Source organism: Strix uralensis, chromosome 5 (assembly GCF_047716275.1).
Source record: "Strix uralensis isolate ZFMK-TIS-50842 chromosome 5, bStrUra1, whole genome shotgun sequence".
Classification (NCBI taxonomy): Eukaryota; Metazoa; Chordata; class Aves; order Strigiformes; family Strigidae; genus Strix; species Strix uralensis.
In genome coordinates, this window is record NC_133976.1 from 53,528,238 (window position 1) to 54,000,589 (window position 472,352).

At 37.1% G+C, this 472,352-nt stretch overlaps 1 protein-coding gene across 7 annotated transcripts; it reads right to left on the reverse strand.

Annotated features, from left to right (window-relative positions):
• Positions 1-10,165: 10,165 nt before the first annotated feature.
• ANKS1B (ankyrin repeat and sterile alpha motif domain containing 1B) lies at positions 10,166-456,951 on the reverse strand. Of its 7 annotated transcripts, none has more exons than XM_074870829.1 (26): positions 456,818-456,951; positions 405,606-405,686; positions 401,465-401,621; positions 390,307-390,603; positions 382,678-382,753; positions 380,348-380,449; positions 371,879-371,989; positions 368,762-368,937; positions 345,943-346,083; positions 320,340-320,505; positions 296,259-296,395; positions 281,780-281,960; positions 235,367-235,950; positions 233,389-233,461; positions 209,267-209,373; positions 183,298-183,396; positions 169,450-169,602; positions 63,644-63,751; positions 58,160-58,339; positions 40,105-40,233; positions 35,872-35,943; positions 25,619-25,705; positions 20,886-21,023; positions 13,275-13,442; positions 11,997-12,085; positions 10,166-11,799 (listed from the first exon to the last, which is right to left on the reverse strand). In XM_074870829.1, the coding sequence occupies exons 1-26, from the start codon at positions 456,949-456,951 to the stop codon at positions 11,763-11,765; spliced, it is 3,783 nt and encodes a 1,260-aa protein (XP_074726930.1). In that variant the 3' UTR covers positions 10,166-11,762. The 7 variants fall into 7 exon arrangements, with proteins under 7 accessions (XP_074726930.1, XP_074726934.1, XP_074726935.1 ...); XM_074870833.1 differs by adding an exon at positions 45,571-45,645 and having other exon boundaries at positions 10,166-12,085; XM_074870834.1 differs by lacking the exons at positions 233,389-233,461; positions 235,367-235,950; positions 281,780-281,960; ... (9 more) ...; positions 405,606-405,686; positions 456,818-456,951 and adding an exon at positions 45,571-45,645 and having other exon boundaries at positions 10,166-12,082; positions 209,267-209,809.
• Positions 456,952-472,352: the final 15,401 nt, after the last annotated feature.

Here is a 472,352-nt window from a genome sequence, read left to right on the forward strand (position 1 = left end):
GTCTTTCTTCTAAGGGGGCTTTTTATGAGAAACCTTGCAACTAGGTTTAAAAGAGGCCTAGGCTGGGCTGTTAGGGTGCATCCTAAAAGATCCAGTGAGTATAAAGGAGTAAGATTTTCAGTGTGCATGTATTACAACTTCAGCACTTCCTATATGATCTCCTACAGTTATACTTGTGGGATATAGCACAACTGTGTGATAGTTGGACTAGTTGAATTATTCAAGTAGCACGTGTATGTTTATTCAGGAGAATGAGAAAGCTAAAGTAGTTTGTAAGTGTTTCAATAGGCAGTTTCTCTCTTGGGGCCTGACTGTTAATAAATTAGCTTCCTGTGCTTGTTTCCATTTAACAAATCATATGTTGTACATATGACAACTGCTCTGAGAACAGTTAGATTCAAGTCCTTCAGGCTAGAGAGGATTCTTATTCTGTACTCAAGGGGGATCACCTGAGTACTTAAGATGCCACAAATAGACTCTGTGTGTTTATGCATCTGGTATTTTTCATTTCTTCTATTTACTTCTTTCAGTTTACTTGTGTCCCTTTGTGATTTTTTTTTTTTAAAGCCTTGTCCAGTTTCTCTAATAAGATGAACTCAGATGCATTTTGAAAATCATGTTGCTTAAAATGACTCAAAATGAGGCAAAGAGAAATTTACCCAATCCAGCTGTGTAAAAGTAAATACAATGTTGTTTAGGTAAACGTGTTATTTTTAATGCATAAAGGCACACAGAGTATGCTTAATATTTAAAATAACTTTTAAAAATGGTGTTTTATTAGTCACATTTTTATAACATTACTCATGTTTCTAAAACAATAGGGTTTTTTTAACTGTTTCTACTAATTGTATAGCAAATTTCATTTCTGTAGATAACTTACACTTTCTAGCAAATGAGCAGGGATTTTCTGTAGTTCTAAAAATCACATTGTTTGCCTGTAATAGTCTCCAAAGATTGTAATAACTGGTCCATACTCCTCTTCCTCACTAGAGTCAATGATCAGGTTTACATGTATTAAGACTTTGTAGCCTGCTGGTTCAAACTTTTATTCCAGTGCTAAGAAATCTTAGTCTTGTCATGTCCTGAGAGCAAGTTTTCTGGTCCCAGAGGCACAGTGACAGGGACATTTCTTTCTGTGCTTTCTGGTTAGAACCACTTAAATTCATCCGTTAATACTATGTTCAGTATTGGCTGTTGTTTATAAGCTCCTTGGCAGAAGTAGTGCAGGAAAGGAAACAGTGCAAAATATACTTTTGGTATCACAGCACTACATGAGAAGAATGGCATATTTTTAACCTGAGATTTGGCAATGTTTATTTTTGTCTTTGTAACAGTTTTTGGTTTGTGGTGGGGTTTTTTGGGGTTTCGGTGTTGGGGTTTTTTTTTTTTTGGGGGGGGGGGGGGGAATAGATGAACAAACAGACATAGGTCAGTGGAAATTTGTCTCTAAATACAGATCAAATACTTTACTTTAAAGAATCCAATCTGAAGCCGATAGTCATGTATTGGTGCTTGAACACTCAGCAGTTAGACAGTAATGTAAGATATACGTATGCAAGTTGGTAACTCCTAAATTTCTCAATGTATTTGCATGATTTCTTACAATATGCTGTGGAGTTTATCTATATTCAGTTCAGGATAGCAATTATGCATTTTATATTTCCATCTGTACAAATGAGATTGAAGGAAATGTGTGGAAGGGGTCTTATCAATATGTGACTTAAACTTCAGAACTGGGAAATGTGAGGAGGAACAGTTTCAAAGAGTTTGAACAGATTGAATGTTGGTTAAATTTTACCTCTGAGTATATGTTTAACAGTAGCATGAAAAAAGGTCACCTGACTGCATCTGAATTTTCAAAGCATTTAAAGAAATATTTTAAAGATGTTGCACTCCTAATTTCTCAAAGCCAAACAGTTGTAGTTTTGTTCACTCTAAAAATTAGAGCAGATAGTAATTTTTTTTTCTTTCTACAGTATCAAGGATTCAGCTATTAAATTGCTGTCTGACTCAGCAGCTGTTTTTTTATAGTCTGGAGCACTGGGTTTGAAACAGATCTTCTGGGTACACATTCAATAAGAAGAATGATAAGTGGCCAAACTTACTGTGGAAGAATAGTTTGTTTTTCAGTGAAAGATAGTAATGGTGAATACCTGCCAGAGACAGGTACAATTCAATTGAACTACACGTGACCTGGAATTTTCTTCATAGTGTGTCTTCAGCGTTTAAATTTGGTTAAAAATATATTAAACACAATAGAAGGCAATAAGCAAAAAGTCTACCAGTTTGCTTTATCTCCTTTTTCCAGAAATATCTTTGTTCGAAGGGTTAAACTTTTGGTTCTGGTAGACATGGAAAAAAAGTCTATTCCTTGAAGTTATGGTCTAATTTTCCTCTTAAACTTGTACTAGTTCTTTACACTTTGTGGTTTCTCAAGATGCTTTACCCCTCATTACATCTTGTATTTAGTCCTTAGTTACTACTGTCAACCTGCTTTCAAACGGGGGGTTCCACTGTTCAGGGTTCTAGTATTGGTAATGTTAGGGGAAGATTTGCTGGAGCAAAGTTGTACTTCACTATCTTTTATCACAAAGTGGCTCTGTGGAATGGAGCATTTTCTCAGTTTGTGTTCTGGATCTCTCTGGTTTCTTCAGCATGTATTAGTGAAAAAAAGAATCATCTTTAACAAGCTGTTAGATAAGTGTATTATGCATCATATTGCTCTAAAAATGCTAATCTTTCCTATATTTTTTATTTTTTATTTGCATACAAATTACATCTTCTGCTTTTCCAAAACTAAACCACAATTCCTCCAGCTCATGCAGCTTGTACCTCCATTTTGCATTACTTATTTTGCTCCTAATTTGAGTTCTGTCATGGGTTAGAAATTATTTTAGGATAATATTATGTATCTGTCCGTGTGTTTGTTTTTGTTAAGCAGGAACCTATCCAGAAAATGAGAATTTGATCACAGTGAATACTTTGAGCAGTTAGCAAATACAAGAGGTCTTAACTTTGATATATTCTTTTTCTCACAAAAGCAAAGTTTGGATGTCTAATTGGAATTGATAACTATGACAAGTAGTGAGGGGCTTTGAGCTTGTGTGTCTTCTGCTTTGAATGTGTTTTGTGCAATGTTTGAGTTCTAACAAAATGGTTTTCCCTATTGAATTGACCACACTGAGATATTATTTGCTATTTCTGAGGTGACAGTATGTTCATGGCTGCTGAGATTCCTTGAAGGGAGAAATTGGAAGTTCCTAACCACTTCAAAAGTCAACTTCAAAGCAAGAACAGATTAATTAGGTATCATAACCCAAGGACTTGGTCCAAATGGGAGGACTGCAAAATTCTTCCCCAGAGGATGTAAAGACAAGATTTAAGTGACTGCAGTCAGAGATCAGTAGCATGGATAATCCAGTAACAGTGGCATGTTAAAGGAAAAGGTGTAATTATAATGGTGGTGTTTGTACAGTGACTGACAGAAACAGTACTGTTTTTAACAGTTGAGCACTTTTTGCTTTACATTTGAAAAACAAGTTTTGCTCTGGCCGATCCTTGGACTTTAGTTTTTCTTCCTCTAAGCCAGTTTTAGAGGCTATTTTGAATAGGCTGTTCAAATAATTCTGGCATTTTTCCTTAAGAACTGAGAAGAGTTTGAAAACTGGGTACCTTAATCTATCCTTCCCTTTCAGAGTTGTTTTTTCCTGACAGGTTCTTGCTATGTTAAACAAGCGAAGCCATATAACAAACATTTCAGTAATCAGGCCAACATAAAGTACTCATAAATTATCACCAGGCAGCTCTAAATCTGTCATAAATTCTTACTGACTTGTTCACAGGAATGTTTATGTAATTGAGAGAAAATATAGAGAGGAAGTTAAGTCTCCTTTCTACAAGTTAAATCAACTACAGCAAGATGAAAAACACCCACACGCTTGGCTTTGGATCAGCAGAGACATTCTTGAAAAGCAAACCCTTATGAAATCAAATTATGAAATCAAATTCAAGATGCAAAAATTAGCAGTTTTCCAGGTGACACTGATTGTACTTTGCTTGTATATTCCTTGTATAACAGGGTCTCACCTCATTCAGGGAGGTACAGGTTTGGAATAATTCCAGCAAAACAATTTTTGGCATAGTTGGGAACATAGATGTAATGTAGGATGGTGTTAAAGCTTGGAATCATTGAAAAGGGTCCAAGGAGTCACAGTTCCGCAGATGTGAAAAAACCCGCTGAATGAGATGCTATCTTACATGGCATCCCTTAAAAAGAGGTGTAGAAGCTGCAGTGAAACACAGATAAATATATTAGGAGATGTTTGTGATATTTTAGAGCGTAAATTACAAAGCAAAGTATAGGAAATACTGATAGGGGTTTGTACACCAATGAGTGAAATATCAATAATCAAAGTAAGTAAGAGGTCATTAAACCTATGCAATTAACAAAAAGCAGCTTATTCCATTGATCACAGTGACATAGTTGATCACATTGATCACAGTGACATATGATGGAAAGACAAAATATTTGGAATATATTAATCACAGGGATAGGAAGTTTATAATCTTAACAGGGCAGGTGGCAAGGATGCATTTCTTCAAACTAAAGAATTTTGAATCCACAAGTCCAAATAATAAATAACCAAATGTGTGAGATGGATAAGATGAAGCGTCCTTTGAATCATGCCTGGTGAAATTTATCATGTCTTGAAAAAATGAGAAATTTCTAAAGGATTGTAAATCATGACAATTGTGGTGTTTTGAAAGAGGTGACCAAGGCAACTATTGACCTGAAGTCAGTCCCAAGTAAAACAATGGAATGTCAGATTTAAGGTTATATGGAAAAGTAGATCCCACTCTGAACATCACAGCATTTTTCTGGGTGTTTCTGATTGTTGTGGTCTTACGAGAGACTGGTTTCAGCAAATATTGCTGACAGATTTCTAATTGTTTTGCTTGTGATTTTTTTTGTTTTAACCCATCAGTGTCAATACATGAACTTTGATTTTCTTTAGGGAATTTAATTTATTATCACACAGTGTTTTGATTTAAAAGAGCTTCTATTCTATAGCACTGTTAGAGAACATATTAGATCAATTAAAATAGGGGTCACATTATTGGTATAGTGTTATTTAATGTTTTTGTCCATGATCTATAAAACCTTTGATCATAATGCTGCAGATGATATAAATTGGCTAGAATGAATTGCAAGAATAAGTAGCTATCACAATATGATGTGTGTCTGCTTTCAACATCCAACAGCATGTTTTTGTTACCTTATGGACAAAGTATATTTTTGCCATACATAGTGAACTTAAGAATGCCAGTGATATCATCTTGAAAATGGCGGTGTGGAAATGAAAGTGGATGGTATCATCCATACAAACTCCAAGGTGTCTGCAGTGATACATAAGTGGCTTGTGGGTACATAAAGAGGATCTGAAGGAGGGAGGAAAAAATGTATGTGCTTCATTAAGGCATCAGCTGGAGTGGGACATATAGCTCTGGTATTTGTATTTCATAGGCAAAATGGAGTCAACCAAAATTTAGAAGAGGACCACAAAAAGCGATCCATGGGCTGGGCAAAAGTCTTGCAGTGTAAAGTTTGAGTTGAATTTATTTTACTGAATTGGAGAGACAGCTGAGAAATGATCTAATAGTGAGGTGTGGGAGAGAGGTGGGACAATTCAGCCTTGCTGACATGACAAAAGAATAACAAGTTCTATTGACTGGAATTAAAAAACACCTTGTAAAATCATGTAAAGCAAGGGAATTAGTTCTCAACTTCTACTTTACACAAAATTGAGTCTAAACAAACATCTCAGAAAAACATTCAGTTTCTACTTAAATGCTCCTAGGTGTTCTGTATGCTTCAAATGTTATGGATTATTATAAAGCTAATATCTTTATTCCTTTGCTTTGCATGTCTCACCCAAAAATAGGTACGGAAATTAATTTAAGAAACCCTCTGATAAAGTTTCTTATCTTGGATCTGCGTAGTTCATGCTAGGAGAGTGATTTTAATGAAATATTAAGATTCTGGTGTTTTGTTGGTCATCTGTGGATCAGCACAATCTTCATTCTTGTACTGTATAATTTGGCCTTTAAATCTTTACACCTTTGAGATTGGCTGCTTTAGGAAGTGCAGTATTGAACACAGGTGAGCTGTGCCTTTAGGTGAGACAAGTATCAATCTTTTTGTTTTCTTAGTGCAGTTTCCTTTCAGACTACATCATGTAATGACTATACTTCTGGTTGGACAACAGATTTCCCCCAAGTCAGGTTGGCAGGGGTATCTTTCCCCATCATTTTCTGTAGTATAGGAGGCAGGCTGTGTTTTGCCAGCTGCAATTACTTAGGTACTTCTCACCTAAGGGCTTTCCTGCCACATCAGTGGCTGGGGATAATGATGACACATTAGTGGTCTCTTTTCTTCTTGTAGCAATCAGTTTAATTTTCTAGGTCTGAGCTATTTGGCCTAGGTAATTCTTGAAGCTTTACAAAAGTATAGCCGTGTGAAATGTAATGGCTGTGGCAGAGAGATGGCCATGGTGAATGATCTAACCTCTTTTCATACTAGCCTTCACTCAAGCACAGCATTCCCAGCTACTTGGAGGTTTCAGCAGATTCACTCAATTCCAGTGCACAATTGTTCACCTAATCCATCACTGATACCTTCAGACAGTATATAACAGTGTAAATATATAAAGGTAACAAAGAAAAAAAATAGTAATCTTCTTTGCAACATAAACTCAAGAAATAAGTAGTGCTAGCCTCAATTATATACCTTAGGATATTTTTGCTTAGGACATGCCCAAGCCCTTAATTCTGCAGCCTAGCAATTATCATTATCCAATAACCACAAGCAGAAGAATGAAGACTGCACTGTATCTAATGCATTTGAAAAATTAGTGTAGTCTATTTCTTTTTTCCTCATGGTGTCACTATAGGATAAAGTTAATGCTCTTTGGGTATTCTCCATACTGGAGCATATTTCCATTTCCTTTGTCTCACGCTGACTTTCTGGGTCTTCTATTACATGTTTAGAAAAGATGATAACAAATATACTGCCTTCAAATCTGGACATGTTCCTTCAAGCATTGACCCATCCTTAATATTGTGCATGATTTTTTCATTTTGTTTTTTAAAAGGATTTCATATTAGAATAAATTTAGCTTTGGATAAGGAACTGGAGGATTTGAGCAGTTCTTCTAATGACTTGAAGGTAGGAATTGCCATGTTTAAAAAAATGACAAAAAGGCATGTATCTTACATTTAAGTGAGCTTATGACATTAAATCTGTGATATATTTTCTGTGCGTGAGGAGGAAGACTAAGGCCCTCAGTTTCTGTCTAAGCTTTACTTTTTCTTATGTGGTTGTAAAGTGTTTTGAATTAATCTTTCTTGATTGATAGAAAAAGTAGTTTTGGTGGCAAGAGGTGAGAGAGAATTTTGTCTCATTGACATACCGATAGCATTTTTGTCTGTCTAGTTGTTACCACTTTATGCAGGCCCACAATCTCAAAGATATCTAGGTACCTGACTTCCAGAGCGGCAGGGTGAAAGATGTGGCACTAGCAAAGGCATATAAATGTTAAGTAGGACTGAAGAGAAGTTTGCTTGTGGTACTGTACAACTTCCTGAAAGGCAAGGACCATAGGCCATTTCCCCAATTTCCCTTTTCTGCCTATTCAGCGGGTTTTTGGGCTGGTTGAATTCAGGATTGTAATGAGGATGAGTGTGACTGTCTAGTCAGCAGGAAGGAAATTACCCACCACTTCCACAAAATCTACGTCCTAGTGTGAACTGTGGCTGCAGGTGAATCTTGTATGTTTGTTTCAGTTAGCTGAGCTTGTGATCAGCCTCTGTTCAGCTTGGGTTATCAGCTCACAGGTGTGAAAGTTAACTACAACCAGTGTATTCAAGGGTGGACTTGATAGCAGTATGGTCAGTTTGTTGGTTAAGCAAAGATGTTGGTTCACCTAAAGAAATTATAGAGCACTAAACAGTTACTTTTCAGTAGAAGCCTGAGCGTTATCCCCCGTGCTTTTCAGTGAGCTGAAAATCCTGTCAATATTTCCAGCAAGTTGAGTCCTTTTTTCTCCCACTCTCTTCAGCTGGTCCTTTTACATGAGATAACAGATATCCCTCTTCTTAGATAAGTGCCCACATCTAAATAATGTCTCTAATCCTTATGCCATACCTTTCACTTACATGCTTGTCACTACCATACAGTTTCTTCAGTCAATTTTCTTTGGGCTGGTAGTTTGGAGACAGTTGAAGTTACTATTTCTAGACTATTGTCTTGATGACATCTTAGACATCATCCTCCAGCAAACCGTGAAGCGGGACAGCTGAACAGCACACATTGAAAGAAATCTAGGGCAAAATTAAATGAGACTTCTGCACATGGCACAAACTGCCTGTTTTAATCTAGAATGGAAACTATAAATTATTTCACAGTTGGGTGTGAAAGTTTATTAGTTGTCTAGAATGCTGCTTTCTTTTCCAAAGGACTGACACAACCTTCTTCATGATCTGCTAATTCTCTTCCCAGTGGTCACCATTTCATGGCCATGTAAGTTTTTGATGCTGAGATACTGGCTTAAAACTGCAAGGCACGTGCAACATTGTGGTTCTGCAGGAGAAGCAGCCTCTTATAAACTTACTGGCAGAATACCAGAACCAGATATGCTGAGTGTCTCCTCCTGCCAGCTGTGAGCGGTAGCTCCTGTGGCTTTTAATAAAAAACAGGCCAGGTTGGAGGAGTCACCATGTCCAGTCTGAAATGCAACATCTGCTTTAGGAAACCCTCCGCCTCCACAGTCCTTAAGCCTTCTCCCATCAGTTGCTTTTTTACCTTGCATATTAGAGCCCTCACTACCCAAATAATTCTCAAAATCCTTTGTCACCCACACTTACCTCACTTTGATTCCGATTTCCTTCTCTTCTCCTGTCAAATTCAGTCTACTTCCATATCATGTCTCCTTTTCTCTGTTCTCCACCCTCCCACTGTAAGACAGTGCTCCACTTTCTTCACGTACTCTCCTTAACTGCCTCTGCTTCCCTCTTACCTTGAGTAGAGGTCAAGAATAGCAATTTTCCTCACTTTCTGATCTTTTGGAAGTGTCTGGCTTTTTTCCTACCATCGATTTTAAGATTGACCATTGTCCCCTTACTACCTATACACTTCCAGCATACTAGGAACTTGAATGGACAGTCACCTTGACCAAGAAGGACTACAAATCAAATGGTAACTGCTTTGGGTTAGTGCAGGTTTGTAGAAGTCTCTTTGGATCTGAAGAAAGGAATGCTGAACCACTGTCCCACTGTCCCATGGGGACCGCATGGACTTCTCTCCAACTGGCTTACACTACTATCAGTTAGCGAGGGAAATGTGTCCCTCTAAAATCCCAGGTTTCTGCAAATACAGAAGTGTCTTATGCTTGTTAATTCTTATCTCTCCTTCCAGTTTCAAGTCATGTCTGCTGTGAGGGCTCCAATTGTTCACTGCCTCACTGTGTCCCAAAACTTTTTACACTCATTCCCTGCCCCACCAGTGTTTCATCTGTCTCAGTCTCTTTTGCCCCAATTATCTCTCCCAAACAAGTTCAGCTGCTTACTGTGCCACCTTACATGCTTGACAACTCTTTGATGAGCCTACATCAAATTCCTCCTCCAAGTTGCCAGTTCTTGCTGTTGTTTCAATCCTTTCCCTTACATCTACTTAGAGCTGTGTTGCAGCTCCATTCTCATACTTTAATTTTAGGGGTCAGTCACCCAGATACATAAGAGGTGCCCCAGTTTTATAGCCTGAAAATCCAGCCACTTTGTACTTTTGGTGTCTGAAGTGAATGTGTTTTAACATAACTCCCTGCATGAGTCTTTACAGGGTGCGATTAAATATGGGAAGTCAGTAGTTCAGTAGTGCACTGAAGAACTAGTTGATTAAGGACTATAAAGTATGAAGTATTTACCACCTGTAAACAAAACCTGTATTCTAAACCAAAACTGTCTCCACAGCAATGCCTGGGTTTGCGTGGGACAAGATCCAAAGCCCAGTGAAATCAGGGAAAGGGGAGGGGAGGACCTTTCACTGAGTTCAGTATCCTCTGGATCAGGCCCCTTATTTCCTTTAGCAATGATAAAATGATGCACAAAGCACTGAGACTGTACAACTTCATTTTATTTTGTGTGCTTTTATAGGATATAAATAAATGACAAAATTACAAAATTTATAACTGGAAGCCCAAGCATATTTACATAAGTATTTGTTGCAGTGAGGCTACTATTTACTGTTCTCCTATACAATTTTCCTTTTGGTACCATATTTTTAGTGTTATTTTTTTACTGTCAGTTGACTACGTACATATCAACAGTGAATAGGCAAAAATATGTACAAGGACCTATTTTGTTCAAGTAAATTGAATACTGTATTAAAAGTATGTCATCACTCAGCGCTATGATTAGGTTTAACTAAACCATATACAATTATCAGGTTTAAACCAAGTTCAATTATCCATTTTTTGGAATTTACCAACTGATGATTCTAACTGAAAACCTCAGCTGGATATGAAATAATAATTAAAAAAACATTAAGACAACCACACAATTTATCAATATCTCTATAATGAACTTCAAAATGATTCACAATTTGACTGGATAGAACAATATACGTTAAAATGTCATTTTTCTCCTATAGTGATATTTGTACTGTTATAATTTCAGTTCTACATAAATATACATCATGGTATTATACAAATACTCCACAGACATTAAAAAAATTAAAACACTTCAAAGAAAATGTAAGTAAATCTTATTTAATCAAATATTAAGCAAATGCTTAACTATTTTGTTCCATGAAAACATTTTTATTACTTTGGAATTTTTTTCTTTTTCTTGATATTTTTATTTAGAAAATGTTTTGCAGCAGAATTTTATCAACACTCTTCCAAACAAGCTTTCTGTGACACAAATCTTGATAGCAAAATCCATGGTTTTAACTTTTTTTAGAACCACTGAGATTATTTCTTTAAAAATACTAGTAGAATTCATGGCTATAGCAATGTTGAACTGCATAAACTATATGTAGGTGTAGTAGAATGACCATTTCACTTTCATTCCAGACTGATCACATGGAACATCCAGTGCACTGATGCTACAACTCTTATAATTTTCATAATGCTGCAATAGCAGTGGTTTACTTAACTTTAAAATAAACAACATTTGTCATAATTAATCTGGCTTCCTTCCATAAATATTCATATGTTTTCCTATAGTACTTCTCTTCCATAAAAATATCTAATAAATGTTTTCTGTGCATTATTAATACCTTTTTCTAACCATTCATAAACTCTGATCCTTTGTTACAATGCAAGAGGTTCCTATTTCTGTAGAGGATCAAAGGACACCAATGATTACATATAAAACCAGCGCACACAGAAATCAGGGTGCCTAATTTCTTGTCACTTTAATGAGTTCTTTATTCAACACAATAATTATTAATGAATTCAGTGGTTTCACAAATACTCTATTTATTAATTCTGGTTCTATTTCAATTAAAAACTGCCAAGATTTAAATAAAAAAACCCAATCAAATATTCTACTCGTAGGCAGCATTAGTGTTAGTTTCGAGACCTTGTGATTTTTTTTTTTAAAAAGTAGAATTCTAAAATCAGAAATCAAAGAAAGCACTGTGGCAGAGTCACAAGGGAGAACTGCGTGAAAAATAAGGTTTCTCACTCCTCTTGTGGACTGGAATTTTAAAAGTCTTCGTATAGTGTCATTCTTCTGTCAGTGCTGCAGGAAGAAGAACATCACCAGAAATGACTGTCAGCCTTTTTTGTTAGTTACAAGGCCACTCATACAGTGCAGTCTTCCTCTCTGCTGGATTGAAATGTTGCCATAAAGGAAAGGCTGTGCTGTGACTGCTTGGCGTGCAAGGCACAACAAGGAACAGGGGGACAGTTTTGTATCAGAAAATTGTAGTTTCATACTTGGTATTAATGCCTCTTTTGGCTTCTTGTCCAGGTTCAACAATCCATGGTAGATTCGCAAGAGTCTTTTGTTCAGATGGATCTATCTGCTTTAAGACAAATGCAAACATACAGACGCGTTACCATCTCTGCGCACAGCATTTCTAGAAGTTTTTTCTTTAAGCGAATAGAACACAGAACAAATCCTGTATCGACAAAGTCCTACAGCAGTCAGTGCGGTGGTCTACACTCCCATGTACCCACGGTTGCCCTCTTTTTCCTGTTTAGATCAGAGCTGTGTCTACCCCCAAGCTACAGGGCATCGTAGTTCGTCAAAGCCATGCTTGATCCTGAGAAGTCCTTTTGCTATTGAGACAGATGATGGCGTCAGGAAATGGTCTTTCTTAAAATTTTATGGAGGAAGATTCTGTGGCAATGGATGACAAAGGGTACAGTCATACGTTTTTTTCCCCTTCCTCTCATCCAATAATTAAATATCACAGAGTATGGTTCTCACTTTATAGCCAGTGAATATGATACAGTGTGCAGTCATTTTTCCCCTTTCCCTCCCAAATCACCCTGTGCCTGTATTCTCACTTGATTTAAAATAGTTTTCATAATTTTTTTAAAAGCTCTACCATAAAAGAGTATTTCTCTGTCATCTATGCACTTCAGGAGGGCACTTTAAAGACAATCAGTACATAGGCTCCAATGAGCTTGCATTCTTATGAGTTTGGGATTCCAAGAAATTACTGAAAAGGTATATTGAATCCCAGTTTTGGAACAGGAGGGTCTGCTGAGGGTCAAAAAAAAAGGGTAAGTAAAGAAGTTGCTTGGTCTGACAAGACATTTGTAATTTGATTAGGATACATATGCAGTGATTGTGTACCAAACAAGTTTGGTGCGGATTTTTTTCTCAATAGGAGATCAGCAAAGTCCATAGAACAGCAGAGTTTTAGAGGTATGCATTGGCTGTGATTCTCAGCACTTAAAAAAGCACAATAGATTGGAATTAGGCCAAATCAGTTACTAAGCTCTGCAATTACTATAAAAGACTTATGCACAACACTAGTCAAGCAACATCTTAAACTGGAGGAATGTGAAATAAGCAGTTATTAGAAATGGCTGCCCATGCTGCAGTGACCCAGCCTTACTGGCTGATGAGAAGAGGTGGCACGACTGAGACATGGAGCATTTCTGACTCAACAGGTGTATTTATTTATACAGCTTCTAGTATATCAACTATTAATTGCACAGCTGAATTTTGTTTTTTTGCATGCATGACTACCTTCTACTTACCACTGACTTTCGAATACTAACACGTGGTTTGGGAATAGGTTTGGAGGGTTTATTTTCAAAGCTTTCTGGGAGGGTTGAAGAATGGCCCCCTTTTCGTGCTTGTAGTGCAAGCTGATAGGCCACCTCAAATGCTTGTCCTAGTGTAAGAATGATTTCATAAGCTAAATTCTGGAACAAAACAAAAACAGTTAAAATTGAAGTGAGGTTGACTTATCATCAGATACATGAAGTGGGGTAGTACTGTCTACAGAAGGGATTGTGTAATGTAAATAATTAAAATCATGTGGTAATAACTTCCTTAGTCTCTGTAATATTTACATCTGTCATCTGATTTCTCACTGATCAAAAACAATCTAAATGTAATTTATTGTACAGAAAGTAATTACTTCTAAAAACCTTGAAAACATTGTCTCACTAAACATGAAAACAGGAGTGGGTGAGTGTGTCACTTCTTTTTCAAACATTAGTCCCCCCACCTTCCCAGCTCACCCCATCTCTGCTGTTTCTCAGGATCCTACCCATCTTGCACTACTGCACCCATCTGATGTTCAGCCTTGCTCTATTTCAGATCTCCTCTGCTGACCTGTCCTACTCTAGAGTGGGCAGCCCAATGTGCTGCTTCCCAGGGGGTATGCCTCGGGGTGCTCTGTGCTCTCACTGAACATCACGGGAGGAGGACACAGTGTTGGTGTGATGCTTCCAAAAGGGCATAAAGCAAATGTTGGACGTGCATGCTCTGCTTCACAGATGCAGTGCACCTATGCATGCATGAAAGACAGTGCCTTGCTTCAGATCCATGTTTCAAGTGCTGAGGAAACCCTCTCATGGTTTTGTTTTCTAGAAGTAAAAATGTTTGAGCTTCAACTGGTATGTCAGGGGGGCTTAGTGTGTATGATCAAAGAAGTCAGGCACTAAGACCAGTTCAGTGGTATAGGTAGGATACTTTGGGAGTTCTCATTGCATATGTGGAAGAAAACCTGTTGGAAGGTTCATAAAGCATGAACGAGGAACCAGGGGGTCAGTATAAATTTTTTTTCTGTACAGTTTTACATCAATGAAAAGCAGCTGTGAGTTTCAAATTTGACCTTAATCTAAACGGCAAGTGAATATCTATGGTAATTTTTCTTCAGGTTTGTGGCTTTGTTTTGGTATATTTATTTCTAGGCTCCTACTAGAGCCTATTTCTAGGCTACTAAGTTTGCATAATGTTTTGAACACCTGCAGAGCAAATGCATGCCTGCAGGCTTGCCTCCTTATGTCCTACCGTCTTCTTGGAATAATTCGTTAAGGCTCTGATGTAATTCAGAAGCTACCCTCTCTTCCTTCAACCTCTGTAGCCCATAGTTGGAAGCAATCCTGCATTGCTTTGAAACTAGGTGACCCCTTAAAATTCCCACATGTTTCTGATATAATTTAAATGAGATATCTCTTTAGCTAGTCAAGTCTAACTGTTGAGTTTGCAGTAAGCCAGGAAGCAATGCAAGACACTTGGAAGTACACTATCTGCCCTTTAATTATTAAAACACAATTAAAAGGATAAGCATTTTATTTCATGCCCTACACTGTAATTTCATGGTAGTTACGAAGAAATTCCATCCCTTTGTTATCACACATGTATACTGAGATAGTATAGGCTCAATTCAACATATTTAGCTCATTATACGAGTTTCTTATAAAGGTGCCAGCTCTGGTCTTTGTTAGGTCAGACAGAAAACAATTATGCTCCTCCAGTGGGATATGCTCTCAGCTGCTATGACTGCAGTTACAACAGCAAGCTAGCCAAAGTTTCATAGCTTCCCAAATAAAAATGTCTGCCTGATTTGATAGCAGTAGTCTCAAATTGTCTCCCCTTTAACTTAAGGAAACTGGCCAGGACTGAGAAACACAGGATGGTTTGCCAGTGGAGTAATAAATGAAGGACTAAAGAGACTATTAGAAAGTGTCCGGCCTTTTAGCAGAATGTTTGTTGGCTATGCAGTTAAGATCAACAGAGTATAATTGTTAAAAAGGTACACAATAATGTTATTTGAAATGGAGGATGCCTATTAGTAGGACAAGAATATCATTCTAAAGACATCTTAATCAGCTGTCATGACAGTAAGATAGTAGTAATATATCTTCACAGGACTGGCTACAGTGGTTATTATTATTGCTAAGGTATACATCAACAGGACAGGGTGTAGTAATGGCTTGTAGAAAAAGCAGACTGTAATACTAGTGGGACTGAGAAAATGTGCCGTCCGGTGGCATACAAAAAGGTCACAGGGAGACAGTCCTGAAAAGCTCAGAGATAAAGAGTGCAGACAAGCAGAGAGTTTGCCATGCTGTGCCATAAATCTAGTCTGAGTCCTGCATCTCGTCAGAAGCCACTATGATTTGTTTTCTTTTGTAGTCTGTAAAATGAAAAAAATAGGCCTGCCTGGAGCCTGAAAGCTGTGGGAAACATGTAACTGTATGGTTAATAAATATTTGAAATAATAGCAAATAGAACATTCACTGTTCTGTTCAATATTCAAAATGTAAACTGAACTGTAACTTGTACATAAATTTCATACATTGTGTACTGCAGTAGAGCCTTGACAAAGAGAAGTCTGCAAATGGAGGCAAGCAGGGCTTTAAAACTGTACCTTGTAAAATTAAAAAAAAGCTATCTGAAAAATTGTATTTTGAAAAAGACAGAAGTAAATAAATTTGGTTTGAGGAATTTTTCACCTGTAGTACTGGGAGAGGTAAATGAGGATTAGAGTTAGTATGGATTCTTGCAGGGGCTATACCAGAGAGGTAAGAGAAGGATTCCATTGGGGATGGGGGTAGAAAACCAAACCACAAAATCTGTTGTGGCAATTTTTCTGATGGAGTGAGGGGGCTATTTGAATTTGTCATGTGGCACAAAAGGAAAGAAACAGGTCTCAAGATGCTTAGCACGGAAGTTGTAGACCCCCTGGTCACTGTAGAAGACATTGACCCTCACAGCACCCCAGCAAGCTCTTTAGAAAGGAGGCAAAACTTTTAGGACCATGGTGCTTCTGAGGCTGCTACAATTCTATTCCCTGCTCGGCACAGCAGAGAAGGAAAGTCAGTAAGCTAACGCCTTTAAGCAACCATTTCTGGGAGATGAGAAATTGAGGTCAATTGCCTTGTTTGCCATGTAATGTTACAATTCAATGCCCCAGTGCAAGTCTGAGTCAAGATTCTTCAGCCACTTTCACTCAGCCAACCTACTACAATGGCTAATGTTCTCACATTTTAACTGACTTTTTTACTGTGTAAGTTGCAGCAGGCACTGCTTCCTCATTGTGTTTTCAGGCTTCTATAAAGCTATGCTGAGGCTTCAGGAATATTTTAAGAAAGAGAGTAAGGTTTCTGTCTTTTGAGCTATAAAAACTTAAAATTTCACTTGCAAAGGAATTTTTGGAAAAACTAACATTTTGCGTTTTTGGGAAAGCACTGTTGCTATAATGAGGATTTTATGGGGTTTTGCTTTTAGGTGATGATTGTTTTTTCCTTCTTTAAGATCAGTGTCAAATCTGGTCTTTTTCAATTTACTGAAGATGCTTCCTTTGGAGTCTTGCAGATGATTAGTGAGCTGCAGATGATCCGATGTGAGCTACCCATCACATTGGATGTGCAGGAATTTCAATTAGCATACCCTCTGTTCAAGGTACTGAACTTAAAATCGCAGTTGTCAAAATTGAGCACAACAGAATATATGGAATCTTTACTTTCTGAAAAATCCCAACCCAGTCCACAATATCCATCCCCTGGGATGAAATCAGTAGCCTACTGCTTAGTCATACTAGAGTCTTCAAGGTCAAACGTTGAAGACTGCTGCTATAAAAGCCTGACAAGAAGGGAAGGTTACTTACTAGTAATGGGAGTTACGAGAGATGCAGAGCTGACACACATATACATTTACACTGTTAAGCATACATATGCTTTATCCCTCCAGACCACAAATCTTTTACTTTTGGGTGGATATGGAAAGGGCATTTGTCTGTGCTTTCCAACGTGTCAGCCTTTATGCGTTCAAGGGGAATAAAGCTCAGCTCATCAAGGATGGTGTGATGAGACCAGCATGGCTGGCATTTGTTTGTAACAGCTGTGGACTCCTGGGCTGCATGAGGCTCTCATGATCAGGGACTCCTGCAACGTAAATCCTTGACCCCTTCTCATTCTGGATTTAAAGCAGCTGTGGATGGCAAACTCTTCTGAATCCATCCCTCTCTTTTAGTACAGCACAGAAAGATATCTTGTATGCAATGGGAGGATGGAAACAGGCCTTCGAAGCAGGCCTTTCATGCTGTTGCAAAAGCCATCGATGTAGACAAGAGAGGATATTTGCTCATGAGCTGATGGCTGAGTGTGCTCTGTCTCAAGAAGTTCACCAGGAGCAACTTAAATGTTTTTTTACATATTCTAGCTAATATGCCCCAGAGAGGGGACTGTCTGGGCACACTGCCTCTGGGTACTGCAAAGGAAAGAAGTTTTCTCTTCTGGAGACATGGGCATCCACGCTAATTGAACCTTGATCATAGGAACAGAGGAAAATTTTGTAAAGTCCCCTAATGCCCTGGAAGAAGGCAATGAACAGAACTTTGAGACCAAAATGCATGCTTTTTCTTCTCTGCTAAGTATGTATACTAGCAGTTTCCAATTCTTATCAAGCTAAGTCTGTGCAACGAAGGACAACAGAATACAGAAAAGAAGAAAAATGTTTTTGTGTTATGCAGAGCACTGGTCTAATCCTTGGCATAAGGAAGAGCAGAAACTGTTCCAATTTATTCCAGCTGTCTTCTGTTCAGAGGTGCATTGGGCAATGAAAGTATATCTGATGGAAATTACTTTGGATGTCTCCCATATATGAACCAGAAGTTGGTATAGAAACTGTTATGATGGTTTGTTTCTCCAGAGGGAATCCTTCACCGGTAATTTTAGGGCTGCTTTATAAGTGAATGAGTGAAGTGGACTTCAAATATTGAGCAATAAATCCTCTTCTTCCCAAAAACCTTGTCCCCTTCAACATTCTTTAATCAAGTCTGATGTTTTTGCAATTTTGATTATAGAATTTTAACTCTGAGTAGACAGGTTACGTGTACAATCACTCCTAAGTAGTATCGGTAATGTTGGTAGTTGACACGTCACTACACTAAAATGCTTTCCTATCTGCAAAAAAATTGTTCTTGCCAACATTTCCTGAGGAACTGAAGGACCTAAGAGAGTGATTTTTTTTTCATACCGTTGCATATATTGTATTACTATAATATATATGATTTAAGATGCATCTTTTTCACAGCTTATTGTGGATTTCTACCATTTTAAACTTTATTTTTTCTTAACATGATAGGACTTCTATCCATTGACAAATGGTTAAGATTGTTTCTATTAGCAAACTGGAAGATTAGGCTAACATAAGTGTTAGGACTTTAAATAGAAAATTTAATTTACTGAATCCTTGTGTTCTGAATATCTAGCTACTTTTTATGGAGCTTGTACTTGCATCAAAAATGCTTCCTGATAAATAAAACAACACAAAACCAGAATATTTGAGTAGATAACACCCCACTGAGGATTATGTTGCAGGAGAAAACTAAGTTAAGACACTTAGACATTACATTTTTCTGTAGTGCTTAAAATAGCCATTTAAAGTGCTTGGCACATTAAATGCTCCTCCTAAGGTACTGGAAGTGAGCAAAATGTTGTAATTATTCCTGGATTACTATTCTTTCCTTGCCAAGCAAGGAGAAAATTAATTTCATCTGCTATACCTGGTTTTATGTTTGTGCTTGATTATTAAGCCTATAAATGAAACTGCAATACTTTGAAACCATTAAGTATTTAAATGGATCAGGAGAAATAATAACTTCACTCAAACAGTCTAATTTCAGTTGATTCACTGATCACTAAGTTCTATATAATGTAACATCTTGTTGACCATTGCCTACCTATTTTTAACACAGTTTAGAAGTTTTTTATACTCCCTGCGGACACTAAAATGTCAGCACGAAATTCAAACAACAAAAGCACTGAACTAAAACACTAAAATTCCTTCTAACCTACCTTTCTGTACATCTAGTTATTTAAACTCTCCTACATGCTATCACTCTGCAATGTCCCAAATAAAATACCTCAGTTCAGACATCTCTATTTTTGAGATTTGACTTATTTAGCTGAAAACAGCATGACTGATTAATTATATGTGTTCATGATTTCTTGAAACACTAGTAGTCTGTGCATCACCATCTGAGAAGCATAAATATAGGAAGAACTTCCACCAAAATAACAGGAGCTGTAAGGGCTTTTGCTGAAAGAACATTTTGGAGATTTTTAGGCAAGAAGATTGGAACAAGGAAGTAAGATTTTAAGGATCAATTTGCTATTTTCAAAACAAAAGCAATCTTTTTGAAAAGGTAAGGGTGCTGTTAATAGAAAATTTCCCCAAATTCCATATCTGCATTATTTCTTAAGATAAAACTTGCGCTGACATGACAGAGAGGAGAGCAGAGCAGAACAAAGGGACCATCTAATAATAATAATCTGTTGATGGTTACAGGGGTAACTTCTTACTCAAGAACACAGAAAGGACAATGCAGAGATCTCTGTTATCACAGATGTTTCAAATCTTTCAGATTCAGTGTAGTAGCCAAATATTCCTAGGACCTCTTGAGATATGTAATTAGCTACCTGTGTGGTCTTGTCAGATCTGTAAATGTTTTAGTTCTCTGATTAAAATAAATGCAAAACTTTTCATACATTCTCTACACATTTGCAGAGGAAGCTTCAGTTTTTCCAGTTTATTCAATATAACGTCAAAAAGTTTAAACAATATTTAGAGAGATGTTTGAGTTATTGGGACTGATCCAGCTTACACTGCATCACAAAGTCATGGAACAGCAGAATAAGAAAACTGAAGAAAGCACTTATGGTGGTAACATCTGACCTCTGGTCTGAAAAGCAGCCCATATCTGCTTCATGAGGGTGGGATGTATCCAGGCTTAAAGGGATCCCACAAGAAAGTGTCCAACCCTCTCACCCCTTGCTGGCTGGCATGGGATGGACACATGAGGGTTAAAGCCAAAAAGCTGGACATCATCAAACCCATCATTCCCTGACTGCACAGGCAGTACAATGCAGTCAAAAATGCAGGACGTCATGCAAATTTAGTTTAAGCTAGTTCCCGAACCTACCTCTTAGCAGGATTGAGCACTGTATATCACGCACATTGATCCAGTTTTGATCTGTTTATTTGGCGTGTGCTGAGATTTCAGAATGGGTGGCCAAACCTGCTTGTTACAAGCTTCTTGGAAGGCTATAGCTTAGGTTAGAAGAATTACATGTGAAGACTCGTATGAAAAGCTACTCGCTAAGTTTACAGTCAACAGCTGAGATTACAGAGGTGAGTTATTTCAGATGGGAAATGAGATAATGAGCAAAGATATTCTTTGCTCTTCTCCAGAAATGTCCTTTTACTATCCCATAGTAGATTAGTCTTTTCATGCGGTAAAGAATAATATCTTCCATTAATCACCATATACCCTGAAAACGTTTTAATAGAATTAAAGAATTATTACTAATACAAAGAACTATTAAATGAAGTATCTTCTATACACTGACCACATCAAATGCAGTGAATACATGGCAGTAGTGGTGATTAGTCTTCAAGTCTTTAGTGATGTACGCAAATGTAGAAAGGTCTTCAGGGTCTTGTGCAGCACAGGAAATGTTACGGATTTCATGTTCAGCAATAATATTCTGTTTAAAAAAATATTTTCAATCAATTTAGGAATTAAAAGAGCAGTAAAAGGCGTGGGTTTAGATTTGCTTTTATGTTTATCTGCTGTACTGAAGTACTTCAGAAGTTTCTTAATAAGCAGATATTTAATATACCCCATGTGTGATCTTACACAGGTCATTGGAATTTTGACCCTCTCCAATGATATCTAAAATTGCCAATAACCTGGTAGGAGACAATTACATTCTAGAATCTTCCCTATGAGTCTGCTTGAGTTTTGTACAATTTATTCAGTATCCTATGACAAAGAAACATCTTTCTTGGCATACAGCTGTAAATACAGTTTCAAAGCACTATACAAGCATTTTACGATGCTGCTGGCTTTCTGTATAATGATTGCTACATGACACTGTTTCAGTCTACCGACAGACAGGATCTGGTGAAACCTAACAGGCTCAATATTGAGGTTTTTGCACGTGTTGTTAGACAAATTTCAGTTATACTTTTTCAAGAGAAAAAGAACACCAAACATCACTTATAATTGAAACCCTGAGCTCTTGAAAGGCTTCTACTTAGTAAAAAGATAACTACAGGAGGATCTGGCAACTTTTCTCCACTTACTGACAACAGCATCCTGTAAGAGAGGTGTAGAAAAATTAAACCATTCATGCACCGAGCAACACTACTTGCAACAGCCAATGTAAGCTATAGCATACTATTGAGATAGAGGTGGGGCATGTCTGTCTGATGAAATAAAAAAAAGCTGTCTTAAAGCTTTGGAGGAAATGATGGATATTCATTACATAAATTGCTGATATGCAATTATTGTGTTCAGGCCAAAGGAACCATGAAGCCAGAGAAGAAGATACTGCAGAGTGGCTTATGATTAGGCCTTGCTTCAGCAACACACACATTTCAAATGATTTACTGAAACAGAAGAATGATTCATTAAATATGAATTTACTTGGTGGTTAGTTTATACACTTTTCTGAATTGTAGCCCTGCTGGCTGTAGCTCTGGCTTTTCCACAATCACCCAATGTGAACAAGCCTGCTGCAGCATGACATCGCTATTGTGCCACAGAACTTGTGATATCTGTAGTGTCCTGGTCCCTCGCAGAGCCACCATTTGCTGCTGCCTCAGTTGCTTCTGTACAAGTGAAAACAATCTCTGAGCATCTCTGGTTTTCCCTCACCCCTCTCTTTTCCTTCCCATCTCCTTTCCTCACCCGCTTTTTTTTTTTTTAAAGAACAGGAAATATATGCAACTAAGTTACTTAAGAAGCTTTGCCATATCTTCTTTCATTTGCTAAGTGGCAACTTTCCTTCTTGCATGTAAGTGTCAAGTTTTCGAAAGACATATTAAAGTATCCAATTGAAGAAGCCGTGGCTTAGGAAAAATCTTAATAAAAAGCATTCCAAATTTCGAATTATGGAAAAACTAAGATAAGGAAACTGTTACTGAAGAAATGAAATAATCCTCTTAATCTTAAATTGTTGCAACATACTTGATTATTTCTGTTTAATGTATTATTCATAAAAATTACAAAATCAGTACTTATGTTTCAATATATGCCAATTTATGACATGTATAATCTCTGCTTAACAATCATTTGCTTTTTATGTTACTGTAAGCATTTTATTTTCTTTGTTCTTGAATTGATAACTTTTACCCTCAATAAAGATTTTGATGAGAATTACAATTATACCAAAACCAGGGATTTAGATATCCACAGATACAGCTGTAATATACTGTCATTGATGTTGTATTTAGAAAGAAGAAAGAATTAAAGCTTGAGAGGTCTTGAAATCACATGAAGTATTTATGCCAAATCATGAGCCACAAAGTAATCACCTGAATTTATGCAGTGTATGTGAAAAGAGCTCTCCTGTGCTGAAACTTTTCCTGGATGACCTGGGGTTGACACAGGGTTTTGCACTTGAGTCAAAACTCATAAAGATTGTTTTAATGTTTTAATTTTAATTCAAGTGAAGTTTGGAAACATACCCATATCAAGTTTGCTTTGAATAAAACGAAGTATGCCTAAACTGAGTCTTCTGGATGGAAATTAGTAGTGAAATTGAGTTTTTCCCTAGCTTCTATAGGATATCATCAGTGATCTTTCAAAATCAAACATTTTCTGTGCATGTGTTTACTGTTTCCTAGGGTCACTACTCCAGTAGACCCATTCTATAGAAATTACAAGGCTATGAACCAGCTCTCGCCAATCTAGGTACGCTCCTCAGGCATTGATTGACACTCTACAGTTGTCATTCTAAAAACTGTCACTCAGTTTGGCAAGAGAAACCTCTGATGCTTCTAAAAACCAGGGAAGCTGAAAGTTGGTTCTGGTTCTGCCAAGGAAATACCTTGGAGAGATCAGGCTTTTGCTAAGCAGCCTTCCTTTTGCTTGCTACCTCGTGTCAGCCAATCCCCCTCCTGGCAGAAAACATCCAGAAGTTAGGGTTAGCTATGACCCATGAGAAAATTCTGCAAGTCTGCTTTTTCCTAAGCAGCAATTTCTTTCTGGCCTCACTTGCAAAGAAATGGTGTCATGTCAAAGTGGTGTCATGCCAAGCTTCAAGGCGCCACTGAAATAGCTGTCGTGGAATGAGGTCAGGGCCCTTTGTCACCTGAAGCTTTGCCTGCTACAACTTGGAATACAAATTCTTAGCTTGGTGGCACAAAGGAAAAGGATGAACAGCCATGAGAGCTGAGTTTTCAAGCACGTAACTGCTAGTTATTTTTGTCATTAAAAAGTATGCATTTATTGCTAAGTGGTGCCCAGCGCTGTCAACTATAAGCTCATATGGAAGCAGTACAAGTCTGAATAGGATCTCACCTTAGTGCTAATCTGTTTTGGGTCTTGAAGAAATTGGGTACAGCACACTGTGGACAAGGATGATAACAATGCTCCTGGGAGAGTTGCAGGCTATTACCTGGTTTTTACAGAAAAGGCAGTGCAGATTTTGAACTGGAGAGAAAGCGATCTACCACTTGAGAAAAAAAACAGGACTGTGGCATTATTTACCTCCATCAAATACATCTATTGCACTACTCAGCGTATTTCAGTGGGACTGGTCTAGAGCCACCTAATACAATTTGCCAAACTTCTTTCAAGTTTCCATCTTACATAAGATTATATGCACTGTGTAAAGAGATACTGGAAGCTCCTTTTGTTCTGTTTTTTTGTTTTTTTTGGTTTTTTTTGTAAACCTAAGGACATTGCTGTTACATCCTTTATACTACAGAGGAGATTTAAGAGCTGAAAACAGCCTTACCCAAGTTAGAGTTAATAGCATTACAATGTCCTGATTTATGCCCTGCACATCAGAGAACATAAAGGAAATGATAGCTGTAGATCCTCAGATTTGAGCCAATGGAAGAAAAAGGAGCTGACAGGAATCCCTGGCCTCTCTGCTCTGGCAGATATGCCAGACTTGACATAACAGTAATTTCACCTCTGATTTTCTTTCATGCCATCTTCTAACCCTAGATATGGCTTCCAAACTCCAGCAAAAGTTCACAAATCTGCTTTCATTCCTTCACTTAAAACCCAGTTCTAGTTAAACACCTTTAAAAACTGACTGATTTGGCAAGTTTGACGGATACTGGGTTAGATGTGTCGTGTGGTCTGAATGTTCAGCAACACAAAGAAGTTATATACATTATTAACCTGGTCAGGTAGCTGGGTTGTCGGATTTATTTTTTATACTGCTTACTTTCAGGCACATAACAGAAAAGATTTCTTTTCTATTCATATGCAAGCATCAGTATGGATTGTATTTTCTTGCCATTTCAGACACCCGAAGAAGAGAAATTCATGCATTACTTTACTCCTGCTTACAGAGCTTCTACATTTTACTTTGGTTAAACAGTAACCCATTGCTCTATCACTGAATTTTCTGACCTCTCAATTTATGCTTTTGTGGGGTTTTTTTGTGGGTTTTTTTGTGGGGTTTTTTGTTTTATTTTTAAAAATATGCTGCATGTATTTTAAAATGTAAGAAACAAAGTGCAGGGGCATTGCCACACAGAAAGATGAAGAAAATACGGAACAACTGTTAGGAAGCTGCTGAAGTTCAGGGAATCAAATGGCTAGTACCAGGAAAACAGCTCTCAGAGAGTCTCTGACATTTGAAAAGGACATTTAAGGCTCACGTTTCTTATTCTTACAATGGCTGGCCCTGGATAAAACCTTGCACCTTTATTCTTGAGACACCTTTTTTTTTTGCCAAAATTATATTAATGAACAAATATATATATTTTTTCTGCATATTTAAGTAACTGTATAGGGAAGAACATGGTAAAGGATTCCACAGAGGCTCCTTGCCAAATGTCTTTTGTGATAAGTTTGACTTTTAATGGCAGAAGGTTGAACACAATGTTCCATGAGCCATTAAATGAGCCATTAAAGCTACTTCACTTGTCCTCCAGACTGAGTTTCTGCAGAATGACAATGAGATTACATCCATTTTGGAGAGAAAAGAAAAAAAGAGAAGAAAACACAAAGTGCAACTCTGTCCCCCCTCTGGTCTGGTGCTCTTACAGATCCAGCCTCATATGTATTCCTATTTGTGAGAAATAAAAGCTAATATTGAACAATTGCACATACCTTATTTGTTGCATCAATAAATTTGACTCCCTTGTAAGAGACAGACAGGACAATGGTTGGTACTTTCTTCATTTGTTCTGTAGACTTCTGAAATCAAAATGAAGATGCTGTTAAGAGTTCTGTTGCATTGCAAGAACAGTGCTCTTTCTCTTCTGACAAAATAGGTAAGTTAAACAAAAGGTACTTATCCAAATATTTGACTTCTTGAGCTGACTATGCTCTGGGCTTTTGAAATAGCTGCCTTGTAGTTACAAAACTAAAAGGAGCTTTACAGTTTGTTGCAAGGATGGTAAAAATTCTCCTATTTTCTAGCACAATAGGAAGAGAATGAAGTAAGTTTGCCAGGCTTAAAAAGACCAGTCATGTGATCAGAGTTTCCCAAAACGTGCATGTTTAAGACATTGATCTGATATGTCCCATTCATCCCTGCCTCCCCTCTTCCTGCTCTTTCCAGCTGTAAACTGGAACAGTAAACTCCAACAGTGCAGTACTTCTCATAGTACTGTTTCTTTGCTGCAATTAGTTGTTCTTTAGAAATGTCTCACTCTCTTGCCTTCTTGCAGTTGTATTTGTGACACAAGGTATCCCTGCAACCCTCTAGGCTTGCCAGTCAATCTGTCAGTCCAACATTGCATCTTGTCATGTCTGACTGTCTGCACTTCCTCGAGTGCAGCTGCTACTGGAAGCTGCTTTACACATGAATTAGCGTGGAGGCTTATTCTGCATTCCCTCAGTGCCAGGTTCTCCTACCTACAGTTCGTGCTTTCCTATAAGGCTATTTTTTCTTTTATGTTAGTCTACTTCTGTATGCCTTCAATATGATGCACAGAGCAAAGATACTTCCTGCTGAACAGACTGGGAAAATATTTAAGTTCTCTGCAGAGAAACCTGTTGATTAGTTTACAGATTAGATTTACTAAAACAACCCCAAACCCGACCAAACAAAAAAACAAATACGGTATAATAGTTTATAGCTAATTTGAATTCTTTTAAGGCGGAAGGCAATGACAGACTAGACTATTCTATACAAAACTACTGTAGATAAAGTAGATAATGTCCAGAGAACAGTCACTTGTGGGAGTATCTGCAAACAATCAGAGATCAATCAAACATTTTCTTGAGAGTAAGTTCAGTTACAGCTACATATGAAGAAACATCAGCACACAGAATGAAAGTGTAAACACACTGAAAGGTCTAGAATTGGCCTCTAGAAAGATTATTAGAGCAGCTGAACAAAAGTAGTAGCAGTGGTTTTGTATTCTTCGAGAAAAATAAACCAGCATAGATATAAGCTTGAAAACACAGACTTTATCTGAAAAAAGAGTCTGAAAAATAGGTGATGCTAACACTAGAGAGCAAAACAAACAAAAGCTTAGAAGAAAAAACCTGTAATCAAGTCCCCTTATCAGATCTCATTCCTTCCAGAATCAAATGAGACTCCATTTTTGCCAGCATAAAATTCAAAGCTACAGATCCAGCTACGTTCTGCAATTAGTGTCCATGCCATGAAGGCTAAAACCTCTAATTAAAGTTTCAAGGAGAGGCCCACCCATCCGTGTAATAGAGAGGACTGTTGCATCTTTCAGTATCAAATGACAAGAGACTCAAGATGACAATCAAGTGTCAATTTATCCTGGAGAAAGCTCCTTCCCCCAGAAGGCTAGGCATTTTTAAAGAATGAAAGATTAAATGGTAAAACATCCTGAAGAATCTAACAGAATCTGAAGGAAGACACTAATCTGATTTGCACATCTCCGAGCTGAGTGAAGAAAGAAATGGTAACCCTGCCAAAAGCAGAGCAAGTACATACCTGTGTATACGTGTGTGTGTGTGTGCGCCTCTATAATAGATCTCAAATAAGCCTTTTCATAAAATTTCATTTCAATGCACAGAAAGCATGGCAGTGACTGTACAGAAGCTGCAGTACATACATCTATCAGAAATATACCCCGCATAGGCTCATAGCCAGACAAAATATTCATAAATATGACAACATCACTTTAATCATCTGGCAACCCAGCAATCATCCAACTTTTGTCCTTTCTTTCTATCCTGACAGCTACACTCAGGAGCTCTTTGTCTCCCATTTTGATTATTGTAATTATCTCCTTCCTCGCCTCCTTAGCAGCAAAATTCCTCTTCTTCTCCAATACGCTATACAAACACAGTTACTACATTCATTTACTTTAGCTTTTTGGTCTAATTTGCACTATCTTATTTGCCATAAAGGTGAAGCTTCCTGTTGGCAAGGCCACGTTATACTACCCATCTGGGAGTCCTCTTTCACATAGACCAGTAGTTTGTAATTTAATCATCTTCCTTATCTGCTCCACATTCACCTGGGTTTGTCTAGAGCAGACCTGATCTTTACTATTTAATTGAGGTCATGAACTGCCAGAATACTGTATCTGAATGAAACAGCTCATCAAGATACTATTAAATTACAGCTGGCAAATTAGGAAATGAATCAGAGACTGATGGGCATTTGTAATTTATTAAGCCAAACTGTCTCAGCTGGTAAGGACCAGGTGATTACCCTTATCAGCTTGCAAACCATACAAACCCCAGGATTTGTGCAGAGGTGTTCTGGAATACTGTAGTCCAGTGTAGAAACATGGTTTTGGAAAGCAATTCTGTACTTGTACCCCCATTGCAACAAACAGTTGGGCAGTGGAATAATATCCTTTGTTATTATGACAGTGCTATCATGAAAAACACACAGCGCTCTTCCCCCCCCTTGACTCCCAGTGATACAGTAACTGAAGTCCACCATGTAATTATTATTTCCAAGCAGTTTCCAGACTTCAACAGTTTTGAGTTGTCATGGTGAGCTCATACTATTTGCTTGTTGTTCCTTTCTTTTTAATGGAGCAGGTGGCTGCCAGGATGTGTAATGTGAGTTTTCAGAAATACAATATGAATACCATTCACTCAGGCACTGTAAGTGCTTTGGCTCTAAATTCTAGGATGTTAAGATGAAGTCCCACAGCTTTCATAGTCAGACATTTCACACCTCTGTGCAGGCCAAGTGGGCATCTCTGCCTGTGCCTGTGACCAGAATTTAAGAAGAAGGTGGGACACAGGAGTCAGTATTTCCTTTCCTTGGGCTTTTCAGGTTCTAGCCACCGTATCAACTCCGTGAGGACATGATGAGATGACAAAATATTCTTGTCCATCTGGTGCCTCTATGGGAAGCATATGGATTTGAGCCAAAGTTATAGGAGCCACAGCTGAAGGCTGGCATTGGATGTCATGTGCATGCTGACATATGGTCTAATGCTCCAAGGCATGTTCATACCGTAGTAGCAGGATTAGATTTTATCTCATGTAGAAGCAATCATAGTGACAGGACCCTGTCTTTGGGCAAGTGCTCACTAGCCTGGAACTGGTCATAGTTCCTATGAACTCCACTATTTGTGACTGTAACTTTGGGTCTTTGTTTTAATACACTTCTTCAGGAGAATCATCTGGATGAACAGCAAGGATATTCTAGGCTTGTTGCCAGTGCCTGCCTCTGATCAGCTGGTTGTCTACCTGAGGACAGATGTGCATGCCCTGTCTCCTCAGGTGCACTGCTCCCGCAGTGAGGAGTCTTAATGCTCCACAGTCTGCAGCGCCAGAGATTGAGCTTTGGTCCCACTTCTGAAATAACTCCTACTGGACAGGTGGATGACTGTGTGGAAGAAGGCCATGTGTAACTCAAGAACCATAAAGCAGGCTTCACTGCAAACACAGGAAGATGAAAGAAAGCATGACCATCCTAAATCTAACGTGTCATATATTCAGCTTCCCCAGAGCCCCCAAAGACATAGAGCCTCTTTTTCTTCAAAATAAGGAACAACAGGAATAGCAGCCTTGCCTGTATTGTGATGCAGCTGCCGTGATGAAGCTGCTTCATTCTCTCAGCACCCAGAATGGAGATCTGTCCGGTGGAAGGCATCTTCTGCATAAGTGCCTAGTTATTACAGTGCTTGCTTTTACAGTAAAGATCTGGATTTAGGTCTGATTTAAGACCCTTCTGAATTTACATCTGAACCCACTGCTGCCATTATGCAGGACAATGCCAAAACCCTGAATAGCCTTGGACAGGGCTGCTCCTAATTCCTCCTTTTGAAACTGGTCATAAAGGTGACCAGAGCAGCGGTGCCAGAGACTGCAAGCTTGCTTCTGTTCTTGATTACGATTTTCTCTAGTTTCACTGAAAAAACCACCATACCCACCGGCAGACTCTGATTTCCATAGTATAGTACTACAAATTGTCTTAAGTGGGTAAAGCATTTCCACCTGGATTTTGAGCACCTGGCTGTGCAGAACTGCTAGACGTTTATATAGAATATAAACTAAAATCCAACTAATTTGAGATCCACCCTGCCAGTGTGCCTACCAAATCAAGGTAAATAACAATGGCTTAAGAGGCAGAGGACTTTGTTCTATGAATAAAACAATATAAACTAGCGGTTTATTTTTAAAAAGCAAATATATGCAAATACAAAAATCTATAACCCTAAAGAGCCTTTAACCCTTTCAAGACAGGATTGTACTGCAATACCTTGTTCTGTGCAAAACTGAGAGCACTAAGACAATACTTTTCAATACTCTTGCAATGTACAAAACATGGTATCTCTGTGCGCGCACACACACACACATACAAAACAGCTAAATAAGAAATTCAGGAACACATGTAGAATGGTGTCCAAGAAAGATATTCACACATTCACTTGATGTACTGTAGCCCATGATGTAATACAGAACACTCTCAAAATGCTTTCATCTCATGTATTTATTTCCTGCCAAGAGGAAATGGGATACACTGGTACTTCTACTTTGCCATGTTGACCACTTTCATGTACTTATATATACATTGATAACTGGATTACTCAGCTTTCATACAGTGGCCAAAATGAAACCATGTTCATTTTTAGGTTTTATTGCATATGTAATTATACTCAATCTTGCAAATACACAGTAAAAATACATTATTCAACTATGCCAAGTCACTAACAATTCCATACATACAATTTGAGTACAAGTTTATGAGCCTGTAAAATCTTAAGTTTTCATCTTGGCTTTTTACTTTTGCAAATGAATCTGCTAACTCTGTCCTATTCTGGTTTTTAATAGCTATCTGAAGACTGTAACTGGAAATTTTACTATTCAACTATGTACTGGAATCCACTTCACTACGAGAATGTGAACATTTTCCCATACTGGTAGCAACAATTAATCCCAAATGGCATTAATTCCAGACTGCACGTTTCAAAATATGTACCCCCTACTATCATACCCATAAGTCTGTTATGTATTTAAGGCATATGAATCCTCATTAAACAGTTCCTTTTGAGTGAATCACTTTGACAATATCATGCATGAGATGAAATGGAAATAAAAACTCAAAGTTCACATTTGACCATTTAGTTTTGAAGCCAATTTTGAAACTACAATCTGCCTTGTAACAAATATTTACTAACTTCTCTCAGTCCAAAAGATTTAAAATGCATCACTGACATAATTTAATACCTCTTAGAATAAGATAGCATCTGTAATCCCTGTGGTACAAGACTGTTTACTTCTCTACAATTAGTGGATGCCTCCAAGCTATATCATTAATATGAACATCGCACTGGGGATGCACCTGCAACTACTTGAGAATGAGAGGTTTTTTTGCTTTTGCAGTATCAGTACACACTCATCTGCTGCTGAAAGGGCAGTGCATCCCTCCTGCACCTTGGATTCCTTTCAGCCACAGAGTTCAAGGACGTACAATCCTCTGAAGAACATGGGATGGCATGATGTGGATGTGCATAAGGACTGAATGACTTTAAGACTTCCCACAACTTCTTTTTTCCTTTTGAGTAATATCCATGTGCCTGTTCCACTGCAGGCCCTCCCAAAGCAGTGGCCACATGAAAGAGACAGAGCTATGAGTCTCAAGAGAACAGAGACTGAAGAATAGAAATTCTCAAATACAGTATTTGATCCTGACATGGTATTTGCCTGGTTAGTTTCACTAGGAGGCCTATGGAGGACACTTCTACTTTTGGGGGAGAAATGAAATGGAGATTGAAAAGTAGAAAGGGATTAGCAGAAACAAGGAGACTGCCATCTATACCCAGATCCTCCTTCTTTATGTAAGGAGAAATGAGGGAGAAATGCCCCAGACCCTGCCTATTTTCTGAGAGAGTCAACTCTGCTCCATCTTCCCCTTCAGAGATAAGAGAAGCAGATTTTGTAACAATTCCAACTTTGGCATTTTGGTCCTAAGGCAGCAAGATATTTAAACACCTGCTTTGTAAATAGAATTATGTTGCTGGTTCCCCAGAACTTTGATTTGAAATGTAAGAACCTCTTTTCTAACACAAAAACCTTTAAGAAAGATACATAATATTCAGGAATATGGCAGGATCCAAGAACAAAATCTAAATTCCCTACTGCTGTAGTAAATATCTGATTGATTCAGACTGTGCAGCTGGTATATGCAACATTAGCGATTTAACATTACTGCAAGGAAAGAGTCTACCTTGCTGCTGTGCTCATGCCACTAAGTATAAAACTGTCCCCTTCTTACCTTGTCAAGGAATTCAGATGTGTAAATGCCAGATGGAAGTCTACTGTAGAGAACAAGTCTCCTCCTAGTTCCAATTAAACTTTATTCCTTTTCTTTATTTTGATATAAACACATTTTATTCTCATTTCGTGTTCCTATGGTGATTTGAAGTGAAGGCAGTAATCTGATTGAAAACACAACTTGTAATATTTCCTAGTCCATGCTGAGAAAGATGACAGCTCTTAAGTTCTTGAAGGCATCTCTCAAACATAATTAATAAATCTATTGTGGCCAGGACAGCAAGATTTAATCTGCAAGTAGCAAAGGTCAGTTTACAGCAGGTGGGGAATGGAGATAAGGAGACAGTGTTGTTGACTGCAGAGGGAGTTTGTGAGAGAAAATAGCTGGAAACAAATAGGAAACCATAAAATATAAATCCATCCTTGGAGCGCAAATGTGCGAATGGAAAAATAAAGTATAATCCCTCTAACAGGCACAGTTCTTGCCAAATACCCAAAATTTTGGATGGCTGCTAGAGTCTGCAATTTGGGTGGGAACAAAAAGCATGTATAACCTTGACCCCTGTGCTGAGCTCAATCTATTGCATCTGCATGATTTTCCCCAAACAAATCCATCATCTGCCCTGCTGGAGCACACTGCTGCACAATGCTGAGAAGCACAGTGGATAGCCAAGAAGAGTTATTAAGACAGTGGTTCTCAGGTTTGGGGTTTTTTTTGTTTGGTTGCTTGGGGTTTTTTTACATTACAGAAGATTTAGAATCTCACTTCATTCTTAGGCTGTAAGAGGAGGAGTCTGCCATAAGCCCCTCTGTGGAGAGATGTGAGGGGTATCTGCATGACACTTCCCCTGAGAACCAAAACCGTCAATTGCAATAACTGAAAGCACAGGAAGCATCTACAACTAACCGGGAGGGATCTGCAGTCAGCAAACATGTAATTTTTGTTGTTTCTCTGTATCTACGAACGATTAAGGAAGATCAAGATGTTTTTTTCACTGACAGGCTTCTTTCATCCACGTGTATCTGCTGACTGGAAGACATTCAGTGAACATTAATGCTTTTTTAAGCAGCATTAGGTTAAAGATGGAGAAGCTAAAGCCACATTGACAGAAAAATTAGGTACCTAATTTTCACACATTCTCATTAAAAGCCATTATGTGACTGACTCCAGAAAGATTAAAAAATTGTGGGGAAGGACCTCAGCATGGTACAAGGTTATATGTGATGTACTCCCCTCCCCTCCATGTTTCAGATTGCAGCATGCTAGAGATTTGAAATATATCAATGGGAAAAAAAATCAAATACTAAAATTAAAAAATGTTGCTCTATCACACTAGTACAACCCTCTGTGAAAATCTTACTGACTCTAAAGGCACTGGACAAGCGGATAGAATTCAGTACCTGAGAAGCAGTCAAAGAACATATCTAGCTTTTTGCTTTTTTGTAAGTGAAATGTCCCTTTTGGTATATTTAAAATAAAATGTAACTATAAAACAAGCCACATCTTCCACGACAACCCAGTGGTACTTAAATACAATAACGAACATTACAGCAAGACTTCAGGATGAACTTGGGACAACCTGGACTCCCAATTCAACTTTCAGAACACAACCAGAGGGAGAAAGTTTTATAAAAAGATACAGTTTTCTCACTGGGAAACTTATGCTAAAATAATAATCTGTTCCCATTAAGTCAATGTTTTTTGCTTTTGACTTGAATAGAAATATAATTAAAAGGACTATGTATAAAGAATAGATGAAATTCTGATTAAAAACTATTTTATTCAAACCTCTGCAATAAAAACCCCTCAAACTAGAAAATAAACATTCTTGCAGTGCAACGGTTTCAAAAGACAATATATAAAATAAATGTATATAAACTCCATCACTGTATTGTATAAGTGCCCTGTATGGCACTATACACTACTAGTGCACCTCCACTATTTTTATAGAAAAATTGTACTTTAAATTAAAGTTTTTTCAACCTCTTAAGTTTTCATATTCTTGATATATAATCATACCGATATGATTATTGTGCATATAATTTTGATATACACAATATATATTTTTGATATATAATAATATATCAAATATATATACATGTATATATATACACACTATCATATATATTATGTATATATACATATATACATGTAATATATATATTAAGTATATATACATAATATATACACGATGTTGTATATATACTATATGATATATATACATGATATATAATTTTGATATATAATCCTATCAATCATATATGATTTAAATTTGCCAAATGTATTACTTTAAAAAAATCTTAAAATGGCTATAAATTATTTAGAGTGACTTTTTTGATGTTAAGCTTCCTGGTTCAGTCAAATAACTTACTGAAGTTGTCATTTGCTACTATGGTGTCAAATTTTGCCCTAAGATCTGCACAGACATATGCCTAAAAAGTTTAACTCTAAGTCTGACAGTCTGAAAACTGGATTGCAAGATAGTACGCTTGCAGCCTCAATTAATTCCCCAGAACACATGTATGTGATTGTAGATCCCTCCGTGTCAAGTTGTTGGGTTTTTTTTTAGAGTTTAAGCCCAGGTAAGGAATGATTAGCATGTAACTAGCTGAAAAGCCACAGATCTTCAGGCAATCTAGTAAACGTGAATTACTGCCAGCCCTTAGCTAAAACAGCTTGTACAAAAAAACCAGCCTGTGTGTTGCAGATATGTAGCTAACAGGAAATGGTTGTCTGACTGCATGAATTTTACACATCTTCCAGCTTTCTAATTGATCTGAATGCTACATCTAGTGCTCAGAGGCATCATGCATAAAAGTCTTATGATCCACAGAAGAAAGGATTTCACTCATTCATCTGTAATTTTACACATTTGGTAGATTACCAAACAATTATATTCTTCATTAATTAATCATGCCAGACCATGATATGTTCACCATCTCTATGAACAGGTGTGTTCCTATTACAGCTACAGTTGGGAATAAATCATGTAGCTGGCCTGTGGCTTGTTCTGAGTTTCCAGCAGCAGCATATTTCTTGGTGATAGGCCGAGCCTCATTGTAATTTTCTACAAACCAGTATCAAATCAAAGAGGCATAGAAAAACACATTCTTACCAGTTTGAAGGAAACCTAACTGCTTTTCCACCATCAGGTGAAACTGAATTAGATCCCTTTTCATCCTTCAATCAATAAGCAATAATTAATGGAATACTCATGTGAGTAAAAACATCCATAGGATTATGTGACTGTAGGATTAGACCATATGTAAAAACCAGTGGCTTCGGTAACATGTTAATATATTTACCAGTACATATTTTCATGTAGTAAATTCAATCTAGACTATCATATATGAGCTATAAATTCTGTTTATAAAAGCAATGTGATGTGGGCACATTTAAAGTGTGTGGAAAGAACTTTGAAACATACTTGAAGATTCAAGAGAAAACATAACGCACAAATTTGTTTTTTTCTTAGATACAACACACAAAATAAAAATCGACATTTAAATTTTGGTATTGAAATTAAGATAAAAGGCAGAATAAACTTCCTACTGAATACCAGTGTAGCAATGGAAAACAAATGGGTAACAGAACATTATAAAAGCAAAAAGGGCACAGTACAAGTAATCACAACTTGATATGATTTAATATTATGATAATAGAGAAAGGAGTAGGTTTACTAACTTACCCTCATCTTTGCACATGCATCCTGTGTTGACTCTGTGCCTCTTAACTCTTTTACCAGCATAGAACCTAAATACTAAAATAAAAAGTCATTAAACTTAACTAAAATTCCAAAATAGACAAACATCTGCAGAAATGCAGTAAAAATGCCTAAAACCCCACAGTGGTAGCGGTCAACTTAATATATCTCTTCAGGTTTTTTTACTCTGCATTTCTCTGATAAATCATTTAAACCAGTGTGTTAATCAACTTATGAAACAGGAATGCACAGCAACAAGTGTATTGAATCGGATGGAGCCCTTTGAAACGATATCTGAAAGTCTTCTAGCTTATTACCTTAGCCATTCAAACAACAAACAAATACTACAGATTCCATCTTAAAAAAAGCCATTTGATTAAAAAATGGAGAATCTGCTGTTTTTAGCTGCCATCTGCCAAACTCATGTTCCTATGTGTGCAATCATGTGGACATGAAGGCCAGCAGCGATGTTAACCTCTGTGTACTCAATCTGTAACTAATTTATGTGCAGATAGCAGAGCCCAGCATCAGCAGAGAAAATAAATCTGAACTGAAAACTAGTTTAAGCCATTATTTTTTCCTAAGAAAAGGTTGACCCTGGAATATTATTTTGAAGCCTTTACTGATCTGAAGGAGGGCTGGGTGAGAGGAAGCAGCAGGGTGCTGGTGCTGGGTCCTGGCTCAGCTCACTGAAAGCCACAGTGCTCACAGAGGAGCTTGCTCATCTCCAAGGGTACACAGGGCAGTGAGTGCCTCACTGACACATCCCCTTCCCCATCTGCCTCTTCCTCACAATGTCATTTGCTGGCATGTGCAGTTTGAGCTGTTCTGAACCCTGTCAGCAGGCTCTGCTCCTCTGGATTTGTTCCTCTGCAGTCTCAGTATCTCTCTGAGTATCTCTATGGTGTTGCTCCTCCAGGGATGGAGCTGGCTGCATCATCCCTGCCATTCTCACCTAGCAGCAAGCGGTCTCGTTAGGGCTAACAGGGCTGTGTGAGAACCACACTCTGCATTTCTCCTATAGAAGCTACAGGCATGTACATCTGTGGATGTGCACATGTTCATATAGCTTTGTGCAAACAGGATGTTTCTGTATTTCTGTATGGTGTCACATGTAAGTCTGGCTTAACTGGGGAAAGAGGACAGCAAGCCACCCCTTGTCTTCTCCTCCCCAGGCACAGAGATGTCTCTCTTTGCATTCTCACTGAAGCGCAATGCCATGGCTTCTCGTAAGTCTTTGGTCCTAAGTGAGCAACACAGAAGCTAAAGAGAAGTCATGCCACTGGTGGGAACAGGGTAGGTCAGCTGCAGAAGGAGAGAAAGCACTGTGGGCAGGAGCTTCTTCCCAGAGGATGCTGTAGCCCATCACCACTGTCTGACTCCTTTCATTCTACCACACTGACTCCCCTTGGAAACACTCTAAGCTGACCCAACCAGATAATGAATCAGCTTCATCTTAAACAAGAACCTATAAAAAAAATTTCAGTTACAGCTGAACGCAAGCTGGAACTGAAGAGAAAGTGTACTGGTTCAACTCTCCGGTCTCCTGACCTAAACTGAAATATTTTCTTTAAAGCCTTTAGTTCACACTGTGTACTGCAGAAGTCTCTGACCTGCAAGAAAATGCATAAATATTTCAATGTAGACAGTAGCCAACATGGTAATTACTGAGAAACACTTTTCAGGGCATTATAAACGGAAGGGTGCACAACACCAACACTACCAGATAAGCACAAGCAGAAAGAAATGAATGAAGGGCATTCCTGGAGGAGTGCAGATGTTAAAGATTCATAAAGCAAGCAGCTGCGAGTCCAGCTGGGGGCTCAGTGGTGACATGAATAGGGCTTTGGGCATTAATTTGATGGGATAGCTTGATATTGCCCTTGAAGAAGAATGACAAATATAAAGCAAACTCTGAAATTAGAAAATTAAACTAAAGCATATTGAGTTAAACTGTATGTTTCTCTGGATCCTGCTGTCTGACACCTTTGGTATCCTTAGCCTTCTCTCAGAAGGATGCAATTAATTTCTTCAATTTTTAATTTTTTTTTTTTTTTAATAGACTGTGGCACAACAAATTGGTATTTCCTTGAAAGCTACCATTTGGTCAGGCATCAGGGAAAAAAAGCAGTGCTTCTGAGCTTATGGCAGAAAAAGAGCCAGAAAGAGAAGACGCAGGCAGCTCTTGTCCCATCTGCACAGCAGCAAAAAGTCTCAGTTGCAGGCATTCAGAAATGCTTCCCAGGGTGGACTGCAGAATAGACAAACAAATCACAGAGGCACTGTCCAATTTAGTTGTCAGACAAATACAAAATTCTAGGAGGGAATTTTGTTTTCCTTTGACTTGCTGTACTTTTGGAAATGTTCCTTTTCAAAGACCCAGAGCATGTGGGAGAAACACAGAGGACATCCAACAGTTCAACTGAGTGATGTGGCATACAATGAAAACTGCCCCCGTTGTAACTTCCAAGCCAGGGTTTTACTCCCTAAGGCTGAGGTCATTACAGCTCAGGGAGCTGAGTCAGTGCAGTGATGCATGACCCTTAGGAAAGGAAGATGTATCCTTAATCAGCAATAACTTGGATATTTTGATTTGGCGATTCCTTAATCACCAGTAACTTGGATATTCCTGGTGATCCCAACTTCATTTCTTTAACGATGCACAAGCCTTCCAACCTACTACAGAGGTTACACCTGATTATGAATTTACTGCTGGATCAAGTAATGAGATAGAAGGCACTCTTGAGATACACCTGTTCACTTTACTGAAAACTATGAAAATATTTAAAGAACTGTAAGTTACAAAGCTTCCTTTTCAATTTGAGGTGCTGCACAGAAGGAGAGCAAGACTGAGAGCAGGTGAGTGGGACTCCACTTGCAGAGGAAGGCAGAAATTCTAGTTACTGTCTAGGGACAATCACTGCATTCACGGCAATTTCTACTCCATGAAGGTCTGATGGAAGATGCAGATGTGCTCCAGCAAGACAGGTCTGTAACACCCCTTCTGCCCCTCCTCCGTGTGAGCCAGGCTCTCACTTGCACTTAGTCCTATCTCCTACCTTTTCAGATATGCTTTAGATCAGGTCCATCAGCTCCCAACTCTCCCCCAAAATGCTCCAGTGTTTGGTGAACAGAGCATTATCCTAAAAAGCACTAAGGATCCAAGCTTCTTCAGGTGAAGAGGATCTAAAACCCACATCCTGGACAAGTGGTTAACCCTCAACTATTATGCTAAAGGCACTGCAACTACTGAGCTCCTTTCCTTTGTAAAATAAGTCAACTTTGCTTCATTAGGTGGCCACCTCCGAAGAGGCCACAGTGGTCTGGGAAGCACCTTCAGCAACTTTAAAAGTGCTTTCTAGCAGAGTTGGAAGGGGAAATGTGAGTTTAAATAGATGGGCTGAGGCACCTCTTCATCTCCATAAAAGCACCAGCCCCTCTGCCCTGTTAACAGGGAACTCAAGAATTCAGAAAACGTTTTTTCTTTTAAAAAACAAAGTCTTCCAGTATGACTTCCTATACTTCATGAGATCTTCCTCTCCTTCACAAGTGTTTATACCAGCCAGAGAATACTAATCATCTTTAGCTGTAGAGGGAAGCTCCATTTCTCCAGGGATGGGATCAGCTACAGCTATCCGGAGGTAAAAATAAATATGCCCTGCTCTGAAGGAACTGACTCTTACTGGTACTGCAAGTAGTCATCAGTTTGGGAGAGGTTTGAATGTGCTGTTGTCCCATGGACAAAAAACACTGCTTCAGGACCCTGATGATCTCCATCTTCCCTAGTTCCCTTCCCCCAAAACAGGTGTATAAAACTCAGGCAAGGCAATACTTTAACTGCTGTGCACGCAGCATTAAGGTAGGCATGAGAATCCCATATTATGTTTTATTATTTTTCCGTAAGTACTAGACAGGGATTTGTGACAGATGAGAAGTTGGAGTGTTTGCCTTCACTGTCACTTCTACAACACTTAGCCACTTATTCATGCTGTCATTTCTCTAACACTATTGCTACATGGACTGCAATATATCACAAAATTCATAGCAAAAAGTACTGTGCATCCTTGTTTCTCATTTATTACACTTACATTATTTCAGAAGTGGCCTGTCTCATCAAAAGTCACTGACAAAATATAACTGAAAAAACCCAACAGCCTATCAAAATTTAAGATTAATATATCTACACCAAAACAAACCACTAAATTTATCAACACTTACAAATGCTTTATAATCGCATGACTGGAAGATGAGTTTCTCTGGATGATGTTGCCAATATTGTACAGGTGTTGATGCTGTGGCTTCATTTGGAGGTCGCAAGGTAATTGAAGGCTCTCCCCAGTCTCCTGTCTGAAAATCACAGTTGTTCAAGATATAAGAGAAGTTGCAGGCAAATTTGCTATAAAGTAGCTCCACTGTTGTGCTCAATTAACAATAATTTATTTTCTACACATAGAGCAATGTTACTAAAATAAGGGAATACAACTTCTACAACTTTTTTCATTATTTAGTTTGTAATCCAAAGTCATCTACTGTAGTGTTTAATGAGGCTTTAATTAAATCTATTTGCTTTGAGAATAAAATCATTAGGCATCGGAAATATTCCTTAAAAATAACTGTTTACAATACATATATGAGGATGAGAGCACTTGAAAAAAATAATGAGATGCACAAAAATGCCATTCACAAATTCCACTATGTGTTTTACAAGCTCTTCTACACAGTTAATAAGTCTTCCATTATCCACCACACATAACCAATAACTAACTTTCCTAAATGGTTAAATAACTGAGACTTTGCTTTGATCTCAAAACTTATTATACATTCTTCAAACATATAAGGCATTCTTTAATCTCTTTATGAATATTTACTTTTATCACCTTCTCTTGATGTCTCATTGTAGAGTTACTAACATTGCCCTTCCACATTCATCATTCTTATTGATATAGAAGATTGCCTTCCTGAGCTGTCATCTCCCCTCTTTCCTCAAAGCCCTCAGAGAACATGGGTAGGACTGCAGTTGGCTGACAAATCCCTTCGCAGGACACTCTTCTCCCTTCCAAAAAGAGCCAACACAGGCATCGGTATAGGAATGCCCCCGGCATGGCAGTGCTGGTCTATGTCTCACTTGCCATTGCTATTTCTGGACAGGGCTTTATTTGACCTGGACTGACCTCTGGGCCCTTTGGGGCACCTTTCACCTTGCAGGCCCATGCAAAAAAAATATTATTTTGAGTTTATTAATTTTTTAACTGTGATCTCTCTGACTTTTGGTTCACATGTGCCCATGCTGCCCATGTCCTCAACACCAGGGATGCTACCAAACCAGCATCAGCTCACTTTAACTGAAAATGACCCATGGATGAAGTCCTTCTCCTCTTCCCAAGCCCTCTTCCCTCTGTCACCAGCCCCGCTTCTCCCCTACCCTGTCTGGTCTGGTCTGTCTCTGAATTCTTGTCTCCTACCCACTGTCTTTTGGGGATCAGATTTCTCCTTCCTGTTCCTCCTTCCTCCCCTGCTTGTTCTCTCTCAAACTATTTTACCTTCTCCTATATGATTATTTCAATTTGGATTATGCTACTTCTTTCTTTACCTGCACTTATCTCTGTGTATTTTCTATGCATGTCATATTGTTAAAATATGTGTTGAAGCTGGCAAGGAATTGTCATCAGCATTTCACACAGAATATGGCTAGAAGTTAAGACTTTTAAAGCAAAAAGAAGTTAAGCATCAAAAGCACATGAAAAATTCTTATTGAAGACATTCAGAAGTCTGGCAAACTATCACATCCTACTAATTAAATCAAGACAGAGTAAACAAAACAAGTAAAGTACATCATTTTCATGTGTCACAAAATAATGAAATGACACACATTTGCACAACTCTGCAATGAAAAGCAAGAGATAAATCTGGAAACATCAACATTACCCTGCTGATATGGCAACTTCAAGCAAGTGAGCATCATAAAACAAGTCAAACCTACTTAATGTTGGCACTATTAGCACATTTACAAATTATACAGTATTGTAATTTCTGTTTTGCCTAGTTAAGTTGCCTATATGCTATGGATATGACTTCAACCTCAGATTTTGAAAGGAAAGCAGCAGGAGCAATTGCTCCCATTTGGGAACATTCTGTATCCACAGAAATGAATCCTTCTGACCACTAATGTATAAAAACCTTCTATCATATTTAATCTGAAGTGGGAATTTGATTTCTTTAAGAAGCAGTTCTCTTTATAAAATAATGTTTAACTCATATTTCAAGGGGCAAGGATCTGCATCCTTATTAGCGAAGCCTGTATTTGACTACAAGAGAAGATGGATTGCACCCATCATAAATTGTCACAGTGTGCTCAACTGTCTCTTACGAACTGTTCAAGGCCATAGCTAACAGACCACTTGAAATAGTCCCTTTTTTTAACTAATAAAGATACACTTTGCATGTTCTGTGTAAGGAAGCAGATTTCAGGAGGTACATCCTATCCATTTAGCAAAAGGTTATTACAATGGAACAGGAGTTAATCCAGGACAGAGAAGTTATAAAAGTACATCTTTTGACCATCGGTTGTTCCACTGAGGAGGCACAAGGATGGCCATGAGGTAGGACCAGAATTTCTATGGAATAAGTGACCCTGGGGAGCACTTCAAACCCTTTTGTTGCACTGGTATGCAGGTGACTTTCCTTGCATGCAGAAAATGGACAGTACTGACAAATTAAGCAGGGTATATAAGGAGTGAAATGAGTGCATCATTTTACAATTTGACCCCCTTTTACAGGAAAGATATTAAAACCATGGAGATAGTATTGTTTCTGTCTGTAAATGAAGGACAGTAACAAGAGAAGCAGTGACTACCTCTCATATTGGATCAATTTTATAAAGGAGTTAGGAAGCAACAGCCATGAGGAAATGGGAAATAATCTTTAACCAGGCTAATAAAACTAGTGTATAAGACACTTAGAGAGGGACTGTGTGGACACCATTCATTTGTATCCATTAATTGCTCTATAAACATATACAATCATCCTAGTACTTGCTTCTTTTGAATTAGACAAAACAGAATTGATAGGATTGTTGTAGGATGATCTAAACATGTAATATATCTGAGGTTAAGGGAAGGCAGAGATACAGGATTTCTGCTGTTCCTGACAGACCACTGCACCTGAAGACCTTTCATGTATTTCAGCGTGTCTTGTACAGCGAGCAGCTGCTAAGAAAAGCTACATAAAATTGAATATCATAGGTATAGATTATTATGATGGCTGAAGAAGACATGTTATATATAGCCATGAAATTTTCTTTTGTAACTGTATCATAAGTGTTTTTTTAATATTCAGCAGAAGTGGTTTCTGGTCTCCTTTCCTTTTGTTCTTAGATTTCATTTTTTCTCCTTAGATTTTTTAACCATACTATTGCTAGTATTCATTACCTATTTAGATGAGTTATAACAGGGTAGTCTCCAAAGCCCAGATCCATGAAGATGTTTAGAAGTGTATTTCGTACTACATATTCCCAAGCAATTTATTTTCCTTCCCCGCCCCCCCCCCCTTTTTTCTTTTTTTCTAATGGAAGAAAGGCTTTTAAACAAAATTTAGACAGCTAAATACTTTCATAAATCTGGGCCTAAAAGCCTCTACAGGGAGAAAAGGAGCTCCTCAGCTGACTGACTCTAGTCAGATACTGAAATTCTGAGATTTAGGATGTGATGATGACAATTAACTTCAGGTAAAATACAAAGTAGGAATATCTCTGACCTACAGAAGACTTGAAACTACAAGTCTCAAGTCTGAGGTAGAAAATTTGAATTACAAGTAGTTCTAAATCTGAGGAATTGGTGTGGAACAACTCAGGGCCTTCATAAGCACCTAAAACACTTTCAGGCAGTATAGAAATGTTTGTAAATTGCCATGCAGGACTAACTATGATGTTTGATTTAATTTTTAAAAATAGAGATGATAGGATAAGGATTTTCTGCTTTGAATATTTAATTTGCAATTATAACAAATAATCAAACATTTAAGCTTATGTATATTTTATGACACAATATACGTATGGAATTTTTATCTCTCTGATGAAGTAGAAAGGCAAGAGATAATTTAGTCCTCATCTAACCTTACAACTCATCAGACAGCTGTGCAATTTATCACGTGGTTTTTGCTGTACTGCCTGTGTTTTAGTATTCTAACCTCCCCATGCCTTTAACCAGTGCCTTTCCTCTCTCTGCCTCAGTCACCTTCAGAAAGAAGATTTTTTTTCTCCACGTTTTGCAGATAAAGAATTTACAATCACAAAAGGGTCTCAAGTCAGGTGCCAGAGTGGTAAAGGTTCAATCCTTTTACAGTGACAACTTTTAACCATAAAGTTCATAGCCTTAAAGACCAATATCTCATGTTCTTGCAGTGCTTCATAACCCTGAAAATGGGCAGATGTGCTCTAGAAAGGGTCAGATCCTGATGTCAAATAAGCTACAGAAGCAGATTACTGCTATTAGGTAATTTTTTACAATTGTTGCACGTTCTTCCATCTTATCCCATTCTCTGAGAACTGTGTTTGACTCACATGAAAAGGACCTGGATGCAGAGGTAGTCACAGGTAAGGAGTAATCTCAGTACAACTTCTATAAAATCTAACACCTGCCTCATCTTTTTATAAAAATGTCAAGTTAAAAACCCTCCATGCTGCAGGCAAAAAAAAGGGCCTGTTTTTGAGTGGCTTGAATATAGTAATTTTTAACAATTTTTAACATTTTATAACTTTTCACCTATTAAAGCCCCATGCCTAGTTATGGTAATGTGCATTAGTCACCATGACAACAATAAATTGGAGCACACATAGATACAACACTTCTGGCTGAAAAATTAATTATTTTCTCCCTGTAAGATTTTTAATGTTCTGTGGACCAGCCAAATCCTCATTATTTGCTTACATTTTAATTCCTACAGTGAAAGAATTTTTTTTAGCTCCTAATATATTTGGCTTTTGAAATAATGGAAATAGGTTTGTGGTATACTTACATTTTAAAAGCTTCTAAAGCTTGATAAACAAAATGGCCCCTCTCTGGCAGAAATGCTCCAAGGAGGCAGCTCTATGACAGAAATCAGGAGAAATCTACAGCTCCTCTGAAATACTATGCTTAGTGAAATCTGAACGACTGGCTGTCGTCCTTATCACGCTGCAATATGGATCACCAGGTTTGCTCTCACATGCACAGCAGATATGCCTCTGTCACAGAAATGATGAAAATTCAAAGCACCATCAGCATTACCTCTAATTCCCCAAAAGTGTCTCTGCGAACACGGTGTGCTCCCCAGCTAGGCAAAGCCTACAGATTAACAGGAAGGGCAGCACAACACATTGTGGGGGTGAAACTGTGCAAACCGAGCTGTTTACACGGTTTCTCACTTTGGAAAAGTGAGCAAACAAAAACATCAGGAACAGAAGTCAAAGCTCCCCCTGAGTGAGACTGCTGCTGGCAATCCCTCCACGTCCTGTATGTACACCATACAGCCAACAGATGCTAACCACATGGCACGATACACGAATGCGCGCACACATAATCCCAAAAGAGGGCGGACAAGTTACAAACTTTTTTTGTCATTTCAGCGACATGACACCCGTAGATAACACCACGGCAACAGACTGTACATCCATAGAGTGACAACATAGCATTTATCACTGTATCTTACATTATGAACCTGATGAATCGATGAGAAAGGATATCCTGCATTCTGGTTGGTCCAGATCTCACAGACAGAGGACTGCTAATATAAACAGAAAACTACATCTCATCTTGTAAATATTAATGCACCGCAACTGCCAAAAGGCAAGAATAATTAAGAAAAGGCTTGCAATAACATTAAAGAAGGAAGTAAAACAGCTGTTAAAAGTAATTTTTTGTTTATTTGCTGATTAAATATTTTTGGACTGTCTGGAAGGAAACATAGCTTATTCAGAGACTTTAGACAAGGTTTCAAACTGTGAGCACAAGAAAACAATTTAGTCACAAGTGCTGGTGATGTAAAGAGATAAAGTTATGCAGCATAAACAGAAAATGCAGAGAGCAGAAGAAATATTGGTTACTTTCAGTTTTTGGCAGGGAATAAGTTTGAAGTCAACAACCCAATTAAGTTTTGAGATTTGAATCTCTCTCTGTTGGAGACTTTCACAGGGAGAGAGGAAGGGGAAAATCTGGCAATACAACAGGAAAAATACATTTTCTTTGTAACAATTACCAGAAAAGAATGCACTGCAATTAAGTGAGGCAGTTGCCCACCATCTCCTTCCAACAACAGTTCCTTTGCATACAAAGATACAGAATATTACCTTTGGTATTAACCATGACCCTGCTGTGTAAATGAAAGGTTTCAGTCTACCTTCTGTAGGTACAGTGTACCTATTGTACAGATAGTCTGTAGTAACAAAGCGAGGTAAGCATACTGTAGCATCTCTAGCAAAAGCAACAGAAGTAAGCAAGCACAGCATTCACCAGCATCTTTTACATATTTCCTTGTGTGGACACTCATCAAGAAAGCATCTGTGACACCTCAGCAAAAGCTAAGTAGCCAAGCAACTAAAACAAAGCATCAGACATAGGATCTGCCCGCAGTATCTTTGGCAGGCAGCAACAAAAGGCAATAAACACGCATGAAAAAATGCAACTACAGCATCCAGAATAGATAGCAATTAATGTATCAGTAATTTAACAACAGCAAGAATATGTATTGCTGGTTCTTGGCAGCAGCAGCAGCAGGAATTTAGCACCAATGCTCAAAACAACCCCAAAAAGTGCAACTGTTCTTAGAAATATGGCTCTTGCTCTTACCTTTTGTAGCCTGAAACCTGGCTGGTGACAGACTAGGTAATTACTTCCTGTTACTGTCAGGGCAGGCTGGCATCCTTTGGACTGACTATCAAGCACTGCCAGACAGGCTGGTGGCTGCCTAATGTTGTTAATTGTCTCTTATTTCCTTCGTAATTTGAAATGCAAGTGCACACATCCCTTCCTTCAGCTTCAGTAATTCTTAAGCTTTCCTGTATCTGGTTAATTTCTCCTCCTCATCTCGTTTTCAAAGTTAGTTGCTTCTCCTTCGTGATGCGCAGGGCTCTACATTTTGACAGCATTAGCTAATAGAAAGTTCAGCTTTGTTTCACTGTCTTCTACCTCATCCTCTGCAACTTGCTACAAAACAGTCCTCCTCCATGTGATGGACGCACACTCTCAGTGCAAGGCCAGTAGCAAACACCGCTCCAGCTGGTCTGCTGGACATAAGAATTGGGATATTTCACTACTTGGCACTAATGAGCTTTTTTTTCTGTGTGTCAAGCAGACTGAATTCTGGATGGTCCAGCCATGCCCGTCACTGTGGTGCCTACGTTGTTTTGCCTGGAGGGATTCCTGAATGAGAATCCATGGCAGGAGGTTGTGCCTCTGCTTTTCAAGAGAAGAGTAAAAGAGAAGGCATTTCCATGCCAGATGCAGCATCCCCAAGCGTCTGGTAATCAAGAAAACATACTGCAGTGCTATTTGAACACACTCCTGAAAGGAGTAAAGTAAGGCAGTATGGTACCATATGCTAACAGACGTCAAAGGTTTGGAGGATCTAGGCTTAAGCTAAATCATCTTTAAATACAGGTGACTTGATTTATTAAGTCAATAATAAATCAAGCAGACCATCAGAGACCGAGAATTTCCCATAACTGCATGAATGCCCAGTCAGAAGGGCAGCAGTGCAAAACCCATTGCTCAGTTCTGCATTCATTAATGTTTGAATGACTAAGGTACTGAAATGCAGTACAGAAAGAACATTAATTTTACGGAAGGTAATAAATTCAAATTCAGAAACCAAGCTTTTCCTTGCACCACTGTAAAAATATTTAGCATCTGCGATATAAATATTTTATGTCTTCAAAGTGCTGAAATTTTTTAATGAATTATGAAATCCCCAGGAGAAATACTTAAAGTTGCATACCCCTGTGCTGAAGAGGAAGGAACCAAGGAAAGGAAAAAGGTTAAGTGAGTATCTGAGACCAGAAAATAGACAGTAGGAGGGAGAACTGGGATTAGGGTTCAAGCAATCAGAATTTTCAGTTCCCAAAACATATGCCCTCAAAAAAAGGGAAAAGAATTCAGTCTGTGCATGCACTTCCACCATAATAAACACAAATACACTTGGGCACTTAATACCATTGACACAGAGGTTCTGTGAAAAAGAGAGTTTAACAAAGAACATCTTCCTAATATGGTAAAGGAGAACCAAAAATTGCATCAGCTATTGCTGATGTACCAAACATGCCCTTTTTTTTCTTCTTCTTCCCAAAAGATAAATGCATATGAGTAACATCGCAACAAGACTCTGCTATCACGACACCACTTTTGTGATAGCTATCGATGTCCCACACATGAAAGACTTCCCCATCTAGTCACCATGGGACACAACTCTGACGGGCAGGAGGGGCAAAGGAAGGGGGAAAGGGAATGACCTGCTGTGCACAGCTCCTGCCATCTGCTACCCATGATATGGATGGCTGGTTAATGGTGTGAGAGGGAGGGAGGGAGGGAGGGAGGTGAGGCTCCATGTTACCTGCTCTCCACTCATCCATCTCCCTTCCCTTCTCAGCAATCTCAGTTCTGACATGGACTCCTAGTCACTTTATAATTGCCTTTAAAAATAATTAAGAATGTTTTCACTTCTCCTGTTTATTTAAATTAACCTACTTGATTTCAAGAAAATATATTCATATAAGAAATAATATTTGTTATTGTTCTTGCTAACTTCCTCCATGATAGAAGACAATAGTGCATAATTACTTCAGACACCTGTTGTGAGGTCAGTAGCCAATCATGTTACAAAGTGTTTTGCACATTCCCAGTCTTTCTAATTACTCATATTTACTGGAAAAACTGTAGGACAGGACATATACAAGTCTTTGATGTTGAGGGTTATGCTGGAGAAAACTTAAGTGTTTCATAAGGTGAACAAAATTACCTATGGAGAACTTACTTTAGGTTTCCTCCCTATATACAGGGAAGACTTGGTTGATAATCTGAAAACAGAAAGTAACCGTACTGAAAGTGATCACAAACCAGTAAGATTGATCACGGAAATTATATACTTTCTAAGGAGAAGAAAGGAGGAAACCAACAGAAAAGAATACCTGGACAGCATATGCAGAAGGAACAGAAGCTGGGTGGAAGGCAGTTTTGATGTATTCAGCCCAGTTTAAGAAACTTAATTTGATGGCATTTTAGGAGACATCACAGATTTACCTAAACTAGGAGCAATTATCCTCAGAAAGTCATAGAAGACACTGAAAGGACCAGAGAAGGGCCAAAAGAGTATTTAAGATGGGAGAAGAGAAAGATTCAGAAAGTTATAGCCAGTCTAATGGCAGGGACCAGTAAGTTAATAGAAAAGTTGTTTAAAAATCCAGTCACCATCCTCTGGTCCTGTGGCCTATGAGATGTTTTGATACTGCTCCTGGCCACCTGAAATAAACAGGAATATGTGCATGTTTGTGTGTATATCTGTATCTATGAATATATTACTTAGGATAACAAAGAAAAAGCATAATATTGCCTGTCATGTTACCTGACAGACCTTTTATGGGCCAAGAAAAATTCAAGATGTTTATAATAAGGCTGCTCAGTATAAATCATCTCAGGTCAAATTTCATTCCTTTGTTGGAAAACTGTCTAACTAAATCTGCAGCAGCAAGGAGAAGCGCAGCAGGACTTGGACACTGATGGTGTAACTCCTGATGTGGTGACACAACATTCACCATACACAAACTAGCTTCAGTCAAAATGCAGTGGTTGCACAAGAAGTTGAAATTCACATTTAGAGAATAATTATTAGTATTGAAGCACTAGTGGACTGGAACACACCAAGGCAACTTGCCATGACCTGCTCTGTGGCTGGGAGGAGAGCTCAGGCTCTCTGGGGAGGATCCAGAAGTGAGGGGCTTTCCAGAATAGGGTAAGAACTCAAAATGGATTTGATGAACTACAGAAATCATTCGGATGAAATTCAGTAAGACAAGAATATTCTTTGCAAAAGGAAGATTAGATACATAAATAAAATAGCAAATAAATTAGGAGAGTGATCTACAGGGAGGTGGGGAGAGGACACAGATTTGGAAGTTTTAGTATACTTCAAATTAAATACTTGCAAAAGTATAAGCAAACAGATCACAGGATAATTCAAGTTGGAAGGGAGCTCAAGAAGTTTTCATTCCAACCCCAGAGCAAAGCAGGATCAGCTGTGAGATGAAACCAGGTTGCTCAGGGCTTCATCCAGGGAAGTCTTGAAAACCTCCAAGGACAGAGACCAAACAGTTTCTGTGAGCAACCTGTCCCACACCTTGCCTGTCCTCCTGGGGAGGATGTTTCTCTTGTCATCCAGTCAGCACCTCTCCTCTTCCAGTTTCTGTACCTAAAGCCACCTCATTTCCAGACATCCCCAGTCCCCCAGCCTCTCCTCAGAGAGCAAGTGCTCCAGCTCCTGATCATCCTGGTGGCTCTTTGCTGAATTTCGCTCTCCTAAATAAAAAAAGGAGGTATTTAATAGAAGTAGCATATTGTAACACAAGGGAAGGAACTTTTTTGCCATATGGGGCAGCCACCAGAGAGGTCTCATATGGAGTGACGTTCAGTTTTAGCCACTGCACTTCAAGGAGGATGGAGGCACACTGAGGGAATCCAGGAGAGAGTAACAACAATAAACAGAAGTATAGAAAACACTAGGGCATGGCCCTGGTTAAGTAAATGTAGACCCCCTATGGTCTATTGACCCCTCAGCTGGTCCGAGAAGTTTGTTGATAACTCGATCTTCTGCTGCCTTCTCCACTTCTCCCCGGCAAGGCTCGCCCTCTCTTGCACTTCCACATCACAGAGCTGATGCACCAGGAGAAGAGGAGCTGCTGAACATAACCTCCGGGCTTACTCCCCCTTTGTCTCTCCCTCCATGTCTCACAACACAGGGCTGAGACTCGGGAAATCACTTGGGAAATCTCCTGGGGCTGCAGCCCCATTGAGGTGCAGGAGGGAAAGACAGAAACAGCAGCAAACCCTGCTCCCTCTGATGCACATTATATCTAGCAGTAACTTGCTAACTATAATTCAGTCTAGCTCCAGAAATTAGGAGAATTTTGGATCAAATCCCAGAAAAATCACTCTTGGCATGGCAAACAATCTTTGAAGGTGCAACAGCTGAAAGCAACAAATGAAAATCTGATGAATGGGGCTGTCTGGCCCCTTTTGTAATCGTCACTCCAAAAGTTTTAGGACTGTGGGAGAGCAGTTGCACCATCGCAATAGATGTTACTTCCCTGAATGTTCCCAGAGCTCTGAGGAGAGCTTGTCTTGCCAGCAGGAACAATCACAGATCCTCCTTCGAAAACAAGATCTTCAGAGATAGAGAGTGAAATTTGTATTTCTTTTAGAGAAGCAGAAATTAGAAATAACACTTCTTATTACAATAAGTATATATGTTTTGCATTGGTATATTTCTTTAACTTCTCCTGAAAACACTTTACATGAAGATTTCCAGAAAATCACCAGCCATCTTGGAAGGGCTTTCTTGCCGGCAGGCAGTGGGTGACAGGTGTGAGCAGTGACACGACACTCCAAGTGAGTGCACCCAGCGAGGTTTCACAAGAAGGTGCATGCCATGGCCAGCACATCCCAGGAAGGGAGACAACTGGCCCAGGACCACAGTGAGCCTGCAAAGACTGTCCCTTCCAGCCCACAGCACGGTGAGAAGCAAAGCCTCATCTTGTGCCAAGGTCAATGTTCTAAGTCCCACGCACCTCCACCTCCTGCTCCATGCAGGGCCATACTTTGCACATTTTTCTCTGATGAGAAAAAACTAGTAACACAGCTGTGCTTCTCTCTCAACCAGCCGACACTCTCCTTCATGCAACGGCCATCTTCTCTGATAGGCAGTCAGTTTTCATTTGATTTCAATCCAGCAACCCAGGATTCGGGTTCCTTCTGGGGAGGACGAACTGAGGGTCTTCCCAGCAGTTTGCTAAGGCTACAGCTGCCCTGCCCGGCTCCTGGAGGTGCAGCTTTGCAGCCACAGCTCTGGCCCCACAACCCAGGGTGAGTAGCCAAGTCTCTTCTGATTGATGACTCCCCTTCTGCTGGTGCTGTCAGCTACAAGTGCTCCCCAAGCTTTTAGTGTAGCACAGAGGATACAAACTTCTGGACAAATACCATCAGTAAAGATTATGAGACTGTGGTCCCTGAACATTAGGTACAGATAACTACATTTTAGCCAAAAAAAACCCAACAGCAAAAAAAGTGGGGTCTTTCAGAAGAACACCCAAACTCTAAGCACAACTCTTTTCCAGCAGTTCAAGAATGTAGATGTTAAATATTAAAATTCAGCTTTGACTCTGAAATATTCAGGTTTTCAATAAGAACAGTTTATTTGACAGTAGAAACTACCTCGTCTACTCCATTTTTCATCCAATCTTCCTCCATTTTTCATACAACCTTTCCAATGTAGAACTTCTAGCTCACAAGGCTAAGTGTGAAAAACAGTAAATTAATGAAGAACATCTGTCCCCATCTTGAAAGAACATCTGTCCCCTTCTTGGTGTAGTATTTATGGCTTTAGTTTGGATCATTAATACCAAATATAGAAGTGGCTTCCTTAATTCCATATGCTGAAGCAGCATGTAGGTATGATCCACATCCCACGACTTTATTTCTAAAATGCTAGCTTCCGTAACATTCTTGAAAAAAATTGTATTTTTCTCTTCAGGCAGAAATTACTAGGAATTTTCATAATGTCTTTATCAGTTTACTTGTCCATTAAATACACAACAGTCAAGGGATTTACACACGAAAGTTTGCTGAAAGTTACAGTTCAAGACACAGCCCTCTATGGCATTAAGACCTATCTGAATTAAAAAGACAACTGTCAGTAACATCTACACCATCCAAAAATAGATTCAGTCAAGCATTTTTCTTCTGATGTTAAATTGAAGATCTTCATAGTTCAGTCATCCTTCCATATTGAAAGTAAAATGCATGTGAAAATATGAACCTTAGAGCATTTTGTTTGGATTTTACAAACTTGTCTTTAAAATGTCTGTCCATTCATCCTCACAACATACACTATTTTATGCTTATAAAAAATGGAAGTAAGAAACCTTAGAAATAACAACAGAATGGAAGTCTAGACAACTGTATTTTTCTCTTTATTGCTTCTTAAATCTACTAGTAAAGAATTCTGTTATTTCACCAGTAATTTCAACCATTGATAAAACTCATTCTTCATTGCTTCTTAGATAATCTCATTTTACACACCAATATTCCCCTGGGCATATTTTCCTTCATTCATCATAATCTTTTAATCCTTCCAAAGCAGAGGAGGAGACAGGAAAACAAACAGGAAACAAGAAATAAAAAAATGTCATACTGTGGTTAAAAGTTAAAAAACTAAAGGTGGGTGTTACAAGACAAGAGTTTTATTTTTGGCTTCTTCAAACTTTCAGAGTCATCTTTGCTAACTTGCAACATCCCTGTACCTCGATTTCTTAGTTATGAAATTGAAAACATGATTTTAAACCACATAGCCCCACAGTGCACTGGAAATATGAATGCATTAGCATCTGTGAAGTATTTGGAAGATGTTATGGAGTTGGAGGTTATTATTTCAGAAAGCAGCAAGATTATTACACAATTTTCCTATAAATCTGCCTTCACAAATTCTGTCTCTTGTTTTTATTACACTTTTCCTCCATTGTAGATAAAGGATCTCTGGTACTAACTCCATTTAAATGACTGTTTCCTGCATATCAATCCTAATCCTGCAATGAATTACTATATCTTACAAAATTATGTTACAAGGCAGAATCCGAACAATTGGGATAGCTTTACTTCAAACTTACTACCCAGTCATTACAATGACCTTACATTTAGGTTATCTTGTGGTTTAGAAAACAAACAAAAAAATAAAATACTGAGAGCCCTCAGACCATGGGAGCAAAGAACCCAGAAAGGCTTTCAAAATGAAGTCTGGGTTCAGCATCACTGGGAAAGACCTGCTGCCAGCCTTTGTGAATAATTTTTCTAACTCTCTGAGATCTTAAAGGATTCTCTTCCTTCCATCACAGCCCACTGGGGTGCCCCCCATATGGGCCATGACTAGGTTTATCCTACCAGAAAGCTTATTCTGACTCATTACCAGTTTTTTCTCCCAGAGGCAGACAGAGCCTGGAGCTTTCCCCATAACCCTAAAGAGGCACCCGCCCACCACCTCCCGAAATGACAGACCTCTCCCATCTCGGGGTGCACCACAGGTTCAGCCCTGTGGGGAGAGCGTGCGTCAGCATCGGGGTGATGCCTGACCCAGCTCTGCTTCGGCAAGGATTGGCGTGGGTAGCAGCGCTCCCTGCACCTCCCTGCCCGTCTGCCGTGAGGAGGATGTTTTCGGCCCTCACTCCCGGCTTGGGGCAGGGTGCAGCATTCCAAACACCACAGTGAGAGGTCTTATGGACCACAGTGACTAAAAGCACCTATATGTCACTGGCTGGAGCAGTAAAAAGCAACAGCCTTGGGGCTGGCAGTCTGGGATATGCTTGCAGCTAGTACCTAAAACTTCTCTGCTGTCTGGAGAATTACAAATCCTCAAGACCTGACATCTTAATTGGTGCATTTTAACAAACTTTGCTATGTTTCCTTTTAACCTCCAAAGCTCTTCCCTGCAGAGATATATTTCCCTCCCTGCCATAATTTCAGGGGTGAATGAATAGCCCAATTCCTTCAGTGGGACTCCTCCTATTGATTTTGGTTCCAAAATCCTTGAGCTTTGCCTGTGTAATTTCAGTTCTATTTTAAAGGTTTAGGCAATCTTAAGAGCAACCTCAGCTATTTTAAACTTTGTTAATTTGATCATATTAATCTACAGTTTGCAGGCTCAGAATTCAACAACCACAGTCAAAGATGACTCAGATTACTCAATCCTTTCTGGATTTTTTTTCCCCCTTTTTTTTGGAAAACAAACCATCTCACAACCTTCTGTATTACCTTTTCAGCAGTTGTGATTTATCCAATCAGACGTCAAAAGACTTTCAAAGTTGGATGACCAACTGGAGAGTTGAATGACCAAACCTATTCCAGAGGGGAATCTAAATTGGTTAAGACTCATTGTTTATATTAGCTTTTTCTCCTCTTAGGTCGCAAACAGTCTGTTAGGGAACTGTGAATGAAGGTACATGCTGGCCTTGAGACAAAACCACCCACATTAAGTAAATTTAAATCAGTGCTTCCTCCAGGAAGCAAAGTGTATTACTTACAAGCAGATTTCATTATGGTTTAGAGAACTGTTTAAACCCATATAGCAGATCAAAGGAAAACAGACTTAAACAGATGTGCTCATTGTTTTAACAAACACCGGTTGATATCTGATGCAAAGATCAACACGTTTGATGACCCCCGTGTAAAGGTTTAGTGCAAACACAGCCATAGTAAAGATAAAAACATCAGATCCCACCATTTTCTCAAAATATCTTCAGATTTTAGATTTTAAATTGAGGCTAAAAATAGTCTTATTCTAACATTTCTGAAATAAAATCAAGTTCATGAAACCAATACCATGAATAAGCTCTCAATACCGTGTTGGCTTCTCTCTTCAAGGCCATAAAAATACTCATGAATCTCATCATCAAGAACACACCTAAAACCCTTTCAAAAAATCACAGCATCAAAGAAGTCTTTATGCACATCTGTCTACTATAGCATCCAGTAAACATGCAGATTCATACAGCAGCATGCAAACAGCCTAGCAAAGAAAGGGTTAATACAAAGAATATCCTCAAAGCAATTCCAGTAAACCCTCCAGATCGTTCTGTTTGTGAGAAGTATTCTAGCTGGAAAGCTGAACTGGTATCAGCTCAGAAGTTGTTAATCTGACATAAGCCAAAGGAACCTGCAAACTGCAAGGAGGAAGTTGCTAGATAAAAAAACCCAAAAACCAAAAAACGAACGGAGCAGGAGGCTCATGTTAAGAATCAGCTAGATCTCCTTTATTTTTCAGAAACAATTACTTTACCTTTAATTTCAAAGGGGCTTTGGGGGAAAACATTGAAGGAAGTATAGTTCATTTTAGCAAAGCACATATAGCAAAAAAAAAAAAAAAATTAAATATCTATTTTTGGACTAGAATGGTTGAAGAATTCCCTGATTAGCCTTTTAATGGGGTGAGTCCAATTTAGTGAGAATGATCACCAGAGGGAGTCATTGACTTTTCCATTAATGTCAAAGGGAACTTTACATACATCAGGAGTGCAGAATTTGGGAACAGAGATGAGAAAGACTCCAAACAGATTGGAGTTCAGGGACTAACACAAAATTCTCTTTTATGGATTTCACCTGAATCCATTTTCCCCTTTGGAGTCCCAAAGGATGACTGCTATATTCCACAGTGAAAGTCAGAGAGAAGGCGCTGAAGTCATTCATTCAGTGGGTACACACTCCCACAAAAAAAAAAAAAATCCCAGCACTTAATTGGTTTTAGTGGTTTGGAGTGGTGTAAGTATTAACTGCTCAGTTTTCTCTTTGGATATGCAACATACCACAGTCCTCCTGGAAATGCAATTTTTAACATCCCAAACAAAATCTCCAGGTGCCATATATGAGAGCGTGTCATACCTCTTGGGAATATCAGAACTTCAAACAGAAAAAGAAAAGAGTGAAAAGGAGACAGGAAGAATTTCTAGTATGGTTTTTTTGGTTGTTTTGTTCGTGGTTTTTTTTTTTTTCCCTTCAATGTTAGTGACTAAAAGAGGAATAGGGATTTGTGAACCGAGTGATAAAATGAACTAAGTAGATGAACTGGTCTACTCAGCCATAAGCCAGTGTGTATTTCATGCTCAAACACCTAAATTTCATGATCGTCAAAGAAATATTTTCATATTAAGAACTGGGCTTTTCCTTGCTGGACTTCAGCTCAACCTTGTTCTTGCCACAAAAGCCCAGCAGACTTTGGTTTGAAAACAAGCTCATTCACTAGGCAACTTTTCCCTTATTTCTGTACAACAAGATTATACAGCAGAAAATTAGGAGATTAAAAAAAGGCAGGGAAACAGTCCCACCCAGCCAAATGCAATTTCACTTCCCTAGAAATGTCCTCCGAACAAATGGAATTCAATTTGTTTCTGCGTTCCCAGGTAACAACAGCACCTTGTTTTGCTTGTTTATTTAATTACTTCTTGTTCATGCAATTAGCTGAGAGACCACAGCCTTTTGTTCATTATGCTAACCATAACATAGTTATTTGCATAGCTGTTTCCATTTTGAGGCTGAATTTTGTGTTGAGGCTCTATTTTGGGCTGTGGCAGGCAGAGAACCACTGGGAAGCCTCATGCAGGGCAGCATGCAGCAACCTGCTCCTTCATGGAGTGAGTCGCTCCAGGAACTGCACTGGCTGCCCATCTGCTTCTGACAGCAAATCAAAGCCCTATTTCCAACATACGCTGCAAAGCACCACATGGCTTAAGACGTGGCTGTCTTTCAGCATGTACACCATCAAAAAACAGCTGAGTTCATCTTAAAGCATTTTCGCCAACGGGCTGTCCAAGCTTAACTTTACTGCTGTTTAGAATAGTACAAGACATCACTCTGGTCAACATATGCTTGATTGAAAATAATCGCTACCCTTACTGTGGTCAGGTGAAAAAATTTAGAGATGGAGGCTCCTTTAGGCTTTCTTTCATGAACAGTTTGATTTAGCATCCAGTTGAGTCTAGTGCTGTTGTGATGCTCAAATGATTTCTTGCACTGTTAAATCTTTTTTTAAACACTCAAGATATATCCCCAGATCACAAAGTTTAGCAGAATGCTGATCCTCTCCACTAATAAATGCAGCAATCACTACCCCCCAAGTCCTCTGAGCTTCTGGCAGTGAACAGATGTCAGCTTATTTTTATATAGGTTGCTCAGAAATTGAGGAATCTGCACCTTCTTACAGAAACAAGAGGCAGAGTCAGTGCTGGTGGGAATCTGCATGCTCTGGTGCACAGGGAGCACCTGCATCTCAGCCTCCGGGCACCTAAACAACCCCAAAACTCTATCTCTCAGGAGAAACTGCACATCAACTTACACTATCTGAAATATAGAGAACTGGAACAGACAGCTTGAAAAAATTGTCAGTATTCGTAGTTTACAATTCAGCCTTCATATATGACCCACAGCTATGGTTAGGATTAGTTCTGTAACCAATTGCAGCAAGGAGCAGCCTTTTAATGGCATTGTTTTAACCCTACCTGTGCCATCTGCCTCTCCAGCTTTGACCGGGGAATATCATCAAAATAGTTTTCATTTCTTCTTCTCCTTGCATCGCCCTGCATGATAATGTGGGGAACGTCCAGGGAGCCACCAGTAGTGAAAGTGCTTTGGCTAAGTGATGGAGACAACTGAGGAGGAGTGTGGTTACCACTGGGTTCCTGGACAGAGAGGAGAAAAATGCAGCATAAGAAGAACAGCATATTGCTGACTTCAAACCACACATTTAAAAGTGCATTTGAATTTTTCATACTAAAAAAAATAAGGAACAATTCCTGAAGTAGAGGTTACTGTGGATGAACTTCTGAGATTTCCTACCTAAGGTGCAGAGCCCACGTGGAAGAAAAAATAATTCACTGTTTACATGAGCTAGTGGCAAATTCCCTCTCCAAAACCTCCTTGTGTAATACATACTCCCTTTTAGGACTGCTATGGAGATAAAACAGTGAGTTACTTCTTGTCAAGGCTGAAATAAAGCCATGATTTAGGACTAGCTATTTGTAAGATGAAATACATTCTCACCACTTCTGAGCAGCCACTCTGAGCAGTGAAAGTGATTTGAAAGTGATTTGAACTCCAGCAACATCTCTTGCTGGAAAAAAGAAATGCATGAACATTTACAAAATATAGACACATTGTTGCAATTTTTATAGGTCTTGCAGAACATCCCTTTAACTTGAAGTACTGGATATCAGAAGGAAGCTAAATAACAATTCCTAGAATGCATGAAAGCATCACAGTACAAATATTTTACCAGGCTTTTCATGTAAGCTGTGTTGAACTGTGACCTTGTATCAGTCAGTGTGCAAAGACCACAACAAATTGATACATGAACTCTATCTAATGAACAGCTAAACATGTCCTCCTGATCTTACGTTTTACCAGGATCTGCCACCACACCGCTCTCAGACAGCCACCACATGTATGTTTGGAAACGCTTATTCTCACGCACATCACTTGTTCGAACACCAGTTACAAACACCAGTGCCTGGCTCCACCATTCAACACTATCCTGGAAATTGCAATCAGCAGGAACTGAGCTACAGCATACTGGCCAGCCAGTCTGCACACATACCACCCCTGTGTGGACTGTAAAAATGCACAGGGAAACACGTTCCTCTCATGATGTAGGTTACTGGGCTCAATTTCTCTGACACTGGAGATTTCTGCAACGGTGAGTTCTTTGGAGGCAGAACATACCCAGGAGCATGTTCGCACCGTAGAGACCTTGTCTAAATTACCTACTGCTGTAACACTGTATTTCAATACTGAACAACAAGAAGGGACCTGAAGACATGACACAACGAGAGGAAGCAAAGACCTGCTCCAGTGTGCGTGGAGGGTAAAAACCTTTCCTTTTTATTTAAAGGAAGAAATAAATTGGATGTTCCATGCACGATTACATTGAAGCAAACCTAATTCTGAAAAGCATCAAAGTATTTTACTCCATGCTGTTAAGAAACAAGATCTGGTCTAAGAAATCAGAGCACTTTAATCTCTTCCAAATGGAAAGGAAAGTTGCAATTCTCTGTATGCATTCAAGTGATAGTAACATCTGATGTTAATATTTGAAATGTAGGAGTCTATGTGACATTATTCCTTGCAATCACAATAATGGATTGTATTTTCCATGCTGGTTGACTAAAATCACAGATATATAGTTGTCTGGCAACTTCTAATTAATTGAGATTTTGTTTGTTTGTTTGTTTGTTTTTTAATTCTCTAGCTTTCCTATGATCTAAGACAAGCACTTCACATTTCCCAGGGCAAAGAAAGGAGTTTTTTCCTCTTAGGAATAGTCTTTTTCCCTCCTTCATGAAAATCCACCTACATTTGGCCCAGTTAAAAGCTTCTGAAAAGCTGTAATCTGCACACACTGAGAAGGTTTGGTGAGGCATACTGTCTAAAGCCTACCCCCCGTTCTTCCACGGGCCCAGTTCTGACTAGATGGTGCAGACACCTCTGCCCTGAAAATAACCTGAGTACAGAGGCACCAAATGAGAATCTTTTTAATGACTGCTACCTGCCCCTCCAGCCAGGTACATAACCACTCTCTGATCCGAATCACGATTCACCCACTGTTAATAGACTGATACGGCCATCAGTGCATCAAAGTGACAGATGACCGTGCAATGGAAATACAGATTCCAGCTCTCAAACTGCATATAAAGAGGAAATTCACCCAGAGATCTACATTGGAAGATTGCTGGCAAGGCAATACAGACAAGAATTACAAAGTCGAGAAATAAAAGAATTATGGTGCCTCTGCATTATGGAACAGTATGTAATTGTATGATTTTATGCTATTTTCCCAAAGTCGTCCTTCACAGCACAGATGGATCCTCAACTGTGCAGCATGTTGTCATATACTCAGCACTGTGTTATCATTAGTTATCGTGTAGTCAGTATTTTATTCTCACCTCATTTCGTGGCCCCAAACCCCTTCCCTAAACTCTATTCAAATCCTGCTCTGAAGATAGGATGACTAATAGCGTCATTTTCATGATGTTCGTAAGTGCTTTACAAACGTCAATCAATTTATTTTCACAACACCCTGTGACTTGTGGCATTTTATAATCACCACTTTAGTGTGGGGGACCTGAGACCCAGAGACAAAGGTTAAGAACTATCAGTCACTATGGATGCCCAATTACAGTATCTATTGCCTAATTTTCCAAGTGATGGTATTCAAAACTCCACTTCTATTGATCTAATTTGCAGCACTGTGTGCTCAGCACTTGTATAAATCAGACTCCAGACTCCAGTCAAATAATGCAGAATGTTGGTAACATACAATTAGTGACTGTTTATGAGGTAATTACCTAAATAACTTGCCAAGCGTTATCTGAGGGCTTTGTGGCAAAAGAAGGTGTAAGTCTGTATTTTCGTAGCTACAGCTATTCCTTTAATCATGAGTCTCTCTCCCATTCTTCCTCGTTCCTCTTCCTTTCTACATACTCACTTTCTCATCTCCTTAACCTGCATGGATGCCCACGTGAGTGCTATCATGTCCTCAGTACCATGCTACTGTTAGTCACCAGGTATTCAAATCATGTTTCCACCCTGTTGTGAATGCATGGATACATGCCCTGCAGGGATGCCCGATCATATATTTCACTATCAAAATCTGCTTCATCCCCACCTCTCAGTCCTGCAGGTCACGTAAAGCTGGAACCATCCAAGTCAGGGCTGGAAGGGAGCTTAAGAGATCCTTCCCCAGGCTGCCTAGGTGCATCTCATGCCCCACAGATGTTTGTCTAACCAGTTCCTGAAACCAGGAATTCCCTCTAGTGAATTAATTCTTGTGTCAAACTATCTCTACTAACGTAATGCTGCTCCTCCAAATTTTCAACCTAAATTGTTGTTCTTTCAGTTTAAATTCCAGCCTTCAGTGCTGACAGGATGAGGCTGGGTTCCATGAATAACATGGAAACTGGTCCTGTAATTAAAGATTATAATGCACTCAAGGAAGGAAAGCAAAATTGCATAGGTAACCTGAGATCCAGGATTTTCTAACTTTATGAGTTTGAAATCAAAATAACTTTTCCTTAGTACACAGTTATTGTGGGAATAACATATTTTGTGGATATTTTTTAATGTTTGTTGCTTTTCCTCAATATTTAACCACATCTTCCTTTGAAGTATTTTAAAAGCTAATACAGAAAGAGTTGAAAAAGATGAAATGTTATCCATGCTTAGGTGGACCTTGGGACCTTAAAAGTAGACTCTTCAAACAACAAACTATCTTTTCTACTGATCTACAGCACCCTGGTCTAGTGGAAGGTGTCCCTGCCTATGGCAGGGTGTTTGGAACTAGATGATCTCTAAGATCCCTTCCAACCCAAACCATTCTATGATTCTATATAAATCGATCTTGTAGTAGCAGCAGTTTATTTAAAACAATTTTTAAGCTAAAAATTATTGCAAACTACTGACTAAATACTATATCCTTGTTTTGTGTGAAATGGCATAGTAGCAGTTGATGGGAAAGAAAACCTTAATCCAAACTCACGTCCTCCTCTTTAGGATTTTCTGTGAAGACTCCAATACCACGAGGTGATGAATGACATTTAGCACTTGCCCACATCAGTAGCTCTAGCTGTGGAGCGGCAGACTACTTTTTATCATTTTGACTACAGACGGAGGACATTCAGTTTTCACTATTAACTAAGAATATACAGTCCTAATCAATAACATGGGCTGTGGAAACTTTCCCACCTGCTGAAGAGAAACTAATTCCCCAGTCCAGAGCACTAAAAGTATTGAGCAAAAATGTGAGACTTTCAAATGATTCCTGTTTCCTGGGAGTGTTTTAACACCTGCCATGCATCAGGAATCATTCACATAATACATAAAAAATGAAATACAAGAAAAATATCCACACATTTGTGCAATGTGCCTTAGAGCAGGATATTATAGACTTGTGAGACCTTTTTCAGCATGGCATTAGGAATAGGATGAATTGGGGGGCAATCTAAAATGTCTATATGTGGCATCTGAAAATAAGCAGAGTGAAAACAGGCTGGTCACAGAAATTGTAAGTGTATGTAAAAATAAGCCCTCATTCTGTCTTTCTCTATTTCTCTTTACGCTAGGAAATTTAACTTGGGAGCACAGACACTCTCTGACATTTGGAAATTTAGTCCCAAATGAAATTCCAGTCAGAAATGCAGCCCCATGAAAATAACGAGATCCAATCAAATGCAAAAGGTGTGACCTAAAATATCAAAATAAAAAGTGTTGATATGAACTCCCTTGGAGAGAACACAGTAGGAATGGGTCATCAGACCACAACTTGATAAGGGCAACAGACAGCAAGTAAGCAAAGGCATTGGATCAGAGAAATTGAGTGAAGGTGGTGTAATGAGAGAAGATTAAATCTGGTCAAGTGTGGAAAAACCCTAGGGACATTGCAACAAAGTTTCTGAAAGAGGGAATGCAAATGAAAATTAAAAACACTACTAAACTTTTGATACACAGAAACATCTTAATGGCATTTGCATCTCAACAATTTCAAGAGGATCTCTTTAAACAAAGCATAAAGTGTATGTCTGAAAAGCAAGTGCAAGCATTTGAAAACATGAAAGGAAAATGGTAACTCTCCTTCCGCAGTATCGATCGGCTGGGCTGGCATTCCTGTGGGCAAATGTAGATGTGCGGCTTGTACGCACCTGGTCCTGAGTTTGCTTTTTGAGTAAAGAAGATAAGCTGTTAATTCTAAGATACTACTTATCTCATCCTAAGGTAGACATCTGAAACAGGTCAGATGAATCACCCTGTAAAAATGTCAAATTATCTCTGCTGGCTATACGGGGAGGTGCAACTGAGCAGGTCAGCCTGTCTACCGTGTAAACTTCTGCAGTGAGGTAGGTTGAATCCCACTTGAAGCAGCCGTTTGTTTTCATTTGAATGTTATGAAACGCTTGCTGACTTCTTGAGAAATCCAAATTTTCATAGGGACTTACCCTGAGGGTTATTGACCGAGGCGGTTTCTGAGGAGGGTCTTCGTGAAGCCTGTCTCCCAAAGATGCCAGAACACGCTTCCGGTGGCCAATCAAGCTAATTTTTAAGACCTGAAATAATAACAAAAATACCTCATTAAAAAGAACACATTGCAATCATTAAATGAAGATCCATTCAGAGTGAAGCCATTTTCTCTTTAAATCTTTTAACAAGTTAGTCCACTACACAGGCTAAGCAGAGAGCAGCGTGAGACAAACAATAAGCAGACAAAATGAGAGATGAGATCAAACAGAGGAAAAACCCTGTAAAATGAAGGAAGAAACTGAAGCAGGTATAGATGTGGAAAACTGAAAAAAAAAAAAAAAAAAAGGCTCAAAAATGAGTAAGGAGGAAAGGAAAATGAACCAGGAAGAAAAGGGAGCAGATCTGGAACAAAAATAAGAGAAGGGGAGGAAGACACTGGACAAGGAAATGTAGAGGTGCAGGCAAACAGTGAGTGATGAGTATTAAAAGGATTCACGGGATGGATGAGGAAGACAGTGAGGAACAGCCAGCAAACGCTTAGAGAGGGCACAAGCGGAGAAACGGAACTGCACAATGAATAAATGTTATCACTTTTAAATCTATTCACCATGTCTTTCATGGGTAATCTCCAACCAACATGTACAGTTTGCATTATTATGTACAATCATCCTTGCGTAAGAATGGACAAACTTTGTCCTGGAGGTCTATTACTGTTATCAGATGCAATGAAAAAAAATCTCTGTTGCACACAATTATGACCATCAGTGGATAGGTTCAAATACCTTGTGCTTGTCCAAACTCCAAGAACACTGCCAAAAAGGTGTTCCAAATTTACTGCAACTACTCCCCACTTGTATCTCTCTGTGTTCCTGCCACATACAAAACCACCACTGCTCTCAGAAAAACAGAGGGGGCAGAAGCAGCAAGTTAGAAACTTAAAGCATTAGTGGAAAAAAAATCATATTTTGATGCTATTCTTTAATGGCTACAATGGCTTCAAAGTGTAAGGCAGCCCTAATTGTAGAAGTAAGCCTCTGCTCTGCAAACAGCAGTGTCCTCACATAACTCTTTCAGACTGTATATATGGTTTCATACACCAGAGCTGCCTCCATCCCTCTCAGAAGACAGTACTTCCCACTATATTTAGGACCACTGTGTGTCAACACCCTTCAGCTGAGAGGAATTTCTCACTCAACCTAAAAAAGTAGTAGTCCCCAAAAAACCCTGAAAATGCTACCTCTTAAGTGAACAACTACCTCAGTTTAAGCAGTACCACCAAGAGCTACCATTCATGAGAACAGACAAACAAAACCCAAACCCCAGCAACTCCCCTATGACATCTCCTAGATCCAGTATCTCAGGATATGGTATGTCGTTACATGCTGTCATTATTCTGGTGGGTGGACCCCTGCCTATTCATGGCACGTGAATTCGTTCACATGTCCTCTGTTGGATGTCTCTGTGCTATTTGATATTGTTGAACATCATGAATATCTTGTTTGCCCACATCTACAAAGCGAGGGGTTATGTCATAAAACAGATCAAGGCCTTCCTCTGAGAGGCAGCTTCCAGGTTTGCTGCAGACCCTGCAGTTCAACAGCAGACCCAAGCTGCAGTCCCACAAGCCTGCCATGCACTCTCCTATTAGTCTAGATCTGGAGAAGCATGAGTGAAGTTGAAACAGCGCAGCACACACAGAAACGCTGGAGGCATGCAGGAGACTTAGTTATGTATTCGGCTTATATTGAATGTTAAACAGAAGGGTGCACAGTTTATCTCTGTATTTAACTATATGAAACACATAAATGAACTACAGCTGCTTTAAGCATTACTCAGGTAATACACTTCAGTGAACTTGCTTCTTTCATAATGCTTCCCCATCATCAAGACCATATACCCAGAGATTTTTAAGTCAAGCTACAGTTTTTGGGTTGCTTCTAGGTCCTCAGCACTCTGACTGCCTTATTAGCTATATGAAATCACACAAAGCAATTCCCTTTGACTTCACAGAGCTGTTGAACAACAGCAGAGAAAAGGACACGAGTCTTGAGGGACTTTGCACATAAGAGATTAGCAGACAGGTCTAAATGATTATACTATTTCAAAAACTGTGCTAAATTTGAAAGCAATACAGACCGTAAGTACTACTCAGCTTATTCCACATTTTGTTTTTCGATTAAAATGGTGGTCACCCCAAATTTGAAGTGGTAGGGATTTAAAGATGCAACCTACAGAAACATATGGTCCTCAGCCAGTAGGCAGCTGTAGCCCAGTCTCATGTGGACCACATACACTGTTAACTGAAGATGGCTGTATTTCCTACATGGAAAACCTGTAACTTAACTTACAAATATAAAATGCTGTTTTCTGAAACACTCCTATATTTGAGTTATGAAAGTTTAACACCCTGAAACTCTGAAAACTTGTTCCATGATGGATTATACTTGACAGTGTTTATCAAAAATGTCAAATACCACAAATATACGTCAACAATGTGCAATGGTAAAGTTGCCTAAAAAAGTATCTTAGAAGTATTTTAATGTTGTGTATCAGATAACCGTTAAAAGTCTTGCACTTATCCAGCCCACAGGTTAGTTCCCCATGAATATTTTATATACACCAGGTAACAGTGAACACAGTAACACTGAACTATATGGACAGACAATACAATGCACCTAAATGCTACGCAGTGAAGCATTTTGTCAAATGGATTGTAGCCTACTTAATATATGACAACAAAATGAGCTTTGCAGTGTGGCTGCAGGAATCAGCTACAACATGTCATGAAATTGTTCAGAGTAGCTTAAGGCCCTCCACAGCCTGTTATTTCATTACTGGAACAAAAAAAAGCATGTACATGACATGCCTCTTTCCATACCAACAGTAGGATACCTGAGACAAAAATAATATGACTCCATCGCATATATTTGCTTATATTTGATGCTGTAATACAGTTAAAGGAGAATGGGGCAAGTCATCTGTCCAAAGAAATGATACACGCACAGAAATTTAATCCTATTTTTACCTCCATATTCTCCAATGATTATCATACAAAATGAAATTCCACTAGGAAATTTAAGAAATCCACAAATGTAACCAATGTAACACTTTGCATTTAGATTCCTGACTTAGTTGACAGATGTTTTAAAAAACAAACACATGTAGCCCAATAACTCCCTGATGACTGTATATGTGCAGATGCTGGAATTAACAAGTTATTCAATCTAAAACTGAGCATTATTTTTGCAACATTCTTCTGCCTGATCTTGACTTCTGATTGAATAATATGATCCAATACTGTATTTTTATAATTTTTTTTTTTTTTTAGATGAGTATTATAAAGATTACTAAAATTCAAGACACCAATTCCCTTTCTTTTGGAATAATCCAAAAAGTTACTGTATGGGGTAACATTAGTACCATCATAGAATCAGAATGGTTTGGATTGGAAGGGACCTTAAAGCTCATCTAGTTCCAACTCCCCTCCTGTGGGCAGGGACACCTAGATCAGGTTGCTCAAAGCCTCATCCAATCTGGCATCACCAGGTTGTGTCTCACCATCCTCACAGTAAAGAATTTCTTCCTTATATCTAATGTAAATCTACCCTCTTTCAGTTTAAAACCCTTACTCCTCATCCTATCGCTTCACTGCCTCATAAAGAGTCCCTCCCCATCTTTCCTGTAGGCCCCCTTTAGGAACTGGAAGGCTGCTATAAGGTCTCCCCAGAGCCTTCTCTTGTCCAGGCTGAACAACCCCAACTCTCTCAGCCTGTCCTTGTAAGGGAGGTGCTGCAGCCCCCTAACCTCCTCTGGACCTGCTCCAACAGGTCCATGTCCTTCTCATATTGGGAGCCCAGAGCTGAACACAGCACTGTTCTCTCAAGAGAGCAGAGCAGAGAGGGAGAATCTCCCCCTCGACCTGATGGCTGCACTTCTCTTGATGCAGCCCAGGATATGGTTGGCTTTCTGGGTTGCGAGCACACATTTCTGGGTCATAATCAGTCTTCCATCCACTAATATTCCCAAGTCCTTCTCCGCAGGGCTGCTGTGCAAGTGGTCTGGACTAAACAGGTAGCAGCATTCAGACACTAGGAACTAGCTACAAAGTGGGAAACTAGAGAGTGATCAGAATAGTACTAGTGATTGTCTGGTAGCAGCATTAGACACCTGAGAATTTAAGAAGAAAAAATGGTAAATGCAAGCCAACAAGGTGTGATCTTCCTTTTTCTGTAAGTAAACAGCCCTAGCTAAATTCAATTTTATTAATCATTTTACTGCTGGTCATATTGGAATAAACTCCGAACTCCAGGATATCTGGAACTGCGGGTGAAGGATACATTGATTATTACTACTTTCCTGCCACAATGCTGCCCCACAGGGCTAATCCTAAAACATGGCAGTGCCCAGAATACCCAGGAGGTGAGCCCAGACCAACCAGTACAGCTCACCTGATGATCACCATGATTGGTTTAACTGAAAATTTGAAAAAGGATTAAATACACTTGCTATATAAATTCCCAGCATGGACAACTATTCAAAATTTTACAAATCCTACCCATAGAACTGCTGTCAGTGGGTAACAGTTAAAACAAAAAAAAAAAACCTGCAACAAACAAAAATGCACCACATACTGACTAAGATTACATGGTGTGATAATTAGGCATAGTGAATCTTTCTAAATATGCCGAGTCAGCTACAATACGGAATGCCCAGTGGCTTACCAATACCAAACACAGCCAAATCTAGTCAAAACTATCACAAACCCTTGCCATTTTTAACAGTGCAGGGGTTTTCCTGTAGATTCCTGACTGGCCAGCAAAGTGCAGGCATGTGGAAACAAAGAAGCTCCAATGCACCCTGCAGATCAGAGACTCATTGCCACTCTGCTAGATGCAAGACTTCTCTGGTTTCCTCAACTGCAGTGAAAGCAATTGATTATTATGCCTATGAAGAGACTTGTAAGAGACTTATGATTTCATACCATAATGATATGAAATATGCACCATTATCCCCCTGAATTAATTACCCAACTGGAAACAGATGTCAGTTGTCTTGGTAACAGCATTTCACAAAGACAGATGGCTGCCTAGTAAGTCCCATTTCTACACGTTATCATGAGGAACTGATATTTATTTGGTCCCGCCCCAGCCCCTCAAATATACAATTCAGTTGCAGATCTGCATTTTAATGGTACTAAGAAGCCAAAGGCCAAGAGTCTTCTCCAAGTAAAGGTAATTCTGAATGTCGGGTTGTTACACTCCTCCAGGCTGCACTGATGCACATTACGTGCTGCCAGAGCAGTGGTGTTACAATGCTGTTCAGTCGTTGCCATCCCAGGTCAGATTCAGGCGGGTGAGGATTTATTATTTTTTGCAGAAGTTCTCAGGACAGCCTTTGGTACTACTGAGGCTGCTGGAATGTTTGTCCTGACTTCTGACAGACAAGCCATTTTTGTCATTAAACTGTTTTCCAAATTCTCATCAGTTTAAGAATTGGCTGACTGAAAATATCAGGTGCTAGTACTTTTGCCTTCACTAAAGATAAGAGAAAGTAATTGTAATCAATAACCTTTAATATTTCAATGGAAAAATATTAATTTTATTTTTCATTAATAAAAATCAGGAAAATACAACAAAACAAGACTTGGCCAATGCTGAGACCTGGCCACTTTACCTCCTGAGGATGTGTCTCAGGCTACATGCTGAACTTTTTAAAACCAATTTTTTAATAAAAGTTAAATCCATGGCCTTTAAAAAAAATAAATCACAGTTTAATGATTTTGCAAGCCTCAGATGTAATGACAAATATTATATATGTGCATTTTTATTACATGAGGCTCAAAACCCCATAAATCAGAAATCCTGAAAGTCTGTTATATATACAAACACAAAGATTATTACAATAATGATTACCTATTCTAAGAGACAAGGCTGAAAGTATTATTTATGTGAGAAATAGCAAGCACTAAGCAGGTCAGTACATAAAGTGAAAACATTCCTTTTGTTTTCACAAGCAGTAAGTGAAAAAAACACTGGACATCTTGAAAGGTGGAATACATTTCCAAATTGAGTCCTAGAGGATAGACTTCTTAGACTGTTCCCTCCACTGGTGATTTGCATTCCCACCCATGTGTTGAGCTAATGACAGGTCCAGTCACTGGTTCAGATCAGATTTGGAAAATGTGTGGTCACAGAGACAAGTATGATAATTCCTGGCCAACCTCCTTGAGGCCTTCAATGTTATTCATATAGCACTACAACAGAGCAACTGCACTACCAATATGTTATCCCACAATATTTTGCAGGATTACTTACATAGCAGATTAATTATAATTAAAGTTACTGGTACTATAACACGCTTCATAATGAGCTAATAATTTATTTGCCTATTTTTAATATGTAATTATCAGGAAAGCACATTAATCTGTATACAAGCGTGAAATATAGTTAGTGTAACAAGAAACAGGAGATAAAAATACAAATCTCCATAGAAAATTTTAACAGCTCTAGAATTGATCCCTTTTCTGATCTTGATTCAGTTTCATCATGGACTTAATTCCAAGCAAAAGGAAAAAAAAAACCACTTTCAAGTCCCTTTAAAGAATGGGACACATTTGTCTACACACTCAAGCTTTCTAATAACATACAATAATGAATGTTTTCATAATACCAAAAGAAGCAAAAAGCCATTTGCTGCTTGGAGTAAAAATGCAGATTACTCTAGCTCACAGTTAAAACTAATGCAGTCATTAAAAGGTAAGATCTGTAATATGAGAACAATATCAGTTAATTATACAGATATATTAATATATTAGAATTGAAAATTGGTTGTTTATTTCTATATCTTCCAATTATATCCTCTGATAAAAACGGCAGTAAAATAACAAAAAAAACTAAGATGGTGTTAAATACTCTCTTCTAATAGCACAATTTAATGGAGGTCCTTCTATGCATTTTGGTTTTTTAATCATCATCATCTTGTAGATACGCAATGACTACAAAAAGAACGTCTTCAACAATCAGACAAATAAGCCAAATACTGGACAGGAGAACCTGGACCACGCATCAGAACAAATGTTGTTAAGAGATGTTATTTAGCACATATTCACTTTCTTAGTATACTTGTAAGTTACCAGCTGTGTGCATGAAGATCTAATTACTATCGTATTAAAGCATTTTCAGCTTAATAAAATTATTTTTCTGTATTGTAAAACATTCACATTAAAAGTGTGAGTATTGAATATGTAGTTTAAGCCAAGTCAATGCACAGAGGCTACCTATGGCTTGCATTCAGGCTGTGCTATGGAGCAGGTAACACAGAATACCACACACAGCAATCCAGAATACAACTTATCCCCTAAAGTATTAAATATCCCAGAGTTAAAAACTTGATCGTGCATTATTGTCCCACTGCTAGCATTAATATTTACCCAATTTTTTTAAGGGAAGAGCTGTAAAAAAATCATAAAGAAGTATAAAGTGTTTGTAGCCTTTGATATACAAAAGCCTTCGCCGGCAATGTCAATACTCCATTAGTATGAACCAATTGTGTGATGCTAAGGACACAACCCATCCTCATACGCTGACAAAGTACAGGAGAATTGTCCTACAAGTCTCATGAAAACTGCATGGAAATGCTTCCTGAAAAGAAAGAAGATCTGCAGAAAAAAATACCAAGGTTTGCTCTGACTGGAGGGGTGCTGGGCTGCAGAGTGAGAGCAGCTAAGGCAGAGCGACCTCCCAGGGATCCCACTCCAGGGATCCCATCTGCCTTAAAAACAGACCTGGGGGGCAGGCAGGGATCCATTCTCTGTACCACCAGCACCTCATCTACTTCCTTACTTGACCACAGAAGAGCTAACACTGGTAAATAAACATGGGCAGGAAAGTACGACCAAGGATGGGGGAAAGAGGAAGAGGTGGAAAACTCCTCTTCAGCAGCCACTTGTGCTTACAGCAGTGCAAGCCAAACATGAGATGCATCCATCACAGTGAAATCTCAGCTTCTCTCACACTGGACCACCCGAAAGGACAGTTAGTATAAAAAAAAAAAAAAAAAAAAATCTGTGAAGAATGCTAAAGCCACAGAAACCATGGTCTATGAGCCTATGCTTTTTAGTATTCAGCAGTTACTAAATTTGGTTTTCTAGTTTGTCTGTCAGGTGTCTGCCATTTTCCTCCTGAGGTCTGGAACAAACCTGTCAGAGACAGGGTAGCCATTTCATAAAAAATATTTTTCTTCTCATAACTGTTTCTGCCTTACCAGTAATCAGCATGGATTCACCCTACTGCAGAGCGGCTGCTTAGTCTTGGCCACACCGTTTTCTTTGACAGCATTTGGCTCACTGGATGAAGTAAAACACACTTTGTGATGTGTCAGTATAGGCACTGTTAACTCTATTTTGTGTACCATGTGTTATGCTGTCCAGGGATGTCACCTCTATCATCTTAGTTTCATTACTTTACAGGAAATATGCCCCTACATATACGACCTGATGTAAAGAGGGTCTTCAATTATCGGTCTACCTGCTCTGCAACAACAAACAGCTGACCAACTTCATCAGTTTTGTTTCAGCAAGGACACTCCCCAAAAGAATAAACACTGAATGACCAATAACCTCAGTATAGCTTATGGCATGACATACAACCTTAGCATAAAAACAATAAATAAAAAAATTCTCCATCAACTTATTTACTCAGTTGTCCTATACTATCCTGGTTTGCAATCCTTGTTCATTAAGCAATTATTTAATTAAACTTATTAAAACAATTATTACAGGTTCTAGAAGAAAATCATGGCTTGAAATAAATGGTACCAGCCCCTCTCCCCAGATTTCACAACACCCCCCTTCAACTTCATCAATCTCATCTTTTAACACCAAATAGAAGCTACTACATATGTAAAAGCTACCAATTCATCTCAACTGCAGCTATAGTAATCTACTGTTTTCTTTCAGGTAGTCTAATTTATTAGCATAATTAAATTAAGAGCAATTTTGTCTAAACTACATTTGGTTTGGATTGTGATGTTGCTTGTCAGATTTTGAACCCCAAATCTTGTCCATTTTTCAACTACATGATATGGCTTTAAAAAAAGCTATTAGTTCTCTCTTACATCCTTGCTTCGTTTGTATCCTTTATGCTATCACAACTGTCAACGCTACTATTACCTTAAAAAAAGGCAATGGCCACCATGGCAGAGCAGATTCATACATCATAGGCAGAGTCTGCATCATGCTGTACTTCGACTCTTAATCTGTGAGGAGGAAGCACCGTGGGTGGGAGAGAACAGGCTCTACGAGCACAGCAGGACGGCTGGATTAACTCTGCCAGGGGCAGCAAGGGGACAGCAAAAGCATTTCTCAAAATATCTTTTTCTTTCATGCCTTGAGGTAAGAGCAGGAAGGAACACCATCAGAAAGTGGGGTTACAAAAGGATACAAATAAAGTAGCAAAAATATTCATCCGTCAATAGCTCAAGTCAGTTCTTCCCTTGTGGCTCTGAGCAACGCGACAAATTCCAACATAAAAGATTATTGTCTGCATGATTTGAGATAAATTGAAACCACAAGGCCATTCAGATCATACCCATCTTCTTATGCAGATTCCTTCATTAAACATTCAACATTAGTCTGGCTTAAGGAAGAAACATTTTTGTATGTAACCAAATTAGAACAAAGCAAGTGGGCAAGATGTACTGAAGAGCTCTCCAAACAGGAGGCTGATTTTGTACTACAGTTAAAAAAACGATAAACTGAACTTTGTATTAACAGTGAAAACCAGCAAAACTTTGGTCATCTCAAACTTGTTGTCATAAAGCTATTTTATAAATTAAAAAGAATATAGATGTATCTTTTTGAATTCCACAGTTTGGGCAGATACATTATTAATGAAACATTCTGGCAAACCCCACCAGTGAATGGGTTACCGTGGGACAAGCTTTCTTGCTATAAATTCTGTTTGAATTTTCTCAGTGAGAAGAGCTGCACAGGACTCCTTGTACAGGGTAGTATACATGTTTTCCTTACCTCTACTCTTTTTTTTCTTCAGCCTTATCAAAAGGTTCTGAAAAAGGAAAGTTCTCCTTAAAGGGAGTGTCAAAAAGAAGATAAACCTAATCTTCACGGCTCAGGCTTTGCTTTTCTTGTTCTTTACCTCAGGCCCATCCAACCCATGCAATAAAGTTGGAAGAAGGAAAGACAGTGCCAAGGATTTCATTCCCCACTCTTCCCATCAGTAGTAGTAACACCAGCAGTCCTTATTTTGCAGAGTGTTACATGAGGGGATTTTTGGACCTGCATGAAACCAAAATGACTTAGCAGACCTGTGGATGCAGCTAACTGCAGGACAGCCGCTCCACATTGCAAGAAGTCACAGGCCCCAAATCACATCTATAATGATTCCCAAACCGCTCTTAATGTTGTCAATAATCTACCCCATGTCTAGTCATGCCTTTTTATAATTCTAAATATTGTAATTACGCAAATATCCTTAATCCAATCATTAACCATTCTGACTCTTGAATTATGTTTTCGTTAATATTTAACCTAAATTGTCTCTTCTCTAGCTCTTGTTCTGTCCTCACTGATTTATGAAAATAATTCATCATTATCTCCTTTATAACATCCACTTACATGTTGGCAGAAAGTTACGTTTGCCCTCAGTCTTGTTCCCCCTAGAAGGAACATGCTCATTACACTCGGTATCTTGTTACAAGTTGAGACACAGCCATGATTTCTAATAAACAACATGAGCAGAAAAAAGCCAGCAATCCGTCTTCCCCTCATCTAAAAACCAATATAAACACATAAAATTTTTTAAATAATATAAACCAGAGAAAAGAACAGTTTTCCTTTCTTTTGCAAGTCATTTATCATAACATACATGCACTTTTGCTAAACTCTTCTACCAAGAATAACTCTTGCTCCTAAATTTGTTTTAATTGGACATAAAGAATGCAACATATAAGCACATTATCCCAGCTGAAACATAAAGGGAACCATATCATAGGACAGAAAACAACAAGCTTTTACAAACACTCCTCTTGTTAGCATGCACAACATTCATATATCACTGTCCTTTATTTGTGTTATGCTGTTGACTGATGTTCAATCAAATATCCAGTAGCTCTACTACTCCTGCCTAGATTATTCCCCCAGTACTGCTGTTCAGTAATATACTCAGAGCTCATTATATTCTCTCACATGATCTGTACTTCCAAAAGAAATCACTTTCACATTTCTTCAATTAAATCTTATATAACTGATTCAGCCCATTTATGTGTTATGAAGATCATACTCTATTTTAATCCAGTTTTACAAATGTTACTACAACATTAAATAATCACCCTTCAGATCAGAAATAATGCCATGAAAATCCAAATTTGTTTGGGATGATGTCTGCAGACCTTTAATTTTGCTGGAGCTTAAAATGTTAAAGCAGAAAAGAGATTAGTTTATATGCATATTTATATCTATTAATTTATAGTATAATGTACAATAGCCAGTGGTGTTGTGAAGCCACATAAGTTTCTACATCATCTTATCAGAAACATGCACAACAGTACAATCACATCCACTCATTGAAAGAAATCCCATCATGAACATTTTACATGAAATCACCACATGAAGTATGATTAATAATGAATCAGAAGAGTAAATTTATATGAATAAAAAGCAAAAAGAAAAAACCCTCTTATTATGGACAATTAGATAATATAACTTACATTATTTGTTATGTTCTAATACGTAGCCACTTGGGATATCTTCACATGACTTGGACTCAAAATGTATTTCTGAGTTGTACTAAAGAATTAATTAACATTCTGGATTTTTCAAGTAAGTAATTAAGCCTAAATTTAGTCACTGTTAATTAAGTATAGTTTTAGAAACTCTACTATGCAAGTACACATCTCGTTTGTGGGGTTTTTTAATTCTTCCTGTATTTCTGATCCAGATCTGGATCCAGAAAAGTGTAAGGCTCTTCTCATTTTAAGAACCTTGATATTTAAATTTACTTGTTTCTGCTGTAATATGAACCTTTGTACCATAAAATATTTTCCACTCATGATTTGTGTTCATATTTTCTTATGAAACAGATTTCTCACAGATACTCAACAGCTCAAGTAAACCAGATTTCTGCATAGAATTAAAAGTAAATGACTCTGTTACTTTAGTAGTAGGAACACGGTACTTAAGGACAAGGTTAAAATATGCTTTTGAAATGTTATGTTTCTGTATCACATACAATGGGTTTACTCAGCTGCAGGCAAATTCTTAATTTCAGGAACTCACTCTGTTTTCTAATTTGGTCTGAGATAGGTACAGCTGATCTTTTCTGGATTACTACCTATCACAAGAAATTTAGCAAGTGCTGATGTTCCCACCAAGTCCCCAGGACTCAGGTGCCCTCCCTGGCTGTGAGCCCAGGGGACTGAACCAGCATGAGAGCACAGTGCAGCCAGGTTTTCCCAACAAAGTGTAGCACGGACAGACTGGGAAAAATTCTCAAGATTCTTCATGCTTGAAGATTTAGAATGATAGGTAAAGTTAACAAAACATTTTAAAAGAAAACGCAAATGTACTAGTGCTTCAGAGCTGGCCAGGGGATAAAAATGTGTATTTCAGTTTGGAAAACAGAGCGAGCAGAGCATGGTGCGCCCACCAGCACCCTGAAATTTCAAAATATGTTCCCATAAAATGGGTGTCTGTTGGCAGAGCCCTCTGAGGATTGACACAGAAGCACCAATTCAAAACCAGCATGCTGGGAGGCTGTGGGACGGAGAAGTTGGAAGCACAGTGGGATGCTTTACCATGTGCATTTCCCCGCCACCACCCCGGGGTGCCCTTCCCACCTGCAGCTGCTTCGCAGACATCCCACAAGCCTGACTGCTGCAAACCAGCACTGCTCGGGGTCATGTTGAACATGTCGTGGCATGCTTCATCGCCGGGACACACAGGCAGCGATGAACACCTTCAGAGAGAGCTACAATATGTAAAATTACAGTCTACATTTGTGTTACAGACCAACATAAACTAAGATCTCTCACAGGCCAGGGATTCCTCTGCATCCATGGTCAGGGAGCAAAGGGGAAAGCAAATAAATGACAAAATACTGTGTGCAAATCAAACCAAAAGATGGTGAGAGACACCATGAGCTACAACTAAGTCCTACTGTACAAGGAATTATATCTGTTGAGAACTTAAAATGCAAATGTTTTATTAATCCACTTCTTAACTGCAGATACAACCAACGCAAGCTCCTGAAATAATAGGGTAAAATGGGAATTTGGAAGCTATAAGAGATAAAATGAGTGCCAGAAATTTTAAGAGGATGAATAACACAGGAGAAGAATAGGAAGACCAGAAAATGGGTCATTATAGTAATCAGATGAGAAATAGCTAATGGAAGGATTTACATTTTACAATAAAATTAAAAGGTAAATAGTTATTTGATGGATACCAGTAGCTGACATCCACAAGGCCTTTGTGATAAACCAGAGTACATTATTTTGTTTGTCTGTTCTGGTTGTTTGGATAACTTTCCTATTTTCTTCTTTGAAAATTCAACTTCCTTCTCTCTCACCTGTCAACCTTCTCCCTCTCTTCACATCTTATTTTCAGCTCAACAGACCCCAAATTCCTTTCCACCTTTCAGCTTTGCTCCAGGTCCCCTTTATTTCTTTACTGGTCCCCACCCAGCTCAGCAATTTAATGTACATTTGCAACCATATTCCCACCTTGTCCAGCTGACCACTACAGTGGCGACAGGGAGAAACTCTAACAAAAGAATGAGCAGAAACTGCCGACCAACAAGTCAGGCAAAAAGCCTGGGGAAAAATGGAAAGGAAGCTGTTGGTTTAATAATAAAATCAGATTTGATTTAATGGCATCAGCTCTCCTCCATAAGCAGTGAAATAATCATGTAATAAACTTTTTAAATGTATGTTTAATGTCTATTATACATGTCATTTATGGGATAACCACCCAAGCTTGCAGAAAGAGACCGCCTCATTCTTCAACAACTTCTGTCCTTATTTTGCACCTCTAGGATACCGTTGAAATGAAGAGAACAAACACCCACATATGTTTCTATTCTTTCGTAGTCTGTTCAGTTCAGCTTCTGTACAAGTGGTGCTGCTAGGAGCACTGCAACCAGCTCCCCTCATCAGCTGTGACCTAGGACGACTTAGTATACTACTAGGCATAGTATGATTGTTTAATTCTTTATTGAGATAAAATATATAGAGAAAACACTGTTGTAGCATTAGGAAGCATTTTGCAGAATGGCTATTCAATAATGTTTTGAAGAAAGAAGTGATTTCGTGAACATGGGCTCCTGCTATGGATTTTTTTTTTTTAATTGTGCATCTAATTTTTAGCTACTTAAAATCTTGTGAAATCTCTACACCGGGATTTATTTTCTTACTGTCTAAACTGAAAATGATTAAAATGTCATGATGCAAGAAATACTTAGAAAATACCAAAATTTACTTCTGTATGTTACCATTGTATTATTTTGCAAATAAATTTTCCAAGTCCCCAGGAATTGGCATATATGTTAAAATCATCTAGGGTCAGCTTTAGCAATTTACAAGCTTCAGTGGTTCAGAATTTCATATTTTTAAGAAAACATGGCATGTGTTTGTATCAGCAAGTTTCATCCGTCATTATCCATCTCCCTCCTACACCTTTCTAGTATAAAAACCACTTCTGCTTGCTGACAGAATACTAATTTGGCTTCATTTAAATGCTAAAGCAGCATAGTCCAGCTATCTCATTTAAAATATGTGTAAAGTTGTGAAACAATTGACAAGCACAATGAAGAGTGTCTACCATAAGATCTGCATGGAATTATTTTTCAATAGACATTAAAAAGCCAAAAGCCTACACTAGCCAATTTTTTTTTCCGCACTTATCTCTTAAAATCAGGGAAGGGAAAAGGGTAATATTTACCTAGCAGCTCACCACTTCATACCACCTCTTAAGATTAAAGGCCAGGTGAGGTATACCCAGAATATATATAGGTTTGTGCAAGGGCAGTCACTCATTCTTATAACTTCAACCACATTTTTATTCTGTGTGTGCAATAAGAAAATGTGCATTAACAAAGCCTTAATCAAATATAAATTGAGGGCAAGAGGAATTTCCATGTATGAAAAAACCCCTAAATATAGAGCGCTATCCAGACAAGACATGAGCTGGTATCCCTCAGCAGTACCTTCCAGTGACACACGTTGACAAATCTCCCAGACTACCCTCATTGTAAAGGTGCAGTTTTAAGGCATAAAATGGAGAGTATAATGAAACGTGAATTGGCATGATTCCTTGAGTTGATTCCAAATGCTCGGTGTGCAAGTACATGGAAGTGTGTATGTGGGGTTTAAATACACACATCTTTATGCAAAAACGAATATGTGTGTTACCATCTTTGTACACACACTTACTTGAATGGAAAGCAGGAAAGAAAAAAGTGCAAGAGACCCCTCATACCACTGCAGAATAGGTAGCTACAACATACCTGAGAAACAGTGACCACCAAGGCCTAGGTTTGATTAGCATCAAACTGCTGCATGTCAGAGCAAACTGGGAGCTAAGCCTCACATTTCTGGGATGCGCAACTGAAGAATTACTCATTCAGATGTGCTCACAGAGGCTCACACAATCTATTTCAAGTTCAAAATCAAGGGAGCTTAGCTCCCCCTCCCAAGGCAAAAATGCAGACACAAGCTAGTGTGCTAAAACACTCCTCGCAACGGCAAAGAACGTACACGGGCAAATGAGATAGCAAAATCTGTTAAACTTTACAACTGAGGTTAAGATGAGAAGCAAGCAACTGTCTTTTCTCTTCAAACTCTCTAATTCCTGAAAGGTTAAAAAACTGCACAGATTTATCAGCAGAAGAGTTACTAGTAAAAACAATTTGTTTCAGAGGGTAAACATAACTTTTGTTGTGCAGATTGCAAGAAGACAATAACTGTCCTCAGACACATATATTTCTAGACATAAACATCTCATTTACAGTTCAGTATTTTAAAGAAATGAAAACAGGGAAGAGCTGATCACAGTTCTAAACCTGCTTTGTGCAACGAGACTAATGCAGGACTGAGTTAAGGAGCTGACCCATATACCGAAAAATAGGTTCTAAAATTAAATGGGAAAATGTACATCATTATTTTAACTTAGCTCAAAGTTGCACAGCTAAATCTCTGTGCAGCAAACTGAAGTTATCTATACACTGCAGGTTATTATGCACTCAGCAAACACACAACATTTAAATTTTTGCTCTGTTAGTGGTATTGAATTTTTCATGCATTTTAAAGTTGGATAAATGGTTAGGAAAATAATTCAATAGGTCAGACATTTCATTAACTTAAATATTAACAACAAAATCCTCCAAGCAGAATAAAAATGCTCTTTTTTTTTTTTTTTTTGCCTCTTCCTGTGGATCTATATATTTATCCAGGGCAGCAGAACACACTGAGAATGCTTCTCAGTTTGCCAGAAGTACGAGGGTGCTAGACATCTGGGGCTGCACAACCTACATACTCTGCTGAAATTGCTCATGTTTAGTTTCTAGCTAACACTTTACTTTTTGTCTTAATTTACACTTATGTTCTTGGTCCAAGGTGCACTGTTCCCAAAGGAAACTTTGCTTTGCTTTAATTCCTGAATGCAAACTGAGTATCATCTTAACACTGTTTAATAACTTAATCAAGCATACATACATTAGGGCTTTGATAGTATCTAAAATATTTTCCACAAGTTTATAAATTACCTGCCTGCAATGATCTAAAACCAGTGAAAGAGCCTCCTTCAAACACCACTTACTGGTAACAAGGATGAGAACCTGGTTTTCTTGATGTCAGTGGCAAAATACCATTGACTGCAATGAAGCCAGTGTCTCACTTGGATGAGACATGCTGTATTCCAATAAAATAGGGATTACACTGCATTGCAGAACTGAAAAGGATGGCTACAGTTAAAATGAAATGCTAGAATGAAAGCTGACTGTGTAAAAATAGTATTTTCTTATTCAGCAGACCTACCCTACAAATTTATTCAATCTCATAGCTGCTTATATTCACGGCTAGGAAAAAAAAAATCCTAAAATTACTTTTTATTTCCATTTCAGAGATGGCACATTTATGGTAAGAGTAAGCAGATCCTGTTTATATTGTCTCTCACTCTTGTGATTTCATCATGAGTCTCATCAAAGTCTATCTTCCTCACAAAACCACAAACTTTTGAATCTCAGCAAAGGAAGACAAAACACACAAGTCCCATGACTGCATAGAAAGCTTTGAATTATCATATTAGGGGGGAGAGCAAAAAACCCCACATCTTAATTTTCCTATGACATTTGAAGCCCTGAGGTTGACTAGCTTTTCATCATCTATATAATAGCTAATTAAAAGACAACTGAAATTTCAAATTCTACATACATGAACAGTCTGCACAAGCTGCAGCAGCCCTACCCTAAATACTGCCTGCAGAATCCTTATTACCATGTAAAAGCAAGCAAGACAGCCTTTGAGACACAAACTAAACTTGCAGGCAATATGCATACTGTAGTTAGGAAAAACCTTTTATTTTCAAACTTGAAAATTTTTACCTTGTGGTCCCTAAGACAAAACAACACAGCACTTTGTTACCATTCAATAAATCTTCAGCTTTTCACAGCGCTGAGTTATGAAAGGTTCTAACTTTTACCTAGGTAAAAAGAAGGGATGCAAAGAAAAGTTTGGACACATCCCAAGTGTAACCAAACTACTAAAACCAAAAACCACATGCAAAGACAAATGAGAGAAGTTGTATGGCAGTATTTCTCCCTGGCTGTGCTCTGTAAAGGACTCTGTTGAGACTCAGGTGTAAAAGCCACTGTTGTTAGTGCTAATCCTCTGCTCCCAACCCACTGATATAGCACGTAAGACTGAGGCAGATCTGAGACAAGCTGGGGACAACCTGCAGTTTTGACATGTCTCCTTCCTCCTGACCCTACAGGAACCTCTCCCAGGCTGTTGGTGTCAGTGGTAAGCAAGAGCCACAAATCAGTTCATTCCAGTCACAACGTTCATCGATTCACTAGTGTAAGATGCAGATGATAGCAACTTTTACTAATAGCTGCTTTTGATCCTATACTGTCAACTCTTAACCTTTCCAGCCTGCTTTGTCACCACACATGTTTTACTAGAGCAGAAGCCTACAAGGAGCTAAAGCAGCCCAGGTCTCAAGAAGAACAATGCCCATGGTGGAATGAAGGGAACTGGATGCATCCAATCTGGTAAGATTTGTCCTTTCATCTCAGGCATCCAGGACATCTATCACTCTATGGCAAAGTATGAGAGAAGACACAGCCCAGCAAGATGAAACAGAAAAGGGCTGTAAACTGAACATCAAATGAGTTTGGAACTGGAGAGAGCAGGGAGCAAAGTACATGTGCTCAGACATGGTCTCCTGCTTCACTAGATAAATAAGAATAGGGTTGAGCAATGTGATTTAAGAAGAAAATGATATGACACAGTATGTTTTATTTCACAGCATGCTAAAAAATGATTAAAGAAACGTGAAGAAGAGTAAAAGACTTGCTCTTTTAGCTTTACTTTCAAATACAGCAATATAACACAGAATCATTCTGATATGCTGCTGCATGCATCACTTCTATGCCTATTATCCAGCTTCTTAGAAATATGAAATCCAAACCTACACATTTTATCTTAGAGCAGCAGCACAGGTTTTGTAGAGTGCGAGCTTATAAACGGTAAAACAGGAATTTAGCACAGTGAAAACACAGTCCAAGCTCAAGGTCTATTCTCTTCTCATTGCTTTTGTATACTTCCAGTATTCGGGAAAATTACGTAGAAGCATTAAGAAGTAGAATAAGACTCCTGTGAAATGAGCTCACAAACAAAATTAAGAGAGGGCGAGAGCAGTGAATAACTGAATCCCCTCAGCCAGAAGAATGCCACGCTGGAGTGTCACAGAAGGATATACAACATGTGCTACTCTGCACCCACTTTTCAGTTGACCTGTGTAATTTATGAATCCGACAGCACCATACATACCCACAGGCTCTTCCTAACCTCCCTCCTGCCCATCAGCATGCTCCACAGAGAGCTGACAAGGAGACTGACACAATGAAAACGCAGTGGTTTGGCTGCTTTTCAACCTTCTCTATACCCTGGAGACAGAAGGATTACTTATTATTAGCTATTAGGAAATTTAATCCATTATACTACATTGCATATGATCAAGCTTTATTGTACTCTAGTGAGTCTTACCATAGTATAAACATCAGATTATAAACTTTTTTAATGCACTGGCTTTAATTTTATATAGAGTCAACTTCCCCTGTTGCAATGTGGTCACTTCATTATGTACTGCTGATAAGAATGTGACTCTTGAGTCATTGAACAATAGAAGTGTATGCTTCTATTGGTGCAGAGCAGAAAGAAACAAACACCTAACTCGATTTCTCTTTCCCAATTTTCCTTTTAACAAATGAAAACCAGAAGCACATGTGGATTAACTGATAAACTTAAGGCTGCAGATAAAACTTGGCATACTAACAGGCATGAAAACCACATCTCCTAAATCCTAACACCATGCTTTATTCAAAAAACCATTCTGGCCTTACTTGCTGTATCCACACAATCACAATGGGTGAAATAAGAGCCATAAAAAAATCCACCTTGTGTGCAGTCAGGGCACAGTCTGGCCAAGGCACTGTAAGAAGTGGTTCACAGTCTTTACTTTCTGCAAGCCTAAAATCAGATGTTACACACTGATTTCTTATACTGCTCTTTGTTCTCATATACTAATGATGATATCCATGAAAATCACAACACTTTCTCACAGACCACTAGTTTAAGTGAAAATGTATTATGATTACATAAGTGACACTGCATTTACTGATCACAAATATAAAGGAAAAAAACCCATTAAAATATGTACTCTTTATCCAATCAAGGATTAGCAAACATTAATCCTTGTAAAACAGTAAAATATCTGATTAAAAGGAGACCAGAAATCAAAAGTGAATTTCTAACGTAGCCATCTATCACGCCACTCCGCCACCTTCCATTCTGGGTGGAATGCATATTTATTTGCCTTTGTGTTCCGTACCCACTACATAGCAACACGCACACTGAGGAACTCTTTCCCATGAACCATAACATTCTGCTAAATCCAGCTACCCTGCAGCATATGCTTTTCCCCTGGGCAGAAGACGAGAGTGCCAGGCACTCCTGGCCCTTATCAGTCACGTCACACTACCAGAGGGCACTTAGCACTGTGAGGAGAGCAGTATGAGGAGCTACTCGCAACCGAGTGAGTGCTTTTACTTAAGCCAATATGCCACTCATCACATAGTGACTTATTTTAAAGAGGCATCTGCTGATTGACATTTGCCACCAGGAGCATAAGTAACAGTATATTTTCCTATGGATATTCATTCATGTCTCCACAATCCTTCCCTCAACCAAGACCAGAACTCCTCCATTCTCTGTACCTCTTTCTCCTCCGTATTATTTCTAGCTTCCCCAGTTCTCGTCGTTATTTCAGCTTCCCACCATGGCTCTACTACTCCTTACCTGAAGTTTTTCCCACCCTAGCACTGGAAGCCACAATATCCCCACCACAATGAGGATATTAAAAGGGTTACCTCTACTCACTGTCATGACATTTGTGGGAACTTCAGACCTCTGAAATAAACCATTCTTACAGCTCAAATGCCCAATCAGTTCGACAGTTCAAAAGACTGACAGCATAATTGCAAAAACATAATTCTTTAGGTTAAAAAGTATTCCCCAAAAGAAAACTTTAATGGAGTCAGTGACCAAAAATTCTAAAATACATGTATTTTAATAATAGTTACAGCTCAGAGCAAGAACCTCAAATCTCATTTCTCACGTAACTTCAGCAGAACTGCAGTTATTTAATCACTGTTCAGCTCATAAAATGAAAAGGAGCATGATACTCTTAATAGTCTTTTCCTACAAACAGAAAATTTAAAGCACCCCAAATTTAGACTCAATTCTGTCCTTCAGCAGTGATAAACACAACTCGGCGAAACAAACCCAGGCTGTGCATTTGTGTCTACATAACTGACATGACGTTCATGTAGAGTGAATGTCGTTCCACACTCATGCCAGAACAGTGATTAATTAAGCAACTGTCTTCAGCGATTTTTCTCACCTGAGCATGCACATCCAGAATTTCTATGCAGGATTCTTTGGACTGAGATTGTAAAGAGGCCTGCTGCTTAGGACAAACAAACATCAGATTGATTTCTAAGCTCACATAATCATATTAAAGCATTCCGAAATTAGAAACAATCCAGTACTTTGACTATCCACTAAGGAAAGCATTTATTTTTATCAAAATAGCTATACAGATAATTTATTCAGGGAAGAACCAAGTTGTGAACCTGACTGTTCAAATAACAAAAACATCAAGCAGGCAAATGTTGTCCTCTGTCAGAGTCAGATTATTAGGACTGGGGAATTTTAAACAGCAGTAAAATGTATTACACAAAGCTCACTAAATCTGGGGAGTTAAGGGAGTCCTATAGTCCAGGTTAGTATGCCTTTGTGTGATGATAATGATCCAAGGACTCTAGATGCTCCTGCTGCCAAGATAAAGCACCCAAGGCAGCTGCACACAGAGCTGCAGCTAGGCACTGTCAGAAGAGGAGAAACTTCTGAAAGTGAAGGTGAGGATGAGCACACAGGTAGTGACCAACCCTGGATGCATAAGCTTCCTTAATGCACAGCTTCCACTTGATAGTACATGAAAACATAAAAAAATTATTTCCTCTAACTTCAAGAAAATGAAATTGTATATTCTGAAGGCCTTATCCTGCAATGGCTCCAAACACCTTCCTTTTGATGATTCACAGAAGAGTACCATCCTCATGTGTCCTTTTGACTCATGCTGAAGCATAATTGCTGCTCTTTTTTTATTACTACATCCATTTTCTCTCATCTGTCCTGTTTTCCTGCTATTTCTTTTAATTTTCTAAATTTATAGATATAGAAATAGCTTTCTAACTTTTACTCTTTTTAACTCTCTTGTGCTTTGGCGTCTCTTTCTTTTCTGCAACTTTTCAGGAAGCCAGATACTGTGAGAGTGACATTTTGCCTCTTTTTAATCTACTCATTTATTTTGCTGAAATGAAAGCAAAGGATCAGGAATACTTTAGTTCTAAAGACACTGTCCAAGCCTGCAGCTATTTACTTATGAACTGATTATGTGAATGACTGTGTTAGAAGTCATTAGAGGTCTAAGGGATAATGTCACAAACGACAGAATATAAAAGCCACAAACAGGTTTTCAAGCAGCAACATGTTACCCGCAGCTGCAAATGTTTGTTAGCACAGGTGAGGCACATTGAGATCAGCCTTGACATCTATACTATCCTGATTTTGCCTGCCCATCAACTGTCACTTGTAGACTAATCTTGCTCTCCATCACAGACTGATAATGCTTAAATAAAGCAGGATCTTGCTTTGTAAAAAGAACCAAACAATGATCAGGGCTATAGATAATAGCCTTTCGAAAGGTAAATCCACCAGGATGAGAAAATCAGTATGAGGAATAACTCCTTAGTGGAGGTGAACTGTAGCTTTCTGGAGCAATGTGTGTGTCTGAGAACCAAGTTCAAAGTCCAGCAAGTGAGCTTGCAGGTTAAAAAGATTTGCAACTGCTAAAAACTGACGTGGGGAAAGGTCAATGTTTGCTCTAAAAATAGCAGAATTATACATGCGATGTATTAAACTTCAGTGCTTTTAAGGAAGAAAGGTGTCAAAAATTTAGGCAAGCATGACTTGAATCATACTAAAAAATGCTCAGCCATACTACATACACTAATCTGGCTAATGCCGAAAACTACTTTCTTCTAAGTCAGTATGGCTTCCATCATCCTGAAAGAACAACTTTCTTCAGTGTGACCACAGAAATCCTGCTCCATGCATAGTCTTCCTGCATCCATGAACAGCAGTGAGATCTGGTTAATACATCTCACCTAACTGACAGGGGTGAAGAAGTTACCTGGCTAAGAGTAACCCGACCTAAGAGGAGCATCAAGACGATGGGGAATCCACTAGGACCAAATAACAGCAAAACTGAACAAGATGAAGAGCAGTGACATTTTTGGTCATGGATCCAGCATCCAGCACCACCTAGCCAGTCACTACGCCAGCAGTGGAAGCAGGTGGCATTAGCACTTGCCCTGAAGGCAACTCAGACCATTCTGAATTTCCAGGCTTGTGTGAGAAAGGAGGCAGTGGAGCGGTCTGCAGACCACCTGCTGGTCTTCTTGGAGGCAAAACCGAGATGGCAGCCAGCCACCTGGAAGGAGCCAACTTCTGCCCTGGTGACTGACAGGTTTGGTCTTGATCCCTGGAGGAAAAGGTATTGCTGCTGGAAAAGCAAGCCTGTCTGTGAAAGGCCAAAAGAAAGGTATGAATGGACAATTTAGGGAAGTAATTACTCCTTATAAATCCCTTTTCTTCATTAACACTTTAGTTCTTGTTTTGGTTTTGAAATAACTCATTTTAAGACACTAAATAAACAATACAGATTCTGCTGCTTCATTAAGTAACTGGACATTCTTAGTATTTAGGCAGTTTTTCTATACACAGCAGAAGGAAATATTCTAATGAACCGATCATATTTTTTTCCATGGTATGGAGCACATAAAAAAAAGCAATTCCAATAATCATTATTACTGCTAGAGTATATATTAATACATTTTAGATAAATCATCGCCTCTACTATCAACTCAGATACTGCTCCTGCAAATAAAGCAATACCTTGTTACCTAGCAACTGAGCAAGTCCCTGCTACACTGCAAAAAAAAAAAAAAAAAAAAAGCAAATATATATATTTATATATCCCCTTGGTTTCATGTTGAGAGAACATCCGTAAAGAACAAAGAATAATCCACTCAAATGCCCAGAACTTCAATATTTAAATAAAATCTTTGATCTTCCACGTTTCATGAGTATCTTCAGAAGCCAAGGCTAGATTAAACATGCGTTACCTCTTACTGACAATGTTCTTGTTATGCATTTCTTGGAATATGTTATTAATGCATATATAAGTACACAGACATCACACATATGAGCCATGACAGGCTTTTAATGCTACATCTGATCTGTATTAGAATAGAAATAGCTATCACAGGGCTTTTTTAACGTCTGTTTGCTTATGCTAAATCAGTTCCTTTCCCGTTTAACATAGCAATGCACACTATCACCTCTTACTGATGCAATGTCTCTTTTTAGGGTTTTGTCCTTTGTAGAAATTAATCCTTGTGTTGCATTTTAAAAAAAAAAAAAACGTTTGCACTACAAAACCCACCACTTTGTTGCTTTATATTTTATGTCTGTTTCTGACAGATTGCCAACACTGTACTGGTCAAAAATGAACAAGGGCAGCTCAGGAGTCCTACTTGCGTGGACAAGCCACTGTCCCAGGCAACACACAAATTCGGCAGCAGCCTCTGAACCCTCTGGTTACCAGCGTGTGTCTGGCTGATGCTTTACTGTGAGTTGAAAAAGGCAGCAGAAGGATTCATGGCCCCATGACCGCACAGTATGAAGACATACCCTTACTGCAACAAGGACTGCCAATAAGCTTGTGCAATAGAGAGAATATGAAGTCCTGAAAATTGCTGTCCTGAAGGCCTACAGTTTGATCAGTAGGTAACTGTTCGCACATTCAATATTGTCTAGGTCATCACACTGCCCCCAGATCGAACGTGAAATACATCTGATGACAATGCAAATTTCACTTCAAATTTAGTGGCTAATCACAAACCACTACTGCTAATCACAAATTAGAAGATCACTAAACACCACACAAAAATTTTGAATGCCGCTCCCGGTAGCAACATCTGTAGTGAAAGTATTCCTGAACCATGCTGTTAATGTTCTCTTGAAACTTTTTGAAATCACCTGCCTCTCAGTATACAAGGATATTGGCTCAGTTAATCATAACGCAAAAGTGTACACAATCTATATCATGCTGCCTTGAACATCTGCTGCTGCTGTAATCTGCGATAATTCATAGCAAAAATATTCAGAAAATGATATGCTTGCACCCAAAGGCACCTCATTTTGTGTGGCTCTTACCATTATCTCCAAGCGCTATATACTAGATTGAAATCTTTTGCAGCTTGTTTTTGTCCATTTTTTAACATTCTTACAGCCTTTAACAACTAGGTACCATAGTTCACCTCCCAGAGGAATGTGTGAGGAGTTCAGTAAAATGCATAATGCATACAGATGGTTGAGGATGAAGTATCAGCTACCGTGACGTTCAGAAGCCTCTTACAATAAAAATTTTAGAAGTTAGTGAAACACTACAACTTATATATCTTACAAGGATAAAGCAAACATCAGAGACCATACCCTACAGGCTTTGCATGACAAAGTCTGTGCATATTGTCTCTCCCTCTGGAACACAGTCTTTAGTGACAGATGGCACAACCACTACCTACAGATGGCTCAAATGGGGGCTCCATAGCTTTGATAAATACTGCTATCAACTCCTAGGATAGGTACGGTTCAGGCAGCAGAGCAAACACAAGGAATAAATCCCTCAAAAACTTCTTAACTGTAGAATAATCACACACATAGTATTATCCTTAACAGACAGATGAAAGTCTTGGGCTCTTACCGAGCTAACAGAAATTCAGGACTACTTAAGAGTAGGTCAGTAGTTTAGGATAAAAGTGTCTGAAACGAGCATCACTCAATTTCTTATCTACTTCATCCAGAAAACCATTTCTACTTTCATCATGGACCAAGCGCTCCTAGTGAAAGTATTCTTGCTTTCCAGTGGGATTTGTTATACTTTGGAGAAGCAATCAACGCTATCACTGACAGAGTCTTGGTTTGGTTGGTAGAAAACATCCTTGCCTCAGAAGGATGATTCACTACAGTGAGCAGAAGTATTTGAATCACTACTCTAACAAAATCAAAACTCGTGGACCGATACTAGGGCTATTTGTAGCAGACTAGCATAATCTTTTCTAATCTTCTATAGAAAGCTGGAAATAAGAGCAACTGGAGTGATTTCATAAAGGAGCATTTGCTTTAGTTGAGCACACGTCTTTGAGACCCTGTTCTCTCACTCCCTACTGCTGAAAAAACAGATGAGACTTTGCAATGTATTTTGTGGCAACACAGGGCTAGTGATGGGCCCTGTTTGTCACCTGCCTTCATCCACTCACACTTGCGCCATTTGGGCAAGAGTCTTCTACCACGTGGGATCTACCAGAATGTTCTCATTGACCAAGCACTGCAGAGCTTCAGCCACGTACGCAATACAAAATACAGCAGTTCCAGAAATTTGTGGACATTCAGCTAAATAACAGGAATATTGCATTTTCAAGTTGCTGTCAGGACACAGAAGGGATGCACTGACAAAACTAACATGCCCTAATATGCATACTCCCTGCTATGTAGAAGTATCTTACGTACCCAAGATAAACATACATAGGTATAAAAATATCTCCCAGACACATTGGGGAGAGTGGACTAAAGCTCCATTCAGAGTCCTTAGATTACATGACAAGTTCCCCAGCCCACACCAGGAGTATAATAGAAAATAATATCTTTGCAAAATCCTCACAAATATAGCTCAGTAGTTCTTGTATCCCAAAAAGTAAAACACCACCACCCCACCATTAACAATATGATGTTCCAAAGCAGCCCTACCAAAATCTAAATTAGAATATGCCTACTGGATTCTTGCCCGTGGAAGAAGATACCAGAATACAAATAAAAACTGTAATAATTTAAACCTTGATTACACTCCCAATTACTACAGTATCTAGAATCTCTCCTGCAGACCTGCAGTTTCTATTTCCTTCTGTCATCGCTATCTTTTCCAGAATATAGACAACATTAAAATTGCCCATTTTCAATTCCTGCTGTCCACAATTTAACAAGTTTACTGTTCCCAACTTCCAAGTTTCACAGCCTGAAACTATACTGTAGAGTAAGAAGGAAGGCCACTTTGTCAGAGCTTCAAGAAATAGAAAAAACTGTATCTGAATTTATTTATGATGAGCTACCTCAACTTTTATTCCTTTTCAGGTTATAGGAAACCATGACTGACAATCTTCTTTTTGAGGAACTGCCGCGTAGAAAAGGGAGACAGAGATTGCTATAGTGTCAATGTAATTTCTGAATGCATCACACAATCTTTTGTAATATGTCAAAAGTATAAACAAAAACACTCCATGTGTCATAGTCTACAAAAGGTATCAGGTTTTATAGTATAATAATGCATGACAGCTCTCTTAATACTTCTGGTAATTCAGTAATTATGTAAATACCTACAATTTAGATTACACTGACGCACACACACCATTAAAGTTTGAGCCAAACTCTGACTGCTTTATCTGTGAATGCAGCAACAGGAAAACCTTTAGACTGAACTCAGTTGTGTCAGTTTTCATATTGCTGGACTAGCCCTCCTGCTCACTGCAGCAATGTGTGACAGAGTGACTTGAAGTTACACTACGATCCCCTAATCCTCAGTTTGAACCTGCAGGACCTGTGGATGCCTCAAGGCTGAGCTAAACTTCAACTACCTGCCCCCTCCCACAGGCAGGGAGATCTAGACCATCGTCTCATCCTCTTCAGCGGGGCCCTATACTGAAGTGTAAGAGCAGGAACAGGAGGAACGATGGGGTAAGATCCACCTTGGAGACCATCAGTCAAGGGGATTGTCCACACACACTCCAGTAGGGCAGCTCCACCCCTCCTCCTCCCATGGAGAAGCATAAAGGCACCAGGGCAAAAGGTTAGGATTTGGTTTTTGGAAATGATAGATGTGAATAATGAAGTATATGATGCATAGTATAAAAGTCTAAACTTCAGACTAAAGAACCAGGAGGGAGGTGAGTGGCAGAAAAATGTAAGCTATAGCAAAAGTGCTAAATTCCACTTAATTTACACATTTGAATTGACTGTTTTCTTGCTGTTACCATCTCTTTAAGAGCTACCTGACTTGCAAAGAATTCCTACATTCCTAATAAATTAAATACTTCAGGGATGTTACTAGTTTTTAACTAGTCCCCTCACCCGCTTAGTTATGTCATCACTGCATTAGGATCAACATAACAGGGTTTTAACCAGAACAGGTTGTGGTGGCTGAAATAAGATATTCTAAAAATAAGATTTATAAAAATGTGACACATCAACCCCTAGCAATAGCAACAATACCAGATATAGCTTCTGTATAATGCATGAACACAGGATTACTTCCATGAATCAACAGTTTTGCATTAAAATATAAAATTATCATCACATACAGATAACTAAAAGTGACGATTGGTTAGAAAAGAAGAAACTTTATTTTACATGAGTATTTGTACCTCTAGTGTTATAATGAGATTACGAAGGTCAAATAATAATCCTATTACTTAAATTACATAACTCAAAATAGGGTGCATGTCAACAACACGGAAAGGCGACTGCTGTTTTGTGTTTATTCACCGCTTCTAATTCAGATTGTTTCTTTTACAGTACTTCTGAACTGCTCTTGCAAAAGAAATTTTCGTACACAAAGTCTAAGTTCTTATACCATAAGGCAAGAAAGGCATTTTTAAAAACAAATTCTATGCTATGCTTTGCAGATAAAAAGAGATTCTTCCCTTGTGAAGGTCCCTGCATAGATTACCAATCTTGGACAGCAAAGAGCAGCAATCTGGGGAATCACTTCCCAGTCTGACCAAGTTACTGTCCTCAGCTGTGTGGTCTGACTGCCACAGGGCATTACCAAGTCCTCAGGTACCACACATGTACAATGCTGCCCAACACCAACAGTCAGCAGAAGTAAGTGGTACTTTACTTGTGAAAATAATTAGGAAACTGTTTGTTCAAAAATAAAAAAGCTTTCCAGCTTTCTGTTGGTTGGAGTGGTCTTCGGTATACATAATAACAAAGAAAATATAATCTCAATGGAGTCAACTATTTAAACAGGAAAAAATTGCTTTTTTGGGGGATATGACTTGCTCTTTAGCTTGTGTTTTAAATTGCATTTATTTTTTAATAAACATTACCAATACTCTTATTACAGAAGTATAGTCCTGCAGTACTATCCTTAAATATCAAGACCAAAGCATTTCAACAAAATTTTTGACTTTGGAAGGTCACTTACTTGTATATATAGTAGAACGTGGCATATTTAATGAAAAATAGTTCAAAGGGAAACTTAACACCCTACAGCCAAGCTTTACAGATTAGGACTGCCTATCATTAGTTTCCTACTTCCACAACTGGGCATTTACAGAGAATATCAACTAGACTAATGCCTCCTCTAAAGGCACCTTTCCCTTTGAAAACCACATACTGAATTATAGAGTTTAGAGCCTAAGTTTTAGGCCGCAAAGACAGAAAATACTGCTCTTGATCTTTCCTTGTCAACATTGCGTTTTCTCTGAAGTTCTAGCCAATTAATTGGTCAATGCAAACGAATCAAGAAATAAATAAAATCACATTAAAAGATGGCATCTTTAGCAAGAGTTCATGGGGCTTCTGTCAGGTTTGGGCTCTTGTGACAGTGATAGAAATAGGAGGATGCATACTACCTTCAGAAAGGTAGGTCAGGACCCATCCAAATACTGCTTGACTGCAGTTATAACTGAATGTATTCCATTGCTTGTCCTTCTTCCTAGTATCCAGGAAGATTACTCCTGACAAAGTACGTGAGACATAATCTTCAGTCTGTTCAGTCAATGAAATCAATGGTGCTATGACAATTTATACCAGCCGAGAACCTTGTTGCAAATCTCTGAGTGCAACCCCTCAGGGTACGTGATGCTTTCTTCTCCTACCCCATGCTTCCTTGTGCGTATCATCACTGCAGAGCTACCGCTTAGTCCCAGACAGCTCTGTAAAGAACAAAAATGGTGGCAGCAAGCCTTAGACAGGTAGCAGGAATGGGCACAGCCAAGCGCTACAGGAGGAAATGGCTTATTTTATCCAGGTCAATCCCAAAGATTATCCTGTGCTGGCTGGTAGATGCTTATGAAATGAACATGATGCAGAAAACACTAAATAAATATTTGTTATTACTGTGCTGTGATCGTGGCTAATACATACACAAAGTATTTCAGGACAAGTATGGAGCTCTTTGGCAGTGTGCTGAGATGGCTGGGTGCAGACAGTAGTATAGGGAGTGGCGTTCGGAAGATCTCGCGATGTACGGAAGGAATAGCTGTAGCCCCCCTTGTTACGAGGTAAGGTGATGGATAGGCTTGTAACACTAAGGGCACACCCACGAAGGAGGTGCTTGAACGTATATATGTAAGATACGCAGTTTAATAAACGGACATTTTGTAACCACCACATTGGTGTTTGTACTGATGTCTCCGAGAAGGTTTTAACCTCCCGCGGTATTAGTCCCTGCGACCTGAGCACCACAGACATGTGGGTCGGCAGGTTTAAAGAAGCAGAGCTAATTACGACACAGTAGTTTGGAAGCGCCCAAGTCACAGCACCACACAATGACCCCCAAATCAGTATCTTGTGCTAAGGCAAAGGGCCTGTTAATCTCTCACACAGACCAAAGATACTCTTTCAAACAACCAAAATTAGAATCAATAGAATCCAAGCAGAAATTATAGTCATAATATTTAGTGCTCTTCTCATACTTTCATGCTTAAAGAAGCGCAACCTTGCAGTATTCAGACAGTCTTAAAGATTTATTGCCATTTTGCACAAGTATGTAAAAATCACATGGACAGTCAATTAATTAAATTAATAAGCAGTGGAGAAACCCATAGGAAAAGGTTAGTGCAAGAGATTTTTTTAAACCTGTGAGCACCTGTTAAACAATATTTAACTGAGAGTTTTTAAATGAAGATGAGGTTTGGAAGTCTTGTTACAGTGTGCCTCCCGTAGAGCCAGTCTTTGCTTCTGAGATACCTGAGCTGGTCATAGCATGGATTAGGATTGAGAAGTACTCACAAAGGTCTATAAAAATCCTTGAATTCTTGTTTCTTGCTAGCGCTAGGAGCAGGAACACCACCACATTCAGATTTTAAAGAAAAATACTAACTTGCATTCAGTTTTGTAATGGCTTCAGTAAAAATACAAATGAGTCATACAATACTTCCCTTAGGTTTTGCTCAAGTATTTTTCTGGGTGACAATTCACCCCAATATCCACTTACCTCTGTGGCAGTTTATAAATATTAGTACAGAATGTTGAAATTCTATGTATTTTTATTATATAGTAACAACCCAGGTGTTTCACAAACCAATCGGGTACCCATTAATAATGAGCTTTCCAGGTGACTATGCTATTAACAAAGTAACACTCTTCCTAGATTTTAGAATTACCTCTGAAAATATACCTGGAAAATAAAAGCATTAACAAAGCATGGTGATGGTGTAACAGCTCTTTGATTATGGGATCCTGAAGGAGGTAATTAAACAGTTTTTAGTAATTTTAAGTGTTTTAACTGTTTGCAAACTGACATTTACCGGGCATATTTATCTATGCAATAAGTGACATTATCTAAGACTTTATAAAACAGTAAGAAGTTGCTAGATTATTTCTACAAGCACTTTTTAAGAATCTATTTAAAATGATGAGAGTCTTAATATCAGTGTCAACGGGATAAGACGAAGCCCAAAACCAGTCAGAAGACCATGCATTACAGCAGTAAAACTTTATAATTGAAGTTATTCCTATTATATGTATACACACATACATATAGACACACATTTTAGTATTATATAATAAATCTTGATGAACACTGGAACTGACTTTTCATTTTCCTATATTAGGAATAATTATATCCAAATATTTTTGCGGCTTACCAATTTACCAGTGGCTTTTACCATCATTCACAATACTTAGAAGTAAAAAGATATTATGTGTGAAACTGAACAGATACACAAAGAAGAAAGGAACTATCTTCATTATACTCTTTGCAAAAGCTTTACTTCAAAGTATACAGAACCAGCCAAGGCAGCATACATGCAAATACCCAGACGCATTGAAGGTCTGACTCCACTCTGCAGTTTAGAGGACCAGTCAACTAAACGAAGTTTAGGTGATCATCCGCAGTCAGACAAGCAGAACAAGTGTTTATCACTTTCATGTTTCATGATGCTTAAATGTACTAAAAAACTAAGCATTTATTCTCCACTGTAGAGAAGCACTTTCTGGAAAAAAGTACTTCAAAAATTAAACAATGGACTAAAATCTGCTGTCAAATGGGTAAAACTCTCTGCTGACTTCATCTGCTATTACTGCAGCTACTATTAAATTCACTCTTTTTACAGCATCAGAACTTAAAATATTCTAAACAACAGAAAAACCTCTTTGGACATTTGCTGACTGAAGGAACCAGGACAGAATGAAGAACAAACCCACTACACGTAACAAACCTTATACAAATCACCTTGGATTTCCTGCATCAAAAAGCTGGAAAAACATAAGCAAAGAGATACATCCTTCCTTAACGCGTCCCAGTTTTGTGTTTCTAGAAAGAGCAAACTACAAAGGCAAATGCCTGGGAGAAAGAACTTCCATCTCAAGCTTTCTAAGGCCTCTTTTCCCCACCAGACACTTATTTCGGGCACTGCTGATAAGCATAGAGCATGTGTGGTACATTTATTAAAAACAGGATGGTTACAATTAGTTCTACACCAGCTGGAATGTCCAATTACTTTTTCCAAAAGAAAACCACCCTTTTTTTTGGTTGTTTGGAGAGGGATCACAGGAATAGGCCAAGCAAGAACTATGCAAGTATCGTCTGTCTTTAAGAAAGGCACTGCAAAACTCTCCAAGATGTTCCTCGGTCAACTGAGTTAGAAATATCCCACTAGTAGGAGGTTGAAGGCAGTCAGTAAGGAATGGAGGAAGACCAGAGATGGTCCTGGATTTTCTCCTTTGTGCTTGAACATTTCCATGACAAAAGAACCTGTTCCACTCTGTGATCCAAGGACAGAGATAGTCTCCAGGAGGTGTGCCAGCACTTCTCAACCCAGAATCACTGTCCTTTTATCAAGGAAGAAAGGCTCTCTCTCTGATGATTCTCCTTTGGTTAAGGTTTGTTCAACACAAGTATCATCAATCCCTTACACTAGACATAATGATTGCTATCTTCAGCTATCATGAAGTTGGGCACAAATGGCATTTGTAATGTTGCAAGATACTTCAGAGAAATTCATTGGGGGGTGACAATGTCAACAAGATCCTTTTCTTTCTTTAACACTGTGCTCAAGCTTGTCAGAGTGAATCCAGCCCAAATTTGAGGTTTTTTTTAAATGAGGAGTTTTTGGAGACAGGAAGAGGTGTTTGCTAGTTGAAGGACCTTTAGAAATCTTCTGTTGCTCCAGAGTATGTAAACAGAAAGGGAGGGAAAAAACCCCAACATCAGGTATCTCCTCTTCTTCTCCCAGACTACTGAGCAGTATATAACTCCATGTCAAAAGCAATATGACCTCTGAAACTCTCCTAAAAATGCTCCACTGTCTTTACATGTAATCCATGAACCAAGGCGATCTCTGAGAGCAATTCAAACGAGGGAGCAGAACTGTTGAGAATAAGGTATGTGAAGACCTGCATCTTTGGATCTCGGTGCTGAAAATACTCTATTTAACATGCTCAAACACACTACTGAAATTATCACATTTTGAAGCTTTTCTCCTCAAAGGGAAAAAATGCAGAAAGAACTACGGATAAAGACAGCCATTAAACTATGACAATGAAATGCTTTCCCTAGCTTGATTACCTTGTCCAAGCTAGGTTAATCTAAAGCATTACCCTTTGATACTTGGAACCAAGACTACTGCTGTAGACAAGATGGCATAGTTGGCACATGGACTAAAAGATCAAGTACAAGCAGCCCTCTGTTATTGCCCACACAAAGGGAAAAATTACATGGGATTGTGAAGAGTGCCAGGCTGGTACAATTTTCTGAAGGTGTTATTCTCCAGAATTTGACTGTGATTTCTTAAAAATAAGCTTGTAGCTCATATAACTGTGAAGACAACATTGAAAATGTGAACTAGTATAAACCAACATGTTCCCAAATGTGAAAACAATCCCAAAACGTATCTCTCAGAGTAAAAACTGTCCAGTTCATCACAACGATTGTTGATTTGGAAGACTAATCTAAATTTTCAACATTTAGTAAGCAAAGCATTGTGATAATAGGATCACCAGGAAAAAAGCCCAGTCTTACAAATATAATATAGTCATGCTTGGTATTTGGCAAACAAATAATATTGGACCCAGAATGATACCATTCACTCTCATCTCTGCTTTAACTTTAACTGCATGCAGAGCATCTCAGGACCAAGTGCCAAGAGAGCTTAAGTCCAGGACTTGGCAGTTTCTCAGTCCGCTCAAAGCGAGGTGGAAGTTTATTATTTGTGAAGAATATCATTCATTATGCCTATCACTAACATTTAACAAATAAATACAGATATCCTTACCAAAATGTCAGTTGTTCAATATTAAAACAAAGCAAAATCTGCATCCTCCTGATTGATGGAAATAAATTGAGCATTTCCAACACAGACTTCTGATTCCTCCGACATTAAAGCACCTTGCTCTTGAAATGTAAGTCAAATCATGACTGACCTGGGTCAAAGCTGCCTTCTCAAGTTCCTCAGTAACAAAACTCTTACCTAGAGCCGATCTGCTTTAGTTTCTTAGTTCAGTGCAGCCTTCTTTGACGGCAGCTTCATTGACAGCTCTGTTCCTAATTTTCACATCCTCTACCCTCCCTTTTTAACTCCATGTGCCCGCTTCCAGTTAGAAGTGTCATATCTCCCCCCACCCCCCGAAAAATACTACGAGAAAGAGCATCAGGCCCTCAGCTTTCTCAATTAATTTTGGGGTACTGCATTTAAATGCCTTCTAAGTAGAATGAATATGTATAGTATATTTTAATTTGCCTTCTTACTGGATACATGTATCTCTTCCTGACTATCACATCTCCTTTCTCCGGAAAAAAAAAAAAAAATAAAGGAGCTCACCAGTATTACAGAAAGCAGACTTTACTTTGAATACATCAGCAAGTTGTTCCAATTCTCATCTGTCAACCATCTACAAAAATTCTTGAAATGGAACTTCTGAGGTGTGTAAGGTTAAGAGGGTCTGTGAGCGACCGCACGACCACAGCTTGTATACACATTATATACACATATAAAAAGAACAGATCTCTTGGTGAACAAGTGTGGCCAGACCAAAATACATCAGCTAAAATCACTTTGAAATATTTAGGATGCCATCAGAATGGATTTTTAACTCGTTATGGTAATTACACACCATAGGATCATGGGTTTGTGCTTGGCAAACAAGCATCAACTTTACATGAATGCTAACAATTTGTATTCATATTTATTCAGGAAAAAATGTCCCCTTATCACGTAACAACCTTCCACTGAGGTTTTTATTAGCAGATTATTATATTTTATATTTTGGCATATACAGAAGATGACACAAATTGGTTCTTGATGCGCATTCAAATTAGAAGCTACTATCCATCATGCCAGGGTCTACTTTAACACTAGTTTGTAGCTCATTAGCGGAATAAGTTAGAATGTTCGTCAAGGAACCATTACGATACGTTGTATCGGTAATCCTGCCAAAGACAGACAGACAGACACTGTAGTTTTCCTCATTAATGCCGCTGCTGTTGAGAATGGTATGGAGCACACCTTGATTTTGTGCATGTGGGCATACATTGCCACTGCTCACACAGCAGAAGGAATTTTGCAAGGCACATGGCAACATGCATCTGTCCACATGCTAAAAATCCTCAGGAAAACCGTTACTGCACGTTTGCAGCAAATTGAGTTCCAAATTAAATTCTCAGGTATCATTTTTTTCTCTCCCAATACCAACACTGCCTTCTTGCCATCAGGGTGAAATAACTGTTCGTTCAGATATATTTTTCAAACGTGAACCAAAGCTGACATACCAAAGCATAAATCCTCATTCTGATCTCTACACACTTCTGCTTTTCATCCTCCCTCCCCTTTAAAAAAAAAAAAAAAAACCGCAACCGTAGCACTTCGCTCAACTAGCTTTCTTTAAATAACCGAAAGGACAGATAGCGGTGCCTCGAAGCCCAGACCTCGCTCGACAAGTTTTAGACCAGGGCACACCACGGCCAAGTTCAGAGACCTCGGAAAGCAAAGGTCTGCCGTGCGAATCCTGACACAGCCCCCCCGAAAGCGGCCGCCGCAGGCTCCGTGCGCCCTGCTACCGCTCCCCCAGGGGCGCCACACGAGTTGGGTGCCCACTTCCCCCCCCGCCCCCAACTCCCGAGATCAATCACTGCTCGGGAGGGCACGGAGGGAGCACTCCGGGGCGGGCAGGGCTGCCCGCGGCGCCTTCCTCCCCCTGCCACGCCGGCCCGGTGAAAACTCACCAAGCCAAGAGCACCGGCTCCGTCAGGCGGCTGAAACTCCGGCCGCCCCGCCGCCCACCGCTGACCCGCCGCCGCCTCCCCGCCGACCCCCGCCCGCCCCGGGAGCTCGGCGCCCCGCAGCGCCGCCGGGCGGGAGCCGGAGCCGCCGCCGCCGCCCGCCCCAGCGCCGAGGCGAGGGCTGACATAATCCTGCGAAAGCGGCAACCGCAGGCGCCGCCGGCTCCCGCCCGCCCCCCGGGGTCCGCTGCCGGCGCTTCCCCTCTCGCGGGGGCGGTGGGGGGGGGGGGGGGCGCGCCGTGACCCCGGCCCCCGCTCCGGGCTGCGCGGCGGGGCGGGGGCGGCGCCCGGTGGTCCCGTGCCCGGCCCCCCGCGCGCGCCCGGGGCTCGCCCAGCCCTCCCCTGCCCCCCGGTCTCACCTAGGAGCGGCGGCGGCGGCGGCGGGCTGAGCTGCCGAGCCCGGCGGGGGCGGGGAGGGAGGGGGCCCCGACGTCTGCTCCGCAACCGCTACCCCTCCGCGCTGAGCATCTTCCCCGCGCCCCGCGGTGAGTCAGGCAGGGAGAGCGCCGCGGAGCCGCGCACACCGGAGCCCCCGCCGCCCTCCCCGTCCAGCCACCGCCGCGCGCGCGCCGCCGCCCCCCCCCCCCCGCCTTCCGCGGGGGCGCGCGCGCGCGCTCCGGGCCGCGCTGCCCGCGGCGTGAGGGGGGCGGGGCGCGGGGAAGCGCGGAGCGGGGCGGGGGCGCGCGCGCGCTCACCGCGGCTCGGTGCGGTGCCGGCGCCGCGCGGGCTGCGGCGGGCGGGAGCTGCCGCGGCGCCTCCCCTCTGCCCCCGCCGTTACTATGGATATGGGCCCTGCCTCTCCTCCGCGCCCACCCGCGCAGGCGGGCCGGCAGCGCGGCGGGGCGCTCCCGGAGGGCGCCGCTGCCCCGGGCTTGGCGCGGGCCGCGGTGCGGTGCGGGGCCGGGGCGTCTCGGGGCCGCGGGAGCCGGCAGCGAAACTCTGTCCCCGCCGCCGGCTGGCGGACACCTTCTCGTGCTCCCTCGGCAAAACCACTTTTTTAAAAATTTTTTTTAAACATTGGTGTCTAAATAAATCTTAGCAGAGCTTGAATTCCTGCGTTAATACGGGCAAATAGGCATCCCACGGGATTGTTTACTTCAGTAACTGCATCCCATTAAGCAGCGCCGGCGCTGTCTAATAAGGGAAATAAAATATAAAAGATAACGCCCCTGTAATTTAACTTTACAAAATGTCAGAGGACAGAGTTGCACTTTCAGTCCCCCATGGCGGCTCTTATCTGCTTTGCCGAGGAAGTTACACATTTGATGGCGGAGCACATTACCTGACAACCTCAGCAGGCGGGGGCTGGAAGAAACGTTTTACCAAGTCAAAAAAATTTAACTCTGTTACCGCAGGTAAAGTGATCGGCAGTATACGGTTTCTAACGCAGGCTGCATTTCTCTTGCCCGCTCCCAGCAGGCCTATCCAAGATGCCAGCTGGGCAGGTGCCCCAGGCCCTGATCCTGCCTTTGGGGCTACCAAGTCTCAAGGAGAACTGTCTTTTCCATCTTCCGTGGAACAAAAGGCTTAATAAAAAAGTGAAAGAAAAATTGTCACTCTCTAGGCACAGTTTTACACAGCCAATTCACAGTCATTTTCAGCCTCTGCAAGAGGGAGAACACAGATGAATGATATAGAAGCTGCAGACCCAGTACACTGGCAAGCCAAACTTTCCAGACACACATACAAGTCCATAGTCTAAATTTCTCAGAGACCTCACACTGAATAAACGCAGAAACCTAATTCACTAGCCCTTTTGTTTGGCATGTCCAACGGCGTGTGCTTATATAGAATTTCAAGCATAGATGGCTTTGAGCACCAAAATAAATCCTATTTGAGGCTCTGAGTGTATGTCCCTCAGAGCATTAATTAGGTCTTAAACTAGTGCTAAGCTGCATTTTTTCAAAAGTAAATCTTTCAAGAAGTAAATTATCATATTCAGAAATGGTTCTCTTGGTTATAAACAGCATTGTTCTCTACAAAAAGCACTGCTGTCGCACACACAGAGCCACTGAGCTCAGTGATGTGTAACTGGGGTTGTTTAGTCTGGAGAAGAGGAGGCTGAGGGGAGACCTCATCGCCCTCTACAGCTACCTGAAAGGAGGTTGCAGAGAGCTGGGGATGAGTCTCTTTAACCAAGTAACAAGCGATAGGACAAGAGGGAATGGCCTCAAGTTGCACCAAGGAAGGTTTAGACTGGATATTAGGAAGTATTTCTTTCCAGAAGGGGTTGTTAGGCGTTGGAATGGGCTGCCCAGGGAGGTGGTGGAGAACCCATCCCTGGAGGTGTTTAAGAGTCAAGTTGACATAGCACTGAGGGATATGGTGTAGTTGGGATCTGTCAGTGCTAGGTTAACGGTTGGACTGGATGATCTTCAAGGTCCCTTCCAACCTTGATGATTCTGTGATTCTGTGGGTCACCTGGTTTGACTCAACTCAACCCCAACATAGTGCTGACTTTGATTGCACTAATACGTCTGAGTAAAACTAGCACTAGTTTTTCTATAAATTCCTAAGAGCAACTGTTGATTATTTAAGATTAAGAGTTGAAAGGGATGTTTAAAGTAGTAATGCAAGCTCCTAGAGATACATTTTTCTGCAGCATAACTGATTTTAGTTAGTTACGCCTGCCAAATTAATATCAGGGAACCCGAAGCATTAATTCAAAAGATCATCTTAGGATAAGGTTTGGAAAGTTATTTTGATTTGAACTGAATACTTTCTGCTTCTTCCCACAGCTCCGGTTTTTCAATAAAATCTTACAGATGCAGTCTGTTGTTTATATAGATTTGATGTAGCCCATACGGAGAAGGACTGAACAGAATACAAAAGTGTATTTTCATCCCGAATCAGGAGAAAACATAAACATTTTGCAATGTTTCCTGAATAGAATTCCAAAGATTTAGACTGTAAATATGAAAATGATGATTTCAAAGCATTTTTTTGCATCTTTTCAAAACAGGTTAATGCAGTATAAAATATTACATCTAAATTGTCAGTGTCTTTTCTGACATAAGCTGGTCCTTTCAGAACAGACATTTTGGCAGTATTTTCTTAAAATGTCTAATGATGGTTATGGATTTGTCTAAACTTTTCCAATACCTTGGATCTCCACATCTCTACCCCTTCAGCTAACAAGACTTTCTGCACAGTTCCAACTCACTTTGTTCTGGATTTTGTTATCTGCCTTTGTAAATTGAAATCAGATCTTTAGTATAGGTGGTATGTGATCCATTAACTGCTTTCTCAGTTAGGAGCAATACTTTAATGGAATTGCTAAGCCAGAAGAGGAACAAGTTAAGGATGTCAGCGTGAGCCCGGTGGGATGATGGCAGAGCGTGGTAGAAGTGCCAGCCATTTTCTATACCTGCCATAAACTTCATTACTTCCACTGATTGTAACGTATTGCAGACTATAGCAGCTCTGCATGAAGGAAGCAAGTGTGTAACAACTAGCAAGTCCTAGGAAAGGATGAAGATTTCTAGCAAGATGGTGAAAAGAAGGGCATCTTTAGAAATTTAGAAGCTTGGTGAGGAGGCAAATGTGAACCCAGATTGTTGTACTAGTTTGACAGGGAAGATCTGCACGATTTCAGCACAAGGTACATCTCTCATTCAGTCACTCTCACCTTCATCCTGCCTGGTTGCCTTTCCAGCAGACAGCTCTTTCTCTAAGGTCTGACCCCCTGTAGCTGAGTAGGTGTCATGGCTGTGTCAGCGGTGAGTGAGACATATCTGCACCTGCATGCTGTCATCAGCTGAGACAGTTGTACCTGATGTTCTCACTCTGCTCTTGTTTTGGAATTGAAGAGAAGGCTGGCTACTGTGCATCCTGACAGGACCAGATAAGTAAAGATAAAAATAAATGAAGTGCTGGACCATTCACCTCTGTCATAGCAGGAATGTACATTAGGGTACTTCACAGTCTGTTCTGTCAGAGAGATCTGTTACTATAAAGAGAAAAATGTTGCCTCCCTCATGGCTACGAACCGGCCATTTTGTCAGTTAACTTTCTTGTGGATGTTACAGGTTGGGCAGAAGTGGAGTGTGAGAAGCGGGACTGTTGACAGGCTGTGGTCCTGGTTTGAGGGCTGTGTGGGCCACTGTGTGGTAAATGCCTTTTCCTGAAGGCCAATGAACAACTTATTTTAGTAATGGGGATCTAGCCAGAATGGACAGGGATCCATTTAATGAGTTTTAGCAAATACTTTTCAAAGCTCCAAAATCTTAGATGTGTATGTTGAAGCCAAACTCTGTCAGTGATGGTATGGGTGGATTTGATCAGATCAGAAATGGAATTTTCTTTAAAATTCCCCTGTGTTTTTCATTGAACTGAGCAGCAAAGTATGCTGATGGGCTGATCACAGCGATCAAAGCTTGATCCGACACTTCATTTATCTGTATATCTGTAGATCACTATCAGGAGCTGCTCTGGTGGCCATGATTCTCCTTGTAAGGAATTAGGCAGCCTGCTTCTCTTTTACAGCAACAGGACAATCCTGTTAAATTGTTTGTTCTTCCGAATGACTTCAGAATTTTTTGGGTGCCATTATGCATTCCTGCAAGCTTCATCCGTTGTGGTTGATTTGTGGACCTGGTTCTCTTAGCTGATGTGATGCTAGAGGGAAACCTGTAAGTCCTAAAAGCTGGAGAACAGTAGACACTATGCGATTCTCCTAACCTGGCAGTGGCTTAGGCTGAGCAGCAGGGATTCAACTGGGGTGTGTTCAATAATTTCAGACGAGCAGGGCTAGTTGTTAACTACCCTCATGGGAAAAGACTACCATTATCATATTTGCCTGAATCAAAAAAAATATGACCAGAAGGGTATTATGATGACGAAGTCTCCATTCCTAGAGAATGTCTGGATCTGTTTTCCTACACTTGTATTTATATCGATATGTAACTTAAACTTTGGGGCATTTTTCATTATTGTGGAAACCACTTGTAGGCGGAAACATCCATGACTACAGACACTAGACCTGAGTCACCTTCATGTGAAAGTAACAGAAATGTCTTATACAAATGAGATTTCAGAAACTGGAGGGCTAGATTATTTCTGGAAAAAGGATCATCTTAATCAATAGCATAAATGATGATTTTAAATAAAGAAGCCGGTTACTGCATCCACAGAGTTAATTACATCTCAGATTTCCCAGGCTCAAACCATGGGTGTCACCACACTGCTCTTTGACAAGCAAATCAAAGTAGACCTAGATTTTTAACAAAATGGCTCCTAACAATTATTTTTCCTACTGTCAAACAACGTTACACATGTTTTCAGGGAAAATGAAATCAGTTGAAACAAAGGGAGGAAATTTGTTTTCTACTTAAAATTCATTGTTAGTAAACCATTAACTTCATACTTGGAATTTTTAGTCATAGAAAATTATTGCCCATTAGCACTAAAGTTTATTTCTGAAAATAAGTTGAAGTAGCTTCTTTTTAGTAAAATGTAAAACTATTATATCCTGATTGTTCAAATAACTTCTGCAAAAGTTTGTGATATTTCTTTTTCTTTCAACAGAGCTGAAAAGTTCTGTGTTATAACAACTTGACTTTGTTAGAGATAAGTATTTGCTAATTTGAACTGCTTTGCTGATATCCATACCCTTACTGATTGATACTCTAGAATCTAGAAAGCCAGAGCAAGATAAAATTAATTCTTGTTTTCAAGTAGGGAAGTGATCTTTAATAAGAAACAAGATAAAATTATTTAAAAGATTTAACAGGACTGCTTTTACAATCCTTTCTCAGAGCCAAATAAATTGATTTTGAATTTCCTGAATAGGGACTGAACAGATTGACTCCATAACAGGTTATTATAAGTACACATAAACATAATAATATTCAGATATTGAGGTAAAATAATCGTTTAGGCATGTTTACTGAGCAAGCAACATCATAGTGTGAATCCAATAGATAAACAAAAAACGTATTAGAAATTCTTACTAGTAAATTATACTGTCTGAAATGAGATGCCAAAAGACCCCATTGCTGGTTAAGGGTGAGCATAGAGGCGAGAAGGATGCAGGGGAGAGGGAGAGCTGCAAACAAGTCACAGGAGTCTGTTACTGGAGTTATGTGCTGTGCATGGTCCTTAAAGGAAGTTAAGCACTCAATGAAGACTATGCACTTGGTAAAATATATGCACATAATTCTCATGATATATTTAACTTGACAGAGACTGTAACACTTCCAACAGTGCTGTAACAAATCAGGACAAAGGGAATACACTAACTGAAGATAGATGAAGAATCTGTGTTGGCTTGGATAAGAAGCAGGGACTTAAGTTTAAAGTGGGGAAGAGAAAGGAAGTTGTCATCTTTTGAACACAGAAAGCTAACAGAATGCTGTTTTAAGCAGGGAAGTCTCATGGGGAATTTACTGCCAGTCCTGCAAGCCGGCTTTATTTTCAGCTCTGGGTCAGCACTCAGAGGATGGGATCTTGCTGTATAGGTCAAACACTTCTGATAGCTTAAATATCCTAGAAGAGAAAAGTTAAGAACTAGAAAGAAATCTAGCTATTATACTAAAACCAGAGTTGTCTTTATACATTTCTTTTAATTCCAGTTTCATAATTAGAAGGTCAATGCCTATGCTTCAGAATAATTCAGAATTAATTTTGATTTTTATTCTTAAAATTGTCCAATGTTGGAGAGAAATCCAAAGAAGCTCATAAATTTGGGCTATACAGTCTCTTTGGAAATAGCAAGTCCAAATAAAATTGTGTGAGCATGCAGTTATTGTGGGACCCATACTCCATAACTGGAGCTATCTTCTGGAACCACTGGAGTCTCTGCAGGGGCTGGTGCTGGAGTGTTTGGGGAGGAATTCTCACTGGCAAACACAGGTTATGCTCTTTTTTATTCTGGGACAAAGTCACAGATCTATAAAAAAATTAAACATCAATCAAAGAAGAAATTTACTATCTGAAGATCACCTGAATGGGCAACTAGAGATGTCTTGTTCATAACAGGCTCACACAGCACTTGGTTCTTGCTTGCTGAGAACTAGATAGTACCTGGAGTGCCAAAGGAATGGAGTAACTACAAACCACCTTAATCTGCCTTTGAATAAGGTGTCAGGAAATGAGCTGGGCAATTGCTGACAGTGGTGGTGGTTATAAACATGGAATATTTGTGAAGATAGTTTCTCTGAGAGCAGAAGGCAGCACAAGGGAGTCCCTGAGATAGTACAGATTTGAAGTTTTTATTTTTTGTTTATGTCACTGAAAGGACCCCAGAAGTGAGGAGGCTTTGCAACCCAAATGGATGCAAAAAAGATACAAAAATAGTTTCTAAAAGATCGTATAGAATCTAGTTTGAAGCATCTTTAATTTTCCATATGGAATATCCATGAGTATAAAGTATAATCTGGTTTCATGTAGGTTAATGATTCTTGAAATCTTTAAAAGAAACAGAAATTTAGGAAAAGTACACAGATCTATTTTATTCTTGTGACCACAATGGTTATTCCACCTTTGACTAACTAGAAAAGAAGATAAAGATATGAGTGAACAGATATAATCTAATGTGTGATCAGAAAGCAAAGCAATGAAAAAGAGTGAAAATCTGCTGTTAATCCTAAGAAATGTATAAAGTGGAACATTACCTCAGAATTGTAGAACAGAATATTTGCTTCCTAGTAAACAGATAACTAAACAGGGACCTATGAAGCTGAATGTATGTGAATGTTAGCGTGCATGGTTTTGTTGGGAGAGGGGAAGCTATAATGGAGTATTGAACTGAACTAAGGAGATACCTGGCTCAGCCAGTTGGTGGTCTTCATGTAGAAAAAGAAAGCATAAAATCATAAAAGTTGTTTTGTTCTATTATTTTTTTCTGTAAATGTACTATTTTTAAAACTTGCAAGTCACAGAGGAAAGAATAAATGGTTCACAGAGACTTGGAGAGAGAAGGCTAGTTGAGAAAATTAATTTTGAGCTGGACAGTATAGTTGGTCCGAAAATACCATGAGATGATCAGCTTTGAAGAGAAAGGAAACTTTTCTTGACTTTAGAAATGCATGCATATGCATACAGAATGTATATCAACCCTAAATATATGGCTTCAAATGTATATTTAATGGCACTGTAAGATGCATATGCATGTTTAAAAAAAAATCTGAATACTGAATATTGTTATTGGTGTCAAAGGCCATGCTGCAAATAATGACTGTATTGTAATGGTGGCCATAATATATTTGCACTATTCAAATATTAGATATGAACGGCCTATTTCTGAGACTCTGCAATGTAAATTTTGTCAATATATTATTAACAGATTGATAGATGGATTATAAAGTAGAGTGATTAGAAAAGAGTCAGAAGAGAATGAAAAGATACACAGTGTCATTAATAGGTAGCCTATTTGGATATCCTGATTTATTTACAGATGTAGTTTCTTCACAATTAACATGTTCCATTAAAAGTACTGAATTTTCATTTGGAAAATCTAGTTGAAGCATTTCTTCCTGTAATGGTGTGTTTTGAACAAGGAAGACAAAATGAAAGATTCCATTTGAATAACCTTTTTTTTTCCAAATCAAAAAAACATTGACTATCTTTCCAAAGCAGTGACTTTTCTCATGGGATCTATAATTAAGATTTCTATGTTTTCCTGGAAGGCTAGAGTCCCTCAAGGTCTGTCTTTCACTACAGTATGAGATTCCTTCTGAACAAGTACCATGGTGAATCAGAGGAGTCTCTAGACTACAGACTATTACAAAATATGACTATGAAGACTGATCCCACATGAAAACGAATGCAGTAGGCTTTTAAACTACAATGCTACTGTTTTGTTTTGACTGAAAATTCAGAACAAACATCTGGCTATATCCAAATTAAAGTTTTTCAGAACATTTTCTCCATTAAATATTTTGTGATTCCAGTTTCTTGCCATGAATCAGCTAAAACACATTTTAAAGTTATTAGAATATTCACTGGATGAAACATCTTTATTTTTATTATTTTAAGAAAAAAATTATTCAAATTTTGGGAAATAATCAAAGACGAAATATACATTGTAAAAAATACAAAACCGGATTAATGATTTAGAAAATTCCTATCTTTTAGGGCCAGAGGGGATTGCTACATAATAAATGCAACGCAAAGGTATTATGACCTTTAATTCTCTCCCCAGGATCAAATATAAATTGATCCTATGTTAATATTTCACAATGCTGCAAAAGAGAGAGGTGTTATTTTTATGTATTGAGATACTGGAATGTCATACCATAAGCCAATTTGTGGCAAAGGGGATGATCTAAGGAACCTTCCTCCAATCATGGGAACACTTGTATGCAAGAAGGGTGATGATATACACACTCCTCCTAGACTCATCAGAACAACATCAGCCCTTGCTGTTCTGTGGTTACACCTGACTGACGTGAGTAAGCCACAGGAGAGAGAATTTCAGGACTCTTCTGGCTGCTGCCCCTCTTAACATCACTCTTAATTTTTCCCTTAAATTGGCCTTTTCCTCCTCCTTGTTTGTAGGGTTCCCTTTAGGCTCCGATGTTATTTTTCATTCACTCTGGAAAAGCACAACCTAAATACTGAGCAAGATGGCTATGCTGTACTTGACAGTGATTAAAGATCACAGAATTGTCAAGGGACACAGTATTTAAAAGGATGTGCTCTGGCCAAGGAAGCTGGGTAGACTGTAGCTGAACGGAGATGTTTGGGAAATAAGATCTATGTGGAATTATAGAGTTAAGCAAGTGCCATCCGGAGGAAAATGACATAACAGGAACTGTCTACAAATAATTAAAGGCATGTCATAAAGTAGGCCATCTTTTGGATTAATCAAAGAAGACCGAGGAACTCATTTAACATGTAGAAGGGAAAATCTAGGTTACACATTAGGAAGGACTGTATAATATCTAAACAAATAAGAGTTCATATACAAAACAGAGTGTGCCATCACTAGCTTAAAGTGAAAAACTGTTCAAGAAGTCTTTAATTTCTTGGGGTGATTTAGAAATAATTAAATAAACCCTGTGGTTTTATAAGAGAAAATATCAGGTGACCCCTAGAGGTCATCTCAAGCCCAAGCAACTCTGTAGCTACAATAACCTACAGCTTTTGTTAAAAGGCAACAAAAATGTAAGACTGATTTGCATTTTGAATTGTATACAATTATACTGTATTTTAACCACTCTCTAGGTACTTTAGACATTTACCACTACGCGTGCAAAACATTCATTTTCATAACTGTTTTGCTTCAAATACTGTTAAATTAAGGACCTTAGTGTAACCTTACCATATAAACAGGAAATGGTGATTTATGGGCATGAGTGAATGAAAAGCAGACTGAAAAGCCAGATAATGAAGGAATACATTTGGGTTTGTACATTACAACTTTTGCAAGGCCGTACAAATTAAATAAAAATTGCTATAACATTGAATTGTGCATGATAATGACTGCTTAGTCCCCAGTCTTGTAATATGCATTGCAGTGAGACAGTCACCTCCAGTATACTGCAAAGCCCTGGCAACTGGCATTGGATGTTGCATATTTTCATCCATTAAAAGAGATTTCTAAGAAATTACTTTTTCCCCACTTCCATTTCACACTCTTTTCTTTGGAGATCTTATGAATTTCTTTCTCATTTCCAGTGAGTTTTTGTGGACAATGGGAATACACATTTTTCTTTTTAAATGCTGCCTGTTCCTCCCAAATATGTATTGGTCAGTGACAATTTTAGCAATCACATTTTTGTCAAGGTAAAATCTTGTGAATGCTTCAACTCATCATTTTTAAATAACATTCATAATTATACAAATTACTTCTTGAATTTGGTATAGTATTAACTTCAAAGGCCAAGAGGGCTGTTAATTAGCTGTTAATTAAATCCGAAGGTCTGATAGTTCTTATGAATATGGTTCTAGTATTACATCAGCACTCCATGGCGCACATGGCAGCAGGAATGTAGAAAGGGCCTCAATGACAAAAATCTGTCAGGGGATGAAGATGTGACATAATTCTCTATCTGTTCATTTGTGACAGGGCAAATGGACATATTGGAGGGTGGAATTTTTAGAAAATGGATTTGACTGCCTGGAAGGAGACATAAGCAAGGCATCCAGGTTAATTCAGATTTTTGTTATCAAAATTCTGCCAGATGATAAAGTATCCTCCCTACAATTAGAAAGAAAATAGGAGTTTAGCTGGCTGTATGACTTACTTTGATTCACCTGTTTCATGCCAGTTTTTAATGATACCAGTATCTATATTAATGACATTAGTACATAACAAACTGCAAACTCCAAGTATAAGCACAGGAAAATGTAACTCTGGTAACCCATCTTTCTGGGCAGTTTAGTTTGAAGATTTTTGATTCAACAGCCTGCAATCTACCCACACCTTTGTGGTCCAATAGAGCATCACCTATGGCAGTCAAAAGGGTTTGAGTTCCTTTTTGTAAAAGTTTTTCTCAGCTGTTCCGTTGCTTTTGTGATGTTTCAGGCAGAGTGGGGCAATATACCAGCAAGCTTGAGCCTGTTCCTGAATGGATACTGGCTTTGTTGTGCTCATCTGAATCTGGACATGCCAGAAGGAAACCCTGCTTCATTTTTTTTCCCCATCAGTAATGCATAATTTTGATAGCTATTTTTTCATTAGAATATGGGAAGATGCACTGGTTACGATTATCATCTTCACGTATGAATCTATAATAGCAATAGCAGGTGGTGATAATGAAACAAGAGCTTTCAGGGTGTCAGAAAAGGTAGCTCTGGGATAATCAGCATTTTGAATTTGTTTTCCAATCTAGAGCATGAAATCAAGCTGCGTCTGTTTACCATTGATACAGGCAGTTTTGTTGTTGATAAATAAATATAATGTGTATAACCTTTTGCAGCATTTAAATAATGGATATATTAACTGGTATTTACTCAAGTAAAGCATCGTGTCTTATAAAATAAATGACATTTTTTAGAGGCCAAATCACTGAAGTCAATTATAACATGAAATCAGTTTTAACAATATATTTACTTCTACTAAAATAACCTAACAAAAGACAAACATATTGAGCTCAAATAGAAAATCTTAATGACATTGGTATTATTTGCAAATTTAGAACCAATTTTTTCTCTTTCTTTTTCACAATACCTTGCATTTTTGCCACATGCACACCACTACAGATCTCAGGAAATAAAGAATAATGGAATTACAGAACAGAATAAAATTACTCTTTACCAATCTAGAATGTAGCATAGTGATTAAAGCAAGTGGGCCATGCCACTGGAGCAACCTGCCACAACTATAAAATTATTCAAAAGCAAAACATTTTTCTTAAGTCTGAGCCTAGAGAGGAACAGAGTCTTCCTGGATAAAAATAGAGGGGAAAATATGCTAATAGCTCAGTAAAGATACTCAGTGTGGTTTTGGTAGACAATTAAGGTGAAGAAAACTTGTTTCTGCAAAAACTGCTTATTTTCTTTTTAGCTTTTCTTCAGAAGTTACGTCTCTCTTGGGATTTATGTAGAAATTAATTCAGCTTTTCTATTTTTGTATGCCATTTTATAAAAACACAAACTGTTGTGTTATCTGTAATTGTTTTTTGCTATCTGCTGTTGTGTAATCAACAGTGGATAATCAATGTCTCTAATTTTTCTCTTCCCTATGTTAGGAGCAGCTGAATAGTGATTAGTGGAATGAAATATCATATATATTACTGGGTGAAAACTTATGTTAACTTCTGCCACTGATATGCTCAGACCTAACTATAATAGCTGGTTTCCAGAATTACAGTTCTCATATGAAAAACTAAATCTTGATGCTATTTTAGAAATATTAAAAAAATGTATATTTTCTTACCTCTTTTCACAGAATGGAAGCCCAGTAATCTTTCAAACTTGAAAAACTGATTTGCTGCTCCGTATTTTTCATATTCCAGGATAAAAATTAAGTTCCTTTTCCACCTTTCCCTGTATTCTTCCTTACCTGCATTACAATACTGTCTAGTGGCAGACTTCACATATTTCTCTAGCTAGGCTTATTGACAAACATGAAAAAAAAACCCAAACCTGTAACCAAATCAAGTAGCCTCATGGATTTCAGTGACACTACATGTATATTTACAGTTACATGCTTAGCCAATGTATTGGGTAAAAAAGAAATAAAGGATGACAGCATCAGGATAAGATTCTGTCTGAATGAAAAATGTGTGGTCAGCAAGGGGTATTTGAAATTAGGTCTTAAGCAATGACAGCATCAGCAAAATTTAATAACATTGCCTGACTTTTAAGATCTGAGCAAAGAGTTGCCAAGAGCAAGAAGTCCAGGATGGGGCCGGGGTGGTCTTCATGAAGCAGAAGATTGCCTTTTCAGAAGAAAATAATTCAGTTAGGGAGGAAAACTGGATGATTCATTTTCATGGAGATACTTTGGTCTATCAGGTTTAGATAACTGAAGGTAATCACAAGAAATATTTACTGTTCTTATTCTCCAGGCAAGACTGCTGAGGAAAAAAAGCTTCAGATCATTAACTAATTGCTGTTATGGTTCTCCAGTGAAAGCCAGTTTTGAGATAAGAAAAGAAGAAAATCTTCCGCTGAGAATGAACTTCCAGCAAGAAATTTCCCTAAAGAAGTTCCTGATCCTGATGCTTAAATACTACTTTAAGACATTTTGGGTGTGTTAAATGACACAGAACAGCCTAGCACATCTAAACGAGTGTTGACTGAGCATCATCCAGTCAGCTGTTCAACACTTTTGCCTGCCTGTGCTGAAAATTTTACTTGGCTTGTAAGTATCTGAACATCTTTGGTCCTGGAAACAGTGACTCAATCTGAGGCCACAGTCACATATTTCTCAGGGCTATGGGTTATTGAATTAATGACACAAAAACCCCACCAAAACCACGAATGTCAAAGTAGTTAGAAAACAGCTAATGCCAACTTCATACACAAGAGACTTATTCAATATCCTTGCCTCAGTTTTTACGGGATCTTTTCTTCTGAATATCAGGGAAAAGGGTGCTAAGGCTGTCCAGGCTGACAGCCTACACCCTGCTGCAGCATGAGTAAGGAGATTTCACAGTTCAGAACAAAAATTTTCAGTTTTTGAGATCATATTTCTCCCCCTTGGGTCCCCTCCCTTATGGAGCAGTTGTCCCTTGCTGCACTCTGACAAAAACAAGAAACTACTTTCTGGGTAGTATTTACCTTCTCGATAGGCCTCTAAAAATTTCTGAAAATCCACATGCGTTCAGAACTGATCATATAGGATGAAAATGTTGAAGTGCTTTATATTTTTAGAGATTATGGCAGGTTACAGTCTGCTGGAACCGTAGTTAGACAGCTTTTAAATTTATCACTTGTATAGTTGTCAGCTCTTTATAATTGCAGTCCTCTTTATTGTGATGGATCTCCTGTAAGGAAAACCCATAACACTGCACAAAATGCTTCTGGTGGTTTAATGAATGGTGCTCTTCCTTGTGAGTAAATAACAAATTAGTATACAAACCACAGGCCATATTATATAAACATTATACCTGATTACTTGCAGTTGGAAGGGGAAAAATACTTTTTAAAAGTTTCCCAGAGAACAGATAAATTTTGCTGACTGACTCTTATTTTGGATAACTTGCTTCACTTTATTCAATAAATTACCTAAATTGTGTAATTCTCATACTTTTTTCATTTGATACATCAGTAACTCTTTGATCATAACCAATATTTTTCTTTTACTTCCCCTTCTTTTTCTTTCCACCTTTATTTTTTGCATTTTGCATTCTCTGATCTGCACTTAAAAATTTTTTCAAAAAACTATTTTAATTAAAAAAAATCAGTTTGCAGTAATGTTAAAATACATATGAAGTGAGAATATTCCAGATAATTGAATGAAACACTTGATCTTAATTACAAGTCAGAATTTATGAAAGTTCCTAATGAGATATCAAGGAGTTTAGTGAAAATGTACTAATATTTTACTGGTTCTATTAATTTACTAGAATTTTAATTATTACATTGATCTAGAAGCATTTTAGTAAAGGACACTCAGGCAGTTATTCTATCGTGTTAATCAAAGGGTTTGAGATTCAATTTCCGTACTGATAAAATAGAAAAATACTGTTAAAAAGATCAGAGCATCTAAATAAAAAAGGCTAGAGAAAAATTAGCAGCAATAAGACCCTACTTCCCAAGTTTTTCTGGGAATAAGCACTGAAATAAACAGGACTGATTCTGTGCATGGTTGCAGGACAGAAGCTTAAGGTGCTGCTTTTACCAGCAGTAAAGGGCAAACTGAACACACACTGGGAACTCTGTACTAGTCTGAAATGAGTTTTTATTACATCTTCCAAACTATTAGAAGGTCTAAACTCTTGGGAAATTTTCATTAGTTGTACAAAAAAATGCCGTCAGCCAGCTTCTCTTTTCCAGTCAGGGATTCCTCTCAAGAAACTGTGTAGCTGCTGGCTTTGATCTTTGTCCCATTATTTCAGTCTCATGCTTCCTCTCAAAGAGTCTGATAATATCCACTTTATGATAAAAATAATTTAACTGCCAAATGAGAACTCCCCTGATAAATGTAGAGTTTTTGGATGTTATTAAAAACATGATAGAATGCAGTAAAAATTACAATAAAACACACCCTTTTAATGTCTGAAATAAGTAAGACAAATTGTATTATAAAATGAAGGATGAAAAAGGCGGTCTGGGACAAAAGAACAATCACGGTAAATATGAGCAAGAGTTACAGTAACATCACCTTTGGAACAGTATCTCAAGATTTGGTATAAATTGGAAATGTGAAAAAGGAGTTTGTTAACAGTGAGGAAGTCTGGCATCCAAGATTCTTCTACATCCAAGATACAGTAATTTTCTGTCCTAAATTTCATGGTAGGAACCCTAAAAAGGTGATGGTCTTGGAAGCCCAAACAGCAGACATTTGAGGTCCATAAATGAGTGTCTGAAATGGAGATTAGACTTTCAAATTAAGACATTTAAGAGACAAATTTTGCAAACTGGAATTGAACATGCTTACATTTTTAGTATAAAAATTTATAACAGGGAATCTTACTAATTTTTTTTTCCTAAGGAATATCAGCATAACAGTATGTCCTCATAGGTTAAGGGCCTGCTCATCTTTACAAGCCTAATTTCTGTCTATAGTACAGTGCCACCAGCCAATCAAAGTACATTAGGGTTGTCTTACTGGATCTCTGTGTAGCAGTTTCTTCTGATTATTGCTCTGCTGACACATCCCTGTAATTTGTTTGCTTTCCTAACCACTACAAGATATTGCATCAATGGCTTTAAGTTTCTATCTAACATCAAATTTTAATTTTTTTTTTTATGATCAGTGTCCATATCCATAACCATTTGAAGCATAATCTCTTTTGTCATTTTCTGTCTTTGACATCAACCTTTTGGACTTCCCTGCATTAAATTGATTCATAGAAGTTAGAGCTGGAGAAAATCTTTATTAATGTCCCATTAACTCTCTGCAAATACAAAGCTATTCCTTATGTTTTCTAGTTTTTGTCCAGTCTATATTAAAATGTCCCAGATGAGAAAATTTCAGCTACTTCCACAATAATCTTACACACTGTATCTCAACGATACTTCATCTCACTGATACTGAACATTCAGGCTTTTTTGTTTTACTAATCTTATGCCTTTGCTGCCATTTATTCTTTTGTGAATAAAATTCTTCTCCTTCTTTGGTATTTCAGTCATTTCCAGACTATTACATTACTCCTCATGTATGAAAAGTTACACAAATATTCCTGAAATCTGTGCCCTTGGTCAAACTATGTCTATTTAATGCTTTATAATTTTTGTATTTAGTCTCTCAAGCCCAAGGTTTATTTGCTCCACTGTAGTTTTTGTTATTTCCCTGACAATGTTGTTCTCATAATAAAGCTTGCATTATTTTTGCATCCCATTTCTACAGAGATGGTTCAAAGTAAGACAGCGGCCATCCTAGAGTCTAATAAAATTTTCAGTTTGATTTAAATAAAGCATTTATAAAGCTGAGTGAAACCACTGTTTTATCAGATTGACTGATAAATACAACAATGTAAGGAACAAAAGACAAAAGCTAACACCAAGCCAAACACTAGAGCCACTGAGAATACCACTGGAGAAATTACAAAAGAACTATGGCAGAAGATCGACTACAAAGTGAATATAGCCAGATGCTTCCAATGCAATACGTATGTTAGATCTGGAGCAGGAAGGAAGAAACTAGACAATAATCCCTAATAAGTATGCTATACACACTAGGATCATATCAATTCCTGATATTCATCTCTGCAGTAGGAAAAGTGGACATTTAAATAAAATCACATGTCACACTGACTGTTGAGGGTTTCCTGAACACAGAAGGCTGAACTCTGTCATGGCTGTTCTCCTCAAAGTCACATATTCATTTATGTGTCCCCTTCCCCGTTCTATTCCTGTTTCCTCTTCCCTGTTTTCCTTCCCCTTCCCCACAAACATTTTGCTTGTGAGCAAAGAGAGATTCTTTTTGCCCAGGGTAAACTCTGGCTGCACAAAGGGCAAAGCAGAAAATTTATGTCATTATGAAATGGGGTGCTTTTAGCATTCTGAAAAAGAAGGCAAGGAAGCGAATTGGCAGAAATTAGCTAGCTCAGGTGAAAATAATAATGAAGTTTAATAGACTAGTCTGAAAATGACAGTTATTTTTGACATGTAGTGGACAGTTAAGGAAAAGCAAATGAGGAAGGAAGTGCAGACCCAGCAATTTACTACTTTGTAGTGCTTAATTACTACTCCCAGCTTATTTCCTGCCAGAACAGGGAGGAACCATGCTGCTACTTATGGCAGAGGCTGCTGTTTGACAACACCAAATGGAGCAGCCACTTTTGACAAGTCTTGTAACTTCTTTCTGAGAAGTTTTTATACTTCTGCCAGACACCTTGCATAATCTGAGTAAGTCACTTCACATCCTATGCTTGCTACAGAAGGGAAGGAATGGTATTCACCTATCATATTGAAGAAAACACTTGGGATTTTCCCTAAACTGAAGATGGCACAGAAAGGCAAAGCGCTGGAAGTAGTTATCAAAAAAGTCACAATCTAGACTTGTGAGGGAATTGTAAGAGAAAGTATCCTGTGTTTTTGTAGGATAAATCTTGACTGAAAACTTAATTTCTTTCTTGAGAGACTTATTAAGATACTAAGAGAAATAAAAGCACAAGGATGTAATTTTCCTTGAGCCTTTGTTCAAGTCATTGGTAAAATTGAAGCAAAAAAAAAAAAAGTTGTTGTCTTTGGAGCCGAACTGCTTACAATACCACATTTGCTGTACTGTACATGCTGCTGCTGTAGACAGACAGCTACACCAACCACCCATGAGCACAGACTTCTACAGTAGCCCAAAACTAACTGAAGAAATCTGTGCGGGAACAATATCCTCCAGCAGATCCCTGTAAATTTCTGACCAGAGAGCAGGGCTGCTCAGCTGCAGGAGACATTGCTGAGAAGAGTTTTACTACCCAAGCACACAAACTGCTCGACTTAAGCTTTTAAATTAGATTACATCTCTTTATGCTAGTGCATGGAAAGCATAGTAATGTAGTGCTTTTTAAATGGTTAGGAAAAAATCTGATATATTTGTGAAACTACATTGGATCAAAAAAGGTTTTTTGTCTTTATGAAAGAAGTAATCTCTTTTAATATGAAAAGGTAGTTTTATGGTAAAAGGAGTATACTATTGAATATAAATGGTGCAGGTTCTAATGTATATTCCCAGTTGTATCTGAGGACTTTAGTATTTGAAAACATATTTTTCTGGTCCTGTTCCCTTCCAGGCCTCTCAACCAACATAACTAAGAAGGAGGGAGATGGACAGTGTTGACTCTTATGAGCTGTTAGTAAAGCTGTATGTAAGCTCCAAGCAGTTACACTTGCACATCAACTCTCCCCATGAGCAGATGCTGAGGAAACCGTGCTTATTCAGTCCTGGGAAGAGAAGAGTAAGTGGGGATGCAATTGCTATCTTCAGCAACCTAATGGGAGCATACAGAGCAGATGTCACCTGACTCTTCTTGGAGGCGCACAGTGATAGCATGAGGGGCCAACAGACACTGTTCACAACACTGGAAATACTAGATAACAGAAAAAAAAGTGTTCACAATGAGACTAGAGAAATACTGGAATGGTTACCCAGAGAAGCTGTTGAATCTCCATCCTTGGAGATATTTATACTTGATTGGACAAGGCCCTCCCTGATCTACCTTGGCTTTGCTTTGAGCAGGCATTCAGCCCAGATGACTTCCAGAGGTCCCTTCCAACTGAAATTACTTGTGATCTTATGAAAGAGACAGAGCAGCATGGGAGTCAAAGCCAATAAGACTCATGGGTATTTTGGTGTTAATTATACATTAAAAAATAAACTCTAGCTTTAGTGTTCACAGCTGACATTTAAAAAAATGTCTCTATTTGAATGCACAATTTATAGAAGCCAAGTTCTGCTCTCAGTTACCCAGGTATCTTCCCACTGACTCCCTTGGACACTGGAACTTGTTTAAGCAAGATATAAATTGGTTCAGGAAACACGGAGTGCCACCAGGTCATTTCGTTCTGGGGTATTTATATAGCATCTTTTAATAAGTAAATGATTTGGGGCCAGGCACTGATACATTTACTTAGAAGGATTTCAGTGACATTACCATTTAAAGGCAAACTTAGCTCACCATAACCAAGAAAGACAGAAGGTCACTTTGAAAGATTTTTCAAATTAGAAAAAAATATAGTTCAAGAAAGTAGTCTTCTTTTTAACTTAATGGAAAAAACTTATTTGACATTTAGAAATTGTATTATTCTCAAATTGCCATTCCTAGTAATATCTGCAATTAGATGTGAGCATTATACAATATCTTTGTTTATTATATTTTTATATTTTCTATATGAATATGTGAAGGTTTGCCTATCTGTAAGTTATACAAAATCTCAAGCAAACTGTAATGTGCAATAACAACTATCCCAGTTAAATGATACAGTATTTGCCACATTGAGTTGTTATTGCATGATAATTACCAGAAATTAATGTAACTCATTTAAAATGCTATTCTTTCACTATAAATCACTCTGAGAATGGCTACAGCACAATTCTAATCAACACACTTCATCTTGTGAAAATTCTGCTGAATGTATTACTTGACCTGAGGCATTAAGGCAAGTATGCCTCAAGGACTCATGCCCAAATGGCGGATGGGGTACTTTGATCTAAGGAGGTCTGTTACAGAATGAAAACTCCCCACAATCAACACAACAAACCCCACAAATCTAAGGGATTTGCCTTTGCCAGTGAGCTTTAGCCAAGTCCTGGATATGTCAGAACAAATTATTAAAGGCCAAATGCTCCTATCTGAATAGATAACTAATTTTTTTTCCTCATTTCAGTAATGTATATCAAATTTACCATAATTCTACTAGTGTGTGAAATTGAAAATTATTTCATGGCAGTAAAGAAATTTGGGGAAAATGCCTTGCCTCTTCCCAACTCTATCCATGGGGAAACAAAGTAATATGATGCTTTCAGCGAAGGCACTCTTACTTAAACTATGATGAGTGTTCTCTGTCCTCTGCCAATTAGCACTGGTCTACCTTTTCCCCAGGGAGGCTCATATGGTTTGCTGGACCTTACTTCATTCTTTTTGAGTGACAGGAGAAAGCAGAAGTAATTCCTAAGTCCAAATACCCATACCGACAATGAAGCGCTGTTCAGGATAAGATTTGTAACCTTCAGATTGTACCCCTTCACTTCCCTTTTTCTTCATTTAATGGAGTTAAATACTGAGGTAAACTGCTGTTCATAACTCTCAAACCTTAAAATTAAGAACTTTTAAGTACTCTGTGCAAACATAAGTAGAATTGCTGCATTGTTTTGCTTCTACTTCTCCTATTAATTTATTTTCCACACAGCTTTTAGGTTTTGTGAAATAAAATTCAAGTTCTGGAAAAGAAGAGCTGTTCAGAAGAAATACTAATCTAGCCAATGAAAAATCAAGCTGAAAAAAATCAATGCATCAAGTGGCACAAATGGACAAGTTATGTGAAATGCAAATTGAAAGGATGCTAGAAGTTATTTCTGATGTGTTTACTAGCATGCCACAATGATTGTATTTTGTAAACTACTATAGGTAAAGTATGACTATTTGATCCTTCAGTGAACACATTAATCAGTGATAACCTACATATAATCAGAAACATTGGCATTTATGCTTCCAAATGTACAGGGAGTAACCAATGCCCTTTACAACCCAAATACATCACATAAAAGGGAAGCAGTCAAAACACCAGGATGCATACTAAATATAAAACGTACCAAGTAAACCAGCTAATTTCCTACAGTAGAAAGCATTATCAGTTCCTCTCTACACTCTACTTAGCAGTCACTTTTTCTTATTATCTGTCTTTTAGAGTCTCAGTTTCAGCAGGAGCACAGTATCTCTCTGGGTTTATGTCTCTGAATGTGGTGACCCAAGCGAGCCAGTGGAGCTGCAGGTACTTGGGAAACTGCTCAGCACTTTGCAGAACTGAAATCATTAAAGAGTTCCCAGGCAAGCACTCTGACAGTGTGAAGTATGGGTGATCATCCTACAGAGTACATCTGCACTGCCAACAGTGGTACATGGCATACTTAGTTGAAATCAATCTGGTTTTGATCGTTTGTTTTTTGTTGTAGCTGGGTTTTGAATTTCTGCCACTTTCTCTCTCTTTACTATAGGAAATGTTTATTCTTACACAACCGTCAAAGGAAAACAGCAGTATTTTCTGGGAAAACGGTGATTTAAATGGCTAAGGAATCCACCTCCCATCAGACTAGAACACAAGGTTCAGTCCTCCTCCATTGATGTCCGTGGAGAAGCTGGTGACCATGAATTCCTCGCTTTTGGACCAAATTCTAATCAGCTTAGTTCATCAGTTTCCCGCTTTTAAAAGGATGGTCAGTGAGTTCTAATTCTCATACCAGGACTGGACATCCCAAGAACAAGGCTCCTCTAAAATAGCTTAAATTGAGCAGCAACATTCTAAAATATAAGATCAATGGCTTTAGTTTGGTAACATTTTTCAGCAAATGAAAATCTCCAAGCTACTATTTGCTTTTACCTGAAACCATGCACACACCATTAGAAAAAAAAAAAAAGTTGACAGTTGCTCCCATGGCCCACTAATAATTACTCTCCTTCCCTTATCATGAAGAAGATTTAGCATCAACCTCATGCCCAGGTTTCTCAATTTAAAGATGAATGGACCTGTAGATGCCAAATGCTTAATCTCTACAGGTGAGGAGGTGTCCGTATTGCTCAGCAGTAATTCTTCTGAGTAACTACATGGTGTTAATGGGTTCTCAAGAGAATACTGTTTTCCTAGATCAGGAGTCAGTGATCAACATTAAAATGTTATTTAGGATCTTGTCCACAACAGCAGAAAGAGTGAAGCAAGAATTTTAAATTGGGAACCTGAGAAGCTCTTCTGAGGCACATTTTACTACCCATATATTCTGAAAAATACTCTGCTCAAGTTTTCCTTGAACTTCAGGGGATTATGGATAAATCATGAGGACAACACAAATGTTGCTTTAGCTTTTTCAAAGAACGAAACCATAAATGAAAAGTTCTGGCACTGGGGGAGGAGAGGAAGGGGAAGAGATGACTAAGCCCTGCAGTTCTGGCACATTAAGGGGAGGACTGTCCTGAAGCAGGAAAACAATAACCTAAAAAATAATAAGAGAAAAGTTATTAAAGCAGGCAGAATTCTTCTTCTTTATTTGACTGTTAGTTCAGTTCATAATCAGATATTTTTTTTCTATTTAATACTGATTTTTAAGAAGAACTGTGTTTTTTATGGATATAGAATAACAGTGATATTTCAGTGGGCCTTTTTCTAATTGCAAAAAGAGTTCCAGGGCACATATTGGGCAGAATGTCACTGGAAAGGACTTCAAGTTTCAGCTGTTAGCTCAAGGTCCAGGCATGGCAGCCTTCCATAATAAAATATACACTACCATGTCTTCTTGCAGAAATTTCAGCAATAAGGAATATCTTCAAAAGAAACATTCAGCTGCTAGCATGACAAGAGTTAGTTAAGAAACTAGAGAGCACGCTAACAGAGGCTAATTTACAAAAAAAATGGATGAGGTACAAAGAATAAACAGACCTTTTTTCTTCAGAAAAGCTTTTCTAATTAAAAGTAAACAAACTTGCATTTGATTAAGCAGACCAATTTCTTTAACAGCTATATTTATTATCACCCTCACTTCATGCTTGCAATAGAAAACTCAGTAGAAAGGGGTTCAGATGTCATCTCCAGGGAGACTAATTCCATAATGAGCTGATGGGTTTCAGGAAGATATCATTACTTTTCCTTCCTGTTGCTATGGGCTTTGGATGATGCCCATACTGAATTATAAAAAAACACAACAGTGATACTGCTGAAAATTTTCATATTATTTGATTAACTACTCGAGTAAAGAACTGTACTGTTAACAGTTTTCTGCTAATCAGATAGCATATACAGTGTGAGGAAGGAGGAACTATTTTAAAGTGCTCTAAAGTGAAACATTCTATTTGGATCATGATTTGAATTGACAGTATTTTGTTAGTGCTTTGGCTGACACTCTTTGATAGCCAGTTCCTCCAAATTTAAGAGAGGCTTTTAAAGTTGTGGGAGTGCTTTTGCTGGCTTCTCCTGAATGATTATACTGAATTGTGAAGTTTTAACCTGAAAGTCTGTTATGCACAAAAATTAAATGTATATATTTGATTATGTGAAACTTTTATAGAGGACTTTTTTTTCCCCGAAAAGTTAAAAGTAAGCCTTTCCACAAATGGAGTCTTTTCTATCAAAATGTAAGTCTTCTCTACACATCGAAGATTTTCATAAAACAAAGTGGTCATTTTCACCTTGTGTAAAATTGTGTCCTACATTGGTCTATTTCATCCTGAGTTAGGTTGTTTTAACTATTTCAATTACCTCTTCAAGTAGTCCTCGCCACTACTATCACAAACTGCATTACTCCACATCTGGTCTTCTCTGCTTAGAGAACTATGTGTTTTCTGTTCTATGATCCCCTTCATCCTATGTCCCACCCTATTTATTTAAATGTAGACATATTCAAGACTTGCTAATTCCAGCTCATGTCAAGGTCTTCGACAGTGAATCAGCTGCATGCAGAAGTCCTGTGCTTCTGAACAGCCGTGAGACAAGATCCTGATGTTTCATGCCTTTGGGAAGAGGCACATCTTTAACTCTGTTTCTTGTATGTCCTGGCACATTACAGCTAATGGAGCAAACACAGAAATCATGTTTTCAAGGAGCAAGTTCCTCGTCAAAGTGTTCAGGGCAAACTACCAAACACCAAAGACAAAACAACCTTTCTCAGTTCACCAGTATATTTCCATATACACTGCATGAGAAGCTGGAACAGATTCTCACCTGGCAGTCACCACAGAAACATGATGTGTGTTGAAAATTTTGGGTCTGACCTGCAATACATCAAACATTTCTCTAAGACCACATAAGACATCAGAAAGTCCAGCCAAGAGAAATATCTGTGTTCAGCTGTCTTCAGCCTGTTATCTATCCAGTGAGAGTCCCAGCATCAGATAGCATATGAGAAAGCCAAGTAACAATACTGCAGAAAGTCTCTAATCCAGTAGGTACAAAGTGCTTTAAAATAATTAGGTCTCCCATTAGTGTTTGTTGAATAGGATTTGAAAACTTCTGTGCTACCTCCATGTTTTGTAAGTAATGGCAGGACGGAAGACAGACATATCCAAGACTCCAATGCCCTTAAGCGCTCCAGCTGCTTAGGTTTTTTTCTAATGCTATAGCACATTCAGAGTACTACTCAAGCAAGAAAACAGAGCAGTAAAAATGGAAACATTTTTTTCCCCACTACATATGTAAATCAAAATTTACTACTTCTCCCTCCTTTTCAGATTTGTTTGACTATTTCCTATCTTAAAACTGCTTCTGATCCTCATTTTTCCACTTGGCAACACTTTCAGAAATAATATTAATGCCCTTGAACTTACATGGCCATATAGTAAAACAAAAGAAAAAAATTCCAAGAAATATACCAGTAGAAAATTAACATAAGGTCACAAATTTGGTGCTGTCCTGAACTTTCAGAAATAATAAGATTTTCTTATACATAAAATGAAATTAAACTGCATACTTGAGGTTAAATTATTTTAAGCTTTCTTTTAAAAACCACATAAATGCTGTAAGATGTTATTACAGCAAGGATTAGAAATGTTTTTTCAACAAACATTCATTTGTAAATAACACTTAAATTTGTGCCAGGATATATACGTCATGATAACTAAATAATTGCTACAGATATTACTACTTCACTTTGCTTTGGTGCTGGGGTTGTAAAAGAAAAGTTCAAGCAGAGATCTAGAGGCTTGGCTGCATGCTACACAGGGAGGCTTTCCCCTACTTCATCATCATCTTGTGAAAATGGAGGTTGTAATGTTAAATCAGAGTTAAGAGAGAGGCTAAAGTTTCATACTCTGTCCAGACTTCCTTTTAACAGCCTGTGTGCCTCTGTTAGCTCTCCCCTCTGAATCCATGCCTATCTTGAAAGCCAGGCCACTAAAGGAAGGCCATGGTATTTCCAGTATCTCAGCTCTTTATTCTCTTCCAACTTGTGGACCTCTTATGACCTTATTAACATTCTGGCCACAATCCCTTTCCCTCCCATCCAAAAACAGATAAGGTGAGTGGAACCTGAAAGTACATGAATATGTAACATCCATTCCTTCTTCAGGTGTGCTCTCCATACACTGCCAGTCACATTACATTTCAATCATTGTTGAATGGGTATTGAAATACTGTTCTGCTAAGCTAAGTGGCTGACCTAGAAGCCAGATCTAATTAATACTGTTTTGTATAGTATGAATAGAGATCCTTCAACAACAGGAATATGTCAGAGATATGTTAACTATATGTCCACTGCTGCTGTCATCAATTTAATTCAAATTCTTGGAGAAGGAAGAATTGATACTGCCCTATATCCCTTTTCTATATCCTGACTAATCCACCTATATAATGACTGAGAAGTAGTATCTTTCTACAGTTGTCATAAAAATAGGAGATAAAACATAATCATAAGAAATACAAATCTAGGTTGTTTTAGAAATTTCTCTTATTCATATTGTAAATTAACTGTTGATTAACCTGAAATGTGTATTTATATTCTCCTTTATGAATAGGCAGTCTTAGAAAGATGAATCTTAAATAAATTGATAAGTCTAATATGATAGTCAAAGCCTGCCTTATCAAAAGGAGTCTAGGGAAGGTTAACTTCTTGAGAAAAAGCAGCTGCTGCCATAGCTAGCAAATTCTTCTAACCTTGCAGATGTCATGAGTCTTACGAAAGCTGTTGAAAAATGGATAAATGAAATAAAAAAAATCCACCATGTTTTCAAATGGATCCAGGCTATATCCTTGCCAAATTAAGTTCCCATGACAGAACTACATCTTTTACTGTTGAGCACAAATTAATAAGACCTTTCATACATTTTTAAAGTATATCATGTGCAAAAGCAAATTTATTGTCTGCAGGGATTTAATGTGCTGCAGCTGCTCAGTGACATTCTGACAGACGACAGAAATTTGTCTAGACCCTTTAAATAGAGTAAATATGCAGAAATGAGTTGTACTGGCACTCACATGGGATCAAGATGCTGGTCAGGGTCTAGTTTAAACATTTAGCTCCCATGATATCTTCCTGGAATTAATCATTCTACATCTCAAAGAGAAAGGTTTTTCAAGGACCATTTTAATCCTTTATCCTCTGTATAATAAGAGAGCCTGGGTGATAAATTTTCTTGTCCTGTTTATGAACTACATCTGGTATCACTGGCAGAACACTGCTGGAGAAATGGAGAAACTTCACATATCTCTTATCTTGTTCATAGAGAATCAATTAGTAATTCTGTAAGTTATATCTTAATTATGTGTTGTTTAAAAGAAGAGAGCATTTCTCCAGTGTAATGTATTTTTCCCCCAGTTCAGAAGAATCTGATAATGGCAGCTTATCTTTGGCAGTTTTGGGCTGAAGAAAAGGTTAAATATAACTCATTGAACTAGATCTCTTTGAGCCTATTCATGCATATATGTTGTTCCCTGCTGACTTGATCCTCTGTGTCATTATTCTTGACTACAAAAAGCAGGAAAATGTTGTTTAACACTCATAGGTCACTCCTAGGTTTTATGCCATTTGCTAAATCCTTGTTCTCAGGACAGTGAAGAACTTTAAAGGAAGAGCTGGAAAGGATTCATAGAACTAATAGAGTAATTTTCTGATGGTGCATCCCATGATCATTATTGTGCAGAGGACACTCAAACAGTACAAATGCAGTGCATCTTTCCAATTATTGCTTTTTTCATTAAGAGCATGCTTTAATGCTGGAGGTATGTTCACAGAATCATCTAGGTTGGAAAAGACCTTGAAGATCATCTAGGCCAACCATTAACTTAACACTGGTTGGCAGGTACTATCTTCAATGTAAAGACAGCCTGTCTTAGATGGGTTAAAATGAAGTTACTAGTCTTACTACTTTTGAATCCTTAACCTCTGCTTAGGAAGACATGTGGTTGTCATTGAAAGGCTCTTGTTAGACTGTATGTAAGGAAAACGTACTAGAATGAAAAAAAAAAAACACTTTAAAATCTTACCCTTTCTGGAAAATATCCTACAGAAAGAGAATCAAAAATGTTCCTTTTTTAGCACCAATCACAGCACAACATGAGGGGAAAAAACTGGTATCAGTAGTTAAAACCTTGCTACATCTCTAAGGGATGAGAAAGGGAATGAAGGAGGAGAATTGTGTTGCTTAAACAAAACCCAGCTATGCCTCCAAGACAGCAGCTGAACAATAGCAGAGAAGAAGACTTATATTAAGAGAAGAATGAGTGAGAACTAGAAAAATGACAGAAATAGTCAAGAAAAGGAAGACTGGACAGAAAAAGGTGTATTCAGGAATGGTTGCTGGATCTAATGCAGAAGAGGTGAACTCACTGAAGAACAGTGATTGATAATGCATAAGTGTATTGGCCTATCTAACCCTGTCCTGAAGCCTACTGAGTACACAAACCACCGAAAGCCTTTTCATTCTTCTAGTTGCATGGGACAGACAGACCCTCTCCATGTTAAGAATCACAACAAGAACAGCTATGGTCCCCTCTATAAATTGTTGTGGTCCACAGTTGTACAAATATGCATTCATCCTGAACATTGACTATTTCTATGTTTAGTTTTCCAGTCTACGTTGTTATACATCAAAGCTATAGTTTTATTGCTCTAGAATTACATTTAACTGAAAAATGCCATTAAGTTGCCTGTCTACCTAGTAATGTATAACAAAATCAAAGTAGATACCTTAGTATGTAATAATTTTGTACACAACATTAACCATTCACAACATAAAATCTGCTTTCCAAATAAAGCACAGTGTTTACTTGGTCATGACACTAAAGTCCAAGAGGACATCTGAAGAAACAGCTTTGCAGCCTATTGAGAGCATTCTGAAAGACTCTCTATATCTGGTCCCCATCCATCACCTCTGTGTAAACAACTTTCTGATGTGCAAACACTACAAACATCTACCATATGAAATGAGTATCGCTCTGTAGTTTGTATACAAGTAATGTCTTTCAGCATACAGATAGCAATAACTTTTCTGAAACAGGGAAGCATGAGACCAGGTGGATCTTTTAGAATAAAGTCCGGAACTATAGCACCCTTAACATCTATATCAGGCAGGAATTTCATTTTTCATTGGAGCAGGGTGAAATTTCAAAAGGTCATGGTACAATGGACCTTTTCAGATATTTATTAGTGTTAATGGATCAATCATACCCAATCAGCTGGAACTTGCAGTGTCTTTTGCCCAGTGTGGAGAGGGCAAATATTAGCTATGTATGACTATATAATTCAGGGACTAAAAGATGTAATTCATCTTTTTTACTCCAAGTTTTATGGCCAGTGCAGACATATTTTGACTTATCAGAGTACCTGCCCTTATTAAAACAACTTCAGTTGTTGATTTACCAACAAAATTGCTGATCACAGGCTGATGCAGCCGGAAAGGAAGCAGGTTTCCAGATGGCCATGGCAAAACACTTTTTACCCCTAAGAAGACACAAAAAGCACTCCTATTACAGCTCAAGCTACAGCTTCATCTAGGTTGCCAGGCCTGAACAGCCTTCTGTGTTCTGAAGTGTCAAAAAAAATAGCCTTGTCCCACCAGCTGAAGCCACTTCAGAAAAATATCCTGTAGAGGTAATGCCTGGTCTCACCTCCATTCTCTTCTTGATGCATGAAAGTTCTAGTGATCTTCCACGCTTTCCAAAGTCATCAGTCATAACGATTGCTAATCTATTCAGAGCAACCTATTCATATGAATTGCACTGTTAATCACCAATGTTCCCACTTGCTGTTTATCATCATTTTGAAATAAAGTTTTGAAATCTGTTTTGAAATAATTTGAAAATATTGCTATCTAGGGGGGAAAGAATGAAGGAATCAGTGGAGTTTGATTGTAATTTCAGGAATTTTATTCAGTAGATATCTCAATATTCACCATGAAAAAATCCCTTAATCTGTCAGTATCTGTCCAGAATATTAGGTAATTGTTCTTAAAGGCACTCTTCAAGAGATACCAGCTTCCCAACAGCATAACTTCTGATGAGAGGATGAGAAATGCCTGCAAAAGTTGAAACTTTGTAAAATTAGTTCATTTAAAAAAAAAAAAGTAATCTTGCTGGATATCTCCTAAACAAAATATTTCTGATTTTAAGTGTGAATTTATGTATATGTGAAAATGTTTTTTATAATATGAAACTTGATCTGTCTTTAATAATGGAAAAAGTAATGTCCCATACTAGGATCTTATCACCAGCTATCACTTTATCACTATCACCTTATTAATAGCTTCAAAAATATGTAAACAGGCTTTTGTGGCCAGAAAAGATACCTTTTTTAAATAATTTTTTGTTGCTAATAGTAAGTGGAAAGTGAAAAAGCTACCTTTAGTAGTTAAAATATACTTGAAATGTACTTTGCAAGATACCATAAAAATGCTAAAAAAGATGACCAGCTATCTAGGTGTACACTATCTGTCAGTAACTAGCTTAGAGAAAAAAGAGTTAAAAATAATCTCTCAGGAGAGTAAATAGAAATTAATTATATAGTAATTTTCAGATTTTTCCTCCTTTGATCCTATTCATTATTCATTGTCCTGTGAATTGTTCTTTCTAATTTTCCCTATAGTAATTATTATTCACTTTATTATTATATTTTCTTTTTTTGTTCATGTTCACACTTAACTCAGCTTTTCTCTTTTAACTGCTTCCAACTGTCTATGTATTTCTTTAGAACTTTTTTGGTCATTTTGCTCATTCTTTCAAGCTCACATTCCCCCACTGGATAAGTATATCAGTTCCCATTGCAAACTTCCCCACAGCCATGCCATCACTTTTCAAAGCATTTTTGGAAGCATCAGCTCCATAGACATGTGAATAATTTTGCCTTTGAGTACACATAGTCTTTAACCAACACCACTGACAATTTGTGACAAATATAGAAGCTAGAATGGCAGCCATGAAACACATTTCACATAGTCCACTCCAGAGTCATCAAATGGCAATATTAACAACTCAGTATTAACAGCTTGTGTCATCTTTGAAGTATTTCAGATTCAGAAAGAAAGAACAGGCTCTGTATGATGTTCCTAATTCCTCATCTTATCTAGCTGCAAGAAAATGTGAATGTGTATGTTTGACCTGAAAGGAGTTCACTCTTCCTTGCTACTCAAAACCCCAATACCCTCATCAGTGTAGACATAATATCACCATATATTACCATACTACACAACTAACAACACTGAGATTTTAAAAGGATGTAATACTAAACTGTACCAGAATTATTAGGCACTGATATTACTGTAGCATTATGGTCACCACAACATGAATCTTGTTCTTGGTTCTGTACAGTACACCCTGGTCCATCTGCTTTTGCTCCCTTGACCTCTTAATACATTTTTTTCCGGAAAGCTGGGGAGATGCTACCTCCATAGTTACCCTACAGAGGGCATGTAAAATGCCTGAAACATATCGTTCCCCACAGCCTGCAGTGTTCCTCCCTCTCCCTCATAAATGCTGAGGGAGATAATAGCTGTGAGCTGGTGTCGTAAAGCCCCAGAAGAGAGTGAGTGAAAAACAATTAGGAGCCCATATCCCAAGAAGGGAGTCCAGGAGGAGAGTAATATGGCACCATACAAACATCACTAACTTCAGCCTTCACTATATGGTAAAGTTCCCCCATGATCCTAGTCCACTGAGATCAGACTGGCTGGACAGTAGGAGAGGGAGAGAGAGAAAAATCCCACCTACAGCCCCTGAAGCCTTGGTGACTCTGTCCAAAGATTGAATAGAACTGTGATAACTTAAGGCTACCATAATTCATTTTTGATACCATCTCTATCAAGACAGCATCAAGTTATACAGTTCATTACTAATCCAATGATGCTCTTCTAAGATACTAATGCTTATCTACTGTGCTGTGCTCCATGAGCCATTTTCCACAATTACATATCATATCAGAATATCTTGCTACAAGTCCTAAGCATTAAAAAGGGAATGGAAACAGGAATAACATTAAGCAACACTCTTTTACTTTTATAAGTAGATGCAGTGTCAATGCCTAAGCAATGGAGTAGATGGAGGTTTTACTAAGGATGTTTTGTTGGACTTCATGTTGATTCCTACTGCTACTCCTCCTCTCTTGAAATCTTTTTTTTGCTTCTCTTTACATCTATTTTTACTTTTCACTCTTATTTCTCAGATATTCAGCGTACCACTATTCTTCCTACAGCTTCTAGAGTGACAGCGAAAGTAAAGCTATGTGAGCTGTGCTTCGTACGACAGCACTTTCCCCTTGGCAAAGAGACAGCAACAAAGAAAGGCTCTCATCAGTGTCACAGCATTGCTACTATGCGATCAAGTGCACCTTTAAAAGTCTGAAGTAGGTTATCTCACCCAAGAGAAAAAAAACATGTGCCCCACTGTATACCTGGCAGTATTTATGCTCATTTCACTGTTTCTTGTTTTGTTTTTTCCTGGTGAAATTCTACAACCCTGAAAAAAAGAGAATGGTATGATTTCTCCCATGAAAACAAACAAAAAAAAAGCTCTGTTCTGCCTTTCTAATTAACATTTTTAGTGAACTTCGAGTTTTATTGAATTTTTTTTCTTTTCTTGTATGCCCCTATAATTATGCAATAGTGATTTATGATTTCTTTTCTTGCTGGTCCAGTCTCTAAGGAATGATGCCTTTCAAACTTCTCATTTTCAAAACTTCAGTGTTTTCTATCAGTGCAAGGAAGTCTAAAATGTAACCTTGCAATGTGAATCCATCAAAATTACTGCCACCTCAAATAAAAGGAAATGACAGAACATTCAGAGTACTTATAAAATAATTTTAGATATATTTTTGGAGTCATCTGGGAAAAATAGCACTACTGTATCTAAAAATACCAATTTTTACCCTGAGGCACACTACCTATTGCAAATGAGAGGCTTTTACTTTGAGAAAGATTTTGAATTTTTACAGTAATTCTACTGACTAATTCTGAGTCTTATTTGAAGAGAAATTGAGGGAAAAACAGGAAGGAATAACATAAACAGTCTAACTGACTAGAAGAAATCCTAAGATGAGAAAAGGAAATATGCTCCATCTGGAAGAGAAGTTTCTAAACATAGACTATTAGGTTATATGGTTCATGATTAAGATCTGGCAAAAGCCTTCTTTTCTCTGGCAGAACAGACAGTTTCTTGGCTCTTGAATAATATTCATGATACTGCTGCAGAACAGAGAAGAATATTAGCTTCTAGGGATATGAAGTTCTGGACCCCCTGGGAAGAGGCCAATCACTTGTTTGAGTTGAATACATTTCACTGATGAAGAGGAGGAAGAAGAGAGAAAAAGATCTTGCCTATTTACCCTGGATGTTATCAGCGGAGGAAAGCAGTTTGGCATAGCTCCCTACAGTGGGCTGATATCTCTGGGCTAGCAAATATCAGTAATAGTTTTATTTCTTTGGTCAAAAGGACATGACTATCTGAGTCTGCCCCATAAATTATCTGAATTTGTAATTAATCAATATCTATAGTCCAAACTGGAGTAATGAAAAGACTGCTTGAAACATTAAAAAAAGCCCAACAAACTTAGGACTAATTTTTATGGTTGTTTTCTGTAGGCAGCTGTCCCTTATTAGTGAAATTATGCAAGTTAATATTGAAAAATCTTCTGGGTATCACAGGGGATTTGAGAGTGATGCCACCTGATGAATCATTTTCCCAGGTATTACACCAGAATTTCCTCTATGTGAGGAAAAAAGACTAGAATGCAGAACAGGTAATATCACTCAGAATAATGTATGAAAGAAGAAAATATTTTATAACTGCTAATCTTTACATTTTTATCCTAGAAGAAACCTTTTCAATTATGGCAATGCAGCACAATTCAGCACACAGTAGATCAGTGACTAGCAGCATCATAGTCACACTGGAGGGGGGGTGTGCCTTGTCCAACATACACAACTTCTTGGCAGAACAAAATAAAGCAAGCTGAGTGCGATAATGCAGCTATATGGCTTCTTGTTAGGTAAGTTGCCATTGTCTCTTGTAAATACCCCAGACATTAAGGCTTCACAAAGCCATCTACGTCAGGGACTGCAGCTCCCTTTAAGATTATATTCCATGTTTAACTATTACCCTGATTAATCAAGAAACAGAAGCATTGAACTTAGGAAAATGTACATATTTTCCTATATAATTATTTCATTTTTATAGATATTTTTAAAATAATAATGTCAATATTTTTTTGAGATAATTCTCAATTCACAAATTTAAAGCATCAAAGGTAATATATTCTTGCTATGTCTTACATTCTCATCCTCAGATACTAAATAAGTTACTTGATGGTGGTAATATTTTCAGCTAAATGAGCATCTTGTCTTCCTTAATCAGTCTCCATGTGCACAATATATGAGCATAAAGTGGATAAAAAAGGAGCATGTGGGATAGTTCATTCACCTTGGAGGCATTTGGACAAGATCTTAACTATTTTCTTAGATTTCTCAGAGGCTGCAGGATATTCAGGGTCACCTTTGCCTCTACAAGGAGAACAAGCAGGTTAGAATCCCCTCAGGTTAGGAACTATCACTAATGAAGAAACTTTTTCTAAAACAGACATGAAAAAAGATAAACCACAACTAATGCAACAGTGTGGTGGTCTAAAGCATGCAGGATGCATGCAGGAATTTTCAGATCATGCATCTGATTAAGAATCAGAGGAATCAGTTCCATGAATTATAAGAGATGGTGTATAGATTAGATAGCATAACTGTCAAGTAAAATTTGATGAAAATTATTTAGGAAGATGTCATGAGTAGACTGGTGTTTGTTGGTCTGTTAAATATGTCAGCAATGTTTTTTTTCAGCCAGAGTATGGAAGTTTTTTCCCTTTTGCGAAAAAATGTTGGGAGGTTTCTGATTTACTGCAGACCAGCTGGGTGCAGGCAGCACCTTCCTCTGGAAGACTGCAGAAAGCTATTTTTCACTGTAGGCCTTGGGCAGCTAGTCTAGCAGGGAAGTGAAGAGAATGAAGGTAAAATGAGCTAAAATAGCTAGGAAAGTAGCTTCTAGTATTTGAATGCAGAAATACACATACTGCAGCTGTGGCATTACAGAGGCAATTAAATGGGTGTTCCATAATCTTCGCTTGACTCACAAGCCGAATGGGATGTACCATTTTAAAATTCTGCGTTCATGCACTACATACGTGAATAAGTGCTGTATAATAATGTTCTATCTCCAGATTAGTGGATACAACATGACTAAGCGCGCTATTTTAATCACCTTTGCAATGATGATTACTCTACTGTAAGACACTTCTGAGAATCTTTAATCTAAGACTAGTCATTCATCTCCATTTCTTCCTTGTCACAATCCACCCAGATGCTGTCTAATGTGACCTTTCTGCTCTTTTTTCACCATGCTGTTTGCCAGAAGATTATTTTAATCTGTATGTTCCTTCATAACAAATATGCCTTATCTCTCTTTTTACATAGACTGAAAAAGAAAGTGGTTATCTTGATATCTGTGATAACTTGTTTAAAGTAGTACAGAGAAAGGGACTGCACAGGAAATACTTTTACGTTATTTAATTCTGCCTCTTCTATCTGCTCCACCTTTGTTTTTAAAAAGGGAGAAAAGAAGCAGACACAGGGTATTTTTGTCGAAGGTCAAGAATATTGGATAAAGCTGCCCTATTTGTTAAAGAATTGTCAGTGGGATACTATCTCTGCAAAGCCATTCACTGAGAAAATAACCTTTATATTCCTTTTGTGCTACCAAATATGTATACTGATAAATAGCAATGATCTTTAGCTATTGTCTGAGGATATGAAGCTCATACATGAAAAAAAATTGCAAAACCTGTGTTCATTTGGTGACAGTTTGCCACATCTTCACTACTTTATTTTTACTTAATATAATAAAATAATGATGATCACAAACTGGTGATCTGAGAGGGCCTCAGGTAAGCCAGCAACATCCTTGTATAAGAATTATGTTAAAGGGGCTTACCCAAAATTCAAATGGAGGGCTGTGTGTTATCTTCTGTTCTTTACAGAAAGTGTAGAAGAGATGATGGACCAAAACCTCCTATATATCTGAGAGCTCCCATTCTGCTACGCTCCAACAGATGGCAGGGCTTCCAGGAATTTCTAGGGTTTTTCCTGCTGGGATCCTATGTAAGGTATGGTTGTCCCTCTGCGTGAAAAAAAGGCAGAAGAACAAGCCATGATAAAACATAAGGGATACCCTTGTGTTTATTTTGTTAAATGAATTTACATAGAGAAGGAGAAAGCTATAATTACTCTTTCTGGTTGCTAGATAGTGTTGCTGACTTTTTAAGCACATCTCTACAAAGGGCAAAATAGAAAAGTTCATCTTGTTCTAAAGATAGGGTATGTTGTCAGAGCATACCTGTTCTAAGTGGTGGAATAGCTCTGGAAAAAGAACATGCATTTAATTGTGTCTATTGGATATTCAAGACAATAATTTATTTACTGGGAACAGCTTCATAGCTTTGTGTAAGGTTTCCAGAGGAGCATCTGCTAACTACTTGAAATAAAAAACAGGCAATTAAGATACACAGATAGGAGAAGGATAGTAGTTTGTGAAAACTCTGGCCATACTCTGCCCTCAGCTGCTTTTCTGTAGTTCCAGAATAACTCTTCAGAAAGTTAATAGTTACTTTGAAATAAGAATATATAACTGAAAGCAGCATTTGCTATATGTTTTGGAAACACACTGTAATTTCTACCTGAGACTATAGAAGTAAATGAAAATGGAGGTTAAAATATACCAACTTCAATAAACCTGACTGATACTTAAGACACCACTTTACTAATTGTCTTGCTGATAACAGTAGCCCTAGAAGTGCTACTTGAAAAGACTTCAAGATCATTGGCAATTAAGATTATGAATAAATGTTTCTGATGTAGCAAATTTACAGAATATTGGATTGGGTTGAATGAACTCCCTGGAACACTTAAAGCTTGATGTAAAATATATGTAATTTCCTCTGGTTAGACTAGCATATGCTTGTTCTTAGTTACCACAGAGCAGGAAGAGCCATAGTGGAAATCACAGAGTATTTTCAATTCTTATATGTTTCATCTACAAAGAATTTAAGCATATTCTGAATTTTGAATTAGTCCCACTGAAGTATTTTTAATAAATTTAATTACTTGTGATAAAAGTATATGATATTAAATGCCATTCTGGATGTCATCCTAATGACATCAGGGATATGAGTCCATTCTAATGAACATATTCTCATGCATAACTTTCTTTTTAAATTATACTAACCACTACACAAGTGTGGAGTATGTAATCAATAGATTTTGTTTGCTTCTATCTCTTCCACAAGTTATTAGAGGTAAAGGGCAGGTCAGCCAAAATGTAATAAAATATTTCATTTCATTACGAAGTATGTGAATTAGGTGAGCAGGCCGAAAGTGACCAGTTTAATTCAGCATGATGTATCAGCAAAACAGAACAGCTGCCTTGGGGTATTAGTGGCTCAGAGCTTTAATTTTTAATCACTACATATAATTACTCATATGTCAGAAATACACTTTTGATTTAGTTATAGAACTAGAGTAAGAGAAACATATACCTCTTAATCCTATCCTAGAATCAAGTATTAGTTCAAGGGCTAGTTCCTCTAGTGGTATCAGAGTAGGCAAACTGCGAATGCAAAACTGAATATATAGTTTCATCCAGACATTCTGGGCTAGTATTCAGTGTTGCTTATGTGAACTCAGACACTAAGGAACACTAAATGCCTTTCCTTAACCACAGCACAAAATATTAAGAATTGCAAATGACCTTTTCTACCCTCCCTCCTCCCCCCAGTTCTCAAGATCTAAATACTCCAGTCATAAAGTGACTTCAAACAAAGTATGTCAAAGCACATTTGAAATGGCCAGTTGATGAGAGGTATATCTACCTGGGTAGTATTTCCAGAAATATTTACTTGGAAAAATGCTGACTCTACTGTGGCTATGTTTGGGCTCATTTTGAGTATAATTCTGTGTGCCTATTCAGGCAAAGGAGTCAAGTAGCAGAATAGTTCACAGAAAAGGACCTTCTAAAATGAATATCAGAGAATAAGAACACAGCAAATTTTGAACTTGTAAATGTGACTAGTCATAAAAATTTATAAGTTTCTTTTAACCAGTCCTGGAACAGAAAAATACTGTATGACTCACATCCAATCAAAGCTCTTTAAAACATCTTAGATGTTGAATTTCAAATATTTGCAGTTGTGAACAATATATACACTAAAACTTACTCAGAGAAATTATCTCATGAATACATCTGAGAAAATTATAAGATGTTCATGACAAAATCACATGCAGAAACAGAGCTAAAACTAATTAAATCCATTATTCACCATGAATTACTTGAAACTTCTAGTCATCACCAATATCAGATACCAAGCTTGTGAAGCAAGAGTATAAATACTTTAAAGCAAGAATAGTATCATTCATAGTAGCCAACATTCACACCCTTCCTCAGGATTATATTATTTACATATATTTTTAGGTATGACAGAATACAATCAGTCATTTTTACATAATCTTCAATTTTTATTAAATTTTTTTTTGAAAGAACTCAGCATTGTTACAACTGCTGGAAGCATGCTGCATGACTTACAGTACAAACAGAAGAAAATTAAATTTGTGCCAACGAATTTATTGTAAGAATGTTTTTGCTTTAGCTTTCTGGCAATTTCTTGTTAAAAAGAAAGTCAAAGTGATTGATTATTTGCATATAATCAATATGCACTATATATTTGGATAAACAATAAGGTCACAGACTTCTATGCAAACAGATCACAAAGCAGCAAAAGAAAAAAAATTGTTGAGTTTGGTAATGTGCAGAAAAATCACTTGTAACCTTTAAAACTGTTAATTTAGCATGAAGCCTTAAATCATAATGTAAGCCCAAGCAGATATGCTCCATCAACCCACAGTATGGCTTTAGACCTCCAATCAGTAAAGTGGTCTGGTCATGGATCACTTAACCTCCACTAAAACTGTTTCCTACTGCTGGGTAGTCACTAGAGTCAGAAAGAAACCTGAGTGAGAAAAGCAACCTTTAAACTGGAGATGTGCTAATATTTCTGTGCCTAATCAATAACAAATGGCTAATGTGATAGTTCTTTGAGAAGGAGCTGTAAATTCCCCCAAAAGAAATCTAAGATGTGCTCCAGAGGAAGGGGGAACATTCGAGAGCCAGAACCTCAGTGTGAACTTTGGGGATGATGGCCCACAGCAGGGCCTTTGAATGTTTTCTCTCTCTACCCAAGAAACTGAGGAGACTGTTTTCCCTCAAGTCTACAAAACACAACTACATACAGTCGCAAGGCGGAACAGCTGGATTAGAGGTCATTAAAAACATTTTATTTGAGCAATCTTTACTTCAGTGTTTGCAATTTTAAAATTCACATTCATAATTCAAGTAGATGACTCTGAGGATGGCCTGAGAGACACTGTAATGCAAGAAGAGGAGACACGATATCAGGTATCTCATACAGGTGGAACATTTTGGAGTACGAGAGAGAGACAGCGAGGGCAGTGCAATGCACTGCAAAGATGGTACTTATTAATGGACTAAATTATTAAAATGGCTGTTAATTTTTGTGAAATGTGAAAATTCAGTCTCATGATTCACCAATGGACATAACATGAAAATTTGCCAATAGGTTGCTTCTCCTCATTCACCCTTACTTCTCCAAGAGAAGACAGAAGGATAACATGAAGGGCAAGCAGTCTATGGAAATAAAGAAATGGTTTCAGAGAAAAACTAGTCTTCGCTCACTAGCAGCAAAACTGTGATTCCCTTTTCATGTTTTGCTACAACCCTGATGTAACTCAGACAAAAAGAGTGAGTCGGTGCTTACATTTCCTATAGTCATAGGTGAATGAGGTTACCCAGAACTGAAAGTTCAGGATATCTTGAAAGACTTACTTTTATTCCCTGAAGAAAGGCCAGCCACACTATGCGGGATACATGGTAAACAGGCAGGTGTATGCCACTTCAGACTGGCATGCTGGCAGAAAAGCATAGTGTGGAGACAAACATGGATACCATTCTCTAAAGAGCAAAAAGCTAGATATATTACAGCAACTGGAATGTCTTAAAATATAGACGCCTATGTTTGTATGACAGCAGGAAAGAAAGAAGTTTGTTGCTTGCATTTTTGTTTCTAATGAGAGAAGTCAAAAAGGAAGACTCCAAGAGCTTGGAGGACTTTGCCTTCTGGAGGGTGCCAGAAGGTTCTCAGAGCTTTTTAGTCTCAAAAAGCAGAACCAGGATACTCATGGAATATTACACATTGCAGAAGAAAGGACTGTTACACGTGGGTTTTTTTGCATATTTTGTTGGATAACAGGCACTTTGGTTTTAAAGAAAATCTTTTTCCACCTTTGCTTTTTCTCCCCCCTACCACTTTTACAGGGGACAGAACTGTTCTGCTTCTCTGCTAAGTCAGATCTGATATACAACACACTTGACAATACAAGAAAATTGACAACTTGGCTAAGTATTTTGCTAAATGTCTTAGTTCTTAAAAAAACCAATCCTAGGAGATTATTTTCTCTTTCTATCTTACTTTCTTCTGCAGTATTTCTTTGTGTTGTTATTGATCCCCTCTTTTTTCAGTACTGTTTTGATATACTGAGCATGCAATCTCTATAGAAAGTCAAAGGGGTTCACATCCTATTCTTGCTTACTCTCTTCCCCTTCCTTATTCGCCTGGGCTTTTGCAATTCAGGCTATCTTCATGATTCCTTGCATAAAAGGAGGAAGACATGGTCCCTCAGTCTTCTGTTCTTCCAAAAGTTCAGTTGCTATGCTTCTGACCTCTCCTTTGGCCTCTTTCTGTTGTTGTATGACCATATGTAATGTCTTCTCACTTTCAACTGCAACATCTTGGAAAAAAAAAGAAAGGTATGAGGGGGTTAGCAGTGATATTGGGTACTCCATTTCCTATCAAGTTTTAGATATGTGGTATGTAAAAGATACGTTGGCAGTGAAGCAACACTAATTCAGATCCTCTGAGGACCTCAACCTTAATGTTGATAAATCACCTCTATGGAAATGCTCCTTTTTAGAGGACCAAATCAGAATACAGCAGTAGATACTGCAAACCTGCACACAGTCCTAATCCAGAAGGTCCTGTTTGCACTGGTTAGCATCAGTTACAGAAGATGTGGAAAACCTCTTGGCCTTACAAGCTTTAGCTTTCACTGTTAGTAAATTCAGTAAACAAAAGTCAAACTTACTAAACCAGCACAGTAAAATCTCGATAATGTGAAGCAGCCAACAAAGCAATTGCAGATTGAAAACTGGATAGGCAGCTATTCCAATGCCATCATCTAAACATGTTGGTCATTTTGTTAATAGTAAATAGGCCACAAATAACTAAGTAAGCTAGTTACTTTCTAGTAAATGGATCTAATGTTTTCTGTTTCTTCTCTGGAATACTCACATTCTGCAAGGCATGTATCTTTTACAGTAACACTGATTTTCACTTTGGGGGCCAGCACACTTCTTACATCAGAAGTGCATATTAAAAAACCAGCAGCTTCTTAATGTGAAATGTAAAACTAAGAAATGATCTGTAAAGGAGATTGTGATTGACTCATGCGGGTGGTTGGTAGAGACATTAATGAAAAAACATATCATGTCCTGGATGCTGTCTGCTGAAGTAATAAAATATAGCATCTATTCCCACAAAAGCACACACCCATAAGAGCTGTGACATTAAAAAGCAAAATACCTTGTCTGGTGGCTTCACTTCTTATAGTAAGCTCTCCTGCAGATCCAGAGAGGTGCTTTCCCTTCCAGAACAGGTGTGCTCTTTGTCTTGATCACCTTTTTGAATGCTTTATGTAATACCTGCCCTCCCCTCATTATACAGGAGATTGTCCTTTGGTGCTGTTCAGTAACATGGTAGGCTCTGCAAATGCAAAAAACTTCACAATCTATTCCAAATAATTTAGGAAGCAGCAGATGTATCACCCTACCACAGAGATTCATTTCTTTTCCAAACTTAGAAAGACAGGGCTTAGTATTCGGTCCCATCACTCCTTGTTGCTGTGATCAACTTCTGAACGATACCTGATGAATGCTTCAAAATGAGAAGTTTCTTAATGTTCCTCCAAGATGTAAGAGCCAGTGCCTCTTCTAGTTGGTTGCAGATTTTAGTAAAACCAGCTTATATAGTCATTACTGACATGTAAATATGTCTTTTGGTGGAAAGGAAACAATCTCACCTACAAATACCGATAATACAGGTTGCAGAACCCAGTTAAGTAATTAGAATGAATTCATTAAGTCTCAAGAGGTAAGCATTTGCCACCTCCTGGCTCAGAAAGGACCTCTGCTGTAAACCATCCAGACGCAAGAAGACTCATATCATCCTAGAACTACTACTATGGCACAGGAAAGTGAACTGGAGCAGAGTCTGAATAAAAGCTAAAGTTTGGGTCTACAACTTTATATTTTCTGGGTGTTTTTCTCTAAGCTCTTCTGGGAAAATAGGCCTTTTTATGCAGCAGGGAAGAAAGAATGATAGTTCTCATAAAAACAAATACAGACTGCTGCAAATCTAATTCACCCATTGCACCCAAGAGAAGAAGATCAGAGATCTGGATTTGATAAGCTGTTGTATATATATATTCAAATATTTATTTATTTTCTTCCTGTAGAATGGGACTTGTGATGGTGTGCCAGGGCATTTTTTTCTGTACACACAGAACCAGATCACTTGGCTAGGTTGCTTAGAAGTTATCTTTATCTTTTAACAAAAATGCAGTAAGACTGCATAAAAGAGAATGAGGTATAAGCCGGTCTTTTACCTGCCATCTCAGGCACCAAGTTCTGCCAATGCTCCAACAAAGGGGCTCCCATCAATTTGTGTCCTAAAGCAAAGATAAGCAGACAAACAACCCACTGAATGAGACTAAATCGTAACTTGCCTTTGGATCAATCAGGAATGCCCATTAGCAAGCCCCAAGCCTGCAGAGAAAAGCTGCTCACTCCAGAAAGGATATCTGTTTGTGGCTAAACTGCTCACTGGAACAAAGCCAGGGAGTGAGCCCAGGCACCACACTGCTGATCATCCACGTTAATTAACTGATAGCCTTCTCCCTGGGATGACCAGTTAGCACTCTCTGAGGCACAGTTCACAGGACAGCCTGCTCCAGGGACCGTTCTTGCTAGCTAGTTAAGACATGATCACGTGGGTTTTTTGGGGTAAGAATGAGATTTTTGCTGAACAGATACCAGTCAGCTCATGCCACTTAATTTCAGAGCCCATAAACAGTCCCTAACCATGTTTAGTTAGCAGTCTAACTCAGCCTTTGTATCACTAGCCCTCTCAAAAATCTTCCTTTAAATAATGTCTAACCTTACCTACCTTACCCTATCTAAGTCTATCAGCTGAGAATGGCCTTGACCGCTTTCAATACCTATACACCGTTTCATCACACAGGACTTAACTGCTTTCCTTAAATCCTTGAAATCTCATATGCTCTGCTAGTTTGTCAGTGTTCTTAAGGCAGCTGAAAATAAGAAGGAAAAAAATTCAAGTTTCAAAGTTGTAAATACTACTTGATAGCAAGAAGTGTCAACCAGAGGATTTCCACAAACCTGTTGTATACTGTCAGCATGAAAGTTGCAGAAGTATCACACAGTACTACATTTTTTTTTAATATGTACCAATTTTTAAATTCAGAAGTATATCCACAACAATAATATACATGACTTTTTCCTGAGTGGAAGTGTTTTGCTTCAGAAATAAGGTAAGTTGTTTTCAAATCTTTTTAGAAAAAACTTCCCGCCCTCTGAATTACCCCCCAAATCAAAATCCTTGGAAAACTCGACCTCAAAAAACATATAAATTCTGACTCCTCTGGCTGTTGCCTGCTTCTGTTAGTAAGAACATTTCTTTGCTCAGCACATATGATGTATTTGATGTAGTAGAAATTTGATTACATGAAGCTCCTGGGATGATTATAGGAATAATCATAAACATTCTGAAATCCTTCCTGCCCTCCCCTCCAAATCAGCCCAGAGGATCTCCACACCACTCAGGTTTGGTGACTCACAAAGCTCAGAAGTTTTCTGGAGTATTACTCAATATTCAGTCACTGCTATGATGCAAACATTGCTCTCATCCCCAACCACTGCAGAAGAGATCACTATATAGAGGTAACAAGGTAATTTTTCATCAGGACAGAGCTCAGTAGTATGGAATCTGGATATTTTCTTGGAGCAATTTTTATTCCTCATCATATGGTAGCTTTTGAATAGTAGAGGTCAAAAGCACCATCTCAAAATAAAACAACAGTTTAGCATAGGATAATCAGTCATGGGAGGTACCTATTTCCCTCCACTGACCTTGGAGAGTGCCTACAAAGTAGCAAGAATAATAAACTAATAGAGTAAAATTACCAAATCATCTATCTACATTTTCATGAACTTAAATATCACAATAACTAACAAGTATCTTGCTTTGTTAATAATAAACACAAAATTTCATCTAACAAAGCTTATTTTCTCATCCTTGAAAGTGAAAAAGGACTAAATGGTAAGGATGTGATATTTTGTGGAAAGTGTCAGCTTTGTACCAGCCAGCGTAGTCTGATCATCTTAATATCTAGAAACCTATGACTACGTTTGAATTTAATTTATAGAAATGTAGACAAAACAAACAAGAACAAACCCATCATGCTTCATATGCAGCTCAATTAAAAGAGCCAGACTGTCACACAAAAGTAAAAGTCAGATATGCTAGAAATGACTCTTGAATAGAAACACTTAAAATGTTCCTTTATTATTACCTATATCGTAAAGAGTTTCTCAACAGAAAAAGGTAACCTACTACATCTATGCACTACTGATTCTAGTAAAGTGATCTCTGCTATAACCAGATTTTGTCAGAAAGGATATAAGCAAGAAGACCACTGCATCCAAACCTATGAACTTGTCGACAGAACTAAACCAAAATTAGCAATGTATTGTAAACTATATAAGCAGCAAGTTTATTACATTCTGGAGGATTTTAGCAACTGGAGCAAGAAAAGGAGTCACTATGCACCATGTTATTGTTACGTGGCATTCCACTATCTCTGCACTTCTGATAAGGGCCCAGAGCACATCCCCTCTGGTGTGCATGGGCTCATGGATGTCCCCCAGACAGTGCTGTGGGAAGGCCCTGCACGACCATCCTGGAGCCATGTCTGACTCCAGTCCCCCCCTATGCCTGATCCTGACACCCACCCATGGGCCAACATCCAAATCCAGCCTCGGTCTGTGCCTGTTCCCAGGGAGGTGCCCAATACGCGGGGCTGGGACTGCCCTGGTGCCCCCTGGCTGCCCTGCTCCTGGCTGGAGTGGTGGGATGGGCCTGAGCTGCCAGGCCCTGCCCTGCCATCCTGAGGAGGCCCTGGCACCCCAGCCCCAGTGAGCCCCCAGCCTTGTGGGACACTGACACTTCTGGACTCTTGCTAAATCTTGTTGTTCCTCTGCCTATTCTCAAAATCCTTTCTTTCTTTTTCATCACTGATGGTAAAACATTGCTTTAGATCTTCTGCTAAGTGACTCCATAAAACAGACCAAGGATCTCTGAGGCATGCATTATACATCTGCTTTGAAATACTACGATTTTAAATAACAGTGCTTGAGACTTCTGTCGGTATCTTATAGAAAAGTTGAGTCATTTCTGGCTCAGGCACTGCCAGTAGTAGGGAAAGATGCTGCAGCCACATAGAGGGTGTTGTCTGCACCCACGCTGCCCCATCTGCGACACACATCTGACTGTTGAAGCACTGGGTACAGTCAACGCGGCATCAGGCTCCCCCTGTGCCATTAATGCTTTACCGTGAGATGGGCAAAAGGTCCCTGACGGAAGCGAGTCACAGGCTGAGACATATGTAAGCACTGACTTAACAGCTACCCAGAGGTATGACCTCAGTCTGTGCTGACATACCCAGGTAGTGCAGCTGCTGGCAGCACCACACCTGTGATAGCATAGATTTCAACAGATTTCCCCCTGGATAAAACTTGGGATTGAACAAATCAGTTGTAAAGGATAAATCAGCTTCCACCAGGTAAGCCAGGATGTACAAGATCTCTGAAATCACACCTTCACACTGCAGTGCAGACAATCAGAGCCACCCTGTTGATGCAGGACAGCAGGGAGAGTCCTGTTCGCTTGCTTTTTACCTGATCAAATGGAAATACAATTAAAATCACACATAATAAAACATGAATATAGCTAATTTTTCTTCTACTAGAGTGGATAGAAACATTGTTCATGAGTCAGAAAATCACTGTGCTAAGTACTGCATAGACAATAAGGTGATCCCTGCTCTGAGAAGTTTACAATGTTAATGTAGCAATGTCTACAAAGTGAGCAATAGAAGAAGTAGCAGGCTTTAATTTACAGTTGATGTCAAAGTTAGAAAGCAATCAAAAAACCTGGGTATCATAGAATGTGAACTTGAAAAACAGAGCAAAAATGTTGGAAAGAAACAAGATGATAATGGAAGATGTATCACAGAAAATACCTAGATCGTCATCACCCATACCTTGTATCAACTTTTAAAGTATTTTTCATAAAGTTATGTATAGTAATAAAGTAAAACCACAGTAAGAGCAGGCTGCCAAACAGTATTTACAACACAAAACAAAGGCGTATGCTGGAGTACACGTTAAAATTTAAATATTTCATCTGCTGCTTGTATGTCAGTATTGTGAGAAAGACAGAAAAGGAGTACTTTTGTCACTAATTAAAACTTCCCATTGAGATCCAAGTCGTTAGAATTTCATATAAAGTGTTGTTATAGCAAGACACTAATCAAGATGAGTTTTGGTATAACTGAGCCAAAAAAGGACTAGGAGTTAAATATACATGTTTGTCATTGCAAGACAGCACAGGAGATTTTTAAGGTCGTTTAATGTATGTATATATCTTATGATACTAGGGTAAAAATCATGCTGAGGGCACAAATGCTCCTGTCTTTTCTGGAAAACTAGGATACAATGCAATAAGTGGAAAAATAGAGGGTGAAGCAAAAAAAGAATCTTCATTTTTTCAAGCAACTATTCTTAAAGAATATTCTAAGAAGAACTAGGCTTGAGAGGACTGTAAAGAGGAAAATTGTAGTTGTTAGGTAGGATTATTGACCTTTCCTAATAAATTACTGGTACTTAATTGTTTTTAAATACCTACTTTATGCTAGCAATTTTATGGCTTCTCTATGGTAGTCTAAGAACATTTAGCGAACTGTTAAAAAAATGAGATAGCGTGAGAGACAAAAATTGCAGTCAAATAAGCTAAAAAAGGACAATGTTCTAAAAAAAAAAAAGATAGTTGAAAAATATAATTTTCAGGTTAACAGTGTCCAGGTAAATTCATAACAGTGTCAGGGTTGAGATACTCTCTGAGTCTCAAGTGTGGATCTATAGCCAGAGCAATAAATTAAATATGCCCAAGAATATTCCTGGGCATCAAGGTGAAATTGTATGAAATGGTCTGCACCTGTTAGTAAACCCTGACTCTGCAAAACTGAGGGACAGCACGGCTGTTGGGAATGGCCTTTAAAACATCCTAGCTCCAGATCTGTGTCTGGGAATTTTTGGGGAGAATGCTAGTTGGTATATAGCTTTCACAGAAGCTATATATGTCAAAAGGGTACCTGGGTCCTTCTGAATGTGTGCTCTAGCGCCTGGAGACACTTTCTGAACACTGTTTAATGTACTAATATAGACATAGCTGAGGAATTCATTGTTCTAAAGTCACAAGTAATTTGGTAATGTACCATAAGCCAATTCTTATTATTGCAGCTAGTACAAATTCATCAGGAATAACAGAAACTTACATGGAATTTAAGAAGTAATATCCTGGGTGGTCCTGATGGAAATGCATGCAATAATGGCTTTGCAAAACACACGTGAAATGAGAATTCTAATCAAAACCATTCTTCAAAGTTTTCTGGCTCTAGTGGTGTGCTAAGGTGTCTTGGTGTGTTAAGAACCACCAAGACAATTTAAAATCTGCCAGGCTGATCTGTGTCATTTTGTGTGTCCTCCTAAGAAACAACATACCATAAGAGGTTACTCTAGAAAGAAAGTGCACAATAACAAACACCATTTAAGATATAATGGAAATATTCTTTTGAAATACCAAGAGAAAAGGAATATACTTTCAGGCTTCTGAGTTTGAGATCAATTCTGGTAATACGAGTTATGAACCATATGAAAAAGTTGTTCACACCAACATGACTCACCTCTGTGTTCTATATCTCAAGGAGTAAGACAAGCCTGAAATGTCCAAAAGTTAGCAGAAAATTATTTTGTTTTCACATAAAACATAAATTTTGTACATCTTGAATAATGGCATTCTAAAAGTATCTAACATTCCTTTGCTTAAGGTAGGGCTTGTGGGCAGAACTGAAGCACAGTAGTGTCGCTTCACCTATGGTATTGCTTAAAAAAAAAAAGAAAAAAAAGAGAATACTCCTTGCTAGTTCTTCACACCCACAAATGCCTTAGTATTGGTTACAGTGATAGTCCCTGGATATGGCAAGCAACAGTAGTCAAAATATTTGAAAAGTAAACTTCCACTATTTGTTAACTCATGAGATTCTGGGTTTTAATCATAAAGACTGAGTAGTTTTTTTGTATTTCAAAGGCATGTCTGTTCCAACTTCACTAACAAACTCTGACAGAAATAAATGTTGCAAATCCATGCATTCCTGCGCCCAGAACTGGCTACTGAGTGCTTAATCACATTACACTAAATGCTTGGCTACAAAGAGAATTAATTTCTCTCCATATATAATCTTCTGTATTGTAATATCTAGTTTTAAGTGGTCTTATGTCTTTCTAGAATAACAGTGGCCACAAGGGTATTTCAACACATAAATCACAATCCACTGCACATTTCATCTTCTATTTATGTGTCATTTTTAGGTGAGCTTTCTAGAGCTAGGAAAGCATTTACATCACACCTTTACAATACTTCTGATATAGATGGTTGGCTATGGCAAGATGAAAGAACGAATGAGTTTTAGAAAAAGTGTACCATTTTTTCGGATAAGCATTTTCCTAAGGTGCCTTCTCCCTTTGTATAGAGTGATGGAGCTTTTTGACTGCCAGACAAATCAGAGCATTTTTAAACATGTCATAATGCTTTTCAGACTGGTTTACTCTTCCTGATGAATGTTTTTTGGGTGTGTTTGTTGTTGCAATCTTTTTATATCATTGTCTACAGGGAAATACCTCTAGTTCTAGTCTTGTTCAATGACTGAAGTAAATCTCCATTCTACGCCTACCATGAAAAGAAGATTATTCTGGTAAAGTGAGTCCCAATCAATTTAAATTCCCCACATAGGTTGTGTGGCATGGCATCTGATGAGTAGATGTTCTGCAATTTTGTATTTAATAGCAAATGCACAGCCTGATTTTACAAGCTTTCTTAACAGTGGGTTAAAGAAATAAAAACATCATGTGTAGAAAGTATCTACAAGTTCTGGAGATGATGACTATGTTAATTACAGGAGTGCTATTAAAACCTAGATACAAAACCAGCACAAACATGAGCTCAGAAAAGCACGGCCCAGGCACAAATTAGCAGTGAAAGCGTTATACAAACTGCTTGTAAAATGCACAATCTCTTCCAAAAGGTAGGTTCAAGAACTGAAAAGGGCAGAAGAAGTGGAAGATTTTATGAAATGTGTTTGCCTTTTGCTTCCTACTTTTTGTGAAATTTGATCCAGGGGCTTTTTAAAAGAATTATTTGTGAGTACTCAGTATTTAAATTGGAAAACTAATGGCAGATGATTTGTAATTGTCTGTAGTACATGATATGAGGTCCCATTTCTGGCCTGATGGGAGTTTGTGTTGCACTGTGGAGCTCTGTGGGTCTGTCAGTGTTTTCTAATGGCTCAGCGGGGCTGTTGTCAATGGGCTTATATTTGCTGCATACAAGCCTACGTGTTCACCAGAAAAAAATACGAGAGCACATACACTGAAGTAGTTTAAAAAACATTAATTATCAGAATTGGTTTTCTGCTGTGCAGACTTGGAAATTATCATATCTGTTCTGTTGTATTCTCTGTAATATTCTATAATATTCAGTAAATTTCTCCCATAAACACTCCTATGAAACTCATTCATTAGCATATTAGAAAAATGCAAACACAGCAAAGCAAACAGAGTTCTGTAGTCTGTTTGTGGAAATATTTGGAGTAGTTACCTAGCATTAACATGTACTATGGTAGCAAAAATAACCAACTGTGTAACACCAGAAATGGCAAAAAAGACAGAAAAACTTTTCATACTTTTTTTTTAAAAAATAAAAAAAACCCCTTTTGTAGAACCAGAACATACTCTAAACCTACTCAAAAGGGCAAGATTTGTAGTAATGAATAACACCTTTTACTAGACCAGATTGAAACATTTGGGAGATACAGGCATTTGGGCACAAAGGCCTTTCTTCAGGTCTAAAATAGAACAGCAGCCTTTAAAGATGAATACAAACTGAGAATATGCAAGCTGTATATCTCAAGTTTCACATCTCAGGCCATCTGAGAGAAAAAGTAGTTGGTATTTATGAAACAGAGGAATTGCAAAGGGAAAAGGTGGTAAGTATAAGCTAATTTTAATAAAAATGCAAGAGTGGCTGTGCTGGGCCATAGCAGAGCTCTAGAGCAGAGACATATTTAAATCAATATCCTACCTTAAGCAATGGCTGATACAAAAAGAAAGTTCCCATGATTGCACAGTTGTTCATGTTCTGTTGTTACATACTACCTTAGATGATAGCAGTGTTTTACATGCCAATAAACATACTAATTTAAAATTCTACTAAATTGATGATACGGCACATAAAAAACCTAATTACAAGTCCATTGTGACTACAGTTCAAGTTTACAAGTTCAAGAAGGTAATTTCGAAGGCTAAAGTAAACATAGCTCTAGCAGTTTAACTGATAAGTACTACCAATGGAATTTCACAATATTAAAGTCTCATACTTTAACATTGTCTTATTTAATATATTTGTCTATTTAATATAGTCTTATTTGACCGAGGGTATTTTATCCTTAATCAAGATCTATATTATTAATAACACCACTCAGAATATAGCTGTTTGGATTCTGACATACTCAGAATAGTTAGGAAAACAATACAGCAAAAAAAGGACATAGAATTGCCGTGCACTAACATTCTCGATCCTTGTTAGAAGAGCACCAGAACCACCTAGTGGAATTTTCATTTATTACAATGACTCTAAAATGCCATTTTGTAAGCAGTATAGCAATATATGCTGCTTCATGGGAAAGTTAATATGTGGTATCACCAGTGAACCACGGAAGTTAAGACTGGGGGAGACTCCTACTAGGTTTCTAACCCGTCTTCCTGTCATGCAGGACTATTACTCTGTTGTACACTGTTTTTCACCTACTTTAAATGTATCAAAGGATGATGTTTATACTGCTCATTCTGAGAGACAGTTTTCTAACTTTTCATGTCATGAACAATTTTTTCCTTTAATTAATTTAGAATTGTCCTTTTTTCTAAAAAAAAAATGAATACATTACTCTGACACTTTTCTGATTTTACCCTTCAAACCTATAAAGTTCTGTCATGTCCCTTCTGTACTCCATAGCAATATTGGTAACAGTATTAAATTATTTTACTGATACGTTCTACTTTGTCAACTATCTGGTGAGGTTTTTGTTTCTTCTCTCAATTCCCAGAAGCACATCTTAGTATCTTTCTGGTGATGTGTGCAAAACCGTACTAGAATGATGCACAGAAATATCAAGGGCAATTTAAAATATGTTTTGGTAACATGTCTTTTTATAACTGTAAGAACATATTCAAACTTTTTTGTATTCTAAACTAATCTCAGGAATATGGGTAGGAGTTGGTGATTCTGCATGTATAGCTCCTCTGTTTTCAGTGAGTAGGAAAGCATAATCAAATTTCATTCCTTCTTTGCCATATACATACACATTTTCCAAGAGACCACTAGAAAAATGTTTGTAAAAGTTTTCTAGGTCTCAGATGTAAAGCAGATATACTAGTTGAATCTGGGAGACATACGGAGTTATACTTTCAGCAAGTGCTTGGTTTAAGTGCCAAAACCAGAATTATTTCTTTATCTTGTAACAAAGTTTACAAAGTATCATCTTATATAAAACTTATCCTTAGGAAGTGCATGTAGGTTCAGATCTGTAGGCATAGCTGTAGAGAGCACAGCCCTTAGGAAACCAGGGTCTGTGCTATTTGAACGGGACTTTATCTTGCCTGAATAAGAAACACAGGTCCTGGATAGAACACAGGAATTTAAAAAGAGAATCTGAAAAAATATGCAATTATTCTAGACTTTTTCACAAAAAATGGCATGTCAGAAAAACGAGATTATTTACTTTGGGTACTCTTTCAATATATAACTAAGAGCGTAGGTTTAAAAAGATATGGTAAAGGTTGTTCTGCTTTATGATACAGATGCCATGGAAGTAATGAGGCATATAGTTGCAGGACTGAAAATCCCTGGTTGTATGATAAATGACGTTCCTAAGGAGTAGGCAGGTTTTAGCAGTCCGGTACATCCAGTGGTTGTTAATGATAAAACGTGTTGGTATACGATGGTGTGCTACAATAACTTTCTCAGAACATACCAAGACTTTTCAGTATGTTTCCACAACTGAGAAACAGGTTTCTAGGGGAAACAGGTTTCATCTCAAAAGTTTTGATACTAGGACTATTTTTTTTCTGACTATAGCTTAGTATTTTTCCTGTATATCGCATTTTTAGTCAATAATTTCTATTGTATTTTCTCGTGTACAAAGCCATGTTCAGATTTATAGTGATATTCATCTTATGGAATGTAAAATAACCACAACAGAGGCCTCTGTGCTCACATAAGGGTCCCTTTAGCAGAGAGAAATAGGTACCTTTAAGGCATGACTCATTTGATGTAATTTAAGCATTTGGTTTAGGACAAGATGAATCATATCAAAGAAATGACTGCATATCTTCAATGATTATAGCAAGAAACTAGACATGTATCTCCTATGACTATGTCTGAGTTGTAAATATGAATTTCACAGATATAGCCAGCAACTGAAATTTTATCCCTTCATAGGTCCCTCTTTTGCTAAAGTATAATATACCTAGCATGTTCAATACAAGTCAAAGAAAACACTAATGACTTCTTTCCAATTGTCTGAAATTTCAAGTGATCACCTAGGTACATGAAAAATATTTTCAAGATGATACTTTTGTATATTTTAGATTTTTAAATGTAATTTTTAAAATTTTGTATGTTGTAAATGTTTTTATTTTGAAAAATTTCAAAAACAGATGTCAAAATTTTTTTTTCAGAACTGTGATACTGTTATGAAAAAACAATGTCTGTTTCTTAAGCCACTTTGTTATAGCAGAAATAAAATAATCTGGAAAGTTTCCAGTATATCCATGATTAGGTACTGTAGCACCAATCATTTCAAGGAACTTTAAAATTAGCACAAGTATATGAAAAGCATAGGTTTTTCCAACAATGCAATGTCTTGCTATATTTCCACCTACTTAATGAGTGGAATGTGTAAAACACCTAAGTAATATAATGAACAGATGAAAGACACAGTTACGAATTTTGCCCAACATCACCTTTTTTTAGGCATAATTCAGTAAAGATGTGCTTTAAAACCCTTTTGGAAACTTGAAGCGCTTTGGGAATGGCTGGTTAGAAGATGCACTTTAAAATACTGAACAATGTAACTGAAGTTCCTTCTGTTTATCCATGAGAAGAGAGAGACTGGTTGGATCGAAACACTGTGAGAATATAATTGGTCTTGTTTTTTATTGCTCATGCAGCAATACAGTATGAATGCTGGCAAAGGAAAAGTCTTAAAAAATAAAAGCCAGTGGAGGGAGGACATGAGCAATTAAACATAACACAAGCAGATTGGATAAGTATATATTAAATTATATCACCCTATTGTGTAATTGTGTAATGCTTCCTTTTTTATGACTATGTATACTGCTTTACATATCATCTAAACACCTCACAGTACCTTACTGCAACGGTCACTGCAGTCCATACATTTAAAATGATCTCAAGAGCCTCATGTCAAACAATGCACTGAATAAGCATGCTGGGTTACTAAAATAACAGTAAATTTTATAAGGGGATACAGAAGAACTCCAGAACTTTACAGACACACGTGCACACACGCACAATGACATATGTACTGCCAAGCCAAGTTTTCAGCTGGTTGCAAGACTGCTTTGGTGAAAGCACCGACAGTACAAAACCTTCAGATACGTTTCCAGAATGTACATTGCATTGACCAGTGTTTGTTCTTTATGTGCCATGACAACTTACTTTCAGCATGCCAGCTAAACAGGTTTAGGAACTCAGGTGGGAAACTCACAGTGAGAGCAAACAGAACTCTGAAACATTTTTATGGAAACTGCCCTTGAGATAAAAAGGATGAAGCAGAAAACAAAATGAACAATAAAAGGAATTGTATATTTCAAAGCCAAGTGTCACCTAAATTCTGAAATAGATAAACACGTTACATTCTTCTTATTATTATACTAGTTGCATGTAAAAACTGACCATGGGTATTATCAGTTATACTCATCTCTTTTACAATTCAGTAAAATCATTTGTTAAACAGTGATATCTCCTTTACCACACCATCTGACAGATAGTTGGGACAGGGGTTTTTTTTTGTTTGTTTTGTTTTTTATATTTTTGCCACTTTCAAGACATCAGTAGGATGTGACAAAGACTGAATCTGAGTACAAGATTTCAGATACTCAGAATTATGTCTGTTGTGATTCTGACGACAGATTTCTGCAGTATCACTAAACACATTTCTGACTCTCTTATTCATTTAAACTTACCTTAACATTTTCCCATCAGAAGATTTATATTTCAGACCCTCGGAGTTTATTTACTGTCTTGATAATTGCTACATGCACAGTCAAACCAAATAAATGAGTTTCAGGACCAAATAAAACTCTTCACTCCCCTATTAATGGGTCTGTACTGAATTATAAGCAACAGAAGAAAAATACAGTAGCTCATTGCATACTTAAATAGAAAAAAATATTTATGAGAACAAAAACAAATGGAATGCTAAAATGCTATTGCTTATGGAAATACAACAAATTGTCAGCAATAAACACAAAATCTCATCCATTTTGCTTAACAGCACCTCCTGCAAAACAGTGAGGGGGTTTTATCCTTGACACATTGGAATAATCTGTGTTAAATCCCTTAGGAAATGCAGAGAAGATAGAAGACAGTTTGCTTCTCTTCCTTATCTGAATTCCAGAGACCATTAGAAATCTTATGGTGAAAAGCTGAAGTACATTATACCAAAATCCCCAGGAAAATATTTTGCCCAGAACATTAGCTTAAATGGAAACACCTTCAAAGAATCTTTTTAAAACTCTTTCTCACATCAAGGTATTCTTGACACAAATCATCTTACCTGAAACACCATCCAGTGTTTTATTTCTTCTGTATTATATAAGACATGTGGTCATCTTTAACATTTTCTGTAAATCATCACTTTGATATCCTGTAACTGTTTATTAATAATAGTAGTAAAAATACCAAGAGAAACTATAATTTCAGATCATATTTTAGAGAGTGTTCTAGGAGCTCTCTATCAATCCACGTGATGATTCCCTGCCCCAAAGGGCCAACAAACTAATTTGCAGACTAAAGGAAAACAGAGAAAACCTAATTGTGAAAATAATTTTGAATATTTGAAACTCTCTATATAGCTATATAGTCATTTGTTTACATTTTACATAGACATAAAGGACTTTAAGTTAATATTTTTCCATTTTATATGATACTTATATACTCTGTGTATGTTACTTCATTATGTATTTCTAGTCTTTCTTGCTAAGCCCATTAGCATCTAATGGCAGTTGTTTCCCACTCTTGGCATCTCATCCTTGCATATAACTTCCTCATTTACTACTAACTCTCCTCAGTTCTAAGTTTCCTCTTTCCCACGCTTCAGTTCTAGCGAATTTCCAAAGTCAACTGCTCCATATGCTTAGAGGCATATTAAACTTCTGTCATTTTTTTTTTTCTCTTGCATTAAGTCACATCTTATGGTCCTGCTTCCCAGGGAGCCACAAATTAACAAAAAAAAATGGTCACAGATAAGAGCAGATAACCCAAGATAATGAACTTTTTTGGTGGATACCATGTACTAGTGCTACTGTATAGTTTGCTATTAAAAGCAGGTAAGAAGAATTATTTCTGCTTGCAAATTATTGCTCATCTTCAACAAAAGAAGCAGTGTAGATCTATCACTACTCTTTAATAATGTAAATTTATTAACTAGCCCAGTGTTTTGCCATCCATCCTCCTCAGCTATGCTTTGATCCTTGTCTATTGCTTATATAAATCTTACATAAATTTATCTCATAAGACAGGAGGCACGAACTACCTTGTGCTTGGTTACGTTCACTGAAAACACAGTAGACCCATATTGCATGTGGGAACACAAATGTTTAAAATACTCAGCTCTGCATAATTCTTGTTCTTTTGCTTTATGTGTGCACGTGAGTGCATATGCATTTCTTTGTGACTCACTGGAGGGGTAAGTATTTTAAAAGAAGACATTATGACTGTGTTTTCCATCTTCAAGTAGACCATGCATGTGGAAGAGGGGATGATGAGAAAACCTCTTTGATGATAGAGACAGACAGACAGACATTAGCAGCTCATCTGCAACTAGCCAATATTATTATTATTGATTTTGTTGCTTTAAATGGTAGCATGGAGACTAGACCCTGAGAAAATCAAGATGGTTGGGAGCTTGGGCTGACTCCTCCAGAACAATAAAAATTGCTATTTGGAAAACTGATGTATGTCCTTTCCTGATGAGTGTGTTTATGTAACCTGTCTCTGGCTCAGACAGGTTCTGATCCAGCTTTCTATACCTGGACAAAAATATAAGTAAGGTCTAACTATATTTTTTCCAGTAGCTTCTGTCATTACTGCATCTGAATCAGGTGATTCACTGATGAAAAAACACAGATAAAACACTGTAAGAGATTTTGAAACTGACTTTCTGTTTTGAACCCCATAAAAATAGAAAGTTCTTGCATTTTCTATTAACAGAGTAACCGCTATATTGTAATTCATTATCTGAATATCATCCTGAATATCATCACACATAACAACATGTTTAACTGCATTTTCTAAATTTCTTTTTTCAAATTATGGCAGTGAATTCAGACCCATACAACATACTACTTTTGGATGAATACTGCATTTCTAACATCTCTACACGATATGAAGAACATTTTGTAAAATAAGCAGTGAATAAGAAAAAATTACAAACTGAGGCAGGAACATAAATCAAGAGTTAAATGTACATAACCTTGCAATGACTTGATCATTATGATCACAGATACCTGCCAATAACTATTTCAAGGGTGTAAACACTCAGACTGACAATGTGTTATCTACATCTGTAGAAAATTGATAACTGGAGATAATGCTCAGTTATCAATTTTCTACAGATGTAAATATTGATAACTGGAGATAATGCTATGTAATTTTGAAATAATACAGACTCAATGTGAAATATGGTCTCATATGAATATGGTCTCACTACAATATGCAGATGATGCCACAAGTTGCAATCCTTGTGTACTTCAGTCTGCTCTAACATCACAGATGCCATCTTGAATGCCCTGGGACAGAACTGCCCAAGTCTTAGAATACTAGAAGTTGCATGGTGTTCTCAACTTTCTTGGCACCACTAGAATTTTAAATTGCCCTTTATGGAAAGGGACTGAAACCTTATTCCTTTGAAAGTTAAAACCAATGAAGGATAAAAAACCTTGAAGATGACTTTAAGGACTCAAGCCCTGTTGGCTGCAGGCTGCAATAGAACCTTTTATAGTTAAGTGAATACTTCCCTTCCCCTCATCTTCATTGTGTTGAAAAATTCTGACCTTACGCCTATTAATAATCTCAGTATAATACTTTTCACTCTTTTTTGAAATCCAGGACTGCATCTGTACGATACAAATGCAGTGGATTGCAGGGATATCCAAGCTAGCTCTGAACAATGTGAAAAGGGAGAATCAGGCAGAAGACCCAGGATAATGCTGCTGTCCTATTTCTGGCACATTAATCACTCTGATAGGTCTATATGGCACAGCACTGCATTTTCTCTTATACTCGAGAATGTTAACAAAATCTGCTGTACAGAGAAAATGTTTCTAAAATGTTTCTGATATTCAATACCCTTATAGCTAACATGACTGCCATTCAGTCCTCTTTACCTTTAACTATTAAAACCAGTCGTGAACAGAAGACAAATGATGCTAGTCAAGATCTGATACACTCTTGGGAATTTTTATTGGAAATATCAACTCCTCAGAATATCCTATAAAGCAAGGAAGAAGCAGAGAAAAAAAAATTTTAAAACATTTTAAAGAGGAATGATTTCTTCTTTGCACACTGCTGAATGAGAGAGTTAGTTGAAAAACACAGCGTTCTTTTAAAAGCATGAAACTGTACTGCAGTCCTTGAAGACATTATGTAATAAATTCTGCAGCTTTATTTCTTTGCAAACAGGGGATACTTCTTTACGGTTTTTATCACTGCAAATTTCTTCAAAGTAAAGGCAGAAGCATTGCTTTGCAACATTAACATCACTGTGTTCTTGTTTGCTTTTATCTACCACAAACTTCAAGTATTTTACCATGTAAATCATAAAACTTCAATCAACATAATCTGTTTTAGAATACCATAAACTAGAACTATGAGAGGTAGGTTTCGGAGGCAGCAAATGTGAACATTCAAAACAAGACATTTATTCCAGCAAAACTAGCACAAATATTGTCTAGGAAATAAAATTTAAATACTCATAATGAAATTATTTTAGAGGAACTACCTTTTAAAATCTACGAGTAATGAAGGATGCTATCCTAAGACTGCATATTTGGAGGCCAAATTCAAAATATGATTTATCTAAAATTTCTAAATTAATATAAGATTAAAGAATCTGAAAAAGGACATTATTTTAAAATAGAAATCAATTTTCTTGCTGGCTCACCAACACAGAAAAGGTTAAGATAGTAAAATATAACTCTATCCAGGGTTCTTCTAAGCTACTGAAGGCAGAAGTTGTTGCCTAGGACAACAAAATATTTAGTAACTATTTATCTGATCTGGTTTTGCAGAGAACTTAAGGACTGGGAGGAAAGGTTATTTTCTAGTTTTTTAAAAGGGAATGAGAAGTCTTGGGTTGGGCTGCTTCTGCTGTATCCCCCAGAAAGGAGATCATATTCTGAAACTTGAAATATGAACTTTCTTATAGAACACTAAGATTTTAGACAGAATATCAGATGATAAGGCAATTTATTTGCTGCCTGAATGGATGGAGATTTTGTTAGGATACTTCAGAGACAGTACTCTCTCTGGCACTAGGCAGAGTAGGTTGCTTTAATAAAAAAATTACCTTGCATTATAAATCAATCATTTGTGCTACCTAGTGTGTTACAGGACAAGAAAATGATCCTGCAGGTGGAACACAATAGGTGCTAAAATTGTTCAGCTTTGATTATTAGTGCTAAAAATTGCTGCCAATCACTACATGATTATAATTTGTTTTGAAGAGAGCGTGGGGCAGAGGGAAAGAAAAAAGAGAAAAAGAGGAAAAAAAAGCTCTGGTTTTAAGGATTCTAATATAAGAGCATAGATTTACCTCATAAAAGAGGTAAAAGGGATTGTTAAAGAATTATACCATTTTGATATGACCAAAATCCTTACATTTAAAAATAAATGCAGGAAATGGGAAACATTAAAAGAAATCTACAAATTTCAATTGCTAGATTTACTGATAAAACATGGTTATTTTACTATAACTTTTTAATCAGAATAGAAAAATTTTTATTACTGACATAATATAAGGAAATATAAATATAGAATTAGGGAAATTATTTTAAAGTAATTATATAATGTCTTTATTTAAATAACCTCTAGTGCAAAACGACACCAGATGGATAAAAGAATCATTATACTACCAACAAATAAATGCCGCGAAAATGTTCACAGTGCAAATACTTTCTCTTTTTCTTTACCATGTTGTATTGTAAACTGAATAAAGGACTGTATTTGAACTGAAAGAAGTGTTTTTCCTCCCACTTCTCCTGAGTCTGAGAACTGCCATGATCCAAGGTGGGAGTGGGAAGGGGTAAACAGTGGATGATTTGAAGGAACTGACATGGTTTATGTTGTCTCCTGATCTTTTGCAAGTAACAGTATAGGGGAAAGAGGATGATGTATTTAAAAAGTATTTTGCATTACCATGAGGAAAAGATGAAAGATTGTACATCAAATTGCTCAAAAGCTAAGAGATCACTACCTATGCAAAATGTTACACACAGAAACTATACTTAAGAGTTAAACATGTTATGAAGTTACAATACTAGCACATGGATTTGTTGAGGATAAAGAGCTTCCAATGAGATTTCTAGAAAGAGTCACTGAAATACTACAACATAAAAACTGTTTCTAAATGATCAGTAATATCTACAATCACTTAGGAACTGAGTGATTGATGGATCTGCTACCATTACTCAAAGCAGAAAAAATCTGACTGCAGAAAGAATAATTTTCAAGTGCAAGATCCAATGGAACAAATTGGTAAGTATTTCATTCTTGCAAAAGAAACGAAGATGTGCATTGTTAAAACCCTTTTGAGACCTCTGTGCATGCCCTGGATGAATCAAATCTACACAACTATCGTGTATAGAAAAAAAATTGCTATTTGTATAATATAACTTTTTTGCATATGCAATGAACCTGTTTCAAAGGGAAATAGAGCAATATAGAGAGATATCCTTTGTATTTACAACTGTAGCAGCTAACACATATTAATGTAATCTCATTTGTAGCATTGCTTTACTAATGTAGGAGCAACTGAGCAAATCCATATACGTCTTATCTCATGAAGAAATAATGCACCATGATGAAAGTTATTCAGTTCCAGACCCATCTTCAGGGCATCTGATTTGAAACATATAAGCAACTATCCTGTTGTCAAAAAAATGCTTAATATTTGGTCCTATTATTTATATTAATTAGGATAATTTTGCACACAGATGAGCCAAAGAATTTGAATGGATATTGAAAATTTCCTTCATATTTTCCCAAATCAATCAAGGCTGTGCATTAATCATCTCAAAATTGTAGTTATTTAACATAAAAAAACCACCACAAATGTAGTACAAAAGATTTTTTTAAATGTCTTAATGCATCTTATACATAGACTACTACTTTAGTAAGGAGTGAGAAGACCTAACATTCAGTCTACCTGGCAGAGAATTTTAAAGATGCCCAGAAAACTTTCAAAGGCTAGAAATATCTGTTCTCAGTACAACAGGCACATTTGTTCTTGCAGGATCTCAGACATTGTCAAGAATTTTATGCCACCTAGAAACTTTGAAACGCAAGACTTCTGGTTTTGCACCAGTACATCAACATGGTTGTCTCCACAGAAGTGGCATTTGCATTTGAAGTGTGATAGTCTATCATTTAGCTTGCTGGAGAATTATTTACTTTCAATTATATACATTTATATATAAATACATACACAAATATGTGTGTGTGCATAGCTGTTTTAAAAGTATTGATTCACATAAATTATCTTCAAGGACTTTCTTAATCAAGTACACTAGTAATATGCTCCTGAATGTTTGGAAAGAGTGAACAGTGAAAAAGTCATACGGAGAATTTTCTAAACAACTATGAAAATTATTTTTACTAACAAAATACCTAATAACCTGAGAACCCACAGCCTATTGCTAATGCAGACTCACGGTCTTGAAACCTTTTCTGATTATCAAAATTGTTGGAGCCATTTAGAAAGCAAATACAGGAAGAGCTATGGGCATCTTTATCAGTCAGTAGCATCTCTGGGAGATCAGAAAGGACCATGGCTCCAAGCACTCTTAATTCTTTTCACTGATCTGAAATCTAGCACAGGGCTCTGAGGTAGAGGAAAAGGAACAGGAATTGTAGATCTGCAGTTGCAATGTCTGAGAATATGTTATTGAGATGTAATGTTTCATTCCTCTTCAAAAACTGCCTCTGCAGGTTGTCACGCTTGGGAAATTAAATAATAACAAGAGAAGAAGAGTCACAGTGTAATTTGTCAAACAGAATCTGAAGGACAGCCTTCCTAAGAAAAAGGTACCTTTTCATGCTATAGAGCATGGGAAATTAAGCTGTCAAATGAGCACTGCACAAAATCCATCCATTTGGTGCATATTACCCAATCAAGCTGTGGAGTTGCTATCTGCTTTGCTGGAGTAGATTGGGAGGCTGCTAAGTGAGACACTAACCTGGTTAAGGAATCTGAATGCAGTATGTGGTCCATTTTTAAGTTCTTTAAGCAGAGACTATAAGTTTTACTGACATTGTAGGTGTATTAGTTGTCTAAGGCCTCATGAGAGCTTTGAGAACTTTCATTACAGTCGTTTCTGTTACTTAGAGCTATAGGCTTAAGCTAAATATGTATAAAAGTAATTCTGACTTCAAAATTAGACATGCATAGCTGACATTGTGCATATTGGAGCTGTACAGAGAAAGACTAGAAAGATACAGAACAAGGATTTCTGGAAGTATGAAATGGCTAAATGGACTAACTCTTCAGTTTGCAAATGACATGGCTGAAAGGAGAAATGATAGAAGTGTGTAAAATGAACTACAATATAGGAAAGATGAACATTCATGGATGAACATGCTGAATTGTTAGCAATGATGTGTAACTTCTCCCTTAAAAGCTTCTCATTATCTGAGGACTGTAGAGTGTCAAAATTGATGCCAATTTTTGAAAAGTTTCATGGAAAATTCATGGAAATACTGGCCTCTAAGCCTGTCCCCCCGGTGAATTAGCAGGAATCTAATGATGAATACTAGTAGTGGACACATGGATAAATACAACCAGGGAGTCAAAGTGACTGCATGTCACTTGAAACCTCATGTCTCAAAAGCCTATTGGTGTTCTTTGAAACATATGAAAAAAGTATATAGAGAAGGTTGATGATCTGCTTAATCTGCTTGTTTGCCTGGATTTCTAAAGCCTTTTGATGAAACCAGTCTTAAAATGCTTTTAAGAAAAAAAACCCAAACACAACAGTCATGACATTAAGCCATAAGAAGAGGTTCTTTCATGGATATATAGCTGGTTAAACCAGGGAACTGTAGGAGAAAATGCAGTTTTCATAGCGGAGGAAGGTACCTAGTGAATTCCTGACGAGATCTGTGAATGGACCTCTGCTGTTCAATATATTTATAAATTCCATAGGAAAGAAGACTAACAGTAAGATCACAAAACTTGATGATGATAATAACTCATTCGAGGTTAAAAAGACAAGGAACAGTTGGGATGAACTGGCCCAATTCTAGAAGTCCCTGAGCTGAAAATTATTAATGGTTAGAAGAATTCTATGCAGATAATTCATAATATGTTTGTGCTATCCATGCAGCCTTCCCTGCTCATCTCTTTATGGCCATTTTTATAGACAGTACAGTGGGTTAGGTAGAGCCTCTGATCTGTTTCAGTATGGCCATATTCGTGCTCTTTCATTCCTACAGTACAAAACCTAGTGGGCTGCAGTGAAATGATCATGCAGCAGCTTTAAATGAAACAAAAGAATCCTTTTGTCACACAGTACATAATTAAATTAAATTGTGGAACTTCATGATGTGGAGGGTCCAAAGTACTTAGTTATAAACTAATGGAAGGCAGTCCATTGGTAGCTATTTTCTCTCTCTAGTATCTTTGATCTGATCCTGGACAGCAATCATTATACCATAATGTAAACCAGGAATGCAATTTGTGAGAGACTATCAAGAACAGTACCCCAAAAGCTCAAAATCTGGACAGTAATTGCGTTTAAGAAACTATTTGGTAAAGATTAATTTTACAGAAGACAAAGATATCCATGTGAAAGATGGATGTACAAAAATAGAAGCTCACAGTGCAGGATGAACTAATAGAGAATAATGTAAACCAGGCCACTTACATGTAACCCTCCTCCCAGGAGTTCAGCTATCTGTGATTCAGGGCCTACTTTCAGTACAGCGCAGCTGTGCAACCATTCTCAGTTTTCTTCTGAGAAAATTGCTAGGGCGTGAGAAGGAGCTGTGAGAGAGTGCACATGCTGGAAGCATGCGAGATAAGAAAGGTAAAGTTGCAGACATAACTGAGATTGTTGAGACAGGGGAAACTGGCACCTCAAGGATTCAAAGATAACAACACTCACATGAAAAGGTATAAAATCCCAAGTTAAAAAAAGAGAAATCAGAAGACATCAACTCAACAACATCAGCCTGTTCCAGGGAGCAATGGAGGCCAGCCCTCCCCTACCTGAGTGATGACTACTTGCCCATTAGACTTAATGACTCATTTGGTGGGGGTTGACTTAATGCCTAGTTCATTAGTCCTACAATCTATGTTGTGTGTTAGATGATAAATAGCTTGCTTTGTGCTTTTAAACTGTTTATATCTTGCCTGAAGAATCTCTGGTAAAAGCTGTTTATATCTTGCCTGAAGAATCTCTGGTAAAAGTTCCCTGAAGAGAGTGACTCCCTGAGGGGGAGGGTTACGTAAGTAATCCAGAATAACAGACAAGAATAATATGATTAGTCATGTAGAAGAGCATTTATACTTTAAAGCACAGGTGCACACTTTAGATGGGTTAGGGGATTTCAGAACATAGTGGACTTTTTTTTTCAGCAGATTATATATATTTCAGAAAAGTTCCCTGTAGCTACAGCATTGAATAAATGATATCTGAATCTGGGTACAGCATCTGACCTCTCTAATGAGCCAAGAAACCTGGACACAAAACCAGAAGTGTTGGGAAAGCCAATGCTGGGAGAAGGCATTCTGAATACTGACAATCCCAGGATAAGGAAATTAGAACAATGCTTCCTAGGAAGCACCTACCTGAGAAAATAATGAAGCAAATGGATTTGGGAAAATTCTTGATCTAAATGACAAATGAAGTAGTGAAACAGAATCTAAATTTCAAAGTCTAGCTTGTTGAAAAAGGACAGACAATGCTGGTGGGAGCTCACAAGAAATGCAAACAAATAACTTCAAATTTGATTTTTAATTTTAATTAACTTTTAATTTGATTTTAAAATTTAAAAAAATATTCAAATGCTTTACGTAACTGCTGCTTGATTGTGCTTGAAGAAATACACACTATATATGTGTACATCAAAGTCTGAAAGAAACTAACATGTAATTTAGAGCAGACATTACCTTGCTGGAATAATTTGCAATAAATTGCAGGAAGCTGCATATTAAATTTGTTTCTTAATGCCAGTGAGGTAGCTGGCAGACCAGAGAAGCTGAGGGAAGATGGCCTTTACCACCAGTGTTTCAGACCTCCATCTCTCACATGCTTGGCATTCTCCTCACAGTATTTTTTTTTTTTTTTTAAAAGTGCTTTCCTAGATGGTAACTTCCAAGGATGCTAAAACAGTGTTGTAAATAGAGTAAGAACTGTTCTTTTTAGGAAGATAAGAAGATTCAAAGCTCTGATCAATCCAGCATCTTAATAGTGTAAGGGGTAACTCACAAAGGTTAACTTTAATCATAGAACCATAGAATAATTTAGGTTAGAAAAGACCTTTAAGATCATCGAGTCCAACCATAAACCTAACCATAAACCTAATGCTGCCAAGTCCCACTAAACCACATCCCTAAGTGCCCCATCTACAGGTCTTTTAAATACCTCCAGGGATGGTGACTCAACCACTTCCCTGGGCAGCCTGTTTCAATGCTTGTTAACCCTTTCAGTGAAGAAATTTTCCATAATATCCAATCTAAACCTCCCCGGTGCAACTTGAGGCAGTCTCCTCTCGTCCTATCAACAACCTCACTACAATCTCCTTTCAAGTAGTTGTAGAGAGCGATAAGGTCTCCCCTCCGCCTCCTTTTCTTCAGGCTAAACAATCCCTGTTCCCTCAGCCGCTCCTCATAAGACTTGTTCTCTGGATCATTCACTAGTTTCGTTCTTCTTCTCTGGACATGTTCTAGCACCTCAATGTCTTTCTTGCAGTGAGGGGCCCAAAACTGAACACAGTATTCAAGGTGCAGACTCACCAGTACCAAGTACAGGGGTAAGATCACTTCCCCAGTCCTGCTGGCCACGCTATTTCTGATACAAACCAGGATACCATTGGCCTTCTTGGCCACCTGGACACACAGCTGGCTCATATTCAGCTGGCTGTTGACCAACATCCCCAGGTCCTTTTCTGCCAGGCAGCTTTCCAGCCACTCTTCTCCAGGCCTGTAGCACTGTATGGGGCTGTTGTGACCCAAGTGCAGGACCCAGCACTTTAGCCTTCTTGAATCTTACACAAGTGGCTTCAGTCCAATGATCCAGCCTGTCCAGATCCCTCTGTAGAGCCTCCTACCCTCACGTGGATCAACACTCTAAAGCTAATCTTCTTAGCATCTCTGCATGTCAGTAGGGAGAGAAAAACTCCCCTAGGAAGCAATCCAGATAATTAACCATAATTTCACCAACCTGAATCATCCTCTGGATGATCCTTTCTTTCGCCATCCTTTATAAAGGGAATTTAGGGAGGCTAACTTCATTCAGCTGCAGGGAGACTTTCAGAATATGCTTTCTTCCTTCTGTCTTTCAAAAAATGAACTGTTTGCTTTAATAACTTCATTGAATAGATTTATGCCCCAAAGTAGAAGAAAAGTATCTTGGTCAGCATCACACACGGAAGTTCAGAGGCATGTGATAAGTAAAACTCCCAATAGTATATTGAGATACATTATGATAAGGCTGACCTTATTACTAGTTTAGATCTAGGAAAAAAAATCTAAAGCTTCATGAACTTCATCCACAGGTATGTGAGTTGATGATCACAAAGTGTAGAGAGAAGATAATAAAGAGTTTTCATTTTTTAAGATGTAAAGAAGAGCTTATGAAAAATTAAACGTCCCCTTCTCTCCTCTGTCCTTTCAGCTATGCCAGTTTACCTAACAGAAGATATTATCTCTACCTTTAGATCTGTTTCTACCCCTCCAGAAGCCATGGATGATTTCACAATGGCTTAATGGAAAGAAGCACCAAATATGAACTAAGAGATTCCTTGCACCAAAGCAGGAATGGCTTTTATGTCAAATTCAGTGGCTGCAACTATTTAAACTGATGGCTAAAATGAAAAAGTTATCATATCTGTAGGCCTCGATATATTTTTATTGTGTATTTGGCATAAGTGCAAATGAAACACGTTCCATCTAAAACTTAAGCACCAAGACCCACCAAAACAAAGGTACCCTGAATTCTTTTCAGGATGTTGAGTTTGTTTTTTCTCTTATTTTTCAAGTGCCTGGATTCTGACCTACTCAAGTCAGGAGTCCTATTCCAGAGTTAGTGGTTTTGACCTTTATACATGCCTTTATGAAAAACTTTCTGTAATAAGCTCTTGTTTGCCATCACCTGAATGGGAAGTGAGACCCTTGAAATTGATTTCAGACAGCAAGCCTGCTGGTCAGAGATAAGTATCTTGTTCTGCCAGACTGCACAATGCTTCAAACCAATTTCTTGTCCATTTCTGAAAGATTCCCCCCAATTGAAACAGAAAAATAACAGTAAATACTCTTCTAAGCTACAGATTTTCTCAGTGAACATTATATCATTACAGTTAGCTACTACTGATTGGTGGGAATCAAATGTATACTGACTGAACTGAAATAGAAATTCTGAGAATGTAGAACTGGTTTATTTACTATTCTCTTGAACACCAGGATCCAATGTTATATCAGACGGGAGAAATATTTCTCTCTATAGGTATCTATATCTATACAAATACTTAAACAACTGTTTAACAGCTTCTTCTTGCGACTCATGGCAAAAGGGACTGTCTTCCCAAGAAGTACAGGCCTTCAAAAGAACATGATGTTAAGCTTTCAAATTAGAGGGATATGTACTGGTCTGGTTTATACTAATTTTACAGAAGTGTATTCCTGCTAACTTCAGTGCAGGTACTTCCCTTCTCATCAGTTTAAGCAAGGCTGGAATCAAACCACAAGCCTTTAATGAGGCTTTAATGATCCACTTGGGGGAGCTAAAGGGCAATTTGTATCCGAATTGATTATGGCAAAACGTTTGGGATGCAAAATTAAGTTACAGAAGACAATATGAGCAGAGTCTTCCACTTTTTTCAACTCAGTTCTGGTTTTTAATCTGTATTAGCTTCTATATTAAAATTTCAGCCACTAAGTTGAAAAAAAAAATCACAGTTCTAAATAGTTTAGCAGCAGACACCCATAACAGCATCAGTCACATCCTGACTTCAATTATACACCTACAACATACATTGCATGCAACAGACATAATGTGTAAGACAGAGTTTGGTCCTTACTCTTACTCTACATTTTTTCATTAGTTAACATTAACTGTAATGTGACAGCAAGAAAAGAAATTCTAACATGCAATGGTTTTGTCTTTCAGTTAATATGAAATACCCCTCTCTCTTTTTTTTTTTTTTTTTTTTTCCTTTCCTCTTTTCTTTAGATGCTGGTCTTGGGCTATACCTGCTTGTGCCTCACACACCAGTTACTGTGTTGAAACATGGCTTCGCACCATCATTATGTTCTCCATTTCTCCAGACTGGGACACACTGGGAACTGTTTCCCGGTATAAAGCTACATCAGCTGCTTTATCTTATGCTTGATTGCCTATGGTTACTAGTTACTACATGCCTTTGGCTGTTCTGGGAGTTAGGCACTAATTAGAGGCAGAGATGCAGTATCTCCTATACTGGAAGGAATAGCACATCCTTTTGTCTGTGAAGAGCCAATAAGATATGATATTGGGCTTCTTTTCACGTAGGGATTGCCTTGAAGCTCAGATAAACTGACAATACAGTTGATTTCAAAAGCCACAGCAGATCCAAAGCCATAATCATCGATCTTTTATAAAAGAAAATAACTCAGTTTCAGACACATAACTTACATGAAAATTCTATTGGCAAAGCTGTACTGTCAATGTCTTCACTGTAACAGTACAAACTTCATTCCAAATTACTCTGCAGTGCAGTCCACATTAAAGTTTATGGTTGTTCATATGTGGGCATCTAATTTAACTGACTCATGTAAATAAAGTTGCAAGCAAAAGTGATAATAAAATAAAATATTTTGTTCCTTTAGCATAACTTATTGACTATATTTAAGGTTTCCTTATTTTATGCTTCATTTAGCCAGAGTATCTGGAAAAAGTAAACTGTATCTTTACAAGAAGTGCTGTTGCTAGGCACTTTAAAAGCAAAGACTTATGCTTTGTAGATATAAACTACCAAAATATATTTTTAAATGTCATTCAGCATCCTGAAGGCAGACACAATCATGCTGATTGAATACCCTGATAAAGACAATGGCAAAGCAAATGGAAGCAAAGGGTACAGTCAACCCAGGTATATGCATGAAAGCTGTAATCATTAACAGCACTTGATGACAGTATTTGTAGTGCAATTTGCTTTTGTGCTTTCTCTTTGATATGTAAGGATATTTAGGAAGAACTACTGCTATAAATTGATCAACTTACATTAATTAATTCAATTTCCCAGATTTTTTTCACAAGGTCCATCGATGTATAGCCATTAATTAGAAAGGATTTGGTATAGTCACCCAGTTCAATGGAATCCAGCCATTCAGCTACAGAGGTGGGATTGTAGCCATCGTGACCAATCTGCTTCATCTGAAAAACAAGAATGAGTAAGAATTACAGATAATATTAATTAAGTGGCTTTCTGAACAGCAGTTATGTGTATTATTTTCTTTGGGTCAGAGTTATCTTATTCTCTGATAAACATTCTTATTAATAATTAGCACAACATGAAACAATTTTGTGAGAAAAAGCACTAATAAAACTTTTTCAGTGGATCTTTTTCTTATGGCTGCTTGCCTTTTAAACCAGAGTATACTAAGACTCTAGCCAGAATTCAATTCTTACTAGACATCAGAGAATCCATAAGTGAGGAAAGGCAAAAGGGTGAAAGAGACTTTATTAATATCCTGACTGCACAAAAATGTCAGATTTGCACCTAAGATTTCATAGAAGGGAAGAAATTAGACTGAGGACTGGATCTTTTGGTATCACACTGCAAATGAAACATATTGCCTTGGTTATATTATTCCTAATTTATCTCTTCTACTAGGTTATCTGATATTTTATTATGGTTGAAGCTGCACTATATTTTTCTGCCCCCATGGAGGTTTTAAAAAGTCTCTTTCTTTTACCTGGTCACATTTTTCATGGAACTCCTGGAACTGAACATATTTGTATTGCTCTCTGTCTGTAAAGTTGCTTGAGACTGGACAATCGAACCAAATAGTATTAGAATGGAATTGACAGAATGACGTACACAGAGGCGAACGACTTGCATTCATATAGCAACACAGGCACAGAAAGCATAATCACATAAATCTTGTTTTCATAACAAACTAAGAAATACCTCTGGTATCTTATTTTTCTGAATTTTGTTAAGCTACTAAGAAGTAAAGAGCTGCAATTTCCTTTTCACAATTGCCTCTCAGTGATGCAGGTGAAGATTTTCAGGCTAGCCATTAAAGATAAAAATGTAGAAAGCCTCTACCTGTGCAGCTTGTTATGTCATACTGTTTTTATGAATTTTAAAGTAATTTGCACAAGTGGCAGAAGTAGAAGTAGAATGAAGTTGAAAAAATTATGCAGTAGCCTCAATTTTCAACAGTATTATACACATATCATCTTTCTATAGAAGTGTTAACTATTGCTAACTCGATAATACACTGAACTCATAAACTGTTAAGAAGTTTTAGAGGTTTAGAAACCTTGTGTTTTGCATAGCATCTCCCGACTGTGAAAGGGTGACACTGCGCATGGTGAAAGCCAGTCTCCCATTTCTGCCTGCTTATGTACATTCCTACTTTCTGAGGAACAAGGGAAGTGTGACAGAAACATAAATGCTTTGAGCTTAAGTTTGAAGTGAGTGACAAAGTAATTTAAAAGGGAGAGAATTCTGATCTTAATATCTTGCCTGAGCCAATTTACTTCTCACAGTTTATTTGAAATATAATTTGAATTCAAAACAGAGAAAAAAGTTAAAGTCTGCATTTGAAAGCTGCTGTAGTGTTCGTCGAGCTGTCTGTTCAAATGCAGAAAGCCAGCAGGTCTTGATCTTGGTTTCCTGCAATATCAGATAGGAGCGATGCAGGCACACTGCATTGTGAATATGACGGTTTACTCTTTGGCCTTTTGCTGCAGATGTTGGATATAAAATATTAATGGAAATGTTTAAATGATGTAGTGAAATCATTATCTTAAATAATAAAAGAGAGATGAGAGAAATCACATAATTAACAATGGGAATCATAGCCTTTCAGGTTACTTCTGTAACAAAGGAGTCAGAAAGTGAGAGCTCAGTTTTGTTGTTGAACTTGATATTTTGGAATTTAGTTTCATCCTCATTTAGAATGAAATGCTTAGATGTAAAAAGCATAGCAAATTCTTCTTTCATTGTCATTCAGACTTACTTCAAATCTTAGATTGACAGTAGTCTGTCCAGCAGACTACAAAAACATTGGAGGACCCTGGGAGCTCTGACTCCTGGGAAGCCTATTTCATGAGCTGATTTGAAACAAGGTATGCTTAAAAAACTGACACTTGAAAAGAAAGGACCCCATAAACTGAAGAAGAAAAACCTACTACAGAGGAGACATGAAGATGATGTACAGGGCCCACACGGAACACATGATTTTTGAAAGATATAAGGTATTTTTGTTTCCTTTCTCTAATAAAGAAAAGCAAAGCACGTTTGAAACAATTTTCAACGTATCCAGATGGGACACATTATGCAAATTATTTCTTTTCTTTATTACTATTTGATCTTTATGTTTAATAAATCCTGATTTTAACATGACATTTTGACCTGCTCATTGAGAAAACTCATGCAGTCTGGTCCATAATTCTGGAAACCCATCAGCCTCTGTGAAAAGCAAACATAGCATGGGAAGTTTCTGAATTCTCAATTCCCACTGGACATATATCCGGTTGTTAAAATAGATATCACTACTATGGTGTGTTGAAAAGGGTGCAGACAAGCAAACATAGGTGAACAATAAGTAAGAGGTCGAGAACAACTGAAATGTATGTGACAATTCCACTCTCTGGATTTGGTGCCAATAGACAAAATTGTCATCGAGTCACTCAATAGCTTGCACAAAAATACACTGGCCTGTTGTTGGGCAGCAGCAGGCTCTGCAAGCATTTTCCCCTGTCTCAGAGATTTGGCTGCCTGTGTTCAAGGCCACGTTGGGGATAGCGCAGCTGCGTAGCCTTGGATCAGACCTGTGTGAGAAAGAGCAGTGAGAAGCCCGGTTGGGGCCATCCCACCTTCTACAGGAGCTGCATGTGAGCTCATGTCTGTGTCCCTGACACTCACCTGAGCTACGCTGTAGGTACTTCTGTGCCTGACCATGCACATCGCTGATCTTCACCCACTGACTCACCCTCCTGAATTGACCTTGTCCCATCCTCATCCCAGTGGATTTGCCCTGGGACATGGCTGTTCATGGTCACTGCCACTGTCCCAGCCCCACTCACCTTGTGCCGTTGCTCCCTGCTTGCCCCACTGTGCCCCCTCAGCTCCCAGCCCATCTGCCCTGGTAGGACAGCCCCCTTCTGCTGCTCCTGTTCCAGAAAATTAATCTCAGGACTAGAATACTTGCCAGCAGTTTCAGCACAAAAGCAATATTTTCTTTGTCATGAACCAAGAACCACTGTCTTATCTAAAACAGATTTTCTAGAATGTGTCTAATATATGAAAATTAATAAACTTCCAGTATCCATCCTCTTGTATGTAAAGTTTTGTTCTGTCTGTTAATAACATCAACTAGCTTATTAACTGTCATTCATAGATGTCTGGGGTTTTTTTTTTAATATTTATTGACAGATTGGTTATCTAGATGTGACAGTATCATTAATAGTATCTGCTTTTCAAATAAAAAGTTATGGAGTTTTTAAATTTAAAAAACCCACTTTGAAATATCTGTCTGGAAGTGCTGTCCCTTTACTTTATTAGAGCTCTGGTTTAGTTGCATCTTATCCCAGTCCTTATTAATAGGTCATGGCTCTTGGACTGTTTGTATTTTTTTCTATACCACATCATGATCTTAGACACCTCTCATGGATCATTTACACCCTGTAGACTTCCTTGCTTATGCTATTTGTTGATTGGGTTTTTTTGAAAGAAAAAACCCCTCCTATCTACTGACTGTATTTCCATGTATAATATTTCAATCATTTCACATCACCTACAACACATGCACCAGTGGTGTCAAACATCTAAGCAGCTATGTGCACACTGTTTGACTTAGAGCAGTATAAAATCTCTAAGCTTCAAGTCATGACAGCCTTTCAAATATTAACTGCTCATAAATAGGGGCAGTATTGTTCTTCCACAGACACTGCTACTAGTTCATTCTGTTATTGTTAAAGAACAATATCAATGTTAGCTGTTTCATTGCAGATGATTTTAGCATGCCGACTATGGAAAGGGCTAGGAATGAAGCCCATAGGATTTAAAGAAATGTTTAAGAAAATATGATATAAATGAAGCATGGAAGGAGACACAAACCATAGGAGATTTCTCTCCTAGGTCCTATTGTTCTATCACTAGCATCACTTCCTTTTAAATGAATAGAAGGCAGAAGCCAGAAAGAGCTGTTTCTCATAATAAAATAGTAATGTCTAGTAGCATCCTAATGGGTTGAGAAATCCTTTACAAGAGACTGTACATCAGTCTTTTTACAGGTGCATCACTGCTACACCTACATAGTCTTTTACATTAGCATAGAAAGTACTTGAGTGTTTGTCTCTGAAAGGTAGCCACGTAAACATGAACAGAGCTTCAAAGTAATCACATATGCACTAGAAGCATCAAGGTGAATTCAGTAACATGGACTATTATCAGTTTTCTCTGATCTTCTCAGACAGATGAGGAACTAATGCTATTTTCTTCACAGGTAATATCATTATCTGGTGGATCTCAACACTGTGTGTATTAAAATCAAGTTTTTGATCCACTGTATAAGGAGAAAGAGATGACTTTCACAGCTTTTTAAATGATGGCTATGATTACAGCGGATTTATGCTTGTGTTGGTTTGCAAGAAACATCTTTTTAGCAAGCACATAATGCTTTTTTTTTAAACTGCTGGCCTATCTGAGAGATTTAAGGAGCACTTTTGGGAACTTGTATGAAACTGTCAACTGCCAATCTGAGTAATTCTGGATGATTGTAATGGAGGCGGGGGGGCATATCAGTTCTTTTTTTCTTGTCTTTGTGAGTTGCCTGTTTTATATTATGTACTTTACAAATGCGATCAGTTGGACTCATGTTGTTGGAAGAGGAAATCATTCTTCCTCTGGAGCGGTGAAAGAAAAGGCTCAGGAGAGTGAGACTTCTGAAGACCACAGGGCTTGGCTGGCACAGGGGCAGCATGTAATGCTGGTGCCTGCAGTGCTTGTGCAGAAATTGAGCCTGCAGTTAAGGGCAGAGAGGTAGCTCTCACGGGGGATGGGCACAACTCCCTAAGGACCTGAGAAGACTTTGCATTTGCTGCTGTTGAGAAAGGAACTGAGTGAAAACAGGGACCTATGTGCAAAGACAACAGTGGGTGAGGAAGAGCTATCTATAAACCTTTTGGTTCTCTATTCTGTCTACCTTGTCACATATTTAAAAAGTTAACTATTCAAGCTTGTGTTCTATTAATATTTGACTTTTCTTTCCGCTAATCAAAAGCCTTCCGTCTTCTTGTGAAAGACATCTATAAAAAGACAGTACAGGCACATTCACTTCACAGCACTGCCTGATTCAGGATCCTGCCCTGATGGCAAATCCAGAATACCACAAACTGAGTTCAGTTTTCTGCCTAAGATTGCCAACATTGCAATAGGCACCCTTTCGATGGTTTTTGCAGTTGGAATTTGTCATCTGAATTTAAAGGAAAATAGATGTACAAACACTTTTTTTTTTTTCCTGGAAAAATTTAAACAGGTCCACATCCAGAAGACTGAAAAGATTTCTTAGTGCTTCATCAGACACAATACCTGGGACAAGGGAAGAACAGCTTTCATTCAGTGCTACCGAGGATGACCTATGCAACAGTTCAGGACATTTCCATTGCATATAATGTGATCTTAAGGAGACCTAAATCTAGGATTTGTGGACTAAGTGGAAGCTAAGGTCTTTGATCTCATGAGTTTTTACAAGTATAATTTCTAAAAGCAGCTGTGTGGGTATTTGTTGGTACTTCGGTGCATAGAGCTAGAGCTTTACAGGCATACTTTCAGAAACTGGGTATTAGCACAGACTGACATCTCCAAAACCAAACTTTCATCTTTTGCTGGATCCTGAGTAGCTCTGCTTGTTTTACTTTAGATGACATGCTATCAACTCCACCTTTGTTTTTTTATCCCACTTGGGGGTTGAACTAGTCATGATCTTTTTAGCCTAACAGTACTGTATCTTGGTGCCACAGATTGAAAAGTAATCTGATTATTGTCTCTACTTCTCATGGGTTTGTTTTGCAGACTAGTCTGGTTATGCAGTATCCAGCTTTCTGTTTGGAGGAAAGTAAACCAGAAGATCCACACCAGTCAGGCACCAAAAACATTTTCAACCCCTAATAGGGACACAAAGATCTGAATCAAGTGACTGACAGTCTTAACACCAAGTTCTTCAATGGGAGAGAACATACATGCATGTATGGACCAAATGGTGGAGGTATACCTTTGTATTTGCTGTCAACTGCACTTAACTCTTCATGACTCCTATCCTTTCCCTCCTTGATACTTCTGGTTTATTTGCCTTACTTTCTCTTGTCTTGCTCAGAACTCTGCTGAATTTCTTTTTGCTTCTATAATGATTTTATTATCATCCACGTTTTACTAATGCTATTTTTTGTGATGTTCAAAAAAATCATTAATCTCTTCAGCTTCACAGAAGATCCCATAGGGTGCTAACTGGACCTCCAAGGAAATGATGCTGTTCATCAACTCGTTCTGTAAAAAGTTGAAAGCTTCCTGATAGCAGGGTAACCGGGTGTCAGTATCAAGAGGCGGCTGACCTCATGACTGCTGTGAGGAGTCCTGAGGTGTCCAATTATGCTTCTTGCAGTGACCAGTGGGCCAGCTGCAGAAGTGACCAGAGACAGATGAAGAAGGAGGCAGGGCCAATCCTGAGGAAGAAATGCTGCTTCCATGGATAGGCACTCTTATGTATCTCATTCTTGCAGACTCTTTCTAGGTGTTTGAGTTGCAACAGACTGTGATGACTGATTGAACCTCTTCTATTCTTTCCACAACTGCAAGTGCTACTCCTGCCTGTTTTGTTAGGCCACACTGACCAGTTTCTGTCATTACTAGTCCACAGTGGGCTGTGACAGCCCTCAGGAAAATGTTTGTGTCATTAGTCTCTATGATTTTTAGCTTTTCTTTAGTGCTGGATATCTTCCTAAGAGGTGTGCTCTCTGAGACTGGGCAGCAGCGATTATGAGCCATAGGCTGTTCATGGCACCTCTGGAGGCCATCTTGGTGTCTCTCTGGAGACCTTTGAACCTCTGTATGCGAGACAGCTATAGAGAACTTGTCCAGAGCATGCTGTGCAGTCAGAGATCATTTCTGAGACTGAAGAGGTCCAGCCAGGGACCCTCTGGGGCACTATGTCTTGAATACAATGTACTAACAGCCCACCATAAGACTGAAAGGGGAGAGTCATTCAGTGAATGGAGTATTTCAACCAAAGGCATAGACACAGGGGAGATGAATCATTTCTCTCGATAGATGAAAAGTGGGAGAGGATGGGACAAAAGCTCTTATCTCACTGGAGGAGGGGGAGGAGGACATAGAGAAGGGTTTCTTGGTGAGAGGGAACATAGAAAAGCACCCACTGACCTAGCCAGCACCGAATCTCTAGCTGTCTACAAGCCTTATTCCTCCTCCCTCCCTGAGTCATGGCAGTCACTAACATAAGCCTTGTTAGCCTTTCATTCCTGCCACCTCACCAACCATCTCCTAGCAGCTCCAACTGGAATTTTGTTTATAGTCAAATGGCCTGCATGTTTTCCAGATGGCACTGGAGACAGAAGTTAGCAGTCACACACCAGTAGGTAGAATAAATGCTATCAACCCAGCCATTGAGGAGTGAACGGATGAAGTAAGTAAGCCTCAGAGGCCATAAAGATATCTCCACTTCTTTTGTGTGGAGGTGGGATTGGGAAATTCAGCCACACAAGGAAACAGAGATCCATTTCTTTGCAATCTTCCCATTTCATTTGAAACCCTGAAAAAGACATTCAATGTTAATCACATTTTCCTTGTATTACTCCAGTCACTTCTGGTTGGTCTTCCCTTCATCTGGGAAGGTGCAGCAGCCTGGAGACAAGTGCCATCCTTGATGCTCTGAGAAGATTCAAAGAGAACAGAGGACTGTGCTTATGGGTTTTGAAGAAACTGGTCTTTGCTATTTCAGTCTGTCAAAAAGTTAAAAAGACTTAACTGTGTACTTGCACAGTCTGTGCAGAACATAGCCCAGACCTATAGTTTGGGAAACAATGGAAATATTTGTGTCCAGTCTGTCATGCATCCTCCTATCTTGCAGGCAGATGGTGAAAGCCATAGTCTCCTTTCACACAGCATGTGACAGAGTTACAGTTAAACTGGGTACTTGCTCCATATCTGAGTATGTATGGTCTCATGACCTGGTGATCCAGAAGGTGCATAGCATTTTGCATGAGGCAGGCGGTATCCAGATCCTGCTAACACTATTGCTGCCCATAGAGAGGACGCTAGAGTTCCCTCTGAATCCAGCGCTGGAATTATGGACCATATGGGTATTGGAAATCCTTTTGATGACCAGAAAATATGTTCATAAATATGCCTCACTGAGTAAAGGTGTGGGACAACTGACTGGCAGTCTTTGTAGCTTATAGCTGCCTGTGGACAGGTTGCAGATAGGAATGTCAATACCATCAGTGGCCCTTATGGAGCTCATGAATACATGAAGGGTGAAAGTCTGGGACAAAACAGCCACACCAGCAAAAACTCCCAGAAAGCAATTGTCCATATCTACTTTCTCAGACAAAAGGATCTGCAGAAAGTCTAAGTCAGCTCAGTCACCCTAGTCTAGCTGCCATAGAAAGAGAAGAGTGCTTCCACTCATATAGAGTATTTCCTTGCCTGCTGACTATTTTCAGAGCAGCCAGTAGGCATTGCTGAGTCAACCACAAATAAGAAAGTATAAAATAAGCAGGAAGAGAAATAAGACTTAGTGTATGGGCAATGGTGGCAGGACCAGTGACATGCTACTGTTACCTAAATAATACAGATAAATCACAGCATGTCATGTCTAGAGTGGCTCACTGATAGGCTTAGTTAAGAAGGAAATGTTTGTGAGACTGCTTTCATCAGACAGTTTTGAAACACATGCATGGAGAGGACATCGAGAAGGCTAAGGGGAGACCTCATCACTCTCTACAACTACCTGAAAGGACATTGTAGAGAGGTTGGTGCTGGTCTCTTCTCACAGGTGATTAGTGACAGAACAAGAGGGAATGGCTTTAAATTGCAACAGGGGAGGTTTAGACTGGACATTAGGAAAAAATGTTTCACAGAAAGAGTGGTCAGACAGTGGAATAGGCTGCCCAGGGAGGTGGTGGAGTCACCATCCCTGGATGTGTTTAAAGGTCGTTTAGATGAGATGCTGGGGGATATGGTGTAGGAGAGAACTTTGTAGAGTAGGGCTGATGGTTGGACTCGATGATCCCAAGGATCTTTCCCAGCCTGAATGATTCTGTGATTCTGTGACATTTGGTCTATGGGACCAGTCTAAAGCTAGTCTGAAGTAAACACCTGGTATCTAACTGCCTTGTTTTACTGATCCATTCCTATTCCACTGCATTACTTAAATAATGTAGACTACACATTTGTGTTTCAGAGTTGAAAAATTCGTTGTTATGCTGGATTCTGACACCTTTTTCTGTCCTTATCATTAAAGGTCTTATAAGCAGTGCCATGAGCAGGTGAGTGGCTTCCTTCCAAACCAGGAAAGTAATTGCCAGAAGCATTATAAGGAGGAAAAACAGCAGGGTAGAAAGCACTTCCTTTGAATCCTGTTTTTCTTCTTCACTTCCAGAGACCAGAACCAAGGAGTCACAGCCAGAAACGATCATAAATATTATGATACCACTTTGCAACATCTCCTAGTTTGGACATTGTCTTTAGGAATGGAAGTTTTAGCTGTGTTAAATGGGGGAGATTAAACACCAGGATACAGATCAGCTTGCTAAGATCTGGAATGTCTAAGCCAATAGCAGTATAGCAATAGCAAACATATGATGCGGTCTTTCTCTGTCACATATGCAGCATAGTTCATGTGCACATGCACAGTAGTTCTGTTTTCCTAAATGCCAGACTTACTGTGCTTGCACTGAAGAGTGTTATATATGAGTAATAGATCCAGCACTTTTTGGAAGCACAGCTTTACTGCTCATATAACACTACTCACAGACAGCATGTGCTCATAGCCTGCTCGTATCCTACTCCTCGTCTGCTTCTGCAAAGCACCCAGGAAAGAGGCTGTCTGTCTGCACACCACTGCTACAAGATTCTCAGACTTGCTTTGTGCTGAGACCTCTCCGTGCAGGAAGGAACAAGCTGTATACTTTAAGAATAGCTCTGAATCCAGGAGAAAGCTGCTTTCAGCTAACATCTTACTTCCATCTGTCAAATGAGAGAATGTGTTCCCATTATGCACTGGGAGGAGCCATACATTGAGCATCCCACTGAAAAACAATCCTTTTTCTTATCTAAGTTCTCAGATAAACTAGGATAATTATTATTTTCAAAAACATTTTAGCTTTTGAGAAACCCATTGAGAAGTCACTTGCACATAGGTTTTGGATGCCAAAATAACTTGACCATGGTCCTTAGGTTTCCTATGTCACTTAAGTGTGGCTAAAATTTTATGTCATGACTGCTACTATTTTCTTAGTCAATTAAGCATATCCTGCACACAATTCTTTTCTCAGCACTATTTTTTTTTTCTCAGATCTGTGTATCGCAACTTCAGTATCTTTTTAGACATTGTCTCTACCTCAAGACATGTCTGAACTTCATTTTAATAAACCATATAAAATCATTCTCCAAACATTTATTGATTTCATTCTTTCCACATAAAAAAATACTAAATGCAATATCAAACTCTGCTACAAAATTTGCTCTAAGAGTGATGTCATGTATAAAATATTTCCACTTCAAGTATTAACTTTACAAATTATATTTCTACTGGAGTGACTTAACCTTATCTAATAATAATAAGCCATAAAGTGCTCTAGTTAATATTAATGTGAAACTTGAATAAGTTAAATTACGTTAGTGTGAGATGAGAATTTGGGCTACTAGCTCTAATCCAACAAAAATGAAGGGTATTTTGAAAAGCAGAAATCTAACTGGAAGATTTCAATTCTGCCTATCTCTTACAAACATATGTTTACCCTCTTAGGAAATGTTCCTCTCAAATATAGAATCATCAGGGAAAAATATTTTGAGGCATCTGGGTAAACATACCTTTTTATACTGGTTAAACACTGCATAAGAAACTACAATGATTAATTAATCTATATTTGGATAGATATGTGGGTTTTTTTCCTGTTTAAAACTACTTCAAGCTCTAGAAAGAAGTTCCTAAACAGGCTACTGGTGTTTGAAATACAAAAATTCATCACTCTTTAGGAAGCCAGAAATTACTGAGTTAAAAAAAAGACATTTTTTCTTTTCAGCCACTAAATGCCTGTTGCATTTTCAGCCTGCAGAGATGAATATTGATGAGAATAACAAAAAGAGCTTTTAAAAAAGTGTATTTTAAAACCTTGACAAAAGATTTGTTACTTGATTTTTACTCTCTAAGCTTATTCAATACTGCCTGAGCATATGGCTCTAAGGAAGTGTTGTTCCATAGATGTTTTTTAAAGCATTTAACTTCCACCTCAAAATCTGAGTTAAAAAGCATCACAAGACAGGAAACATTAATAGTAAAACTAAAAATAACATAATCAGCAATGTTATTAAATACTAAAACACAAGGAGTCATCAAGTTTTAAATTAAATGAGGAACAGAAAAGAGGTACATGTTCAAAACAAACAAACTAAAATAAACAAAATAAAAATTAGATAAAAAAGAATTTTTATCTAATGAGATTCAAATTAGTGAGACTCCAGTTATGGTTTAAGATCTTAAAATATTTAGATAGTAGGCACTGTTTTGAATGCATGATGATAGAGCTGAACTTATCAACAAACAAATAGATATACAAAAATTTTCCTGGTGAAAATTTTTTAGATCTTCAGCAAGCTGTTGTGAATACAGCAAGGGTGAGTTACATTAGATAAAACTTATCATGATCCCAATTTTTGGGCCCCATAACTATTCCAACAGCTGTGCCTTTAAAAGAACTCCGTTTTGAATAGGAAATTATGTATTTTTACTATGTAAGCTCTCTTGCATTGCTGAGTCATTCAAGTGAAGAAATGTGATGCACACTTCAGCTTTCAACTATCTTTGTTTTGGTGTAACGTTCTTGCATCAAAGGCACATTAAAAACGTGGTCCTTAAGGACTGTTTTTTCTAGCTTGACAGGGAAGCTGCTAAAGACTGCCTCACCATTATTCAGCCCATGCTTCAAGCCATTCTGTGTTAATTATCTTTGGTTCAGAAGATGTTGATTCTTCCAACTGCATAACCATCTTGTTCTCAACTGGTTTCAAGAGTATCTCTAGATCTCGATTCTCTCCTTTCTCACATTAAGCACATTTTAAAAAGAGCTCAGCTGGAGTTTTATGACAGAATGGTCATAATGGTCTCAGCATTAGTATACTCTCCAAGAGTTAATATCTCCAGATATTATTAACAACGTTTTCATAAACACCAGTTACTGAGTGGAGGGTAGCACTAAAATTATGATATATTAACAATCCATTCATTAATTTTGAAAAATTTAAACGAGACTATAAGAAAGCTGATCTCTCTAAAAGTATGAAAACCAGAAAAGAATATTTCACTAGCTAAAAGCAGGGATTAAGATTACAAAATTTTGTTTGAATGATAATATTGCTGAAAAATGCATAAATTCATAGTTAAACCTGAAATACCTATTGTAATTCATCAAATGCTACATTTATATACCCTACTACTTCTACCATTTACCTCACTTGTCTAATATGGTATGTGGAACATTATTGTCTTTAATAATCTTTGGTGTTTCAGTGCATAGACTCATATAGTAATATATATAACTAACACATCCAGATACAAGAATTGTTCACAACTTCTAATTTTTACCATACAACAGAAACCCTTGTTCTCTTCTACAAGTGATCCACCCAGTAAGCTCTGATGCATCAAAAAGCCTCTTCTAGCAATTGCCAGCCACATGTTCTAGACTGAAAAGTCCTTTAATAACTCTTCTCGTTCTCCAATATTATCAAATTGCAAGCAGACTAATCTCTATTTACCTCAGTTACTCTACATGTGCTCCTTCCAGAACACACCATGTACTTTACACTAGGTTTTATTCCTGTCCTAGTATCTTGCACTAAATATCTGCATCACATGTAGCAGCCTTCTGAGCCTTACTGGTGTCCATTTCTCATTCATTCTCCTTATACAGCTTTTCAAAATCAAATAGTAAGTTTTCATGCTAGGCTCACTATCTCTTGTTTGGAATTCTGGTAGCAGCCTCCACTGACATATTCTGGTACACAAAAGATAACAACAATCCCTTTCTATCACTGATTTTAAAATCTATAGTTTAAATCAGCTAGCACCAAAACTTATTGGAAAAATGACTGCAAGTTATTCTGTCCACAGCTGGGAAGCAAAATTTATGTACACAGCAGCAAATCAAATATGAAGCCTGCAGGAAGTCTCTGCATCTCACATGAAAGGCAGGTATTAGGAAAACAATGTTTCATCCAAGGCTTTTAAGAATACTTATGTAAGGGGCAAAGTATTTCCAGGCCAACTGCTATGTAAAGACAAACATCTAAGACTCATTGACAGCCTTATTTACACATATGTAATGACAGTCTATAAATAGATTGAAAAGCTAAAAATAATGAAAATAAATTCTAAAGAGCCATCACTTCAGATTACAGATTTTACTCTCCTTTGCTTTGTCAATTACATCTATACAAAGTGAGTCCAATACAATGACATTACTTTGTCACATTTGCATATGCAAAAACCATGTCTACAGAAACAGTAGAGAGTTATGTTTATCTCCATTCAAAAAAGTGTTTTAAATAACATAAAAACTGTAGGTGTTCCCTTGCTTGGATGATAATAGAAAGTATACCTTTGGGAGAAGCTGGATTGCTTGGAGTATTCTCTGTCTGTGTCCAGAGTTAAGGATTCCTATTTCCAAGAGATCCTGGTCCTCCATTACATTGCTTCCCTAAAAATGGAAAAAAAAAAAAAGTGGAATAGAAATGAAAAAATAACAGATGCCTTCAATAGCATGAAACAAGCCCTTTTGTTGTCTTTAAAGGAGAACACTTTGCTTAACTTATAGTATCTGACAAGAATCATAAATTACTGATGATTGCATTCATTTTCACAATGACAAAATATGGTGGAAGGCACTTGAACTCATGGACAATTACTATACTGCTGGTAGCACTGCTGGTGGGGAAACTGTAGCCCTCACTCAAACCAAATACCAGATGCAAACCTTCTTTCATTTGACCAGAACCAAGGATGTGACTACAGAAATGTTCAGAAACTTAATTTTTCAATTCCCCTCCTCCCTCACCCAACTATCCATGCTATTAATTTTTCTCCAGACTGGAAAATACTTAACACAGAATAAGATGAGCAGAGTGGATGAGGATAAAATTATTTAGTTCCTTGTTAGTAAAATCATGAAGAAATGGAGTGGTATCAACAAACCCCATACAGTCCCTATCCACCTAAATTTAACTCTACCAGTGCAATCCTAACTTTCTGTCACTGCTCCTATCTCCCTGCTTGCAGGCAGGTCAAATAATTCCTGATATGCAAACAGCTGAAAAAGACCATCTGTTCAAACAATACACAAAATAATTGCCCACAAATGTCCATAAAATAAGCCTCCACAATTCAAGCCTCTATTCTTAGAAGTTTCTAGCAGTAGGAGAGGACTTATAGATACACAAACAGGATAATACGACTCCTAAGTTCAAGGAGTCTGACACCACCTAGATAGTAAGTTCAGCATTTGCAGGTTAAGGTACTTGATTAGCTGGCAGTGACTATTTGGAATCACAGGAGGCACAACAGTAGCTCAGAAAGGGAATTGCAGCCAGGGATCAAATCAAGCTGGCTCAAAGTAGGCTGGCAATCTTGTATTCCTTTTTTTAGACTACCTCATTTCAGACAAAAACTCAGCTTTTTAAAAATTTATTTTATTTTTAAAAAGCTTATAACTATTGCAGTTGCAAACAAAACCTGCAAAAAACATGACCTGTCTTGAACTCTTACCCCTGTTGGAGTCTCATGACACTGATTTTGCTATAAGCAACAATCATTACTATTCATACTCATTTAACATCATCATGAAATAGTCTTTATGCGAGCAAATCCATGAAAACTTCATGTCCACCTTTCCATTTGGCTTGCTGCTTCTGACTCAGTAGAGCTCTTAAGCAGCAGCAAAATGAAAAGCTACTAGACACAGAACATGCTTAAATACTTTGCTGAATCAGGGCTTAATAATGGATATGAATTCTTTCTGAATACCAAATCTCCTGTCCCACAGCAACATAGCTTTCTTTCAAAAAGCACACTGGAATATGCAATACTTCACCGTGTTCAGCTGCTAAATCTTCACTCTTTTCAGATGGACTGATTAGTTTACAGATGTACTCTTGAGGACTCTCGAGTGCTACTCTGCAGAGTATCCTGCAAAACCTAGGGGATGTCTTTTAGGGCAATCATGGAAACTTTGCAAAGCTATTACATTTAAAATTATATTTCACACTAAGTGCTATGATTTAAGACTACAAGTCTGCCAATCATAACCTGAAAGAATTTGTGTGCAGCATTCAGAACAGTGGCAAGCAGAGACCTGCTCTAAAGGGAGCTGTGCAATCATGCTGGTTTAAGTAGATCACACGGTATAAGAGTGCATGCAGCACAGGCTGTGCCAACAGTGATAGTGATGAGATGGGGTTAATACCCCCTTCATCTCCCTAGTAAACACATACAAAATATAATTTCCCCTTTCTTCCTTTCTCCTTTAAATAACCTAAAGTAGGCTGTAAACTTACAGTAAGAACTGGGGAAAAAAAACCCTTCCATTTAGGGCTGGATTCTCTAGCTGCTGGAAATAGCTAGCATGAATGGATTTAAGGAAACTGAGCCAACTGAGGATCCAGTCCAAAACAAAGGCTATACATTTTCATTCATTTTAATAAATGCAGCTATTTTGTTTACAGCTATTGCTTTCACTTCATTTCACTGTTTTTCAGATTTCACCTTTCATCGCTACATGATGTTTATGCACAATCATAGTGTACTCATCACCGAGCTCCTGCACAATGTTTACTGGTGTCAGTAACCTTGGCATCCAGCTTCAAATATTGCAATGTTTAAAACTGTTCAACTAACAGGCACAGGAAAAATGGTGTCGATTTGCACATAGTTGCTGCATAGCAGAGAAAGCATTATTTTATTAACTCTTTACTGTTGTTTTTTTCCTTATATATTAGTTCATATATTTTGTTTCTTTGTAGTTGGTATTATATATATTTTTAAAGTATGTCAGGGTTACAAAATCAAATATTAAAAACTCAGGAAAGGCTGGAATTCATGTTGCCTCCTTGTCTCCAGTCTAAGAAAGCAACAACCTGGTTCTTCAATGTGCTCAGGTTTTGGAGCTTTTGCTGTGTTACCATCAGTGTCAACAGTAGCAGACAGCCATCTCGCCATCTCTTCTGTAAAACAGACATCATTGTCTCCTGCCACGGAGTTAAACCAGGTCTTCATCTTTATACAAGAGCAAACCAGGAAATTTTAGATACTCAGTATAATCCACAATTGCTTAGCACAGAGGAGTAAACTAATAGTAGTAGAAAGCTGCCGTCTGCTTTGCAGACATACCTGTGAAGAGAAAGAAACAGTCTCCTGTATTCCTATCTCCACGGTGTCTGCTCCCATTCTCCCCTTAATTCCAGTGCCTGATTCTTTTTTTACCTGATTATCCTTATTGCGCTCCTCCAGCCTCCTTCCATAGGCTCCTATGTTGAGAGTGAGGAAAACCTAACTTTTTTCTGTGGCGGATCAGAGACAAGAGGATAAATTCTCTCCCTGCTCTTAGCGGCCATGCACACATTTATTATAAATTGGGCCAAATTTAACCTCAATTAACTTTACAGAGATGACATGGTAAATGTAATTAAAATTACTATGAATGCAAGAGTGTCTTTTTAACACTATTTCAGCCTTAGCAGAAGCTATATTACTTGATACATTCACCAAAAACCAAATCATTCTAGTAGACACCTAGAGAATTTGAGTCCAAAGATTTAATTTTGCTATGCTTATATACAAACCAGGTTCTTATAACAGGAAATATGGGACAGCAATCTCTACTGGGGTTATTATGCTTTTATTATGTAACAAAAACTTAAGAGGCTTTGTGATATTGTAGTTTCTTAAATCTATAGGAAAACTTAGTTGGAAGGAAAACTTACTTCTTGGAATTAAAACAATAAGAATATATCAAAACTGCTTATAGGATAGATTCAGATCTCATTTGCTTCCTGTCTTATTAATGCATAAGAGATAGTCTTACTTATGAATTAGAAAGATCCTGCTTCTGAAGTTCCAGTTAGGAAAGAGTGTAGCTGACACCCCCCCCCAGGATTTGTGGTTCTGCATAACTCTCAGGAATATCATCTTTTTCCCTGTAAGCACATACAGGAAGCCAATCTCCTGAGTAAGAAGGCAGTAGTTTCACAGAACAGTTGGGCTCAAGAAGGAAGGAAAAACGACTCTGCATGTGGGAGACTGGAGGCATATGAAAAACAACACAATTTAAAAAACCCAGAAATTTTGCCAAAATCTGAGATAGTTCCTATAAATAAGTTCAGAATGAAATACATAATGGTAAACTATGAGATAAAGATTTTATTGGCATTTATTTGAGTTCCACACAAAATCACCTCTGGCACTGTCTACCTGAGGTTAATACAGTCTTTCTGAAAAATGCTTGATTAGACCTTTATACCAGAGTCCAAATATATGTAAGTAGATATAAGTATATGGAACATTTAGAAAACAATTTAATCTGGAATATGTCAGATTTATAGCAAAAAAAAAAAATTATTATTAAATACTATTAAAATGCTATTAAAAATAACCTAATAATTTCATCTACTATCAAAAGAGAACAACTTTCAAGATTCTGCTGCACCATCAACATAATGAGATCAGTAGGGACTCTGAAGAGCTGGTACAGGTGGCATCTAACACATAGCGATGGGTAGGATCATGGTGCATGCATATCACAGTCAAGGCCTGGTGGGTGTTCAAAGTGCCTTGCCAATATCTCTACCGATGTGTACTGCACTGAATCTCACCCTGGCTGACTGAGGCTTGACACTGCAGGAGCACAGCTGGGGGGATCTGAATGGAGATGGGGCAGCAGACCTCATACTTGGGCTTACAGGGCTGCTGGACATATGACCTGGCACAGAAAGGAAAAAAGAGAATATGGGAGGTGGTACACTTAGCTGGAGTATCTGAGAGCACTGAGAGCACCATCATTCCTGCCACTCAGATAAGAGAGGTGGGAGCCAGGCAGGAGCAGATGGGAATGTACTTCCATTATACATGCTTGGAGACTGAAGTCAGATTGAAAACTGAGACCAACAGCACCAAAGAGCTCTATTCTTTCATATCCCTTCCATCTCAAATGCATAACTGGAAAGAAAGGGAGCAGGCATCTGATACCAATGGGAACAAAGACTGTTACGAAGCACATCCTTAACAGCTCACTTAAACCTGCCCTCTTCTCAGTCTGAATTGCTTTGCTTCTCACCCACCTAATCGTAATATCCTTCCACACTGCATCCCCTTAGAATAGTTGACATCTGAACTGTCCTCTGGTTGGGAATAAATCAGACACATTTCTCAATGTGGTTAAGGACACATGGAATAACCAGGACTTTTCTTTCTCATTGTCTAAATCATATGACAGAAGACTTATAAATTTTCACCACAACATTGTTTTTCCACAAGGTAAAAGAGTTTATTTCTTAGACACTTGCAAGAAATTACTAGAGAAATATAGCTTTCAATAATGAGCACTGCCTCTTACTAGTGCAAAAATTTCAGGCAATGTGTCACATGTTTCATTTCCAAACAAGAACTGGCAAACAACCAGAATTTAGCAAGCTTCAGTGTGAGTGAAAAGGTTGCCTCTCACTAGCATTGCCACTGTTAACATGAAAACAAGATCTGTAAGAATGATTACTGAGTGAAATGCTTAACTTGTACTTTCAGGTCAGAAAGATTCATCAGATTCCCAGAGATACTGCAGAAATTGTTATTTCACCTACAAACCTGACAAGACTATGTTAGAAAAATCCCCTGCAGAAGCATGAAATTTTGCCTTGGGGGAAAGAGACTGATTATAAAATATGTTGGGAAGAAAGGACCAAGCATGTTGCAAAATAATCATTTGACAACGTTATTCCAAAATTATTTTGCTTATAAACTGCTGATACTGATACTCATTCTCAATCCTCACCTTGCTCTATTGTCAGTCCTTACATTTGTGACTTTCCTAGCAATTAAAAAGCCCACAAAACCAAAGAGAAAGCTGGAAGAAAGTTTTCCATGTTACTGTCATTTTGTCAGGAAGTAATAATAAAGTACTATTGAAATGTTAACTAAAAAAAGCCATTTCACTTACAGATGAGGGTGGGGTGATAGCAATTCAGAGCCCTAATTTGCAAACTGTACATAAAGATAGAAGGTGATATAAGTAGGGTCAGTTTAAAAAGGAGTCCCAATAGACCTGAGTCCCTAAGTTTTAAAGATATCTCTCTGGTTCACATTCAGCTCTTCCAGAAGTGAACCTGAAGTAACCAGTGCCATCAAAAGCTTTTCAAATACTGATATTCAAATAAGCATATAGTCACAGACCTTTCACACAACAGGAATAGTTAATTAAAGTATGGTGATAATTAAACAATACTGATAGCTGGGACAAGTATCCTTGTAGGAAGAATTTCTGCTATTTTTATCCCATCTTCCTTGTAGCACTGATTCATTACAACCAACACAATTGTCACATACAAATTAACTGCACAGATAAGGTGGCAATTGAAAAAATTACCTCTGATGTCACACTTGGCCCACTTAATTACTAACGCTGTTGACCCAACTCTGTCTGCCTATTTAGTCATAACAATTCAATAAAATAATTATTAATACTTACCTAAATTACATCTTAATGTCTTGAATGTATACTGTGAAGATAATTTCACTTCATTTGAGTAATGAAAATTCCAGAGAGTCTATATTGTACCATTATTCAGATTACTTGAGATAAATGCTAGTTAGCTTAGATGTTAAATTTCTCAAAGGACCCACTTTAAAATCAATATTACTGTGAGTTAATTAACAGACTTCTAAATTATCAGAAAAATATTCCTTTCTCCAATAAGTGTGCAAGTTTGGGGAGTGTAAGAAGGGGCAAACATGATATTTTCAGACATAACAAAAATGCTGAATACCTGTTCTGTATGTAAAATGGAGTTCTGTTTAACCTTGAAGCTTTGAAAAAGTGTAAAAAGTCAGCTCACCTCCCAGAATGTCTCACAGAAGTACTTCCTTCCTCACATTTTCATCAACCCTAGTCATCATGTTTAAAATGTGAGCCACCCAAATCAGCCTGGAGAGTACAAAACACAAAGTCAAAGACACTGACTGTAAAATTCTGGGTAGGATCCATGTGTTAAAAATAGGTTATTCACAGAAAGGGTCTGTGAAATAGCAGCAAGGAAAACAGATGCTCAAAAAATACTTAAGCCTTCACACACTTATGCCCTAAAGTTACAACTGAGCTCTTGGAAGTGCTTGTTCATCTCCCTGCAACTGAACCCTGCCCACACCAGCAGATTTACCTTTGGGTTGCCCGGTGTTTGAGCTCTCTGTTCTGAGCAGACAGAGCAGCTTGGAAACCACATCGGACCTTTGAGTGAGTCTAGAAAGTGGGCCCTTCTCTTAGATGCCATCAGAGCTTGATCTGGTAGGAAGTCTGAGAGCATGCCCAAGGCAGAAACACAGGTGCACAGCATGAACTGGCATCTGCTCTTAAAAATGTGATGGAAGGAGGAAGAATGGGTTTATCTTTCTTTCTCATAGTACAGCCCAGACATTAGAGGATTCATGCAGAAGGCGGGAGATCAGATTTACGTGTCTTTCTCAAACTCGAATTTCCTAAAGAGAGAGCAAGCTATGCAACAATGGATAGGAAAGGGCACTGTGGGATTGAGGAGGAATCATTCACTAGTCCTGCTGAAACAAAACTGCTGTAAAGTTTAGTCAGTAAGCCAGAAAGGAATATTATCCTTTAGACCAGTGACAGCTGACTGTGGTAAATCAATCTTCTTGTGCTGTTGCTAGAAAGACTTCTGGTTTACATCCAGCGACTGCCAAATAAAAAAAGCAGAGAAAAAGATAAAAATTCAGGACTTTTAATTTCTTTCAACCAAGTATCCTAACTTCTGTGCTACAGATTCATGCTTCTGCTGCATACTGTAGTTTGAAATAAAACAGTGCGCCAACTGCCCTCATCAAAAGGGACAACTTGGATTCAAGATCCAGGGAGCAGCACGGGAAATCCAGCCTCCAAATGGTGTCTAATGCAGGGCTGCAAACGGAGGCAAAGCCTTCGGATATAACTCCTGTTTTGGAGCATCTTAGTGGCTTCCTCTGCTTAGCATTGCAAACCCCTTTCTTAAATGCCTTTCTCTTCCTATTAAGTTATACAGGGTCTTGTGTGCTTAATTCAATTGTAGGGATCCCACTCCCAGAGACAGGAACTGTATAGTCAAGCGTGGCGATGCTTACTATTGCTGCAGCTAACTGCACTTTTAATTTGGTCTTGGAGGCCTCACCTGGCTGCTTGGAGTCCACTCTGTGCACTGCACAATGAGGGCACTGACTAACTTTCAGGTGCCAAAACCATTTTCAAGACCTAACTGCTAGTAATTGGAGGCTGTTAGGTCAACTGAACTTGCTGTTTTGTTTAATATTACTAAATACAATAAAATATGAAGCAGCTCCCAAAAATGAGAAATACTGGAAAATGAATGGTGTTTTCTATGTGTCACTGATTTGCTGTGTTTAAATGCATTTCACGTTCCGCCATGCTGCTTTTGATCTGTAGTGGTGAAGCAAGGGTAAAATGTAAGAGAGTTTGTAAGCTAATAAGGAACTGGAATACAGTAACTTTCTCTAGGTGAAAATTAAAAGGGTGCAGGGAAAATACGCAGTCAGGCTTGCCTGCTAAATACAGTCGTTATGTTGAGACCCATTTTAACATATTCCTACAGATTTTGTTTGCTAAGGCAGGCACAACGAACAGCAGGATTGAATAAGGTATTGTCATCTCCCACTGCACACAGATGAGATTTCTGTTACATGTGATTTTTCTTATACAAACCATTGTGATTTATTTCCATGGTATGTACAGAGATAGTACTAGCCAGGTCCCTGAAGCCCAAGAGGTAAGCAGAGATGGCCTCCATTTTCTTCAAACCCTTTCTAAAAATAAGAGAACATTTGATTAAGGGTTGACAATTTTCTTTTCTTCCTTTGCTTGTTCTTGTAATTCATTTTGCATGGGAAGTGGGCTGTGTTTTTCTTATCCCTTCCAATTCAGCAGTCGGGTGGCTGGCTTTGCGGGCCCACTCCCGTCACCACGGCAACCAGCAGATCGCTGCGATGTGATCCCATGCGCTTTATGTCATTACACAGTGCTATTGTTCTCCAGTAACGATTTGAGAAATGCGTTTCCCTATTCTTATAAAGGAGGATTAATTATCGTTCCACTGGTCATCCCACGTGTCACACATAGACTACAGCATCATATTAGGATGCATTTCGCTTTACATGTAGCGACTTCAAGAATGACTGGTTTGCACCATGAAGCCTATGTTCAGCACCAAGCAGACACTGCTCCTCATAAACATGCTAGAGAATATGAATCGAGGCTGTAGTTCTCAAGAATCATCAGTATGACCACACTAGGTGAGATCAAAGGTCTCTCTAACTCATTGGTTCAGAGTCTTTGCTAGTGGCCAAAACTGTCCAGAAAAGCAAAGTATATAAATAATGTGTCTTACATAATTTTTTCCACTCTCATCTTTGGGCTAATTTAAAGTTAAGCATATGGGCATTTAGCTACACTAGAGACTGAGTGATGGATATAGCAGGCAGAAAAACTGATTTTGCTAAATACAAATCCACCATAGATTTCAATGGATACATAAGACTCAGCTGCTCTTTATCATTTGGAGAAAGTTGATTTACCATATCTTTTCTAGACTGCAGCAAATATTCCCTGCACTGCAAAGATTATTTCTTTTTACGTTTTGTAGAGGTGGCAGAAGTCCTGGACTAGCCTTTTCACAAATTAACTTTGGGATGATATATTCCACAAGAACCAAAATAAGAGCAGTCCCTTCAAAACTGTGTTATGATGACAGGCCCAAACTTGTAGAGTGCATGGAAGAAAGGATACTTAGAATCATAGAATCAGAATCACAGAATCGTTTGGGTCAGAAGGGATCATCAAAGATCATCTAGTCCAACCCCCCTGCCATAGGCAGGGACATTTTCAAAACCTCATCCAACCTGATCTTGAACACTTTCAGGGATGGGTCATCCACCAACATCTCTGGGCAACCTGTTCCAGTGTCCCACGACACTCACTGCAAAAAATGTTCTTCCTTATGACCAATTTGATTCTACCCTCTTTCAGTTTAAAATCATTGCCTCTTGTCCTGTCACTACAGGCCTTGGTAAAAAGTCTCTTTTCATTTATATATTGGAAGTCCACAAGGTCTCATTGCAGCTTTCTCTTCTCCAGGTTGAATAACCCCAACTGTCTTAGCCTTTCCTCCTAGAAGAGGTGCCCCAGCCCTTTGATCATTTTTGTGGCCCTTCTCTGGACCTGCTCTAACAGGTCCATGTCCTTCTTATGTTGGGGGCCCCAGAGCTGTACACAGTGCTGCTGGTGGGGTCTCACAGCAGTGGAGTAGAGGGGGAGAATCACCTCCTTTGGCCTGGTGGCCATGCTTCTTTTGATGCAGCCCAGGATAGGATTGGCTTTCTGGGCTGTAAACACACATTGCTGGCTTTTGTCCAATTTTTCATCCATCAGTATCCCCAAGTCCTTCTCTGCAGGGCTGCTCTTAATCAATTCCTCCTCCAGTATGTACTGATATTGGGGATTGCCCTGACCGAGGTCCAGGACCTTGCACTTGGCCTTGTTGAACTGCATGAGGTTCACATGGGCCCATTCCCCAAGCCTGTCAAGGTCCCTCTGGATGGCATCCCTTCTATGCATAAAGGGGATATTTCACTCTCTCCATCCTTTACTGATCCCTGAAACACTTGACCAAGGTATAACGGGACAATGAGTCCAAAGAATGAGGAAAAGACATCCCATTTATGCTAACTTTATCTAAAAATTAAAGGTTCCATTTTGGAACACAACTGGATAGCCACTGATATGTAAGAAGGGCACTCTGGAGTGATTCACTGATCACTGCATTTCTTAATATTTCTTTGTCAATCCATGACAACACATTTTTAACATTAAACAGTAGCATTTCGTGTAGCATGATCTAGCTATGTCACCAATAATGCAGCAACTGTCACCCAGAACCTATAAAAAAACCTGTGTAGCTATTGACTGGATCTCATATAAAATATTAATTACCACAGGCATCAAAATAGTTTGCCCACAATTTTTAAGTATCTTGCCATTGAACAATAACATTTATAATTCTGGAATGTAAAAATAAACAAACATATTCAATAAATAAACAAACAAGTGCAAAATCAGATTTCTGGCTGTGTGAGTCAGGTACTAAACTGTCTACTTTGTGTTCCCTTCCTCCCTTCATATCTGTTTCTTCTCCTTGTGCAACTTATTTCCAATCCACATACTGCATTCAGATAAAGTTCTAATACTGTGACCTTTCTTTCTGTTCACGTTCTCTGCTTTATTTACACACTTTTCACTCCTTTGCAAATATTCTTGTACTGTTTATCTCAGATACAACACGAAAGCAGTAATTAGTGTGACTACCATAGTTCTGTGTTTTCTACCCAGAACTGAATAGTTAGAAGTTACAAATACTCACACAACATGACATTTTTATACCAATCCATAAATCACTTGCACATATAGTGGCAGGCATATTATAATCTTTTATTAACAGTGAATATAAGAAAAAAGTCCATGCATTTGAAGATGGCTGTTATCAGAAATTGAACTATGTAACTTGTCTACAGTCAAAGCAAGTACTAGTTGTGAAACTTGAAGTCACATATTGATCTCACACAGGCAGTCCTAGCATCCTGATATAGCCCTTTGAACTATTCTTCCTGCCTAGTAAATAGCATTTGGTTTCAAGAATCTTCTATATAAAGGTAAATTTGTTCTGTTTTTTATCTGAGGGGCTGATTATTCTTCCCATAGACATACTGCATTTTCTTAAAAATCTGAAATAACATGTTCAAAATCAATGAGAGGACAACTTGATATATTCTTAGGCTAGTATTACCTGTACGTAGACTAATCCAGTCCCAAAACACTATGAAAGGATCCTTCAATGTTGCTACACAATTGATTTTCCAAGCACACATGTTGGGATATCTACTGTCAGAGTCCAGTAATCTGACACTTTAGTACTTCATTTCCCTCAGTCATGAGGAAACCTTCATGTAAGTCAGTCCACCTCGTCTGGCACCCTTCTTCCTGACGCTACTGTGGTGAGTGTTTCTACCAATTCCTTTCCTATACAAGGATACTGCATTCAACAATTAACATTTAGGGAGTCTTTGAGGCCTCCCCCCAGCCAAATTCAAGTAGTTTTACTGACACTTTGCAGATTTCTTTGTGATCAAGCTATTTCTAATTTAACTTTGTGATAAAAAGTACTCCTAATGGTCCTGGTGAGCACTTGTGAGTCTCTCACTGGTCCCTTCTCCCACTAATATCAGGTCCAAAACAGATCCATGCTACCAACAAATCAGATAACAAAACTGTATGCTCCTGAGCTAATGACACAAGATTATGGGACACTGTAACTTCACTTGATATAATTTCTAGATTTCAGTACACCTTCTTAAAAGGAGAAGTTACTGCAACGAATAAAACAGACAAAATAAGAGCTGCTGATCCCCACCACACATTAAATTTGTGTTGCAAAGTCACAAAGCTACAAAACACCAGAATGAAGACTGCTCAACACTGGCTAACCACCCTTCACCCCAGGATACATATTCTACATGGCATCATACAGACAGTATAATTATATGTCTGAATAATTCATTAATTCAGTGTATTTACAAAATAAGATAGTTTATATTTCTTTTCTTTAGCCTTTATCATTCTCTGTGTGGGTCCATGTCTTATATATAGCTTTACATCGAAGACCTCGCCAGTAAGAACGATTCACTTTCTTCAGACTTTTTTTAGACATTCATTGAAATAATACTAGACAGCTCCAAAACAGGAATTAATACCTTTTATAAGACTCCTTCAAGGCAAAGTGGCATTTTTATACCCATTATAAAGATAAAGAATTAAAGTAGGACTAATTAGGGCCAGAATTTAAAAAAAAAAAAAAAAAAAAAAAAGTAAATCTATTAGTTCTCAGTGCCTAAATGCAGGGATTGTTTTCTTCCATTTCAATGAGTTCTTAGTATCTATCTATATATGTATTCACAGGACAACTATAGTCAAATTCAGTTTTAGCTGTGAGCACTAACACTTCAGCTAATCCAAATTCTGCTCCTTCCCTTGCACATATGTATCAAAGTGTTTTCAGTGCAACAGTTTTATCAGAAAAGCTTGTAATGATTTGTATCTAGCTGTTCAAGTAAATCAGAAGCCTTAGGCACGTTGGAAAGTGGAAAAATCTGAGTAAGATGGTACTACAAAGCACAGTGGAGAGCATGGAGAACTTTCTGCAAGGAGTCAGCTTAAGCCCAGCCAAGCAAACTAGCTTGGCACCAGCTCTGTTGGGCCACAGCTGTCTCCCAAAGAGTGACATTTCTGTGAAAATCATCCAGTTAAATGTCCCTCTGCTTTTGTTCAGGACTCCCTAAAATGTTTTAAGTCAGTAAAGAACTTAGATGTGAAGCAGATATCCTCCGTCCCCCTCTTTCTCTTCTTTTATTCCCTCCCTTTCCTCCTCTTCATCCTCTTTCCTTCCTTCCTTCCTTTGATTTGGAGATAAAAAAGACACATGGTGATTTCTTCTGAGGAAAGAGGAAATGGAGAAAAGGAGGACATCGGGAGCACAAGAAGAGCCTGCAGGGATGGTGAGGCATGGAGAGAGCTCAGAAACACAAATGCATTTTGGGGGACAGAGAGAGACCCAGAGAATCTCGGAAATAAAGAGAAAGGAAAAGAGGTATACGGGTGGCTCCAGGAGAGACAAGAGGAATGCTAAGAAACAGTTTCTGCCATGAGTTTGGCTTACAGAGGAATAAAATGCATGACTTGAAGATTAAAGTAATGATAAATTACGTATAGCTAGCTCATACACAGAAAATATGTTCCTGATTCATTTTGTTTGGGGCATAAAAATATTAATAAGTATTAAATACTTGTTTTTATGCACTATTTTTAGCTTGATTCCATCCTTGCCACTGAATTTATTCAGAACTTAACTGAAGGTACTCAGTGAGATTCCTCAGGAAATCTGGTTACCTCTGACTCCCTCCTGAGAAACTCTGCTCTGCAACTACAGGTACTATCTGTACTATCAAAGGACAGACACAAGCAGATAATTAGCCACAAGGTAGCTCTCAATATACAGATATTTTTATCCAAGGATCCTCTCTTGATTTCATGTATGTGGGCCAGAAATATTACATAATTTCCTAGCCAGATAATTGAGGGAACAGAGAAGCATCTTCCCTAAACTCATAATTCAAATCAAAGGCTGACCTCAGGAAAGACTCTTAGATGTATTGTCCTATGCATTCTCCATGGACCAGGCTTCTTCTGCATCTGCTAGCAAGTGTTTTCTTTATTCTCTTTTCCCCTGAGTCTCCATTTCTTATTGTTCGAGAAGGAAGGGAATCAGCAAGCATTTTGAACAAATACATATATGAAGCAAGATGCTATTACATACATAGCAGAGTTAAGAGAAAGAAAGAAATCAAACCATACAAGCAGGAACAGCAGAATTTGCTGACAAAAAGCCTGATATTACAGGGAACTAAAGATTTGTCTGTATCTGGATTCTCTGGCATAGTATTCCACTCTTGCTGCAAAAAGTTATTTTTCTAGGCAGAAAGTGAAGGTCTTCTATTTCTACAGGCAATAAAACAAGTACTTAAAAAATCAGAATGTCAGGAAATAAAAGGTTCATGGACAGAATAGACACATTTCCAAATTCCAAGAGATTGAAACCAAAATAAAATAACTTGCATTGTCAATTTATAATTCCTTTCTGGCAACAAGAGGGATACCTAGGGAGTTCAGAGAAGCTAACAGAACTGTAATATTCATACTATATTTAAAAATGAATCAAGGGTAAAAACCAGCTCAGTATTGTGCAATCTTTTAATCTAATGCAGCATAGCAGCTAAGATCTGTTATTTCTTTATAAACGCCATTTTAACTTACTTCAAGAAGTGGGTTTTCTATGTGATTAAAAGGGCAGCTGTTTGGAGAGAGCATACCTGAAACAGTGAAAAAGCTGTTAAATAGTGTGGCTGCTGAAGAACAGAAGCTATCAATCATTTCAGAGATTTTAAGAGCTGTAACTGGCTGCACATATATTTGTTTTTAGCATGAGCTGTAAAATTCCAGTGAATAAGATGCAGATTTCCTCCCCACCTCTTCCTAATTGCAAAGGAGGATTGTTTACAGGGGGCCAGTCTTTACCAATTCATGGCTGCTAACTAGGCAGTCAGAGAAAATATTGTTTGGGATTTATATCGGAAAGGTCATTTGATAGGTGTTTATCCAGCATACTTTTATTCATGGTATTCCAGTTTTTAATATTTGAACTGACTGTTAGCACCTGTATCCACAGTAACCTTATCCCTCCACATCTGCCACCTGGGCAAATACTTTGGCTTTTATTTCAAAACTTCCATTTAGATCTAGTCTTTGGATCAAAAAATATTTAAAGAATTATTATTCAGTCAAAGACTTTCAACGGAAATCTAAAGCAGGTATGTTACATCTTTCAAATATAACCCATGGTTGTTCCCATCGATAATGTTATTAAATCATTCAGTGTCCAATAATTCAATAAAATCCTGCATAAGTTAATACTAATAAACATCTGAAACACAAGATTTCAGTTAAGTCATGAGTTGTATGTACAAGAAGTGTCTATGCCCTCTGTTTCATCAGACTAGTCAGTCTAAAACAAATACAGTGTATTGTTGCATGGAGATTTTATCCTATATGCACTGTAATTGGAGCTTAATGAGGGACAGCAAAAGATACAGAATATAATATGTTTCATAGTGAATAAAATGTTTGAAATGTTTAATGTAGTGTTTTAAAGTCTACAAAACTAAATTATTTGGGCAGTAAAGTACTGGTTTTCCTGAAAATATATTTCAATTAGGAGTGGACTAAGAACAAGACCGGAGACCACATGTGAATTTCATTGTTTCACCTTGTATTCACGATGAATAAAAGCTTGTTGTTAATTTAATCATTTATGCTTATGTGGAATAAAATCATAGTTAAGACAAGGCAGTTTGCTTTGTCTGCTCTGGGCCTTTACCTTACTTTCAGCAGTTGAAGAATATATCTCTTTTCCCATTGAAAGTCAAGAACATCAAACTTTCTTAGAACTGAACCTGTGCTTAGACCCATGTAAAACACTTGGGCAAAGGTTTTGTAGGTTGACCTCTGATGCACACTGCTCAGCTTCCAATAAATCATGACAACAGTGTTTCTAACTGAATATGTTAATTTTTAATTGGTTAAGTTATCATCTGAAGTGTTATTCTTTTATCTTTTCTAACTCTTTATAACCCAGTTTCTAAAGCGCAAATGCAAATGAGAAGCATGTTTGGATGTGTAAGTACTTTAGAGTGGTAACGAGTGATAACACAGTTCTAATGTTCTAGATGAACAATACTAAACAAGTGTAAATCCCTGCTGAATGAGAAAAGAAGGTAGTTTGGGGGTCTCATAATTGTTTTAAACAACCATTGGGCTAAGGTTGTAAAATCATTAAGTAATGCAACATTAGAAAAATAAAGCAAGTTTTATTTTTAACTGCTAGTTCTTTGAAATGTGTGTTTGTGCACACTCAAATCTCAGTACACTGAATGAGAAAGGAATTTTGAGGGAAAAAATTAGTAAAGAAACCTGTGATTGAAAACTGTATCATAAGGCATATGAATGTGAGGGATGAACCGATGTTGCACAGGCAGTGTAACTCTCCAGTTCTTTATTTCTGAACACATGGAATTTTTCACCTTAGTGAATTACTTTTTTGTGTAATGTGTGTATGTGTGTGTGCACATGTGCGTGTGGGTGCGTGTGTGAATAGGCAGAATGAACAGCATGTTGTGATGGGCAGGCAGAATAGACAGCATGTTGATAAAGGCTTCACAGGTTTCATTGCTTCTGTCATTGCAAGGGTTAAAACTGATGCTGGGGTGTTGGTACCATAAAAAATATATGGGCATGGTGTGTGGGAGAAGGAAGCATTTTCACAAATGTGTGGGAAAATAGAAGATCTTTAAACTGAAGGTGAGAAAGTTTAGGTGCCCAGGAAATTTAGGAGTCAGGAAACTCTGTACCAGGAATGGCTTGCTAGCATGGCAGTTCTGGCACCTCATTCCAGAAGAGCTTTTAAAAGGTAGCTGTAGTTTTACTAGCAAGATTAAGCTTGTCTCCGTTGTCGAAATTTTAATTATTTTTGATGGAAGAAAAGCTTCTCATCTACATGATGAGAGGCACAATGTGTTGTACAATACATCTGTTTCTTTACTGGTTTTCCTTAAATACTTTGTTCATTTCCCAACTGCGCAGTTAATTCATTTAGCTTTATTCTCTTCCCATTACATCCCATTGCGACATTCTGTTCAGTTCCTCATTTTCTTCCCACCAGACTCAGTACTGATGGCAGTAACTATCTGTTGCTAATAACATCACCATCCATTTCCTTTTTGAATAAGGCATTAGTTGCATGTGGAAGGTTGAGGGCAAAGAGGTCAGGAGACGGGAAATCTATACTGAGGATGAATCCTGTGTACTACATTTGTACTTTATTTGTCCTCTAATAATTCATTCATTCTCCAGGAGTTCTCAGAGATGATTGCTAAAGGATCTAGTTTTCAGTTTCTTAAGACTCTTCATCAAACATCACCTAACCTAGATGATTCAGATCATTTAATTAACCAAGTACTCTTTTATCTGCTTGCAGTATTGATAGCTCTCCCTCTCTCTCTCTCTCATATTTCAGTGGTCTTCATTAACACCATATTTCACTAATTCTCATACTTTGTTCTTTATGCTAAAACTAAAATGAGTTTTATCTGACTTCTAGCGGTGGTCATAACTTTGTTAACATTCCTTTTTGCTATAGCATATTGATAAAACCTTTTCTGAATGCATTCTACTCACATAGTTAATGAAATGTCATTTTTTTCTCCTATTTTTTTTCCTTTTTGTATTTTGGTTATTTATCTATTCTTTCATGATATATTATCTCTTATTTTAGATTGTTTCTATTTTTTTCATCTGCATTAATACTTGTTCATATAACTACCTGAGCTTTTCTTACATCATTCAGTCTTCCTTCATAAAGGATAACATGTCCAAGAATCTTATGTTTATTTCCAGTTATCTGTTAGTACCCATTAATCTTTACCTGATAACTACTCCAGAATCCCACAATGTAATTATCTGTAATCAAGCTCCTCTGTACTGCTGTGTCCTTCAAACATCTTTAACTTAGTCAAGAAAGTCTGTCATTGTTTGAGACTAATTTACCTACTGGTCCAGATTTCATTTAATTGTTTCTTGTTGGACAGTGTTCTAAACCAGTAATATACACAACTGTATACTGTGTTCCTTTTAAAATTCCTTTTATTCTATTTTAAAATAAATTTATTAAGAAGTATCCCATATGAAACAACTAAGAATAAGCTGTAACATTCTCTTACATACAGGCCACTGGTTTTAAGTCTACCATTGCCTTCCATTGCAAAGCTTTCCATTGTTTACCTACAATGTAAATACAATTATAAACTGATTGTCCTTTGAATCTTCAGTATTTCGCTCTGAAGAGTAAAAACTCTTAGCCTTTCCACCTCTCTTAACCTTTAAACCTTCTGTTACTTTTAATGACCTTTGCATATTGGCATGTTTTCCACATCTTTCATTAGTTATGAAGAATAGCATTATACACATAATTCTATACACAAACATTTCTAATTCTTGAAGGTTTAGCATTGGTCCTTTTGGTAACAAAATCAGCTGGAAGGTTTTGGCCTTAAATAAGTACATAGCAAGAACATTGTATCGGCATTACATCTCTTATGAGTTATTAAAATGTCATGTTTTATTCTGATTATTGGAATCTCCATCTGCTTTATCAGACTAACTTTCAGATGAAATATTTGCTACTAGTTTCTCTTAAACTTGTATTTAGGGCCAATAGACAGTTCCTCACAAAGGTAGTCTCAGGATACAGTTCATCAGTGTTTCTACACTAAGATGAAGGCCAGTCTCTGCACTAGGCAGGCTTTTAGCTCAAGCACAACATTTAACATTAATATTTAACATTGTTAGGATGGGACTAATTCCAGTTCTCAAGTACCTTACTCACAGATATGTATCATGAAATAGTTTCACTTTGTGTACATGCAATGACTATTTACTGTACATGCAATGGTTTTCAGTGTCTGGATTTGGCCCTTTGATCTTAGTGAGGGTAAGACTGAGCCAAATACATTGATATGTACATTGGACAAACTCTTTTCTCTCAGACTGCTGTAGAGTGAGCTTCTGAAAGAGGCACATATACACCAGATGTCACTAACCTGAATGGCAGAGGTGAGTGGAGGGCTTTCCTCTGCATACACTGGCACCTGGATTGTCTACCAGTGTACAGCATGAAGTCCTGTTTGTGTGCCTTGTATGTACAACCTTGTGTGGATCGACGTTTAAATAGAGACGGCCAATATTCCAGAATAACCAGAGAAACCCTCACCTAAAGGTTAACTTAGGAGAACCTAGCAAACAGGCAGATGGACCTGTCCCTGATTATACCTTCAAGATACAACTGTTGAGACAGGTTTAGATGAAAACACACTCCCTCTGATCTCAAGGAATCCACCATACCCAGGATGTCTTAATATAAGTCAACAGTCAGTTTGCAGATGGGTTCCTTATGAATCAATTGTTCAAATGAAATACACAAAAATTCTGTCTTGCTTTTCTTTCTTCTGTTGAACAATCTTTACTGCTAAAATTTTCATAAAGTCCTTTGTCAAGTGCAGGATCAGTCACCAGCTTGCAGTGCCTGTGTTTTTCAAACACACACATTACATATATAGCTAGATAAACATGAAATCCCTTTCCACTGGGGAATGAACACTGCCTCTCCAGATCTGCCTGCACTCACACAGGTTGATGAAGAATGGTCTGAGACCTCAGGATAGAAAGACAGTGCAAGCTATTATTTACACATGCAATATTGAGGAGTACATTAATAAGCCCTTCTGTCTCTCAATCAGCTTGAAGAATACCATGACAGAGGCATTAACTGGAGTATGTGGAATGGGATTATTTGTTAGACCTGCTGCTGTTGCAGGATGACAAGCACAATCTTCATCTCTGGCACCCACCTGAGCTCTAATTTGCAGGTTTTATAGTACGAATCCCTACTAGGATGAAAAAGAAGATCTTGAAGCCTCAGGGCTGGATGTTCTGAAGGAGGAGAAAAAGCTTTAATAAAAATACTTTGTGTTTCCTTTTCAGTGAACCCTGGATGGATTCTAGCCCACATTGAGCCACTGAAATTTTTGTGTCTACATGAGAGCTGACCTAGTAAAAAAAAAAAAAATCACTGTCTACAGCCTAGACAGTGATTCAGCTGGCCAGATGAATCTACTTTAATTTATCCTAAATTGTTAGGCAGCCAGTCCGCTAAATTGCATTCTATGCTCCACTGGCTTTAATGGATCATTAGGTGCTTCACCTAGTTGCCCACAGATATGAATTTAGAGTCATTTGAGGTGCTGCAAATGTACATTGCCTGGAATCCAACTGAAGCTCCACACTAGTACGGGTTTTCCATAGATCCTGTATGATATATTCCAGGCCTACACAGATGTCTCAGACATCTCAAGTTATTCCAATACGTGGGCAACTAAACTGAGTCCTGAACATCTACTGACTGGTACACATGTAGATGTCTGTATTTGAACTTTAACTCTGCCCCACTCTATGTTTGGCTAACAGGTTGGACTAAGGGAGGAGCTGGCCTGCCCCAGGAGCCACAGCTTCAAAGGGCTACCTAGGTGAAGGAGAGGAAGACTCACAAAAGAGCAGAGTGACAAAGAACCACTTTGCTCAGGAAAGAAGCCAGGGCCACACTGGCACTGAGAGGAGCTCCACAGTTTTAATGTCAAGTTCTGTAGATCTGCCATGAAACTAAAAGCAAGGCCTGGGATTTGCAAGTGAGGTCCAAATGAGGTGATTGAAACTCATGGTTCCAGGCATATTTTCTAAGTTTTTACTAGATGTACAGAAAATCTTAAAACACAGCTTATTCCAGCATCAGAGGGACTTGTATTCCTTCTACTCTGCTAAAAATTTGGCTTGCTGCATATCACTGACTGCTAGTTTTAAGGGTGTCTTAAACAGTTATTTATTTCTACACACAGACAATGCTCTCTAAATCTTCTTACGCTTCAGATGATGCACGAGTGCCCTGATGAGTCTCCGCAGTAGCCATTATGGACCTGGAGAGCTCAGAGCCTGTATGTTGCAAAGGTTGATCTGCTCTCCTAAGCACATTAGGAGTTGACTTCTGAAAGTCACTAAAGTCACTACAGACTAGAACCCTTGTTAAACATTGGCCTTTTTTTTAATCATCTGCAGCATGGCTAATTTAAGAAAGGTGTTGGCAGACTGACTCACTCTTTCAAGCTTTCGTCTAATGCCCAAATCATCAATCTCTGCACCAGGTATTTTTGGATAAAAGCTGTGGTGGTCTCTACAAGCACGGGACTTGGAGCCAATGCACATAGAGAATTTCTTTCAGGTGCATTTCACTCTAAAGAAATAAAATTGCTTTTGTCCTTTATACTTGATACAGAGTTTAAGATCCTCCAGAGACATTAAAGGCAAGAAGAATTACTGGGTATTCCAGGATAGCAAATCCCAGGAAATGACAACTGAGAGAGGACAGTCTACAGATAAATTTCAGCTGACTAATAAACCTCCAGACCTAGTGAAAAACGAAAGAAAAGAAACAAAGAAAGAAAGAGGGAGAGGAAGGGAGAAGGAAAAGTCAAATCTGAACTCAAAACTAAATCTAAAACAGGCAGCTAAAGGGAATTGCGAAGGTAGTCCATGCCTTTCATACTTGTGCAGGTAAGTTCGCAGGATGAATACAAATACAGAAAATTAGTAGAAGGAAAAGAAATGCATATGCAACTAAGATACTAGGTGGAAACTCAAGACATCTATATTCAGTTCCTAGATATGTCACAAGCTCTATGTTTTATTACATGTGTGACATATAACATTTAAGATTCATTTCAGCTGCATAAGCATAGGGACTCTAAAGCTATCTGAGATGCTCAGTGATATCCCACCTGGACTCCAGCTGCCAATCATGAAGGGCCTGGCTGTCTCTAGTCTTCAGTAATATCTGTCAGCCCTGTCTGGATCTCCTGGATTCCTTACAGTATCTCAATCGGTACTAGACTTAATTGATCTGTTAAACATTATGTTAGTAGCTGTTTTAAGAACTAGTGCCTCTTATCTCAAATGTATAAGCAGTTTTAAATTCCACCCTGCAGTCACGCTATGCCTCAGTTTCCCAACAGTGAAAAAGTGAGAATTGAAAAAAAGGCAATACTTAGATCCTCAGGCAATGCAAACCATTTAAGTACTTGAAGGAGAGAGGTACATGTCTGTAAGCTCACAGCAGCAATGGAAGTCTAGTGTCTAATGCCAATTCAGGTTATTAACTGTTACTAGTGAACAATATTTTGGAATGTCAAAAAATAAAATAAAATGCTCCATATTTTTCTGTTAACTCCTTTTGATTGCCTGGTACCTGTTTCTCTCATACAGTGTTTTAGAAATCTGATAAAGAGATATTATCTTCATCAAATTGCAATATTAAGCAAGTGATAAAATTTCAGAATACCTTAAATGATTAGAACAACCTATAAATAGATAGTCATATGCAGTCCTTAATCAGAACTAGTTCCCACTGGGCAGTGATTTGATTGAACTGCTTTTATCTCTGTGAATCCAGAATGGAGTCTTTGATGAAGCTCCAGAGTTGTAAAAAGCTGCATGCAAGGACCTAGTGACCTCACACATTTGTATATTTTCATCTATTTCTCTGCAATTTAATTTTTTTTTCTCAGCATACTAAGTTATGTAGGCCTACAAGTCTGCATAAAGATTATAACTTGTCCCAGGGATATCCATGGGATCTATGCAACAAGAAGATGTTCACTGATTCATTAGGTTTCCTTATTGTTTATATCTAGTTTATATACTGTAACTTATGACTGATCTATTTGTTTTCTTGCACTTTAGATTTAGTTTAACTGCAAAATAGCCTTCACATTATGAAATTGCTATATCATCTGCACCTTCAAATATAGAGTATCTCTGCACAAAGTCACTACAAATTTTTACATCTGAAGGACACTGCAGCCCATTACACAACAAATTATCAAAGTTAATAATGATTCCATATAAATATACACACATATTCAAGTACGATTCTACTCCTACAGGCACACATGAACCAAGTCTTGGGACTGAATCTGCCTTGGGCCTATTAAATATTATGCAAGTGTCATTCCTGCACGACAGTAATAGTAGGTAGGAATTGCACTTGTCATGTGTGCAAATACACTGTAAGTAGAAATAAAGTAGTTAATGAAAACACAACTAATTTTTTAATATGTTTCAACATATTTTTAAAATATATATATCGATGAACTAGGGAAAAATATTCATACTGTAAAGTTAATAGGAAACAGGTTGTTTCTTACTATAAAGTCCACACACTTCAGGTAACATAAACAAATATTCCTAATTCCAAGCACAGTCTAGTGAATAACTTTCCTAATGCCCAGAGGGGACTAAACCCAAGGAGTTAATTTCTATGATCTAATGAATGATTAACCATGAAATCTTTTTATCTGAAAACCACCTTTTTATTAGAATGCTAATTTAATTAATAGAATTTTGCTGTTGAGTAGTATAAATAGGATCTATTCATTCTCAGATGTATGTTATTCCATGGACATTAATTATAACATTGTGATATTCCCTCTCCTGTTCTGAACATCTAGTAAGACCTGTACTACTAAATCATACTTAATAGGAGTGTGATGGTTGTTGCTTAGGCAACAGAATGAATAAATGCAGGTCACAATGTGCTTCCAGAAAAACAAAAGCAGTAATATGGCACAGAATGAAGAAGAAATATGTCTAACTGATTTTTACTGCATTGAAGTATTAGAGTTATTCAATGTAAAGCAGCTAACCTATCTGCAACAATTAATAAGATTGTAAAATATAGATTAATATGTAAACCACTTTAATGAAGGTAAAGCAGTTCTCATATTAAGGAAGACTACAACACATTTAAGTTTGGAGTAATCTGAATTTTTATCTTAGCATAGCAGGTCTTTCTCATTTTCCTATATACTTTCCAAGTTCAATTTTCTCTTTAGTATTTTGTCTAGAATGGAAAATATTTTTTAAAACAGTCATTTGAATTTTCTGGAGAGGCTTTCCTTACATAATGTTGATATATTCAGAAGAATATTATAAAAAGAAATTGGTGTTTTCTGATCATTTTTATTTCCAATAAAATATGGGAACTATTCAGTTTCTGGTACAAACAAAAACTGAAACATGTAACAGCATGATGAACAGTGTGAAATCAATAAATTAGGAATTATTAAATTACTAAAATTGTACATTTTTTATTATGAGGCAATTTTACAGCTTTTTGCTTAATCACTGGATTTAAGAGTAATCTTCCATTCACATATGCATGCTACCCCAACTAATATTAAGAGAAATTATGTATTTTACCTGCAATACCTATTTAAAAACAAACCACTTCAGAAAAGACTTAAATTAAAATGACCGGAAAACATTAGCTAACACGCAATTATGCAAGCATAACTTAATCTGCCTGATACCTGAAAAGTTTGATTTGCATATTGAATAACAGAATCTCATATATAATTTGTATGTTTACATAAGTAGACTAATAAGAGATGCAGGAAATGAAAGTCTTATAAATTCCCCCAGAACATGGCTCAGGCCTCTCCACAGACAGGGGACGACTGGAAAGCCCTCCAAGGCAGTTTCTTTGGCTCCTCTGGTGCTCATCATTTACCTGTGGTAGGTGTACCCCTCTGCATTTATGCCACCTACAGCCTCCTGTGAAAAATTTCCTTCTGTAATCTCTTTAAGACTAAATGATCAGCTATTTATGTAACTAACGCCACAACATATATAAGAATATGTATTACATCTTGGGAAACTGTAGCTTGAAATGCATTTTGGAATTTTTTTTGACATTGCTGAGCTGACACCCTTGCAGCTTTGTTTTCAACAATATTTAAAGGAAGATTCTAATGATTTTTACTGATATAAGCAAAAGATCACATGGCAGCCATGTAAAAACAGGAAGAAATCTCTACACTATTATAATGTGGAAATGGCAGAGATCTGTGTCTTAATTTTCTGATCAGTAACCCAAAGGCATATAATGATATTGGAAAAAGAAATAGGAAGAACACAACTCGTGATGATTTTATAGCCATAATATTCATGCTGTTTCACTTCTGTTTCTTATATGCCAAGTGTAAGTTATGAAAAGTTAGTTAGAACTGTTCCAAGATATACATGATTACTAATAATATCTTTAAAAAAGAGTGATTAATAATGTTTTAAGCTCTGATACTTTATAAGAAATGTGGTCAGGATTTTTGCAAGAGGTTCAAATAATGGGAATACTGAAGCAGGTCGAAAAGTGATTATATAACAACCTTACAAGTAAGCTGCTTGCTTTACTGTCAACATTCATTTCAATGGAAAGTTTGTGCATGGCAAGTCTCTCTTACTTTACACCGCATGGTAATACTGTAAATCCTCAAGTACTTAAAATTCTATTTCATTTATATGTTCCTGATAAATGCCTAGAATTAAAACATGAAAATGGAACTATTAAAAGGAATCCATTACTTTTCCACACAGAACATAAGTTTCAACAAGTGAATCCCACAGCCTGATTATCTAAGATGCAAAAACATTTAACTGAGACATCCAGAATCATGTGCATAGATAGCACACTTCATTAAATAATTTTCTGTTATTAAAATACCTCTCAATGCAAGAATGGCATTGCATGTTAGTTAATTATTATTAAAATGATGTTAATGTTTAAATAAAAGCAATAATGTGATGTATTGCAGATAGAGGTGTTTACAGCTTTTACATACTGTGAAAATCCTGCAATGGATTAAAAGAACTGAGCATCTTTTTTAATCTGAAGATTGATGAAGGGGAGAAAGAATCTTAATATTCAGTTTTTCTTTTACCATATTTCTGTCTATAATATTTTGTAATGTGTATAGTTTGGAAGTTTATACAATGACAGTTTATATATTAATTTAGCTAGACATAGAAAAGTGAGACACTAAACAGATCTTTTAGTGCAATGCAGAATAGCTCTAAGATTTTTATGAGCACATAAGAGACAGACAAAAAAGGCAGCTACAGTGTATATATACACAGCTATGCACAGAAGATTTCTTACCATAAACTGCACATTGTCAAATCCATTAGCCAGCAAGTGGTTTTCATACTGAGGTAGCCCAATATTTTCCAACCATTGTCCCACTGTCTGGACAGGGCATCGGGGTCCTGTAGGAGGGTGAAGAGGGAGGCGTTTAAGCAACGAATAACCATCCACTGGATAATAGCGGTAGTCCTGGGCTGAGAGGTGGCATTGCCACATTGTGTTCCTGGGAAAGTTGGTATCAAAGGAGCCCGCCAGCTTGACAGATTAATGTTTTCAGCAAGCAGAAAAGTCAGAAGTAAAACATAGTTTACAGGGCAGTATATAGCGTAAGATCTGATCCTAGCTCTACATTTCTTAGTTATTAATCTTTACTACAGACCAGTACGTCATACAGTATGAAAAAAAAAAAAAAAAAAGCATATCAAGCTGTCAGCTAAGCTGTTCTCCGTTATATGTGATTGTTGGAATACTCCACAATGAGCAATGCACTGCCAGCAGCAAGAATTCTTTTTATCAAGTACTCCTACACTCATCAGTATGCAGCTCCATGCTTCTTGCTCCCCCTCGCTCGCTCCCCTTCATTACCCAGCCTAGGCTACACCTCGCATTTTCAATAATAGCCATCAGATAAGGCAGATTTTTTTTTTGTCTGCAAGCTGTAAGCCTGCTGCTGCTGCTTCCTCCTACACACCCATCCAAGCGTCAATCTTGAATGATGAGAGCAGTCAAAACAAATGCAGAAAATAGCAAGATTCAAAAGCAACCTAGAGCACTTAAATCTGAATAGAATCTTCATACCAGTTACGCTTTACATTTCTGTTTGTTGTAGATTTTTACATTTCACAAGACATTAAGAAATGCAATACATAAACCATAGCCTATAACATGGTTTACTATGCCTTCCCCTTTCCCCTTTTAATACAAGATAGGTAGTGGTCTTCATCTCTGCTTTTATAATAGCAAAACCCTTTAATGAATCAATAATGAATACATTTCACAGTTTCTCTCCTATAGTACAGCAAAAGACATAAGCGGCACAACAATTTTAGTCAAAGTAATTTGATTATCTGCATGATTTCTTCAACCGTAAAATATTATAAGACACAAGAAAACCTTCATGCCAACATATAATAATTCAACTTGAAAAGGTCACCATTTCAAATGAATAATTAAAAGAATATTTTTACTAGATAAAATTTTAAATTTATATCCTCTCTTACAAAAATGTGAATGATAGCAGGCATATAAGATTTGCATGATTTCTAGAGAGGATGTATATTTTATCAACTATTACTGGAAAAGATTTAATAAAGATGCTGGATTTAAAATGAAAGCAAAGCTCATTTTCTGTACAACAAACCAAATACTTCACAATGTGTTTTCCTTCAATGTTCCATTTTTGAGACAGTTTCTCTCAAGACAGAAATATTTTACACCTTTGGTCTGAGAGAACTATTTACTAAACTTTCGCTTTTCACAATAGGATCAAAGGACTTAGCAAAAAAGGCAGAAAATGGGTATATTCAGGGTACAATTCTAAGAAGAATCCTATCCAGTAGAACTTAATTTATTGAACACATTAATTACTTTTCTTTGGTTTTCTTGTCCATTGTGAATCTCAAACAATGACCATCTCTAAGGAGGAATTTAATTCCAGGCATAAGGAAATTACAGATATCTGTCAAGGGCATCATTTGGGATTGATGATATTATGGCAGAAATCTGTTTCATAGAATTCCAAACCTATCGTATGACCGACACGTTATAATACAAAGTCTCTGCAAGTGACATGCAGAGGCTCCCTGAGCAGTCGCGTAACAGACTCTAAACTTAGCTGTATATTTAAAATTAATAATATTATAAGAATTTTGAAACAACCTGACTAGTCCTTGGACTAAAACTGGATAACTTTTCATTCTGATATTGCCACTTGGATTTGTGGAACATCTTAGGCAAACTGAAGTCCATAATGATTTTGCAAAATAATTTTAGTTGAGCCATAGAAGATCTTTCATGAGGTTGGAAAATTGCCTGAGAGATCTGTTATGAGGTCTTACATTATTCCAGGTCCTCTTACGGATTTGATACATTGCTACACAAAGTATGAAAGGTTCATTAGGTCTCTTGAAAAAGTACTGAAAGCTTATCAGGCACTGGTAAATATGGAATTGCTGAAGAAACTTGGGAGTTTCCTCACTTATTTAATAGCAATAGCATGTGAATATATGCAATATAGAGCATATTTGGTAAGAGCAGAGTGTGCACAAATAGCTAAATGTACCTCAAACAGATTAATGGATAATTCTTTTTTTTCTAAGAGAAAGTACATATACCAAATTGATAGGAATCTAGGTCTCAAGGAGATACAAATACATTTGTTCACACCTGTCTGTAAATCCTCCCTATTTTGCTGAGTTTTTTCTACTTTGAATCAATATCTTTGTACATAGATGGAGCATAATCTCTTCAGGGTTGTGCCTAGTCAGTAGCAAGGCTGCAAGGAGGAGGGTAGGCTATGTTGAGTTGAAATATAGTGGACTTCCCTTGGGTAAGCAAATTTGAAAGGCTGGGCAAGCTCTTCAGAGAACAAATTGAGAACAAAATTATCTTAAACAAGATGAGAAATAAATCCTTGCTGAATTTTTCTTAGCTGACTGAGAAATCATGAATTTATTTGGAAAGGATTCCTGACTTTGTGTTCCCCTTTCCCCAAATTGATATTGGAAAGAGACCTAGTGAAGCACAATCCCACTCTTTGAAAGAATTATGCATGATTGGCTTCTGTATTTCCCATACATGCATAGAAACAAATGTCTCTGCATCCTATGTCCCCCACTAACAAAAATGTTCTGCCCACAATAAGGCACAGCCAACAATCAATATACCAGTTTCATGGTAAAACTGCTTCTGCTTTACCTTACTATAAACAGCACGGAAGTTATGCTGCCAGCAATGAGAAGTGCTTGGCTCAATGCCTAGCAACAGTATAGGCAAAATTCAGTTTTTGAGTGGCTCCCCAGACACATTTCCTCATGTAGCTGTTGGTACTGTGTCTAAATATCTCCATGGCCCCAGCACTGGATGATTATAGCACTGCTGGTCCCACTGCACACTTCCCTCCAACTCTGTCCTCTGCCAGTATAACTACATGTCTGAACCTATCAACACAACATAAGGTTGCTCAGCAAGGGGAAAGAAAATAAGAAGAAACACATTCAGTTTGCTGCCTTGTCCTTATCCTTGACTATCGTCTCATTGCTAAAGTATCCTGTCATGTGCAAGACTTTTCCCTCCTTCTTCTGCCAAAGGTAGTAGTAGGCAGAGCCAGGAATGTGGACACTAGGATCGAGTCTTTCTGTATGGGAATTTGAAGCTCTTTAGATCTCTTTGTTCTTTGCCAGCCCAGGAGACTTATCTTAGCTGGGCTGCTTGGACAGTTTTTCTGAGCCAGTGCAAGCAGAACCTGGAGCAGGTGCTATTGCTTTGAGACTAGAAGGCTATCTCTTAATTTTGCTAGTCTATGATTCAGTGCCAGCCCCACCAGTGTGCTGCTGCAGGCAATGCCTACTTTGCCTATGCCTAAAGCTGGTCCTGATATTGAAAAATGCCAGGCAGACAGTATGAGATGGTCTCACCTGCAACACATTTACAGACTACTGTGCTTTTCTGATTTCAAAGAACATAATCATTCTGTGATACCACAATCAAAAAACATATACCTATTCCTGTATGGGAAAACTGATGTAGAAGTCTCTTACAGGGATAGCAATACTTGGTTCTTTCTTCTCCAAGGCAATAGAAGAAGCACATTGAAGTGATGTCTGCAAGTAAGATGCCATCTGGTATGCTATACGATAATTTCTACAAGACGTCTCGTTCCCAATGAGACTCAGAATATCTTTATTGTGGGGTTTGGAATTGACTGATTCTGTGATATCAGAGAGCACATGATTTCAAACATGTTGTAAGGCAGATTTGCTCTAAATGTAAAGGAATTTAAAGTCTCTATTTTATTATCTCTCCTGTTAACAATGCCGATTTTTCTTTCTTGATTTTTCAAGTGAGGAAAAGAAAGAAATGCAGTGATTATTTGTAGAGGAGGTGCTCCTCCAGTCATCATGAATAGATTATTATAAACCATTTTCTTAGGTTGGTCAATACCTGTCAAACACTGCTAAATATTTCTGCTGCTAAGGAATCAAAACCTGGAGAATTGTAGTAGCTATTGACCAAGAAATTTCTGAGTGGAGACTATACCACAATATGAAAGGATGAATCTTTTAAGTAAGTTGGCAGACAGTTTAGCAGAGCTGCAGAAGAAATTGATGCTAGAGTAAGTACTGTAAACTTTTTTTTTTTTTTTAATTAAAGCTTTCAGCCTTGTCCAACACTAAATGGGATTTAATTTTCTTCTTTGTATATATGATTTTAGCTGGATAAAAAAGTTATCTCTTGATATTGTGATAGAACTTGTGCTACAGCAGAGTTAGTGTGACTGGGTGTTCTAGTGAATAAACTAATCTAATGACATGTATTCCTGGAGAAGAGATAAGAATAGCTAGGAACAGGATGGTGTATGGGAAAAATTATGCCTAACATCCAGCAGACCAATATAATTAAAGAAAGTTTATTATGGGAGAAGTATAGTAGGTTCCAAGAAGTGTATGCAAGATTTTGCTTTATCTTATGCATTTCAGTTATATTATTAGGCTACTCAAAATACTTAGATTTTAAATGATCTTTTTCATAAAACTCTGAAAAACCTGGATGCCTTACATAAAATCTGTAACTTCTGTCAACAGCCTAACTCTTTGGATGATGATGCCACTTTGGATGATCATCTTTGATGATGCTGAATATTTTCCTGAAAGTGTTTTTAGAGACATTTTTCATGGCATAAAAAGAAACAAAACAAAATCGATAGAAACAGCTTGAATTTAAATAACACTATCTAGTATCTATAATCTAAAGGTTACATTCCATTGCTTATGTGTGGCTCAGAACACACAAAAATAATTCTCAGATCACAGCTGATGCAGGCTAATGGAACAACCCTCATCAATTAGGAAAATCATCCTCACAGTTCCTTTCTGACTTTTATTCCAATATTTATTATAACTTTACCACTAAGTACAACAACTTTATCTATAACAGCTATAACTACAAAGTCGGCAAAGACAATTCATTTTACTTGACAGATGATTTGTCAACAGTGAACTGTACTTGTGAACCCCACTGGCCTTTCTACGACTTTGTGTTTCTGACTGCTGATGTATTATTTACCCAGGAACAGCTCAGTTGAAGTACTCCACTCCATCATGAAACATATTTATTACAGACACTTCAAAGTTAGAATACTTTTCATGTTTGGTTGATTGCTTTGGCAACTTTGATTTAGCCTCCTTCAGAACCCATCCTGTTCAGTCAATGAGGGACAGATCTTACTGGAAAATTAAAACATCTGTTTTCTAGAGCACGGCCACTGGACTAGGACTCAGGGCACCTTGTTCTATTCAAGACTGTCATTACTATGATGCTGCGCAATATCAATATGGTATATGGTAACACACACGAACATACAGCAAGATTACTTGAGATACAGTTAGTCTTTCTAGATTCTAATTTCGTATTTTAATTGAATAAATTTCAGGGATATTTTCTTTCTAAAGACAACAGGAAAATCAAACTATATTATATAGCATTGTAATAGCCACAACTTCAGTCAGACATATCCTTGGCTTACATAACAGAAATACATGGTGCAACCTACTGAATTGCAAGAATTATTTAAGAACAGATGGATGTTTCACTGTGAGACCACAGGATCAGCTGCACTGGATCACACCACAGCTTCATCTAGCTTCATCCATTCACCAGGTTCATTCACAGTGGCTACTATTCTATGCCTACAGGAGAGCATAAGTGTAAGGTGGACATACAGCGATTCTTTCCTAGCATTTTCCCAGTTTCCAGCAATTTGCAGCTGAGTACCATCCTGAAAGAGAAATAGGGTCTTTATGCTTAATAGTCCTTCATGGATTTTTCTGCCAGTCTGGTGGCTGATGAAATATGCTGGGAGAAAGAAGGTTGCAGGAAGAACTGGATTCATCTTCCACCCTCCCTCTATAACTCTGTTCATGGGAAATGGAGGAAGTGGAGGGAAAGGCTTTCTGCACTTTGGATGCCACCATAAGGGTAACAGGTTACTGTAACCTTGGATTGCACTTCGGAAGATATAGTTAAGATGCACTTAGAATTCACCTGCTTTTTTTCACCTCTTCATGAGCACTGAAGGAGCTTCTACTGCTGGAGGCAGTGTTGAGCAGGTGATATGAATCCAAATCTCAGTGGATCCCCACTATACTATGAAATTACTCTATCTAGTGTAAATTCTTTCAAAGAGTTTTCAGTTGTCTGTCATTTTTTCATGAATTGTATTCACATCCAAGGGGTAAATGTGTACATCCTTATTCTGGCTTCAATTAAAGTTAAAAACATTTTCTGAAAAAAGGAGTTAGTTTCTTAGAGCAATTTCTGTGCTTGCCTTAGGAACTTTTACAGGATAATAGTAACACTACACTCACCACCTATGAGTAATCATTTTCACTGTTTTCGTCTAGCAAGAAAAAAAAACCTTGAAAATTTACATGACACCATGACCAATCAAAATTTTGTATTTAATTCAGTAAAGATTTTATACTGTTAAAGACTAGTATACTAAGTTTATATATATATAAATGTATACTACATAGTCTTGCTAAAAATACTATGCAAGCCCAATCCTTTATGCTATAATTTCTGGCACGACAAAAAAAAAAAAAAATTACGCAATTTCAAATTTGAGCAAATCTTTGTACAGCCCTGCGCTAAGCCACACTGGACTAGCAAACATGCAGAACTGGGTAACAGAGAAATATTTGAAGAAACTGCTCAAAAAAGGTTTGAAAGAACAGTGACTGCACAGAAATATCTCAACAAGTTAAACAGAGCTGTTAAATGGTAACCATAATTTCATAGATTTGGTAACTGCTGCAAGGTCCTGTTGTGGAGAGCTGTGGAAATGAGACACCTGCACTGACACTACAGTAGACGGTCATATCTTTGAAATCCTTAACCTTGAAAGTACACATGATGGAAGGTTAAGGATTTCTCCTGGGGTTATTCTACAAACCAGATTCAATCTGAGACAGTGTGGCACTTTGTCTTCTGTTTTCTTTTGCCTAGTTGGACTCAGAGGCTCCCTTGTCCCCATGCACCAGATTTTAGAGTGAACTCCTCCTTTGAACATCTGATCAGATGAATTCCCTACTCTTCTTCCTGTTCTGTCTGGCTTTATTTTATAATTCCTTTTCTACACTCCCTATTTATTTCACTTCTACTTATTGTCCTTGTAAGTTATGATCATTTGCTCTTTTGTCATCCTTCATCTGCAGCTACCACAATCTGTTGTTTTGTTTCACATCTGCCTTTTCCTTTTACTTATTTTTTTCTCCCTTTTGCCCTTTCAAGCCTTTTAAAACAGGTAAAAAATGTTCATTTTAAAATTAAATTACTTATCTGAGATTAAATTACCACCTAAGATTTGTCTAGAGTTAAGAATAGGTTGGATCTAGGTATTTCAGGTAATCCTAACTTAACTTCAACATTTTTCTAGGTTAGATACAGGACAATATCTACTACATGCATTAGCTCTTCAATGTTAACCAGCAGCTAATTGTAAAGATGATACTCTAACTCTGTCCTGGAAAAAGTGTGTTTAAATGGGAGCAAAGGTAACTTGAAGATCTTTGCTAAAAAATAACACTGAACTACCCCTCACCTATTTCTTTCCCAGAACATTCAAAATCCCAGAAATTATTAAGATATAAATCAGACACAATTTACCACATTTTACTCATATGATTAGATAAAATGATAATAATGATTAAAACCCAGAGGTGTCAGGGCTCTGAGGGCACCAGTGGGCCTTGCCACCCATGCCCAGCATCTCGCCAGGCCTCCTTCACTGTGCCCACGGCCCAGGACCCCATTTCAGCTCAGTTAGGGGCTGTCAGTCCCTGCTCCAGAAATGCTGCAGCAGTGCCGGTCTCTGGCCCTGCCTCTGGTCCTAACTACTGGATGGGTGCTGGACTGACACTGTAGACAGTTCATCTCCTGGATGGACCCCTCATACATACATAGTGGCTTTTTTCCAGCCCTGCCTCCTGCACAGATTATGTACCCATGTTACATCTTCTTTTGCTCCTGGCTGGGATCCCTCAACGGACACTGGCCCTGAGTCATCTCTCAGGGGCCTGTCTAGTGTGGTCAATGGAGCATGTTACCAGCACCTGGCTCTGCGCACTGGGTGCAGACCCCATGGGACTGCGCACCGTGAGGGCACAGCTCACTGCCATTAGGGAACAACAGGCACTCTCTGTTCCCTGACAGAAAGTCAGATTCTCAATAGGAACTTGCTTTATTACATAAAAACTATAACCACCTTCTGTAATATTTATTCCCTGCTAACACAGGCTCTGCAACACCAAAAGAAAACTGCGGCATCTTTCAATGAATAATAAAGACGTTACTTGAGTGGGTGGCATGCTGGCACAGCTCTGGCAACTCACTGGACGGTTTGCATATGGATGAGGTTATATAAACCCTGTTCATCCTGTCTGTGAGCTCCCTCATGCCGACTGCTTGACTCTCATTCTCCCACCTCTGGAGTAGGAACTCTGAACTGGCCTCCCCTACCCACAGACGGAGCCTAGGATCCTATTTGAGGAATCTGTTGATGCATACAGACAGTGCAAACAGCTCTCATGGTATTGTACTTAGTCCCGCATGGCTTTTTGCTTTAGAAATTGGAATGATAGAAATACAATTTTCCAGACAAGTTTAATAAACTGTACTCCAGGCATCACCCCTTTCATTGTTTCTTTGTCAAGGCTAATGGATCTCAGCAAGAGCTCAAGTGGTCCTACAGGTACAGGTTAGCTGAAAATGTAATCGTCAAACTGGTTTTGCTAATGTTTTATAACATGTTAATGATTATTTCCTATACTACAAACAAGATCAAAACTAGAGCTGGTTTAATAAACAAAACCAACACCTACAGTTATTCTTGTAAATTCTGGTCTACAGCTGTTGAGCTACATTCCTTGCTATTCGCTGTTTGAAAACTTTAATGAACATGGATTTTTGCTTGCATAAATTTGAGAAGAATGGCTGGTCTCTATATGAATGCCATATTCATATGCAAATAGGGGGATCTGCGTACTGACAAGACAATTTATTCTTTGGAATTATGCTCTGTAAAATATTTCAAATTGCCTACCAGAAAACAGAAGTAGCAATAAGTAACTGAGATGGTCCATCACATGCCATAAATAGAAAAGCAGTGAAATTGCAGAGTTCATAAAAAATGTTTATCTAAATTCATGCATGAAGTCATAAATAATAAATATACTTTAGAAATAGATACCACAACATTTCACAACTTTACACTAAATGCTATTATTAGCATTTAATGATAATTCATATTAGCAATCAATAATTTAACTTCAGTCGTCTCAAATTTGTAATAATGCAATAATTAAAAATAAAGAGCTAAAGGCAGCAGTGGATAAAAGTAGAAAAACAGTTTTGGGAACTTCCTTGTATCATGGGTTATGAAGTAGGGGTGGTAAGTAGTAAATAGCAAATAATTTTTGAAGGATTTGAAGGCATTCAAATATCTTCCTAAATATAAGGCAATGAAACAAGAAAATACTGATTCTCATGTTATTATCATGAACTCAGGTTAACAGTCTGGGTTAGAAAGCAAATGAATACACTTTAGTTATATATTCTAAATTACTTCATTTTCTGTAGGTGGAACTAAAACTAGAAACAATTCTGTGTGCTGTAAATTCTATAATAAGCCAATGATTTTTAACTAGCATATGATGTTCTTGCAATTACTAGAAATGTGAGCTTCCAAGGATTCATACCTATTTAAATATAAAGACTACTAGATTAAGAAGGAAACATGAGTGAATCAACTGAACTTTCAAAAAACCATTATTAATTCAGTTTCAGTAGACTCAAATCTCTATATAATATAGGGAAGATAAACTTCTTCATAGTCTCACTGACCACCACATCTCTAACATATTTGTAAGAGTAATACTCATATAATGTTATACAAACGACCACCAAAGATATTGAACAAAGTTTTAGAGATTTGCCCTTAGTAATCACTTTATGGTTTTCATAGTCTATCTTAGAAGTCAGGAATATTCTGTTCTCTTTAAAGTATTTCCTGGCCACAGGTTGTGAAAGCCTAATTTTTCATCAGATACTTTTAAATCCACTGAAGTGCTAATTCCTATTCTGCATACATTTTTAACCTGGTACTGAACTTGATTCTACTTTAAGAATAAATGCTGTTCAATTTAGTGACATCAACTGAATTAAGTATTAACATACATGGGTATAAATGATTACAACATTGCAAGGTTCCGATTAAACTGCAAAGAAAAGCTAAACCTAAGCAAGTGAATTCCAAAACTCTCAAGTAGTCTGATCATTCTTTTCATGTCATTTAACATGGCTTGAAATAAATATTTCTTAACCTCTGGAATTACAGTAGGATAATTATGAGAGCATTATAGACATTAGGGCACCGTTAGCTTGTTGCTTTGTAGGCACACCAACAAACACTCTGGCATTAACTTTGTGAAACCCAGCCAAACTGTCCTTGTGGAGATGACAGATTATTAGTACACCCCCTGGACTGTTGTGGTTCAGTGGAGAAACAGGCAAGACCTCAGTCCTACAGGAAATAACTTTGAAAAATATTTTAATCAATTTTTTTCAAGTTCTGAAGTCTGCAATCTACCTTTGCTGATCCTTTTATCTCCTATCTAGATGGGCATAGCTCAGCAATATTGAATCCCATGGTGCAAAAAGATACAGTATGTACATCTCAGTGACTTCAGGGATAGGTCTGACAGAGGAGAGAATTGACCAGGAAGAGTAGATTGCAGCATTAACATTATCATCCTCAGAAATGTTTTCAAATCCACTTAAGAGTTAGGGACCCATTTACTACCAATAGAATCCAGGAGGTAATGTGAGTAATATTATTTTTAAGCAACTTTCATAACCAATTAATTTGAGTTCTGACTGGTTTTGTTTGTGTCAGTGCAATTTTGTAAGGCTAGGCCATAGGCAAGTATATCCAAACTTTTAAAGTGAGAATAACTTTTATTCACTTAATTTTATTTTCTGTACAGTAATGTATACAGTTCTTAGCACTGTCCCCAAACATGATTAAACATCATATCACTTCACTCTCCATTTTACTACTAGTTGTCAATATTTCTGAGCTTCACACCCTTAGAAGTCAATGAAAATCTGATTTTCTGAGTTTTGCATTCTGTGTATTCATACCATTCTGTACTCTGTCTCAAAACAAGTATGGGTGTACATGAATATGGTATAGGTCTAGCTCATGCCATGTGTACTTATTAACATGCATGTCTTCTTTATAATTCAATATCTCTCACTCCTAAATGGAAATTATATAATGTGAGAATATTTTAAAAATACTGAAACAAGGCTCTAAGAACCATGGTAAGTACACTATTTGAATTTTCATAGATTTGAGTAGTATATTCAAACTGCACATAAATTGTTCATGTCTGTGGTCATATAGACTTCTTTTCTAACCATATTTAACAGCAGAATGTAAGGATCAGATATTAGGTTAATAACAAAATGAAAGAATAGATGGTAGGTGTTCAGTATGCATCACTCTGAGATTAAGTCTTTCTACAAAACAAAAAAAAAGTATCTTTAGGTCTGACAAACATTTTACTATATGCTTTCCAAGGAAGAATAAATATTTTGTATCGATTCCATGAGAAAAAACCTACAGTAAGTACAGTTTGATTACTTACAAGACTGCCAAGGTTCAAACTTTTTCCAAAGGAGAAAAATATCAGTGCTGTAATGGGGTCTGAATATTCTACACCATTTCAATAAAACATTACATCTGATGTAGGAAAAACACCACTGAAAAGTCAGTATATTAAGTCAGTCAAAATTACATGTTAATCCTCCAATTAAAAGAGTTTGTAGAAGATTCCTTTGCTCAAGCATTCCTATTGCAGAGTATCTAAATTTAGCATGACAAATCTGATGGTCACAAGTAGACTACAAACAAAATTGCCAAGAATTAGGCTATACATTTACTCACTGATGAATGTCAATATTTATGATATTATAGTTCCATTTTCTTAAGTTTCTCTGTTTGCTGTCAATCTTCTCTATTCCTTCTAGAAGACATATCCCAGAAATCATTTATTCAAGTCTATGAATATAATGATTGAATTACTTTGCAAACAGTTTTGGAAAAATAAGCATAACTTTGAACACAAAAAGTATGGACAGAGATAAAAGGTATATGTCGATAGGCACTTACAGAGAGAGTGGAAATGTAAAAAGAAAATGCATCAGAGACTACATGGGTAAATATGGTCTGATGATTTACATTTTTACTATATTTTCAGTTTAGCCTGTGTATTCATTTGTAGCAGGTTGTTTCAAAACCAGCTCTGATTAACTGATGTATGAAGAGCATATAGCTGAATATCCCATTTATGACACTATGGGGTAAAACTGACAATATAATAGGAACACATGAATAACAGAAAATAAAATAAATGCTTGCAGATTTTTGCATTCAACTCCCATTGCGTTTATTATAAAACATAGCTGAAAGCTCTAAAATTATCCTGCAGTTTGCCCAGTCTTCTCTAAGGTTTGTTTTGGGATTCAATGGATCATTAAAACAGATGCATCTTTATCTCTTGTTTAGGCTTTTACAATGTAGAAGTCGACAAAACATTAATCCAATTATTTATGATTTCTTCTGTAGAATTTATATGATCTTTGTATAAGTTCAGTGGCATGCAATGCATTACGACTATCATGTTCTTAGTAAATAAATGACCAAAATATTTCTTCTGCATATTTTACAGCTATATAGCTTCTGTTCTCTAGTATTTTATAATATAGTTGATAACACACACACATTACCATTCAAATAATTCAAAATGCAGAGATTTGTAAAAGAAATATGAAGATTGGTATGAATAATGCATGAATAGAAATGCATGTGTGAAAGCACCAGAAGACACAATGCTACAAAGGGTTAAAGGTGCGGTCTGTATCGATAACCAAAGACACAGCTGACAGTGCTAAAACACTAAGGAATGTATTTCTTTCAAGACAAGAAGGAGTGTGCTCGGATAAAACAACAGCATAGATGATTTATCAGCAGAAGACCCTATACTCCATAGGACAGCAACAACATTACAGTACATTGCATGTGATATTCATCTTCCTGTTATTCCAAAAGGAAAACAGACTCTAGCCCTAAAATATCCAAGATAAGGAAGCAAAAACAATGAGCAGCACCACCGAAATAAACAAAAACTTGGATCAAATGGACCATATCATAGCAGCTGTTGACTCCTAAAGATCTATCCAAAAACCAGTTTGCAATTGCTAATAAAAAAGAACCCAAGAGATGCAATGAGAATGCAAGTCAGACTTCCATGTCACACGCAAGTGACCATAGACAGGCAACTTGGACACACATGCATGCACACCTTGGTGCTTTTGGGTATCGAGTGTGAGAGTGAGTGACATTTGTAAGAGAACATGATTGACTGTAAACAGTTTTGCCTGAAACAAGAATCACCTTCGCCTTCCATAACATCTCGTATTGACTTTAGCTGCATGAGTTCCCCTCAGCAGTTCTGCCATTGCGACTTAAAATTCCACATTCACTTTGCAGTTTTTAATAAGACAGAAGGAAGTGCAGAATCAAACCCAAATGTGCGGCTCTGTTCCCTACAGTGTAGTCCTATAATTGATGGTAAAAATTTCACAGACTTGTAGTTTAAAAATTTCAAACTGCATACACATTTCCTATTGAAGAGGCATCAAACAGCACTGGGAGCAGAGACCAGCTGCTGGAGCTGTCTCCTCTCATCATGTCCCTCTTCTATTAGCTACAGAGTCAGGTTCCCTCTGCCTTTTCTTCTTTTTCCTCTTTATGATGTTACAGATATTTCGCTTTTTTTGCACAGCGTATCAGATTCAATGGGAAGGTGGGAGTTGGGAGGGAAGTGATGTTATCCTTATTTTACAGCCTGGTTGGTGTGGTTGGCTATTGCAAAGTTAGAGTTGTGGGTTCAAAACTGTAAGCTTAAGAGGTCTCCACTTTGAGAGAGGGTGCATGGCTCATTTTATTAAAATCTATGAATCAAATCCACTTTAGCAAAGTGCTCAGTTTAAGTACACAGAGATTTAAAAAGGGGAAGTAACTGCTGCAAAACAGACACTAAATTACAATTAAAGTATATACTTTCAAGTATATAACTTACCACTGTGAAAACTTCCTTATGCCAACATGCCTACACATATCTAATTAAAATTCTGCCTTAATTAAGTACTTATATTTTCTCCGTTTTCTGCCCTTGGAGGAGGGAGGATATTAACAGCTTTGGAGGAAGACCACTTTGCCAAAACTGCAACCATATGGCAGCAAGCAGAAAAGGGCCAGCCTAACAAGGCTTCATTTGCTAAAAGAAAGTTTGATTTATTCTGAGTGATATTTTAGCTTTTATAGGCAGAACCATACCAGGGAAGATGAAGGCTTCATGTCTGAGTAGCAGCAGTGGAGCAGATGGAAGAAAGAAAGGAAACTGAGCATGTAGCTTCTGGCAGTCAGAGGTCTACTCAATTTTGATTACATGTTCCAACTGTACAGGGCACAATGTGAACTCTTACTCCTCTCATTCAGCTTTTCTGGCTGTGGCCTCACCTGATTCCATCTTTCCCTGGTCTGCTGAGGTCATGTCTGCTTTACTTTTCCAACCTTTGTGCTCAAAATCATGTCTCTCACAAATCTGAAGACTAAATTTCTTGCAATATTTTCCACACTACGAAGAAGTAGTCATTGGTAACAATAGCCTTGGTCATATCAGTAGAGAGGGCAAAATAAACACAGAAAATAACTTTTGTATGATGACTGCCTACAACTTTCATTCCAATATGAAAGATCAGAGAAAGTATCCTACAAAATGTACTCTAATACAGTGCTCAATGACATACTGTCAATCCCTGTCATTAAACATGTAATACATGACAGAGAAACATGCATATGTAGTGGGTGCATCCAGAAGCAATAAAGTCTTGCTTGTGGAAAAACTTGATGGAACCTGTAGTTGTAGGGTTTATTCTGAATACAGCACAACCCACTGCAGCTCTGCTACTTTCAAATGAGCTACGGCTCATGTGGAGTCAACTCAGGCATAGGTGTCAGTGTTCCAGCCCTTCTGGTTCAAAGTACCTCTAGAAAAGCCAACTCATGGGTCTCTCTGAAGTTGTAGACATAATACATACCGCTAAAGTAATTATTTTAGAAGTTTTGCTAGCTCCTTTGAAAGCAATTTTTTTTTTTAATATGGTATAATTCTGTTGCATACACCTCTTCCAGTAACAAGCAGAATTACTCTTTGAAAGGCACTCAGGTAGCTTCAGTGAGTAAAGTTTGGAGCCTTGATATTGATATTTAGACATAGGTGCTGAATGTGATGCTAGGATTATTTCCGAGCACAGGGAAAGGTACTTTTCTCACAAATGGGCAATGAATAAACTTTGTAAAACCAAACTTGCTAAATGTAATAAGAAATTTTCTTATTTCAGCTGTAAGGAAAAGGCTTGCCAGTATATTACGTTTCAAGCCAAAATTGTAGATCAAGAAACTGAAGGTAATTCAGTAAACTGTACCCTGTATGCCTCTAGGTGAAACAATGAGGGCACTTAAGGATAAGTATGTGCTCAGCTGACCAAAGAAATCTTGACTACAGTGCACTTGTATGCACACAGCAACTGGACAGTGCATTTATGGATAGCATCCAAAAATGGATTAATGATTAGCAGAATTATAAAATTGTAAGTCACCCTCCATGTGCTAGAACATATTTGACAGAAGTGGTTCTCTCAAAAGCCCAGCACAGTTTTAACTGACTCTAGGTTATTTTGATATGGAATGACCTTCAACAATTATTTTCCTTGTCATTATTTTAATTGCTCTGAATAGAAACAATTCTTGCTTCAATCATGAGGATGACATGATATCCATTTAAAAAAAAAATATCCGAAGTAGATTAGTTCTTGATTATTCCCTTTTAAATGACTTGCAGATGTAAGCAAACTCTGAATCACACACCTCTGAACAGATACTGGGCTCCAAGTAACACAGAAATACTGCTATGCACGCCTTGAAAGACTTTTTTATGTAGGAAAAATTGTGTATAATTTAGTAAAGTAAATACAAAATTGAAGTGTTTCTTCTTTAAACTTTACTTTGTAGACAGGTTCCATCTAAATAATTTTATCGTAGTAGTCACAGAATCATTACAAAATAGACTCAAAGCGACTTAAAACACTGACCAAATCCATTCAACTGACAAGCCAAGGTCAGTTATACCCCAACTATTTTTTTTTTAAGTTCTGGCAAATACCCAGAAGTCTTTAACATGCTGCTGAATGTAACAGAAGTTACATCTCCCTAATAATCAATTTTGATACTTCACTATATTGCCTTTATAATTTTGTCCCGGGGAGAAGACGGGGAGATTAATTTCAGCTAGTTTTAGACAGCTACATCTGAGGAGGTCCTCTACATTCTCTTTATAGACACTTCCAGTGCCATTTGCCATGCTTCAGACGTTTAGATATACCAAAGAAGTGCCTGCTTATCTAACTCAGTATTAGTGGCTCAGACGTACTCGATGCAGTCTACACTGCAGAAGTTTGAATTCAGACATTAAGAATAAGATTGATCTGTCTGACCTACCATTATATTCATCAAGCCCATGTTTCCTTAATTTGCTTACAAGAAAAACATGAGATAATGTCAAAACCTTAAGTGAAGTCCAAATACTGGGCATCTATTGCTCTTTCCTTACCTACAAAATCTGATGTCCTCTCCTAGCAGGGAATTAGATTGCTTTCATGGGTTTGCTCTTGCCATATACATGTTGTCTCTTATTTCTTTGCTATTTTCTAGCTACTTTAAGTAGTTTATCTGTTCAGTGACTTTTCTAGGAATTGAAAATAATTCCCCACATTCTCCTTCCTTTCCCCTTTTAAGCATAAGTTCCACATAATTCTTTTTCAGTCTGTTGGTACCTCATCCATCTTCTGAGAATTCTCACAGAAACCCACTAACAGATCTATGTTTTCCAGAGTTATGTAACACAAAATGAAGTTAATTAAATCAGTTTTAAGATACCTAACCTATATAATCTGTTATTTCCTTATCTACAATTGAGGTACTAGCCCTAGGATTAGCTGTGCATGTCATATGCTCACTGATAACCCTTTCAGTAAATGTGTGATAAAAAGTCATTGTACATTTTTGCCTTCTTTGCACCCACTATGAGCAGCTTTTCCTTTCCTGCAGCACCTCTCTTAGCTGCCAAAGATTTATTTGTTCTTCTTCTCCCTATTAATGTACTAATATAAATATGTCATGTTAAATCTTCACTTCTCTTGCTAGTTTCACCTCACTGAGTGCTTTGGCACTTCTGACTTGTCCCTACATGCATGTATTATTCTACCATGTTTAGTAAACACAGAAATTTTCCTCATTATGTCTAAGGTGAAAGATGACAATTTAGCCAAGATGGTCTTTTACACTTATTTTTCTTCACATTGGTGAAGCTTGTACTATGGTCTTTACTAGTGTTCTGTTGAGGAACCCACAGATTTCTCTTTAACTTGCACCCTAGAGATTTTTTAAAATAAATTCTCTGAATTTATTGACATCTACCTGCTTGAGATTTTTTTTTTCCTGGACAGTCTGTCAATATAATTTCCTTCCCAACAAGTTCTGTGGTAACTAAAATCTCCCATTACTATCAAGTCCCATGGCTTTGGATACATACCAAGAACAACCACGTTCTTTTCTGCCTTCCTGGATACCAACAGATATTTAACAGCTCTAACTAATCTTATTTTTGAGATCTCAAAGCAACCATTATATTATTGAAATACAAGCCAACATTTCCTCTCTTCTTCCCTTCTTGCTAAAGAAGTTATATCCTCTACATGATTTGACTACTAGTGTAATATATATGATAAATTCTCTACAATGCCGATTTTGTCATAATCTTCAGCTAATCCTTGTCAATTCCTCATTAATTCTTCTGTTAATTCTTCTCTCTTTCTCTTTCTTCTACCATTAGCATACAAACAGCTAAGATATCTGGCAAACTGACCCATGACTCTTTGTCTAGTCACTTCTTTAATCCTGTTTTAAATAATCCTATCTTTCTCAGGGGTTAGAGCTATGTCCATGCATTATTTAAAATGAAGATTTTTGTCATTGCCACATAGTTCTTAATTTAAAGTTCTCTTATCTCAGGATAGAAGCCATGTAGTTATATTTAGGGTATATCTGATGCTTGACTTGGACATGAGAGGAGAGACAATAATATCTCTTGAATCTTCAACCTCTATATCGTCACAGAGCCTTATAAGCACTTTTGATTTGCTTAGGATCATTCTTGGCAGTATCATTAATATTCTTTATTGTATGCTAGTGATCAGTAGAATCCTTTGCAACTTTGCATATTTGGACTCTTGTGAAGAAGCACACCAGCTGTAATGTAAGTGTCAGATGGTGCAGATGTTTCCACATCACCTTGAGTAGAAGGTCACTAGCCAGCACCATCTTTTATTTCCTTTTGGTAATAGAGGTTTTGTACTCCTTGAGCTAGTGGGGTTTTTTGTATATTATAATTGAGATTAATTCTTACTTGCTCCCTGGTCAGCACTCCTGCTTTTGATTTCAGTGATAAGCTATTCAGATGTTGAATGCTACATGCCCTCAGAGGATATCGGAAGCCATCTTCCTCTCTTTAGTTTCAAGTTTACTCTTCCTGTATTGTTACCAAACTGAAAGCTCTGCTTTAATTTTTTTGTTTCTGAATGCATGCTGTGGATGAAGTTCTCATGACCATACTCAGCAGTTTTGATTCTCTCCTTTCACTGCTCCTCTTAATTACTTCTTAAGAGATTCCCCTGGAGATCGAAAAGAAGTCTTTCCAGATTCCACCAGTAGGAAAATATAGGCCACAGTTCCTGTAAATCCATTCAAGGATTTCATCACAAGATGTCATCATTGTCTAATTTTAAATATAGCTACTGAACTATCAGTGTATGACTTATTCCATAGTTTTCACTGGGAATGAGATACTATGTAGTATTAAAATTTCTTCATGCCTGGTAGATTAAGAATATTTGTGCTTGAATTGAATATATTTTTATTTTTACTAACAGTTCATAAAAACAGTGGAGTATAACATGAAGTACGGGACTAAGTAAATACTAAACCGAAGGATTCCATATCAAGCTACATTTGTTCTTCAGTATTATCAGAAATCTTACTGTTTGCTAAAAAGATATTAGACAAGAAAAGTGAAGTTTCCTGAATATAGTCCTCAATAATCTAGATGCTTCCAGTTCAACACTATAAGAAATCTCTTTGACTTATACACTCTGAGGAATGAATACATTATTTTTAATCTCTACTGGATAATCTTTTTACACATACATTCAAGCAAAACTAAAAAACCTCAACCTTATATGTAAATTAATTATTTCAAAATTATATTACTTGATACCATACTACTTAATTTTTATTCCTAAACATAGGCCAGATCTTTACATTTGGCTGTGTAATGCTTAGCACAGAGCCAGGAAGAAGAGAGAAGGTGAACAAGAAGTTCTGAGATGGAATTTAGGTCCTCAGTACTACAACACCTGGGCAGATAAAATCCTAAATAAAACACATAGGGGTCCAGACAATGCAAGCATCTGTAAGGAATTAGACAAGGGCTACATGAGGCACCTCTGAGGAACACTGAGGCACCCGAGATGCTTCTTTCCAATAAACTATAGGAGTTTAAATAGAAGAAGAACACAAAGAAAAGGTGCTGATTTGCTGCAGAAAACTTCAAAGCAACCCCTTCATTGGGGCCAAAGACCTAGGTTAGGTTGTACTATCAGTAAGAAAAACCTGTGTATTGCCTTGCAGTACAAATACCACTTAACAAGAGGTAATTAACACAAGCTAAAATTGAAAGTAAAATCTGTTGTTAAATATATAAATATCACTGTAGTAAGGCTCCACTTGAGTAGTTACTCCAGTTGGCTAACCGTGAGAAATAAAGACTCCTTATTTTCTGCTAGATAGCCCTATTATTTTGTTAATAAAAAAAATAAGAAAATACTTGAAGTACAACATGTTTCATATGAGGCATTTAATGCATTTGATATTATAATAGTTCCCTTTGCTTTGCTGCCTAAATTGTGTTTGACTGGAAAAGGCATAAAGGAGTGAAAAGTGGAAGACATACATGTGAAGCTGAATATAGCCAGCTCTAGAGCAGAAAGAAATGTCTTTATTGTAGTCTGCATGTACAGCAAAATTGATTAAATTTAAAGAAAAGTAGTTGTATTTTGATTAATAGTACAGAGCTTGATTTCTTCATTAAGAGCAAAATCAGATTATCATTCTAAACTGGCTAAAAACCATTAAGGAGTTGACAGGAAAGAAAAAATGTTGGTTTGCCAGAAACTGCACACTGAATAGAAAAAAAGTTGGGACTCAAAGTTCCCTCTGGGAAAAGAAGTGAAGAAAAGAGTAGATCTCCTGCCAACTGAAAGAGCTCAAGAACCAAATGCCACATTTCAATGCCAAGAAAAATAATGCATGCAGTAGAAGCCACAAAATGGCTGGTGACAAGAGTTGTGAGATATTTTCTGATCTTAAAAGAAGAAAAACTAGAAAAAGAAAAGCAGTGGTCAGTCATAGGAAGGGACAGAATAGTATTTACACATCACTAAGTTATGCAAATTTGCATATGCATACTGTTGCTTTTGTCTCCATTTCATAGCTCTTACTTGCTGTGCAACTTCTTAATCAATGCCTGATTTTGCATTTGGTGCCTGTGTACTACTGTGGTGGTTTGACCTTGTCTGGATGGCAGGTGCCCAGCAAAGCTGCTCTGTCACTCCCCTTCTCAACTGGACAGGGGAGAGAAAATATAATGGAAGGCTCATGGGTCGAGATAAGGACAGGGAGATCACCCACCGATTACCATCACGGGCAAAACAGACTCAACTTGGGGAAATTAGTTTAATTTATTACCAATTAAAACAGAGTAGGATAATGAGAAATAAAACAAAATCTTAAAACACCTTCTCCCCACCCCTCCCTTCTTTCTGGGCTCAACTTTACTCCCGATTTCTTTACTTCCTCCCTGCCAGTGGTGCAGGGGGATGGGGAATGAGGGCTATGGTCAGTTCGTCACCTGTTCTCTCTACCGCTCCTTCCTCCTCGGAGGAAGGACTCCTCACACTCTTCCCCTGCTCCAGCGTGGGGTCCCTACCACGGGAGACAGTCCTTGACAAAATTCTTCAATGTGAGTCCTTCCCACAGGCTACAGTTCTTCATGAAATGCTCCAACGTGGGTCCTTTCCACACGGTGCAGTCTTTCAGGAACAGACTGCTCCAGTGTAGGTCCCCTGAGGGGCCACAAGTCCTGCCAGCAAATCTCCAGTGTGGGCTCGTCTCTCCATGAGTCCAAAGGTCCTGCCAGGAGGCTACTCCAGCATGGGCTTCCCGTGGGGTCTTCGGCGTGGGGTCCTCCACAGGCTGCAGTGGATATCTGCTCCACCATTAACCTCCATGGGCTGCAGGGGAATATCTGCTCTGGTGCCTGAGGCATCTCCTCCCCTTCCTTCACTGACCTTGGTGTCTGCACAGTTGTTTCTCACATATTCTCACTCCTCTCTTCAGCTGCAGTTGCGCAGGTTTTTTTTCCCCCTTTTTAAATATGCTATCACAGAGGCACTACCACCGTTGCTGATGGGCTCAGCCTTGGCCAGCAGCAGGTCTGTCCTGAAGCCAGCTAGTGTTGGCTCTATCGGACACAGAGAAAGCTTCTAGCATCTTCTCACAGAAGCCACCCCTGTACCCCCTCTACCAAAACCTTGCCATGCAAACCCAATACATCCCACTCCTTGCCTCTGTGAATCACATGTTTAAGAATTATCATTAAAATCCACATTCATCACACAATCTTCACAAACTTCACTTATATCAACAAAAAAAATTCCCCACGCCAAAATCAAAATATCATCACAACACCGAACAGAAGTGGACAATTTACACACAATCCACCCCTCGTCCCTTCACCACAATTACAAGAATTGAAATTTCCCACGATCATTCTGCTCTCTAACATTGTTCAGTCCATGCTTTGCCCATTACCTCTCCCAATTACTACCCTTATCTCAAATTCCTGGAGCCCCACGCTGGGCACCAAAAAGGAGTGTGGTAGGTTGACCTTGGCTGGATGCCAGGTGCCAACCAAGCCACTCTATCATTCCCCTCCTCAGCAGGACAGTGGGGAGAGAAAAAAAGATAGAAAAAAACCCTTGTGGGTCAAGATAAAGACAGTTTAATAAAGCAAAAACAAAGGTTGCATGCAGAAACAAAGGAAAACAGAAGTTTTAGTCTCTATTTCCCATCAGCAGGTGACGTCCAGCCACCTCCTGAGAAGCAGGACTTCAGTACATGTAGAGGTTGCTCCAGAAGACAAGCATCATAATAGCAAATGCTGCCCCTGCCCCTTTCTCTTAGCTTTTATTGCTGAGCATGACATGGAATATCCCTTTGGTCAGTTTGGGTCAGCTGTCCTGGCTATGTCCCCTCTCAAGATCTTGCCCACCCCCGGTCTACTGGTGAGGGAGAAACATTGGAGAGACAGCCTTGGTGCCCTGGAAGCTCTGCTCAGCAGTAGCAACACCTTTCTAGCTACCAACAGAGCACAGCACTATGAGGACTGCTACAGGGAAAATTAACTCTATTTCAGCCAGACCCAATACAACTACCATGATAAAAATAATAAGCAGCAAATCCTGAATTACTTATAATATCTGCAGAAATTATTAACTATCTCCTAACCTAGAGTTTCTCTATGAATAATTCTTGCTTTCAACACTGCAAGTTTCAGAAACTAAAAATAGCCTGCCAGGACAACATGCCTAGCACTTTTCATGATATTGCCCCTTACTCTTTTAGAAAAAAATAATCTGAATCTGCTTGTTTTATCTGCAATTATAATGGTATTCAAATCAGTTAATTTCTCTTTTTTCTAGATTCCCTTCTCACTGTCCAGCTACTGTTAAAATACTTGTGTCAACTCTGTTTAATTGGTAAGACACAGTTTTGTCCTGTACAGATGTAATGGTCCATGAAATGGACAGTTGTTAAAATGCTTTTTAAAAAAATGTTAAGTGATAAGGTACATAGTCTCCTGCCCGATACATAAACCCAAGTAATCGCATGCAATTGCTAGCAGGGATGTACCTGTATAGGTGAGTTAACATAGCTTTGCCTCAAGACCAAATTATTCAGACATACAACTCAGTTTTCCTTCCATGTCTTATGAAGAAGACATAGTGAAATACTTTCAAAATTCTTATTAACTCAGCTGTACAGGTTTATGCTAACACACCAACAGGCTAGTCATGACTTAGAGTTCTTAGAATTCACCATGGTAGGGGAGGTTTGCAAATTTTCCTGTCATTACTAACACCAGTCACTGGCTGTCAGCCACATTTTCAGCCCTGTGCCAAATATCTGCTCAAAGTAGCATTAGATAATGCAATGCTTTAAAAAGTGTCAGCAACTATTGGATATACCCAGGGTCCCATCATTCCAAACAAAAACTCAGCTGGAAAAGATTGGAAAATATTCCCCCAGTAGAAAGGCTTCAGTATGAAGACACTAATGGAATATTTTTTCTGATAAGATTTCAAAACAACAGTAAGGACTCCAATATGCTATTTAAAGTAACAGCTCCAGGATACTGGGCCTAATGCATCTCTAACAGTAAACAACATTGATTCTGTTCATGATTTCAACACAGTGGGTTACTTAGCAATATCTTATCCACAGTTTCCCTATAGACATTTAAGTCAAAATTAAACAATAATTAGTTATTTTTCCTTACTTGTAGTGTGATCATTCATCTCCCCCAGTCCAGTATTAATACCAGCATCTATTGAACTCATGATTTTATCAATCTACAAAAGAGAGAACAGTGAAAACAATTGATGGGCCCCATCTTTGTTATTTTATTTTAGTTTTTCATGCATAAATTTAAGGCATTATTACTCTTGTTAGGAAAAAAAAAACCAATTAAGATTGCCAAATGCAAAAATCAAAGGTAGACAATTAATTTCTTCACTTCGATTTTTATTTTCCAACATTTGTACGCTAGCCAAATCTAAAGCATGAGACTAGAGTTTCTTTTTCTACAGTACAGTTCCTTTCATAATGATGTCTCTGGTCATCTAGGTATAACCACTAGAGGTCTATTTAAGTGGTAATATTAATACAGAAGAATACTGTTTCATGTGTTATCAAGTACTAAAGCAATTGTTCAATTAAGATTTCCAGAGAATTTCCTAGCTCCTATTTCCTCATCTGCCCCAAGGCCACTGAACAGGTATGAAACATAGCTATGTCCCCACATACCACACAATTGTTTGTGAAACAGCACTACATTGATCCCAAAACTCATTTGCACATTTCTAAATTACATTGAATTTACTATGTCAAAACTATTATACCTATTTTATTTTCCATAAGAACAGAACAAAACAAAAAGTGAATCAAAAGGCTGGTGTTGTCTAAGAAGGCAGACACAGAGAACCAGGTTTTACTGAGCTTAATATTAGGACTATTAGGAAAACTGACTCCTTTTTAAAAACTGGTGACAGGAGAAAGTCTGGGAATTATGTTAGAATCTGCAAATTTATAATAACTTTTTTTTTAAATAAACTACATTTTTCTTACTCTTAAGAACAATCAAACCTTGATGTCCCCCTAAAAAGGCAAACATGGACCTGACTCAAATCAGGAGTTCATAACAATATATCCAAGTTATTAAGATCAAAACATGATCCTGAATACCTTTCCACTAAGAAAGTATCTCCTTTACAACAAAAACTACCTTCAGATGCCCTATCAAACCAGACATTTAAATGAGCTGGAAACCTTTTTCTAGAAAAATAACCAATCACACAAACAAGCTCTGAGTTCCTTCTGAAATAAAATAGCACTCTGGAGGTATATACATTTCCCCATAGCAGTCATTTTAGAGAAATGTTTGCTTCTCTGTAATAGTAGTAAAGATCTAAACATTTCCCACTCTTAATTTACCTCAGTAAGATGGGAATTTTTGCATCTATGAAGAATTATTTACATTCTTGAAATTTAGCAAATGAGAAAAAAAAATTTAAAAAGGGGTCTAAGAATTATTTTAAATCTAGTTCTAAATCTAAAATAAAATCTCGTGTATGAGCAAACATGTGTACTACAAACTCAGTGTGGACATTTCTTTTAATAGTCCCGAATTCATTGTAGCTATAAGTGTATTCCCACTTCACACAAGAGTCAGGTATATGTCAAGCATTCTGTACACAGGCTACATACCAGTTAGAGGATATGTTATATAGCAAGGGTTTGCAGAATGCATATCAACCTAAAAATCTTAGTCCCTCTATTCCTGACATTTTCTCTTGTGTCTTGCTGGCAGACATTGCCATGGTGGGAAATAATTGGTAAATATATAAATATTAGACATAACTACAAAGAATTTTACCAATTTTATTAGTGTCAGTGGTGAGGGCTGTAGTAGAAAATAATTTCAATATCACAAAAAATTGTAGAATTACTTCTGGTTAACTTCATTCACTATGGAAACAATAGACTTCACTAAGTGTGCAGCATTTTGTACAGAAATGCATTGCATTTTGTGCCAGCTGTCAAGCTACCATGCATTAACTACCATGCATTACATTATGAAATACTCTCTGAGGATCTGCAGTGTGGAAGATTCACTTTTTATTTCACCTCTGAAACTGAAAACAATAAAAGCATTTTCACCACATATTTGCTTGTACTTAAAAATGAACAAAACTTACTTCCTCCCATTCTGATGTGAAGGAAGGTGTTCTCTCTGAATTCCCTTTGGAGCACTGCTGGTTTGGTGTGGGTTCACTCCAGTTGCTTCTTGCTTTTTTGTCATTTGGTGGATGGGTGATAAGATTAGAATCAGATTTTGAAACATTTTTGCACAAATGCATTTCAAGCAAAGTCTTTGGTAAAGATCGTATTCTGCCAAGTGTGCATGCTCGCTCCACAAATCCCCCAGTGGTAATAACCCATTGTTCACTTATCCTTGTTGACGTGCCAACCAATGTATGATTTTCTACTGGTTTTGTTTTAGTATGAAATATGGTTCTGTTTATAACTGGTGGCTTTTTTTTCTTAACAGGAGGATCAGTGTTGCTTTCTTTCCGTAGCTGTATCTGCTGCACTGTGCTCTTGCTCAAAATGCTTTTCTCTAGTGGACCACTGCACTGGTTTGCTTTGCTGTAGAGCTGGAGTGGATTATCAGGTGGGTCACACGCAGGTGATGATCCATGAAGTAAACCTGCAAACTGTTCAGCGGGGTGTCCTTCAGGAAGCTCACTTTCAGTGGATGTTTCTCCCTGGCAAAGACGCTCTGAAATGAGAAAGTACCTTGTAAAAAAACACGGTGATAAAATACTGCAAACAACAAAGACCTTACTCTCAGCAAAATGACTTTTGTATGCAGCTTGGTTATTTCTTACGTACAGAAACAAAAAATACTTGTGACATGAATAGATTTATTAGCTCCTTAAAAAAGAGTTGTCTTCTTAAACTTGACTATTTTATCCTGACTAGTTGAAAACCAGCCAAAACCACTCAGTGCTACACATAAATTCCAGGAAAAAACAAATCTATAAAATAAAACAGGTCAATGCTATTTCATCAACTTGATGGTGTCTCTTTTAATTTGTTATTGAGTTGAAATGTGTACAAATTACACAGTTTAGTATGATGAATTAGCTAGTTCGTTTGTAGGTAGTAAAACACACGAAGAACCAGTATTGTCAGGAGTATTGTTGGTAATTTTTCTTTTTATAGTCATTATAATAATAGTCATTATAATATAACACTATGATGTCTTTTTACTGACAGTCTCTAAAGAATAGATCTGAGTGTTGTTTTTATTTCTGAGAACTTTTGAGAATAGATTCAGAGTAATAGTAACCGTTGAAAAAAATAGGAAATCAAGTCTTTTTGAAACAAGTTTTATATACAATTTAGCACACACCCAAAAAAGGGAACTAAGAAAAATTCACTTCTTGGCACAGTTCAGAGTGTATTATTAAAAATTCATAGCTCTTTTTATGCCTGATGCTGTAAGGACTAGGAGAAAAAAAAAAAAGAGACCTTTTTCTACCTGTGCTGCCTCATTTAAAGTGTTGGTGTGGATAACATCGCTCTATCCACATGGCATTAAGTTAGCATATTCTACTCAGAATAACTGTGCCCCCACTAACAGTTGCATCTCTATAACTACTTCATTAAATATAACTATATTCATCTCATTCTTGCTAGAAGTTGTATGTTCATACGTAGACTCTATCTAGCTACCAGAAGGAATGAAACATAGCATCATCATAATTTGCAAAGAAATGGAGCAGTTTCCTCCTATTTGCTAAAATATCTGTTTGTAAAAAAACCCCACAGAACTCAAAATATCACTTGTAAAAGGAGGCATTTGATTATATGAATAATAGAAGAAAGATTTTTGGTGTGTACTTCAAAATACCATCAGCTCTTTTACTAGTCAGCAGCTTAAAAATGTAAAATTACATGTTTTTCTTATTTGTTAAAGTATCATGATAAAATTCTAATCAAGATTACGAGTGCAACCTAAGAAAATCTAGTTTTCATCTTTGAGAAACAACTGACTAGAATATACACGGAAGACATTTTGCAACTAAAAAGATGTGGGGTGTTATGGTGAAAGGTTAAATGTGGAACATGATAGAGCTTAAGAAATCAATAATGCCAGAAAAGTTGTTTTGGGGGAAAAAAGCAGAGGAAAAAGGGGACAGGGACATTCTCACTTTCTTTGATTTCTGAAAGTTGCTGAATTAATTGTACATCTGCAATTTTGAAGGTGAGCTTAAAATGAAAAATAAATTATGTAAATAATGATTGACTTTGGTGTTTTTCCCTTACGTGAAAAACTCAGTAGCTGAGATTCCACTCCAGATTAAGATGTCTCATTTTACATATCTACATGGGTAAGAGGTATGTAAGCTCCCACCATAGTCAGAGATCAGATTGATAAAGTCAGTGCATACTAGAGAATGATGCCACTCACTGTGTGTTGTGGCTGGTCAGCTGAATCACTCTCTGTACTCTGTTGACTGTATTGACTAGACTGCCAATGACTACAATGGGAGACAGCATCCAGATACCTACATTTAGATCCCTTAATCATGAACTGAACTCTATTCTGCTGTTCCAGAGATGTGTCTTACAGCTGTCTATTGAACTCATTTAAGAGACAAATGTTTTTTGTCAGGACAAAGTAAGAAAGAAGAATAAATCATGTAAAATAAAAGCTTAGAGACACTTGGATTGCAAGGATTTGACTAATATCCACATTATGTTCTCTAATATTTTTGCTACATCTATACTACTAAATGAAACTGGTCATCAACTATTAGGATCTCAAAGAATTATTAGGCTCATCTTCTTTCAGCTAAACTCTCCTCCTCAAGACAGAGCTGGCCAATCCAAACAATTCCTGGGAATGGTCTCTGGCCTCAGCTAAAACTTGTGTTATGTCTGGGTACTGTCTGGGTCAGCACTATTCAGTATTGGCTAAACCTTGCCAAAACCCACACAACAGTTTAACAGTACAGACTGCCAAGCACCGATGTTGTCTCATGCCCTGATTTTGTTCAGTTTACTACTGTAAACAAAAGATGTTGCTTCTGAGAACTCCCATGCCTCTGTGGTCAGTAAATATATGTAATGACCACTAGGAAGTGTGTGCATGTCGTGTCTAACTTTCTAGCAGTGGTGCAGTGACAGCATGCCAAAACATTACTTTTGACTATTTTGTTAGTTCAAGTGGCAGCAGTTTGTAATGTACCCAAAAACTCTAGGTATATTGTATGAACCTTTTCAGCTTGATCTTTCAGTACAGTTATCATATTGTGCATATGTAAGTATATATTTCTAGTAGGTATAAATTTCATCTTTAAAATACCCACACAAACACTTTCAGGAAGCCAGGAAAGATGAAACTGAACGTTGCCTGTCAAACTTTAGTCTTCTTATGTGCTAGCATCACTGTATTTCACTTTTTATATCATCACCTACTATTTTTTTAAAAAAACCCTGCCTGTTTCATTTAGTGTTCAGAATGAAGTTTGCCCCATGAAAGAGCAGCTCTTCAACATTTATATTCTTCTTGTTCAAAAAGAGCAGTCCTATTACCTATTTGCTGCACAGCATTCAAATTCTACTTTGAATATCAAGTTATTCAGTAGCTCCTCAGATTTTTTTACGATGCCCATTATCTAAGGGGTTCACAAATATTAATTCATGTATCTTTACAAGGTGAGGCTGTAACATGATAACATCCTAATTTGATAAATGGGAGATAAGGCACAAGGAGGTAATGCTGAAGATGTCCACAAATTTTGGGCATCCAATTTGAAATTCTTTAAGATTTGCTTTCTTTAACATTGTATAACAGAATATTTTCAAAGCACAGTTGCTATTGACTTCTGTACTTCTAGAAGTCAGACCCCTAATATCTCAAATTCAGCATTCAAAAAACCAAGGAATGCTGTTAATTACTACTTGGATAAAGTTTGGTCTGTCTTGATCAGCATAACAAAAGCTCTGGCAGAGACAGAGTGATGTCAGTGCAGTGTTCAGCTACCTCAGCTGTCAGTTCTTTCCTTTTGTACCATCGGCTTTCACTAAGAGCTTTGTTAACATGATAAAGAAAACAAACATCTCATAGCTATGCTTTCTTTACCTCATGATTTTGAGCAATGCAAATCACATCTATATTGGGCAATGAAAAGGATGGACTGTCAGGAATAAAAATGTATGTGGTCACGATAAAGGTTAAGAAGCAAGCAGCATTGCAGGCCACACTGTAAGCTTCGAACAGGTTAACTAGAGAGGTGGCATCTCCATCCTTGGAGGTTTTCAAGACCTGGCTAGGAAAAGTCACAGAACCATTGAGGTTGGAAAAGACCCTTGGGATCATCGAGTCCAACCATCAGCCCTACTCTACAAAGTTCTCCCCTACACCATATCCCCCAACATCTCATCTAAACGACCCTTAAACACATCCAGGGATGGTGACTCCACCACCTCCCTGGGCAGCCTATTCCACTGTCTGACCACTCTTTCTGTGAAAAATTTTTTCCTAATGTCCAGTCTAAACCTCCCCTCATGTCTGATCTGATGATGACAGTTCTGCCCCAAACAGGAGGATGGACTAGATGAGCTCCAGACATCCCTTTCAACCAACTCTTTAATGATCCAATTATAATTCTTAATCTTTTGACTTTTGAATTGATACCTGTTAAGGCTAATGCTCTTTTAATACAGATTTGTATTATTATTTTAGTTTCCTAATGCAGTTAATGCTTAATACTTTTATGTTCAGAGAATAATGAGAGTACAGGGTATAGTAGCCTACCACTCACTGTATTGCTCTAAAGAAATCATAGAAGGAAAAAAAATAATCCATGCAATAGATAGCAATAGATAGTCCTAAAATAATTTGCCAGAGTATGCTTTTCTTTCTTATTCCAAGACATTATATGTTGACCTAAGACCTGAAGCATGAGATACTAAATAACCTCTTCAAACTGCACCATATCTAAAACTGCAAGTACATGTCTTCATTGCTCATGTGAACGTCCAAGACCTCAGTCTCAAGAACTTAAAGTATGAAAAACTTTAAACTGGATAATATAATACTTCTGTATCCTTGCTAATACAGGCAACTTTACTTAAAAAGAAAATCCTTCCTTAGCTTTTAATAATTACCCATATCTGAGATTGGTATCTTCTTATTGTTGCATATTTCTGCCATAAATTTTAAGACAACTGATACTGAAATCAATATTTCTTCTGAGGCTTAATAGTGATGTACAAAATGTGGTATTTTATGTATTACTTTCTGTTTGGTTTTAAACATATCAAAATTATTCTTGTTCTGTTGAAAACTGCTGTACATTGAAAAAATCCTTTCATTAAGTTGTCTATACTGATGATCAATGTCCTGTGTGGTTAGAATTTTAAATCTACTGATATATCTGAGAAATTCAGACTCTCCATTCCTATTGTGTTCTATCCCCTAACTTTATCATATGCTTTTGAACCCTTTCATTAGATGCTTTATTTTTATTTGTTTCAATCAAGTTAACTGGCACTAAGAAATGATATGATATGCAATTACATTGCATAGGTCTATACTCCAGGAACAGTAAGTTAATGATACCAGTTTTGCTTTCTCATTGGCTTTTGAGTAAGTCTTCTGAGAATGGACTTTAAGAAAGAGTGTGAGGACACCAGGGAGAGAGAATAGGTAGAGACGTTCAAGCTCTTGGATTGAATCCAAATGGAGAGAACTTTTCTGCTTATGATAAATTATTTGTTTTTCTTTTTGCAAAATTTTTGTTATCTTAAAAAAAAAAAAAAGCCAGAAGAAAGCAATCTTGCTTCCTCACCAGACACTGCTTTTCTTACCACCTTATCTTTTTACTTGAAAATAGTATCCTAACTACCAAAACATAAATAGATGTCATTTCTACAGATCTTTAGTGTTATTACAAGTGTACGTGTAGCTTACCCATCTGAGTGGATTACTTCTGAAAATCACTGTGATACTGCTATTTCTGTTGCATGAAAAATATTTACATTTGGAATTACAAATAAATTCAGTTCTGCTGTAATCTCAAAGCCACAGATACATATTGCTATTATCACCAGTTTGTATACAACCAAACTGGCATTTAGGCAGCAGATTGCAATTCAATCAACTATTTATTTACACACTGGTGCACCCCAGCACAGTCGCTTGTGGTACATATATAGAACTCTGTGGAATACTATTTCTCACTTTCAGTATTTGAGAGTTATAATTTACAGATGCTTCATCAAACTCACATATCTATTTTCTGAATCTGACTCTAAGACTGCAGAGCACATTGAGAAAACCAGGAGCATACTAAGTATTGTGAATTTGGCATTCATGTAAAGTTGGAAATCAGCTTATTCACATTTGTATCTCAAGAGATTCCATGTTCAAAACTAAAGTACATTCAGGAGAATAATAGTTGTTAATAATAGTAATGAAAAGAGCTGTAATACATAAATTATAATGACAGAGTTACATCTTCAACAGGCATTGCTGTTGCCATGGCACAAGTTTCTAATGTAAAATAAAAATCCACTAGAAATTTGTTCTATAGCTATGGTAACAACTGTATTGTGACACCTGCACTATTAATCTGTTCAAGTTCTGTTTTCATTTGATCCAGAAAGATGTTTTCAGCAGCACACGCTACATGTGGAATATCTACTCAAAAATGTATTCTCAACTCCGTTTTTCACACACTCAGTTGATTGATAAAACTAACAGTCACAGCTGAGTAATATTTGGAGAGTACCCTCTCACAGAAGGATGGTAAGCAAAGTCATCTTATTTGCATGATAAAGATTGCTTTGGACACACTAGAATACTTTCAGTGGTAATGAGAATTGTTGTATTGCCAAATTGATATCATAAAATGGGATTATCAGAAAGAAAAGGTGTAAGACAGAAAACGCATAGTATTTAAAAACTGAACTATCAGTATTCAGCAAGGCATTATTTCACATGGCAAACAACATGGTGTTCTGACCAAGCTCCAGCTCTCTGATGGCAGTATGTTGGCTGCAGATATTTTTGATGAGGCAGTGCAATGTTTTCTCACTCTAGTAAATGTTACACCAAGGTACTATGGACCTGTGTGGGAGATATAACAACACTATTACTAAGCAACTAATGAAGAATGCGGGCTTCTACTGTCACCAGTAACAACACAGAAAAGGAGCAACAGTGTCCAGCCAGATTGCTGTTTCTCCTTCTGCTTCCTCCAGACGGTGGCTTGCAAGGTTGGTGTCAGCAGTCTCCAGGCGCTGTGCCCAGGTTCCAACATTAGCAGCTTCTCAAAGCTGTACAGTCCCTTAGAAATCATGGTAAAAGTCTCTGTAGATTACGTGTTTGCTCTTACTAGCTTCATAACTGCCAATTCAATCCCTTAACATCTCAGTCTGCACTTGACTGTGTACTTAAGGATTTTACTGCCTCACTACCACTACCTTCTTGGTAGTTTCACTGACCACATTTTACTCATCTGTTTCACAGTGACCCATGAGGAACTGCAAAAGATGAGAAAGATTTTGGGAGAAAGATAATGCCATATGGAGTTTTTTGAACATTGCTTGCCAGCCTCTAATGAAGAAAAAAGCTTTCAGTGAAGGAAGGATATCAATTGGTAATTACTGCTAATTCTAACCATATTATAATATCCAAATATAGTTCTTACCCAAAATTCCAGCAATAGCAGTGTAATCTGGTGCAAATAGAGTTAATTTTAACTCTTATAGAGATGTATTGACTCTTCTGTACGTATTTGGAAATTTGTTTTAATACTTGTAGATTGTATCCTGTATTTGAGGGGGACATAAATGTAATTTTTACACAAATCATATAAAGGGTTAATCTTTAACTGCAAAATTCAACCTAGACAAAAATATAGAGCTGCAGCTGCCACCTCCATAATGCCGTTTCCATGAGAATTTCTTTCTATGACTATATAAGGCATAGTTCCTAGATGTCTTAATGACAGACAGCCTCTCATGAACCATCACATTTTAAAGCACAAGAATCTACCTTATACCTGCTCATTAAAGTAAGAATCCTTCAGAAAACTAATATGTTAACATATTTATGGACTAAAAATTTTAGGCAGATAAAATAATGTTCAACATCTCCCAGATGAAACACCGGACTAATTCAACACCCGTGTTCAAGCTAAAATTCTACTAGAATATTTCAACTCTACCATGCAGCAAAAAGGAAAAAACCCCAGTATTTCTTTGTAACACCCAAGCAATCTTTCATAAGAAATTCTGAGAAATGAATGGAAATGGATGCAAAATGTAATTTCACAGATCACATATAATTGCATTGAGAAATTCTGTGGTAATCTCTTCTTGCAGGAGAAAGATAGCAGTTGAGTGGGCTGTGGCTGTGCTCAAAAAGTACATGTTAATTTGACAATGTAACACAGCAGGGAAGAGTAATAGAAGAAAATCTGATGACACAATAACCAAAATCAGTGCAAAGCAATATGAATGTGACAGATGAGATCTTGAAACCATATCCTTTTGTTGAAGACTCTAATGAAACCTCGTTAATTGTTCCACTCCTTATATTTCACACATCAAATGCAAAGCAGGAATGACAAAGTCCTCCACCAACTGGAAACAAAACTTACTAACTGTCAAGGCAAAAGAGACTGGAAAAATAACAGATGATTTTTAGAATGCTGTTTCTAAAAGATGTTGCTTAACAATTTCAACTTTTGTTTTTGGAAGGAAGGATTTGCCTAAGTAACAATTTAGTTTCCTCAAGCATGACACAAAAGCAGAAAGTATAGAAAATATATGTTCTGGCATTTGCACTGATCATACATTTCTGTCTTTCCTAACCTTAGTAAAGAATATATTTCTGATCTGAGTAGTATTTTAAGATATTTAAGATGTGATACAAAATAGTTTGCCTCTCCTCACCTCATTCCAGACACAAGCTCATCTATGCCCTGTTTCATTTTATAATTATGTTTCAAAGCCAGAAAGAACAGAGTCAGTGCTTTCATAGGAAATAATGTAAAAAAAAGGCCCCCCACCTCAAATGGCCTCATTTAATTTTTGCAAAATTTCTCATTAGGTAGTAGAAACAAAGCTGGAAGGACAGAAAGTGTATAGATATTAAAAATGTCTAGAAAGTACCTCTGGCTGTAGAATTACAGTCCAGTTCTAGATGTAGATACATACAGTCATGGAAGATTATATCCAGAACTGCAAAGTTTTTCAACTTTATGTGGAACTTTTACTGAAATTTTATATAATTACTTACATGTAACTGTTCTGAAACTAATTACTAAAAATCTTGCAACTCACTACATCTTTTTGTTATAAATATCATATGGGGAAAATGAAGGAATAAAAAATAGATTCTCTATATTCATTTTCCCCTAATTATTTATTTGGGGGTTGCAAATGTGCAAGGATAGCCATATAAATTCTTTTGAAAAGTCTTTACAAAACATAAATGATCTTAAAAAAAAAAATCTATCTAACCGATTATGTGCAAAAGAATTTAACTAAGAATACTAATTTTCTAGGCAGATTGACAGCCTCTGAAAGATGCTTACTTTTCATAAATAACTGTAGTTACTTAAAAAGTAATGTCATACACAGAATGCTTAAAGCAGATTTTTCGAAGAGAAGCGATCCAGGTGACTGAACACTGACATATACAGCCATTTTAGACCCAGTAGGGTATCCAAAGTGTCTGCAAGGGCTGACAGACATGACACACAACTTGTTGGAAACCTGGGTCTATCCAGAAAAGTAGTAGGAGCCCAGAAGGGGTATCTGAAGTGTCCAAATTGGTCTAGACATCTCTGTTTAGGGCTTGAATTGTTTCTTAGAAGTCAAATGGTAGCAGACAAGGAGTACTGATGGTAGTATCATGTAGACATTACATCTCAAAGAATCTGTTACTGTAGAATAAATAATTGCATATGTTCATCTACCCCACTTCAGATGACTTAGACACACTTACTTTAGATAAGAACTGAAAACTTGTCAGCATTTTAAGTGATGATTGTTGGATACTTCTACCAAACTAGCCATCAAGTTTAGAAGCCAGATCACCTGAGTGGCACATAGCATGAAAGGTTGGCTGACCCCAGCTCAGGACATTTTGGAAACATATGTGCATTTGGAACATAGAATTAACCTGCTATGAATTAAGTATGACTGCTAGGAGAGGCAATGTGTAGCTTGCTTAAGCTACTAGGATGCAGAAAAGCACTTGTTCAATTTCAGATTTAGTTACAGGAAAAACAAGCATTAGACCACAACAGTTCAGACATGGAAGAACAGTGAATGAACTTGGAAGACAATTATCAACTTTCAAATTCCATCATAAATGACACTTTACCAAGCTCCCTTACTAAATAAATAAAAATAATTTAAAAAAAAAATATGAAAAACTGTATGAATCATCAACTAGTTGCTGGTCAGAAGCTTCCACAGAGATATTTCCTTGATATTTCCAAATAAAGGTTAATTCTCTTGGTTGGAAACAGAGGGTCTTCCATCCATATCTCTGAACTACAGAGTGTGATACAGAGAGACACAGCTTAATCCAGTTAAACCCCCACTTACATAACCCGTTGAAAAGTCATGCAATATAAGTGTTACACATAGAAATCCTGAATGATTTATCTTCCATTAGGATCATGTGAAAGTTAGAGGACAGAGTTTCATTTAGTGAATAGATGTGGCAACAGAAAACATTACCACCCACCCTGCTGCTCTTCAGCCAGAAGGTATCAACAGCTCCACTGCTGGTGCTGTTTGTAAGAATGGCCTCTGATCTGCTTAGGGTAAGTCAGCTGTGCCAATCTGGGCAGAGTAGTTGAGTTCATCTGGTTTATTTTGCTTGAGATAGATTAGAAAGTTCTCACAGAAACCCTTCTGCTGAAGCCAGATCTGTCAGTGGCCACATATGAAAGAAGTGTAATGACAAGGAGGTGCTGGTAACATCTTCAGTCGCTTCCACAGAATTCACTAAAGGATGTTACTTCTCTGCAATGTGGGGGTTAACTTTCTTCTCTGAAACACAGGTGGATGCCCCCCTAAGGCACCAAATAGCTCTGCTTTTCAAATGCTACACCTACTGAGAATAACATTTTCTTAGATTGGTGGAATAATGTGCATGACAATAAATATTAGCATGGTCTAACAAGGAGGACTAATTTACCAATCTGAAAGGATTTAAGACAGTACAGCTTTACAAAAACATCCTCCAGACCAGTAGGAACACATGAATAACGTTGTTTTAAGAGTCTAGAAACTGTAAACAGGAAAACAGAATGTCTAAGGGATCAGAAAATACACTAATAATGGTGGGAATTATCCCATTATAGGCCCATAATTAATAGCCCAGATTCTGCTCGGGTAACAACATCATGATCAGAATATCAGGAATAATAGGTTGTAGAAAACTCTTCCACAGAGAACCCCATCCAGTTGTTAGCATGTTTTAATAAGTACATGAAACTTCCTTACTGTGTGATCAGATACTCTGGGTTTAGAAAGCAACATATTTTCAGAGTTAACTAGTTCTTATCTGCAGTGTCACAGGAAATAAATGCTTTGATATAGGTTATAACAAGTTCATTAAGTCCTTAAACCTGAAATATCTGAAGGAAGACAGGCTTAGAACGTTATTATTGCTTCATTTTGCTCTAATTTAGTTATGTTTCACTCAGTATGAGGAAGACAAATGAACAAATATCAATAATTATGTTTGCCTGTGAACTAAGGACTCAAGTCAGCCAGATCTGATCTTCCTATCCTACATGTATTTCTGCCATTTAAGCAAGTGTGCTTACATTTCACCTGAGGAACAGGTGAGCAGAGAATGGATCACTGTGATCCTGTTTTATAGATATGTAGATGGGCAGAATCTGCATCAACAGGGAAGTCCTAGGTGAATACCAGGTGAACTGATACATGAACCTATACCTCCTGCAGACAAAGTTGTGAATTCTATCTTGGTTTACCGACCTCATAATCAAGGATTCCCATTTTCAACTGTCTATGGTGGCGCAATTCTCACTCCCCCTCGCCCCTCCTTGTTGGGCTGCTTGGTGCTAGGTGTGATTCCACCCACCTCTCCCGAGCTTTACACCAATCTGTGGAGATAAGGACTGCTAATGGCAGTAAATCAGAACGTTAAGGTGCCCCTTTAACAAGCCTGGCTCCTGCCCCTCCCGATCGCTCCGAAATGGTTATAACAGCCCATCATCTCCTAAGGGCCTGGCACACCTGTGCCTGGGATGTGGTCAAATGGGAACCATAACAGAGTTACACATTCATCAAGTTCTTGTGCAACTGCTGGAAGGCACCAGAAGACTTTGTTGTTCAAGCTGGGTGTGAGCAAAAGGTATCTGACAAAAGTCAATTATCTTGGACCGTATAAATTGCGACCACAAGGGAGACCCTTTGAGCTCTCCTGGATTGCAGTGGGCCTGTGACCAGCATCTCCCCTGAGCTGGGATACCTCTCAGGTATCAAAACCCTTAAGGTGTTGTCTGCTGCCAGAGCTGATGGAAGGCCAGGGTGAAGTCAACCCCCTCGAGTCTTGATTATTGCCTGTTGAGGAATACCAAGGCATTGTGAGTATCTACTCTAAACTTGAGAGGAGGTAATTTTACTTTGAGCTAGCTTCTCTTTTACCCACTCTTTTTCTGCTTACTGGTGTGTGTGGGTATATACTTCATTCTACTGGATCTGAATACTTTTGTCTCTGTGTGTGTTTGTATGTTTTGTGTTTGTGTATGTGCATGTACATATGTATAAATTAAGATACCCTAAAGCAAGTTAGTGTGAATCTTGTCATCTTAGAATCTGTAAAAAAGTTGCTATTTTTATAATGTTTTCTGAATTATTTCCTAATAATCAAGTGCTGTTAGTTGTTAATAAATCTAGATTTCCTGTTAAATCATTACTTTCATCCACGACACTGTTGTGTAACTAAAAATTGCTACCCAGACCATTGTATCTATTAAACTTCAGGCCCCCCGCTCTTGACCCATTCAAGAACTCTTCTACACCCTCTTGGTCTATTGCACTGAGCATGTTACATGCTTTGGCTCTCACTATTGCTTTCAAGGAAAGTTGTTGCATACAAATTCTTTCTTAATAAACCTTCAAAGTCCTCAAATAATTGATTCTCGTCTTTCATGGTCTGGCAATGCCCTGTTATTACTAGTTTTGCTATTTTTACTTCTGCTGAGAAGTCATGTAGCACAGTTTAATTGTTCCAGTTTTTCATGATTCAAAAGGATCGTAAAACTGTATATTTCCACCAAATTAACAGTTGTAGAAAAATTAACATTAGTATATATTATGTTGCTGAAAAAGACAATACCTTGCATTGCCTCAAGCCCACTGTTGTTGCTACACAGATTGGTGGAGGTTCAGGATCAACTTGCTTTGAAATAACGCTGATTCTTTCAAATCCAACTCTGGAGTTTTCTTTCGTAAAGTTCTGCACCAGCAAACTGTCTAACCTACCAAACACACTCAGGAGAACTGAGTATGCAGAAGTAGTTTGTCAAGTCAATCATAATTAACAAATAATTGCAGAAACAATATTACAATTGTTTTAATTAGCATATTCATCATTTGGAATAAACGGGAAATCAAATTATCACGGTCTCCTGAGACATTTACACAAGTCACTTTTTCTTCTTTAAAAAGGCAAATAAGCATCACTAGCAGCTCAACATATCTGAAAGCACCATAACAGATATCAGAACAAAACCTGGCAGATGTCTTCTTTTTTTCTTCTAATTTTTTTTCAAAAGCTTTTATTGTTAAATAATGAAAAATTACAATGAAAACATTTCAATCACTTTTCTAATTAAAAGTGGGCAAGCACCTTATTGCTCTCCTTTTCTAATAATAGGAAAGAAAAAAGACAGGGAGAAGAAGGGAAAAGAGCAAGAATAAGAGGAAAAGAAGCCATTCTGAAGACTCTAAACACAGAAACTTCTGATAAGATCTTCAAATTACAATTTGTTCTAAAAAGGACTTTTTTAATGTGCAGTGTTTTTATGATTTTCTTGTTAGTTTTCAAAAATCTCATGAAGATAAAAAGATGAAATGCCAAGTATTTAGCATTTTTCTCAAGATGAAAGTATTTTTATATAAGCACCTAATATAAAGAAGCACAGTCAAAAAAAGTCAAGATGGTCACTCCTGGCATAGGTTACCTTGAAAATTATAGTATTATTAGCACTTCAGCTTATGTTATTTAATTATTCTGCCTATCTGCACCAACCTAAATGAAAGAAGGCTGATGAAGGCTGTGAGAATTAGTGACATGCATTAGGTATTTTTGAGGAGAATGACAGGAGTTCTTAAATGAACAAGGAGTGAACTACCAACTGGGACATGCATACTGGCCTCTTTCTAGCCCAGTTAACAGGTAATTGAATTTTCTTCATCTTTAGATGGAAAACAAGGCATTAAGCTATTAAGATCTTTGCTCAGAGAGTAAAAGATGACACAAAATTTAAAGTAATTGGAATAACTACAGTACAGGTAAACAAAGAAAGAATCTGTGGAGAGAAAAAGAGGCATATAGGCTTTTTTTTTTTTTTTTTTGAAAGCAACTTCCTTTCTTCTAACCTCCTCTGTGGCTGTTTATTATAACTTGGACAAACTTAAAACCCCACATCTACAAATATATGAGGAAATATGCTACATGTTTCCAAACCAAAATTAACTCCACAGATAAATTGATCAGTGAAGCTTAAAAGTAAATTTTAAGTGAAATTTGAAATCAAGTTCACCTAACCTTGCAGTCTGACTGTCAATATAAAGACTAAAAGTCTGTAATTTGCAAGTGCCTTCAAAATATCTCTAATCAATCTGAACTTTAATTGTTTTTATCATTTTATAGCAGCCCAAGACATGCAGCAATCACCATAGAGTACAGAAGTCTGAATCAAAGTAACTGCCCGCTGCTTAAAATTGGCATCTTTGTTCTACTTCAGTTAAACCATACTTTATACTAAAACCAACAGCAGCAATGTTTTTTACCACATGAAAGACAAACATTCAGCATAAATCAGTAATTTCCAAGGTCTGATATTTTTGCAAGTTTTTGAAGACAATTCACTGATAAAGAATATTAAAAAAGAAAGACCATCATACTTGTACAACTTTTCTTCACAATTCTCAGGTGAAGAGTTTCAGAGCAGTATTTTTTCCCTACATGGCTAACCCTCTAAGAATTCCTGTCGAAAAGAAAGAATTCTAAGCCTTTTTGTGGTATGAGTTTTCCTCAATCAGTCGGTTAGAAAGGCTGACTCAGAACAAGTAAAAATACCACAAGTGGGTGTGAAAGTATCACTATACACCAAGATGTGAGAGGTATAGAGTGAGGAGACCCCACCTGGAGTGCTGCATCCAGCTCTGACATCCTCAGTACAGGAAAGATATCGACCTGCTGGAGTGGGTCCAGAGGAGGGCCACAAAGATGATCAGAGTGATGGAACACCTCTCCTATGAGGACAGGCAGAGGGACTTGGCATTGTTTAGCCTGAAGAAGAGAAGGCTCCAGGAAGACCTTATTGCAGCCTTTCAATACTTAAAGGGGGCTTATAAGAAAAATTGGGACAGACTTGTTAGTAGGGCCTGTTACAATCGGACAAGGGATAACAGTTTCAAACTGAAAGAGGTTAGATTCAGGCTAGATGTAAGGAAGAAATTTTTTATGATGATGGTGGTGCAACACTGGAACAGGTTGTCCAGAGAGGTTATAGATGCCCCATCCCTGGAAACATTCATGGTCAGGCTGGATGGGGCTTTAAGCAACCTGATCTAGTTGAAGATATCTCTGTTCATTGCAGGGGGATTGGACTAGATGACCTTCCAACCCAAACCATTCTGTGATTCTATTAATTTTAAAGGTAGGCATCAGACAAAGGCTTTCAGCTGGTTAAAGTGGACTAGAGTTTAAGGCAATGCTAGTCTGTCTTCTCCCGAAGCTGACATGTATGGTACAATGTCTTTAAAAAGAATACACACACAGCAGTTGGTAACTCAAATTCATAAACTTAAGGTCAGAAAGTGCCATTTGTACCTGTCCTGCATATAAAAGCACAGAATAAGGAGGTCTGTCTCCCTGAACAATATGCACATCCAATGGCAGACCCAAAGGAGTTAAAAAAGATGATCCCAGTTCTTAGGCAGATGAGCTAGTGCCCCCACTCCAAAGACACTAAATATGAAAATCAGTTTTCAGTTTTAATCATGGGATCATTCTTTCACAAATTAATGTTTATTGAAGTATTTGTAAAAGGCAACCCCCTGTGATCTCACTTAATTTTTATTTCACACTGCATTCTAAATGGAATATACAAAAAAGCTGCTTGAAGATTTTGAAAAGAAATAGAAATAAAAAAAGAGAGCACTTTAAAAAAGAGCTAAAATGCCTGAGAAATAAAAAATATTCAAGAATAGTGAATTAGAAAAGGCCACTGCTGTACCCCCTCCCCCACTACCAAAAACCCCACCACACACAAACCCAACACACAGAAGCTAAGGTGAATCTGAATTCTACTTCCAGGGAATTACTGCATATTACCAGAACTGCACTGCTCAGCAAGTGCTTTCAGTCTTCTTGCTACATCTCGTATCTCCTGTCAGGAAGCTCATTTGATCGACATATTGAAATTTGATGTCTCCCTATTTAATTTCTCCCATGTTCCTTTCCCATATTATCACAGCTGCTGCAAATCTAATTTACTGCCCAGATGCAAGCTGAGGTTTTTAAATACTTGCTGACTGGACACTGCTCAGTGTGCTGTCTCTCTATAGATGAAGTGGATTGCTTGGAGTTATTAGTTTTACTCCATACCTTGCCTGAGGTCAATCATGTTTAAATGCAACTTTTCTTGCATAAATAACAATGACATTATTTTTGGTATTACATTTGATTTTGTTGCTCCAATTGGACCTACAGATTTGTCATAGACAATTTCTAGACTAAGTCATAATAATGTTTTCAGTATCATGACAACATGACAATCATGGGAAAACTTATGAAAAAATCAATATTAAGTTTACAGTAGCTGAAGTACCTTTGAAAAACTATATATTGACTTAGTTAAAAATAATGGAATAACACCAAACACTTTTTAGTTATTCTATGATAGGTAGTTTTTCCTTGCTATCATAATTACACGACAGATGTCTTCTTGTATTAAAGCTTCATCTTCTTCAGATGTTTAGTTGTGTCAACAGTGTGTTTTCTTAACATTTCCTATGTTCATTCAGCAATCCTTTCAGCTATGCCATGTGGGAAGCCCAGCCATGTTCTTGTAAACCAGGTTGTAAAGACAACTGATTGTTAAGCCAAGATAACCTTCAGTCATGAAGCCAGAATTTCTTCAGTTACCAGAGACACCTTCTCGTTCCTTACGCGCTTATTCCTTTGCTGTGCAATCTTACATATGGCCTGTGTTTTGACTCCTGAACAAAGATTACTGTATTCATGGGCCTCAGCTCAAAATCTTCAGTTCCAAATGATTTCTTCTTGTTCAGTCATTGTAAGACTCCAGAACGTTATGAGAACAAAGGAACAACATCCCAAACCCAAAGAAATAGTAAAAAGCTCAGGTAGTAAAAAGCTGGAAACCAAGTTTCCAGCATGGCTGGAAGCAGATACCAAGATCATAGCTGATCTGTGGACTAACACAAGGAGAAGTCACCACTTTGGGCCGTTGAAGAAAAATCTTCAAGAATTCCAATAATACTTGAAAACTAAGGACAAAGAAAGCAAAGTTCAACCAAGCAACAGTCTGAAAAGAAGATAAAGGGGGTCAAAGTAAAACAACAGAATACCAAAGGCATTTTTTACCTGTTTCATGAAACCATACTTTTCTTGTGAGGAGATGGCCTATGCTGGACAAAAAAAAAAAAAAATCTCAAACACACATCCCCATTACCACATAGACTTATTTTTGTCATCACAAACATTGTAAATCAGAAGATAATCATGTGTACACTTACAGAATCTACGCATTCTTATGCTAACTTTACAGAGAGAACTATAACCTAAAAATATAAAGTTTCATCCTACATTCTCATGAGACTACAAAAGCATTCATGGAGGTCACACCAAAGAAACAGATGGAGATGGAGGGAAAAAAGGAAAATAGATTAATCAGTTAAAGGCATTATTGGGTTGTATCACTCTAAAGAGTATTACAAAATCTAAGGATGAATTTTGGCCTTTTCACAGTGCCCTTCAGCCTTTTGACAAAGAGGTTATTTGATAAACTGCGAAATTTCACACTCTATCTGCTGAATTCTTCAGAAAATGGAAACAATGACAATATGCCAGTCCAATGTTTGTGAGAGAGCACAAGAAAAGTTTGGAAGTGTTATGACTGAGATTGTTATTGTTCTGCTTCCTCTACAACTTCAAAGACTGTTAATACAATTAAGCTCCCACACATTCTTAAAATAAACTGGTGAACTAGGCAGACTTCTTTCTTAATTTCATGTATAAACACTATGATTGATTTGAAAGTATCAGCCATAACTGAGTGCTAGATGTAGCTACCATCACAACTAAACAATACTGACACAAGGATATCATGCAGAGCCTTTATTGTCGCACTCGCAAGAGTATGAAAAGCACTTAATTGACAGCTGGGATCTTAGAGACACCAGCAATCATTTTTTAGATGTAGTTCATCTTCTCTCATATCCCACTCCAACAACACATATGGCATAAAACAGTGGCCTCCAAGCAGTTGCTTCTAATAATCCTGTCTCCAACTTGAAGCTTTCTTCTTACAAAAAAACTCCCTTCCCCCAATTTCAGTGGGAATACTGCAGGTCTGTCAGTAAGCACATTGTAAATGTTTGTCTCATAAATCTACCATCATGTCAAATTTCCACTATCCTAATTTAAGAGTAGTTTTCAAGGTAATAACTGCTCTTGTTTAAGAATTTGAGAACACAGGAGTGCTTTCTTGGAAGATATCTTTGCACATGTGACAGAGACTAGCTGAATAATAATAATGATTCCACTACATCCACCAATATGAAGCCATTTTGTGATGGAATAAAAATGCAGTTCAGTTGATTTTTTTTCAGTGTAGAACATTCAAAACCTACCAAATCAGCACCTGAATAAAGACTTTACATGTTTAGAAAGAAACTTGAGTTTTACATATGCCACTGGAGAGGAATCCATTTTCTTGAAAGAGAGAAATTATTTATTAGAATTTTACACACTGTCAAAAATTATGTAAATCAAGAGATTAAGATATAGGCAATTTATTTCTGAAGAAAACATTTTTTTTGAAGTATGAAGGGAGAAAAATTGAACATAATTTAAGCTTCCAGTCTTGGTAACAAACTAAGGCTGAGTCATAAAATCACTTTGAAGACAGCTGTAATGATATAAAATGTTACTGTGTACCAGCTGTTCACTGAGAGCATTCTGTTAAGAGGTTGCCCATTCCAAATATAAATTGTGGGATCCATTGAAAAATCTGAACTACCTGAAGTAGTAATTTCCATTCCACTAAGGGAAAATAAGGTTTTATACAACTCCTTGATGCTTAAGAGGATACATAGATCTTGGTTATGAAACATAGACCTGTTTTCATCACCTAGTTTAAAGGCAAATTCACTTCTTGTCTGAAAGATTCTCTAGATGGTGGAAAAAAGTGTAAGAGATGAAAACTAATTTGATGAATATAAGAGTATGTATTGAAATTCTATAAAAATTCCCTTTGCTCTAAGTATTAATACAAGTGTACGCTAGAAATAAACTCTGCAGACATAAATACTTCAACACTGTCTTATTTAATGGCTGCATACCTGCATGCCTACAGAAAATCCATAAAAATCATTTTATTGTAACTTAAAACTAATACCTTTGTTTGTATCACTTCTCCCATTAGTATTTAACATTGCAGCTGAATCGCGATAAGGAAAGGAAAGGAACAGGTGATATGAAAGGTCAGCAGAAAAGAATAAAACCAAAACTGCTTAAAGGGACATGAGATATGACCACACTGCATTCACAACAATAACTGCAGTGCACTGTACAGGTAAGCTAGCATAAAAAACCCCTACATAGTTAGTATCTTGAAATAATCTTGAAAATAATCTTGAAAATAATCTTGAAATATTATTGCAGTGCATAGAATAGGCTGTGAAACTTGCTCCAAACCTCAGAGCAAATTAGCCTATGCTATGCTGTATTTTAATAGTAGTTCTTAAACTAGAGGCCGTTTAAAAATGGCACAATTGCCAGTGTTGTAGGAATATTCACTACAATTTAAGTAAAATACTGGGGCTGCCAAGAAAGACTAAGGGAATTAGTTTTTGCCCCAATTTGCCTGGCTTGCTCAGATACCTTTAAAAATACCAACCTTTATATTTTTTAATTTAAAAATCCGCAGGAACAATGTTACAAGTTATTTAAAGCAACCTATTTCTCTTAATGGAAGACTGTCTAACTAAGGCCAATCAGAATGCATAAGAAAACACTGTAGACTGAAGTAAACACTGCTATATTGTGACTCAGGAGTCACTCCTAGCTTTTTCAGTACTTTACCAGGTTTTACTGGAAAATCAGTTTAGTATTAGTTTGCCTGAATTTCCTTGGCTGTGATAATACCAATCCTTCTAAATCCTGCTAATGAAAACAGCACTATGAGACTTAAATATTATCAGCATCTTTTAAGATGCTTATCAGACTTCACCATAAATCTTGAATTTTTCAGAAGTCCCTTAAAAATGCTTATACTGTGCTTTTATACTCCTCTGCTAATGTTTGTAAGAATCTTTTTGAACATGAAAGGAACTGAATATATGAGAAAACAAATTTAACTACAGAGTATACAAAAATGTCATTATATGTATAGTAAACTGAAAAATTAAAGAATGTTTTATAAAGCCCCTTGGCTAAAATAATGATGTGTTACTTCTAGGCACATATACTTCAAAAGAAAATGTGAAGTTTCATGATTGTGGTTTAACTATAACGGTATGAATTTAAAAGATTTAAAACATTTAAATGATTAAATATTATTTTGCAAGGCATGACTTTTCACACAGTATGATACAATGAATTTAAATCAGACATAGATGGTACCTAATATTCTCACAACTTCTTAGACTGATATGTCAGACAATCTACTATTTTATTATGTTTAAGACAAACAGGCTTTCTAGGGTCCTTGAAAGCCATTTGTTACTGGAAGGGGAGCTAGAAATAATGTTCATTTAAAAGTTTATTTATTGTGCTTGCAGCAGCTGCACACAGGGAAATATGGAGAAAAATTGTAACAGGAGTTTGCAATGTTGTCATGATTGCCAAGTTCAGACAAATACCTGACCCTTTAATGATCTTTCCCACGGCAACCAATTAAGCTCTTAGACTTCTACTCATCATCAAAGTTTTGTAATAAAAAGTGTATTCATCTTCTTTAACACTGGCAACCAAGTCCTCAAAATCCCCAAATTAACTCAGCAGAAGCTGTGGCTGGCTTGCTAACAAAGCTGACCACTGACAAGACAGCTTTCCAAAAAACAAAGCAATATTTATTTAGAAGATACATTTTTAAGAAACTATCTTATAACATTATAAATCTCTTATATACATGTCTAGGTAACTAGGCAGTCATTGAGCTTACTGTCTAGAGCTCAATATGATTTAAGGTCACCTGAGTGACCTAAAGAATTTAATTTCACATGAGTGTCAGAATCACAGAATCATCTAGGTTGGAAAAGACCTTGAAGATCATCATCACTTGAGATTTTACACCCGCCTCTGTTATGAGAGCTAACCTTAGAAAACATGAGAGTCAAGACACTATCAATGCATCTGTGAAGCTTCCCTCCAAAACACTGTTCCTAATCTTCCCACTGTACAGCTCCAGCTTCCCAAACAGGCTATCAATCAATCCTGTGCCATGCAGTCTTCCCTCATCGCTCCAAATTATGATCCCAATCCATATCATCTGCCTCCTTCTCTCTCCTACACATTTCATCTTCCTAGAAAATGACTCAATCCCTATGCTTTCTAAGACATCTGACATCCCATTTCCCAAGGAAAGCACACCAATCACCAGCTGTGTAATGTGCTTAATCTAACTCTGAATGCACTGTAAGCCTAATATCACAGTGCAATGTCATGCAAAAACAGAAGTTCAGGTCTGAGACACAGTCCCATTTGTTAATATATTTTTTGTCTATTTAGTGCATTTTGTCTACTTAGTGCTCTCCCTTAGGACTAACTAGACCTCACACAGGTCTACAGATTAATTGTTTCTAGTTCCTGAATTGCTGGTTTTATCTTCACATGTTCATTGTACAATACAGAAATATTGTAAAATGGGGACAATACTGACCTTTGTAAGACGGTATAAGAAATAATTAATACAAATATATGCTTAAGAACTAGATATTGTTATACTACTACTACTATCACTAGTGTTAAAGATTATCAATCTATCTTACAAGCCCTTTCTTTACTGAGCACCATCTGTTCATTTTTGGATTGAGGGAAAAAGGACATTTACATTAACTCAGAGTGATTGATTTTCATTTCCAGGTCTCAGTCTTCTGGGTTTCCTGGACTCATTTTTTCTTATTCCTTTGGTGGCTAAAACTTCACAGAGATGCTTGCGCTGTACCAAAACACGTCATTTGTATTAACTACTATCCTTTAACTTCAGTTCCAAGAGGAGAATGTGACACTGATGGAGGAATACCATCATTAAAGGCTGCACAAAGGAACCTAGGATGGGGTCACTGCATCTAGTCCTTCATAAGAACAGGCACTGATGCTGCAGAACATCAGTACTGAAGAGTTCAGAGACCATCCTCAGACATGCCATGAACTACAGGTCCCAAAACAGCTCCTCAAAACAATTTAAGACATACAGTACAAAAACTAGAGTTTACACTGCAGTAAAGTGGCAGGAGAGATCAAGAATACTTCAGATGTCCTTGGCTCTTTCATCCCCACAGAATTCTTTGGGTGAAAATACCTGTGGGATCCTCTGATATACCTAACATTCATGAAGTTGTTACAGTGGTTCCTGACTAATTCATATGGTGTTAACATCTGTTACTTTTCAGTATAATATTATTTCCAGAGTGTCACATCTCTCACAGATAGCATGAATGACTACAAAATAATGATTTTGTGATAATTCTGCTTCTGATAAAACATAAAACACAAAATGGTGATAAACTCCCATTACCTTGGCATGTGAAGCCTTGTGCAAAGCCTGCTAAAGTCAATGAATATATTATAATGCCTCAGAACAAATTTAAGGACTGTGTTTCTTAAGATGACCATTTGCTTTAGGTTTTTTTATGTTTTAGTGCTAATACTTTTTATTACAATTAAAATTTGTGGCTTTAATGAATAGCTAGTAAATAAAATAGATCGTCAAACTATTTTTAGAAGCAACGCATTTTTTCCTAGCAATACACAATTATGAGTCCCAGAATTCTCTAGCATTTTTCAGCAACACATATGTAGCAATTTAACTCTTTATTTTGGAAGCCTAATATTATATTAAGCTACATTTTTTTCTGTTCTGTTCACACTACTAATATGTAGAGTTTTAAGAGGATGCAAAGCTTTCTGCTTACTTATTACATTTACTTATGTCACATTGTGAAAATACACAAGTCTTTAAAAAGAAACCATATAATGAAACTGTTCAGAAATAGAATGCATTCCTGCACATGCTTTAAACACAGTTTATTAAGCTTTCAAATACTGAAAACAGGATAAAGCCATAAATCCAATTTTGTTTGGTATTTACATTTGAGTATAGATCTCTTTTTCAGTGTGATCTCCAAGTGATTAGTCAGTGTTTTCCGCTGCAGTGTATTAATATTTCTCATTAGCAATCAGGAGCATAAAACAGATTGGTTCGGTCTATATGTAGAGGGGGCTAATAATATGATAAAAAACTAAGAGCACTAATTTTGCTGTCAATACTATATCCTGGCAATTACCTCTTAAATAGCCTGGACTTATGTTAATTAGTGGTGTTTCAAAAAACTTAAATTGTGGAAAAATATTTTATTTCTTTCAATAAACACTTTAACTTTTAACATTTTTCCTAGAAAAAGACCAGGTTTATACCTAATTATGTATATGGTTAACTTTATTCGAGCTGACCAGTTAATTTCAGCTTGTGTGTGTGTGAGCAAAGCCACATGTATATGGAACTGTTACATGGATTGGTGTCTCTCTAAAGACCGTCTTCTCCTGATACTAAAATAGCCACAGGTCTGGATTTTCAGTTTAAAGTGTTTCAGAAGACCCCCCCACTCCCCCCTCACTAAAGAAGAGACAGTTTATACAAACAAAAAGAAAAATCATAAGGTACTTCAGCAAAAGGGCTGTTTTTAAATAATAAATTGCCTTCATACACAGTTTGTGTACACAGTTTAGTAGCAGAAACATGTTGAACATGGCTTTTTCATACTCCCACCCAGCCTGGCTATGTAAAATAAACTTGTAGAGAGGTCCTATCACAGTGGTTTAATGTCCTGGGGACTGCAAAATGCTCTGTTACACTACAGATCATTGTGGTTCACAGCTGATGGAAGACGAGGAAAGGAAAGATGGAACCCTCAAACCCATCATCTCTCCCTCAAGATTCGAGAACTGTGCACTCAAAACAAATGAGCTAAAAGCATCAGAATTCCTTATCCGCATGTGCAGAAAAGTTACACTCCATTAATTTATGCTAAATTCTCTTTTTTTTTCTTCACCACTAAAAGGAATAAAAAAAGGAATAAAAGTTTTCATTTTTCCTTTCACTGTATATAACCATCTTCTTAAAATACCTTCTTATTACCTCAATTTTTACTGAAAATGAAGCAAGTAAGATCTGCTATTACAACCCTGTGGAAAATATTCATTAAAAAATAAAAAAATAAAATTGCTTCAGAAATGAATGTGAGATATCAAGTACTTAAAGCTAGGAAAGGCAATGTTAGTGTAAGAATCTCAACTTTTCTCACTGTATGAACTCAAAAAACCCAAATCTTTTTAATATATCATTTCTTTGTTTTTCATATTACAGCATCTGATCTGAAGAATACTTAATCTAACTAATACATTTAAGAACAAGTAAGAACGTAACATGATTCTGATCTTCCATATATTTCAACATAATCTACCAATGAAATTTTGCTGTAGAGTAACAGAGGCAGGAGACTTACTTCAAACAATTTGATATTTTCAATTTGTAGCAAAATAAACCGGACCAATAAATTTTGTTGAAGTACTGAGCCTACTGTCCACTTTCTGTTTAATCCAAGAGCAGGAGCAGTTAAGTGCCTATTTATCTAACAATAGCTGAAATGTGAAAATCACCAACAGGACTCCTGAAAATATCCTGCCCAGAAGCATTGCTTCACAGAGCTACACATCTTTTGGGCAAGACTCGATCTGTATGCAGAGAATGTGAAGCTCTAAGAGTTTGTGATTATCTGCACATCTCTACATTATGCATATCTGTGTGTGTCTCCCAACAAGTCACACCACTTCTCCGTGCTTCCGTCTTCCCCCTGATAACTTCCCCTACGAGAACAGAGCTAATAAAGCTTCACATTCTCAGTTGTGCACCCTTTGTTCTCTGACCTCATCCAATGCAACAGCTCCAGCTCCATATTTCCTAGGAGATCCCTCAACATGAAACAGCACGGGTTTTGTCTAGTCCAGGGGAGTTTATTCATTTTACACTTTGTAAAGTGTGATGGGCAATGTTTTCCTTACAAGGGGACTTGAGACTGGGAGCTCTGCACAGCAGTGACTGCACTCAGGCTAGGAGAGAGGAAGAAAGCATCAGCCACATCCCAGACGTGGTTGCTGGTTGCTTAGGCAACCCAGATCCACTGCTATGAAACAAAATATGGAAAAAGTAATCTCACTGAATGGGAATTCACTTAATTCAGAATCAGTATCCAGTTTACACAGTAGTACATTTTTACATAAGATCAGAAAAACTGTCTGATTTTGACGTGTATTTTTTGCCAACAGAATTGGAAAAAGACTGATATCAACAACTTACATTATTTTGAAAATGCATTGAAACGTTAAGGAAGCTGAGTTTTAAACTCCCTGTTCAGACAAAAATACTCATTGATATTTAGCAATATCTTTATAACAAGCAAAGCATTAAAATATTTTGGATTCATTTCTGTGATACATATGGAAGACATTCTCTTATTAATTTCACAGGAAGTTTTATGTCAGAAAGACATAAGCTCTTCTTGAGCCGAATTACCCAGCTGACATCTTGAACAGCAAAGCATAGGCTTTATAAAATCACTGCAATCTAAACACTAGTGCTATTGTACCAAATCAAGGTAGTCATAGCACGGTCCTGGTACAACCTTTCATTTTGCTGATGTGGTTCTGATGACGTCTCACCAAAAAAAAATTCCAGTAATCTATACTTGCACTGTTTAAATATGCATTGGTAATGGAATAAAGAATATTAATTGTAGCATTATTATTACTTCCCCCACAGTATTTTAAAAGTAGTATTTACAATAAAGCTAGCTCTAATTTTAGCAATCATTCTATAGCTGTATCTTAAAGAGTGTAGTCTTCCTAGATACTCTGAATTTCATTTGACCAAATGAACATCATTTGACACAGAAGGAAATGTAGTCAGGGTGTTAAGCTAGAACAATACAAGCAGTTGAAGAGTCAACATGGGTTTACAGCCAAGAGTTCAGTATTTAGCATATTCAATTGAATTAGAAAAATAGCAGATGCATGGTCATTCCTTGTGTTTTATAAAGAGAGGGGCTTCATCTAAAGACTAGATCAGTGATAAATATGTTAGGAAAACAGTGATTAATTCCCAGAAAATATGTCTTGGAATAAGTAATTTTCAAAACATCAAACACAGAAGAATAATCTAAAACATAACAACAAGGCAAACATTAAAGTAGATACTGAAGCTGTTAACAGCTCTCCTCTACATAGCTTAGTTTAAAAGTAAAATTCTAAGAATCGGCATTTAACCCAGTTTCTCAGCTATGTGCTAAAAACTCATACTTGATTTTTTATATATGATTTCCACTAATAAGAAATCTAACAATAAATATGTCACCTATTCAAATGCCTGCATTTTATATTTTATGCTTAATGTAGACATAAGCTTATGTCTCTTTAAAGATAAAACAATTCTTAGTTTGCTGGTGTGTCACAGGTTAGCTTACAGTCAGACATATTCTTCTACTGTTGGATATATGCCTTTCTTGCTCTCTTTATTTGATATAAATGCTCAAGAAGTCTGGATCCATATTTCAGCATTTAAGAGAAATGGAAATTAATACTTCTGTTGGTTTTGGGGTTTTTTTAGATTTTAAAATATGGTTGCTGTGAGAACTTCATCTTTGGCTGCTTTATAAAATTAATTGGATTCATCTCTCCATTTTCCAGGTTTTCCTCTAGTATTTTACTGTCAGATTCAAAAAATCAAAACCAGAACAATCTTCTCCTTTAAACAGCATCTTAATTTCTCAATATCACAAACTTGCTTTTACAATGTTATATTATCTGTACACAGAAATGTGTGCAATAATTCTTGCAAAATGCACAGCAAGAAATTAAGAGGCACAGTCATTCATAGGGCTGCTTTGATCCAAATATCATGAAACACATTTTAACTACCACTAACAGGCAGCTACCTCTGAAGAACACAATGGAAACTATTCAGACTATGAGCAGCATCACATATTTTTCTGCCATAGAAATTAAACAACGCAGTTCCCTTGCTTAGCACTTTAGACAGACAAATTGTTGTGACTTATATGGATAAAACTGTGATCAGCTTCTGAATGATGCATAACCAAGAAAAGAATTAGGATCAGTCACAGCTGAAGTCCTTTTGATCTTGTCTATTTTTCATAAAACCTTGAAGTTCTGTGTTGGAAATCCTGGGGAAACAGGGCATGTCTATGCAGGAACATGTACAAGTACTTTCTTAATTTAGAAAAAATTACCTCTGCATTGAATTTATAGATATTTTAATTATGAAGGTACCTAATTTTGGTTTTTTTCAATGTAAGTCACATTTGACAAAGAATGTGTCATTTATTATATTAATTAGTTCTGATTATTATGCTGATAATGCCAAACTAAATTTGTATGTTTCTGTTCTTTAATCAGGTAAGCATTACTTGCATTGACTCAGCAAGAAGCACATATCAAATGTTAGATAACAAAATGTTATGCAAAATTTGGAAAAAAAAAGAGTTCAATGGTAACCCACAATTGAGTACTGTAGACAGCAAAACAATTTAAACTGGTAAAACTACTGCAATGTTAAGGAATTTGAAGAAAGGTTTATATTAGATTGTTATCCTAAACTGACTCAAATATTTCAAACACAATAATGAAACCTTTGATTAAAAATAATTTTTAGAAGCTAATACATCAAGAGATTATAAGAAATCTTGCTTACACTGAAGGAAATGTCTCTGTAACTAAATTAACACTGACAGCTGTTTGATAAGGGCATGATGTTTTACTGGTATTTCCTTGAAGAAAGCTGAGTTTCATGATAATATAGCAAAAATAGGTCAAACCTTGAAAGATGAGGGTATGTTATATTGCAAGTTTTTACACTGCCATTTCCACCTGCAATTTTTGTGTTCATTTAATCTTTCCTGTAATAAATTACAGTACAATTGGCAGTGATTAGAGTACATTGCAATTTTCTTTTTAAAGATGCAAAAGGAGCTTCATGAACACAGCAACATTTTGAGTATCAATTTAAATTCCTTGGAGTGAATTTTTACCATCTGCGAAATGCTTCACACTTAACTTATTTTCAGTAACTCTGCAAAATATCAGGGCAGCACAGTTTTCACCAAATCTTTCTTTATCACAATTCTATAATTCCAATATGCTATCTAATTATAAAAAAAATATGCAGAATCACACTTGAACTGTAATTGGGACAACTTTTGCGTCTGTTTTGCTTATTCAGGCTTTGAGCTTCAAACAGCTTTAGTAAATACCTCATTGGAAAGGTGCATTTCTATTGTTAACCACACTTTTTAAAACAGTCTTCACATTTACTGTGCATTTCTGGGTCAAGACAGAAGTGCAAAGTCACCAAAAGATAATCCCATAAGAGAATACTCCATATAGTTTCATTTCCCAAACATTATGCCACATACCATTAAACAATGCAAACACCATTCAAATTTTGGATTAGCATCTTCTATCCTATTACACTTCCTCATACATGGTATTCTTAAGCATTTAGCAGTATATCCAGTTTACTCATTCCAGAAATCTGGACACTCATAAAATAATATCAGATTAATTTCCACATGTTTAATATATTTATTCTCAACTGTACTTTATATTTTATATCATCAACCAAATTCACTGATGTTTTATGCAGACAAAAGCTCCAATGGTGGGTCATTTAAAAAAAGGTGTCCTCCCAACCTCAGCCAGAAAGGGATTGTGGGATTTGGGTTGTGAGTGGAAGGGTGGCAAAATTAATAGCCTCAAAGATCTGCTTTAGCCACTGATGAAACCCTTTTGGTATCCTGGTGAATTCTAGAAGTGTCTCCAGCATGACCCAGAGATCCTATCCTTAGTGATAACAAGCCCTGACTTCACTTTATTTGAAATCTCTTCATAAACTGTACTAACATAGGAAGATATAATTGACCCTCAATGCCTCAGCAATAAAGATGACATAATGCTTCATTGCAATGATCTCATAAGATTTCAGAATTCAGAGTTATGGAGAAAATTGGTAAGAAAATGTTCTGAAAACCAGATAGTAGTAACGTGACTATAGCTGTGATGGTCTGAACTAAATGTCTCTTTCAAATACAACCTAATTCTACATTTTCTATTTATATACTGCTCTGAATCTACACAGGGCCAGACCGTGTACTGCTCCTGATCTTCTGTGTATGTGTGAAAGCCCGCCATAAGACCTTACATCAGCTAGCAAGACAGCTGTTCAAGAACAGCAGACAGCAGCAACTCTCCCTGAACAATTTTTATGCTAGGGACTGAAGAGATAAACCAATCATCTTTTCTTTTGGCATGTTCTACATTAAATATCTGAGAACACCAGGCAAGGTAGTAACAGGCTCACATTATTTTGCATGAACTTGCACTCTTAAGAAAGGGACAAAAATACTGGAAATGGAACAAATTTTTCTAACTTCCCCATGCTTTTCTAATAACCACCTGTCCAGCAGGATTCAAGTAAACTTCTTCATTGGCATAACATGCAATGGACAACAGACCATTCTCTTTCTCCTGTTTCCCAGAGCAGATTGTGCCCAACTGAGAGAGATCATCTTTGATGTGCCTCCATCAGAAGAGCTTGTGACTATGTGCCACAATTTAGACTATAATGTTTTCTGAATCCTAAGTGCTAAACTTAAAATTAGGAGTTTCATATTATTCTATTTTTAAAAATTATATTTTTCCTGAGCAGAGATTGACTCCACATCTGAGGAAGCCACAGAGAATGAGTTATTTCATCTACGGGCAGAAATAATTTCGCTTCTGGCATATACTTCAAAGCAATTTTTAGAATCGGAAACAGAAATAAATGATGTACTGTGTTAAAATGCCCCAAATTGATCTCTAGCCTCAGAAAAACAGGAAGCATGCAGATTTAAATGCTTTTTTAGAGCACAGAATAATCCCAAGTCTTGTCAGTTAAGTATGCCAGTCCAATTCAAACCGGTTTTAAATCACTGTTCAGACCTATCATGCACATGTTCTACTTTAGAATTATAGATTTAGTTCAGAATGATACCCCACTGGTTTTGAACTAATGTATTTGCCTCCAGTGTTTTTAGAAAGAAAAAGCTCTTTCGCACTAGTAATTTTTAATGTGTTAGAGCCTGATTCTATCTGAAATTTGCTAAACTCAGAGTGAATATTTCCACTAATACCAACAAGCTTTGCATCAGGCGCCTAGAGAATTTTAACTGGTAATCAGCATTCTCAATACATATCTCACTGAACTGCATATATTGTCAATATCAAATATTCTGTGACATCTTCTGAAGACAGTCATAACCATAGATACCTTATCAAATACTTTATTTTGCAAAATATGTTTTCACATTTAGGACTATACAGTGACTTCAAAGAATAATATTTAATATGTAACTACAGCATGTAATTAAAATGCCTTTATAAAAAGGCTAATTTATTTTTCAGGTTATGAATGAATGAGTAGTAGCATGCAGAATAATTTGCTATATCCATTAAAAACCAATAGCAATTTATTTTGTCTGTCTTACAAGATCATGTAACCACATTCATTTGATTTACAGAAAAGGATGATTTAGGACTTTTTCACATAATTTTCAGCTTTTTTTGGTAGAAAATGTTAATTCACCTAACAAAAGATTCACGAGGTGTAGTTGTTGGTTTCCATAACACTTTCCTGGCAAAAGATTTCTCAGCTCCAGAAAAGAATGTAAGGATGAAACTAGAGAACGTATGAACCTACAAGACCAGCAGTTTGATGTATCCATTGGTGATGTGGAAAACAGAGGTTTAAATCCCTGCTCAGCCCATTTAATTGAAAGAAGGATTTTATAGCATAGATAAGTATCCTAACCACCAAGCTGCTGACTATTTGCTTTCACTTTCTCTTCTCTCTCCTCTTTTTGACCTATCTCATTTTTCTTATTCCCTTTCTCATATAGTTTTGACAGGTGACAGTATTCCTAAGTCAGAATACAAAATACTTTTACATTTTTCATCAGATGTTAGTATAAACATATCATTGACATTTACTTAAGAGAACCACTGGACTTAATGCCATATCTCTAGTTTATTTCGAGCTCAGCTCTCAAGTTTCCAGGGAATAAATGAGGGGTACAATGAATGCTAAGAAATATATTTCTATTAGATGAAAAATTATTTGCTCAGAAACATAAAAGTATCCTTTTTTTTTTTTTTTTTTTTTTTCTTCTGTATCATCAGTGTTGTTATCCCTGGGTTATCAGATTTAGGACTAAAATAACTAATAGCTGTGAAATATAGTTGATCATAGAATCATAGAATGGTTTGGGTTAGAAGGGACCTTTAAGATCATCTAGTTCCAACGCCCTGCCATTGGCAGGGACACCCCCCACCACATCAGGTTTCTTGAAGCCCCATCCAACCTGGCCTTGAACACTTTCAGGGAGGGGTCAGCCACAGCTTCTCTGGGCAACCTGTTCCAGTGTCTCACCACCCTGACAGTAAAGGTTTTCTTCCTTACATCTAATCTAAATCTACCCTCTTTCAGTTTAAAACCCTTACCCATTGTCCTATCACTACACTCCCTGATAAAAAGTCCCTCCCCATCTTTCCTGTAGCCCCCTTTAAGTACTGGAAGGCTGCTATAAGGTCTCCCCAGAGCCTTCTCTTCTCTAGGCTGAACAACCACAAATCTCTCAGCCTGTCCTCATAAGGGAGGTGCTCCAGCCCCCTGATCATCTTCGTGGCCATCCTCTGGACCTCCTCAAGGAGGTTCATATCCTTCTTATGTTGGGGGCCTCATGAGAGCAGAGTGACAGAATCACCTACCTCAACCTGCTGGTCATGCTTCTCTTGATGCAACCCAGGATACAGCTGACTTTCTGGGTTGCGAGCACACATTGCTGGCTCATACTCAGTTTTCCATCCACTAATACCCCCAAGTCCTTCTCCACAGGGCTGCTCTCAATCCACTCATTGCCCAGCCTGTATTATAATGCCCTTTTACTATTTTGTGTATTTATTTCCTAATACTATTTCATGACAATGCTTAGTAATTAATTCTTTAAGCTTAATTTGCTTACAGATAGGATGCTAATTGTACAAGATCTGTTGTCTGGGGTGTTGAGGGGTATTAATTATACACAGACTGATCAGTGGGTTTTCCTTTGGTCAAAATTATTGTAAATCAGTATCAGTATATGAATATAGTGATTAGTAGCATGAGTGGTCTTATTGGTTGTGATGTAAAAGAACTGAATGGAAAGAAAGTGCATATCCAATAACCAAGCTTGGTTTGTAAGTCCTAAAAAGAGTGCATATAGCTCCTGTAAAAAGAAATAAAACTCCCATAAGGAAAACAGAATCACAGAATCATCTAGGTTGGAAAAGACCTTGAAGATCATCTAGTCCAACCATTAACCTAACACTGACCATTCTCAACTACACCATATCCCTCAGCGCTATGTCGACCCTACTCTTAAACACCTCCAGGGATGGGGACTCCACCACTGCCCTGGGCAGCCCATTCCAACACCTAACAACCCCTTCTGGAAAGAAATGCTTCCTATATCCAGTCTAAATCTTCCCTGGCGCAACTTGAGGCCATTCCCTCTTGTCCTAGCACTTATTACTTGGTTAAAGAGACTCATCCCCAGCTCTCTGCAACCTCCTTTCAGGTAGTTGTAGAGGGTGATGAGGTCTCCCCTCAGCCTCCTCTTCTCCAGACTAAACACCCCCAGTTCCCTCAGCCGCTCCTCGTACGACATGTGCTCCAGACCCTTCACCAGCTTCGTTGCCCTTCTTTGGACACGCTCGAGTAATTCAATGTCCTTTTTGTAGTGAGGGGCCCAAAAGTGAACACAGTAATCGAGGTGCGGCCTCACCAGTGCAGAGTACAGGGATAAGATCACTTCCCTGTCCCTGCTGGCCACGCTATTTCTGATGCAAGCCAGGATACCATTGGCCTTCTTGGCCACCTGGGCACACTGCTGGCTCATGTTCAGCCGGCTGTCAATCAACACCCCCAGGTCCCTCTCTGACTGGCAGCTCTCCAGCCACTCCTCCCCAAGCCTGTAGCGCTGCTGGGGGTTGTTGTGGCCCAAGTGCAGAACTCAGCATTTGGCCTTATTGAAACTCCTGCAGTTGGCCTTAGCCCATTGCTCCAGCCTGTCCAGATCTCTCTGCAGAGCCTCCCTACCCTCGAGCAGATCAACACTCCCACCCAACTTGGTGTCATCTGCAAACTTACTGAGGGTGCACTCGATCCCCTCATCTAGATCATCAATAAAGATGTTAAACAAGAGTGGCCCCAAAACCGAGCCCTGGGGGACACCACTCGTGACCGGCCACCAACTGGATTTAACTCCGTTCAGCACAACTCTTTGAGCCTGGCCATCCAACCAGTTTTTTACCCAGTGAAGTGAAACACAACAGAATGTCTAATTATAACAAGAAGTTAAAAAATTATTCAAGACATAATAATCTGTGATTATTTAAATCCCAAAAGGTGAAGAAAGGAAACAACTATACAACACTTTCTAAAGCAATTGTGCTGATTATTTATGTAGCTGATACAAGTATTTAAAGCAAGCAAATATCATCCATGGAGTAAGAAGAGGCAGAGTAGCTTAGACCAACATACATGACATTATTAAACTCAGATATCTGTCATTTAAAAATGTAAAAAACTAAAATACACATTGAAAGCATATAATTTTGTGATAGTGGATTGCTTTCACTGCTGGAGAAAAAATATTTCCCCATGGCTACTGTTGCTATAGGTGATGTTTCAATTGCTGTTATACTGTGGAAGTATATTCTTGAGAGAAAGAATATATCAGTTCAGAATTTTCTGAAATCCTGAAATAATCATAAGTCTGATTATTTCCTGAAATAATCATAAGTCTGATTATGACACTTGATTGGAACTTCAAAGTGTCTTGTCCTGGCTTTATCGAAAATTAAGCAAGGCACTTAGTACTTTGGTGCTGCTCACCTTATCTTTAATTGAGATCAGTGATATTTCCATTTCCCCATCCTTTTTCTAAGTATAGAGACATGATAAGAGTCAACATGTCACTTGAGCATCAATGCTCTTGTAGTAAGTGGCCATGTGTGTACTCTTAGCACTCCTACATGGATGGTAAGGAACAGTATCTGTTTCACTGTGAAGTAGATTAATTCAACATTTGCTGTAGAGTAAAAGCATGAAGATACAGCAGATCAGGTGAGGACCAGCTACTTGTTAAACCACCAAAATGTAGCTGCATGCCTAAATTCTCTGAGTATGTCTGAGCAAGTGATATAGAATATTTATTATTCTGTCGTCATGATAGAAAATGACCTCCTAAACTACAAAAAAGTTTGGGATAGTATAGTCCATGCAGTTCATGTTGCTCAAGAGAAATAATGTACATTACTACCTTTGTGAAAAATGCCTGGTAATACAGGGAAAAACAGCCTTCCACGTTTCCTGAACCTGTATTTTTAGCAGTACTTTTCTTTTTTATGTTGTTATCCGCTTTCTTTCTTTTTTAGTGTCACCTTTCTCTTGCCTATGAAGATGGCATAGGATACCTTTCACAGGACAAGGGAGAGGAGGGCAATTACAGGTATCATCTCACTTCTTCAGAGGGATGCATGTGAGCTAGCTAGCAGGTAGGGTTATTCCAATTGCTTGCATAAACAGAATACTGTTCAAATAATTTAATAATTATGTTTTTAATGACTGGCTTTCCTTATCTCAGAAAAGAAAAGCAAAGCAATAAACTTGGTTTTACAAAACTTGTATCTCACAGTCAGGCTCTCTGATATTTGACACGGTAAAAGGGCCAATCAGAGCTTTTTCTATAGCTGAAATATTGAGAATCTCTCCTTTCTCACTGTTTTAATTCTGATTCTTTCATGGTTAATAGGAGCTGGTTTATAACGAAGGTTTACAGGTACATCTACATTAGAGTTTTAGTTTGGATGGGAAATTTCCTGACAGTTCCTATTTATTGTGTTTTGGTTCACATCCTGGAGCAATCTCAGAATGCATGAACTGTATTCCTTCTGGCTGAAATGAAATGGGAAGATGGGCTTCAATGTGAGTGCTATACTTTTGTTGACTTTTTTGTAGAAAATACACATGATTTGTTCTTCCACCATTTTTAAGGTGCCACTGAACATTCCAAGACAATACTTTAAGATCCAGCAAGATATATAATATACAGAATTCATTTAAAGGATACCTGGTTTTCACTTTTGCCTTAGTAATAATGATATTAAACTGCCTCTTAGTGAACTGTTACATATGTAAATGTAGCTTTTTCAGAGTTTAAACCCATTTATCAGAAACAAAAATCCCCAACAATATCGCCAGTCTCCTGTTATAGGAAACATCAAAACTAGTAACATAAAAGGAAATTAACTTTTAATCCTTTATTATTGAATTATTTCTATTGAAATATTGAATTATTATTGAACTATAGTATTGGTTTATGGTATACTATGGAATCCAGTGAACATTAAAACTGAATAAACTTACATCTACCTTTCTCCTAATATAGCTCATGCAAGCTAAGCGTAACAGTAACAAGACAGCTCTTAAGCATGAATATACATATATATATATATATAAGCCTGATACCTTGATAGCTTAATAAATGACAAGCTGCCAGGGGAACATTATATTTGAAGAAAAACTGAAATTTAAATTCAAAAGCAAGCACACTGAGCCCCGGAGTTGAACTAAGTTGGGTTTAACTAAGTTGAATTTAAACTTAGAATTTAAACTAAACAGGATTTTAAATAAAGTGGTACTAAAAATGCTACAAAGAACATATTTTTTGTATGCGTTCAGTTTTTCACATATAGCTTGAGGTTCTCCATGGAGATTCTTCTTTCTTGGCAAGGAAGCATCTTGCAAACAATTGTGCAAGGACATATTTCTTTACAGCCTAACTGAGACCAGAAGCATAGATTTTATTACCAAAGTAACAATCTATTCAATACATTAAAAAAGAGAGTGCATATAGGTTTACAAACTCCTTGGTAAGACTACACAGAACTCTGGTTTTGATTTTTTTGATGACACAAGATGTGTGTTTCCTCTACTGTGACCAATATACCTGTGTGGAGGAAGGATTATAGAGAATCCTGCCATTCCTATGACACATGTCTGGAGACAGCAATTCTTAAATATTTTCTTACAAATAAAATTCTTAGGAGATGAGTAATATTATTCCTTCCGAGCTGTACAAGAATGACCCAGGGTTCTTTCTTAACAGGGTACTTCAGCATGACTTAAATATTAAGAAATAACATCCATAAATAATGCCACTACAGAGTAAGTCTTCAATACTTTCATTCTTGTAAATGTACGAACAGTAAATAAGCACTAATGAGCTCTACAAAACATCAACAAAATTGGAAATAAGATTTTTCTTTCAAATGATTTAACAAAGGGCTTCTCTTGATATAAGAAAAATATCCATAACTAGAAAAAAAGCCACAATCCAAAAGAAAATTATTCTATGCCTCAGGAATTAAGAATCTTAGTTCTATGAACAGTGCTGCTGAAATGCAGAAAATTGGCATCAGCTGGTGTCACAATCTGCTGGGTGCAAGTCACAAAAATGAAAGCTCTAGAACATAAAAAATGTACCCAATTTTCAGCCTTTTGAATTTTTAAATGATTGGAAACAAAAGGTGCAACCCCCCTCATGCAGATTAGATATTTAGTTAAGTGTGGAACTCCCTGCAATAATATGTTGTGGGTTCAAAAATTTTACATGGGTTCAATGGAGAATGGATAAATCCATATAACATAAATCTACTAAGGTTACATAATACACAGGAAACATCCAGGAGGACTTTGGGCTTAGGAGGACCTTGGGCTGCAAATGCTTGAAGGTTGTAAGAGCATTCTGAAGAAGTGTCAGTATGATATTTTTTTGCAATTACACAATTCCCAAAGGCATTCATATTTTGTCATTGTCAAACATGATACAGGGTAGATAAAACTTTACTCTTACTCAGGCCAACCTTTCTAATTCTTTTTTTATTTTATGTCCTTCTGGTTTTGTTAAACTTATGAGAATTTATTCATTTCGGTCTCTGACAGTTCTGACATATTTTCAGAGTACAGCTTTGTATCTTTCCCAGACTTGGCTATCTGCCCCTATCTTCTTCATCTGAATAAGTCCAAACTCTCACTGAAACCTCTACATACCTCTAAGATAGAATCTCTCACTATGTAACAATAAGAAATGGAAAAAATCCACCCCTTTCAATTTATACAACTTTACAATTAGAGTTACATTACAAAATGAAATACAAAATGAACACTCATATCCAGAACTTGTATGACCGAGTCCAAAATTAGGTATAATATATAATGTTTCTATAGATTTTCAAAGAAACTTCTTGACAGTTTCAATTTATGTTATTTATTATGTCCTGAATTTGTGCCATTACTTATTTCTACCGAAGTGTAGAAAAGCTCCTAAGAGCAAGGAATATTTTTAAATTTTTTCAAACTTGCCAGTATCTTTTTGAATTCTTATCTAATTACAAACTATCAAACTAGCTACTGTATAGAAGTTATTCAGTAACATAGGAAAAACCAGATGCAAATATTTCATCTTGGTTTATAGTAAGATCTATTCAGTCATTCATGGAAGTGTCTCAGATTTATTGACTAGTTCCTGCTAAAACAGGTTTTCAAGGCTAGAATGAAAAGTCTGGAACTCACGGTGTCATCTTCATTTTAGACAAAATGATAGTGGCTATTCCAGAATGAGGAAGAACTGTGTTCAATTTTCTCCTTTCACTAAATGGCATCAAACTTTCATTTTCCCCAAGAATACTACTGACTGCAATGTACTCTGATATGTGTTTCTTTTACATTGTTCAACTCGAGCTGGCAATAGAATACCTAGTTAATTAGCTCATGAGTGAGACTGACTCTGCCCTAGTTGTTGGATATTCACCAAAGGTATAGAAGGTTTGTTTTCCCACCTGTACAGACCATGTTTTTATACAGAGCAGAACATAAAAAGAGAGATTTATTACAGCAAATGGTAGTAGCATCACAATTAGGTAGCAAGGAACAGCAAATAGAAAAAGATGCAGTTGCATTACATGCACAGAGAGTAAGAGAAATAAAAATTCTTTTATTTCAGAATGGTCTTAGGAGAAAAGAAAACAGACAAACGTTCTTTGTTACTGGTTGATAGATTAACTATAGATACAGATAGATTAACTGGAGCTCACTGAGTATGCTTGGAGGACTAAAAGTTCTTAAAAAAAACCCAGGCACTTTTTTTGCCATTTCCTTCAGTTCTAATCATCTCACGTAAGGCTCAGAAATACAGCAGGTGAACAGAAAGCTTTCTAAAAGATACAAACTTTCTGCTAAGGAGAAGAAGCAGGAAAACTATTAAATATGAATAAGAGGACGTGATAAAAAGAAAAATACCTTGAAATGTAAGATAGAATCTTCTAAATAATGCTACAAACAGTTTAAATACATTCACAGAGTGAAAGAAACTTGTACCACAAACAATACTGTGAGGAACTGAAGACTGAAACATCCTAGTGCTCTTTTCTTATAGCTCTCATCTTGCAATAGCAATTCTTCTGACTGATGAAGTTCTCATGAGTATCCCTCCAAAGCATGGTCAATCTTATTTACAAAATGTCCAAGGGAAAGATAAGGAAACAATACAAGGCATGCTGAGAGCATAAAGACTAAAACGATCTGTCTCTGCAAATGGTCCCACTACAAGTTAAGGAGTTATTTTGTTTCCAGCAAAAAACAAACAACAAAGGAAAAAGTTGACTAAGATGACAATCAGATAAATATGAGTATTGCCTATAGTTACCGTGTCTCTAGAAATGGCTAAGAATTGTAAATGAAACATTACAGAAGATACTTTTTCTTTTGACCTTATATGTCAGGATAATTATTATAACTGGAAAAATGCACATCATATATATATAATTAAAAATGTAATTATATTGCATTCTAACCTCTTCCTCCAAAGAAGCTCTTTAAAATTTCTTTATAGGATTACTGTTGTAATATCTGATGTTCCTTCAGGAAAACATTTTATGATGTGGTGAACCACTGTTACATGTCTGTTCTGTCATCTCCCAAAGAACAGGACGTGTGCAACTAAATGAAGTGCAGTAGATTTTAGTAGCACAAATTGACATGTACACAAACATGTACGCATTACTTTATGTTTACTTTAGGGGCAAAAAAAAAGTTGAAGAATTAGCTAATACCTGAAGCTGACTGTAGTGTAACATGTAGTGTTCCTAAGGACCCTGAGGGAAATCTTCCCCAATTTTAGGGCAGTCCCTAAGAAATTCTCATCTCCAGAAATTACATCACAGCATTGCTCTATTTCCCACCTTCTTGCTTGCCAGACTGAGGCCCAAGAATTTAGGTTTTCAAAATGAGTATTTTACATATTACATAGGATTTTTTTTCCCCTTTATTATCAACAACTGCTAATTGGCTTTATTCATAGTAAGCAAATAATGTGGGTGAAAAGAGAAAATACTCTGAAGAATAGCCATTTGAATAAAAGGTAGGTAAGCACATTGCTCAACACATGCTTGTCCACATGTGGTCAGAAGGTTCAGAATTTCATTTGAAAAGAGATAGCTGCTCATGTCATTTCTTGTTGTATTAACATATCCAATGTTGTATCTGACAACAGGGCTTAGAGATCCATCTGCAGTTTTATTGCTCCAACATGCCTGCTTTAACTTGTTTTACTTTCATATTAGTTTACCATTGGTTTAGCAATCAGAATATCCACATAGTCAGTGATATGTGAGACAGTATATTTGCAGAACAGGTTCACACTAACACCTACTAAGTGTATTTAGTCCAGATAATTTATTTAAGCCTGTGAAAACACTGAAAGATAACACTGTATAGGCATTACTGAAGAGCTAGGTAACACTATCATGAAGTTTAAGTTGGAAAAATATAATTATCTCCAACAAGATTATTTTTAAGTTCAGGTGGCATGGGAGTTAAGGGCTTATTGTATCCAATGTTTCATGAAATCACTAGTACAGATCAGTTTCTTGCAAAAAGATATCTTGTTTTTGAACGGGATGACAGGAGTCTACAGCTTTCCAGGCATCGCCTCACTTGATCTTTCCACTATCAGATTTTTGGACATTATACACTGTATGTTGACATATTTCTAACAGTGAGATATAATTACAATGAGCTTCATGAAGTATGTTGTTTTGAAACTTGAAGGTGTAAAGAAAATAATAGTTAACAAATAGATGTTTATGATATTAATTAACTCTACACTACAGTCTGTTCCTGCCTTGGATAACTGTGCAAAGGCTGGAATTAGAAGCAGTAAAAATAAGGGCAACATAAGGAGACCTTAACATGCTACATCTGCTGGACAACTTAATTAGAACAAAAAAGAAATTGTTTGAGACAGTACCAAGCATAATCCCCAGTAGCAGTTCCTGGAATAGCTCTACAATGTCTTACTAATTGAACTCAGTTGAACTTAGCTATAAATTGAAGGGAAAAAAGAGATAATATTCATAGAAGAAAAGGCTCCAATTAACCTCATTTGAAGAATGCCTTGTCAGGTTTTGTTGTATTGTAATCAAGAAGATGATGAAGAAAATTAAAAACCAGAGAAAAGAGGGCTTGAATTTGACCTTCTCAGGCATTTCATCTGGAAGGGAGTTCTTGATCCATAATAGGTTGGTACAAGCTCATAATAACAGTTTTTTCAGATGCTCTCTCACTGGAGGTGCAGGTGTCCATATACAGGAGATGGGAATGCTTTATTTACTGGCATTTGTTGATTATGCATATTTTATTACATACTAACATTTTCCCCTTTCTCTGTCACTGGAAAACCATGTGTTCTTTCGGTAATTAGTAAGGTATTGTTAACAGACAAAGACAGTGTACCGTGAATTTACATATAGCAACACCTAATACCCTCTAGCAATAAAAGCTATTTTCTTTTTTCTTTGTGTTCCTTTCATTCCTTTCATTTTTTTGGTAGTAATTCCAAAAGTTTTTATAATTGAAGAAACCAGTCTTGAAGAGGCTACATAGACATCACAGTTTGATCTTTTCATATCAGATCTTAATAAATGAGATAATTGAATATGAAAGTAATGTTGACAAATATGGACCTACTCAAATAGCAGCTTTGCTGATGTCACATAAATGAACATTCCTGCAGCAGAATAAATTTTGACTGTATCTAGGAATACAACATAGCCAGGAATTTTAGACCAGACCTCTGAACCAAGTTTCTAATACTTTCTAACAGCCACAGTAATATGCTGAATATCTTGATTCTCTCAAAAGACAAAGATAAACTTGCAAACTTATCCTTAAGTTTATGGCTGCTTTTGCTTCAGAAAAATCAGGCTTGTGAGACAAAACAGTTTGGTCAGATATTTACTTTAAAAAAATATCTGAAGACATGTTTAGAAGAAACCTAAGGTGTGACTCAAATACTACTTTTTCAATGTAGAAGAGAAAAAAAATACAGTCCATATATTAAAGACTGAATCTTTGAATTGTACATTCTGGGTTGTTCTAAGGAACAATGTAGCCTTCTTAGATAAATGAAACAATGTTACTCATAGTCAGAAAAGAAGACATGTAAAAAGAATAAGATCTATATGAAGGTCCTACAGAGGAGAGAGACTTTGTAACTAAGCGAGAAACTTAGTAAATACCTTTAGGTACCACAACAAGATGAGAGAAAAAATATGCACTTTTACATAGGAATGGTATACAGAATTTATTGAAAATCTAGAGATTTTCATGGACTGAAAATACAGATTGCAATGACACTACCTACAGGCAACTGCTGACATTTTTGCTGCATACGTGCATTTGGGTACAGATCTATTTTCTGATCTGAAACAGAACAAGAATATCTTCAGAACTGTCCTTTTAATTTCACAGCCCAATTATACTCAGTACAAGAAGGCATGATGAAGTTAATATGGGTTAGAGAAGATCCATTATTCTGACCAATCAAGCAGCAATAGAAAATAAAATAAACCAGAGTGACAATTCAGCTGCAACTGCTGATTGTGCCAAGCTGACATTACCAAGATGGCGACGATTTTGTCACCTTCAATCTTTAAGATTTACAGTTTCAAAAGAACTTCAGGGATGTATATAAGACATAGACCTATGATATTACAGAGGCATCCCCCTAAAAGCCCAGACTGCCCTCTTCTGGAGTGAATGATCTTGAACATCTAGTGGTTCATGGTCAAAGTTATATGACCATCTCACAAATGAAACCCTCACCTGATTATCAGGTCTTTAACTTTTCGTTTGTGTTGCCACACAAAACAACGACTAAATATGTATTCAGATGACCAAGAAAATTACTAGCATCTTGCCATGACAGAGTTACATACAGTAATGACTTCCTGGTGCAATGGAGTGGACGCACTTTTAGCTTAGTACGTTTAATGGTAGTAGCTGACATTATTTGGATCCACTGACCTCCAACTTGAGGTGAAATGCAATGCTGTAAGAGCATGATCATTCACTCTGAATTCGAGAACACTTCTGTGAAGTTGATGTTCTTGCTGCAAATAAAGCTGTGAAAATAGGCCACGCCAAAGTCGCATTCACAGTCTGCCCTATGTATATTGGAGCGAGAGAAGAGTTTCCATAAACTTGTTGCAGGTTCTTCCATCAGTTAAAGTTCAAAACAAGTAACAGAGTCTAGTTGCAGGCTATTAAGGTGTCTTCTACCATCCATACAGGCAACATACACAGTTTTGTTTACAATACAAGGCCATCTGATCCTAAAGCTAAAGTACATACTTACCATTATATGTGGACTGTTCTCCAGCTAATTAATCAGAAAATGCTGTCGTATGCTGTCAGTCGGATAATATAGTGCTGTGGCAGAGTTCAGTGATTTTCTACTTGATAGAAATACACTTCTTGAAAATTGGGATCCCTGTTTCAAATCAGGGGATGTAGGGAATTAGCAAACACCAAGAATAAAACTGTAATCTTCAAATATAAAAAGGAAATTTCTCTAATCCACCAAAAGTTACAAGAGATTGATTCTTCTTTGGTAGTAGACTATTGAGGTTGAGGCAAAATTATGATTTTAGAACTAGAATATTTATTTTGTTGTATTCATCTCCCACTATCATCTGAATGATAATGAATTATTGCAAGTTTCCTGAAGAAAACATAAAAAGCACTGAAATTGAGTAAAATATTTGGATGGCAGCTCCTGATTTAGAAATCCTGTAAAAACTACTAGATGCAGTTACTATGAAAATGGGTTCCTTCTGTATATTGTTTCTTCCTGGTCAGCTAGAAGACCCTTGACCTCAATAAGCATGAGAAAATAATTTGTTGCTTTTTGTTGATGATGCTTTTTTTAAAAAAGAACATAATACAGAAGGAAACACTCAAATGCACACAAATCCTCAATTATTATTGAACTAAACATTCTTTTAAAGGGCTGATCTTTCATGAATTTTCAGAACAAGTTGGCAATTCAGAGGATTATAATCAAGACATGTAACACTGTTGTCACTGTAGATTTGGAAAAGGAACAAGTGAAACTACAACTAGCTAAAGCAGAAAAAAAGCTGTAGCAGAACACTGCTTCTGCTACTCCTTGCTGACCATGATTATTCAAGGTTCAGCTTTCAACAATCTAGGTAAGAGACAAGCCTCATAGACTTTTTGAAGAGAGACAACTTTGATCTTTCTGGATTTTGCTCTTCTCTTTATACATTAGTACTCCTTGTCTCTTGCAGAATTACAGTGTATCATCTATCTTGGAGGAGTCAAAAGGACCTTAATGAGCAACATAATATTTTTGTTTTCATTCAGACTAAGATTGTATCTAATTTGTGATCCTATACATTACTTAAATAATTCTAGGATAGAAACCATCTGAGAGTTGGGGGTGGGGGGGAGGAATTGCACTTTTATGGTAATTATTTCATGTACTGATGGTAAATTAATGATTTACTTCTGGTAAACTGTACTCTTGAAAAAAATGTAGAAGATGCCCAGAACTTCAGAACCAGTCATTTCGCCTTGGTCATTTTTTCTTAGCTTTCTAGGCAGAAGCAAGAGGAAATTCAGCTTCCACTCAATCCATAAATCAAATCATCCACAAATTAGAGATGTACAATTCTAATAAGCATGAGATTATAGTTCCAATTTTAGACCAAATGAAATGCAATGACTAAAAGTTACTGAGTGCAGTTCATTGTAAATTTAACCGAAGGAGATAAAAGTAAAGCAAATCCAGATATTATGAAGAACTTAACCAGAACTGTACAACAGCAGAAATCTGGAGAAGTTCACTATCTAGCTCCAATGAATGTTCTTTCTGTTTTCTTATTTTTACTTTTAAAGATCAAGACATACTTAGTATATCATTCAACTATCCAGAATAAAATTGTGATCACTGAAGAGAACTTACAGTAGTAAAAACAACAAAAAACCATTTGAAAACCTAAAGAATCAAATGATGCCAGACATAGGAATGAAAGATACCTTTCAAATTAATTTTTTCCAGTTGGGCTTGAAAAGATTTGCCATATCCATGAAGTACATTCTTTTAGTTTCAAAGATAATAAAACAGGCAGTCCAAGAAAAACAATATGACAAATTTCTGGTCATTTTAACTCTTTCTTCATCATAACAAATAGGATATCTCACTCTTCGCTTATTTCACATTAGTTCTTTAACAATATAGTTTTCCTTTGATCTGACCATGAAATTACTTTTTATTTTATCATTTAAAAGCAACAGTTTTCAGAATTTTCAAACCCTACCAACCAGAAATGTAGAGGACTCATCTCATTTGAAGACCAATGCTACAGATGCCAACTGATAAGTTTGTACTGAATTTCAACATTTGTATTATTTTTTATTTTATAGTAATCTACTTCTATTTATGTCTTAAATACAAAATCCCTTTAAAAGTAATAACTCCATCTTCAGATCACAAACTAGGTATCAAAGACATTTGTTTCAATACATCAGCTTTCCCAAATACTATACTCTTCTGCTACAAGTTTAGCCTAAATAAAGCGATTTGTCTATGAAATCTGAAGGGACAGAAGTAGGTAAATGCATTGTTTTCTGACACTTTCTTGCTTCTGAAGTTTTGATCTGGGAAGAACATATTTTTAATCCTTTTTAAAGCATTTTCATTATGTAAACTTCTATATACAGATAAAACCTTCACAGTTACAATCACACTATACCTCTATTCAATTCTTATCATCAGAGCAAATATATTAAAGTTTTCCTTTAATGAATCCCATTACTACTGCAGAAAGAATGTCAGGTTACTTAGAAATCTTCCCTTTCTCATCTTTAGTGATGGTTACATAATGATTTCTAATCACATTTCTCCAGCTTAAAATTGGTATTAGAGTATGCTGACCACACAATGATGAAAGTAGATGTGCACCTGAATCATAGTAATTTCAAAAACTACAATACCTAAATTCTAGACATTTCTGTAAAACAAAGATTGGTTTATTCAAAATATAACATTCAGGGAAAATTATGTTTTAATAATATTGGTCATGAAATATGAAAACCCCTTGTTAGGCAGCAGAAAAAAAAAATCAGGAATAATTTTGTGTATTTATGATAAAAGGATTTAATTACCAAAGACAGCAGCAATTCCAGCTTAAACTCACAGACCTATAGTTTTATAAAGGTTTGTTGATAGGCAAAGTAAGCTTTTTTTTTCTATACCTGGAAGTTCTCTCTCTTCAGCACTGTATTCCAGAGATCCAAAGGAATAATTAGGTGGACTGACTGCAGGAGTAGAAATAAAACTTGTACATCCAATAGATGAGTTGATTTCAAAACAATTGTGGCTGTGATTCATTCGGTGGAATTCCAGAGAAGATACTATTGATGTGCGCTGCTTGGGCTGCAAGAAAAACAGAAGTTTGGAGTGAAAAATACACTTTTTGTATAGTTTTCATTACTTGACATTTAATGAGTTTACCTAGTGTTTCTCTCTTTTTACTGTTTTTACTTGTCTCAAAGGTTATACTAGTAAAAATTATTTCATATGACAAGCTGTGGTGTATGGAGATAATTTCCTTCCAAAATTTGGATTAATCTTTATTAGAAAAAATGCCTGTCTTCATGCTAATCAATTTAATTCAAAATAAAATAGGGTTTTACAGCCTTGCATATAATAATTGCAATCATCTTTTGATAGAAAAGGGAGCTCTTCACCAGCTGCATTGCTGGGTACATCTTGCAAAACAATTAGACTGCTGATGCCTGTATAATGAAATTTACAAAATAATACCAAGCACTCATCACTCAAAAGCAACCCTCTGCTGTTTATTCAATTTATGAAGGGCTGCCTTAAATATTCAAAGACTGAAAAGTCTAAAAGCTTAGGGGGAATGTGTCATCTTAGAAAACATACCTGAAAATCAAACTTTCTTCATGAGTTTTCATGGAACAGTGAAAAGCTTGATATCAGTTTGTATCAAACATTTACTTTTGAAGTGAACCTCTGGATTGACCCCACCTAATGGCTGTGCTTCAGATGGCAGAGCAGCTTGAGAGCATGAGAAACTCCTTCCTTTTGGGTGGATCTACACCATATGGTACATTCCAGGATTGTACAAAATGTTCTTCAACTCCTTATGGCCTTTTGAACACAGGATCACACTGAAGCTAGCCCAAATTAAAACCAATGAAATCTATATAGTGTGATCATCAGATCAGCAACAAGTTTTTCACTACACAGATCTGTTCCCATTGAGCTGCACTACTTAAGATAGACCTAACCTTAGTGCTCGATGTCATGGACTATAAGTCACAGAGCACTGATGCTTTGCAATGTCATGCTAAATAGTCTGTTGCAGCACTCATCTGGCTCCATACTGAAAATAACCCCACAACGCTCCTTGTTGCTTCAAGACCAATGACCTGAAACATTAAATGTCTCATCCAAAATAGAGGACGCCCTGCATCCAGGTGTATAGCTGTCTGTATATTTATTTCATGACAGTGAAAAACATCTCAGGAACTGCTGTCTTAGATAACTAAAGCTGGGAAAAGTAAATAGAAAAAGAGAATAAAGGGTGCTTTAACTTTTTTTTTGTTTAGTATGTCAGGCTTAACAGGTCACAGTATTTGTAAAGGTCAAGAATTTGCTACTTATTAGTGTCAAGACCAAATTATTGCCCTGGGAGCAATAAGATCTTCCTTGAACCATGAAGCTATTCACCATCCCTTACTTAGAACTACCTGTTAAATACAATCTATCCCAGTGGAGTAATTTTCAATTTTTTTTGTGGTCTAGTTAATTTTTAGGTTATGAGTCCTGAAATGTTTGTGTTACAAATACAGTACCAGACTTCTCACTGAAAATTCACTCTTTCTATTGGAATGTCAGACAAAAAATGAAATAGACTTAGGTCTGCATAATGTTGATTGTTTGTTAAAGTTGTGTTAGGCACCATGTGAATTTACTGTGTCCTGTTAAAACTGGGAAAAATTGTAAGGGGTAAATTTGGACATTCATCTGGAACTCATCTACAGTCTATTGAGGGGATTTACTTTCTTTCATAATTAAAACCAGCTTCTGCTTTGAAAGGCTGATTCTTAGGTCTAGTAATTTCATGGGAGAGTTCAATGAACAGGGACAGACTCCAACACCAGTCTGATTAAAAGTCATTGTTTGGGACCTGAGCCAAAATAACTCTCTGATCAGACCAAAAAAATTCATGTGTATTAACTAAACCTAAACTGCACGCTTTTGCTAGAAACAAATTCATCGATTTGTAAAACTGAAAAAGATCTCCAGTCATCTAGAAAGATGTTTCTGGCCCTTTGCCAAGCAATGGTGTCTTTGTGGTTTTGCAGGACTTCAGCTTGTGAGTTGAAAAGGTAACATTTCAAGTAACATGATGTGCAGGATCTCTGGTTATTCTTAAGCTGAGACAGACCCTACCTAAAAGGGCAGCTGGAATGGTTCAGCTCTGTATTCCCAAGCAGCTTCAAAAGCAACTGCTCTGATCTTTGTCCAGTCAGGTCTCCAGCCACTGTTTCGACTGTATGCCCCTTTCCTGGAGCCAGAATAGGAGCATCTGATACATCATATGGCCTTTTACTAACTTAAGGCTGATCAGCGGTTTCACTTTACCTCAGTGTAGTATTACAAGCTATTCTAACACCTTTAAAAGGTTTCACAAAAACCATCTGCAAGGTCTTGGGGGGGTGAGGGAAAGAACAAACAAAAAAAAACCCCAAACTGTTCTGAAGCTTCTTTTATGGATCAGTTTAGTTTACAAATGCTCACAGATTCTAAAAATGTGTCTGTCAATAAATAGTTGTGATTTGCTCTGGAGACATGGGTTAGTGATATCAAATAAGTCTAGAGTGATTTTCAAAGATTATTATGGAAACTAGAAACATGTTTTCTATTTGTTCATGATAACATACAACCATCTGCTGACATGGGTGATACAAAATACCTCCTATATTATTTTGGGCTTTGACATTATTAATTCAGAGAAACATATTTCAGTTTAATATGTCTTTCCACTCTAACGATTCTGTACAGAAACTCACATAGCCTCTAGTACTCTACAGCATAACACTTCTCCAATACTGTTTGGAGTTAACAAGGTCTATAATTTTTCTACATAATTACATAGGAATCTAGCATCTGAGCTTTTGTAGCTAACTAGAGGAGTCTTTTGCACCTTTTCTGGGTCCTGTAAAATGTTATGTATGCTAAGAGAGATGCAGTAAACCCGTCTGTGTTGACTGCATCCCTCTGCCTGTGTCTCTCTAAAGTACAGTTCCAGATTTAGATAACTAAATTTACAGCATAGCTATTTCCATCTACACTAGCTATTTAAGCTCCCATTACAGTCAATTCAGATCTAGTCAATACAACCAATAGAGTCCAGAGAACAATTCACCTTACCCCAGTCACCTTGGTATTAGTTCAGTTGCCTTAACACAGGTATCTAGTATCACTGGAGATCCCCTGGGACACCCCACCTGGCCTCCAGCTTCCATTCAGAAGAGTGCATGTCTCCCTTATGTATGCCCTTTATCATACCTGACAGCCTCCATGTGCATGTCAAAGACACCTTTATGGCACCTCAAATGACATTAGATGCCTAGTTTTAGGCAACTGAGTTGAATCCAACATCTCTCCTGAGCGTGATAGGAGATTAGATATCCAAATCATACAGAGATTCTTATGTACAGAGAAATGCATAGATGCTTTAGTCCCAGATTGAATCCCACCTCTAGTTCACATGCAGACACACTTTAGAAACCTTACTTCATTTGTTAGAATCTGGAGTCAGATTCCAGTCTTACTGGTAGAATGTGTAGCCAGCAATTAACAAGGCACTGCAGTCTTGTACCTTGGTTTCCTTGACTGCATCTGCCAAAGCCACTTCTAAATAAAATTTACAAAGATCTCTTGAGATAGGTCCTGAATAATTCTAAGAAGATTATTTACTATATGGAATAACATCCAGGAAAGGTAGTCAGGGGTCAAGGTTTTATAGCTGTGGAGAATGTACGAACACAAAACTCTGTCCCAAAGAGATGACGCTTCCTTCATTTTTTGTACCAAAGCCAGCTTTGTCAGCCATTACATGTCTGCCCCATACTACTCAGAATGTCTGCACACAGTCAGGTAACCCCTGTGAAATTGTAGCATACTTATGGCTTAATTTCACCCTGATACGTATGCTAGATAACCACACACAGATTTGTCCTTAAGTAATTTTCTTTATTCATTACATTCATGTATTTAATTTACTTGTTATATGTAAATCTCTTTAATGACTGATTTTGTTTACTTGAAAATGTTTCTTCATTACTATTATTTCAGTTGTCATAACACTGACCTAGAAAAACCTAGACTATCCTAGAACAGCATACCACATCAGGCCAATGAAGAAACCTTATCTTCAATGCAAAAGCAAAAAATATCAATAAAAACCTTTAAAGATATTGCAATAACAAGATTAAGAATAAAGAATAAATAACTCTCAAATCAGGTCTAATAAGAATATTTTCATGTTAAGTCAATAGTGAACACAGAGCAAAGAAAGATACCACTATGAACACTGCAAAACGGGAAAGGCATCAAAATACACATACTGAATTACCTTTCTATTAAAAAGACAAGCAAGGACTTGATGCTCCCATGAATGGAAGTTACAGGCAAATTCTGTAATGCTACTATGACTCGCATGTAACACTATGAGCATGCAAGGGATCGTTCAAATATTCCTCACCACATTTAGCAGAGTAGGGCAAAATTCCTTTCTCAATTTAACATCAAAATATTTCTCCAACCTTGAAGCACTCTGCAATACAAGCTTGTGACTCCACCTTCTCTTATCTTTGGAATTTGTGTACATACCACTATCACAGTCTTTAAAGAATCAATTCTCACAACACTCCTCTGCACTCTGGCAGAGCTATTAGCCCCATTTTACAGATGGTGAACTAGGGTATAAAGCTCTCCCTAGGGACAGATGTGTGGCTCATTAAATCACTGAGAACCAATGAGCCTAGAGGAAATTCTGCAGTGTTCCTGCCAAATTCCAGCTGCCCTACATAATGTAAAAGCCATGCAGAAAATGTATGATAGAAGAGAACTGAACCCACATCACCAAATTCTACCTAGCACATAAAATACAGCCTTACCCAAGAATGTAAAAGGCTGTAGCCCCTTTCACAGATTTATCTAACATACATAACACAGTATTAGCGTAGCCATATGGCCACATAAATCCTTCATTTTGGTACCCACCCAGATGATTCCATTCTTATCGTTCTCTGATCACCTCCCTTCCACTTCAGAAATTTTCCTTTCTCCCGCTTCCTTAAGACCCCATTCTCTTTCTACACACTCATTTTCCTTTTCACGCCCTTCCTTTTTTCAGTTTTCTTCTGTCTATTGTTATATTCCCTCCAAAACTACTTGTTTTACTCTAAAACACCCTTTACAGTATCCTAGCTGGTTCCTGTTCTACTTGGTCTTCCAAAACTTGCTTCTCTGCTTTGTCTGTGGTTTTGTCATCAAGGTCTCTCAAATGAACTCTCTAACTGTCCTCTCTCCCACTAACTTTGTCACTACATCCCTCTCATTGTCCTTCAATGCATCCAATTTTAACCTCTGTCCTCCCTTTTAAATACAACTTTCACAACACTTTTATAGTTTCTTAGTCTCTGTCCTCTGCCTCAACATCCCATCTCTGTTTTTCTCTTCATCTCTCTTGCTCATGTACACTTACATAAAATCCAATATAACATTAATAATTTTCTTGGTAAAATACAACCTGTGAGAAGACAAGCTTCTTCACTTGCTCCTGTCTCAAGTATCCCTGTTTTGATTTGCAGAAATCAGCAGGCCTGATACATTCTTATCAGTCAATGCCGCTGCCAAGAGTTATGTGATTTATAGGATCTGAACTAAGATGATCAGGTGGCCTTGAAATTGCAAAAACTGGAGATTACAATGGATCTGGGTTTGATTCATCTATGTCATCTAGAAATGAAAGACTGTACTGAACTATTACTAGACTCCTGAATCAATTATTCTGTCAAGCCTCAAAATACCATGTTAAACAAGCTGAGAACACATTGAGTTTTTAATAAGGTAATCTAATTTTCTCTTTTTTATTTCATAGAACCTTATCTTAAATTATGACTACAATTAAAAATAAAATATAGGCAGTTTCAGCACTCATCCTGACATTCTTGTTTTTACTTCTTAACATCTTAATTTAGTTTAAGAGCAGAAGGCAGAAATTACAGTGGCTGGCAGCAAATATATCCCAAGCAGCCACAACAGGGAGCTTACAAGATCATGGGAATTAAAAGGAAAAAAAAGATAAATAAATGATTTAACTCTTTTTTAACTGTAGATCCTCTTCATTACTAAAAGCATAATGCATTTTAAAACTAAATTATTTTTTAATGGCATCATAGTGCCAAAGTCCTAGAAATTTCTGTTTGATTGACTTTTAATTTAGAGACAGACACCTCTTGCATCCTGCATGAGCAGTAAGTACATACTTCTTTACACTAATCTCATGGCCCATCAGCGTACTTTGATAATTTCATCATTAGTGACATGCTCAAGGATGGCACAGACACATAGCTCTTTCCTGTAGCCTGTGGTTAGGAAGTCCTGCAATGTGATTCATATATCCATAGTGCTTTCTGTTCCTGTGGTTCTGTTCTCCTCTGTGTGTGTTATAATCACTCCTCCTTTAGAAGTCCTCCACTGGAGTATGTAACTAAAGGTCAGGGGGTTGCTGCCCCCTTCCATCTTCAACCTCTGGTCTTATCTCAGATGGCAAATCAGACTGGGAATAAATAAGGGAAAAAACAGATCTTCTCACAGTTTCTATTTTCCTTGGCTTCTACTTTCATTTTAACTGCAACCATATTGCTGCTGTGGGTTGTGAGGTATAGCAGTCCTGAACGCTAAAAACTGTAACACCTTTGTAGAGGTTTCCTTCTTTGACAGAAGTGACCAGATTTTGAAGATACACCATTATTTCTATCCTGGGAAAACATCGCTTGAAATGAGCTCCAAATTGTGAGAGATAAATTTGATAAATAAGAGGAATGTCTTATTCCTCAGCTATAAAAAGTCTCTAACTTTTAAAAATTTACAGAAAGTATTATTTTCACTGAAACAGTTGGAAAATGGATGTAAGGACATTTTCTTCAAAAAAAAAGCTCAGCTTCCAGCTATTAACAACATCCCATTTTGACCTACAGGTTATGAAAATTGCTTTTGAAGGGCCAAGGTGATGGCATTTTTTTGCGTTCCACACTACAAATAGAACACATCTGTGAAAATGTAATGTATTTTCAGATGATGATAAGATTACTCAATAACTAAGGCACTCAAAACTGCCCAGTACTACACAGAAGCAAAGGAAAATGCTATGAATCTGGTGCGATACCCATCAAATCACTATATGTAAGACTTCAATCTTCCAGATTCTGTGTTACCATTTCCAAGCATTATACGTACTAGGGCAGGGCAATTGGCATGGATTGGTTTACACTCCTACTATTAAACTTCATTAGTCTTCAGACCAGGGTCTTCAAAGCAGAATTACCTATCAGGTCCTTGATCCATTCAAATTCGAAGTCAGGCCTGATAGTAGGTACTTTTGGAGAGAGAGAATTGTACAGGACCAAAACTATACCCAGGACTGTGTTAACAATTCAACAGTATAGATGACAACCTTCCAGAGCTCAAAAGTCTATTTTACTGGTGTGGATGTACATACCTACCTTTGAACTATCTGAAATATCTTTATGCTCAGTGTTTCGCTGATTTGGTCTGTTACAAGTTCAGATATGAAAAATGTTCAATTCTTCTGTATGATTTATGTTTATATTGAATCAGAAAAGAGAACCTAGAGAATCCAACTTCAACCAAGAAAACATATGCATGTAGGAGTGATATTCTAGAAACATAATACTCATGACAATAGAGTGTTCTTCTGCTTTAATTTATACTTGTGATTTAGTATCCTGTTGAACTGCAATTAAATGCACTCACACATACTCTTTGCTATTTTCATTAGTACTGTGCATTGGGTGGATGTGTTTATGTTTTCATATTATCTCAGCTCTAATTAAAATAATCTAAATAGAATTATGTTTTATAGTTACTTGTCAAAGGAGACCTTTTAGAATGCCTCTCTTTAATAATATTTCCATTAATGTTGTTATTAAATAGTCACAGAGTATCCATTATGCTCTAAGGAATCTTTTTTATAATATCATCCTCTGTTATATGTCTTCTACCCATTAATTCTGTGGTAATGCCGGGGGGGGGGGCGGGGGGAATCAGTCCTGTGAGACAATTCCAACCATAACCTTTTTTTTGTAATTGGTACTCAGTATTTCAAAATAACAGAATTTCATAATGTCTGTCCTATATTCAGTCGCACATAGATGAATTGCTAACCACATCTTAATGGCATTGACAGTATATCTCTTACTTCTTTTTTGTTTTCCTTTTTTTAAAGGCTATTTAGGAGCTTTATTTATCTGTTTGTTTCTTTATTCATTTCAACATCATTAGAATGAGAAGATATCAAACTGTGTGCAGTAGATTTGCATAGACACTTTAAAGGTTTAGAAACAAAAATATATAGAGAGAGACTTTTTTGAAACACATCTCCATACCTAGAATCAAGGTCACCGACTGCTGTCAACGACCTTAAAGTGCTTGCAGCCCTGATAGATACATGCAACCTTGGAAAAATCACATAACATAGGAGAAATCTCCACACCAGGCACACTAATGATGAGGGCTACATCTCCCCATCTGTAGACTGTAGAATACACCTTCATTTCAGTGGGTTTTGGGAATGCTCAGCAACTTTCAAATGCTCAGCACCTTTCAGAACTTCATAAAATCATGTACACAGGGGTGGCTTTTACCTTGGAGATGATGGGTTTGATCGCCCACAAAATCATAACTCTCAGTAGTCTTTTTTAAGTCTTATTTGCCTCTTGTGCTAAGCATGGACACTGCATATGGTTGCACAAAGTCCAGCACAACAACATCCCAGAAAAAGAAGTGTGCACCCGAACAGGAAACATAGCGTGCCTGCACAGAATTTCTCCATGGTGACTTTCCTGGTTATTCCCTGGCTGGTTGAGAATGTTGTAACTTGGGCTGAGCACAGAAAGCAGTTCATAGGAGAAAGAAGGTCCTTACACCCCAGCTGTCCTGTGATCTCATTCAGTAAGTGAGTGGTGAGAATTTACTGCATAACTGTGCTCTGCAGCCCTCCTTTTTATGCTAAAATGTAACAAACCAGATTTTTTGTGCTGCAATACAAGTTCAGTAGATACATCACAGAGTTCTCATGCATTTGTGCACTGGTGGAACAGCCTGCAGTGGGGATTTCTCCATGTTTGCAGAGACGGGCGTATGCCAACTCAAGCTAAGTGTGACAAGGGATGCATTTCATTTGGGAAGAACTAAGGATACTGCAGCAGGGTGTTGGCATAGGGGAGGAACCAGGGTTATTTCACCATGGGCAAATAGTTAAAATCCTGTTATGGAACAATTAGTTCTGAAAATTTATTTTCTGGAACTGTGATTTTCCAGAGCTGCCTCTAAGATTTTTTTTGTTTGTTTGTTTTCGTTCAAAGTAATTGCTGCACCTAACTGTAAAAAGGATGAGATACAATTTCATTGAATGTAAATTGCTATCACTTTTTAGGTCCACTAGAGAGGCTCTTGAGCATATATCTCCTATGGCTGGTCTGTCCATTCATGTCCAGGGTGGCGGAACTACATGGTCCCTGTCTTTCCCTATGACTAAATGAACTACATATACATAGGTACGCCCGGCTCACTGTGCATGCACAAAATAGTTATACATTAGTCAAGGCACACCTGGTAGCCCAAACAAGTGGGATAAGTCTGTCAGAGACTACCGATGTCCTGCAGGATTCTATTACCACTTGAAGAAAAATGAGGCAATTTCTTTTGTCCTCTACTGTTTAAACTTTTATATTGCTAGATGTCTTAGCCAGAGGAATGATGAATCATAGATGGACTTGTAACTTCACTTAAAAAGGTTAAATAGGATAAATAGAAAAAATGATGACTAATGTAAAGATAGCACATCCAAACCCACAAGAAAAAAACCATATTGTAATGAATAGATTGTTGAAGATCTTAGCAATAAAACTGATGAAATTTCATCATCAGATATGCTAAAATTCTCTGTTCCTTTGTCTTTCCACCCTCTTTTATGTCACTGAAACAACAACTCTTAGGGAGCTGGGTTATTCACATAAAATGAGAAAAGTACTAATTCATAAGAGATAAAATCCAAGTCACTTTTAAACAATCCACTTTTAGACATCAAAAGTTGTACCTACAGTTAGCCATTTGAAACATAGCTTAGAAAGACAAGAAGAGAATATGCAAATGCTGGATTACATTTAATAAATAATTTAAAAGGTGAGAAGTCAGAATTCAATTTTATGAGAATTGGCTGATGACCGACAAGTGAATAGCACCAGCAAAAGAAACAGTCTCTTAGGACAAAAGGTGCTCCTTCTCCCTCTATGTATATAGTTTATTTATTCAAATGAAGCTGAACAAATAAATAAGGAGAGTTTTATTAAACTGAAGTGACATGAAGTGTCACATGCAGCCCAATTTTGTTCAGGCTTCATCCAGACCGAGAGCTATAGGAATTGTGGTAGAACAAGCTCAATTTTACTACCACTTTCTAAAGTTCCAGTCTGATAAGGTAAATTATATTTTACATATCTACTAACAAAACTAAGTTAAAACTTGAGAGAGCCTAAAATTTATGGGGACTTTAGTTAACTCATTAACCTACTTGGTCTTCTACCACATCTTGTTTTTTCTCCCACTTCATAGAGGCATATGTCTTTAACTTGAAAGTGTATTACTTTCTCAAAGTCTTCACTAGTTAGCAATTAAAGAGTTAAAACTTACTAAGATTTCTCTGGACAATCTGAAAAAAAAGATCAAGTGATTCAAACCCTGACCTAAATTCTGTTTGTTTCTTATCGGCATATATGTAACTTTTCAACAAATCCTATTTTTCAATGACTGACCCTGTGAAAATTTGAAAACAAGTCATGTATTTGCAAAATGCTAGATCACAGGTACAGGCCATAGCTAAGGTGCACAGATAAAAGAGCACACAGATCCCTGAATTACTGTTATGTGTGATAGCTTCAGGATTGGAAGCTGTAGAGGTGGGTGGCACTGCACTTAGTATTCCTTCTCTGATCTGAGTCAGTCTCTCTCCAGAGTGCTGTACTGTGCCAGTTAAAATAGGTTTCAGCTTTAGTAATAGTACACTTAATTGAATAGTTGAGACATATCCAAAGAGAGTTTTAAATAATTTTAGAGAGCAATGGGATCTCATAAAGGACAAGTGGTAGGGTCACAGCAACCTGCTGTTTTCATCTCAAAATTCATCATAATTAATTGAAGAAAGGATAAAACTCCAGAAAAGCAAGTCAAAGGTTGGGGGAAAATAGAAATTCCCAGCCAGGTTTTGTGATGGTATGTTTTTAATGTAAGAAGGGGAATAATTAGGGCCAGGTTAAGAGACAACTAGAAGGAAAAAGACAAAACAAGTTTTGAGTGCACTCTGAGGAATCCCTTAACTATCCATGACCCAGACCCCTCAGGACTCACACTTTGTGTATAAGATTGTTCCTGTCTCACACTTCCCAGCTGTGGTACTTTCACCCCATGGGCTGGCAGTGCAGCATCACAGCCTCCCTCCTCTTCAGGGACAACATGTGGGCAGTGTATCTGACAGGGTCCCCCACCAGCTGCATTTGGTACGTGAGCATCTGGACCAGGAGAGAGGAAAGGCCACTGGCGCTGTGCTAAACCTCACATTCATACAAACGTCTTCAAAATCTGTCATGTGCTGAAGCATATATATGCACTGCCACCATGTGAGCTGTCACGCAGTCTTAGAAATAAAATGCCAAAGAAAACAGGAGGCAGAATGACCCCCACCTCTGCCTTCAAAATCAGCTCGCCAGGTTTCTCTTTTCCACTCTCTGCCACCGCCTGCACTCACCAGACTGGTGGGAGGAAGGAATCTTTGGTCCCCTCTGCTGCTGCTTACATAGAAACAGTGTTTCTCCTCACTGCGGGTAAGCTGTTATATGCACAACACTCCAGGAAAGATAAATAAGGCTATAAATGAAAATAACAATATGAGTTAAAAGGCCAGACTTCCCTGGCAGTTTCATCCAAGCTACCAAAGCCTGCCTAGTGCAAAACTAGCTGCTGAAGGGTTTCCCATTCTGTCTTTTATTGGCACCTTCCTGTGCTGGATGCACATGACATGAAAACGGGAACGGAGTGACAGCTGTTTTGGAAATTCATATGATCCCTGTTTTAGATCTGGATAAAATCTGTTTATTTTGCCAGAAAAATGCAAAGAGACCCTGTCAGACAACAGAAAATTAATTATTTTGCATGCATTGTGTAACACTATTCATTAGTTTTACATGAGTGGTGAGAGGTCAGTCAAGAATAGAATCCTATTGTGCTAAACTTCAAAGAGCTTGGCATGTAATTGAATGCAGCAGGCATGGAATAAAGGAATTAAATATGCAGGCAGAATTAATACCAATGGTTAGCAAACATCACATTGCAAATATCTACAAGTTCTTTGTCTACATTCTTGGGTTGTGATCTTAGGGGGTGGTTAGGTAAGTAGCAAAAGCAAAGCAAAGGAAGAATACTGAAGGAATGTGCATAAAACATGGAGAAAGAAGAAGCATAATGGGATGTGAATGTTATAGTGTATCCAACTTCTTGTGTATTAGTGCAGAGATTTACGACATACATTAAGCATAATGTATGTTATGTATGTACAACAGCCTACATATGCCATTCTGCTGTTGTTTTCTGCATAGGAAATATGCCACACGTAGAGCCACATGAGAGACATTTCAGCAAATGTGGTAAAGTTCTGACCATATATATCACACAGCTAGCTAGCTTTTGTTCTGCAGAACGATGAGAATACTGAAAGTCAGTAAATGGTATGATTTAAATTTGAAAATAGCTCCCCAGAATCTGCTGAATCCATTCAGAGTTAACTAGCAGGAGAACATCACCATTCAGTGTTCTGGGTCCATCTGTTGGCAATATCATGATGGAAACAGCTTTTTAAATGCTATTTTCAATAAGCTATCACACAACAGCTTGTTCCAACAATATTCCAATACCTTTCTGTTTGCTTGCCGCCTACTATAAAAAACAGCTTAGAGGGAAGGAGGCATTTCAGTACTATACTGATGTAGGGTAGGAGGGGCAGAGAGACTACAGGAACAAGCAAAACAAGAAACAAATATAAAAAAAGAAAAGGAAAAGAAGCCGTTATTTTAGACCCCCCTGCAATCTAGATTTAAACCAGGATGTGGAACCCAAACTACTGTACTATGAAAGAGGGACAGTCTGCACCAGCCACCTATTAGAATATTTGTGCATTGACAGCGTCAGCTGTAAGAAACCAATGGCTCCTAGAGAGAAATGGCAGGTGCACTTGGTAATTACCTTTAATTCTGCAAGATCTTCTGAACTGTGTGCTCCAATGAGTACTGAAATGAAGATCTACCTCCATCACTGTACACTCATTGTGTGTCTCCAAACAATCTGTCCTATATAATTCTTACCAAAATACCATGTATCCTTCAGCTTACTTCTCAAGTAAAACAAATGCCAGCAACATACTGATGATGCAAAGCCTGCATCCACTAGCATCAAAGTGGCTTAGTTGCAGAGATCAGCTCAGCAATGAAGGACAGATGGCTGCATTTGAACCCAATAATTGGTAGGAGAGGAATAAAAGTTCTTTTGGTTCACACCAAAGAAGTTGCACAATTAGTCAATTCATCACGTAGTTGTCACAGCTAGCTTTGACACACCTTATGTCATGCTTTTTTAAGCAGGGAACTAGATAATCCCCTGAGGTTTCTTCTGACCTATGTTATCGTATGGTCCTGTGGCTCTAAAAAAACCTCCTTTATGCTGATTACCTCTATACTACTGAATCAAGTTCTAAGATTTATTTATTTTGAAGCTTTTATTTTAAAAGGCTGTACTCCTTACTTAAAGCATTACAAGGGGCATTCAAGTTTTCTACTCATTAAGCATCTTGTTTACCAAACACTATTAGAAACACATACAGTTAGGAAGGATGGAAGTCAAGAAGAAACACTATAGAGAAAGTAAACTAACAAAGGTATGAAATATTACAGGACCATGTAAATGGAGATGCAGAAAGAGGAAAGGAAACCTGAAAAAGTAACAGGGAATTAATACTGATAAAAACAGAACATAAACTTGGAAGAAAACTAGTATTACATAACAATACAAAATATTACATAAAGACTTCATTCATCGTTAGTCCTATAAGAAAAATGTACTGATGTCTCTCTGTACATTGTTGGGCTCATTCATAAAATATTCTGTCTTCTCCTGCTATCAAGATTGCTTCCTAAATACAAAAAATATTTTGTGTTCTGTTTATCTATCTTTGACCTATTCATATGTTTATAGTGATAATATCTTCTTAGAATACATGCATCATAGCCTGCTTTTAAAATGAAAAATACAACTAATAAGAGGATGCTTATGGTGATCACCTACCTGAGGACGTATAACTTTCACTATGTTTTTAAGTGCAGTGTCTGGTGATGGAGGAGAGCAGTCAGGTGTTGGGCCTGTAGAGCTGTTTCTATGGTTACCAGATCCTGGTGCGGTAATTGCTACCTGAGGTGCATTATCTGTGAATAAAAATAGCATTTATGTGAACTTACAAATACTTCATACATTTTAAAATAAAAAATTATTTTGAAAACAGAATGCTACTCAGAACACTATTTCAACTTACAAAACCTATTATAATTTAAATGTATTTAGTGAGGAATATACTGCATATCTACACTTATTTTGTCAGCTCATACACACATTCTGTGTTAAGGCAGGATACAGCACTTAATACCTAAATAAAATGAGGCACAAACCAAACACAAATATTTTACTTTTGTTACCCTGAATTACCAATTGTGAATCCAAGTAGTATCATTATAACAAGGGTGACTTGGGAGTTTTATAATGCAACTCATATCTCATCCTGGAAAATCCTAACACATATGACCCAGTTCAACAAGTTATATAGACACATAGTCAATTCAGCCCATGCTAATAACCATCAGTGACAACTTTCCTGGACACTGTAAGCAACATAATTCATCAGCAAAGATTAAATACATGAAAATATACTCAGCTTCCCAGATGAAATTTGCATCCTCCATAGAGCTTTGCACTGCAGAAGCTACCTTTCTAGCAGTATCTCAGCTAGATAACCTACAGCTGGCTTAAAATTGTCTACATACTTGCAGGTACATGGGAAACTGCTGTTTAGACATATTTTGTGATGCTGTTACCATTTTATGGCACTGTGAAGGACCATTAAAGGGATTTAAAATATTGTTCTTACCTTCTCTAAATGTTCCTAACACTGTTTCAACAATGTGAAGTAAAGCTAGTGAAAATCAGTTCAGAGGATAGAGAGGACTATGAAATAAGGCATAGCTTCCCAGCTGTGATGGTAATCAAGCACCAGAATGACTTAGCAGGAGGCCAAAAGCTCCATATTACATAACCATAATGGTAATACTGTAAGTTTCAGTAGAATATTTCATGGCAAAAAGAACTTGGAAACTTGAGAGCCTACCAAATTTATCTAGGAAAGATTAGCTCTCATACTGAGTTTCTGATAGGTGCTATAGATGGGGCCAACAGGGAAGTATTTATGGCTGTCATTCTCTTCTAGTTCCTGGCTCAAGTTGCAATAAGCTAAGAGATGTTTCTGTACAAGTCAGATAATGCCAGGCCCCAAGGATCATCTGGCAGCTAAAAATTACTGAACTGCAGCATGCTCTTAACAATATTCCTTCTTGCTTCCATCATACATGAGAAACTGTCATGAGGATTATGTAATTGGAGTTTATTCTGATTTTTAAAAATGGTTACTAAGGACCTTCCCTCCTTCATTTTCTTTGTTTCAGGGCAAAGGAAATAGAATAGGATAGGATAAAGTAAATATATTATGTTATGTTTTCTATGTCCAGAATAACCAAAATAATTTTTTAACAGGTTAGATAAACTCAGGTTTTGGATTAACCGGACTCATCTAGCATGGACTATAAAAATAGCTATGCTGATTTACATTCTGGCAAATCTTACTAATTTCCTTTGCTTGTTGGTTGATTAATTGGCTCAGCATACAAGGTTTTAAAGGACAGAAGGTGTTACAATGCCATCATGATCACATTTACCACTGTCTCATAGACATACGAAAAAAGATGGCGATTTTAAAATTTCTCACAGGATTAGACAGGTTTCAACATCTTAATCTTAAATTCCAAATCTTACTGCTTCTTAAAATTCTATTTGCTATTTTTTCCAATTTTTGAAATATTCACATTAGAAGACTCAGTATTTACAATAGTCACACTAGTGCTTCACACAACTTGTCTGTGCATATTAGTCTTTTTCCTATGTATCAAAAGACTGTAATTACAAATTATGTCACCACTGCTTGGAAGTTGAAGGTCAGGTTGTTCCTACCACTATTGAAAAATATTTTACCCTCAAGCCACACTAGCATTATTTAAATCAGAATTACACCATTTGATTATAGACAGGTGGCTTGATTTCAGTTACACTGAAACCTCTTAATGTTGAATCAACTCCACCAAATCCAGAAATCCAGATTAGATATTTACTGGTATATTCCAGTTATTCCATATTTCACCAACAGTTATTTTATACATTCTTACAGGAAAATGATGAAATTGAATAGCATTGAATAAGAATTAATTCACATCATTTTTGTTTTGAAATTTATGAATTTAAGTTCTTAAGTCATTTCATATTGGAAATATTTATTTTTTTACATCACCTTTTTATGAGAACATTAAGAGAGGAAGGAAGCAGCAAGACAAACACCTCACAAAATATATTTTTTACCACACTGTCATATATAATACAATTGCAAAAAAAAAAGATGCTTTTTGCTCAGTGTTCAATTTTATGTATTATTCAGTTCAATATTATTGAAGTCTAATCAATATAAGTATACTTATCTTGTTCATAAAAATGTTTAACTATGCAAGTAAACTAACCTCATGTCTGACACAAAAAATATTATGTAAGAATTAACATCGTAACTAATCCTTTTGTAGGAAAAAAAGTTGGGTCTATTATCACTGACATTTTAAGTACTCAGTGATTCATTCGCAATGCAGTCTCTCAGTACAAAAAGGATTTCTGAATAAAATGAAAACTACATTATGTAGTGTGTTATATATGTCTATCTAATAAGACTGAGTTTTGGAATCAAATTTCAGGGCCTAAAGTTAGCAACTTCTGTATTTGTATTCTAGTAACTAAATTGCTATCCAAAGAAATGGCATTTTGTTCTCAGTCTTGAGTGGTTCAGAAACTGTTCTTCAGACTTGCAAGGTGAGATTTCTCTAAATACAGCTACATTTCAGTGAGCAAGATAAATTCCTTTTTAAGTCAATGAAAACCCATTAAAACAGTATTAATTAGAATTTATTCTATGTTTAGATATATTATCCTGAAGAAATATTAGGTCTGAGGAACAAGCCCTAAACTTCATTAATTATACTAAGGTATGCATTAGCTTTAAACAAAGTTTAGACAGCTAGCTCAGACACCTATTGTAGACAAATACAGCAAGATTCAACTGCCAAAGCATTGTTAACTAACGCCATCTCAGTGGTCCAAGGAAATTCAAGGTTTCTGCAAGAGGCTTGCAGGAACTATGGAATTTCACTGCCCTTCTAAAACATCAGCTTGGGACACCCAAAACCATTTCAAATGTCAACAGGCAGCTATATATGGGCAACTGAATCAAGATCCTAAAACCATGAGGGATGAATCCCAACTCACATTCTTGAAAACTGTAATCATTCTTTCCAAAAGATCTTTGTGAAAATGATAATTTATTTCTACCGTCACGGTAAAAAATTATAGTAATTTTTTTCTGAAGTGTACAGGATAAAGGAGGTCAACAAAAGAGGGGAATGCAAGGAGCTCTTTGTATTCATGGATGTGGTGACTGCTTTACACTTTAAAGGGTCTCTCAGATTTGAGACTGGGGAGACCAAAATGGAAGTGAATATTGTCTTCTTTTAGTATACTGTAAGAGCAAACTATGGCATTCTTTTACTGCTATCTTCTCCTAAGATGTCAGACAAAAACATAAAAATGTTAACTGTTTAACTGAAACTACAAAAAAATCATGCACTGGGAACTTTGCCTTCTACTGTGCTGTGTGACATCAGTAGTCAGTTAGTGGATGATTGTCTTCTTTCATGTGGTACACTGCATAGAGAAAAATGCCCTTATGGATAGTGATAGACTATATCACCACAGTTCCAACAAATGTTTCATCAAAATTTTCATCCCACTATCCAGGTACTGAGAGGACAAACTCCTCACTGGAACTTTTCTAATAGATAGTTTTTCTTATAATGTACTCAAAGCAAAGGCACTATATGTATATAATGTCACAATATTAACTATCAGGCAGATACCAAGTATACCAACCAGAACACTTCCTACCACATCTCAGCAAGCAAAATATCAAAAGCCAAAAGTCAGCCCATATTCCAGAAATATAGTTATAATTAGATGCCACCTCAGAAATAAATCTTCACAATTGAACACACAGCTAATCTGTAGTTTTCCACTTTCATTACAGAAACATGCTAGCTTCCTTTTCAAAATCTACAGTTATGACTATATTAGCTATTGCATCAGTTATTTCTACAATTTAGTGTAATGGCAATGGATCAGCAGATCAAAGCAGTTGATCCTCATGACACTCCATTTAGAATATACATGGATTTGAGTTTTTAGCACTATATAACAACTTATTAATTCTACCAAACACCCCCACCATACATGTACCTTACAGCTTCCAGAAGGACCCTATACTTTTGGTGCCCACCTGAAATGGAGCTTCAGATCAAAAAGGAGTCTAGTTTATGTGCTTCAAAACCATACTGTGACTGAAGCAGTGAACAGTAACTGGGATCAATGATTTATTTCAAATTCACACCCAGTGCTCTGAACCAAAATGCAAGTGTATACTCAGCCTATTTTATTTCCACACTCCAATTATTTGTGGAATCACTTAAATATTATATGCTCAGATTTACAATTTACTATAAGAAGAAATGTATATTTAACTTCAGAGGTATAGACCAGTAATAATCTAGAACTAAATTATATGCTACACATCTAATGATGTGTATAAATACATATAATAAATTCTAAAATCTCTGAAAATATAATACTAGACATGAACAAAATACTTAAAAGCACAAAGCCTAATCATTATGACCTTGTAGAACTTTATACTATAACCTTAAGGGCCTGGATGGATTTGTACACTGCAACTCCAGGAGAAAGAAAAAGAAGGGAGGAAAATGAATGGGCACATATATACGTATGCATGAATATATATATATATATACACCTGCGTATTTATATAACCAACAACTTCAACAAGTTCTTTTTATTCCTCAAGCGCTGCTCAGTGTGGAAGATTTCATGCAATGTTTCAAACTACTTGAAGGTTGGCCAAAACCCTGCATCTGTTTTGGACACCCCAGCATCAGGATAAGTCAAAAATGTGAATAAAGCTCCAGATGGCTTGGTGCTGTCTGGGAACAAAGTGCTTTTTAGTGTGGTATCAAGACAGACCTAAGTTTGGTCAGTTATAGCAGACTCAATTTGCTAGACTATTAGAAAACTACTAGAGAAACAGTTATTCAGTTTGGCAATTTCTATGGTTTTGGATCTGTCTTTAGAAAAAAATGTTGGAATGCCTTTGTCTATACATGTTATATGTTCTCTTAACATCAGATGTGTTATATGGAGGCACAAAGGTCTGAAAAGAACATGGCAATGCTAATCATCTGTCTTGGACAGAAATCAATCGTAACCACATATAAATCTTGGAAGAGTATAGAAGAAGATAATATGGAAATAGTACTATTTCTGGAGGATCAGTCACCAGTGACTGAATTTACATACATCTCCTCATAGAGGTCACGGCCACCAGAAGGGCTAGTTTCATTGACTGGTTAAGAAATGAACAGGTTAATGTAGGTCCCTAGTCATACGGACTAGATTTTAGTGCTCTTCAATAATGGGGGAATGATAACCTAGTCCTTTAAAAAGCTTCATAACTGGAATGAAAGAAGACTTGCCACTTATAACCACACACTGGAATGATAGATAAACCAGTATTTTCTGATTCCAGGGATAATCAAAGACATGGAAGTTTTGTCAGGGATATGCTGATATCCTCGTGCGGAGGAGAAGATCAAGAAACTTGCCCAGATTATGCCTCAGGGAATCTTTCCTACTGTTGCTGAGCTTTATCTAAAAGTGAGAGACCCAGGCCCACACGAAGAATCATGGGAATCCTATTCCTCATGGTAAAGAGAATGTGGGGACAGTGATCTTCCTGAAGCTTACAGAGGACTCATTAAAACACGATTAGCCCTTTCTAAGGCAAAGCAAGGAGAATCGCCCCATTACACTTAAACATACCCATAGACAGATTTCAGGGCAAGTCTTAAAACAATATATCTGAACATTTTGTATGGAGACAGCACTACATAGGCTCAGTTCATTCATCAATGGTCAGTCTAGGCTACTGGATTCCACCAGCAGTAAATTTAAGAGGCAGGAGCCTAAGACAACAACTAGGAAGAAACTAACAAAGGCCCAAAACTGAGCAGAGTAGGCACAAAATAGTAGGAATTGCCTTGATTTGATACAGAGCTGCCATATATAAGATTTCTTGGATAGCATGTGTGATAAAAATGTGATGGCTCCTGTAAGTGGTGGACCCATTGCAAAGATTCACAGTAATTGCATACAGTAAATTAAGACAGGCTATAGTTCATACAGAAATCCAGGAAAAAATTAGAAAATCTCCTATTTTGTCAGGTAGGTAACAAAAGAATTCATGTTATATAGTAGGCCCCCAGTTGAGGGACTAGGCAATTTTCCATAGTATAGGATTCAGCTTTAAAATTGTTTTAACGTTACTAAATCCCCAAAGCAAATCTCCCCTACATGACTATTCAACATGGCATAAATATAGGAACTACAGATAAGGACAATCATGTATTTCAGGATTTCAAGGAACGAACATTACAAGAGACATTTCAAAAGAGCAGATGGAATACTGAATAATAGAATCAGTAGGTAGCTACACTGGATGCACAGAGAGAACAGTTGGACTAAACTGTTTGAACTTGCTCTTTTGTTTCCCACACACTTAAACCTGAATAACCATTGTTCTGAGTAAGATTGTAAATATATATCTGCAACTGTCTTGTTGAAAGCACTTGAAGCTATAACTGGCCCAGTCTTGGATGTGGCAGCTATTTCAGGGTTGTGTTTAATTACCAGTGAAGTGCATTCCAGTGGCAGCAGGGGGTCTGCTTAGTTGTTTCTGCATCATCCACAAGAGTTGTGTATGACTATTATCAATTTTTTATCTCCTTTAATCACCCACCTGCACAAATAGACTTTGGAACTGCTTCAAGCTTCCATAACCCTTGTAATACCAGGCAACTGTCTGGAAAAACATCTCTCATTAAGTACTAATGAGAGATGATGGGTGATTTTCACCATTTCCTGAGTAACCTTTTGAGACTGCCTTTGCAAGCTGTTGATGTCTAATTGAGCATTCAAAAACAATGCTATACAGTTGCCATATACTTATTTTTTGTGAAATGGGTTTTTTCGTTGGCTTTTCCATGTTTAAAAGGTTTGTAGTGAAATGACTGCACTTGCCTAGACAGATATTTCATAGATTTCTACATTTCCCTTGTCTCAGCATGTTTCTGGAAGTTCAATGAAAAGCACAAGGTGTAGTTACAGGTGCCAAAATATTTTTGTTTATTTCAGTCATTCACTAAAAAATTGAATTCCTAGTAGTCCTGTAAAAAAAAAAAAAAAAAAAAAAAAGAAAAATCCTCCAAAAAAGAATTATACATATTGGGGATGTCTCTGCTTATTTTTAAATTTAACTCATCAGTGAGAAGCCACTGAATGGTATCATATGCATGCCTTAGTATTCCATAAGGATTCTTCTATAGTCCAAAAAGAATAACCAAACTGTGTGTGCAGAGAAAGTATTCTACTATTGCAAATGCAATAGATGATTAGTGAATTAGGCTACATTTTCAAATTATCTCAGAATATAAACTGCAAAGGGTGATGAGAGCAAGTGCTCTCAAATCATTTCAGTAATACTGATTATAGCCATACTCCTCAGGGATCAAGCTCAGTTAATAAATAATTTAAGTAGTCTTGAAGATAAACCTTTCAATATGCATCTATCTTTAGTTGCAATGAAATTTAACTTATGGACAAAACTATATTTTCATGAGCTTCAGTTCTTCTGAAGAATCAATTAGTTAATAAAGCTCTTTATCAGAACACTGAAGTCAAAAAGCTAAACAAAATATTTTAAAGCCAGAGAGCTAGAAATGATGTTTTAAAATGTTTCAATCTCCAGTTATTCTTATTTAAATATCTAAATTTTTGAGCGACTTCATAGAGCTCAACTCTCACTCTAAAAATGTATATTTTTGTATTTAATATATATATTTACATAGAAGAAAGTATTTTGTTCCAAACTAAAAATGTATATTTTATCCAGTGTAACAGTATACTCATTAAGCATAAAGAATTTGTCTAGCAGATAGTGTGCACTACTAATCTAATACAAGTCAGAATTCAGGGAATTTTAAAAATCTTTGCTGTTCATTTTGAAAGCAATATGGAAACATCTGTACCAGAATGGACCAGTTATCTAGCCCAATATTTTGCCTTGATAACGTCCAAATGATTTGAGAAAGATAAAGAAATACTATGGCTAATTTTGGAATAACACAATCCAGTTTCCAATCGTTAACAACTAATTTGTGGCACTACAGCATTAGACTTTTTAGTAACTAAAAAACCCCAAACACTTGACTGTATTTTTGAATTTCCAAATTATCTTTTTTTTAATTAACATGCCAAACGATTGTGCCATATATTAATTTTACATATTTTTATTTATACTTAGCATTTTCTTCTGAAAAATACTCAAATTCTATCCTTTTTACTAATATTCCTGCATTAATTTATTTTATCTCTGCTGCAGTTTAGATGAAATTATATATTATAACAGCATTATATATTTACGAATTACTAAGCCTACCTTCTGACTGACAGAGCAGGATTTACATAATTCCTGCTCTGAATGTTTAGAATCTTCTATACACTTCAGCATATTAAATTTAGTTACTATCACAGTGTGCAGTTTGCCTCAGTGGTTTTCTCTTCTTGTTTTGGTTTTAGGTTCTCTAAGATCCACAGGCTAGATCTGCAGATTTCTTAAAATTCTTCCCATTAAGTATTCCCACTAATGCAACCTACTACATTTCTTATAGAGACCACAGGTATGGAATTTGGATAGACCCTTGGAAGTTTTGAGAGCTGCAGTCAACTATATAATGGAATGATAAAGATAGCACAAAACTTTACATATATTGAAGAGGTACGCTATTTGTATTTGCTATTGACAGCAAATGAATAAATCACAACTTCTAGACCATGCAGCTTTGACCCGTTTGTTTGACATAGAGCCAAATCAGTATATTCAGAGAAGAAGGAATATATCAACATAGTGGGGCAGAAACAAAGTAGTTGATCTCATCCAACCACTAATACCAAAAGAAGGATCATAACTAAGTATGCTTTTTCTGGCAAGATTTATGGTAAAAAACATGGCTTAAAACTATTCAATATTCCTTAACTTCAATTCTTAAACTACAACAAAGAATTACAATTAAATTACACTGGAATACAGGTAAGTATTTAGCCAAAAGAAAAGGCAGGATTCACAGAATTCCTGTCACTCTTACTGCCAGAACTCCTAACCAACTAACAATTTCCTATCGCAAATGTCATTATTCCATTAGAATATGAGTCACAAATTCATTCCACAGGGTGTTTATCAGGCTGATATCTAGCAGCTGGACAAGCAATTTATAAAATATACTGCTTTTTGTTTGCAATGGCTTCACAAGGCATTTAATGCTTTTGTTAAATTTATCAATGGCAAATCCTTGTTGAAGTTATTACAGGCTGGATGAGAAAAACTCTGGAAGGGAACTTATATAATCAGAAAAAAAATTTTTTTGCAAATTTTACTTACACAATATTCACAGAAAGTTTTGATATTTTTTTCTTAATAATATAATACAGAAATAGGTGTCAAAATAATGGAAATGTTCTTGAAGAAAAAAATTTAGTTTCAATCCCAGCACTACTGGTAACAAACTGGTTTTATTTGTGCTATATTATTTAAGTATCTTCCAGCAGGGGGGGAATGATATCTGAAGGAAAAAGGACATGGAGTGAACAGCTGGAGCTGGAGTGGGAAGAATATTTTTACTAACAGCTAGTTTTAGTATCCTCATCCAGAACAGATACTACTGCATACAATGATATATTGTGCTATACAAAGAATAATACACCCTGCCCTGGAGCAGAAAATATGAAATGGTCCTTCTGAAGACTTTTCCTGCTTTCTGAAAACGATAAAGCAACTGAGTGTGAAAATATTCTTTCATATGGGTTCTTCCAAATCCATAGTATTTGAAGGTATATCAAAAGAAAAGGAAAAGACTAGTTTGATATCCTGTTGCAGAGGAAAATTATTCTATTGTTAGCTGCAAGTAAAGATATGCTTCATCTATACACTTGTGGTTTGGCAATACAAACTCATTCCCATCTTATTTTGATATATAGCAAAATCCTACATCTCTTGCACACTTCAAATTTCCTTTTGAGGTGGCACAAAAACAAAAACGGTATGAAAAGAACAAAAATGGAATCTCTGTAAAGTAATAGAAGGAAACTTTTTGGCAACAAGCTACATACTGCCATCAGGACCAGCAGATGCAGAAAGGGAGACAGAAGCAGAGAAAATGGAAGTAAATGAATGGTTTTTATTTTACTTAAAATAGAACAGGAGGGAATTTTTTTTTTTTTTTTTTACAGAATGCAACACTGATTACCTTCACTAGGAATCAATGTTTTTCTATTTTTTAATCATCTCTGACACTGAACAAAACAAATAAATCTGTTCATTATGTACAAAAATGGTTTATATTAGTAATTGCTTAGTATTTTCACAATATTTTGATTTTAACAAAATTTAGCAAGCTATGCCAAGATTTCTGCTTTCAAAATGTACTGGAGTTAGTAGAAAAGTTTATTTGAAAAAAACCCTCATGAAACATATCATATTCACATGAAAAAGTGATCTTCCAATAGAACACAATTAAAGGTATTGAAAAATTATATACAACAACTTAATTTTTTCACAAAATTAACACATTTCAGTTGTTACTTACTGGAGAAGTAAGGATAGTAGAAATAGGGTACGATATTTTATCCTAAAAGACAGTATTTCAGATCTGATTCAGGCCAATGCTAAAATAAAATTATTAATATGCATATTCAGTTGATTGTATGACATAAGCTAAAATCATAGCCCAATTTTGATGCAGTCAAGGACTAAAAAAAATCCTCCTAAAGATTATCAGTCAGAAGGGCCAGCAAAACTTTTTTGGTTTGTTTGGCAGTGAGTAGAGGGGGGAGTTGTTGCTATGCTAGGTCTACTAGAACTGTAGAAAAGAGTGAAAGGTTTCTAATTGCTTTCATGTCAAAGCCAGCGACTCTTCACTACAATATCTGAAAAAGCACAGTAACTGTGTGGCAGTAGATGATCCCTACAGAGAGAAATGATGGAAAGCAGGAAGGGGGAAGCAGGCAGAGCTATGATCCAGAGACGTCAGTATCTGTTAGCAGAGCCACCAAACTGACATATGAATGCAGTGTATAGCTGGTCGTGAATCTTCTGACAAATGATTTTCACCATATAAAAACTGATTAATCCAAACTGATTTTCTTGGGAAAATGTATCATTTTCTGGAGCAGGATGGAAGTCCTGGTGTGTGACTGCAAGCAAGACTAATGGGAAAAAAAAGACAAAGACTGCAAGGCAAGTGTCCCCACAAAGCTGATTTTTTCATCATTCAGTTCATGGGTCCTGCTGGAGCTCAACCTTATCTGACAGAGAGGGGCAGGGATTGAGTTCGTATTTCTTGGTCTGACATGGAGCTGGGATGCAGATAGGATGTGAAACACAGGCCCAGCACTGAACAGCATTCTCACATCCCGTGATACAGATACAGCCACTCATATTATATACAGCCTGGTACTTAGGGTTCTCAGCTTGATCCCCCACATCCCAGAGAAGTGCCCTGATATGGGACATAGAAATAGAAGGGATTGCCCAAGTCATCAAATCTAATACCTAAAGTGCAGGCACCCACATAATAACAACTGTGCTACAAGGCACCTGTAGACTACACACCTATTCACCATCTACAGCAAGTCACAAAACACTCCCTAATAAACTGTATTAAACCTGCAACCTTTAATACAAAATGTCAAAAAAGGCTGAAAAACTACAGAAAGATCAGGAGAGATCAGGAGCATTGTTAATGTCATAACTTTCTACAACAGCTGAGAATGTCTAGATGATCCTAAGATATGTATGTTGCAGTATTTACTGATTAATTATTCAGAATTGAGCAGCTTTATCATCTGAAATTGAGAGACCAAAGTGGAGAAATTCATCTTCCACAAAAGACATCTGAGTTCTCTGTGTGATTCAGACATATCTATATTGCATTTCCAGTGTTTCTGAAAACGAGTTTAGCTTTTTTTATAGTACTTGAACTTTATTGCATTATAGATATAAGTCAAGTGAAGCACTAACTTTTTAGCACTGGGTCTCTCAAGTTTTAGGACTCGGTTCATCTTAATGCAAAATAGGACAATAGGCAAAGCCTTGAGTATAACAGAATAAAAAGTGTGAAGTCAAGACGACTGGTTCCTCCCAACTTCTAATATGGAGTAAGATTCACCCTGAAAAGTTTTGTAGAAAAGTCAATTTAAGGTTTGTAGAAAATTCACAGGTGCACCAGGAGACATATAACATTAGCTAACTGCATACTGAAGATCCCCATGCAGTGCTATACCCATTATACAAGCTTACATTCCTCCAGAATATACTAGATGCATGTAAAATGTAAACAAATTTATGGCAAGATGAAGTTTTACTATTGATGATAATACTAGCAATTTGATGGGTTTTATAGCAATACTATTCCTCATATATCTATTAAATTATTGCCACTTATAAAAGGTACTACCACATCTGCTCAATTATAAAACAATCTCAGCAGCGTTTTGAAGCATAGGATTACTTACTAGAATGGAATATATTGTATATGGTCTATGCATATTCCTTCCCTGACTCAAAAGTACTTGCAAAGGATGATGCAATAGTCATTTAACAAAGAAAAACTCAAATCCTGCTAAATAGTATTTGCTTATGGGTTTTAAAATGCAAAATACCTCAAAATAATTATGTTCCTTTGAATTATTGTCTTGATTTGGAAAAGGGGGGTTGTCTGACAGCATGCAGTCAAGTGTATAAGGAGATCATTCTAGATGGTAATCACACCGGGATGGGTGAAACTGAGTGTTGGTCAGAATGCATACACTTTAATGAGCACTCATTTGCAAAAATTGCCCCAAACTCCCATGAAAGCTGAATTTTTTCAACTGTACTTTAATGAATAATAATAAAAAGTAATGAATCATCAGAAAATGTTTAACATATGTCAAGCAGCAGCCTTTTCCTCCTACTTCGCAGAGAAAATGTAAGCTAGTCCTTTGGAAAGTGGAATTACTTTAACAACATAAACATATTTACTGGAACATACTGGATGGGTAGAGACCTGCATGTATTCTGATAATGAACTGATCACATGGTAATGGTCATTCCCATGTGCTTTAACTTCAGAAATGACAGAGTATTTTTAAGAATAACATTTTATTGTTAAGGATGTTATCAGAGATGTTATCCAGAGGAGCATATGATGGGGAGCAATTATCTTAATTATATACTAAAAACCTCTTAGAGGGATGATAAGGTTGTAAAGGAAAGTACATTAGAGCTGTGATATGTAAGAATTGACATGGCTTCTGCAACCTCAATTCAGCCTCCTGTGCATATGCATTCTGAAGAAGTCTTTAATTATGATTATAAAGCTGTTTCTCCACAAGACCTCTGTTGCATCAAGGACATAAAGAAGTGGGGGAAATGGACAATGGAACAAACCAAATTAGGGCACATTACTCTAGAAATGTGGCAGGAGAAATAATATTATAAAAAATAGAGATGTGAAATATTTTCCCTAAATATCAAACAGAAACTCATATGAAAATATGCTCATATGAAAATATCCAAAGGGAATGTTAAATGAGAGTTAGTAAAGCTAGAAATTTTTAATCAACAGATCTATGTAATTTGCATTCAAGAGTTTAAAAAGATCTGGGAAGAAGTTATCTCAACAAATGGTGCTGCTTCTTAATAGCACTTGGAATATTGATGAGATTTGAGAAGACTAAAAGGAAGTTAATGGAGTAACCTTAGTAGTTTTAGGCTTTCAGCCTGACACCAGGAATAATGGAATAGCTGATACAGATCACCATTAATAATAAATGAAAAAAGGGGTATAAGTCATGTAAATCAGCAGTGCTTCAGAGAAACTCAATCTTATTAGTTAACCTGTTTTTTAAATGAAATTATAAGTTTAATACAAGTAAAAAGAGTTAATTTGACATTGACTTTTATAACATATTTGGGTTAACATTACATTTAGGTTATTAAAAGTTATTGAAGTGGCCTATGTTTGCAACCAAGGTAATTTTAAAAAGTTAATAAAGAATGGTTCCAGAGGTATGTGTATGAGAAATATCCACTGTATTTATCACTCACTTGCTCTTTCCAGACCACCCAAATGAAAAAAAAGTAACAGTTTTACCCATCTTTATCCTAAAAATACCATGAGTCAAAAAGCCTGTATAAACCTCATTCTCTTAATGTTTGTTGTTGGGATTCTGAAAGCTGACAGTGAAATGGGCAAGAATCTGTCAAGAAGGTATGATACTAGAAACGGTGATCACCGAATGCTGCCACTGCCTGCTTCTCAGCTTGTGATACTGAAGTTATATTTTTGCTTTGCTGGATAAATTCTGCTTTTTTTCAAAAGGCGAGAAGTGAAATGAAACAAAAAAGCAGGCCTTTTTTTTTATTCCAAACACAGCAAATAATCAATTTTTAACATAGTGCTTTGCAGTTAGAGTCTGCCATTCAAGTGATGGCAAAATTGGAGGATTTAAATTTTCTAGTTATTATTTAATAACAGAATTTTATGATAACAGAAGTCTGTCCAAATACAAATTTGCTCGTTTAAAATAGATGACAATTAAGGAAACAGCTGTGTTAGAGGAACCTATGGCTTTATCTCATGCTGTCCAGGACTGCTTAGAGTGGAAGCAGACAGTGGATGAACTATTACTGAAATCTTTTATCATTCATCTTCTCTCATTTATTCATTTGTTCTGTTAATACATTTATAATTCAAGTCACACCCTAATAAAAATGGTGCCTATTTTGTACCACAAGACTTATGTTGTGTTTTTCATCTCCCTTTGTAACTTCTATCAAGAAAGCCAATTCCCACATTGTATAAGAAATCAAAACAATAAAGAGTGGATATGTTTTCTTCTTTAAACATTAGATAAGGGATATATGCACTGTTGGTATAACTCTACTGACAGCAGGGTACAGCCATATCAAGAAAGAATATGGAACAGGACCTGTATACATAAAGTGTATATGGATCACCTGGATCTTCTTCTGTGGTATCAGAAACCTGGCTTACCTGAACTACCTAGGAACAAACTTCACTGTAGAAAGAATTTTCAGGATGTCTCACTCACCTCCTGAAACCTACCCAAAGATAAATAAAATGGATCATAGCTTGCACATGTTGTCAGAACATGATTTTAGGGAGGTAGCTAACTGGGCAGAAATCAGATATGCACATTGCAGTGACCCATCTACAGCCACTTCTAACTATAACAGCTTTATACTACCTTAAGAGGTACTACCTCAGATGAAATCAGAAGAAAAGGGAAATATTCTCACAGACAATACCTCATTTTTCATCTTATACTACAAGACACACATTCTTCCTAATCTCATATCAATACTTAACTGACTAATTCCTAATTTTAACAAAGACCCTTCTTTTGGAAGATATATACAGTGAAAAACTAACTCAACTGAAATCAATGGCAAAACATGCCCTAACATCAGTGAGATTAGGAATATATGCCAGCCTCTGAGACTTAAATCACTTGAAGACATACTGGTCAAAATCAGTAGGTTAATAACACCTGTCAACAAAACAGTAATCAACATAAGACCAGAAACACGGGTGAACTGTGCTCCTCTAAGAGACATACTGTTAAAAAAGCTAATCTAAATCGTCTTAACTGTACTCCAAGAACTATGATAATAATGTTAGAAATAGAGAAAATGGGTATGAAAATGTCATGATAAAACAGAACTCTGAAGCTGCCCATATTTTGGGAACGTGTACTTAAAGAAAATAAAAAGAACTATTAAATGTCAGAAAATACTTAGAAAATAAACTATAAACCTATAATTTATATTATAGGAACAACTATATCAGCAAACACTCTCCAGGCATAATTTTCAGAAATCTTTTCTTTTACATTTTTGAAGGGTGCTTAAAACAAGTACTAGCTGTACTGAAGAAAAAAAACCGAAATGAATGATAGAAGAGCTATTGTATATTTTATTCTTCCATCAGCACTCCCTTAACCTTTATTAAAATGCCACATGAAATTAAAAAATCCAAACTGCAACATATGCTAGTGCATTAGACAAAATTGCTTCTGATAAGAAGTGTGCACTCTATCCTGTGGCAGTAGGAATGACAAATATGAAATGTGTCATCATTGAAACTCAGTCAGGAGAAGGTTAGTTTGGTTTCCAATACACTGTGTTCTGGCAAAGATTTGTATCTTGAAGCTGTGTGATCCTTACATCTTTATAAATTAAACTGTTAAAACAAGTAAATTGAGAAATTCCAAACCATAGCCAAATTCTCTCCATATGGTTCAAACACAGGTTGAAGAAGACGAAGAAGAGCTGAGAAAAAGTATGTATAGGTCTTATAACTAAGGCTGGGCATTATATTTCACTATGAATAAGATATTGACTGAAAAATACAGCTGAAAACTGTTTGATAATTTTCAATTTTCACTTTAAAGTAAATGTCACTAAAAAGCAGGTTAATAAACAGTAACACAAAAAAAATATTTTCAGCTGGAATAAATATAACATTTAATTGAAAAAATATATCTGTTTTTTGGTTTAACCCCTTCAGATCTTATTATACTTATAACCTCACTATACTTTTCTTACACAGAAAAAGGGAAGGATATTAGGGCACAGTATGTAGGTAATATCATGCAGATTTCTATACAGGCCAATACCTTAAATGAATGCATGAGTACAGAAATAAGATAAAATAACCTGAACATACTGTGATAGAGACTACACACCCTTGGAAGACCTCTATGCAACACTTTACCATCCTTTGGAGTCCTCTAGCCACCATGACAAGGCAGTACATAGACACATGCATAAGGGCAATAAGAGATTTTCAGAATCATTCAGAGGCTGCCTAGAATTGCTTCTTGAAGAGCTGCTGGAGAGCTCTGACTTAGACAAAGACACTATGTTAGGGTTCCTCTGTCTTGACTTCAGTTGGCCATGAATACACTAAGATTGGAAATGAGAAGCTTCTTAATCACTAGAACAGAAATCAGTGTTCCTGAAACAGACTTCTATTCAGAGTAGCAGGCACAAAATCCCAGCTATTTTTAAGATGTATCTTGAGAGGTTTATTAAAGGAACTACACAAAGGCTAGAACCTAACTTTTCTCCCTTTAAGGGGAGTATCCTCATCATGTCAGGGCACTGTGAGACTCTTACTCATTCTTCCGGGCCTAAGAATCTTTTTCTGTGCTAAAGGAAAAGGGGGATTAGACTGTATAAAAGACCATGAGAACTGGGAAACTTTACTTAATAATGGGAGCATTTTTCTAAGGCCAAAAATTACTTAGAAGAGAAACCAGCTGCTGCCTAAGAAAGACTTCAGCTATTAGGTTGTTATGGAAACACAAGCCTCTTTTGTAAGTTATCTACACCAAACCAATGCATGGCTCACATTACAATACACACCTATGCTTTGTGTTCCTTATTTACAAGCTCTGAGTGGCTCTTCACACTCAACATACAGATGAATTGTACCCTTTGGAGATACTGTCTCCTTGAGTAATAGACAAAAGAATACATCATGTCAGTCCCTGAGGCACTAATAAGATTTAATGGCCCTGACCGGCCTTCTGAGGTTCTCCATTCACATCCCCCTTCCTGAAGACACCATTTCAGCTCAGTCTAGGGCCTTTAGTTCCTGCCTGAGCTATGCTGAAGGAGTGCCTGTCTTGTGCTTGTGCTTATGCCTGCATCTGTGGCCTGTGCATCCAGATCCCAACGCATGGGCTGACTTTCCAGCTTGACCTTGGACCTGGTCTTGTCATCATGAACATTCCCAGCCATCACCAGACCTGATCCTGACCTGCATATTGACTTTCTAGTTTGACTTTAGATATACCTCATCAGCACGAACCTGCTTGATGATCTGGGCTCTTAGCTGAACCTGGCCATGATCTCTAGGTCTGCTTTGCTCATGGGTGGTGACACAGGGCCCTGACTAGTGAAGCCCCTGCCTTGTCAGCCATGGTAGTCCCCTTCGCTCCTGGCTCCCCGTCCCTGAAAAAGCATCTGGCCTTTGCTGCTCCCCGAGACATCAGGCCTGAGACAGTACTTTGGAAATTCAGCACTCATGGCAGGTAGGTAGTAATGATTTTGAATATGCATCACAATATCAAAAGCTTTCATGGACAATCAGTTGCATCAGAAACACTGGTGTCAAATTAGGCTAAATTTCATAGACTCTAGCTATTTTCAGACAGTTCCAGAGCAACTGTTATATATTGCAGTTACTCAGCTTGATAAGAAACTCCCTCCTTTATTATGTTATGCTCTCTACACAGCTAAAATGATCTTTCTCAATCACTGAAAGTATTTAATCCTGAGGAGTTAGACTGTACGTCACCTGTTTAAATCCACTATAACCTGCTACCTCTGGTTTAAAAAGCATGCTCAAATGAAATACATCTCCACTAGCAGTCCTTCTGTTTGAAGCAATTTGTGTGAGTAGCCTTCAGAAGGTTAGTGCATGATCCTTCAGATCAATTATGGTTTCAAAATGATGAAGCATGGGTGACTAAGGCTAGCCTCTTGAATTTCTATTCATCCAGGCAATTTTGTATATCTGGCAGTGTGATGGTTCCTTCTTGTGGCCACTTTTCACTGGTTTGCTTATAGCTAAAAGATAACTGCAAAAAAGTGAAGGTATAAATTCATTAAATAATAAAAGATGCATTTTCTATCTTATCTCAATCTGGAGAATTAAAATGTTCAAATATTCAGGGTAGGTGCTGTGAAGATTTGTTCCTGAAGTCAGTCAGAAACTGATGACATGACAAATAGCACTTTATTTACCAAACCAAGTATTTAATGATTTGAGAAACTATATAGAAGACTCATATTTTAACTCTGATAAAAATGTTATCACAGCTAGGCCATTTTTCAGTTCAGGTTTCTACAGAACTGTCTCCTAGGTATCAGTATGATACTGCTGACACAGTGTTATACAGTAGACACAAGAATGAAAGTAAACGTGAACTGACACACTGGCTACAAATTTCAGGTTCATTTTCACTGTAATGACAGGAGAGGGATGCCAGGCTGAGGAAGCAAAAAACCACTAATGTTGCAGTAGGTAGACCATATTAGGGAGAGTTTGATAAGTCGTAGTAATTCAGTGACAAGCATTTTTTGTTAGTTTCCCTGCTGTGATTATGAGGCTGTAAGAAAAAGGTATCATTAATTACAGGTTTATTATCTTGCATCGTCCTCCTTAGAAGTTAGTGGAATTTAAGTGCAAATTAAGTCATTTTTCTAAATAACAAAAACCTCATGACTGACAAGAGCAAGATTTCTCCAAAGTACATTTAGCTGGGTAGATGACCAGAATAGCTGCTAAGGTATCTCTTCCTTTATGTTTCAAGTCCTTGCCTTGTGTTTGTCTGCTACAGGCTAGTGACAACACATCACATATCTAAGGACATTTTTATCCTCTTGACAGAAGACATATCTTAGATGTAACTGGGTAGAGTAGTTGTACCAGAGCTATCTTTAAAATTGCTGACTTGGGAACTGCTGACTGTGCAGTGGCTGAGAGTTCAGCAGAAGTGAAGCCCCTAAGTATTTACCTTATTTCTCAGCTGGATTTTGCAGCCCACACTGCATTGATACAGCTGAACTGATTCCAGAGTTGAAGATGGCTCACTAAGGTCTCCTCGACCTGCAGCCACAGTAAAGTAACATAACTGGAAAAAATAGGTCCTTGAACTAGAACTCCCTTGTCCAAGAATGATTTTCATGCAGTTTACAGACAGCAGTGTCACTTCATGTTATTCAGATGCTGTATTAAAACCTTTGTTAATCTGCATGGACAGATCAATTTTCCCAAAGGAGGATTTTTTTTTCACCAAGTTATTAATGAAAATTAGATTTTGAAAAGTTCTCTCTAATTCCTAATGATACTCAATGAGACCTAAAACAATTTTAAGTATTTTAGTGTATATATAAAAATATTTTAGTACTGGCCATCATCATTGACTGTTATTAAAAACGTAGCATGTAGACTGCCACCTGGTGTCACTCCTAGGGAGTTTCTGCAATAGAAACTATAGAGGCAGACTGAAAGAGATATGATCTCTCTATTGGATATGGATACACACTTAACTCCAATGAAAACAATACATTTATTAACATTTCTTCTGTAATGTAGCTCAGATTTCATTCAGTATTTCTGCTAAATAAAGTGTATGACATTATGAGGTGCAAGGATGGAGTATGGTACAAAATGTCCAAGCTCCCAAGGATGCAAGTCTGTAAGTGTCTTCAACAGCACAGGCCCCAATGCAGCATAATGCTGCACCTAAACTTCTGCTACCAGTATTCTAGACACTAGATAACTGATCAAAAACACACTAACTTCATGATGATACTTGACAATGCCTACTTTAGCATTAGAATAATCCAGTGCCTTAAGCTTTAGCCATTTATTAAAAGTTTACACCTTTTCTGAGATGATATGTTGCTATAGTTCACAAAATTTAATTACAGTCTTAAGATCAAAAGGGCAATATTAATGCATGCCTCATGAACTAATGAAATTTTATGGTTATTTTTCAAGGTTAACTATGTCATGTGATTTCTTTTGTTAATCAAGGGCAGTCTAAAAATTAAAATTACTAGTAGAAATGTCTAGTTTAAGGAATAAGGATGCTGTTCTGAAATAGCCAAACAGAAAGATTAGTAAGAATGATTCATGGATCAATGAATTTATGAAATTAATTTTATGACATTGATTTATGAAATTTTAAATTCAAATTTAGATTTTATTTAGCAAAAAAATTCATCTAAAACAGTGCGGTATCTCAGAATATTCCTATCAAGTCTTACCTGTTAGTTTAAAAGCAGAGATACTGAGACAGATATGCTAACACACTCTGTCAACCTTGTCCTATCAATCTACCGAGAAACAACAGCTTAACTTGAACTCAGACAAACATGTAGACCTTTTTACTCTTAGATCATTCCTAATTAGAAGCAATTGTTTTAACTGCCAGCATAAATCAACAATGTAACTGTTCTTTTTCCTATATAAACCTAATTTCTTGCAAACAGAAATAAAACTCACAGAACACAGGATTTCAGAAGTGGAAGTAACAAACTTTATGACTACTTTTATTTCCTTTCTGCTCAGTTTTTCTCCCTTTTATCTAACAATTTACCATTTGGTGCATGGAGTTCTCATCCTCTGCTATTCCCTACTAGTTCAAGAATAAGATTCAGGAAATTAAAAATAATGTGGAGAACTACAGAGCAGTCTGTTTTTTTCCCCAGTAGATCAGAGAATGATGACTGGCAAGGTGACTATTCCCAACTTGTTAGGAGTTTACTGGCAGGGCTGATAATAGTTGCAACATGCAGCTCTACAGCTTGAAAGGCCAGCAAGAATGACCTTTCCTCTCAATACAGGAAAGAAGAATTTTCAATCATTGAGTGCAGTAAGTCTCATTCTACTGCCAAGAGGTAGTAATGCCCCAGACAGTGGGGAGAGTTGATCAGAGTGTCCTACAGCATAGGGAAAGGAGACTGACAGATGCAATTTTTTGTTCAAAGTGCTGCCTCATGCTCTGAGATGAACTCTACACATGACATAGTATGGCAATTTGAAACAGTATTCCCAAAGTCAGCATGTCTCAGTGATACAAAACCAGGGGAATTTGGAAAAAAAATGCATGCAAATTAGATATTTGCTTTAAATGAACGATCTCTATAATCATAGATAACTTATTCAAGCAATAAATCTGTATGAACTGAAGTGGCAGACTGACATTCACATACAATTATGTGTAGAGTTAAGTATCTTATAACTGTGAGTGACATGGCTGATTTCGTTTGGGCCATTCGTAGTATAAAATAACAGCCAGCATGATTGCAGATACGGCTTACAAGCCAGGCCAGTTAGATAACTACTACATTTAGGGCTTAAAATAAAATCACCTTTTGGAATCTGCTTATCTATACAGCCAAATGTTCTCCTCAACAAAATGCCAAGGAAAAGATCATAGTGGTATATGGAAAACCAAGACAGAAGGAATTACAGTACATTTGTATTGTCAACTCATTGACCTTGTTAGATCTTATAAAGATGATGGGTGCCCTCATGAATGTCCTATAGCTTCCTTAGTTATTCTCTGGCCCTCTGATACACACCATATTTAACCATATGCAAAACATATTTCCAGATTAAGACCTAAAAATGTTCTTTTTTAGGATCTGTTTTTCATACTGATGTTAATGGACTTACTATGCCTAAGAAAAATGTTTATGTTTAGCAGACAGCACGCTTTCAAAGCCTGGTATTTTAACTAGTGAAAAGTCTATCATTTTTTAGGTACCAATTACAATGGAAAGCTTTGTAGTTGAGCCACATTACTACAGAGGCAGATAATGAACTTCCTTGGCCAATTTATGGGGTAGGGATATGGCAGTCTTCCCATTGCAATAAGTATGTTTATGGTGATTAATCAAGCAGAAGTCTGAAAAACAAGGATAATTTGGCATTTTCTTCCTTTACTGAACAACAACTTGTAACACTGTCCTGCACACTCTGCTAAGTTTTAAGATTATCAGAGTCAAAAAATCATCAATGAAGTAAACCTTCAGTTACACAATTAGTCATGCTGATCTTCGAGTCAGATTCTGGTCCACTCTATGAAACTATGCTATAAAGATGCTATCTTATTTTGTGCCACCTCTTAGATCACTGTTCATAATGCAGGTTCCCTCAATCTTCTTTAGCCCAAATTTTATGGAGAGGTGGGAATTATGATTCACTCCACCTCACCTTCCAGACTCCAGAGCTGTATCATGATATCTGGCCCTTATATATACTATGCCCGATATCGCTCTGGCACTCTTCCAATACTAGTTCAGCTGTGAAATCAAGAAGGTGCTTCCCCTTACACAGATTAGATAGGTAAGATGATGTTAGTCAACAATCTGTCATTCTTGTGCATTTCCTAAATCATGATTCATAATCAAGATAGCACAGGTCAAAAAGTCAATTTCCCATTTCAAATAGGTCTGTGCTGCTGAGAACTGTCACTTGTCAAAGCAGACTCTCAGTCCCATTACTTATAGCAAAATTATTATATTCTGAAATTTCTGTACCAGGTGGTGACTAATGAAAAATTCAAACAAAGGTAATGGAAGAGTGCATACAATTTTGGAGAACACAAACAGAGTCTTCAAAGATAATATTATTCATCTGACTCAGCATAATTCCATTGTTTTTCAACTGTTGTAACTATTGATATTCAAACCCGTATAATACAAACAGCAGCCTGCTGAACTGTCATTTAATATTTCTATCAAATCTCATTCACTGTTTCATTTTCAAAAACACAGCAGATCTTCATGTTACATGAAACTACAGAGTACTTTAAATTTTGAATTAGTTGTATAATGTTGCTAAGTACTTCATTAAAAACCAGAAACAGGTTCGTAAATAGATTACTGCAAAAGGATGGGCTTAGAGAAATTTGATTTCTATTTTGGCTTTTTGCAATCTTACATCTTCCTAGGAAATTATTTAAACCTCTGCTTTGTTTTCCGTTCTACAGCATTTTGCTATTAATCTCTATATTGATATTAAGTTCTTATGGTAGCTAATAGAAGACTATAATCATACTGTGGTAAGTAAACAGAGTGCTGCATTCTTAAAACTATTAACCTATATGTTCTATATATAATTCTATACCTTCAAATAACATGACACTTACACCAAAGACTATGTAAAGGATTGTTTGGTGATTTACCTGGTCTTGAGGAAGGAACTCTTGCTATCTCTAGGGAACAAGGTTTTTTGGTCACTGCTATGTCTATCGAATCACAAAGACTGCTGTCATTTTCTGAAGGAACTGCATCCAGAGGTACAGAGGATATTGCTTCCAATGCATAATCTCTCTTCTTTGAATAAGATTCCTGAAATGCAAAAATTTAAGTAGGTAAGAGAGATATTTCTCAGATGACACAGGAAAAGAACCAGATTCAATAACTCTGGCTGGCAGGGTTTAAAATGCAGCAAATTAAATACCACATCCAAATTGTAACAGACTGGAAGAATTACTCACATACTAGAAGATAACGTTTCTTGTTTCTTTAAATTTTGGTGCAATATAGTTCTTGTTTAGTTACAGAAATGTCTTTATTCAAGAAACTTGGTCTTTACCAAAATCTCCAACATAACTGGTCTTGCCATACCTGTTTTGCTAGGTTCTAATTCAGGGGATGTCTCTTATTCAATTTTTTTAATTATAGCTCATGAAAGTGACAATTACATTATCCACTACAATTACTTTCTCTTTGGGGATGGTTTTACAATATGTTTATATTATACATAAGAAAGCTAAAGATATGCCATCTACATTTTGATGGCAGAATTCCAGGTTGTGAATGAACATGAATCACTGCTCTGTATTTGAGTGAACAGCAATAATGGTGCAAGGTCACTTAACAGTGATACATAAAGTGAATTCCCATCATTAGTAAATGTTGAGGGAGGGAAAAAAGAATTACTCAGTAATTTTGCTGGTACACTAAACTGTCCAATCAAGTGGCCTGTCTCTGCTTCAGAACATGAATAAGAAGATACCGTATTGTTTCACCAGAGTTTCTTGAATTGTGATTTTAATCTCGGCAGAAAGCAGTTGCATGGGCAAAGCCATATTTCCACATCTTTCTTACACTGGACATACAGATGCCTGGGAAAGCCAAGCACCTCACATCGATCAGATATGATAAAATAAAATGCAAAGGGCCAGAAAGCACCCTGACAGTTAGATATTATCATAGAACTGCTCAGAAAATGATCAAAGAATGTGATGACTAGAACAGAATGTGGAATAACAATTTCTTCAACAAGAAGAACTCATATTACCTATGGTAAACTATGGCTGTAGATAACAGTCCCTTTTTTAGGTAAATGATTTATACTGTTAGTGGATCATTACACAACCAAACTTTTTGCAGTTTTTTCCTCCTCATTGTGTTGTGATGTGATTTTTATGAGACTTCATAATGTGGTAATAACTCAAAGCCTCTCAAAGGATAGGGTTGACATGGTAGCAACAGGAGCTCCACTTCAAAATTCTACTGGATGACTTCAGTAGAACCAAATTTTAAATCCTAGGTTAAACCACAACTGAATAAAGAACTTGAAGATGAATACAGGAAACGGTTAACAGGGAAAAAAATCATACAAAGTAAAAGAAACAGAAGACTAACAAGCATTTGCAGTAAAAAATGAATATATACTAGCAAACAAGATTAGTGGTCAGTGTTCAGAAAACATGCCTAAAAGAGGAATGCAATTGTGTCTCTACCTCTTTTGCCCTTTCCTGCTTATGTGTAAACAGAGTATGAGCTCTGTGCATTTGCAATCTTACTGATATATACTAATAGTAACTAGTTTCAGCTAGTGGACTCTAAAGTTGTAACAAGGAATTAGGAAAGGTCATAAGTGGGTCTACTGCAGCTCCAAATACAACTTTTTAAACTTAATCCATGTCATTCCTTAAATTAATAGAAAATTATTCCTTCAGGCCCCATCCTGTAGAAAAAAACCAAAACAAAACGCTATTTTTTTTTTTAAATCCTGCAAATAACTGCATAAAATGAAGCATGGATATTAGGGAGAGTAAAACTTAAATCAAGAAGTTTACAAACACACAGTTTTATTACTGGAATAAATGTGCATGAGTTGAAACCTTAGGTTTAAATTACAGAAGATTTTAAAAATCTTGCAATTTATAAATAAGAGCACTGTTAAGTCTGTATTACATTTCTGCCTTTTTATCACAATAACTATAGAAAATATTTGTCCCTAGACTGCACTGTGTAATGTGGAGGCATTGAAGTGGCTGAAGTGCAACTGCAGGACAAGTCCTTCCTACCTTGAAAAAAAGGAATTTTTACCTTGTCCATTTAAGCCTGCCGTAAAAAGACAGAGGCAAAAATTTATTTAACAAAGCAATGACTAAAACAGCAGACTTCAATTTAATCCTTGTACATGCAAGTTTCTATAAGAGTAAGTCAGAATGTCAAAACCCTAGTAATAGTAAATCTGCCTAGAGAAGCCTATGAAGAAATACTGCAGCCTTAATATTGTCACCAAACACTGAAGTGAAACCCTGCTCAGCTCCTGAATTCAGCTACATTAAAAAAACATTAAAAATTGATACACAAAACATAAGAATAGACATTGGATCATACTTCATGTCTATGTCACCCAATATTCTGTCTACAAAGGCAGCCAACAGAGCTGGCCTAGAGAACAGTGAGACCATCACAAGACCAGGACAAGCAAGTACTAGTAGTTCTCCTCCTACAACTCTTTGAGGCTCCCACACTTCATAAACAAAAGGTGCTGACTTAGTTTTGTGTGTCCACCAATGAAATTTTCTAAAATTACCTTCTCAAGTTTCCTTCAGAGCACACGTCACTTTTTACAGTTTGCATGCACCCCATTTTGTTTTTAGTTATCTCACCAAGTTTGACATCCCTAATTCTTGTACTTTAGAAGGCAATGAATGGTTGTTCTTTACTTATCCTCTCCTTGTGATTTCACAGACTTCTATCACAATTCCCTTGTCCTCTCCTTTAAGGAGTGAGAAGTTCTAATCTACTCACTCAGTCCAGGCTTTTGACCATCTCTGTCACCCCTCACCCCCCCAGTCTTCAGTGATGTGGCAGGGATCAGATTTTCACATGGCATTCAAGATGAAGGTTCACCAAGTATTCTTACTGACATAATGATGTTCACTCTTTTGCACCCTACTCCTTTCTTAATTGCTCTTCACATTCAATTTGATTTTCTGCATGTTATTCATCATTCTGTAAATAACATTGCAATAATATAAATGTCAAAGAAGAATAAATAAAAATGATGAGGTTACTGAGAAAATGGTTGGAAGCAAATTGCTGACAAGTAAATTCTTCCTAAATCTCTCCCTAATAAAGCAAATATGATATGCCAAGCAGAACTTATATAAGTTGGAGTCAAAAAAGAATTGTCAATACTTCAAAAAGTCTGGAATTCTATCAACTGATAAAGTGAAGATGATAAGCCTTAATTAAAAAGTGCATATGTAGCAAAAAGAGACAAACTTCTTATTGATGGAGAAAAACAATGTAAAGTCTTATGGTTGCTGCAATATGTTCTCTGTTTTGCAGGTACTGAGCATATTCTAGAAATTCTTTTAAACTCTAAACTAATTCAAGTTAGGTGTTAGCAGAAGACATAAAATTGTCTTCAAGTATCAGGCATCAAGCAGTATGATTCTGTTTTTTTATAGGATTAAAAGCTCTACAACATTCTTCTCAATATCAGTTCTGTTGTCTCACCTCACCCACTGCAATAAGTAACTCTACAATAATCCTACACATCCTAGATATTTTCATCTGCATAATAAAATCTTCCAAACAAATATTCTTCCATTATAGTTGAATAATCTTGAGTCCCGAAATCAAAATAATTTGGTTTTTGTTTTTGGTTTTGTTTTTTTTTTTTTTTTTTAATTAAAGATTATTCAATCTCAGATTTCTGTAAACTATTCTAAAAAGTCAAAGATGACACAGGTAACTGACCAGCACTTTTAAGTCAGGATTAGTTCTTATTTGAAATTACAACTTCATAAAAGTAAAGTGCTGGGCTGCCAGTACATTAAAATAAGTATTTTTGTGGAAAGGATAAAAATACATACACAATAGAAATGACAGAAAAAGAGAAGACTGAGAGCAGATGAGTCACCAGGAAAGCATTAGAGAACAGTTGCCCATACTGATAAAATATAAATTAGATTTTTGCCTTGTAGAAAGAAACAGCAATGTGAGATTGAAGTTGCACAGCACATGCCAGGGACACACTGTGGCACTTACTCAGGCCTCCAGTCAGCTGGGTCTCTTCTGAGCATATGCTTGATGGTATAATATCTATCATATGTAATCTGAAACCTAAACATGACTAGAAAATAGAAAGGGGGAGAGGGGAGGGTGTGGTTGTTGATCAGTGGGAATTAATTTACTTCTAAAGTATCTATATGACAATTGCCAATTGTTATATACAAGTGTGAAACAATATTTCATAACATGAGTAAATCTTCAAAAACTACATGATGTTGAGTTAGGCCTTTTTTCCACATTTCTGACAAGCTTCTAGCTACTCTTGCTTCTGCCTTCTAGATACTCTTACATTCCTTATAAGAATCAGTTTGAATGATGTATGCTCAAGGACTGAGATATAAGCAGTATATACAAATTTGTGTTTGTATGACCTAAGAATAAAATGATAGAGGCTCAGTAGGCATCTAATCTGAACTGACATTCTAAAAGAAGATAGAATTTGTATTTAACTGAAAATTTTTCATACCATCCATCTCCTTTCCTATAGAAATCAGGTCAGTTGAAGTTTTATTATTTCCCTAGTACACGGGACAACACATCAGAGTTAGACATTACTGCCAGATGAGCAACAGCAGAAAAGCTGTCCTCTAAAGATGTACATCTCATTCCTCACAGTGATAACTCATGTAGGTATGTTGTGTCTCACCAGGCAATTATTAACTTATTTAAAATTTATAAATTCTAAATTTATTAACAGTTGTCTTGACCTCCTGGAGTCTAGGTTACTCACAGTTGAAGGCCACACTGCATCATATTATTTGAAAACTTCCTAGATCTGAATTTGCTCAGGTCTCTCTTTTGATATTTGACTTCCTTGCCATTAAACACTAACTGTCCTCACAATTTATGTAAGACACCGAATAAGAAAAGGTTAGAAGAAATAGTTATTTTAGCCTTAAGGCACTTTATAGAAAGTACGGAGAGCAAGAATGACCCTATGCACATTTATACTTGAAAATATAAGTTAAGGACAACTGGTTTAGAAAGAGAATGATTAGGGGGCAGTTTCAATGGTCTTAAATCATATTTTCAGATAATTCAGACTTTTACAGAAAAATTTATGGCTAAAATTATTGATTATCTGCAAACATATAAGAATAAGAAGTGCAACTAAGATACCCAAGGTTTCCTTTCTTCTGAATAATAAACATTAAAGAGAAATATTCCCATAAATGTAGAAAGGAAGAATGAAATGTATCTGTCATCTTTAGAAAATTTCTTTTTCATTTATGTAGATAATACTGCTATTAAATTCTAACATACCCCTTGAGATCCACCAGGGTATTGTATCTTCTCCCCTGGTCTGCTGCATGTCAGAGGACCATTACGAAGAATCCAAGTGGCTCTTCTTCTATCGTAGTGGGATAAATTCTGCCTAGTTGTTCTTTAGAAGAGTACTATGATACTCCTATTAATAAAACTTTGGAGAGTTATTGATCCTATACACTCAATAGCAACCCAAACCTGATGATTGAGCAATGACTATTCTATTTGTCTCCTTTATGTCATAGAATCATAGAATTATAGAATGGTTTGGGTTGGAAGGCACATTTAAAGGTCATGTAGTTCAATCCCCCTGCAATGAGCAGGGACATCTTCCACTAGACCAGGTTGCTCAGAGCCCCGTCCAACCTGACCTTGAACATTTCCAGGATGGAACATCTACCACCTCTCTGAGCATCCTGTTCCAGTGTTTCACCACCTTCATTGTAAAAAATTTCTTCCTTATATCTAGTCTGAAAGCGTTTGCATCAAACATACTACTTTATGTTTGTAAACAGACTGATGTATAACATTGTTGGATTGGGACACTTCACACTGAAATATTCATGGTAAGTACACAATGATTGCTGAGAGGAATCAAGAATTCAAGCAAGAAGGAAGTCCTGACCAGTGACTGAAGAAAATTAGGGTAGTTTTTTTAACATGCAGCAAGGTGGTGAGGAGAATGCCCAAACCTGAAGGGTGTTGTGTGAGTTTGTCACAACAATATACTGCGCAAAACCAAGTGAAAGTATTTCCTATGTGATCATAACCCAAAACCACAATTAGATGGTGAAATATTTCTTTTGGCTGCCTCTCCATTGAAAGAAATCAGGAATATTACTATAATTTTATGGCTAGTAATAACACTTTTATCTATTACTAATAATTTAACCAAAGTAACTTTTATAGTATCGTGTAATTAGAATAATTTTTCATGAGTCAAACTATGATAAATGTTCATTGTTATGACAGCTAGAAACACTTGAATATGTAATTTGTCATAGAACAGATAATAAGATTCATGATATATTACAGAATCTGGAAAATCCCCAATAGTCTCATTTAAGTGTAATGACACTGGAGGATCTACTCTGGTCTGCACAAAGTATTTATAATATAGATTTTTAAAGTGTATTCTCTTTTACCCTCTCACCAAGCACCTGAAAAAGTGGATTTGCTGTTGTAGGAATAATAGGTGTACAGTTATCTGAAATAATTATTTTCCTCCAGCACCTGAAACAGTCTTTGTGAGTAAGTTTCAGCAAGCCTTCCACAGAGCTGAGAAAAATGTTCATTTTAAAAAACATATTAGATTTGTTGTCCTGTATATTTATATTGCTAGAAATGTAAAGATGATGCATAAATTTTAGAAACCATCCCAAAAATTTAGATCTGCTTTTTCAAACTTTGTGTTTGAGGAAAAATGAGCATTATTTATATAGCACCCCAAATGTAGGTTTATCCTCTCCTTTTCAAATGCATATTTTCTCATATCTTCTTCAGAATCTAAAATTCCATATGAAAACTCTACAGATGTCAGTCCCTGAAAGCTAAAGGTTCCTACAAAGCGTTACAATACAAAACTCACTAATGTAGCCTAAACTATAAATGTCTGAAAATATGGGTAAATTGTGAGCATAATGAATGCAGTGTTAACCTCAGCAGCAGAAACATATCACTATATTTTATGCAGAGTTTTTATAATTCTATCTGGCAGATACTCAGAATTTCAAATAAAGCTAGATTGTTGTAGTCATGTTACATGCTTTCCCATGCATACAACATTCAGGCCATGAAAAAGAGCAGATGCTTCCTCTAATAAATAACTCACTGTGACAAAGAATACACTGCAAGTCTACATAATCTGGTTTATGCAAATGCTAATGGTTGTGTGTGGCAACGTAGTATAATACAATAACTGGTTTAATAAATGATTCTTGGTTTAGCTGAACAAAATGCAATTACAAACTAGAAAGTAATTTCCAGGTTAAATATCCTCCCATTTTTCCCACTGTTTTCATAAACAACGTTAAACAAAAAAAACCATGTCTTGTTTGAATACCAAAATATAGGAAAATGCCTATTTAAAATAACAGCTATTATATTAAAAAGATAAAATGAGCTGAAACCTCAGCTCCATGGAAACAATACTTCTTTGTAAGCCGCTTATGCTCTAATGCCTAGGTTGTAAACACACACACACAAAAAGCAGTTAGCTCAACACATGGAGCAAATTTTGGTAAATTAAAAAAAAAATCACGATGAAAAAATTAAGAATAGAATACTATGCATTACTAAGTATGATAATAAAACCACTAATTAATCTTTGTCAAAGTATTCAGATAGCATTTCATAGACAGAACTTCATATATGAAGGAGGGCCCATAAAAACATTTATTTTCATACATTTATTTACATACTTTCTCTAGTAAGTGATAAAATAACTCATTGGAAAGTGAGAAGTTTGGGCCAGAAGATGTCTCAGAAGGTGAATGAAGAGGCTCAGAAAAGTGTCACAGTTTCAAGGGTGTTAGCTTCAAAGTTCAAAACACACTGAACAGGAGGAAGGCTCTCCTGGTATCCATGGCAGTCAGAAGAAAGAAACTGCTTTCCACTTTTCCAGAGACTGATAAATATGTGTGTACTTTGTCAGGCTCTGGACTTCATTTGGTAACAGCCCAAAGATTTGAAGATGGTTATGAAGGGACATTTTACAGAATATCAGTTTGCTACATAATCAGACCTCTTCACTAAAAAAAAAAAAAAAAAAAAAAAAAAAGGATCACAACAATTTTATAGAAAGAGTGGTAGATCTCCTGACTTACAGGAATCCCAGTAGTATGTTACTAACAACTGACAGATTCATTTTGAGCATCACAGAAAGTTTTTTTAGTCACCGTTAAATTACTTTCCCCTAAACCAATAAAAGAAGTATCTTACACCTTGAGTTAATGTTTTTGAATGTGCCTGAGAGTAGGTGTGAAATATGCAGAGAAAGACTGAATGAGAATTTAGAGTTCTGCCTTTGGACCACAAGGCAGTGAACCATTCATGATTCTTCTCTACAACTAAAAGACCCATAGGCTTGGTCCAGCTCTTAGGCAAGTTTTGTCTCCTACTCTACTAAAACCTACCAATCTTAGGTTTCCAATAGAAGCAGTAAACTTGAAGGAAAAATAATCCCTCATATCAGAAGGGGCAAAACCATAGAAAATGTTAGATATTGAGAAACCCTGAAGTGGACTCAGTATTTACTAGACAGCAAATCCAGAAAAAAATCAACACACTACTCTATGGTAAACCGACAGGCTGAAATTTGCTCACATTTTATAGATTCATTCCTATCAATTACTGTGCCAGTAAATGAAAAATATATGGGTTGCTGTGGAGGGGAGAGAGGAATTGAATACACCTAAGTAGATCTGGAAGAAAAACACATCATCTGTATGAATAGTAATTTTCACTATTCACTAATATTTCACTATTAACATCAAACTGACTTGATTGGAGGGCAGATAACATCACTAAAATGAGACATTACAGAAGACATTTTCTTTGAAAAGAAAGCTTTACCACCAAAGTGTGTTAATCCTTTATCTGTTATGAATAATCTGTGCATTTTTAGAAAGTATTCTGTATCTGCCCATGCATCCTGTTCTGAAGTCATGTAAATACTTTCACAAATTTGCATAATAGAAACCAATTACTTGATGCCATACACAATGGATTTAATAGAAGCTACAAATAAGCATTTGCTATTTCAGGAAAGGGAATCTCCCATGTTTAAAAGTTTTCCAGCTTGATATTGAAGAAATAAAAATTTAATTATGCTTGGTATAAAAGATATTATTGCAATAGTATAAACCAAGACTCTCTTAAAAGAAACCCCTCCTACACATGTTCCCATAGTAAAACAGAAAGAACAAGAAAATGTTTTTCCAAATATTAAAGTTATTGAGAGTCATATTATAAAAAATTAAAAACATTGTCGTGAGTCATACCTTTATCTGGTACACAACTGAAGAGAAAATGAGATACAAAATCAACAGAAGAACAACATTTTGAAATTGTACTTTAAAGGTCCCAGGATGCGTGCAAAGTTTGTAAAACTTAGTACTTTCTAATTAAATAGGACTAAATAACCTTTGTCTACAGCAAGCATGGTATTTCAGCAGTGTGAAAACCTACAAGAAAGAGACAGAGGTAAATTCATACTGTAAGTTAAAATCAGTATTTTAAAACTGTAAAATAAATTACTCCATTACAATAGGAGAAATATGCACAATAATAGTAGACAAATGTTAATACAATGTTGTCCATATCTCCTATGTTCTTAAAGAACCCAGTAATTTCCCTATTTCAAACCATAGTTCAGAATGGGACCCTATGAACATTGCTGTTTCCTGGCCAAAAATGTGCCAAAATCCACTAACAATCATAACGTGGATATTTAGCTTTATGGATATAAAAGTTCCATCATCCAGTGCTATTTTAACACGCTGCTTACATATTTGGCAACTTTATGATGATTGACTTGGCCATGTTGAACTCAATTAGCTAAGACTGAAATATAAGGACAATACATCAGCATAGTTACCTAATTCACTACTGATCACTGAAGGAGAAACATCCTGATAATAAACATGCTATTTCCTTATGGCTCTTTAAATAAGGAATCCCACTGTTTTATGTCAAAGCTCTACTGCTTTAATTGTTACTATAATGATTTCTATGGTATGATAATCTACTTACTTAATGCAAAGACTTAGCCTTAGTTATTGCATAATGGAAACTGAGAATGTGGAGATTATATAAAATGAAGTGAATAAGGATTATAACGGAACCAATGTCACATTTTCAATGAAATTTGAATTTAGGAAACTTTCTATAGGTTCACTGCAAGATTTCAGTTTCAGAACAGCTACCGCAGAATCATATGTCTATTTGGCTGGAATTAAGGAATCTTGCCGATTTGCAGTCACACTAGCTATATGTAATACTTTTACTACAGATATTCCCTATTAATTTTGTGTGACCTTCCTTCATATGTGAACAAGCTACTATGTTTCACATAAGCAAGATGGTAAAAAGTACACAAAAATCATTGCCTACTGATTCTATTGCTCTAGGTTCTGATTCAACTAATTTCTTGTATTTCAACAAATGAGTAACTCAACTTCAAAATAGCAATATAAATGCTTAAAGTTAACATACATTTAAGTAATTTGCAAACTCAAGATCCTTTCATAATTTCACGATGGGGAAACAGAGTTGGTCAGAAAAAGAAATCTGCTACTCAGAAAGCCTGCATGTCATGTGGAGCCACCTAAAGACAGACAACAGGAAACACTTGGCAGCAGATCTTTCTGGGTTTAAAACGAGATTCTAGCCATTTACAATCCAAACTGTGGAGTGTCTGCAGGTCTTCTTTGGTCATACAGTCCTGATGAGAAATAATTAAGATAGCTGTCCTTAAGAGTCAGCTCAAAAATCGTTCATGCACTTTACAATAAAACATTATTACATTATTTTGTTTCAAAAGAAACAAAAAAAGATACACTCGATCTGTCCACTTTGGAAGTGGACAGAAAGGAGTGAAGGAAGGCCTTCTGCTTTGTCAGATGTGAACCCTCTGTGAGTGCCCTGGTATTTCATTTGCACATAAATTCAGCTCAAAAGTTAGGAATGGAGTCAAACACATCCCTTTACTTCATGTCTCATTCTGGCTGGCTTCCAGTGGCTTCCTGTTCAATATAAAAGAGCAATCAGTTGAACATCTTCAGAGATGTCCACACTTTCCCATTGATACAGGGAGCAGAAGCACCCAGATGGGTTTCTGAATGAACTTTCTAATGTCAATATTTATTCATCACAATACAAAAACAATAGCTTTATGAAAACAATCTGAATAAAATAGAATTTAGGCACCTGTCCACATACAAATGGATTACAACAGTTTACTCAAAAAGCTTTATGTGTATAAAGAACTTAATTATCTGCTGAACATAAAGGCCGGTTAGGGACGAAGCTAGTGGGTTGCAAGTACTTACACAATTAGGTAGACTAAAACACTGTCTGAGAGTTATGGACTCAGTTTTGCTAAATTCAAAATTAGGTAGAATTAAACAGGACTTAACATTGCCTAAAGATTTTATTTTCTCTCTTCTTTTTCACAGTATAAAATGCTGTGAATCAGAAATTATGAAGCTATAAAATAATAGCACCTCCAAAAATAATATAGTCAACTTGATACTGTCAATTCATTAATTTACCTCCATGTCTTCACACTTATATCCTTTATGTTGAAAAACATTGCAAAATGCCTGGTGGACTGTTCTGGTTATACAAAGAGACATTTATAACTTGTTTTTAAAAAAGCTGTCTCCCTCTTTTTCCAAAGTAACACAAGTATTCCCTACATTATTTGTACCATAACTGATATTGCTATTTAATATAGTAAGATTTTATGGATCAGGACTGCTTACTGCTTCTGGAAAGTGAATAGAGCATTTGCATTCTACAGCAATACAAATGATTAACACCATTCTAGGTAGAAAAACAGAAAACACAACATTCCTCATTACCTAGCTGAATTGCCTCTCTGAGAGACCTTAAAGTCAAAAGATGTATTTGACTAGAAGTGGCAGATCATGTTTTCTATCAATAAACAAATCCAAAATACCTTATCATGAAAACATCCAACAATGTAGTCTTACATACTTCCCTTTGGTATGTCAAATATGGACTCTCCTTAACTTCAGTTTCATTTTATTTGACTACCAATTCATGAGTTCATCTTAATTATGAATAGTGGAAAAAAATCAGTTTCAGATTTTAAGAAACTCTTACCCTTAGACTGGGTTTGGATTTTTGTGAACACATAAGTGTCCCTGATAAAGTTCTGTATGTATGGAAGCCCAAAGGGGATTAAGCACATCGATGCTTATGCTTAAGTAATTTGTTGAATCAGGGTTTATCTCATTTTCAGATTCAGATTTTCAGATTCAGTTTTCAGTGAAATACAACAGCCAGACATGACATAAACCCAAGGCACACAATTTCTTTTGTACAGCAAGAGAGGACTCACAGTTACAGCCTACAAAGTTGTTCTTTTTAAATGCCATTACCAGTCAGGTCTTTCTTCAGAAAGAAATAAGGTCCTATCAATTTTACAGACTTCTCCAGGGACTTAATCTATGAAGCCATGAATTTCTCTACTACTAAACTACTAAAAACTGAATTTAAAAAAAAGCCCTCACAGTTTCCAGTATTAGCTTGTCAGTGGTTCTCAAATATTTGTACCACTAACAAAAAAAAAAAAAAACCAAAGAAACTAAAGCCAAACCAGAAAAAAAAAATTGTTAGGCTCAAAAAGGTCCCAAAATGTCTCACTGAACTGCAACCTTACCACAGCATGACTTAATGGCTAATCCATGTAGTAAATCCATGTAGTAATCACAGTGCCCAGATATCAACACCCAGTTTGGTCAGACTAACCAGGAACTTCTACATAAGTTTTCAAGTTTCAACATACTACTTTAATATTTCTGTTCTGAGGCAGATGAGGTTCAAATTTGAAGCTTTTAATATGAAGTTGAACTTCTTTCATGTACAAAAGCATTTGCTACACATGATTGCTATCCATTCGCTGTTCAATTCAAACTGTTCTTTTTTTTCCATTTTCCCACAATTTGTCAGGCAGTACTGAAAGCAAAAACAGTCCCTGAAAGTGTGTCTTCTGGTTACCACTAAATTGCAAACCACAAAATGACAAAATGCAACAGAAACTAAACTTGTGAGGGGAGGGGAATCTCAGTCCACCTCACTCCTAATAGCTTGATGCCAGTGCCAGCAATAGATGCCTAGAGCCTGGAAAGAGATCACAAGTCAGCAGGGGAACACCTGAAGAGCAGCACAAAGGAATTCCAGCCAGTAAGTCAGCTTCACTGGGAGCCCAACTTAAATGCTTCTATGCAAAATGTGCATAGCATGGGGAATAAACAAGAGGAGTTAAAGACATGCACACGCCTGCAGGTCTATGATCTTATTGACATCACAGAGACATGGTGGGATGACTCTGTTAGGTGTTGGAAGCGTGAGAAAAGCAAAACAGTGAGAAATCTGTAAAGCCAAGGACAGATTTATCTCCTGATCTACTCTTTTCTCTCAAGGGATGATTTCTGCAGTAGCCTGTTGGCCTTGTTCCTCATCCTCCTTTTATTCTCACAAAACCCAGCTGCACCACTCACTTTGAGCTGACCTTGTTTCTCATCCTCCCTTTTTTCCCCAAAAAAACAGCTGTACCCCTGGCACCAAAGAATGTACTGTGTCGTTACTCAAAAGATAATGGCTTGACTACAGTCCCACCCACCCACACATACAAACTAAGATAACTACTACCCCAATTTTTTACCTAACTTGGAGGGACGATAATCCGACACCAAATTGGAGGGTCAGATCGACAGGTTTGTGCTCTCGCCGCCCCCCCACCCCCGCCCTCAAGAGACGCCTTTTGGTAAAATTTCCTCAGCTATGCTGTGTGTATACCCGGGAACTTGTTGTGTGTGATTGCAATTGTTTTTCTTTTGTGTAGTGCTATATAGCCAACCTGCAGTTTGTGCATTTCTCGTAGGCAATCTTAAAGGATCTGTAGATGTTGCATGAAAATAAACCGTACTATTCGTGAATCTGACTGCTTCTCTTGAACGCAACCAGACTTACAGCATATGGGTGTTTGGGCTGGGTCAGACCTATAGTGATGGCCACTAATCCGCACTATTCGTGAATCTGACGGCTTCTTTTGAATGCAACCAGACCTTCAGCATATGGGCTGTTCGGGCATCCGGGTCAGACCTATAGTTACAGCCCCAATTGGCATACCTATTAAGGGATAAGTTCAGTCGCCCCTAGCCCCTCTATTCTCTGAGGACCGGCTAGAATGCAAGGGGATTTATCTCTTACCAAATTTATTCTCACCCTAAATGCAACAGACTCCTATGACTGGAGTGTTGGAATGGAAGGATACAGGCTCTTTAGGAAGGTCAGACAGGGGAGACAAGGAGGCAGGGGTCACCCTCCATGTCATTGACCAGCTGGAGTGCATGAAGCTCTGCCTGGGGATGGATGTGGAGTCGACCGAGAATTTATGGGTCAGGATTAAAGGGAAGGCAGGGACAGGAGATGGTATAGTGGGGGTCTGCTATAGGCCACCTGACCAGGATGACTGACAGGTTAAGGCCCTCTATTGACAGATATGAGCAGTCTCACGTTCACAAGCCCTGGTCTTCATGGGGGTTGGAGGGACAACACAGCAGGGTGTAAGCAATCCAGGAGGTTCCTGGAATGTGTTGATGGTAACTTCCTTCTCCAAGTGATAGAGGAGCCAGTGAGGAGAGGTGTTATGCTGGACCTTGTTCTCACCAACAAGGAGAGGCTGGTGGGGAGCATGAGCCTCAAGGGCAGCCTTGGCTGCAGTGATCATGAAATGGTGGAGTTCAAGATCCTTAGGGCAGTGAGGAGGGTGCACAGCAAGCTATCTTGGAATTCAGGAGAGCACACTTTGGCCTCTTCAGGGATCTGCTTCAGAGAGTAGCACGGAATAAAGTCCTGGAAGGAAGATGGGTCCAAGAAAGCTGGTTAATATTCAAGGATCACCTCCTCCAATGCATTCCAACAAAGAGGAAGTCAGGTGCCAGAAGGCCTGCGTGGATGAACAAGGAGCTCCTGGACAAACTCAAACACAGGAAGGAAGCCTACAGAGGGTGCAAGCAAGGACAGATAGCCTGAGAGGGATACAGAGAAACTATCCGAGCAGCCAGGGATTAGGTTTCTCTGGGAGAATGAAATCTGGCCAGGGACGTCAAGGGCAAGAAAAGCTTCTGTAGATATATCAGTGATAAAATGAAGACTAGGGAAAATGTGGGCCCTCTCCAGAGGAAATAGGACACCTGGTTACCTGGGATATGGAGAAGGTTAAGGTACTCAATGACTTTTCTCCTTTGGTCTTCATCAGCAAGGGCTCCAGCCACACCATCCAACACACAGAAAGCAAAGGCAGGGACTGGGAGAATGAAGAACCACCCAGTGTAGAAGAAGATCAGGTTCAAGACCATCTAAGGAACCGGAGGGTGCACAAGTCCATTGGACCTGATGAGATGCATCCACAAGTCCTGAGGAAAGTAAGGCTAAGACACTATCCATCATATTTGAGAAGTCATGGCAGCCCAGTGAAGTTCCCTCTGACTAGAAAAGGGGAAACATAACCCCCATTTTAAAAAAGGGGGAAAAAAGAAGACCCAGGGAACTACAGGCCAGTCAGTCTCACCTCTGTGCCCAGAACATCATGGACTGAACCCTCCTGGAAACTTTGCTAGGGCACATGGAAGATAAGGAGGTGATTGGTGACAGCCAACATGGCTTCACTAAAGGCAAATCATGCCTGACAAATTTCGTGGCCTTCTACAATGGAGTTACATTGTTGGTGGATAAGGGAAGAGCAACTGATGTCATCTACCCGGACTTTTGCAAAGCATTTTACACTGTTCCACATGTCATCCTTGTCTCTAAATTGGAGAGACGTGGATTTGACAGATGGACCACTCACAGGATAAGGAATTGGCTGTACAGTCACACTCAAAGAATTGCAGTCAGTGGTTCAATGTCCAAGTGGAGAGCAGGGATGAGTGGCCTGCCTCAGGGGTTGGTGTTGGAACCGGCGCTATTTAACATCTTTGTTGGTGACACGGACAGTGGGATTGAGTGCACCCTCAGCAAGTCTGTCAACAACACCAAACTGTGTGGTGGAGTCAACACGCTGGAGGGAAGGGATGCCATCCAGAGAGACCTTGACAGGCTTGAGAGGTGGGCCCATGCAAACCTCATGATGTTCAACAAGGCCAAGTGCAAGGTCCTGCATGTGGGTTGGGCAATCCCAAGCACAAATACAGTCTGGGCAATGAGTGGATTGAGAGCAGCCCTGCAGAGAAGGACCTGGGTGTATTAGTGGATGGAAAACTGAGTATGAGCCAGCAATGCGGCCAGAAAGCCAACTGTATCCTGGGCTGCATCAAGAGAAGCGTGACCAGCAGGTTGAGGGAGGTTATTCTCCCCCTCTGCTCCACTCTCATGAGACCCCACCTGGAGTACTGTGTTCAGCTCTGGGGCCCCCAACATAAGAAGGACATGGACCTGCTCAAGCAGGTCCAGAGGAGAGTCACAAAGATGATCAGGAGGCTGGAGCACCTCCCTCATGAGGACAAGCTGAGAGAATTGTGGTTATTCAGCCTAGAGAAGAGAAGGCTCTGGGGAGACCTTATAGCAGCCTTCCAGTACCTAGAAAGATGGGGCGGGACTCTTTATCCAGGGAGTATAGTGATAGGGTGAGGGCTAAGGGTTTTAAACTGAAAGAGGGTAGATTTACATTAGATGTAAGGAAGAAATTCTCTGATGTGAGGGTGGTGAGACACTGGAACAGGTTACCCACAGAAGTTGTGGATGCCCCCTCCCTGAAAGTGTTCAAGGCCAGGGGCTTCAAGCAACCTGATCCAGTGGAAGGTGTCCTTGCCCATGGCAGGAGGATTGGAACTAGATGATCTTTAAGGTCCCTTCTAACCCAAACCATTCTATGATTCTATGATACTTACACTATTCAAGATCTTCCTAGTTGATCACTGTGCCATATTTCAGTTAGGAATGTGACAGTGTTCAATCCATTTCTATATGAATCTGAATACCTTTAATAGTAATTAAAGTCCGTCTTGAAAACCAGTATGGCCATCAATACTTCAGATTATTTCTCACATATATAAATAATTCCAGTATTGTTTGTCACCTCTCTTATTTCTCTATCTCATCTCATTTAATTTCCCTGTTTCATGGTCAAACCAAGAGACAACAGATGAACGGTGCCCAGATTTACACAGTGCTGGACAGGGATAGCCATACTTTCACAAACAGTAATTTACAAACTGAAGAAAATGGAGTCAGACCTAAATTTTTAAATAAATTAGCTCATCTGAGGTCACACAGCTAGAATTTTACAGAGAATTACTGAATGTGGATGTTTATAATTATATGAAAGAGATCTCTGGAAGTCTCTCATCCAAACTTTCAGTCAAAGCAGAGCTATTTTAACCATTAGGTTACTCTGGGCCTTGTCCAGAGAATTCTGAATATACCCGAGGATAAACAGATTACAACATCTCTGGTTACATTACATACCTGTGTAGTGGTGTCCAGATTATACAATTACTACAGTAAAAATGCATTTGCCACAAGCCATCTGAAGTCACAGGCAACTGGAAATTTACATTGGAAATTAAGAAGCTACATACTATATGCAAGAACAAAATTATCAGCTTCATTTCTTAAAACACAATCAGAAAATGTAGCATAGCACTAAAATAAGCCACAATTTTTTTCAATATACTTATTTCCCATCACTGTTCAGCAGGGTATAATCATCACCTGCTGATTCTTTTTAGGCAGAATACATATTGCACTTTTCAGTAGCTGCTTCAGTGTGTGGGTGGCATGTGCCTGAAATTACCAATAAAACCTCAGATTACTGCAGAAGAGACAACACTACATGTCAAGAATTTAACAGAAATATTTTTTATGGGTAACATAGCTCTCCATGTCAACCCCATTTAAGTAAACTCATCATTTAATCCACTAAATTAAGAAGAGAAAAAAAAATCATATTTTCCAATTAAGGTTAGAAACTATAGGAAAATAATATAGGTAATATAACAATCTTATTTTGGCTAATCATGTTCCAGGTATACTGTATGTCAAAGTTTTCCTGGCTAATGGTGGTCCTTCCTGGATAATAATTCTGTCTCTACCATGTCTATATCATCACCTATCAAATTAGTATATCAGCAAACAAGATAATAGGTTTTCTCCTCTGAAACATATATTAGGTAATGCCACGAGGCTTTCAATTTCTAATTTTGGTGAACTTCAACACCAATTAATATTAGCCAAATCTGTTTCTTTACCAGTGTAATTTGAAATATACTTCCACTGAATGCCCTGAGAGGTGAAGTTGTTAGCGAAGTGAAGGATGACACCATTTCTTGCATCCAAGTTGTTAAAATACTTTAGCCAACAGTGTTTAATTAAAAATATGCTCTTTCTTTTTCTCTGGTTTTATTAAAGACAAAGAAGAAATACTCCCTCTTTAATACTCCCTCCTCTGCACCTCAGCAGTTCAAAAAATTACTATAGCACTCACGAGCTTAAAATCTAAGAAAATTTTTAGAGGCAACTGAAAATAGGAGTTCAGAACGGAAGAATATGTTAAAATGAAAATAAACAATGCCCACTAATTTCCCAATATTAAAATTCTCCAGAAAGAGACAACATAGAGTCATGATGCCTCTCCACAGAGTATCACTACAGAGATATTTTAGGAATAGACGTGATGTCTATGTGAAAACTGAGTTAGCTCTTTACTTAATTTTTTGATTTGTCTCTCATATAACTAGAACTGTCTTTGCAATTGTAAACATAATTGCAACATAATAATTTTCTATGTCAGGCTTTCTATAGAATAACCTTAACCCACCTCTACAATACAAACACAATACAAAATTCATTCCCATGAAAAATTACTTTTTTAATTTATATAAAAAGAAGTACAGACAGACACGATCTTCTGGAAGTTGGACGTGAAATACATAATAGCCCTATTAATTGATGCATCAAACTACAGACTCTAAATATTCCTAACATCACAACCTATAATGATAAAGAAACAGTATTATACACAGTTTATCTCCTAAAAATGTAGTCAGGAGTCCACTTTCTCTTCTCTCCCTCTAAATAAAAGACATTTTTTGGGAAATTTGTCTTCCATGGGAGAACCTATTGCTAGAGTTCCTACCTCTAGGAATCCTGGAGTTGTATAAACAGAATATAGATCAGTCTTAAAAGTAAATGTGAAGGTCTTCCAGAAGTTCATTGTTTCTAAAAAGATGAGAATCTGTCATTAATCTAAAAACACAGTGCTTCTTTAAATATTTAAGTAAACTTTCCACATCTGTGTCTATCTTAGTAAATAGCCTTGCTTCCTGGCAACTGGCAACATGAAGATTTATACTTATGGCTTTTAAATTGAAGTTCAGTTTTTTCCATAGCAACTGCACTGTTCTTTTTACAGATATTACTTTCATTTTGTAATAGTTAGGCAAATGTGGTGTTCCTGGTTGGCTGTCATGTCAAACATAGGGAATAACTGTCAGAATTTTTAAGTTATACATACAACACTTCATTCAAGAGACACTGCAGTCAAGCTGACCCACCAGCTTCCTAAATGGGACATAGCTAAACCCACTTTATCTCACAATTACTTTATATCACAATTAGGAAAATATGCTGGCATGGCTGTCAAGATTAAGGTGTGCAGACTTCTTGCTTGAAACTGATAATATTGCTGTGATCACACAGGACTCTGTACCACCCATCTCTCTGACATTGCAGACAGCCCTGTACATCAGGCCCTGTTTGTCCCTTAGCAGAGAAATATTCAAAGCACACTATCCATAAAAAGAAAATGGAATAAAAGCTACAGAGTTTCATATATTTGGAGTATGCTGCTTTATTCCAAAGAAAATGTGAGTATGTATGTATGTGAGTATGTATGTATGTGGTTCCTGCCTGAGACAAGCTGTAGGAGTGTCCATCTCTAACTCGGTCACATTGGTGCCCATGCCTGGTCAAGGACCCCAATGATCTGGACCCCGACTTGCAGACTGACTTCCCAGCTTCACTTCAGACCTGCCTCATCACTGTGGATATCCTGGTGTCTGCTCTTGGTTCCTGATTAACTTCACTAGGCCTGATTCCAACCCCAATGTGTGGACTGACTTTCTGGCTTGACATTGGACCTGCCTCAGCATCATGAACTTGCCTGATGCACTGTGCTCAGGGCTGCCCCCAACTGCCCCCAGTGAGGATGTGTCCTTCCATCCCAGGTAGCCCTTGTGGCTCCTAGCACCCTCGCTCCCAGGTAGTTGCCAGCCCCCACCCTGACAATATCTGTACTTTTCACTCCATCTTGTCTTTTGCCCAGTGTGTGCTGAATGTTCCTCTATTAAGGGGCAGAATTAGTGTAGCCCGGCTATGCGCTTACAAGAAAACACAGGTTTTGCTTGTTCTAGGGCAGTTTGGGACCAGCTTTTTTATCTCAACACGTCTCAAAGTTCTCTTAATGACTTTGTCTCAATGTTAGTTTGCATTAAAACAGGTAGACCAAAATGCCCTTGAACCTTTCTGAACTATCTAGATAGAAATAAGCTATCTAGATAGAAGCACGCTCTCTAGATAGAAGCATGGCACCCTCCCTGGGAATTTGTGATCTTCTTGTCCTGAGAAAATGCATCACGCCCCTACTGGATGAGGCTTTTTCCAGAATACAGTGGAAACAGTTAGCTATGTTTTTGTGGTTTGTTTCAGTTTTATTTTTAATCTAGGCAGGTAGAAGTGCCTGTCTTGCACAAAATAATACAGCAATTAGAGTACTCAGGAAATATGATCAAGTTTCAATTTTTTTCTGTTTTAGAGATCACATCCACAGATCCTATTTATTATTAGACTATAGGCTTTTCTGAATAGGGGGTTATTTTCAAACCTTTTACTATGCTGAAAAGTTCGATATTAGTTGAAATCTGACTAGATGAAAAAGCAGCACCCAAAGATGACTATAACTCTCTAGTCTTATGCTTATGGCACTCCATATAAACTGTCATAAACATTTGCAAACATAGAGCAGGGACCAGAATTCAAACTCCTTTTAACAAAAATATAAAGGGGTGAATCCTTACCCAACCTAAATTTGCTGTTCTTGCCTTTGTGAGGACAGAAACTTAAGTCCATTCACTGACTAACCAAAGGCAATGTGGCATAGCAAAGTGCCTGAAACAAAACAAGAGAACAATGACAGATGGACTGGCATGGAGATGATATGCATTGGAAAGGAGCATATTTGAATTAGAAGCTTGTTGAAACTCAGACTGGGAAGAAAAATCAGTTGAAGGCTGGATTTCAGAGGAGTCAGCCTCCCAGTACAACCACGGGAGCAATACAGGTTGAAAAAGAGGACCTGTAGCACATGTGCTCAAGAACTGAAGGTCTGACTGCTAGCAGGGCTGTAGCTGTGTATCTACAGTTATATTGTAGCTATCACTACAGCTTACAAGCTGCAGACAATGTGGTGGTACAGCCTTACAGTCTGACTCTACAGTTAGGAGTCTCAGCAGGTTTGTCATCAAGGTCAGTCACTGTGCTGAAGCCCCTGTTCCTGTATACTCACTGCTATCATTACCTGTACTGTGATCATTCCTCAAGAAGAGCATAAACAAAGCTGTAGTATCAATTCAATTATCTGCAGAACTCTGTCCTGGCAGCCTGTGTTTCTCTGGACATCCTAATAACTATAACTACCTATATACACATTAAGTTGATAATGCTATCTCTACCCTTAAACTTTCCAGTTCTGTAGCTAGATGAATTATCAGTCTTTTGACTGACCATCAGTTTCTTGACTAAAGCTTCCTCATTTAAGATGGTCAATAATAATGACACTGCAATACTTTCAGCTTTTTTTTTATCATTAGCAGGCATCGCTAATTTTTTAAGCATTGCCTATTTTTTAAGGATCCTATCTCAGTTTTATTTCCAGTATTTACCTACAGCATAGTGAGATATTTTGCCACATAACTCCTATTTTTGTGGCTACTCTGAGAGAAAACTATATATAAAATATCATATTCTTTTATTCCAGTTCTTGGACAGGAAAAATGTTCATTGGTATCATATTTTTATGATGCCCAGAAATGCAACCTTTAAAGCATTAAAAATCTTGGTAGTTACTGTAGGAAGATTTTACAAGATCTGGAGATCCATGGAAGAGGGTCTAGTACTATCACACCATTCGTAAAAGCTTTCTCTTAGTATAACAGGCATGTCATTGGAGGGTAAACTGTTTCCAATGAAGCCTGCAACGCTAGAATTTGAGAGTGCTGTAGAAACACTTTTGGGGTTTTACATCTTTGAAAGTTTTCAAAACTGTTTCTATTGTGCTGATATTTAAGATTATTAGAAATTCTGGAATCTGTAGAAGATAGTTATTCAGTTATATAGGTGGAAATAAAGTTTTTGTTTTGTACTGACACCCAGAAAACACAGAATTTAGAATTTCCTAAGAAAGGTTTTTTTCAGGTATAAAATACTCATTTGTGAAAGTCAACATCTTTCACAAAAATATGCATCAGTTTTACCAAGGATGGAATATCTGCCCGAAAAGAAAGATTATTTTCAGAAAAAAGCAATAGCCTGACATTAACCATAAATCATTACCTACAAATGGAATTGACTCTGCTAAAATAATAAAAGGCATTTAAATTTCAGTCTCCCAAAATCCAGCTGTGTATCCTTGCTCTCTGGCTTTTTTTTTTTTTTATTTTGGGGTTGGATGAAGCTGGTTGTTAACTCCATTCTGATGTAGAATTGGGAACTTTCTAAAACCCTGAAATTTTTACAAGACATTCCAGGACTTCACCAATTGTTAGATTGTAAAAGAGAGTTGTTTATTCTTAGAATACATGTATTACTGCTATGCTAGGTTTTAAATGATATCTGCAGAACAATTTACACAGAACTTTCTGTGACAGCCCTTTCTAAAATGACACTTCCCAGCACAGTACAGACAGAAATTACATACTGCATGCCAAAAGTACTTCCAGCCAAGCCTTTTCCCATAACTGCAATAAAGAAATCAAGTATGTCAAAGAGATAATTGCCCTTTTCTTTGGCATATGAAAACTGTTAGCTCATTAGGTCACAGATGGACGCTGTCATAATCTCACCTAAAATTAACTTTCATTTTACCATTGTACCTCTGACTGTGTATATAAACCAAGAATCAATCTTTATGGTTGTTCTCTTTTGATGTGTAAACACAGTATATTTATATAACTGTAAAATCTATTTTAACTACAAGAGAACTTGAAAAATGAACTTGTTGTTTGTGTTCAAAAGTAATTCATAGACCCTATTTTGGGATCTTAGGTAGAGCATGGATTTTAGGACATGATGTCAAGTACCCTTATCTCACTGTTTCTTCATGATGAGTCTGCATTTTCTGATGCGTTAGTGGACTGACATGAGTATCAAACACATTTTTGAACTTTTACCTAAAACATGCTGTCACAGATTATATCTATCATAATTTGTTAGACCAATTCAAGATACTGGTCTTAATCTAAAAATTGAAATAAATACTTTGTGTTCTTGATCCCTTAGAACAAGATGTTCTCTGCTGCATTATGAAGTAAATGTGAAAGATCCAACAGATTAGCTAACAGCTTGAAAGATCGCATACAGTGATGCAAACACTCTATAAAGTGAATTCACTTGTTCGTAAATCGGAGATTTTTCACTATTTAATTTCTTTCATGTCTTTCATAAAAAGAAATTTTTAAAAACCCCCAAACTATCTCTGTCTTCAATTTTTATGGAGAGAAACAATCTAGAAAGGCTAGCTCTCATTTCATGAATGAACATAGAATAAATATACCCTTTTTTGTACCTATAATTTAAAATCTTATCAGGTGTCAGAGCAAGAAAGATGAGATATTGTAAGGTTGAGTTTAAATTTTAAAGTACAATGAATAAAACTAATTCATGAGTCACTATCTTAAAACCTGCATCGTTCTTAAAATGAATCTTTATAAAAAGGAAAGAGATACCAACCAACAAAGCCAACTTTATTCTATTTTTTAAATGCATTCCTCAATTTTATAACACGCTTTAATGTAAGGTATATACCTTACATTAAAAAGAAACAAGGAAAACAAAAATGTTTTTTTAAATTAGGAAATCACTCCAAAACATCATATGAAATTTTGACAATAATTAAACCATAGGTGATATGTATTTAAATAAGAGAAGTTCCATTTAAGAAATATTTATGAAACAAATTCTTAAAAATGAGGAATTAGTAACTATGGTGCTCCTATTATAAATCAGGATAATTCCGACAGCTCTGCACCTTGCCAAATGTCTAAAATGATAGATAGTATGAAGTAGAAAACAGCTACTGAAAGGGGAAAGGAATATAAAAGCTCCTTACAAAAAGATAGGGCAGTGCTCTTTGTTACTCAAGCACATTAGTTGCCATATCCTGTTTCCATGGACTGCAGTAGAAGCTTTAGCATTGACTTCAAACAGGTGCAAGTCCCATGAGACTAAAGGGAATAAAACGTACAGTCACGGTATGAAAGCAACAGTGTATAAAGTGTGGTGAGACAGGATATGTAATTCCAATCTGGTACACAAGAATCTGACAAAGCTATTTAAATGCAGTGCCAAGTAAGGATGCAACTGAAAGAAACAGGCATTTCTAAACAGAAATTTGGCAGGCCTCCATCCAACGCTACAAGAAAAGAGCAGGAAAAATGTTACAGAAATGAGACTGCTAAACTATAGTGGGGGGAGAAAACAAGGGAGACCCAGAAGCAGCAATAAGCATCATCCTGTTCTGTAGCAATACAATATCACTTGTTCAGGACACAGCTGTTGGCATGCCTTGGTGGATACTGCAGACTGGTCTGCTCTGAGAATTGTTGGGACTCAGACACAAGTATATAACTCATTTTTATTTATTCTCCCCTGTATTATCATGAAGATTTGAAAATGTTTGGGGACTTTTTTTTTGACTTACATAACCTTCAAAGAGAAGTCTTAGGCTATATTCTTACATCAGCTGACTTATGCATGAAGTCCTCAATTAATTCTATAAAGAAAGTAGCTGAGATGTCATTATGTTAATTAGAAGCTGGTCAAAAATAGAGTACTTATCCCAAAGGAAACTATGTGACTTCAAATTTTTTTTCCAGATGGAATCAGAAGAGAAAGATATGCAACACAAAAACTATCTGTATAAAATGGGGGTAATGAACATCAAAACAGTCTCAATATGAAACTCATCTCAATGACTATTACAGCAGGATGACCGAACCTCAACATTTTATTTTAAAACCAGATTTTGATGTTAAAATGAAGACCGACGGTAACAATTTTCAAGGGAGTAAGGCAAGACTAGAAATGACTGTAAGAGGTAAGGCAGAGAAAAGGTTAAGCAGCTCTTCTATAGTTAATAAGGTTTATGATGAAAAGGTAAACATATACCTGTGCAAGCATGGGAAATCCGAGGTTCCTGCATCCATTACAAGGTGTCAATGCCTCCCATAAACCTGAGGGACCACAAGTATTTTCACCTGCATCATCTTCTTCTTCCTCTCTTGCTGATAAACATATTGAAGGTGGCCTCTGTGCATAAAGAAAAAGTACCCTCAAATTAAACAGTGATATATTGTAAAGAAATATTTTACTTAATGAAAACTTAAAAGATTCCCAATTATAAATTTCAAAAGATAAAGTGCTATTTTAATACAAAGTATCTACTCAACTGTTAATCTCCTGCATGAAAATCACACTTTCTAAGGAAGGTGCATATTGATCTATTTGCAATTATACTTTAAATACGAGTGAACATAATAATATACATTAAAATGTATTCATTTTATTGTCAAATAATTGGCAATTTCTACTTCATTTTACTTTAAAATTTGCTTTAACATCATTAAGTATAGGATATCACAGACAATAAAAACTAACATTTAAAAAAGAAATACTATCTCCAAGTAGGAAATAATGTAAGATAAGGGGATTTTGCTTCAATAGTCATCTGTTGTGTTCAGAAAATCAAAGCACAGCTGTATTACGTTTGCCTAGATCAGTCCAAGGTTTTTTGCAGAAAAAAAGATGAATTCAATCAAAATATGAGGTTTCAATTTTTCTTTTATATTTACCAGTAACAAACATGAGCTTATTCTTAGGCAAAAATTTTATTTTAAAATTACCTGTCTTATTTTGTTTCATCGGCTATAAGGGATGAAAACTACCAGAAAAAGTCATTCAGTTGTGAACATTAAGGCTTCTATATTGGTCTCAGTGATAAGGGAATAATGCTGACTATTGCTTAAACCAGTATCCTAATTTTCTATGACAGCCAGAAACAGGAAAAGTAGACAGTTCCCATTTCTTTATGTTATTTTACTATACAGGATAGTCCACCTCAAGTGAATTCATTACAGTGGCAACTGCAATTACAGTGGCAACTGATTTCAGGAGAAGAAGGAGAAAAGTTAAGCTAGTAATGAATGATTTTTAAAATCTCATGTTAAAAAAAAATTACAACAAAAAATGTAAACTTTACTTACATCTTAATTCTTTGTCCATGTTTAAATTGGAATATACAATAGCTGTTCTAGCCTGCTTGACATTTGTTTGTAAAGCCTACCTGATATTCAGATAATAAATGCTGTCTTTAGGAATGTTTGTTTGTCTTAAACCATCTTTCAGAAGTGGCCGGATTTTTGCTTGACCAACATAATGCTGTTTGAGACAATGACTGACCACATCTATTAATCTGGCAGTAACATTACCTCTAAAGCACTGCTATAACACCCATATAAAAATAAAACAAACCCACTTAACTGCAGATTATTTTAGCCAATAGAATAAAGAAATGTGTTGAGTCTGCTGCAAGAAAGGGAATGCAGAGGTGAAGGAAATGTAGGGGGGAAAAGAAGCAGAGAGACAGCAGAAGTTCTAAAGATGAACACAAGCCAATGGAAACTGTAAGAGAAGCAAAGGCACCGCAAAAACAGGCACTAACTCAAATTGTGTAACATCTGAGGATCATTTAACCTTTGACTCTTGTGCTAACTTCTTATACACAGATGTGGTTGGTATATCATTAATTTAAGCAGAAAAAATATTTCTAAATTCTATTTCAGCTCACTCACCAAAGATGAGAAACACAATATACGCATCTCCACTAGTCTGATTCCCCTTGGTAGAAAATGGTTGCTCCCTTGCAGACTTCATGAATCTAGCCATATCTTCTAAAGTTAGGTGGATTTATTTACTTTTTAATTTAAAAGTCAATTTCTAAAACATTCTTAGCATGATATTTCATGAGGTTATTTTGACAGTCAAGTGGTACCACAGAATGTGTTGCCATAGCAACCAATGTTCTTACACAGATTATTAAAAGGATTGGGTTAACTCTGCAGAGTGTGGGTCTGAAAGTCTATTATTACTATGCATTTACATAGACAAAGGAAGCAGACTACAGGTCTTTCCCTTCTATTTATGATGCCATCTTCCATGGTGGTTGCCCTACCTTTATACTTCAAATCTCAGAACTGTTGTACCAAAGAATAAAGTGCTTCTTGCCCCCTGGAGCAAAAAGCAAAGAACTGCAGCAGTGCCAGGTACAGGAAAGCAGGTAACACATATTAGCTGTGACCTTACAAGTCAATGTAAGTGACTGAAGACAAAAGTCACAGAAAAATCACAATGCACCTTCTAAAGATAAAAACCACACACACATAATAGCAAACAGAACTTTTCAACACAACTAAAGGAAGATGAACAATGAAGTTCAATACATTTGAATCATTCAAGGGAGAACTTACGAGTATGTAGCCATTACAGGAACAGAACAGAAAAAAATCATACCAAAATATTATTGAACAATAGAAAAAATACACAAGCAGAATGAGAGTTGCATTATTTCCATTAGATGTATTTTATATAAATAGCCTAAGATAGAGTGGGGATCACAGGAATTTAAATTAATGTCAATATGAATGAGAAGAAATGGGAAATATCATACAGTCAGATCTCCTGATCGTTCAAAAAAGGACCAATGTCAGAGTTCATTAGACACACTATTGGAATAAATTGACTAGTACACTTATACAACTAGGCAATCCAGGTATGAATAACATGATACAAGCTAATTTACAAACTAATACAGAGTAGGGTTGGCTCTTTTTATGCTGAACAACGGATTTCTGTCTTCTTGCCCAGATTTCTGCTACCGATAAAGCACTAGAGAGGAAGCATTAGGAGAAATGTATGTGAAGGTTAAGAAACAGTTATTGCTATCACCTTTCTTATCCACCCCCACTGCCAGAAGTCCAGTTCTTCCCAGACAACAGCTTCCAAGGGGTAAGTGGGAGTTGCTGCACGGAAAGAGAGCTGCATTTGCAAAAAGGAGGGAAGGTGTTAATAGATGCATGAGAGAAAGGGGACTCAGAAGTCCCCCAAATGGAGTACACTGGGTTTGCATGCCCTGAGGAGAGGGAAGCACCTGGAGTAGACAGGTGAGATACAGAATGATCAATCCACAGACCTCAGACTGTTACCCAAGCCCATAAAACTCCCAACCCAGACCATCCAGTTTCCTGCTATTCTCTTCCAGCCTTCATTCCTTTCCCAGCACTCCCTCATTTTTCTATCTTGTTGTATAATTTAATTTTGTCTCCTTAGACATCCTTTGGACATGAAAATCTAATTCTGTGTGTGCTGCTGGGAAGCCTTGAAATAGTCCTGTAGGGAGAGTTTTAGTGAAACCAAAGCTATTTATGCCCACTTTTCAGAAAAAAAAAAAAAAAAAAAAAAAAAAGAAATAAATAGAGGAAGAGATTTCTGTCACCTAAAGAAAAATAGACACCACTGAGAAGCTTTTATTCATGCCTGTTTTCACTCAAAAAAGTAAATGCAGTTAGAAAATGCCACCTAGATCGTAGTTGCTCGATTAATTAAATTTGACATTATGAAATGGTGAAGTCAATATAAACTGTAATACTAAGCTTCAAAAAGGCCAACTCTGCCTAAGCTAGAAGACATGAGTAAAAGCATCATATATCCTCAAACAAAACAGACAGAAAACCTTAAAAGATATTAGATGAGATATGTAAAAAGGAAAAATTGGTAGGGGAACCACAAGACACTGATGCAGAATAGAAGATTTAATAAAAGTTGTGTTTTTTACAAGAACACTGAATTAAGTATTAAAAATTTCTTATAGCAGTTAGAGACTAACAATATAATTTCTCTATGTCTAAGAGAGAATAATAATGTAGCAGTACCAGAGTAGTAAAATCTAGCATAAGGATACTGGACCATTACAATCAGTGGCAAGCTTTCCTCAGACTTTGCTGGACCTGACACGTCACCTCTGATTTTCATACCTAATGAGCATTTAGATTATGTCTTTGAAAATTTAGGTATGGAAGTCTTGCTCTTCATGTCTTCATCTACATAAAAGGCAAAATTTGCCCAGTAGGATACTTTAGACTGAAGGAAGGGTACTTTATTCTATAAACAGGCTATTTGTTCTCCCAGAATATGTATGTACATCATGTTGGCTACCACAGTAACCTGACATCTCTCTCCTGATCTAAGAGAACGAGCCAGTATTTAGCAACAGACGGAATGATGATAGAGTCAAAAAAAGCAAAGAAAGTCTGTCCCACTCTTAAAAGTCAACAGGAAAAGAAAAAGAGAGCACCTTTAATCTTAACTATTACTTAAAACTACCAAATGCAACAACAGTTGTATAAACTACAGCTCCAGAAGCTTTACGCCAGGTATAAAGCATACATAAAGTTTTGGCCTTCATTTTTACAGATGTCAATGATTTTCTGACTACCATATGACCTCATTATCTAGACAAGTTTTCTCTATGAATACAGTAAGTCATACAAAGCCTATTTCCTTTTATTCCCTCTTTTTCTCAGTTCTTAATGAAAGCTGGTCTGCTTTCTGCCTTGATATTTGAAAGCAGCCATTGCTAGGCAAAATGTGATTTAATTCCCTCATTTCAGGATACAGAGGAGACTTCCCTGTAGTAGTCCAGTGAAATCTAAAACCAAACATCAAAGTATTTCTTTACTTCTTGTATCTCTCTTTTTTCATAACTATCATCTACTTGCAGAAGTATTGCAAATAAACACCCTTTCAGACAGGATCCACTAGAGCAAGATAGCACCAGCAAAACTGTTAAAGATATAAAATAATAGGAACTTTACCATTTGCTATTGCACCATAGTTCTGGACACTAACATTAACTTTTCATTTATCTTGTAGCATATCACATATTAAGAAAATAAGCTTTTTGAAATGGAGCAGCAAAGACAAAATCCAGAAGGCAATCTCCTGCTTATGGAGGGTAGAAAGCAACCAGGCATTTGATAAGCTAAATGCTACCCCTCAGTCTGGAACAATCAAGTCAGTAGGAGGTTTCTTCTGAAGAAATAATTTGTCGGACATAGGACCATGCAAGTATTTCACATGATCCTAAGCGCTGGATTACAGAAGTGTGCCTCTACCTCTCCTTTGCCTGGCCCAAACGATATGTAATTATGTTGTGAAATACAAGTAAAAAAAATTACAGTTCTATTGTCTAATATTCTAATTTTACATTATACTAAGGACAAATAGAGAGGGAAACTGTTTCTGAATATCCTCTATAAATTAGGATGAGCAGGTTGTTCTCTGTGCTGCTGTTCCCAGCAGCTGTGGCAGCGGAGCCAGGGACTGGGGAGCTGGGATAGTGTTCCTGTGCTCTCAGTGCTCCCCCTGCTGCTGCCCAGCCTGCTCCCAGCGGAAAATGCCTGATGGATGCAGAACAGAAAAAAGCAGCATTTGGGCATGAAATGTAACACCATCAGTTGCTATTTTTCCACAGCAGAATCCCTATATTAACCAAAAGTACCCTTCTGGGGTTCAGTAAGGATCCTGACAAGGATAAGCCTCATTTACAAGACACATTCTATGTCTTACAGACAAATCACAGTGAAACATTTTGGTGGCCTGGCCACAACTTTCTCACATCCCCCAAGATGACCTTCTACCTGCTTGGCGTTTTTCCATTTCCCATGCTCATTATCTTGTCCTTCACCTTACACTACAAGCCTGTAGCCATGCTTTCACAAATATGTTCCTAGTTTACATTTCTTTCATCATTTCATTCACTATGAGTCTGGTTAGAGTTTGACTGCACTTCCTGTAGTCAGCAAGGAAATACCAGGAGAAAAAAGGTGGTCTTGTTCCTAAACCAGCTGAATGTTGGAGAAGTGTACTCTGTACCTGCCTCTGCCATAACCCCTGTGGGATGCTGGGCATGACATTTAAACTCCTCCAAGATGGTCTCTAAGTTTGTGCTCCTTCTTTCCAGGCTATATTGAAATTGTGAAGGCAAGTTCACAGAAGTGCTGGGCTACATCAGGAATCAGCATGAGATATTCTGCAACCATTTTCAGTAGTATGTGAGATTAAGTGCTCTGAAAATCCAAGCTCTAGCAGTCCCAAACAGGGAGAATCTTGAACACTACACCACTGCACATCAGTCAAGCTGCATGTGATAGTACTTTCTGACTGGTGTTCCACAAAAAAACAATTTGTCTGAGGCGGTGACACATTTTAAACTCAAGAACAGTAATGTCTGAACTTGGGAAAAAATTCCTGTAACTTGAAGTCAACAGAGTCATGGTAATTGACTATATGTAACAAAAGTAAAATATATTAACTTTAGGCAAACATGATTAATTCTCAGATGTGATGAAAAGTACATGAATGTGTAGTTACTGTCCCTCAGTGGGCAAGTGCTATTGACACCTATCATGATGAGCACCCCAGAAATTAATCATTCTGTCTTCAGAGCAGGATCTGACAGTATGCAGTACATACACCCTGGAACTAGATGGTAAGTACAATACACACTGAATAAGGTCAAAATTTTAAGTAAAAATTAGATTATAAAATGAATAAGTACATCTGAACGTGTATTCAAAGCAGGGCCATAGTTTTCAATTTTTTCATTCATCCTTGCATATAACATAAATAATGACAATTAAGACAATTCTGAATCATTGCACTACTCATAAAAGGATGCATACATACATATGATATGACAAAAGTTTTAGGACGTAAAAACCTAACAAGCTATAAATTAATTAGAAAATACCAGGCATAAACTAAAAAAGATACCTTTTCTTCCATTGATAAAGGAATTTGGTTTTTTTCAAGACCTAAGATAGCTTTCCATTTGCTAAAAAATGACCATATGACCATAAAAGAAAAAATGGCCCATCATTGGATTGTCATTTATTAATAAAAAGGTTGATCTTGGCTAATTGATTTTTCATGAAGCATAAAAGCTTTTGATCTGAGTGTGGTAATCTTCATATGAAGAGTATTTCATCTATATATAAAAGCTACTACTAGGACAGCCATATTTAATGATCTGATATTTTGTGTGTATGTCTTAAGTGCAAAGCAAAAGATACCTCAATGTATTTCAGTAAGAATCTTCACTCTTTTCTAAGAATATTCACTCTTTTCTAACTCCTGTTTGATTTTGCCATGTGAATGAAAACTTCCAAATGACAGAAAATTCAAGAATTCAATAAATCAAAAAACTGCAGAGAATGGAACACTAAGTGGTTTTAGTAATTATAATTTAATCACAATAAGAACATATTTATTAAAAATGATGTAGTAAATGGAGCCTATAGAATTTTAATTTTTAAGTATCTTGGGAAGCATATACTGTGTTTGTTTTTCAGTGTGAAATTAATGGGATGAAATATTAGCCACTTGAAGCTTCAACATGTCCTGATTCAAAAAACCACTTAGAGTATTGTTCTTTTAAACTTGTTTGAACTGTTTGAAATCTAAGCATTTAATATGAGCTATTTGGTTAATCTATGGATTAAACTGGTTGTCTTTAACGCATGGAAATAGGCACTTCCAGAATTTATTTACTCCATCTGTGTTTGGGACAGGATTGAATTGCTTTTCAAATTAATTTTCCCCTCTTATCATTAGGTAAAATAAACCAAAGCTTTAAGCACTTGTCTAATTTTGAGCATGCACCTGATACTCATAAATCAGACTATTTACACATTTAGTATCAATCTCAAATGCTTAATATCAAAGCACTTCAAGTGTTTTGCTTGACCAAGGAAAAAGAACTTAGCACGTTGAAGCATAAAGCCCCATGACAGAATTCAACCCAGCAAGCCATACAGACTGCAAGAACACTATGCTACAGAAATGTACGTCTAAGGATGCCTTTCCAACCCATAGGCATAGTAGATTTGACCTAAACTGGTATGTAGGAAGGGTATACACAAACATGGGTTGTGCAAAAATGCACAAATTTGGTAACTTTTTTTTAGTCTTGAAGTTTAAGCACATGCATAGTTCCAATTAAGCTAATGGGATTTCTCATGTTAATGACAGGCTTATGTGTCTTCCTGAATCAATATGCACATGACTCATTCTAAAATGTGACTCACTGTGAAAAAATCATGTACCAGTTGAAAAAGAAGAGACTGATAATGAAGGGCATAGGAGCCTGCAGAAAATCAAAATCAAATTATAATATTTTTAGAAATATTAAATACAATTAAAATCTTAAGCATATTTACCTTTGCATAAAGGAAAAGTTATAATTCAAGGTAAGGACCAGCATTTTTGGCTTTAAATGTCACAGAAAGAAAATACTGCTTGGAGAATAACTACAGAGGCATCTCTGTATTTAACAACCCTATACAATCTGAATGCTATCATATAACATTTGAAAAACTCAGTGCAATGTAATTGCAAAGCAAATCAGCTGTAAAACATGTATTTTTCTTTTTTTAAAGTTGTGAAAGAGAGGGTGGATAAGTGGGTGGCAGAATGATGAAACTTATAGAAAATACATTATTTGTCATGAAATAGAGCAGAAGGAACAGAAATTAAAGCAGGGGAAAAATCAGGTGGTGAGTGAGTAGGCAGAAGTCACCACTTTATTACTCCTCCAGTGCAGAGTCTTTTATTTAACATAGATATTCTCAGTAAAAGTGTGTTACTGAAAATGCAGTTATTATTCCATTAAGTTGCTGTTGGCTTAATGAAGGACATAAGAGAAAATCACACCTGAATAGACAAAACCAGTCTAAAGAGAAACTATATACAGCACTGAGTTAGTCATCTGAAGAAGAATGCTATTTAAGAGTGGATAAATCAAAAAGGCCTTGAAGAATATTTGTACTAGATTATCTACAGATCCATCAGTAACAAATCACTAGTAGTTTGCCATATTGTAATACAATATAGTACAAAAACAATGCAGTAGAATAGCTGACAATCAGTTGAAACATCTTGACAGGCTATAGAAACTGAAGGCCTAACTGGGAAAGATCCAATAGTAATTTACCTTTTGATCTCAGTAAAACATGCAAGAGCTCAGACTCTCAGAAAAAAGGATCACACACACACTGCCCCGTAAGAGATGCAGAATACTATCAACTGAACAACAGCTCTCAATCCAGCCTGATTTACATGGCAGGAGGAAGTAGAATTCAAAATCATCTTCACAAGGAAGGCAAAGGTTTTGCTAGGGCTGGTACTACAAGATGCTGCTTTTTCCTGTCATATAATTAAAACAGTAATTTCACTGCAGTCATCTCAATAACCAGTACTACCAGAAGATTTAGGACAGTGGTTGCTCTTTCTGTGCTAGGTCATCTGTGCTGTTCTTTTCGCCTGTGGTAGATTCAACATAGTAGGTACAGATCCACCACAATGCAAGCACACCTTTATGTTTTCCAGACATACACCTAGGTAGCTGAAGAGCTAATACTTAAACTCTTTCTTCAGCCAGTCATCATATACTGTCTTAAAGGTCCTGTAAAATACAGATAAACAAGACAAGTCAGTAACATGTCTTCATCTATAGCTCCTGAGTTATGCTATATTTCTTATGAAGTATCTATGACTAAATAAGTGATCTGTTAAAATTACTGAGATTCCTTAGAAGAAACACAATTTTGGACAGAGACATGGGCAAGGTAGTAAATATTCCAATACCCATAAGGAATCAACTATTAACAATTAAAATAAAGACCAGCATAGGAATAAAACATTTTGACATTTTAATACTATTTTTGCCTAAGATTGACAGCCAGACAGTGCTGAGGCTGCTTCTTTGCAGGCTGTGAACTGTTCATATTCCAGAGATACTGGGCAAAGCACCAATATCAACAGAAATAATAGCAGTAGTATTAATAGAAACTGCTCAATCTCAAATAACTACTGAAGCAAATAAAATTGAAGAGCCTCTTCTGAGATTTTCCTTCTTGGCACTAAACTGAAACTTACAATAAGTTTAAGAAGGACAGATGCCAAGAGAAAAGAAAATAGATGATCAAAACTGGTGTAAATTATTCAACTCTTACATCCCTCTGGAAAAGTAAAGAAACTGATGTAAAAACAGATGTGTGGATGGTGAAGTAACCCTGGTTTCTGCTTCTAATCTCAATTTTAAAACTTCTACCACTGAACTCAGCCAAGGGTTTCAGTATACAGCGAAGTTACAGAAAAGCTGAGGGCTGCATTTATAGCACGCTGTTTGTCTGTATTAATTCCATGGGCAAACATTTCCAATGCATAGTAAATATTAGTCAGTTGCTCCTTATACTCTAAATTACTCCTGATCCTGATTTTATAGAGGTCTAAAAATCTGGTCCAATATATTCTTCTGATATTCATTTCTACTTCCTGAGCTTATTCACAGGGACTGAAAAAAATCTGCCAACAGAACACAATGAAACTTTATGTCATGAGTGGTCAACTACTTCAAGGCTTAAGTACAAAAATACTTAATCTTTTTTACATGTCAATTATAAAATAAATATGCTTGTTGCCATTAGGATAGAATAAAAATGAAATTAAGCAAGTAGTCCAAACACGTAATTCGATGTTCTAATTTCAGCTAGTAAACAATTTTTAAAGAAAGCATTCTTTTGTATTAGCTTATCATGGATGATCATTTTGCCCTGTGAAATATGGCAGAATATTTACCATTAGAATGACTTGTATACCTCTTATTAAGAAGCAGCAAAGAAGGGAAACTGGGACTGCTGCTGCTAAGGGAGTACCTACTTCAAAAGAATCATAGAATACAATATAGTAAAACCATACATTTACACTTATCACCACCCCTCCATCCTCTAATGGATCCTGTAGGATTTCACATAGTTCTGATAGATTAGTAGGCTCCATCTTCTATTTACACCACAGGGATAAAACTACACTGTTCCACTCACTGCAGAAAACAACTGAGACATACCCATATTGTTCTCACTCTTCACATGCATTTTCTATCAGATGGTGATCATCAGGCTTTACTTCAGTCCCAAGCTTAATGACTTTATTCTTATACTAAGAGAGTAGACATGAAACCAGTGTTGACTTTAGGTATTTAAGATTTTTTTTCCCCTCTACTGTTTGTATCCTGTTTTGTAGGTAGAACACGCATTTATTCTAATGTCACTATGTATTAAAAACCACAATCAAACCTGCATTGGTACCTGCTGACAACAGTTATCAAGTTCTAGAAATATTACAGAAATACCTACCTCTGTAACATGCAGAAACATCAAAAGCTAAAAAGTTCTAGAACAATGTATTCCTTGTTTAGTATTGCAGGATAGAAAATACATTTTTAAAGCATTATTTCTTCTTCTTTCCTTATTAACTCAGTTATCTTTCTGATAGGGTAAATATCTACATATGACTGTGAAAAATATATCTTCCACATATTCAAGATTAGGCTTTTTACAAACTATCAAAACTAATTTTTCAAGAGAGCAAAAAAATGTTTTCATAGTCCTCCATATTCCTTACAGATCTCATACAGTTTTACATACTCTATTGCTCAAACACAATAAACCAAATAGATTACTGAAGTTCACAAACATTTCTCAATCCTTAATGTCAACACTGCCAATCTACTGTAGGAACATTTGGATCTAGATTAAGTTGCCTCTACATTGAGGTCCAGTGTCTATCTTTGGGCACTCTGCCTAGTCTCTAACTGCCACTCTAGAACACGGTTACTTTCCAAGTCCCTTCTCACATCTGCCAGCCCCACATAGATGTCTCAGCTGCTGACCAGAACAGCACTACATGCCTATGTTTATGCAACTGATTTGAGGGCTTATGGTGGGATTCAGCTGCCAAGCATATGCATCGACTGTCATTTTGGATACTACAGGGTAGCTGTTGACCCTTAATCACTGCTCCTGAAGGCATGACTGAGCCCATGTCAGCCCCATGCAGTAAGCACCCTGCACATCCACAGCGACACGAGAGACTTAATATTAAGGCAGCTGGATCCCACCTTTGGAACTGCAGCATCCCTACTGGTGATACTCTGATCAAATAGGGAGAAAATGAATTTTAAGAGAACCAAGAAAGATCATGGCTCAGTTTGGGGGCCATTCCTGTTTAACATCTTTATTGATGATCTAGACGAGGGGATCAAGTGCACCCTCAATAAGTTTGCAGATGACACCAAGTTGGGTGGGAGCGTTGATCTGCTCGAGGGTAGGGAGGCTCTGCAGAGAGATCTGGACAGGCTGGAGCGATGGGCTAAGGCCAACTGCAGGAGTTTCAATAAGGCCAAATGCCGGGTGCTGCACTTGGGCCACAACAACCCCCAGCAGCGCTACAGGCTTGGGGAGGAGTGGCTGGAGAGCTGCCAGTCAGAGAGGGACCTGGGGGTGTTGATTGACAGCCGGCTGAACAGGAGCCAGCAGTGTGCCCAGGTGGCCAAGAAGGCCAATGGCATCCTGGCTTGTATCAGAAATAGCATGGCCAGCAGGGACAGGGAAGTGATCTTACCCCTGTACTCGGCACTGGTGAGGCTGCACCTCGATTACTGTGTTCACTTTTGGGCCCCTCACTACAAAAAGGACATTGAATCACTTGAGCATGTCCAGAGAAGGGCAACGAAGTTGGTGAAGGGTCTGGAGCACATGTCGTACGAGGAGCGGCTGAGGGAACTGGGGTTGTTTAGTCTGGAGAAGAGGAGGCTGAGAGGAGACCTCATCGCCCTCTACAACTACCTGAAAGGAGGTTACAGAGAGCTGGGGATGAGCCTCTTTAACCAAGTAATAAGCAATAGAACAAGAGGGAATGGCCTCAGGTTGTGCTAGGGAAGGTTTAGACTAGATATTAGGAAGTATTTCTTTACAGAACGGGTTGTTAGACATTGGAATGGGCTGCCCAGGGCAGTGGTGGAGTCCCCATCCCTGGAGGTGTTTAAGAGTCGGGTCGACATAGCGCTGAGGGATATGGTGCAGTTGAGAATGGTCAGTGTTAGGTTAATGGTTGGACTAGATGATCTTCAAGGTCTTTCCCAACCTAGATGATTCTGTGAAAAGAGCTCTTTGTTCTCTTGTGAGGGAGAAGTTGAAAACCTGATTCTGTCTGGAACACTGGAGAAGAGTCTGAGGAGAGGAGAAACCGGAGGGAAACACAGGGCAGGAGTCCATGACAGATTTTTGGCAGACCTGTAGGGAAGGTCAGGGCTTGAGGGACTGATCTCTGGTGACTAATATCCTAGTAATAGCAAAAGTCATCAGTCTTCCTGATGATTTGGTTTTGTAATAATATGACAGAGGTTAATATTGCAAAATCACCTGTCTGGGTGGAAATCTCATGGTATTATCTTCTCTTTCTGTTCTTCAGAAGTGACTGAAATTCTCTCAGAAGATCCCAAATGAAGTTGGACACTGTAGCTTAAAAATGGACATCGTGTTGTACACTACTGCATACTCACAGGATGATGGACACTGAGGGTATGGAAGAAATGGAGGAAACAAGTGTTCTGCTATGCAAGCCTGGCAACACTGTCTATAATGGCACAGGCAGCTTAGGGATATTAGAAAAAATTAATGGCACAAATAGGGATGAAAAAGAAGGTTCTCTAAAGCAACTGAATAACACACACAAAAGGATATTTAATTAAAGCAAATATACTTCATATTGGGAAAACGATCTCAAGATCAGTTCTGATAGAGCCCTCAGATCCTGTTGAGATTAGTAGATTTCTTTGGTATTCGTCTAAGTATAATGAAATAGAGGTTAGTCTTCAAATTACATATGTCCTCAGTACTACAACATATGACAGTCTCTGAACTAAAATGGTCCTGGTGAAAATATACAAAAACCTACTGTGGTTAATTTTATAAAACAGCTGTCCAACAGGATTGCTGAGTAGATAAAATATTACTAATCATTTCCAGAGCACCCTAAATTTATATACAGCTTTATATCCATAAGGACAAACAAGCTCTTTGATCTGAAAAGCTTATAATATAATTATTTGGAAAAAATGCTACACTCTTATCTGAGATCCTTATGTAAAAGAGATTTAGTCCACAGCAGGGCAAATGAAGTAGTGGGTAGCATGGCAAGATTTACATACAAAATGAAAATGCTAGGATTACTTAGTCAGGAAAAAGAAAGCTTTAAGAAAGAACAAGCCTGAAGTATTGCAAGTTACAGAGGGTGTACACAAGATATTTGTTCTTTTCTACTCTGTCAGATTTAACTGTGTAAGAATAAATGGAAGCATATACTCAGCAAATAAAAGAAAATGTCTGTACATACAGCACATATTCTGCAAAACATAGTGATACAGGGTCACTGCGGTAAAGAATGTGACAGATTGGAGCAAAAGGATTAGATACATTTAGAATTCACCAGTGCAAGCTAAACACATAACAGCATTCAAAAAGATTCATTTGTCTGTAAGCTATTTTCCTGCAAGTATCTGATAGCCAAGGAGTTTGCCACACACATACGTAATTGGACAGTTAAATATTCCAGAAAATCTTTCTAATGGAAAAGGAGTAGGTACTTTTTAATGTAGGTTAGATGAACTGGTGGCTTGGCCAGCACCTTCCCCTAGTTATACTTTACTCCATGTAGTTTAAATCATACTAAGTGTTACCATGTTTTGGGATTTTATATTCTTAAATAAGTGCTCTCACAGGGTAGGACTGTGCAGCATGCTGGAGGATTGTCTAGCAATACTTCTACCAGAAATCACAGCAGCAGGGAGCTGCAGGCTAATTCATTTGGCTGTGAAGCATGCCACTGAGCAACCTATTCTGTATAGAGTTCCACTCAGCTGTTGTTAGGACCCCTCTAACACAGAAATCTTTACAACACTGTACTGAAGCATAGCATAACCTATAGATACAAAAAAACCCCTATTTTAATAGCTGTAGAACATAGATTAGGAAAGGATACATTAAAAGTGTCTGAACTTCCCTTGGCTAGGTATACTATCTAATAGAAGGGACAAAAATTTGTATGAAGTTGGTACGTTTCCCTATGCTTCTTTATAATAACCAGCTCATGTTTAAATAGAATTTAGAAATCATTTTGTAAAGTAGCTTATAGCAAGCATATCATTCTATATTGACCAACTGGATGCTTGGTACTGGATGTCACATTATAAACGTCTAATGAAAAAAATAACAGCAACAACAGTTCTTCTCAGTGGGAAATACCAGTGTGCTCATTAGAAACTGCGACTAACAGATGGTTTTTAGTTGGGCGGTAGCTTCTAAAAACAATTTTTAAAGTTATATAATCTTATCTTCAGAGAGTGGGTAGACCTTTGCAACAAGGGAATCTTAAAAAGTAGGGTTTACATATCCTGGGAGATATTGTCCTTCGTATTTTCACTTTCAACAGAAATAAGAGTCAGTATATGTTTGCAAAATAAGATTCATAACTGAACTAGGTATAAGAGTTAAAGATCAACTTAATACAAAATTCTTGTAATGTCAAATTTGGCAATACGTAAATTATTTATCACTATTATAAACAGGGAATTAAGTAAAGCAACAACATTCTAAATACAGACTCTTGGTACAATTCTCTTCCTTTTTTTATACATCATAAATACCTGCAAAATACAGTGAAGCTGTATTATCAAATTCAATAAATGTTACTATATTAAATAATTTAAGATTTATATGCTTCTCTCCATGTAGTCCCAAACAATCAGGCCTGATTGTCTTACCATTCCCTAATGAATAAGTAACCAAAATTGTTCTTGAATGTGTTTTTAATGTATCCTCATTAGTCATCCATTGTATATACTACTGGCTTACTCATCATCGTCACGTGGAATTTTGCCTCACTGTCTCAATAATGTCAATATGCAAGTGTGTGATATTGTTAAAGGCTGCCACGTTTGATCCAAGATAGTAATCATTTTACTCCAGCATATTTGCTCACTCTTAGCCATTACAATATTTCAGCCCAGCCATGATTTATTGAAATGTTATGTTAAAACAAACAAAAAACCCCAAACCAACAGTATTATTGAATAACATTACTAAATTGTTTACCTTGATACTCCTCAACAAATTCCAGTGATTATTACTTTGTAAAATAAAAAAATTCTTTTTATATGTGCACTTTTTATTAACCAACAGTATTATTGAATAATGTTACTAAATTGTTTACCTCGATATTCCTCAATAAATTCCAGTGATTATTACTTTGTAAAATAAAAAAAAATTCTTTTATATGTGTACTTTTTATTAAAAATAATTGTTCTTTTCCTTAGAGAAAAAAATAATCGGAACAATTTACTTCTAAAGGACCATGCATAAATTTTATTCACCTCATATATTAATTCTTAGCCATCTTCTTTCAAAAACACAATTATATGCTTTCAAATCTCCCCTTAGATATAAACCAATCATGATCATAGTTTTATTGCCTTTATATACCCCTATCTTCTTGATATTCTGGCATGAGAGTAAAAAGTGAATCTTCTCTATCAATATGTACCATCACTGTTTTCAACAATGTTAATATAGTTTTTAAGTGTATATATATTTTTCACTCTTTCCTAACGTACGTAAGTATCAACTTCCCTTTCTGGATGACAGAAGTAAGCAGAAATTGACATTTATACGCCTGTGATGAAATCCCAATCTTTTTTCTGAGACTACACAGAACACTTCTTCATGTTTAAATTTAAGTTACTGCTGCCAGCCTTTATTATCTATTATATAACCACATTAAATTTAATCAGATATACTGCTGCCACTTCTGTGAAATCCCTCTGTAGTGCAGTCACTACAATCCTACATGTTTTTACTATCTTCAGGTTTATTCTGTAAGCAAAAAAAATAGGGGCACCTTATAATTTACATTTATCAGTATTTATTCCAGGTAATTAAGTAAAATCCTTGGACATACACTCTACTGTTAAGAGCACAAAAGGACTTTCTGGAACTATGTCTTTAACCTAAACTCATATCACACATCCAAAGACATTAAGATATTGCATTTGCACTTTCAAATCAATGTAGTTTATGTACTATGTTTCTGAACACAATAACATAAATATAAAAGCAAACATTGCAAGCAACCACCTACCACACAAGATTGAAGGGACTGATCTGAAGAAAAGACTTCAAATTTGGAGCTTCAGTTTTATTAAGTGTGTATGGCAGAGTTTTATTACTTTAAGATTAGTTTTAGTTCAAAAATTTTCATGACTTCTCAAAAAATATGGAGAATAGTTATTGTTACTAAGTGAAAAGAAAACAACAATTTTCAAATTCATTCTTAAGTAAGGACCTCAATAAACTTTTGAACACAGAATAAGAAAAGCCTCTTTTAAGAGTCAAGTTTAAGAAAAAAAAATCATTAAAATAAAATATCAAGTTTATGAAAGGAAAAGATTGAGATGTATTGTGTCCAATATGTACATCTTGCAAATATATATATACTCATATACACACATATGGAAGTTCTTAATAACCTATTTTTTGTTTGCAATCATAGGCTGTCCAAAGCAAAAACCAGTAACATATCATTCTCTGGTATCCACAGGAATTTCTTCTTAAATGGGCAAAAAGCCCATACTTTTCTGATTTTTTTAAAATTAAGAAACACAGTGAGCCAGCACATTGCCATAAATAGAGCATATTTCTGGTTTTAATATTACATTTAGAATAATTTGTTCTCACATGAGTACATACACAGGTACCTCAAACCTGACAGGAAACTGGTAATGATGTTAGTTAGTACTCGAAGGACAGAGGAATCTAAATTAAAGCAATTTACTTGCAGGAGATCAGGAAGATTCCTCATAATAGGTACTTTGACATTCTTCTGTTCATTTTCCTGACACACTTAATTTTTCTGGATTCCTGCTTTGCAAGTTATACCTATTTAAATTTTCTTACTTGTTCTTGAATTCGAACAGATTGTTAGAATACACACTTGATGTGTAACCTCTGTTATAATACACCTCTAAATTTAGCCTTGATATTTTAGTTTGTAGTTTAAATGTATGCCATGATGTTCAATAAATTTTCCTCTTATAAGAATCACAGGTGTTTGTTTTTAAGTAGTTTCTACTATCAACCGTGTTAAAAATGCATGATTTTAACGTAGCAATGAAAAAAAATTGAAGAACTCTTACATAAGATGGCTGGTTTTGTTCTTGAAATTACTGAGCCAGACTGCCATCTATTGGAAAATAAATATTTTTAAAATCATACTTTTTTTTTTTAAATGGAAAGTACTATAAGTTATTGTCAAAAGCTGATTTTGCTAGCAATCATGCTTAAGACAAATGTTTCCTTTTAAAAGGTTAAGCTAAGTTAACTAAACTGTGATACAACCAAGGATTTTCCTACATCTTTTGCCACCTCATGTTTTCTGAGAACATGCTTTGAAGCACAGCTCCTTTTCTGACTTGTTGAACAATCAAATCCTAGTTATTTGGAGTGAAAGTTTTGTATTTTGCAAATGTAGAAAAACTGTAATATGTCAGCGCTGAATAATACACAAGTATAAGGCATTCCCAGCTTCCCTGTGCAGCAGCTATCAGGGCTTCCCATGTCTTTGCATACACAGTGGAACTAAAGGGTGTTCAAGTCACAATGTCCAAAATAGGGGAAAAAAAAGGCAGACAGGAACTGGGAGTAAAAATCTATGAATCCATCATCTAGTCCATCCAGTGTACAAGCCTTTGAGAAAAATGGGCAATTCCAACTAAAATCATGCCTATATAAATGCCTTTTTGGAGCTCTCTCTGAGTAGTATAATAACCCACATTTCCAGTTGCAAAATTATGTTCAACCTGGCCTTTAATTTTGAGGAAACAATGAACAGGGCATTGTTGTCTGTAATCTCATAATATATATGTTTTAATGACTGGTGAAGACAGACTAGGAAACATGGAATTAATATTTTAGATGACAGCCCATCAGAAGGACTTTGTAACACAGCCAGATTTACAAAATTGAGCACTGAATTTATAAAGTTTCCAGTGTAGCTTTAACTTGACTGTCTTTATTCTTTATAATGTACTCTTCAAATAAATTATCACGTTAATTTATTCTCATCTGACTTGTGCTATTCAGCAAACAAGCACTGACAGTTTTCACCCTCTTCAATAATTGCTCTCCTCATTCAAGAAGCTAACACAATCTGCTTTTTCAGAACCCAAAATTTTTCCCCGTTTCCCTTTCAGCTTTTGGAAGGAAATGTCCTATGGGAACATTTTTACTCATCTCCAGATCTGTTCCTATTCACATCTACACTATGGTGTCTATTCTTATTCTCCTTACTTACTGCTCCATTGTACCCTCCTCCTCCCAGATGATCAAGCCTTCCAGTCCTCAACATCCTGCCCTTCCATTTTCCTATTCATCTCTTCCATGTTCTGAAGAAACTTAAGAGTCAACACAGAGCTGACTAATAATTTGGAATTAGGGTGACTAAACCCAAAATTTTAACCCAGAAAGCTTTTTTTCAGTTTCTCCTAACCTCAGAGTTGTGCAAACTCTGCTTCCTACATGACTTTAATATACTGTAAGCACACATCACACACCATACACAGAAACATATTAAGTAATAAAACATGTAGTGTTTTCAATGCAAAATTTGATAAAAAGAAAGAAGTCCCTTACTCCAAACATACCAGAACAACTTGCTACATGGTTGGATGACTAACTGTCCAATAACTCAGCAAATGGAAGACTGGATTCAATTCTGTCCTTGATCTAAGAGAGTTACAACCCACAACTTCTTCAAAAGAAAAAGTAGTATTCTACAGGTGCTGTATCACAGAGCAACAATGCATGACATCTGAGGCCAGAAAAGGAACAGATTGCCAGACAATAGAGTCCCAAATCCTGCTCTCAGGATTGAACTGCTATTTTCCCAGTGGTTGTAAAATCCAGAAAGAATACTGGAGGGAATCAGGCTGATGCTCAGTCCTTTATTTGGGAGACTATAAAGGTGATGTTAAAACCCACCCTTATGCCATAGCGAGAAATGAACACCACTCTACCACTCTCCAGATGAAGCCTTTTACTGTCAAGCTACTGTATTAAAAAGCAGGCATCCCCACTACCCTTACACTAAACAAAACCAGTGAACTCTGCTCTTTCAAATAAGAGATTGGCACTTAGATTCAGGAGAGAATTCCAGGCTTTGGATCCTAGATAGACAAGACACTCCTTTCTGCAGTCCTGAATCAATCTAAACCTTATTTAGACAGAGCAGTACCACAGGTGATTTGGCTCTCTTCAAAGGAGCCAGTTGTTTAAAAAAAATGCTTTGAAATACACTTTCCTTCCTGATGTTTTCTCTTTCACATGCCCGTGTTATCCTCAGGAGGTGGCTCCTGATGTTCCTTGCTCCAACTTACTAGGTTTTTGACCCACAGGCTACTACTCCAAACAGGAATTCCTCAGTTTTTGTCTCCTATTTCTCTGAACAATAGCATGATGCAAAAAATACAGATGCCTCCTAGCAGCCAGTTTCTTTGCAGAATCTCCCTAAGGGTCATGAAGTATCTTGACTTGGGTTTTGGAACCTGTTCAGATGACTGGACTACAGGAGAAGTCAAAAAGCCTGCACCAGTCACTGTCTCTGGAACCAGCATTTGCCCAGGAAATGGTATCATCTGACACATTACCAACAGGGATCTGACTTCAACACCTCTTCAGAGCTGATGCTGGCATGGTCAGCAATGAAAGTTTGAGGAAAAACTGCTGATTTGAACCTGCAGTAACTACTTGCTTGTAAAGGCATGCCAGGTGCAGTTCTTAGCCCTGTGCTTGAGCGGGTAACAGAGAAAGAAAACACTTGGTCCTGCAGGCAGAAAGAGCCTGTGCTCCAGTGTTACCACACTCCTGTGCTGCCCCTGGCACAGTCTTGGCATGTGCATCAGCAATGAATGTAAGCTGAATGAATGCAGATGACAGAAGACCCCACTTACCCTACTGAGATTTTTATGGAAGCTTCCCAGGGAGGAGAAAACCAAAGTCAGAAGAAGCTGTAAGAATCTTTCTCTTTAATACATATCCAAGGAATCTATTTCTGACTCTCCATATCTATATATGTCTCCACTTCTGTCTTTCTCTCTGTATCTCCATGTTCTTACACATAAATATTCATTTAAGTTTCTTCAGTCATCACTCTACTGTCACACTTCTTTCACCACCATGCTTGCTGGTCCTGCCCCCAGAGTAGTTTGGCAGCATTCACCTTTGTATCTATTTTCAGAGCTAAACATATCTCTTCATTTTAGTGCTCCTTCCTGATTACTCTTTGATGACTCCTTGCAGTGTGTGTGGGTTTTCGTATCATCCATGCACTATACAGTGAGTCTACACACCACGGGAAGGTAGCACTTCCCCAAAACTAAAAGACAGTGTGTCAGAACTGGGAGCAACTTCCTCTTTTTTTTGATGCAAGACAGCCAGGTAGCAACTGAACAGACTGAGTGACCTTAAAATACTTTAAAAAATGAAATGGATGTTTTAGATCAAACAGGAAAATCCCACATCACAGCAAAGAGTCCTCTCTATATGGGCCTGTATAGCTGTGTTTACTCTAGGGGAAAATGTGCTCTACCCTCCATGCTGACCTCATGTTGGGAGTGTGTATCCATCATCCTGATTCGACTTTTCTTTGAAAGAAAAGCTGGGTGCACTACTAGGAGAAAGCCACAGCATGCTTTAAACAATCCCCATTTCTGAAGATTTGTTTTCACATCTAGTTCAATATTCAAATAGATGCAGTCTCAAAAAATACATTTGTCTAATTTACCTTTGTATTTGCTTGCTGCACATAAAGTACAGATTTAGTATCTGAATACCTCCTATTCACATTGTATTTCATTTAGGACTAAAAATTTCAGTCTGAGTAGACGGAATTATATAGATTACATTTTCTGCAAAAAGCAGCTGAGCAGATTTAAATAGCAGTTAGCACCTAAATACAGAGAGACACTAGAAAGATGTATGAAAATGCTTAAATGGGATCAGTACCTTGTTCAGACTGACTTCAACATGGGTTATGTATCTAATCATTCAGACGTCTAGAAAGGCTTTACAAAAGTATCTACCGCATTTCAGGGCAGCTAACCATCTTTGTAAATCTCATTCTGTCTACATATATTGTAATAAATTCTCTAGAACATAAAAGTCCTTAACTTGCCATGTTTTTTCCCCCACATATGAGAGTATAATTTTTCTTAATTTATGAACAACATTAATTGAAATTTAGCACTTAGCATTTTCCCTCTGTTCTGTGCTTTATTCCCTGTGCAATCCCATTCACTTTACTTTCTGAGGAAGAAAATTCAATTTAAAAAAAAAAAAAGCCTTTTTTAAAGAAAAAAATAATCCTAGAGCATGTTATTCACAGGATTAGTAGCAATGAAGTCATTTTTTCAACTGTAGCTGGAAATCACTGAAGTATCACAACCACAACAATTTTCAGTATTGTGACTGTCGTTAATACCATTAGGCTACTGAGAAAGCTATATAGTAATAAAATGTATAAGAATCATAACTGAAGATGCTTAGCTGCTCCTTTTGGGGGCACTTCTGATCAGATTCTGCAAGCATTTAGTCTTTGGTATAAGTACTGAGCATACTGATTTCAATTGATTGATTGCTTAAAAAAACGTTCCTTGCACTCCCCATGCTCAAAAGAACAACTAACCTGAACTTTTGGTCATATTGGTGGTGCCATAAAAAGCCATTCTGAGGTGTGGTAGCAATATCTTTGTAAAATATGGGGAACATTAAATTCTAAATCTGTAAGGAGCACATGCTATATTATTTTTTTCTATTATAATGTTAGATTTGTATTATTCTCACTCTTGTACTATTTCTTTCTTGAATGTGCCATAAATAAAGCAGATATAACTGAATATATTGTCTTTGTATCCCATCTTACTTACTACATTAAGCTTGGTTTGGCTTCCACTGGTCATAAGTTCTTCCTCTGATACTTTACTAAAATTGTCCAGATAATGGTCTGATATTGTATGAGACAGATCTTCAAAAGAGTATTCCTTTTCTTGGCACAATTTGATTTCATCTAAGAGCTTTGACAATTCTCCAGTCACAGCTTCACCTTTAAAAACAGACACACCGTTAGTCAATAATTAGAATACCGGAGTAATTTATGCCTAAAAAGGAAATGCACATTCTTTAAATTTTATTGACCATCTGTTATAATCCATGCCTTATCATCTAAACAGTAATCTTCATGCACAATTCTCCCCTCAAAAATAATGGCATCTCATTCCAGAATGGGAATCTCTGGAGGTAATCTACATAATTCTGCATTCCCCTGTACCTTGCATTTAATTAGGATGAATTACAGTGTATACTTACCCTTTCTCTGTTTTCTAATCCTGAACATTGACTAGAAATAGCACCTATCCAAGAACGTAAAATTAATCCAGGAAATGAAAGTTTCTACAAACATACAAAATCAGTGTCCCTTACTCAGCATCAAGTTCATGTTTGCTGCTGTGATCAATTAATGCACTACATAGGTACCATAAACTGTAAGTAGGTTGGAACTGAGTTTCTGAGAATGCACATCTGTCCCATCAAGGTAGCTATGTTTTATAAACAATTCTTGCTCACTTTCCCGTGATTAAATGGAATGGTGGAAGAATATACTGGGCAAAACCCACAAGTTTAAAACATACTTCCCTACAGCAGTCTATCAGAAAACCATGTTTAGTGCATTCTGCACTGTTTCATGTTTTCTCCTTAATTTATCAGATATCTGTAGTTAAGAAATCTACCAAAATAGTAAGATAATGGGCTTTATATGTCTATACTAACTGAGGGCCAATGTTAGAAATACTGGTAGTAATTATTAGAATCACACTGAGTGCTAACTTTTCTGCAAACAGCCCACTGGCAGCAGCAAGACCTCCACAGAGTAAAAAGCTACTTGTTATGAACAACTGCATTAGGTTCTGATAATCTATTGCATAAGTGTTACACAGTTACCTCCAGTAATAGAAATGAAAATATGAGTGAAAGCCAAGTTTTTCCAGGGGCAAATAAGAAACCCCTTCTCTTGACTAGCTTACAAGAGTCATATTGTTGGAAACTACAGTTCATAGACTTGATAAAATACAGAGATAATTCCATTTTACTCCCTCTTTGGGAATAAAATGCTGAAAAGGAAAAACAGAGTCTAGAGTTCTTTTTGTGTCATTTTCCTTCAGTCATCACTGTTTGTTATGCTAGGTAAATATAAATATTTTAAAATATTTTTTAAACTACAGCTATGGCTAATTATGACTGGAACTTTCAGAACCAAGAACAGAAATTGTTAATGAAAATCATCTAATTGCCTTTTAATATCTGAGTAACAGAAATTTTGCATTCAAAACTCTTATTACTCTTAGTCAATGGTAACTTTGCACAAAACTTGTAAATTAGACAAAGATATAATTGGGTTTATCCATATTCAGCTTTTTAATTAGAAAATTGAAATTATTCCAGATTAATATTATAATAAATAAAATTTGAAAGTAAAATACCTAAATATTAAGAACTATTCTAAAATCATAATACAGTGCCCTAAAAAGAAACAGGACTACTGTTTCCTACAGAATTATGTTCATGTCCCCAGTCCCATGTTCTCCCACATATGGCCTAGAATATTTCTTACCAGGCAAGGATGAATTCTGTGTAACAAAACTGGAACTGCAAGGGTGCTGACTGACCTGTGAGTAAGTGTACACTAACTGGCTGGTTGATTGCTGCCAGAACAAACACATAAAAGATAAATTTTCCCTATTTCTTTCAGTGCAGGTACTAATTAAGGTCTATCCTCTAGCTACCTGTTTTCATGAAAGTCACAGAAAGATAATTGATACTGCTATCCCTCTTTCAAATTTGGTTTAAATTATTTGAAATTAGATTGTCAGAGGATGTCAGACAGATGGATAGGAAGCACAATCAAGTACAATTTCTTTTCTTCGGAATCAGATTATACAATAGACAAGCAGAAGCCAGCTAGCATGTTTTACAGTATTTACACCTTGAAAGTGGAAACAAGGAATGTGAGATCATGACCTTATCATTAAGAAGTAAAACATATTTTTAAAATATTTACTACTTAATTTCAGGACAGATATTTCTATTGCTTAGGGTAGTTGACTTCATGATTCTACTAATCTCAAAGGAACTATTTATCTTCATACACCATACATCTGTTAAGTACCCCAACAGTAAACATGAATCAAACTAGAGCATTTCTTTACTATCACCATGAAGATCATAATCTGGTGTGCAGCTTTAAACTTAGTTTTCTCATGAATGGAAACTCTTCCTCTAAGAAGAAAGGATTAGTTATTTGCCAGCAGTCAATTATGTTTACTTTGGATGATTACAGAAGACAGAAGCTAGGTTTGGTTCTACAGAAGGATGATTCTCATGGAAGAGCAGGATGACACCACACTCGGGAAATGCTCTACTTAAGTGGCTGTGGTGTGTAAAGGGTGAATCAGAACATAAGATGAAAGCATGTGCACATAGCAGTGATAGTTGTGGTATATGAAAGGTATGTTAGAAAATGAATGGAAGAGCAGTACACACATGATCTTTGAAAGAGACATTCAAATGTAACACAATTGTAAGAGGTACTCACTGGGAAAGGTAAAGTAAAGTCAACCTTTAACTTGAACGTGAACAACGCCTGCAGAGTATTTTGACATATCTAGTATCCTTTTGTTTTACTTGAATATGAAATGCATAAGGTCAGATAAATTAAAAATATTTAAGATCAAATAACATAATACACTGTAATCCATCAGTAACTTGTCCCTTCTGAGAATACAGTTCTTTGCTTTCCTGTACGACATGAATTACAGTGTACGTAGTCAAGACAGGTAATTCATGGTGTAAAAAGCTTCTCAATATCAATAACTTTCTTAATCTCTCTTTTTCATTTTGCATGTTTGTATGAATGTGTTAGCAATATAATTTTAATATTAAGGAAAAGTTCAGTACAGCTTCTGTATTCACAGAGTACATGTATTTACTTTTAGCCTTTGGAGACGGAGGAACTTCTGGGGACAAAATGCAAGACTGATGTTCTGCGCATTCCAGTGGGCGTTCCTCTGAAATACTTGCATTTCCTGATTCCATATATTCTGCAATTTAAAGATACACATACACTTAAACTCCTGAATTAAGGGGGTTTAATCCAATCAAAAGTATATCTGCTACTTCATTTTTCATTAAAGCCTTTTCAATTTTTCATATTACAACCTTGTAATTATTCAAAAACACTGCTGCAAGGCAATCATTTATTGAAAGTATTATAAAACACTATAATGGCCAGTTCTTTAATCTGCTGAAGCTGTTACAGAAATCTCATTGTAAAAGTAATGAGTTGAGACTATCCCTGTGTTTTTCTTGTCTCCTTGATGTATCTATGTAACTGTTCCACTATATTATTACTGGTGAAGGAGTCTTCCTTTGTTCTAAATTTGTGAAGAGTTTTTAGTCAAGATATTCAGAATGTTAGATATATTGATACTATTAAGAAAACCAAATATTCTGCTTGCAGCACAGAGATAGTACACAAGAAAAAAGAATGCAGTCTCAAAAGTCTAGTTAAAACTAGCAGTCTAAAAAGCAGTGTTCTAAAATTTTTGTGCTTTTTTGCTTTAAAACGTCCCTTGTTCCACCTTCATGAAGATGTTTATAAAAAGAGAAAAACATTGAATGATGCATATGCTAAACCTCAATTTCATTACTATTATTTTTGTGTAAATATATACATTTTTTACATGTGCTTTGGTACATAGGCTAGCTCAATGGAACACCAAGACCTTAATGAATGTTATTGTAGGACAAATATTAAATAATAAATTAGAAAATAATTCATACAATAGTGGCATTTTTTTCACAGCATAGTTGACTGGTTCTCAGTTCAGGCAGTTATTCTGCATCTGCATTTTCTTGATTTTCTGAAGCTGCTTAAACAAATTCTTTCCAATACAAGATAGTAACCCCAACAGTACATGTTGTAATACATGCAAAAGCAAACTACAGTAACTGCTTTCACCAATATCACACTGAAGGACTAAAGAGTTTCTGGGAAGTGAAATCTCCCTGATTTAATTTCTACAGTCTACAACACACTTGTTTAGCTTGCTGTTATTCCTGATTAAATAAAAAAATCCCCAAACCCAAATACAATCTGTGATAAAATAGACATCGGAGAAAATTAAATTGGAAATGGCAGAGAACACAGTGCAGTTTCAAAATGCTTTGCAGGTTGTTGAGTTTTTTTTAAAGAATGTATGATTTGAAAATGTCATATATTAAGTTTGATGGCTGGCAGTGGTCCCTTGGATAATCTGTCATACATTTCTTCATATGAAAATGGGCACTTCATTTTTTTGTGTAGTGCTGAAAGCAAAGAAGCAAAGATGAGCTCTAAGAGACCATGAGAAAACCAGCAGCATGACAAAATGCTCTGGAATGTTTTCCAGCTCTGTCAGCCATATTATAGGTCAAGTTAATGTGCAAGATGGAGGAGAAATAAAAAGGAAGCTAGACCCAAAGAAAAATAAAAGGAAAAAAGAAATTCACACCTGAAAATGTTTGCTTGGTAATTGTGCAACTGTCCAAAAGCAAACCTAAAATGAAGTTCTACCATGTGGGATTGTTAAAATTATTGGATCAATACAGATATTATTAGGAAAGGAAATGCAGGGGAGATTGTGAAGGACTTTAACCCTGCTGTCCAATATTCATATAAGACTGTGGTTTTAAAATAATACTCTATTTTTATTCTTTGTCAGGCCCCACTTTCAGACCAATGCACTTACCTGCTGAAGGCTAGTTCTGAGGAGGAAATCCCAAGTCCAACATAAATCTGATAAATACTTACTTTAAAACCTGCAGAGTTACTTCCAGAAAATCTCTACAAAAGGCTCAGCACAAGGTGTGGTGTAGAGGTTTAGAACAGGCCAGCAGTGTGCCATCCTTGTATGAGTGTAGCCCTTAAAACTTTGGACTTCTGTGGGATTTCTACTCCTAACTTGGTTTTATACTATTGAAAATTCTACCAGATATGTACAAGACAAATAAAAACATGGACTCAGTTGTGAAAGGCTTATAGTCTAGGTAAATATATACTTACCCATAATATTATCAAAGAAACAGAGACAAAACAGGTGATCTATGTCAAAACCCAAGAAGTTCACCCAAGCAGCGGATGCTTTTACCAGCAACCAAATTCTGTTCACCTGCAGCTGGCTATAAATTAATCTTCAAAACCTGCCCAAACTTATTTAAAAAGATGATACTGTTACCATCATCTGCTCTGACTACAGTGTACTTGAGAGACTGCTCTGGATTGTCACTTTCCTTAGAAAAAGAAAGATCATCCAGTACAAAGCCAAACTTAGTCAATTATACCACTTAAATACCAGAACAGTTTCCCCAGTTGTGGTCTCAGAGTTTAGAGAAAAGCCTGTCATTCTTATGACAGGGGAGAGTAAGGCTGTTTGGGACACAACCTGTCAGATTCATAAGACTTCCTTCACCAGCTTACTGTCATCCTGTTCCATGTTTCCAAGACAGCCAGCATGACTAGCATGTAAGAGGTGAAGGAAGCATATGTTAATACACATTTCAGAGATGTTTTCCTCACCGTACTGCTTTGGGAAGAATGGAAGATTTTACTTCTATCGACTCAAACGTCAGATTACAGTTCAGTGAGGATTAATACTAAGAATCTTGAAAACTGTGCCTGCTTAGTAGGATTCTTTTTCTACAGTTACCTCATTTTAACATAGCCATACTCAATCTAAATAGGGCCATGTGCACCAAAAGTAATAGCACAAAAGTAGTCACACAGAAGTAAAAAAAAGAGCAGTGGTTACTGGTCTTAACATCCGTTAGGCCAAAACCAAGCAGGCATGAAAGTGTTAACACGTAAGCAGGGAAACACAGCTGCTTCTCCACAGAGCAGCCAGAGCCAGGAAGGTCAGCCATGAAGAGAACATGGCTCAGGTCAGCTGGAGCTGCTGCTGAACTTTCAGGAGCAGTAAAAGCTCATGCTCTAGAGCACAGCTTGCCTTACCTTCAGCTCCTCTAGGTCCGAATTCCTCAATGAGGTGAGAGGATCAAGATTTTTGCTTTCTTTATAAACCTTAGCTTTTAGAGTAATGGCTACATTAGCCTCAGAGAACTTTCTACTTTTCCTTTTAATGGAAAAAAAAATCCAACAGCCAACTCTTTTTTTTTTTTTTTTTAATGAAGTAGGAGCTCCTTTCCCTTTTGTTTTAGAGCCTACTTCAGCCATGCCATGGGGTGGATTCACATAGAGTTCCTCCCTAAAGCAACTTCCCATAAAGAGACGAAAAGGCTTTTTAAACTCTAAAAAAGCCAAATTTGATTAGAACAAAAATCTGAACACTCACCTTTTCAAACAGAAGGCTCTCCAAGTAACTAGATTGGAGGAATAAAACCGGTTTTGAAAGCACTCCCCTCCATGGCCAATGTCCCTGTAGGGGGGATCCTTACTCCTTCTTCACTCCATGTCTTCCTGAAGGGCAGCAATGTTCAGAACACCCTTTGCCCTCCCCAGGGCTCTCCCAGAACCTGACTGAGGATCCTCAGCTCCTTTAAGTTCTGTCCCAGCCCCTGAGCTCTGTAAAAGCTCCTCCCAAAACAGCTCACTTGCTTCCCTGGGAAGGAGCCCACCTGAGGCTTCATGACCCAGTTCCTCTTCTCTTTACAGCAGCAGCAGTTACAGAAAACTGACTGGTAACTGCCACCGTCAGATGTGCTAAGATTACAGACTTGAGCTGAGATGGAAGTTGGGCTGACTTCAGTCTCCTAAATTTCAGAGGAAAATTCTGAATGACTCAAGTTTAACTTAATCCCAGAGAAACATGAAACCAGTAGATGTTTATGTTATAGGCACATAAGGAGACTTCTGTGCATGTGTTCACAGAAGATAAACAGAAACAAGCACTCAAGTCATAATATGATCCTGAGACAGGTAAGGGTGCAGCTAAGCTTTCAGTCCTCAAAACAACAGCAGTTAAATTAATTCATAAACAGTTAATGCTCTACAGCTTTTGCACAACAGCCTATAAAAGGAGCTGAGAAGTCCCCAGAAAAGAAGCAACAAAGGGGGATTGAGACCCAAATTCTTTTCATCCCACACAGCTGTAATTAAATCCTTGACTGGAAACCTATTCCATCCTTCTAGTGAGGCTGGCCTCCTGCACTCAGGGGAATGGAACATCTACTTGTCCACAGAAAGAGAGGGAGACAAAGAGTGAGAATACACAAAAGAAAGCCAGTGCTAATGACACCAAAGCTATTTAAGCAGAGGGGAGAAGAAAGGAGTCCTGGTTCACCAGCTGTTTATGCATTTTCCATTTATGAATAATTTGGTAATGTGTACAAACAATGTTAGGTTCTTAAGCAGCTTCGGCAGAAGAGAGGGGAAACGGCTTTCCATTACATATCCCTCCATACTGTCTATGCATCAGAGCTTATTGTGCCCTCCCAGGGCTTGTGTCATTTTTCATCTGTTTATCTGCTATCTCTTTTTCATAATAACAAGAATTCTGCTTCCAGAAATAGTAAAAGAGCAAGATTCTAATAGAGAGCATAGTGGGCTGTGGAGAAAGAGTTGAAAGATGGCATAGCATGCACCTGCGTCACGTTCACATGTGCTAAAACTAAAACACAGCTGGTCGGTTTAATTTTAGCCCTACTAGCCTTGGCAACATCCATTTTATCTTCAATGCCTAATTATAAAGCCCTAAGTGCCAATACTGTTAACTGCTTCAGCACTGAATGCTGTTCTTTCCCTACATCCATGAAATGCATCCAGGAGACTGGCCTTACTTGGCACAGTATTCTAATTCTCCACTCTTTGAGTACATAATGCCTAAACATCTATTTCTTCATTACCAGATAAAGAATCTAAACTGTAATAAGTCTTTTTAATTGAGTTCAATGCAACTCAGACCTGAGCAAGACACAGAAAATGATGGGTCATATATGAAAGAAAAAGAATTAAAACTTGAACAGTCATTCCTAGTAATTCCATCTATAATTAACAAGCAATAAAAAAACTTTCATGTGGTGTTTGGCTTGCTTAGCCTTTTTCACATTGCTCTTTAAAGTGATTTTGTTATTTATTCTCCTTCCATCAGATAATGCACCAAAATCTCTAAAAACACAGCAGACTTTGCAAACACAGAAAAAAATATTTTTGCAGAAACTTCAATTACTATTTTCTCAGGATAGTGAGGAAAGATGTCAAGATCACAAAAGCACTAGGATCACTTCTAAAACCTCACTGACAAAGGTTTTGTTTCATTTTAACTTATAATCTGTAAAAAGTAGTTTTGTAAATATTCTTTAAAAAAAGGAGAACACCAACAGAAACGTCTGTCTACAATTCTTAAGTTCTGAAGGCCTCATTCACAGGAGGCTACCAGTCCTGTAGGTTTTAGTATTAGCTGAACGGCCTTAGTATTACCATCTCCATGAACTGGTTCTAAAGCCATAAATTACTTTCTTTTCTTTCAAAGAAGTTTCTCATAAATATCCTCAAAACCAACTCATTTTCTTTCAAAACTTTTCTTACAACTCTGTTACCCCTCTGCATATAGGACAGAACACTACCTATCAGGCCCACCAGTAATACCACCAGTAATTTCCTTGTCTGTTTCTGCCAGTCTGTTTATATGCATCTTTTAGACTTTGTTTCATAGTCTAAAAGCTAATGTCTTGTGGCAGGGACAAATATGCTATGTTAATACTATAAACTGTACAGTAACACTCATAACAATGCAAGGGGGAAATGGTAAAAATTAATGAGAATGTTAGGTGATAAAATCTTTCTCTATACTGGCAACAAGGTGAAAGAATCAATTCAATGCCGTTGTGTCTGCACAAAGAAAAAAATTAGGAAGAAACTTACAAAATCTGGTCAGTAATTGCCTGATGCCATTAATTTAATTTATTTTTCCCATAAATCTACATGAAGGAGACATCTAAGCTTCTCTAGACAATCATCTGAAGACAGGAGCTTTAACAGGAATGTATTTGGAAGTCACTAACTCTCTCAGCAATTACCCTTTCTTTGCATGAAATTCATTACCCACTGAAGTCGAACTCAATTACAGTACATTCAGTTTCCCAAAATCCCAGTGCTTCACTGATTTTTCAGCTACAACAGGATAAATACCCACACTTCAGTGAAGAGTATACTCAACTGGCTTTATAGAGGAGGGTAGGTCTACTGTATCATCAGCAGTGCTAGTACCAAATCCTGCCTCTCCTGATTTTATTTTTCAACTTCAGTTCACAGTTCAAACTTTATCTTTCCTGGTTAAAGCTTCAGTGAACCCTTCGCTGATGAAAAAGAATCTCAGTGGGTTCCACCAGGGAGTTCTGAAGGGGGTCCTCAGGTTTTCTTAAGACTCAGAATGGCATCTTTGCAAACATTTTTCATCTTCATACATCACTTCTGACTATAAGGCAGACTGAGCAAAAATAAACAGCTGCTTGTTACAAGCACAGCTTCATCATACTAATATGAGCTGAAACTACTAAGCAGTCTTCTTTATATTTTCAAGGCACACGTGAAAAAATTACATGTCAAAGCACCAAAAAGCCTTGAAATTTATATATTTATTTTCTGTGGTAAAAACTAAAGTCACCTACTGATCCATCAACATGACAAACCCTTGAGAGGAGTTTGGGTGCTCTCATTTTCATAGAGTAAGGGTACTTTGAAGAAATTTTGTTCATCAGTGGGGTTGAGACACTAAGGAAAAAATGGAACAATACAGAGATACTAAAATGAAAATTAGTTCAGTTGGTGATGGGACATTATAATGAATCTTAGATTAATATCTGAAGGATGATTGATTTGGATGTCTAAGAAAGTGGAAGCTTTTATTGATCCTTTTCCTGCCACTGAAGAAGATTCAGTATGATATTAAACCCTCTTTTCCTCTACATAGTGGTATGTTCACACTGCAGCTCAGTGAGGACATGAAGGCTGAAGTTTCACCATGCAGTCTGAGTCAAATTAGGAACTCCCTTCTGCTGAATGGGGGAAATCCTACTTCCCTTTCCCTAATCCCCCCCCATATCTTTCCCCCCACTTTTTGATGCATTTTTCTGCCAGTTACCTGGGACAGAGCTAACTCTGGAACCTGAATTACTAAGGAGGCAAGTTCATTAAAACAAACAAATGTATATTTATATAATCTTATTTTGTATTATTGTTACATACTATTAAATATAGGTTTTATATATTACTGGTTCATGAACTGCATCAGATCACTTTGCAATCTCCTGTAAGCAGGGAATATGGAAGGGAACTGTGTAGCTGGAAGTAGGGGAGGAGAAAGAGGGGGGAATGGGGGAAAGGGGCTAAAAAACAGGAAAGAGGGAGACCTCAAGGCAAGCTGTTAATTCAGTTCGGCTATAACATGAATCTGCTCCTTAAGGGAATACCTCTCCTCCAGCTGCAAAATTTTCATTATAGGAGCTTTGTATCTTTGGTCCATCATCTCACTAGAAAACTTTACTGAAGCTGGCTACCAAGTCTGGAAGTTATTCAGAAAAGAAAACCTGAAGGACACAGTGTGGCCACATGACCTTATTTTCTCTAGGAAATGTTCTTATGAAATACAGTTATTCAGGAGACTGAAGCATGAGCTAGTTCATATGTAGAACCAACACTGAACTGATTAAAATGGCTTATTCAAAGATGGGAATAATCATACAGGTGGAGATGCAGCAAGGATACCTGCAGGGAACTCCTCTGTGAAACACAGTTAATGAAAGACTAATCTGAAAATGCAGGGAACAAATTACATAGAAAGAGAAGGAATTATGTTTAACACTGTGTTATGTACTAGCTCATGTTTCATCACTTTACTGCCATCTTCTAGAGTAGAAGATTGAAGTAAGCAATGGAATTCCACCAGTCTTACACCATGAAGTAAGATGAGGAATGAGAACAAATGTATGTACAAAATTATAATATTTCTGCTATAATGAAAAAGTTACTGCCTGGTTGTTTGGTGGGGGTTTTTTTGAAATGAGGAAAATGTAATGAAATGTTTTGAAAATTTGTCATCACCTTTCAGTTATAGTTGTTATTTATGAACAAATCAAGCATTTCAATTGTAGTTTACCATCACAATTTAATGGAACTGCAGTGAAATATTACAATGTTATTTTGTAATGAAGAATGTACAAAGAGTAATTATAAGTGACACACCATGCTAATATCTATTGTCTGAGAAAAGGAAAGGTTTTACTCTGAAATTCAGATATTCAACCACTTTTGTGCATCTAGGAAACAAGAATTTTGTCTTTTTAATTCAAAAGACTACTCTTCTGTATAATGAAATATTTAAAGAGTAGAAATTACTATATATCTTAATATTCCTCCATGCTATTCTGATTTGTCTCTAACAAACGTATATCTGAATATGACTTACCTTGAAGTAGAGCCGCAATTTGGAGTGACTGCTGAGATGGATGTTCTTTAAGAATATCTAAAACTGTTCTACCCAAACTGTCCTTTATGTTGGTATCAATTCCTGAAAAAGAAAACGATCTGTGGTGGAATTTTTAATCCCAAGTACTTCTGTTTATAAATGTGGTATATCAGACTCAATTATCTGGCAAATTGAATGCAAGCAGTTTTACAACTGTAGCAGATTAACAGCTGTGTTATAGCTGAAGTACAGAATCCACTTCTGTTTAAATCTTGAGTAGCCTAAAATTCACATGCTGACATGGATTGTTTTTATGTTTCTGCAACTCATGGGGATATGCAATAAGCTTCTTAAACCATACTTGGGATTATTTCAACAGACTGTTCCTAAGAAACAGCCATGAAAATAATATTTTATAAAATCAATAAATTCTCTGAATGTTTTTCCTACATTCCTGGATTATAATTCTCCCCAAACTGCTCTGATCCATTGGGGATTTTCTAGTCCATAGTACCAGTATGTGTTTTGGGAGCAATACTGAAAAAGTTATTGACCTTAAAAGTTTTGTACTTCATGGCGACGTGTTTGAAATTCATGCTCTCAGTAGACTGAAACACCCATATGTAGTATAAGGGCTCTGTGAGCAGCCAGAGCATTTTCTCACAGAGTGTTCAGACTGTTGACAAAGTAATTGTTTTGCTCAAACTGTGAACATAACCATAAATAAGTTTGAGGCTTATTCTGGATAGGTCTCAGAGAACCTGTTGTACATGTTACTGCATGACTCTCCACCTTTGTCTTGTAGGAGCTACTTTGGAAATGGTAGACGACAAGTTGTTTTTTTAGTTTAGATGTACTTTCATAAAAAGCAAAGGCATGGAAGGTCCTAACAAACAGAATAAGATTCTTCTCGGGATGCTGAATAGAGGAATTCAGAGGAAACAGGATTTATAAAGACATTCTGCAAGCATGGGAGGATTTCTCTACTCACCAGAAAAGGCTGCAGTTCTTGTCATTTCCTGACCTGATGGAGAGTTTCCTAATTTGTTTTGTGAGAAAGAGATGATTTGTTTTCTCACTGAAAATAAACCCAAAATATTGCTCGGCTAATTAGCAGCGGCAGATGATTTTCAGAGGCCAGACACACCAACTTACACCTTTCCTTTGCAGTAGCTACTTATAACATCTTCTGAGTCTTTTTTGAAGTAGAACTAGAGAAAAGGGGACTGTTAGATAAAAAAGGCAGAAGGTGGATAGTGTTGCAGAAGTGCAAAGCATTTGGGGTTGAAGGAGTTCACATCGAAGATTCTACTCCACTGTCTTGTACAATTGTACTCTGGCAGATGCTATAATGTGTACTAATTTATAAGAGGTATTCTTTATCTGTGGTCTAAGGGCTTTCTATGTTTGTGTGATGTTCTCGAGTCCTTCCTCTTTTAGGTGAATTAATATAAAAAGGCCCTGCCTTTTGAGGGCAGGGGAAGATCCCTTTCTCCCTCCTCCTTATTCATCCAAACAGGAAAGTACCTTGGAAGGACCTTTTTTTCTGAGAAGAGATCAGGTATGCACTAGCTGAGATTCATATGAGGAGCTGTGAGCAGGACATACCTTCTTTTGCGATACGTAACCCCACAAGCACTGATAATAAACATCAGTGAGATCCCTCAGTGTGACAGAAGTTCATGTATCTCAGAGAAGTAATTTCTAGATATTTTCATTCTCATTGGTCTTCTCATTTATCTGAGAAGACAGTTGTTTAGATGAGTAATTTACCTGCAATAATTCTGAAACTCTTACTACGTAGTACATGGTTTTGTTGGGACTCTATATCCCTGTTCTCCTGTCCTTTCAGGACAAATGAAATTCTTGGAGACACAGTGCCTTCCCCTGTCTTTACAGGCACTCAAAGTTTATCCAGGAAATGAAGGAGCAAGCAGGATGGTGTGTTTCTTAGGAATAGCTAAGTGAAGGAAATAAATCTGAACATGAATCTTCTGGCCTCTAGATCAAAGAATATTCTTGGCTGTCTTTCAGAGTGAAAAAAATTTATGTAGCCATTTTGTTCTTAGAATACATTTATTCTCAGAATACAGTGGCATACACTGAGTCATATATGGAATTTCTGAGTGTTAGTGAAAATATTCCTTTTGTTCTCTATGTATAGTAATTTCTTATTCTAAAAGCACTATTTTAAGGAGAGATACATGTGATTAGATTTGCAAAGGCTGAGAAAGATAACAGTAATTTGTACAACCAAAACATGAGGAGGCATACATCACATTAGGAATATTAAGGATATTTGTTCAGTGTCTCCTGTAAATCAGATTTACCTGTTTCAAGCAAAATGCGTACTACTTCCACTTTTCCAAATAGGGCAGCTTCATGTAGTGCGCTGCCTTTTTCTGTCTAGAAAAAAAAATATTGAGACATTTAAAATGCAAATTAAAATACCAATTAATCCTTTTGAAAAGAATACATTTAGAAAATAAGGTTTTTTTTTCCCCTCTATTTTATCTACACATAAAAAACATTGAATGGGCAAGAACAAATGCTACCATAGTTTCTTTATTATTATTATTATTCATGATAACAACATAAATGCTGTCAGTTCTACTATAAAAATTAATAACTATATGAGAAAATATAGTAGGGATGTAATACAACTCCAAGTTAACAAGCCTGCGTTTGTGTAAAATTTCTAAGCTCCAATTATAGGCAGTGAAAATCTAGTCAATACCATCAGTGGAACATAGCTGTTCAGCATACAGCCAGTTTACATGTGGACACCTACACTTAGGCATTTTAATCTGAAGCTGGATCACACCCTAGAAGGTCAATTCAGTTACACAGTGAGAGACACCCTAGAATATCCTACCTGGCCTCCAGCTGATGATCCAGTTGATGCTCACTCACATTTGATCTGCATCACATCTGCTTCCATACAGATGTCTTGGATACCCTAAGGCACCTCCAATAGCATTAGATGCCTATGTTTAGATCATTTAAATTCTACCTTAGATGTCTGTGAACCTGATTTTGCAGATTTCTGAGACATAAAATTCTTTGTGAATAGACTTTTGCTTAAATAAAATTTACAGTACTGAAAAACAAACTACCTCTCTTAACAAGCTACTTTTCTTAGTATGTTATACTGCTGACTGTTACTGAAAAATCTGAACAGAATGCCTTTCCATACAACAGCATTAGCACTAGCTAAACACTACTACATCTCACTAAATCTCTGGCTCATCTTTTGTTTTGATAGTAAATTATATTTTGAGTGGTTTTTATTTGTGGGAAAATGGTAAAGATTTAACTGCTTGAAGTTGGTTTTCCTGTATTTTATCCAAATGCACCACTGTCATGCTTGCTATTGTGAAAAGATTTTAAAGACACACAAAAAAATTAACTCTGAAATAAAACAGTGATTCATTATTTATTAGTTGTATCGGAATGCACCAGTGTTACAGCAATGCAATGACAGGATATTTAAAAGTAATCAGAGATCCTGAGATGGGATGTGAGCACAAAATAAGTGTACGTATGTCCTACAATTGAGCCTGAAAACTCCTTATTATGTCCATAATAGGAACACTCACTTTTTATCTTTCTTCATACTTAGTACATGGACGTATAAAGTAGAGCATGCTCAATGTCATTTACATCCAGCACATCAGGTATACTAACAGTTTAATGGAGAGGAGAAGGAAGTAAGAGAATACACATATGAAATATGTATCTTAAAACCATTTCTAATCTTTTAATTTTCAGAAGCAATCCAGGTGAACATTCACAGACTTATTCTGAACAAGAAGACTAAATGTTCAGGTTTACTTAGAGATGGTTTCAGAATCCTTTACTCAAACAATACCTACAGAAGTTTTCCAGTAACTGCAACTGACTTTAACACTGGATAACTCTGCAATGACATAGTGCAACCACAAAAGTACATGCAGAGCTTAACATGCAGCTCAGAAATTTCTGGGAATGAAAGCAGTTCTCAGAAGAGTCACTGATAGCTATAGGTCTGATTACTGAAAAAGGCTTGACATTAGCAATCTTGAAAAAGGCTTTGACACAGATTATTATCCTCTTTGGTATTTTGTGAATATGGCATTTTCTTTGGATTGGTCACTTACTGACATAAATAAACCTCAAGACTATTGGGTGGACCTGGTACTATTAACATAGAGTTCCCTGTCATCAAGGATGTGAAGTACAGCTTTGACTCCCAAAGTAACTTTGCACCAGCAATGTGTCCTTGCAGCAAAAAAGGTAATGATATCCTGGGCTGCACTGGGAGTGTTGCCAGCAGGTCGACCGAGGTGACATTCCCTTCTATTCACCACTGGTGACGCCACACCTGGAGTACTCTGTCCAGTTCTGGGCTCCCCAGTACAAGATAGATACAGAGCTACTGGAGAGAGTCACTAAGATTGAGCGACTGGAGCATCTGTCCTGTGAGGAAAGGCTGAGAGAGCTGGGACTGTTTAGACAAGAGAAGGCTCACAGGGAATCCCATCAATGTGTACAAATATCTGAAGGGACTGCAAAGAAGATTGAGCCAGGATCAGTGGTAGTCCAGTGACAGAAGAGGTAATGGGAAAACCTGAAACACAGGAGGTTCTGTTTGAACATAAGGACACATTTTTTGCTGTGCAGGTGAATAAGCCCTTGTACAGGTTGCCCAGGAAGGTTGTAGAGTCTCAGTCCTTGGAGATATTCAAAAGCTGTCTGGACACAGTCCTGGGCAATGAGTTCTAGGTGACCCTGCTTGAACAGAGGGGTTGGACCAGATGATGTCCAGAGTTCCCTTCCAACCTCAACCATTCTGTGATTCTGCCAGGGATAATAATTAGTGATGTATACACCAACAATGAAATCCACAGGGGTTCAAATGTTATAGCAGGCCTGAGCACTAAATTTTAGTCCTATTGAGGATGAACTGCAGAGATGGGAACCAGCCACACTTTGACTAAAATTGTAGAGATAATTCTGTATTAATATTAATGAAGAACATTTTTTAATGGAAAAAATGGACATGCTTTACTGACAACAGCTATGTAGAATCCATTGCTGTGGTGTGATCTGAGACTGAGAAAGATTAATGTTCTGGCTTGCTGAATCAACAGCTTTGAGGACAAGGAAAAGGATCTGTCCTCGGACTCCTCAGTTAAGAGGTGGAAAAGATCCTGATATGATAATTATCAGAACTGGCAGCAGTTGGTTTCTATTGATCAAAATTCCCCACTGGAGGAAAGGCAAGTAATATTTTCCTTGATGAAAGTATACATCTCATAAGAAATGGAATGAAATCTAACATGAGAAGAGGAAATTTCCTGTAGATGTCTAAGGCAAACAAATGTATCTGGGGGCAACCTGAGAATCAGAAGATAGTTCTGTAACAATGAACCAAAGCTCTGCTATGCATAAAGGGAGTAGAGAAACTTAAGCCACCTACATACATAATTCATAGTGTTGGGAGAGGAATCCAAAGCCAAATGCCAGTTTTTTCATTTTATACTTTCTTGCTTCTTGGTCTACTCTACCATGATATTTCCTGTCATATCTGAACATGATCCTGAAGTGCTTTACAGGCATTCTGCACTGCCCTCAATTCTGAGGCAGTCTTTGCTTTAAAACTGCAAGCTATCAGACAATACTAATGAATGCCATATCCCAGAAATGAGATATATATTACAAACAGTCTGTTTGAAAGAGGAATTTGAAAGGCACACCATATAAGCAGTAGAATAATCTGTCTACTATATAGGTGATTTTCTGAGCAAGAGGGGATATATTACCATGAAACTGAACTAAAATCGCTCTGGGAATATGGAGATTGAAAGCACACTTGTAAAATGCAGATGTGTAATCCTGCATGAGATGTCACAAAGAAGAATGCTGACGTAAATCTTAAAAGCCCTAGGCAGGATTTCATGGTAATAGTGAATAACTAATGAGTGAATCAGATCCCTTGACCCCAAAACTGTCCAGAAGGTAGAAATGTCCTTGTTAGAGACAGTTCAGTTACCAAACTCCATTTTAACACAGGGAAAGTCCTGAGCCTCAGGATGAACAGGGCCAAGAGAAACTCGGAGGACTGGCTGACTAGATATATATCTCTTTGTAAATTGACATGTGGCCTACTACTTGAAGATAGAAATAACATTGGGGGTTTTTTTCTGGTGCAATAGGGCATGTTACACAAATCAGAAGTATTAAAAAATGTAGTTGCAAATAATTTCTATATATTATTTAAGATGTGCTAGAGGGTTTTGGTAGATCTTTTTCACTTATAATGCTGTACCTATGTGCTAATATACTTTTGTTGCCTATACTACAGCAAGCAAACTTAGGATTTATAGACAATATTCACTGCTTTACTTCCTGAAGCTTTCATTGTCTTGGATCATATTTTCCTGGCAAAGTGAACACTACCATTATATTTGGAAATTCTTCCACAGTGATACTTAATTCAAAAAATCCTGGTATTTTTTCATGAACACAGTGAGCTAAAGTCTGCATCAACAGATTATATATTGATTCTCTGCAATAAGTTTTCTGTATATGAAATAGAGAACCATAAGCACAAATTGTGCTAAGCATATAATAAAACAGTCCCTGCCCCAGGAAGCTTACAGCTAAATACAGGTACAATGTCACAGCTGGACACACAAAGCAAGCAAGGATAGAAGGACATTGTCAGTAGGAACACCAGGATACACAAATCAACTTGACGTACAATTTGCAGGCCCACATTAAGAGTTTTATTATTCAGAGATTTTTTTAACCATGTAAATATGCAAGAGCTTGTAATTAGGTTACTTGTCTACTCCTTATTCATAGGCAGTTTACTATAGTTTTGATACGGATTTCAGACATAATCTGCAGGACAGAATGGTAGCTTTGCAAATTGATTCACAGAATATCCTCCATACATTGTAACAGCAAAAAGGAAGGCGCATAGCTCTTTGCAGAACTACAGTGATAAGCAATGGAAATTGCCATCATTACTGGAACAGACAGGGAAGGCAAACAGGGATAGATGAAAGTTGGATAAGCAGAAGAGGCCAAGTTTTTAAGGTATTTACAATTATAAAGTTACTGTTTACATGAAACACACTGAACTGTGCAGTATCTTATTTTACTGAGGGCCCAAAATCTATCACTCACCCAAAACCTGTGTATTTTTCATATGTTTCAATTTAAATGAAAACTTCAAAGCATAAAGAGATGAAGCAGATTTGTATTGCCCACTTCTAAATAATTTCAGATTGAAGGATATTGGATAGACCTGGGAAATGAATAAAATGTGTGATTAATTCAATCAAAAATTAAATGCTGTCTATTATTAGTCCAAATATTTGCTATGATTAAAAGTGCTCAGGGAGTACAGAAGAGAAAGGTAACATGGCTAAAGTAAACTTCCCATTTAAACAAATCAATATTTGCAATTACAGAATGATAGCAGATAGGCTACTTCTATAATTGTCTCTCAACATTGAGAGCTCTTTACTGCTGACATGCTGAATTTATTTAACGTGTATGGATGTGTACAATTTTATTTACCACACGGGATTATACTTTGTATGTTGTTCTTTCCCAATCAGTGATGCAGAGTAATTTAATTAATATTAAAAGAGCTGAGTTCAGTTTTAAGTAACAGGCTGCTCTGTTCAGTTTAATAAGCTGCCAGTAATCATCAACAAAGAATTTTTCAGAGGTTATAGAAGTAATAAGTTAACAATATGTACAGAGCCAACTTGCCAATATGTTAAGATGCTGAATGAAAAGGAACATATTGATGGACAATATGTATACCCATGAGAAAATAAATAAATGATATTTCCTTATGGCAAGTAGGACAAACACAGAAGAAACAAGATTACCCAGTTCAAAAAACAAAATAAAATAAAATAAAATAAAATAAAATATCCCCTCTGCCTAAGAATAACTAAGAAAAATAAGAACATAAATTAATTAAAACAAATTAGAATTTTAAAAAAAAGTCTTAGAATTTTAGTGTAGATGGCAAACAGATCACCATTACTAAAAGAATCTCTCATTTCTTAAAAGAAGATTGCACAAAATTTTCATCCACTATGTTTTTTAAAGACCAGCAAAAAACTTTTGGTATAACTATAGATAGAAATGGCTTAGGAGAATTCACAGTAGTGCTAAAATTATCTAGATTACATAAGAGGAAGAACACATTTCATAAAAGCCTTGTGTAATATTCAGCCCTCATGTAACCATCAGTTTGTAAGTTGCCATGGCAGAGCCTATTCTTCTTCAATTATTCTATTTCTTAGGCATCAATTCAGGCATCGTTTCTGACTTTTTCCTCATTCATTTGCTAGAGATAGAATAGAAATGATACATTCAGAAACGTATTTGAGGGTTCCGTTATGGGTTGCTTTAGCATTAAACTTTTCTAAATTACTGAAGATGTAGTAATAGTAAAGGACAGCTGAAACAAAGGAGCTGCTTGTATTAACCTTTGTAAGTTTATCATTTTCTAGTAAAGAAAATCAAAAGCAAATTAAATTGGAAGCATAATGGTAGGCAAATACACAAGTGGGCAAACCACATTAAAAAAGTGTTTTGGTTTGAAATACTTTGAAGCAAGTAACAATGCTCACTCAAAAGACACTAGAGCTAATAAAAGTAGCAAAACAATTTTACCACATTTTCATTTTTAAGGCATTTACGAATATCCATTTTTAATCTTAAAATATGTTAATATTTTATGTTTTGCTTTATGTTTTTTTAAATCTATCTTTTCTTTCCCATTTCACATTCTCTTCCTCAAAAGTTGAAAAACATGACCTTGATGTAAAAATCCAGAAATAACAAAAGTGCATGGAATCCTGGTGCAATCTTTCCACATAAAAGGGAATTATATGTGCAAAGGTGTTTGATTAAATGCACCTAAAATGGTTACAAAACTTAGTCAAAGTTTCAGCAAAGTTCACAAGATATATTAAATCACCTATTGGTAAAGAATGCCTGGATGTGACTCTAAAATGTAATTATATTTGTCTGGTTGGTTTGTCTGAAAATAGATATAAAGCTGAAACAACCTTAATTCAAAGCATATTATATATACCCAGACAGAAAGAAGGCTACTTTAAATCTGAAGATAAAATACACTTTAAACTCAAATATAGTGCTGTAAATCAAATCAAGATAAATCATAAGACTGAGGCAAGATTTCACACATAACAGAATCAGGTCCTCTGTAGTTAAAAGGCTTAGACACTTTCCACTACAAAGAATTGAACATAAAATTTACTGCTGCTGTACCTTGTATCTGTTCCTATCTATGTCTTTTTAATTTAAAGTTACCCCTTTTACACCACAATAATTTACTGTGCATAGAACTAGATGCACCAAACACCTAACAGGTTAGAGTCAGTAGCTGCAAGAGTGTGTTGCTACAGAATTTTCTTTTAGATTTATACAAGTGTTTAGAAATGCAGAAAATGAAAATTATTAGTAGTAATTTGGGGTTTAGAATGGGATAGCCCTGGGAAGATGAGTTCTCAGTCAAGCATTGTTTCAGATTGCTATGAACATTAAGGGCCATAGATTTAACAAGTCAGCTTAGTATCATTAATGGCAATCTTGTAAAAAAAAATAAATACACCTACATAAACGGTTGATATGATCTGTGTATTTACGTGTCTCAGGACAACATTAAAATATACTCTCAGCTTTGAAGACATGTATCTTTCTTGAGTTATCCCTTTGAACACATCATTTGGGTCATAAAAAATAAATTTGTACTACATATCATCTTGCAGCATTTCTAACAAAGTAAATGCAAGCGTATTTTAAAAGAACAAATGTAAGAAGTTGTTTCATTTGAATCATATTCTAATGATAAAGGAAAGTAAGGAAAGAAAGGGAAAAAGGAGGAAAGGAAGAAGGGAAGAAAGAAATTACACACTAACTTGGCAGCTGACATCCATTCCAGCCTCCAGAAGCACCTGTACAACAGCTTTGTGGCCATTACGTGCAGCAAGATGCAAAGGAGTGTGTTTTCTTGTATTACAGTTCATCAGGTTTGGATACGCTTTGATGATCATTTTTACAACACGCAGACGTCCATAAAGTGCTGCCAGATCCAGAGGTGTTTCCAGTTTGTTGTTCCTTATTGTAGGGTCTGTTAGCTCTTCTAACAGAACAGCAACTACTTCTGAATGACCATATTGAGCTGCACAATGCAGTGCTGTTTCATTTTCATTGTTCTGTTAAAACAAAACAAAAAGCTTCAGAAATTTATGTTTAATCTCACAATACAACTGCTTGGCTTCTATAAATTGCCTCCATGAGATCACTACACAGGCAGGGTTTGCAATGTAATATATGGTAATTATGTTAAATGCTTCAGAATTACTCCACTAAAATTTTACTAATAATACATTAATACTTCAGCTTTGTGGCTCTCAAGCAGACTAGGTCCCTGTGTGTCCACATGGTCCCCATCCATTTTTAACAACATGCCCCAAAATCCCTTGTTGCTCATGATATGCCGAAATCTGTAACCCTTGAATCAACTGTCCCTGAAATCACAGTTGAGTCCTTCTCTTAGAAATACTCTGACACTTAAGTGTCTCTTCTCAGTTTAACTGATTTTAAATCATAGCAGTTTGTTATTAGAGTAGTGAAATTACAGAGAAAAACTGTGTAACGAAAATGTATCAGGCACAAGGCTAGTTTCATATATCACTATAAAAGTTAGTATCAGACAACAATCAAAGCTTGGAAGAAGGCAAAATAGCAACTGTAGATATTAGAAAAACTTAGCATATCATGTAAGAAGCTATCTTCTCAGGCCTTCAGGGAGATGTACGTGTGCATTTTAAGGCACAGAAGTACTTGTGTGCTGTGGATTGAATAATTTTTTGTTTTATAAAGCAATGCCCCCCAAGTCTTTCCCCAAACACTATATAATAATCTTAACAATAAATAAATATTGAGAATAAGAAGTATCTTTAATTGTTTTCTTCCAGTTCTGCCTGTATACTTGCAAACCCAAACAGACTTCAGGCAGAGAGAAAAAAAAAAATTATAGAGCTCTCTGAATTCTGTATGCCAACTATATTATTAATATATCTTATCTAGTCTCTATGAAGGCTTAAAATGGGCTAGACACTATAAATTTTAAAAGTATCTACACTGAATGCCTCTTCTGATAAAATGTGACAGTTTTGAAAATGTTGTAAAAGTAGAAAGCCAGTAAGCTAATGTGTCATATACAAAAATAAAAAATTAATGTAAATTAAGAAAAGATACTAGAGAAGTGTGGCAATATAATTCTAAAAAAAAAGAAGAGATAAATCTGAATACATAGGCTGTATTTCTCAAGGAAACAACTGAATAAAGTTCTGGGGACAGAGAACTGAAAATAGAAAAACAGATTTGCCTTTTGAAAGACAGAAAGGGTGAGAGAATCAGAGAAATAAGGCTTTGGCCTCTTACTCAGAAGCTAGCTAGGATAAGAAAATCCATGTTGCACAGTAATATCTAGAAAGGGAGAAAACTTTTTACGCTTTTTGGTAACAGTGTTTCTAATTCTATAATCAAGAACTTAATTCTCAGGTTTATGGTTTTAACAACATTGCTGTAATTTTCATCTCATCTTGTAATTTAAAATTACTCAGATGAACCTGGGAGACAGAAGAGACAGATCAATACATTCAGAAAAATTAATGTTGCAGATAAACTTTTCAGGTTTTCAGGTCACACCACGCAAGATCCCAGAGACTGGAATATGTTTCCTGCTAAACTGCCAGACACAAGCTGGAGAAGAGCCAGGTCGAAAGTGAGAAGTTTCCATTGGTAGACAGGCCTTGATGACTAATAAGTATTTGAATCATTGTGAATTATTCAGAGCACTACGTATACAATGATCTATCAACTACCCGTGATATGCTTTTTGTGCTCTAGTGACTTCTAACGTATCCTTTATACAGGACAGGGCAAAGCAATTTTTTTCTGTACAGTGCTATACCCACAAATCACAAGCATAGTTTATTAGAATTTATTTTTAGATTTTCAATATGTCATGGACAGAACCGCATAGATGAACAGGCAATTGCAGTCTAATTTTGTGTACAATTACCACAATTAAGTATGAAAATCAGATAATTGCACATAAAATGGCCAATTATGGTAATTTGTGCCTACAGTTACTGTATTTACTTATCCAGTGGAAATAGTTACACAAAGAAATTAGATGTATAACTATAGCAACATCAAAATACAGGTTTACTATACAATTGTCAAACAGATATATCTATCTATTCAATATCTGCTTATGTTTGAATTTTTTTCAAGCATTCCTGGATATCATATAAAGTATCTGGAATCTTGTGCCAACCATCTAATATTGTAGTTTTAAAGTATTCTGATTAAATTTTCAAAGAATCATAAAATTTAAATTTGCTATGGTCTTTTTCTCAAAATGTGGTGACTGGCAAAATTTCAGCCACAGATATAGACGCATAGATACCAACCAGTCCAAATCACTGCTGCTGCACAAAAAACTGAAATTTGCTCCCTCTAAATAAAGAATATCCAGCTGAATTTTTATGCAAGGGCATATTTACAGAAAAGTATATTTTAAAACAGCATAAAAGCATCTTTAAATCTGAACAAAATATTATTTTCAAATTAACATTGTTCATTAAATGTTAACATTAAATTATATTCAATTAAACATTGAACATTAAAGCTACATTTCAGTTAATGACAAATCAAACTGATTTAAAATTTAAAAGAACTAGGTATCACTGAAATACAATATAAGAATCCAACCTGGACAAACATGATAAATTATCTCTACATATGCAGTCAGAACAGGCATTGTATATATTGTGTTACCAGAGCTGAGAGGTACTACCCAATTAAAACTTAATAATACAACATCCTTCCCTCTTTAAAATGTAAATTAATCAATTCAGGTATAAAATACAGAATGATTTTTAACTTTCAAAGAGAGAATTAAAACTTGTTTAAATGCCCTCTAAATTTATCCACTTTGACAATTTAGTACTACTTACATAAAATAAATCACCTTGGAAGTAGGAGGTTCTACTGAGGAGAGAGGATAGAGTTTTTAAGTAGGTTTTGACAGAGTCTGCCATCTTCAAATTTAGGAAAGGAGGGAATGCCTACCAGATAGACACAGTTGGTTCAGCATTCCCAGAGAGATCCCTAAGATGAAGGAGGCTATAACAGTGTATTTCCTGGACTGGAAGAAACAGTATCTTCCTCTTCTCACCCTTCATGGAAAGATGGACATGGATGTCTCAGTCAGTATTATGAACTTTCTCCTTAAGGCATTTGTTTATAGAAGACATACAGTAAGAATAAAGAAAACCCTCAACATATGATGATATTTTAAGAGTTGAAGTTACGTGATTTCCTTGGTCCCAAAAATGCTGTTACTTCTGACTTGTCCTTTGTGCAGACAAAGCTAACCCAGGTGTAACTCTATTGATTTTAAGGTACCGTTATTCCTCATATCTCTAAAATTGCCTATTGTTTTGAAGAAATATTTGAAAGACAGTCTTGAAGAAATTAATAATTTAGTACTAGTGCCTACATTTTCAGTTCCAAATGCAAATAGTTGTTTGTCAAGTACAGAAAGTTTATGCGCTAACATTCATTGCAGTGAGCAGTTAACCTGCTATGAAAACACAAATGTCTGCGTGCAAGTCACCATTGAGTAATTAGATCTCCAAATCTGACATCCAAGGTCTAAATAACCCATCTAGTGCTGAAGAAAAAGACTAGAATGCTTTTAGAAATTTCAGATACTTTGTTACATGTTAGAAACTACAAAACAGACCCTAAGACTGAATGAGTCAAGAAACATGTAGGAATCAGAACCAAGACATACAAAATATAAGAGAAGAGTAGACCAATATTATGTAAAGAGGTATAAAATAGAAGTCCCTAATATTCATTATTAATAATATTTTAACCAAGTAGATATTCATATGGTCAAATGGACCTCTTTCAGAAATAAAGAAGGCATCTTATGATTCAGCTTTTAATATTTTGTAATCTTCTTCTTTGTTACTTGTTACATGGGTCTCTTCACAAGCATGGTCCTGACATTTTCTAGCCTTTCTCTGAATCTGTTCTCTTCCACATACAGCCAGAACTTAGACTTCTGTTGCTGCAAACTGAATTGTGCCTTCACAGCTTTGCATCTGGTCAGCACTGCAGGTTGTACTAAGAACACATGCCACCACAAAATGTAGAACTTATCTTAAGGTCTATTGATTAGAGGATAGATTAACAAATATGTTATAAAAACAAGTATTGTAGCTTGGCAGTCTGATAGTGAAGAGGTACAGGAGATATCAAGAGAATAAACGGCTCTCATGGGTATTATGTAGGTCCTTGTGAAGCCACTGTTAAACAGTGGGTATATTTAGGACTTTTACTGCATAGTTGTGTAGTCCTTTATTTTTGCCAAACAAATTTTAAAGCTCCTAAAGTCCATGCAAGTACTGTACAAGCCGTACTGACTCAAGTAGTGATTTTGCAGACCTTTCCAAAGAATGCTAAACTCCTTTATTATCTAAGCATTTTGATGATGAACTTGAAAAGGGAGACTTCCTAAATCACTAAACCATTCCTTTGTCACAAAATCCCAATGTCAACTAAGGGAATAAGATCCTTCTTATTAAAAGTTTTGTGCTATTGCCTCAGTTATGAAAGAAGAATTAAGGTTAAAGAAGGATGGAGCAATGGGAGAGTTTGAAAAAGTCTATCTATATACTCAAGAACAGTCAACTATAGAGGAAAAAAAAGATACAAAAATAAGGATTTAATGATTAAAGAATTAAATAGAGAAAAAATAAAGGAACAATATACCCAAGACAGAGAAAGGAATGATCTCAGGATGATCTTACTTCATCTATTAAAACAGGAAGACAGTTTCCTGAGAAGTTCCACCTATTTAAGTTAATCATTCTGAAAAAAATAAGTTTGCCTGATTGATTCAGCAAGTAGCATGTCACTGTATTTAATTACAGTGGGAATTAAAGTGCTTTCCTGGATGTCTAGGGCAAAGGCTGAACGATATTACAACAGAAACACAGCCAAGAATGCAGAGAGCTCTTGGGAACAACACTGTGACTTTATTGTCCATTCTTTTTGAGGAAGGAAATGGGTTTTTACACAACGCACAGATTTTTACACTTTATGTGGAAAAATAACTAATGACATCCTTCTTATCACACATCATCAACGAACCTAATTTAAAAGTCATGGAAGAAATAAAAAGCCCATAAATTTCCTTAGCAAGTATTCTCTTAAACACAAAACCAAGCATTAGAATTTAGGCATCCCTAATATTTCCAGATGTATTTTCAAAACTTATTTAAAAATCAAAGCATTTAAGGCAAGACTAAATATTTTCCTTTTTAATTCTGCTACAACTGTAATTGTACACAGATGAAAAAATTATTCATAACTTTGCTTACATTCAAAAATCTAGAAACCTGAGTGTTCAAACCTATTAGGTATTTTACAGAAGCTCTATATTGTATCACTGGATGTGTTTCTCTAACTTTGTTGGATTTTTTTTAAGACCTACCATTCCTGATTGAATTTTTTTTCTTTCATGAGGTCTTGTCCTGTCACAAAATAATATTCCACCAATGCCTAAAGCTGTCTGCCAAAAGTCTAGGAATATTTTTTGGCATGCGGACCCCTGATGATTTTTAACACAGAAATGATAATGGGTTTAACTGTAATTTTGAAAAGGGACTGCATTTGCACAAATGTATCTAACCAACATTAATGAGACCAAACAAATATACAAAGGCATTTGGAGAGATATGATCTTTTTCAGTGGAACCTGAATGAAATTCTGAACATGGCTCCAATGTGTATCAAAAGTTATCCATTGTAGTATGAATGCTGAAATTATATAGTTTATAATAGCAGAAAATTTGGCTACATGCAGAATCAAAAATGAACACAGAAAGTTTAGTGCATGAGCAATTGCCTATAAAAGCAAGTCAAGTAATCAGTCAACTCAGAAGTTTTAGTTTATCAAACTCTTTTAAGAGATACAAGTAGTTTACAATTATTTGCAACAGAAATGTAAAACTAAAAGTATTTTACTTAAACTAGAAATATCAGTTGTAGGAGGAGAAATACTCATAAACAACATAGTTGGACAGTTCCTTCTCCCTATTACACTATTACGTTTCTTCGTGTTTCTCTTTATATCTACAACAATTGATAGAGGTACTGAAATTCTTCACTGCATGCTATCCTGCTCCATTTCTATTTTTTCCTTCTGAGTGCAGTTTAAGTCTCTGTATTCTAATCCCTAATGAACTTTACAGTAATAAGTGATGTTCCCCTAGGGTCTGTACTGGGACCAATACTATATAATATGATCATCAATGACATAGATAGTGGGATGAAGTGCACTGTCAGCAAGTCTGTGGTGACACCAAGTTGAGTGGTGCAGTTGATTTGCTAGAGGGAAGGGATGCCATCCAGAAGGACCTTGACAGGCTTGAGAGGTGAGCCCATGTGAACCTTATGAAGTTCAACAAGGCCAAATGCAAGGTCCTTCACGTGGGTCAGTGCAATCCTCAATATCAGTACAGACTCAGTAATGAAATAATTAGGAGCATCCCTACAGAGAAGGACTTGGGGATACCGGTGGATGAAAAATTGGACATGAGCTGGCAATGTGCACTTGCAGCCCAGAAAGCCAATCCTTTCCTGGGCTGTATAAAAAGAATCACGGCCAACAGGTTGAGGGAGGTGATTCTCGCCCTCTACTCTGCTCTTGTGAGACCCCAGCTGGAGTAGTGCATCCAATTTCAGGACCCCCAGCACAAGAAAGACATGGACCAGTTAGAGCAGGTCCAGAGGAGGGCCACAAAAATAGTCAGAGGCCTGGAACACCTCTCCTATGAAGAGAGACTGAGAAAGTTGGGATTGTTCACCCTGGAGAAAGAAGGCTCCGGGAAGACCTTACTGCAGCCTTTCAATATATAAAGGGGGCTTATAAAGAAAGATGGAGAGAGACTTTTTATCAGGGCCTGTAGTGACAGGACAAGGGGCAACGGTTTATCCAATTTACATTGGATATAAGAAAGTAATTTTTTATGATGAGGGTGGAGAGACTCTGGAACAGGATACCCAGAGAAGCCATGGATGTCCCATCACTGGAAGTGTTCAAGACCAGGTTGGACGGGACTTTGAGCAACCTGATCTAGTGAAAGATGTCCCTGTTCACTGCAGGGGGTTGGACTAGATGATCTTTGAAGATCCCTTCTGACCCAAACATTTCTATGATTCTATGAACATATTCTAATGAATATCTTTACCATATAAGAACAATATGATGACAAATAAAGATGCCACATTTAGAGAATACTTGGATTTAGATAGTAATATTTTTTCAAAAGGACTATTTTTGTAAAACTTATTGGGAAAAATTCTGCTGCAAATTACCCAGTGTGAATCAAAATAAAATCTACTGACTTCCCATTGAAATTCACCTTTACTTATGTGGAAACAAAATTTAAAAATAATTCTGTAATTTGAATAAATGTTTTCTTCAAATTTATTGCTGCAATTGGCTCAAATCAAAAGGATTGCTTCTGCACATTTTTTTCTTCTAATAAGATTATAATAAGAGTTGCAAGGGAAATTCTGAAATTCATCCACATAGTCTCTAATTTAAGGGGAGGGGGAGCATCAAATGCAAAACATGAAAATTATTGGGTTTGGTGGCTACTTTGGAAATGAATTGTACTTCTGAAAGTCCCTGAGGTGTCACTGAGAGAAGCATATAATGTCTGTGCTTCATTTTGATGATTTGGGGAAGTCAGTAAATATGTTAGATGTCAGGTATTTACATATTATGAATGCATCTTGAACTATTTTCCTTCACAATTTAGAAGTGTCAAATTGCATTAAGGAAATGTGAGTGATTTTTATGACAATTACAATTTGATGCACAGGCAAATTCCACAGTATATTAAATAGACAAATGTAAGGAAAAAGATGTGCTATGTGCATAAAGAAAAACAGGCAGAATCACAAAACAGGGAACATCACCAAGATACTTCAGCAGTGTTCACATTTTTTCTGTAAATTTTTCACTATCCATACTCTATATATATATCTATATTTTTTGGACTTGATATTTATTCCTGATGTCATTCGCCTTTTGGCATGTGATTTCCTGAAAAAATACCAAACACTACATACTAACCTATATGTAGCTGTTATTTATTATTTATTTTTTCACAGATTAGGATTCCTTATCAATTATGTAATTCTATGATGAGAATTGCCATAATAAATGTTTGTGCTATCCAGATGTCTTTACATAAACATGTAAGTAGTCTGACTGTTAACAGCACACCTTTTTATTTTATTTGGCATTAACTTACCAATAAATCTCGACCTCATACTACTTATTTGATCTTCATTCAATTTATAATTTACATATTTTCAAGTCTTCAGCAATGAAGTTCAAACACATGTTTTGTAACTTCACCATATTTTGTAATTTAAAACATACATCATGCATGTCAACTAAGACTCCTCTATTAAACAGTGATAGAGTTATTCTTACATAACTGTTACGCTGTAACCACTTTCTGTGTGCAGAGTTGACAGTCTACATTCCACCACCCCCATAAAATGATTGTTATTTAACTGTTCGCCTCTTTACCATTTTTTTCAATTTTATGTAATAGGAACAGTAGGGGGCATTCAGAGCTTTAGATGCTGGATATGGCTTGATATGATCCTATGATGCTAGTTAACTGCATTTTAAATGTGTAGAATGCAGTTCAATAAATTTATGGTATACCATATTAAATCCATTAATTCCTGTAATATACATTTGTGCATCATGAGCTTCTCATTGACTTCTGTTATGTTGTTCATTACTTTCACTTAAGTTTTTAGAAGCATTTCTTTTACATAGAATTTTAATAAAATAAATGAAAAGCAAAGCTATATTGCAAATTAGTTGCAACAATTTTTTAAATAATGAACAAAACTATCTTCTTAAACTGAAATTCTTAATGTGATCCTTACAAAAAAAAAAAAAAAAAAAGGAAGAAAAGTCTGACTTGAGTATATTGTTTGCTGTGGTGAAAAAGTGTCAGGAAAATTGGCTATCCTCCTCTCCAACTCTCAGAAGAAAAAACAAGGACGAAAAATTGCCTAGGATTTCTTGCAAGCTGTAGCTTCAGCTCCACACATCTGAGAGAAGCTAAGAGAGCCATGAGAAGCCACCTGGCTTATAGGGCCTATAAGCAAATAAGCAAAAGCCTCAGAAACCTGTAGACTCGTAGGAATGTACAATAGGTATTAGGGTGGGTAAGGATGCCCCTCTGGTGTTATTTAAGAATATGTGGGTGGAGATGACTTTATATCAACATGGCATTTTCCTCATTCCATGATATGGATAATATTTTCATGCATACAATGCTAATTAGTAGGGGAAAGTTAGTGCCAGCAAAGTGGTCCACATACTAAAGCTGGACATTGTCTAGAGTGGAACACCACAGGATTTACAAGGTCAGAAGAACTGTGTATGCTTGAGTTTAACTTCAAAGTTTAGTATGATCAAGATTCCCTTAAGAGACTTAAGGTCCAACATTTCTTGTGAGGATTGCTCACACATTTTCCATTATAAAGTTTTTGGGTAAAATGCACAACCAGCAGGAGATGTGATGACAAGATCGTTTTTTGAGCCAGTGGGGTATAGAATCAGATGTTCAATATTTCAGCAGAATTTCCTATATTTCCTGCACTAATACTTAATATTCATATCATAGTAATTGTATGGATTCCAATGGCTAAGTGTATAACCTCAAGTATCAAATAGATTATTCAAGGAATGGCATCTCACACTGGTTAAGTTTTTGCAATTCAGGTCTAACATTTATTTTCTCACAGTTTGCCTTCCAGCCACACTAACGTAGACACTGAAAGTGCAATTCATTTGTTAAATTGTACTTTGCCATTTGAGGTGCTGTAGGGTACCCCACCTGGAGTCCATCAGCCACTCCACAAGGACATGGAAATTCTGAGCATCCTCTGCCATACCTTCAGGCCCCCGCAGATGTCTCAGTTACTGCAAGGCCTTAGAAGGTACTGGATTTCTGTGTTTGGACAAATGAATCCTGCTTTACTTTTGGTCACCTGAATAACCCTGCTGGCTCCTGTGATTACACTGACTAGACCTTTGTGGAATAAAATGGTGCATATACAGGCAATGTAGACACTAAAATTTAGATCTGAATCTGAAGCTGACTCTCAACTTTGCATTCCAGTAACTTCCTCACTTATAGTTATCACTCATATTTCATAGCCTGCTTCCAGTCCTCAAGCAGTTCAGATGGTGTCAGATTTAAATGTCCTTCTTTCCTTCTATTTCTAAATACTAACTCTACAAATGGACCATATAAGAATATACAGAATGGAAACAGAAGGTTTGCCATATGTTTGACAACAGAATGCAACATACTTGTCCTGCCCTTACCAACTGTAATACTCTCATCATTTTTTCCTAGTATTTATGTGTCCTTTCCACTGCACATGCACACATGCAGTCCATCTGGCTTGTCATTTATCTCTGCATATCAGTTCATTTACAGTACACTCAAAATATACCAAGAGTATTAATTTATCTCAAAGTTTTCCAGGAATTTAGTATCTAATAAAGTAAAAAAGACACAGAATTTATGCAAATTTACATCAATATGTATAAGATAGTGTGTATTTACATCAGATATTACATCAGATATTTACATCGATATGTATAAGATTAGAGTAGGTCTTCATATGGTTTTTCAGAAACAAGCAGAAGGTTTTTTCATACTTGTAAGATCTAATATCCTTTAGGTCAATGTCCATCCAGAAGAAAGATATCTGGTATGCTTATATTGGAAGATTTTATCAGTCTCAGGAAAGAAATTACTGAAACAATGGAAAGGAGTTGGGTTTTTTTAACTTGGTTATAGATTTGCCAGACCTAAAGAATATGTGCTGTTCTTTTCTGATGAAGTACACAAATATTTTTTATCACCTCACCTGTTCATTCACTCTGGAGTGTGATGGCCCATGATGGATGAGAATCTTCACAATGTCTACATCTCCTCTCCAAGCAGCCAAGTGAATAGGAAAATAACCTTTATTATCTGCCACATTAGTTGATGCTTCGTACTGAAGTAATTTCAGAACTATATCCCTGGAAAACAGTAAGTAAATCTGAAAAAATTGACAGAAAGCTTATTTTGTTAAGTTTTTTACATGAACATACATATTATCAAAATTTTTACCCTGGATAACAGAAAAAAACATATATTTCAAGTGAAACAGCTACAAAAATGAAGACCAATCATTTCTAAGAATGAAATGGATAGTAAAACATAGCCAAAATTTTACTAATTGTAATAATTCTTACTCCTTATGAACACCCATCAACAACATTATGATCAGTTCTCTGAATTTGTTTCTTTCAACAGGATCACCTGGCCATGTAATCATTTTTAGAATTTGCCAATCGAGGCTACGTTCATGTCCCTCAAGACAAACCTTCCAAGCACTAAAGGCAGAGAAGTACTCCTGTCCCCATCATTTCTGACTTCTGAAGGCAGGAAGACAAGAGGGTACATTTATGGACATGGTTCCTGCAGTAAGGCTTAATTAACAGTTTTTATACATCTTTAAGGCATTAACTCAAAGATGGAGGAAACAGTTTAATGATGGTCTAGTTAGATATATACTATCTTCTATGGAATAACTACTTCTGTTTTCATTTCCCACATCCAGCTTCCTGAGAGCAGTGAGGAGAAAAGTGACTTTTATTATTTTAATTTTTATTATATTTCTTTCAGTATTTTCAGTGTGGCTTATCATACATTAAATGAAAGATTAGTATAAGCTGGTATATTGCATCCCTGATTTTTAAGCAGTCTCCTGTACTTAACTTCAAAAGTTAAACGTAAAAATCAACTGTGTGGAATGATCATGTTATCAAGTATGTCAGAAAGTAAATAAATTGTCTTATCTATCCATTTGTCTTCTCATTAGTTATTACATTAATAGCATCTATGATCCAGTGTGGACAGTTCTATTCATGTTTTTGCCGATTATGGAAACACTGGCTCTTACTGATTTGGCTCAAAACATCATGGCGGGGGAAGGAGCTCAATGCAGCCTATGTTATGACTAAAAACGAAGCCCTTGACTACAAGCTAAGACAGAAGGTAAATCCTGAGGCAATTTTTCTCCCAACCTTGATGGAACCTTATTTAATTACCTATTGAGAGAAAAGTGTGGCAAGTAATAGTGAATATATCAAAGTCAAAAGAAACTCCCAGTTGTCTTCAAAATAAATCATAGAGATACTGGAGTCATCACATCTAAGCTTTGAGGGAGACTTTAAACTGGATTTTGCTTACTCCTGACAAGGTCAAATAACATGAAAACACCAAGAATGAGCAGCTCCACTATAGAAAGACTTTTGCCACAGAAAGTTCCAGAAAATTGATGTTGGAGAGAAACTTTGAGTACAAATAAGGTTTGACAGACTTCTCCTGTAATAATAGTCAGTCTTGCAGTAGATGATCTAATGAAGGCTAGAGATACAGAGTAGTTTTAAAGGGACACAAAACAAAGGAAACAGAAATTGAACTAAGTGGGGGGAAAACAGCAAAAAACCCCTCCACAACTGAAATCTATAGATAACAATATACAGCAACTACTGGGAAAAGTTTGTTGCAAGATTCAAACTACAAAATAGAACCTAGGTCTCCTTCATCCTTCAAGAATGCCTTGACCCATCAACTTCTCCAGGGTGAGTCTTTTTTAGCACTCTGTCAGAACTTTTTCATTTTGTAGAAATAAGTATCAGAAAGAAGACGACTGAGAGTCCTTAGCCCAGTAACATTACTGGGCTAAGTAAAATTACTTAGGGAGACTGAGATTCAAGTGCCTGCCCCAGATATGATTTAATTATATAAAGCAGAATAGTTTCAAAAGGAAAAAGAACTATCCCAGAATAACCACAAAGGAGGGAATTCATCACATACAACGATCAAGCAGGCACTTGAACACTGGTGTCCAACAAGTATCCCAGACACAAATTATTGCTTGGGCCATTAAGTGTTATTTTCTCCCTTTTCCTGAAAAACTGAAATCTCTCAGGTTCATCCCAATGAAAAGCGTGAAAAATTAAAACCTCCAAAGTTTTCAAAGGCCAAGAACTTCTCCTAAGTGGGAAGGCTCTTGTGTCAAAAGATTACACCCAATATTGATTTTGAATATCAAGTTTCAAATCTGAAACAGAGTGTAAAGCTATTTGTAATTTGTGGTGACTAACAAAATTACAACCATGAGCTGTCTGTCCAATTCCCTTGCTGACAGTGCTACCATTGCAGCAGGATCAGTATGATGGCTTGGCTAGCAGGTCCTGAACCATCATGATTTATCATTAAATATCTCATGATGTATTTCAGTTTATTTTAATATAAAAAGCTATAAATGTGATGTCAGTAACTGCTACTTACCTTGCTGTGAAGGTAAGGGCTCACAGCAGCCAGCGGCCATTATGACCTTTTCAAAAGCTGCAGTTATATCTGCTGCTGTACGTAAGTCCACATCTTGAAGTTCTCTCTGACTTCAGCAGAAGTTTGGCCAACACTGTGTCTGAAAACACTATTTGACTTTTGTATGGTTTGGGATTTTATATTGCTAGTATTCACTTGAAATCTCTGATAGACTCAGTGTTTATACAGCAATATTTTTACTTTGCTAGGTAACTATTGGTTTACAGTGAGTATTAAACATACTAAACTCAGTTTTCATCTACTTAAAACCAGCAGTCTTTGCAAGCTAAGGCTTGGGCTTTTGTCAATCAAAAATGTGCAGTGGCAAAAGAAACAATCCATAAACAATAAACAAGAGAAATGTGATTTTCTCCCTTTTTAAAAAAAGGCTGAGTTTAATAGACCATATTAAGAACTTAGACCTACTTTCATGGAGGTAAATTATATTAATGGATGATTCTCAATCTTGTTACAGAACTGAAATTTTGGAAAATGCACAATGTCTTGTTTAACAGTATTTTAACGTCATGTATTTATTCAGAAACAGAATATTCTATACCTATATTCACCAAAAGATTAATCCGTTCTAAAGAAAATATGCGGGTTTCTAGAATACAATTAAAGACACATCCTAAAGTTTTAATTTTTCCAAGGAAGAACACAAAAATTGTGAAATGAGAAAACTAAGCATACAATTATTATGGATTCATATGTTATCTTACGGACAGTCCAAAACCACATTAAATTAGTGCAAATCACTCTTAATTGCAGTTGGTTTTTGATCAGTTCCTTATCTCCCACAGAGAAATAACCCAAAGCCTTACTGTATAGACTTCATTAAAATCTTTCTTTCTTGTTCTGCTTAATAACAACATGCAGCTGGAAGAATAATACAATGGAGGTAACATGTAGCAAGGGGCAACACCTAATAACAGAGGTAACACAGATCAAGTTAGGAGGTGTAATAGCAAAATATGTAGCAAGTTTCCACATTTTTTTACTGACACATCAATGGCATAGAGTTCACTTCACCTGCGGTACTCTTGAGTGGGGATTTTGCAAGCTTTCCCCAAGCTTGTTGAGACATGCATATGGTAACTTGGATGGACAGCAGGGAGGGAAAAGCTATGAGGTCCCATACAAGGTAATAGCCATTTTTTACTGCTTTCAAGTGTATAACTACTAAATATTCTTACCATGTTAGTTTTACTTTGATAATGATTAATGGTCTTTTGTTTCACAACATTTCTTCCTTAAACATTCAATGCACTACACGTGTACATACACACACAAAATCTTCTGTTGCAATTTCCCACCAGCTAAAAAGCACTAGAGTCACCACTAGCAGTAACAATAACAAATTTACTCAAAATCGAGGAAGAATTTGGAAGAACCAGTACAGAATCAATAGCTTCTAAACTGCATTTCCCATTTGTCATTACTACATGCTGGTATCAATGAGTGTCAAAAAATCTTATATTAATATATCCCATGGGAAATAAGATTACTTTAGTAAGTCAGGGTCTGTCAACTTTCTGTGGAAATCTCAGAGCTATGCTACATATTTTTAAGTTATGCAGTTAAACACCATTCTACATAAAAACTAAACGTGAGGCACTTACTTGTGTCCGTTTAAAGCTGCATGATGTAAAGCAGTATAACCTGAACTGTCTGTGCAGTTTATATTTGGTCCTCGCCAGATGCTGCAAGTAAAGCACAATTGTAAAGTTAATTTTGGGCTTGGCAAGTAGAGAAATGTCAGAAATTTGATGTATAAATAATCTAAAGATCTCTGCAGCAAGTGTGATTAAACTTTAAGAGACAAATTATCTTGAAAAGAACTTAAAATAGCAAATGTCATGTTGATACCAATACAATTTATTTATAAAAATAATTTTACACATTCATCTTTACAGCAGTCATGAACTTTATGTAGGGCAGTCTCAAAGATTAATAACTATTCTGTCATTTCAACTGGATCTGCTCTCCCAGTATTACTCTGGTAGTTACACTGAGACTATAATCTGATTTTGCACTTTTTTTCACAAGTATATATTCATTGACTTTAGGTCAGTTAGTCTAGATTCATGCAAATGCAAGATTAGTGAGAACCAATGATATCCTTTAAAGGGACAGTAAATTTATTCTTTTTACTTGGCCTGATATTTTAGCTCCCATATTAACCAAATATATTTAAAAATAAATTACATATATATAAACCAAAAGTTTAATAAATGACGTTTCATTTTTTTTTGTTATCTTTCTGTATTTTACAGCACTTATTTTAGTCAGCTTCATATTATGTTCCATGTAAACAGTTTCACAATCTATCATGGACTCTTCACAAAATAGTAACGGAAATTTTTGGTTTCAAAGTAGAAAAACATGACTGCTAATCTACCAAAAAACCCCAAAACAACCCACTCCAAAACAATCACCCAACCCTGAAAATTGGATACCAGAGGCATATTGAGTACCAGCAGGTTTTTTTCTGACTACATTTAAAACTGACTGTATCCTTTGTGGAAGCAATTTTTTTATTCTGTAACACAGTTTTCAGTCATTAGCATTACAACTTCCAGGACACAAGATTATGAGTCCTGAATTACGGTCTCTTTTCTTTAGCTTCTAATACAGTGTTAAGCAGTCATTGGCAAGCCATATTTTCCCTTCACTTCATACCTTAGAATCAAGTGCTGCACTTTAAAGAACATAATCTGAAGCTAACAGGTAAAAAGAGTTTTTCATACTGACATTTTTCATGATCTACACCAATAAAATGATACATTATGCTTAACATATGCTTTTTAAGACTTCTTTACTACAGAATCTGTATTTTATTACCTATGGAATACTGATGTTGTAGACTGGTCTGTTTTTCATTGTGTGTGTTTAAATGATTAATTAGCTCATAATTTTAAGCAGTAGTTTTCCCATAAATAATACTGCATGAATACAGAATTATTTGTGTGATACATTGTGTTCTGCACTACCCAGTGCTACGCAGTGCTGGGTACCTCACCTCTTCCTGCAATTTAATTTCTTGGAAGAACAGGAGTGAAATATTTTCTTGGCTGCAAAGAAGCAAAAAATGAAGCAATTTTTTTTTTAATCTGCTCAGAAGTCTGTAGATGTTCTTTTCTACAAAGGCAACTTCCAACTAGGAAAGTCACTCTAATCTTTCCAGTTAAAAGAAATTATTTCAACTTCATGAAGCAGTAAAAATTGAGTCCTTGAAATGATAACTCTTCCATAATAAACAGATGTTATTTATATGGCAAAGACAGGCTGTCCTTATCTACTGAAACAAAATAAATCCTTATCTATTGATATTCTATAATTTCTTTTGCAAAATACTTTATTAGTTATTTTCTTCTTTATTGGATTCTACTTTCTTCCTTTGATTTGTACCAGCTTATAGGAGAATGAAGCAGGAAAAAAAAAAAAAAGTGGTATAGACAGTCATATTTTAAATTTTAAAATAAATTTATAAATGACCAGAATATTAATTTACTTGGTTTTGCTTGCTTCTTTGCTTCGGTTTACAGCTGTTAGGATTTGCCTGTTGGTTGTTTTTTCAAAATGCAAGGGATCCATGAGCTCATATATTATTCATGATGCATTAGGCCTTAATAAAAAAAAAAAAAAAAAGGCAAAACAAAACACAAAAAACCCCAAACACAACCAAAACCTAGTTCTTTTCTCCTCTAATTTTCTCCTTTAATCCAGGCACTCTTTAACACATTGTTGTACTTCCTGACTCTGGTCTTGGGAAATATTTTTTAACTGAAACTATACTGTTGGGTTTTTTTAAACTGAAACTTTATTAATGAGTATATAAATGCACCTATGTGAAGCTCCTCAGGACATTCAGTTTGGGAGACAAAGGACAGAGGAGAGTGAATAAATCCTGATGACTCAGAGAGATCACAGAATCACAGAATCATTCAGGTTGGAAAAGACCCTTGGGATCATCGAGTCCAACCATCAGCCCTACTCTACAAAGTTCTCCCCTACACCATATCCACCAACATCTCATCTAAACGACCCTTAAACACATCCAGGGATGGTGACTCCACCACCTCCCTGGGCAGCCTATTCCACTGTCTGACCACTCTTTCTGTGAAACATTTTTTCCTAATGTCCAGTCTGAACCTCCCCTGTTGCAGTTTAAAGATAAAGACAGGATGGACAGACTAATCGCTGTCAGCTCCCAGAAAGACATGCTCAAAATCAGAACTTGGTTATCAAACTAAAAAATACAGGAGACATGAGCAGGAGTCAGCTGTTAGCATCTCTTTTCCCTTGGGTCAGTGAAGAAATCCCCTCCTAGGAGGTCTTGCATTGCTACAGCATTGCAACATTATTTCCTACAAAATGAATGCAGGTTCAGTATATACACTGAATATTTATGCTTTAATAACTGACAAATTCAAATTGAACTGTCTGTGAATAGAAACTCTTACACCCTAAAACTCCCAGCTGTGGTGAATAGTTCATCTAAAGCTCTTCTCTTGTAATCAGAATACAGCAGAGCAAAAGTCTAGTGGTGTATTAGCTCTGTAAAAAGCATCTGAGTTCAAAGAAAAGTGGGGCAGAGAAAGATAAAAAGCCTAAAGAGCCTTTCTTTGGCTTCATAAACACATACAGTATATGAGGAATTATCAAATATATTGATTTATCTGTGTATTAAAACACTTCAATGGTTACTGTGAAAGCAACACTAAGGAGAATCTGGCACAAAACAAATTATCATTCAAACTCCAGAAAAGAATATTTATTGACAGAAGATTAACACCTCTAGATTACTTTTAATATTGAATGTTCTCAAAAGCATGTTTCTCCTAATTCTTTGATGCAGCCAATAATCAAGCATCTTAATTTTACATGCATTAGTAAGTTAGGATTCTTTTTTCCTATGTACATCAGTAAATCAGGAAAATCTTTCTATCATTTAATTAATTTTAAGGAAGTAATTGAACCTACATTTTGTGCAAAAAATTGGTTTTCAGTCAATGATGAATTAAAACCCTGAATGAAAACATGATCATCAATTAGTTTCTTCCATTATAACCTGTCAAAGTGAGGCACAAAGAAATATAATACTTATAATACTGCCAAAAGCAGAAAGACCTTCTTATTACAGTTTGCTCTCACTGTGGACAAAGAATATTGACCTTTGTAACTGATGTCAAATATTAATTGGAAATACTCTTTACTTGTTAAGAAAATCAACATGTTTTTCTTTTTTATGAGCTGAAGATAATTACATATAAAGAGTAGCATTTAAAAAGTGATATGAAAATCACTGAAGAAAAAGATAGTTGACTGATTTGTTATTTTGCTATGCTTTTTGCTATATTGAAAAAAATAATTGTGAAGTGGCTGTTGTTACACACATATAAACACAAAATCAAGGAAATCAGAAGTTAATTCAGCTAATCTTCATCCCACAGGTACCCTCTCTATCAACAGTACAAGAACGATGCATATGTGCACAGAATATCCATCACAACTTTAAATGTTTCCATTCTATGTCCCCTCTGTACATAAACTTTCATTACATTATTTAATTATTATTTAATTATCCATGCACTAATATTTATGGTCTTTATATGACAATTTTGCTAAGGTGAAAGGAAAATATGTTGGTAAAACAGTAAGAATCTAAAAGCTGTAGAAGGCTGCCTGATGACGTGAGTGTCTGTCTGTCCATCGGTTTCCCTTAAACCTTATCTGACAACTGACTGTTAACTCTCCTTGGAACTTTTTTCTTCTCTGAAATGAAGTGGCAAGGAAGAGGATGACAGTTCCTCCAGAGGACGTGGATAGAGCATGGTGTTCATGCTTGCACATTTTAGAGTCTAAACCCTGTTGAGGGCTGAATGAGACTTAGAACATGTCTAGTCCTCACCCCTCCCACTCCTCTCCCCACCTTCTTTCCCAGGTCTTCAATATCTTTGGAAGCTCTTCTTAGAGACCCCTTGGCTGTTCAGACTACTGAAGTAGTGACTCTCATCTTACCAGGTCAGTTTTAACAGTGGGAAATTCTAAGCTTCATCCTGTTCCCACTGATGTTGGTGGCAAACACCAACCAGCTCAGATAAATCTAGTTTAGTTTCCTTATTGTTCCTGTGTTCCATAGAACAAATATGTATTACAGGAATTTGTGTTGTTCTAAGACAAAATCTTCCAAAATTTCCATTTTGTAGTTGTTAATCTGACAGAAACACATTGCCTAAAGTTATTAGAGCCCATAGCCAGGCTCCTATATTAATTCATGCTCTGCCTACATTCACATACATTTTTAGTCATGTAAACTGAGCTTATACAAAATATATGGACAATTTTACAGAGCATTTTTGAAAATTAAAACTTTTACCCAATAATATGTATCATCAGTTATTCAGACACAAAATAATAATGTTAACTATTGTGAACAGCAGCAAAATAGCTCTCATTCTTTATTTTATGCATAAATCAAATTGACAACGATGTTGCTCTAACCTATATAAATTAATAATGCTACTTATCAAATATAAAAGTGTTTCATTTTAGTAAATATGGTATTTTTTTTCTTTGTACAGATTCCTTTTTTGATGAGATCCAGTGTTATGTAAGAAATATTATCCTGTAAAAAGAATATATGTCTTTTTCATGTATGGTTTTACCTATTATTTACACTACTTTGATGAATTTGAGATGTATTTTCAAATTACTTCAAGGAAAGTAAATTTAAGTATTTGCCTTTAGTGACAGTGGGGAAAAACCCTTTTAGAAAGTCATATGTTAAAGCATAATAAATAATAACAAGGCACTCAAAAGTTCTACATGGAAAAACAACATCAAAAAATGCATTTTTGGATTCTTATTGAGCAAGTGCAGCTATAGGTCTTAAATTGACAAAAGTAGATGATATCTTGAGTAAGGCTATCTTAGATCTTTTCAGTATTAAAAACAGCTGTTGCATGTAGCAACTGAGAGTAAAAAATTCAAAATGAAAGTAATAATAATAATAAAAAATTATTTAAACTTTTAAAAATAACTAAAAAGAAGAAGGGCAGAGGGATTATCAATTTGGTTAATATTAACTGTATTTTTAAAGTGTATTATATATATAATTCCAGTGGTTTATTCAAATGTTTTTGTTGTATCATTTTCATTCAAAAATTTTTTAAAAAATTTCATTTTTGAATATGTGGAACGTGCTTATTTTTTTGATTTCTGCTCTTTAGTTGTCTCAATATAAATAATACAACAAAATGTATGGTCAACTAATTCATGGGATGAAGTATGTTATTCACGTTCAGGCTCTAAAGCAGCTTATACCACTCATTTTCTTTAACCCTGATCTGTTTACAGTCTTGGCCATAAATACTCTAAGTCTGGAAAACAGGGGAACTTCACCAAACTGTGATTTTATTTCCATACTGATTCTGTTCAATTGGTGATTTCTATTTAATATGAAATACTGAATATAGTAAATAATATGGGTTTGATTATTTATTATACAACATTTACTTATTACTATACTTAGAGAGGCTCCTGTACAAGTAGGTCTCATTCTTACACAGTGGCCTAATAAAGAGGTAGAGTTACGTACAATAAGGTACTTCCTCCTTGAATAGCTTATGCAAAATTTTATCTATCTCAGTGAGAAACTGTGAGTCCATATATCTAGGGACGGTTACCTTGAAGTCTCCTAATAGCTGGGTATCATGAATGAATTTCATTGCAAGTATGCATTGACTGTGATCAAAACAGAGAAGATGACAAACCATAGGTCGTTCTTCCTTTTTATGAGTGCATGATCAAGTTAATCCAATGAATCCTATTTCAGCAAAAGGCCAGGGTTTTACAAGATCGTTACTTATACAAGATCTACAGGTATGAACTATATTCCATAAGTGTAAGATTTATCATGGTAACATGAAATTACTATTGGAATGGAGTGCAGACAATACTTAAAGGTAAATCCAGTCTCCACCTTTCTCTGGCATTAAAGATTTCCAGAGGTAAAGGAAATTCTCCCGTGCAGCAAGTGTGTAAGATATACAAAGATTCTGCCTAGATATCTCCATTCCTTTCCTATCAAGGAATTATGCACTTGAACTTGGAAACTTGAAGAACACGCTGGGATAAGCTAAGAAAGGAGCATATAGAGTGCCATTTGATTCTTTATTAGGGAGGTATAGTAGACATTCACAAAAATACTACTGGGATACTTCTGGGAAGTCTATCTGTGATTCTATGCCTCTCTGAAAGGCAGAGAAAGGTTTTCTCCTCCCAGCTGTTGTAGAAGCCTCCAGTATACATATAACCCCTTTTGAATGTTAACTGGGAAGAGAAATGTGAAGACAAATTAGAAAAAGAAGAGTCATTCACTCCCATCTAGTCTATCTAAGGCATGAGCATCAATAGCTACCTAATAAATCTCATCTTCACAGAGCATTCCTACTGTATCTGTTGTGATTGAATTCAGAATTTGATTTTGCTGAATGATATGTGCAGTAATAGTAATATTCATAAAGATGTATATCAAGCAGTACAAAAAGAGAAAAAAATCATAAACTCACAACATGAATTTAGCATTACTGTTATGTTTATCTTCTGTGGATCATGCTTCTTTCCTCCATGAATAGCTACAACAGTTGGTTAGAAAAAGATCTTTTTCCAAATATACAACAGGAATCAGCACTTAAAGTGATAACACAAGCAGTAAAAAGGGTAATTTAGAAAGCATGTAGAACAAAGGCATCATGTCCAACAATGTAAGACTCAAAAAACCAGTATCTTACCTGTAATTACTGTTTTTCAAGTTTTGCAAAATATCACTGCTAAATGAACACTGACAGATTTGACAGACTACATCTACCCTGACTAAAATTTTGAGTAGGGTGGCAGCATTTAAAAGTGTACAAATAACCTTAACAGCAAATAGATAACCTAGTATACTTGCCCATTAGTATTCTTGCTGTTACTAACTATATTTTTGGTTAGAGAAGGATGAGGCTAGTACAGTCATTAATCCAATCTGCCATCCACACCTTCTCCAGTGGAAAGAACTAAGAAAAGTCTGATAAATGGCAGAAGTTCAGTGTGTGGCTGAGAGGCAGAATCCCAGACATAGAGAGAGACACACATGTCCTGGATATTCAGAATACCCTTAGTCGTGATGAGTCTCACAGAGTGAATGTGACCCCTCACAGATTCAGTGTGGCCTTATCCTTTGAATAAACTTAGGACAAAAGAAGAATTGCAATTGAAAGAAATAGAAAAGGTCTTATGAAAGCATATTTTCATAGAGTTAGTACTTAAGGAGCAACTCTAATGGAACTTCTGAGGCAAGAAATTACAGAACCTGGACATTGCGCTTGTGAAGTACCCGAAGAACAGTCCAGAAGAATACTGAGATAAATAGAAACTGTACAAAATTTCATACATGTGAGTGCCAGGTTATGTGATAAACAGCTTCTGTGTATAACCACAGAGGAACACAAAGAGACAACAGCAGGTGGGAGAATCAAGTAACACCCTGGCCCAGATACTCTCAAGCTCACCACAGAAGAGCCATCAGCGCATTAAAGGCCCATCTCTACAAGTCCAGCAGAGCACAGCACCACAATGACAGGCAGGAACCCAGATTACAGACTCAGAGGAAGAGACACCCTGTTGGGGCTCCTCCCAGGGCTACCCTGTGAGAGCCTCCACCCCACTGTCCAGGGGTGACACACATCAAGATGAGGCAATGCTGGAGCACATTTCAGACTGAGAGGGGCTATGGCCTACGGGTATGGGACACATGGGATTGAGCAAGACTTCCTATGGAATGTTTAGGAAAGGAACCAATGGCAGGGAAAGGGATGGATTTAGGTGATTTGGGGAGGAACAAGTGGGAGAAAATAGAAGGATAAAGGGACAAAGAGGGCTGATCACATGTATACAGTTGGCTCTACAGTAAAATAGTCTGGCCATGTCCTGCACTCAATCTTAGGAAATTCCATTTCTGTTTTCCTGGGTGAGGGACTCTGTTCTGTGTGCATGTATGTATATGAGGGTCCAGCTGCCAGCAACTGGCTCAGATGATGGATTAGTGAGCCCATGTGTCTGTATTGCGAGAAACTGGAGCAAATGAGGGTCTGGGTACCAGAAACTAGAGTAGGATCATGGGTCAGAGGGCCCGTGTATCCATGACGCCTGCAACTGTAGGGAGTGTGGGTGTGAGAGACAGCATGTGATTGCTAGTGAAGATCAAGCTGGACTAGTCAGCAAGTAGGTGAAGTAGCCTGGGAGCCACTTGTGTGTTTGCATGTCTCTGAGGCTAAGACCACGCAAGGAGCTGGCTTTCATCTGAGACGAGAATGAAGGTTAAATTTTGCAGACCAGAAGATGAGCAGTAGGCTTCTGCAGAAGCCACAAAAAGTATTTTTGTTTTTTACCCAACTTTGAACATCTGTGTTTAAAATACTAGAGAAATAAGTGGTCTTGTATGGCAGACTTAGGCCATACAACCATACAACACTTAGGTGTGTTCTAGGAGTCTGCATATTGGACAGTCTGTGCACATGTAAGTACATGCAAATTCAGATACATTCAGTCTGGGAAAGAATCTACCTAGAAAAACATGTTGACAAGCACTCAGTCTCTCTAGTTAAGTACTTTGTATGGTAAAAACTAAATATACTAGACCTGAACAAAAGTCACATGAACTAGTAACTGAACTTGAAATCCATTTACTTGAAGATGGAATCAATTTCATTTGAAGGTATATCATTTTATTCTGATTGAGTTAATAGCTATATCAGTTTAAATGTTATAAAAAAAAACAGGTAATATGCAAAAACGTAAAGGAGAAACACTTTGACTTGTTGATGATGTCACACAAAGGAATAGGCAATAAATTAGTCATGCTTTCTTAAAAGAACTTGTCATATATAAGGCTACTTTGCATTTGACCTTTATCTAACTAGCTTAGCTTCATCATTCTTTACAGACTACTCATCTGGAAGTATGCTGGCTGGGTATATTGCATAATACTGTGGCTATATTCAGAGAGCAATATGTTCCTGACTAATACTGGTTAGCTTTGCCTTATCCTTACAGTCAAAACCAAATTGCCTGGAGTGGCTACAAGACAGAAAGCTTTCATCAATTATGACAGCAGGTTTCCTCTGTATTCCAGTTGTCTACAGGGACAAGATGGGGTTTTGCTTAGTTCATAGTGAACGTTAGTAACTCCAGCTTGTCAATGATGAGTCAGACAGATCCTTGGATCCACTCCAGAGTTCTGTCCTTGAGAATCCAGTCATCCCGATAGGAAAAAATCTTAACTCTCATTTGGCATCATCCTGCACAAGAACACTGTGAGAACAGCTACTAACTAAATTATGAAAATACTCAGTTCAAAACCAGAGCAGCAGGCAGTATCTTTAATAAGTAAAATCATTCATGTTTAAGCAATGTGAACCATGTTTTAGAAGTGTTGTCAGTGATATCTCCATGTATGATCTTACATGATCTGAGCAATCTGCAGGGATGCCATATGGCTAATGCTGAAAATCAATGCATCAGATTAACTGTTCCTATGGAGGGCAACTCCTCACCCTGTGTATCATAAGTTTGGGCTCCCTACATATATGAGGTAGATGGGTTCTACACATTTGTTACTAATCAGACTTATACACTTTGTGTAAGATCTATAGATTGATCAAGATCAACCAGGAACAAGACTCCACTGTGCTAGGTAATTTTAGGCCATACAATAAAGACAGACAAATAATCAGACATACTTGACTATATCTTTTTTCAGTGCATATGTAATACAGATATACATATGTACATACATATCTTGAACTCCCTTCATAAATAAATGCTTGGTTATTTCACATCTTCCCAGACAACTTGTATTTAGTCAAATTATATAAACAATAATTATTTTTCTGTAAGCACAGCAATGGAAGTGGATCTTCTGAAGGGTTTTGAAAGCCATTGCATATCTCATGATTGTAAGATACACTTACATGAACACACCTATGAACACTAAAGTATAATATATACCATCAGTATTTTCTTTGGAAGAACAGAACACGTTCTCAGATAGGCCACTCCAAGTTCTTCTTTTGTAAAAATGAGATGACACTAAAATAAAATAAAAAAACACTCTAATATTTCTCATATCAGAAACAAACTGAAGCAAAGTCCTATTTCTCTGCCTCTCAAGAATACAGATATGATGACATATTTTGTTAGGAAAGATACTCCTTTAGCCATTCTTTTTTCTAATTCAACTGACCTTGAATCTTTAGTAAGAAAAGTTATAGAGGGTGTTTTTCCAGAATACATTTTTGGAGGTCCAACATAGTATTCCCATCCATCATAAATTCATGGTGTTTGCAATTTTAAACACATTCCTATCACAGACAGGCAAAGTCAATATTTATTATAAAAGGAGATTTTAAAACTTCTGAATGATTAATTATGCATCCTGGAACACTTACTGACACTTCTTTAGGTGGAATAAAAATTCCTGAAGCTCTAGCACTGGAAGCAGCACTGGGAAGAGTAACAATATATATCACAAATTTTTTAAATATGGATGCTGTTAGAACTATGACATCATTCCAGAATTAAAGATTGTTTGTCCCGGAAACCAACCTGAGATGAGACTCCTTGTTATAGTGTTAGGACACACAGAACAGAACTTGCTATCTATAGTCTGCAATTCAGCTGGCTTTAATACCTTGTCCTTCCTAATCAGGGTTTCCTCAAAAGTAGAGTAATTCTATCAGACACTAGCAAAACAGACACCAGAAAAAATATGTGATTCCACTTCTCCTTGATTATTGAAGGCCATCCCACACCTCATTCTCAATTTATGCTGAAATTTAAAAAGGAGATACAGAAATCAACCTATAGTAGAGTCTTAATCCCCGCATCAATGTAATCAATCACTAGCTATCTATCTTGACATATGAGAACATAACAGACATAGGAGTCTCACACCGTGTGTTTACATCCACATGGTATTACATCAACTATCCAGATGATTTCCCATATTCTGAGTCCAAAGCTTTCATATCTTCATCTCATAACAGCAGCAACAATGTCCAACCATTTTGGACAACCTGCCACAAACTCAACTTAAACTCAGAACAGTGAAAGAGTACAGCTCCAGCAACTAACTTCCAAAATATGAATCCTGAGATATTAAGGCTCCTGAAGTCTATCAACGACCTATAACATACATGCAACGTATACACAACATTTGTTCTTTCTGGTAGAATAGTTGGTCAATTACTCAGACTTCATAGCCCTAAGGAGACAATGAGCAAGGCCGAGACTATCAGAAGCCTGAAACAGTACATTTCTGCAAGATGTAAGGTAATTGAAAGTAACTTTGATCAAAATTAATTCAAAATCATACTAAAACCCCTTCCTATCCATAACATAAAATATTAAACAATTTGAGTCTGTCCTGGAATTACATAGTTTCAAAACAGAAGTGCACTTCATGTCTTTGCTAAAATGCTAGCATAGAGTATTTGCATGTTACCTGGCTCCACTGAAGTGCTAACACTCATTCTTTCCATCAACATTATATTAACTTTGTTAACAAGAACACAATCTAGGAAAGACATTTGAAAATAAAGACAGATATGACAAATACATGATAGAAATTATCAGTGATGCACGGAAAACAAAATTAGCACCTGTTCAGACTACATCAATTCAGTATTTATTTCTTTACTTCTATCAACTGGATTAACATGTTAAATAAGAAAGTTGATTAGTGTGAAATTAGCTATTGCAGTAAGTACAACTGAGCAAAACCAATCCACTGATCACATTTTCTCAGAGGTTTAAACACTGTATTACAGAATGGTGGCTATATAAGACATACTGCATAACCTAAAATGGAATCTTTGCAACACCCAATCTTTAACACATAGAGCTATTATAATGTGACATGCTTAAATGTTGTTGGCATAGCATAGAAAATCTGGATAAGAAAGATATTGGATGAAACTCTGTTCTTTTGTACAAAAATTACTAAACCAAGAAATGTTATTAACTAAGGACAGTTTGAGCATAAATTCTCTATCCTATGCTCAAGCTAATCAGAATGGTAGGACAAAAAAAAGCTTTCCAACAATAAAAACATAGAATTAATGCCTTAATTCCTCCTCTCAGCAACATGTCATGTCTGAAATAAATAATATGAAAACAGAAGTGTGCTACTGAGCACACATTTCATTTGCTGTGCTTTGCCAACAGAGGTCAGAATTACCTCAGGAGCATCCAAAGCATTACTATGATTATGATTGGAATTACTTTATCAGCACAGAATTACTTTCACAAAGACAAGTAACATACTTTAACTAGAGAGGCTATAGTTTCACAACTTTACATATTACAAAGGTCTTCCAAAACTTTAGGCTATGTAACAAGAATATCACCACTTAAAATTTCGTTAATACCATTACTGAAATAATTACAAAGGTCATATCCACCACGTCAGCAACAAAATATTTGGTAAGATGTATAATCACTCGAGTCACTCAGAAAAAATAAAATCATCCAACATGATGCCTTTTATTGAACAAAATAATTTATGACACATAGCTTAGAAGGCAAAATACAATTGCAGTAAAAATATTCACTAAATCTGCAGTCTATTTATGTTAGAATTCCCTATTCAAATCCATTAGGAGTTATTGTTTCTATTCTATTTAAAAGCCTTATCAAATATAGAAATTAAATACAAGACTCAGAGGTTTAAATGACACAGAAGCTTCTACTATAAAGGAAGATCTGGCTGATGTAGAGCTTCAAACAGCTTAAAAAGAACAAAAAACTCCACTTATTTCTAGATGTATCTAAAGCGAACACTAAGTTTCTTAATTCTACAAAAATAATGAAATACTAACAAAGAAACTAAACAGTCTTTGTACCTCAAATATTCCTACTGGAACATGTTTTCTAGAAAATATAGCAGCCATCTATTGCAAGTGCTCTGCTCAGTTGCAGCCCCATGGATCATGAACGTTTCAGCAATCTTAAAATAAAAATGCTAAATTTGGGGAAAAATATTTTGAGAATGTTAACTGAATAATCTTGTCATCTTTCTGCTCCTTAAATAGAACTGATAGGATACTCCACAAAATCTGTTTTTGCACATACCTTTATGTAAAATACATTATAAGATTCAGCCATTACAGGAATAATTTAATGTTCTTTCTGAATTGCCTCTTTGGTAAGAGATATTTGGAGAACCCAAATTTGGGTATGAATATTCCTCCCAATACCATAGATTCTGAGAAACAATGGAGAAGAGATCCCAATTCCACAATAAGGCACCATGCAAAATGATTCATCCCAACTGTCAATCCCTATAAGCTACTATTAGCACCGTGGTACATGCAGGACTCATGAAACACTTACTGAGATTTGTTCAGCTGTGTTTAATGCAAATAGTGTTCCTACCTCTTTATATAATGCAGCAATAAAAACAATCCCTGACTAAGTATCTTAGGTACTAAACTAAATGTAACATGTAAGGATAAACCGGCCTACAACACCAAAAGGGGAAGTGATGACACACCAAAAAAGGTTATGAAATGCACTTGTGAGATGGCAGATTCCATCTTGTTTTCCTTTATTAGATGTATAAATCATATTTATTTTGTTGTTTTACATTAAAGGTTCTTAAACTTTGATAATTTGCAGGGAGGAAGGGATCCTTGTTTGTGAAATACCTTGAAAGGTATAAATCTTTAGAGAATAATGAAGATGGAAGGCCTGTGACATACATATAGGTTAGGTTCTCTGGAAGCTACTTAACAGTAACTGTTAAAAGAATTCAGACCCAAAAACCACTGAAAAACAGACCCCTGTTGAATTTACCTTACACTGAATTCACTTTAAATTTTGATTATCTTTAATCTTGGGAAGAAAGATCTTTTTCTACATCTCATTTTAAGGGCACTTTCAACAAGTAGTTTTGATTGTTAGTTCAATCTTGACAGTATAATTATTCTGTTAAATGAAGAAATAATCATTTCACCAGAGGGTGCACAATCTGATTTCAAGTAGTAAGAAGAGGGATGTTTTCCTCCAAGTGCTGAAGCCTGACCAAAAAAATATCTGTCATACTTGGAGTCATATCAGAAAATATATATATATATATCCCTCTAGTGGAATTAAATTTAAAAAGTGGACGAGGCTTCATACAGGAAAGCATTAAATTGAACCAAGACTTTGTTTAGGTCAGCTTTCCTGAGTAGCTGGATATCCAGCAACCAACAAGAACTATAGAAAAATAGATTTGTTCCTTAAATTGCCCGGCCCTTGGTGCATATGAGGCAAAGAACCTCATACGGGAGTGTCTGACATAGCTTAAGTTAGTGCTATTCCAGGAACATTTCTTTCGGGGCGGGGGGGGGCAGTTTGTAAAAAGTAAATGTTTAAAAACCACCTAGTCACTAGAATATCCATATCTTCTGGATTTTCAAGAAGCTAAATTAAAAGAGTGCAAAGTGATCTGAAGGAACTTGGCATCTTAAAAGGCATGAGAGCTCATCCCAGATTTATATGAGATACCTTCACTGATAACACGCTTATGATTCAAAAGAGAATTGTACCACAGTAGTACTCCTTTAATACTGATAACTGAGACACTGAATTAATTTGGGGTACATTACTAGCATAAACAATTGCAATGATCAAAATAATTCCACACAGACTTTGATCATACAAGTTCAGAGTAGTCTAAATGAACAGACAACCTGTAAACATTTTCAGTAAAAGAGTAATCAAACAAAGCTGAAAGGTTAATTTCTCCTTGGGCACAGAAACAGAATACCAGGATGAAGTTTATGGTTGTAGAAATTTTAAAACTACACAAAATCTACAGCAAACAAAAACAGAAACAAAACTTTTGACCTTTTAGTAAAACAGAAAACTTTGACAGCTCAATAGCCAATGAAAGAATAGATTCTCATTACAGTGAAATACAAATTTTAACCTAGTTGATCATATAGTTCTGCCATGTAGGAGACAAAAATTTAGTAACAAATCCAGGGCATTAAATAATTTCTGAATGGCTTTGGAGGCTTTTTTAAATGGCAAGATGAGTTTCACAACTTCAGTTTTGTAGTTACAAAACTCTTCACCAAAAGGTACACGGGTACTGTATTGTCTCTTTAAGTTTGCAAACAGAAACTGTTTTTCTGATAGGCTTTCATATATCCTCCAGTCACTCTAAACAACCTAAAACCCATAACAAATTTTCCAGACAATCATGTTTAGATAGTGGAGTTTTGTGTACTTGTCTTCCATGTAACAATTGTTTTAGTTCTCATTGCACATTTTCATTTACAAAGTGGCAGTGGGCAACCTGGGATCTAGAATGTTTATATACTGTTGAGACTGAAGTACAATCTTGATCATTAAAACTATCTGGCTCTGCTTAGCTCCGAGAAGTTATGTCATAGGTTGTATGCAGGTTAGGACTCTCCATTCTGCCAGATTCTGAATGCCATGTCAGTTCCCTTGTCGCTTCCAGTCTGAACCATCTAGGAACTCGGGCTGCATCAGCAATAGTAAATTAAACATGTTTGGAACTATTTTCTGGCATTGAGGTCATACTGGCATAGAATGCTCCACACCTACACTACTCAAACCTTCCAAACAGCATAGCTGCATCCAGATTGTCTATCAGGCCCTGGGCCCATACTAATTCTTCAGCTGTGCCTGGTAGCTTATTCCTTGGGCACATTCCAGCACCCAGAAATGTTCCCTGGCATGTTAAAGTTAGATGTGGCCTCACATTCCTGTCATAGCTTTGGCAGAAGCCTGTCTCCCAGCAACAGCATTTATCAGCTTAGAGGATACAAGAGCAATACTGTCTGAGTTTGGATCCAGACAGATCTGAAGAGCATCTGTCCACAGTTCACATTGTGCTTTATGCCTTTGATCCTCCCAGCAGAGGGCACAGAAGGGAGGAGTGGTACACAGACCCCACATGCTTTTTTAGCCCTTTGCCTGACTCCAGGGTAGAGGAGAAGGGGAAGGAAAGTTGTGTATCCCAAACAATATACTGTTGTTGGTAAGTTAATGTCTTTACTTCTTTACTTCTTTTCTCCTTCTTCACATGCACACTTATATTGAAGGAAATTCCTAGCAGTTCATCCATAATCGCACAGTTTACCTCCAAGGCAGTCTAGGAGTCTCATTCTGGTATCAAGCTAAGAAAGGCATCCACAATGGACTCAGAGTGACCTTATTTCAGGAAAGGATTTTTAATGGCTACAGTGGCATGAATCTCCTCAACTTCTTAGCAGAAAGAATACTTTCCAAAAAAAGCAGTCTTTAGAAAATGGTTCAGAAAAGATAAGGTAGGCATAGACCTGAGAAATTCTCACATGAAACATACCCACATTTAAGTTCTATAGAGGAAGAGGAGCTCTTGGGAAAAAATCCCATCCAAATTGTATGGGAGGAACCCAGAAGTGACTGGATGGGAAAAAAAATTACTCCCATCAGTATGAAACAAGCTGAAATTAAGGACGGCCAAAGCCCTTACTAAACGGACAGACTTCTCACTTCTGATTTCCCAATCATCACAAATTAAGGAGAAAGAAGCCTTCTTAGGTGAGAGGGACCTAGTTAAACATTCGAAATTTGGCCTACTTATCAGAGATAGTATCTCCTGTAATTAATTGGATGGTTTCTCCAGAAGGAAGAACAAATCTGTGTCTTGTGAGAACAGGTCAAGGATGAAAGTGAGAGTTGGATATCCACATTCATGATGAAGGATGTCCTGGAACTAGGCACTTTCATAGTACCAGAGTGTCATACTCTCTCTGAGAATCTCTGAAAGAATTGAAAGGAAAGGAAAGCATAAATCAGGGAATTTAATCAGAGAAGGAATCAATAACAGAGATTCCAAGGCCTGACTACAGTTGAAGTAAGTCAGGGGACACTTCCTATTGATCTGAGACAAAAAGATCAGCTTCTGGAAGGCTCAGATCATAAGATTAAATTACAGAATGTTGTTCTAAATCATCCACTCACAGTTCACAAGCCTAAAATAGGTCAAATTGTCTGACAGTTTATTCAGAGCTTCTAGGAATTCAAATCTTACACTGGATATACCAATCTGAAAGAATAACCAGCTGCCAATACAGGAGAAAGAATTTCACATCTCCTTGTTTATGTATCATATTGTGGCAGTACCAGTGCCAGCTCCTGTATCTTTTGATTTGGTAAAGAAATACTTGGCATATACTTTGAACAGGATATTTGTATAGAGATGAGTCTACCATAAATGCCAGAGAGTCATTGCTGCAAGGCTTAGTGGCATCTCCAGGCAAGGAAAGAGACATGGGCAGGAATTTTGAATAAAAGAGCATCCTTTCAGGGCCACTGAATGGGACATGCCACTGTTACGGAAAATTTAAATCTTACTGACAAAATTACGGTCTAAATAGTCTTAAAGTGCTTTTCGGTGCCACAAGCAAAAAAAAAAAAAAGAAAAAAAGTTTATAATGTGGATTCTGACAGGAAAGGTCATTAAATGACACCAGTTAGTCCAGCACAACCTGACAGAAATTTGAGGAGCTGTTGGAAGCTTCTTCATTTTTAGGAACTCATAAGATTTCTGCATGGCAACTCTAGTCAACTCTACTCAATAGAGGAGAGGACATGTAAATGAAAACTTAATACCTGTTCAAGAAAGCTACCTTTCCACACCTAATCATCATAGTGAGGATAAAAAGGCACTCCAGTCCGCCTGAGAAAGGGAAACAGCCACTGAGGACTCTTGGAGTCACAAACAGCATTGTATAGTGGAATTGGTCATAACCAATTTTAAGTAAAAGATATTTCCCACAGATAAATCACACTATGGAAAAAAGGATCTTATGAACCCAGAGATACAAACCACTCCTGTTGATATAAAATAGCATTGTATTTTAACATTTGGACTCTTCTTTAAGTTCAAGGTGGATCTCTATTTTCTTTCTAACTTAAAAGTAGCTGGTTTACCATTGGTTTCCTATGCAACAAAACAGAACTGATTTCATGGCCACTGTCACCCAAAGCTGAAAGAAAATGGGAATGGTTCTGGACAATAATGGGGCTGGGAGGAGACGTGTAAGTGGATGTTTTAACCAATGCCAGTGATGTCCAGTACGAAGATATGTAACAAAAGTAGAGTCCCCCTATTCTAAACATAACTTTGATGAATCCAAAGTCAATTATATTACTATTTCTCCCTCTTTCTGAAAAGAAAAAAAAAAAAAGTATGACAGTCTCTTAGTATATTAGACATATAGCAATATTTTATGCTTCAAACATTGTTGGCAGCTTGGTTGTGCACCGAACCACAAGGGAATCTTATTCTGCAGTGCGCTTCCTCATGTAGCCAAATTACCAGCAAAGTCTGTAGCACAGGACAGTACAGAACAGTGTTTTCCTGGAAAGGTGAGACAGAACCCTGACTCCATGCACTAAAGAGCAATGTTACACACATATGAGCTCTCCTTGATATGGCATTTTCCTTGTGCTGATAGATTGTGAGCTTTGTAGTTAATGAGACAAGTTATCATTCACATAACCTAGGGGATCATCTATTTAATAGTATAATTCCCTGAAAAACTCCAATGTTAACATTTCTGGCATCAATAACTAGAAAATGAAAGTACTTGTATCTCTTTTTTTGGACACAGATGAATGCCGTGACAACACCCTAAGCCTTGGCATTAAGAATGACGATGGTAAGTCCAGGATTCTTACTGCTTTTCTCCAGTATTCTCTACATGCTGCAACAACTCAAGAGTATCTGATAAGAGAAGATGAGATCACTGTCCTGACCACCACGCACATTGAAAATACATTCCTAAAGATTCCTGATTTCTTCTTTCCAGACTGTGAAAAGTTCACAGAAGTGGTGTCACTACTTAGTTCCAATGAAAGTAATTTAGCAGAAAGTGCTGAAGCTTTTACAGTTCTCCCTTCTCTTCTGATAACTTGATGCCCTAAAAAGTACATAATGGGTACAGACTAAAACACCTATAAAAAACTAAATGCAGTTAATACCGTGCATTAGAAATAAACTAGATACAACACAAGAAAAAGGAAGAAAGAAATCAGAAATTTAAATTATTTGAACTGAGCTCCTGCTAGTTTAATCCTGTAATTACAAGCATTAAAAGAACACAAAGACTTGTTAGCTGGCTTTTCCATCTTCTTTACACTTATAATGGTGGATGTAATGAATTACAGACACTGCTGGTCAAAAAGTTCTGATTTCAGCTGCATGGCCATATGTGTGCAGAAGCCAAGCATGAAGCAAAATTTAGGAAGCATAATATTTTCAAGTGCTTAAGGGATGAGATCAATGGAATAGAATTCAAGCCCTCCTAGATAGGATTGGGTGTTGTCTGTGTAAGGAGAAAAAAGAAAAAAAAGGATGCTAATAAGAGAAGAATAATGATACAAAAGAAGAGAAAAAACTAGCACTGGTCCTACTCAGTTACATAGAGTACTGGTCAACCACAAGATTACAAATAATAATAACTAAAGTTAGTTATAGTATAAAAGTCATATTCTTTTGTTACTCCTTGTTTACAGTTTCCAGTGATGTGGTTCACTGTGAAATAAAAGAAGTATACAGTCCTAAACTTAGACCCCAACCAATGGATCTCAAATGAAGTATAAAAGAACAATAATCCATATACATACAATCCACAGTTAGAAACTACATATCTCGGCACACTGTATAATGTAACCTTATTTTAAATTGAAATAATTTAAAATATAGTTACTGCTATAAGCAAAGACACATCTACAAACAGGATAAAATAATCTTCTGAATGCTATGTACTGTGGAGGGCTTTGTAAATAAGAAGCATATGCATATAGTATGATCCCAATGTCATTTTCCTTCTTTAGAAATAATTTTCATACTTAGATATTGAGCTACATCAAGCAGAACTCATATTTGCAACATATCAGAGGAAAAAAAATTCATATTCTCCAAAAGACAATATGTGGACTTTATCCTTATAAAGGTGCCCATTTAAAATCTTACTATATCGAATTCAACCTAAGCTTTGAATGAATAAGATATTATACAGAAGTCAATATAGTTACTATAGATATCATCATCAATCATCATTGCAAAGACAGCAATATAAAATTATTTTTTACTGCAACATTTGGTACTATACTATGAAACATAAATTATGCATAAAATATTTTGAAGTTGAATGAGTGAAGTTGCTTTGTCAATAATTCAAGCAATACAAGAACAGCAATTCCCCATGTATCAGTGCTTCCAACAGCTTTTAGATCTATTTTTATTGGTTCTGTTGCTATTTCTTCTTTCTTGTAGTTAAGGTGAAAACAAAATGAGGGTAGGTTATAGTTATGTAAAACATAAATAAAATAGTGATTTTTTTTCCTGATAATTCTTTTTATGTGAAGGGATAAAGGTTTTTTAATAAAAGCTATGTTTTCAGAATAAAAGAAATAAAAATAAAGAGATTTTACAAATCTAAGTCCAAACCATCAGCATAGTTACGTCCCAATTGTTACTGAGAGAAAAAAAGAATTTGTTTAACTTCCAAAACTAAGGGACTGGAGTCTCTTTCGTAAGAGTATAGGTTGAGACTGCTGGGACTGTTTAGGCTGGAGAAGGCTTGGGGAGGATCTTATCATTAAGTATCTGATGGGAGGCTATAAAGAAGACAAAGCCAGACTCTTCTCAGTGCTGCACAGTGACAGGACAAGAGGCATTAGGCACAAACTTCCACACATGAAATTCCATCCGAAAATAAGAAGACACTTTTTTACTAAAAGGGTGGTTGAACACAAGTCGGATTCCCCAAGAGGTTGTGAAGTCTCCATTCTTGGAAATACTCAAAATCTGTCTGGACACAGTCCTGGGCAACCTGTTCTAGCTGACCTCTGCAGATGACCTCGAGAGGTGCCTTCCAACATCAACTGTCCTGTGATTCTGTAAATTAATTTTACATTGAAGATGAAGATTTTATTTTTTTTTACTAAGAGATCCATCTCCTGATGTCATGCATAAAAGTACACATAATAGAAAATGCATCTGTAATCTTTGTTCTTCTAATCCAGAGAATCCAAATTCTCATCTTCAACTACACTGAACTTTATCTAAAAAATAAAGGTGGGGTTTTTTTATACCAGTAAGCAGATTACATCAAGAATACCTCTCATATTACAATGGAGTAAATACACCCAGTCATTTGAAACCAGAGAGGTTTTTTCCCTTCTAACACATGTAAGACAGGTGTGCCATGTCCCATCCTATATACACTTTCTAAGAAACTTGGAGCTAGGATACATGATGCATTAGTAACATCTAGCCTGCTTTTGGCTGTCCTAGAGAAAAACGTGGGAGATACATTGAACTGCATTCAGTACTACCATAAAGTCCTCCCATTAATCACTGGGATAAGAATTATGAGACTGGTCAAAAGTTGGTCAAATGACTTGTACCAAAAGTAAGACATAACAAGATGGCCATACGTGCACACTTGCAAACATACTTGTTTCTTTTCTCCTGAAAATCTAAATATTTGTGGTCCAGATAGCAAGCCAGTTTGAACAATTTTATCTTTTCAGAGTGCCTGTGAAAATGCAGGTAATGGGCTGATGGGGAGAACAGAAACTCAGCCTCACTAATTTTCAGAGGGTGAAGGAACTTCTAGGTACCAGAACTGCTCTACTGTGAAATTATTTGTGGACAATGCCACTTTGAACAATGACAGACTTTGCAGCAGAAAACAAAGGGAACATGCAATCATCTATATGAACTCTTAATGAAGAAGGTAACAGATGAGGAAAGTTCCTAAATTAAAGCACCTTAAATTAATTGATGAGAAAAAAAGACTCAAAAAGATAGTTAGGGAGGAGAACAGCATTCTTGTCCAAGAGGCTCACTGCTTAAGCTGAGTAACAGTAGCAAGTAGGGCACATGATTGATCATGTTCAATCCTATGCCTGAGCATGAGCACCAAAAGAACTTGGCAGCTGTAGATATTGTTGCCAGAAAAGACAGAATGCTCATGGTCAGAAAGCACATTTTGGAAATAACATGCACAGAATGTAATTGTGAAGACTCAAGAATATTTGAAATGAACCTTCGGAATCATCTGATTCAACCACTTTCTCTGAGATGGGAAAACCTCAAAGTTGGAGCTAATTTTGAGGTTATGTCAGATGCTCAGGAAATTGTGCCATTAAGTATCTTCAGTCAATGAAGATTTCACTGCCTCTGTCAAGCAGTGAGAATCTGGCTCTTCTCAGCACCAAATGAAGTAGTTGAGGACACCTTAATGAGATCCCATTTAGTCTTCTTCAGACTGAACAAAGCCCTTTCCACTTCTTGTACATCAATGCTCCAGCCTCCTAATAACGTTAGTGTCTCCCTCTGCTGGATTTTCTCCAGTTTGTTCACATCTTCTACTGCGGAGTCCAAAACTGGACACCTCTCTGAACAGAGGTGAATACACGCTTTCCTCAACTTTCTGGCCATGTATACTGTTGGCCTTCTCTGCAGTGGGGGCACACTGCTGACTCGTGTTCTCATCACAGATGGCAATCAGGTTAGCCAAGTACAGTTTAATCTTGGTAAATCCATGCTGATTCCTTCATTCACCCTCTTGTCCTTCATGTACTTGAACATGACCTCCTGAAGAAATTACAGACCCCTATGAAGCTGAAGATATTAAAACAACTGAAGATAATTCAAGAAAGGAATAATCATTTTACATTCTTTATTCTATACATGGCTTAATAGAAATCCGTGATTACAATGATTGGCTTTCAACTCTTGATCTTACTTCCTTATAGATAGACTGAAGCCTAGATATTTTCCTTCACTACTGCAAAGCCCTTTTATTTTTCCAGATCTCTTCTAAAAAGAAGGGCACACCAAACTGTAAGCAAATATTATCTGGCTGAAGCTGAAGGGCTTCCATATTCTGTGTTTTGTATGCAGGTTCCCATGACATGAAATTCTTTATAATGCATTTTAAAGTGCAGTTTTGCTTTTTCCTAAGGCCTAGAATTATGAAAAGGACAGTACATATGAGATAGGTAACACAGATTTTATATACCTGTCTCCCCAGGATGAACCCTGAGTTAAATACCTATGTTACCCACACGTACATTGCATTGCCAGATTTAGGCACTTCAGCTAACACTTCAGCAGAGAATCATCTAAAATGAGAATATTCAGTATGTAGTTCCTTAAAACTAGTCAAGAGGAAACACTGAAGACATGCGTGTTTCTGAAAACTCCTCTTGTTTCAAGGATGAGGGGTCTCAAGACTAAAGAAAAATGTCCTCCATTTAAGACTTATATTTCAGAGGGCCTTTCATGAATATAAGCAGCCATCTCCTTTTCCCCAAGAATTGAAAAAAGCTGACTTTCTTTCCAAGGTGCTCAGTGGTAGTGGCAAATCCTTAAAAAAGGATATTAGAGCATTCACCTGGGAAATATCCTACCCTCCAGTCCTGTAACTAGTGAATGGGTCTATATTTATCTTTGGGTAATTCTAAATAAAATACAGAAACAATCATAAGAATAATAGATCAGTTGACACTAACTTTGCAACAGAACATTTCAAGCACAAAGAAGAGCAAGGATTTTCTCTCAGTAACTATGACTAGTCTCTGAGAAAGCCTGAATCTCTGAATGTAGGCTAATATCTTGCAGAAGATGCTGCAAACAACTTGCGTTTTTAATGACAGGTAGTTTAATTAAAATCAGTCAAACAAAAATAACAAATACACAGTTTGTGGTAAGATACCTATTTTTAAAAAATATATATCTATGGAGTCACACCAAGGGAAAATTAGAACATTTCAATTTTGCCCATAGTAGCTGTCAGAAGTTATTCCTGAAATGCACCATCTTTCATGATTGACTTGTTTCTTGGATTTAAGACTGATAGATTACTACATATCAGAAAGGATAAAATAATTATCCTACACTCCATATGATCTGAAATTCTTCCAGACCTGAATAACAACTAATTCCAGGTTCTACTACCGCAGGAAGCAGGAAAGGATGCACATCTCTCAGAGCCAGCTCAGAAGGGAAGGGAGGAGAAGAGTCAAAGGATCCAGAACACTTCAGTATTAGGATGGTTGCTTACCAAGTGAGTAGAAGAATCAAATGAAGGTGAACTTCATTTAGTTGTGTAGATTTTATTTGCTAAAAAAGCAGTAGGCATCTCTCAGAAGGAAAGATGATTCAGAGAAGAGCAAGACTATGCTGTGAGAGTATATGAGAGAAAACTGGAAAAAGGTATGGGAGATGTATTAACTTAGAATTCTAAGGACTGAGACACTTCTCTTATGGGATTAAAGGGTTAAAGCAACAGATATGCTCACTGCTGTCAGCCTGGTCTGTCAGAGTTCAAATTTACCAATTATCCTGAAGCCAGCTGTCCCTACTATTCTGTTCTAAATTTAATAGTCTTGAGAAAATGTTATCTTTCTAAATTAAAATGATTTGCAAAAGACAGGGTAAACCACTGCCAAGTAAGATACCCACTTAGCCACAAACATACACACTCTCTCACTCTCACTGAAAACACCCTCCCTGCTTTTACTATCTCACACTGTACACTTGTTCCTGAAGAGCATCTACAGTTTTAAAGAAGACATTTCAGTATTTTTATCCTTTCCACCCTTACTCTCTTCTTCCTACTCTATTTCTCCCCATGATAAATCAATTTTAATAGAATCTTACGTTTTCCAGATGCTTATGCATATACTTAATTCTATGACTTTGGATGCCTACAGAAATATGAAATTTGTTCAGATTTAATTAAATTCTTGCTTTCTTGGTTCATCTTGAATTCTGCAATTGACAATGAACTAACACATTTTTAATTCTGTGCTCATAAACTAATGGATAGTCTTACATTTTTGTCTTTAAAACTGACTAAAATTGAAGTTCAATCAAAAACACTGCCATTAAAAATGTGATTTTAGGGCAAAAGATCAAGATAAATAGAGAATAATTTGATAATAAAACTTGGTATGATACTATATTAATAACACAACTAGAAGACAAACATTAACAATAATTATCCTTATAGGCCCTATTCAAATCTTATTAAGATGTATTCCTAAACAAAAATATTTGAATAGTTGATATATTAATGATAATTTCAAACTGTCTTCTGAATTTTGTTCAATTTTAAGCCTGACAAAGAATGAAAGTTTTGTTTTTCTTTGACCACAACTGCCACAAAATCACTTTAGAAGGCAAACTACATGCATGGAAGATTTTTGGGGGATGGGTAATGCTAGATCTGTTTAAATTAATCCTTAATGTATTTGATTAATCTGGTATCGGTCAACTGTATGATGTTTCACTGACTTTACTCCTTGTCATATCTAATTCACTGTCTATCAAGCTTTCCAGGAATTTTCAATCATGCACTTCAGTAAACATATTCATAGACACCTGAATAGGAATTAATCTAATACACCTGCAATGAAATAATGTAATAGAAAACTAATACATGATATGCTCCTTCCAGCTGTTTAAATACAATACCCTTCTTAGAATTTCAGTGCAATACTCTGTAGATGTGCTTAAGATCCTGTTGGCTTCAATAGCCTTGGTAATGTACTGAAAGTGAAACATATCTCTTGAGGTTCATAGAAGCATTTTAGTCCTCAGATTCATCCTCAAACACCACCAGCTGAAGGTGGTTTTGTAACTTCATTGCAAATTGCATGTGGAAGTACAGAGAGGACAGTTGTCACATCAGTATAAAACATAAGGATCTATTTCAAAACATGGGCACTTAGATGTCAAATGTAAGTTATAAATAAACATGTTAAGTGCTGCCTATAGTCACTAACTTTCACAACAGTGAAAGTCAGGTTATCATTAGGTTTGATACAGCTTCTGAAAATGAAATGGCAGGGCATAATTTTATCAAGTGAAAGTAGCACAGATTAGATCAGCAGTCTGAATTTTCACCAATCTGAGGATCTGCTTTAACCTCAAATTATTTAAAAAGTTATTGAAAAGATGTCATAATTTATTGCTAGTGATAATATACTAGTCTTAATACACCATTTAAATAAAAAAAAATGTTAATTATTTGAGATGTCAAGAATAGATTCTGGCATATTGTGCTAGATCAGCTACATGGCTAAATAACAGATGTTGCCCCAACTACCTGCAGGTACTGCCAGATATTAATTCCTCCGGGTGTTTCAATACAAAATGAACCAGGCACCAGGATGTGTCCCAGGCACCAACTGTATAAGTGACACTATTTTTATTATAGACATCAAAGAAGAGGAAAACAAATATCAAGATGCAGCAACTCCTATGGGGCAGTTGAGGAAGGGAAAAAAAAAAAAAAAAAAAAGACCAAAAGTACACAAACTAAAGTAGAAAGGAACTGTATACCAAAACACAGACATCTGAGGAACTCTAGACAGATTCTAAAAAGGCAAGAACTACTCACCCATAATAAAAGATGTGAAAAGAAATCACAAAATTGAGATTAAATGTTGGGTTTTTTTCCATTACTTTTATTTGACTGTGGTTTTGTACTGTAAACCGTTTGGGATTAGAAGTATTCTTACTATGTGTTGCTACAGAATTTAGGTTACCATGAACTTCCTTGAGATCTCTCAATTCTTTTGATATTATAAACGTAAGGATCTGTATAGAGTGGTTATCTAAAATATCTAACATCAACTTCTGCACACTCAGTATTCTTTATATATTCAGTCTTTATAATTTTATTTGTATTCTTAGAAGTATTCTTTAATTATTAAACCATTCCTGCAGATTATCAAGGTTTTACTATAGTCTAATACTATCCTGTAAAGTATTTTGTAATCATTTCCAGTTTTTAAGCATCTGTCAATTTGACTAATGTAATTTTGGTTTCTTCCTCCAACATAAAAATACTCAGCAGAATCAAACTTTGGCATGTCCCCAAGAGACAACTTATTTCAAGACACTGAACTAAGGAAACAAACAGGTTGGAGGTACATGACAGCTTTCATGCCAGACTTTCTTGAGGTTAGCTTGGGAGTCAGCCACATTTAAATGCATCTTCCTCTTTGTTTTATTGTTAGAGCAACCCTCTAGTTACTAACCTTAAAATGTGGTAGAATAAGCTATCATTTATAGTCTCAATTTTGAAAGTTTCTTATCCAGTAAAACTTTAATACATTACATCATTCATATTCAAACTAATGCAATGGTTTGTTTCCTAATTAAGATTTTAAGAATCACAGTACCATTTGGTTTACTTTTATTTTAAATAAAGATGTTGTATATTCTGTATTTCTTTCATTACCTAATTTTACAATTCTATTTTAAAATGGAACTTTTTTATAAATTATGATTCATTAATCATTAATGCTTTTGGCCTGGGTTCTAGATAATTAATGATTTTTTTCTTCATATTCAAATTAAAATTATAGTAAAATATTATATTAGACTTAAAGAAAGCAATATTTATAATTATATTTTTCCTTTTTGAAAACTATAAACCATACTGTGGGATGATTTCAGTTCTTCACAATTATCTTTGAAAAAGAATTCTCAGACGTGGAGAACATTTTAAAGCTAATATTCTTAATAAAATAAAACATCCAGCCTATATAAGAAAAAAGTGCTTAAGTATCACGTTTTCTGAAATTTGCTTTTTTTTTTGAGAGAGAAATTTTACAAGTTCTTCTCCCATTACTTATCAGTCAAATACTTTGAGAATGTCAAGACTGATTTATAAAGGTGTTCAATGTACTGGCATTCTGAAGCTAGTTCTCCACTTGGAACATGTTACCAGTACAGCAGTACCAGTGTAATACAAAGTACCTGTAACATGCATATATGCTGGATGTGAGCAAAACAGTGCTTTTAATGGCACAAAGGAATTCTCCCACTCATTCTCCAGAGTAACTAGTTAAACCAATAAAATTAACTTAATTTAGTGAGGGATTTAATTTTTCCTTTCATATATATGCACATGTATAAATGAGTGCTCTTTCTTACCCTTTCAACCAGCAGATTCTTAATCCACAAATTTTCATGCACCTTCATGCATGGTTTTTGAAAAGTCTTTTAAATTTTAATATTATTTTAGGATTTCTCAAACTATTTCCATACTACCTGATTACAGTATTCCCTTCATTCTACTTTAATAATCAGATTGTATTTTATAAACACTAAGTTCCCTGAGTGTACTATTCACACATTAATGCATTCTAAGAATCTGTTCATCCTACCATGCAAAATCAAATAAATCACGGTCTCCTGTACAAACCATGTTAAAAGGTTACTGCCCATCAGTAAAATACAGATCCAGGGATGTTCTTTTTCTGGGTAACTTTTCTTCTTTATGGATGGTAAATTTAGCAAGTGCCCTAGCAACACTGCCTATTCTTAAGCATTACCTCCAATCCCCAGTGTAAAATCACATTTTATTTTGCTTATAACTACAACTGCTTTATTCAAGTTGGAATCTCATATGTCAGACATTTACCTCAGACTAAAGAGTCTAAGAAAGGAGATCTAGAGTTGCAGGAGAAAATATGGGATTTCTGAGAGCAGGAAATATGAGTGAGCATCTGAATGGAAATTCACAAGAAACTAAAATAAAATAAATGAGAAGACAGAAAAGAGGACCGAACTAGTAGAGGCAAGACCAGAAATTTGGAGAGGGGGAGTTGAAAGAATTAAAATAGCTCAGTAAAAGACTGGAAGCATCAGCCTCCAGGGTAAGACTAAGAGCTGTGAAAGGACAAAGACACACAAGATATTTGGAACAAAGGCTAAAGCTATGAAGACACTTGGACAGAGTAGAGAGTTGAACTTCCACTGAATGAGCAGAAACATTTGTTAAGACACTCTGCTAGAACACATCTTCCCAAACTGAATCCCATGATAACTGAGCAAATGTCAGCAACACTTTCAGCAAAACAATAATGCACATGATCACTGGCTACTCCTACCAACCATTCCACTAAAGTACACAGAGTTCTGTGCAGCTCATCTTGAAGTGCCATCAGTTGTTATTGACGTACATCAGGTTCATCTAGTTAGTGGCTTGCATGCTTGATCAGGCATAAAAGATGATTTCTTTGGCTATGAATACTCAGGTTCTTAGCCCCATGATCTGTTACCATGCAGCTCATCAGCTCTGATGCAAAAATTGCACAGGGGGTGTTGATATCACAAACGTAATGGAATTTCTAATTTATCAGTTTGTTTTTACAAAAAAAAAAAAAAAAAAGGAAATTACATAGATACAATTATGTCAAAATATTGTAACAAGTCACACTGAGAAGTCAAGAAATAGCACAAATAGGACTTTATTATCTTAATTCAGTTCCTGCTTATGTATGCATAATCTTTGATTCCATTTTCTATTAATTGCATGCATTTTTTTCCTCAGTAAACCTGCCTCAGCCTATGTAACCTGCTCTAAAGGTAGGTCATGATTTTGTAGCAACAGAACCTGTTGAATGTAAAGTTAAACAGAAAGGGGAATATATTCTGAATGAACTAGAGGAATCCATGAGGAAAAAGAAGAAAATTGTATGCAGGGTAGTGCAATGTTGCCCCACAGAGTTTTTTTGACAGTAGGAAAGTGTCTTAAATTTAACCTTGCAAGAATGATTATTAAGCACGTAACTTTCAGGGTGTCCAACTTCATATCCCAAATTTTCATTGTAAAAGCACTATTTACAGTAGCCCAGGTAATCAGAGAAAATTTTACTTTGCACTTTTAAATGGTATGTAATGACAAATATTCTCCAAAATCAGAAATCAAGTTTTAGGTGTTTTGAACTACACATCCAAAATTACCCAATAATGTCAACCTTAATGTCTCAGGGCTTCACATACCCATTTGTAAAATGGAGTAATAATATCCTGTCATCAAACAAAGTTGTTTTGAAAATAAATGCATTAAGTTTGGAAAACTCACTGAGAAGCATGTGAAGAAAATAATTCTCTTTATAGACACATCTGCATAATGTGCACTAAAGGCATAAGCCCACACTAACAATGAGAAAATAAAATACTAAATAGAAACTAAGGGAGCACCATCCATCTTGCACTAAGAAAGGGAAGTGAATTTTATCTGAAAAATACCATGTAATAATGTACAACATTCATTGGTACATACAACATGCCATCAACCTGCAGTCCACATGCCTCAGTTCACAGGCAGACTACCTGCAGACAGACATGAGTACAGAGAAATAGGAACTGTCTGCATAAAGCCAGTTTGGATCTAATGGTGCTTCTTAGCCAACTGCATGCAGTTATAATGCTTCCAAAGCTAGCGAAGATTTGGAAGAATTGTAGCCACATTTGCATGTTACTGAATCTGAGCTAAGAAGTCCTGCTAGACCCAAGTTTGCTATGTGTAGATTTAGGCTGGGTGTCATTCTTCCACATATGTGAATCTAAGCAGAGCCATATATAGATTATTAGCTGGCTCTGTTGACCCTGACACAGACAATGTCATTCACAGATAATATAAGTGAGTGTTACTTCATCATGCTTCCCGGTGCTTCTGGGTCTGAGACCCTAAATGTGCTCTCCCCACTTTTATGGCTCTGTGCCTAGACTTAAGATCTTTCGGGAGAGAGGCTTAGGAAGTGGAGCGCAGACGTACATGACCTCGATATTTGCAAGACAGCTTTTTTACCCATTACATGAATTATCGCTTTCTGAAGACAATTGCAAACTGACTGTAAAGCACTTCTATATCTTCTCTTTCTCTCTCTTCTAAATAGAATATGCTTATCCATACTTATGTCTTAACTAACAAAATCATCTCCCCAGGTTTGTTATAAACCACTAAATTAGCCAGTCACTGTACTTTTCCCCACTCTTTTTGCTTTTCTATAAAAATCATTACTTTAATTCTTACTCTTCATGCTTGTTCCAGAGCAGCTCCATTGTAAATCTAAAGCACTTGTGTGTTAAATTCTTTTCTTTACAATACATTAAAAAGAAAGACATTTCTGAACATGTGAAACCCATGCAACACAATCTAGCAATATCACCAAAGTCAATTAAATGCATGTGAATCTAAAACTTTTCTCTCTTTACTGCCCGCAATCCCTAGTCACACTTTTTTTTCTTTTCACTTGTAGCTGTCACATAAATGGAGTTAAATCCGGATGGCGGCCAGTCACGAGTGGTGTCCCCCAGGGCTCGGTTTTGGGGCCACTCCTGTTTAACATCTTTATTGATGATCTAGACGAGGGGATCAAGTGCATCCTCAGTAAGTTTGTAGATGACACCAAGTTGGGTGGGAGTGTTGATCTGCTCGAGAGTAGGGAGGCTCTGCAGAGAGATCTGGACAGGCTGGAGCGATGGGCTAAGGCCAACTGCAGGAGTTTCAATAAGGCCAAATGCCGGGTACTGCACTTGGGCCACAACAACCCCCAGCAGCGCTACAGGCTTGGGGAGGAGTGGCTGGAGAGCTGCCAGTCAGAGAGGGACCTGGGGGTGTTGATTGACAGCCGGCTGAACATGAGCCAGCAGTGTGCCCAGGTGGCCAAGAAGACCAATGGTATCCTGGCTTGTATCAGAAATAGCGTGGCCAGCAGGGACAGGGAAGTGATCTTACCCCTGTACTCGGCACTGGTGAGGCTGCACCTCGATTACTGTGTTCACTTTTGGGCCCCTCACTACAAAAAGGACATTGAATTACTCGAGCGTGTCCAGAGAAGGGCAACGAAGCTGGTGAAGGGTCTGGAGCACATGTCGTACGAGGAGCGGCTGAGGGAACTGGGGTTGTTTAGTCTGGAGAAGAGGAGGCTGAGGGGAGACCTCATCGTCCTCTACAGCTACCTGAAAGGAGGTTGCAGAGAGCTGGGGATGAGTCTCTTTAACCAAGTAACAAGCGATAGGACAAGAGGGAATGGCCTCAAGTTGCACCAGGGAAGGTTTAGACTGGATATTAGGAAGTATTTCTTTACAGAACGGGTTGTTAGGTGTTGGAATGGGCTGCCCAGGGCAGTGGTGGCGTCCCCATCCCTGGAGGTGTTTAAGAGTCACGTTGACATAGTGCTTAGGGATATGGTGTAGTTGAGAATGGTCAGTGTTAGGTTAATGGTTGGACTAGATGATCTTCAAGATCTTTTCCAACCTAGACGGTTCTGTGATTCTGTAATTATCTCTGAAAATGTATCAGACATTCTTATCTTAAGCTCTTTTCTTAAATGTCTGAAGTACTTCATGTTCCTATCAGGTATTTCTCCACAGCCTTTTATTCCTTTATGAACTTAAGTATAATCAGTCAAATACCCCAGCAATTCTTTAGGATATTTGCTGTTCTTATTATGGTAAGTCTCAGTTCATAGAAAAGAGTATACAACCCAAGCAGATTTCCAAATTATAAGTAAAACATGTCTCCTCCTCTATTTCACTCTTTTCCTCTTTAATGTTGAACAGGATTATGGGTGACTTTTCCTGTTTCAGTCTAATCATATTTGTCATTGGCTCATTCTCAGGGAGGAACACCAAATTTTTCAAAAAAAAAGGCATCACCTCTCTTTTCAGACTTCTCTATGTCACGATATCTTTCCACGTATTTCCAGCTCAATAGGCAATGCTTCCTGATTTGTGTTCTTGTATTATTTTGTTTCAGGTGATTCTCATTATGATTTAAAATGGTTGAGAGAAAGAAGAAGAGGGAGGCAGATAGATGTGGATGGAGAGAGAGGGGAGAGAGAGATGAAGCATGGGAGAAGAGAGGTGGAGAGAGAGAGGGATGAATGGAAAAATAGATTAATGGAGCATGAGAGTGATGGGAAGAGAGAGGCAGGGAGAGGCAGGGAGGGAGCACAGGGAGAGGTGGATAGAGAAACAAAGAGAGAGAGATGGAGGAAAAGGGAGAGAAAGAAAAGGAGAAACTTAAGAGACCTCTGTGCTCTAAATTGACATATTTCAGTAATGTAATATTATAATGAACATATTTTTCCCCCAACAGTTTAGCTAGAAGTCATATATGAACAGGAATTACTTCAGCAGATGAAAATTATTGTACAAATATAAAACTTCACCATGGACAAGAATGGACTGATGATATCCATCTGAAAAGGGAACACTTTTAAATCTTATTCAGTGCCTAAATAAATCAAACCTACAACTGATACATGCATAATTGTGTAGTTCTTGCTAAGTTTATAAAAATAGTCATAATACTTTGAGAAGTTCAGAGTTCTGTACTTTGAAGTCCATGCCACAGAGAAAACTGCAAGTCTATTTCAAACAGTGCTAACATTTCTGAAGCTACCATCAAAGCTCTAACATGTTTCTTATTCAAAAAAAAAAAAAAATCACACAAAAATAATGAAGTTGAGAAGTGTAGTTTAGAAAGGATTCTGTATAGTACAAACAGAACATTCCCTTACTTTGCAACATATTGCCTTTAAAATCCAGTAAAGTGTTTGACTTCTACTTTTCAAATTTTTGATAATTCTACTTTTCTATGTGAAACTTAGAATCATTCTGAAATATTTTTGTTTCTACTTTTTTAAATAGGAAAGAATGGAATATGAAACTCAAGACTGTGATTATGATGGGAAGATTAAAGTCCTCCCTCACCATTGTTCTGTTTTCCAAGCAACTGTCCTGACCAATAATGCTTGTAAATTTTGGTTTTAATTTTTTAAAAACTATTTCAATATGTTTATGTAACTGTATATAATCTTTGGACCAGGGAAAATGTGTGTGTTGGGTAAACCAGTGGTTAGAGAACTTTCTTGGGATAATGACAGACCAGAGACCTGAGTCTCCACATCTGAAGTGAGTGATATGGTTATCAGCGTAACTACTGTTTTGGATTCTCTTACACTCCATGTCATTTCTATGCTGAGAAACTTTGATCACTACAAGTATCCTAAAAACTAGTGCAGTTCAAGGGAAAAAGCTGGTATTTCTTCATTAAAGTTGGCCTTAAAAAAATAATTTAAAAAAAAGGAATCTTTATCCACTTTAATTTTACTACCTGTTTCAGGACTAGCTGCCCTTCATGGCTACGTCACACATTCATGCACGCCTGCAGACATACAGACAGACACCTCTACTTTCTTGAAAAAAGACAGGCGGTGGAGGGAAAAGGACAGGTACCTTCAATGTCATTGTATCATTTGAGGAACGTGTGCCTCTAGGGAAAGGAACTTGCTCTTTTCACTGAAGCATAGATCTATAAAATGGACACATAGCTACCTGTGACTGTGCTCATTTCCAGATTTTTCAAGGTTTCCTCTACAGGCAAGACATCACTCAAATTTATTTACAAAATTTCTTCAGTATGTTTTCTCCTACTTGCATTATTTTCTGGCGGATGGTGATACCAAGCCCTGTCTCATTAGCATTTAAGTAACATCCCTCGCCAGAAAAAAGGGTGAAGATAAAGTGAACAATTATTTACATTTAAGTTTTTAAGCTGTAGTGGGAAATACTGACCTATTGAGAAACTGATAGGCTAGCTCACTATTGATTAACAGTGAAACACATAAACACAACTTGATAGTGTTGCAAATGGAAAAGAGAATCCAATGATCAAAGTACTAACAGAATTTGAGATGTGTAGTATATAGCACAAATGGGAGCAGTAACACAGTTACACAGTATCATTAATATGTTCAGTGTCTAGTTGCAGAATACATTGCTGTTAGCCAAAATATATTTTGTTCACTTGGAATGTGAATTAATGTTTAGGTGTGAAAGTCTTCAGTTGTTATGTTAAAGATAAATGATCACAGCTTAAGCCTGAGAATCAATTTTAAGGGATGCATGGCAAACCTCTCTTTGGGTACAGTAATTGCTACTCAAGAGTATATTTACGGACCAAAAAATCTGTTCAAAAATCAAACAATCACTTCAATATGATGGAAAAAAATCAGATACTGTATTACATATTGCCAACTTCAGCACAGCAACGCAATACCAAATTAAGAGACAGACTACGTTTCAAATTAGAAGTTAAAGTCAGGATGTTATTTCCTTTTCTGACAATTTTTAAGGTGGGTCACAAATCACTAGGCTTAGTGCAATGTGTTTGTTTACAGGTTTTTCAGTATTTTCAAATCTAGCTAAAAACTCTTTGCATGAAACCCACCAAAACTAAACTGAAAACTTTTAGAAAGAAAATAATTCTTCACAAATCATCCAAGTGGTTTAAATAACAACTTTAAATGAAAAACAAATATTTTAATCATTCATATTATTGTCAAGTTCTGTATGCTTAGATGTGCAATAATGTGCCCTAATAGAGTTGCAAAGGGAAACAGATTTGTCAAAACTATAGTGCATCTGTCTGTGATGTCTGAATCTTAGGCTGTGTGACTAAAACTGCGTATGATTAGAAGAATGCACTGAGCAGTGCTAACACAGACAGGACAGCCTCCTTCGCTGCTCTGATAAATCTGCACTCATTTAAAATAGTTCCTGACAAATCCATATGTGAATGTCAATCCAACTGCTTTGAAAGGTAGAATCTGCCTTTTAGTTACAGTGAAAATAAAGCAGTCCTTTGCAGAGTTTCACATGCTTTACAGGATGATGCTCAAGAAGTGTGGTAGTGTAATAGTCTGAAATTAGTCTGGTATATAGACTACTTTCTGTGCAGCTGAGAAAGGAAATCCCCCAAGACCCAAAAATAACTGAAGATACTTTTCAGGAATATAATGAATTGTCAGTTTCATTCTTCTCAGGAAGATCTCAGCTGTATTCCAGACTTTTCCAAGAATCCCATTAGACTGTAGCAACGCTTGCTGCATGACAGTTGCTGAAACTACTGACAGTGCTACAGCATCTCACAAGTCAAGTGAAACTTGAAGACAGACGTGTAATATGAGCTGATCTTCTGGAATAACTTAATTCCTCTTTAGAGTTTATTGGGAACTTACACAGAAATGGTAACATCTTGTGTCATTTAAGAAAGTCATATTTTCAAAGGAGATTTGGGTAATGAGCTATTACAAATTGAAGACTAGCCGAAGTAGTATACTTCCTTCCAAAGATGTCTAGACACTCTGGCTCCATCCTTTAAAGAGGCCTGCTGTCTCATTCTATCCTGAGGTTTTTTAACCCAAGAACACTTTTAAACAGAAATATCACAAAGGGACTCAGCTCCTTCCTTCTGCCTTTTGTCAGAACTGGTGGTTTTGGTTTTGGCATTTTCCCAAGTAGCTAGGCAGATTCATTCACATGTGGTACAGGTCTGTTGGACAAAGACCAGACAACATCCAACCACTCACATGTATTTTCTTGTCACTCTCTAAATAAATTTGCCATTCTTAGTTTTCATCAGTCTTTGAGGAACGTTCTGAAAGTGGATCTCTACCTCTCTATCCAGAACTTAACACGCACCACTTCCAAAATCAATCCTGTATCCCCGATCTTATTGCTTCTGCCCATCACTGTGTCTGTTCTTTCAAGCTTCCCAATGAATTCCAACCTGATTATGTCTACTTTTTTTCATGCTATTGTCAAATCTAGTGTCTTCTGCATTCTCCGAAAGCATTAACTTAGATCTTCCATTTTTTCACACTGGACTTCCTGGCCTTGGGGTGAGTATCTGCAGCAAGATCCTCTTTTTCAAGGTTGGAATAAGGAACTTCAGGATTCTTCACTTCCTAACTTTTTCTCCCTTTTCAAGCTGGGTGTCACATTGAGAGAAAGAAAGGGGAGAAAATCAGTTCTACTGGGAAAAGAAGGGATGATGAGGAGAAAAAAAATCTATGAAAACAATATTTAGTTACTGAGGGAAGGGAAAGAAAGCTCTGTTTATCTCTTACCTCTATCATAATTGGCTGATTTATTCCCTGTCCACTGAAGTAGACAGCCTAACAGAGAGAATGGTCCCTTGGCTGTTTAAAAAGCAAACACTTCTTAGCAACCTCACTTGTTTTTTTCAAAACTTATTTCCTGAGTCTGTGCCCTGTTACAACCAGGTGAGCTTTAAAGCAAGAGGAGGAGAACCAAATGCTGCAAGACTACATTTTGTGGCAAAAACTATTTATGCGTTGGAAACACATCATAAGATTTCTGTTGCTGTTACTCCTTTTCTGACATTTATACCTATGTAAGTCTTACACAGTTTTGGAGCACTGAAATGATTCCTGTGGCAAGGACACCTTGTCATAATTACTGCTAAGGTCTCGAAATTCTTGTATACCCTCAGGTTTGATCAAAAGAGTGAAGGGACCATATGATTAAAGTCAACTCCTATTATGTTTTGAAAACTGACAACAAAAAGCCTATTTTTCCATTATACAACCCTCACCAACAGAAAAATTAAGAGTTTGGGTATCTATCATTATTAAAACAGTCACGTCATAAACTGGCTAAATTTTGTTTAGCCGTGAGATGAGTATCAAGTATTTTCTAAGAAACTATTAAAAAATCAACAAAATAAAACTTATTCCTAAACACTAACTGAAGAAGTCACTGGTCTACTTTGAGTCAGTGAGCAATGCAAGCCAAGGATTTTTCTTCTGATTGTAGGAGGCACATTCAACGAGGGAAAATACAGGGTGAAAAGAAAATGTTCTTATTTCAGCATGGCTGAGTCTTCCATTAATGCCTTAGAAGTATTTCTGAAAGCTAATGATTTTTTGTGTTTTGTTGCTGAGAGCCCTTTAATTATATAAATTCCCAGAACTTTTCATTCAGCAAAAATGTACTTGTTTTAAATGATTATTTTTATTTAAAACATATATTTTTTTAAAAATAACAAAAGATTGCAGTATTTTTAAATTTAGTGCAACATACTTCCATCTTAATATGAAGACTTTGTCACTCTGCATGCTTGGAGTGAAGCAAATATCCCCAAATAAACTACTGTTCTTTAAGGGCAACTCATTAAGCAGTAGCTTGCTAGATGTAGAAGCAGGTGTAAAATACAGATACAGATCACTTGACCAAACATCTGGAACTTTAACCCTATGAAACATTTGCCACCTTAATCCTTGAACTGAAGCTAGCATTAAGGTGGGTGCTTTTTAAATACATGCTTCCATCTCTTCAAAGTAAAGTTGCCTTTCAAGCAGTGTATTTTTTTAAATAATAAACATATATGATCTAGATCATAATGAGTGGTGAGTAAAAGAACCCTAGCCTGTAAGGTTCTAGATCTCACTGCATTTCTCATGACTCCACTCCCTCTATCTCAGTAGTGCACCTCTAAACCCAGCTGATGCCCAAGCCTGAACCTGATCCCCCAGATCAGTTTCTTGGGATTTAGAAGAGATAAAACAATGGCATCATACTGAGTATCTCTCACTGTTTCTCCAGGATTTTCTGCAAAATCTGTATCTGGATCCAAATCCTCTTTCTTGGTTACATTTTTGGTAATCTTTACCATAATTCACAAAGTGCACAAAACCAGTACCACAATAATGTCACAATCAAGTACTAATATTTTTAGACTGTTGTAGACAACTCCAAATCAATCACATATATTCTCCTTCAGATCACACGGGATGGGTGTGCCCTCAAACACTGGCATTACGGCAAAATTCTTGGGCCTGCAAGTGTATAATGAACTTTTTGTTTTACCTTTCTTCCATTTATTCTTGCCTGAATGACAGAGGCGTGAAGGCTGAACACTGAAGTTTCTCTCTTTTTTGGTTAAGCAGTACCAACATGGTAAGTACCAGTGACCAGGACTGGCTTCACCTACTATAAAGCTTACTCCTGAAGTAACTAATTAACTCTGATTTGCCAGTTTAAGTGGGGAAATGATAAACACTCCATTTATGCCTCAAACTATCTTTCTAGGTCATGACATATAAGAGGAAATACTTCATCGCTGGGGAATGACCTTGCTCTTTCCTCAATAACTGTTTCCCACAAAAGAGAGGAAAGTAACATCCTTCCCCTACACGCAGCTGTGTCATTTCCATCTTCACAAATTACTTTCAGCACCTAAAGCTTGATTTTCCTTGCCTTACCTTTGCTATTTCAGGTAATATAATGGGAACCTTGTTCAAATCCATATTACTTGCCAAAAAGAAAAAAAAAAAAAATCCTCCAGCATCTCTAATTCCACATCATTTTTTATAAGGATATTAGATACACATCAGGAGTTGTATTTTTTGTAAATTAATAGAGACATCTCCAAATTCATTATGTTCTGTTCACCACTACACAGGTAGCTTATCTACATTCTCAAAAGAAATATATCTTTCTGATGAAAAATAAATACTTTTTCTGTGGAAATATATATAAATATATACAGAAAAGTGCATGAAAAGCTACTGAGATTGCAAAGTCAAGGATTAAAGCGCTGGTGCTAAGTCATCCTGCTTACACATATGTATTAGCCTTAAATAATTACATGATTCCTTATTATTTTTCCCTGTGAAATGAATGCTGATAATGGAACAGTTGACGGCCTATTCCCTATAATGAGGATGACTGAATAAGAACTCTTTCCTTTTTGAAAATCAAAGGTATTAAAAGGTGAGTTGGTATTTACTAAATCAATTAAACAAGTTAAGACCAGGAATAGCAGTTTAATGCTGCACCACAGAACTGGATTCTATCTGTGTCTGTAGTCCAGAAACAAACTTCTGAACATCTGAAAAGATCTTTATACATTTGAACATATAAAATGCTACTTAATCTATAGAGAATGTTCTTCACATAACACTTCATTAAGATGTGAAACCCTTGCTGTGAGATGCTATGAATGCTAAAAATTTGCATCACTTCAAAGACCAATTGAACAAATGCATGGAAGAAAAATCCACTGGAGCTATTAAATACAAAGACAATACATCTGTCTCTGAAAGCTGCTGTAAATTGTTGGAAGCTGTGAGACTACACTGGAGGAAGTATTACTTACTACATGCTTGCTTTGCTACTATATTCTTCTAAGGCCAGCCTCTTAACTCCCAGTCACTACTGGAGAAGAGTACTTGGCTAGATGGACCTTCATTCTGCCCAAGAAGAGCCATTCCTATGTTTTTACACTAACTATATTCATACTGTGAAAAATGAGCTCCTTGTAGTCACCAGTTAGAAACACCAAATCAGTGGATACTTCCCACCATAATCTACCTGTGCTTCAGTTAGCACTTGGGAGATATTAACACCCTTAGTCACGGAAGTACTGTGACAGTAAACTCATTAATGTTGTGAAGCAGTCGGATACTATAGCGACAAACACCACAGAAAAGTCCAGGAGAAAATTTAATCATTCTTTTTCTAGAGAAGAGTTTGAATTGTGTGCAGTAAATAAGGCTTGGGGCTAAACACTGAATAGTAAGGATAAAAAATATTGAATAACTGCTTATTCAATGAGCACGGTCTATCCTGGGCCACAACTGAGGTAAGAACCTTGTGAAAGACTACAGGATTGTGTCATTAAAAAAAAAAATAATGCCCACATTCAGGGAGCTAAATAAAAACTGCACCAGCAACTTTTTTTTCACCATTATTAAAAAAGCACACTAAAACTCCTGAAATTTCACCATGTGGTGTCATCCTGGCAAAATTTTACCACATGATTTAGGATCTCTATATCCATTACGACAATCTCTTCCACTTAAACTAATGGAATGACTGATGGCACTTTATTAACCACTGTTTTAGCACTAAAAGAAAATTAGACAGTTTGCAAATGCCTTTCACAAATATTTGTTATAGCAAGGAAATATGAAAATGTCAGACACTGAATGAAAACTGTATTTCAGTGGATATACATTTTCTCTTTATACTGCCAAATGTAACTCCTTTTGCCCTGTTCCTTGTACCTTGTCTCCTAAACTTGCTTCTTCCGCCCCTCACCAGTCCTAACCTCCATGGTCAACCAGTCTCAGTTCTTATTCCCAGTCTCAATTCTTATACTCATTTCCTTTACCATCCATTTCTAGCATTCCAGCCTTTTCAGATTTTTATATACAGCCTGCTTGCCAAAACACTCCAAATACCCCTATTCAGGTCTCTCTCCGTCCACCTGTCTTCTAGCCACATCTCCTCACCCAGAACACATGCCTATTCCATTCTGTCAGAGGCTTCATTTCCTGCTTATGTCATGACTCCTTCTGAAATCCAGACTTACATAGTCTACATGAAAGTAAAAAAAGAGGGGATAGATTTAACTATTGTGACAGCCAAACAACAGATTTGTAACATACACTATATACCATACGCTTTATTTCTACATTTGGTACATTTGGTTCTCTGAAATGTTACTTGTGCACATTATGTGAGAAGATCCCTGGCAGATCATTAGACCACTTGGTTATGCAAGATACTGCTCTGCAATAAATGTGCACAAAACAGGAAGCAGAGTGATTGCAAATTACTTGTGAGCATAATCTGACAAATTAGCTATACAGATGACAAGGAGGATATGGAAGTGGATAAATAATTACTCGAGAAAATTGAAAACTAAAAATAAGTGTAAATTATGTTTTTTAGGAAACCTTACCAATGACTGAATTGAGATTCTGGGGTCAAACTGCTAATATTAGTGTGTTGGGGGTTTTAATCTGCAAAAATAACTTAGACACACAGATTCACTCCTCACATCTAGTGGCATCTAAAAATAGAAAACAATGACCCTGACAAGTCAGAAAGTAAACACTGAAGACATTAAACTCACAATTAACTCTCAGAACTACCAGTAACAAACACACTAGAAAGTTACATCACAAAGGCTTGAAGTTCCAGCAATATGCAGAGGAAAAATACCTATTCCAGAAGATATTCCCAATTCTAATTTATAAAACTCTTCCTTTTTTACCTTCTCTAAAAGGTCTCTATTTCTTCAACACTTCTCATGCTGTGACAACACGAATACTTTACATCTTAACCTATTTCAGCACTTGTCTTTGCTATGAAGGCTTAGGAAAAAATCCAAACACCAATCACACCATTCTTACAGGAGAAAGAAGTTACTAATGTGTAAACTCAAAGACTAAATGTGATATTGATGTTTTTGTAATGATGTTTTTTTGTAATGGCATTTTGTAATTTGACAGAAAAAGAAGAAAAACGCAAAAAAAATTGTCCAGCTCCAACATAGGAGCCTGTAGTGGTGCAAGACGTTATTCACTCCCAGCTGCAGGACTTCACAATGGCTTTGGCTGAATTTCATGAGGCTCCAATCAGCCCATTTCTCCAGCCTGTCCAGGTCCCTCCTAATAGCAATTATTCATATGAATTTTTTCTCCCCAATTTAGTATCATCTACAAACCTGCTATACTTGATATACTGCAATCAGTACTGGCCCTTGAATCCTGAGGAAACCACCAACAGTTGGCTTTTGTACTGTTGATCACAACCCTCAGAGCCATGCAGTCCAGCCAAGCTTCCACCTATCTTATCATCATCTTATTCAGTCCATAGCTCAACATTTTGACTGAGACTGCTCTAAAGTAAACAGTATTCACAGTTGTCCCGTCGTCTGCAGAGGCAGTTATCTCATTGTAGAAAGCAATTAAGGTTGGTTAGGCATGATTTGAGCTTGGTAAATCCATGCTGGCTGTTCTCAATCACGTTCTTGTCTTTGTGTGCTCGGAAGTTGCTTCCATGAGGATATGCCCTGTAACTTTCCCTAGTACTTAGGTTAGACTGATGAGACTGATGATCTCAGAACCTTCCTCTTGCCCTTTCTGAAGATGGGTGTGACATTTTCCTTTTCCAGCCATCAGAAAGCTCACATTTGATGTGATCTTCCAAAGATAACAGTGGCCTCGCAGCAGCATCGGTCCCTTGAATTTAAGCGTTCCCATGATCTTCCTCGACCATGGGTAATATTTCATTGCCACAGAAATTTTGCTAGGAGGCTCAGGAACCTAGGAAGTCACCACCAAAACAATCAAGCAGAAAAGGCAGTGAGTGCCTTGCCTTTTCCATGTGCTTTGTCACTATGTCTCTTGTCCCACTGAGCAGAGGGTCCACATTTTCTTTTGCTGTCAACATTTACTTTTGCCCTTCCCATCCCTCACTGGTTTCAACTCCGGCTAAGGTTTTTCTAATTCCATTCTTGCACGCTTGGCACACTGGTGACAAACCTCATGTGATACAACATCATGCCTTTTATGTATTTTTCTTGTATCACTAAATTCAATAATCCAAGATTCTGCCTCTTGATCAGATAATCTACTGATTATCTGGTCAGTACCTAATGCCTACTACTTCTGAATTCATCCAAATCACCTATAAAATATGAAAGGATAGAAATTATACCCAAATTTTGTTTTAGCTTAACTATTTAAGTGGTCATTTATATATATATTCTACATATACCTTCAATTAGAATTGTTTTCCTGTTCTTCACTGAAATATTTTTACCCACAAAAGTATTTAAATTAGGGATGTGGTTCAGTTTGAACAAAATCATTCAGTATCTACTTTGGGGTGAGCTGAATCACTCTGCACGCTCCCTAACTGCATTGACTCGATCTCCATTGGCTATAATGGGAACTCCGACACCTAGCACAGACATCACCTATGGAAACATAGCTACCAATGGGTGTTTTAAATTAGAACCAAATTGCACTCAAGATGTCATTTTTAGCATTTCTTCTTTCTTTAGCTATGTGCAATAAATGGAAAACAGTGTAAAATGATTTTAATAAAAGCACAGTCTTGTGGAATTAAACCTCACAGAACCTTTCTTATATTAGATACATGTATATTATTAGAAATTCATAGATGTTAAATTAGGTACAGAAGAGTTGTTATATCACTTCTTAAATGCAAAATGAACATATTGAAAATACTGTGATCAGGAAAAAGTAATTAAAAAGTAATAAAAGTCTTCCCACAAAGGCTATAAAGTTCAAACAAAATGTATTCCCTACTTCCCAAAAGGATCCATGTACATGAAAATGTCATACCAGTAGGCAGGAATTAACACTGCTTATTATGCCTTTCACATTTAACATTAAAAGTTGTCAAAATATTTTACCTTGAAGTAATAAAAAGGATTAGGATGTGTACTCTGATTGGAAATGGCCAGCAGAAAAATTCCATGGCAGAAGGGAATTCCAGCTGTGGAACTCCTGTATATGTGACCTCCCCAGGTGAGCAGGCTAAGCTTGCTGAGGGAAAGGGAGTGTAACTGCACTCTACACTGTATTGTCCCTTAGGGATTATACACCGGTAGCATAAATTAAAGCAGTTTATAGGATGCTTCAACTACTGCCTATGTCAGGGCAATAAAAGCACGGCCTAGAGCTGTAAAGCAATTCCTTAATAGCTCATCCGTGAATACCCATACAAACTGAAACTGAGGGAAATAAAAGAATCTACCTATAGGGTTTTAGAAACATGGTTATGTTCTTCTTGATCACTAGTGTAGTGGCTGTGAAAATGCTTGTCTTAAAAGCATCTGTATTTGCTCATCATAATATTTCCAACCTTGACAAGTCACAAGATAGGAGGCCTTTCAGATTACATCATTCATTTTATTTCATTTATTTCCCCTCTTAGTTCTGCTATAACACTACCACTTAAAAGCATCAATGTCATTTATCAATTTTAAAAATGTATAAAGCAGCATTAATTCTATTGAATTACCAAACTACTAAAATCATCTACATGAGACAAGAGGGAAAACACGATGGTGATCAAAACGCATTTATATGGTCCTCTGCAGAGTTAGACACTAGCCATATAGTGGCTAAGAATTCTAGAATTCTTTTAAGTTACTGACACTTCAACTTTCTGGGTTTTTTCCTTACCTTCTCCTTAAGATGTTTGTAAAATTTCTCGTACTAGCCCTCCTGACTCCGTCATAAACTCCAACAGTCCTCCCAGTACTGCTACATCCCATATCTTGATCCTATCTATGGCAGATAATAGGATCTTGATAGATTTTACACTAGATCTACAGTTCTTGCTGTTCATTTTTTACATTTGGTCTAACATTTTAGAAAATTAATAGAATGTACACTTGAACAATGCTCAGAAAACAAGATCTGGAGTAAGAAGTGAGAAGTTTATCCACAGAGACTAACTACAGCGCTGTGAATCCAGGATCACGCTGAGCTCCTAGGGAAGATTTATTACACAAACTTTGTGAATTGCCTTGCCCTTAACAATGAGATTTCTACCAGATGTCCTGGATACTCCCATATTGCTACCTTTACATTCTGTAAATGTTTCAAACTTGTGAAGAAATCTAAGGAATTCCATAGATAAAATTTTGTCTAAACTTTGACTGAAAGCATTTATCAGATATAAGAATAAGTCTAAGAAAGGTAGAAAATAACAAAATGGAGGTTAAGTTTTAAGAGAAGCTCATACATTTGAAAGGGCAAACATGCAGAATCAAGGCAGCAGTCAACTATCACTAATACTGAACAGCATAAACTAAGTGTCACAGTGATCATTAATTTGCATTTCACACTGAAAGACGGAAGGAACAAAAAATATGTCCCCAAAAGACTTAAGTTTCCTACTCTGACAGGATAAAGAAGGTAACTGGGGAACCTGGGAACGGTGGTCTCTGCTTGGGACATCAGTACAAAAACCCCCACGTATTAATTAAAAGAAGTATAACTAAAATCAGAAATAAGCATAGACTAATTGGATGCCCAATTGACCTCTATGTAACAAATAACTGCCATTTTATTATCCGTGCTGGTTGTCTAAAATAAATACCTTCTAACATAGAAACAAGTGACCTCAGAAGTATGTAAACCCAGAACCCTACTATTGGAAGTCTCATATAACACAATCTCTTTATAAAATCAACCTAAGTTTCTCTTACCTTAAACAATGCTATTTGTAATGAAAAACAGAACTAGTGCTTTTATTTTTGTTGATAAGATGATCCATTTGTTATTTAAATTACAATGTGAAAACAAGTTTGCTAAAACTTTAACTAAAGCCTCATAAAGTATTTCAATATTTCAAATACTTTCTGCTCCACAAGCCATATCTAAGTGTAATCGGATTTTTCATCTGGAAGCTGAACAAATCGCAGGGCTCTGCACAAGGATAGAAGTAGATTTGTGTGGTTCTCAGCATGCACTGAGGCCATCAGGCTGAACTGTGGCTTTGCTGTGAGCAAGACACTGCTCTGAGAAACAGCTGAGGAAACAGATTGCAACTCGCAGACTGACAATCTGCTTGCTGGGTTTCTTATACTTTAGAGGAGAAATATCTTGGGCCAGGCCTACACGTGGTGTAGCTGCACTAAGTAAGGATAAGCAAAGAATGGAGCCATTCCCTGCCACAGTCTGCCAAGTGTAGAAGGGGAAAAAACCAGCTCCATGCAGGCTGCTCCGCCCTCCCATGCTGTGTAGTGGCAGTAGCCAACAAAGAGGAAGAAGGGGCCATCTCACCCTTCACTGCTACTCTGTGTCAGTTCATATTAATTCATATTCTATCCCATAGCCCTGATAAAAATCCAAAACTCTTCTAACATGCGAAGTTTAAAAAGACTAAAATTTAGTATTTAATCAAGAACTATCCATTTTTCTTCAGGATGTAACATATTAGTAGGTCAAAAAGGCATGTCCGTGATTGCACGTGGCAAAATTATGTAAGGTCTCTGTGATACATGAAAACCTTCAAAACTATTTTTTCCTAAAACACTTTGAAAGAAAAAATGTCTGTCTCTATGCAATAATGAAAAACTGGTTGGTCAATAAAAACATGTTATGTATACACAGATAATCAAATTAAGTAAATTAAAAATACTGGCTTTGTTAGGAACACTTTACCCTTTTTATGTGTTAAATCATTTAATGTACATTTAAGGAGTTGGGATACAAGAAATGAATGACACATTCTGTTAGAGGGACTGTAGGATTTCACTCTCAAATTTTCCTGTTTATACTGGAATAATATAAAAGCCAGTGAAATCATTTCAAAATCTGTCAAAATTCTCTTTGCAATCTATTACATACCTAAAAACATTTTTTTTTAATATGCAACACAGTTAATATACTAATGGATGACAATTCCAGGAAGTGGAATCCCAGAAGAAACAGAGACAAGAAACTTCCCTTACACTTTGGTCTTCTAAACTGAATGTTTTCTGAGGTGTCTCAAAATATCTTTGTTTCATAGTAAAAGAACAAATCCCAGACCTGCACTAATGTTTTGGGTTGGAGACTGAAGCCTACACACACGTGTAACACAGCTTTAGAAGTCCTAGTGTACCCCACATAGAATTTAGATTAATCTCCACAGGTCACGGTTCTTTGTTAAAGTCCGTCAGCCCATGCAGATGCCTCAGAAACTCATGGGCATGTAAAAGGCCACTATCTAGGTTTAAGCAACTAAATTACCCTATGAGAGGTGTTTACTGAGGATTATACTTGCTCTAGTATGTTGCAATGACTTATGCTAATTTTTGCATCTGAGGAAATCATCCTCAGTGTATTCACCCACAATCTTTATATTCCAGAGCAAAGCATGGAGACTGAGGTAGGGGGGCCACAAACTGACCCAGAGTCTTTCAGTGCTTCTCCTGAATTGAAACAAATTATATAGTCCACACAGTCACACATCACTGATTTGTTGTCATTGCTTTAGATAAATCAATTTGGGCATGAGATCTTACATAGTATCTATTAAAGATATCTGGGTGCATATGACCTCTTAATTAAGCACATATAATTTTTATGCACTTTGCACATGCTTTGCATTAAGCACGTGTTTAAATCCTCACAGGAATTCATTCATATATTTATATGTGTGCTTAAATAGCCTTCTGGAACAGTGCTGTTTTCCTGAACTGTTGTCATAATTTAATATAATGACTTAGAAGTCAGCCCTTTAAAAATTAGATCATTTACTCTGCAATTAACATCAATGAATAGGGTCAACTATAAAACAACCATACAAAAGCTTGCCCTATTTTTCCCCCAAGTACCATAAAGTATACTAAGAGTCAGAAAAAAATCGTTGTAAAAATGTAAATAGGAGATCAGAGCTCAGATAGTTTGTTCCTTGGTTCAGATAACAATCGATGTGTATTTGTCAATTCATGAATATTAAATTTCATCCACAAGGTGCATAATTACTGCAAAGCAAATTTCCACCAAAGAAAGGCATCAAGCCATGGAGAGTTCAGCCACATAAACTGAGTTGTCTCCAACACTTAGAAGAAATGCAAAAGGATAGTGTACTGCTACTTAGACCAACATAACAAGCACAGTATTAGTCCAACTGTATGCTGAAAGACTTGGACTTTTCCAACCTAATACTAGGAACAGTATTGCCAAAAGGAGAAAGAAAAAGCAACATGGACCTTTCTCACCACAATGGGACAGGTACAGTTCTGGGGCACCATGTTAGGAATCGAGCAATAATTATGATCAGTGAAACACCAGGAGTTACTGTCAAACACAATGTCTCCTAAAGATCCTATAAAACAAAAATATGTCCCTGTGTTTCTTCTATTGCTTTCTCATTACTGTAACTTTCAAAAGCAGTTTTTAGTCTAATAAACTGTATGCAAAAAATACTAGTATAGCTTTACTAGTAAGCTACTTCAGTTGGTTTTCTATTAAAAAAATCTTCAGATTCCCCCAAGCTCAAATTCAAACTTTTACACTCTGCAATTATGACTCTTCTACAACTTTGCTATTTTCAGTTAAGTGTTGACTTCCTAAACAGGATCAAGATGTTAGTATGACTCCCTTTCAGTACCTTTTTTTGTTTCCATGTGTTCTGTACCAAGATAGTTCCAACCTTAATCTTGCATGTCATTCTGGACTTAATCCATAATTAGTGGCATCAGTTAGAGCATGCAACATCTCCAAAAAAAGCTATGTTAAAATACGTAGCACATATAATTCTCTCTTGAAAACACTTTCTATAATGCATAGTGGCTTCTACTTTGAGCATTCCTGGTGAAGTCAATGAAATTATTAAGATTCCCTCTAAAAAGCATTATGTTCAATAGTGCGTTAGACTGTGAATGTTTATGCACCAATTCTTTTAAAATATATTCATATAGCTTATTTAAAATTAGAAATATTTAGCAGCTGTATAGTAGATTTTTACTTTTAATTTTTGAAGTTATGTTTACAGAAGCCATAGACATTCTTTATAATATTAGTAAGAAATATAAATAAAACAGTACGTTTTACTTTGCTTTACTCCTCTTTAAGCTAAGTGCACTTCCAGAAAAAAAAAAAAACACTACAGATGAGTTTACAACCTAAAATAATTAAATTCTGAGTAATAAACAATGACTGTCATGACCCATCTGTATATACAAAACACATGGTTAAATGTGTTCCATATACACAAAGTAAAATACTGCTGTTTAATAAAAAAGAAAACCACAAGCAAATACACTCCCTCTGGATATACAGAACTTATGATACACACCATGAAAGTAACAGTGCAAGAATATAGCACAGGCACTAGCCCTGAAGAAAGTCACTGCACAAACCATGCAGTAGAACTGGATTATAAATGGCTAGTCATTGTACTGAAGTGAACTTAACTTCTGTACTTAGGAAAAATGGGTATCACATTTTAGGAAGACTCATATTTTAAATTCAACCAATTATCTGGCATACTCCTTGCTAAGTAGCCTATTCAAGTACAGCACAAAAACCAATCGCATGGTGTGTTTTGATTTTGGTCAATGGGCTAGTAATTCAACAATGGTGCAATAACTAATTGAACTGGGGAACCATGTAACTTTGGTAAACTATGAATATCTGAACTGTTGTTGTTTACAGCACTAAATCCAGCTTTAAAATAGCAAGACTTTATTATAATAGAGTTTAAACAGGTATAATTTGGACATTTACACTAAATTTCCTCTGATAGGGGACATTGAAATGACATACTAAGGAGGTAGTGGCAATAGAATCACAAATATTTTGTCATTTAAGCAACTTCCACTTCTCTAGGCCCTTTCTTTCTTCCCAGAAGAAAACCCCCAACCAAACCAAACCAAAATCCCAATTTATTCAAATTCTAGGTCAACGGTGTTTCAGTTCATTTTGTCTTCTTTTGCTGTGCCTAGTGTAGTACTGAACACTAGCACTGGACCGTGTGCTGCAGACCTTCTCTTGTTTGAATACTGTCAAATGTCATAAATGCTTGTGATAATGCTCTTACTTAAAAGCGTGATGAAACTTAACATTAAAGCCACGCTGTAGATTGCCTGAGATATGACTAATGACTAAAGTTAAGTCCTTCCACCCAACATGGCCAGTAACCCAGTTTTACTTCACTAAATCCAGGTACCTTGAAAGTAATGCTGCTCTTACCTAACCTGCTCCATAAGTTTTACACCTTCTCTGCCTCCATGACCTCTCATAAAAAAAGATTCCCTTTCTTTCTTTTATAGGACCATTACTTCAACATGCTTAATTTCTTCTGCAAGTGAGGGTAGCAACTATGGGTGAGGGTATGGGGTGAAGCTATAGCTTTGTACACAGAATTCCACAATGCAATGCCTTGTCTGTAATTAATGCTTCCATCTGCGATTAAAAGTGGTAATTTGAAGGTGAAATATCAAAGGGTGAATAATTAGTATATCGTGCATATTAGCCCAACAATAAAAATGTAAGTTCTGCACCACAGCTAGTAACAGAATGAATAAGTACCCTACTGACGCATTGAAGGCAAGAAATTCAGTATCACTATATTAATAAAATGACTGCCTGTGACTTTAAACACAGGCACACTTGTACTTGGCGAGAGAGTGAACGATTTATTGTTACTATGAAGGATGCAGGAATGGAAATGAAAATGAGAGGGGCGATGATGATGACAGGAAAGAAGAGGTTAATATCCCCAGCATCTGATGGGGAACGATGTCCCTACCTCAGTAAGCTGGATAAGGGAATAGCTCCAGATCCACTGCCCAGGATCCCTCCTTTCCTCCCAGAGAGGAGTTTCTCCACCAGAGCCACATTCCCAGTGCGAGCAGCTTCCAGCAGTTCCTGGTCCTTCCCCATGGTCAGGGACCCAGCAGCCCCCCACGCACCCCGCCGCACACTGACAGCTACAGCCCGGCCACAGCGGCCCCCCCTCTCCACGGATCGCTCTCCCCTCCCCAGAGCCTGCCTCGGAGCGGAGCGGAGCCGAGATTCCTGCAGTCCCTTCCAGACCAGCAGGAGCAGCAGCAGGAGGGAGGAGGAGAATCACCTCCTCCTAGTTTCACTGGATCATTTCTGGGTGGAGTGTGGAAGGGAAAGCGGGGGGTGGAGGACGAGGCCAATAAAGAACCTCCCCCCCCCCCCCCCCCCGACTCCCATGCACCCACCCCGAGCCCCGGCCCGGATGATGGGGCGGGGGGAGCGGACAGCCTTAGCCCCGCTGGCCGACCGGGCTGAGGGGGATAGCGACCCTCACGACGGGCGGACGGACGGACGGACGGACGAAAGAAGGGAGGGACGGAGGGAGGAGGCGCAGCCCTGACTTGCCAGGCCCGTTGCTGGGGAGACGCGGCTGGCGCTCTCTCAGTGGCTGCCCGGGCTCGGTGCCCCCCTCCGCCTACCCCAGTCCGTCGCCGCCGAGGGCTCCGCGCCTCCGCCCTCCCCGCCCCGCCCCGCGCGGCCCCGCCCCTCCGCGCCCCGCCCCGCCCGCCAGCAGCGCCTCGCGCGCCACTGCGGTGCCGCGCGCCGGTCGCTGCTGCGGGCTCGGGGCGCGCGCGCGGGGAGCGGCACCCGCTTACCCCGCCCCGCCCTGCCCTGCCCCGCCCCGTCAGGTGCATCGGCCGCGGCGGCGGGGGTGCGCGCGGCGGCGGCGCCTCCTCGCGCTGCGGAAGGGGAAGGGAGGGACTGGGGTGCCGGGACGAGGGCGGCGGGGGGCGAGTCCTGCCGCCGCTGAGGAGGCCACGCAGCCCCGCGGCGGGAGGGCAGCTCCGGGAGCCGGCGGGGCGCGGGCGGGTCGGAGGTGGGTGCTGAGGCGCAGCCCCCTGAGGCGAAATAGCAGCAGGTGCGGGGTTGCGGGGACCGCGGCATTACGCGTGTGGATGTGAGGAGATCCCCCGGGCGGGGATTTAACGCCATCCGGGGACATGGCGGGACGCTCCGGCACGCATACAGCCTGCTTCTTTGAGTAAACCGGTGTAGACAAAAAGGAAAATCCGGGCCCCGCTGAGGTCACGAGCAAAACTGCGTTGCTGGCTCTGCGAATCAGCCCGGCGGGACCGCTCACACCCGTCAAACGCCAGGATCGTGGCTTCTTAATGTTTCAAGGGATGAGGGGTATAACTGAAGAGATGTGGTGTCAGATCCAGTCATCCCTTCTGGTACTCTGGGTTCTCTTAACGGGCTTCAAACCTTTTGAATTGTATGACTCTTCAGCGCACCAAACTTAATCATTCCTTATGGCTTTCAGGTTCTTAGAAGCTATGCTGAAAATATTCGGTGCTGGTCAACTCATAGGCACGTCGTTGTTTAATGCACCATTTGATACCGTGCGTACGTGAAAAGCCGAATTACAGCCCCATGTCCTTGTTTTAGTTTAGTGATTTGTGTAAGTAGAACCACAGGTACAACAGGCAAGTAAAGACCCCTTACAGTTCCTGTGCTGAGATCTGTGGCGCTCTCCCGTGAACTGTGCTCACAAGATGTAAAGCACAGCAATGGCAAAATAATACTGTGGTAGGCAGAATTTTAATGTTACGTGTTCAGAGAGAGTGTTAATTACTCCAGACCTATGGTACATTCAAATCAATGGAAAGATTCTTGTTGATGTCACAAATAATTTGTTTTAGTCCCTGTCAGTAATAGTTTTTTAGGCATTTCCATATTTTTATTAGCTAATTAAACAATTTTAATCTCTTAAAAATCAATAGAAATTTCTTTCTGGGGTCAGATTTTCTCTTACAAAGGAAGAAAATTTATCATCATAGAGACCTATTTTTCCATTGCAGTTGTCCACAGCAACAAAACAGTATCTATTTTTTAGCTAGAAAATGTAATTTACATAGTTTGGCATTTTCAGGATGTGAAATGATGTCTTCTCCAATGTTGTCAACAGGACATGGAATTGAGCACTGGCGTAAAATTATTAGGTGGAGAGACTCCATAACTACAGCCTTTCTGATTGAAGGAATCTGATATAAATAGCAATTTTAAGGTCTGATTCTGTGATCACAAGTTTTTCATTATAGTTTAAATAAATAAATGTATAATCACATGAATTAGTATTTACAGTTTAAGTCCTTAGTCACAGCAGAGTCACAGTGGAAAACAGTAATTTAAAGCTGGAGTAAAAAGTTACCTATCTTCCTAGCAGCCACTTGAGCATTAACTAGTTTCAGAGATGTTAGCCATAAACTAAGAATACCCCTGCATTCTGAAATTTCTTGATGTCCTCTGTTAAGGTAGCCGTAATTTCCCTTTATTTCTGCCTTGCATTTGAATTTGTATGTGATCACATGCATTGCCTGATAAATACCTTCCCACATGTACCCTCTGCATGAAGAGATTTCACAAGTTTACTGAGAGCCTCTGAAGAGGTGCCAGTATTCTGTGAAGAGCTAATCTTAAAGCAGGGGTACGTGCATAAGCCTGCACATTTGTGAAAAATTAGATTAGAAGCAGATACTAAGGAAAACTCCGTTTTTTAAGAATTTGTATTGTTTATGTGGTTGGATCAGCAGATGGCAAATATGACTCAGTATAAACGTTACATAATTCTTCTTGGGGAAAATAAAATCTCAAGACTGTGCTCTAATTGAAAAGATCATCCAGAAAGCTGTTGAAGAACAGTATGGAGAATCGGGATAGAAATATCAATGGAGCAGATGCATACAGTAGACAGCAAATTCAGGAAGATTTTATGAATGTAGTGAAGCTCAAAACATACCCCAGTAAACCCATCAGCCTAGTGCCCAACAAAACTGCAAAGGCTAAACAAAGGATTCAATTTCATTAGCAAATAGAGCAGAAAACAGTTATTCTATCAACTTGAAAAGTAAAAAGGAATTTAAGCAGCACAATTTATTGGAAGGGTTAAACATAGATAAATTGTAAGGGCTACTGAAGCGAAGAATTCAGAACATGGGTTGGTCTGTTTCCAGAGATGAAATCGATAGTGGACTGTAGTAAGGGGGAAAAAAAAAAAAAGTACCAAGACTGAGTTGAATGTAGATGGTCAAACCTATTAGATCAGGTGGACTCCTTTGTGATTTTAAATGTCTTAGTTCTTGGTTCCTGGTAGTATCAGGACAACACTGTGGAGTGTTAAAAATTATATGTACAATAAATATGTTAACTTGACATAGAAAGTAGAAACATAGCTTTATAATTTGCAGCAGTTACAGATGAGAAAAATAATTTCTAAAACAGCTAAGCAATCTTTCAAAACATTGTATGCTTTTTGAGCAGTGCTGTTCCATACCACAGCAGAATTTTGATTCTATGATTTTAGTATTTGCAAAGACATTTTAAATTATGACCGCTGCAGCTGTCAGTGTCTAAGTGGCATCACACCTTCAATCTCAAAATCCCTCTTAACACAACATATGCCCTACCTTCTGTTTTCTTCCATTTTCTAAAATACCAGAGAAAGTTAGCCCACCTAGAAATCCTGTAACTGATTTGTCATGTGAAAGGACTGGGATTGACTATAATAAGCAGGGACTTTCCTTAATGTTTTTTACAATGCAACTATCACTTGGCTCACTTCTCTCATGGTGACAACTTCTTCATTTCCTCCTCCTGCAGCCTCCCATGCTTGAAGGCAAATTAAATGGGTGCTTTCTAACATTCTGTGACTTTCCCCTCTTTATTTTCAAGAAGGAGTACAGAAGGGATGTGAAAAACGGAGTTGAAAGAATTGAAAAAAAACAAATCTGTGATACTTAAAATAGTTATGTGTAGTAGTGAACATACTAACATATTTCAGGACTGTGTATTACCAATTTTCGCATGTATAAGGAAGGTCTAAGATCCCTATTACAAATTCTGAGCGATATTCTGAGAGTGAGCTCAAAATGCTGGAATCAACCATCAGATCAGTTTGGCAGTAGAAAATAAACTAGCATTAAATAGGCCTAATTATTATTCTCATTTTTGTATACCCATGGTAAGTTAGGGACAAAGGCTGCAAGTGCCCAAGAGAAAGTGCTATTTCTTATGGACCTAGGTGACAAGAGTTTTTCAGGCTTGATATTGTCTTTAGCTCTTTACAGTATATACATAGTGCAAAAAAGACACGGTGAACTTCAAACAACCATGACTAGCTTTGTGTTTGCACTGCTCATCTAGGAGGTATCTAAATATCAGGCTCAGAGGCTAAGTCCAAAGTGGAGGTCCCAGGAGCATGTCTGAGCTTTTGAGGCCAGGCGTGAATGCCTGTCATGTCCTGGTTCCCTGTCAGGGTGAAACCCAGATGCACATCAGCCTTCCTCTGAAGGCCTTCCTCAGTGATAGGCTCAGAAAGTAGAGACACAATGGACAGGCCCTCGGTTTAGATAACTGGGGCACACCATAATAGTCACATGCTGCTTAGTTTAGCTCTCACCACTGAAATATGCAAAAGGACTTGCATCCTCCTCCACTGTAAAATAAGATGATAGAAACTGAAGGTACTAAACCTAACTCACGGGGATTATAAAAACACCAAGAGTGCTATGGTTTCAAAAGAGTGCATGAGTTCTTGGACTCATCAGATTAAGTAGAAGCTAAAGTCATATGTAAGGAAAAAGACATCTTTGATGACTTATCCACAACAATCTCTGAGTATACAATTCTGACTAGATCACATTTTCTGTAAACACTTGCTTTCAGGCATGTTGTCATGATGTAAATTTGTAATGGAAAAGAACATGCAAGAAAATGGCCCCTTAGTGGTGGTGCACAGCAGCAAGATGCTGTCTCAGCATTTGGACTGACTGACCCTACTGTATCGTTCTCATGGGTCTCCAAACACACTGAGGAAGAGCACGAAATTAAACTGTTATTCTGTCACCCAGACGCTGACCTACAGAGTCATCTGAACGTACCATGGGAAGCGTGGGCTGTAACCTCCCACTGCTTGAAAGTCTCAAGTACATACAGGCTGCAGGTTGTGTCTGGAGAGCTGAACCTCTAGAAAACAGTGATGGGATAGTACTGACAGTAAGTCGAATCTGTCTGCCATGCCATTTTCAGTGCAATTGCAATTTTGCTCTGATATCAGATGCTAATATTAACTGGTATATCTGTACATTTCTTTACATGTATTTCTTGTGTGACAGCAGGTGGGATTAACAGTATAATTATTCATCCACTCCTTCTGCTCTGTTGTAGTTTGCTATCAAAATGTGCCTAAGACTATTTTTCATTCGTTAGAGAGAAATGCAGAATCAAATGTGAATACAAGTTGCTAAGAGCAGCATGCCGATTAGATGCCCCAATCCAGTGTGTGCTGACAGATCCAGTACAGTATTAAAGCTTTGCCTGTACTGCTCAATGCACAGCTTGTTGCAATAAAAATAACTTCTTTCTACCTTTGATACATAGCAACCTCTTTCGGACTTTAAAATATTTTCCCCTTCTTGTCTTCCCTTTTAAGATATGCACAACATTGCCTACACATCAGATTTTGACTGCCTGAAAGAAGGATCATAGAGAAATCTCAGCTGAAATATGCTAGTAATGAGGGACCACAACTGAAAGTACAGACAGCTGTTAAAATTGTGCACAAATGTTATCCTTGGCTCTTGAACAGAAGCATCCAGGAATGCCACCACAGGGGAACTGGTGCACTATAAGGCAATAGCATAGCTAGAGGTATGCTGCCAATGGTTTCCATTCTGTTTGTGTCTCTACTAACACCAACTATTATGGAGAAATATATAGTGGTAAATCACTCCTCGGGATTAACAGAAATCATTGAGCAAACACTTCCTCATCATACATCCTTCAGGTGTGTTTATGATTGTGGATACACATTGTGATGACCAATAAGGCAGAATGTGTTTGAAATTCCAACTGTGCTGCTCTGCCACACATAGCTTCAGACCTCATTAGGACCAAAAGGGAGAGTGGTTACTGGAAATGGATCATACACGCAGAAGAAAATAGAATGTATTTAGGTAATGATCTAGGAAGGCTCAGAACTGTCTATGTATATTGAAGAGGTATAAATCTCAGACTGAGAGCTGGGCAGCTAAGGGGTTGATACAACTAGGAATAATCAGAAGACATTTGAAAGGAGAAATACATGACAAATTTATGATAAATGTTGCAGTTTATCATTAACATGGAACCACATGGACACAGCACTGTTTTTCCTTAATTTTCCTTAACAATGAACCACAATCTTCCACTGATTCTCTTATTAGTGTAATTTACCAATCTTTGCAATTTCTATTTTTGATGGTTATTCTTAACACAAATGATGTAGCTACCTACCTTCGCACTGGATTCTTGGGCCTTGCCAGTTCTTTTTGAGTGAACATCACTATTTGTGGTGAAAAAGTGGTTGTCATTTGAACTACCAGGGTGTTTATTTACAGGTCAAGTCCAGGGGGTTAATTCAAGTTACAGTCCCATAAGAAAGGGTTTTTTTGAAACAAATCAATAAAAACAACTAAAGAGACTTCAAATCTAACATTCATGAAATTAAAATAGCGAGGTGTGAGCTACTGTTTCAATTAACCCTGGCACTAGATGAGTGGAAGGTAGAAAATGTGATGCTAATAACTTTTAAGGGGCTTGAAGGGGGATTTGGAGAACTGTTGAGCATGATTTCCATGCCTGGCAAACTGGTGGACATCTGGCTACATACAATAGTGAAGATTCAGTACAGCTTTTGGAGGAGCAAGTCACGTCTTGTATATCTATTCTTTGAAGGGGTCAAAGAGCATATGGAAAATGCCAATTCAGTTAGATTTCCAAAAAGCTTTTGACAAGGTCCTTACTGAATACTTTTAAAGAAATTAAACTGTTATCAAGTAAGAGGGACAATTCTCTTGTGAATGGACAATTGGTTAAAGGAGGGAAAGTAATATGGAAGAATGGCCAGTTTCCACAATGGTGAGAGGTTGTCAGAACAGCTATGTAGAGGTCTCTCCTAGGACCTGCACTGTCTAGCAAACCCATAAATAATCTCTGAAGAGAATATGAAGTGCAGTAACAAAGTTTGCTAACAAAGCAACAGTTTTCAGAGTAGTGTGAACTGAGTATGAAAGACTACATCATGGCATTGTTCTAGTAGACAGTAAAATAGGAGGTGGAATTCAACATTGACAAAAGAAAGTAATAATTTCTCTGTTGCAACATAGGAGAGATTTTAGATTCCCCTTTTACAATAATCTCAAATTATTTGGGATATTTCTATGAAAATGTCCATTTAATGCTATATGGTAATCAAAATGACAAATAAAATCATTGGGAATTACTAGGAAAGGAAATGAGCATCATTATGTCAATGTATAAAACTATCATATTTGTCCTGTCTCAAAAAGATTACGTCAGAACTAAGCAAGATAACAGTAAAGGAGAAGAACCTTAATCAGATGTATAGTACAGCCTTCATACAGCTGAAATAGAGTAGGCCACTTCAGCTTTAAAAAAAAATTATAAACATAGGGAGATATAATAGAAGCATATAAAATCATAAGTGGTATGGAAAAGGTAAATATAAAACCATAATATTTTTTTTTCCTAAACAAGACCTAGGGAAACAAATTGTCAGGGGACAGGCTTAAAACACATGAGTGTATTTTTTCATTCAAACATTTTAATTTAGAATCTTAGCATTGCTTTTTATTATGCTTGGCTGTGTGTGCTCTTATTGTGGTAAATCACCTTTTAGCATGGAGACTGCTATCTATGCATGCACATCGATAGTAGCACAGCACAAGCAATAGGTATGTAAACTTTGCTTATCACCTTGCTAATCTATCTTGACTCAGGATACTGCCTTGTGTAAGAGTGTAGTTTAATGTAGTCTTCATATGTAAATTTAAATACAGAGTATACACTATGGTTTTATACAGTATATATACACAACTACACAGTGCTTCTGATATTAAGGGTACTTCTGCTATCTGCCAAGAGGAACAACTAATACCAAATTTGTCAGAGAGAATGATTTTGTGAAGCTGATACTTTGCTCCCAGCACAAGATTAGGGCCCCTGACATATTTTATTCAGTTAGCCCAACAGTAAAAAGGTTCTTCATTCTTAATTACTTCTCCAAGCCCCACAAAACAACATTCTAGAGTGTTTATTAAAATTTGAAAGCTAGTCCTGTATTGCCTAGGGAAGAAAGTTACTGCTTTTTGCATGAGAGGACAAGGTTATGCAGTGAATTTCTAAATCTCATTTATCTCTTGTGTAACTGGATTACAGAGGAAAATATTAGCATGAGTAATCTGTTTGCTAATGTGACAACTCTCATTTTCAGCCTTCAGACAATACAATAGATTTTGGTCAAAAATAATAATTGGTAAAGTCTATGGCTAAACCACCCAATTAATTTGATTTACGCTCATTATTTATCTGAACCAAAGGTGACTATTGACCCCAGGCAAAACACCCTACTGATTTTAATTCAATAGCTAAGTGCTCAGAGGCAGAAACATACACACACAAAAAAAATAACATAAATGTTTAAAGTACACAATAGCATATTGACCTACACCAGAGCATCAGTAGCAAAGACAGCAGAGTGGATTACAGGAATACCAGCATATCCATGACACTCTTCTAACTGGAGCTGATTCAGCGAAACACATTTAGGAATTAATCCTTGGGGTTTTTTCCACAGGAAGAAAACTGGTACAGCCATTGTGTTAGATGGTCTATTTCCATATTCTATTAAGATAGAGAGCACAGAGACCTACTCTGCTACAGATATGCAAATAGGCTGGCATCATCCTAGAGAAAGATGCAATAATTAATGCAAAGTAATCTTTAATCAAATAATTAAGTATACCACAAATTAGAGCTAAAAAGATCCCCCTCCAATAGACATGCAGTGTAAGAAGCGTATGAAACTGTATTAAAGCAGGGTGAATAACTAAAGTAGAATGAATATTTCAAGTAGGAAGATTCTTAAGTCACATGCATCTGATCACTGTTGTGATGGATTTTTTCCTACGTTTGTTTCTTTCACACCTCTAAACCTGCCAAGCATTGTAGTTTCTTGAAAATAGGTTCTGTAATGGCAAATTAGTGAGTTTGTGACACTACTGTTTTATCACATCATTCCTTTTTACGGTAAAGATACCATAAAACTTTTTAAAGATTTAAACAGCAAAATATGGAACTCCCCAGTTTTATTTTGATGTGTCCTGGTTTAACCAGGATAGGGTTAAGTTTCCCCAGCAGTGGGGGGGAAGCTCTAGCTGGGTTATTCAGATACCATGCGGACATCACATCCTGGCGCCAAAGCGGGACAAGGGGTTACCGCGTGTACTGTGGGATTTGCTCTATTCTCACTGCTGTATTGGTAGATATTTTGCTCTGTTCATTGTTATTACTGTTATTCTTATTGTTATTTTTTGTTGTGTTGCTGTTGCACTGTTGTATTAAACCTCTCCTTATATCAGCCCAGGGCTTTGTATTTCACTCCCTTTGTGGGGGAGGGGCAGCAGCCATGTGGTCTCAGACCCCGGCAGGGGCTAAACCACCACATGATATCAGTATATCATCATCTCTGAGCAATATCCCAGTAAGATATGACCCTGCATTAGCCTAATACCATTTTATGATGCAATTTGTTTCCCCACCACCACCGTTTTTAGCAAGGAAACAATTCAGATTTGCTGTAGAAGCCAAGTAAATTTCTTTTGTTTCAGGTAGAACTTTTACATCAAATCACATCTTCCAGTTATTTTTAATCTTTTGGTACTTTTTGTAATGTACCTGATCTAAAGTACATTGTGTATACGTGCCTTTGTGGTATCTAAACACTCATAACACCTGATTTAGAATTCAGCATGTCTTCATTTATTGTACATTTCTCTCTTGCCACAATTTTAAAACTTCCTTTCATAAAAATTCTCTTTGTCCCTCTTTTCTACTTCCTTCTCTTCTTTAATATCACTCCGTATTTCTCATGGGGAAGGTTACCCTATTAGGATGGCTGTAGTGAAAATGTTCATCATGCTTATGCCATGTTCAAGTTACAGCTCTGCCTCATCCTTTTCTAAGTATGTGTGGCTTCAGTTAACTTCAGTAACTTCACCTCCAGTGCTCTGAAGTCTCAGATTCTTCTGGCAGGCCCATTTCTGATGGATCTCAGGAACAGTACTATGGGTGAGATCTCACAGTATCTGATATAATTAAGTCTGTTATTCGTAAATCTTACTTTATGGAGGTTCTTCTGCTTGGCAGAAGTAGTTTCCAAGTGTCCTTAAAGTGAAGGGACATCAGCAAAGTGGGAGATTATGGCAGTGTTTGTCAGTTAGTAGCCACGTACTACATACAGTGAGTTGTTGCTCATGTTCAAGTTTATATCACTAGATGGGGAAGGAAAAAAAAAAAATCTATTACTGCCTATAAATCACTAATTGCTGCTAGGTAAAAATTTTGCTTTAAATCTACAGCTGCTGGAGTCAAAAGGCAGCCACAATGACATTAAGGATGACAGCTATTCAGCCACATAGGAACAAGTTTTCATGAATAAGGTGCCCAGAATTTGTTATAGTGTACTGTTTTCCCTACACTTATTTCAAACACTCTCATTTTTTCCTCTTTCCTGACAGCAGTAACTTACAATAGCTAAAAATAAGGGACGTGTTTTGCATAATGGAAAGGCAAAAGAGATTAACTCTACGTTGTCTTTGCCTGTTGAAATATTTTGTCAAGTCCCATTTCAAGGAGTCTTTTTAAATCTTCTTAACGTTATGACTTTGAAGGGATACTTTCCTATTGCATAAGCTGAAAATGCTTCTGATAACTCCAGAGGAAGGTTTAAGAACCTCACCATTCAGGTCATGGCCACTCTCAGATGCATCTTCAGATGAATATGAGTTGGAAAGTTAACTTGCAGTTTTCCATGAGAGTTCCATGTCACCAGCTGTTAGTGATTTGGTAGGATTTAGGATCCAGTTAAAGCAAATAGCTCTGATACTGCTTTAAAGAATTTCTCAATGTCTGTTTGCAACTTACTATATTTCTTACATTACTCCTGGATAGGAAATGAAACGCTGGAGATGATGTATTTTTTTATCATTTTTAAGAAAGCTATTGTATAAATATTTTCAAGTACTCAAGAAGTCTGTATTTTTTTGGTGAATACTGCAGAAATATTGAATCTTATGGTTTAGATGCAAATGATTTCTCAGGACTCTGGTTTACCAGAGAAACCTCATTTCTACACCAAATTCAGTTCAGGTAGGCGGCTGTGATTGTGTTGGTGTCCCATATATTGTCAAATTCTGCAACATGTTCTAGTATGTGGCATTCCAGGATGATACCTTAAAAAAACCTCTCCATCATACCTATCCTGAGTTGCAGTCTCCTATTAGAAGTAAAGTTAAAAAATAAGTGGAAGGAACAAACCACATTAAGATTCCAGAGGAATGAAAAGACATCTGCTTTCTGTGCTATTTTCTCTAGCTCTTTGACAAAAATAAAGCTACCCCATTCCTACAGTAGATTTTATATAGATTGGTTTTCTCTCTGCTTAGTCATTCTGCCTGTAAGTTTTTGAATAACCAAACAGGATACAAAAAGAAATTACTCCAGATCACTTACCATACACTATGGTGTTAATATAAACTATCTTGTTAGATTACTATCTGGTGAAGCTGGATAAGGTAAGCATTTGTAAAGGATTACATTTGGTTATTCCCAAGGAAACATAGGAAACCTCTATATATGCTCCTTTTATTAAAAATTAGTAAAATAAAATCAGAGTTTTTTCTAGTTAGCGAGGAAATTGAACAAATAAATTGATGATACCAAGGTGGAGTTGTTCATCTATGCAATGATAGAAAAACCAGAAAAATTTCCTAAACTTTTTAACAGGTAATAATGAAGCACAACAAATATGATAAACATTTTACCATAAAAGGGACAGTAAGTACCAAAATATGTTCTTAGAATTTATTTAAACCTAAAGGGGGGAGGAAAGTCTTTCTTCTAACAATGTTCAGACAGTTCATATGATGTATTTCAAGAGGAAAACATTAATATGCCATAAAGGCAGTAGAAACAAAGATATCTAAATTAAAGGTGAAAAAAGCCTGATTTAAAATCATGTTATAAAATTAATCATCAAAAGTTTAAAAAAACCTCCAAATTGTATCCTGACATTTTCTAGTTTAATGAGACCGTTCATGAGTCAAGAAACAAGACATACTGGTACCCACGAGGAAATGAAGCCACAAGTGACTTCTTGGACTGCCATCTAGCGGTGGCTGCGGGAGGAGAGTTCTGCTCACCATGTTTATTCATGTTTAGGAGAGTGACTGAGAAAATCGTAATTCTGAGAACTGGCTAAGCACTGTTTTTCTTATTAGTAAAACATTAACCATCATAGCCTTCAACATGATAATTCTCCTTGCAAAAGTATTTTCTAGTGCTCAAAAACGTCAATCGTTTCTAGAACAATATAATTACACTGTGATAAAAGTATTTATGACAGTTGCACCTTCTGTGGTAATGGTGTATTAAGGTTTACAGACAATGTGAAGACATCCAGATTTGTTCACAGATAAGTTGTGTAGAGGCTGCTTCTTTATTCAGCACTTACTGGCTCAGACTACCACTTCCGAAGTGCTCATTTGTTCACGTGTTTCTGTCAAATGTTTAAAACACTTACCACTTATCTAACTCAAATCAAATCATGGTGGTTTCAAACATACCGTAACCTTGAAGAACTACATTAACCAGTTCATGCAATACGCTCCACACACTACCAGACTACTGTTACAGAAGCTACAGCATTAATCCTTTTCTTCTATACCTTATAAATCAATCAGCATTTTCAATGGTTTCTTACCTAGTTGTGATGCATCTTATTTTTACTTCCAAAATTATGCTCTCAGGAAATTCTTAGACAACATAAGATTTAATACTGAGATTTCCTTGGGAAAGCTTTAAGAAATACATATACTCCACTTCTTGTATTATTAAAATGAGTGATGGCAACAAAAAGAAAGGCAGGAGATAGCAAAGAAATAACAAAATACACATACTTTAATGTAACTGGTTAGGTATGGCTTGGGCAGTGACAAAACCAAAATGACCTTTTAACAAAGTTAATATTTACCCATTTAAGTAGCTGTCAATACGAGAGATTCATCTCTCTGGGATGCAGAACCTTCCCCTTATTCTGGGAGAGAACACAGGCTATCAAAAGTTTAATTGATTTTTGAAGATTGACTTCCTGCAACTTGTTTCAGCTAGAAAGTAGTGTGACACACACTTGCAAGATGTTCTATAGTATCTGAGAAGCTGGAAGTTGCAAAAATATTTTTTAAGTACTAATTTTCAAGTGTTCAGAAAATACCTTTCATAATTAAACTTCTTCTGATTTTTTATAACCAAAATACACAATAGCCAATAAGCAGATTTTAATTAGTAACCAGACAATTCAAAGATACAGTGTCTAACCCTTGCTCACGCTCATGAAGCAGTTTAAGCTGCTTGAAACTTGTATAAATCCATAATTACTACACTAAAGTGACAGCAGGTTTGACCCTCTATATGCAATGAGGAGACCATAAAACTTAAATAATTCACTAAAACAAGTTTCAGACAAAATCATTTTAGAAATGTGAGATTTTAAAGTTTTTATATAAGAACACTAAAAAGTACATAGAATTGTAACTACTCAGCTTCTATTTACTATTAATCTTAAAATTTAAGCTTTTTCTTAATTTGAGAAACAGAGCTTTGTCCCTCCAGCACAAGACCACTATTCCTAGTGTTTCACTACAGATTTTTTGCATCCCTTGATACTGATTAACATGATCTTTGTGCTACTCATGCTTTCAGATTCCATGTCATTTATAAGTAATACAAGATCAGGTGGTATACTAGCACAAAACTAAACAGGGTGCAGCTTAGTGCAGATTTCCTGCACTGTTTGAAGCCATGTGTTTGCCTCAATACATTAGAGATGTGTTTCAGCACTACAAAACCCGCTAGTAGGTTCACAATGATGGGTATCTGCACTGAGGCAGAGGAAATGGGGCTGCTATTCAGAAGACAGTCAGCAAAAGTAGCACAGGTCAGAAGAAAAAAAAAAAAAGGTTATATTGCAGCACTGTCAAAAGACTCATTTCCCTACTGGGAGGGATGAATTAGTGGGTTTCACAGCAAGTACCCACAACTTCATTGCTACTTAACATACTAGCAAGGTCATTTTCTGCTCCTACAATAGATAAAGACTAATTTGTATCAACAGCTGAATCAGAATCTGAAGTACTCTCTAAAATTTGCAGATAGCAACAGTGCCCTGAAAATCTACTTCAAGCATTTATTGATGAAGGTTTTAAGAACTAGACCAATACAAACACGTTTATATAGAAACCATTTTCTCCATCATTACTTACCTGAAATCTGGTCGCTGCAAGGCGTTTGCTTCTGCAATATGTTCACACATTTTGTACTCTTGGAACTGTAGACATTTGATAAAGTCCTTACCTTTATTATCACATTCCCCTTAAATTTATTATGAATTTATTATGACTAAAGGTAACCATTATCTTGTCAGACTTACAAGTGTTCTGTAACTAGCAGTTATCCTTTAGAGATGAATTATGATCCCAGTTTAAGACTCCAAGTCAATTCCTAGGGGAGGCAGCATACAGACAGGGCTAACGGAACCAGGAAATAAAGGACTTGGGCGGGGAGTGGGGAAGCATCACTTCCCTCGAAGCCAGTACCATGGCTCCCTGTGCCAACATCCATGGCAGGTTTAATCCAGGGACTGGAATAGCTACTGTCATGAAGCCAGAGCTGGGACATCAGAGAACAGGCATGATGTCTACAAAGCCGCCTCTCCAACAGGCCTTTTATAAGTAATTCTGTAAGGCCACATAATTTTCATTTAAAATTGGTACTTACCAACATTAGAGTTACTGTGAGAACTGGGACAGTGCATGCCAGCATGATGCAATGACCTAGCCTGGGGAAGGGCAAAGCCTCTTTCTTCAAGGTGAGCTAACTTGAAAGCTTTATTAGACATTAAAACAGTATTTCTAAACAAGCTGAATGAGTGTTAAGATAATCTGTAGACTACTCTAAGTTTCCATAGAAAATGGAAAATAAAACTTGGTAGCAGTTTGCCTGCAAGACTTCTGGAGTCATTTTTCTGTGTACACTGAAGTTCTACAAACTGTACCATTTAGTTCTTTGCAGAATAAAAGTGGTGATTCATTCAAGAGGCTCTACTGATGGTACACATCTTGTATCTAGGATTTAAGGAGGTTCTGAACACCAGCAGAGCCCTG

Coding starts and splice junctions, on each gene's coding strand:
- ANKS1B (XM_074870833.1), bottom strand. CDS start 456,951: ATGGGGAAGGACCAGGAACTGCTGGAAGCTGCTCGCACTGGGAATGTG. Junction 368,938..371,878: donor TCCGTCTCCAAAGGCTAAAA/GTAAATACATGT, acceptor CTGTTTTTAAAG/GTGAAGCTGTGACTGGAGAA. Junction 169,603..183,297: donor CAATCCAGCTTCTCCCAAAG/GTATACTTTCTA, acceptor CTTGTTTTTCAG/ATGAAGCAGATTGGTCACGA.